Raw genomic sequence first — 576,716 nt, 5'->3', positions numbered from 1 at the left:
ATGCAATAAACAAAAGAGCCTTTTCCATGCTAGCATGGGCTCTGTCCCACCCACGCCAGCAGCATGGCGGAAGAGCGCGAATTTTGTCCAGTCCAGGGGTTTTACTCCAGTCGGTGGTGATGTCACTGCCTCGGCTAACCCTGATTGGTTGGGTGAGGGCTAGGGATAACATCCTCACCCGACCCTGCCCTCTCACCTGACATATATAATGAGGTCTTCCAAACCTAATTCAAATGTAGACACATCATGCTCATATTAGACCTGACCCTCTCAACCACTAAAAAGCAAGCTGCATCAGGAAAAGCAAGAGAACTTGGGAATGAATATTTTATTACTTATGTTCAGGGAGTAGAGTACTCTGAGGGAAGAAGAGGGAATTTCTTAATAGACAGGAGGCAGTCCCTCCCATACACCCTCAATGGAACCCTAAAATCAATAGGTGGAAGATAAAGCACTGCCACTTCTGTATTATAGAAGGCCTCAGATGTAGTAAAACAAAGCCTGTTAATTACTCTAAACTAACTACCACAGCCAAAACCTGTTTTGCTCAGTGGATAGAGCATCGGCCTGCGGACTGAAAGGTCCCAGGTTCAATTCTGGTCAAGGGCATGTATCTTGGTTGTGGGCACATACCCAGTAGGGGATGTGCAAGAGGCAGCTGATCAATGCTTCTCTCTCATCGATGTTTCTAACTCTCTATCCCTCTCTCTTCCTCTCTGTAAAAACTCAATAAAATATATTTTTAAAAATAAAAATAAAATAAAATAACCACCATTAATCAAGGGGCTGACAAAAACTCCTTAGTGTTTTTTGTTTTGTTTTGTTTTGTTTTGTTTTATTTTGTTTTTAGCGAGGCTCAGGGAGGCATTGGTTAAGCACACCAACATGACTTTAGGTACAGAAGAGGGACAACTAAATTTAAAAGACAATTTTATCACTCAGATAGTCCCAGACATCAGGATAAAGTTAAAAATAATTGGCTATTAGTCCTGAAAGTACCTTAGAAAACCTCCTGAAAGTTGCCACCTCTGTGTTCTATAATAAAGACCAGGAGGATAAAGAGAGACCAGGCCATGGCTACAGAAATAAAAAAGATCATATTAGCCACACTCTGGGAAGCTACTAAGAGCTAATAGGCAAACATCCCCTGATTGGGGATGGGATGCAATAGGGTGCAGGCCAGGCTGAGGGACACCCCAGTGCACAAATTTTGTGCACCAGGCCTCTAGTATAAAAATAAAAAGCTTCTTCCCAGCAAAGGAAATCAACAAAGTAAAAAGACAGCCTACTCTACAGGAGACCATATTGCCAATGATACATCTGATAAAGGGTTAATATCCAAAATATACAAAAAACTCATACAACTTAACAATGTTTAGGTACGTTTATATTCACTAACAATTCCATTGTGTTTCAATTGCCTACAGTATATAGTATGGTAACATGCTGTACAGTTTTGTAGGTTAGGAGCATTGGTCTATAACATATAGACTAGGTGTGCAATAGGCTTTACCATCTAGGCTTGTGTAGGCATATTCTATGTTTACTTGGAAAAATTGCTTAATGAATTCCCCCATTTCTCAAAACATTTCCAGTCATTAATTGATGCATTAGTCTACTGATATCTGGTTTTATTATGTAGAAGCAATGCTTATTTTGATTAATTATAAAACTATTTATCATTTACAATGAATAACTAGTTGCCATGTAGCATCATAATTCCAAAGAAAGAATGTCAGAGCAATTTGTATACATGTTCTACCATAGTTGAATTTTATCTGATGCTGTATAACCCTAAAATCAAGGCTAGAAATATTTAATTTAATACACTTCCAATTTTTATTATTTTGTTTATGTGTTACTATACCGTAGTTTGAGAAATGAATAAACATTCATGTGATGTTGCAAACAGAATCTCTTGCTTGCACAGATGTTTAGATATGCTTCTTAAACCTGCTTTCATCTCTAAAATATTCTAATTCTCATCCTGTAGTCTTATAATATTATCATTAATTAAGTGCTTGTATGGTGATAAACTTTGTCCACTTTAAATCATATCAGCTCCATTAGCCACACATGGGACCCATTTACTCCCTTTTAGCAGAATGGTTAATCTTTAAAATTGGCAGAGGTTTTTTTTTTTTTTTTTTATTAGTTGAAGCTATGGTGTAATTAAAATACATCTTGTTTACTCCTTTGGAAATACTAAATATTTCTTACATGAAAGTGGCAACAAAGTTCCCCCCAAAATAAATCCATTTGTAAAAGATATGAATGCATGACTGAAAAAAAGAGTGCACAAAAATCATTTTCAATTTAAAGTCTATTGAAGTGCATAAAATACATTTTCCAATAAGTTGTTATAAGACTATAAAAATGGCCTAATATATGAAAGGTTTAAATTTTTTTATATTTATAAATACATTTACTAGGTTTAGTGGGGGAGGGGACAGGCAGGGACTTGGTGAACTGAAGACATGTTTGTTGTGGAGACAGTGTACCAACCGCAGGGAACAACATTCACTGACAAACTAAATTGGCATTCTAGAGCGAGGACCATGGCCATGAGTTAATGATAGTAGAGTAGAAAGATCATGAATTCATCTCTTCTCATTGACATCAAAACCAAAACTACATAAAGAAAAGCTATATCCAAGCAGAAAAGATTTTTTGGAACTATAAATATAAAGAAAAAAACTACTTTGAGATGGTCAGAGATTCAGTCTAATCAGGACCCACCCTATTTCCTACTCCCTGTGTGGTGACTCACAAGGGGAAGGGATAGCACAACCACAGAGGACCCCTTCAGAGAGTGAGGTCTCCAAGCTCCAGCCTGTGGGACTTGCACCAGGAAGAAAAGCTCCAATAACATGCCTTTGAAAACCAGTGGGCTTATGCTGGGGAAAACCAAAGGGCTGTAGGAATTCAAGGTTGTATTTTTTCCAAGTCTCAGAGCAGAGGCAACAGTTTTAAAAGCACCTAGGTCATACATGAGGGTAATACATTGACTAATTTTAGGGCATATGCTGGAGGGATAGGGATCTGTTGGAACTTTCTTCAGAGTCAGAGATGCTGGAGGGTGCCATTTCCCCCCACCTTTAACCTAGCTGGTCTTACACTGGCAGGCTCCATTTCTCACACTCTTTATTAGCCTTGCTAACACTATTCACCCCACCCTGGAATTTCCCTAAGAAAATCACCAAAGTGGCACCACTTGAAAGTGGTTACTGCACTGTCACACCTAGTGAGCAATCTCAGTCAGCACAAGTACACAATGCTGTGTCTGAAATAGTCCTACTGAGTCTTGCCACACACAAATGTACAGCCATATACTAAAAGCCTGACCTGAACACCAGTAGCACTTGCATCCAGGCATCACAATCAATTAGGTCCAGTGTGTCATAGCAGTTGTAGACCAACCACAACATCAGGCCACACTGATCCACATAAGGAACATCTCTGGAGCATCAGACCCTGGTGATTTTGATTATTCCATCCCTAAGCCTCTCAGGACACCTTGTAAATGTTGCCACTATTTTACAACAAGGAGATATAGCTGACCTAAATAATATTTAGAAACAAACAGGTAAAATGAGGAGACAGAAGAATATGTTCCAAGAAAAAGGCAAACCCCCAGAAAAAAAAAAAAGAAAGAGAAATACACTGTGTAATAGATGAAGAGTTCAAATACTAGTCACAAAGATAATTATCAAACTGCAGGCAAATGGGTAAACCCAGTGAGAACTTCAACAAAGAGATAAAAATTATTTTAAAAAGAACCTATTAGAACTGAAAAAAATATAACTGAAGCTAAAATAAAAATACATGAGAAGAAATCAACATCAGAGCAGAAGATGCCAAAAAATCAGGTTGCTACTGATAAGTGATCAGGAAGACAGGAGAGGAAATCACCCAGTTGTATGATAGAAACAAAAACAATTCAATAGAATGAGGGTAGCATAAGGAAAGTCTGGGATGTCATCAAATGTACTGCCATTCACGTCATAGGGGTCCCACAAAGAGACAGAGAAAGGGACAGAAAATCTTTTTGAAGAAATAATGGCTGAAAATTTTTCCAACCTGGAGAAGGAAACAGACATCCTAGTCCAGGAAGTACAGAGCAAAGTGAACCTATAGAGATCCATACCAAGATATCGATACATCATAATTAAAATGTGAAAATGTAAAGAGAGAATCTTAAAAGCAGCAAACAAAAAATAACTAGTGATATAAAAAGGCTTGACCATAAGATTATTAGCTGATTTTTCAACAGAAACTTTTCAGGCCAGAAGAAATCGGCGTGATATCTATACTAATAAAAGGGAAACATGCAAATTGATTGTCCTGCTATGCCCACCAGCCAATCAGGAGCAAGTATACAAATTAATCTAACAAAAATGTTGGTTAATTTGTACCCACAGACACAGAGTGAAGACTGAAAACAGTGTAGAAGGAAGCTAAATCCTGCAGAAGCAAGCATGACGGCAGAGAAGGGAGCGAGGCAGGAAGCCCTATTCTTTCAGGAATAGGCCCAAGGAGCCCTATTCTTGCAGGAATCTTACTGCAATGGGCCTTTAATATTCAATATAATGAAAGGAAAATCCTACAACCAAGAAAACTCTGCTTGGCAAGGTTATCATTCATATATAAACACTAAGTAGCCAGATTATTATGCATTCAGAGATCATAATAATCTGGCCACTCAGTGTATATCCTATATAATAAAAATATAACATGCAAATTGTCTCCTTGTCCAGGAATTTGATCAGTAGGCAGGCCAGCCAACTGCCCATGTCCCCTACCCTTGGCCAGGCTGGCCGGACCCCACCCATGCATGAATTCATGCACTGGGCCTCTAATCCTATCTAATAAAAAGTAATATGCAAATTGGCCATACTTCCACTACATCCACAATCCAATCAGGAGCAAATATGCAAATAAATGCAACCAAGATGGCTGCAGCCACAGAGAACAAGAGGGAGGCTTGGTTTTCTCCAGCAATGGAGGAAGCCAAGCTTTCTGCCTGCCCTTGCTGGCCTAGGCCTCCACTCAATGCTATAAAGTTTCAATGATAGAAGATAAATAAATCCCAACAGAAATGGCTGCTGCCAAGGAGCGAGCAGAAGGCTTGGCTCCACTCTAGGCTACAAAATTTCAATTGTAGAAGATAAATAAATCCCAGATACCAGGGCCTCCGCTTGGGTTACCAGGGGGCGTGGCTGGCCTGAAAACCCTTACCCAGGCCACCCCACGCCCCATGGGAACCTTTACCCTGATCCAGTACACCCTTCAGAGCAAACCAGCTGGCCCCCACCCATGTATCAGGCCTCTATCTTATATAATAAAGAGTAATATGCAGTTTGATCAACACTGAAACACACAAGATGGCTGCCCCCATGTGGTCAAAGATTCTGCCCCCACGTGGATACAAGATGGTGACCAGAAGATGGCCAGCAGGGGAGGGCAGTTGGGAGGGACAAGGTCTGCAAGGGAGGGCAGTTGGGGTGTTCAAGGCTGCAGGGGAGGGAAGTTAGAGGTGACCAGGCAGGCAGAGGAGGGAAGTTGGGGGTAACAGGGCCTGTAGGTAAGGGCAGTTGGGAGGGAACCAGGCCTTCAGGGGAGAGCAGTTGGGGGCGACCAGGCCTGCAGAGGAGTACAGTTAGGGGCAAACAGGCTGGCAGGGGAGCATTAGGCATCAATCAGTTTGGCAGGGGAATGTTTAGGGAGTGATCAAGCTGGTAGGCAGAAGCAGTTAGGGGCATTCAGGAAGGCAGGCAGGCAAGCAGTTGGGAACCAGCAGTCCTAGATTATGAGAGGGATGTCCGACTCAATCTCAGTGGGTTCGGGCCTAAACGGGCAGTCAGACATCCCTCAAGGGGTCCCAGATTGGAAGAGGGTGCAGGCTGGGCTGAGGGACACCCCGCCTCCATGGATGAATTTCTTCCACCAGGCCTCTAGTATACTATAAATATATACACTGAGTGGCCAGATTATTATGCATTCAAATATCATAACAATCTGGTAACGTGGTCTATATTTTTTCATATTTAATATATTTTTATTGATAGTACTTTCGGCTGCTATACGCATCATTTTTAAAATTTACTTATTTAGAAACCATATTGAGTAGGCATTGTTTTTAATTCACAGTTTCAAGTTCTGCCTTTCAGAACTCATATTTACTTTATTAACATTTAATGTAATTTGTCAATAATGTTGGATTTTTTTCTACTATTTAATTACTGATTTCTCTGCATAACCTCTAATTTTTTTTAATTCAACAATTTACTTCAACATAAGATAAATTGTTTAATTTTCTTGCCAAGTTCCCGAGTACCTTCTCTAGTTTCCTTAGATAATTAATTAATTTTTTTCAATTTTTAACTTTTATATATATTTAACTTAGAACTTAAATAAAGGAGTATCCTGAAAATTCTTATTATTTTAACTCATTATTTTAATTTGTGTCTCCATGATGATTAGTGACTGAGAATTTTTTCATATGTCTCTTGGCCACCTGTTATGTCCACTTTCAATAAATGTCTACTTAGGCCCTTCGCCCATTTTTTTTTTTTAATTTGGATTGCTTGTCTTCCTTTTGTTAATTGTATGAGTTCCTTATATATTTTGGATATCAACCCCTTCTCAAATATATCATTGACAAATATGTTCTCCTGTAGAGAAAGCTCTGTGTTCATTTTGTTGATGGTTGGTTTTTTTTGTGTGTGTTTTTGTTTGTTTGTTTTTTGTTTGTTTTGCTGGGTATTTTTTATTTTGATGTAATCCCATTGTTTATTTTCTCCTTAGTTTCCTTTGCCCTAGGAGATGTATCTGAGAAACTGAGAGACTGAATGACTGGGCCCCACAAAACATTTACTACATAAGATCAAATTTAAAAAATCTGGGTAGCAGAGCAGTTTGATCTAATATATAGAAATAATTACAAAGGAACAGTAAATGTGGTTACAGGAAATATTCCTCAAATGAAAGAAAAGAGGAACCACCAGAAAAGGATCTAAATGAAATCAAGGCAAGTTATTTATCAGAGAAATAATTGGGAGTCATCGTTATCAAGATGCTCAAATATCTGGATGATAAATTTTCCAACATGTATAAAAAGCAAGAAAAAAGAATGGCATTGCTACAATAAATAGAACAATGGAAAGTTTTAACAGTAGACTATAAAAAGCTGAGGACTGAATCAGCAAGTTAGAAGACAAGGTAGAAAAAACACACAAGCAGAGCAGCAACTGCAAAAATTAAAAATCAGGAGGAAAGTCTAAGGGAACTCCAGGACAACATGAAACAAAACAACATGCACATAATAGGAGTACCAGAAGGAGGGAAATCTGAGTAAGGAATAGAAAAGAAATAATAACCTATTTGAAGAAATAATGACAGAAAACTTTTCTGACTTTGGGAAGACAAAAATCACACAAGTCCAAGAAGCAAAGAGAATCCCAAACAAGATGACCCCAAAGACTGACACCAAGACACATTGTAATTAAATTGGCAAATGTCAAGGACAAAGTGGAATCTTAAAGTCTGCCAGAGAGATACAGAAAGTTTCCTACAAGGGATCTCCCATTAGACAATCAACTGATTTTTCCACAGAAACACATGTGTCCAGAAGGGAATGGAATGAAGTAAACAAAGTGTTGCATACCAAGAAACTGAATCCCATAATACTCTATTGAGCAAGGCTATCATTCAAAGTTGAAGATGAAATAAGGAACTTTGCAGACAATAAAAGGCTAATGAAGCTTATTACCACCAAGTCAGCAATACAAGATATGCCAAACAGAGTACTATAAAAAAAAAATATATACAGGGAAGAAGGAGCACAGGCATAAAGAATGAAAATAGCAACAAACAAGTACCTATCAATAACACCTTAAAGTTAAATGGATTAAATGCTCCAATCAAAAAATATAGGGTAGCTGAGTGGGGAAAAATGACCCATATAAATACTATCTACAAGAGACCCATCTTAGAACAAAATACTCACACAGACTAAACACGAAGGGCTGGAAAAAATTTTTTTCAGGCAAATGAAAATGAAAATCAAGCTGGGGTAGCAATATTTATATCTGACAAAATTGGCCTCAAAGTTAAGGTAATAACAAGAGATAAAGAAGGCCACTTCATAATGCTATAAGGATAGATACAGAAAGAGGCTCTAACTCAAGTAAACTTATGTGAACCCAATACTGGAACATCTAAATATGTATTTTTTAAAAACTTGTGGAGGATATCAAGGAAGCGATCAACAGCAAAACAATCATAGTAGGTGACTTTAATACCTCACTGATATCACTGGATAAATCTTCTAGACACAAAATCAACAAGGAAACAGCAATCCTAAATGACACTCTAGAACAGGTGGAATTAATTCTTCTCAAGTGCACATGGGACATTTTCAAACATAGAACACATAGGACACAAGCTAAGTCTCTATAAATTTAAGATTGAAATCATATCAAGCATCTTCTCAGACCACAATGGCATGAAATTATAAATCAATTACAATAAAAGCACCAAAAAATGATCAAATACATGGGGCTAAATAGAATACTATTAAACAGAGAATGGATGACCAAAAAGATTAGAGAAGAAATAAAAAATCATTGGGAAACAAATGAAAATTAACACACAACAATTCAAAACCTATGGAACAGTGTCAAAGCAATCCTTAGAGAAAAGTTCATAGCATTACAGGCCTTCAAAAAAAAAAACAAAAACAAACAAACTGGTAATATGTGATCTAACACTACAACTTAAAGAATTAGAAAAAGAGCCTTGGATGGTTTGGCTCAGTGGATGCAGTGTTGGCCTGTGGACTGAAGGGTTCCCAGATTCGATTCCAATCAAGGGCACATGCCTGGGTTGTGGGCTCAGTCCACAGTGGGGAGTATGCAGGAGGCAGCCAATCAATGATTCTTTCATCATTGATGTTTCTCTCTCTCTTCCTCTCCCTTCCACTCTGAAATAAATAAAAATATATTTTTAAAAGAAAAACAAGAATAAAAACAATAAGTAGAATGAAGTAAATAATAAAGATCATAAGATCAATAAAATCAAGAGCTGGTTCTTCAAAAGGATAAACAAGATTGAGGAACCTCTAACCTGGCTCACCAGGAAAAAAAAAAAAAAAAAAAAAAAAAAAAAAAAAAAAAAAAAAAAAAACAGGAACCAAATAAACAAAATCAGAAATGGCAGAGATGAACTAACAGCTGACACCACAAAAAAATACAAAGTGTTGTAATAAAATACTATGGATGACTTTTTTTCCAACAGAGGGGACAATATGAATGAAATGGCATATTCCCAGAAAAATACAACCTTCTAATACTCAATCAGAAAGAATCAGAAAACCTGAATAGACTAATAACTACTGATGAATTGAAGAAAATCTCTCAGTAAACAAAAGCCCTGGTCCAGATAGATTCACAGGGGAGTCTTACCAAATATTCAAAGAAGAACTAACACCTCTACACTTCAAACTGTTCCAAAAATTTCAAGAGCAAGTAGCACTTCCATCACCCTAATTCCAAAACTGGATAAAGACACAACAAAGAAGGAGAACTACAGGCCAATATCCCTGATGAACACAGACACTAAAATCATAGACACAAAATTTTAGCAAATTGGATATAGCAATACATTAAAAAGATCATACATTATGATGAAGTGAGATTTGTTCTGTGAATACAAGGGAGGTACAATATTCACAAATCAACAAATGTGATACAGCACATAAATAGATTTCAAAAGAAAAATCACAGGATAATATTAATAAATGCAAAAAAAAAGCATTCAACAAAATCCCAAATCCTTTATATATTTAAAAAAAAAAAAAATCTCAGTAAAGGGGGAATAAAGGGAGCATACCACAACATGAAAAGGCCATATATGATAAAACTACAGGGTCTCTCAATGGACATAAAACTAAAACCATTTTCCCTAAAAACAGGAACAAGACAGGGAAGCCCCCTTTTACCATTCTTGTTCAACATAGTTCTGGAATTCCTGGCCATGGCAATCAAACAAGAAGAATGTAGGAGAGCATAAGAGACTTGGATGGAAAGTTTGTAAGGAGGAAATTCTGACCTAGGGGAGTTATCTAAAGGTGGCCTGCCCCTGTTGATTGGAATTCCTACTTAGGGGAGTTGGCCAAAGGTGGCACCCCTAATTGTTCCTTGACATTTCCAAACAAGGTTGTGCACGTGCAGACTCTCAGGTATTTACTGTAATATTTATGCTTAATTAGGTGTCATTACTTAAAGGACACTGCAGACACATGTGTCCCCTGAAGAATACTTACCCTACTGATTGTATCTAAAATGTATACTTTATCCAAAACTGCTATTACAGTAAAAACCTGAAGAGGCAGGTGAATGAGGCTGTCTCATTCCTTTAACCAGGCAGTCCATTAGCCCTCATTTACACTACAATCCTGTGTCAGAAAAATCATTCATCGGTTGGGATCTGCTGGTCAGCCCTGGCAGAAGAAATAAAAGGAATATACATTGGTAATGAGAAAGTAAAACTCTCATTATTTGCAGAAGACATGATACTGTACATAGAAAACTCTATTAACTCCATCAAAAACCTACCAGATTTAATTAATGAATTTGGCCACATTTAACATATAAAAATCCATAGCATTTTTATACACCAATAGTGAAATCTCAAAAAGAGACACTATAAAACAATCTCATTTACCATTGCAACAACAACAAAATACATAAGAATAAACTTAACGAAGGAGGCAAAAGACCTGTATTCTGCAAACTTTAAGACATTGAAAAAAGAGATAGATGAATATATAAACAAGTGGAAGAATTTACCATGTTTATGGATTGGTAGAATCAACATTATTAAATGTCCATACCATCCAAAGCAATCTATATATTCAATGCAATCCCTATTAAAATACCAATGGCATATATCATAGACCTAGAACAAACACTCCAAAATTTTATATGGATCTATAAATGACCCAAAATAGCTGCAGCAATCTTGAGAAAGAAGAACAAAGTTGGAGGAATCACAATACCAGGTATCAAGTAATACTATAAAGCCACTGTTCTCAAAACAGCCTGGTACTGGCACAAGAACAGGCATATAGATCCATGAAAGAGACCCAAGAACTCAGAAATTAACCCAAGCCACTACGCTCAATTAATATTTGACAAAGGAGCAAGAGCTTACATTGGAGCAGAGGCAGTCTCTTCAATAAATGGTGTGGGGAAAATTAGACAGGTAAGTGCAAAAAAAGTTAAACTATACCACCAATTTACATCATGCACAAGAATAAACTAAAAATGGATAAAAGACTTAAATGTAAGATGTGAAAATGTAAGAGTCCCAGAAGAAACCATAGGCACCAAAATCTTGGACATCTCTTGTAGGAATATGTTTACAATACATCTTCTAGGACAATGGAAATTAAGGAGAAAATAAACAAATGGGACTACAAATAAAAGGCTTCTTCACAGGGAAAGAAACCATCATGAAAATAGCAAGAGACCCCACAACAGTGATAACATATTTGCCAATGATATACCTCATAAGGAGTTTATCTCCAAAATATATAGGGAACACATACAATTTAACAAAAGGAAAACAATCTAATTAGAAAATGTACAAAAAAACTAAATAGACACTTCTCTAAAGGGAACATACAGGAAGCCAAGGGTATAAAGAAATGTTCAAAGTTACTATTCATCCAAGTGATGCAAATCGAAATGACAATGAGAAATCACATCACACCTATAATAATGGCTATCATCATCAAATCAACCAAGGGCAAATGTTGGCAAGTTTGTGAAGAAAAGGGAAACCCTAATACACTGCTGGTGGGAATGGAGATTGGTGCAGCCACTGTGGATAACAATATGGAATTTCCTTAAGAAATTAAAAATGGAGAGAAACCAAGATGGTGGCATAGGGTAGATACCCAAATGCAGCCTACCACAACAAATTTGAATTTAGAACTGGAAAACAGGGAGGGGAGGCATTGCCCTGAAGCACCAGACGGCTAGCTGACAGGAGGCTGTACCATCTGGGAAGGAGAGAGAAGGCATGCTGAACCTCAGGAACTGTGAAGGTATGGAGAACTGTGTGCACAAGAACAGGAGCTGGCTTACTCCCAGCGCGCGAAGAGGAAGGGCCAAGAGTGCTGCTGGCTTACTCCCAGTGCACGGAGAGAGCGGGCCGGGCTGAGTTTGTTACTGGCTTACTCCCGGCGAGCAGAGAGGGCGGATAGCTAACGCGAGGCTGGCTTTCTTGTTCGAGAGGAAAACAGAATCACCCTATTGCTCTGATAGACAGCCCCAGACAGGGAGAGGCCAGACTGTCAGGCAGCAGGCAGAGATCTCTTGGAGGTGTGTGAAGCCAGAGGCCATTACTGTGGGACTTGGGGAGGAGCCGAAGGGAAAACAAAGCTTGTCTGCACCAACCTGAGACTCTGCCCCACCCAAGCTGAGAACAGAAGCTCTCCCAGAGAATGGCTTTCTCTAAGAAGGGACTTGCCGGAATTCAAAGCTTGTCTGAGAGGTGCATGCGCCTGCAACCCATCTTCCAAACTCACTGTGAACAGGACTTTTCTAAGGCGAGATTGACAGGGAACCAAAGGTTGTCTGTGCCATCCCAAGACCCTGCCCCATCCAAGCAGAGTACAGAAGCCCTCCTAGCTGAGACACTGCTGATCCTCACAGCCAATTGGCTTGGAGATCCACACTTCCCAGTGATACCAACAATAAGCAAGGCTTAACAACAATACTGCACACACAGCCCACAAAGGGCTACACCAAGACTGTCCACCGCTGGTAACTGGGAAGGCTGTGCTACTGGGCTCTACCAGAACACCTAGCACACAAAACTATTCCATCAAATCAGGGAAACAACTAAAATGCAGACAAGAAGGACACAAAGGAAGGAGATGGAGGAAAAGGAAAGATTGGACATTGAGTTCAAAACTACAGTTATAAAGTTATTCAAGAATATCCTTAAAAAGGCTGATAAAATAAATGAGACCTATGAGGATATATAAAGGGAGCAACTAGGGAGAATCCAAGATGGCTGCTCAGGTAGACACCTAGCCGCAGCCGCACACAACAATTTCAATAAAATACAACTAAAATATAAAATGGACATTACCCAGAACTACAGGAAAGTCAACTGACTGGAAATTCTACAACGAGAAGCAAGGAGAAAACCAGGAGGAAGCGCGGAAGAGCTGTAAAAGCCCAGGTACGGAGACACGCCACGCGAGCGGAGAGGACGGAGCTGGAGAGGAGGGAGCCTGAGTGCCTGGCTGGCGTTCCCTAGAGGGAAGGAGATAAAAGCCACAACTGTGCTGGGCCCCAGTTCCGACTGCTCTGAACCCCAGTTCTAGGCCAAACCCCGGGGACCCAGGCTCACACAGAGGGAGCTGGGCTGCAAGGCAGAACCCCGGGGGAGCGGCGAGAGGAGGTCCTGGAGGAGTGCACATTGTGCACAGAGAAAGGACGGTTGGCTGTGCCGCAGGATTGCCCCGGTGGGAAGGAGACTGGGGCTCCAGACTGCTCTGAACGCCACCTCCAACTCCACTTCCAACTCTACTGGACCCCAATACTGGGCTCATTGGGGGAAAGCCTAGACTGTTTGGTAGCAGGCAAAAATTGAGGGCACCTTTCTCTCAGAGGCGCTTGCAATGAGTACTGAAGGATCCTGGGGATTACTGAAACTCAGGAGCCGCATAGGGCGGGGCTGACGGAAGCCAAGGCTGTAGGCTCCACCCTGAAACCCCGTCCCATCTGTAGCTGTGAAATATGACAATGAAATAGATCACAAACGAAAGAAATGGAGGACAAAAAGCGACTGGATATAGAGTTCAAATCTACGCTTACAATGTTTTTCAAGAATTTCCTAGAAAAGATCGATAAGACCTATGAGGATATGAAAAGAGATCAACTAGAATTAATAAGGGATCAACAAAAAATGATAAGGGATCAACAAGAAATAATAAGGGATCAACAAGAAATGATAAGGGATCAACAAGAAATAAAGAATACATGGTCTGAAATAAAAAAATATTATACAGAGTCCTAAAAACAGAATGGAAGATCGGAAGAATCAAGTCAAAGAGTTGGAACATAAAGAACCAGAAGACACTCCTCCACAGAAGCTAGAAGGCAAGAGAATCCAGAAAATTGAAGATAATGTAAGAAACCTCTGGGACAACTTCAAGCGAAACAACATCAGAATTATGGAGGTCCCAGAAGATGAGAGAGAGCAAGATATCGAAAACAAACTGAAAGAAATAGTGACAGAAAACTTCCCCCACCTGGTGAAAGAATTAGACTTACAAGTCCAGGAAGCGCACAGAACTCCAAACAAAAGGAATCCAAAGAGGACCACACCAAGACAAATCATAATTAAAATTCCAAGAGCAAAAGACAAAGAGTGAATATTAAAAGCAGCAAGAGCAAAGAAGGTAGTTACCTATAAAGGAGCACCTATATGATTGTCAGCTGATTTCTCAACAGAAACCATGCAGGCCAGACGAGAATGGCAAGAAATATTCAAGGTGATGAATAGTAAGAACCTACAGCCAAAGATAATCTATCCAGCAAAGCTATCACTCAGAATCGAAGGTCAGATAAAGAGCTTCACTAATAAAAAAAAAAAGTTAAAGGAATTCATCAACACCAAACCAGAATTATATGAATTGCTGAAGGGGGTTCTTTCAGAAGAGAAAGTAAATAAAGATAAAAATTATTAACAACAAATAGGTAACTATCAACAAGTGAATCTAAAAACCAAGGGAATTAAAAAAAAATCTGATGAACAATATTAACTGTTAAATATAATAGAATCAGAGGTATGGAAGGGGAGTAAACTGACGATTCTTAGGGAAAAGGGGAGAGGGGGATGTGGGAAGAGACTGAACATAAACTGTGCATCTATGGATGAGGACAATGGGGAGTGGGGAAAGGACAGAGGGTGGGGTGGGAACCTGGTGGAGGAGAGCAATGGTGGGGGTGAGGGGGAAGGAACATTTGTAATAATATGAACAATAAAAATTTATCTAAAAATAAATAAATAAATTAAATTAAATAAGAGATGTTGACTGTAAAAAAAAAGTTAATACCCATTGTTGAGTGAAAAAGAAATGAAAATTTTGATTCAATTTTAAACAACATATTTGTGCAAAAAAAACATTTTCATCAGTCACAGCAATTAAAACTCAGTACCAGTCTCAGCTTGAAATAAATACAGCTCTCCATCTTGCAGTAACATCATTGGAGCCAAAAATCCATAAACTTATTTCAAGCAAACAGGAGCAAATATCTCACTGTAAAAATGTGTAATACTTAAATTTATTTTAATGAATGTGTTACAGTTAAACGACCTTTGAAGATTTTGTTATAATTAAATAAGTATTTATAATGTTGTTATATTAAATAGGTGAATTTCATATTAATAAAATGGAAGTTCTTTTTTTAATAAAATAAAATAAAATAAATAAAGGGAGCAACTAGAAATGATATGGGATCAACTAGAAATGAAGAAAACATTGTCTGAAATAAAAAATATTACACAGAGTCCTAAAAACAGAATGGAAGATCACAAGAATCAAGACAAAGATTTAGAACACAAAGAGCCAGAGGAGACTCCTCCACAGAAGCAAGAAGATAAGAGAATCCAGAAAGTTGAAGATAGTGTAAGAAACCTCTGGGACAATTTCAAGCGAACCAACATCAGAATTATGGGGATTCCAGAAGAAGAGAGAGAGCAAGATACCGAAAGACTACTGGAAGAAATAGTGTCAGAAAACTTCCCCCACCTTGGGAAAGAAATAGACTTACAAGTCCAGGAAGCCTGCAGAACTCCAAACAAAAGGAACCCAAGGAGGACCACACCAAGACACATCATAATTAAAATTCCAAGAGCAAAAGACAAAGAGAGAATATTAAAAGCAGCAAGAGAAAAGCAGGTAGTTACCTATAAAGGAGCACCCATACGATTGTCAGCTGATTTCTCAACAGAAACCACGCAGGCCAGATGGGAATGGCAAGAAATATTCAAGGTTATGAATAGCAAGAACCTATGGCCAAAAATACTCTACCCAGCAAAGCTATCACTCAGAATCGAAGGCCAGATAATGAGCTTCACAAATAAAAAAAAAAGCTAAAGGAGTTCATCACCTCATCACCGCCAAACCAGAATTACGTGAATTGCTGAAGGGGGTTATTTAGGAATAGGAAGAAGATAAAGATAAAAATTATGAACAACAAATAGGTAACTATCAACAAGTGAATCTAAAAACCAAGGGAAGTAAAAAATCTGATGAACAATATTAACTGGTGAATATAATAGAATCAGAGGCATGGAAGGGGAGTGGAATGACGATTCTCGGGGAAAGGGGGAGAGGGGGGTGTGGGAAGAGACTGAACATAAACTGTGCACCTATGGATGAGGACAATGAGGGATGGGGAAAGGACAGAGGGTGGGGTGGGAACCTGGTGGAAGGGAGCAATTGAGGGGGGGAAGGGGAGAGGAACACATTTGTAATAATCTGAACAATAAAGATTTATTTAAAAAAAAAAAAAAGAAATTAAAAATGGAACTCCTATTTGTCCCAGGCATCCAACTTCTAGGAACATATCCTGAAACACCAATCAGAAAGAATATATGCACCCCTATGTTCATAACAGTGCTATTTACAATAGCTAAGAATTGGTAAATAGCCTAAGTGCCCATCAGCAGATGAATGGATAAAAGAAAAACTATGGTTACACAATGGAATACTATTGGACAATCAAATAAAGAACTCTTACCATTTGCAACAGCATGGATGGACCTGAAGAGTATTATACTAAATAAAATAAGCCAGTCAGAGAAAGATAAGTATCACATGTTCTCACTCATATGTGGAATCTAATGAATCAAAAATGTAAAGAGAGAATATTAAAAGCAGTAAACAAAAAATAACAAGTGATGTATGAAGGCTTGACCATAAGACTGCCCAGATTGGCAGCCTCTTGGAGGACCTGCAGGGTATATCTGTCCCTCTTTCACTCACACACACACCCACTCAGATCCACACACTACTCTATCTACCTCACTCTCTCACACACTCTCCCTCCCTAACTCCCTCAGGTCACCATCTTTTTTGCTATATTAATTTTTAAGGTTTTTTTTTAATCATAAAAGGTTGCTAAAAGTGGTCAAATGTTTTTTATGCATTCACTTAGACAATTAGGTTATTTTAAATTATTTTTAATACAGTGGAAAGATTTCTGTATGTCTAACCAAACTTGAATCTCAGAAAAAAAATTTCAATTGGCTATGATGCATAATCTTATTGATATATTATTGAATTTGCTTTGCTAATACTATATTGAGGATTTTCCCTTCAATACTAATCAGAGATACTAACCTGTAGTTTTCTTTTCTTATGGAGTCTTTGCTGGGTTTGTATCAGGGTGATGCTGGCCTTATAAAATAAATTTAAAAGAATTTCCTCTACTTATATTTAATTTTGAAGAGTTTAAGAAAGATATGTACTAATTTTTTAATTTTTTTAAAGTTGAGTTGTGAAGGTACCTAGTCCTGAGCTTCTCGTTTAGGAGATTTTTATTACTAACTTGATATATTTGTTCAAAGTTTTCTCTTTCTTCTTGATTCAGTCTTAGAAGGTTTAATGTTTCTAGGAATTTATCCACTACTTCTAGTGGAATTTTCTTTTAATACAAAAAAAAAAAAAACCACCTCGCCGAAACCGGTTTGGGTCAGTGGATAGAGCGTCGGCCTGCGGACTGAAATGTCCTAGGTTCGATTCCGGCCAAGGGCATGTACATTGGTTGTGGGCACATCCCCAGTGGGGAGTGAGCAGGAGGCAGCTGATTGATGATCCTCTCTCATCGATGTCTCTAGCTCTCTATCCCTCTCTCTTCCTCTCTGTAAAAAGTCAATAAAAATATTAAAAAATAAAAACTCATAGTTTTGCTGAATTTTTTCCTGTCTTTCTATCCTATATTTTATTCTGCTCTAATCTTTATTATTACTTTCCTTGTGCTAACCTTGGGTTTATTTTGTTCTTTTTATTTATTTCTATTCATTTTTTAGTACCTTGAGTGATAAATTTAAGTTATTTAAGAAAACGTCAACAAAATGAAATGGGAGCCCACTGTAGGGGAGGACATATTTACCAATGATGCTTCTGATAAGGGGTTAATATCCAAAATATATAAGGAACTTATGCAACTTAACAAAGGGAAGGCAAACGACCTAATTAAAAAATGGGCAAAGGACCTAAATAGATACTTCACCAAAGTAGACATACAGATGGCCAAGAGACATATGAAAAAATGCTCAAAGTCACTAATGATCAGAGAGGTGCAAATTAAAATGAGAGATACAAGTTTCAACTCATACCTGTCAGAATGGCTCTGTCATCAACAGTCAACAAATGGTAGGTGCTGATGAGGATGTGGGGAAAAGGGAACCCTAATACACTGCTGGTGGGAATGCGGACCGGTGCAGCCAATGTGGAAACAGTATGAAGTTTCCTCAAAAATCACATTTTACCCAGTGATCCCACTTCTAGAAATATGTCCTAAATAAAATCAATCATAAAATATATATACACCCTTATGTTCATAGCAGCACAATTTACAGTAGCTAAAATCTGGAAACAGCCCAAAGGCTCATCAGCATCTGAATGGATAAAAAAAATCTATGGTACATTTATAAAAATGGAATACTAGGCAGCAGTAAAAAAGAAGGACCTCTTACCCTTTGAGATAGCATGGGGGGACCTGGAGAATAGTATGCTAAGCAAAATACGCCAGTCAGTGAAAGAGAAGTATCACATTATTTCATTCATATGTGGAATCTAATAAACAAAATAAACTGATGAACACAATAGATCCAAAGACAGATTATGAAACAGACTGACTAATCTCAGAGGGAAGGCAGAACAGGGGAGATTAACTAGGGAATTTATAGGCATATACCATAACACATGGACACAGACAATAGTATGATGAAGGCTAGGAGGGGCAGGTGTGGGTGGATAGAGTCAATCAGGGAAAAGGGGAACATCTGCAATACTTTCAACAATAAAGATAACTTTTTAAAAATAATTTTCTTTTAATACAAAACTACTTTCCTCTCAGTAGTGCTTTTACTGTATATCATAAGTTTTGTTGTGTATTTATTTCCATTTGTCTTTATATGTTTTCTGTTAGGACTGTAGGGCAATACAATCTTTAATGGCCATTTGTAAGCTTCCTACCACAGGAAAACATGGGTGGGGGAAAAAAGCTTGCTGGACATCAGGAATCAAACCATGTAAGGAACTGAAACTCTTCTAAAGATACCTGATCACTCACCTGAATTCCAAGCCCACCAGCTCAACTCTAAACACACTGACCACAAAAGCTTCCAGCCAGTGACTGCATATGAGGATGAAGTTCCAGCTCCTGGGTGCTGCCAATATTGACCCAATGTCCCCTTGGCTTGGTGCTATACAGCTCTTCCCTTTGGATATCCCATTTACTTCCCCTTTCCTGAAGCAAATTCAATTTTCCTTTATCCCCTGTATGAGATGGCTATTTAGCCTTCCATGTATCACCATGCTAACCTTTCATTTTCAAAACTGTTTCCTGATTTCCTCTTTGACCTAGTGCTTCTTGTATGCAATTTAATTTCCGAGTATTTGTGAATCTTCCTATTTTCTTACTGATATTGATTTCTAGTTCTATTCCATTGTTCTCAGAAAAGACATTTGGTATGATTTAAATCTTCTTAAATTTGTTTTGTTTTGTGACCTAACAAGTGATCTATTTTGAAGAGTGTCCCATATGGACTTGAGAAGAATAGGTATTCTTTTGCTTCTTTCAATATTTGGTAGAATTCACTGGTGAAGCCATCTGGTCCTATTATTTTTGGGTAAGTTTTTGATAATTTTTTTTTCTTTTTTAATTTATCTTTATTATTGAAAGTATTACAGAAGTCCCCTTTGTGGTCCCCGTCCCCCCGTCCCCCCACTCACCCAGGCCTAAAGTAACAAAACATAAACATACACAAAACCCCTAAAATAACACCAAGAGCAATCACTGGGGAAGAAAAAATTAGGGAAGAGAAAAGAGAACAAGAATGATAGGAAAAAAATAAAAATAAAGTAAAATAAAATATGAGGAGAAAAATAACAAAATAATAATAATAAAAAAACACAAACAAGACTAAAAATAGGGAAGGACAAAAATGAATGTGTAAGTGCAGAGGTGAAATAAAGAAAATAAGAATAAAGAATTAGTAGAAAGGGAGAAGAAAATTTGTTTAAAATAAAGAATGAACAAAAGAAAAACAAAAAAAGAATTTTTAAAGGAAAATAGAGGAAAACTCAGATAGACGCAAAATAAGGAAAGAAAAAAAAAGATGAGAAAGCAGGGGTGGGGTGGAGAGAAAGAGAAAATAAAGGGAAAAATTGAGATTCAATAGAAAAAAAAGAAAAGAGGAAAATTAGATATATAAAAAAACAATAGAGACTATAATAAAACAAATCAATAAAGATAGATAATGAAGGTAAATAAAAGGAAAATATTTAGAAAGAGAAGAAAAAAATAAAAAGTGAAGTTTCAGCAGAGTTTAGTGCTCCATGGAAGCTCCCTTTGGATCTTACTTTTCTGATGACTGGCTGACTGCCAATTCTGGACTTGCTATGAAGTACTTAGGTGCTAACCACTGTCAGAAATTGTCTTCCTTTGGCTTTCAGCAATCTGCTTAAAGCTCCAAGAGATCCAGAGTTTGTGTCTATCTCCACAGAACTTGGCTGCAAGCAGAAAAGGCCAATCTCAATGGTTCTTTCAATTTCCTCACTGTTGATCAGTCTATTTTGATTTTCCAGTTCTTCATGATTTCGTCTAGGAAGGTTATACATTTCTAGAAACATATCTATTTCTTCTAGGTCATTGAATTTTATGACATATAGTTTATGTATGATCCTTTGTATATATACTATATAATAAAGAGGTAATATGCAAATTGACTATCACTTCAACACACAAGATGGCCCACAGTGGAGGACAGTTGTGGGCAATCAGGCCAGCAGGGGAGGGCAGATGGGAGAGACCAGGCCTGCAAGAGAGGGAATTCTGGATCAATTAGGCCTGCAGGGGAGGGCAGTTAGAGGTGACTAGGCCAGCAGAGGAGGTAAGTTGGGGGCGACTGCAGGGGAGGGCAGTTGTAGGGGGACCTGGTCAGTAGGGGAGGGCAGTTAGAGGCAACCAGGATGGCAAGGGAAGGAAGTTAGGGGTAACCAGGCCAACAAGGGAGGGCAGTTGGGGACAACCAGGCCTGTAAAGGAGGACAGTTAGGGGCAAACGGATTGGCAGGGGAGCAGTTAGGCATCAATCAGGCTGACAGGGGAGTGGTTAAAGGGTGATCAGGCTGTCAGGCAAAAAAGGTTAGGGGCAATCAGGCAGGCAGGCGAGCAGTTGGGAGCTAGCAGTCCTGGATTGTGAGAGGGATAGCCGACTGCTCATTTAGGCATGATCCTACTAGGGGTCCCAGATTGGAAAGGGTGCAGTGCAGGCTGGGCTGGGGGCACACACCCCGTGCACAAATTTTATGCACCAGGCCAAGCTTGTCAATTTTAATATATGTTTTTAAAAAAGCAAAAAGACAAAAACAAAAACAGCTCTATTATGTTAGTTTATTGTATAATCTTTTTGTTCTCTAACTAAATTTTGCTCTAGTTTTTATTACCCTCCTTTTTCTGTTGATTTTGAGTTGCTTTTGTTCTTTTTTAGTTCTTTAAGATGTAATTTTATGCTATTTACTTTGGATTTCTCTTGTTTTTTTTTAGATAGATATGTAATGATATAAACTTTTCTCTTATTACTGTTTTCACTGCTTCCCAGAAGTTTTGATATGTCTTATTGTCAGTCTCATTGGTCTCTATTTACCCTTTCATATAACCTTTTATTTCTTCTTTGCCCTCATCACTTTTTAGTAATATGTTCTTTAATATGCACATTGTTGTGGGTTTGTTTGCTTCCCTTTTTTGCAGTTGATTTCTAATTTCAAAGCACTGTGGTCAGAGAAATGCTTACTATAATTACAATCTTATATTTGTTGAGTCTAGTTTTGTGACTCAATACATGCTCTCTCAGAATGTTCCATGTGCACTGGAGAAGAATGTATAACCTGGTATTCTGGGATGAAAGGCTCTATAACTGTCAATTATGTATATTTTGTCTAATGTGTCATTTAAGGTCAATATTTGTTCATTGATTTTTTTTATTTGGATGATTTATCTAGAGCTGTCAATGCAGTATCAAAGTCCCCAACTATGACTCTTGTCAGTATCTCTTGGTAGTTCTGTTTATATTTGCTTTGTATATTTCAGTGATCCTTAATTGAGGTATATATATTGATACGTGTTGTCTTCTTAATGTAGTGTCCTCTTTACCATTTTAACATTTCTTTGTTCCTTGTTATCTTGAAATCTATTTTATCAGATATAACTATGGCTACACCTGCTTTTCTGAGGATGCTATTTTCTTGGAAAAGCTTTTTCCAGCCTTTTACTTTGAGTCCATAATTGTCTTTGCAACTTAGATGAGTCTCCTGAAGGCAGTATATGATTGGGTTTGCTATTTGAGGATACTGAGGATGCTATTTGCTTGGAAAAGCTTTTTCCACCCTTTTACTTTGAGTCCATAATTGTCTTTGCAACTTAGATGAGTCTCCTGAAGGCAGTATAGGATTGGGTTTAGTTTTTTTTTTTTTTTTTTTTTTTTTTTTTTTTTTTTTTGTGTGTGTGTGTGTGTGTGTGTGTGTGTGTTTTAATCCAATCTGCTCTTCTGTGCCTTTTTAATTGGTGCGCTCAGTCCTTTTATATTTAGGGTGATTATTGATTTATGAGGATTTCCTATAGCCATTTTATCTTTTTTTTTATGGTAAGCTCTGTGCCTCTATTGGTCCTGCCATTTGTGTTTTTGTCTGTTGATTTTGTTTGTTGGTATTCCTAAATTTTGCCTCTGATTCCTCTTTTTAAAGTTAAATATATTAATTTGGGGTTTCTGTTTGTGTTTGTGTATGTTTGCTTACTAATTTGTCTATGAAAAACAAAGTTTCATATATACATTTTTTATGTTCTGAACTCCATATCTCTTTGCAAATCAAGACCTATTCTCCTTTATGTTTCTGTTATAATAAATTATCCCTGTTTATTCTGTTTGTTGATTATCTTACTCATAGTTTGTAACATTTTGTTCTTTGTTGCAGGTGGAATAACCTCCTCGAGTATTTTCTGCAATGGAAATCTTCTGATGATAAATTATCTCAGACAATGCCAGTGAAAAAAACTGAAAATGGGCATCTTGACACATGACAAAGACCCAGATATGAAATACTCCAAAAGCTAGTGTTCTACATACTACTCCAAAAACAGTTTCAGATCTAGGAATCACTGTAGATCTGGAAATCCTGATTTGACTATGACTCTGGTTGGTACCTGCGGCTCACAAGCCACATGTGGCTCTTTGGCCCCTTGAGTGTGGCTCTTCCACAAAATACCACAAACTGAGAGAGTTTATTTTGAATAAGTGGCATTAGAAGAAGTTTAAATTTTAAAACTTTGGCTCTCAAAAGAAATTTCAATCTTTTTACTGTTGATATTTGGCTCTGTTGACTAAGAGTTTGCTGACCACTGGACTATGAAAAAGTTGATTTGATAAAGAAATTCATATTAACTTTCTGCAATGAGGCAGAAATTGCCTTGAAATAAAGATACAGAGGAACAGACAAAAATAAAATAAATGAATTATTTTTAGTACACCTGAGATTGTGCTGTGAAAAGTTAGTATCTATTATAAAAGTATTAGATTACATAAATCAGTGGTTCTCAATGCACACTTTTATTACAAATATATTAATGCTTTTTTTTTAATCCTAAATATACATTCCTGGATAATAAAAAGTGACTACACACATAGTTTTTTAAATTGATATTATATCCTATCTATAAGGTAAATGAAAGTAAATTTTAATATATCATGTTGAAGGGTGTAGGCTTTGGATTCAAGTTCCATTTCCATCTCTGACACTTTACTACTTGTGTGTATTTGAAAAAATTACTTAGTTTCTCTTTGTTTGAACTCCTTATTTATGAAATAGGAATAACAATATTTTGATCAGAGAGTTTTTATTGTATGAAGTGAAAACATGATTCATCTTCACATAGTGTAACTTCAGTACTCATATCTGCTGTCTCTTCAGAAAATATATTAATAATAATGCATTATATCAAAATGGAACAGGAAAACATTTTGTTCCCAAGATATATTGAAAACTACATATTACTAAATTTTTAGAATTATTTCCTACTTTGATCTCCTAACTCTCCTCCCCATATGTTTGTCTCTTCAGTCACTACATAATTTCTAGAGCTTTCTGAGTTTTATTTTTCTTGTATTAAGAAAATTCTATATAATAAAAGCCTAGTATGCTAAGTGTCTGGTTATTTAATTGGCCATTCAACCAATCAATGAGTAACATGCTAATGATATGCTAAGACTGCTCAACTGCTCGCTATGATGTGCACTGACCACCAAGGGGCAGACAGTCAACTGGTAGGCCAGTTGCTATGATGTGTACTGGGGGCAGACGCTCTGACCAGTAGGTTAGCTTGCTGCTGGGCTCCTACTGATAGAGACTGAGCAAGATGGGTCTGACAAAGCCCTGGAGCCCTGCTGTGGTCCCTCCCCAGATGATCAACTTCTCACATCCTCCCTGGACCTGATCATACAATGGTAGGGTCCCTCAGCCTGGCCTGCACCCTCTTGCGATCTGGGATCCCTTGGGAAATGTCAGAGAACTGGTTTCATCCCGACAGCAGAATGACTGATCGCTATGACACACACTGTCCACCAAGGGGCAGACACACAACACAGGAGCTGCCCCCTGATGATCAGTGTGCTTCCATAGGGGGAGCACCGCTCAGCCAGAAGCTGGGCTTAGAGTAGTGGTGGCATGAGCCTCTCTGCCTTCAAGGCAGTGCTAAGGATGTCTGACTGTGGGGAGCATGCCCAAGCCATTAGTTGGACATCTCCTGAGGGGCATCCCCTGTGAGAGGGCACAGGCTGGGCTGAAAGCCCCACCTCCCCCCAACCAGTGCACAAATTTAGCAAAATTTGACAAATGTAACACAAGAAGGACAATATTATTTACTGAAAAGTGCAAGTACTGAAATGAAGTATATTTAATACCTGTAAACAAAAGCAAACTCTGGATTTTACAAGGTAATTGGCAAATGTAATATTTTAGAACAACAAACAGCATAAACAGCCTAATCTGTCTTGGAAGGGATCCAATTAGTATCATGCAGAGATAGAAATGGTAGTAGAAATATACAGTGTGACCACATTAAAATTCATTAAATGTCAATGAAGCATACCAATATTCTGTTTGCAAGAAAAATATGTTTCTCATTATTAGAGATAATTGAGGAAAATTAAATTTACATAAGGAGAAAAATGATTTGCTTACATGGTTATAAAAATTTTTACCAGTTATTTCTTTTATTTATTTTTCAAAGACAGTTTACATTCAATATTATTCTACATTAGTTTCAGATACTCAGCACAGTGATTAGAAATCCTATACTTTCCAGAGTGGTCCCCCACCAATTTTCAAGCCCCTATCTGGTTCCATACATGATTCTCACAATATTGACTATATTCCCCATGTATAAAATAATCTACATCTTTATGACCATTCTGTAACTACCAACTTGTATGGCTCAATCCTTTTACCTTTTTTAAATCAGTCCCCTAACCTTTTCTCCTCTGTTAACTGTCAGTCTGTTATCTGTTTCTCAGTCTGTTTCTATTTTATGTGTTTATTTTATTTTTTACATTTTACATGTAAGTAAAATCATATGTCTTCTGTAACCAGCTTTAAGTAAAGTGAAAACATGTCAGATTTGGGTGCAAAAATGAATTTCCTTCCAAACTTTTTCACCTTAAGTTGATTATATTTATAGTTCAATTATGTAATTCTGGGAGGTTTACACTGGGATATAAATCTTAGGATCTTAAACTCCAAACACTTCATATTGGAAACAAAATGTAGCCTGAACAATTAATAATAAGGTAATATTTTTATTGTGTTCAATTTGATCATTTTCCCCTCTATTACCTTTTCTCAGCCTATAATCCTGTAAGGGGTGCTGATATCATTGAGCAATGAGAATATTTTTATTAAGATATTATATGTGTACATACCTTACCAATCCCCACCCACCCCATTCCCAAACATGCCCTCCCTCCCCATAGTTTTTCCTCCATTGGTTATGCTTATATGCATGCATACAAGTCCTTCGGTTGATCTGTTATCTCCCCCATATTTCCCTACCCTCCCCACTGTAATTTGACATTCTGTTTGTTTCTTTACTGTCTCTGTATCTATCTTTTTGTTCATCAGTTTATAATGTTCCTTATTATCCATAAATGAGTGAGATCATGTAGTGTATTTCTTTCATTGACTGGCTTACTTCACTCAGCATAATGTTCTCCAATTCCATCCAGGTTGCTGCAATGATGAGAATTTCTTCTTTTTTACGGCAGCATAGTATTCCATTGTGTAGATGTACCATGGTTTTTGGATCCAATCATCTGCTGACGGACACTTAGGCTGTTTCCAAATCCTAGCTATTGTAGATTGTGTTGCTATGAACATAGGAGTGCATATATCTTTTTTGATTGGTGTTTCTAGTTTCTTAGGATATATTCCTAGGAGTGGGATTACTGGGTCAAATGGGAGTTCCATTTTCAGTTTTTTGAGGAAACTCCATACTGCTCTCCACAGTGGTTACACCAGTCTGCATCCCCACCAGCAGTGCACGAGGGTTCCTTTTTCTCCACATCCTCACCAGCACTTGTCTTTTGCTAATTTGTTGATGATAGCCATTCTGACAGGTGTGAGATGGTACCACATTGTCATTTTTATTTGCATCTCTCGGATAATTAGTGACTTTGAGCATGTTTTCATGTGCCTTTTGACCTTCCTTCTGTCTTCTTTTGAGAATATTCTATTTAGGTCAGCAATGAGAATATTAATGGATCAAAATTTATCTTGTGCTAATGCTAGATATCATGTTAAGCATTTAGTATAAATAGAATCACAAAACTATAAAATATCCAAATGTTGTTTAAAGATATAAGGAAGTGTTAGCTTGTTCTGGTTGCAGGGTGCATGTATGTGTGACCTGGATGTTGCCGCTATTCTGTGCCCTTGAAACTCATTTGGTGAGTGGTGGAGTGAGAGAATATGTGTCCTTAGAAATAGAAACTATAAATATGTACTCTAATCTCTTCATTGTTATTTGACACCAGTAAACACATTTCTTCTTATAGATATTCTAAAATATTTTAGTCACACCAACTAATCCCATTGTCTCAGCTATTAATATTATAAATGCTGATCCCAAAATCTATCAATCAACATATGCTTCTATATATGCTTCTCTTTCTATATATGGCAACATTTATATTTTTATAATATGCTTCTCTTTCTATATATGGCAACATTTGCTTCTCTTTCTATATATGGCAACATTTATATTTTTAAAAAATAAGACAAGGACTGTCATGAGAATGTTGGAGTTTTACTTTTCTACAGTCAGAATCTTCTTTCTTTTTATGGGGAGATGTGATAATAGAAGAGCAGTATACTGCAAAATTATGGCAAAGATGAAATTCCCATAACCCTTAAATATGCATAACATGATATCCATTAAAGAAAATTGTGGGGAAGCATAGGACTTGATTGGAAATCTCTGAAATGTCAGGAGGACTTTGCTGAAGATAGCAGACCCTGCCTTGACTTTTCCAAACAAGTCTGAGCCCCCAGGTGTTTTACTAGAATATGTTTTTTCTTTAGGCGTCCTTGTGTAAAGGACACTGCAGATGCATGTCTTCTCAAGGATATTTACCCTGCTGGTAGTATCTAGAAGTTAATTTTAGTTCAAACTGTTATTACAATAAAAGCCTAAGGAGCCAGGTGAACGAGGCTGTTTGGGTTTTCAAGCCAAGCAGTCCTTTAGCCCTCTCATGAGTCAGAGTAATCATTCACCTGTGCTCTGGGTCTGCCAATCAGCCCTGGCAGAAAATTTTATCCACACACACACACACAATGTAATGCTATTCAGTCATAAAAAAATATAATCCATTTGCAACAACATGGAAGAACCATGAGCGACTTAAATTGGGTAAAATAAGTCAGAGAGAAAGACAAATAGTGTATGATCCAGTTACATGTGAAATCTAAAAAATAAAACAAGGTTGTAGATATTAATATCAGCTTAATATCTGAGGGAATGGTTGAAGAAATTCAAAGGGTACAAACTTTCAGTTATAAAATAATTAAGTCATGGGGATGGATGTAACATAAAGAAAAAATCTCACAAAATATTCTAAAGATTAACTAGATTCCCTCATTATTTTAATTCCTATCTGTATCCAATATTTCTTAAAAAGAGCACTGCAGACATTGTGATAAGCATGTTTATTTTTTAAACACAGATGCTGAGATTTGTAATATTTAGAGGAAATATGTTTTCTTCCCACACTATACAAAAACTTATAACAGATCCTAGAGCATTGGCAGCTAGCTTTCCTATTAATCCTGACATCTCTTGCTTTTGCCTCAGTGCTTGGAACATGGAAAGAATTAAAAATGTGTTGTTAAACTGAATAAATGTGGCAAAATCCGCAACCTAGTGCCCTGGTTTAAATCTTCCCAGCTAGACTTCAAGTTGCTGAGTGCAGGATCTTGTCTTTCTCACCTACTTACTCTCTTACATGTGCAAATTAAATTGACATTAGTATTGCAGAGTAAAGTGTGAAGGAAAACAATATGAAAACTCTAAATGATTTAACAGGATCAGGTTGCTGAAAAGGCAAAAGGACACTAATACAAGTGATTTTCAACTATTTTCATCTCATGGCCCACATAAATTACTAAAATTCTGTGGCACACCAAAAAATATATTTTTTTGCCAATTTGATTTAAAAAAAAAAGTATAATTTGTAGAAGGCTACTGCTGTGTTGGCTTTGACAATCTAAGGGGAAAAAGGTCAGTGCCCCTAAGTAGCCAGGTATTTATTACATGTTTTAAAATTCTTACAGCACACCCACTCGGGTATCACCGCTAAAACTAAAGTCAGGTGAGGATTTACTTGAACTTTTCAGCCCCCAGGACATCTGAACAACTTCGGAGGGCCCCGCCCCGCCCGGCACCTCTTCCTCCGAAAAGACCCGCTGAGGCCAAAAGTCCTACTCCCGTTTGTGATGCCTGACAGAAATACGGCAGCAAATAAAAGCATTTGTAAAAATATTAATTTCATATAATCCACACGTTCTTTTAAGATATGTAAATGCTAAATCAGTAGGTATTTGTAATTAGGAGGCTCCGCCTAGATGAGCATCAGATGCCGATTTTTCAGGCAGTGCCTTGGACAACAGCAACTTTGGAGGTCCCCAGTTGCCAGCGCCTGGGACCTAAGTGTGGAAGAGCCCTTCCCGAACCCGGCGGAAGTGGGACTACTGAAGGAAGTTGGCGTCTTAGTCCAGGCCTGCTTCACCATGTAAGTGTTTACCTTCAACCTCCCCGATCCTGATGCCACTGCCCGCCCTTAACTCTTTCCGCTCTTTCTCAGGTCCAAGGTTTCCTTTAAGATCACGCTGACATCGGACCCGCGGCTGCCCTACAAAGTGTGAGTAGCTCCCTGCGGTGGCTGAGTAGATCCGGGCTGGATGGAGCCCGGCATCCCACCCCAGAAGCCCACATCCTTTCCTTTCCTTCCCTGCACCTCTACACGAGCCCTCTCGGGAGCCTCCGGCTTCCCACTTGTAAATGAGAGGAGGCATCCTGGACCGCTCCTCTTAAGTGTCAACTTGCCCCAGCTCTAGGGTGCAGGGGTGTGTGACCGGAACCTTGCTGCTCGGAACTCACTTGGTGGTGGTGGCTGGAGAGGACTTTGTGGACTGCACAGGGCTCTGGTGATGACTGGAATCCTTCAGCAGGCCCAGTCTGCTGGAGATTAGAAAGGCCTTTCACGACTTTGACCAGCTGTTAGAGGAAGTAAAAGAAGACATCTCAATCTAGATTCCGAAACTACTTAAATGTTTATTCCTTACAGGCTTCTGATTCTTGTTGTGTATAAGGAACACACGACTTGGGCATCACGAAGTACTGAGCCTTAAATCATATCCTAATGTTGTTGGGGTTTAGAAAAGAGTGATTAGTAGAAATGGGAAATACAGAAATAGGGCAATTTATTCATGCGGATCCTTTGCTTAGCCTTTAGCAGTTAGCATGTGTCTAATCTGGACCTTCTAACCCGGATTCTTCAGACCTTTGTATGATTGTAGGTAAGCATTATTACGGACATTGCAGCTGGAAGCCATATAAAATATAACAAAGAACAGGTCTTAAATAGGATTTTATATATAATTAATGTTTATTAGTTAATAAGTAATTATTGTCGTAGCCTACCTAATTGAACTATAACAGTTGTTATCAGTCTTATTTAGCTCTCTGGGACCCATGTAATCTCCTAGCCTTTCTCTTTCTCAATTGTTTTATCTCCAAATGAATCTCTTTGCCTAAACTTAAGTAATTACTCCACCTATAAAATGCCATTTTTAAACACTCTTACGGTTAACCACATTGTATTCTTACATCTGATTTACTCTAATATTTCTTCTTTAAAATGTTTCTTTTCATTCATTGATGAGACTTCATTTTAACATTTTCCTCTTCTCCCTACCTTACCCAACTTCTTATCCAGCTTAGAGTCACTGTCTTGCAAATACCTTCAACTCTGATTGTCCCCCACCCCCAAATTCCAGTATATTTCACTCCAAGCACTTGGTGAAACACCAATTCTGAACTTTTCTGTATATACCTGAATGTTCCTGGAAAAAAATTACACAATTAGATTGATGAGTTTGACATAAAATTAATAACTATGCTCAATAGTAGCCAACACTCTGCTACATTTTCCAAGTTTGCATATTTTCTTCTTTATTCTCAGAAAGGATTTTTTAAATGTATTTTCACACTTCCTACAATTCCTTTCCTCGTTTCTTTCAAGCCATCAGAGGAAATTTCTCTCCTTTTTCCATTACATCTATAAAGCTATCACTATTTGTAAACCTGTGATTTCTGTCTATAATCATGTTGGATTAGAAACCATCAGCATGACTTATGAAAAGCCAGTTGTACCACTTGGGTTCTGCATCTTACTTGTTTCAATCTTCTCAAGATTAAAGCAGAGAGTCTAAAGATCTCCCTCTCTTCATCTTTGATTTCTCCCTTTATATTGAATTATTCTCATAAATATATAAATAGGCTTTTAAAAAGAAATTCTGAGAAGATGGAGAGAGAAAGAGGACAGGGCAGGACAGCATCAGTATAAGAGTGGCTGGAACATTGTACCAGTTCAATTATTATGGGTGACTGGATGAATTTAATAAGCATATCTATTATTTAGTGTGTGTAGTTGTGTTTATGAGTAAAGTATGCATAATATATGTACCTGTGTATGTAAAGGTAGTTATCCTGTTTTCAAAGTAAATTGTAACTAGCATTAGTAAAAGCAACTTAAGATTTATGGGAAAACATTCTTTAACTTATAAACATACTTTGATAGAAAAACTTTCTTTTGAGTTTCTAACATTACTAATAGTTGAATTCTATGAAAGATGTTTCAATTCTAAATTTATTCTGAGCATTATCAGAGTTTTCAGTGTTTTTGTTTGTTGATACAGTCACTGTTGGTGTCATTACTAGGTTATAGAAATATTGAAATCAAGCATTCTCTTTTAAATAAAGGATGAATTAAAAAACATTTGCCTCATTTAGTCTGATTCCAGTCTTTCCAGACTTACTTCCCAACTCTTCTCCTTTCTTACTACCATCATCGTTTAACAAAGCATCAGTCACCCTATTCCTAAATTGAAAAGCAAGTCTTTTTAACTCTCCTTGCTTTTTACACATGTTCTTTTCTTTGACAGGAATGCAGTCCAGTTCCTGACAAACAATACCCTTTAAAAATAAAATTTACCTCTCCAGATTTCTATAATTGTCTAGTGAATTCATCCCCCCCTTCTTTCATTTCCTATAGAAACTTTATTCTTATTCTTTATGACAGCATTTAAGTTGTTTCATAGTTCTCTTTATATGAAATATACATTTTTTTAAAAACAGATTTACCTTTGATTTATTTTTAAAATTCACTTTAATATACATAATAGTGTGCCCCTTCTTTCCCTTTTTTCAAAACACCAGTATAATGTGTAACTGCTGTTTTACAAAAATGATGCTACTGGCAAAGACAAATTCAAATCTAGATGGTGTCACAGTAACTCTGAGTTCCTCTGTAATTTTCTGTCACATAAAACATACATTAAAAAGTATTTTCTGTTTTATTGCATTGTCTTTGCATAAGTCCCAACTACATAAGTGGAAGTTTATTTTAGTGAATATCAATATAAAATCTACTTACAAAGACGTTTCCAGTCTCCATTTAAAAAGGGAATCGAAACTCTAAGATTTTAGAACTTGTCCTTTTGAGGATGAATCTCAGGACCTAAACTATGAATGTAATGCAAAAATACTTGCAAGGTCTGTTCCTTACTTTGTAAACTATCATATTGCCAACTTACTAGATAACTTTTAAACAGTGCCTACCCTTTAGAATTTTTTTCTTTCCTCTTCCCCTGCCCCCCAGAAAACTAAAAAAAGGTAAAAACAGTGATAACTATTTTCACTTTTTAGTTAGATTTTAGAGGAGTTGGGGCAGCCAAACTATTCACACATACTGAAGTCATTATAATGCACTGTGTCAGCTATAATGATTTTTCTATTCAATTTGTACACTAAGATGGTATTTATATGTGAAAATGTTACATAATGGAAGTTGGTATTAAAACATTAAAGAATAATATGGTGGTTACAGATAGACAAATTTCAAAGGTAAATGTTAGTTTATAAGTCTCTTTTTCCTGCTGTGAAAAAGAATATGTTTTTCTGTCTTTAATGATTATAACTCATTTAACCTTAAGAATATTATATTTCTTTTGTTACCTTCTGTGTTTATAAGGGTATAATATCATTTTTTTTTAAGTATTTAAATTGGAAAATTCACAGGTCACTCATCAGCAATCTGTAATACACTTGATGTTGTACAAGTCAGTAACAAAATCATACATTACTCCCCAAATGTTATTTCAGATTCTATTAAGCCCTTAATCTGAGGAGGTGTAAGAGTTTTGTGGGAAATGACTTTACATTTTGCCATAGTAAACATGTTCATTTTCAGCAACTTGGTCTACTCTTTTAGACTTGATTATTAAAAGTGCTCAGAAAGGATTATGAAAATATTTATGTTCTGATGATGCTTTCCCAGGTAGCCCTTGTAATGAAAATGAATTTCTGCATTAAGTAAAAATATGTGTGGACTGAATACTAAGGAGAGATTCAACTTTTTAAAATCCATCTCTGGAAACAAGTAGTATCCCATATCCTAGATCTATTTGTATCAAACTATTAAAAATGTATAAATCTTCTCCTATATAGGTGTTGGTATTCAAGTACATCTATGGGCAGAATCTAATTTAAGCCTAATTGTTTGTTGTTGGTTTTTTAGAGTTTATGATGTAGTGTGCAATAAAAATCTTTAGACTCCAAAGACAGATTTGTTTAGGTCTGCTAAAATTGCTGATATGAGCAACAAAAAACTTAAAAAAATAGCTTTTTAAAAAAATTATTTTTAATTTTTTTTTTTTAGACTCAGTGTTCCTGAAAGTACACCTTTCATAGCAGTCTTAAAGTTTGCAGCAGAAGAGGTAAGTGTAGAAATTGGGACAACCTGCCGAAACCGGTTTGGCTCAATGGATAGAGCTTCGGCTTGGAGACTGAAAGGTCCCGGGTTCGATTCCGGTCAAGGGCATGTACGTTGGTTGCGGGCAAATCCCCAGTAGGGGGTGTGCAAGAGGCAGCTGATCGATGCCTCTCTCCCATCGATGTTTCTAACTCTCTATCTCTCTCCCTTCCTCTCTGTACAAAATCAATAAAATATATTAAAAAAAAAAAAGAAGAAGAAATTGGGACAACCTGTATAGAATATAGATTGACAGTGTATTTTAACCCACCACTTCTCTGTGGGTTTATTACTAGGTTAATGCTATTAAAAAGTTAAGCTTTACTTACTGATATAAGTAGAATGAAAGTTAAGACTTACTGACAGATATTAGAAGAATGAATTTAAATTGACATATCCAATGCAGCCATTGAGAATTATAAGGGAAATTTTTATTAAAATGGAAAAGATTCAATTATATGTAAAAAATTTTAAGCAGCAACATATCACTGTAGTGTGCATATTCATTTTTACTACTTTTTATTCTAGAATTATAGTTTTTAAAACATCTCATTTTTCAAAATTTTTGTCTATGTGGACTGTCAGTAAAAATTGTTTTTAAAAGTGTCTAGTTTTTTAAAAAAATATTTTGATTTTCTGTTTTTTAAGGAAAATTTCCATTCAAAATTATCATTAGAGAAATCTATAAAGCAACTCTTTGGACATGCCATGGGGAAGAGTAGCTTGGGTAGAAACGGCACCCAAATATTGTATGTCTTGGAGACTTAAGATTCTTATTATGTGTCATTCACTATCTGTTTGACATAGGCACCCATATATGTCTTGGAGACTTAAGATTCTTATTATGTGTCATTCACTATCAATTTCTCTTCCTCAAATTTCTTAATCTGTAAAAGGAAGTAAGTGAAGTTAAAAGTGCTATACTAGTACACAGTGATTCAAATCTAAATTTTGGTTCCTAATCTTCAGGAAAAAATTATAATTATGGAAAATAATTTTAGTTAAATAAGAAACCAGCTTAACCTATAATCCTATTGAAAATGATTAATGGAAAATAAACAACTTATCAGCACTCACAGCTCCTCATACTATTGTCAGGAACCACTAACATTTATCACTCATTCAGAATTAAACTGAAAAATGATAGTACATGTTTTATAGTAAGATTTGATCTATTCTTCCTGTAGAAAGAATAAGTTAAAAGAAATGGAAAATAAATCTGAATAGAGCATCATTATGTTTTGCTATACAGATAACTTGCAAGAAATATACCTGGCCTAGGACATAGCAGATTCCACAGATTCTAATTTAATAATTTACAATCATTTATTTTACTATAAATTTGCAATGATTTATTTATTATAACAAATAATATTTAATTATTTTATTATTACTTATAGAATATAATTATTTACAATAATGACATTTACTTTCCTATTTTATAATTGTTTTACGATTTTTTTTTATAGGGCAAAAACATTGATTTCATCCTGGTCATTTAGTGTGAGAATAAGAACATCCTAACAAACATACAGTGGAAAATTAATAACTTTACTCAACCACATGTATTGGTTAAAGTTTTAATATTGCTTATAATTATTGTGAATCATGTGTCTAATATATTTAGAAAAGTTATGTCTTTCAGTTAACAGTGAGAAGGCCTTTCACAAGATGTCATTGTAGAATATTTCAATAGGAACAAGACTTGACAAACCAGAGTCTGGATTTAAATCCCTAGTAAAGTTCTTTTAATAAAAACATAAAAAAATTCCCACTGCATGACTGGGTTAATTTAAGTAGTGAGTTGTCCAAGCCTGGGAAGAGCCTCTTCACATTGTAAGTTATAAAACTTCTGAAATAAGGAAGAAAATAAATGAAAACTGACAATTATAAAATACGCTTTGCATCCATGAGGAAATTTATCAGTAATTTGGGATGAAAGTAGTAGTTAATATATTTTATTTTACTAGTGATGCTTCCCTGAATTTTAGCTTTCCTGTTGCTTTTACATTCTAGAAAAAGTAAAAGTGGTATCAGCTGTTTCCTTTTGATTTTTAATGTTCATAAAATATGGTGCCACTCTATGGATGTACTAAAAAACCTGTTTTATCTTAACATGGACATAATCCTATCTAATAAAAGAGTGATATGCAAATTAACCATCACTCCCCTACACTCACACCCACCTATAGCCACGCCCACCATCAAATCAAGAGCAAGCACGCAAATTAACCCCAACCAAGATGGCTGTGGCCACTGAGGGAGCAGCAGGGAGGCTTGGGTTTCCCCTGCAATGGAGGAAGCCAAGCTTTCCACACATCCTGGCTGGCCGAGGCCTCCACTCAAAGCTACAAAGTTTCAATTATAGGAGATAAATACCAACAGAAATTGCTGCCTCCATGGAGCCAGCAGGAGGTTTGGCTTTGCTCCAGGTTACAAAGTTTCAATTGTAGAAGATAAATCCCATATACCAGGGCCTCCACATCGGTTGCAAACCATCAAAGGCCCCTCACCGAGGCCACACCACACCCCAAAGAACCCCCACCGTGATACAGGACACCCTTCAGTGCAAACCAGCTGGCCCCCACTACCCGTGCACCAGGCCTCTATCCTATCTAATAAAAGAGTAATTACGCAAATTGATCATCACTCTAACACACAAGATAGCTGCCCCCCTTTGGTCAAAGATCCTACCCCCATGTGGACACAAGATAGCCAACAAGGGAGGGCAATTGGAAGGCACCAGGCCTGCAAGGGAGGACAGTTGGGGGCAATCAAGCCTGCAGGGGAGGGCAGTTAGGGGTGACCAGGCCTGCAGGAGAGGACAATCAGGGGCAAAAGGCTAGCAGGGGAGCAGTTAGGCATCAATCAGGCTGGCAGGGGAGTGGTTAGGTGGTGTTCAGGCTGGCAGGCAAAAGCAGTTCGGGGCAATTAGGAAGGCAGGCAAGCAAGCAGTTGGGAGCCAGCAGTCCTGGATTGTGAGAGGGATGTCTGATTGCCCACCGGATTGGGCCTAAATGGGCAGTCGGACATCCCTCGAGGGGTCCCAGATTGGAGAGGGTGCAAGCTGGGCTAAGGGACACCCCCCTGTCCCTCCTCCCGCTGTGCATGAATTTTGTGCACAGGGCCTCTAGTCTAAGAATAAGACACACTCAGTAGGGTAACGCGAAACTTTGTAATATTCAAGTTTTGGAAATCTGACATTCTATAATTAATTTGGGTATTTGATCAAAGTTTTACTAAGTAGTACAACCTCTTAGTAATTTTTGAAGTTATTTTAAATTAGGTTTAGTTAAAATTCTTCAATCTATAAAGGGCATTTACAGCTAAGAATATACCATATAAACAGTAAAATTTTTTATTAGGTACATAATCCTATAACAATTGTTTTATGCATAATTCCATTCTTAACCTGTTAACCGGGGAGTTCCCTTTTTAATTAAACAACGTACAACGGGCGCATACTCTTTCACTAGGACCTGTCAGTACGTCACGCCCAGTGGACGTAATTTTATATTATTATTTTATTTATTAATTAAAATAAATGAAATATATATTTTTTCATTTATTTATATATAAAGCACAAAGGAAAATACAAAATTACAAACAAATAGAAAAGAATACCAACAAAAAAATGGAAACATCGAATTAAAAAATTATAAATTTTACAATTATAAAGATTACAAAAAATATATAATTTTTATTTCTATACACAATAAAAAATATAAAAAGTTAACAATTACAGAACAATAAAAGCACACAAATAAAATAGAAATATTGAGTTTAAAAAATTGAAATATAGATGTAAAAATTCAAAACTCAACTTCTGTGTGATATATTTTAAAACAATTGTTGATACATAGTGCTGCCTTACAATCTGGACACCAGTATGTAGATTCTTTCCTAACACCTTTTTTGTAGCAAACTTGGCATTTCCTGGATTTAGTTTTTCCTATATCGATTTTCATTTGTTCTGGAAAATGCCTTTCAACTAAGCGTGATGGTTTAGATGTAGAGCTGCTTGTTGATGTCTTTGGGTGGGTTTTCACTATGTTGTTATCTACCAATTTCTCTACACACTCTATCAAAAAGTGTAATCGATCCAAATGACCTTTATCTTTTTTTGTATATAATATATGCATTGAAGCAGCACATATCAATTAATCGTAGAAAAAATTTTTTATAAAATTTTTTTACCCTATTACGGGCAGCCGTGTAGGCCACCATAACTTCATCTCCCAAATCTACGCCGCCCATTTTCTTGTTATAATCCAGGACAACATTCAGTTTTTCTTGCCTTCTTCCTCTCTTTTCAATCATTGTCTTTTCATCATTACGAATAGAACTGAGCATGAATATGTCTTTTTTATCCTTCCATTTTAAAACCATAAGTTTGTCTTTGATTCTTACTATATGTTCATTTTTCTGTAATTTTTTTGTTTTTATTTCACTGGGGATTCCGACTCTGTTTATCCTCATTGTTCCAACAATGTCTGTATTGTTTTGACACAAGAGTTCAGCCAAATGAATTGACATATAGAAATTATCTAAGTAAATCCTATACCCTTTATTCAGTAAGTCATGTGTTAACTCCAAAACAATTCTTGTTGATTGTTTTTCTTGTGGGTAGTTCGAATCATAATTTGTGTCGTTGCCTGTGTATAAAGTTATATTTTGTACGTATCCAGATTGGCTTTCACTCAAAATAAACAACTTCATTCCAAATCTAGCTCTTTTTGTAGATATATATTGTTTCCAAGATAAATTCCCTTTCCATAATAAGAGATTCATCTATGCATATTTCTCGTTCACATACATAAAACCTTTTAAACTTTTCTGACAAATTATTGATGATTGGATCAATTTTATATGTTTTTCTATTATATAAAGGTTGGAGATATAAAAAATATAAGTAAATGATATATAATACAAAAATAGGTAGGTAAGTGTAAGTACGTACCCGTCACTGCTCACCCAGAACACGTCCACCACTCTCAATAGCGAAATTATACTGATTCCCTCCGTGTCTTAAATTCATGTCGAGACATGTATGGATGACTAATACCTTTGTTGTTCGGAAATATACGTCCCGCCCATTTCAGGGTGCAACATATATTTCAAGGACGTATTCATATGTCCTACCCGTACCCGATATTGTTAACATTTGACGTATTTATATGTCCTGCTCGGTTAACAGGTTAAAATGGAATTCTTTTGTAAGTTAAAGTAAACTTTTTGTTGTTTTCCTCAATTATGCATATGGGACTATTATAAATACCTAAAACAGTGTTTCTCATATTATTGTTCCTAAAGCACTAAAACCACCAGAAAGAAAAAGAAACCAATTCCATGAAAAGTGGATCATTGGCCAAAAAGTATGGGAAATACTTCATTCACTATTTTCTTCTTGGAGTTAAAGTATATTTTAACTTGGTGTTAAAGTATTAGCAGCACACTTGAAAATTTTGAAAATAATATCAGTATAAAGTAGTGTTTTCCATACTTACTTGGTTACAATAAATTCAACTATAATATCTACAAAACTTGTCCTTAGCATAGAAGGGCATAGTAAATACTTGGAAAAATTGATGAATTATGAAGACAAGTGCTGGTCTTTAGAGCATTGAGAAGAATTCTAACTTTGGCTACACGTTTCTTAACCACATTTCATTGATTTAGGTCAGTGGAGTCTTACTATCACTGTTAATCGTGTGGTAATCACATAATTATCTCGATATCACCTGCAGTACTTGAACTTAGTTATTATTTCCTGGTGGTATAATTAGATTGTTGCCATTGTGTGACATTTAAGTCAGCAAAACATAACAGGAGAATTTGAAAATGGACAATAAGCCTCGGCTGTCCTCCCATTAAACACAATAGAGCGTTTACTTGAACTTACTACTTCTACAAAGAAATTTTAGGAATATTATAAACAATTCTTTTGCTTTTATTTTTGCTTATGAAAGAAAGCAACATGTGTAAGTCTAAAAGAGTAAACATTGATTGAGTCATAGATTTATTGACAATGAATTTTTGTCTTGTATTTGCAGTGAGTAAAATAAGATTCATGGTATTCTAAATAGAACGAAATGTAGTATTTAGAGGGTAATAATGTTTTAAACAAATAAAACAAATTACAGTAGCCCTTTATTTTATGATGTGACTTAATCCTGAAAGAAAACTCACATTTTAGAATTATCTGTACACTGTTCTTGTTCAACTAACTATCTTTTACAGAGTATGTGTGTGTATATAAATCGTTTTCTTTTTCTCCCCCTTAGTTTAAAGTTTCTGCAGCCACAAGTGCAATTATTACCAATGGTAAGAATTCATTTAAAAATTATTTATTACCTTTTTTATTTTTTTAAAATCAAATTAATTCATTTAACTTGAATGCAGAAATCCCAAATTTGATATCAACATAAATGAAATACATAATTGTAAATACTAAATCAAGGTTATTATTCATCGCTATCTCTTTTCAGATTCTTTATGCTTTTTGATATAGAATAGCATTTTGTAATATCTTGTATCCTGGTCACTTCTTGCCAGATTATTACTGAAAATAACTTTATTTACCAAGGTGTTTTTGTTTTGTTTGTTTTGTTTTGTTTTTTTCTCAAAATAAGCTTATTGATAAACTAGAGGCCCAGTGCACAAAACTCGTGCACGGAGGCAGGGGGGAGGGGCAATCCCTTAGCCCAGTCTGCACCCTCTCCAATTGGGGACCCCTTGGGGGATTTCCAACTGCCGGTTTAGGGCCAATCTAAACCAGCAATTGGACATCCCTCTCGCAATCGGGGACAGCTGGCTCCTTACTGCTCACCTGTCTGCCTGCTCAATATCTTCTAACTGCCCTTCCCTGCCAGCCTGGTTGCCCCTAACTGCCTCTGTCTGCCTGCCTGATTGCCCCTAACTGTCCTCCCCTGCCAGCCTGGTTGTCCCCAACTGCCCTTCCCTGCCGGCTTGATCTTGCTCCCAATGGCCCACCCCTGCCAGCTTGATCTCGCCCCCAACTGCCCTCCTCTGCTGGCCAATTTGGTTCTGATAGTTCAGTTTCTATGCCAGTCAGCATCAAAAGCTCCACCTCCTAAGCAGCCATTGGTTCTTAACAGTACCCACATTGTTCTGATTGGTTGGTTCCTATTCTGATTGGTCAGCATCTCTGGGCCAATCAAAGGGGCCTGATCAGAAAGGTGAGGCTGATCAGCAGCCCCATTGGAGGCTTGAAGAGAAATGGAGGTTCAGCAGCTGGCCAGACTCAGAAAGAGAGGCAAGTGCTAATCAAAAGCTGCCTCAGAGGCAATGGATCAGTCCCTGCTTCTCTCTTTAGGCCTCTCTCTGGCCTTAATTTGCAGCCCCCTCAGCAGTCAGTGTTGGGGCACTGTGCCTGACTTCAGGACTGACTTAGAGTTGGTTGAGCCTCAGTCATTACTGGTCGTTACGACCCAGGGTTTTTATATATTAGGATGCTTTTCAAACTTAGGTAGTTAAGCAGGAATGTACCATTGCTGTATCATGTAGTTGCTTTCCTGATGAAATTTATTTCTTATATGCTTGCAATTATGAGGATTTTGTCCAAGTAGATATATAACTTAAATTCTGAATATCTTAAAACACTACTAATAATTAAACTAGTCCTATGAGAAAATACTGATGTAAGATGAGGAGTAAAGATGTCAGTGAGGGCTTAACTATTTTTCAGGAATACACCATAATATTTGAAGGTGCTAGTGAGTAGTTTTCTGTGCCATTAGGATAAGCTGTGAAAATGGGTTTAATGGACAGTAGTGCAATTTAGTTTAGATATGTCAAAATTTCTCATTCTAAAACATTCTGTATACTGTCACATTGAAGTGACAGTATACAGAATGTAGAACAAAGCTAACCTAATATCTACAAAGTTTTAGATTCATAGGTGCTTTGTAAACTTTTATCACGTGTCAGTAGAACTTGAATTACTGTGTTTCCCCGAAAATAAGACATCCTCCAAAAATAAGACCTAATGCATGGAAAGATAAGACATCCCCTGAAAATAAGACCTAGCGCAACTTTGGGAGAAAAAATTAATATAGGACACTGTCTTATTTTTGGGGAAACAGGGTAGATGAGTTTATGGGCTCTTGTGGCCATAAGATTTGTAAGCCTCATAGCAATAACTAAGTGATTAATGACATACCTGAGGTGTATTTTTCACTTTGTATAGCATAACACAATATAAAATCATATATATGTATGTTGACCTTACCAGGATCATTTCATTGACAGATACTCTTGTTTAATCTAGCACTGTGTGTGAATGCACAATAGTAATAGATTTCAATAGATAATTTATCCGAAAGATTGTCATTCATGTTTTTGGATTTAAATTGTTTGGCTTGCCCAGCAGGTGTGGCTCAGTGGTTGAGCTTCAACCTATGAACCAGGAGGTCACGGTTTTATTCCTGGTCAGGGCTATAATTTATTTTTTATTGTTTTGGCTTTTGCCTATATACACTGCAGCAGTATTATAGCCAGTCTCTTATTACTGTTGAACCATTTTAGCTTTAGAAATAATTTAGATGATTTTATCATTTATTTTCTAGATGGAATAGGAATAAATCCTGCACAGACTGCTGGTAAGTATCTAAAATTCATGGAGATGTGGTGGAGCTATATATGTCAGTTGATTGGACTAGATAGGATTTTACCAAGATCATAGATGTTCTTTTAAGGATTATATGCCAGTCTTCACCTATGGATCTAAATAATAATTTGTTTCATTATGTGAATTAGTTATGCCTTTGACTAAGGGAAACCCTGACTAATAAACATTAAAGATATTAACACTCATAACAAAAATTCTAAAGGTAAGATTGTACTCTTATTGGAATAATGGTTTTGACCTACCTCATAAGGTATTGTGAGGTAGTAGTACATGTAAAGTGCTTAATAGATTGCCTTATCCATAGTGAGCATTCAATAAGTGCTATTTTAAAGATGTATGGTCATTTAAATTTCAGAGGGCTTAGTCCATACTCAGAGGTTCAAATTTAACATTATGCAGTGCTATATATTGGTGTCCTAACAAGAAAGCAGGGTCATCTTTATTATTATTACTAGAGGCCTGGTGCACGATATTCGTGCATGGGGTATGTGTTCCTCAGGCCAGCCTGCACCCTCTCCAATCTGGGACAAACCCCTCAAGTGACATTCAACTGCCCATTTAGACCCAATTCCACCAGAATCAGGTCTAAACGGGCAGTTGGTCATCCCTCTCACAATCCAGGACTGCTGCCTCCCAACTACTCACCTGCCTGCCTTCCTGATTGCCCCTAACCACTTCTGCCTGCCAGCCTGATCACTCCCAAACCGCTCCATGCCAGCCTGATGTCTAACTACTCCCCTGGCCAGCCTGTTTACCCCCAACTTCCCTCCTCTGCCAACCTAGTCACCCCTAACTGCCCTCCCCTGCAGGCTTGATTGCCCTCAACTGCTCTCCCTGGCAGGCCTGGTCCCTTTCAACTTCCCTCCCCTGCTGGCCATCTTGTATGTTGGAGTGATGATCAATCTGCATATTACTCTTTTATTAGATAGGATAGAGGCCTAGTGTATGGGTGGGGGCCAGTTGATTTGCCCTGAAGGGTGTCCCAGATAGGATAGAGTTTCCCTTGGGCATGGGGCGGCCTTAGCGAGGGGCCTGTGGTGGTTTTTAGGCCAGCCATGTCCCCCTGGGACCCAAGTGGAGGTCCTGATATCTGGGATTTATTTATCTCCCATAGCTGAAACTTTGTAGCCTTTAGTGGAGCTAAGACTCCTGCTTGCTCTGTGGCTGAAGCCATTTTTGTTGGGATTTATCTTCTATAATTGAAACTTTGTAGCCTTGATTGGAGGCCTGGGCTGGCCAGAGTGTGTGGAAAGGTTGGCTCCCTCCATCATCAGGGGCAACCCAAGCTTCCTGTTTGCAGCCATCTTGGTTGGGTTAATTTGCATACTTCTGATTGGCTGGTGGGTGTGGCTTGTAAGTGTAGCTGAATGGTTAATTTGCTTATTACTCTCTTATTAGAAAGGATTATTATTATTATTATTATTATTATTATTATTGATTGATTTTAGAGAGAAAGGGAGAGGGAGAGAGAAACATCAATGATGAGAGCATCATTGAATAGCTGCCTCCTGCATGTCTCCCACCAGGTTATGAGTCCTTAACCGTAATCGAACTTGGGACCCTTCAGTCCACACATCAATGCTCTCTACTCTGGGCCAAACTGGCTAGGGCAAGCAGGGTCATCTTCAACTTTTTAACAGGCAGCTTTATATATATATTTTTAAATGTACCCTTCTTTTTGGCTTATGTAATTTAATTATAGTCTTTTGAAGTTAAGCATGCTTTAATATAATGAACCTCAATCTTGAGTAGTATTTTTATTTAAATTATATTCTAAAGTACTTCTGTCTTATAACAAAATTACATTGTTCTCATAGATCTTGGGACTGAAATTTGGTCATGTAAAAATGAAGAAGGATTTAAAATTGTAATTGTAATTTTTTAAAATTTAAATCAGTTGTAGGTAGATAATAAATTTTATTAAATTATAAAGGTTATTCATTGAAAATCATGAGGCTTTTTATAACATAAATGCCTTTAAATTTAGGTTTAAAGGTTTTGTTTTCTTACTCTAGAAATGTTCAATTTATGTTAATATGAATTATTGCTCATTGTAATATGTTATCAGTTGTATTCCTTTAAAAGATGAAAGGTGTACTTTATGGGACACCTAGTAAATCTCATCATTTAATTGAACCAAAATAGGTCAGGGTTTCTAAACTTATGTCACTTGTGGTAATTTAAATTCATCCTTTTTTGTCCTTATTGTGTACTAAAGCAAGTATTGATGGTTAAATTGATTTACATTGTGCTTTGCTTAGTGTATAAGTTAGCCTTTTTTTTTTTTTAATATATTTTTATTGATTTTTTACAGAGAGGAAGAGAGAGAGATAGAGAGCTAGAAACATCGATGAGAGAGGATCATCAATCAGCTGCCATTTGCACACCCCCTACTGGGGATGTGCCTGCAACCAAGATACATGCCCTTGACCGGAATCGAACCCGGGACCTTTCAGTCCGCAGACTGACTCTCTATCCACTGAGCCAAACCGGTTTTGGCTTAGTTAGCATTTTTGTGGCTAATGTTCATATTTAAAATTTTCAGACATATGGTTAAGTCCTAAAGATGTGAGTGGAATAGCAACAAGGCTTTGAAAGCATGAAATTAGTTTCTGATTATGCTTGTGTTTTTGTACCTACTTACTTTACAGTGCTTTATTATTTTTTGTTTGGTTTTTTACAATGCTTTGTTAATTGTATATAATAATTAGTGGAATGTTATGATAACCTGTTTTTTAAACACCTAACTTTATGATTTGTTTGTTTGTAGGAAATGTTTTCCTAAAGCATGGTTCAGAACTGCGAATTATTCCTAGAGATCGTGTTGGAAGTTGTTAATATCCTCTACATAAAGATAGAATTACCTTTCAAAATAAATATTGGGTATTGCTGTTGTAAAACTGACATCAGGCATTTAAAATACTATGAAAACACCAATAATTGATGAAATAATGAAAGGTAACTCACTGTCCCTTCTTGTTGTTCTGACTCTTCATATAAAGAGAGAATGCTTATGCATTGAGGGTATCATTTTTACAGATCTTAGTCTTTCATTGCTACCTCACAGCACATACTGCTGGTGTTTTATTACTGGAGGATAATTCTTTCTGAGAACATTTGGAAGATTAAACTTATTGAATCTTTTTATTTGTCTTTAAGGTAAAATTTTAAAAGGCTTATGGATTATAGAGGGCAGGTTACTCCAAGGATCCGATTTGTAGACTAAAATAGTTGAGCCTAACCAGTTTGGCTCAGTGAATAGAGCGTTGGCCTGCGGACTGAAAGGTCCCAGGTTCAATTCTGGTCAAGGGCATGTACCTTGGTTACGGGCACATCCCCAATAGGAAGTGTGCAGAAAGCAGCTGATCAATGTTTCTAATTATCCCTCCCTCTTCCTCTCTGTAAAAAATCAATATCTTTTTTTTTTTTTTTAAATAGTTGAATTCTTAATCATATACTATTTATAATAAATGATATAGACATATCAATGAATACTTATATGTCTTAACTTTTTACATGTAGGTATTTTTTTTAAGTTTCAAACTTCATGTGTTTATATAATTTTTAATTTAATATCAGAGAGCCAAAATTCCAAAATTTGATTTTTTTTTTTACCTAGGCTTTATGAGTAGATTGATAGCCCTCACCAAAGGGTTTTAACTATGATCCTGCAGAATCCAATTCTTGTTAAGAATTGAAAATAAAGTAGAAGCGTCCTTTGCTGAGTAACGCATTCCTTTATCAGTCTCTTTTAATACCTACATTGACTTTAAAACAGGAATTTTCAAGAAACATTGTCTTTCTGGGGATATTTGGAAACTACATTGAGCAAGAGCCTATTGTAAAGAAGATCTGAAATTCACAACAAAGATCAAGAAAATGCTAGTGGAAATAATGATTAATTATACTCACTGAAGGTCCTACATTTAAGGAAATGTTAAGATTAATCAAGTGAATAAGAAGCCAAGAAAGGGAAGATGGCTAAGCCCAGGTAGCAAAAAACAACAGTGAAGGGGAACAGAAAGCTGTCGAAAAGTGTAGTCACAAAAGCCAGCTGGATAGGCAAAAGTGCAGAGGCTGTGTTGTGTTGGGAGAACAGAAGGGGATAATAGAGAATGTCATAAGTAGCAGAAGGTAATTGAAAAAAGCAAATTATAGGCCTTTTCAACATACAGATTTGAAAATTCCCTTTATGAGAATCTAAAAAATGATATACCTAAGGAATGTTTTTATTTTCTCTTACAGCAGAAATCAATAACTATTCAAATCTTTAAAAATGAAATGAAGGCTTATAGTGATTCAGAATCAGTGCTCAATTTGCTGTATTTTAGATGGTGAGCTCTCTGGAGCAGGCCTTGTGTTTGTCTTGCTCTTTCTAAACCTGAAAATGTAGTAGGCTTTCAATAAACACTTGGTGAATTATTCATAAATAAAATATCTCTTAGACCCTTGTTTCATTGGCAGAAAAACATAAGGAAATGTAACAGAATCAGCATCTGAAGGGTGACAATGGTAGTTAAGTTTAAGAAATTAACCAGATACTATTTATATATTTGATAAATGAATAGTGGGATTCTGATTTATAAAAGGGAAAAAAATATTTTCTAAAGCAGAGAACTATACTTCTGACGTTTGAGAAAGTATTTATTTTCATAAATAAAATTTGATGCTTAAATATCACCTGCTCCTTAACAATATTAAGCCTCTATTAACCAGAAATTTATGAATACCCATTCTTTGAATTTTTTCTTTAATTTAGATCCCATCCACTGTTTCTAGCACAAAGTCTGCCTGCTGTATTACATAAATAAGTTTATAATATCCTCTACTATAAAGTAATTTATTTAATATTTTTATTTTAGGGTTTTGAAAATTTTATTGTAAGTTCTTAAAGACATTTTCTTAATTAGATATTTTGTTATTAAATAAATATAATCAGTAAGTTCTTTGTGCAGCACGTTTTGAAGTATTTTGCTTAAATGCATTATTTGGCACATAATATTTCATGAAAACAATTTGTTATACCATAAAGCATATTTTTTATTTTTATTTTACTAGTAGAAATTTTTAAATGTATTTTTATTGATTTCAGAGAGGAAGGAAAAGGGAGAAAGGGAAATATCAAAGATGAGAGAGAATCATTGATTGGCTGTTTCCTGCACACTTCCTACTTGCGATCGAGGCCACAACCCGGAAATGGAACCATGGATCTCCTGGTTCATAGGTTGACGCTCACTGGCCAGGCTAAGGCTTTTAATTAGCACACCTATTAAGCCAGTGCATAAGGATTCATGAAGAAAAACAATAGACAAAAGTGATTAATGGCCATAGGTCATAGAATGAGCATATATTTCCAAATACCAGTCCTATGTTTGAAAGGAGCAAGGGGAGAGGTTATAGTAATTGTTTAGGCTAGTTGGTCCCAAGCCTAGTTGGTTATGAGAGGAACTTAGGGAATTAAAAATACAGATGTATGGAAACTATCCCTAAAGTTCTGATTCAAAAATCCATTCTGATGAGCTCTTCTCTGTTGCTGGGTAAACTTTTTTTCTTTATCGGTGAACAAAATGAAATCTAAGGAGTCAAAGAAAATAACTAGAATATGTTTTAGAATCTTGGAAAGTACACATTCCAATTCTTGGTTGTCTAGTAGCTAAGTGCGAAGATGCTACTTAACAGTCTGTTTTACTGATAGTGAAACCACTTTTTAAAGTGCTTCAGGGCTAGTAATTATTGGATATTTTGTTTCTAAAAGTTAGTTATTTTGAAGAAAAGTCAATGGGAAGAAATAGTCCTGTTTAAGCCTCCCTTTCCCCAAATTAAGATTAAAAATAACTTAATGTTCCCAAATCTATTTATAAAACAAAATTATATACATAAATTATACAGTATATGTACTAGAGGCCCAGTGCACGACATTGGGCGGGGGGGGGGGGGGGGGTGTCAGGGTCCCTCAGCCTAGCCTGCACCCTTTAGCAGTCTGGGAGCCCTCAGGGGGTATCCAACTAATGGCTTGAGCGAGTTGGACATCCTTAGCTCTACAGCAGAGACGGTAGAGGCTTCCGCCACCACCACTGCCTTTGCCAGCCATCAACCCAGCTTGTGGCTGGGCAGTGCTCCCCCTATGGGAGCCTACTGACCACCAGGGAGCAGCTCCTGCATTAAGCATCTGCCCCCTGGTGGTCATGTCATAGCAGCCAGTTGTACTGCTGTTCAGTTGATTTGCATATTGCCCTTTTGTTATATAGGATGTATTTGAGCATATATATGTGGTTTATGTATGTATATAATTTATGTGTATAATTCATATATGTATGAAGTTTTGTTTAGATATGAATTTTATATGCAATTCATCCAAAATAAATTATTAAACATCTATGTATCCAGTATTTGATACTTTTACTTATTTTTCACAGTAATTTTACACTCTTTCCCCAGTTTACAGAAGGAAAAAGAGGCTTTAAGAGATTGAGATTTGAAATCTGATTCTTTGAAATCTTTATACCAGGAGACTTTTTCAGTATTATTTTTTTTTATAACATACTAGCTCTGTATTGAATAATACATTTAAAAATATAAAAGAAATGTATAAAGCTTAAATTCACATTTTAGAGTGGAATAATCATAAATATTCTTCATACAAGGTATAAATATGATAAAATTATAAGAAATTAAGTAAAAATCAGTCAAATGAAGATAATTATTATTCTGGCCTTATTCCATAGGGTGGCATAATGGAAATAGGACTATAACCCTATATTTATTAGCCCCAGCAGACAACTTGATTTTTTATCATTATCTTGCTGATGTAACTACAAAGATTAGTCCCCCAATAACCTGTTTTTCCAACCATACTACCTATAAGCTGTAATACAGAAATTCTAGAAATGCTCTCTGAGAGTTAATGCTGGATATTGATAAATTATTTAAACCAGGCTATTTAATTAAACCATTAATTTAAATAAACATTTTCAAAAGGCTCAATCTATCCAGTCTGTTATCTTCATCCTCCAAATTGCCTAAGCCAGATATTTGGAACTCATTTCTTTCCTTGCCCTAACATAGCAGATGAATCACAGAATTATATTGATTTATTTTACAAAAATACATCTCAGCCATCTCAACTATAATTTAAACCCTCATCTTCATGGAATGTGCTATTACCAAAGCCTCTAGTCTTTCTTCTTTTGCAATATTGTAATGAGCACGGAAATATGAATATGTAGTTTAACTGGTTACATCCTACTGAATAAAAGTCTACTTTTCATGGCATGAGGGCCTTCATGAACTAGTTTTTGTTCAGAGTTTTGTTATCACTACTCTTAAATTTTCCTTTCCAATTCATACTGCAGCCACCCCAATCAAGAAATAGTTTCTCAATGTGCCATGTTCTTATGTCTTCATGACTACTTTCTCCACTCCTCTGCCTGGGAACCTTTCACTCATTCTTCCAAGTTGAAAAGCCATTGGGCCTTTCCTCTCAAGAAGTTGGATATTCAGCTACCTAAGTAACAGGTGTATTTTATACATTCCTTCATTATAGCGATTGTTAAATACAGAATCATAATGTTTATCTCTGATTTAAACTGGATTTTATAAAAGCATTAAAATTTCCAAACTGTTTTGCCCAAAGTAGATAGTAGGTACTTTATAACTAAAAGGCTACTTAAAAGAATGAAAGATTTGAAAGTTGCAACTATTTATGACTCAAATGTAATAACTTCTTTAGCCACAATATTTGATTATCCAATATGCTCATATTCCTCAACATTTCTTATAGCAAGGGATTTAATCTGTCTCAGAAATGAATTAATCACTTTTAAAATTCAAAGCATTTTCCCATTTTTTAAACAAATATATGAATTATTAGCTATATCATGGATTGCTAAATACTGGACACGAATTATGAATAAAATTCCTTTTCCTGGGCTCCCTAAACTGTATACATTATCAAAGCAGCAAAATCTACCAAAGTAATTATGTAGAAGTGAAGATTTGCAGCACACCATTTTCTAAATGTGTTTGGCACAGTGCTAAGTACTTGGCATACATTATTTAATTCTTTATAAAATTCTGGTGCTAACTTTTTACTATTAAGGAAGCTAAGGTTTAATTTAATGTATCCAAAGTTATGAAATTTGCTCCTGGGTGTATATGATTATAAAGTCCACCCTGTAAATCAATACACGTTTCCCATCATTTTCCTAGAATTATATTGAAAGCTCTTCAAATTTATTATTGAACATTTTTATGATCTTACTTTGCTTGAGAAATTGAACACTCAATAATCTCCATAAACATAGACTCTTTTACTAAACACACACACATTTATAGCAACAAATAATTGCAAACAGTTGAAAAGTAGGTTTATGGCTCTATTGTCTGCTTTGCTATATAGAGGATAGGGTTTTATCATACAGAACAGTGGCTGAGGTTGACAGCTGCAAAGAGCTAGTTTTGGTCATAAATCTCTGATTTTCTGGCAAAAGTTGTTAGCAATATAAAAGCTGTTATTGAGAGCATATTGTGGTGATACATTATGTCAATATTTGACCAAGGAACACTGCATTTAATAAATTAATTCTTAAGTACACAATTTAAAACTGATGAGCTGTTTTAGAAATAAACAATGTGATATTTGTCATCAGTGTCACAAATGGAGATGCTAGCTTCTCTTATTTTCTATATAAACATGAATGAAACTTGGCTTTTAAACTTTCCCTTAAATGTATAAATTAAGTAGTAATGAAATGTAAGAAACAATGAATAAATGAGTGAGTCACAAGAATTTTAATCTTTTGTGACTTCTGAGATAAATTTGTATCATCTGCTGGACTGTTTTATACAATATTGTCAGTTTGGCTGACCTAGTATTACAAATGCCTAAAAATAAATTTGTTGAATTAATAAGTCATTTTTTATTTTGTTTTCTTGGTATGTGGGAGGGATACATGTTGCACTTTGAGCCTTACACCTAAAGTCTTATAAAGAAATAATTACTATTAACATCTTTCTTACTAAAAAAGATAGCACAAAAACACACACACGGATACCTAATATGAGGTCAATATTTTTTTTAATCCTCACCCAAGGACATATTGATTTTTAGAGAGAGGGGAAGGGGAAGAGAGAGAGAAACATTGTTCAGTTGCCTCCCATAGCCACCCCAATCCATGGATTCAACCCACAGCCTAAATATGTGTGCTGACCAAACTGTATGGGCAATGCTCCAACTAACTGAGCCACTCTGGCTAGAGCTCAATAATGTTTTTTCATCATACTTTTAAGAATTTGGTCCTTTCAAAGAGATTTGCTAATTTTTCCAAGGTTATACATCTATTATGCAGCAAAATATAAATCAAACCTTACAGATGAAACCCCAGGGCACACAGCTGCTCTTAATGGGGCCCTAGTAAATGGGTCTAGTTGAAAACTAAAAAAGCTGATAATTACCACATTGCTACTTTTTCTGCCTCTCTTGCTCTCGCTCTCGCTCTCTCCGTCCTACTTATTTATCTTGACATTCTCTCTAACTCTTCTATACTAGTATTGCGTAAAGCCCTTGAGATGTAGGGGATGACATGAATAGAAGCCTCTATAGTTACATCTATATTTCTTCATATTTTTCTATTTAAAATTCTTTCATTCCTTTATTCAGACATTTATTTATCAAGGTTATAAAGATGAATTAGACTTGTCCTCTTCCCTTCTGTTAAAAGTCATGAAGCTTGGGCAGCAGTTTCTAATTATTTCAACTATTTTTCATAGTTCTCATTGGCTGTTCTCATCTCTTGTTTAAGGACTGACAAACCCTCTTTATTACTTTCTACTCACAAAACTTTAACCAACATTGGATAATTTGAATGATGCCTAGTATAGAACAGAGGATGCCTGCCTAAGGCCAAGGTGAATGAATCTGGAGATAGAGTGAGAAACTATAAAACAAACAAAAAAGGTCAAGGTCAGGCAGCAAGTTAGTGACCAAAAGAGAAGGACAAAATAAGTACAGCTTGGAATTCAGGCATGAAGATGGAAATAAAAATTCTAAACTGGAAGACTGGTCAGGAATCATAAATACATGGGTAATACTCTGTTTCCCCGAAAATAAGACAGTGTCTTATATTAATTTTTGATCCCAAAGATGCACTAGGTCTTATTTTCAGGGGATGTCTTATTTTTCCATGAAGAAGAATACGGTACACATTTATTGTTAAATGAAAATAAAGGAAATTTATTACCTTATACGGTACGGTAGTACGGTAGTTGTCAACACAAACCAGACAAACTGAGAATCCTACAGTATCAAGAATTTACTCATTTATTCAATGACAATCATGTCAACATCTTCTGGAACATCGTCATAACAATCCAATTCCTGAATTTCCTGGTAAATTTCTTGTGACTCCATTTCTTTCAGAATCAGTGGACCAAATCTCTCATGTTTAGCAATAGCACTGTCTTTAAATGAGTACTTCTCGGGAAAGTAGCCTGCTCACAGTGCATTTGCAATGCAACTGTCAGTGATTTTCTCCCATGAATTCTTCACCCAAGTCACAACTTCTTGCACTTTAGGTTTCACAAAGTTTCCATGCTGATTTCTCTCCATTCTATTTTCAATGTAGTCATTAATTTCCATGTGCAAATTGTCTTTGAATGGCTTGTTTATTGCAATATCAAGATAGGCCGTCATTCCTGCGGGAATCATTATCTGATCTATTTTTCTTTCGTGAAAAAATGTCTTCATGTCTTTAGCGCAGTGAGTGCTGGCTGCATCCCAGACTAGCAGACCTCTTTGGCCCCCTCACATAGAAGCGGCAGCATTAAATTGACCCACTTCCTTATAACTGCTTGTGTGGTCCAGGCCTTTTCAGTTTCAAGAATAAAAACGCCAAAAACACGTTCAATCTTTTCCTTCTTGCCCTTAGAAATGATTATGGTGGGATTTTAGTGTCATCCAGATGAACTGCCAAAATACAGGAAACACGTGCACTTTCGTAAGCAGTGGACGGAATGTACAGTAAGGAGGCACCTCGCTGTTCAATTGTTGTTTGAGATGATTGGCCCATAAACACTGCAGTTTCATCCATAGCAATCATGTTGGAAAGATTGTATTTAGAGAAGTCAGCATCATCAATAAAGGACTTGAATGCAAGTGCTCGCTTAATAACTTGAGTATCTTCTAACCTAAACAATGTTGTAGATCTTCTTAAAGACAGTTCACTTCGCTGAAGGAAATTATCCAGCCAGTGTTGTGATGCTTTGAAGTCTTCGGGGGCTATGTCAAACTGTGGTGCCATTGCAAGGGCAAATTCTTGAATCTGAGCCCTGTTCACAACCAAAGCCTTTGCTCTCCTGTCAACAATCCATTCACAGATCAGGTCTTCCAGCTCGGAAAATAATGGTTGCTGACCTGATTCACACTTGCGCTTTTTAGCATTTCCCTTGTCCACTTGTTCAATGAGGTTACCATAATCTGCTCGCCATTTTCGAACCAATCGGATACTCAACATCTCCTCTTTGAAGAAAGCAGTAAGGTTTTGGCCCCAAGAATCTTCCATGATTCCTTTCTTGTACTGGCCACATATGTCAAACACAAGGCCCGCGGGCCAAATCGAGCCCGCCAGGCCTTGCAATGTGGCCCGCACCGCGCTGTCATCACTGCACTCCGCTGTCAGTTTATGACATTGTCAGTTTATGACTGTTCAGTAAACCATTCGGCCCGCGATTTAGGCTGGATTTTAGATTTTGGTCCCTTCTCTGATTGAGTTCGACACCCTTATGTACTCCATGGAGTAGCTTTTTCTTTTTGTGCTCATTTCTAGGGGTAAAAAAAAAAGGAATTGGGGTATCAAGATGGGGGGAGGGGAATCACTTAAAATGATACAGGGGGGATCAGAGGGGGAAATCAAAATGGCACAGGAGAATCAGAGGGGGGATTACCATTTTAGTAACCCCTTTTGATCCTCCTGTGTCATTTTGATTGCCCCCTCTGATCCTCCTGTGTCATTTTAAGTGATCCCACTCACCCCACCCCTGTGCCACTGAACACCTTCACCAGACATCCCCCCTACCCCTTTATCAGACATTTACCCCCTGGGGCCTGCCTGGGGACTGTCACTGGGCTTGCTGGGGCCTGGATCTGGGCTGGAGCAGGGTCTGCCACTGGCTGAGAACCTTCAGTCATCATGAGGGTGGCCGCGAGCATCAGGTAGTGTCACCAGAGACAGACCAGCACTCGGCACCTTTGCCGAGTGCCGTCTTCTCTAATCCTCCTGTTCTTCTACCCACATCTACAAAAGTCTCCTCCTCTCTCCCGCCTCGCGCTCACTGCTCACTCCGACCTCCGCTCCGCCTCCACACAGCAGTGACGTAGGACTCCGCATAACGTCACTGGTTGCTAGATGCCAGTCGGGGTGGCCCTAGGGACCAGTTTACGGTAAATTAATTTTCATTCTGAGACAGAGCCTGGGGGGCCTTATTTTCGGGGGGGATGCCTTATATTTCACTCAGAAGGAAACCTGTATATAGGTCTTATTTTCAGAGGATGTTTTATATTTGGGGAAACACTGTAGTAACCCAACACTCCTCTGTGTCATAAGCCACAACCTTGGTTTCAAGCATGTAGGATCTTTCTGCCCTCTTGTTTTTTTGCTTCCTTTTCACAATTAGTATCTATTTACACAAATGTCTATTTCTGACACAGCCCTTGAGTGGCGATGTTTCTGTATTAATTTCCGGGACCAGATGACCCCCTCAACCCAGTCAGTCAGGGATTTCTGGGGGTATTTAGAATCTTCCTTTCACTGACACACTAAAGACTGGGTGCAGCTGTGCTGCTAAGAGGTACCTAGTCTTCAGGAAAATAGTCTGTTCAGGGTTGGAGGGACAGACTATTCTTTGAGCTGGTTTCCTGCTCATCAACCTATTCTGCTCCCCAGTTTCAAAAGACAAACAAACAAACACTACCTTCCCCTGCAGTCTTTTTTTTTTTTCTTTCATTTTTTAAATTAAGGTATTATATGTGTACATGTCTTACCAATTCTCTCCCCACCCCCATACATGCCCTCCCTTCCCAGAGTTTTGCATCCATTGGTTATGCTTATATGCATGCATACAAGTCCTTCGGTTGATCTATCTCGCCCAGATCTCCCTACCCTCCCCACTGTAATTTGACAGTCTGTTGCTTTACTGTCTCTATCTTTTTGTTCATCAGTTTATACTACTCCATATTATACATAAATGAGTGAGTTCATGTGGTGTTTTTCTTTCATTGACTGGCTTATTTCATTTAGCCTAATGTTCTCAAATTCCATCCAGGTTGCTGCAAATGATAAGAATTCTTTCTTTTTTATGGCAGCATAGTATTCCATTGTGTAGATGTACCATGGTTTTTGGATCCAATCCTCTGCTGATGGGCACCTAGGCTGTTTTCTAATCCTAGCTATTGTAAATTGTACTGCACATATCCCTTTTAATTTGTGTTTCTAGTTTCTTAGGATATATTCCTAGGAGAGGGATTATTAGGTCAAATGGAAGTTCCATTTTCAGTTTTTTGAGGAAACTCCATACTGTTTTCCAAAGGGGTTGCACCAGTCTGCATTCCCAGCAGCAGTGCATGAGGGTTCCTTTTTCTTCACATCCTCACCAACACTTGTCGTTTGTTGATTTGTTGATAACAGCTAGTCTGACAGGTGTGAGACAGTACCACATTGTCATTTTGATTTGAATCTCTCGGATAATTAGTGACTTTGAGCATGTTTTCATGTGCCTCTTGGCCTTCCATCTGTCTTCTTTTGAAAGGATTCTATTTAGGTCCATTGCCCATTTTTTAATTGGATCATTTATCTTCCTTTTATTAAGTTGTATAAGCTGTCTTGTAGATGTTGGAGATTAAACCTTTATCAGTGATAACATTTAAAATATGTTCTCCCATACAGTGAGCTTTCTTGTTGTTTTGTTGATGGTTTCTTTTGCTGGGGGGGGGGGGGGAAGCTTTTTATTTTGATGTAGTCCCATTGCCTCTTGGGGCAGTATCAGTGAAAAAGTTCTCCTGGAGTTTGTCTGTCCCTCAGCTTGCTGACAAGCACTCCCAGCTGCTCTCTCTGCTTTGGGACAAGGTTCAGAACCCGTCTGCCTATTCTTCTGCCATTTTGGAGATCTTTCCCCCTGCAGTCTTACTAAGTGTTTTTAATTGGAAGATCCTATGCACTGGGTTTAGCAAGTAAAGCAAGGAAGTTATATAGACAAAGCAACCACGCTCCCCTTGCACTGCACAGCCAGTATAGCACTTCAGGATGTCTTTCTGGGTGTAGTCTCCCATGTCTCTGAGCTTAGATCTAGAGTCCCCTGCTGCCAGCAGCTATGTAAACTCCCTACCACATTCGAGGGCTACAGTGACCCAAGGGCCTCAGATTTAGTGCAGTGCAGTCTCTCTCTGAGATGCTAGATGCCACTGTGCATTTTTCTCTCTCCAACCCAGATCCCAGATTCCACCTCTCTCCAGGCAATATCTAACCTTTCCATCCTCAGATTATCTCACCAGCTTGTTTAATCCACTGGATGTTCAATTCTGGTGGATGTTAGTTGATTCAGCTATTTCTTCTATCTGCTCTGTGATAAGGTGCGGGACCCATCTGTATATTCGACCACCACCTTTACACCCCCTGGAAAAACATTTTAGTTACCCGCAACCAGTGGGACTGGAGTGGTGGTGTTTGTGGGTTCAGAGACTAGGCAGCTGGTTTGTGGGTGATGTGGCTATGGGGTCCCAGAAGGTATCCAAGGTCTCCACAGGTGAAGGTAAGGTTGAGTTTCTGATCACAGCCATTTTCTCCTTCAAGATGGTGCAGTCTCTCTGGCAGAGTCAGCTGCCCTGGGAGAGATTTGAGTGGTTGTAGAGGCTTCCTGGACAGGGGAGTCTGGTCCTCCAGTGCCCAACAGTTCTGTGGAATATGATTGTCCCTCTCTCACAAATACACACACTCCCCTCATGTCCACGCACTCTCATTTCTTCTCACTCGAACTATCTTGATGACTGTCATCCTGTCAACTGCCATCTTGGATCCAACCAAAGCTTTATATTTTAACGTAGTCTCATTTGTTTATTTTCTCCTTAGTTTCCATTGTTATAGGAGATGTATCAATAAACATATTGCTATGAGATATGTCTGATATTTCAAGGCATAAGCATTTCTCTAAGATTTTTATGGTTTCCCAGCTTAATCTTTAAGCGTCTCATCCATTTTGAGTTTATTTTTGTGTGTGGTATAAGTTGGTGGTCCAGTTTAATTTTTTTGCATGTATCTCTCCCATTTTCCCAACACCATTTATTGAAGAAACTTTCTTGACTCCATTATATGCTCTTGTTTCCTTTGTCAAATATTAATTGAACATAATGGCTTGGGTCCATTTCTGGGTTCTCTGTTCTGTTGCTTTAGTCTATATGAGTATTCTTGTGACAATACCAGTCAGTTTTGAAAACAGTAGCTTTGTGATATAACTTGACATCTGGTACTTGATCCCTTCAACTTTGTTCTTCTTTCTCAGGAATGCTATCAGAGTCTTTTTTAATTCTATACAAATTTTGAGAATTTGTTCTACGCCTGTGAAATATACCTTTGGTATTTTCATGGGGGTCATTGAATCTATAGATTGGTATGGGTAGTATGGACATTTTAATAATGTTGAGTCTACCAATCCATGAACATGGTATATTTTTTCCCTTCTTTATGTTTTCTTTCTCTTTTTCAATGTCCTGTAGTTTTCTGTGTACAGGCCTTTTACCTCCTTAGTTAAATTTATTCCAAGGTGTCTTAATTTTTTTTGTTGCAATGGTAAATAGATGATTTTTTTTTTTAGTTTCTCTTTCTGTGAGTTCATTATTGGTGTATAAAAATGCCATAAATTTCCGGGTGTTAATTTTGTATGCTACAACATTTTAAAATTCATTTATTAAATCTAATAGATTTAATGGAGTATTTAGGGTTTTATATGTACAATATCATGTTATCTGTGAATAATTACACCTTTATTTCTTTTCAAATTTGGATATCTTTTGTTTCTTCTTATTGTCTGATCACTATGGCAAGCATTTCCAATACTATATCCAACAGAAGTGGTGAAAGTAGACATTCCTGTTTTATTCCTGTTCATAATGGAAGTGGTTTTAGTATTTGCCCATTGAGTATGCTGTTGGTTGGAGGTATGTCATATAGGATTTTTATTATGTTGAGTTATGATCCCTCTATTCCCACTTTGTTGAAAGTTTTTATCCAAAAAGGGCATTGGATTTTGTCAAATGCTTTCTCGGCATCAACTGATATGATCATGTGTTTTTTGTCTTTCAATTTGTTTTTGTGATGTTTCACATTTATTGATTTGTGGATATTGAACTCTATATCCAATAGTTTGCTTTCCTCCATTTCTTTCATTTGTAACCTGTTTCTTTGTCTCCACATTTTGGCTGCTTCCCTGTGTTGATAGAGTGGCTTTGTGTGCTAGGTGTCCTATAGGATCTAGTGGCTCAGCCTCCCTAATTACCTGTAGTGGACTCTCTTAGTGCACCTCTTAGTGGGTTGTGTGCATAGTCTTATTGTAGTTAAGCCTTGATTGTTTTACTATCATTGGGAGGAATTGACCTCCAGGTCAATTGGCTCTGAAGATCAGTTGTGTCTACAATGGGAGAACTTCTGTGCTGGAGACACCCTTATGGGGCAAGACTTGCTTCAGTGGGGCTTTGGTGCTCACTGAGTCTGCCCCCTGAGTGTGTCCCTTATGGATCTGAGGAGTTGTAATCTCGATGGTCTCACTCTGACTATGGGGTACACTGGCTCTTGGATCTCCAAGGAGGTGCAAATTTAGCCTCTGCCTGAGGCCACCCAGCAGGAGCTATGGAGAGATCTTCAGATTCCTCTTCTTTTTCAGGGGTTTGGAGGTGCCTACATGAAGCAATGCAAGTTGCTGTGGAGCCTTGGGCCTTCTATTCAAGTACTTGAGCTCTCTTACCCATCTGCAGTTTTTTAGGTAATCTTAGATTGCAAAAGGCCAGGCCATTCATATGCAAATGTCTCTGTATAAAGTTGTGGTGGGGTTGTGGATTGAGTGGGGTGAGGTCTCAGGGAATCAACAGGGCAGCACAAACAGCAATGGCTGACCTTTAGCCCTTCACTATGAGGACCCTGGGTATCAGTGTCCCACTGTAATCGCTGCAAAGACCTCTGAGAGAAAGCTGCCTTTGTGTTCTTAAATGAAGACACAGTCCAGTTTCCTCCCCTACCTGCCCTCCACCCTGCCCTGTATGAGTCTGAGTCCCCAGAACTGGGGTTAAGAGCAGTCTGAGTCTTGTGTCTTTCTCCCAATTAAAAAAGATAGCCAGGTACTGAGTTGCCAACTCCTCCATACGTCTACACTTTACTTCTGCAGCTCCTCTGAGTCTCAATGTGCTTTTCTGTTTTCTTCTAGTTCTATAATTTTCACTCAGCCAGCCTTCCTGTAGTTCTGGATGTTGTCCGTTTTGTCTTTTAGTTGTAGTTTTGAAGTGGTTGTGCAAGGCAGCAAGTTCAGGTGTTTAGCTTTGCTGCCATCTTGGTTTCTCCCTATTCCTAGGTATCTTAATTTTTGGTGCAATGGTAAATGGGATTATTTTTTTTTTCATTTCTCTTTCTGTGAGTTCATTATTGATGTATAAAAAGGCCGTAGATTTCTGGGTATTAATTTTGTATCCTGATACATTGCCAAATTTACTTCAAAGCTGTAGCAGTTTTGATGGAGTATTTGGGTTTTTCTATGTACAGTATCATCTCATCTTTAAATAATGACATTTTTACTTCTTCTTTTCTAATTTGGATACCTTTTATTTCTGATTCATGTCTGATTGCTATGTCTAGCACTTCCAGTACTCTATCAAACAGGAATGGTGAAAGTGGGCATCCCTGTCTAGTTCCTGTTATTAGGGGAAAATATTTTAGGTTTTGCCCATTGAGTATGGTATTGGCTGTAGTTTTGTCTTATATAGCTTTTATTATGTTGAAGTATGATTCCTCTATTCCCACTTTACTGAGAGTTTTTATCAAGAAAGGATCTTGTATTTTTTAAAATGCTTTTTCTGCATCAATTGATATGATTATTGATTTTTTAAAAATATTTTTTGTTGATTTCAGAGAGGAAGGGAGAGGGAGAGAAAGATAGAAACATCAATGATGGGAGAGAATCATTGACTGGCTGTCTCCTGCATTCCCCTTATTGGGGATTGAGCCCGAAACCTGGGCATATGCCCTGACTGGGGATTGAACTGGTAACCTCTTGGTTCCTGGGTTGATGCTCAACCACTGAGCTACACCCAGCTGAGCTAATTATTAATTTATGTATCTCAATTTGTTTATGTGACATATCACATTTATTTATTTGCAGATATTGTACCATCCTTGCATCCCCAAAATAAATCCCACTTGGTAATGGTGTAAGATCTTTCTTATGCAATCCTAGATCCAATTTGCTAGAATTTTGTTGAGTATTTTATCATCTATGTTCATCAAGGATATTGGCCTGTAGTTCTCTTTTTTGTGGAGTTTTTATCTGGTTTTGGATTTTGGGTAATGCTGACTTTATAGAAAGAGCTTAGAAGTATGCCTTTCTCTTGCATTTTAAAAAAAATAATCTGAGGAAAATATATTTTATTTATTCTTTGAATGCTTGGTAGAATGCCCCTGTAAAGCTGTCTGGACCAGAACTTTTGTTTGCTAGAATATTTTTTATCACTGCTTCAATTTCTTTGGTGTTTTTCAGCCTATTTCATTTTAGTTTGTGTGTGTGTGTGTGTGCGTGTGTGTGTGTGTGTGTGTTTTATTATTCTTCCTGATTCAGTTTTGGGAGCTTGTATTTTTCTAAGAATATGTCCATTTCATCTAGGTTGTCCATTTTGTTAGAATAGAGTTTTTCATAGTATCTTTTTTGCTATCTGTTTTATTTCTGAGGGGTCCACTGTTTCTTCACCTCTTTCATTTTTTCTTTTTAATTTAGGTCCTCTCTCTTTGCTTCTTCTGAGCCTGGCTAGAGATTCATTAATCTTGTTTATCCTTTCAAAGAACCAGCTCTTGATTTTGTTGATCTTTTCTATTGTTTGTTTTTCTCTGTATGTCATTTATTTCTTCTCTTATCTTTATTATTTACTTCCTTTTGCTTATACCTGGCTTTCTTTCTTTCTTTCTTTCTTTCTTTCTTTCTTTCTTTCTTTCTTTCTTTCTTTCTTTCTTTCTTTCTTTATTTTTTTAATTTTATTTCCTCCCCTTCTTTCTCCAGGAAGGCTGGGAAAGACCTTCATGGAAGTATATCTGCATGGTAGGTGTCTGATGTCAATCATAGACATTGTGACAAAAACATACACAAATAGATCCTCCCTGAGCTCCTCTTCACCATGTCAACAGAGTTCTGTAAGGAAACGGTTGGGATTTAGCTATATGATCTTGGTGAGATTCAATCTCTTAGCGTTGGCTTTTTCATTTTTGAAATGACATTGGAAAGAAACTCTCTGTTGTAGCTACCTCCAAAGGCTGTTTTGAAGTAACGTGTGCCACCCCCACTTCCCTTAATGTGTTTATACATAAAAGTAAAATGATCATTATGAAAACCTAAGAATAGAAATCTGAATCATTAGGATTTTGGAAAATTGTAGTGAAATATGGTAGCAACCATACTTGGGTAAAAACTGCTGCTTGAATTTTAACCCTTCTAGTCTGGCTCCTGCACTTGATTAAACAGAGGAGAGTTACTCAGCTTCCAGGTGGAGACCTGGAGGCTAAGGCAATTTTCTCATGCCTGGGACCAGGACTACAGGAGATTGATTCCAGTTGACTCAGTAGCTTCAGGGGTAGAAACTATAGATAACCTTTAGAGACTAACTGCTGAGCTCTGCTTCTGTATTATCAGCTATCACAAGATAGAGCCACATTCCAATGTCCAGCAGGATGTGACTGGAAACCACCTGCAGGCTGTTCTCAGCCTTTACCTGGTTTTCTTTCTAACTCTTTGAGTTGTAAGGTTAGATAATTTATAAGCATTTAAAATTTTTTTAGTTAGGCCTGAAGAGCTATGAACTTCCTTCTTAAGACTGCTTTTACTGTGTTCCATAGATTTTGTATTGTTGTTTTTTCGTTGTCATTTGTTACCATGATGCTTTTTATTTCTCCTTTGATCTCTTTGGCAACCTAATCATTGTTTAATAGCATACTATTTAGCTCTAGTTGTCTGATTTTTTTTTATTGTAGTTGATTTCTAGTTTTATGCCATTGTGATCTGAGAAGATGCTTAATATGATTTCTATCTTCTTGAATTTGAAGAGACTTGGCTCTGTCCCAACAAATGGTCTATCTTTGAAAATGATCCATGTGCACTTTGGAGAATGTATGTTCAGTAACTTAGTGGCTGCCATCTTAGGTTTACTTTACTTCTTTCTTGACCTCATTGGTAACCCATTTATTCTATCTAATAAAAGAGTAATATGCAAATTGACTGTCACTCCAACACACAAGATGGCTACCTATATGTCGTCAAAGATGGCTGCCCCCATGTGGATTTAAGATGGCCACCACAAGATGGCAAGCAGGGGAGGGCAGTTGAGAGGGACCAGGCCTGCAAGGGAGGGCAGTTGGGGGTGATCAAGCTTGCAGTGTAGGGCAATTAGGGGTGACCAGGCTGGCAAAGCAGGGAAGTTGGGATGACTGGACATGCAGGGAACAGGTCTGTAGGGGAGAGCAGTTGGGAAGAACCAGGCCTGCAGGGGAGGGAAGTTGGAGGGACCAAGCCAGCAGGGGAGGGCAGTTAGGGGTTATCAGGCCTGAGAGGAGAGCAGTTGGGGGGACCAGGTTGGCAGGGGAGGGCAGTTGGGGGGGAACAGGCCAGCAGGGTATGGCAGTTAGGGGAAACAGGCTGACAGGGAAGGCTAGTTAGGGGTGACCAGGCTGGCAGGGGAGGGAAGTTAGGGGCAATCAGGCTGGCAGGGGAGCAGTTATACATCAATCAAGCTGGCATGGGAGTGGTTAGGGAATGATCAGGCTGGCAGGCAGAAGCAATTAGGGACAATCAGGAAGGCAGGCAGGTGAGCTGTTGGGAGCCAGAAGTCCTGGATTGTGAGAGGGATGTCCCAGATTGGAGAAGGTTCAGGCTTGGCTGAGGGACACCTCTCTTCCCCCAGGTGCACGAATTTTGTGCACCGGGCCTCTAGTTGTTTAATAACATGCTATTTAGCCTCCATGTGTTTGACTGTTTTTGAGTGTTTTTACTCTAGTTGATTACTAATTTCATTTCATTGCATTCTGAGAAAATTATTTCAATCTTCTTAAACTTGTAAAGACTTGTTTGTGTCCTAACATAAGGTCTATCTTTTAGTATGACCCAAGTGCCCTTGAGAAGAATGTATCTTCTGTAGCTTTGGGGTGAAATGTTCTATACATATCAATTAACATCTTTATGATCACAGCAAGGCAAGAAGTCCTCATTTAAATATATTCAAAATTATTGGAATTCTTATCATATCAATCAGTAAAATAAAAACTAGGTAAAGGCATTCAAAGTGAAAGAAAAAAGTGCAACTGTGATTATTTGCAGGTGACATAATACTATATGGAGAATCCTAAAGATTTTGGCAAATAACTATTATCAGTAATGTTGCAGGATACAAAATTAATATTCAGAAACTGGTTTAATTTTTATACACCAATAAACTATCAGAAAGAATTATAAAGGAAACAATCCCACTTAAAATTTCATCCAAAACCCACAAAATTAAATCAATCATGGAAATAAAAATGAACTATACTGTACTCAGAAAATTATAGAATACTGAAGAAATTGAAAATGATAAAAATGAATGGAAGCATACAGTATGTTAATGAATGAAATGAATTAGATCATTGTTAAAATGTTCATATGATCCTGCCCTGGATGGTGTGGCTGTTTGTTAAATGTGTCCTGTGCACCAGGATGACAAAGCTATAGTAATCTAAACAGCATAGGAGTGGGCATTGAAACTGACAATATAAATCAATGTTAACAGAATAGAGAGCACAGATAAAGCCACAAGTATATGATCAATTAACTTATGAGAAAGGATGTAAGAATATAGAAAAGGGTAAAGACAGACCATATAACAAGTGATGTTAGAATATTTGGACAGATTCATATAAACAATGAAACTAGATATGTCTTACAACATACACAAAACTAAACTCAAAATGGATTAAAAACTGAATAATAAGATCTAAAATGATATACTTCTAAAAGAAAAATAGGCAGTAAATTCTTTTTTTTTAAAAGATTAAAATTTTTAATTTATTGAAAGATTTCTTTAATTATAAAGTAATTATGAAAACCTGGTTACAACTTAAATTTCTTTTCAGAGTGATAATGGCTCCCCACCCCCCAATCCTCATCCAAATATATATTTTTTATTATGAGGCAGAGAGAGAGACAGAGAGAGAGAGAGAGAGAGAGAGAGAGAGAGAGAGAGAGAGGGAGAGAGAATGTTGATTGCCTCCCACATGCGCCCTGACAAGGGTGAGGAATCAAACCTGCAACCCAGTTACATGCCTTTGACCTGAATACACTGGTCAGGGCAATAATAGCTCATAATGTTACTCCTTTAGAAAGGTAACCTATAATACTACCTTAGTTAACCTTGGCCATTATCCTGCCTGACATTTTTTCTATTCACATGCTCTCCACATGCTCACAACTCCCATCACTACACACAAATATTCTCTTCATTCCTCCCACTTTTTCTCTTTTCTTTCCTTCCTGCTTTCTTTCTTTTTATAAAACTAGGATCATATTCTACAGGCAGTAAATTCTTTAACATTGTTTTTAATTATCTTTTTCTTGGATATCGCTCTTTGGTCAAGGGAAACGAAAGAAAAAAAAATAGAACTACATTAAACTAAAAAATTTGACTTAAAAATGAGTTAATATTTAACATACATAAAGAACTTATACAACTTAACACACCACACACAAATAAAACAGTCTAATTTAAAAATGGGTACAGGACCTGAATAGATATTTCTCCAAAGAGACAGATGGCCAATAGACAAATAAAAAAATACTTAGTGTCACTAACCATCAGAAAAATTCAAATTAAAACCAAAATGAAATATGAAAACACACCAGTTAGAATGCTATCATCGATGAATCCACAAAAGACAAGTGTTGACAAGGATGAGAGAAAAAAAACACACACACAAAAAAGAAAACACACCCCTTGTACACTGTTAGTAAGATTCCAAGTTGCTGCATCCACTATGAAAAATAGGCTGTAGATTCTTTAAAAATTAAAGAGTACTGCCATATTAACCAGCAATCGCACTTCTATGTGTTTAGCCAAAGAAATCCAAAATACCAAATAAAAATGAAGTGCATTCTAATGTTCATTGCAGTATTATCTTAATATATAAAAACCTAGGGTCCATAACAACCACCAAAGGCTCAAGGAAACAATGGAAGTTTCTATGGCAACCCAGCACTGACTGCCACTGGTGTGGGCTATGGATCAGGCCTGGAGAGAGGCCTGAAGAGAGAGGCAGGGTCTGATCCACAGCCTCCATGGCAGCTGTTGATCAGCTGTTGCCTCTCTCTTTCTCTCTGGTCCTCCGTGGGGGCTGCTTATAAGCCCCACCTCTCTGATAAGGCCCAGAGATAGGCCCGGAAACACTGACTGGTATATAAACATCAATCAGAACCAAATCTGGTTGTACTGTGAGGAGCCAATGGCTGCCTAGGAGACAGAGCTTTTGAGGCTAACTGGCATAGAAACCAACCAATCAGAACCAAATTGGCCAGCAGAGGAGAGTAATTGGGGGTGAGATCAGGCCGGCAGGGGAGAAAGTTAGGGTTGATCAGGCAGACAGGGGAGATCAGTTGGGAGTGACCAAGCCAGCCAGGGAGTGCAGTTGGGAGTGAGATCAGGCTGGAAGGAGAGGGCAGTTGGGGGCGATGAGGTCAGCAGGGGAGGGCAGCTGGAGGTGATCAGACAGGCAGAGGAAGTTAGGGGCAATCAGGCTGGCAGGGGAGAGCAGTTAGGGGAAAGATCAGGCTCTCATGGGAAGACCATTGGGGCAAGATCAGGCCAGCAGGAGAAGGCAGTTGGAGGTGAGATCAGGCTAGCAGGGGAGGGCAGTTGGGAGAGAGATCAGGCAAGCAGGGGAGGGCAGTTAAGGGTAATCAGGCAGACAGGCAGGTGAGCCCTTAGGAGCCAGCAGTCCCATATTGCGAGGGAGATGTCCAATTGGAGACGGTGCAGGCTTGGCTGAGGGAAGCCTCCCCTCCGTGCATAGTTTTATGTACTGGGCCACTAGTTATACAATAATCAGATATGAATGCAATCTAACTGTCCATTGATAGCTAATTAGATAAAAAGTAGAACATGTATACAATGGAATATTAGTCTTAAAAATAATGATACATAAAGACAAATACCATATGATTCCCTTTATATGTGGAATCTAAAAAACAGAATAAACATTCATACAAAACAGAAACAGAATCATAGATACAGAGAACAAACTGATGGTTTCCAGATGGGAGAAGGTTTGGAGGGTGTGTGGAAAAAGTGATGGGATAAAGAGGTACAAATTAGCAATTACAAAATAATAATAGGGATGTAAAATACAACATAGGGAATATATTTGATAATATTGTAATAACTATGTATGGTTCCAGGTGAGTACTCTATTGGATGGACTCCTTGCTAAATTGTTAAATGTCGAAACATTATGCTGTACACCTCAAACTAGTATAATATTGAATGTTAACCTTAATCAGAAAGTTTATGGAGGATGTAAATGAGTGGAAAAGGAGAGACATCTGTTATACTTGCAACTATGAAGATTAAAAAATTTAAAAGAAGGTTTTTAAAAATTAAAAATAATGTCATTTGAACTTTGTAAAAAATAATTTTAATTATGGTAACCCACAGACATTTGCCTTTCTCTTCTCTCTGACTATTTTTATAATCTGTTGGTGTTCTGCAACTTTACCACCCTGAATGTAGTAGTTGATATTTTATTTATCTTGTATTGTTCTTGTTTTTGAATTAACCATGAGTTTTTATTTCTTTTTTCTATGTTGTAGTCTTCTCAGATTTTAACTCTTCAAATGTTACTTCTGCTTTACTATTTTAAATCTCATCTACAATTATAATATACTGTATTATTTAAAATTTTTATATTCTGTTCCCCATCTGTCTACATTTATTTTTAGTAATTTATATTTGTGTTAATTTATCTTTATCTTTATCTTTCAATTCACCTATATTTAATCTGATGTTTAACTCATTAATTAAACATTAATTACATTGATTATATTTTTTAATTTCTTATAGCACTGTTTGATTATTTATGAAATCTATCTACTATGAATAATACCTTGTTTCTTTATTTTAATTTTGATTTTTTTTCTGACATTTTATAAATTAAATATATGGTAAATTCATTATATAATTATCCTGGAGCTTTAATTTTGTAGTTTATTGTTCTTGCTGACTTCAGTGGGAGTTTTTTCCTATGTACTTTTGTAATCTTGAAGTGTGTGCTCATGGTGACATATTTTTGTTAGTAGACTCATGTGAAACTTGAAATAAGGATGCTTCCCTTCAAAGAGGAATGGATTTTGCTTCTATAGTGCTCCCTGAAATACTAATAACCCAGGACAAGTTTAAAGTGAATTTCTCAGTTTGACTTAGTATTTTGGCCTCATAAATTATGTAAATCCATATCCCAAACCAATATGAAGGGACAACTAATTTTACTGCATTATTGACATTGTACAACTTGAGTAGTTCATTTTGCACACACACACACACACACACACACACACACACACACACACTATATATATATATATATATATATATATATATATATATATATATATATATATTTTTTTTTTTTCTGCTCTCATTTATAAATCTTCTAGAACAGGGATAGGGAACTTTTACTCTGCCAAGGGCCATTTGAATATTTATAACATCATTCATAAACCATACAAATTTATTTTCTTAAAAATTAGCCTGTTATATTTGATCAAACATTTAATTAACTCATCCCTAATGATTTGGCAGTACCAGACCAAGAGATTTTGTAGGCCAGACATTTCCCACCCCTGTGTTAGAAGCTTCAAGCTATCCTCCATATGTTTCCATGGGAGACTGCATATGGGAGGTGCCAAGCTGCACTCTGAGGCTGGTTTGTTAGCAATACAGGGCCCAAGGATGGGTTAGCCAACTTCCCCCAGGTTCCATGAGCTGTGTATCTGTCCACCTTTGCCTGCTGGCCAGCTGCCAGTCTTATACATTGAAAAGTTTGTTTCTGAAATGGCTTTTGGCAGAATCAGGAGTATAAGATCTCTGTATCTCCCCTAATGGGGAGGTGCCTTTCAGATTTCAGGAAAAATAGTGGGTGTGTTTTACCATCCCAGAAATACTCTTCTGAGAATGTCCTAAAATATTGCCCTGTTTTCAGCTAGGTGGAGATCCATCTAGGCAGCCCAGTAAGATCAGTCTCTAGGTAATTTCTGCTCTTGTTTGTTAAAAGTCTCCTAATCAGCTGAACTTTAGTTGGTAATTCTGGGTGAATGTTCCCCAATTTAATTTTATTTCCAGTCTGGCCCCTGGAGGAAGTACAAGAAAGGTCGCTCCCCTGACATCTCCTTCTCCTTTTATTTTATCAAAACACTAGAGGCCCAGTGCACAAAATTTGTGCATGGGGTAGGTGGGTGTCCCTAAGCCCATCCTGCACCCTCTCCAATCTGGGACCCCTCGAGGGATGTTCAACTGCTTGTTAGACCCAATCCCACTGGGATCGGGTATAAACAGGCAGTCGGACATCCCTCTCACAATCCAGGACTGCTGGCTCCCAACTGCTAACCTACCTGCCTTCCTGATTGCCCCTAACCGCCTCTGCCTGCTAGTCTGATCACACCCTAACCACTCCCATGCCAGTCTGACTGATGCCTAACTGCTCCCCTGCCAGTCTATTTGCACCCAACTTCTCTCCTCTGCCAGCCTGGTCACCCCTAACTGCCCTCCCCTATAGGGTTGATCACCTCCAACTGCCCTCCCTTACAGGCCTGGTGCCTCCTAACTACACTCCCCTGCTGGCCATCTTGTGGTGGCCATCTTGTGTCCACATAGGGGAAGGATCTTTGACCTCATGGGGGCAGCCATCTGGTGTGTTGGAGTGATGGTCAATCTGCATATTACTCTTTTATTAGAAAGGATAGAGGCCTGGTGCACAGGTGGGGACCAGCTGGTTTGCCCTGAAGGGTTTCCCAGGTCAGGGTGGGGATTCCCTTGGGGTGTGTGGTGGCCGAGGAGCTTGTGGTTGTTTGCAGGTCAGCCACACCCCCCAGCAACCCAAGTGAAGGCCCTGGTATCTGGAATTTATTTACCTTCTACAATTAAAACTTTATAGCCCGGAGCGGAGCCAAGCCTTCTGCTTGCTCCGTGGCTGCCGCCATTTCTGTTTGGATTTGTTTACCTTCTATAATTGAAACTTCATATCCTTGAGTGGAGGCCTAGGCTGGCCAGGGCAGATAGAAAGCTTGACTTCCTCCGTTGCCTGGGGCAACTCTAGCCTGTTCTCTCCAGCTCTGTGGCTGCTGCTATTTTTCTTGGGATTTATCTTCTATAATTGAAATTTTGTATCCTTGAGTGGAGGCCTAGGCTGACAATGTGTGTAGAAAGCTTGGCTTCCTCTATTGCCAGGAAAACCCAAGCCTCTCAACTGCTCTCTGTGGCTGCAGCCATCTTGGTTGGGGTTAATTGCATACTTGCTCTGATTGGCTGGTGGGCATGGCTGGTGGGTGTAGTGGAGTGATGGTTAATTTGCATATTACTCTTTTATTATGTAGGATTGCATTTTCAATTATATACTAGAGTACAGTTTTAAGTACAGTATTACTTAAATGTCTAAATATACAGTCTTAGTTATATTTAATTACATTTCAATTATGAAACATAAAATTTGTTTACATTTAAAAAAATTGGTAATGCAGTCTTAAATATTTAAATAAAAATGACTTTTTTTCACAACATTATTGCTATATTAGAACCCTAAATTGACTTTAAAAAATAACTTCATCCATCATATTGCTTTACACAAAATCAGAGTTCTCATTATGTCAGTCATTAGAAAAATCTAAAAAATAAAATAAAGCACTTTTTAGTCAACAATATCTTTATTTTATGATGCTAATCTTTAAAAAAATTGCCAAGTTGAGAATCCATGATGACTGTGTACGGAGCTTTTAAAACAAAAACTTTGGTTGTAGAAGGGTGTTTGTTCCAAGATAGAAATAATTGCTACTTTTTGAACATTTCAGTGTTGAAAATACAATTAAAATAAGATTTATAAAACCACTTGCATTCACTTAATATACTTTTATTGTTGACTGACAGCTATTTGAAAGTCTTTATTCAAGGCTGTATAGAAGGTACAAATAGAACGGAATATATTTCTTCTTCCTTAATTTTACCCATGGCAAATCAAAACACCATTGATTTCCCTGGCTAGGTTGCTCAGTTAGTTGGGGCATCTAACCATACACCAAAAATGAGGTTATAGGTTTGATTTCCACTTGGGAACATAGAGGAGGCAACCAATGGATGTTTCTCTGATATCAATGTTTCTCTCTCTCTTTTCTCTTCCTCTCTTTTTCTTTCCCTTCCTACTTCTCTGAAGTCCTCTGATGAAGATTAAAGAAAAAACACACAATTCTTCCCTGACTTTAATCTATATACACACTTATTACCCCTTAGTTCCACTTGGAAATTATCGTTTTTTAAATTTCATATATTTGAGGTAATATTAAAACTAAAATAATTTCTTTTAAAAAAAATTAAAAATGTAATTTGAGGAAAACATCTGACTTTGTACACATATGAAAATTATGACTCAGAATGTATAATGATTACATGAAAAAATTATAAGTTGATCTGAAATTACATTAATACAATGGAATACTTAAATATATCCTGAGGAAATAAAAAACACAATAATAATTTTTGACTTAGTGCTTAGGAAACAGTTAATATTTCATTAAAATTACAGAAACATTTATTATGGAAAAAGGCACATAATTTTAATCACATACAACCAAAGATAATTCAAAATATTGAGAGATTAGGCTAAATTCTGAGTGACAGCAAACATCCAGGGTCTGCATGAAATGAGGAAAGCACTGATTCTCACATGAAAGGACTGGCTCAGAGAACTCACTGCAGAGAATGGTAGAATTAACTGACACATGGCTCCTTTGTACTGCACCATTGTAGCTGTCACAGTAAGATCTGAATCACAGTCAGTAATAGTATCAACAGGACAAGATGATTACTAGACAAGTTAGACCTAATGCAAATGCAATCTGGAGAACAGTGTGTACCCTTCAGAAAATAGCCCCAACCATGACAGTCTACATTTATTGCCTCGTGGACACCTATGGGCTTGCAGGAAAAGCCAACCTATGCTGGATCTTTAATGTTGAATTCTGAACAACTGTAAAGCTTACAACCAACATAAATGGAAGTAAAGCAGTGGCTAGAAGTTTGAGAATGTTCTTGGCTGGCAAGGCAAAGATTGAGAAAAACAAACTAAAATATTATCTTCTTAATGTAAACTTCTTGGACAATTCTCAGCCAAAAGCAACACAAAACCAAACATGAAAATAACACACAAAGGACTCTACAGTGAGCAGTGAGTACATAGAAATATATGGCAAATGTTTATTGACTAAAATAATACTGAATTTCAAGTGCAATTGAAAAATTAAAAAAGAATATATATGTCAGTAAGGCCTATTCATTCAATATCTGTCAGGGCACATTACTGGGAAGCAGGGTCAATCCCTGGTCAGGCATATAAGAAGACAACTCTTTTTTATTTCTTTCTCACATTGATGTTTCTCTCTACTACTCTCTTTATCCCTACCTCTCTCCAAAAAAGCAATTTAAAAAACTAACAAAAAACAATGAGTTTGGATAATGATGAAATATGTCGAAAGTTTGTAGAACTTCTTTAAAGCTGTGAGTTTGGGGGAGTATATGAGTTAATTTGCAATAGACATACGTGTACCAGTTAGTTACACTAATAGAATTTCTTTTTAGTATAGTTTTCAAGCTATTTTGAAAGTATTTGTTAAAATTTTTAAGTTTACTTTGTCAATTATGCAGTGTACATTCTCATAAGGTATTGTAGGGATATGAGACAATATTAAGGTTTTCCTACGTTTTTACATTCAATACAACTCTCCACTTTGAGTTTTTTGTTTGTTTGTTTGTTTTTACTTTTCCAAAGAAAAGGGACAGCTGAAGGCTTTTCTACATTCTCTATGTGCATATATTATACTATTTCTCCAAGTTTACATGTTTAAAAAAGGCTCTCCAACATTATTTATATTCATAGACTTATTCTTGGGTATTAGTCCCTGTGGGGAAGCGTGGTACTTGGTTGAAATATCTGTAAAAAGAATTCTCCAAAAGGTCAGGGGCCTCTAAGGGGACCTTGCCAAAGGAGGCAGCCCCTATCTTGACTTTTCCAAACAAGTCTGATCTCTCAGGGTGTTTTATTAGAATCTCTATATTTAGTCTTTTAGACCCAGCCTTGTGAAGCATGTGCTTTCTCAAGAATAACGACCCTGCTAATTGTATCTAGAAGTTAATTTTAGTTCAAGCAGTTATAACAATAAAAGCCAAAGGAGGCAGGAACAGGGTAACTTGGCCATGACAGCCAAGGAGTGCCTTAGCCCTCTCTTTCACAGAAATGTGTGTCAGAGTAATCTGTTTATCCATCATTCATTCAGAGCTACTGGCCAGCCCCAGCAAGTCCCATCATGATTTTGTAAAGAAATAGGATGGCCAAAGGCTCTTCTACACACTTTACATGACAGGGCTTCTGTTCAGTGTGAGTTCTTTCATCCTTTACAATAAACTGGAAGAAATGAATGCTTTATATGAAAGAGGAGGAGCAGGAGGAGAAGAAAATAAATTTATTTGAAGAATACTGATATATCGCAATGAATCAGAAAAGTCTAAAGAACAAAGATATGAAAAGGAAAAGGGTCAAGACTGCCCTCTGGACTTAAGTACAGAAAGAGCAAACAATCCCACCCCCCCAACATAGCTCCCATCCACATGGTTCCCACCCCACCCTCTGCCTTTACTACCCGCCACTGTCCTCATCCATAGGTGTACAATTTTTGTCCAGTCTCTTTCAGCATCCCCCACACCCCATCTTCCCCTCCACACCTCAGAATTGTCAGACCACTCCCTTTATATGCCTCTGATTCTATTATATTCACCAGTTTATTTTTTTCATCAGATTTTTTATTCACTTGATTTTTAGATTCACTTGTTGGTAGATATGTATTTGTTGTCACTTTGTTGTTTATAATTTTCACCTTTAACATTTCTTCTTCTTTCTCTTCTTAAATAATACCTTTCAGTATTTCATATAATACTGGTTTGTCGGTGATGAACTCCTTTAGCTCTTTCTCATCTGTGAAGCTCTTTATCTGACCTTCAATTCTAAATGATAGTTTTTCTGGGTAGAGAAATCTTGGTTGTAGGTTCTTGCTATTCACCACTTTGAATATTTCTTACCACTCCCTTCTGGCCTGCATAGTTTCTTTTATTATTTTTTTAAATAAATCTTTATTGTTAATATTATTACAAATGTTCCTCTTCCCCCACTTCATTGCTCCCTTCCACCAGGTTCTCACCCCGCCCTATGCCCTTTCCCCACCCCCACATTGTTCTCATCCATAGGTGCACAGTTTATGTTCAGGCTCTTCCCGGACCCCCCACTACCCTTTTCCCCAAGAATCATCAGTTCACTCCCCTTCCATACCTCTGATTCTATTATATTCACCAGTTAATATTGTTCATCAGATTTTTTAATTCCCTTGGTTTTTAGATTCACTTGTTAATAGTTATCTATTTGTTGTTCATAATTTTTATCTTTATTTTCTTCCTTTTCCTAAAGAACCCCCTTCAGCAATTTATATAATTCTGGTTTGGCAGTGATGAACTCCTTTAGCTTTATTTATTTATTTATTTATTTGTGAAGCTCTTTAACTGGCCTTCGATTCTGAGTGATAGCTTTGCTGGGTAGAGTCATTTTGGCTGTAGGTTCTTGTTATTCATAACCTTGAATATTTCTTGCCATTCCCATCTGGCCTGCGTGGTTTCTGTTGAGAAATCAGCTGACAATCGTATCGGTGCTCCTTTATAGGTAACTACCTGCTTTTCTCTTGCTGCTTTTAAAATTTTCTCTTTGTCTTTTGCTCTTAGAATTTTAATTATGATGTGTCTTGGTGTGGTCTTCTTTGGATTCCTTTTGTTTGGGGTTCTGTGCACTTTCTGGACTTGTAAGTCTATTTCTTTCCCCAGGTCGGGGAAGTTTTCTGTCACTATTTCTTCCAATAGGTTTTCGGTATCTTGCTTCTCTCTTCTTCTGGGACCACCATAATTCAGATGTTGGTTTGCTTGAAGTTGTCCCAGAGGTTTCTTACACTATCTTCAACTTTCTGGATTCTCTGCTCTTGCTTCTGTGGAGGAGTGTCCTCTGGCTCTTTATGTTCCAAATCTTTGACTTGATTCTTGTGTTCCTCTAGCTTGCTGTTGGGTGTCTGTATAATATATATATATATATATATATATATATATATATATATATATATATATATATATTTATTTCAGTCAGTGTGCGTTTAATTTCTACTTAGTCCTTTTCCACATCCTCAAGGGTCTTTCTCATATGCTCGAGGGTCTTGCTAACTTTATCGGCCTTTTCTAGGAAATTCTTGAAAAACCTTATAACCATGGAATTGAACTCTATATCCAGTCGCTTGTTGTCCTCTATTTCTTTGGTTTGTAATTTGTTTCCTTATCTCAGCATTTTCACTGCTTCCCTGAGTTGGTAGGGTGGCTTTGTGTGCTAAGGTGTCCTATATGGTTCAGTAGATCAGCCTCCCAGTTACCTGAGGTGGACATTCTTGGTGCACCCCTTTGTGGACTGTGTGTACAGCCTTGTTTTGGTTAAGTCTTGATTGTTGTTGGTATCACTGGGAGGAACTGAACTCCAGTTTTGGTTGTGAGGATCAGCTGTGTCTATGCCAGGAGACAGCCTTATTCGGCTAGACTTACAAAATTGCAAAAGCCTCTGTACTCAGCTTGGATGGGGCAGAGTTTCAGGGTGGAGCCCACAACCTTGACTTCCCGTCAGCCGTGCCCTATGAGGTTCCTGAGTCTCAGTGTTCCTCAGTGTCCTTCTGTACTCGCTGCAAGCACCTCTCAGAGAAAGGTGCCCTTGAGTTTCACCCACTATTAGACAGTCTAGTCTCTCCCCCAATGAGCCTGGAACTGGGTTTCAGTGCAGTTGGAAGTGGGATTCAGTGCAGTCCAGAGCTTTTGTCTACTTCCCGCTAGGGCAATCCAGTGGCACAGTCCATCTTCTGTGTGCATTCACGTGCATGCCTCCAGAGCTCTGCCTTTCGCGGCTCCCCTGAGTTTCCCCCTAACAGCCCAGATTCCCTCTGTATGGGCCTGGGTCCCAAGGGTCTGGCCAAGAACTGGAGTTCAGTGCAGTCGGAACTGGGGCTCAGCACAGTCCAGAGCTTTTGTCTCCTTCCTGCTAGGGCTATCTAGCAGCACAGTCAATAGTCCGTCCTCTGTGCGCATTCACATGTGCACCTCTGGGGCTCTGCCTTTCACCGCTCCCCTGAGTTTCCGCCTTACAGCTTAGATTCCCTCTGTATGAGCTTGGGTCCCCAGGGTCTCACCCAGAACTGGGGTTCAGTGCAGTTGGAACTGAGGTTCAGTGAAGCCTAGAGCTTTTATCTCCATCCCACTAGGGAACACCAACCAGGCACTCAGCCGCCCTCTTCTCCACACGTGCGCACCATGTCTCCATTCTTTGGGCTTTTACAGCTCCTCTGATTTTCCTTCTGGTTTTCTCTTTCCTTCTAGTTGTAGAATTTCCAGTCAGTCAACTTTCCAGTAGTTCTGGATAATGTCCATTTTGTATTTTAGTTGTATTTTTGAAATTGTTGTGTGAGGCTGCAGTTAGGTGTTTACCTATGCTGCCATCTTGGTTTCTCTCCTCTGGCCTGCATAGTTTCTGTTGAGAAATCAGCTGACAGTTGTATGGGGACTGCCTTGTAGGTAACTAATTCTTTTCTCTTGCTGCTTTTAAGATTCTGTCTTTGTCTTTTGCTCTTGGGATTTTAATTATGATGTGTCTTGGTGTGGTCCTCTTTGGATTCTTCTTGTTTGGTGTTCTCTGTGCTTCCTTGACTTGTAAGTCTATTTCTTTCACAAGGTAAGGGAAGTTTTCTGTCATTATTTCTTCAAATATGTATTCAATATATTGCACTGTCTCTCTTCTTCTGGCACCCCATAATTTGGATGTTGGTACACTTGAAATTGTCCCAGAGGCTCCTTACGCTATCTTCATATTTTTGGATTCTTTTTTCTTTTTTCTTTTCTGGTTGGATGTTTTTTGTTTCTTCATATTTCAAATGTAATTTTATTCTTGAGATCCTCTAGTCTGATGTTGGATCTCTGTATATTATTTTTTATTTCAGTCAGTGTATGTTTAATTTCTAATTGGTCCTTTTTCAAATCCTTGAGGGTCTCACTAAATTTATTGGAGGTTTCTAAAAGATTCTTGAGTAACCTTATAACCATGGTTTTGAACTCTATATACAGTAGTTTACTTTCCTCCATTTCTTTCATTTGTGATCTGTTTCTTTGTCTCCACATTTTGGCTGCTTCCCTGTGTTGATAGAGTGACTTTGTGTGCTAGGTGTCCTATAGGATCCAGTGGCTCAGCCTCCCTAATTACCTGAGGTGGACATTCTTGGTGGGCCGTGTGCATAGTCTTATTGTAGTTAAGCCTTGATTGTTGTTGCTATCATTGGGAGAAATTGACCTCCAGGTCAATTGGCTCTGAGGATCAGTTGTGTCTACAATGGGAGAATTTCTGTGCTGGAGACACTCTAATGGGGCAAGACTTGCTTCAGTGGGGCTTTGGTGCTCACTGAGTCTGCCCCCTGAGTGTGTCCCTTATGGATCTGAGGAGTTGTAATCTCGATGGTCTCACTCTGACTATGGGGTACACTGGCTCTTGGATCTCCAAGGAGGTGCAAATTTAGCCTCTGCCTGAGGCCACCCAGCAGGAGCTATGGAGAGATCTTCAGATTCCTCTTCTTTTTCAGGGGTTTAGAGGTGCCTACATGAAGCCCAGCTGTGAAGCAATGCAAGTTGCTGTGGAGCCTTGGGCCTTGTTTTGGAGCCTCAGGGGCTCTCTGACCTAGCTGTGGTATGTTATGTTTTAGATTACAAAGAGCCAGGCCATTCATATGCAAAAGCATCTGTGCATAGCTTGGGTGGGGTTATAAATTGGGTGGGGCAGGGTCTCAGAGAATCTCCTGGGTGAAGCAAACAGCAATTGCTGACCGATATCCTTGCCCCAAAGAGATCCCCATGTGTCTGTGTCCCACGGCACCATGCAGGACAATGATTGCTGCAAGCAACTCTGAGAGAACGTCACCCTCATGTTCCAGCCCAATGCCAGACTGTCCAGTTTCTTCCCATATGAGTCTGGGTTCTCAGAGTTCTGTCTGGAACTGGGGTTCAGAGCAGTGGGGAGCGTGTGTCTCCCTCCCAATTGAAAAAGACAACAGTGTACTCAGTTTCCAACTCCTTTCTGCATGAGTGCCTCCGTACCTCTGCAGTTCACTTCCACACCTCTATATCTCCTCCCAGTCTCAGTGTGCTTTTCTCTTTCCTTCCAGTTGTATAATTTCCACTCAGCCAGCCTTCCTGTGGTTATGAATGATATCCTCTTCGTCTTTTAGTTGTAGATTTGAAGTGGTTGTGGACGGCAGCAAGTTCAGCTGTTTACCTATGCCGCCACCTTGGTTTATCCCATCACAAACCAAGAGCAAGCATTTTTGTTTCTAGAATATACACTGAGTGGCCAAATTATTATGATCTCTAAATGCATAATAATCTGGCCACTCAGTATATATATTTTGGAGGTCCAGTGTATGAATTCATGCATAGGTGGGATCTGGCCAGCCTGGCCAGGAAGAGGGAACATGGGCAGTTGGTTGGCCTACTTGCTGGTCAAATTCCTGGTCGAGGGGACAGTTTGCATATTAGCCTTTTATTATATAAGATATATACTGAGTGGCCAGATTATTATGCATTCAGAGATTATAATAATCTGGCCACTCAGTGTAATCATTCAATAGACTTGGCTTCAATGACTATTAGTCTGCATTTTCTGGCCCATGTTTTAATCCAGGGAAGAAGCATCTGTTTAATCCATTTTAGATGTGGTGTCTATCATCAGACTGATTAATCACAAAACCAAAGTATAAAATAAGGAATTGTTGAGTAGCCAATCTAAGAGATATCTATTCTAGCTATGTTTTGAACTCTACATTATTTATTTTCCTGCTGCTACTATAAGTATTTGTCTTTTCTTCTTTCTTTCTGCCTTAGAACAAGCCAGGCATTGCCCTCTGGGTGAAATATCTTTGTTCTGAACAAAAATTGTTCGGTTTCCTCTTGTTTTGGATAGAAAGGGTTAGTTATTTTCTCTCTTGTGCAGTATTCCAGTGGAATGTACAAGAAGATAATATTTAAAAGATTGTTTATTTCAGAAATGTTGTTTTTCTCTTTAAACATTTTCAATTGTGATATAGAATGGAAAACATTCTGAGGGAAATTGCTGTACCTAAAGACCATTTTGTGTAAGAATTTTTTTTTTCATAAGTCCCACTGTTGGCTGGGTTTATACTGATATATTCATTGAACTCAAAGTAAAATTAGTTCTAAAATTGATAGGGATGGTAATTCAAATAGATGTTTCCATTTTTATAGTTGAAAATAAGACATTCTATATATAATTTCTATAATTATTGCTTAATCTTAAGCCCTAGGGCTTTTTGTGAGAATCTTGGGCTTTGAGGTTGGTGATACTGGGATAGAAATTATTATTTTAAGTAGTAATACGATAACAAAAAATAATATGCTATTAGTATTTATATAGAAATCTCAGTTTATGGAAACTAACCTTAATAATTTGAACATAATCATGCCATATAAAACCCACTGGTAGGTTCAAATAGCTCACATTTACAGCAAAACCCCATATCTCAATGCTCTGAGATCCCACAATTAGAAGATGACCACACTTTTCTTGGTTCTTACACATAATCTGAGCTATAGCTAGCAGCTCTCCGATTCCTGCATCATGAAATTCATTCTTCTTGATATTTTTGATTACCCTTGCTCTGCTCCTTGCTACCTTTGTATTGCTAGCTGGGCTTCCTTCTATCCCAAATGCCTCTGGCCACTGATACCAATATGGATCGTCTATATTTCATCAGTCCATTGACTTCTGATACTCATATCCTTCTCCTTTCAGTAGAAGAGTTCTTTTCACTTTTCATGACAAGTGCATTTAGGTTGACTCTCAGAGAAATGTTGACTCCCTTGTGATACTTTATTTTTTCATTTATATCACAGTCCACAAAGATTCTTGGAAAGGGAAAAGAGATGGCAAAGTATAATATTTCACTGCACCTGCCAATTTTAATGCCTATTTTCATAATTCCCACTCTTGGCTGGGCTTATACTGACATATACATTTAACTTTAAGTAAAATTAATTCTAAAATTGATAGGGATGGTAATTCAAATAATATTTACATTTTTGTAGTTGAAAATAAGACATACTTCTGGACTTATGATGCTTTTTTGCCAGAAGCTCCATTGTTTTTTCTGTGTCTTATTTCTATAAAAATATCTTTATCCCAATTATAGACTAGAAATAAGGTGGTTTTTTTGTTTTGTTGTGTGTGTGTGTGTGTGTGTGTGTGTGTGTGTGTCCGTGAATTCCTTGAGCTCTATGTAAATTAAGAAGTGTCTCAGCTTTATATCTCAGTCTCCCAAATATCCTGTGAGCAATAGAAGCAAGTTTTCCTAGAATAAATGAAGGACCTCCAAGAGAAGGCCATTCTCTAGCCTCCACTCTAACATTACTGGCCAAAAATCTTTAATGCACATGTATCTATATCATCTACAGACTTTATTTTTTTTATGTGTTCATAATTTAATAACAATATTTTATGCTGTCCTAACTTCTGTAACAATAAAATAGCTCTGATATGACAATAATCTTACATAAATGAAAACATGATTTAATAAAAGGGCATTTTTTGAGCTTTAGGCAAAGTAAATATTTGAATTATTTAGTTTAAATTAAATGGCTCTTTTGTGTTCAGTTGTAAGCATCATGAAGTGTGTCTATCTTGCTAATACAGCAGTATTATTATATTCTAAATTATACAATTTAATTACATGTAAGTTGGAATTTAAACTAAAGTCTTATTGTATCCACCCATTGCTGTTTCTTCAAGTGATGTGACACCCAGAACATTTTATTTTATTTTATTTTTCCCCCAGTTTTTATTCATTTATTATCTGTGTACATAATTTAGGATTGCTCCCCCTCCCATACATACCCCCCTCCCTAGAGTTTTGTGTCCATTGGTTGTACTTATTTGCATGTATACAAGTCCTTCGATTGATCTATTATCTCCCCCAGATCTCCCTACCCTACCTGTTGTAATTTGACAGTCTACTTGTTGTTTTACTGTCTCTATATCTATCTTTTGGTTCATCAGTTTATAATATTCTTTATTATCCATAAATGAGTGAGGTCATGTGTTGTTCCTCTTTCATTTACTGGCTTATTACACTCAGTATGATGTTCTCCAATTCCATCCAGGTTGCTGAAAATGATGAGAATTCCTTCTTTTTTATGGCAGCATAGTATTCCATTGTGTAGATGTACCATAGTTTTTTGATCCAATCATCTGCTGATGGGCACCTAGGCTGTTTCCAAATTCTAGCTATTGTAGATTGTGCTGCTATGAACATAGGGGTGCATATATCCTTTCTAATTGGTGTTTCTAGTTTCTTGGGATATATTCCTAGGAGTGGGATTACTGGGTCAAATGGGAGTTCCATTTTCAGTTTTTTGAGGAAACTCCACACTGTTCTCCAGAGTGGTTGCACCAGTCTGCATTACCACCAGCAGTGCACAAGGGTTCCTTTTTCTCCGCAACCTGCCAACACTTGTCGTTTGTTGATTTGTTGATGTTGGCCATTCTGACAGGTGTGAGATGGTACTGCATTGTTGTTTTGATTTGCATCTCTCGGATAATTAGTGACTTTGAGCATGTTTTCATGTGCCTTTTGGCCTTCCTTCTGTCTTCTTTTGAGAAGATTCTATTTAGGTCCATTGCCCATTTTTTAATTGGATCATTCATTTTCCTTTTATTTAGTTGTATAAGCTGTTTGTAGATGTTGGAGATTAAACCTTTATAAGTGGTAACATTTGCAAATATGTTCTCCCACACAGTGGGCTTTCTTGTTGTTTTGTTGATGGTTTCTTTTGCTGTAAAAAACCTTTTTATTTTGATGTAGTCCCATTTGTTTATTTTCTCTTTAGCTTCCATTGCCCTAGGGGCAGTATCTGTGAAGAAGTTCTTTTGGCATATGTCTGAGATTTTGCTGCCTATGGATGCTTCTAGTATTTTTATGGTTTCCCGTGTGATGTTTAAGTCCTGTATCCATTTTGAGTTTATATTTGTGTATGGTGTAAGTTGGCCATCTAGTTTCATTCTTTTTCATGTATCTGTCCAATTTTCCCAACACCATTTATTGAAGAGACTGTCTTGACTCCATTGTATATTTATGCCTCCTTTGTCAAATATTAATTGAGCATAGTGATTTGTGTTGATATCTGGGTTCTCAATTCGATTTCATTGATCTATATATCTGTTCTTGTGCCAGTACCAGGCTGTTTTGAGAACAGTGGCTTTGTAATACAGCTTGAAGTCTGGTATTGAGATTCCTCCTACTTTACTCTTCTTTCTCAGGATTGCTGTGGCTATTCGGGGTCTTTTATTGTTCCAAATGAACTTTTTGAGAGTTTTTTCTAGGTCAGTGAAATATGCCATTGGTATTTTAATAGGGAGTGCATTGAACCTATAGATTGCTTTAGGAAGTATGGACATTTTGATGATGTTGATTCTACCAATCCATGAACATGGTATGTTCTTCCATCTCCTTACATCTTCCTCTATCTCTTTTTTCAGTGTCGTGTAGTTTTCCGCAAATAGGTCCTTTACTTCCTTAGTTAAATGTATTCCAAGGTACTTAATTTTTTTGGTCCAATGGTAAATGGAATTGCTTTTTAGTCTCTGTTTCTGTAATTTCACTGTTGGTGTATAGGAATGGTATGGATTTCTTGGCGTTAATTTTGTATCTGGCTACATTGCCAAATTCATTTATTAAGTCAATTAGTTTTTTAATGGAGTCTTTTGTTTTTTTCATGTACAATATCATGTCATCTGCAAATAAGGATAACTTTACTTCTTCTTTTCCAATTTGGATGCCTTTCATTTCCTCTTGTTGTCTAATTGCAATGGCTAGTACTTCCAGTACTATGTCAAACAGGAGTGGCAAAAGTGGGCATCCCTGTCTTGGTCCTGTTCTTAGAGGGAATGGTTTTAGTTTTTGCCCATTGAGTATGATATTGGCTGTGGGTTTATCATATATAGCTTTTATTATGTTGAGGTATGATCCTTGTACTCCCACCTTGTTGAGAGTTTTTATCAGGAAAGGGTGTTGGATTTTATCAAATGCTTTTTCTGCATCAATTGATATGACTATATGACTTTTATCTTTCAATTTGTGTATGTATCACGTTTATTGATTTGCGGATATTGTAACATCCTTGCATTCCTGGAATAAATCCAACTTGGTCATAGTATATGATCTCTGTGATGTTCTGCTGGAGCCGATTTGCTAGAATTTCGTTGAGGATTTTGGCATCTATGTTCATGAGGGATTTTGGCCTGTAATTCTCATTCACTGAGTTGTCTTTATCTTGTTTTGATAATTGGGTGATGCTGGCTTCATAGAAGGAGTTTGGAAGTGTTTCTTCCTCTTAAATTTTTAGGAATAGTCTTAGAAGGATAGGTTTTAGTTCTTCCTTTAATGTTTGGTAAAACTCTCCTGTAAAGCCATCTGCCCCTGGGCTTTTGTTTGCTGGAAGCTTTTTGATGACTGTTTCAATTTCTTCCCAAGTCACTGGTCTATTGAGATTTTTAGATTATTCCTGATTGAGTTTTGGAAGTTTGTATTTTTCTAGGAATATGTCCATTTCCTCCAGGTTGTTCACTTTGTAGGAATAGAGTTGTTTGTATTATTTTGTAACAATCCTTTGTATTTTGGCGGGGTCTGTTGTTATTTCACCTCTTCCATTTCTGATTTTGTTTATTTGAGTCCTCTCTCTTTGTTTCTTGGTTAGCCTGGCTAGAGGTTCATCAATCTTGTTTATCCTTTCAAAGAACAAGCTCTTGGTTTTGTTGATCTTATGTATTGTTTCTTTGGTCTCTATGTCGTTTATCTCCACTCTGATTTTTGTTATTTCCTTTCTTCTGCTTACACTGGGCTTTTCTAGTTCCTCTTTTTCTAACTCTTTGAGTTGTAGAGATAGATAATTTGTTACCATTTTTTCTTGTTTTTTGCTATAGGCTTGTAGGGATATGAACTTCTCTCTCAAAACTGCTTTTGCTATGTCCCTTAGATTTTGGATTGTTGTGTTTTCATTGTCATTTGTTTCTAGGATGTTTTTAATTTCTTCCTTGATTTCTCTGGTAACCCATTCCTTGTGTAATAACATGCTGTTTAGTCTCCATGTGTTTGATTTCTTAGGTTCATTTTTATTGTAGTTAATTTCCAGTTTTATGCCACTATGATCTGAGAAGATGCTCGAAATTATTTCTATCTTCTTCAACTTGAAGAGACTTTGCCTATGTCCCAAAATGTGGTCTATCTTTAAGAATGTCCCATGTGTACTTTTGAAGAATGTATATTCTGTGGCTTTGGGGTGAAATGTTCTGAAGATGTCGATTAATTCCATCTGGTCTAATGAGTCATTTAGGATTGATATTTCTTTGCTGATATTTTGTTTAGATGATTTGTCCAAGGGTGACAGTGGGGTATTAAAATATCCTACTATGATTGTATTGCTATTAATCTCTCCCTTAATGTTCTCCAGTAGTTTTTTTTTTTATGTATTTGAGTGCTCCCATATTGGATGCATATATATTTACTAGGGTTGTTTCTTCTTGTTGGATTGCTCCCTTTAGTATTATGAAGTGGCCTTCATTATCTCTTATTATGTCCTTCACTCTGAGATCTAATTTGTCAAATATCCGTATTGCTACCCCAGCTTTTTTTTCAATTCCATTTGCCTGGAAAACCTTTTTCTATCCCTTCACCCTCAGTCTGTTGCGTCTTTTTTTCTGAAGTGGGTTTCTTGTAGTCAACAGATATATGGGTCTTGTTTTCTTATCCAATCTGTTACTGTATGTCTTTTGATTGGAGCATTTAATCCATTTACATTTAAAGATATTATTGATAGGTACTCATTTGATGCCATTTTTATTCTATACTTCAGTGTTCCTTCTTCACTTCCTATTTCTTTATTTTTACAGTAGACCCTTTAGCATTTCTTGCATTGCTGGTTTGGTGGAGATAAATTCCTTTAGACTTTTTTTTACCTGTGAAGCTCCTGTTTACACCTTCAATTTTGATTGATAGCCTTGCTGTGTACATTATTCTTGGATTCAGACCTTTCCTTTGCATGACTTTGTATATTTCATCCCATTCCCTTCTGGCCTGATGAGTTTCTGTTGAGAAATCAGTTGCTAGTCTGATGGGGGTTCCTTTGTATGTAACTTTCTGTCTCTCTCTGGCTGCTTTTAAGATTCTTACTTTGTCGATGGTGTTTGCCAATTTAAGTATAATGTACCGTGGTGTCAGTCTTCTGGGATTCCTTTTGTTTGGGACTCTGGGAGAATCTTGGATTTGTGTGGGTTTTTTCTTATCTATCTCAGGAAAGTTTTCTGTCATTATTTCTTGAAATACATTTTCCATGTCTTCCTCATTTTCCTTTCCTTTTGGAACTCCTATTATTCTAATATTGTTTTGTTTTGCATTGTCCCAAAGTTCCCTTAAGCTCTCCTCCTGATTTTTAATTTTTTTTTTCCCAGAAGCTGCTCTAATTAGGTATTTTTTTCCATCTTGTCTTCTAGCTCACTGATGCGGTCCTCTGCTTCTTCTAGTCTACTCTTGATGCTTTCTATTGAGTTCTTCATAGTAGCGATGTCATTTTTCATTTCTTCTTGGTTCATCTTCATTTCCTCTTGGTTCATCTTCATTTCCTCTTGGTTCTTCTTCAATTCCTCTTGGTTCTTTTTCAATTCCTCTTGGTTCTTCTTCATTTCTTCTTGTTTCTTATTCATATCATCAAATTTCTCTACCATTCTTTTTAGCCATCCTATGATCATTACTTTGAATTCTTGCTCTGGTAGTTTGCTTGCCTCTAAGTCGTTTACTTCGTTTTCTGATGATGCCTGCTTTTCTTTCATGTGCGGGCTATTTCTTTGTCTCCCCATGGTCTCTCTTTTCAGGATGTCTGGTTATGTGCTGTTCCTTTTCCTGCATTGATTTAAAGGCACAAAATACAACAGTACCAGGTACAACACAAAAGGCACTTAACAGGAATGTATTTACAATATTAATAACCTCTAATAAAGGTGACCACTAGAGAAAGGCAAATTAGGGGATAGGTGAGAAGGAAGAAAGGTAAAAATAAAATAAAATAAAAATAAAATAAAGAGGGATAAATAAAGAGATAGAAAAAGAAGGGGAAAAAAAGTAATGACGAAATGACGTTGGAAAACAGGGGGGAAAAGGAAAAGAGAGAGAGACAGACAGACAGACAGACAGAGAGAGAGAGAGAGAGAGAGAAGAAGAAGAAGAAGAAGAAGAAGAAGAAGAAGAAGCAGCAGACTAAGAGAGAAAGGGGAAACAAACTATATATATATGTGGAGAAAATTCCCATTGAACAACCACTAATCCCAGCCAATGCCAGCAACAATACTTGGAGACTAATACAAACTACAATATCCACTATTATTAAGTAAGGCTATGATGTACAGAAGTAAAAAACAAACAAAAACAATGGATTTTTAAAAAATGCAAAACAACAATAACAGCACAAGAATAAGCATAACAATTTCACTAAAAAGCATAAAAATTGGTTATAATCCACATTCACACAAACAATGACAAAAGGATAGAGAGGAGAACAGGTTTTTTTGTTTTGTTTTATTTTGTTTTTAACTACTTAATATAGTGAAGAGAGTGGTATTTATACACTTGGATCAGGGGTTGGAAATTAGATCTATAGGTATGGTGGGAGCTTTAGCAGGGAGTATACAGAAAGAATAAAGGAAAAACTGAAGCTGGAAAGGGATAGGATAAACAGGAGACAATAGGGTAAAGATTAGTAAGAGAATGATGGTGTAAAGGTCGAGTTGAGATAGGGTTGAACGATGCTATAGTGGAGATTAAAATAGAATGAAGACTAATCCCAATGTAAAATAAAGAGAAAATAAAATGGTACTGGAGAAAAAAAAAAGAAGAAAAAGGGAACAAAAAATGCAAAATAGCAGTAGTAATAGTGATGATTGAGATTGAAAGAGGTAATAATTGAAAAGGTAAAATCAAGTAAGGAAAAAAGAAAAAAATTCGTTTCTTAAGTAAAAGAAGAAAAAAATGAAAATAAAATAAAAGATGTAAAAAATGGAAATAAAATAAAGAACAGTAAAATTAGCATAAAAATGTCCAGTAGTGGTCATTCATTTTCTCTGTTATTGTATTTTGCACGCCTGATTTTCGGACCAGACAGTCTTGCAGTTCCCAGCGTTCCACTGCACCTCAGTTATTTGTGTCCATTTATTTTTGATTACCGGTAGTTAAAAGTTAAAAAAAAAAAAAAAAAAAAAAAAGAAGATAAAAAAAGAGGCAGTTTGTAATTCAACCCCTAGGTGGCAGTGTTTCTGTTTGACCTCCCAGTCTTTTTGGTTGCTCTGGCCTTCTTTCTCTATGGTTCTGATAGAGAACCATAGAGTGTCTACTCTATGCTGGCAGAGTGCCTACTGGCTCCCAGACTATCTATTTTGGCTCCGATCCCTTGTTTCCAGGAAGGCAATTTCCCCCTGCAATTTCCCTGGATATGCCCAACTGGGCAGTCCTTCCCTAAATTCAGAAGCAAGGAGGTAAAGGGGATCAGGTGCCAAAGTGTCCAGATGTTCCGCCCTTGATGGGACAGCCCCAATTCTTAACAATCTGTCCCTTGTTCCTTGGTGTTTTAAAAAAAGTCCTGCTTCTGGGGAAGATTATGCCAAACCCAGCACTGGGTGTCACCAGGCGGCTACAGTGGAGGCCGGGCTTCTCTGGAGCTCCGCGGCTACAGTCACTGCCGGCGCAGCGGGGACCCAGAACCCCCACGCTATCCCCGCAAACTCTGACCTTTCCTTGGGTGATTGAAGAACTCCCTTGAATCCACGTGTTTTCACCAATTGGGGCGTCACAGCTGCTCGATTGCCTCCTCTGCTGTGGGTTTTCCAGGCCTCAGAGAAGATCCTCCTTTCCTGGTAAGATGGCGCAGCCTTCCCTCTGAGCCCGTAGCTCCGGGAGAGGTCACCACCGCTGCAGAGCTGGCTGCTTGGTCAGGAAATACTGTCCAGCTGACCCTTCCTTACCTTCCTTTAGAATTCCACTGCCCCTTAGCTGCCAATCAATATTCCCTGAGCGACTCAGATGCTGCTTTTATCTGTTCTGGGGCCAGGGTCAGAACAAGTCCGTCTGTTCAGTCGCCATCTTGTCCTCATCTACAGACTTTAAATGTTTGTGTAAAATGTTAAAATACATTAGTTTTTATTGTATTCAATAAATATAAAAAATGTATTATTTTAACCCTTTTAAAGTATAATATCCAGTGGTATTAAGTACATTCACTATCCATGTTAAGAACTTTCTCATCATCCCCAAAAGAAACTCTGGATCCTTTAAATAATAACTCATTAGTGCTCCCATTCCTCAGCCCTCTAACCATTATCCTATCTCTATGAATTGTACCACTTCTGATATAAATGTAATATTTGTTTTTTGTGTCTGATTTATTTTACTTAAATAATGTCCCAAAGTTTATCTATGTTGTAACATATCAGAATTTTTTCTTTATTTTAAAAACTGAATAATATTCATTTGTATGTATATATCACATTTAGTTTATCCATTTATTGGAGATTTTGGCTATTATGAATAACACTGTTTGATGATCATGGATAGACAAATATCTGTACCCATCCTAGTTCCAACTGAAAAAGATCCAAAATATATCAATATACATATTTAAGTTCATTAAAATTAGGCAGACATTATTTATCTTATTTAAAATTAGATTCTATCTGGATTAGATAAATTAATTAAATAATTAATATAGATTTATTCATTCATTTTAATTCATTAGTTAAATTATTCAACCAATTTGTTAAAAGGGCAGAAATATAAATGAGATAATGTTCTTGAACTTAAGGATCTTGCAGTCCAGTTAGGGAGGCAAACAAGAAAGCCAGTGCAGCAGACTCCCTTATCCACAGTTTGATTTTCTGTGGTCTAAATTACTTTCATTCAATGGTGGCCCATATACATTAAATAAAAATTTTCAAAAATGAATAATTCACAAATGTTAAATTGTGCAACATTCTGAGTAGAATAAATAGATCTGCCATCTTGCTTTGTCCCATCCCCAATGGGAATCATCCCTTTGTCCATTGTATCCATACTATATACTCTCTCACTCATTAGTCACTTAGTAATTAACCCAGTTATCAGAAAAAGAGAGAGAGGGAGAGAGAGACAGACACAGACAGAGAGAGACAGAAAGACCATATTCACATAACTTTTATTATAGTATGTTGTTATAATTGTTATATTTTATTATTACTTATTAAATTTTTATTGTACTCAATTTATAAATTGAAAATTATCATAAGTATGTATGCACATACAAAAACATAGTAGACAAAGGCTTTATTACTACCAGTGGGTTCAGACATCCATTGGGGGTCTTGGAATGTATCCTCCAAGGATAATGGTGTACCAACTGTACTAAAAAAAAAATGGTAATTATTAAGATGCTAATCTATACAGTGCACTATGGGAAAACAGAAGGACATTGAAAACATTCAGGAAGGCTTCTTAGAGAGATAACACTGAAAATGAATCTGGGAACAACAGTGGGATAGTCTCTTTAGAGATTGGAAGAATGAAATAGGGAGTTGTTCTGGCTAAGAGGAAAGTTTTACAATTAATTAAGTCTGGGAAAGTGGAGCCAAAGAATGGTGAGTTAATACAGCTGAGAGGCAGTCAGGGCTGACATTAGAGTAGACAAACATGAGATCATAAAAGGCTTTTGTCCTCCATGTGCTAAAGAATTAGATTTTTCCCCCTTAAAGTATGACAATGCAGCTAATTTCCCTAAATTTTAAAATAAAAATAATGTTTCTTTCATTCTTTTGGATCTAGTCATGTTTCCTGACACATCAGGCATAGAACTGCCACCTACTCAGAACAAATTGTACCGCTACATAATAACTCCCACCCACATGGACTTTTAAATTCAGTAAAATTATGAGAAATTAGAGCTATTTCATGTTAGCAATTAATTTGTTCACTGTATTTATCATTGATAAACGAAGAACCATACCATATTACCAAGAAGTACCCCAAACTATAAATATAATTTTTAAATTAAATTGGTTTTGAAAATCTTGTTTGTTTTCAGTCAGAACAGAGCTATTTTGTAAAAGAGCAATGAGTGTTGCACATATGAAGCTTATTTTCTGCCTTCTTAACTGAGGCACATTTCTTTAAATTATTATTTATCAAATAAAGGTTGATGAACTGACAAAATTAATGAATTATATGTTCAATTGTGCATCCCTTTTTCTAGTCCTACTGTAAATTCAGGATCACTATTTTCCAATGAAACTCCTATGACCCAGATATTAGCAGGTTTTGAAATGAAGTAACAAGTATCTCCATAAAGTAATCAACTTGCTGATATATAAGGGAGCAGAGGAATAGGTCTTTAGATTACTAATTAAATTTCCCTATTAATCTATTTTGGTTAAAAAGCACTCTTATGAAACTGTTGATGTCTTATTGTTTCACATTTTATAACAAAATAGTCATCCCTGGACAAAATGGGCATCTTAATAAATATTGCCTGTATTATAGGACTTGAGAAATACCAGAAAAGATGTTATTAGCCCCCTGAATCAAAGGGAGAGGGCTATTCTACCTCATCATTTTTGTCAGCCCAAAGGGGAGATTTCAAATGAGAGATGCAAGACAACAGCATTGTGATAAAGCAATCAAATTTACTAAGAAAGCAAGCAAATTTATTAAATAAGTAAGGCAGGCAAATCTATCTAAATCCGCCTGGCATAAAGCACAGGTGGGCACTCAGCTAATATGAGGACATAACTTTCTGCCTTCAGGTTTCAAGGTTTCTCTGACAGATATCTTGGGCACAGAATAGATTTCAAGATCCCCCTTTTACTTTGTTGTGGCTTTTCCAGAATTTATGCTAACATATGGCAAGTCCTAAGATTGCTAACTTCTATGATTAGTGAGTGAGATTAACTTCCCCTTCCCCTCTTTTCAATGATGGCTGACTTCATTGTTTAGTGAGTGAGATAAAACTCCCCTCATCTTTCATCCTCCCCACCCCCTTTCTGCTTTAGCAGTTCCAAGGTGATTTAAGTTATGCATCTCTGGTTAGAGAGGAGAGGTATTAATCATTTGCTCTCAAGTGTCCTTGGTTGGGAAATATGAAGTCTTGTGATTCATAAGCTGGCTGCAAGCTGCTCAAACTGTTTGGCCTTCTTTAATTTTCTTGTCTCCCTGTATCACTTGCCAGGAATTTTCTTAGCTTCTTGCTATCCTGCTACATATCCTCTCAGGGACTTCCAGCCATCAAGACTTTTTTTAAAAATTTTTATTTATTGATTAAGGTATTACATATGTGTCCTTATTCCCCCATTTCCCCCACCCCTACATCCCCACTCATGCCCTCACCCCCTGTTGTCTGTGTCCATTGGTTAGGCTTATATGTATAAATACAATCTTTTGGTTGATTTTTACCCCTTACCTCCACTCCCCCTACCTTCCCTCTGAGGTCTGTCTCCATAAAGTCTTTTAGGGTTGATAAGGATACCTTATATTCCTGCAGCTGCTCACACCTTCTTCCAATTCCCAGTGTCCAAGAAGTTACAGTCCCTAGCAGAGGAACTCAGACCCAACATTTGGGAATGGATTTTTACCCACTGAGACAGGGGATTCAACTCCACCCTGGTCTTTGAGCCCCCATCTCCTTATATCTCAATTCTCATTTGACTTAAAAATCTCCTTAGCCTCCTACATCTTAAAAAGAATAGAGGCCAGATGTCCTAGGAATTTATTTTACCTCACTCAGCAGAGGACTTAACTCTACGTTGGTCTTCTGAGCCCCTCTACCACACAAAGAAGGGCATACTTCTCATGCTTGGGTTTCCAGAATTACTAGTAATGTGCCCCAAATGTAGCTCTTTTGATACCTAAATCTATTTTTACATAAATATTAGAAAATACCATCTCTAAATTAAACTGAATAAATTGGAAGCTTATCTTGATTGCAAATTAGTAACTCTTAGGAGGAGCTCAGATAAATTACATAGAAAACCAGAAAGAGCAGTTCCAGGCCAGAGGGGAACAAATATCATATACATTCCTTTTTCTAGGTCCCTGATGGATTTACAAAGGAATTTAATTAAAAAATATAGTGCTGGCTATTCTAACCTATTTCAATTAACATAACTGCTGGTTTTGATGGGTAAAGGGACTTATAATCTGATATATAGAGCAGCTGAATTAATCTAAAAATAATCACATTAATTTTATATCCTAGAATACATATACTTAGTCCTGATCGGTTTGGCTCAGTGGATAGAGTGGACTAAAGAGTCCCAGGTTCAAGGGTCAAGGGCATGTATCTTGGTTGCAGGCACATCCCCAGTAAGGGGTGTGCAGGAGGCAGCTGATGTTTATCTCTCATCGATGTTTCTAGCTCTCTATCCCCCCCCTTCCTCTCTGTAAAATAACCAATAAAATATATTTTAAGAAATACATATACTTATATGAACAGAAGATTAAGTTTTTCAGAGTTTCATTTCTTAGGCTGGTGCACCTGCATACTCCCTTTGATCCTGAACAAAGTGATTGAGAAGGTGACTCAATATGGACAATGTACAATGTACCCAGCAAGCAAGCAGAACCATTAAGCATGGTTAGGCAGACCCCACTAAGAGTCAAGACATCATCTCATTGCCTGATGACCAAGAACAATAGCTGAATTCTGCATACTTCCAGAACTCCCAGCCTCTTCCTAGCCTATTCTCCTTTATAATCCAGTCCCCTGCACCTTGCTGCAAGACAGGTTTTGGATGATTGTAAACTGCCAGGGCTCCTCACACGGGTCACCACCTTGCTGGGGCTGACCAGCAGATCCTGAACAATGATGAACAGATTACTCTGACACAGTTTCACTGTAGGGGAGAGGGCTGCGGGAAAGCCTGGCTGAAGGAAGAAGCCAGGCAACCTCTATTGCCTGCCTTGTTAGGCTTTTATTGGAATTTTTTATCTTTAGATACAAACAGTAGGGTGAGTAATCTTGGGAGGATACACATGTTTACATTGTCCTCTAAGCAAGGGCATCCAAGGATTAAGCATAAGGATTTCAGTAAACGCCTGGGGGCCTGAACATGTACAGACTTGTTTGAAAAGGTCGAGAAATAATTAGTGCTGCCTTTAACACTCCCCTGTCACCCTTAAGTCAGAATTCTGATAAACAGAGCCTTCCACACAATTCCCTTTTATCATAGTGTTCTCCTTACAACTTACCAACCAAATTTCTTGAGCTCCCCAACAGTAAGCTCCTAGTCTTCTTGGTTGGCTGGCTTTCTTAATATACACTTTATATGATTCAACCCTGCCCTCATTATTGGACATTGCTACAGGCAGCCTGAGCCCATCAGAGGGTTTCCTGGTAACAGTTTCAGGGAGCAAAGCAGCATAATTTCTAAATGGGTTTGCTGGGAAACTCCTGTGGAAGAGTCTGGTCAGAAAGCCAGGTCACCTTAATGAGAAAATGAAAATGGGAATAAAATAAAGAAACAAAAGCAAACACAAGGTTGTTCTGAGGGCATTTTTTCCCCTTACAAATACTTTGGGAAAGGTTGAAATTATAAAAAGAGAAACTACTAAGGTCCTTATAGATACTTTATTTGTTCTTTTAAAATTACAGTTTACATTCAATATTATTTTGTACTAGAAACCCAGTGCATGAAATTTGTGCACGAAGGTGGGAGGGTCCCTCAGTCTGGCCCCCCTCTCCAATCTGGAACCTCTTAATAATTTGTGCACCAGTGGGGTCCCTTGGCATGGCCTGCAGATATTGGGTCAAAACCAGCAGTCCAACACCCGCAGAGGGAGGCAGTTTACATCCCTCTCACAATTCAGGACCACTGGCTCCTAACCGCTCACCTGCCTGCCTGCCTGATTGCTCCTAACTGCCTCTGCTTTCTGGCCTGATCACCCCCTAACTGCCCCTCTGCCAGCCTGGTTGCCCCCTAACTGTTCGTAAGGAAGTCAGATGTCTGGTCTACCCAGCCTAATTAGCATATTACCCTTTTATTAGTGTAGATTAGTTTCAGGTGTGCAGCATAGTGGTTAGATAGTCGTCATATTGTAACTAGACAATCCAATGGGTCTGGGATGCTTGTCACTACTTGAGCCAATTAAGCAGAAACAGGGTTGAATCATATAATCAAACATTTATTCCAATACTGCAAACACTATGGGAAAGCAGAGGTCATCTATAAAAATCTGCTCTGCCCCCTCTATAGCCAGCTACTGGGTAGAAGTACAAAGATTACCTGGGAAGTAGGTAAAAGTTATGCCAAATGGTAATGTGGGCTGGAGATTTGCAAAGGCATGTGGGTATGCAAAGGCTGGGGGTCTTCAGAGGGCTAGCAGCTCTGGTTTCTACAAAGCTGTTAATCTTTCCATGATAATAGGCAACTCCAGATGGGGAGTATGGGCTGTATTTCCAGGTGAGCTCTCAGGTCCCTTGTGTAATTGTGCCTTCTTTAATCAGAACAAAACAATCTTGGTTAACATGATTAATATTTCTTACATTTATAGCTAGTCCCCAGTACGCTTTTTCTGCCCTTATCAATATAGTTTATAAACTAATCCCCACAATATTTCAAGTACCGCCTGCTACCATACATGGATATTAAAATATTACCAGAGGCCTGGTGCATGGATTCCTGCAACAGTGGGGTCCCTCGGAATGGCCTACAGAGATTGGGCTGAAACTGGCAGTCCAATATCCCCTGAGGAATGTAGTAGTGTGTGAAGTGACAGGGGGCCTGGGAGGAATCTGAGACCAGCACCATACTGTTCTCACTCATCCCTTGCTGTGCCTGTTGTCACCACCACTCAGGAGGTTCACTGCCACTCCGCTGTGGTCTCCACATGCTCGTCCTAAGGCAATGCCAGCACAGCTATGAATGAGAAGCAGCCACAGCTCCTGCCCAGTCAGTCCCAATGCAGGTCTCGATCCCAGTCCTGGTCAGGATTGAGGAAAGACAAGCAGGGGGAATGTCCATGGGAGAGGCTTGCACTGCCACAGCTGCATTCTCCAGCTGTAAGCCCAGTATCTGGCACCCATTGGTCAGCTGAGCAGTGCTCCTTCTGTGGGAGTGCACTGACCACCAGGGGAAGCTCCTGCATTGAGCATCTGCTCTCCGGTAGTCAGTGTGCATCATAGCTATCAGGCTTTTATATTTATAGATTGACTATATTCCTTACACTATATTCCTTATATCCTTGTGACTATTTTGTAATTTGAAATTGTTGATCCCTTCATCGTACCTAGCCTCCTAAGACCCCACCCCCTTTTCCTCTGACAATTATCAATTTGATGTCTGTTTTTATGAATTTATTTTATTTTGTTTGTTTGTTTTATTTTATCAGTTCTTAACTCTACCCAATGCAGTCACCCTCCCTCAGATTAAGCTTCTGTACAAATAATAGGCATATCTAATTCATGTGAGTATTTTAATCAGAACATGTTTCCTTCCAACTATAAAAGGTTATGGGAAAAATACATCCTATATAATAATTCTATATAATAATAGGCTAATATGGAAATCAACCAAACTGCAGAACTACTGGTCACTATGATGTGCACTGACCACCGTGGGGCAAACGTTCAATTTAGAAACTTCCCCCTGGTGGTCAGTGTGCTCCCACAGGAAGAGAAAGTGCTGCTCTGCCAGAAGCTGGGGCTCATGGCTGGTGAGCAGTGGCATGGTGGGAGCCTCTTTTGCTTCAGCGGCAGACTCTTGGGGGATGTCAACTGTGAGATGGCACAGGCCTGGCTGAGGGACCACTCCCCCAGTGCACAAATGTCATCCACTGGGCCTCTAGTACATAGATATTTTTTGAAACCAATTATGTCCAAATATTTTTTTTTCCAGAGGGTGAAATGTATTTAGAAATTTGTACTCAAAAGGGAAAAAAAAGCATTTCAAAAATTGGTGAATGGATTTGTTAGCCCTTTATAAACATCTGAGTGGTGACTACTGTTGAGATATTAAAAACAACTGTCTTTGTTTACAAATGAAGTCTTTTCAAGACTAGAGATGTGGCTCTAGAATAGGGGTGTCGAACTCAATCAGAGAAGGGGCCAAAATCTAAAATCCAGCCTAAATCGCGGGCCGAATGGTTTACTGAACAGTCATAAACTGACAATGTCATAAACTGACAGCGGAGTGCAGTGATGACAGCGCGGTGCGGGCCACATTGCAAGGCCTGGCGGGCTGGATTTGGCCCGCGGGCCTTGTGTTTGACACGTGTGCTCTAGAACATCAAAGCCCTTCAAATCTTGTTATCTGAAAAAAAAAAGACATAGATAATTGACTTTATGAAACAAAATTCTTCTAGGGAGAGCATGCTTTTCTTTCCCTACACCTTTGAAATGCAAATACTTAAAAGATAGATCTTATCACAAAGGATTAAAAATACAAACTTAGCTACATCTGAGAAAATCAATTTAACTTATTTCAGCTATTCCTTTCTAAATTAATAAATTTTAATGAAAGTTATTGAATATCTTCATATTTTGAAATGACATGAGATACTGAAATATTAATTGCTAGTCATGTCTTAAATTTGTCTGTCTTTGGCTATTTGTTGCATAAAGCTATTAAGTATATTTGGAGCTGTTGATGAATGTCTCATGCTTTGTTGGAGATGTGTTTCTTGAAAGTAAGAGTGTGTTTGCCAATAGAGGAACCTATGTTTCTAAAGGTTATAAGATATGTTCATGGCAGTGTCAATTTAAGAAATGCTGGTTAATTTTTTTTATCATCATTATAGATTGAAGTTTTTAAAAGTTATAAATTCAAATTAAGATGAAAAGATATTGTACAGTTTTGGTAAAAGAAGATATGAAATATTAATCATTGGAATTGTGAGATGAGGTTCTATTCCTGGGATTGTGTATTGTGATGTTGAAGAATGAGCACCACCAACCAGAAGATTTAAACAAGAGCATGGAAAATTTATTGCAAGCAGATTCAGACTCCCAACAGAGGGAGGAGGCCCAAATAATGAGTTTCCAGTGAAGCCTTGCAGTCTAGATATATATATTTGCTACAATCCTGCTTTATATCTATTCCTGTTACCACCTGATTGATCCCTCAACTATTCTGACCTGGACTTTCCCTGTCCCTATGTGTCAGTTAACCTTATTGTTTCAGCTCTTCCCTAGTTTCACATGCCTCCTGCTCTGAATTCAAAAGCATTCTATTATTTTTGCATGGTTTGCTTTTGTGATTAGGCTGGCTCAAACTGCCATGTCTGCCCTGCCTATGTTTCACCTGCCTTTGTTTTTCAGGGGACTTCTGCCCTGTCTGCCTGCATGTCAACCTAACCCCTCTCAATATGAAGATACATTTTTACAGGACAAAAAATGTAAATTGAGTTTGTTCTAAAGATAGTAATTCCTGAATGGGTAAGACAGTTATTGGAGGTTGTGGAAGTTTGTGGAATTTTTAAATTTTTAAAGAAAAAATCCCCAGTCAAGCTCCAGTCCCCCTTCCTCCACCTAATTTCTTTTTGGTAACATTCTTTTATGACTCTAATGGGACCTAGAGTTGTTTTAATTACACTTTCTCTTGCCTTCATCTGTGTGAGGGAAACCTACCTGTCAGCTGTGGAGTAAATCCTTCATCAAAACATGTTTCATCAATGCTGAGATGGAAGGTAAGGCTGCTTTCTCTGGGCTCAGACTCACTTGCCCACACATCCATCCTAAGGCAACATCTGAGTGATGGGTCTGGTGAGTCAGGACCCAATCGCCCCTCATATCTGAAAGGACCTCTTCTCTCCCCTTTGTTTGGTCAATGTGGAGTTGGGTTAAATTCATTCCCAGGGCATCTGGCTGGTGCCTTGGTCATGGGTTAAACATATCCATAGGTTAAATGGCTTTCCTTCTTTGCCAGTATGTTATTGAGTCCCTTGTCTGAATGAGGTAAATCCACCACCAAGGCATCTAACCAATGTCCTGGTCCTTGGTAAGACCATCCTCAGGGCATGGGTAAACATCCATAAATATGTCTTTTTTTTCTATTTCTCTGCTAGTATGAACAAGCTACTCATACTATAATTCCCAATCTTCTATCTGAAGCATTTATCTTGTTACTAGATTTCTGACTTTTCAGGGGCCTGCCCAGGCTCTCTCTTATTGCTTAAATCCTTTTATTGAGAGTGGAAACTTTATTTCCACTGCTCATTCACAGCCCTTGAAGCTTTCATTGCAAGTCTCGATAGGTTTTCTTGCTTAGTATTTAAGACCTTTTGCCATCTGACCAGCAGAGGGTGTGCGCAGAACATGGTGGGCATCGGAGGCAGGCAGCAGAGCTGAGCATGGAGGACATTGGCCAAGGTGGAATGATGGAGCAGGTGAGTGGGGCACCAGACCAAGGTGGGGCACCAGTCACTGTCATCAGGCCGAGCCTCTGGTGGTTACTGAAAATTTTTTGTTCCTGCACACTGTGGTCCTGCCCAGTATTTGCACCTGCTGCCAGTGCCAAAGCCACCACTTGTACCCGCTGCTGGTGCCTGGTGCCAGTCCTGATCGCTTGGCTTTGTCAGTGGGTGCAAGCAGCAGCTGCTGGCCCCAATTGCTCTGAGTGCTTCTGCACCTCCCTCTGCTCCTGAAGGGCAATCAGGACAGCAGCTGCTGATCACACCCACTGCTGGTGCCAACCCCAATGGCTCCATGCTGTCAACAGATGTGAGCGGGCCGGCATTGTCAGTGTGTGGAAGCTGTCAGAAGACAGGAGACTGGGGGCCATGGTAGGAGGGGCTGCACAGAGGCATGGAGAATGGGCCCAGACCTGCTGCTGTACTCACTGCAGTTTCCCGGCCCACAGTTCCTTTCAAGATGCACAAATTTATGCACGAGGCCTCTAGTATGTTCATGATGACCAATGTCACCCCAATACATTTAATGTAAACATAATAATAATAAATTAGGCTTATTTAATATACTTAAAATTAGATGGAAAGCTTTGACAATATATATATATATACACACACACACACACACACACACATATATATATAATGGATGTTCTAAAGATTTCAACCTCCCTAGAGAAAAAAAAAAAGTTACAAATATTCAAAGCCCAAGCCAATAGTGATGGTTCCCTGCGGCGGTATCTAGCAGTGGTACTCCAGATATTTGTGGCCCACAGACTGGGAGTTTATGAACTATTTCCAATATTCAGTACACACTTTCAATAAGCCATATACAATGTTTTAAAATCTTACATATTATTTGTTCTTTATATATTGAAATTGTGTATTCAGTCTAAATATATATTTAAATTCAATATTTATACTTTATACTAGAGGCCCAGTACATGAAATTCATGCACGAGGTGTGTGTCCTTCAGCCCACCCTGCACCCTCTTCAATCTGGGACCCCTCTTGGGATCCTAGTGGGATAGGGCCTAAATGGGCAGTCAGACAACCCTCTCAAATCTAGGACTTCTCACCTGCCTCCCTTCCTGATTGTCCCTAATTGCTTCTGCCTGCTGGCCTGATCACCCCCTAACCACTCCCCTGCCAGTCTGATTGATGCCTGTTTCCTTGCCAGCCTGTTTGCCCCTAACTGCCCTCTCCTGCAGGCCTGGTCATCCCTAACTGCCCTCCCCTGCCAGCTTGGCTGCCCCCAACTGTCTCCCCCTGCTGGCCTGGTTGCACCACGCAGCCTGCTGCTCAGTTGTTTGGTCATCCATCACTAACCCCCCACCAGTCTGGTTGCCCCATGCAGCTTGCTATTCAGTTGTTTGGTCATCCCTCACTAACCTCCCTGCCAGCCTTGTCACCCCATCCAGCCTGTGTTGGGTTGTCTGTCTGGTTATTTCAGTCATAATGGCCCCTGGCTTTTTATTTATTAGGATTATCCTTATGGCTTTCCAGTGGAAACAATATCTGTCTTCTCAGACCCCCTCCCTTATTAAACATGAAAAATTTAACTTGGGTATCTGCTAATCTTTCCCACCTACTAGACAATGATATTCTAATTATTGGTTAAAAAAATAGTATAGAGTTTGATTCATCTGCCCAAACATAAAGTACAAATGACAGTGGATAAAAAAGAAAAACATAGCCCTGGCTTGTTTGCTCAGTGGTTATAGTGTCAGCCCACAGACCAAAGGTTCACCAGTTTGATTCCTTACCAGAGTTGGGGTGAGTGGGAGAACAATTGATGTTTCTCTCTACCCTTCTCCTCTCCCTTCCTTCCATTCTCTAAAAAATCAATGGGAAGGTGAGAATTTTTTTAAAAAAGAAAAGGAAAGAAACACATAATTAGCTTAATAAAAAAAATATGATAATACATGTGAAGAGTTTTTCAGTTGGTTAGGACACTTATTCCACTCAGACCCTTCCTTGTCTAATTTTAGACATTTTTTTGCTCCTTATCAATGTTATTTGTTTAATATTTTTGCTTTTGTACCTGGCATGTAAATGTTATACAAGAAGCAGAAAAAAACAAGACTTAAGCAGCAAATGACTTAGATCAAGGTGGTTCAAAAAGTAAAAATAATCCAAATTATTTTGTAATAAGGTCATACAGAATCTAACTGCCTCCCATTAACCTGCTTTTTTATTTTAAATAATAATAATAATTCAACCTTGAATACCATCTAAGGTTAAGGCCTTTCCCATCCCCAGTGGTCTACCCTGTTCAGTAAGACAAATGCTAACAATGAGAGTTTCTAGGAATGAGCCTTCCTATCAGCATGGGACTATTATCCAACCAAAACATAGTTCATCAGTGCATCCTTTGGATCGATTTATGATCAAAAAGGAGATGTGTGGATGACTAGCTCAGGGAAAGCCTGCATGGTGGATTTGCAAACTTAGAGATGGAACCACAAAGGATGGTCTGAAATTAAAACTTTTTAAACTAAAAACAGGTTATGGTGGTTAGTCATGTCATAGACCAGCATCTTCCCTGACAAAGGTCAATCTTTACCTTAACTGAGCCTGTCTATTGTCTTTTGCAACTATGATAACGTATCATTGGAATGTCAAAATAATTTTTCTTTTTCTGGACTCCTCAAAGCATAAGGACCACTCTGCTGAGATCACAGATTCCCTTATTTTCATTCAGTTAATTGACTGTTAACTATTTTACACCCACTTACGTAAAAGAAGTATGTGTCTATCATTTCACTTTTTATCTGAGCTCAGAGGTTTCCCAGTTTGCTTTCTCTCACCTCTCTAATCTATCATTAAAGGTTTTCATGTAACCAATATACATCTCCACTTTTGATTTTAATCTATAATAATAAAAGCCTAATATGCTAATCAGACTGCACATCCTTCCAGATGACCTTCTGAATGAAGCTGGGGCTGCCAAGAAAAGCTCAGGTCCTGGGTGCCTGCTAGTGGCTGGGGGGAAGCCCGGGTCCCGGGTGCCAGAGGGAAGTCGGTGCTGGCAGCCAGGGGGAAGGACGGCCTACTCTTGCACAAATTTCATGCATTGGGCCTCTAGTGTATAAAATAAGGTGCAAAACTTCCATTCTTGGGAGCATTATCTCAATCTGTTGAGATTTTGCTTCCTGGTAATTGTTGAGAGTTAGGCTCAAATAAATTCACAAAAAAATTATTCACAGGTTTGAACGTTTCTTACATTGACATTTTTATTTTTACTGGTAAAGTCTTGCTCTTATTTTAATATCCAGCTCAGTTATTATGTCTTTCCTATACTGAACAATTACAGTGGTTCTTTCCTCTGAGCTCTCTCAGCTTTTTCCACAAATTTGCTATAATCCGATCCTACCTCATATGACCATCTTTCCCATCCCCAGGTCACTAGACTGTTATCTCTATGACAGCAGAGGTTTTCTTATTTTATTTTATTTAGTAGCTAGCACAAAGCCTACTACTAAAGAGTAATAATGATTGTAATGATTAAATAAACTCAAGTTGCTTACAGAAGGCTGAGACATATACAAAAATGTTAGTGTTTTAGTATTTGTCTAGACTCTGAAAATAAAACACCAATTGTATCTGACATTATTAAAACTCAGAAAACAAAAGAAATGAATTTTTCCCTATTAGCACACAATGGCATACCAAGATATTTCTTGTATAGAGACACTGTTGTGTACTTTAAATAAATTAGAAAAATAAAATATAATTCTTGCTTTTTAGGTCTGCAATAAGGTTAGGGAAACAAGACCAGTAAAAACTTTTTAATTAAGGGAGAAAGATAAGAAATTTACAGAACACTAGAGGTGGGAAAATCAGACAAAGCTAAGTTAGCATAAACAAATGAAATTTTCTTGAAGAGGTGAGACTAGGTTTGATGTCAAAGAGACAGTGTTTGTACAGAGTAGAGGAAAAACAGATGGTTTTCTAGACTTGAAAAGTCTAAGGGAAAGCAATGTATGGCTGGTGTGTATGGAAACTGCTGAAATAGATCCTAGATTACATATTAGACAGCCTTAGAAAATAATAAGAGATCAGCAGATAGTGCCAGATTCCAATGAGGCTTTTTAAAATTACTAATGGCTAACTAAAGTTGATAGACTGATGGTGAGGAAAAAACATTGTGCTGATTATATGTTGACCATTATAATTTTCAGATGCTACTGAAATTACAGTAATTCAAATTTAAAAATAGATACTGTTGCTCTGAAATAGCTTAGATGATTTGGAACCCTGTAGCATGAATTTATGCTACGTAGTTTTATTAAGAACATGATGGTTCATTTTTGTTTGTTTGTTTGTTTGTTTGTTTGTTTTTTACGTTATCATGACTTAGTCTATGGATTTTGAATTAACACTGAGCAACAATTTCACAGTCATGATTGGAGTGTGGGTTGTATAAAGTTGTAGAAGCAACTTTTAAAAGATATAAAAAACTCTTTCCTGGTAACTAATTATAATTTTTAATTTAAGTGATATTTAAAAACATCAATTGTTTAAATTATTTTTGTGACTAATAAAATTCTATTTATTATCAACTCACTATTTATATTGTACTAGAGGCCTAGTGCACAAAATTCATGCATAGGGGGTTGTGTCCCTCAGCCTAGCCTGCACCCTCTCCAATCTAGGACCCTTCAAGGGATGTCCAACTGCCCATTTTGGCCTGATTCCGATGGGGTTGGGCTTAACTGGGCAGTCGGACATCCCTCTCACAATCCAGGACTGCTGGCTCCCAACCACTCACCTTTCTGCCTACCTGATTGCCCCTAACCATTTCTGCCTCCTAGCCTGATCAACACCTAACTTCTCCCCTGGGGACCCAATTGCCCCTAACTGCCCTCCCCTGTTAGACTGGTCACCTCTTACTGCTCTTCCCTGTGGGTTTGGTTGCCACTCACTGACCCCCACTACAGGCCTGGAAGCATCCAACTGCCCTCCCCTGCAGGCCTGGAAGCATCCAACTGCCCTTCCCTACTGGCTATCTTGTGGTACCCATCTTGTGTCTACATGGGGGCAGCCTTCTCTGACCACATGGCGTCGGCCATCTTGTGTGTTGGAGTGATGGTCAATTTGCATATTACCTCTTTATTATATAGTATTACTCGCTCATAATTAATTTTACCAAAAAATTAAGTAATAAAATTTGGCAGTCTATTTTTACTTCAAGATAAATATTTACAAAAGTTATTATCTTGTGTAAACTCTTTGATAGGAATAATTTATAGTTAGGCACTTGGTTGCTTATTTCCTACCCTAGATAAGTAATTTATGCAAAGGTCATCATTTCAGTTTCCTTTGGATTGGTAATATCTATAATATCAAATAAATCATGCTATGGTTCAATTTTAATATATTATACTAGAGGCCTAGGGCAAACAAAATGATGCACAAGTAGCTCTCTTCTGCTTACCTCATCTGGCCGCCCCACCCATCACCACTCATGCCCCACCCTCCTCCACTTGTGGCTTTCCGCTGCTAGTGGCTCTTCACCGCACATAGCTTTCCGCCACTAGTAGCTTGTACTCTGCCCTGCCTTCCATGAGAGCCGCTGCTAGTTTGGTCGTGATGGTGTTATGGTGTGATGGCCATGGGCCTTTTATATAAGAGATTAGAGATATCCCTGATTATTTTCTGGCATTTCATCTCTGCACCTATAAATTTATTTTACATTACTTTATCAAAGCAGCATAATATATCAATAAATTCTTTGCAAGTGCATATAGAAAATTTTCTATGATAGACCACAAGTTAGGACACAAAACAAGTCTAATAAATTTAAGAAGACTGAAATAATATCAAGCATATTTTCTGATCATAATGCTATAAAACCAGAAATCACTCACAAGAAAAAAACTGAGTAACACTAAAGTATAAATAACATGTTATTAAATAATGAATAGCTTAACAATGATAACAAGAAAAAAATCAAAAGCCACCTGGAAACACAAATGAGAATGAGCACACAACCCAAAATCTATGGGACACAGCAAAAGCAATCTCAAAAGGAAAATTCATAGCATTACATGCCTACCTCAAAATGCAAGAAAAATCTCAAATAAAAAATATAAGCCTACACCTAAAAGAACTAGAATGAAACAACAACAAGCAAGCACAGATTAAGTAAAATGAAGGAAATAATAAATATTAGAGCAGAAATAAATACTATAGACTCCAAAAACAATATGATAGATCAATAGAACAAGAGCTGCTATTTTCAAGAAATAAAAAAGTTAACAAAAATTTATCCAGACTCATCAAGAAAAAAAGAGAACCAAAATATATAAAATCAGAAATAAAAAAAGAGAAGTAACAACACAGAAATACAAAGTATTATAAGAAAATACTATGGACAATTATATGCCCACAAATTAGACAACTTATGTGCAAAATGAGTAAATTTCTAGAAACATACAATCTTCCAAATTTGAATCAGGAAGAATCAGAAAACCGGAATAGACCAATTACAAGTAATGAAATTGAAGCAGTAATACAAAAAGCTTCCAACAATAAACCCTAGTACACTGTTGGTGGGAATGCAGACTGGTGTAGACACTGAAAAGCACTGGAGTTTCCTCAAAAAATTAAAAATGGAATTGCCATTTGACATAGTGACCCCACTTCTTGGAATATATCCTAAGAATCCAGAAAGATCAACAGAAAGAATGTGTGTATCCCTATGTCCACAAGGGCATTATTTACAATAGCTAAGATCTAAAAACTGCTCAAGCACTCATCAGTAGCTGAATGGATTTAAAAAAAACTGTGGTTTTAAAATTAAAATAAATAAACAAACAAACAAACAAACAAACTGTGGTATTTCACCAACCAGATCTGAAATACCATGGCTGACATGTACACATAAAGAACTGTTTGACATTGAAATTGGGACTCAAAAGAACTGTTGGGCTGAAACCGGTTTGGCTCAATGGATAGAGCTTCAGCTTGGGGACTGAAAGGTCCCGGGTTCAATTCTGGTCAAGGGCATGTACGTTGGTTGCAGGCAAATCCCAAGTAGGGGGTGTGCAAGAGGCAGCTGATCAATGACCCTCTCTCATTGATGTTTCTAACTCTCTATCTCTCTCCCTTCCTCTCTGTACAAAATCAATAAAATATATTTTAAAAAAAGAACTGTTGGCCCAGAAAGGAACTCACTATAGACTGATTCATTTGCCTCTCTGCATAACCATTATGGCTTGTCTCAGTTTTGGTTCTTAAAAGGGAATTCCTAGTATCACATGATCTAACTCATCTAGGGGAGAGGAGATAATGAACAACATAAATTTATGAACAGAAACATATCCGGAGACAGAGAAGCAGCGATCAGACTGTCAAACCTCAGAGGGAAGGTAGGGGATGGTGGGGGTAAGAGGGAGAGATCAACCAAAGGACTTGTGTACATGCATATAAGCCTAACCAGTGGTCATGGACAACAGGGGGGAGGGCATTTGTGGGGAGGGGTTTGGGATAGGAATGGGGGGATGAGGACAATTGTGCAATACCATAATCAATAAAGAAATTTAAAAAATAAAATAAAAACTATGGAATACTATGCAGCTTTAAAAAAGAAGGATCTATTACCCTTTGAGACAGCATGGAAGGACCTGAAGATGATTATGCTAAGCAAAATAAGCCAGTCAGAGAAAGACAAATAATACATAACTATGCTTATACGTGGAATCCAGTGATCACAATGGACTGATGAATAAAATAGATCCAGACACATGAAAACATGGAACAGATTGACGAATCTCAGATGGAAGGGAAGAGGGTGGGGCTAGGAAGAGAGTAACCAAATAATTTACGTGCATATATGTGTTGCCCACGAACACAGACCTAGGGTGGTGAAGGCCTGGGATGGGGGAACCAAGAGGTGGTGGGCCAAGGAAAAAAGGGGTAATGTCTGTAATGTTCTCAACAATAAAGATTTTAATAAAAGAGAAACAAAACAAAACAAAACTTCCAGTAAACAAAAGAGATTTGGACATAATTCCATAATAATATTTGAAAACAGAGAGAAACTAGAAAAATTCCAACCTAAATTTTGGAAAGAAAATGCTGGTAGCAGTAGAAAGATTAATTAGGAAGCAAGTAAAAGAGATTAAAAGGCAAAGAGATCAGTTATAATATAAATCATCAGGACAGGAACAGATTGTATAGGAATAGAATAAACAAATAGAAGAGCATAATGAGTTAAATGGGACTTGTTTATAAACAAATTGAGTCAACAGGCACATTTAAAATTACCAGATAAAGTGGTGCACTCCTGATGTACTTACTTAGGTTAAAAATGGAATTTTCTGGGTTACTATAAGGACAAAATGGCATAGATTTCTCTGAGTAGCAGGTTTCTATAGCAACAGGGTTATGTAAAGTGCAAATGGAATCCATTGTCTCTGCCATTGACAATATAGCTCTTCAGAAGATTGAAAACATATTATCATCCTGAACCTACTGGTCTTTTTTGTGGTTAAACATAGTTAATTTTGAACCAAAACGGTACCCCATTTAATCAAATGCTTATGATACTGAAAAAAGATTTATATAAAAGTACACTCCTTTACCCTTCTACTCTAAGGAAATATAATTGCTTAACATCTCTGTGCTTCATATTCTTCATTTGTAAGACAGAATAATAATTGTACCTTTCTCGTCTATATATATAAAAGGCTAATATGCAAAGTATTCCCTTGGGAGTTCAACCGAGAGACTGGGAGTTAGATTGCTTGCCATTAAGTGTGCTGACCACCAGGGGGCAATGTGGAAAAAAGGCAGGCTCCAGCCAGCAGCTAGTAGTCAGGGAAGGAAAGTCCTAGCGGACAGCCAGAAGGAAGGCCCTGCTGGCAGCCAGAAAGCCCCAATCAGCCCTGATCGCTGGCCAGGTCTAGGGACCCTATCCATGCACAAAATTTGTGCATAGATTTTTTTTCTAGCAGCTGCTGGCTGCTGGCTGGAACCTTCCTTCATTCCATGTGCTCCCTGGTGGTCAGTGTATGTCATAGAGAGATATCAAACTCCCAATGGTTCAAACTCCCAAGGGGACATTTTGCATATTAGCCTTTTATATACATATTAGACTAGAGGTCCGAAGCATAAAATTCATGCACAGGGGTCCCTCAGCCCAACCTGCACCCCCCACAATCCAGGAGCTCTCAGGGGATGTCCTACTGATGGCGTAGGCCCACTCCCTGTGGTTCTCTGCTCTCTGCGGGGCCTGGAGGTTTCGCTGCAGCCATGGATATGAAGCCCCCATTCCCTGCTGTCTGCTCTCTGCCTGCCTCCATCATGAGCCATGTGAGGAAGCCCCAATGCCCTGCAGTGTGCTCTGTCTGCCAGGCCTGGGGGCTTTGCCAACATTGACACACTAAGGAAGCCCCATGCCCTGCTGTCCTGGCTCTCTCTGTGTGGCCTGGGTGTGTTCCCACCGCCACCACGCTAAGGAAGCCTCCATGCCCTGCTGTCTGGGCTCTGTCTGTGGGGCCTGGGGCTTCCCTGCTGCCACCGGGCCAAGGAAGCTCCCAAGCCCTGCTGTCTGGGCTCTGACTGCCAGGCCTGGGGGTGCTCCAGTCTCCATTGTGTTCAGGAAGGCTTCATGCCCTGCTGTCCGGGCTCTGTCTGCCACGTCTGGGGGCAGATCAAGCCTCTCTGTTTGCCCCCCCAACCCCAGCAGAGCTGACAGGCCCAGACACTGCAGCAGTGGTGGAGCAGAAAGGTGAGCTGCCATCTTGTGGATATGGGGGCCGCCATTTTTATCATGGAGTGATGGTTAATTTGCATATCACTCTATTATTAGATAGGATTATAACATATGGTGCCTTAAAAGTGCATGACACATGTTAAAATGTATTGTAAATGTTAACATCATCATCATCAACCAAAAAAGCATAAAAGCATAAACTCTGGAAACAGAATGCCTAGGCTTTTTTCCTCCCCCTTCTAATAAGGCACTTTTCAACTGTGTAAACTTGGGCATGTTATTTAACCTCTCTATGCTTCACTTTCCTCATTCATAAAATGGGAAGCAATAATTGTACCCATCTCAAAAAGTTGTTAAGTAGATTAAGTAAATTAATATTTGTGAAGTGCTTATATTGATGTCAGACATATAGTAGGTATTAAACAAGTACTTGTCAAATTAATGAGCAAACAGAAATTGTTTTGGATTACTCTTGTAGTTCTAACATTTTCATAATATTGCCCTTTTTTAAAAGTTATTTTTAATCTAAGTTGCTTTTATACTTTTCTATGGTTTTGGAATTTAAAGAATGTAAAAAGAAGGTAAAAAATAAATTAAAATGTATTGCATTTTTACTTTATTCCTGATATTTTTGGAGGTATTTAATCATTTGACTGTCATAATACCATAGGAGGTTAATTTTATTTACAGCATATTGCACTATAACATATAAATATATACAATTTTCTATCATAACTGCATCACTTCATTTATCAGACTATAGTATACTAATTCTTTATTTTAAAAAAATTATAAGTAGCACCTTATATCTATTAGTTTTGTTGGGTCAAAATGATAGTGAGATTGTTGAATGCTCTTTTAGGCAAAGAAAACATTCATTAAAGTTGTTTTTAAAGAACTGAATTAAACTTAAAAATTAAACATATATAAAGCAGAAAAGCATACTCCATTTTGGACTTAAGATGAAAGAAATATTTGAGATACACAAAATATATCATTGCATATTTTCATTCTCACCAAACTTAGACTTAATAAAAGTGACTTCAACTGCTATTTTCTGGTTAATTTTCAGTCCAGCATTTTGTCAAACTATATTTCTAGCTAGAGTTTCCAATGACACAGAAGCAATGATTTTCACATTGAAGATTAAAGTTAAACAGAAACACATCCTATATAATAAAGATGTAACTAAGCCATAAATCAGAAAATATTAATGATACCAGAGGAATAATAGCATAGGAGATCCTCTTGACCTCCCTTTGAAGTTTCAACAATTTGAATAGGTATAATTCAACAGAGGTTTCCCTGCTCAATGCACAAATACATATGGGAGATATATACATTGAAACATTGGAAGGTGGGCAAGTGGTAACAACTTCACAGTTTAACAACTGACCCAGTAACAACTGCATCATAGATCAGCAGGAGGGTAGGCAGCGAGCTACAAGCAGGCCACAGAGCGCTACAAGAGGGGGCAGGGCAGTAGGCAGAGAGCTACTGGAGGGCAGCAGCGAGCTACTGGCAAGCTACTGGTGCACAGATTCATGTGCAGGGCTACTAATTCTAAGATAACAAGGAAAGAAATATTTATTGCTTTTAGTCACTCCCTAAAGACCAAAGAGAAAATGGAAATGATTTTACATGTGGTTGAAAAGGTAAAATGTGTTTCTTCTTTGTAACTGTTATGTATTAGTTAAAAAGCAATCTAGCAGAAACTGATTTGGCCCAGTGGATAGAGTGTTGGCCTGAAAGGTCCTAGGTTCGATTCCAGTCAAGGGCATGTACCTGGATTGCAGGCACATCCCCAGTAGGGATTGTGCAGGAGGCAGCTGATTGAAGTCTCTAACTCTCTGTCCCTCTCTCTTCCTCTCTGTAAAAAATCAATAAAATATATTAAAAAAATAAAAATAAAAAGCTATCTAATGAGTTTCAATGTCAGAAAAAAGATAGAAGAATGCCACATGTATGTTTAAACTTTTCAGATTTAGGTAATTAATAATTTTTTTTGCCTAACTTTTATAAAATTCAATGAAGCTATTTTTCACCTGCAAAATCATTAGAAGGTAGTTATTTTCCTGTGTTCATAGTATCTTAATATACCCTCAAAATGGAACTAAAATATCCATGGAATATATGCACCCAATACGGGAGCACCCAAATACATAAAAAAACTGCTGGAGGACATTAAGGGAGAGATTAACAGCAATACAATCATAGTAGGAGATTTTAATACCCCACTGTCACCCTTCGACAAATCATCCAAACAAAAAATCAGCAAAGAAATATCAATCCTAAATGACTCACTAGACCAGATGGAATTAATTGACATCTTCAGAACATTCCACCCCAAAGCCACAGAATATACATTCTTCTCAAATGCACATGGGACATTCTCAAAGATAGACCACATTTTGGGACATAGGCAAAGTCTCTTCAAATTCAAGAAGATAGAAATCATATCAAGCATCTTCTCAGACCATAATGGCATAAAACTGGAAATTAACTACAATAAAAATAATCCAAAGAAATCAAACACATGGAGACTAAACAGCATGCTATTAAACAAGGACTGGGTTACCAGAGAAATCAAGGAAGAAATTAAAAACATCCTGGAAACAAATGACAATGAAAACACAACAATCCAAAATCTATGGGACACAGCAAAAGCAGTTTTGAGAGGGAAGTTCATATCCTTACAAGCCTATTGCAAAAAACTAGAAAAAAGTGTAACAAATGATCTAACTCTACAACTCAAAGAGTTAGAAACAGAGCAACAAGAAAAGCCCAGTGTAAGTAGAAGGAAGGAAATAACAAAAATCAGAGCACAGATAAACGACATAGAGACCAAAGAAACAATACATAAGATCAACAAAACCAAGAGCTGGTTCTTTGAAAGGATAAACAAGATAGATGGACCTCTAGCCAGACTAACCAAGAAACAAAGAGAGAGGACCCAAATAAACAAAATCAGAAATGAAAGAGGTGAAATAACAACAGACCCCACCGAAATACAACGGATTGTTACAAAATACTATGAACAACTCTACTCCAACAAACTGAACAACCTGGAGGAAATGGACATATTCCTAGAAAAATATAATCTTCCAAAACTCAATCAGGAAGAATCTAAAAATCTCAATAAACCAGTGACTTGGGAAGAAATTGAAACAGTCATCAAAAAGCTTCCAGCAAACAAAAGCCCAGGGCCAGATGGCTTCACAGGAGAGTTTTACCAAACATTCAAGGAAGAACTAAAAACTATCCTCCTCAGACTATTCCAAAAAATCCAAGAGGAAGGAACACTTCCAAATTCCTTCTATGAAGCCAGCATCACCCTAATACCAAAACCAGATAAAGACAACTCAATGAAAGAGAATTACAGACCAATATCCCTCATGAACATAGATGCTAAAATCCTCAACAAAATTCTAGCAAATCGACTCCAGAAGAGCATCACAAAGATCATACACCACGACCAAGTAGGATTTATTCCAGGAATGCAAGGATGGTACAATATCCGCAAATCAATAAACGTGATACATCACATAAACAAATTGAAAGATAAAAATCATATAGTCATATCAATTGATGCAGAAAAAGCATTCAATAAAATCCAACACCCTTTTCTGATAAAAACTCTTAACAAGGTGGGAGTACAAGGATCATACCTCAACATAATAAAAGCTATATATGATAAACCCACAGCCAACATTATACTCAATGGGCAAAAACTAAAACCATTCCCTCTAAGAACAGGAACAAGACAGGGATGCCCACTCTCGCCACTCCTGTTTGACATAGTACTGGAAGTACTAGCCATTGCAATTAGACAAGAGGAGGAAATAAAAGGCATCCAAATTGGAAAAGAAGAAGTAAAGTTATCCTTATTTGCCGATGACATGATATTGTACATAAAAAACCCAAAAGACTCCATTAAAAAACTAATTGACTTAATAAATGAATTTGGTAATGTAGCAGGATACAAAATTAATGCCAAGAAATCCATGGCTTTTCTATACACCAACAGAGAAACTGCAGAAACAGAGACTAAAAAAGCAATTCCATTTACCATCGCACCAAAAAAATTAAGATATCTAGGAATAACTTTAACTAAGGAAGTAAAGGACCTATATGGGGAAAACTACACGACACTGAAAAAAGAGATAGAGGAAGATGTAAGGAGATGGAAGAACATACCATGTTCATGGATTGGTAGGATCAACATCATCAAAATGTCCATACTTCCTAAAGCAATCTATAGGTTCAATGCACTCCCCATTAAAATACCAACGACATATTTCACCGACCTAGAAAGAACTCTCCAAAAGTTCATTTGGAACAATAAAAGACCCCGAATAGCCACAGCAATCCTGAGAAAGAAGAGTAAAGTAGGAGGGATCTCAATACCAGACTTCAAACTATATTACAAAGCCACTGTTCTCAAAACAGCCTGGTACTGGCACAAGAACAGACATATAGATCAATGGAATCGAATTGAGAACCCAGATATCAACCCAAATCACTATGCTCAACTAATATTTGACAAAGGAGGCACGAATATACAATGGAGTCAAGACAGTTTCTTCAATAAATGGTGTTGGGAAAATTGGACAGACACATGCAAAAGAATGAAACTAGATCACCAACTTACACCATTCACAAAAATAAACTCAAAATGGATACAGGACTTAAACATCAGACGGGAAACCATAAAAATACTAGAAGCATCCACAGGCAGCAAAATCTCAGACATATGCCAAAAGAACTTCTTCACTGATACTACCCCTAGGGCAATGGAAGCTAAAGAGAAAATAAACAAATGGGACTACAGCAAAATAAAAAGCTTTTTTACAGCAAAAGAAACCATCAACAAAACAACAAGAAAGCCCACAGTGTGGGAGAACATATTTGCAAATGATACCACTGATAAAGGTTTAATCTCCAACATCTACAAACAGCTTATACAACTAAATAAAAGGAAGATAAATAATCCAATTAAAAAATGGGCAATGGACCTAAATAGAACATTTTCAAAAGAAGACAGAAGGAAGGCCAAAAGGCACATGAAAACATGCTCAAAGTCACTAATTGTCCGAGAGATGCAAATCAAAACAACAATGCGGTACCATCTCACACCTGTCAGAATGGCCAACATCAACAAATCAACAAACGACAAGTGTTGGCGAGGTTGCGGAGAAAAAGGAACCCCCGTGCACTGCTGGTGGGAATGTAGACTGGTGCAACCACTGTGGAGAACAGTGTGGAGTTTCCTCAAAAAACTGAAAATGGAACTCCCATTTGACCCAGTAATCCCACTTCTAGGAATATATCCCAAGAAACTAGAAACACCAATCAGAAAGGATATATGCACCCCTATGTTCATAGCAGCACAATCTACAATAGCCAGAATTTGGAAACAGCCTAAGTGTCCGTCAGCAGATGATTGGATCCAAAAACTTTGGTACATCTACACAATGGAATACTATGCGGCCATAAAAAATAAGGAATTCTCATCATTTGCAGCAAACTGGATGGAACTGGAGAACATCATGCTGAGTGAAATAAGCCAATCAATGAAAGAGAAACACCACATGACCTCACTCATTTGTGGATAACAAAGAGCATTATAAACTGATGAACCAAAAGATAGATATAGAGACAGTAAATCAACAAGTAGACTGTCAAATTACAGCGGGGAGGGGAGGAAGATCTGGGGGAGATAATAGATCAACCGAAGGACTTTTATACATGCATATAAGTATAACCAATGGACACAAAACTCTGGGGAGGGAGGGGATGTGTGGGAGGGAGGGTGGGGGGCAAAAAAAAAAAATCAATAAAATATATTAAAAAATATATATATATATAAAAAATAAATAAATAAATAAATAAAATATCCATGGACTCTTTTCAACAATGATACATAAAAACAGCAATGACAACCTTCAAAGTTAACCTATTAATCTCTTTTAAATAAAGGCATTATTCAATGTACATGTACATGTACTTATATTTCCACCTATTATTCTGAGAAAACAAAGAATCCCCCAGTCTCTGTAAAAATAACCCTAACCTTAGTCTAATACATATGAGCTAGTGAACACAACCTTTTAAAAAAAAATAATAGAAAACTAATTCCCAGCAAATGTATGATTTGTTAGCATTTTATGCCATGAAATATCAAGTTCGTTACACTAAATACTTTTCTTACTGTTTTAAGAACTGATAACTTCTTTTAGAGAAGTTAGAGCAACTTCAGTAATAACTAATCCTCAAATAATAAAATATTGATGATACTAGAGGAATAACAGCATAGGAGATCCCCTTGATCTCTCCCTTTGAAGTTTCGACAATTTGAGTAGGTTTCCCTGCTCAATGTACAACATTGAAACATTGGAAGGTGGGCAAGTGGTAAAGAACTGGGATGGTGGGAAGGGAGAAGACCTAGGAAGGGTCACAGACACGGCCCTGTGGCTCAAAGCTCACAGCTCAAAGCATGGAGTTCACTGTGGGACTCAGCCTGAGAGGAAAGAAATCAGATACGTTGGTTCTCCTGTCAGCCTGTGGGAGCAAAGATATACAGTGAACATTCCTGCATGGGTGGGCAGTACTAGCTAGCCCTGAGCCCAGTAATCTGGGCAGGGACAAAGCACAAAAGTATTTAAGACAGAGAAACAAAGCAACCGAACCTGTCCATGTTTTCCCTCACAGAGCTCACCTCCCTTCACCCTTCATGTTGGGGTGTGGCGCACACTATTTGCAAGAGCACAAGGACTGGTACTACAAAAGCACTCCCCCCCCACCCCCCGCCCCCGAACAATAGGCACACTCTTGTTATAGTAATAAGGAAAAATTACAATATAGAATAAGTATTAAAGTGTGGAATTGAAGTGTGATATCTGAAAGTATGGAATGTAATGTAAACAAACTAATAAGCACCCTTGAGTGGCCTGTATATAGAAAATAGAAAAAGTGATCTGTATCCCATATGTAAGACCAGATAGCAAGGCTCCAAGAACCCGCTGAGAAGACACACTGAAGACACATCTGAGCACTGAAGACACATAAAAAGAGCAAGCCCCAAAGAAGATCAGAGACGCTCATTCTGCTCCTCCACAGAAGGTCGCTCTCCACTTTCTATGCCTGCACCAGTCAAAGCTCTGCCTGAGCCGAAAGCCCCAAACCTTGAGCCGTCGCGAGAGGCCTCAATTGAAGCCGAGCTGACTTTTGAATACTTGGGGCCCTATCCATTTACCTTCCTTATTTTTGGACTGTTGGAGTCCTATCCATCCATCTCTTTAGCTTTTGGCAAGCTCTGGCTCTAACATTTATATTCCCAGCTTTAGGTACACTCAGTTGAAAAACCTGCCTGTCACTATTTTGGCCAATGAGGGAGACTCCCTAATGCTCTGACCAACTGTCTATGGTAACATAATTAAGGTAATAAGGCAGCTCAAAAAGAAATTAAAAATCTTCAGAAAATAAACTAAAAGTCTTAGAAATACATAATTATAGTGACAGATAATTTAATATTCTTGTTCTGAAAAAAATCAACAAGATGGAAAAAATCTCAAATAGGCAGTTTAATAAACTCAAAAATAAAATCAATAAATAAAATGAATACTTTATTTTTAAAAAAAGAAACTTTTTGCCGAAACCGGTTTGGCTCAGTGGTAGAGCGTTGGTCTGTGAACTGAAAGGTCCTGGATTCGATTCCGGTCAAGGGCATGTACGTTGGTTGTGTGCATATCCCTGGTTGGGGGTGTGCAAGAGGCAGCTGGTTGATGTTTCTCTCTCATTGACACTTCTAGCTCTCTATCTCTCTCCCTTCCTCTCTGTAAAAAATCAATAAAATATATTTTTTAAAAAAGAAACTTTTTAAAATAAAAAAGAATTCTGGAGATGAAGAACTCAATGAAAGAGATAAAGAATGAATTACTAAGGAAAAGAAGTATAGTTAACAACATGGAGAAAAGAATTAGTAATACTGATAATAGAACTCTAGAAATGATGCAAAGTGAAGAAGAGTGACTTCAGCATAAAAAATAAAATAATTCTATAAGAACTGACTCCATCAGAAAGAGCAATACAAAAATGATAGGCACAGCAAAAGAAAAGAAGGGAACAGAGAGCCTATTCAAACAAAGAAGTGATAAGAACTTCTCAAACCAATTAAAATAGCTAGATCCTCAAAATCAAAAAGTGAATATAACACTCCCTAACTTCAAATCATACTACAAAGCAACAATGTTCAAAAGAGCATGGTATTGTCAGGAAAACAGACAGACTAATGGTATAGAATTGAGAGCCAGACATAAACCTGGATGTATATGGGCAAAGGGAGTCAAAAATATACAATGGAGAATATAAAGCGTCTTCAATAAATGATGCTGGAAAAATTGGAAAGCCACATTAAAAAAAAAGAAGAAAAGAAAAGAAAAAGAAACTAGATTGCTATTTGTCCCCATATTAAAAAAAAAAATTAACTCAAAATGAATCAGAGACCTAAATATAAGACGTGAAACAACAAGTTACATAGAAGAAAATATAGATACCAAACTTATAGACCTTAATCTCATAAAAGATTTAATGAATTTTACCCCAAAGACAAGGGAAGTAATGGCAAAAATAAATGAATGGTATTATATTAAACTAAAAAGTTTCTGTATAGAAAAAGAAATCACCAAAACACACACACACACACACACACACACACACACACACACACACACACACACAAAAGGCAAGAAACCAAATAGGAGCTCATACATTTCCCCAAAACCGGCGGCAGCCTGCAGACTTAAAGGTCCCAGGTTCGATTCCAGTCAAGGGCATGTACCTTGGTTGTGGGCACATCCCCAGTAGAGGGTGTGCAGGAGGAAGCTAATCAATGTTTCTAACTATTCCTCTCCCTTCCTCTCTGTAAAAATCAATAAAATATATTTTTTTAAAAAGAACTCATACATCTCAACAACAAAACAATTCTATTAAAAAATGGGCAGAGATCATGAACAGATAATTCTTTCAAAAAACATACAAATGCTCAATAAATATATGAAAAGGTGCTTGACTTCACTATTAGAAAAATGCAAATCTTTACCAACGAGGTATCACCTCACAACTTTTTGAATGACTATTATTAAGACACCGTGTTGGAGAAGTTGTAGAGAAAAAGGACCCCTCATACACTACTGATGCAGCCATTTTGGAAAAACAGTATGGAGGTTCCTCAAAAATTAAATATAGAGTTACCATATGATCCAGCAAACCATTTTTTTGGGGGTATCTATTTAAAAATTTTGTAAATATTTATTAATAAAGATACATGTACCTATTTATGGTGGTTAACATGGAAACAGCCTAAGTGTCCTTTGATGGATGATTGAATAAAAAATATGTGGTATTTATATATACAACTAGAGGCCCAGTACGTGAAATTCGTTCATGGGGGAGGAGGAGTCCCTCAGCCCAGCCTGTACTCTCTCCAATCCAGAATCCCTCTCACAATCCAGAATCACTGACTCAACCACCTGCCTGCCTGCCTGCTTGAGGGCCCTAACTGCTCTCCCTTGCTGGCCTGATCCCCCTAACTGCCTAACTGTTCCCTCCTGGCCTGATAATCCTAACTGCCTAACTGCCACCTTCTCCCTTCTGTCTTCTCCCACAGCAGGCCTTCTCTCCTTCTTCCTTCTGCCTTCTCTTGTGGTGCCAGCTTTCTCACCTTCTCCTGTGGCACCACCTTTTCCTTTCTGCCTTCTCCCAAGGCACCAGCCAGCCTTCTCACCTTCTCCCTTCTGCCTTCTGCTGTGGTGCCGGCCTTCTCACCTTTGACCTTCTTCCTTCTCCCATGTCAATGGCCTTCTCACCTTCTCTCTTCTCACAGGGTGTTGGCCTTCTCACTTTCTCCCTTCTGCTTCTCCCATTGCGCTGGCCTTCTCATCTTCTCCCTTCTCATGGGGTGCTGGCCTTCTCCCTTCTCCCAAGGCTCTGCTTTCTCCTATCTGCCTTCTCTTGAGGCCAGCTGATCAGTTGGTCATTACTGTTATAACTTCCTAATTTGCATAATATCCTATTTTAAGTATAGATGGAATAATACTCAGCCATAAGAAAAGATGAAATATGGCCATTTGTGACAACATAGATAGATCTTGAGAATATTATGCTAAGCTAAATAAGTCAGATGGAAGTTCTTCCTTCTTTTCTATCTTTTGGGGTTTGTTTCTTTGCCTCCCCATTTTTGCCGTCCTATTGAAATTGTTTCTATGTCTTATATCCAACTGCTAAGCCCCTCAGATTTTTTGAGGGGTGGTTCTATGTAGTAAGTGATTTGTGGGATCCCATGGTGCAGTCTCTCAGATCTCCTGAGCTGGTGTTCTAGGAGAGTCACCTACTTGCGTTGTTTGGGTTCTCCTAATGTAGTTGGGTCTTGAATGTTATTTTCCCCTTTGTGGATGGAGTCTCCTCACAGTTTTTCTGACAATGTGACTCACCCCTGTCCTCATTGTGCAAGCTGTTGTGCATGTGCTCATGATCCCAGCTCCTATGGCAAGGGTTGCCTGAGGTCTCACTGGCATGTGACTCACTGTGGGGTCCCAGAGCTCACAGCACAGTGGCTTGCTCTCCATGGTTCCCTTCAGGGTTCACAGAGTCTATTACTGGGTTAGTGTGACTCTGGCCAGGGTGGTGTTGCTCTGCAAACCACTGTGGGGGTACAGGAGCCAATGAATGGGGTGTTTAAATTTGTTTTAAAATGAAATCCAATGGTACAGTGGAGCATACACTGGGACTTAGAGTCTAAATCCACACATGTTCCCCCCTCCTGCCACCTCCCTGGCTCCATGGGAAGAGTTATGAGCAGCCCACTCCCACTACTTGATACCTAATCAAGAAGCCATGTCTTGAAGTTCTCCTTGACTTTACTTCCTGACCTCTACCACCCTCCATTCAGGGCAGCAAATGGCCGTGTTCATGGGAGAAGCCTACATTCCTCTTGTTGACCTTCACTTCCATTGGAGGCATAGAAAGGGTCATGGGGAAGGTTAGAGTCACTTATGTGTACCCTGTGGTATCTAGAGGAGACACATGGTGATGTTCACCCCATCCTTGAACTGGCAGTGTCATAGCATATGTGATGGGAGCAAGCCTCTCTTACACACCTAATCCAGGTACTGTGTTTAGAGTTTTTCTTGGGTGTTACCTGTGGATTGTGACTTCCCTGCCCCTACTGGGGTCCTGCATTTTTGTTTTACACTGAGGCCCCAAATTATGTAGCTGATCCTGAATAAGTATGTAATATTTACTGGGCGTTAAACAGATCAGAAGGAAAATAACTTATTCTAATTCTATTGTTCCCTTTAATAAGATAGAGCACAATGAAAGAGCAAGACTTTAATAGTGCTACAATAACATAGCATCAGAGGGGCTACTTATTGGGATATGGCCTTCCTTGGCCTAAAAGAACCTCCCTGCAAGTAGTGGTTGAAGCAGGAGAGATGGTTCACAAGATTAGAAAATTTGTTATAGGATCCTAGCCAGGATGACTCAGTGGTTGAGTGTTGACCTATGAAGTAGTAGACCACAGTTCAATTTCTGGTCAGGGCACATACACAGATTGTGGGCTCAAAACCCAGTATGGGGTGTGCAGGAACCAATTGATTTTCTCTCTTCATTGATGTTTGTATCTCTCTCTTTCTTCCTCTTTCTGAAATCAATAAAACTCATAAAAGTATTTTTTAAAAAGAAAAGCATACAAAAACTAAGTGAATATATTGAGAATGGTTAAAGCCTGACTTTTCACTGTTTGAAAAAAATACAAAAATATAATATGTAAATAGTAAAGATAAGACTAAATTCTGAAGTGTTGGATTGGAATTATTAATGTATGGTTTTTAATATATACAGCTAGATGGGTATAGAAAAATTTGTATATCTAAGTGGCATGAACATAGCATATATATTTATAGTTTTGCCTGCTGACAAGATCTGAAAGTCCAGTAGCAGTAAACACCTAGCATCACAGTTTTGGTTTCTAAATACTATTCTTTACTAACAAAGCCAGTAATCTTTGTGAAATGATTCCAGAGCAAGAAAAGTATACAGTAAAAGTGGAATTTTATATAATACCAAAAAGAAAAGAAGGAATAAAAACATATTTTGGACATGTCAAAAGAGCAAAGGAATCATTCTAAAATGGCCCTTACTCTCCAAACTCGAAACAATTTGAAAAATAAAATAAATAATAATAGTAATAATAATAAATTATAACCCATTGAATGAAATAAAAATGTGTGAGTCCAGGCTGAAATAAATACACAAATTAATGTGAATAAGTCAGTGAAAAAATGTTTTAAAATGTTTGCTGTAGTCTACATCATTGTGAAATGACAATCAATAAATGTAGAAAATGATGAATTTATAATATCATCTTTTGATAACTACTACAATAAAAGTTGATTCAGGAAAGAATAATCAATGATATTTTAAAAATGAATAAAAGTTGAATGAGGTATGAATATTTACCTTATCTCAAAGTAATGCCCATATAGTTAAATATATATATATATATATGTATATATATATATGTATATATATATATAGTTTATTTTTAAATTAATACATAATATTAATTATGTATTACATACATAATATTTTGGTCAATACATAACCAAAAACTTTCTAATAAAAATACTTTTTCAAAAATTAGTGAGAAGAATCCTGGCTGATGTGGCTCAGTTGGTTGGAGTGTTGACCCATACACCAAAAGGTGGCAGGTTTAATTCCTGATCAGGGCATATACCCAAGTTGTGGGTCTGAGCATTTGAGGGAGGCAACCAATTGATTTTTCTCTCTCACATTGTTGTTTTTCTCTATCTCTCTCTCTTTCATTTTCCTTTCTCTCTCTAAAATCATTTTAAAAATTAGTAAGAATTCTGCCAAAACCGGTTTGGCTCAGTGGTAGAGCATCGGTCTGTGGACTGAAAGGTCCCAGGTTCGATTCCGGTCAAGGGCATGTTCCTTGGTTGCGGGCACATCCCCAGTAGAGGATGTGCAAGAGGCAGCCGATCGATGATTCTCTCTCATCGATGTTTCTAACTCTCTATCCCTCTCTCTTCCTCTCTGTAAAAAAAAAAAAAAAAAAAAAAAAAAAAAATTAGTAAGAATTCTATTGCTTAATTTTTGGCAAATGATATTTGGATTCATGAAAGACAGCTGCTTCTGCTCTGCTTTTATTCAGATATGACATGTTGTTTTGGTTAACTACATAAAGAAAATTTAGCCTTAAGCTGATAGGCAGTTGAAAAATAAAATGATATTTTAACAGCCTTCTTGAATAATAGTGGTTATTCTTCTTTGGCACTATAACAAAATTTAAGAAACATTAGTTTCTTAAAGTTTATTTAGAAGTTTTTTATGAAGAACGTATGCACTCCTATGTTCATAGCAGCTCAATTTACAATAGCTAAGATCTGGAAACAACCCAAGTAGATGAGTGGATAAAAACCTATAGTACATTTACTGTAATGGAATACCATGCAGCAGTAAAACAGAAGGATCTCTTACACTTTGAGACAGCATGGGGGGACCTGGAGAGTATTATACTAAACAAAATAAGCCAGAGAAAGTCAAGTATCACATAATCTCACTCATATGAGGAATCTAATGAGAAAAATAAACTGATGAACAAAATATATCCAGAGACATTGAAGTATAGAACAGACAGCAGAATCTCAAAGGGAAGGCAGGGGAGATTGGGTGGGTGGGAAGAGATCAACCAAAGAACTTGTATGCATATATGCATAACCCATGGACATAGGCAATATGGTGGTGAAGGCCTGGGATAGAGGTTGGAGGCAGCTAGAAAGGGACAATGAGGGAAAAGAAGGGGGGAGGGAGACTGAAGCTATAAAAACATAAAATTTAAATTAATAAGTGTAAAAAATCATTAAAAATAAAAAATAAATTATTTTTATGAGATAAAAAATTATCTGAAAGAAATGTTCAGATTCTGTTTAGTTTCATTTGTTTATATTTTTAAGTTAATAGATTTCATTCTTTTTTTATTGTTTAAAGTATTACATATGTCTCCTCTTCCTCCATTGACACCCCTCCACTCCCATTCCCAAGGGCAAGACCCCACCACCCTAGTGTCTGTGTCTATTGGTTATGCTAATATGCATCCATCAAGTCCTTTGGTTGATCTCTAACCCCTCTCCCTGCCCCTTGATTAGACTGTATTCTTAACAACTTTATATTTATTTAAAAAGTGAGCAGACAGTCCTGAGCTCTCATATCCCACACATAGCTTCCCCTATTATTATGATCATGCATAATTGTGGTACATCTACTAACAACTAATGTGGCATATTAATGCATTATTGTCATTCTAGTTGGTTTGGCACAGTGGATAGTGTCAGCTTATGGACTGAAGTGTCCCGGGTTTGATTCTGGTCAAGGGCACATGCCCAGGGTGTGGGCTCAAACCCTAGTGGTGTGTGTGCAGGAGGCAGCCAATCAATAATTATCTCTCATCATTGATTTTTGTATCTCTCTCTTTCCCTCTCCCTTCCTCTGTAGAATCAATAAAAAATACATTTTTAAAAAATACATTATTATCAACCAAAGTCCATAGTTTATATTAAGACTTACTCTTTGTGATATACATTTCTATGGACTTTAATAAATGTATAATTACATATATTCACCATTATAGTGTCATGCCAACTAATTTTCCTCCCCTAAACATATTCTGTGCTTCACATATGCACCTATCCCCCACCAACCCTACTCCCCAGGATCTCTGGCAACTGTCAAACTCTTACTGTTTTTGCAGTTTTGTCTTTTTTTTTTTTTTTTTTTTTTTTTTTTTTTTTTTTTTTTTTTTAAGAATGTCATATAGTAATTAGACTTTTCAGTCTGGTGTCATTCACCTACCAATTTGCTTGTAAAGTTTCTTTATTTTGTTTCATTGTTTGATAGATCATTTCTTTCTTTCTTTTTAATCACTGCATATTATCACAGTTTGTTTATCCATTCATGTATCAAAGGACATCTCGGTTGCTGCCAGTTTGGGCAATTAGGAACAAAGCTGCTATAAACGTGTGTGCCAGTTTTTATGTGGACATAAGTTTTTTTGTTTTTGTTTTTGTTTTGTTTTAATATATTTTATTGATTTTTACAGAGAAGAAGAGAGAGGAATAGAGAGTTAGAAACATCGATGAGAGAGAATCATTGATCAGCTGCCTCCTGCACATCCCCTACTGGGGATGTGCCCAAAACCAACATACATACCCTTGACCAGAATCGAACCTGGGACCCTTGAGTCCGCAGGCCAACACTCTATTCACTGAGCCAAACCAGTTTTGGCATGTTTTCAACTCAACTGGGTAAAAATCTAGGAACAAGATTACTGAATAGTACAATAAAACTGCTTAGCCTTGTCAGAAACAGCCAAACTTGTCCAAAGTACCATTTTGCATAGCCACCATCATAATAAAGTTGAGTTTCTTTCTGTTGCTCCACATTCTCTACAGAATTTGGTATTGTCAGGAGTTTGTTCGATTTTTTTTTTTAAGTCATTGTAATAAACATGTAGTGGTACCTCATTTCTTAAATATGCAGTTCAGTTTCCTAATGACATATGATTTTGAACCTTTTTTAAAATATATTTTACTAGAGGCCCGGTGCATGAAATGTGTGTGCTGTATGTGTGGAGGGGAGGGGGAGTCCCTCAGCCAAGCCTGTCCCCTCTCCCAGACTGGGAGCTCTCAGGAGATGTCCTACTGACAGGGAGCAGGCCTAAGCCACAATTGGGCCTTCCTCTGTGGGAGGTGACTGGGTTGATTAGGAGAAGGCACCAACCCCATCACCCTGCTGCTGCTGCCACTGTCACAGCCACACTTGGTGCAACATGGACTCCAGTCCCTTCACCATGAAAAAATGGCAACTTTCTTTAGGCTTTTTCAGGATGTCTTTCATAGGATACGACATTTCTTTTCTTTCTTTCTTTTTTATCCTCACCTGAGGATATGTTTCCATTGGTTTGTAGAGAGCTTGGAAGAGAGAGGGAAAGATAGACAGAAACATCAATGTGAGAGGGACACTTCGATTGGTTGCTTCCTGCATGAGCTCTGACCTGGGCCCTGGCCAGGGAGGAGCCTTCAACCTAGGTACATGCCCTTGATCAGAATCGAACCCAGACCCTACGGTCGGCAGGCAGAGGCTCTATCCACTGATCCAAACTGGCTAAGGCATTTTGACATAAGATATGACATTTCTTAGCCCCTCCAGCAGTGGACCTTAGTTTTTCCTCCAGGAGTATGGTGGAAAAACCCTAGGTCACCTTCTTGGAATCTTATAACTCAAGTTACCAAGAACACTGTGAGAGGTAGCTTATGGGGAGCTTAGCCAATGAGCCTTCAGAAAAAGTGTTTCCTCTGCAGCTAAAGTGCAGAGGACCCCCTGCATTGTGTCTGCAGGGGTTCTGTCTTTTGGGCTGGGGGCATTCCCCCAGCCACACTGCGGGGACCCGCCAGGGGCACACCCCCAGCCCAGCGGCCCTATTTTCAGTCAGCTGGGCTTCTGTCTGCTGGTCCAGGGGCATGCCTGGAGCCCTGCAATGGCAGTTCTGCGCTCACCCCACAGCCCAGTGCCCACTTTCTGTGTCCACTGGGCCAGGGGCATGTCCCAGTCATGCAATGGCAGCTCTGAACTTACTGCCTGCCCAGTGCCCACTTTCCGTCAGCTGTACTTCTGTCCGCTGGGCTTCCGTCCACTGTGCTTCTGTCCGCTGGGCCAGGGGCATCCTGTACTGGTGCTATGGGCACCACCATATTTGTAGCAGAGTGATGGCTATTATGCATATTACTCTTTTATTAGATAGAATTGGTTTTTTACAGAAAGGAAGGGAGAGGGAAAGAGAGAGTTAGAAACATAGATAAGCGAGAAACATCAATCAGCTGCCTCCTGCACACTCCCTACTGGGGATGTGCCCACAACCAAGGTACATGCCCTTGACCAGAATTGAACCTGGGACCCTTGAGTCCTCAGGCCAACACTCTATCCACTCAGCCAAACAGATTAGGGTGAACCTTTATTTATTGATATATATATATATATATATATATATATATATATATATATATATTTTAATCCTCACTTGAGGATATGTTTATTGATTTTAGAGAGTGAGGAAGGGAGAGAGAGAATGTATGTGTGTGAGAGAGAAACATCAATGTGAGAGAGAAATATCAGTAGGTTGCCTCCCATATGTGTCCTGGCTGGAGATCTAACCTGCAACCTGGGTATGGGCCCTGACCTGAAAATGAATCCTCAACTTTTTGGTGTATGGGACAATGCTCCATCCAGCGGAGCCACCCAGCTGGGGCTGAAGATCTTTTTTATATGATAATTTGCCATCTGCATATCTTCTTTAATAAAATATCTGTTTGAGTTTTTTTGTCCATTTTTAATTGGGTATTGTTTTATTGTTAAGTTTTAAGATGTCTTTGTATATCTTGGATACAAGCTTTTATTTGATATATGTTTTACAAATATTATTTTTCTCAAGCTTGTGACTTGTATGATATTTTCATTCTCTTAACAGTGTCTTTCACAGAGCAGAACTTTAAAGAAGTCCAATTTTCCAGGCCAACGTGGCTCAGTGGTTGAGCATTGACCTATTAACCAGGAGATCATGGTATGATTCCTGGTCAGTGCACATGCCTGGATAGCAGGCTCAATCCCCAGTGCAGCATGTACATGAGGCAGCCAATCAATGATTCTCTCTTGTCATTGATGTTTCTATTTCTGTTTTCCTCGCCCTTCCTCACTGAAATCAATAAAAAAGAATTTTAAAATCCAATTTATCAAATTTTTCTTTCAAGGATTATCATTTTGTTGTTGTTTCTAAAGACTCATCATAAAACCCAGTTTATCTACATTTTATCCTATGCTGTCTTCCAGAAGCTTTATATTTTACATTGGGATCTATGATCCATTTTGAATTATTTTTTTTAAAGATGTAAGAGCTGTGTCTTGAGCCATTTTTCCCCCAGAAACCACTTGTTGAAAAGACTAACCTATCTCCATTTAATTGCCTTTGCTTTCTCAAGATCAGATGACTATATCTGTTGTCGATTGGGGTTACTGACTGGGACCTTGGTTGTTCTCGTCAATGCAGAATAGATTTTAAGATAAAAAGACAAAGTATAGAAAAGCAAGCAAGATTTTATTGATGGCAGCAAATATATACTTAGTAAAGTGAAACAAGGAAGGGCCTAGGAGAAGCAACAGGAAATCCTAGGTTGGGCTGCTTTGGCTTATGGGAAAGTCAGAGAAAAGGGGGCCTTGGATACAGGTTCAGGGGGGATAGTTCAGGATGAACTGCTGCTGCCCATTGTTCCCCTGGTTGCAAGTCTCATGGGGTCCCATAGAGTTTAGGGGATAGGTTCAGGAGGGTGAAGGATAGGGGATGGCAATGGCATACACCCTGGAGGGAGAGTATGCTAGGATCTTTGATTTCACGGGTCTTAAAAGCTGGGTATAAATGGGTTGAGATTTACACATAAGTGTTTCATTACTTGGGAATAATGTATTGTTTTTAATTTTTAATATTTATTGCTGCTACATATTATACAACCTTGTTAAAATTATTTATTTATTTCAGGAGTTTTTCTTGGTTATTTGGAGTTTTCTGCATAGATAATTGTCAACATAAGAAACATTGAAACCTATAGAGAATTTTGTGAGTTTACTTGAGCCAAATCTAAAGGCATTGAGATAAGAGAATGGCAGTTTTTAACCTTATTTTATACATTACAATCAAAAGAGAAGATGTAAGTAGGTTATATTAAATTCATTGGTGATAGATTAGGGAGGCTATAGAAACCTATGGGATTAAATAAAAAGTAAAGTGATATATCTTTTACACATATAGGATAGTTAATAGTCAACAATTAACCTGATAAAAATAACAATACGAATATTTGTAGTCTCTGGTGCATTGGTTGTGCCCTGAGGAGTCCAAAAAAAGGGAAGTTACCCTGACATCACAAAGGTATGCTATTGTAGATACAAAAGACAATATACAGGCTTAGTTTAGGCAATGATCTACTTTTGTCAGGGAAAATTCTAGCCTAGGACATGTCTACCTGCCATAAACTGCTTTTGAAGCACAATAATCCCTCCTTTGGAAAAAAAAAAAACCTGCTGTTTTGACATTCTCTGCTATTTTTAGATAGTCTCTTGCTCTGTAAGTCAACTATGATATGTTATTTTTAGATAACCTCTTACTCTGTAAAATATACCTTTGTTTTTTTAGCTTGAATAATAGAAAAGATAAACTTAACTGTCTGACCTTGCAAGCTTGTCATCTAACATAAGAGGCTGATACACTGATACTAATGCCCGGTGTCTGTAGAGATATGTACTAAAGATTACAGGTGCCTGTATAGATATGATATGTACTCAAGGTTACAAGTTGTCTGTATAGATATGAGAGGTGTTTGTTAGACATATACTAAAGGTTACAAATTGTCTGTAAAAATAATTTACACAAGGACCTGAAAAGATATAAAAAGAGAATGCTTCCTGCTTTGGGTGTTCAGAATTTGACAGGGGTAATCTGCTCTGAACTTGCACGAAATAAAAATGAGTTCTAATTAATTGGCTCATTAAGACGTCTTGTCTAACTCACTGATTTGCGATATAACACTTTTAGTTAAAAAGTTTTAATTTCTGCCCAGCTGGTATGGCTCAGTGATTGAGAGTCAACCTGTGAACCAGGAGGTCATGGTTTGATTCCTGACCAGGGCACATGCCCAAGTTGCAGGCTCAATCCCCTGTAGGGGTATGCAGAAGGCAGTGATCATTGATTCTCTCTCATCATTTAATTGCATAGAAGGAGAAAAAATGGTGGCCAAATAGGCAGACTTGTCATGCACCTCATCCCAGGGCCTACTTACATCTTCTCTTTTGATTGTAATGTATAAATTACCAACTGAAGTCCACCTAAGGAAAATACTTATCAAGGAAGGAGAGCAAACACCTGGATACTAGTAGGAAGGGTGAGGTTATGAGAGGAGCTGATCCAGCTTCCAGGAGTGGCAGCCCAGCAGGCTATGGGTGAGGAGGGTGCTTCTGGCTGTGGGAGGGTCTGTTCCCTCAGAAGATAGATGCCTGGAACCCAGGCTGGGCTCCACAGCCCAGAACACCAGACCCGACACCAGCAGCACATGTAACATTCATTGGTGAAAGGCAGCAGGGTTGGTTGGCCACAGCAGTATGGAGCCATTAGACCAGAGCCAAAGAGAAAGCTGGAAGTTTACTTTTTTAAAACCCAGAGAATAGGAGTTTTCATTTGCAGCTACTCAGCAGAGGCTTTGGTGATATCTGGAATGGCAAGCCAAAGTCCGTCTTATGAAGTTAAAGAATGAAATCACAGACCAGAAGATTTAAGAAAAAGCATGAAAACTTACTGGAAGCAGATTCAAAATCCCCGCATGGGGAGAGGGCCCAATAATGGGTTGCCACTGAGGCTAAAGATTTATATTTGCTGCAAGCCCGTTCTATATCTACCCATGTTTCCACCTGATTGATTCCTTCAATTGTTCTTGCCCAGCAAGGGACCTGTTCCTATGAGTTAGTTCACATTATTTTTGCAGCTCCTCCCTAGTTTCACATACCTCCCATTCTGAGTCTAAAAACATTTTGTTATTTCTGCATGATTGGTTCCTGTGATTAGGTTGGCTCAAATTGCCTTGTCTGCCTCTGCCTATATTCCAGTTGCCTTTGTTTTCCATTTGAACCCTGCCCTGTCTGCCTGTGTGTCAAGCTAATTTCTCTCGTTGGTGCAGAAAGGGAGACACAAACTAGAGGTTCTTAAGGAGAGGTTGTGGTAGGAAGCATTGCAGGGATACATAGAAAAGCAGCAGCCAGGAGAATTTGGTGGTAGGCCCCCAAACATAAATGACCATTTTTCCTGAAAGGAATTAGCAGCGTTCAGTAGCCCCAGACAGGAAAATAAAAATAAAATGACAACAATAACAACAACAACAAAAAAACACCCTACGTGATGCAACCTGTCCCACCCTCAGGAGACTTGCATACCACACCTTGCATTGTGATCTTTTCAGAGGAAACAAAAGTGGAAGAGGCCAAGTCTACAGTTTTTAACAGTCTTTGGAGTGTCAGTGACTGTATTATGGAAGGGGAAATCTACCTCACTATCCTGGGATCCAGACTTGTACTTTCCCAGGGAGAACTGATAAAACCTCCAGGTTTCCGAATAATCCCACTGGTCTCCATACAAGGATCTCAGTCCAGCTGAGGGAAGAGTAAAATTTAGGGCTACTCATCAAGGAGTAGCTATAGAACTGGGGACCCTCCCCCCCAACATTCCCTAAAAGCTAAACAGCACCTCCCCTGTCTAAAGCCCTTTCAGAAAGAGACTTTTGAGTGTTTAAGATTGACAGCTGGCTAGCAAGCAAAGATGGGCAGAAGCAGATCCTAGGGAATGAAGGGAATCCGTTTGATGACCCAGCCCAGGGTCCAATGTTGCTAAGAAACTTACTTTAGAGGGCAGATCAGCCCCTCCTTCTTGCAGCCAAGTTCTGATGAGATAGACAAACAGTGGATCAATGGATCGCTTAGAGCTTCTTCAAGCAGGTTGCTGAAAGCCAAAGGGGAACAGTTTCTGATAGTAGTTAGCACTAAGTACCACAGGAATCCTGGAATTGGCAGATAGGACAAAAGAAATGGATACAAAGGGAGCCCCCACCGGACACTAAACTGCTGAAATGAATGCCAGCTTTTTTATCCACTCATCTACTGAAAGACACTTGGGCTATTTCCAGATCTTGGCTACTGTAAATTATGCTGCTATGAATAAAAAAAAAATGCATACATTCTTTTTAATTGGTATCTCAGGATATATTCCTAGAAGTGGGATCACTGAATCAAAAGGCAGTTCCATATTTATTTATTTATTTATTTATTTTAGGAAACTCCATACTGTTTTCCATAATGGCTACTACAGTCTGCATTTCCACTAGTAATGCTACAAGGATTCCCTTTTTCTCTACATCCTCACTGGCACTTGTCATTTGTTGATTTGTTGATAGTAGACATTATGACAGGTTTGAGGTGATAACTCATTGTCATTTTAATTTGCATCTTTCTGGTGATCATTGACTTTGAGCATCTTATGATAATAATCATAATATGCAAATCAACCGAATGGCCGAACAGAGGACCGACCATCCTGAGGATCTTACAGACAACCTTCCGGACAAAGCCAGAGGTGTGAGGTCTGAGGCAGTTGGGGCTGAAAGACCTACTCTTGCATGAATTTCATACATATTGCCTCTAGTTTTTTCATATGTCTCTTGGCCATCTGTGTCCAGTTTGGAGAAATGCCTATTTAGGTCCTTTGCCCATTTTTTAATTTGATTGTTTGCCTTCCTTCTGTTAAGTTGTATGAGTTCCTTATATATTTTGGATATTAACCCCTTTTCAGATGTATCATTGTTAAATATGTTCCCTCATACAGTGGGCTCCCTTTTTGTTTTGTTGATGGTTTCTTTTGTGTTCAGAAACTTTTTATTTTGATGTACCCCCATTTGTTTATTTTCTCCTCCATTTCTTTTGCCCTAGCAGATGTATTCCTAAACATATTGCTATGAAAGATGTCTGAGATTTTGCTGTCTATGGTTTCTTATAGGATTTTTATGGTTTTGTTCCTTATATATAGGTCTTTTATCTATTTTGAGTTTATTCTTGTGTATGGTGTAAGTTTGGGTCTGCCCCATTTTCCCAGCACCATTTATTGAAGAGACTGTCTGGTCTCCGTTGTATGCTCTTGCCTCCCTTGTCAAATATTAATTGAGCATAATAGCTTGGGTTGATTTCTGTATTCTCTATTCTATTCCATTGATTTATATGCCTGTTTTTGTGATAGTATCAAGCTGTTTGATTATGGTGGCTGTGTATATAACTTAATCTGGTATTGTGATTATTCCAACTTTGTTCTACTTTCTCAAGATTGCTGTGTCTATTCAGGGTCTTTTGTTTCCATATAAATTTTTGGATTTTTTGTTCTATATTGGTGAAATATGCTCGTGGTATTTTAATAGGGATTACCTTGATTGGTATGGACATTTTAATGTTGTTTATTCTACCAATCCATGAACATGTTATATTCTTCCACTGGTTTATATTTTTTCTATATATTTTTTCAGTGTCTTGTGGTTTTCTGAGTACAGGTCTTTTGCCTCTTCGGTTAAGTTCATTTCTAAGTATTTTAATTTTTTTGTTGTTGCAATGATAAATGGGGTTGCTTGTTTAGTTTCTCTTCCTGAGAATTCATTATCTACACCACATGTGTCAAACACAAGGCCCGCGGGCCAAATCCAGCCCGCCAGGCCTTGCAATGTGGCCCGCACCACGCTGTCATCACTGCACTCCGCTGTCAGTTTATGACATTGTCAGTTTATGACTGTTCAGTAAACCATTCGGCCCGCGATTTAGGCTGGATTTTAGATTTTGGCCCCTTCTCTGATTGAGTTCGACACCCCTAATCTACACTAATAAAAGAAAATTTGCAAATTGACCATACCTCTGTGGTACCCAACAATCAGGAGTGAGTATGCAAATCAACCCAACAAATATGACTTAATTTGCATATGCAGGCATGGAGTAAAGATTGAAGGTTCTGGCCTGAGTGAAACTGAAGACTGAAGACCAAAGACTAAAGACAACTGAAGACTGAAGAGGCTTGGCTTCTCCACTGCAGCTGGAGTAAAAGCCTGGGTCCCGGGTGCCAGAGGAAAACTGGTGTTGCCAGTCAGGGGAAGGAAGGCCTATTGTACAAATCATTATGCAACAAGCCTCTAGTTGGTGTATAAAAAGCCATTAATTTTTGAGTGTTGTTTTTGTATCCTGTTACATTGCCAAATTCACTCAATAAATCTAGCAGTTTTTTGGTGGAGTTTATAGGGTTCTATGAACAATATCATGTCATCTGTAAATCAGAGTTTCTCTTCCTCCTTTCCAATTCTGATACCATTTATTTATTTATTTATTTATTTATTTATTTATTTTTATTATTATTATTTTTTTCTGACCACTGTGGCTAGGACTTCCAGGATTATGTTGAATAAGATCGGTGAAAGCAGACATCTCTATCTTGTTCCTATTCTTAGGAGAAATAGTTTTAGTTTTTGCCCATTGAGTATGATGTTTACTATAGTTTTGTCATATATGGCCTTTATCGAGGTGAGACATGCTCCCTCTATTTACACATTGCTGAGAGTTTTTGTCAAAAATGGGTGTTGGATTTTATCAAATGCTTTTTGTGAGTCTATTGATATGATCATGTGATTTTTGCCTTTCAATTTGTTTATGTGGTGTATCACATTTATTGATTTGTGAATATCTTACCAGCCTTACATATCTGGAATCAATCCTACTTGGTCATGGTATATCATATTTTCAATATATTGTTGGATCTTATTTGCTAATATTTTTTGAACTATTTAAAAATTTTGTACAACATTTCTAAACATAAACATGTTTTTGATTTTATTTTCTATTACATTTTTAATTAAATTATTATCTGTGTGCATATTTTAACATTGCCCACCCCCATACATACCCTCCATCCCCAGAGTTTTGTGTCCATTGGTTGTACTTATATGCATGCATACAAGTCCTTCGGTTGATCTATTATCTATCCCAGATCTCCCTACACTCCATGCTGTAATTTGACAGTCTGCTTGTTGCTTTACTGTCTCTATATCTATCTTGTGGTTCATCAGTTTATAATGTTCTTTATTATCCATAAATGAGTGAGGTCATGTGGTGTTTCTCTTTCATTGACTGGCTTATTTCACTCAGCATGATGTTCTCCAATTCCATCCAAGTTGCTGCAAATGATAGCATTTCTTCCTTTTTATGGCAGCATAGTATTCCATTGTGTAGATCAGTGTTTCCAAACTTCTCTCATGATGAGAATCACCTGGTGGAGTTGTTAAAACACAGATTCCTGAATCCCAACTAAGAAGTGCTAAACTAGAATTTTTGGGAACATATAGGTAAAATTGTATACTTAACTAGTGCTCTAAGACAGATTTTATATACAGAGCACTAAGTTAGGTATGCAATTTTACCTATATGTTCCCAAAAATTCTAGTTTAGCACTTCTTAGTTGGGATTCAGGAATCTGTGTTTTAACAACTCCACCAGGTGATTCTCATCATGAGAGAAGTTTGGGAAACACTGGTGTAGATGTACCATAGTTTTTGAATCCAATCATCTGCTGATGGGCACCTAGGCTGTTCCCAAATTCTAGCTATTGTAGATTGTGCTGCTATGAATATTGGGGTGCATATATCCTTTCTGATTGATGTTTCTAGTTTCTTAGGATATATTCCTAGGAGTGGGATTACTGGGTCAAATGGGAGTTCCATTTTCAGTTTTTTGAGGAAGCTCCATACTGTTCTCCACAGTGGTTGCACCAGTCTGCATTCCCACCAGCAGTGCACGAGGGTTCCTTTATCTCCACAACCTCGCCAACACTTGTCTTTTGTTGATTTGTTCATGTTGGCTATTCTGACAGGTGTGAGATGGTACTGCATTGTTGTTTTGATGTGCATCTCTCAGATAATTAGTGACTTTGAGCATGTTTTCATGTGCCTTTTGGCCTTCCTTCTGTCTTCTTTTGAAAAGTATCTATTTAGGTCTATTGCCCATTTTTTAATTGGATCATTCATTTTCCTTTTATTTAGTTGTATAAGCTGTCTATAGATGTTGGAGATTAAACCTTTATCTGTGGTAACATTTGCAAATATGTTCTCCCATACAGTGGGCTTTCTTGTTGTTTTGTTGACAGTTTCCTTTGCTGTGCAAAAGCTTTTTATTTTGATGTAGTCCCATTTGTTTACTTTCTCTTTAGCTTCCATTGCCCTAGGGGCAGTATCAGTGAAGAAGTTCTTTTGGCATATGTCTGAGATTTTGCTGCCTATGGATGCCTCTAGTATTTTTATGGGTTTCCCATCTTATGTTTTAGTCCTTGATCCATTTTGAGTTTATGTTTGTGTATGGTATAAGTTGGTGATCTAGTTTCATTTCTTTTGCATGTATCTGTCCAATTTTCTGAACACCATTTATTGAAGAGACTGTCTTGACTCCATTGTATGTTCTTGCCTCCTTTGTCAAATATTAATTGCGCCTAGTTGTTTGGGTAGATTTCTGGGTTCTCTACACCATTCCATTGATCTAGATGTCTGTTCTTATGCCACTACCAGGCTGTTTTAAGAACAGTGGCTTTGTAATACACCTTGAAATCTGGTATTGAAATCCCACCAACTTTGTTCTTCTTTCTCAGTATTGCTATGGTTATTCACGGTCTTTTTTTAATGCCAGATGAATTTTTGGAAAGTTTGTTCAAGGTTTATGAAATATGCCATTGGTATTTTAATGGGTATTGCATTGAATCTATAGATTGCTTGGGTAGTATGGACATTTTGATGATGTTGATTCCATCAACCCATGAACACAGTATGTTCTTCGATCTATTTATATCTTCCTCTATCTCTTTGTCAGTGCCCTGTAGTTTTCCACATATAGGTCTTTTACCTCCTAAGTTAAGTTTATTCCTAGCTATCTTAATTTTTTTGATACAATGCTAATGGGATTGCTTTTTTATTTATTTTTATTTATTTTTTTTAAATATATTTTATTGATTTTTTACAGAGAGGAAGGGAGAGAGATAGAGAGCTAGAAATGTCAATGAGAGAGAAACATCGACCAGCTGCCTCTTGCACACCCCCTACCAGGGATGTGCCCACAACCAATGTACATGCCCTTGACCGGAATCGAACCTGGGACCCCTCAGTCCCCAGACTGATGCTCTACCACTGAGCCAAACCGGCTTCGGCGTGGGATTGCTTTTTTAGTTTCTCTTTCTGTAAGTTCACTATTGGTGTATAGAAATGCCATAGATTTCTTGGCATTAATTTTGTATCCTGCTACATTGCCAAATTCATTTATTAAGTCTAATACTTTTTTGATGGAGTCTTTAGGGCCTTCTATGTACAATATCATGTCATCGGTGAATAAGGACAGTTTTACTTCTTCTTTTCCAATTTGGGTGCCTTTTATTTCTTCTTCTTATCTGTTCACAATTGCTAGTATTTCCAGTACTATGTCAAACAGGAGTGGTGGGAGTGGGCATTCTTGTTTTGATCCTGTTCTTAGTGGAAATGGTTTTATTTTTCCATTGAGTATGATGGCAGCTGTGAGTTTGTTGTATATGGCTTTAATCATGTTGAGGTATGATCCTTCTATTCCCACCTTGTTGAGAGGGTTTTTTTGTTTTTTGTCTTTTTTATCAAGAAAGGGTGTTGAATTTTGTTTAATGCTTTTCCTGCATCAATTGAAATGACTATGTGATTTTTATCTCCCTATTTAGTTATGTGATGTATCACATTCATTGATTTGTGGATATTGTACCATTCTTGAACCCCTGGGATAAATCCTACTTTGTCATAGTGTATGATCTTTCTGATATATTGCTGGTTCAAATTTGCTAGAATTTTGTTGAGAATTTGGGCATCTATGTTCCTGAGGGATATTTGCCTATAATTTTATTTCATTGTGTTGTCTTTATCTGGTTTTGGTATTAGGATAATGCTGGCTTCATAGAATGAGCTTGAAAGTGTTCCTTCCTCTTGAATTTTTTGGAATAGTCTGAGGAGGATAGGTTTTAGTTTTTCCTTGAATGTTTGGTATAACTCTCCTGTGAAGCAATCTGGCCCAGGGCTTTTGTTTACTGGGAGTTTGTTGATGCCTGCTTTAATTTCTTACATAGTTATTGGCCTATTGAAAGTTTTAGTATCTTCCTGATTCAGTTTTGGAAGGTTTTATTTTTCTAAGAATATGTCCATTTCCTCCAGGTTGTTTAGTTAGTTGGAGTAGAGTTGTTCATAGTATTTTTTAACAATCCTTTATATTTCTGTGGGGTCTGTTGTTATTTCATCTCTCTCATTTCTGATTTTGTTTATTTGGGTCCTCTCTCTTTGTTTCTTGGTGAGCCTGGCTAGAGGTTCATCAATCTTGTTTATAATTTCAAAGAACCAACTCTTGGTTTCATTGATATTTTGTTTGTTTGTTTTTTTGGGGGGGTGGTCTCAATGTCATTTATTTCTGCTATGATCTTAATTATCTCCTTTCTTCCACTCACTCTGGGCTTTTCTTGTTACTCTCTTTCTAATTCTTTGAGTTGTAGAGTTACATGATTTACTACTATTTTTTTCTTTTTGTTTGAGGTAGGCCTGTAGAGCTGTAAACTTCCTTCTCAGTACTCCTTTCATTGTGTCCCATAGATTTTAGGTTGTTGTGTTTTTATTGTCATTAGTTTCCATGACATTTTTAATTTCTTCTTTGATCTCATTGGTAACCCAATCATTATTTAATAGCATGCTATTCAGCTTCCAAGTGTTTGAGTGTTTTGGATTGTTTTCATTGTGGTTTATTTCTAATTTTATGTCATTGTGGTCTGAGAAGATGCTTGGTATGATATCAATCTTTTTTTAATTTGGGGAGACTTTGCTGGTGACCCAATATGTGGTCTGTTTTTGAAAATGTCCCATGTGCACTTGAGAAGAATTTATATTCTATGGCTTTAGGGTGAAATGTTCTGAAGATGTCAGTTAAGACCATCTGATCTAGTGAGTTATTTAGGATTGCTGTTTATTAGCTGATTTTTTTTTTTTTGTCTAGAGGATTTATCCAGTGATGTCAGTGGTATATTAAAGTCCCCCACTATGATTATACTGTTGTTGATCTCTCCCTTGATTTCTTCCAGGAGTTTTGTTATGTACTTGGATGCTTCTGCATTGGGTGCATATATGTTTAGCAGGGTTATATTCAGTGGTTGTATCAATCCCTTTAGTATTATGAAGTGGCCTTCCTCATCTCTTGTTATGGACTTCACTTTGAGGTCTATTTTGTCAGATATAAGTATTGCTACCCCAGTTTTTTGTTTTTTTACAATTTCCATTTACCTGAAAGATATTTTTCCATCACTTCTCTTTCAGTCTGTGTGAGTCCCTTGTTCTGAGGTGGGTCTCTTGTAGACAGCATATATATGGGCCATGTTTTTTTATCCATTCAGCCACTCAATGTCTTTTGATTGGAGCATTCAGTCCATTTCAATTTAAAGTCATTTCTGAAAGGTACTTGTTTGTAGTCAATTCTATTTTTATGCCTTTGTTCCTTCTTACCTTTTTATTTCTTCTTTTCACATCATTCCCCTTAGCATTTCCTGCATTGCTCATTTGGTGGTGATAAACTCCCTTAGCCTTTTTCTGTCTGCAAAGATCCTGATTTCCCCTTTAATTTTGATTGTTAGTCTTGCTGGATAAAGTATTCTGAGATTCAGTCCTTTGCTTTGCAGATCTCCTTCCATTCTCTTCTCAATGTCTTTTGATTGGAGCATTCAGTCCATTTCAATTTAAAGTCATTGAAAGCATTCAGTCCATTTCAATGGAGCATTCAGTCCATTTCAATTTAAAGTCATTCAGTCCATTTCAATTTAAAGTCACTGATAAGTCGGCAACTAAGTAATTGCGGGTTTCACACATATATGGCTTCAGTTGAATTTTTAGGTTTGCAGTGTCTTTTGATTGGAGCATTCAGTCCATTTCAATTTAAAGTTATTGAAAGCATTCAGTCCATTTCAATTTAAAGTCACTGATAAGTCGGCACTAAAATGGAGCATTCAGTCCATTTCAATTTAAAGTCACTGATAAGTCGGCAACTAAGTAATTGCGGGTTTCACACATATATGGCTTCAGTTGAATTTTTAGGTTTGCAGACGTAGTACAAATGTAAAACACATTTTGTTATTTGATAGTTGGCTATTCAGCTGTTAATCAGTAAAAAAAGTTTTTTGATCTGTTTTGTAGTTTTCGTTTGGCGTTCCTTGAAAAATGGAAAATCAAAAGGAACATTTTCGTCATATTTTGCTTTTTTATTTCCGCAAAGGGAAAAACGCATCGCAAGCTCATAAAAAGTTATGTGCTGTTTATGGTGACGAAGCCTTTAAAGAACGGCAGTGTCAAAATTGGTTTGCCAAATTTCGTTCTGGTGATTTTTCACTCAAAGATGAAAAACGCTCTTGTCATCCAGTTGAAGTTGATGACGCCCTAATCAAAGCAATAATCAATTCGGACTGTCACAGTACAACACGTGAGATTGCAGAGAAGCTTCATGTATCACATACATGCATTGAAAATCACTTAAAATAACTTGGCTATGTTCAAAAACTCGATACATGGGTTCCTCACGAACTGAAAGAATCACAGTTAACGCAACGCATTAGCAGCTGCGATTTGCTAAAGAAACGTAATGAAAATGATCCATTTTTAAAACGACTGATAACTGGCGATGAAAAATGGGTTGTTTACAACAATATCAAGCGGAAAAGATCGTGGAGCAGGCCAGGTGAACCAACTCAAACAACATCAAAAGCTGATATTCATCAAAAGAAGGTTTTGTTATCAGTTTGGTGGGATTACAAAGGAATTGTCTACTTTGAACTCTTACCACCGAACCGAACGATCAATTCTGATGTCTAGATTGAACAACTAACAAAATTAAACAATGCAGTTGAAGAAAAGCGGCCCAAATTGACAAATCGAAAAGGTGTTGTATTCCATCATGACAATGCAAGGCCACACACATCTTTGGTCACTCGGCAAAAATTAATGGAGCTTGGTTGGGATGTTTTGCCACATCCACCATATAGTCCTGACCTTGCACCATCTGATTACTTTTTGTTTCGATCTTTACAAAACTCCTTGAATGGTAAAAATTTCAATAATGATGATGATGTCAAATCGTACCTGATTCAGTTTTTTGCTAATAAAAACCAGAAGTTTTTTGAACGTGGGATTATGATGCTGCCTGAAAGATGGCAAAAGGTCATTGATCAAAATGGGCAATACATTACAGAATAAAGTTATTTAGTTTCATGAAAAAACTGTCTTTGATTTTCTTTTAGAAATCCGCAATTACTTAGTTGCCGACCCAATAGCTTGATGTGTTTCTGTTGAGAAATCATTTGATAATCTGATGAGGGATCCTTTGTAGGTAACTCTCTTGTTGTTTGTGGGTCTGCACTTGTGGTCTCAGGTCTCTGTCTCCAGTGACTGCAGAGTCCTGGATTGTGTCTGAGACCATACTGGGTGGTGCTGAGGCCAGGATCCTACTCTCAAGCAGCTCTGTTTCTTAAGATGGCATGGTCTCTGTGCCTACACTAGCAGCCCAGAAGTGTCCACGTTGTGCATGTGGCTCCGCTGTCTAAGACTGCTCAGTTTGGCAGCCCCTTGGAAGATCTGCAGATCCTAACTGTCCCTAGCTCTCACACACACATACAGATACACACACACACACACACACACACACACACACCACACACACACATCCACACACTCTATCGTCCCCTCACTCTCTCACACTCTCTTCCTCCCTACCTTTCTGCTGGTTGTCATCTTCCATTTCCCTCTATGATATAATATTTTGGTTAAGTATAATAGACAAACTTTCAAAGTATAAATTTTAAAAGGTTTTTTTAAACTGAGAAATGTCTTTGAGTCATTCCATTGGGCCCAGGAATACCTCAAGGATTTGTTTTCTCTTTTTATAAAATAAATGTCCTAAATAATAAAAGCCTAATATGCAAATCGTCCAAATTGCAGAATGATAGGTTGGCAGGAGGTGTGGTCATTGAGCAGGTGGCACCAGGCCAGCAAAAGTGGGTGCCAGCAGGCAGAGGGAGGGGACAGCAATCAGGGGGTGACAACCAGCAGCAGTGGGGTGATGATGGTTGGGGCCATCCACTTGCCAGCCAGCACCATCCCCTGGTCACCTCCTTTAGAAGCAGAGCCCCCCACCCCCAAAATGCACAAATTTTTTTGCCTCTAGTTTTTACAATAAATTAGGATTATTTGATATACTTGAAATTACATGGGAAGCTTTGTCAAATAAAAATTTCTAATAATATCTATGTTATATTTGTATACATATAATTTATTAAAATGGATGTTCTAGAAATTTCACTCTGCTCCAGAAAGGAACTTATAAAGATTCAGAGTCAGGTTCAAACAGAAAATTCTCAGTATTAACAGGTGTCCAGTCAGTGATACAGAGTAAGCCAAGAGTGATGGTTATCTGTGGAGGCACCTAGCACTAGTACTTAAGACATTGGGAGTCTATGAATTATTTCCAATGCTCAATGCACACTTCAAATAAGCTATGTGCAATACTTTAAAATTTTACATATTATTTGTTCTTTTTATGTTGAAATTATATATTGAATCTATATATAGACTTTATGTTATTTTGTATGTCATTTTACAGTAATTATTATTTACCAATAAATTGTTGTTTTGAAATGTTATAACTTATAAAAAAGCAAAATTTTTTATCAGTTGCATTATAATAAAATCTATAACTGAGCCACTTTAAGTTTGTCATTTATAGGCAGTCATCATTTTACTCTGATGCAATTGCAGATATGCTATATCTTTAGAAAAGTCCATGAAAAGGATTCTAACTTTAAATTACAGATTTTTAAGCAGGTCATATCTTTGAACTGGATGAAGATTTATAGAACTCTAATGAATAACTGGATGCATAAAAAATACTGGCAAACAATCAAGATAAACACCAATGGTTATGGAAATAAATGAATTGAACATAACTATCATTCCTATGATTATTTAAAATATTCTTGGTTTTTAAATCCTTTTGTTTTCCAAATATAAGGAAAACTAAAAATAAGATATTCTGTATTATAAACTAATAAACTAGTGACATTCATTTCACAGTACTCCAATGAAACAAAGATTTCAAAGATCATAACTTATAACCAGGGGATTTGTATCCATTGGGAAAGATTCTCTTCAACTGTGTTAAAGGAACCTTACTTAGCTAGGTACCTAACAATGAATGAACACTACCTGTCTCTGACACAACCTTCCATGTACAATGGAAATCAAAGATTTTTTTGGGATGAGAAGCTGCAAACCATAGAGGCACATGACTATCCCAAAATGACAACATGGACTGTATCCTCACCGATTGATGCTGTTCAAACCTTGTTCTTATATCACCCTATTATTATTGATTGAAAATATTTTAAAATATTTTTTATATTGTTACTCGAGGCCCAGTGCACAAAATTCATTTGCCGATACAGTCCCTAGGCCTGGCTGTGATCAGGGCCATCTTCCCCAGCTGCCTACTGCTGGTCCCATCCCCTGCTGCCATCCACCCCCAGTTCCCAAGTCACCATTGGGTGATCAGCACCTGACAGTTGGGGAAAGGGACTGAGAGGTCAAGTCAGCTGTTCCTGCCTGTTCACTAGCCCCATCCCTGCCACGGGTTGTGCTCTGTGTGTGGGGAAACTGGCAGGGTAGGGGCCTTGGCCTGATGCTGCCTGTGTCCCCTGCCACCAAACCCCAGTTCCCCATTCACCATCAGGTGATCAAAGCCTGATGGCTGGGGAAAGGGACCAAGAGGTGGTCAGTGTGCCTCATACTGATTAGTCCAGTGGTCGTTCTGGTCATTCTCCCATTAGGATCAATTTGCATAATTCCCTTTTATTATACAGGACAGAGGCCTGCTGCATGGGTGGGAGCTGGATGGCCTACCCTGATGGGTCCCTGGATAGGGGTGGGGTTCCTGCTGAGAGGTGGGCCTGGCCTGGGCGAGGGGTGATGGGTGCTCCTCCAATCAGGGTAGGATCCCTGCTACAGGGCAGGGTTGGCCTGGGCAAGGGGCCAAAGATGGTTTACAGGCTGGCCACACTCCTGATAGGGGTGGAATTCCCCACTGGGGGGCAGGCCAGGCTGGGGCAAGGGGCCACCATCATTCTGTTCTCTGGTCATTCTAGTCATTCTGCCATTTTGGTCACTTGGCTTATATTATATAGGACTAATGGCCCAGTACATGAAATTTGTGCACAGTGGAGTGTGTCTCTCAGTCCGGCCTGCATCCTCTACAATCTGAGACCCCTGTGGGATTGGTCCTAAATTGGCAGTCAGACAATCCCCTCGCAATCCAGGACTGCTGGCTCTTAACCGCTCACCTGCCTGCCTGCTTGATGACCCCTATCCACTCTGCCTGCTGGCCTGATTGCCCCCAACTACACCCTCCTGCTGGCCTGCTCACCCCCAACTGGTCCCCTCTGCTGGCCTTCTCGCCCCCAATTGCCCCTCCCCACACCAGCCTGATACCACTATCTGCTTTCCCCTCCTGGCCTGATCATCCTCAACTGCCTTCCTCTCCTGGCCTGATTACCCCTAACCACCTCGGCCTTGGCCTCGACACCATGGCTTTGTGCTGAAGGACTTCTGGAAGGTCTCATGGTCTAATTAGCATATTGCCCTATTATTAATATAGATAGGTTATGACATACTGCCATAACTATAACATATGCACCAATATTACTCTATGAGAATACATACTTCATGTGACAGGAAGGCATCTAATACATTACATTGTATATGTTGTAAGTAGTAGAAAATACTGTATTCATAGCAATAACATGCACCCCATGACTTCCCTTCTGATTTGGGAATGGTTCCCCAGTTCTTTGAACGTTTCCTGACCCTTAATGTTTTTTGCTTTTTTGTTTTTGTTTTTATCATTCAGTGTGACTTTATTTATGTTTATTGCACATGATTTGAGGTCTTTAATTTCTAACCACCACAGCTTCAAAGGATTATTTTTTCCATGAAGTTTAACATCAGTGAATTTATGTATTCATGTGTTTTTATTGTAAACATCTGAATTATTCACATTGTTATAGTTCCTGAACTCATAATCATGGACCATGCACAGGCTGGCAGCAAACCAGGAAGCCATTCTGCAAGCAAACAGATACTCTGCATAAGGAGAAAAGTCATAGCACAACATATAATGTCCAACCTGAGTCACCTAGAATGTTATATATATTGACTTCTTAATTCATATAGTATTGGGAACTCAAATGCTTAGTTGATGATAGGGTTGACCTGGTTTCAGGATTATTCCTGAAATAATTAAGGAAAGGGGGGCTCAGTCTTTTCTTGGTTGCTTGCTCCTCCCCAGCACCTTCATCTTTCTTCTCATCCTCAGCTTCTTGGGCATATTCTCCTTCACCTTCATCTCCTTTTTCTTCCTCTTTTGTATGCTCAAATTTTTCCTTGGCACCTTCTTCCTCTTCCTTGTCAGCCACTCCCTTCTCTTTCTCCTCCTCTTCAGCTTCTCCTTCAAAGGGGGAGTTCATCCTTAGCTTCCTAATGATCTCCTCCATCTCGATCTGTTCCTTCTGGACATGGCTGGTGTATTAAGAAGGGAAGGAGCCAGTGAACATCAAGTAAGAGCTAGTCTGTAAACCACCTTAGGCAGATCGACCAAAGATCTGGGAACTCTGGGAGTAGCCACTGGCTATGCTTCCCACACTGGTGAAACTGAGCCAGGTCTCTTCACCTTCCAAGAGTTTCCTGTAAGCTGCAATGTCAATGTCTAAAGCCACATCAAGGAGGTCTTGGTATTCTTATAAATACTGTACCATTTCACTCTTTGTGGTTCTCAACTCATTTTCTAATTTGTTGTTTGTGTCCTGCATCGCACTAATGTCGGAGTTCTGCTTATCCTCCAGCTCTTGCAGCTGCTTTCCCAGAGCTTAGTTCATGTTGCAGCATGCTTTGATCTCCAGGGTCATGGTCTTGAATAGGCAGCGGCTTTCAGACACCTCATCCTTGGCGGCATGCACCCCATAGATGTTCTTGGCAGTGTTCTTGGTCAGCATGGTGAGCAGCTCTTGTACCATTCTTCTGCATTCTGTATGTCCTTGGCAGCCAGCTTCTCCTATGGGGTGCTGATGTCCTTGAGCATGACAGAGATTGGACTTGGAGAACATGTCCATCTCCACGGAGATCTGAGCGTACTGGATCTGCGCCTGCAGCTTGGTGATCTCCTATTCATGCACCTTCTTCGGAAAGGCAATTTAGTCCATCAGGCTGTCCATGCGCTTTTCAAGTTCAGCACCAGCGAGAGCTGCCTCATCTGCACCTTTGCTCTCCTCCGTCAGCCAGCTCTCTGTGTCATCATGGTTCAACACCTGTCCCTGGTAGCATGCCTGCAGCTTGCTCCCAATCCCTCCAATCCTTGGTGTCTGCTAACTGCCCACTGCCCTCTCCTCACCAGGGACTGGGCAGGGTGGGCTGGGGTTCGGGCATCCCATTTTCATTAAAATGTTTGACCCCAGCTTGCTACACCTGTGTCCACAGGCAACCAGGGGGCAGACAGAGATCCCAGAGATCCTGGCCACCTGCCTACCCAGGTCCCCGATGATGGCCTCGACCCATCGGGTGGAGTCAGGCGCTGCCCCACAGGCCTACCCAACCCCCATGGCTGCCTGGACCCCACAGGTGCCCTCCGTCGCTGCCCCCCACCCCCACCCACACCTGCCCAGCCTGACCCCATGGCTGCCTTTACCCCATGGCTGCATCCTGACTTCCTGCATATGCAAATTTGTTTGCTTAATTTGCATATCACTCTTGATTAGCTATGGGTATAGCAAAGGCACAATTAACATTTTTCTCTTTTATTAGTGTAGATTTATCTTCCTTTTGGCTTCCTAGTGGAAATAATGTCTGTCTCCCTAGTTATTAGATATGAAAAGTTTAACTTGGCTACCAGCTAATCTGGCCAAACATATTCTTTTTTTAATTTTTAAATATTTATTGTTGAAAATATTACATATGTCCCCCTTTTCCCATACACTGACCCATTCCAGCTTGCCCCACCCCTACCCTAGGCCTTCAACAGCCTATTGTCAGTGTTTATGTGATATATATATATATATATATACAATATACACACACACACACACACACACACACACACACACAAGTTTTTTGGTTGATCACTCCCCACACTAGCCCCCCACCTGCACACACTGCCCAGCCTTCCCTCTGAGTTTCTGCAGTCTGTTCTATGATTCTATGTCTTTGGATCTATTTTGTTCATCAGTTTATTTTGTTCATTAGATTTCATATATGAGTGAGATAATGTGATACTTATTTCACTCTAACTGATTTTATTTTGCTTAGCATAATACTCTCCAGGTCTCTTCATAATGCCTGAAAGGGTAAGAGATCCTTTTTTTTTAACTGCTGCATAATATTCCATGTTACTACATCTACTCATCTACGGATGAGCACTTGGGCTGTTTCCAGATCTTAGCTATTGTAAATTGTGCTGAACATAGGAGTGCATATATTATTTATGATTGGTGTTTTGAGTTTGTTAAAATATATTCCTAGAAGTGATATCACTGGTTCAAAAGGCAGTTCCATGTTTAATTTTTTGAGGAAAGTCCATACTGCTTTCCACAGTAACTCCACCAGTCTGCATTTCTACCAGCAGTGTACTAGGGTTCCCTTTACTCCACATTCTCACCAACACTTTACATTTGTTGATTTGTTGATGGTAGATATTTTGACAGGTGTGAGGTGATATCTCCTTACCATTTTAATTTGCATCTCTTTGATGATCAGTGACTTTGAGCATTTTTTCATATATCTCTTGGTCATCTGAATGTCTACTTTGGAGAAGTGTCTATTTAGGTCCTTTGCCAATATTTAAATTGGGTTGTTTGTCTTCCTTTTGTTAAGTTGCATGAGTTCCTTATTTATTTTGGATATTGACCCTTTATCAGATATGTCATTGCAAAATTAGTTCTCCCATGGAGTGGGCTTCCTTTTTGTTTTGTAAATGGTTTCCTTTGCTTTGCAGAAACTTTTTATTTTCATGTAGTCCCTTTTGTTTATTTCCCCCATAGTTTCCTTTGCACTGGGAGATGTATTGATAAACATATTGCTGCAAGAGAAGTCTGATTTTTTGCTACCTATGGTTTCTCCTAGGATTTTTATGGTTTCACGATTTACACTTAATTTTTTTTCCATTTTGAGTTTATTCTTGAATATGGTGTAAGTTGGAGGTCTAGTCATTTTTTTGTATGTATCTGTCCAATTTTTCCAATACCATTTATTGAAGAGAGTGTCTTTATTGTATGTTCTTGCCTCTTTTGTCAAATATTTATTGAATATAATGACTTAGGTCAATCTCTGGTTCTCTCTTCTGTTCCATTGATCTATATGCCTACTCCTGTGCCAATACCAGGCTGTTTTGAGTACAATGGCTTTGTAGTATAAATTGATATCTGGTATTGTGATTTTTCCAACTTTGTTCTTCTTGCTGTGGGTATTTTGGCTCTATTTTTTTTTTTTTTTTTTTTTTTTTGGTTCCATATAAATTTTTGGAATATTTGTTCTAGATCTGTGAAATAAATCTAATATTTTGAAAGTATGCTATCAATATTATTTACATGTCCATGCAACTTAGGGAGCAAACATGTGATTTCTGTATTTTGCTGTATATCTGTGTTATCTTGGAACTGAATATCACAGGCTAAACACCTATTATGACTCTCTTTTAATGTAAAAGCAATAATGGCAAATTTCTCTTCAATGAATATAGAACTTCCATGAAATGTCACAGAGGTTGAGCTTTTACCACGGAGAATGTTATAGAAAACAATTTTATCAAATCCCACTTTATTAACTTTCTTGCAAATTTAGCTGGTACATTAAAACAAGTAAATTGTGTAGTATATATTTATACATATACTAGAGGCCCGGTGGATGAAATTCGTGCACTGGGTGGGGGGTGTCCCTCAGCCCTTTCTGCACTCTCTCCCATCTGGGATCCCTCGGGGGATATCTGACTGCCGGTTTAGACCCGATCACATAGAGACAGTCAGACATCCTTCTCACAATTTAGGACTGCTGACTCCCAACACTCACCTGACTGCCTGCCTGATTGCCCCTAGCCACTCCCAACCAGCCTGACTGACACCTAACTGATCCCTTGCCAGCCCAATTAACCCCAACTGCCCTCCTCTCCCAGCCCGATTGACCCAATTGTCCTCCCCTGCTGGCCTGGTAACCCCAAACTGGCCTCTTCTGCCAGCCCGGTCATCCCTAACTTCCCTCCCCTGCCAGTCTGGTCACCCCTAACTGCCCTCCCCTGCTGGCCCAGTCTCCCATAACTGCCTTCCCCTGCTGGCCTGGACTTTCCTAACTGCCCTTTTCTGTAGGCCTGGTTGCCCCTAACTGCCCTACCCTGCAGGCATGGTCTCCGCCTCAACTTCCCTCCCCTGAAGGCTTGGTCTCCCCCAACTGCCCTGCCTACCCTGTAGGCCTGGTCCCCCCCAACTTCCCTCCTCTGAAGGCCTGTTCCTCTCCAACTGCCCTCCCTCCCTTGCAGGCCCAGTTGCCCCCAACTACCCTCCCCTGTTGGCCATCTTGTGGCGGCTATCTTTGACCACATGGGGTGGCATTCTTGTGCAAGTGCATGAGGATCAATTTGCATATTACCTCTTTATTATATAGGATTTCACATCACACATGATTTTTTTAGCATCTCTGTACTGGTTAGTTTTGCATTGTGAGGATATGGTAACATATTGTATTTCAGTCTTTATGTAAATCAAGTTTCTTTACTGCTCTGTCAAACACTTTTATATTTGGCAGGTGAGCAATTAAGAGCCAGTGGTCCTGGATTGTGAAAGGGATATCTGACTGCCAGTTTGATCGGGCCTAACCTGGCAGTTGGACATCTCCCAAGGGGTCCCAGATAGGAGAGGGTGCATTCTGGGCTGAGGGGACACCCCCACTCCCATGCATGAATTTCGTGCACTGGGCCTCTAGTCCTACATAATAAAATTGTAAAATACAAATTAACCATCACTCCACTATACCCACAAGCAATGCCCACTAGCCACTCCCACCAGCCAGTCAGAGTGAGTATGAAAATAAACCCAACCAAGATGGCTACAGCCACAAAGAACAGGAGGGAAGCTTGGTTTTCTCAGACAATGGAGGAAGCCAAGCTCTCCGCCAGACCTTGCCAGCCTAAACCTCCACTCAAGGCTACAAAGTTTCAATTATAGAAGGTAGACAAATACAAACAGAAATGACAGCAGCCTCAGAGCTGGAAAGAGCGGGAGGCTAGGATTTCCCCTGGCAATGGAGGAAGCAAAACTTTACACACACTCTGGCTGACCCAGGTCTCCACTCTAGGCTACAAAGTTTCAATTATAGAAGATACATAAATTCCAACAGAAATGGCTGCCAGCCACAGAGTGAGCAGGAGGCTTGGTTCTGCTCCAGGTTACAAAGTTTCAATTGTAGAAGATAAATAAACTCCAGATACCAGCGCTTCCATTTGGGTTGCCAGGGGGCATGGCTGGCCTGCAAACCACCACAGGTTCCTGGCTCAGGCCGCCCCACACCCCAAGGAAACCCCCACTGTGATCCAGGACACCCTTCAGGGCAAACCAGCTGGCCCCAACCTGTGCACCAGGCCTCTATCCTATCTACTGAAAGAGTAATTTGCAGATTGACCATCACTCCAACACACAAGATGGTTGCCCCCATGTGGTCAAAGATCATGCCTCTATGTGGACATAAGATGGCCACCACAAGATGGCCAGCAGGGGAAGGCAGTTGGGAGACACCAGGCCTGCAAAGAAGGGCAGTTGGAGGCGATCAACTTGGCAGGGGAGAACAGTTAGGGGTGACCAGGCCAGCAGAGAAGGGAATTTTGGGGCAAACAAGCTGGCAGGGGAGCAGTTAAATATCAATCAGGCTGGCATGGGAGTGGTCAGGGAGTGATCAGGCTGGCAGGCAGAAGAGGTTAGGGGCAATTAGGAAGGCAGGCAAATGAGCACTTGGGAGCCAGCAGTTCTGGATCATGAGAGGGATGTCCGACAGCCAGTTTATACCCGATCCCAGTGGGATCCTACAAGAAATGCCCACCAGCCACTCCCACCAGTGGGATTGGGCCTAAACAGGCAGTCGGACATCCCTCAAGGGGTCCCAGATTGAAGAGGGTGTAGGCTGGGCTGAGGGACAACCTCCCATCCCCATGCACAAATTTCATGCACCAGGCCTCTAGTATTTTATAAAATTTAGCTGCTTTTTCATTTTAGTAGTATTTAGAACATTAATTCAGCACATGTCATTTACATTTGTATATCTTGCAACTAGAGACCATTCATTAAGCATGAAGGTTCACACTTGACAAAAGGAATCTAAATTTATCAGTAGGTTTATTTTTTGAAGGCATAGTGCCATCTGGTGGAAGAAAAAAATTCAGAGGAAAGATGCAAAGCATAGTGTCCCCACTAATCACAGAAGGATGCTGTGAAAAGGCAAAGGCTGGTAGGAAAATAGAGATAAAATGTCATTTCTTAACTATCAACTATTAGTTTGTTGGTAAAGACAAGGTTTTAAAGGTAAGAGTTAAATATTTTCTATAGAAGTGCTACAGATCATGCTATCATGAAATATCTCAGCTGGAGAATTTATTTGATCCTTTTAATCTCCATGCCTTGTTTCAATTATTTATTTGCCTTTCATTAATTTCTTCAGCCAATCATTTAACAATTATCTGTAAGACAGTGTTCTAAGCTAGAAGACAACTTTGACATCATGAAACTTATATTTTGGTGGAAGGACATGAATTACAAATAAATATTTTAATGGGTATATTAAATGCTTCAAAGAAAAAATTAAGCAAGGTAGTACTTCTGGGAATGCTGAATGGAGGAAGTGTTGAAAGGAAGTGCCCCAAAAGCCATAAAAGTGTCTAAATATCCCTAAGTTCTGCCAATGTGTAAAACAGTGATTTACAGTTACACTATGCTTAATGCACCTTTTATATTGTCTTAGTCATAAAGGCCTTTTATAAGACAGAAGCAGATTGGGATCTTCAATGACAGGTATAATCACCAAAGATCAATGCAATCAATGCAATCTACCTAAATCAGCTCTGTAGAACAATAATCTATTGTTTTAATCTAATTTAATCTATAAGCCTCTAAATATGATTTAATATACCAGCATTCTTTATCTTTTGGTTTTCTCTATATTAAAAGTTTACATAGCTTTCTTTTTCATTCATTTATTTTTTTTAATCCTCACCTGAGGATGTATTTTATTTATTTATTTATTTATTTATTTTACTTTACATATTTTTAATTTTTTCCCATTTTTTAATTTCAAGAAAAATGATTTTAAATATAATAATGTTATATGCAATAAATAATATCCCAAGAAAAACTATTTTAAATATGATACTGTTACATGCAATAAACACCAATTATTCAAGAAAAATGTTCTTACATGTAATAACATTACATGCAATATACATTAATATTTCAAGAATAAAAGGATTTTAAGTATAATAATATTACCAACACTGTACTAACATAGTATGATGTCAAAAAAGTTGTAGGAAATATTAAAAATCTGCAAATAACAGGATTACTTCTATTATATTCTAGAATATCCCCCCACCCCCCGGCTCTATTTTTGTTTATCAGTTTATGCTATTCACAAGAGGCCTGGTGCACAAAATTCGTGCAGAGGAGGTCTCAGCCCAGCCTGCACCCTTTCCAATCCAGGTCCCCTCGGGGGATGTCCAACTGACAGTGTAGGCCCCATCCCGAGGATTGGGCCTAAACCAGCAGTCGGATATCCCTCTCACAATCTGGGAACGCTGGCTCCTAACTGCTTTTCTGCCTGCCTGCCTGCCTGCCTGATTGCCCCAACTGACCCCCTCAGCCAGCCTGGTTGCCCCCAACTTCTTCCCTGCCGGCCTGGTTGTCCCACATAGCCTTCTGTTCAGTCATTTAGTTGTCCCCCACTAACGCCCCTGCTGGCCTTGTTGCCCTATGCAGCCTACTGTTTCATCATTGCTGTTACTGTGATAGCATCCCAGACAATTTGCATATTCCTCTATTACTAGTATAGATTATATTCCACAAATGAGTGAGATCATATGATATTTATCTTTCTCCGACTTGCTTATTTCACTTAGCATGATGCTTTTATAGCCTATTTTGTTGGATATGAGTATTGCTCCTCCAGGTTTTTTGTTCTTTTCCATTTGCATGGAAAAATTTTTCATACCTTCATTTTTATTCTAGGTGTATCTTTTGTTTTGAGGTAGGTTTTTTGTAGATAGCATATAATTGGGTCATGTTTTTGTATCCATTCAGCTACCCTACACCTTTTGATTGGAGCATTTAATCCATTTACATTTAGGGTTATTACCAAGAGGTTTTTATTCATAGCAATTTTAATTCTGTATGGCTAGGTTTCTCTCTCTATTTCTTCTCAGCAATTCCTTTAGCATTTCTTGTAATGCTGGCTTGGTGTTGATGAACTCCTTCAGCCATTTTTTTGTCTGGGAAGCTCTTTATTTTACCATCTATTTTGAATGATAACCTTGGTGGATATAGAAATCTTAGTCTCAGATCCTTGCTTTCCACTACCTGAGTACTTCATGCCATTTCCTCTGGCCTGTAGAGTTTCTGATGAGAAATCAGTTGTCAGTCTTATGGGAGCTCCTTTGTAGGAAACAGTTTTCTTTTCTCTTGCTGCCTTAAGATTCTCTCTTTAATTTTTGGCATTTTAATTATGATGTGTCTGGGCATAGGTCTGTTTGGGTTCTTCTTGTTTGGGGTTCTCTGTGCCTCCTGAACTTGTGTGACTTTTCCTTTACCAGGTTAGGGAAGTTTTCTACCATTGTTTCTTCAAACACCTTCTCTATGCATTCCTCTCTTTCTGTGTCTTCTGACACACCTACTACTCTAATATTGTGATGTTTCATATTGTCCCACAGCTCCCTTAAGCTATCCACCTGTTTTTTTAATTTTTTTTTCTTTTTGGTTCTCTAGTTGAGTGATAATTTCAACTCTGTCTTCCAATTCACTGATTCAATCCTCAGTTTCTTCTAATCTGCTATGTATTCCTTCCAATTTTTTCTTTATTTGTATTATGTCATTTTTTAATCTCAAACTGTTATTTTTTCATAGTTACTAGATCTTTTTTCATACTGTTGAGCATTTTTACCATCATTATTCTGAACTCTGTTTCAGATACATTTCTTATCTCTGTTTCATTTATCTCTTCTGAAGAATTTGCTAGTTCTTTCATTTGAGGGTTGTTTCTTGCCTCATTTTGGTTGTCTATTTTGGTTTGTGACTGTGTTTTAGGTAGATCTCCTATACTTCTCAATCTCTAGTGCAGGACTGTGTTAAAGGCTGTTTCTGAATAATTGTATCAGGCAAAGATTCAAAGCCTTCAGGGACTGCCTTAGACTACCGACTAATAGGATTCTGATTTGAATTGCCCCCAGGCAATTGTACTCAAGTATGGCAAGAGTTTTTTCAACATGGTGGGGCAGTTGCTTCTGTGTGGAGGCTAATTGTTATTTTAAATCTCTTACATAGCCTCAAGACAAGGTATTTTCCAATAGGGTGTACTCACTGTCTTACCCCCTAGGCAAGGCAGATGTCTATGTGGGAAAGATGTCCTCCACTGTGTGAGGGAATTACTCAGCCCAGGAAACTTTGGGTGTCTGCCTTCTGAACTCTATCTCTAGAGACCCCAGTCCTGGTTTCTGCTCTCACAACTCCAGTGCACTTCACCCTCCCTCTGCCAGAGGCTCCACAGGGAAATTTTGTGCATTGGCCCTTTAAGAGGGTGCCTAAACATTCAGCTACAACTCCCTGGCAGACAGCACTCCACTGCTTTTCACAGCTAGATGTTATGTGGTGCTCTGTACCTCAGTTCCCTATCTGTAGGTGCCCGGCCAACCCTTTCACACCTCTGCCCCTCCTACCAGTCCTATGTGGTCTCTACCTTTGGTCCTTGAGTATCAGGGTTCTCTCCTGGTGAGTTTTCCATTGATGAGGAAGCCTTTCCGTATTTCAGTTATAATTCCAGCTTGTTCCTGGGAGCATGGAAAGATGAGAGAAAGAGAGAGAGATGTGAGAAACATCAATTGGTTGCCTCTCTTACATGCACCACATGGGGACCAAACAAGCAGCCTAGGATGTGCCGTGACTGGGAATCAAACCATGATCCTCCAACCAACTGAGCAACACTGGTCAGGACTAGATATCTTTATTCTGATATTGTCAAAATCATTAAGAAAAAATATACTAGTAAATTGCCTGATTTTTAAATGTATAATTTTTATGTCTGGTATCTGCAGGAGAGATTTACTTTTGTGTTTTCATCTTATAAATTTTCTAAATAATAATATAACTGAATATTTTTAAACTATTGAGAATAAAGATACTACATAGCAAATCAAAAGATGTTATGAGTAACTTTAGCACTATATCATTCATAAAGAACATCATTATCTAATTATGTTAGAATTTGTTTATTAGAATTTATTTGTAACTAGGTCCATTACTTGCTAGAACTCAGAATAAAATAAATAAGCATTGAGTATATGGGAATTTCATTTCATTGTGGATTTGTTAATTCCTTGTGTTGTTCATGCATTTTAAGATATGCCATGTAGAGAGCATGGTATTAGGAACCAGAAATCCTGAAGTAAATTCTAACCTTGCGCACTAATTATGGTATTGTAATTGAAAACAATTCAAGTCTTTATTTTATTTTTACTTTTTTTTATTGTTTAAAGTATTACGAATAGAAGTATATATGTCTTACTTTTTTCCCTAATTGACCTTCCCCCAGCCTCCCCTACCCACACAACACATGCCTTCACCCCCCTCCAAGTGCCTTGCGTCCATTGGTTATGCTTATATGCATGCATACAAGTCCTTCAGTTGATCTCTTACCCCTACCCTGCCCAAACCTCCTCTCCCAGCCTTTTCACTGTAGTTTGACAGCCTGCTTGATGCTGCTCTGCCTCTGTATCTATTTTTTGTTCACCGATTTATAATGTTTTTTATTATCTATAAATGAGTGAGATCATCAAGTCTTATACTTATCTTTGTATCCAGAAATGACAATAAAATCATATACTGCTTAATGGAGATAATATGGATCCAGGAGTTAGAAAAACTTGGGTTCTAATCTCATCTGTGCAACATACCGGTTGTATGACATTAGGAATATACTCAATCTGTCTATGCTGTAATTTCCCCCATTTTCCAAGTACCCTGTTTCCCCCAAAATAAGACAGTGTCTTATATTAATTTTTGCTCCCAAAGATGCGCTAGGTCTTATTTTCAGGGGATGTCTTATTTTTCCATGAAGAAGAATACGGTACACATTTATTGTTAAATGAAAATAAAGGAAATTTATTACCTGTATACGGTACGGTAGTGCGGTAGTTGTCAACACAAACCAGACAAACTGTGAATCCTACAGTATCAAGAATTTACTCATTTATTAAATGACATTCATGTCATCTTCTGGAATATCATCATAACAATCCAATTGCTGAATTTCCTGGTGAATTTCTTGTGACTTCATTTCTTTCAGAATCAGTGGACCAAATCTCTCATGTTTAGCATAGGAGGGGGCCTTATTTTCGGGGGGTGCCTTATAATTCACTCAGAAGGAAACCTGTAAGTAGGTCTTATTTTCGGGGAAAACGGTAATAATATATGATGTATAGTAATATAATAATAATTTGAAAATCAGAGGATAATGAGGTTTGAATTAGATATTGCATAAAATTTTAAACAAATTTTTGTTTTTGTTTATTTATTTATTTATTTTTATTAAATTATTATCTGTGTACATATACCATTGCCCCCCTCCTGGACATACCCTCCCCCCCAAAGTTTTGTGTCCATTGGTTGTACTTATATGCATGTACACAAGTCCTTCGGTTGATCTCTTATCTACCCCAGATCTCCCTACCCTCCCTGCTGTAATTTGACAGTCTCCTTGTTGCTTTACTGTCTCTATATCTATCTTTTGGTTCATTAGTTTACAATGTTCTTTATTGTCCATAAATTAGTGAGGTCATGTGTTGTTCCTCTTTCATTGACTGGCTTATTTCACTCAGCAGGATGTTCTCCAATTCCATCCAGGATGCTGCAAATGATGAGAATTTCTTCTTTTTTATGGTAGCATAGTATTCCATTGTGTAGATGTGCCATGGTTTTTGGATCCAATCATCTGCTGACGGGCACATAGACTGTTCCCAAATTCTAGCTATTGTAGATTGTGCTGCTATGAATATAAGGGTGAATATATCCTTTCTGATTGGTGTTTCTAATTTGTTGGGATATATTCCTAGAAGTGGGATTACAGGGTCAAATTGGAGTTCCATTTTCAGTTTTTTGAGAAAGCTCCATACTGTTCTCCACAGTGGTTGTACCAGTCTACATTCCCACCACCAGTCCACAAGGGTTCCTTTTTCTCTGCAACCTCGCCAACACTTGTCGTTTGTTGATTTGTTGATGTTGGCCATTCTGACAGGTGTGAGGTGGTACCGCATTGTTGTTTTGATTTGCATCTCTCCAATAATTAGTGACTTTGAGCATGTTTTCATGTGTTTCTTGGCATTCCTTCTGTCTTCTTTTGAGAAGATTCTATTTAGGTGCATTGCCCATTTTTTAATTGGGTCATTTATCTTCCTTTTATTAAGTTGTATAAGCTGTCTGTAGATGTTGGAGATTAAACCTTTATCAGTGATAACATTTGGAAATATGTTCTCCCACACAGTGGGCTTTCTTGTTGTTTTGTTGATGGTTTCTTTTGCTGTAAAAAAAAACTTTTTATTTTGATGTATTCCCATTTGTTTATTTTCTCTTTAGCTTCCATCGCCCTAGGGGCAGTATCAGTGAAGAAGTTCTTTTGGCATATGTCTGAGATTTTGCTGCCTGTGGATGCCTCTAGTATTTTTATGGTTTCCTGTCTTATGTTTAAGTCCTGTATCCATTTTGAGTTTATGTTTGTGTATGGTGTAAGTTGGCGATCTAGTTTCATTCTTTTTTATGTATCTGTCCAATTTTCCCAACACCATTTATTGAAGAGACTGTCTTGACTCCATTGTATATTTGTGCCTCCTTTGTCAAATATTAATTGAGCATAGTGATTTGGGTTGATATCTGGATTCTCAATTCTATTCCATTGATCTATATGTTTGTTCTTGTGCCAGTACAAGACTGTTTTGAGAACAGTGGCTTTGTAATACAGCTTGAAGTCTGGTATTGAGATCCCTCCTACTTTACTCTTCTTTCTCAGGTTTTTTGTGGCTATTCAAGGTCTTTTATTGTTCCAAATGAACTTTTGGAGAGATCTTTCTAGGTCAGTGAAATATGCCGTTGGTATTTTAGTTTAGTCTAGTTTTAGTTTTATTTATTTTCTTTATTTTTTTACACTCTTTTTTTTTTTAAATTATTATCTGTGTACATATTTTAACATTGCCCCCCCCCATACATACCCTCCTTCCCCAGAGTTTTGTGTCCATTGGTTGTACTCATATGCATGTATACAAGTCCTTCGGTTGATCTATTTTCTCCCCCAGATCTCCCTACACTCCCCGCTGTAATTTGACAGTCTGCTTGTTGCTTTACTGTCCTTATATCTGTCTTTTGGTTCATCAGTTTATAATGTTCTTTATTATCCATATATGAGTGAGGTCATGTCGTATTTCTCTCTCATTGACTGGCTTATTTCACTCAGCATGATGTTCTCCAATTCCATCCAGGTTGCTGCAAATGATGAGAATTTCTTCTTTTTATGGCAGCATAATATTCCATTGTGTAGATGTACCATAGTTTTTGGATCCAATCATCTGCTGACGGGCACGTAGACTGTTCCCAAATTCTAGCTATTGTAAATTGTGCTGCTATGAACATAGGGGTGCATATATCCTTTCTGATTGGTGTTTCTAGTTTCTTGGGATATATTCCTAGAAGTGGAATTACAGGGTCAAATGGGAGTTCCATTTTCAGTTTTTTGAGAAAGCTCCATACTGTCCTTCACAATGGTTGCATCAGTCTGCATTCCCACTAGCAGTGCATGAGGGTTCCTTTTTCTCCGCAACCTCGCCAACACTTGTCGTTTGTTGATTTGTTGATGTTGGCTATTCTGACAGGTGTGAGATGGTACCGCATTGTTTTTTGATTTGCATCTTTCTGATAAATAGTGACTTTGAGCATTTTTTCATGTCCCTCTTGGCCTTCCTTATGTCTTCTTTTGAAAATATTCTATTTAGGTGCATTGCCCATTTTTTAATTGGATCATTCATTTTCCTTTTATTTAGTTGTATAAGCTGTCTATAGATGTTGGAGATTAAACCTTTATCAGTTATAGCATTTGCAAATATGTTTTCCCATACAGTGGGCTTTCTTGTTGTTTTGTTGATGGTTTCTTTTGCTGTAAAAAACCTTTTTATTTTGATGTAGTCCCATTTGTTTACTTTCTCTTTAGCTTCCATTGCCCTAGGGGCAGTATCAGTGAAGAAGTTCTTTTGGCATATGTCTGAGATTTTGCTGCTTGTGGATGCCTCTAGAATTTTTATGGTTTCCTGTCTTATGTTTAAATCCTGTATCCATTTTGAGTTTATTTTTGTGTATGGTGTAAGTTGGCGATCTAGTTTCATTCTTTTGCATGTATCTGTCCAATTTTTCCAACACTATTTATTGAAGAGACTCTCTTGACTCCATTGTACATTCGTGCCTCCTTTGTCAAATATTAATTGAGCATAGTGATTTGGGTTGATATCTGGATTCTCAATTCTTTTCCATTGATCTATATGTCTGTTTTTGTGCCAGTACCAGACTGTTTTGAGAATAGTGGCTTTGTAATACAGCTTGAAATTTGGTATTGAGATCCATCCTACTTTACTCTTCTTTCTCAGGATTGCTGTGGCTATTCGGGGTCTTTTATGTTCCAAATGAACTTTTGGAGAGTTTTTTCTAGGTCAGTGAAATATTATATGCCGTTGGTATTTTAATGGGGAGTGCATTGAACCTATAGATTGCTTTAGGAAGTATGGACATTTTGATGATGTTGATTCTACCAATCCATGAACATGGTATGTTCTTCCATCTGTTTACATCTTCCTCTATCTCTTTTTTCAGGGTCGTGTAGTTTTCTGCAAATAGGTCCTTTACTTCCTTAGTAAAATTTATTCCAAGGTACTTAATTTTTTTCGGTGCAATGGTAAATGGAATTGCTTTTTTAATCTCTGTTTCTGTAGTTTCACTGTTGGTGTATAGAAATGCCATTGGTTTCTTGGCGTTAATTTTGTATCCCGCTACATTGCCAAATTCATTTATTAAGTCAATTAGTTTTTTAATGGAGTCTTTTGGGTTTTTTATGTACAATATCGTGTCATCTACAAATAAGGATAACTTTACTTCTTCTTTTCCAATTTTGATGCCTTTTTTTCCTCTTCTTGTCTAATTGCAATGCCTAGTATTTCCAGTACCATGTTAAAGAGGAGTGGCGATAGTGGGCATCCCTGTCTTGTTCCTATTCTTAGAGGGAATGGTTTTAGTTTTTGCCCATTGAGTATGATGTTGGCTGTGGGTTTATCATATATAGCTTTTATTATGTTGAGGTATGATCCTTTTACTCCCACCTTGTTGAGAGTTTTTATCTGGAAAGTGTGTTGGATTTTATCAAATGCTTTTTCTGCATCAATTGATATGACTATATAATTTTTATCATTCAATTTGTTTATGTGATGTATCATGTTTATTGATTTGAGGATGTTGTACCATCCTTGCATTCCTGGAATAAATCCTACTTGGTCATGGTGTATGATCTTTGTGATGCTCTGCTGGAGCTGATTTGCTAGAATTTTGTTGAGGATTTTGGCATCTATGTTCATGAGGGATATTGGCCTGTAATTCTCTTTCATTGAGTTGTCTTTATCTGGTTTTGGTTTTTCGGTGATGCTGGCTTCATAGGAGGAGTTTGGAAGTGCTCCTTCCTCTTGAATTTTTTGGAATAGTCTGAGGAGGATAGGTTTTAGTTCTTCCTTGAATGTTTGGTAAAACTCTCCTGTGAAGCCATCTGGCCCTGGGCTTTTGTTTGCTGGAAGCTTTTTGATGACTGTTTCAATTTCTTCCCAAGTTACTTTTCTATTGAGATTTTTAGATTCTTCCTGATTGAGTTTTGGAAGTTTGTATTTTTCTAGGAATATGTCCATTTCCTCCAGGTTGTTCAGTTTGTTGGAATAGAGTTTTTCATAGTACTTTGTTACAATCCTTTGTATTTCGGTGGGGTCTGTTGTTATTTCAACTCTTTTATTTCTGATTTTGTTTATTTGGGTCCTCTCTCTTAGTTTCTTGGTGAGCCTGGCTAGAGGTTCATCTATCTTGTTTATCCTTTCAAAGAACCAGCTCTTGGTTTTATTGATCTTATGTATTGTTTCTTTGGTCTCTATGTCGTTTATCTCCGCTCTGATTTTTGTTATTTCCTTCTTTCTGCTTACACTGGGCTTTTCTTGTTGCTCTTTTTCTAACTCTTTGAGTTGTAGAGTTAAATAATTTGTTACAATTTTTTCTTGTTTTTTTGCTATAGGCTTGTAGGGATATGAACTTCTCTCTCAAAACTGCTTTTGCTATGTCCCATAAATTTTGAATTGTTGTGTATTCATTGTCATTTGTTTCCAGGAGGTTTTTAATTTCTTCCTTGATTTCTCTGGTAACACAGTCCTTGTTTAATAGCATGCTGTTTAGTCTCCATGTGTTTGATTTCTTTGGATTATTTTTATTGTAGTTAATTTCCAGTTTTATGCCACTATGATCTGAGAAGATGCTTAATATGATTTCTGCCTTCTTGAATTTGAAGAGACTTTGCCTATGTCCCAACATGTGCTCTATCTTTGAGAATGTCCCATGTGCACTTGAGAAGAATGTATATTCTGTGGCTTTGGGATGGAATGTTCTGAAGATGTCGAGTAATTCCATCTGGTCTAGTGAGTCATTTAGGATTGATATTTCTTTGCTGATTTTTTCTTTAGATGATTTGTCCAAAGGTGACAGTGGGGTATTAAAATCACCTACTATAATTATATTGCTATAAATCTCTCCCTTAATTGTGGGAAGCCATGTTCCGTGGGGCCCGAGGCAAGGATGGAGCATAGGGTAGGGATGCCTATCTGCTCTCCTACAGGGGATTGAGCACAGGGTAGGGATGCCTACCTGCTCTCCCCTAAGCCTTCAGGGTCAACCAAGGACAGGGCAGACCATAGCCCCATTGTTAGAGAGTGCGCGTGATGCACGACTTATCTGGATGTTCTCAGCTAGGCTGTTCTCAATGATATCTAACCAGATGCTTGCTCTATGTATCTTTTCCAAGAATGTCTTGAGGGGCTGACGGGCGGCCTTGTCCTGGGAAAGGGGCACTTGGAGAAATGCCCAGAAAAGCCTCATAAATGTACGCTTGCAACTAATAAAGTTGCTGCTGTCTCATCATGGACTAGCAGTCCTCCTGAAGTCCCGCTTTCTCTTTGTCTTTATTTCTCTTAAAACCTCCTAGCCCTACCTCCAGGACCTGTGATGCCGGCTGGATCCGGTACTTAATGTCCTCCAGCAGTTCTTTTTTTGTTTGTTTGTTTTGTTTTGCTTTTTATGTATTTGGGTGCACCCGTATTGGGTACATATATATTTACCAGGGTTATTTCTTCTTGTTGTATTGCTCCCTTTAGTATTGTGAAGTGGCCTTCATTATCTCTTGTTATGTCCTTCACTTTGAGGTCTAATTTGTCAGATATAAATATTGCTACCTCAGCTTTTTTTTTCATTTCCATTTGCCTGGAAAATCTTTTTCTATCCCTTCACCCTCAGTCTGTTGCGTCTTTTTTTCTGAAGTGGATTTCTTGTAGACAACAGATATATAGGTCTTGTTTTCTTATCCAATCTGTTACTGTATGTCTTTTGATTGGAGCATTTAATCCATTTACATTTACAGTTATTATTGATAGGTACTTATTTGATGCCATTTTTATTCTATACCCCTGTGTTCCTTCTTTGCTTCCTATTTCTTTATATTTACAGTAGACCCTTTCGCATTTCTTGCATTGCTGGTTTGGTGGAGATAAATTCCTTTAGTCTTTTTTTGTCTGAGAGCTCCTGATTTCACCTTCAATTTTGATTTATAGTCTTGCTGGGTACAGTATTCTTGGATTGAGACCCTTCCTTTACATGACTCTGTATATTTCATCTCATTCCCTTCTGGCCTGATGAGTTTCTGTTGAGAAATCAGTTGCTAGTCTGATGGGGGTTCCTTTGTATGTAACTTTCTGCCTCTCTTTCGCTACTTTGTCGTTGGTGTTTGACAATTTAATTATAATGTGCCTTAGTGTCAGTCTTTTGGGATTCATTTTCCTTGGGACTCTGCAAGCATCTTGAATTTGTGTGGGTGTTTTCTTCTCTATCTCAGGAAAGTTTTCTGTCATTATTTCTTGAAATATGTTTTCCATGTCTTCCTCAGTTTCCTTTCCTTCTGGAATCCCTATTATTCTAATATTTTTTTGTTTTCTATTGTCCCAAAGTTCCTGTAGGCTCTCCTCCTGCTTTTTAATTTTTTTTTTTCTAGAAGCTGCTCTAATTGGGTATTTTTTCTTCTTGTCTTCTAGCTTACTGATGCGGTCCTCTGCTTCTCTAGTCTGTTCTTGATGCTTTCTATTGAGTTCTTCATAGTAGCAATGTCATTTTTCATTTCTTCTTGATTCATCTTCATTTTCTCTTGCTTGTTTTTCATTTCCTCTTGGGTCTTACTCATATTGTCAAATTTGTCTTCCATTCTTTTTAGCCATCTTATGATCATTACTCTGAATTCTTGCTCTGGTAGGTTGCTTGCCTCTAACTTGTTTACTTACTTTTCTGGTAATTCCTGATTTTCTTTCATTTGTGGGCTGTTTCTTTGTCTCCCCATGGTCTCTCTTTTCAGGATGTCTGGTTATGTAGATCTCTCTCTCCTGTGTTGATTTAAAGGCACAAAATACAACACAACCAGGTACAACACACAAGGCATTGAACAGAAATGTATTTGCGATATTAATAACCTCCAAGGAAGGTGACCACTAGGGAAAGGCAAATTAGGGGATAGCAGAGAAAGAGGAAGAGTAAAAAGAGAAGAGGGAGGGAGCAAAAGAAAAAGATAGGGGGGGAAAATGTATATATATATATATATATATATATATATATATATATATATATATATATATATATAGAGAGAGAGAGAGAGAGAGAGAGAGAGAGAGAGAGAGAGAAGAAAGAGACTAAGAGATAAAAGGAGAATAAACTATATATATGGGGAGATACTTTCAGTAGAACAACCACTAACCCCAGCAATTGCTGGCAGCAGTACCTGGAGAATTATACAATCTACAACACCCACTAACATCCAGCAAAGGAAGGGAAAACAGAATTAAAAAAAAAACAAAAACAAACAAAAATAAATCAAATAAGAAAATACCAAGCAACAGCAACAACAAAAGAATAAGCAAAATACTCTCACTAAAAAGCATAAAAATGCAATGTAATCAGCATTCCCACAAACAGCATCAAAAGAACAGAGAGGAAAACAATTTTTTTTTTTTTTTTTTTTTTTTTTTTTTTTTTGCTAGTTAATACAGCTCAGAGAGGGGTGTGTATGCACTTGACACAGGGGATTAGAAATTAGATATATAAGTAGGGTAAAAATTTTAGCAGGGGGGAGACAGAAAAAATAGGGAAAATCTAAAGCAGGAAAAGGTTAAGATAAACAGGATAGCAAAAGGGGGAAGGTTGGGAAGAGAGTGATGGTGTAAAGGTCGTATTGAGATAGGGTTAAACAATGTTAAAGGAGAAATGAAAATATAATGAAGAATATTCATTCCAATGTAAAATAAAAAAAATAAAATGGCACTTAAAAAATTAAAATAGCAGTAGTAATAATGCTGATTGAACCTAAAAATCTAATAATTAAAAAGTTAAAATCAAGTGAGGGAAAAAGGAAAAAATTCATTTCTTAAATAAAAGATGCAAAAAATGAAAATAAAATAAAAAATTAGCAAAAAAAGTGTGCACTTGTGAAGGCCATTCACTTCTTCTGTTATTCTGTTTGGCATGCCTGTTTCTCAATCCAGATAGTATTGCTGTTCCCTGCATTCTGCTGCATCTCAGTGTTGTAAACTGAGATGGCGATTCCTTAGTTTCTTGGTTTTTGATCAAATAAAACTAATAATAAACACAGTTAGTTTGTACTCCAACCCCTAGGTGGCAGTGTTTCTGGGTTGATGTCCCTGTCTTTTTGGCTGCTCTAGCCTTCTTTATCTATGGCACTCAATACTGTTTTTTGTTTTGTTTTGTTTTTTTGCCTCAGAGCTGAATCCCGGATGATTTCTCCCTGCTCTGCTTCTCAGCTTCCAAAAAAGTAGTTTCCCCCTGCCGTCTCTTAGGGCCAGCCAATCTGGGTGATCTCCCCTTTGTAATCAGAAGCGAAGGTTTGCCGGGGAACCAGCCTAGGTGCGAGATGGGCCAGTCTGCGCACACTTACAAACAGATTGCTTTCCAACTCCTATGTTCTCCTTCGGTGTCTGATCAGAATGGGTTGTTCCCTAGAGAACCCCACTATTAGCAACCTTGGGGACCCCCGTCCACTCTCTCGATTCACGCCAGACCCAACAGTGGGAGGGTGGCTTTTGTGGACACAGATTTTCACAGTCCCAGCGCGCGTGCTTTTGCCTCTGCTGCCACAGAGGCCACAGCTTCTGCAGCTGCCACTTTCACTGTTGGGACACAGACACCCCACGTTATCCCCGGCAAAATCCAACCTTTCTGTGGAATCCGTGTGTCTACACTGATCAGGGCCCCCACAGTTGTGGTTTTTTCAGGTCTCAGGTAAGATCCCCAGTTGCAGCACTGATGTGGTTGTGAGAGGCAGCATGTACAAGTATTTACCTTGCAGCCATCTTCCAGGAAGTCCTCTAAACAAATTTTTGAATAGGCTGTAATAAATAAAGTTTAATTATTTTTTTTGCTGTAAATTGTGGTTGAAAGAGATAACAGTGCATAAATACTTATAAATAATACAAAAAATGTTAATTTAGCATTTATATGACTATAACACTGCACCAGCAATATCATATATATATACCCACAACATATCCTTTATATTTTCTAATCATCAAGATAAAGCTAAAAATACCTATTTCTAAGGAAATGGAGTGGAGAATTAGTTCTTCACCTAGAAATTGTCCTAATTCATTACTAAACAAACAAACAAACAAACAAAAGAGTTCATAATAATTTTAAGTAGGGTAACCTCAGTGTCAATTTCTTCTAAAATAAGTGGGGAGGCTGTGCACATATTTACAGTAGAGAGAACATATTTCTCTTGACCATGAAGAAATCTTCCCCTGTACGCATTTCCACTCAGAGAAACCCCTCTTTTGATTCTTGTTGATGGTTTCTACCTCTCTTCTTATGCTGTTGTAGTTCACATTAAGTTGTCTATAATTTTCACTGAGTTTTTTGAACACCCTCATAGTCATTACTTTAAATTCTTTATCTAACAAATTGATTGCCTTCAGTTTATTTAGTTTATTTTTCTGTTGATTCTTCCTTTTCTTTTGTTAGGGGATTGTTTCTTTGTCTATAATTTTTGCTCCCCTTGTATTTGTTTCTATGTATTAATCAAACTGCTCTGCTTCCCAGACTTTGTGGGGTCATCTTATGTAGTAGGTTTTCTGTGGGACCCAGTGGTATAATCTCAGATTTCTTGAGCTATGTACTCTAAGAAAGCCCCTTGTTTGAGTTGTTTGGGTTCTCCTGTTGTAATTGGGTCTTAAATGTTGTTGTCCTATTCATGGGTGGAATCTCCTCTTAGGCTGGCTGATTTATGAAGCTCACCCCTGAAAACGTCATGCAAACTGCTGTGGAGGTGAGAGGGTTAACTTGAAATGCAGGCAGACAGGGCATGTGTACAGTGGAAAACAAAGGCAGGTGGAACACAGACAGGGGCAGATATGGCAATTTGAGCCATCCTAATCACAGGAATCAACCATGCAGAAATAATACTGTAAAATGTTTCTGGGCTCAAAGTGGAAGGGAGGGCCTGCAGCAACATGGTGTACAAAGGCACAGACACATAAAAAGTTCAGCACAAGAACAGAGAAAGAACATATAAAAGCAGGGAAAGCTCAGGTCCATTACTTGGCAAAAACAAATGAAGGAATCAATCGGTAATGACATAGATGGATATAGAAGCAGGCTTGTAGCAAATATGTACCCCTGGATTACAAGGCTTAAGGAGGGGCATTCCATTATTGCACCCACTGCCTATGAGGGGATTATGGATATGTTTGTAATACATTTTTCACACTTTTGTTTAAATCATCTGGTCCTCAGAGCTCATTCTTTGAGACAGGACCCCAGGGAAAATTTTCAGCTCACCATTTCAGTTATCAGAGGTGCTGACAGAACAGAACAAAATACAACACCACAAAACATGAAAGAAAATAAATAAAACAAAAATACACGGAAGACTCTATAACAACAAAAGCAACCACCAGAGAATTAGGAAAGAGAAAGGAGAGCATGAATGATAGAAGGAAAGAAAGGGGGAAAAAAGTGAGGAAAAAAAGTGTGTGTCTGTGTGTGTGGGGGGGAAGGAATATGAAGAGGCAGAGATGAAATAAAGAAAATAAGAATAATGAATAAGGAAGTAAGAAAGAAAAAATGTTTAAAATAAAAGAGAAAAATTTTTGAAGAGAAAAATATAGGAGAAAGTAGATAGACCCAAAATAAGAAAAGGAAATAAATATAAAAAAGCAGGAGAAAAAGAAGAAAAACATTTAGTAGGAAAGGAGAAGAGAAAACAAAATAATAGAGACTAAAGTAATAACAAATCAATAAAGCAGATAGATAAGATTAAAAAAAAATTGAAAAAGAAAGGTAAGAGAAAAAAGTGAAGTGGTATTCATCTCCACTGAATTTAGTGCCTCCTGGGAGCTCCCTTTGATGACTGTGGCTGACTGTTCTGCCTGCCAATTCTGGGCCTCCCAGGAGATACTTAGGTGTTAACTACTGTCAGAAACTATTCTTTGACATCAGCAATCTGCTTGGAAATGCCAAGCGATCCAGAGTTTGTATCTATCTCCACAGGACTTGGCTGCACATGGGAGGGGCCAAGCTGCCCTCTAAAGTAGGTTTGTTAGCAGCATGGGACCCAGGACTTTCTCAGATTTCCTGGGTGCCACCTCCACCTACCTTTGCTTGCTAACCAGCTGTCTATCTTGTGAAAGAAAAGAGCCACATGCTATCCTGACAAGCTCAGGGAAGGCCTGTGTGGCAGTCTTGCAAACCCAGAGAACTAAGATAACCACAAAAGATGGTTTGAAAATTAAATATCTAACAGGTTATAGTAGGTAGTCATGTCCCAGATATTTCACCTGACAAAGATCAACTTCGATCTTTTACTGAGCCCCTCTGCCTTCCTGAATCTGAGATAACATATCTGTGAATGTCTGGGTAACTTGTAACTTCCTTTATACCCCGGACCCCTCAGGGCACAACAAATGGCCTCGAGACATTCCCTCATTATTATTGTTATCAAGTTAATTGTCAACTGTTAATTATGTTAGAGTATCCTGTATCCATCTCTGTAAAAGAAGCTCATGTCCATCATTTCACCTTTTACCCTATCACAGAGGTTTCCCCACTTGGCTCTGTCCCACCTTCCTAATCTAACACCAATGAATTTCATGTAACTAACCTACGTCCCTTTCCTTTGATTGCAATGTATAAATATAGAAATGTAACCCGCCATTCTCCGGAGCATTATTTCAATCCCTTGAGGTTCTGCTTCCCGGTATATGTCGACAGTAAGGCTCAAATAAACTCACAAAAAAATTCTTTACAGGTTTCAATGGTTTTTTCGTTAACAATCTTAATCACTAAAAAGTCGTTTCTGACAGGGCTTTAGATACAATCAGGAGTCTAGACCTCTGGGTCTCCTGTTAGGGGAGGAGCTGTTCATATTTCACGGAAAGTGGTGGGTGTGTTTCCCTGTCCCAGAGCTACTCATCTGAGAGGGACCCAGAATATTACTATGCCCTCAGATCCTCATATGGGATCAACTACAATACTGCTATAAGCTCTCCTGTTCAGGGGAGGAGGCACCAGTCAAGTTCCCAAGATAGTGGGGTGAATGGCCCCAACCCAACCCAGTCACAGATGCTCCCTAAGACTGTTTAAACTCTCAGGCTTGGCCTCTGTGGGTATCTCTTTTGCAGGCTGTGGTAAACAGAGCTTCTGAGGGTGGGCAGGATATATTACCTAGGGTGGTGTTTTTTGTTTTTGTTTTCTTTTTAAATATCTTTTTATTGATTTCAGAGAGGAAGGCAAAGGGAAAGAGAGATAGAAACATCAATGATGAGAGAATCATTGACCTGCACATTCCTTACTGGGGATTGAGCCCGAAACTTCCGCAGGTGCCCTTGACTGAAATCAAACCTGGGACCCTTGAGTCCACAGGCCAATGCTGTATCCACTGAGCAAAACCAGCTAGGGTCCTAGGGTGGATTTTTATTCTTTTTCTTCACTGAGGCTACTGGGAGTGGCTCAATTCTCTCAGGAAAAAGGACCATTTTGATTTGGGGGAGGTAAGACCAAATCCAGAACTCCCGGCTGCTGTTTTCCCACATCTCCCTGGATTCTTCCCACCCCAGCCTCTCCTTAGGCACCTCAAATCTGCATGATCCTCTCTGTACCAAAACCTCCAGTGAATATTACAAATGAAAATCCCATGTTCGGTGATTAAAAAAACAACGACAAAAACAGAAACTGAGGCTTTCTTTCCAGCAGGCTCTTCTCTACCTGCTCCAGGCTATCTGGCACCTGCAAGCCTTGCTGCCTTTCATGGCTGGGTCCTTACTCTGGTGTTCTGGGCTGCGGAGTCCAAATTCTATCTTCTAATGAAAAAGACCCCCTCATAGTGATCCCTCCTTACTCTTCATTTTTTTAAAATATATATTTTTATTGATTTCAGAGAGGAAGGGATAGGGAGATAGAGATAGAAACATCAATGATGAGAAAGAATCATTGACTGGCTGCCTCCTACATGCCCCCTACTGGAGATGGAGCCCGCAACCTGGGCATGTGTCCTTGAGCAGAATCGACGCAGGCCAACGCTCTATCCACTGAGCCAAACTGTGTAGAGCCTTCCTCAGTCTTTACCTGCTGCCTATGGAAGGGTGCAACCTCACCCTTCCTACTGATCTCCATATTCTTCCATGATATAGATCTCTTCCTCACCTGGACCTCAGTTGGTAATTTTAGGTATATGCTCCCCGCTTTAGTTTTCTTTTTCCAGTCTAGTCCTGGGAAAAAATGCAAGAAAGGTCTGCCTATTTGGCCACAATTTTCTCTCTCCTCTAATTTTTACAGACAGAAATTATGGACCTTCTCTTCCTGATGTGGACGAAAGGGACCACGTGCTGAGCTGACAAGCTCAGGGGAGGCCTGTGTGGCAGTCTTGCAAACTCAGGGACCTAAAATAACCACAAAAGATGGTCTGAAAATTAAATAGTTAACTACAAACAGGTTATAGTGGGTAGTCATGTCCTAGGCTGATATTTTCCCTGACAAAGATCAACTTAAATCTTTACTGAGCCCACTTACCTTTTGCCTCTAAGATAACATATCTGTAAGATGTCTGGGTAACTTGTAACTTCCTTTTTTCCCTGGACCCCTCACACACAACAAATGGCACCTAGACATTCCCTCATTGTTATTGTTATCAAGTTAATTGTCAACTGATAATTACATTAAAGTATCCTGTATCCATCTCTGTAAAAGAAGCACATGCCCATCATTTTACCTTTTACCCTATCCCAGAGGTTTCCCCTGCTTTGCTTTATCCCACCTCCTTAATTTATCACCAATGAATTTCATATTACCCACCTATGTCTTTCCTTTGATTGCTATGTACAAATACAGATATAACCCTCCATTCTCTGAAGCATTATCTCAATTCACTGAGGTTCTGCTTCCCGGCATATGTCAACAGTTTGGCTCAAATAAACTCACAAAAATTCTTTATACGTTTCAATGTTGTTGTTGTTTGTTGTTGTTGTTTTTACGTTAAAACTGGTGTGTGGCTGGGACCTCTTGCTGCTCAGGGGAATCCTCTGCAGCTGAGACATCCTTCCTGGTTTTTATCTTCCTCATATGGGTTTGGGACCAGCCTGTTTAGCATCTCCACCCCTTCTACCAGTCTCCAGACTCTTCTTTAATTTCCCAGTTCTAGGACTTTCATTCAGCCATATTTCTAGCATTTCTGAATTATTGTTTTTTGGTAGTTAAGTTGTAATTTCTATGTGGTCTAGAATTTTAATATAAAAATGGCTAAGTGAAAAATTACAAATTACCTAATTATTTTTCCTTTCTCTGAGGTTTAAATAGATATGCTTAATTTTTCTACATATAAAAGAAATAAAACAAAGAATAAGTGATTCAGTGACACTTTAAAAACTGGAATCTGAAGTAGGATTTTATTGAAACACTCGATGTGCAGAGGTTTAGTGTCAATAAGGAGCACTTGTTTCCAACTTCAAAGTAAACCCCCTTATCTTCTATTGGAAGGTTGAAAGGTGCAGCAACTTCCTGCTTTCCTGCCATTATTTATAGTCTTCAACACATCTTGGGTGAGCTCTACTTGGAGAATCCACTCTTCAAAGAAACCAGAAGCACAGGGAGGCTTAAAATATCACTCAACAGAAACATAATAATGCTTTGACAAGGCTGTGTCATTTGATCATTACTTCTTTCACAAGTGCCAATAAGTACCTCTTTGGCCAAGTATCAAGTTTAGCAAACAATATGTAATTCAGATCTCCACAGAGATTGGCAAGAATGATCACTTACTAATCAAGGTAGTGGCAGAATGAGAAAGCAAAGCACTTTGGCTTGGCCTTCAGTTCCATCTGTTATCAGTCACACAGCATGGGTGGAATCAATTCCAACCACTACAGCCTGTATATCCCGTATCCAAAAATATGGAAGTAACTTATCAAGGGTACTATATCTAATGTCATAAGTATCAATGGTATTTCTTAACAGAAAATTGATCGAGTTTAATAAAAATCAGAATAATAGTTAAAAATAGCAGCTGCCTAATTGTTAGTGAGCAATTGGTGCCCTTTCAATGATCTTAAAACATCCCTGGAGGAAAATAAACTATACCCCTCTAGTTTGTCAGGCATTGCACTAGACTCTTTATCTAAGGGTTTTGAGTTCATCTTTGATTACCCTATTTATTTAATAACATTATGCCTAATTCACAGATTGAAGAAACTGAAGCACAGAGAAGTTATACAATATTTTCAAAATTTTATGCTTGGAAAGAATCACAGCTAAGATTTGAACTCAAGAATCTAATTCCCTTTCCACTATAACAAACACATTACTAGTTTATTTGTGGCTTTAATATTTTTAGATCTTATAAATCCCCTTTTACTTAACCTAGCCAGTTTTTCTCAATTTTCCTTTTCTTTTTCCCTTTTACTTCTTAAAACCTTAAGGAAAGCAACCAACTTCATTGCATACTTCCCAATTTTTTGTCCATAACCCTCAAAAACTTCAGTCAGATATAGGTAAATTCTGGATTCTTCTTGTCTGATAAGTGCACAATTTCTGGTGCTTGGAATCAGTTTCTAATCATAAGGAAATCAAACATGTTTCAAAATAGACTCAGAAACAGGTAAAAGAGAAAGCATTCAGCTCTGGTGCACTACTGTTTCATTGAAAAGAAACTCTCATCATTAGCAGTGCAAATGCGTCTTTCTATATTGCTTATATTCATGTGTAATGCACTAAAATTTTGCCTTCTCTCCAGACCAAGCTAGTTCACTCTAGCTTTTTGCAGAAAACAATTTTTTACTTGACTTTTATGGGTCATTTTTTTTTTCCTAATTCTAAATTTTCAGATCAATGAGCAATAACACCTAGAGAACAAATTTGTGGCAAAGCCTTAAATTTCTGGAAATGTTTTTGAATTGTATGCCAGTTATAAGAGACTGGAGGCCTGGTGCATGAAATTTGTGCACGGGGGTTGGGAGAGGCGGTCCCCTCAGTCCAGCCTGCACTCTTTCACAATCCTACTCTAACTACTCTGCCTGCCTAATCACTCCTAACTGCTTGCCTGCCTGATAGATCGTCCCTAACCACCTCTGCATTGGCCCCCATGGCTTCATCTGGAAGGACATCAGGAATGACATCCAGAAGGTCATTCAGCTGTCTGATCTAATTAGTATATTATGCTTTTTTTATTATAGATGTCCTACCCTACCATGCTCATGTATCTTTGATAACCTTATCCTCTATCAAAGAAGTATTTAGTACTTCAAGTTCAACTTCTCTTGAGCCTTACAATATGTCTCTGGTTATAATTATTCATTTATTCTTTTAAATCAGGGTTGGGGAACGTCAGGCCTGTAGATTGTACTATAAGGCCTGCAAAATCGTTTGGTCTGATCCTGCCAAGGCATTAGCGATGAGTTAATTAAATGTTTCATGAAATATAACAGGATAATTTTTAAGTTGATAAGTCTGTATGGCCCATGAATGATGTTATAAATATACATATGGAACTTGGCAGAAAAAAGGTTTGCCTATTAAAATATTTATAGCTATTTCATTATACCTTACTAGTGGCCCAGTACACAAAATTCATGCATGGGAGGTGGGGGGTGTCCCTCAGTCCAACCTGCACCCTCTCTAATCTGGGATCCCTTGGGGGGTTGGGCCCAAATCAGCAGTCGGACATCCCTCTCGCAACAGGACCACTGGCTCCTAACTGCTCACCTGCCTGCCTGATCACCCCTAACCTCTCTGCCTGCCTGCCTGATCATCCCCTAAACACTCATCTACTGGCATATTGACAACTAACTGCTCCCCTGCTGGTCTGATCACCCCCAACTACCCTCTTCTGCCAGCCTGATCACCCACAACTGCCCTCCCCTGCTGGCTTGATTGCCCCAAATTGCCCTCCCCTACCAGTTTGATTGCCCACAATTGCCCTCCCCTACTACGACCTGCCTCCTCTGCTGGGACCCAACTTCTCCATGTTGTGCGGAGCTATGGGACCCCCAGGCCTCACCATGCAGAGCTGAGTGGACTCTGGGCTCTGCCTCTGCTGTGTGCATGACCTTCTTGTGGCTGCCACCTTGTGACAATGTCACGGGAGAGGGCACAGGAACCACCTAAGTTTTATTATAATAGATGATTATGAAATTTGTATTTTACATTGTATTTTATTTACATAATGATACATAACTTGTAATGTACTTTCACAAACATATAATATTCACAACTATGATGTGTGTGTGTGTGATGCTGTAGACCAGATGAGGGAATAAGTTCAGAGAGTTTAAATACTGTGCCCAGGTCTCATAGTCCAATATCTCTCCAATATTTTTTATTCTTCCTTTTAATTTTTAAATTTTTATTGTTGAAAGTATTACATGTGTTCCCTTTTTTCTCCCATTGACCCCTTCTAGCCTGCCACTGCACACTTCCCCAGACCTTCACCACCCTATTGTCTATGTTTATAGGTTATGCATATATGCATACAAGTTCTTTGGTTGATCAATTTCCACCTACCCACCATCCCCCTCCTACCTTCTGAAATTCCACATTCTGTTCTCAGATGTATCATTGCCAAATATGTCCTCCCAAACAGTGGGCTCCCTTTTTACTTGTAGATGGTTGTTTTTGCTGTGCAGAAGCTTTTTATTTTCATGAAGTCCCATTTGTTTATTTTCTCCTTACTTTCCATTGCCTTAGGAGATGTATCCATAAACATATTCTTACAAAAGATGTCTGAGATTTTGCTATTTATGTCTTCTTCCAGCATTTTTATGTTTTCATGACATATTTATCTTTTATCCATTTTCAGTTTATTATTGTGTATGTTATAAGTTGGTGGTCTAGTTTCTTTCTTTTTTTTTTTTTTTTTTGCATGTATTTGTCCAATTTTCCCAACACCATTTACTGAAGAGATTGTCCATTGGATGTTCTTGCCTCCTTTGTCAAATATTAATGGAGTATAATATCTTGGGTCAATTTTTGGGGTCTTTGTTCTGTTCCATTGATCTATATGACTGCTCTTGTGCCAGTACCAGACTCTTTTTATTATGGTGGCTTTGTAGTATAATTTGATATCTGGAATTGTGATTTCTTCAACTTTATTCTTCTTTCTCAAGATTGCTGATGCTATGCAGGGCCATTTTTTCATTCCATACAAATTTTGAAATATTTTTCTAGATTTGTGAAATATGCCATTGATATTTTAGTTTCAATGGATTGAATCTATAGATTGTGTTGGGTAGTATGGACATTTTAATAATGTTAATTCTTCCAATCTGTGAACACGGAATATGCTACCACTTATATCTATCTATCTGTGTTTTTCTTCAGTTTCCTATATTTTTCTGAGTTCAGGTCTTTTACTGTTTTGGTTAAATTTATTCCTAGTTACCTTTTTTATATTACAATAATAAACTGGATTATTTTCTTAGTTTCTCTTTCTGATAGCTCATTATTGATGCAAAAGAGTGCCACCAATTTCTGGATATTAATTTTGTATCCTGTTACTTTGCTGAATTCATTTATTAGATCTAGCAATTTTTTGAGAGTGCTTTTCAGGTTTTATCTGTACAGTATCATCTCATCTGCAAATAATGACAGTTTTACTTCCTCCTTTCCAATTTGGATGCCCTTTATTTCTTCTTATTGTTATTGCTAGGACTTCCTGTATTATGTTGAATACTAGTAAAAGTGGTGAAAGCAAACATCTCTCTCTTGTCCCTGATCATAAGGGGAATGCTTTTAGTTTTTGCTCATTGAGTATGATGTTGGCTGTAGGTTGTTCGTATATGGCATTTATTATATTGAGGTATGATCCTTCTATTCCTAGTTTGCTGAGAATGTTCATCATAAATTGGGGCTAGATTTATCAATACCTTTCTGCACCTAATGCTATGATAATGTGATTTTTATTTTTCATTTTGTTTATGTGATGTACCACATTCATTGATTTACAAATATAGTGTACAAATCTTCCATCCCAGGGATAAATTCCAATTGGCCATGGTGTATGACCTTTTCAATGTACTGCTAGATGTAATATTTTGTTAAGGATTTTAACATTTATATTCCCAGGAATATTGACCTATAATTTTCTTTCTTTTTAGTATCTTTATCTGCTTTGTAATTAGAAAAATTCTGGCCTCATAAAAAGAGCTTGGGTTTCTTCCATCTTCTGAAAATATTAGAATAGTCTGAGGATGGTAGTATTAGTTCTTTTTTGAATTTTTTATGAATGTCAGTGGTGAAACCTTCTGGACGAGGATTTTTTACTTATTTAATGAGAGCTTTCTTTTGATTACTGCTTCAGTTTTATTAGTTGCTATCAATCTATTCAGGTTTTCTTATTCTTCCTGTGTTTTGAAGGATTAGATATTTTTAGGAATTTATACATTTCACTGAGGTTATTCAATTTGTTTGGAAAGAGTTGTTCATAGTATTTTCTTACAAGTCTTTGTATTTCTGTGATGTCAGTTCTTACTTCACCTCTTTCATTTCTAATTTATTTATTCTGGTCTTCTTTCTTTGTTTCTTGATGAGTCTGGCTAAATGTCAATCAATCTTTTTTTACCTTTTCAAACAATCAGCTCTTGGCTTCATTGAATTTTTCTTTTTTTTTTTTGTTTGTTTGTTTTTGTTTTTAGTGTTTATGTAATTTATTTCATCTCTGTTATTCATTATTTCCTTCCTTTACTCTGCTCTTCTTGTTCTATTTCTAGTTATTTTAGGTATAGTGTCAGATTGTTTATTAGAGATTTTTCTATTTTTTGATGTAGGCCTATAATGCTGTTAACTTTCTCCTAAGGAGTACGTTCACTGTGTGCCTTAAGTTTTGGGTTGCTGAATGTTAATTTTCATTTGCTTCCAGTTAACCTTTTATTTATTCCTTATCTCTTTGATAACCCATTCATTGTTTAATAACATGCTATTTAGCTTCTATGAGTTTGAAAGTTATTGGTGTTTAGTTTAATTTATTTTATTGTACTTGATTTCTAGTTTCATGCCATTGTGACCAATGATGATGTGTGATATGATTTCAAGCTTCTTGAATTTGTTGAAGCTTATTTTGTATCCCAAAGTGTGGTGTATCTTTGAGAATGTTCCATGTGCACTTCAGAAAAATGTGTATTATTTTAGATTTGGGATGGAATGCTCTTTTTTTAAAAAATAAAAAAAGGGAGATAGTAGAAGAATATCATGTAAAGAAAAATATTCTGTAAATAAATTACATTTAAAAATTTTTACTTTAGAAAATTAACTTTCATTTATAATGCGAATAGCAAGACACCCATAAAAAACACACATGATGTCAAAACAAGCCAAAGAAAAATTGTTTGGGCAAAAAATGAAAAATTATGCCAAATCAAATTTATAGAAAAGATTTCTTTATTAACTTTTGGTCAAGAATATGTTTGTGTATTTTCAGAAAACAACTCCAAGACTATGTGCATGTGGATTCTTGCAACAGAGAGGAATTGACAGGTCTGCTCCAGCCACAAAGACAGAAGAGAAACAGTCCAAAGATGAAAGAGGCTGACAAGGCCTTGTCATACTAGCAGTCAGAAACTATGCTACACTGCAGGTTGTCCAGGACCAAACCAGAGAGGGTCAGACCAGCATTACCACCATTTGTCCACCATCCAGAATTGAATATCATTGCTGACATATACACATAAGGAACTGTTTGGCATTGAAATTGGGACTCAAAAGAACTGTTGGTCCAGAAAGAAACTCGCTACAAACTGATTCATTTGCCTCTCAGCATAACCATTATTGCTTGTCTCATTTTCAGTTCTTATAAGTGTACTAGAAGCCTGGTGCACGAAATTCTTGACCAGAAGAGGGGGAGGGAAGAAGCGGTGGTGGTATCCCTCAGCCCAGCCTGCACCCTCTCCAATCTGGGACTCCTCGAGGGATTTCCAACTACCCAGTGGGATCGGACCTGAACAGGCATCCCTCTCATGATCTAGGACTGCTGGCTCCCAACTGCTTGCCTGCCTGCCATCCTAATTGCCCCTAACCACTTCTGCCTGCCAGCCTGATTACCCCTAACCACTCCCATGCCAGTCTTATTGATGTCTAACTGCTCCCCTGCCAGCCTGTTTGCCCCCAACCTCTCGCCTCTGCTGGCCTGGTCACCCCTAACTGCCCTCCCCTGCAGGGTTGATCACCCACAACTGCCCTCCCTTGCAGGCCTGCTGCCTCCCAACTGCCCTCCTCTGCTGGCCATCTTGTGGTGGCCATCTTGTGTCCACATAGAGGCAGGACCTTTGACCACATGGGGGCAGCTATCTTGATCTTGTGTGTTGGATTGATGGTCAATCTGCATACTACTCTTTTATTAGATATGTTAGAGGCCTGGTGCACAGGTGGGGGCCAGCTGGTTTGCCCTGAAGGGTGTCCCGGATCAGGGTGGGGGTTCCCTTGGGGCATGGGGTGGCCTGGGTGAGGGGCCTGTGGTGGTTTGCAGGCCAGCCATGCCCTCTGGTGATCCAAGCAGGGGCCCTGGTATCTGGAATTTATTTATCTTCTACAATTGAAACTTTGTAGCTTGGAGCAGAGCCAGGCTTTCTGCTTGCTCCATGGCTGCCACCATTTCTGTTTGGATTTGTTTACCTTCTATAATTGAAACTTTGTATCCTTGAGCGGTCACCTAGGCTGGCAAGGGAAGGCAGAAAGCTTGGCTTCTTCCATTGCCAGAGAAACCCAAGCCTCTCAACTGCTCTCTGTGGCTGTAGCCATCTTGGTTGGGGTTAATTTGCATACTCACTCTGATTGGCTTGTGGGCATGGCTTGTGGGTGTAGCCGTAGTGATGGTTAATTTGCATAATACTCTTTTATTAGTATTACATTATCTCACTCATCTTGGGGAAATAATGAACAACATAAACTGATGAACAAAAATAGACCCAGAGATAGGAAAGCATCTATCAGACTGTCAACCTCAGAGGGAAGGTAGGAGAGGGTGGGGGTAAGGGGGAGAGATTAACCAAAGGACTTGTATACATGCATATAAGCCTAACCAGTGATCACGGACACCTGGGGGGGGGGTGGTGTAGGGGCATGCATGGGGAGGAGTTTGGGTTGGGAATGAGGGGAAGAGGACAAATATAATATAATACCTTAATCAATAAAGAATTTTTTAAAAAAGAAATGCTCTTTAAATATCAATTAAATTAATCTGATCTAGTGTGTCATTTAGGGTTGCTTTTAACTTGTTGATTTTTTGTATGGAAGATGTATCCAGTGATGTGAGTGGAGTGTTAAAGTCCCTTGCTATGACTGTACTGCTTTCAATCTCTGCCTTAAAGTCATATATATATATATATATATATATATATATATATATATATATATGTGTGTGTGTGTGTGTGTGTGTGTGTGTGTGTGTGTGTGTGTGTTCCTAATTTGGTACATATCATAGGAGACTGACAATTCATACCACTTTAATCTAAAATTCCTTTCCAATGTTTTTCTAAATTTGGTCCATGGTAAGGTTAGCAACATCTCAATAGTATACATTTGAATAAGATTTTTTTTTCCATTCTTTTTTTTTTCAGTTTAAATCTTTTAGGATCCCACTCTTCTACATATATTAAGTTGCAATTTCACATATTGAAATGCAAAATACAAGTAGAATGTTTGATAAGTTGTTAAAAAATTTTACATCCATATAACTCATACTCTAAACATATCAATATTTATGTCACCTGAAAAGTTCCCTCTTCTCTCTCTATATAAAAATTGTTATTCATCATTATCAATGTCTTTAGTTATATACATTAATTTTGTAACCTGTAATACCAAGTATACAGGACATTTTCTCTGCTCAAAGAGAATAGTATTTAAATGCATAAACAAGCACCCAGCCGGCATGACTGAGTGGTTGAGCGTTAATCTATGGACCAGGAGTTCACTATTCGATTCCCAAGGAAGGCACATGCCTGAGTTTTGGGCTCGATGCCCGAGTTGGGTGTGCAGGAGGCAGTTGATCAATTATTCTCTTTCATCATTGATGTTTTTATCTTTCTCTCTCCCTTTCCTTCTCTGAAATCAATAAAAGTATATTTTAAAAATAAAAATAAATAAATACATACATATACAAGCAATACATGAGATAATACTTTAAATTCTGTAATAACAGTTTATCTGTAAATACAGTAGCAATTTTATCATGGAATATGTACTAAAATATCATTATCACTAAAAGCATTTATTAAGAATTTTTATCAGAGAAAGAATACACATAACTAGATATAAATTAAGCACAACTCAAAATTAAAATTAACACCAAATCAGAATTCTATATAATAAAGCAATGCTATCACAGTCTTTATAAGTGCAACATAAAAGAAATGAGATTTCAGCAGTATTAAATAAAGAAGAAAATAAAAGAAATTTAGGAAGACATTTGGAAATATGGAGGGAAAAGCATATATATGGATCATCTGCATGTATATGTATGTACTTGTGTGTGTATGTGTTTGTTTTTGTGTGTTAGGGCCAAATTAAAGAGGGAACAAAGTGTTATTTGTAGAACATGGACATTATTAATTGCTTAATAAACTTCATGTTCACATAAATTATACTAGAGCATAATTTCCATTGAGTGACTACTAAGTAAGAATGTAATGAATTTCTAAAATCCCTGAAACACATAGATTTCAAATGTATTGTGGTACAAGTGCCATTGGTTTAGAAGATTTTTGTCCTGACTTTTGTAATATGGCTAGCTGACACTGGTTGTAGGTTACTATTTTGATCTTCTGCCCCTGGAATATTCTTACCACTGACAAAAACAATCATGCTTACCACTAACAGATATACCAATGCAAAAATCCAAGATGATGGTAGGGTAGGTAGAAGGTACACTTACCTCTTCCCCTGACGCAAGCTGGAAATACAACTAAAATAAAGAAAATCACCCTCACCGGTTTGGATCAGTGGTTGGAGCAATGACTGAAGGATCACAGGTTCTATTCCAGCCAAGGACATACATTTCGGTTGTAGGCTCAATCCCAGGCACTGGTCAGGGCATGTGTGTAAGGTAACAAATTGATATGTCTCTCTCACATCCATATTTCTCTCTCCCTGTCTCTCCCCCTCCCTTCCACTCTCTCTATGAAACTAAATGGACTAGATGAGTTTATAGGTGAGTTTTACCCAACATTCAATGAAGAATTAATACCAATCCTCAAAGTATTCAAAAAAATTAAGAGGAGGGAAGACTTCTAAGCATTTTTTTTTTCTTTTTTAACATGGCCAGCATTATCCTAATTCCAAACCAGATAAAGACACTACAAAGAAAGAAAATTATAGGTCAATACACCAGATGAGCATAATGCTAAAATCCTCAACCAAATATTAGCAAATAGAATCCAGCAATACATTAAAAATTGGTTTAGCTCAGTGGATAGAACGTTGGCCTGTGGACTGAAAGGTCCCAGGTTCGATTTTGATCAAGGGCATGTACCTTGGTTGTGGGCATATCCCCAGTGGGGGGTGTGCAAGAGGCAGCTGATTGATGATTCTCTCTCTTTGATGTTTCTAACTCTCTATCCCTCTCTTCCTCTCTGTGAAAACTCAATTATATATATATATATATATATATATATATATATATATATATATATATATATATATTAGTCTTTTTTTTATTGATTATGATCTCACATAATTGTCCTTATTCCCCCATTCCCATCTCAAACTCCTCCCTAGATATGCACCCCCCCCCCTCAACCCTCGTTGTCCATGGCCACTGGCTAGGCCCATATGTGTGCAGACACGTCCTTTGGTTGATCTCTTCCCCTTATCCCCATCCTCCCTTACTTTCCCTCTGTGGTTTGAGAGTCTGATCACTGGTTCTCTTTCTCTAGGTCTGTTTATGTTGTTCATTATTTCCTCTACATGTGTTAGATCCTGTGGTCCAAGAAATACCCTTGTAAGAACCTAAACTTCAACAAGCCATAATGGTTATGCTGAAAGGCAAATGATATTTTTTTTTAAAAATCATATACCATGATCAACTGGTATTTATTCCAGAGATGCAAAGCTGGTACAATATTCACAAATCAGTAAAAGTGATACACCACAAAAACAAAATTAAGGATACAAATCATATGATCATATCAATAGATGCAGAAAAAACATTCAACAAAATCCAGAACCTATTTATGATAAAAGCTCTCAGCAAAGTGAGACTAGAGGAACATACCTCAATGTAATAAAGACTATATATGACAAACCTACAGCCAAAATCATACTGAAGGAGTGAAAACTGAAAGCATTTTGCTTAATATTGGAAATAAGGTAGGAAAGTCTGCTATCACTACTTTTATTCTACATAGTACTGTAAGTCCTACTCACAATGATCAAACAAAAACAAATAAAAGTTATTCAAAAATCAATAAAATATATTTTTAAAAAGTTATTCAAATTGGAAAGGAGGAAGTAAAATTGTTATTCACAGACATGATATTGTACATAGAAAATCCTAAAGAATCTACCCAAATGGCTAGATTTAATAAATAAATTCAATATGTTGCAAAATACAAAATTAACACACGGAAATCAATGTTATTTTTATACACCAATAATGAATCTTCAGAAAGAGAAACAAAGAAAAAATCCTATTTACCATTATTACAAAAATATAAAATACCTACCAATAAACTTAAACAAGGAGGTAAAAGACCTGTACTTGAAAAACTATAGGACATTAAAAAAGGAAATAGAGGAAGAGGCAAAAGTAAGTGGAGGTATATAATGTGATTATGGATTGGAAGAATTAACATCATTAAATATCCATACCAGAGCAATCTACAGATTCAGTGCAATTCTTATTAAAATACCAATGACATTTCACAGTTCTAAAACAAATATTCCAAAAATTTAAATGGAATAATAATTTAAAAAAAGACCCTGAATAGCCATAGAAATCTCAAGAAAAAATAAAGTTGGGGGATCACAATACCAGATATCAACCTATATTACAAAGCTATTGTAATCAATACAGCCTGGTAGTAGCACAAAAACAGACATATAAACCAAAGGAACAGAACAGAGATCCCAGAAATTGGCCTATGCCAATATAGCCAATTAATATTTTCCAAAGGAGGTAAGAACATACAATGGAGTAATGATAGTCTCTCCAATAAATAGTGCTCTGAAAACTGGACATGTGCATGCAAAAAAATATTAAACTATACTAAATTAAACTATCAACTTACACCATACACAAGAATAAATTCCAAATGGATAAAATACTTAAATGTAAGCCATCCTATCTAATAAAAGAGTAATATGCAAATTAATCATCACACCGCTACACCCACCAGCCATGCCCACCAGCCACTCTCACCAGCCAATCAGGACTGCGTATACAAATTAAACCCAACCAAAAATGGCTGGGGCCATGAGCAAGCAGGAGGGAGGCTTGGGTTTCACTGGCAATGGAGGAAGCCAAGCTTTCCACAAATCCTGGTGGACCCTGGCCTCCACTCAAGTCTACAAAGTTTCAATTATAGAAGATAAATAAATCTCAACATAAATGGCTGCTGCCACTGAGCGATCAGGAGGCTTGGCTCCTCTCAAGGCTACAAAGTGTTTTGTTTTTTTTTTTCTTTTTCTAAAAAAAAATATATTTTATTGATTTTTCACAGAGAGGAAGGGAGAAGGATAGAGAGTTAGAAACATTGATGAGAGAGAAACATCGACCAGTTGCCTCCTGCATGCCCCCTGCTGGGGATGTGCCTGTAACCAATGTACATGCCCTTGACCGGAATCAAACCTGGGACCTTCCAGTTCGCAGACCTTCACTCTATCCACTGAGCAAAACCAGTTTTGGCTACAAAGTTTCAATTGTAGAAGATAAATAAATCCCAGATACCAGGGTCTCCACTTGGGGCACCAGGAGGCATGGCTGGCCTGCAAATAACCACATGCCCCTCGCCCAGGCTGCCCCACACCCCAAGGGAACCCCCACCATGATCAGGGACACCCTTCAGGGCAAACCAGCTAGCCCCTACCCATGCACCAGGCCTCTATCCTATGTAATCCTACTATCTAATAAAGAGTAATATGCAAATTGACCATACTTCCGATACACCCACAAGCCATAACCACCAGCCAATCAGGAACGAATATGCAAATAAACCAACCAAGATGGCTGCAGCCACAGAGAGCAGGAGGGAGGCTTGGGTTTCCCTGGCAATGGAGGAAGCCAAAGCCAAGCTTTCCACCTGCCCTTGCTGGCCTAGGCCTCCACTCAAAGCTTCAATGTTTCAATGATAGAAGATAAATCCAAACAGAAATGGCAGCAGCCACAAAGCTGGAAAGAATGAGAGGCTATGGAGGAAGCCAAGTTTCTGAAGCCCTGGCCTTCCTTGGCCTCTGCTTCATGCTACAAAGTTTCAATTATAGAAGACACATAAATCCCAACAGAAATGGCTGCCGCCACAGAGCAAGCCAAAGGCTTGGTTTCACTCTAGGCTACAAGTTTCAGTTGTAGGTGATAAATAAATCCCAGATACCAGGGCCTCCACTTAGGTCACTGGGAGACTTGGCCAGCCTGCAAACCACCACAGGCCCCTCACCAAGGCCACCTCACGCCCCAAGGGAACACCCACCCTGAACCGGGACACCCTTCAGGGCAAACCAGCATTAGGCCTCTATCCTATCTAATAAAAGAGTAATATGCAGATTTACCATTACTCCAACACACAAGATGGCTGCCCCCATGTGGTCAAAGATCCTGTCCCCAGGTGGACACAAGATGGCCACCACAAGATGGCCAGCAGGGGAGGGCAGTTGGGAGGTTCCAGGCCTGCAAGGGAGAGCAGTTGGAGCGATCAAGCCTGCAGAGGAGGGAAGTTAGGGGCAAACAGGCTGTCAGGGGAGCAGTGAGGCATCAATCAGGCTGGCAGGAAAGTGGTTAGGGGGTGATCAGGCTGGCAGGCAGAAGCAGTTATTGGCAATCAGGAAAGCAGGCAGGCGAGGAGTTGGGAGTCAGCAGTCCCAGATTGTGAGAGGGATGTCCAACTACTCGGTTAGGCTCAATCCTTTTTCTATGTGGCCAAGAAAGAGAATTATAGGCCAATATCCCTGATGAACATAGATGCCAAAATCCTCAACAAAATATTAGTAAATCAGATCCAGCAATATATTAAAAAAAATAATATACCATGTTCAAGTAGGAATGATTCCAGGGATGCAAGGTTGGTATAATATTCACAAACCACTAAATGTGATACATCACATAAACAAATTGAAGCACAAAAATCACATGATCATAGCAATTGATGCAGAAAAAAACATTTGACAAAATACAACACCCATCTTTGATTAAAAACAAAACAAAACAAAACTGTTAGCAAAATTGGAATAGAGGGATCATATCTCAGCATAATAAAGGCCACATATGACAAACCTACAGTGAACATCATACTCAATGGGTGAAAACTAAAACCATACTCCATAAGAATAGAAACAAGACAAGGAATATATGCTTTCACCATTCTTATTCAGCATAGTACTGGAAGTCCTAGCCATAGCAATCAGACAAGAAGAAATAAAAGACATCCAAATTAAAAAGAAGAAACTAAAACTCTCATTATTTGCAGATGATATGATAATGTACATAGAGAAACCATAAAGTCTCCACCAAAACTACACTAGACTTAAAAAATGAATGGAAATGTAGCAGGATATAAAATTTACACCTAGAAATCCCTACATTTTTATACTCTAACAGTTAGAGTCTAACTAGTGGCCTGGTGCATGGATTTGTGCACACTGAAAGGAAATTAATTAGAAAAAATATTTTAATATCACTATTCACCCTTTTCTATAATAGGAAGAGGTGTCAGAGATGAAAGAAAATTAGTAAAATGTATATGAAAACAATGTATAAGTTGATTAATAAATAAACAATAACAATATGATATAAACAACAAAGACATGATATAAAACAACAAAAACAACAATGATAAAAACAATAAAATAATGATTGATAAATTGATTAAACTTATTCTAACACTGAGACCAGTGTCAGACAGGGATAAATCAATTTTTGGAATCAGAAAAACCTCTCCTCTACTTGAAGTCATTTTCAAGGTCCACCACTTCTTACTTCTTTTCAGTCGGGTCAAGTTTCTAAGCTTTCTAAATCTCCGTTTTCCAGCTAATGAGAGAAAACAGGATTCCACAGAGTTTCCCCAGGACTTCTGTGAGGATAAAATGAGATGAGGTACAGGAAAACACTTCACAGACATTTGGTTACAGTGTAAAGTGTTTCCACCTGAGGCTAGTCATCACTGGGGGGGAAGCCAGGTGTTGCTACTTGACCTAATTACCCAGAAGGTTGGACACTTAGCATATTAGCCTTTTATATAGGTAAATAATAAATTATCAGAAAGATAAACTAAACAAATAATCCCATTTACCAATGCAACAACAACAAAAATTAAGATATGTGTGAATAAACTTAACCAAGGAGGTAAAACCGGAAAAAGACAGGAAAAAGTGATAGTGGAAGATATTAACAAGTGGAAGAATATACTGTGTTCATGGATCATTAAAATGTCCATACTACCCAAAGCATTCTACAGATTCAATGCAATCCCTATTAAAATGCCAACAGCATATATTATATTACAGATCTAGAACAAATACTCCAAAATTTTATATAGAACCAAAATATATTTCAAATTGCAGCAGTCTTGAGAAAGAACAAAGTTGGAGGGATTACAATACTAGATATCAAGTTATACTACAAAGCTACTATAATCAAAATAGACTGGTACTGGTAAAAGAACAGGCATATAGATCAATGGAATAGAATAGGGACCTCAGAAATTAACCCAAGCTATCATACTCACTTAATACTTGATAAAGGACTCAAGAGTATATAATGGAATCAAGGCAGCTTCTTCAATAAATGGTGTTGGGAAAATTGGACAGATACATGCAAAAAAATGAAATCAGACCACCAACTTATACCATACACAAGAATAAACTCAAAATGAATAACAGATTTAAATATCAGTCATAAAAACATAAAACCCTGGAAGAAAACATAGGTAGTAAAATCTAAGACATCTTGTGTAGCAATATTTTTGCCAATATATCTCTTTAGGCAAGGTTAACAACATCAACAACAACAACACACACACACACACACACACACACACACACACACACACACACACCAGGAACTACATTAACCTAAAAGCTTCTGCAAAGCAAAGGAAACAATCTACAAAATGAAAAAACAAACCATTCTATGGTAGAACATATTCTTCAATGATACATCTGATAAAGAGTTAATCTCCAAAATATATAAAGAACTTATACAGCTTAACACAAGCAAGACAAATAATCCAATTGAAAAATGGGGAAGGAAGCTAAATGGGTACTTTTTCTTTTTCTTTTTTTTAAAAATATATTTTATTGATTTTTGTACAGAGTGGAAGGGAGAGAGATAGAGAGTTCGAAACATCAATGAGAGAGAGTCATCGGTCAGCTGCCTCTTGCACACCCTCTACTGGGGATACGCCCGCAACCAAGGTTCATGCCCTTGACCGGAATTGAACCCGGGGCCCTTCAGTCCTAAATGGGTACTTTTTCAAAGAGGACACATAGATGGCCAATCTATACAATCTATATTAATAAAAGGCTAATATGTTAATTAGCCTGGGTGACTTCCAGGAGCTCTTCCAGACATTCTTCTGGACAAAGCCATGGTGGTGGGGCCAAGGTAGAGGCGGTTAGAAGCTAAGAGGGGAGGGCAGTTGTGAGTGATCAGGCTGGTGGGGGGGGCATTGGGAGTAAGCAGACCAGCAGGGGGGCCAGTTGGGGGCAAGCAGGCCATCAGTGGGGGTCAGTTGGAGGTGATCAGGCCAGTGGAGAAGGAAGGTGGGAGCGAGCAGGCCAGCAGTGGGGGGAAGTTGGGAGTAAGCACACTGGCCCGGGGGGAGGGGGGCAGTTTGGGGTGATCAGGCTGTTGGTTGGCGGGGGGGTATTTGAGGGCAAGCAGGCCAGCAGGCAGAGTGGTTAGGGGCAATCAGGCAGGCAGGCAGACCGATGAACAGTTAGGAGCCAGCAGTCCTGGTTGTGAGAGGGATGTCTGACTCCCGGTTTAGGCCCAATCCCTATATCAGGCAGTAGGACATCCTTTGAGGGGTCCGAGATTAGAGAGGGTGCAGGCTGGGCTGAGGAACACCCCCTCCGCTGTGCACGAATTTCATTCACTGGGCTACTAGTAGATATATAAAATAATGCTCAACATGAGTAATTATAAGAAAGATGCAAATTGAAACTTCATTGAGATATTACCTCACCACTGACAGAATGGCAACCATCAAATAAATCAATCAACAAGTGCTATGGAAAACATTATGGAGTTTCCTCAAAGAATTACAAACAGAATTTCCTTTTGACCCAACAATTCTACTTATGGGAATATATTTGAAAAATCCCAAATCATCAATCAGAAAGAATATATCCACCCCTATGTTCATATCACATTATTTACAATATCCAAGTTCTGAAAATAGCTCCAGTGCTCATCAATAGATAAGTGGACAAACAAGCTGTGGTAAATTTACACCATGGAATATTCCCTTTATGACAGAATGGAACTGGATATTATTATGCTAAATGACATACACCAGTATGATAGAGACTTACATGTGAAATCTAATGAAAAGAAATAAACAGATGAATAAATAGATTCATTGTCATGAATACATATAACATATTGGCAGATCTCAGAGGGGTGAGTGTTGGTAGGGACTTCATAAAAGAATGTATAGAGATTATCCAAAAAACATATATGCACAATTGTATATGTGGTGGTTGGTGGTTGAGGTATACAAAGGGGGTAATGGTAGACATTGGTAATAATGCTAACAATAAAAATATGAACTGGAAAAATACACTATAATAAATTTAGATGGAATTTTACTTTTACTGTGTAAAAAAAGGAAGAAACCATAGTCATAATATTTTTATTTGGAGGCATTAATTGTTTATTTTAATAGCCTAGTTTTCCCCTATATAATATTATCTCCCAAATGACATAATATTAATACTATATAAAAATAAGATATATTTTATAAACATTTAATATTTTATGTCACATACTATATATGTTTATATATTATATATGTATGCATGTATTTCTATTATTCCTTCAATATACTTCCCACAGTCATGGGCCAACACAACAGATTTAGCAGCTAAGACATTAGTTTTAAGGACCCACAGAAACATGTCTGGGAATACAATAATACTGTGAATATTGTAGGTGTTGGGTTAGAGCCCCTCTGCTAGGGATGGAACCTCTTTGGATGTTGGGAATTGGAAGAAGACATGAACTGCCACAGGTATATTGGACATGCTTTATTGCAGACAAAGCAGCCATTGCATACATAGCAGCCTGCCAAAGCAACCTGTTACTGGCTGTTCAGTAGCACATTTTATAGCAACTTAGGCAAAAGAGGCTTCTTGTCAAATAATGACATCAGATTTATATGAATTAGTTACATACCAGAAAGGTGTATGTATGCAGAGAAATACTGTCATTGCCTTTGCACATGTATATGGCAAATGGCCCTGTAACCCTTAAACATCCAATGTACTCTGGTCAGGGTCCCTACAGAAGGCTAAAAGCTATGGTGAACACAAACAGTAAGCAGTTAGAGTCAGATATTCTATCATAGTCTAAGGCAAAAAACCCCCACACATAATCTTCTGTAATATTATATATCTATATCTATATATATATATATAGATAGATAGATAGATAGATATAGATATTGATATATATATATATATTGATATAGATATATGAAACGTTCCATTTTCATATATATATATATATATATATATATATATATGAAAACAATATGTTTCTAGATAAAAGTCTGCCCTTATTCACAGGGAATACATTCCAAGATCCACAGTGGATGCCTGAAACTGTCAATAGTAAAAACCCCATAGTATTTACTATATTTGGTCCTAATCATACATATCTATAATACCTATAATAAAGTTTAATTTATAAATTAGGCATAAGGCACAGTAAGAGTTTAACAACAACAACTAGTAATAAAATAGAACCATTATAACACCACACCATTATAAAAGTTATTGAATATGGCCTCTCTCTCTCTCTCCCCCCTCCTCCATTTTCTCCTTCTTGTCAGACAAAGGGATGATTCACATCCCAGACAGGAATGGTATGAGATGTCATCATGCTACTCAGAATAGCATACAATATAAAACTTATGAATTGTTCATATATAGAATTTTCCATTTAATGTTTTCAGACCATAGTTGACTGCAGGTAATGGAAAGTAAACCATGTATACTTTTTCCCCCTGAGTTAATACTAGCTTAACTTTATATTTTTACAAAAAACATCTACCCACACTGGAAGTCAAATATATGGCCAGACAGATATTAACATGCAGGAAACTTGAGGCATTAAAAAGAATAAGTATAATTGTTAGTATAACTGTTCCCAAAACATTACTTTGGCTACCTAATTAGAAGAAGGTGCTCTTGTTAAATCTCACATTGTATATCCCAAGGACACCATAAGTACTTCATTAGAGGCCTATTAACAAAGTCAAAAAATAGGATTGCTGTAAGAAACTTAAATAAGTCATCACATAATAAATTTATCAAAATTTAAATCCCGATAAGAGAAGAGTTTTTTCTTTTACTTGTTCTTTGTTTAATTTTTCTAAGTTCAGCTGAGTAGTGGTCCCTTGTTTAAGCAGTGTATAAATTATACTTCATTCTTTTTAAAGACTTACAGGTGAAAAATCCACTGATATTAATTCCCAAGATCTCTGGCTTTAAAAAAAAGATCCTACCAGACACAGCCAAATATTTTGGGAAACTATATTAAAAATTGTCAAGTTTTGGCTTTTATGCTGAATCTTGAGCCGTGCTTAGTTCATGGCTCAGCTCAGGCTTCTGCAGCCACAGTGACTTGGCATTACTCCTCCTCCTTCTCCATTTCCCCCTTTCCTCAGCAAGAAGGATTTTCGTAACTGTGTGGATTGAACAGGTTCCCAAGAGTGTATATTCAACATTATCAAAGCTTATCAGAAGATAAGGTTGTCATCAACCACTTCTCCCCCTCTGTAATGCTCAGTAATCCTATACAAAAAAAAAAAAAGCAGAAGAGTTTGCCGAATGTTCTTTTATATATATATATATATATATATATATATATATATATATATATATATATATATATATTGGTTTCAGAGAGAAAGGGAGCAAGAGAGGGAGAGAGAGATAGAAACATCAGAGATGAGAGAGAATCATTGATAGGCTGGGTCCTGCACACCCTACACTGGGGATTGAGCTTGCAACCTGGGCATGTGTCCCGACAGGGTATCAAACCCTGACCTCCAGGTCGACACTCAACCACTGAGCAATGCTGGCTGGGTTGCCAAGTGTTCTTTAAAGTAAATAAATAAACAAACAAACAACAAACACTCACACACACAACATATTTCAGAATGTAAAAGTAACAGCAAACTGCACTACTCTACTTGAATTCTAATTTATTTTATTTAAATTTATTTGATCTAATTTATTTAATTCTGTTTTTGTTAATAATTTTATGAACTTGAAAAAAATCACTGACCCCTACTATGTATCAGTTTTCTCAAATAGTTATATTGCTACTTAGTCTGTTATGCTGAACAGTAATTATATTTGGCTCCCTCAAATGTGAACTTCTTTCTTCTATTAGTTGCAAACTAGTCAGTCAATACCAGGAAGCCAAAAAGGCCAGACACATACTTTACCAGTGCCCTTAGCAGCTAGGGTGTAGGCCCACAATTTAAATTTGGATAATCCAGTTCTACCTGGAGCTTTGAATTTACCGTAACAGAGATAATTCATTTTGTCAGTAGCTCCAGTGATATACCAAGTCTAAGAGCAGCAAAGGTAGAAGTTGCAGGGCTGCTGATTCCCACCTGTGTTGGCCATAGTGGATATGACACCTGCAGAGTCCAGTGTCCAGCAGTGGTTGTACTGTCATGCCCACCAGACCATTACTAAAGAGAAGCTTTGTTTCTGTAAGCTTGGGCTTTTTGGTTCATGTTCACATTATAAGCTTTATGGTACCCATTTTTTAGAAATAATGGTACCTATACAACATTTTTTTATTTCCTTTTTGTTTAATTCAGCCAAAGTCAGTTTCTGTTCTTTACTACTAAGAAAATGTAATATTACAACTGGATACCTTGCAATGCTGTTGTAAAAACTGGCTGAGTTGATTCCAGGAAAATTCTGTAGGAAAGGATAAAAATATGATCTAGTTTCATGTAATGAGTGCTTATTAAGATCTTTATGGAGGTAAGGGGTGAACAACTTGCAGGATGTGTGCTCAAGATGTTTTCAGAATGGTGAAGGGCATGAGAACAATAGATTACTATAACACTACATATAGTAAGAGTGGTCTCATAAGAGAAATACAAGCAAAAGTGTAAGATGCAGGAGGAAGAAGGTAGAGTGAAAGATTCAACAGATGCATAACTTGAACTAAGGTGAGTAGAGAATAGAGTCCATAGGGAAAAAATATTATCCATCACCCTTTAAAGTTGAATTGGAGCTTAAGGTAGGATATAGACATGGGCCTTATAGTTGGAATCAGGAAGAATTTTTCCTTTCAAGCTGCACTCTTAGGTCTCAAACTCCTTAATTCACCTGTGTATAGTAAATGGTCTATAAAGTATTTATAGTTCTTAAATTGCTGATTGATTCCCATGGGCATATAGGGAGAACACTGCAGATAAAAGAAGCGTGGTGAACTAAAAAAGTAAAAAAGTTAAATGAACAAAGATTTAGAAGCAAGATAGCAAATTCAATCCTAAAGCAGTATATAGCATCTAATCTAATTAAACAGTGATATGCAAATTAACCTCCACACCATCACTAAGATGGCGGTGCCCCTGCCATGGAGGGAGGGAAGGAAGGCATCTAGGCAGGCAGCACCCCTGCAGCCCAGCGGACACAATGCAGGACACAATGCAGGGCTGGGAGAGAGCTCCCAGGGGCTACTGTGCAGCTCGGAGCATGGCCCCACGTTAGCAGACACAATGTAGGGGGGCCTCTGAGCATGAGCTGCAAAAGAAACACTTCTTCTGACCACTCATTGGCTAAGCTCCCTGTATGCCACCAATCACAGTGCTCTTGGTAACTTGGGTAATAAGAATCCAACAAGGTGATCTAGGGTTTTTCCACCACACTCCTGGAGGAAAAAACTAAGGTCCACTGCTGGAGGGGCTAAGAAATGTCATATCCTGTCCTAGCTAGTTTGGCTCAATGGATAGAGCCTCAGTCTGCCGACTGCACGGTCCGGGTTCGATTCTGATCAAGGGCATGTACCTAGGTTTCAGGCTCCTCCCTGGCTGGGCCAGGTCAGGGCTCATGCAGGAGGCAACCAATCGACGTGTCCCTCTCACATTGATGTTTCTATCTATCCAAGATCTCTCTTCCAAGATCTCTAAAAATCAATGGAAACATATCTTGAGGTGAGGATAAAATAAATAAATAAATAAAATAAAAGAAAGAAATGTCATCCTATGAAAGACACATCTTAAAAATGCCTAAAGAAAGTTTTCTTGCCGAAACCGGTTTAGCTCAATGGATAGAGCGTCGGCTTGGGGACTGAAGGGTCCCGGGTTCGATTCCGGTCAAGGGCATGTACCTTGGTTGCGGGCATATCCCCAGTAGGGGGTGTGCAAGAGGCAACTGATCAATGACTCTCTCTCATCGATGTTTCTAACTCTCAATCTCTCTCCCTTCCTCTCTGTACAAAATCAATAAAATATATTTAAAAAAAAAAAAAAAAAAAAGAAAGTTTTCTTTTTTGTGTGTGTGTGTGGTGAAGGGACTGGAGTCCATGTTGATGAAAACACATTGGTCGCTGTGGTAGGGGAGGATGTCCCTCGGCCCAGCCTGTACCCTCTCCAATCTGGGACCCCTCAGTCAGACATCCCTAAACTGGCAGTCAGACATCCCTCTCACAATCTGGGACTGCTGGCTTCCAATGGCTCACTTGCCTGCCAGGCTGATTGCCCCTTAACTACTCCCCTGCCTGCCTGATCGACACCTAACTGCTCCCCTGCCAGCCTGATTGGCCCCAACTGCCCTTCCTGCAGACCTGATTCTCTCCCCAACTACTCTCCCCTGCCAGCATGGTCACCCAAATGCCCTCCTCTGCTGGCCTGATCACTCACAACTACCCTCTCCTGCTTGCCATCTTGTGGAGGCCATCTTTGACCACATGGGTATGGCCATCTTGTGCGAGAGCATGAGGGTCAATTTGCATATTAACTCTTTATTATATAGGATATGTGTGTACACATTTTATCTTTTCAATAACTTTATGAGGATGGTTGAGGAAATATTTTCATATTTTCTACTGTTTTCCAATCATAATTTTAGAGATACAGACAGGGACTTGTAACTTAAGCAGGCAAGTGGGAAGTCAGCTTCAAAACAACTGCTCTTAATCCAGGGTCTTCTCTTCTTCCCCATAATAGATGCCTATCTAAACTTAACTTTGTCTATAAAATAAAGGTGTCTGTGGTGCTATGTGTATCACCCAAAAATTGATTCATCTTGAAAATTCTCCTATCCTCATAGAAAACTTAATTTTATTTTATATTGCTAGGTTTTTAATTTTCTTTTGGTTAAAAATATTTTTTAATGATGTTGAGGTAAGCTGTCCATATCAATGAATGTAAATGCTATTTCATATATATTTTTTAAAGCAGTAAAATTGATTTATGGGCATGTCCTGAGCCTTGTCCTGGAGCACATAGAATGAATAGCTAAAACTAATAACATCCAACCTGAATTGGTAAAGGAGACTCAGCGGGTGAGATAGTTTGAAGCTAGGAAGGGCATAGGATCCCTGGAAATAGGTAAAATAAAGTATCTGGGCAGGAGTGTTTGCCAGACCTCTGAGCCCAGAGGGTCAGAGGGAACCCGCACAGCACCAAGCCATGTCCCTGGGAATAGGCACCGCATTTGACTGTGGAAAGAAGGGCCAAGAACTGAGTCTACAGTCACAAAAGGCTGAACCCAGAGGGTGCAGCATTGGCAGAGAGGAGCACACAGAGGCCCAGTCTTTCCTTTCTCTATGCCCTGAGCCTTTCTTCCCAGAACCTAGTTCATAAGACCTTTTGGATATAGGACCTTCCCTGCACCTAGTTCATAGGACCTTTCAGCTGAGGTGAGGAAGAAGGTACGGACTCTTAGAATCTGGGGAGAGGAATGTTCCAGAAGAAGTGGCAGTGAGTCTGGTGCTGAGTCACACCTGAGCCCAGGACCTGGGCAGCCATTTTGTCCTGAAGAGATAGCTCCTCCCTCCAATCTCCGGGCAACCAATATAGCCACACCCAGATTCCACCCTGAATGGTACAAAGAATTTTAAAAAATCTGAATAGTTCCTGAGAGTCCACAGGAACTGGCCTAAAGATAGTACAGAGGACTGGGATCTTAAGCCAGCCAAAGGAAAGATGCTTCACTTTTTCATTTATTTTATTTTATTGTTATTTTATCTCTTTTTAAAATTTGTTTCCCTGTTTTTATTTGTTGCTTTCTTTCTTTCTTTTCACATTACTTGTCCATCACTCTAATTTATTTTATTTTTATTTTTATTTATTTATTTTTTCATTTTTTTTAATTAAGGTATTATACCACTGCCCCCCCCCCCACTACCATACATGCCCTCCCTCCCCAGAGTTTTGCATTCATTGGTTATGCTTATATGCATGCATACAAGTTCTTCCGTTGATCTCTTGTCTCCCCCAGATCTCCCTAACCTCCCCGCTGTAATTTGACAGTCTGCTTGTTGCTTTACTGTCTCTGTATCTATCTTTTGGTTCATCAGTTTATAATGTTCTTTATTATCCATAAATGAGTGAGATCATGTTGTGTTGTTCTTTCATTGACTGGCTTATTTCACTCAGCATAATGTTCTCCAATTCCATCTAGGTTGCTGCAAATGATAAAATTTTCTTTTTTTATGGCAGCATAGTATTCCATTATGTAGATATACCATAGTTTTTTGATCCAATCACCTGCTGACGGGCACCTAGGCTGTTTCCAAATCCTAGCTATTGTAAATTGTGCTGCTATGAACATAAGGTGCATATATCCTTTTTGATTGGTGTTTCTAGTTTCTTAGGATATATTCCTAGTAGTGGGATTACTGGGTCAAATGGGAGTTCCATTTTCAGTTTTTTGAGGAAACTCCACACTGTTTTCCACAGTGGTTGCACCAGTCTGCATTACCACCAGCAGTGCACGAGGGTTCCTTTTTCTCTGCAACCTCGCCAACACTTGTCATTTGTTGATTTGTTCATGTTGGCTATTCTGAAAGGTGTGAGATGGTACAGCATTGTTGTTTTGATGTGCATCTCTCGGATAATTAGTGACTTTGAGCATGTTTTCATGTGCCTTTTGGCCTTCCTTCTGTCTTCTTTTGAAAAGTATCTATTTAGGTCCATTGCCCATTTTTTAATTGGATCATTTATCTTCCTTTTATTTAGTTGTATAAGCTGACTGTAGATGTTGGAGATTAAACCTTTATAAGTGATAACATTTGCAAATATGTTCTCCCATACAGTGGGCTTTCTTGTTGTTTTGTTGATGGTTTCTTTTGCTGTAAAAAAAAAAAAAAAAAAAAAAAAAAAAAGCTTTTTATTTTGATGTAGTCCCATTTGTTTACTTTCTCTTTAGCTTCCATTGCCCCAGGGGCAGTATCAGTGAAGAAGTTCTTTTGGCATATATCAGAGATTTTACTATCTGTGGATGCCTCTAGTATTTTTATGATTTCCTGTCTTATGTTTAAGTCCTGTATCCATTTTGAGTTTATTTTTATGTATGGTGTAAGTTGGTGATCTAGTTTCATTTTTTTGCAACTCTCTGCCCAATTTTTCCAACACCATTTATTGAAGATACTCTCTTGACTCCATTGTATGTTTGTGCCTCCTTTGTCAAATATTAATTGAGTATAGAGGTTTAGGTCAATGTTCTGATTCTATTCTATTCCATTGATCTATATGTCTGTTCTTGTGCCAGTACCAGGCTGTTTTGAGAACAGTGGCTGTGTAATACAGCTTGAAATCTGGTATTGAGATCCCTCTTACTTTATTCTTCTTTCTCAGGATTGCTGTGGCTATCCAGGGTCTTTTTTTTTTGTTGTTGTTCCAGATGAAGTTTTGGAGAGTTCTTTTTAGGTCTGTGACATATGCCATTGGTATTTTAATGGGGAGTGCATTGGGAAGTATGGACATTTTGATGATATTGATTCTACCAATCCATGAACATGGTATGTTCTTCCATCTGTTTACATCTTCCTCTCTCTCTTTTTTCAGTGTCTTATAGTTATCCGCATATAGGTCTTTTACCTCGTTAGTTAAGTTTATTCCTAGGTATCTTAGTTTTTGGGTTTTTTTGTGCAATGGTAAATGGGATTGCTTTTTCAGTCTCTGTTTCTGTAAGTTCACTATTGGTATATAGAAATGCCATAGATTTCTTGGTGGTAATTTTGTATCCTGCTACATTGCCAAATTCATTTATCAAGTCTATTAGTTTTTTTGATGGAGTCTTTTGGTTTTTTTTTATGTGCAATATCATGTCATCTGCAAATAAGAAAAATTTTACTTCTTCTTTTCCAATTTGGATGCCTTTTATTTCTTCTTGTAGTCTAATTGCAATAGCTAGTACTTCCAGTACTATGTCAAACAGGAGTGGTGAGAGTGGGCATTCCTGTCTTGTTCCTGTTCTTAGAGGGAATGGTTTTAGTTTTTGCCCATTGAGTATGTTTGCTGTAGGCTTATCATATATAGCTTTTATTATGTTGAGGTATGATCCTTCTATTATTCCTTATTGAGAGTTTTTATAAGGAAAGGGTGTTGGGTTTTATCAAATGCTTTTTCTGCATCAATTGAGATGGCTATATGGTTTTTATCTCTCAATTTGTTAATGTAATGTATCACATTTATTGATTTGCGGATATTGTACCAGCCTTGCATTCCCGGAATAAATCCTACATGGTCATGATGTATGATCTTTCTGATGTGCTGCTGGAGCCGATTTGCTAGAATTTAGTTGAGGATTTTGGCATCTGTTTATGAGAGATATTGGCATGTATTTATCTTTCATTGTGTTGTCTTTATCTGGTTTTGGTATAAAGGTAAAGCTGGCTTCATAGGAGGAGTTTGGAAGTGCTCCTTCCTCTAGAATTTTTTGGAATAGTCTGAGGAGGATAGGTTTTAGTTCTTCCTTGAATGTTTGGTAAAACTCTCCTGTGAAGCCATCTGGCCCTGGGCTTTTGTTTTCTGGAAGCTTTTTGATGAGTGCTTCAATTTCTTACAAAGTTACTGGGCTACTGAGATTTTTAGATTCTTCCTGATTGAGTTTTGGAAGGTTATGTTTTTCCAGGGATATGTCCATTTCCTCCAGGTTGTTTAGTTTGTTGGAGTAGAGTTGTTTGTGGTATTTTGTAACAATCCTTCGTATTTCATAGGGTCTGTTGTCATTTCATCTCTTTTATTTCTAATTTTGTTCATTTGGGTCCTCTCTCTTTGTTTCTTGGTGAGCCTGGCTAGAGGTTCATCAATCTTGTTTATCCTTTCAAAGAACCAGCTCTTGTTTTTGTTGATCTTATGTATTGTTTCTTTGGTCTCGATGTCGTTTACCTCTGCTCTGATTTTTATTATTTCCTTCCTTCTGCTTACACTGGGATTTTCTTGTTGCTCTTTTTCTAACTCTTTGAGTTGTAGATTTAGATGATTTATTCCTTTTTTTTTTCTTTTTTTTTTCTTTTTTTTTTTTTTTCTTTTTTCTTTTTTTTTCAGTAGGCTTGTAGAGCTATGAACTTCCCTCTCGAAACTGCTTTTGCTGTATCCCATAGATTTTGGATAGTTGTGTTTTTATTGTCATTTGTTGCCAGGATGTTTTTAATTTCTTCTTTGATTTCTCTGGTAATCCAGTCTTTGTTTAATAGCATGCTGTTTAGTCTCCATGTGTTTGATTTCTTTGGATTATTTTTATTGTAATTAATTTCCAGTTTTATGCCACTATGATCTGAGAAGATGCTTGATATGATTTCTATCTCCTTGAATTTGGAGAGACTTTGCCTATGTTCCAACATGTGGTTTATCTTAGAGTCTGACCCATGTGCAGTTGAGAAGAATGTATATTATTAGATGAAATGTTTTGAAGATATCAATTAATTCCATCTGGTCTAGTGAGTCATTTAGGATTGATGTTTCTTTGCTGAGTTTTTGTTTAGATGATTTGTCCAAAGGTGACAGTGGGGTATTAAAATCTCCTACTATGATTTTATTGCTCTTAATCTCTCCCTTAATGTCCGCAGCAGTTTTTTTTTTTTTTTTTAATGTATTTGTGTGCTCCTGTATTGGGTGCATATATCTTTACCAGAGTTATTTCTTCTTTTTGGATTGCTCTCTTTAGTATTATGAAGTGGCCTTCCTTATCTCTTGTTATGTCTTTCGCTTTGAGATCTAATTTGTCAGGTGTAAGCATTGCTACCCCAGCTTCTTTTTCATTTCCATTCACTTACAAAACCTTTTTCCATACCCTTCATCCTCAGTCTGTGTGTGTCTTTTTTTCTGAAGTGGGTTTCTTGTAGATAGCAGGTATATGGGTCTTTTTTTTCTCATCCAATCCCTTACCCTATGTCTTTTTATTGGAGCATTTAATCCATTTACATTTACAGTTATAATTGATAGGTACTTATTTGTCGCCATTTTTATTCTATACCCCTGTGTTCCTTCTTTGCTTCCTATTTCTTTTTTATTTTACAGTAGACCTTTTCACATTACTTGCATTGCTGGTTTGGTGGTAATAAGTTCCCCTAGACTTTTTGTGTCTGTGAAGCTTCTGATTTCACCTTCAGTTTTGATTGATAGCCTTGCTGGGTACAGTATTCTTGGATTCAGACCCTTCCTTTGCATGACTCTGTATTTTTCATCCCGTTCTCTTCTGGCCTGATGAGTCTCTGTTGAGAAATCAGTTGCTAGTCTGATGAGGGTTCCTTTATATGTAACTTTCTGTCTCTCTCTGGCTGCTTTTAAGATTCTTACTTTGTCACTGGTGTTTGCCAATTTAATTATAATGTGCCTTTGTGTCAGTCTTTTGGGATTCATTTTGCTTGGGACTCTGCAAGCATCTTGGATTTGTGTGGGTTTTTTCTTCTTTATCTCAGGAAAGTTTTTTGTCATTATTTCTTGAAACAGGTTTTCTATGCTTCCTCAGTTTCCTTCTGGAACCCCTATTATTTTAGTATTGTTTTGTACTGTCCTAAAGTTCCCTTAGCCTCTCCTCCTGCTTTTTAATTTTTTTCTAAAAGCTGCTCTAATTGGGTATTTTTTTCCATCTTGTCTTCTAGCTCACTGATGTGGTTCTCTGCTTCTTCTAGTCTATTCTTGATGCTTTCTATTGAGTTTTTTACAGTAGCAATGTCATTTTTTCATTTCTTCTTGGTTCATCTTTATTTCCTCTTGGTTCTTCTTCATTTCCTCTTGGTTCTTATTCATATTGTCAAATTTGTCTTCCATTCTTTTTAGCAATCTTATGTCATTTCTCTGAATTCTTGCTCTGATAAGTTGCTTGTCTCTAATTCATTTACTTCCTTTTCTGGTGATGCCTGCTTTTCTTTCATGTGTGGGCTATTTCTTTGTCTCCCTATGGTCTCTCTTTTCAGGATGTCTGGTTATGTAGTTCTCTCTCTCCTGAATTGATTTAAAGGCACAAAATACAACACAACCAGGTACAATACACAAGGCACTGAACAGAAATGTATTTGTGATATTAATAACCTCTAATAAAGGTAACCACTAGAAAAGGGCAAATTAGGGGATAGGAGATAAAGAAATGTAAAAAAAAAAAAGAGAGAGAGAGAGAGAGAAAGAAAGAAAGAAAAGAAAGAGGGGGGGGAAAGCAGTGTTGAAATGAAATTGGGAAACAGGAAAAGAGAGAGAGAGAGAAAGAGAGAGATAAGAAAGAGACTAAGAGAGAAAAGGGGAACAAACTATGAAGGAAATTCCAATAGGAAAACCACATTTCCCAGCAAATGCCAACAATAGTATTTGGAGATTAATACAAACTACACCACCCACTAATATCAAGCAAGGCAAGGAAAAACAGAAGTAAAAAAACAAACAAAAACAAAGCAAATAAAAAATACCAAGCAACAATAACAACAAAAGAATCAGCAAATCAATCTCACTAAAAAGCATAAAAATTCAATATAATCAACATTCACGCAAACAACAACAAAAGGACAGAAAAGAAAACAATTTTTCTTTTTATAGTTAAGATAGAGGAGAGAGTTGTATGCATGCACTTGGAGGAGGGGATTGGAAATTAGGTATATAAGTAGGGTGAAAATTTTAGCAGGGAGTAGACAGAAAGAATAGGGAAATTCTAAAGCAGGAAAGGGTTAAGATAAACAGGACACCAAAAAGGGAAAGGTTAGGAAGAGAGTGATAGCATAAGGTCAAGTTGAGATAGGGTTGAACGATGCTATAGGAAAGATAAAAATAGAATGAAGAACACTAATCCCAATGTAAAATAAAGAGAAAATAAAATGGCACTTAAAAAAAAGGAAACAAAAATGCAAAATAACAGTAGTAATAAATGATTTAAACTAAAAACTGTAATAACTAAAAAGGTAAAATCAAGTGAAGAAAAAAGAAAAAAATTGTTTCTTAAGTAAAAGATATAAAAAATAAAAATAAAATTAAAAATTAAAAAATTAGCATAAAAAATGTGCTGTAGTGAAGGTCATTCACTTCCTTGTAATTCTATTTGGCATGCCTGTTTCTCAGTTCAGACAGTATTGCAGTTCCCTGCGTTCCACTGCACCTCAGTTTTGTAAGCTAGTCCTTATTTTTAAGTAGGCTGTTTCTTAGTTACTGTGTCCCTTTATTTTTGATTAATTAAAAGTAATAATAAAATAAATCAGTTTGTAATTCAGCCCCTAGGTGGCAGTGTTTCTGGATTGACTTCCTTGTCTTTTTGGCTGCTCTAGCCTTCTTCTTTTATGGCACTCAATACCGTTTTGTGGAGGTGGGATGCCTTGATGCTGGCTCCCAGATGGTCTCTTCCCGCTCTGATCCCCTGTTTCCAGGAAGGCAATTTTCCCCTGCAGTCTTCCAGTATATGCCAAACTAGCTAGTCTTTGCTTAGTACTCAGAAGCAAGGGGATGAAGGGGAACAGGACTAGGTATGCACAGGATGGGTTTGTGCTAAGGTGACCAGATATTCCGCTTTTGGCGGGACAGTCCCGATTTTTAACAATTTGTCCCACAATTCTTTTTGCAGCTGCTGCCACTTTCGGAGCCACCTTAGCCGCGCAGCCACTGTTGCCAGGACCCAGATCCCTCAAGTTATCCCCAGCAAACTCTTACCTTTCCATGGGTGAGTGAAGAACTCCCTTGAATCCACATGTTTGTGCTGATTGGGGCATCACAGCTGTTCGGTGGTCTCCACTGTTGTGGGTTTTTCAGGTTTTAGATAAGATCCACTTTTCTTTGCAAGATGGAATAGCTTTTTCTCTTGTTCTCTCTAATTTTAAAGCTAAAGTTCTCTCTATATCTTTTTCAGAGCTTCTTTCTTTTAAACAAATTTTTATATTTTTTATTTATTTCAGAGAGTAAGGGAGAGGGAGAAAGAGATAGAAACATCAATGATGAGAGAGAATCATTGATCAGCTGCCTCCTGCACATCCCACACTGGGATGGGGATCAAGGTTGTAACCCAAGCCTGTGCCCTCTTTATTTTTATTTTATACCATTTTTAAAATCAATTTTTTGTAAATTTATTATTATTATTATTTTCTCATTCTTTTTCTTCTTATCCACCCTTCCCCTTTCTATTTTCTCTATACTGAACTAAGGACCTCCCATATTCATCCAATTCTTAATCTAATTTTCTGTATATAAGCTCAGCCTTTACATATTCTGCCCCCATCCTCTTTGCTGGGTGTTTGGTGTTTGTATTTTATTGGTTCTGGGGTATTTTCTCCTTTTTCTTCCTTTTTCTTTTCTCTCTTATCTTTTTCTCTTTCTTTGATATCATTTGTGCTCTATTTTTTCTCCCTTAATTCTCTTTGCTCAGGTGTTTACTTATAGTGGGGTTATTGATCTTGTGAGTATATTCATGCTTTGTTCCCTTCATGTTATGTCTTGTCGAGGTGAATTTTATCCTGTATGGCCAGGAGCTAGAGAACAAGCCACATTAACCAGACAATGGAGAGGAAACTCCATTCATGAATGTGTCAATAACACTCCAGAGGCAGGAAGAAGGTGGCAGTGAGGGAGGGAGCAAAAGAGGAGTGTGTGATCATGTGATATGTGTGTGTGTGTGTGTGTGTGTGTGTGTGTGTGTGAGTGTGTGTGTGTGTGTTTGTCACAGTTAGATCTCACAGAACCTTCGGGGCCAGGCCAACCAGGCTTGCCTAACTAGGCATCCTCTGCTACTATTGCAAAAAGTATCAGGAGGCCTAGCCTTTTTGAAGGGGAGAGCTGCTATAACTTGGAGCCCAGCCTCACCTCCACCCACTGTGTCCTCAGAGAACACCTGGGACTCTAAAGCTATCCCAGCCAGGGACCTACTACCTCAACTATGATCCGATGGTAAATGAGTCTCCAGCCACCCTAGGCACAGATTTCTGTGAATTCTGAAGCATGCTTCTCTGACTGGCCCAATGCTTTAGCCCAGAGCACTACAACCATGTGAGCAGCAGACACATGAGCAGACTGCTCATGTCCAAGGAGCAGCAGCCCCATGAGTAGCCTGCCCCAGGCTTAAGACCAGCAGCCTCATGAGGTCTGCCCTTGTCCAAGGAGCATCAGTTGTATACGTGTCCCACTCCCCTGTCCAAGAAGCAGCAGCAGTGACACAAGCAGCCTGCCCCATCCAAGGAGCAACAGCTGCAAGATTAGGCCACCCATGATTGAGGAGTGGCAGCCCCAGACAGTATGCCCCCATCAAAGGAGCAGCAGCTGCATGCAGCCCAAACCCTACAGCTATCTGAGGAGCAACAGTTGTGCGAGCAACCTACTCCCACCAAAGGAGCAGCGGCCACATGAGCAGCATGCCCCCATCCGAGGAGCAGCAGATGTGTGAGCAGCCTGCCCCCATATGAGGAACAGCAGCCACATGAGCAGAGCGGCAGCCCTCTGCAGCCCGCACTGGTCCAAAGAGCAGCAGCCACATGCAGCCTGTACCTGTACAATGAGCAGAAGATGGGTGAGCAGTCTGCCCCCATCCAAGGAGCATCAGCCACACGTGCAGCTCACTCCCACCAGAGGAACAGCAGCTGTATAGCAGCCCACCCCCATACAAGGAACACCAGCACTGTGAACAGCCCACCCCCATTTGAGGAAGAGCAGCCACCCAAGTAGCCCACCCCAGACTGAGGAGGAACAGCCATATAAGCAGACCCCCCATGTCTGAGGAGCAGCAGTTTTGCACAGCCCACTCTGGTCTGAGGAGCAGCAGCCACATGTATTGTAGACTGCACCTGTCTGACAAGCAGCAGCTGGGTGAGCGGCCCACCCCAGTCTGAGAAGCAGCAGCTGCATGTGCAGCTCACTCCTGCCTAAGGAGCAGCAGCCATGCAAGCAGCCCGACCCTTATCCGAGGAACAGCAGCTACGTGAGGAGCCTGCACCTGTATGAGGAGCATCAGCCCGGCAAGCAACCTGCCCCTATCCAAGAAGTGGCAGCCTCATGAGCAGCCTGCCCCATCCAAGGAACAGCAGCATTGTGCAGCCAGCTCTGATCCAAGAAGCAGCAACCATGTGAGCAGTCTGCCCCTGTCCAAGGAACTGCAGCTGTGCAAACATCCTCCTCCACCAGCCAGAGGAGACACCACTGTGGTGAACAGTATCCACCAGAAGAGCTGCTGCCAACAGAGGAGCAGCCATTTCAGGGGTTTCCTGAGGAGCAACCACAGCCCAAGAAGCCACTGTCCACCCAAGGAGCAGCCCCTGAAAGACTCAACATATAAATCAGTCAGTGAGATGAATAATGGGTAGAAAAAGAAACCCCCAACGGAAAGAAAAGGAGGAATCACCAGAAAAGCATCTAAGTGAAACAGAAGCAAGCAATATGTCATAAAAATAATTCAGAATAAGGGTCATACAGTTCATAACAAGATGGAGGAAAAAATCAACAACTTATGTATGAATCAAGAAGAAATGGATGATGCTGAAACCAGTTTGGCTCAGTGGATAGAGCGTCAGCCTGCGGACTGAAGGGTCCCAGGTTCGATTCCGGTCAAGGGCATGTACCTTGGTTGCAGGCACATCCCCAGTGGGGGGTGTGCAAGAGGCAGCTGATCGATGATTCTCTCTCATCGATGTTTCTAACTCTCTATCCCTCTCATCCTCTCTGTAAAAAATCAATAAAATATATTTTTAAAAAAAGAAGAAATGGATGAAAAAATTAATAACTTATGTAAAAAATGAGAAGAAATGAATAATGATATAACTGCAATAATAATAATAATAATAATAATAATAATCACCATGGAAAGTTTCAATAGTAGACTAGGGGAAGTGAAAGATCAAATTAGCAAATTAGAAGACAGGAAAGCAAAACACACCCAAACTGAACTGAAACTGCAGAAAAAAAAATTAATAGACAGATGAAGAGCCTAAGGGAGCCATAAGACAACATGAAACAAAGCAACATACAAAGAATAGGGGTGGCAGAACAACAGGAAGAGGAACAAGAGTTAAAAAATCTATTTGAAGAAATAATGCCAGAAAACTTCCCTGATGTGGGGAAGAAAAAAGTCACTTAAGCACAGAGAGTCCCAAACAAGATGAACCCGAAAAGACCCACACCAAGACACATCATAATTACGATGACAAATGTTCAGGACAAAGAGAGAATCTTAAAGGCTACAAGAGAGAGACAGAAAGTTACATGCAAGGGGTCTCTGATTATATTATCAAATGATTGCTCAACAGAAACACATCAGGCCAGAAAATAAAGGAAATTTATAAAGTGATGCAAAGCAAGGGAATGAATCTAAGAATACTCAATCCAGCAAGGCTATCACTCAAAATTGAAGGGGAAATAAGGAGCTTCACTGAAAAAAAAAAAAAAAAAAAAAAAAAAAAAAAGGCTAAGGGAGTTTATCATCACCAAATGAGCAATGCAGGAAATGTTAAAGGGAATGATATTCTAGCAAATTGGATACAGCAATACATTAGAATGGTCATATACTATGACCAAGTAGGATTTATCCCAGGGATGGAAGAATGGTACAATAACTGCAAATCAATAAATGTGACTCATCACACAAACAAATAGGGAGATTACAAATCATAGTCAGATCAATTGATGCAGAAAAAGCATTTGACAAAATCCAATACCCTTTCTTGATAAAAACTCTCAGCAAGGTGGGAACAGAAGAATTATACCTCAACAAAATAAAAACCTTTTATGAGAAATCCACAGCCAACATCAACTCAAGGAGCAAAAACTAAAACAGGAACAGGACAGGGATGCCCACTCTCACCACTCCTGTTTGACATAGCACTGGAATTACTAGCCATTGTGATCAGACAAGAAGAAATAAAAGGTATCCAAATTGGAAAAGAAAAAAGTAAAACTGTCCTTATTCACAGATGATATGATACTGTACATAGAAAACACTAAAGACCCCATCAAAAATTATTAGATTGAATAATTGAGTTCAGCAATGTCTCAGGATACAAAATTAATGCCAAGAAATCTATGGCATTTCTATACACCAATAATGAACTTACATAAAGGAGACTAAAGAAGCAATCCAATTTACTATTGCACCAAAAAAAAAAAAAAAAAAAAAACAACAACCTAGGAATAAACTTAACTAAGGAGGTAAAAGACCTATATGCAGTAAATACTGAACACTGAAAAATAAAAAATAAAAAAGAGATAGAGGAAGAGATAAACAGATGGAAGAACATACCATTTTCACGGATTGGTAGAATCAGCATCATTAACATGTCCATATCATTCAAAGCAATCTATAGATTCAATGCACTCCCCCATTAAAATATCAACAGCATGTTTTGCAAACCTAGAATGAACTTCACAAAAATTCATCAGAAATAAAAAAAATACCCGAATCGCTGCAGCAATCATGAGAAAGAGGAACAAAGTAAGTGGGATATTAATACCAGATATCAAGCTGCATTATAAATCCACTGTTCTCAAAACAGCCTGGTATTGGCACTAGAACAGAGATATAGATCAATAGAACCCAAGCCACTATGCTCAATTAATATTTGACAAAGAAGGCATGAACATATAATGGAGTCAAGACAGTCTTTTCAATAAATGCTGTTGGGAAAATTGAACTGATACATGAAAAAAAAAAAAAAAAAAAAAAGAAAGAAAGAAAGAAAGAAAGAAAGAAAGAAAGAATGAAACTAGACCACCAACTTACACCCTACACAAAAATAAACTCAAAATGGATATAGGACTTAAACATAAGATAGGAAACCATAAAATACTGGTGGAATCCACAGGCAGAGAAAATAATTTCTTCACTGATACTGCTCCTAGGGCAATGGAAACTAAAGAGAAAATAAACAAATGGGACTACAACAAAATAAAAAGCTTTTGCACACCAAAAGAAGCCATCAACAAAACTACAAGAAAGCTTACTGCATGGGTGAACATATTTGCCAATGTTATCACTGATAAAGGTTTAATGTCAAACATTTACAGGGAACTCATACAACTTAACAAAAGGAAGATAAACAACCCAATAAAAAAAAAAAAAGGGCAATAGCCGAAACCGGTTTGGCTCAGTGGTAGAGCGTTGGTCTGCAGACTGAAAGGTCCCAGGTTCGATTCCGGTCAAGGGCATGTACATTGGTTGCGGGCACATCCCTGGTACGGGGTGTGCAGGAGGCAGCTGGTCAATGTTTCTCTCTCATTGACATTTCTAGCTCTCTATCCCTGTTCCTTCCTCTCTGTGGAAAATCAATAAAATAAAAAAATAAAAAAATGGGCAATGGACCTAAATAGATACTTTTCAAAAGAAAACAGAAGGAAGGCCAAGAGACATATGAAAACATACTCAAGGTCATTAATCAGGGAGAATCCAAGATGGCTGCTCGGGTAGACACCTAGCCGCAGCCGCACGCAACAATTTCAATAAAATACAACTAAAATATAAAATGGACATTACCCAGAACTACAGGAAAGTCAACTGACTGGAAATTCTACAACGAGAAGCAAGGAGAAAACCAGAAGGAAGCGCGGAGGAGCTGTAAAAGCCCAAGGTACGGAGACACGCGGCGCGCGGGGAGAGGACGGAGCCGGAGAGGAGGGAGGCCGAGTGCCTGGCTGGCGTTCCCTAGCGGAAAGGAGATAAAACTCCGACTGTGCTGGGCCCCCAACTGCTCTGAACCCCCGTTCTAGGCCAGACCCCGGGGACCCAGGCTCATCCAGAGGGAGCTGGGCTGTAAGGCGGAACCCGGGAAAGCGGCGAAAGGAGGTCCCAGAGGCGCGCACACTGCGCACAGAGAAGGGACGGTCGGCTGTGCCGTAGGACTGCCCTGGCGGGAAAGAGACAGGGCCTCCGGACTGCTCTGAACGCCACCTCCAACTCCACTTCCAACTGAACTGAACCCCAGTTTCGGGCCCATTGCGGGAGAGCATAGACAGTTTGGCAGCAGGTGAAAATCGAGGGCACCTTTCTCTCAGAGGCGCTTGCAACAAGTACTGAAGGACCCTGAGTCTCAGGAGTCGCATAGGGCGGGGCTGACGGAAGCCAAGGCTGTAGGCTCCACCCTGAAACCCCGCCCCATCAGGAAAGCTGCCTGCGAAAATGCCTAAACCAAATAGATCACAAACGAAAGAAATGGAGGACAAAAAGCGACTGGATATAGAGTTCAAAACCACACTTATAAGGTTTTTCAAGAGACTCCTAGAAAAGGCCGATAAAATAAATGAGACCTATGAGGATATGAAAAGGGATCAACAAGAAATGATAAGGGATCAACAAGAAATAAAGAATACATTGTCTGAAATAAAAAATATTATACAGCGTCCTAAAAACAGAATAGAAGATCGCAAGAATCAAGTCAAAGATTTGGAACATAAAGAGCCAGAAGACACTCCTCTGCAGAAGCTAGAAGGCAAGAGAATCCAGAAAATTGAAGATAATGTAAGAAACCTCTGGGACAACTTCAAACGATCCAACATCAGAATCATGGGGGTCCCAGAAGATGAGAGAGAGCAAGATATCGAAAACATACTGAAAGAAATAGTGACAGAAAACTTCCCCCACCTGGGGAAAGAATTGGACTTACAAGTCCAGGAAGCACACAGAACTCCAAATAAGAGGAATCCAAAGAGGACCACACCAAGACAAATCATAATTAAGATTCCAAGAGCAAAGGACAAAGAGAGAATATTAAAAGCAGCAAGAGCTAAGCAGGTGGTTACCTATAAAGGAGCACCTATACGACTGTCAGTTGATTTCTCAACAGAAACCATGCAGGCCAGACAGGAATGGCAAGAAATATTCAAGGTGATGAATAGCAAGAACCTACAGCCAAAAATACTCTACCCAGCAAAGCTATCACTCAGAATTGAAGGTCAGATAAAGAGCTTCACTAATAAAAAAAAAAGCTAAAGGAGTTCATCACCACCAAACCAGAATTATATGAATTGCTGAAGGGGGTTCTTTCAGAAGAGAAAGTAAATAAAGATAAAAACTATGAACAACAAATACGTAATTATCAACAAGTGAATCTAAAAACCAAGGAAATTAAAAAAAAATCTGATGAACAATATTAACTGTTGAATATAATAGAATCAGAGGTATGGAAGGGGAGTGAACTGATGATTCTTGGGGAAAAGGGGAGAGGGGAATGTGGGAAGAGACTGAACATAAACTGTGCACCTATGGATGAGGACAATGGGGAGTGGGGAAAGGGCAGAGGGTGGGGTGGGAAGGGGGGGAAAGGAACACTTGTAATAATATGAACAATAAAAATTTATTTAAAAAATCAATAAAAATTAAAAATAAATAAATAAATAAACAACAACAACAAAAAAAGGTCACTAATCATCTGAGGGATGCAAATCAAAACGACAATCAGATACCATCTCACACCTTTCATAATGGCTATCATCAACAAATCAACAAACGACAAGTGCTGGTAAGGATGCGGAGAAAAAGGGATCCTCGTGTACTGCTGATGGGAATGGAGACTGGTGCAGTCACTGTGGAGAACAGTATGGAGTTTCCTAAAAAAAAACAGAAATAGAACTTCCATCTGACCCAGTGATCCCATTTCTAGGAATATATTTCAAGAAACTAGAAACATGAATCAGAAAAGATGTATGCACCCCTACATTCATAGCAGCACAATTCACCATAGCTAAGATTTGGGAAACAGCCTAAGTGCCCATCAGCAAATGAGTGGATTAAAAAACTGTGGTACATCTACACAATGGAATACTATGCTGCAGTAAAAAAGAAGGAGTTCTTACCATATGCAACAGTCTGGATGGAACTGGAGAGCATTATGCTAAGTGAAATAAGCCAGTCAGAGAAAGATAAATATCACATGATCTCACTCATTTATGGAATATAATGAACAAGTGATGAACAAAAACAGATCCAGAGACAGAGAAACATGGATCAGACCATCAAACCTCAGAAGTAAGTTAGTAGAGGGTGGGAGTCACGGGGAGAGATCAACCAAAGGACTGTATGCCTATAAGCCTAACCAATGGACACAGACAACAAGGATTTGAGGGCATGAGTGAGGGGGATGGTGGTGGTGGTTGGGGGGGAGGTTAATAGAGGAATAAGGACACATATGTAACACCTTAATCAATAAAGAAATTTTTTAAAAAAAGTGAAATTCTGTAATGACACTGTAACATTCAAAATTAACCAGATATATCTTTATTACAGTCTGATTGTAGAGTCCTAGACCTGCCATCCAGTTTCTAACTGAATGTCTTGCCTGCATCTTAAATTAATTCCTTCTTTTATTTTAGGAGACAAAATTTCTTGTGCAAAACCTTAGGTCACAAATCATTCAAGTTTAAACTTTAAGTTAAAAGTTTTACTTTAAGTTGATTTAAGGAGACATTTAGTAAATTTATCATATACTAAACAAATTTAAGCATTCATTTAAAAGGATATTTTGCCCAGAGTTTATTTAGGAAGTGTTAATAGGCTTAAGAAAGTAAAAACTGAAGATTTAAGCTGAGACTTTTTAAAAAAAATTACAAGTTTGTAAATTTATTTTACCTCTTATGATTTTGATACTGTTGTTTGTAAAATAATATTTCTTTGCTAATTTAAGTATAGAAACTTTTAACACTGGTGTATTTATCCAAAAGAAAACTCATCATCATCAATAATATTTCCTTTAAAGGAGAATTCAATATTTTGATATTTTATCAATAAGCATAATGCAATATATATTTAAGTAAATACCCTGTTTCCCCCAAAATAAGACAGTGTCTTATATTATTTTTTTTCTCCCAAAATTGCACTACATCTTATTTTCGGAAGATGTCTTATTTTCGGGGAAACATGGTAACAGTATGTGTTACCTTCTATGTTAATAAAATAAGAACTAAAACATTTATTCCGCCCTCCACCCCCTCAATAATAAGTCCTAAAGTTTACTCTATCACCTCAATCAAGACAGGTTAATTCAAGTTAAAAAAAATGTAGTCTATTAATTCCTTAAAAATTAATTCTTTTTACCATGAAACAAAATACTAAACTCTGCCCTTCAGACATACTACTGTACTTCAAATGCTAATATTATTTGTCACTCCTTGAAAGTGAAACAGAGTTAGACTTTTGGCTTGGAAAAGGGCTGAGCCTGGGATCAGAGGGAAGGGGATAATATCAGTGAAAACATATCCTCAGGTGAGAATAAAAATAAAAATAAAGAAAGAAATGTCATATCCTATGAAAGACACATCTTGAAAATGCTTAAAGAAAGTTGTCATCTTTTCATGGTGAAGGGACTGGAGTCCATTTTGATGAAAACACCTTGGTGACTGGCAGTGGCTGCAGCAGCGGGGTGATGGGGCTGGCACCTTCCTCTGATCAGCCAGGTTGCCTCAAGCAAAGGGAGGCCAGACTGTGGCTTAGGTCTGCTCCCAATGGGGAGTGGGCTTAAGCCATCTGTAGAACATTTTTTGAGGACTCCCGGTATGTGAGAGGGGGCAGGCTGGGCTAAGGGACCCCTCCCCAGTGCACGAATTTCTGCACCAGGCCCCTAGTAATATATAAAGAACAATATTGTGAGATTAATGTTCTATTTCACTTAGCATCTTCCTATTTGTCTTATTGGTGAAAAGGAAATAATAGACTTTTCCATGTCACTGAAATTTGAATTCTATATGCAATAATAAAGAAGCATAAGGAAAAAAAAATAATGCCAAAGCAAATTGAAAATTGGTGAACAGTTAGATGGGGATTTTCTTGTATGTTGAAAATACTCGCCACAAAGTTTCTAAATGTTCATTTTGAACTAAATCTTGAAATGTATTCATCAATTGTAAGGGAAGTTAATAGCTCCCCAAAAGTATGAAATATAGAGAATAAACAGTCTTGATTTAATGAGCTAAATATTATTTGTTTGGATGAGTGCTTCTTTTTTGATACCTCTCTTTTTTTATCTCTCTCTTTGAAAGATTTCAAAACTTTCCATCTCTTGACCTTAGGGACACACACTGCCCAGTGGGCTTCCTGAAGGTGTCCCAGTGTGACACCTTCCAGCAACACTTACTGCAAAGATTGTGCTGTGGCCTGGAAAATAGCACTCAATGTGTCTGGAGGTGATAAAAAATCCCAAATTGGAGGAACTCAGGCTAAAGTCACAAAAAAAGGGTTAAAAAGATAAATGCTTCTTACTGAAATATGCCCACATATGCACCCTATATGTTCAATTTAGACTGAAATTTAAAAGGGCAGAACAGTTTCTTATACTGCTTTCTTTCCCGGTCTAAAATATCTTTAAGCAAGAAAAGGGCAGAATGACCTTATTCCAATTCTATATTCCAATTAATAATCTGATTATTATTATTATTGGAGAGAAAAGAACATTATCCAAAATGAAACATTAGTATAAGCAAGACTGCTCAAGGAACACACTCCAAATCTTCACGATGGCTGGGTTTTCATTGTGAGGATTTGGGGCATGGGATTGGGCAAATGGAGGGTAGTTAGAAAACCTCCCAGCAAGGGAATCTACACCCTTCTAAAACTAGACAGACACAAGGGGGCAGTTAGAGCTCAAGCTCTGATTTCAAAACTGGCTAATTGAATGAGAGCTAGCCTATTTTAGTTTACCCTTGGGATATTTATCAGTTCCCTTGGCAGGCAAAGAAACGTGAGGCTGACAAGTGGTTTAGTTTGCACTTGGTTTAATTGCTGTGAGGACAGCTGGAACCTCTCTGATGTCAGCTAGAATAGCTATGGCTTCGGAAGAGCTTGGGGTTACATTCCCTAAAATTTACACTTTAGTTCTAGTCTCCCAATTTTGATCAAACTGTGTTACACACGCATTCTAAATGTCCTTTTTTTTTTTTTTTTTAACTTTGTTTGCAAAGGAGAGACATATTAAAAACTCACCAACCTAAGGACTATGTTTATTTTACGAGGAGGCAGTAGGGGGGTGGAGGGGGGGAGGAGCTCAATTAATTCTAGCATTTGGCTTTTAGTTTCAACTGTTCTTTAGCAAATATGCTTCAGATCCTCCCCTCTCCCCCCCCCCCCTCACTCTCCACACCCCTTCCCCCCAAACTGCAAGCCATCTTGGGTTTCTATTCAAATTCAAGCGGCATTGCTATAACTTCTCACGAGTTTGCAAGTTTCCTTGAGAAATAACCATCCCTGCGCGGGATTCCATTTAATTTGGGGGATGGGAGTGAACATGGTAATTCTGGATCGCAGGTACTTGAAGAAGTGAATCTAGCCCAAAAGGTAGACGCCAGAGTTGAGCTCAGCTGCCGGATTGGAGAGCGAAGAGGGCTGGGCAGGCAGCTCCAGGTCCTTCACTTGCAAGACAACTTGTTGAATCTTCTCTCTCCTACCCTCCCTGCGCTTTGCCCGCCTCCGTCCCTAAGAACTGATTGGCAGAAATCACTATCCAACCCTAGACACTGGGCCTCCTCCGGGACCTAGGATTGGCCTACAAGAAGGACTGGAATGAGGGGGTGCAAGGGGAGGGATTTCCCTTAAAGCTCTAGCTAGGTCCTGGGACCTGGGAAGGAGGAGTAGAGAGACTTAGTTTCCCCCACTGAGCCGCGAGAGGCTTGGAGGACTTACCCTGCTCTAGTTCCAGGCCAGAGCGCGCCAAGCAATTTTCTCATCCCTCTCGCCCAGCCTCGGCGACGAGCAGGACCCGCGCGCAGCGCGCGGAGTTCCTGGCACTTTCCGAAGGGGTCTATTGCTCCCTGCCCAGAGACTGCGCGCTCTCGGACTTAACCTGTCCGAGCACTAACACCTGGACCATGCACTTATCCAGGAACCCCAGGATAGCCTCCCACGCACGCCGGGTAACCAACGCCACCAGTTTTCAGCCAATGCCTCGGCCTCCGCCACGGACCCTGCTGCTGCTGCTGCTGCTGCTTCTCCTGCCACTGGTAAGCTGCATTACAGCACAGCCCGATGGCCCCGGCCGGGCGTTGCTGTTCTCGGATCTCCCGGGGGCCTCAGGGGTCCCCTCCAAGGAGGCTATAGTAATGGCGAACCGTGGGCTCCGGGTGCCTTTTGGCCGTAAGGTCTGGCTGGATCCACTTCAGGACCTGGTGCTGCAGGTGCAGCCCGGGGACCATTGCGCAGTGACCGTACTAGACAATGACGCTTTGGCCCAGCGGCCCGGCCGCCTGAATCCCAAGCGCTTCCCCTGCGACTTCGGTCCTAGGGAGGTGAGCTACTCTCACCTGGGTGCGCGCAGCCCCTCGCGAGATCGCATTCCGCTGCAGCTGCGCTATGACGCTCAGGGAGGGACTGCAGTGCTTCCCTTGGTACTGGAGGTGGTTGTGGTCTTTACTCAGCTGGAAGTTGTGACTCGGAACTTGCCTCTGGTCGTGGAGGAGCTGCTGGGGACCAGCAATGCTCTGGACGGGCAGAGCTTGGAGTTCACCTATCAGTCCGAGACAGAGGAGTGTCGTGTGGGCATCCTGTCCGGCGTGGGCATGCTGCCTCGCTATGGGGAACTCCTACATTACCCGCCGGTTCCAGGACTAGCCAGCGAGGGGGACACTCAGGAGCCTCTTCTGATGGACTGCAAAGCTTTCCAGGAGCTAGGAGTGTGCTACCGCCACACAGCCTCCAGTCACTCACCAAACAGAGACTGGGTGCCCATGGTGGTGGAGCTGCACATGCGAGGGGCTCCTGTGGGCAGCCCGGCTTTGAAACGCGAGCACTTCCAGGTGCTGGTGAGAATTCGAGGAGGGGTTGAGAACACTGCACCCAAGCCCAGTTTTGTGGCCATGATGATGATGGAGGTGGACCAGTTTGTACTGACTGCCCTGACCCCAGACATGTTGGCAGCTGAGGATGCTGAATCTACCCCTGACTTGTTGATCTTCAACCTCACCTCACCATTCCAGCCTGGCCAGGGATACCTGGTAAGCACTGATGATCGCAACCTGCCGCTCTCCTCCTTTACTCAGAGAGATCTGCGCCTCCTGAAAATTGCCTACCAGCCACCCTCTGAAGACTCTGACCAGGAGCGTACCTTTGAATTTGAGCTGGAGGTAGTAGACCCAGAAGGAGCAGCCTCAGATCCCTTTGCCTTCATGGTGGTGGTGAAGCCCATGAATACACTGGCTCCGGTGGTTACCCGCAACACTGGTCTCATTCTCTACGAGGGCCAGTCTCGGCCCCTCACTGGCCCTACAGGCAGTGGACCACAAAACTTGGTCATCAGCGATGAAGATGATCTAGAAGCAGTGCAGCTAGAGGTGGTGGCTGGGCTCCAACATGGTCACCTCATCCTTCTGGTTGGCTCCAGTGGCAACTCTGTCAATAAGGCCTTTACAGTAGCTCAGCTAACAGCTGGTCAGGTGATCTACCATCATGATGACAAAGATGGCTCACTGAGTGACAACCTGGTGCTTCGAATGGTAGATGGAGGACACAGGCACCAGGTGCAATTCTTATTCCCTATCACTTTAGTACCTGTGGATGACCAGCCACCAGTTCTCAGTGCCAACACAGGACTGACACTGGCAGAGGGGGAAACAATGCCCATACAGCCCTTTGCTCTCAGTGCAACTGACATGGACTCAGATGACTCTCTGCTGCTTTTTGTGCTGGAGTCTCCCCCAACTATAGGCCATCTGATTATCCGCCAACCTCATCCTCCACAAGAGGTGGAGCAGCTTATTGGAAGTCCTTGGAAGAAACAAGGAACATTTTATGAGAAAATAGTGACAAAGTGGCAGCAGCAGGACATAATGAAAGGGAGGCTGTTCTATATGCACTCTGGAGCCCATAATCCTGGACCAGTGATGGATCAGTTCACATTTCGAGTTCAGGATAACCATGACCCCCCTAATCAATCTGGGCTACAGAAGTTTGTGATCCGCATACATCCTGTGGATCGCCTCCCTCCAGAGTTGAGCAGTGGCTGTCCTCTTCGGATGGTGGTGCAAGAATCCAAGCTTACACCGCTGAGGAAGAAGTGGCTGCAATACACTGACCTGGACACAGATGACCGAGAATTACATTACACAGTGACTCAGCCTCCAATGGACACAGATAAAAACCACTCACCAGCCCCATTAGGAACCTTGGTCCTGACTGACAACCCTTCTATTGTGGTAGCCCATTTTACCCAAGCCCAGATCAATCACCATAAAATTGCTTACAGACCTCCAGATCAAGAACTGGGAGTGGCTGCCCGAGTGGCCCAGTTCCAGTTCCAGGTGGAGGACCGAGCTGGGAATGTAGCTTCAGACATCTTCACCCTTTACTTGCAGCCAGAGGACAACCAGCCACCTGAGATCCTCAATACTGGCTTTACTACTAAGGAGAAAGGACACCACATCCTGAGTGAATCTGAGTTGCATGTGAGTGATATAGACACAGATATAGCCCACATCTCTTTTACTCTAACACAGGCACCCAAACATGGTCACATAAGGGTTTCTGGACAGATACTACCTGTAGGTGGGGTTTTCCATCTGGAGGACATAAAACAGGGTCAGATTTCCTATGACCATAGTGGGGATGACTCCCTTACTGATAACTGCTCCTTGGAGGTTAGTGACAGACATCATGTGGTGCCCATCACTCTTAGAGTGAATATCCAACCAGTGGATGATGAGGTACCCATGCTGAGCCTTCCTGCTGGCACTCTAGGGTCTTATCTAGATGTTTTAGAGAATGGGGCTACTGAAATCACTGCCAGTGTTATCAAGGGGACCGATGAAGACACTGATGATTTGGTATTGACTTTCCTCTTGGAAGATCCTCCCTTATATGGAGAAATCCTGCTCAATGGAGTTCCAGCAGAGCAGTTTACCCAAAGGGACATCCTGGAGGGTTCTGTTGTCTATGCCCATACCAGTGGTGAGATAGGCCTATTGCCCAAACAGGACTCTTTTAACCTGAGTCTGTCAGCTATCTCTCAAAAATGGAGAATAAATGGCAATACTATCCAAAGACTTACTGTGTGGGTGACCATCCTTCCTGTTGACAGCCAGGCCCCAGAAATTTCTATAGGCGAACAGTTTATAGTAATGGAAGGCGATAAAAGTGTCATAACCTCAATGCATATAAGTGCTGAAGATATTGATTCCCTAAATGATGACATCTTGTGCACTATAGTAATTCAGCCTACCTCAGGTTATGTCGAAAATATTTCTCCAGCACCAGGCTCTGAAAAATCAAGAGCAGGGATTGCTATAAGTGCCTTCACACTGAAAGATCTCAGTTATAATCATATTAACTATGTCCAAAGCATACATAAAGGAGTGGAACCTGTGGAAGATAGATTTATATTTCGTTGTTCTGATGGCATTAACTTTTCAGAGAGACATTTTTTCTCCATTGTAATAATTCCCACCAATGATGAACAGCCAGAAATATTTATGAGGGAATTTATGGTGATGGAAGGCATGAGTCTGGTGATTGATACACCCATCCTCAATGCTGCTGATGCTGACATTCCCCTGGATGATTTAACTTTCACTCTTACCCAATTTCCTTCTCATGGTCGCATAGTGAACCAGCTGATAAACAGCACAGTTTTGATCAAAAGCTTTACCTTAGACCAGATCATAGAGAGTTCCAGCATTATTTATGAGCATGATGACTCTGAGACCCAGGAAGATAGTTTTGTGATTAAACTAACAGATGGTAAGCACTCTGTGGAAAAGATGGTTCTCATTATGGTTATCCCTGTTGATGATGAAACCCCCAGAATGGCCATTAATAATGGATTAGAAATAGAAATTGGGGAAACCAAAATTATGAACAATAAAATATTAATGGCAACTGATTTAGATTCTGAAGACAAATCGTTGGTTTTTATAATTCGTTATGGGCCAGAACATGGATTATTACAGAGACAAAAACCTATGCATGCCTTTGAAAATATTACACTGGGCATGAATTTTACGCAGGATGAAGTGGATAGGAACTTAATTCAATATGTCCATTCTGGGCGAGAGAGCATTCGGGACCTAATTAAATTTGATGTGACTGATGGAACAAACACCCTCATAGATTGCTACTTTTATGTATCTATTGGAAGCATTGACATTGTCTTCCCTGATGTGATAAGTAAGGGAGTATCCTTGAAAGAAGGTGGTAAAGTCATCCTCACAACAGACCTCTTAAGCACTAGTGATTTGAACAGTCCTGATGAAAACTTAGTGTTTACCATCACTAAGGCTCCCCTAAGAGGTCTCTTAGAATGCACAGATCAACCTGGAGTGTCCATCACATCTTTCACTCAGCTTCAACTGGCTGGAAACAAAATCTACTACATACACACAGCTGATGATGAGGTGAAGATGGACAGTTTTGAGTTTCAAGTCACTGATGGACGTAACCCTGTCTTCCGGACATTCCGTATCTCCATTAGTGATGTGGACAACAAAAAGCCAGTTGTCACCATCCATAATCTGATTGTCAGTGAAGGTGGAAACAAGCTGATTACTCCCTTTGAACTCACTGTTGAAGACAGAGATACTCCTGATAAACTCTTAAAATTCACTATCACTCAGATGCCTGTTCATGGTCAACTTCTACTTAACAATACCAGGCCTGCCATGGTTTTTACCAAGCAAGACTTAAATGAAAACTTAATCAGCTATAGGCATGATGGCACTGAGACAAGTGAAGACAGCTTCTCCTTCACGGTAACTGATGGCTCCCATACAGAGTTCTATGTTTTTCCCGATACAGTATTTGAAACAAGAAGACCACAAGTGATGAAGATCCAGGTCTTAGCTGTTGACAATAGTGTCCCCCAAATTGTAGTGAACAAAGGAGCTTCTACACTTCGCACTCTGGCCTCTGGCCACTTGGGATTCATGATCACAAACAAAATACTAAAAGTTGAGGACAGAGACAGCCTGTGTTTTTCTCTTAGGTTTATTGTTACAGAGGTCCCTCGACATGGATATATCATCAACTTGGGCAAAGGCAACCACAGTGTCACTCAGTTTACACAAGGTATGGTTCCTTTTTCTTTCTTTATAACCAGTGGGCAGTTTAAGTCTTTTTTCCTAAGGATATGGCTGTCACTGTAAATGTTATTAAATAGAGGCTCAAATTATATTCCAAGAGAAGGAAGAAAAGGGACATAAAGGGGAAGGGAGAATTCAGGGACCTTCTTTCCTGGGAGAACAGCTCCTTTCTTGCCATGTGTTCCACTGCAGTGACCTTCATTAGAGAGAGTATTGATATATATATTTTTATAGGAGCAAGGTTTGCTGCCAAAACAGGAGCCAGACGTTGGTGAATTAAAATCGAAGCAAGCTTTTCAGTTCCGCACTATTTGCCAACAACTGTCTCCTGAGCAGCCTGATTTGTATGCTGCAAATAGTTTATGAAGCATTTTAATACCATAGAGAGATGTGCTTTCTAAATTGTGTATTTAGATTACTATTATTATTAAATATCATTCAAATAAAGCCTCTAAATTAATATTACTTTGATTAATTTTTAGAACACTGTTATAATACTGTTATAGCTGATAGAAACTTTGTAACAAAACATGTATTTATACTTTGTAGATTTTATAATTTTAATATTTAAAGACAAATACCTGTCCAAAGACATAAGAAGTAAACACCTACCTAGATTTATAAAAATACTAGAGGCCCGGTGCATGACATTCATGAACTCGGAGTGGGGTGGGCCTTCAGCCCGGCCTGCACCCTTTAGCAGCCTGGGAGCTCTCTGGTGATGTCTGACTGATTGATTACACCTGTTCCCCCTGTGGGGGTGCACTGACCACCTGGGGCAGCTCCTGCTTTGAACATCTGCCCACTGGAGGTCAGTGCACTTTATAGCAACCAGTTCTTCCACCATTCATTCTATTTGCACATTACTAATATATAATTTAATAAAAATAATATATTTTATTAGTTAGGATGTACAAGGCATGTTACTATGGTACACACAAAGTAAGAGGGTATAAGAAGACATGATGTATAAGAAGATAGTATTTCTGTCACCAAAATGCATTCAGTTCCTTATTAAGAACTTGAAGATCCTATCTAATAAAAGGGTAATATGCAAATTGTCCATCACTACAACACACAAGATGGCCACCACAAGATGGCCAGTAGGGGAGGGCAGTGGGGAGGGACCCGGCCAGCAGGGGAGGGCAGTGAAGGGTGACCAGGCCTGCAGGGGAGGGCAGTTGGGGGTGACTAGGCCTGCAGGAAAGAGCAGTTGGGGATGACCAGGCCTGCAGGGGAGAGCAGTTGGGGATGACCAGGCCTGCAGGGGAGGGCAGTTGGGAGCGACCAGGCATGAAAGGGAGGGAAGGTGGGGGCACTAAGCCTGCATGGGAGGGAAGTTGGAAGGGACTAGGCCTGCAGGGCAAGGCAGTTTGGGGCCACCAAGCCTGTAGGGGAGGGCAGTTAAGGGGGGCCAGGCCTGCAGGAGAGGGCAGTTGGGGGCAACCAGGCTGGCAAGGGAGGGCAATTAGGTGACCAGGCCAGTAGGGGAGGGCAGTTGGGAGTGACCAGGCCTGCAGGGGAGGGCAGTTGTGGGTGACCAGGTTGGCAAGGGAGGGCAGTTAGGTGACCAGGCCAGCAGGGGAAGGTAGAGAGGGGCAATTGGGCCATCAGGGGAGTATTTTGGCATTGATCAGGCTTATTAGGGGAGTGGTTAGGGTGTGATCAGGCTGGCAGGCAGAAGCGGTTAGGAGCAATCAGGCAGGCAGGCGAGCAGTTGGGAGCCAGCAGTCCTGGATTGTGAGAGGGATGTCCGACTGCCCGTTCAGGCCCAATCCCACCTGTTGGATTGGGCCTATTTGGGCAGTCAAACATCCCTCAAGGGGTTCCAGGTTGGAGAGGCTGCAGGGTGGGCTGAGGGACACATACCTCTCTCCTCCCATGCATGAATTTCATGCACTGGGTCTCTAGTATGTTAATAAAAGTAATAGTATAAGGAGAAAAATTATTATTGTTATTTTAAAATATATTTTTATTGAATTTTTAGAGAGGAAGGGAAAGGGTTAGAGAGAATGAAACATCCATGAGGGAGAAACACCAATCAGCTGCTTCTTGCATGTCCCCTACAAGGATCAAACCCACAACTTGGACATGTTGCCCTGACCCAGAATTGAAGTGGGGATCTCTTGTTTCATGGGTTGACACTCAATGATTGAGCCACACTGACCAGGCAAAAATTATTTTTTTATTTCAAAACTTTTTTCTGCCCTATTTCAAACTCAATAACCAACACTGGTTGCATCTACATTCATTTGCATTCTTGAGGCTAAAGTATTTTTCTAATCTAATTTTTTTGTTTGTAGGCAGATATAATGTTAGACAGGAAGGGCAGGTGATCTAAGTAAAGTTACTCAGATACCTTTTTTGTATCTCTGCCTTTTCCATCAGTCTCAATGTGACTTCCTCTGCAAATTAATGTTAAAGACTTCTCTTTAGCTACTGTGCAGTTGGTTATTCAGGATGATTGTTCTATAATTTAGTTGTAATTCCAATTTTGTAAGTATAGCTTCCACCTACTCTGCCATCTTGGATCCTACTCTTAATAGAGTTCTTAAGAGATGGAAAAACAATAGAAAATACATGAGACAAATAAATATTACATATCATTGTTGATGAATTTTTAGTTATGTTATTGACTTTACACAGCCTTGGAAATAACTACTTACTGCTTAAAATCAATCAAACAATGGTTCATTTTGAGTATCACAGAACAGAGTATTTTTTTTTTATTTTTTTCTGTGTTGCACCATTAAGGAAAGGAACTGCTAAAATGAATGAATAAATTGTAAGAATTGTATTTTAGTCAATATTAAAAACAAATAATGCCAGGGAATTTGATAGCTAATGTAGGAAGGAACAGAAAGAGTATTTCTGAGACAGAATAATTTTTTTCCTATGAATAAAGTTTTTAGCTATTATTAGATGTTTTTTTTCTTTTATGTTCTCTTATGTTAGTTATTTCAATCTGGGATCTTAAAAAAAAAAATCTGATTTTTTTCCTTCAAAATTTGGACTGTTTAACACCAGAAGTCTGTTAACCTACAAGTGGTAAGAAAGTTAGCTTGAGGGAGGGCTCTTTCCTCTTTCCTCTTAGGGCCAGTCCTATAGAGAGACAGTGGGTGTGATTTCAGTAGTCCCAGGAAATCTCTCATGCTTCCAAATATCTTTCTTTCTACCTGTCATGGAGCCTGACAGTCCATATTTAGGCAGTGACTTCTTTGGTGCATGAACATGCAAATGCCATTGAGAGGTGCAACACCTTGCTATTATTATAACTTAATTCTTATATTCTGTATAAGGGATCAGATTTCTATGTGATAGCTGAAATCCAGAAATAAGATAGCACTGTTTCCCTTAGGAAAAGAAGGGGATGGGGATATTTACAATCAATATAATTTCATAAGTCATCAACTTTGCCCTAGTGACTAATCATCTTGTTCTTTGGTTATTTTCTAGCTGACATTGATGATATGAAAATATGCTATGTTTTAAGAGAAGGGGCTAATGCCACAAGTGATATATTCCAATTTACAGTTGAAGATAGTGGTAAGTTTGTCACTCTCCTTTAATATAAACAAGGAGAATGATTTTCATTGGTAGCTCTTTGATATTATAAGGAATTTGTATCAAGTGTTATTTTATGCTCACCTGATTTTATACTAAGTAAATTTGGTATTTGCTATATTATATTTACAATCTGATATAGTGCTACTCTGCAATAATTTTATTTTATTTCTTTATTGAATAAGGTGTTACATATGTGTCCTTATTCCCACATTATCTGCAATAATTTTAGATAAATGTTCTAATTATGTTATTTTTGTTTTATGATCTATAAAGCACTAAAAGTAAATATCTGTATAAATAGGATTTCCATTTTCATTTGTTCAGATTATGCTCTGTATAAGGCTGCTTGCTTGAGGTGACAAGAGGGTACTGGAATTTAGCCCAGCTCTACTTGCAAGCCATTTGCTTACCTGGGTGTCCCTAACAGGGTATGTCTACTCATGTACAAATTAGAGCAAGTTGCCTTTTTCTAATTTGCACAAGAGTACTGTGTGGTTTAGTGCTGCTGAAAAATATGTTGCTTTCACCAAGGAATTTGTGCTAAATAAATGTGTTTAAGTCTCACCAATCTCAGTATGTCTGATGACTATCTTATTTGGGGGATTTTGTGACTTAGTCTAGATAAAATTTTCCTTGGTGATGACAGAAGGACACTGTAGAGAACAGGATATTATCTGTAATCTAAGTCCCTTTTGCAATATTATTGTCATTTCTCCTTCAAAGCTTTGACTGCTGCTCAGACTCTTTTCTTTTCAGTTCTCTTTCTAACCCTGTAAAATGAGGAGAGAAAAAGGCTGCTTCCAGGTTGATTTAAAATGATGTTTCTGTTCTCACCTGATCTTAAGAGAAGCAATAGAACATCAGGAAGAATGTGTATTGTATGAATAGGACATAAGAAGTCAGAGAATATGTGTAAGAGAGAAAAGAGGAGAAAAGAAATAATTCAGATTGATTCATCTGTTCTCATGAGATGTTTTTAAAATGGCATGCTATTATGTCATCTATCGGGTCTAGTAATAATTAATGTCGTTTTCCAACATTCGTTTAAAATCTTGCTTGGCATTGACTTGTATTGACATAACCTTCAAACACGTGGTATCTACAGAACGTGTGAAGTGCAATTAACAAGTTTTGCTTGAAAAAGTTTGTGTTTGGTTTGGTTTTTGTTGCAAAACTAGGGCTAAGAAGATGGCGGATGAAGAGCATATTTGGCACTGCATGCTTTACGAGTTCCAATTAGGAAGAAAAGCAAGTGAGGCTGTAAAAAACATCTGTAGTGCTCTTGGTCAAGATGCAGTTAGCGCCAGAAAATGCCAGTGATGGTTTGAGAAATTTCGCGAGGGAAATTTTTCGTTAGATGACAAGAGTGGTCGAGGCCGTCTGTCCAATTTTGATCAAGAAGCTCTTCAAGCTCTTTTGGTGCAAAATCCTCAAATTACCCAACAAGAGCTTGCGACAACTTTAAATTGTTCACAAAAAACAATTTCCAGTCAATTGCGTGCACTTGGCAAAGTCCAAAAGTTTGGAAAATGGGTTCCTCATGAGCTGACCGACAACAACCGTAATCAAAGAGTCACAATTTGCAGTTCGCTCCTCTCTCGTCAAAACCATTTGCCGTTTTTAGAGCAAATTGTTACCGGAGATGAAGAATGGGTGCTGTATGTTAATTTGAAAAGGCGGCCTCAATGGTTGGACAAAAATGAGGCTCCGCAGCCCACGCCAAAACCTGACTTGCATGCGAAAAAAGTGATGTTGTGTGTTTGGTGGAATTTTAAAGGAATTCTTCATTATGAACTTTTACCATCTAACCAAACCATTACAAGTGCAGTGTATAGTGCCCAATTGGAAAGGTTAGCCCAAGCTTTTAAGAGAAAAAGAACCCGCGCTGATTAATCGGAAGGGCGTAATTCTTCACCACGATAACGCACGACCGCATACTGCAAGAATCACTGCTGAAAAACTGCACCAGTTGGAATGGGAAGTTATCCCTCAACCTGCATATTCTCCTGATATTGCCCCTTCCGATTACCATTTGTTTCGTTCTTTGCAAAACTTTCTTCTTGGAAAAAAATTTAATAATGAAGAATGCCTCAAAAATGCATTGACCGAATTTTTTGCATCAAAATCACAAGAATTTTACAACAGAGGGATTAAATGCTTCCTGAGCATTGTGCACAAGTAGTAGAAAACAACGGCAAGTATATTGTTGATTAAATTTTGTTGTATTGTTTAAATAAATTCAATTTAAAAAAGTATTAGAAAACGACATTAATTATTACTAGACCTAATATCTCAAAAAGATTACATGCTTACTCTTCACATGTTTTGAAACAGTAAATAACATTTATTTAAAATATCCTTGGCCCTACTGGTTTGGCTCAGTGGGTAGAGTGTCTACCTACAGACTGAAGGGTCCTAGGTTTGATTCCCAAGGGAATGTACCTTGGTTGCAGGCACGTCCCTAGTAGGGGCTGTGCAGGAGGCAGCTGAGCAATGTTTCTCTCTCATTGATGTTTCTAACTCTCTATCTCTTTTCCTTCCTCTCTGTAAAAAAAAAAAAAATCAATAAACTATATTAAAATATCTTTGGATGTAACATGATCACAACACCAAAAAATGAAATCTACTGGGACTGTGCCAGTGAGGCAAAAAAGTGTTAACTTGGGTTTAACTAGTTTGTTTCTACCATAAGTCAGATATTTAAGAAAGTTAATGCTTTGTTTTTATAGTAACCAAATCATATTTAAGTATTTGACTTGTTGGTAAGCAAATTTTAGAATAAAATAAAATGTTAAAAAGGAAGCCAACTCATAAAAGAATAATCTACTGCTCAAATGAGAAATTCTAGTCAGTAAACTTTATAGTGAAATGCTAATATAATATTATCTAAATTAGTGTAGCTCATTAACATTTAAAGACTAAATTATTGGTTCAAGATTCCATATTTATTTTAAATAATGACTGAGTAAACCTCAATAATAAAATTATGATTTTCTTTAAAATTGCAAAAAAAACCCAAACACACAAAAAACCAAAACCTAAAAACCTGTTTGAAATTCAATGGCTATGATTCTAAGACGTAGCTTATACTTACTTATATGTTTTGCTTCATTATATATTTTGTCCCCTCATTATATTTAAAGACTGAAGCAAAAGCATGTTTACAGTAGTTCATATGGAAAACAATACAACAATTAATAAATAATAGTATAAGAATAAACTTTATTTCACATACAACTATAAACCTACTTTTTTCTCATCCTGTATATATACATACTCTATAACTCTGGATTTTTCCCCCCTTACCTAGATGGAATGGTTGTAGTTATTTTAAAATTTGTGTCTATATTCAAATTTTTGGAAAAATTTTAAGTTAGGAATGATTAGCTGAAGAGACTGGTTTTATTTTTGGATTTGTTGCAAATGTGGCTGAGCTTATAAACATTGTTTTTAAGGAAATAAGAACTAAATCATTTCAGGAGCTTTTTCAAAACTAAGGTTTTCATGTGTGAGAGAAAAATTCCAGAGATGGGTTTACCTTTATTCTCCCTACTGACATGGCATTACTTACATATTTGATATTTTTGACACTTCTCAAAGAAATGTATGTCTCAGGAACTATGGGAGGTACTTAAATGGATGAGTATTCTTGTTTTGGAGAGATTTAGATTTCAGAAGAAGCCAGGTGACTTCTCCAAATGTGTTCATCTACCCAGGAAATAAAAGAGCTCTCTCAAGGGTACTTATTCTTCCCATCTAGGTAGTGGTAGACTACTGAACCAGTGGGTCTTTAGAACTTAGTTGTAGTGATTTATGATCATCTACTTAATATCATGATACTAAGCATATTCATAAACATGCTCATGAATTTCAGTATTTCATATCTGGGAAGCAAGTCAAGATACCATGGCATAAAATTAGGAGTTTTCTATGCCAAATTTTCTTTCAATCAACTAACTATATCTCTTTAAGTCATCAAGATTAATTTTAGGATCATAACTAAACAAAGAAATTACTGGGACAAATATAATCATCAAATAACCTTAAAAATAAAATATAACTTTTAATTTTAGGAGTCAAGAATGAGACAAAAGATCGAGAACAGAAAGCTAAAAATATTTTGTTTCAGATTTAATTATCCTATATAATAATCCTATATAATAAAAGGGTATTATGAAAATTGACCCTAATGGTGGAATGACCAGAATGACCATTCGGCCAGTCACCATGAAGCACACTGACCACCTCTCAGTCCCTTTCCCCTGCCATCAGGCTCGAATTCCTGATGGTAAACAGGGAACCTAGGGTGGGTGGCAGTGGGGGGGCAGGGCGGGGAAGATGGCCCTGATTTCAGGCCAGGCCTAGGGACGAATTTTGTGTGCCAGGCCTCTAGTATTATCATAAGAACCCAGTAGCCGTAGAATTCTTCTGTTATGATGTAAAAATTGATCAGGACCACCTATCACTAATGAAATGATGCTTAGAACAGAGTTATAATATTACTTTTTATTTTTGGAGCCAATGACCAAATGACAGGTCTAAAGAGTATGCTATTTGAAGAACAGATAATGTTAAGATTTTCACTTAGAGTTTAGATTTGATAAATGTTGGTTAATATATATAGCATATACACACACAAATACAAAGATTCTTATATCTTAGGGTTCTTCCAACTAGGCTATTTAGTATTATATTTGGTTTATTATTATTCACTGGAGGCCCAGTACATGAAATTTGTGCACGGGGTTGGGGTGTGTGTTACTCAGCCCAGCCTGCAACCTCTCCAATCTGGGATCCCTCACGGATGTCAGACTGCATGTTTAAGCCCGATCGATCACAAACCAGGACTGCTGACTCCCAACCACTCACCTACCTGCCTGACTGATTGCCCCTAACCGCTTCTGCCTGCCAGCCTGATCAGCCCCTAACCACTTCCCTGCCAGCCTGATTGATGCCTAACTGCTGCCCTGCCAGCCCAATCACCCCTACCTGCCCTTCCCTGCCAGCATAGTTGCCCCCCAACTGCCCTCCCTTGGAGGCCTGATTGCCCCTAACTGTTCTCCCCTGCAGGTCTGGTCCCCCCCAACTGCCCTCCCCTGCAGACCTGGTCCTTCCCAACTGCCCTACCCTTCTAGCCCCGTGACCCCTAACTGCTCTCCCCTGCCAGCCTGTCACCCCTAACTTCTCTCCCCTGTTGGCCTGGTTCTCCCCAACTTCCCTCCCAAAAAGACCTGATCACCCCCAACTGTCCTCTTCTGCAGGCCTGGTCCCCCCAACTGCCCTCCCCTGCAGGTCTTGTCCCCTCCAACTTTCCTCCCTGCAGGCCTGGTCCCCTCCCCCCCAACTGCCCTTCCTGCAGGTCTGGTACCCCCAAACTGCCCTCCTCTGCAGGCATCATCCCCCCCCCCCAACTACCCTCCTCTGCAGGCCTGGCCCCTCTCAACTGCCCTCCCCTGCTGGCCTGATCGCCCACAACTGCCCTCTCCTGCTGGCCATCTTGTGGTAGTTATCTTGTGTCCACATAATGGTGGCTATCTTTGACCACATGGGGGCAGCCAGCTTGTGTGTTGGAGTGACAGTCAATTTACATATTACTTTTTAGTAGATAGGATTAAATTTTGCCTTCATAGCATCCCTGAGAGCTTGGTAAAAACAAATAAACAATAAAATAAAATATTCCTATTTGGGAGACTGAGTCACAGAAATAGGTAACTGACCTTCCTTAAATTGTATAACTAGGCAGCTAGTGGCCAATTGAAATCTCATATTTCTTTCCTCAAAAAATAACTTTAATACTTACTCAGGATAGATGTGGGGCAAGAGCAGGAGGATGGTAATTCGAACTTTTTTGGGTTCTCCAGTTCTAGTTTTTAGGAAAGTTTAATAGATAAGAATGAAGTCAGGATAGGATTTGCTAATGAAGAAAAAGTTCTGTGTCCTCTGGAGTGTAAATTTTTGCTTTAGAACACTTTAAAAGTCACTGTGTCCTAAAATTTGTAATATTCTTTCTTGGCATCATACTATATTATTTTTTTAAGGCTACACATAAAAATATTTATTCTTTCAAAGTTCAAATAAACACAAATCAAATCAATCTTAAGGTACCATTTTTACACCTATTTTATAAATTAAATTACAAAAAAACTCTTTTTAAAAAATCACTTAATACACAGTCCAGTCAGGGTAGCTCAGTGGTTGAGCATCAGTCAAGAGGTCACTGGTTCAATTCCTGGTCAGGGTACTGCCAGAGTTCTGGGCTCCATCCCCAGTAGGCAACATGCAGGAGGCAGCTGATATATGTTTCTCTCTCAATTATGTTTCCATTTCTTTCTCTCTAAATATCAGTAAAAAACAAACACATTTTTAAAAATATCCTTTAAAAAGTCACTTAATATGGGGATTATGATGAAACAGGTACACTGAATGCAGTCTGTAAAATTGTAAACTGAGAAAAAGCTTTTGAAGGAAAATCTGTGAGTGTTGGAATCATTAAGGCTTTAATATTCTATTCCACTTGAAACAGAGCTCAACAGAAGGAAAATATGTATGTAACCAAGTAAAAACAAAAAAATCTAGAAATTAAATTCCCAATAAAAATAGAAAAAAGCTTTTTAGTAATGGCATCAACATAACAAAATATTCAGCTCTTAAATTTATAATTATAAAGTCTATCATAGAGTAATGTTAAAGTGATCACTTAGTAATGAAATGTGTTTATTGGAAAATTAGTTTAGAATATGAAAATATTATATCAAAATATATCCAGGTATTCTGGGGTCTGTCAACATATGCAAACTCATTGTTACTATTTATAAGGTCAAACTCTGAAGTCAGGAAATATGCTCCCATTATCTGAGGCTTCATTTAAGGAGCTTGCGAAAAATGAGTGTATGTAGCAATTACCTATGGTTTAGCTAAGCCATCTTCTATTTTGTTTTTACCCTTTATGTCTTCATGATGTCTTCCTAAGGATAACTCATAATAATAACCACAGACATGAAAAATACATTCTCCTTTGATAATTGCCTCTTTGAAATCTAATTTCAGATCTAGTACTCCAGAATTTTGTGGAAAGAAATAAGCATGTATTATTTTATCCCTTTTATAACCAAATATGGTATTTTTAGCTGATTTGCTCTCAGCCTTAAACTCTGTAATTTTCCTACAAAGTATTCTAACATGAAAGTGCTTCTGTCTCTTTTTAGTTTTGTCTACAAGGAACTCTTCTAGCTCTTTATTATGATATGAAAGCCAGTCTCACATAATTATTCCAGATATGTTCCACTCTCAACCCTAATGACTATTAATCACCCTTAACACCAGGCCCAAATGTCATTTCCCCTCCAAAGTTAGTCACACCCTTTTTTGTGTGCTTCTATTCCTACTTTTATTTATAACCCAAATGGTTGCATTCTTATTATGTTGGAATGTGAAGACCTTCATTAGTACAGAAGGATCAAAAAGGTTTCATAGATCCTTGTATTGTAGAACTTAATGCAGGGTTGAACACATGGTAAATATTTAACAAATATTAAAATGAATGTATAGATAAATGGGGAAAAGAAGCTCTTTTAAAATATAAGGATCAATTAAATACTATTCTAACAAATAACATAATTCCCATTGTACCTTTTACATTCATTTAGAACAATCTCTTATCCTGGCATTAATTTAAATACCTGTCACACAAAGAAAGATTTTTAGTAAAGCTTTTACATTTTGTTGTTAATCCTCACTGGGGATATTTTTCCATAGATTTTTAGAGAGAGTGTAAAGGAGGGGAAGAGATCAAGAGAAACATTGATGTGAGAGAAGCACATCAATTGGTTGCCTCCCTTATGTGCCCCAACTGGGGTCTGGGATAAAGCCTGCAACTGAAATATGTACCCTTGACCGGAATCCAACCTGTGGCCCTTCAGTCAATGCTCTTCATAGAGCCAAACCAGCCAGGGCAAGCTTTCACATTTTTAAATTTTCTTATCGTTATTATTTTTCAATCTTTATTGTTGAAGGTATTACATAGGTCCTCCTTTTCACCCCATTAATCTCTTCAAGACTGCTCTAGGCCCCTTCTCTCCCAGGCCCTCACCATCCCATTCATTGTCTGTGTCCACAGATTACGCATATATGTATACAAGTTTGTGGATTGATCCCTTTCCATCCACCCTCCCTATCCCATTTTTTAAACACATGAAATTGAACACTGAAAATTTCTTTGAAACCTTTGGTAAAATACACTTAAGATTGAATAGATTCACAGTAACTGTAAATCCAAAGCTGATATATTGTGAAAAATTCATTTCAGAAGAAAAAAGTTGTCAATTTATAATATAAACACTAGAGGCCTGGTGCATGAAATTCGTGCACAGGAGGGGTTGTCCCTCACCCTGACCTGCACCCTCTTACAATCCAGGACCTCTGGCTTCTAACAACTCACTTGCCTGCCTGCCTGATCCCCCTAACTGCCCTGCCCTGCTGACCTGATCCCCATAATTTGCCCTCCCCTGTTGGCCTGATCCCCCTAAATGCCCTCTCCTGCCAGCCTGGTCACCCTGTTAACTTTTTTTTTTTTTTTTTTTTTTTTTAAATCTTATACTCTTCACACACAATTGTATTTATCTTCCTTATTGACTTTTCCCTGTCACAGAATTTTTCTCTTTTCTTTTGTAACAGTTTTTCCTACTGACTCATCATTTATAAACTTCTCTTTCCTCCTTATTTCCTACTCTGTTCTATCACCCTTCTTCCCATCTTTGTCCTACCCTCCCTCCCTCCCCACATTCCTTCTTTCCTTTATCTTTACCCCTGCCCTCTCTCTCCTTTTCTTTCCTTCCCACCTTAATTTTTTCTTCACTTTCTCCCTCAGACCTGCTTTGCTCCCTGACCCATTTCTTCCTTCTTCCCATTCTCCTTTTAAGCTCTACCGGCTCCCCTTTAAAACTCTTCTTCCCTCTCTCTTTCTCTCTCCACCTTCTCTACTTATTTTCACTGTTTTAATATCTATCTACTTGCCTGATTATTCACTATCATTTATCTTTTTTTCTTTCCTGACTCTTACTTTTAGAATCTGTCCCCAGTACACAATTATACTTGATTTTTATTATAGCTCCTACAGTTCACTCACATATTCTCTTTCTTTCTTTAACTCTTCTCTCTACTGACTCCTTTATAAAGTTTTCCCCTCCCTACTTCCCTTCTTAAAGCTTGCATTGAAGGGGGGCATTAACCCCCAGCCTAGGGCTCAGCCCCAGCCAGGTGTTCAACCCCCCTCCCCCTTTCCCAGCCTTTCTACCACTTTCCTGGTCTCATTCCCTGTCTGGGATGCGTGGCCGAGCGAGTATAGCCAAGGCCCATGTGGCCCGGGTGCTGCTGCCATAAAGCAGGAACGCCTCTGCCCAGAAGGCCTCGGATCGTCCTCCACTCTGTTCTGGACCTGTGGGTGCCTCCCAGCCAATAGCTGCACTACCCTCCTCCACTGGGTACACTTGCTCTGCCCCCCATGGTAGGCACCCCCTTCTGTGAGCAATTTCCTTCCCCTCCTGTTGTACCCTATCCTACCCCAGATCTTGCAGCTGCCTTAGCAGAGGGCGGGGACCCAGCCTGCTGATCCGGTCATGACTTGTGATGCTGTAACGGACAATGCTCAGTGGAAAATTTGCATATTCCTCTATTATTAGATTAGATTTATACTATTTAAAAGTGAAATAAACATTTTTTATGCACCTCTGAAATCTTAAGTATTTTTAATTAACCCATATTTTTGCCTCATGTGATGTGAGACAACATTATGACAGGTAGAGAGTAGAAAGCTATATTAGCAATAGTCCTTATTAAAGAGTCATTATGTAATTTTGTATTACTTTCTGGTTCCTTTGCTTGTTTTCAGTCTCAAGGCCCCACCATTATATCCCATAAGTTTATTTTTAGGCATAAGAAATATAATTAGTATATGTGACCATCTGGCTTCATATAGTGAGTAGAAAGAGCCTTATGAAAATTGGTTTGCTGCTTTCTTGTTTGAATTCTTATATGGCATGGGCATGCAGTTAAAGAGAATTCTGTTCTCAGGTTTTGGCACTGAAACTGGGGTGTCAGACATTATATCTGTGTTGGCCATTATAACTAATATCTTTCATAGCCAGACACTTTCTGCTCCTGCTGTCTTTGATTATGCCTTTTGGTGACCAATCTTCCATCCACCAAGATCCTTAATTTATATGCTATTGAAATAAAAAGCAACTTGACATAGTTGAAGAAGCTGCAAACTGATTTCTGTAAATGAAATGTCTGCTAAAGTCAAGGCTTTCAGATTTTATTTTATATTTGACAACTGAATATCCAGATACAAAGAGACTGGAAGTTTTCATTCTAGTTTTTGCTTAAAGGTGACCAGTAAATTTAGGGTTTTAAGAAAAGTCATTATTGACAATTAACCTTAATTTAAAGTAAGGGTCAGAAAATATAAGTGCCATAGTCAGAAAAGAAGGCCTGAATAAGATCATACAGACATATTCAGCTTAGAGGAAAAAAGCAAATGTTCTTGGCAATAAAATTAATTGCTTGTAACATGAGAACCAAAGGAAAGATAATGCCTTAGAGAGTTATAATAAGACTGTGAAGTAATGTCAGGCACTGATACAAATATTTTTATTTTGTAAGAGAGCATAAGATCTATTAGAATAAAGACCCTGGAATGTAGTGTTGGCTATTATGACAAAGTATTTATAAACCTTGCTTTTTCCATTGAGCAAAACTGTTTAGGTTATCAAGGATTTTCTATATCAGATTTCTGCCTTTAAAAGTATCACTTTAGCCGAAGCCAGTTTGGCTCAGTGGTAGAGCATCGGTCTGCGGATTGAAAGGTCCCAGGTTCGATTGTGGTCAAGGGCATGTACCTTGGTTGCGGGCACATCCCCAGTAGGGGGTGTGCAGGAGGCAGCTGGTTGATGTTTCTCTCTCATCGACGTTTCTAGCTCTCTATCTCTCTCCCTTTCTCTCTGTTAAAAATCAATAAAATATATATTTTTAAAAAGTATCACCTTATAAGGCACCTGTAATGTCCATTAAAGAAGATATACCTTTTAAATAGGAAAGTATAAACTAAAGATAATTATTTATTATTCTTTTGGTTCATTTCAAAATCCTACATAGTCTACACTAATAAAAGAGAAAGATACAAATTGACTGTACCTTCATGACGCCCACAAGTCAATCAAGAGTGAGCATGCAAATTAGCCAAACAAATATGGTGGGTTAATTTGTATACACAGGAACTGAGTGGCCTGTGGCAGGATGCTTGCATCATTGTCGTGGTTATGACACAGGCATTCTGCACTGCCCCAGCCACTCCAGGCCTCTGGGTAGTGTGGGCAGCTGAAAGGAGGCTTCAGGTCAGAGCAAAGGCAGAAAGGTGGCTCCAGCCAGAGTGAAGGCGGTGCTGGCAACCAGGGGAAGGAAGGCCCATTTTTGCAGGAATTTATTTTTCATTGGGCCTCTTGTATAAATATACTATTTTTATTGGCTTTGGTTTAAAAGAAACTTTTCTTGCAAGATCTTTCAATGACTATGAATTTTTTTCTTGTTTATTTAAGTTTTTATAGTTATATTTTTTTGTATTGTTCAAAATATTATATATGTCTACTTTTCCCCCCAATTGACAACCCCCATCCCTTCCACCCCTGAGGGCAAGCCCCCGCTGCTCCAGTGTCTGTGTCCATTGGTTATGTTAATATGCATGCATACAAGTACTTTGGTTGATCCTAACCCCCAGCCCTGGCCCTGCCTTCTCTCTGAGGTTGAATCATCTGTTCAGTGCTACCTTGTCTCTGGATCTATTTTTGTTCATCACTTTATGTTGATCATTATATATGAGGGATATCATGTGATATTTATCTTTCTTTGATATCTATCATCTTATTTTGTTTAGCATAATGCTCTCTATTTCCATCTATCTGTTGCAAATGGTAAAAGTTCCTCCTTTTTTATAGCAGCATAGTATTTCATTGTTTAATGTACCACAGTTTTTTAATCCACTCATCTGCTGATGGGCACTTAGGCTGTTTCCAAATCTTAGCTATTGTAAATTGTGCTGCTATGAACATAGGAGTGCATATGTCCTTTGTGATTGGTGTTTCTGACTTCTTGGGATATATTCCTAGAAGTGGGATTACTGGGTCAAATGGGACTTCAATTTTTAGTTTTTTGAGGAAATGCCATACTGTTCTCCACAGTGGTTGCACCAGTCTGCACTCCCACCAGCAGTGCTCGAGGGTTCCTTTTTCTCCACTTGCTCTCCAGTATTTTTTTGTTGATTTGTTGATGATAACCATTCTGACAGGTGTGAGATAGTAACTCGTTGTTTTGATTTGCATCTCTCAGATGATTAGAGACTTTGAGTATGTTTTCATATATCTCTGGGCCCTCTGAATATCCTCTTTCAAAAAGTATCCTTTGCCCATTTTTTGATTGGATCATTTATGTTCTTTTTGTTAAGTTGTATGAGTTCTCCGTAAATTTTGGAGATTAAACCCTTATTGAAAATATCATTGGCAAATATGTTCTCCCATGCAGTGGGCTTTTTGGTTGTTTTGTTGATGGTTTCTTTTGCTTTGCAGAAGCTTTTTATTTTGATGTAGTCCCATTTGTTTATTCTCTCCTTAGTCTCCATTGCCATATGATCTGTGTCTGTAAAGATAAGTGCTACGACATATGTCTACTATTTTGCTGCCTATGGAGTCTTCTAAGATTTTTATAGTTTCTCATCTTACGAATATTCAAGTCCTTAATCCATTTTGAGTTTATTTTTGTGTATGGTGTAAGTTGGTGATCTAGTTTCATCCATTATATGCTCTTGCCTCCTTTGTCAAATATTAATTGAGCATAATGGATTGGGTCTATTTCTGGGTTCTCTATTCTGTTCCATTGGTCTGTATGTCTGTTCTTGTGCAAGTACCAGGCAGTTTTGAAAACCATGGCTTGGTAATATGGCTTGATATCATCTGGTAACGTGATCCCTCCAAATTTGTTCTTCTTTCTCAGGATTGCTGCCACTAATTGGGTTCTTTTTTAAAATTCCAGATGAATTTTTAAAGAGTTTTTTCTATATCTGTGAAATATGCCATTGGTATTTTAATGGGGGTTGTATTGAATCTGTAGATTGCTTTTGGTAGCATGAATATTTTAATGATGTTGATCCTACCAATCCATGAACATAGTATGTTCTTCCATTTGTTTATGTCTTCCTCTCTCTATTTTATCAATGTCCTGAATTTTTCTGAGGACAGGTCTTTTATATTCTTAATTATTTCCTAGGTATCTTAATTTTTTTGGTGCAATGATAAATGGGATTTTTTCCCCCACTTCTCTCTCTGTGAGTTCATTATTGGTGTATAGAAAGGCCATAGATTTCTGTGTGTTAATATTGTATCCTGCCACATTGTACCACACATGGCTAGCATTTCCAGTACCATATACAATAGAACAGAAGTGGTGAGAATGGGCATTCCTGTCTTGTTCCTGCTCTTAGGGGAAATGAGTTTAGTTTTTGCCCATTGAGTATGATGTTGGCTGTAGGTTTGTCATATAAGACTTTTATTATGTTGAGGTATGATCCTTCTATTCCTACTTTGCTGAGAGTTTTTATCAGGAAGGGGTGCTGGATATTGTCAAATGGTCCCCCCCAACTGCCTTCCCCTGAAGGCCTGGGTCACCTGCAACTGCCCTCTCTTGCTGGCCTGGTCTCCTCCATATGCCCTCATATGCTGGCCTGAGCACCCCCAACTGCCCTCATATGCTGGCCTGGTCACCCCCAACTACCCACAACTGCCCTCCCCTGCAGACCATCTTGTGGCAGACCATAGGGGCATCCATCTTTGACCACATGGTGGCGGCCATCTTGTGTCTTGGAATGATAGTCAATTTGCATATTACTCTTTTATTAGATAGGATGATGTATAGTCTAAAATCTTTAAAAAATAAGTGGATAAGATGTGGGGGAATTTAACCTTCCAAAAGCATGGCTAAAGAAGACCCTAGTTGAGCTATTTTTATGCTCAAGCCTAATAGGTAAGAAGTTAACCCTGGAAAAACTTAAAAGACAAGTGAGCTCTTACTAGTAAAAGAAACAATGCAGGTAGCTTTGGCAAAAGTCTGAGGTAGAAAAGAGTTTTACTTCTTTAGAACAATGCCAAGTGAACTACAGGGAATATGGGGGCACTGAGCAGAAGCCTGATCATTCAGAGCCATTTACCCTCTTAAGGACCAGGCAGTTCATTTCAAATGCATTGGATATTGTATAAGGTTTTTAAACATGGGGATTTTTCAGGTACAAACAATTGGGTAAATGACAGTGCTTTTTATTTCAGAGGGAACATGATTTGAAAAAATGAAAAGTTCTGCTTAGATGTGTCAAGATTTAGACGTCTGTCAATCAATGAAATTTCAAGTGTGCAATTTTAGGTTGAAATATAGATCTCATAAAAATCTGGGGCTATTTTTATTTTTTAATCATTTTCTAATTTTTCAATTACAGTTGACATACATTATTATATTAGTTTCAAGTGTACAATCCAGTGATTAGACATTGTAAAATTTATTAAGTGATCTCATACTCATATGATACCATACATACATACATACATACATAGTTTTTATAATGTTATTGACTATTTCCTATACTGTACTTTATGCCCCCATTACTACATTATAACTATTGCTTTGTACTTCTAAATCCCTTCATCTTCTTCATCCATCCTCCTACTCCCTCTCCCATCTGTCAACCATCAAAATGCTTTCTGTTTCTATAAGTTTTTCTGTTCTGTTTGTTCATTTATTTTTAGTTTCAATTGTTAACAGCTATATATTTATTGGCATTTTATTGTTCACATTTTTCATCTTTTTTGTTGTTGTTTTTGTTCTTCTTCTTAAAGAAGGCCCTTTAACATTTTATGTAATACTGGCTTGGTTGTGATAAACTCCTTTAGCTGTTTCTTGTCATGGATGCTATTTATCTGAACTTCAATTCTAAATTATAGCTTTGCAGGGTAGAATAATCTTTATTATAGGTTTCGTAATTTTGAATATTTCTTGCCAATTTCTTCTGGCCTGCAAAGTTTCTGTTGAGAAATCAGTTGACAGTGTTGTTGGAGGTACCTTGTACATATAACAAGTGCTTTTCTCTTCCTGCTTTTAAGATTCTCTCTTTCAACTATGATGTGTCTTAGTGTGGGCCTCTTTGGAGTTCATCTTGTTTGGGAAACTATGCTTCCTGAGCTTGTATATCTATTTCTTTCACCAGATAAGGGAAGTTTTCTGTCATTTTTTTCAAATATGTTTTCAATTTTTTTCTTCCTCTCTTCTCTTCCTTAAACCCCCATGATGAAAATGTTGGGACGCTTGAAGTTGTCACAGAGATTCCATATACTATCTTCATATTTTTTTATTCTTTTTTCTTTTTGCTGTTCTGATAGGGTGTTTTTTGCTTCCTTATATTCCGAGTGGTTGATTCGATTCTTAGTGTGTTCTACTCTACTATGATTCACTATAAATTCTTCATTTCAGTTAGTGTATCCTTTATTTCTGACTTGTCCTTTTTTATATTGTTGATGTTCTAAGTTCCTTGAAGTTCTCACTAAGTGCCTTGAAGTTCTCAGTAAGTTCCTTCAGCATCCTTATAGCCATTGTTTTGAACTCTGCATCTAGTACTTTTCTTGCTTCCATTTCATTTAGTTATTTTTCTGTAGATTTCATCTATTCTTTCATTTGTGATATGATTCTTTGTCTTAGCCTTTTGGTTGCTTCCTTGTATTATAAAAACTATGTCTCGTGAACTTGGTAGAGTGGCCTGTGTAGTAGGTGTCCTATAGGGCCCAGTGGCCTGGCCTCTCCAGTCACCTGAGCTGGGCACCCCAGGTATGCCCCTGTGTGAACTTTGTGAACTGTCCTATTGTAGTTGAACCTTGATTGATGTTGGCATCACTGGGTGGGATTTAACCACAGGCCAATTGGTTGTGAGGATCAGCTGTGACTACCACAGAAGAGCTTCTGTGCAGGAGCCAACCTTTTGGAGCAGGACTTGCTTCAGTGGGGCTATGATGGTCCCTGAGTCCACCCTTTGAGTGTGTTAGTTAGGGAGGTGGTAGAGTTGTAATATGGCATGGTCTGAGGCTTACCATTGGGTACACTGTCTCTGGGGCCTCATGGGAGGTGCAAAGTCAGCTATTGCCTGTGCCCTGCCTGGGGCCACCCAGCATGAGCTACAAAGAAATCTGCAGGTGGCTGCTACTTATGCTGGGCTTAGAGTTGCCTAGAAGAGACCAAGCTGTGAACTAAGCTGTCAGCCAGGCCTTGGGCCATTTATTGAGAAGGGAATGCTAATGCCAGCTGATGCTTGTTTGAGAGTTTTTAGGAAAGTCCAACGTGTGAGACAAGAGAGGTCAACTATATGGAGATGCCACTGGACATGGCTTGGATGAGCCTGCAATTAGGGAGGGGTAGGGTCTCAGTAAGTCAACAGGGTGGGACATATACTGTGAGCAGGGTTGATGGAAATTCAGATATGGTGCTTGACTGTCAGTTCTATATCAGGGAGGGCTTCTATCAGCACTTCTGCTGGGAGAAAACTGCTCCTCTAGTTCTCACCCTGATTTTAGAAAAATTAGTTCCTGCTAGAATGTTCCCGATTCCTTTCAAGCTGTTACCCTAACATTGGAGCTCACAGGGAGTGAGTCTGAGTAAATCTGTGTGCAGGTCCTTTAAGAGGAACTGCCTGGGACTCCAACAACTTCTGTGTCACTCAGCTACTACTCCTGCTGGTTTTTACAGCCTAAAAATATGGGGGCTTTTCTCTTGGCACTGGAACCCTCCACAGCCAAGATTTCCCTCCCAATTCACACCACCATACATTGGTGTGGAACCAGCCAGTTCTGCAACTCTGCCTTGAGTCTCCACCACTTCTACCAGTCTAGATGGCTTCTTCTTTAATTCCCTGTTGTATGACTTCTATTCAGCCAGATTTCAGGTGGATCTGAATGATATTACTCTGTAGTTTACTTGTAATTTTGATGTAGTTAAGGGAGGAAGTAAGTAGTCCATTTACTTTCACCGCCATCTTGACCAGAAGTCCTCTGAGGCTATTTTTAAATGTAGATTTTATTATTACTCCAGTATGGTGAGGCCAACAAGTTAAGATACAACTGCCATTGAGAAGATAATTTGTTGGTCACACTTCCCAAGAGGAGAGGGTATATGCCACACTGCACTGGGCCATAGAGGAAAGCAACAGGGTTGACCAGGATTCATAGGGAACAAGGGGATATCACAGGTAAAAGACTTTATTGTGGTTCTCATAGGCAAGACAAGTCAGGGTAAATGGGTTTATGATTAGCTGGTTTGAAAATTTTCAGCAGGTTCTGGGATATAGAGGCTGTCTCTAGTTGTCTGGCACTTATATCTAGAATTAGTAGGGCAGAGGATTATTATCTCCTGGAATATAAGAGCCTGATATAGGAAGTGGTTCAGAATAACATGCTCTGGATTGGTTGGTTTGCTTAAGAAAGGCATAATGCCAGGGGCATATTTTCTGTAACATATAGAAATTAGCAAGCCATGGGAGGAGTCTCTCCCCAGTCAGCAAGGGCCCAAAAGCTGTAATACAAGAGTACAGAAAAAAATATAGGTAACAGAGTTGAGGGTGTAAGTATGTAAATGGCATCTGTTAATGGGTGCATGAATGGTGGAAGGATAGAGAAAAGTTGAGAACTATTCACTAGTTCAGATACCCTTGGTAAAAGAAAGGAAATGCATCTAAAAAATAGTTTGGGATCCTGACCAGTGTAGCTTAGTTGTCCCATGCACCAAAAATTTGCTTGTTCAATTCCCAGTCAGGATACGTGCAGGAGGCAGTTGAGCGATGGTCCGCTCAAATCAGTATTTCTCTCTCCCACCCCCTTCTTCTCTCTCTAAAAATCAATAAATATATTTTTAAGAAAAGAGGTGCTTAGCTAGCGTGGCTCAGTAGTTGAGTGTTGACCTAAGAAACAGGAAGTCACAGTTTGATTCTAGACAGGGCACATGCCCCAGTTATGGGCTTAATCACCAGTAGGGGACATGCAGAAGGCAACCAATCAATGATTCTCTCTTATTAATGTTTCTGTCTCTCTTTCCCACTCCCTTTCTCTCTGAAATCAATAAAAATACATTTAAAAAAAGAGTTTGTAAAATATTATTTTCACTCTCCCCCTCCACTCATAAAGATTCTAGCCATAGAGAGCTTAGACAAAGAAACTATATCTACTTGCCCCACACCAACCTGTTGTCCAAATTGTCCTCATGTGATATCTAAGCATATCACAATTTATGATTGTGGGTGGAGGAAATATGTATATAATAGACTTACAGATGTTGCTGTACCTTAATTAGGAATTTGACACATGTTTCTAAGAGTTGTGATAGTTCAGTTAATCAGTAAAACCTCTGCCAAGTTGCTAGATATTTTAATTGAAATTCTTTAGAATGACAGGTAATGTGATTCTCAGACCTGACAAAGTAAGATTCTTTACTGATTTAATTAAGATGCAAAGAAAGTATTGTTTCAATTCCCCAAAGTTTATTGGAGGTGTTTTTTAAGCCATAGATACAATTTCAGCTGTACTTAACCAAAATTTTTTATCTATTGCATGAAAATACTTCCAAATCATTGGTATTTTGAGTTTTAGATTTCAACCTAAAGCCTAGAAATCTTTACTATACCTTCAATATAAGTTATTTAGAAAGATTCTTTGTGGGTAATGTATTTTTTATTCATTTGTTTAAAATGCTGTAAAAATGCAAATCAACATTCTGTTCTACAAATGAATGTGAAAACCTTTCTTTTATACATAAAACTATAGGCCTGGTGCACAAATTCATGCACAGGTAGAGTCCCTCAACCTGGCTGGCAATTGGGGCTGATGAGGCCATGAGAGCTTAGCTGCAGGAGAGGCTGTGGGAGATTCCCATTGGGGCCATTAATCCTGGCTAGCTGAAAGGAGGGGCCACAGGAGGTTAGCCAGCTGGCCCTATTGGGGCTGATCATGGCCGGCCCTCCAGAAGGAGGGACTGCGGGAGATTGGTTTATAAGAGTGCATGGACTACCAGTTGGCAGCTCCTGCATTGAGTGTATGCCCTCTTGTGATCAGTGTGTGTCATAGTGACTGTCAACCAGTTGTTTGGTCATTCAGTTGTTTAAGCTTTTATGTATATAGACGAGAGGCCCAGTGCAGGAATTCATGCACAGGTGGGATCACTTGGCCTGGCCAGCGATTGGGGCTTATCAGGGGGCCAGCTGGCAGGGAGGTTGGAAGCAGGCACCCCAAATCAAGGCTGATGGGAGGGCTGGTCAGCCAGGAGGAGGGACTGTGGAAGGTTGACTGGCTGGCTGCATGGCAAGAGGTTGGCTTTGGGAGCACACTGATCACCAGGGGCCAGCTCTTGCATTGAGCATCTGTCCCTTGGTGGTCACTGTGCAGCATCACAACCAGTTGACTGGTTTTTAGGTTGCTTAAGCAATATATATATATATATATATATATATATATATATATATATAGTAGCATTCCAAAGGGTAGATACCATATATATATATGTGGTAGGATGCCAGAGGGTAGATACCATATTTATTCATCATTATATCTGATACCTAGCATAGCCCTTGGACAGAGTGTGATATCAATAAAACTAGTGAATAAATTAATGACTTCAAATAAATTAAAATTGTAGCCCAACTGGTGTGGTTGAGCATCAACCTATGAGCCAAAAAGAGGTCAATGGTCCTATTCCTGGTCAGGGCATATGCCAGGGTTGCTGGTTTGATCCTCATTAGGCAGTGTGCAAGAGGCAGCCAATCAATGATGTTTCTCTCTCATTGATGTTTCTCTCTATATATTCCTATCACTTCCTCTTTTGCTAAAAATCAATAAAAAAACTAAAATGGCAGCAATTATTATCTATGTAATATATTGCCATATCCTTATGTTTTTTGCACTGTATAGCCTACAATATCTTTCTTCAGACATGTTTTGCTTCTGCCAATATTCCTATATAATAAAAGCCTAATATGCTAAGTGTCCAGTCATCAGGTAGGCTGTTCAACAATCAAAGCAGAAAATGTTAATGATATGCTAAGGCCACTCAACTTTATATTTGAGAAGAAACATAAATTAGGACTTCTGATCCCATTCTTTTTGAATAATTTCTATAAAATACTAAGTTCATGAGCTAGTTCATGAAGAAAGAGTTTATTTGTGAAATACATTTGGGAAAGGCTGCCTACTTCATCCCTTTCCTAGAGAGTCACAATAGTTTGAGAGTTCCACTGAAAATATACTCTGAATTTATTTGTTTCCCATACTCATTTGATCACACACATTTTTTTTCAAGTAACATCAATTAATATACTATGGAAATTGTCTTTCAAAGAACATAGCTTATGATGCATGATGCTACATGATAGAAAGATAAATTTTTTGTGCATATGACATTTTTCTTCTGCTGGATTATTTTATTTTTGAGATAATATTAAGAACTTGTATGTCACTCATGGAATTTGTTGCCACAAATTATTCAAAAAGATAATAGCTTATATTTTATATTATTGCAAGAACACCAGGATTGTAATATCATTTTATTTTAACAGTTATCAGTAAGTTCTTGGCCAAACTAGGAATTTAGATTACTTCTATTTCTGGCATCTTCAATTCAGTCTCACTAAAGTACGTAGATTTAATTCTCATTCATTAATTTCATTAATTTTTTTTTTTTTTTTTTTTTTTTTTTTTTACCAAAGAATACTTTTTAAAAAACTCTATTACTATTTGTGACTGATGTATTACAACAAATAGAGCTTGTATAAATATGGATGCTTTCTTTAAAAAAATATATATTTTATTTATTTTTTACAGAGAGGAAGGGAGAGAGATAGAGAGCTAGAAATGTCGATGAGAGAGAAACATCGACCAGCTGCCTCCTGCACACCCCCTACAGGGGATGTGCCTGCAACTAATGTACGTGCCTTTGACTGGAATCGAACCTGGGACCCTTCAGTCCGCAGGCCGACGCTCTATCCACTGAGCCAAACTTGTTTCAGCTTTGGATGCTTTCTTTAGATCTTTGTAAAAGTATTAAATGTGGCCTGTGTTATAAAGTTTAATATTTGTGGTCAAACTATGGTTAATGTGTTTCTTTCAAATTTGCATAATTAAAGAGTATTTAAGTTTTTGTTTATGTAATGAACTAATGGCCCAGTGCACAGATTTGTACACATGGATTTGTGCTGGTTGCTGTCTGTGCAGTGATCAGCTGGAGTCAGGCCATTCGCATGGCTCCCTCAGCACTTTGGAGCTGTGTGGTGACCTCACCCCTGCCACCACCGCTGGTTGCCATCTGTGGGACAATCAGCAGCACAATTGGACCCCCCTCACACCTGCATTGGCCTGGTGCTGCCCTCTCACCTGTTCCACCATCCGGCCATGGTCCTGCTATCATCAGGACCCATCAGGGCCGGCAGTACCTCCATTGCCAGATGCTGCCAGTGCCACATCTGCATGTTCCTTGCTGCCCTCTGCATGTTCTGTGTTACCCCCTGGTGGTCAGCACACATCATAGTGAGTGGTCAAACTCCCAGTCAAACTCCTGGTCAAGGGGACAATTTGCATATTAGGCTTTTATTACATAGGATTAGCAATATCAGGAGAAAATATAATTGTATCTTTGGTCTGGCAGTAAAAAAATATCTTATGTTGGCTTACTATAGTTTTATCTCCATTTATTAAAGATAAAACAGAAACAAATGTCAGAATAAAGCTATAAGTCTATGAAGAGAGCAGTAATTTCTCTTTTTTTTTTTGTATAATTTTTAGCATAGTTGTTTAAGGCCCAGCTGAGGTTGTGCTCTGCAGTACTGTCAACCTGCTGTATCCAGCCTGGTCTCCAACCACTCCTCCCATCCAGAAGACTATCTAGTAGGTCCTGGTAGGCTATAGGAAGACAAATTGTATTGCTCTTAGGCAGGGACATTTTTTTCTCCTGTGGAGACCAGACCAGTGTTCCTGTTCAGAGCCCTCCTTGCACAAGGCTAAATCTTGGTCTTTGTGAGCCCTATGAACACTGCTGGCCTCACCCTGATGAACCTCTAAGATCCAGCACTACCACAAAGGTCTGAAAACACATAGCAAGTGACAACTGACATTGATATACCCTGAGACTATTGCTGAGTGGCCTTAAACCAGCACTGGTGCCACCTTTGAATCTTTATCAATACGGTAAATGCTACTTACCCCTACTTTGTGACTCAGAGCCTTCCTCAAACAACTCATCCACCTCTAGATACTGTCAGTAACTGAGGCAAATAGCCAACTAATGGGAGAAGGCAGAACTTGGGAAGTCTTGAACCCCTGTGGCTCTATGCTTGTAGGAACTGGCCATGGTGCACAGCTAAGCCTCTCTCATTCACCTAGGCCCAGCAGAAACAACCAAAAATGGTGGACCACTTTATAACTCGAAACAGGAAGCCCTGGGTCTGGAATTGGCAGGGCCTAACATCAACCAGCAGGATCTCATCCTGAAGCCCCAGAAACAACACTAATGGTACAGACCACATCATTGCATGACTTAAGTAGCTCCAAGAGTGGCACACACAAAGGGAGATCTTGGCAGATTCCAATTTGGGTAAATTTAGCTTCGTGGAGCCACCTCTCACACAATAATTCATAGAATGCACATGGTATTGATCCTCAGAGCCAAATGGAGAATCAACTCTACCCATAGATGGGCCAATAACAATCAAAACTCAACTACAACAGGAGGGCTCACATAACCCACACAAGGGACATTCCTGGAGTGCCTTGCTCAAGTGATTAAAAAGACTATGCCTCTGACCCACAAGAGACCTACTACATAAGGCTGCCATACTAAGGCATAGAAGATCTACATAGTACACAGAAACGGATACAAAGAGATAGCTAAAATATAGGGGGGGAAATGCCCCAAAGGAAAGAGCAGGAGAAATCCCCAGGAAAAGAACTGAGTGAAATAGAGGCAAGCAGACACACAGTTCAAGACAGTGGTTGTAAGGATGTTCAAGGAACTTAATGAGAATGTCAACAGCTTGAAACATGACATAGAAATCATAAAAAAGAACCAGTCATAAACTAAGATTATAATATCAGATATGAAGAATACTAGAACAGTGGTTCTCAACCTTTCTAATGTTGTGACCCTTTAATACAGTTCCTCATGTTGTGGTGACCCCTAACCATAAAATTATTTTCACGGGTCACCACAACATGAGGAACTGTATTAAAGGGTTGCAGCATTAGAAAGGTTGAGAATCACTGCACTAGAAGGAATCAATACCAGTTAGATGAAACAGAGGATGAAATCAGTATTTTGAACAGAAGGTAGTAGAAAACACCCAATCAGAACAGCAAAATGAAAATGGAATTTAAAAAAAGGAAAAAGATAGAAAAATGGCAGCCAAATAAGCAGAAGTGTTGCATACTTTCTTCTGGGGCCAGGCTGGAAAAGCAACTAAATCGGAGAACATCCACCTAACATAAACAAATTAGACACAGCTGAGGAGATAGTTTTCAATAAGGAAGGATTGAGGAATGCTGCTTACCAGCCATAACCCATGTGGAACCACCACTGTGCCCTGGTAATGAGCAGCATTGTATCACTTGGCAGGCTACCAGAAGTGTGCAGTGAGCGCTCACTAGAATGACCTCCCTCACTAGTCCTCCTCACTAGCCCAGGATCCAGCTCCAGAACTCTGCATTGAGTGCAAGCCAGGGAGACCCCTGTGCCTCACCCCAGCTCTGTCCCCACCCCAGGCCCTAGAATTGTACTGCCAGTTTGACCCAGAACTACCTGGTGCCTGCTCCACCCCATGTCCTAGGACCTATTGCCGGGGAAATCCAGTGTGCACACCATCCAGGCCATAAGAGGCTCTGACTGTGTGACCCAGAGCAACCCACCCTGGCAGCTGATACAATCCTGCCAGGATGACCCAGAACAACTAAGCACATGCCCCACTCAGGCCACAGGAGATTGCTGCTTGGGTTACCAAGAGCAATCTGTTGTGCCCAGCCAGAGGACACCATACCACACTGCAAGTGTGCTCATAGAGGGACTTAGGGAGCTACCCAACCATAGGTGCTGGGGCCACACAGGAAATTGCAAACCAGAGGGCTTTAGGTCCTCACAGGGAGTTGCACACCACAGGAAACGTGCATGCCCATCCACCACCCCATGCATCTGAAGTGAACTACTGAGGGACCAGATCCATGAGTGAAGGGGATACAACTCAGAGCAGAGGCAGTAAAAGCCTGAGACTCAAGACAGACCCAGCCTCTGGGCTAACGATTTCTGGACCATTGGCCATGTGGGGTCTTCAAACTCTCAAACCCAAAGCAGGGTGCCCAGAGCCAGAAACAGACAGCAAAAATGGTGAGACAACGAAACAAACCCCCAAAGGAAGAAAAAAAGGAGGACTCAATAGGAAAGGAACTAAATAAATTTGAGGCAAGCAATATGTCAGGAAAGAATTCAGAATGAGAGTCAAAAAGTTCATAAACAGGCTAGATGAGAAAATCAACATATGTAAGAAACAACAGGAAATGAAGAAGGATATAACTACAATAAAAAACACGATGGATGGTTTCAACAGTAAACTATAAGAAATGGAGGACCAAATCAGCAATCTACCAAATCAGACAGGGTAGTAAAACACACCCAATCTGAACAGCAATTAAAGATAAAAATTAGAAAACAGAATGAGAGCTTAAGGGAGCTTTTGGACAACACAAAATGAAGCAACATCCATACAATAGGGTTGCCAGAAGGATAAGAAGAGAAACAAAGATAAGAAAACCTGCTTGAAGAAATAATAACATAAAACTTCCCTGATCTGGGAACAAAAAAAGTTATACAAACACAGAATCCCAAACAAGATGAACCCAAAAAGAGCCACACCAAGACTCATCATAATTACAATGGCAAACATTAGCATCAAAGATAGAATATTAAAGGCTACAACAGAGAGAGAGTTACCTACAAAGGATCTCCCATCATATTGTCAAATATTTCTCAACAGAAACACATATTGCCAGAGGGAATGAAATGAAGTATACAAAGGGGTAAAAATCAAGAGATTGAATCCAAGAATAATTTATCTAGAAAGGCTATCATTCAAAATTAAAGGGAAAATCAGGAGCTTCACAGACAAAAACAGGCGAAGGGAGTTTATTACTACCAAGCCAGCATTGCAAGAAATGCTCAAGGGACTGCTGGAGAAAAAAGGAAAGAAGGAAGGAAGGAAGGAAGGAAGGAAGGAAGGAAGGAAGGAAGGAAGGAAGGGAGGGAGGGAGGGAGGGAGGGAGGGAGGGAGGGAGGGAGGGAGGGAGGGAGGGAGGGAGGGAGGGAAAGAGGGAGGGAAGGAGGGAGGGAGGGAGGGAGGGAGAAAGGAAGGAAAATAGAAAGAAGGAAGGAAGAAAGAAAGAAAAAGAAATAGAAAGGGAAGAAAGAACACAGGCATAAAGAATGAAAAGAGCTGCAAAAAAACTACTTACAATAATAACCTTAAATGTAAAGGGATTAAATGCTTCAATCAAAATACATCAGGTGGATGAATGGTTAAGAAAACATGACCTTTATATATACTGTCTACAAGAGTCCCACCTCAAAACAAGGGACTCACACAGACTGAAAGTGAAAGGATGGAAAAAAGTTTTTCACGAACATAGAAATGAAAAAAAGCTGGGGTAGAAATTCTTATAACTGAGAAAACATACCTCAAAGTGAAGCCTATAACAAGAGATAATGAAGGGCACTTCATAACTCTAAACGGCACTTCATACAACAAGAGGATATAACTCTGATAAACATATATGCCCCCAATGCAGGAGCACATAAATATATTTAAAAATCTTCTGAAAAATATCAAGGGAGAGCAAAACAATCATAGTAGGAGATTTTAATACTCCATTGACATCACTGAATAAATCTTTTAGACAAAAATAAATCAACAAGGGAACAGAAAAACTAATGACTCACAAGATAAGATGGAATTGTCACATTCAGAGCATTTCACCCCAAATCTACATAATATACATTTTTCTCAAGTGCACATGGGACATTTTAAAAATAGACCACATATTTGGACACAGGCTAAGTCTCTAAAAATGCAAGAAGATTGAGATCATATCAACATCTTCTTGATCACAATGGCATAAAACTAGAAATCAACTATAATAAAAAAAAAAAACAAACAATAAAAAAGTCAAACACTTGGAGGCTAAATAACAATGCTTGGGTTACCAAAGAGATCAAAGAAGAAATAAAAAACATCCTGGAAACAAATGTCAATGAAAACAGAATCCAAAATCTATGGGACATAGTCCTGAGAGGGAAGTTCATAGCTCTACAGGCCTAACTCAAAACCAAACCAAACAAGAAAAACTGGTAATAAATTACCTAACACTACAATTTAAAAAATTAGAGAGCAGCATGAAAAGCCCAGAATAGGTAAACAAACGAAATAATAATCAGAGTGGAAAAACATGACAAAGAGACAAAAAGAAAAAAAAGAAAAAGAAAAGAAAAAGAAAAAATACAAAACATCAATAAAACCAAGGGCTGGTTTATTGAAAGGATAAACAAGATTTATAACCTATACCCAGGCTCACCAAGAAGCAAAGAGAGAGGACCCATATAAAAAAAATAAAAAATGAAAGAGATGAAATAACAATATACCCCACAGACATACAAAGGGTTGTAAAAAATAACTATGAATAACTCAACTCCAACAAACTGAACAACCTAGAAGAAATGGACATATCCCTAGAAAAATAAAAATTTCCAAGTCTCGATCAGGAAGAGTAGAAAAAAATTAATAGATAACTACTGATGAAATTGAATCCATAATCAAAAAACTTCCAGCAAACAAAATCCCTGGTCCAGATGGCTTCACAGGGGAGTTTTACCAAACATTCAAAGAAAAATTAAAAACTACCCTCCTCAGATTGTTCAAAAAATTTCAAGAGGATGGCACACTTCCAAGCTCTATATGAAGCCATTATTACCCAATTTCCAAAACCAGATAAAGCCACTACAAAGAAAAAGAATTATAGGCCAATATCTCTGATGAACATAGATGCTAGAATGCTCAAGAAAATTCTAGCAAATCAGATCCAGCATTACATTAGAAAGATCATATATCATGACAAGTGGGATTTATTCTGGGAATGCAAGGCTGGTACAATATCCACAAATTAATAACCATCACACATCACATAAACATATTGAGAGAAAAAAGTCATATGATTATATCAACTGATGCAAAAAAATCAGTTTTTAAAATCTAATACCCTTCTGTGATAAAAATTCTCAGTAAAGTGGGAATAGAGGGATCATTCTTCAACAAAATAAAGGCCACATATGACAAACCTACAGCAAACATCCTACTCAATGGGCAAAAACTAAAGCCATTTTCCCTAAGAACAGGAACAAAGCAAGGATGCCACTCTCACCACTTCTGATCACCATAGTACTGGAACTGTTATCCATAGTGATTAAACAAGAAAAAGAAATACAAGGCATCCAAATTGGAAATGAAGAAAGAAAACAATCATTAACAGATGACATAATTTTGTACATAGAAAACCCTAAAAACTCCAACAATAAACCACTAGACTTAATAAATGAATTTGGGAGTGTTGCAGGATGCAGATTTAACACACAAATCTATAGCTTTTTTATACACTAATAATGAACTCACAGAAAGAAAAAAAAAATCCCATTTGTCATTGTAACAAAAAAAATTAAGATACCTAGGAATAAACTTATCTAAGGAGATAAAAGACCTATATTCAGAAAACTACAGGATGTTGAAAACAAGAGATAAAGGAAGACAAAAACAAATGGAAGAATATACCATGTTCATGGATTGGTAGTATCAACATAATTAAAATGCCTATAACACTCAAAGCAATCTATAGGTTAAATGCAATTCCCTAAAATAACACCAGCAAAATTCACAGACCTAGAAGAAACTCTCTAAAAATTCATATGGAATAAAAAAGATCTTAAATAGCTGCAATAATCCTAAGAAGAACAAAGTTGGAGGTATCTCAATACCAGACATAAAGCTATATTACAAAGCTACTGTTCTCACAACTGCCTGGCAATGGCACACAAACAGACATATAGACCATTGGAAGAGATCAGAGACCCCAGAAATCAACCCAAGCCATTAAGCTCAATTAATATTTGAAAAAAGAGGCAAGAGCATACAATGGAGTCAAGACAGTCTTGTCAATAAATGGTGTTGGGAAAATTGGACAGATACATGAAAAAAAAAAATGCAGCTACACCATGCACCAAAATAAACTCAAAAATAGATAAAGGATTTAAACATAAGAGGGAAAACTATAAAACTATGAAAATCTTAGAAGAATCCATAGGCAGCAAAATATTAGATAGATGTCATAGCAGTATCTCTACTAATACAGCTCCTAGTACAATGGAAACTAAGAAGAAAACAAATGGGATTACATCAAAATAAAAAGCTTCTGCACAGAAAAAGCAACTATCAACAAAACATGGGAGAATATATTTGCCAATGTTATCATTGATAAGTGTTTAGTCTCCAAAATTTTTAGGGAACTTATACAACTTAACAAAAGAAATACAAACAATCCAATCAAAAATTGACACTTTTCAAAAGTGGACATACAGAAAGCCAAGAGCATATGAAAAGATGCTCAAAGTCATTAGTCATCTGAGAGATGACAATCAAAACAACAATGAGGTACCATCTCACCACTGTCAGAATGGCTATGATCAACAAATTAACAAATGAAGAGTGCTGCCAAAGATGTGAAGAAAAAGGAATCCTGGTGCACTGCTGGTGGAAATACAGACTGGTTTAGCCATTGTGGAAAACAGTATGGTGGCCGAAACCGGTTTGGCTCAGTGGTAGAGCGTCGGTCTGCGGACTAAAAGGTCCCAGGTTCGATTCCGGTCAAGGGCATGTATATTGGTTGCGGGCACATCCCCAGTAGGGGGTGTGCAAGAGGCAGCTGGTCCATGTTTCTCTCTCATCGATGTTTCTAGCTCTCTATCTCTCTCCATTCCTCTCGGTAAAAAATATATAAAACATATTTAAAAAAAAAAAAAAGAAAGAAAAAAAAAAGAAAACAGTATGGTGTTTCCTCAAAAAATTAAAAATGGAACTTCCATTTGACCCACTAATTTCACTTCTAGGAACATATCCCAAGAACTCAGAAACATCAATCAGAAAGAATATATGCACCCCTATGTTCATAACAGCACAATTGACAGTAATTAAGATTTGGAAGCAGTCTAAGTGCCCATCAGCAGATGAGTTGATTAAAAAATTGTGGTACATTGACACCATGAAATACTATGCTTCTGTAAAAAAGAAAGAACTGTTACCATTTGCAACATCTTGGTTGGGCCTGGACAGCATTATACTAAGTGAAATAAATCAGTTAGAGAAAGAATCACATGATCTCACTCATTTGTGGAATATAATGAATAACATAAACTGATGAACAAAAATAGATCCAGAGACATAGAATTATCAAACAGGCTGTCAAACCTCAGAGGGAAATCAGAGGAGGGTGGGAGGTGCAAGGTAAAAGATCAACCAAAGTATTTGTATGCATGCATATAAGCATAACCAATGGACACGGACAGTTGGGGTGTGAAGGCATGTGCTGGAGAGTCAGAGTCACCAGGGAGAGGTCAATGTGGTAAATAGGAGGCTATGTAATACTTTAATCAATAAAGAATTTAAATTTAAATAAACAACTATAACCTGGGAAAATAAAATAAAAAGAAAAGAGCTAAATGCCTCTGGGACAGTATTAAGCAAAACAGCATCTGCATCACATGAACACCAAAAGAAGAAGAAAGACAGCAAGGAATCTAACTGAATAAATAATGACTAAAAACTTCTCTAGCCTGTTGATGGAAAAAGACACACAAGTCCAGGAAGCATAGAGAACCTCATAAAAGATTAACCCAAAAGACTCATATCAAGCCACATCATAATTAAAATGCAAAGGTTGAAGACAAAGAGAAAATTTTAAAGCAGCAATAAAAAGACAGTCATCTACAAGGAAACTCCCATAAGATTGTCTGCTGATTTCTCAATAGGACATTTTAGGGCAGAAGGAGTACCATGAAATATTCAAAGTGATATAAAGCAGGCACCTTCAACTAAGATTACTCTACCCAGCAAGTCTAACATTTCAAATTGAAGGAGAAATATAAAGTTTCTCAGATAAGAAAAAGCTAAAGGAATTCATTACCACCAAAGCAGTATTAAAACTAATGTTAAAGTGTTTTGTTTTGTTTTGTTTTTTAAGAAGAGGAAGAAAAAAAAAAAAAAAAAAAAAAAAAGAGGAACACAATTATAAAGTATAAAATGTCAATAAATTCATACCTACCAATAATCACCTTAGCCCAACCATTTTTGCACAGTGGTTGTCGATCTATGAACCAGGAAGTCGTGGTTGAATTCCCTGTCAAAAAATATACCTGGCTTGTGAGTTCAATTCCCACTGTCAGGCATGCAGGAGGCAGGTGATAATTTTCTCTCATCATTGATGTTTCTATCTTTCTCTTTCTCTTTCTCTCCCTCTCTCTGAAATCAATGGGGTAACTGAATGGATAAGGAAACAAGACCCATATATATGATATCTATAGGAGATCTATCTTGGAATTAAAGATACGCACAGACTGAAAGTAAAGGGATGAAAAAAGGATATATCATGCAAATGAAAATTTAAAAAAAATAGTTGTTCAAGAGTGATAAAGATGACTGAGAATGTAAAAATAGAATTAGAACTTTACCTTTGCCTAGTGTTAAATAAACCAAGATTCTGTTGTCCTGCACATGTCATAGTAGCCCTGCACTTATTAGCAATGCAAAGAGGTCTTTGTTGTAACTGGAATTTTCTTATTTTCTCTTTGATTCTCCTAGTATGTTTATGGGCTTCCCCCCTCCCCCTCTACTTTGGGTATTTATTATACATTTAATTTCTTTATAAATTATTTCTTTTTGTTTGTAAAATTATTCTTTCTGTTAAATATTAGCCAATGCTAAAAATGCAGATGGAATCTGAGAACTTAATGTATGGAATATACACATGAAAGGCACCTTGGCAATTAATAAAGGCACTTGTATGCATAATAGAGGGGTTTTTGTGAGCTTTGCTTTTCTCTCAGTGTGAATCAGCATCCCATTATGTGAAAAAGGAATGTTGGTTGCTGGAGATTGTCATTAAGATGTGGCACTTTCTTGGAAAGAGTTGCAAGAAGAAAGTAAAAGAATTGTATTTTAGCTGTTCCTCATGCAATTTACTTCCCCAAACCTATTTTTTACAGCTACATGTTTCAAGTATATTAATAGCTTTTTCTTATAAGACTAAAACATTTTTTTTGCACTGTGATTTGTCATCTAGATAAGACTCCTTGCTCTGGCTGGTGTTGCTCATTGGTTGGAGCACCAACCCACACACACGAAAGGGTTGTGGTTTTGATTCCCAGTCAAGTGTCTATACCCGGGATTCAGGATCAACCCCAGACTCAGTTGGGGCATGTTGGGAAAGTAACTGCTCTCTCTCTCTCCCTCTCTCAGCTCTTCCTCCTTATCCCTTCCCTTCTACACCATCTAAAAATCATGGGAAAAATATCCTCAGGGATGAAAAAAAGAAGACTCCTTGCTTTCATTTTATAGGTGCAGATAAGATGAAAGAAATACCTGGAAAAAAAAATAACATTTGTACATTAAAGGAGAGAAAGATCAAAAACAATATTTTTCTTCATGTTTTAAAAGTATAAAATTTTATTCAAATACACCAAAATATAAAAATATTTTTATGCAACTTAGTTTTTTATAAGTTTCTCTTCTCTACTGTTCTCATCTGTCTTTGCTGAGAAATACTAATGCTCTTATTAATATTGTCTAAATGAAATAATCTATAATCCTCTTTTTAAATGTAAATGTAAACACAAAGCTTAATTCTTAGTGTTCAGTTTCTGTTTACCTTTTTAAAAAATAACAAGGCTTTATTCAATATTTTATATTGATGAACTCTTCAGAAGGATAGCAAGAAAAATACCTAAAGAAATTTTTGAGAAATCTTTGTTAGCTACTAGAAAAATAGGCATTGACAAAATAAAGAATTTCTGTTTAAATGAATTTATTTTACTTGTAATTACTTTAAATATTAAAACAAGGAAATTGTAATGACTAAGTCATAAAAAATAAACAATTAAATATTATTCTTAAATTGACTTAAAAACAGCATACAGGTGTTTGTATGTGGTCCCAGAAATTATAAGATGCCAATGAAAATTAGCCAAGCAGCAAGTCCTCTGTTGGATTAATTGTCTCGACAAATAGGCCTTTAAGTCATTACTTGAGTGAGCAGTTGGATGATATTGTAATTTATTATCTAGCCAAAATACTCCTGAGAGAGAAAAGGGGCACTAACCATACTGGAAGCCAAAATAACCAATATTAACCAGAATAGTCTTGAACAAAGGAAAAAATTGTCAACCTACAGATTACAGATTCTCACAGAGAGAAAATAATATTCTTTAATAACTACATTTCATCATTATGCATTGTATTCAAGATACTGGAAAACAACAACTTTGAAATGGACAGACAATCTTGCCTTCATGAAGTTTACCTATATTATCAGCTGTAAAATAAAATATTTGCTTAGAATACAATGATTCACAAATAGATTACCACCGTCAAGCAGCTACTTTTATGTCCATAAAAAATAATAAGAAAAAATATCTACCTTTAAGTGTATAGAAGAAACTAAACACATAATTACAATGGAAGTAAAAAGCAATGACATAAATTAACATTTGATAACTGGTATAAAGTAGATGATTCTAAATTTTCATATTTAAATTTGTCATGTAGGACTTTGAAATGTTAACATATTTTTTAACCACCATTTACTTTATATTCAGTTAAACTGGTAACTGCAAAAGAAATATGGAATATATAAGTGTGCATTATCCCTTTCTATTTTGAAGCCCATAATATTAAAAGTGATTAAAATCTAAGCTTCATTAAAATCCTCTTAAAAGAATGCAACTAATTGAAGAAAAATTGTATGTCATAGTAGTCTTTTGAAGTGGAAAATTTTAACATTTGCTCTAAGATTTTTTGATATTAAGAATACATATAGATCAAAACATCAATTTATGTTCCCTATCAGATTGTGCCAAGTTCCTTATTAGGCTTTGCTAATCCATAATAATAAAACATAAGTACTGAGTAGTCATTAAAATTTGTGAGTTGTTTTCATGCAATAAAATAGTTTATCAAAGACATTCTTTTTTGAACATTTATATAAATCTTTATTGTTCAGATTATTACAATAGTTTCTCTTTTTTCCCCCCATAGCTCCCCTCCACCCAGTTCCCACCTCACCCTCTGCCCTTACCTTCCCCCTTACTGTCCTCATCCATGAGTGTACAATTTTTGTCTGGTCTCTTCCTGAACCCCCTATACCCCTCTCCCGCTGAGAATTATCAGTCAAATCCCTTTCTATGCCCCTGATTTTATTATATTCACCGGTTTATTCTGTTCCTCAGATTTTTAATTCACTTGATTTTTAGACTCACTTGATAGGTATGTATTTGTTGTTCATAATTTTTCTCTTTACTTTTTTCTTCTTCCTCTTCTTAAAGAATACCTTTCGGCATTTCATATAATACTGGTTTGGTGATGATGAACTCCTTTAACTTTTTCTTATCTGTGAAACACTTTATCTGACCTTTCAATCTGAATGATTACTTTGCTGGATAGAGTAATCTTGGTTGTAGATTCTTGCTATTCATCACTTTGAATATTTCTTGTCACTCCCATCTGGCCTGAATAGTTTCTGTTGAGAAATCAGCTGATAATCATATGGGTGCTCTCTTGTAAGTAACTAACTTTTTTTCTCTTGCTGCTTGTAAGATTCTCTCTTTGTCTTTTGCTCTTGGAATTTTAATTATGATGTGTCTTGGTGTGGTCCTTTTTGGATTCCTTTTGTTTGGGGTTCTGTGCGCTTCCTGGACTTGTACGTCTATTTCTTTTACCAGGTGGGGGAAGTTTTCAGTCATTATTTCTTAAAATAGGTTTTCAGTATCTTGCTCTCTCTCTTTTCCTGGCACCCCCATAATTCTGATTTGAAGTTGTCCCAGAGGCTTCGTACACTATCTTCAACTTTTTGGATTCTTTTTTCTCTTTGCTTTTCCAGTTGAGTGATTTTGCTTCTTTATATTTTAAATCTTTGACTTGATTCTTGCGTTCCTATAGTTGCTGTTGGATCTCTGTATAATATTTTTTAATTTCAGTTAGTGTATGTTTAATTTCTAGTTAGTCCTTTTTCATATTCTCCAGGGTCTGGCTAAATTTATTGGCCTTTTCTAGGAAATTCTTGAAAAACCTTATAACTGTGGTTATGAATTCTATATCCAGTCATTTTTTCCCTCCATTTCTTTCTGTTACATTGTCTACACATTTTCACTGCTTCCCTGAGTTGGTAGGGTAGCTTTGTGTGCTGGGTTTCCTATAAGGCCCAGTGGGTTGGCCTCCCAGTCACCTGAATTGGACAGTATTGGTGTACCTCTTTGTGGTCTGTGAATATAACCTTGTTGTAGTTAAGTCTTGATTGCTGTTGGTATCACTGGGAGGAATTGACCTCCAGGCCAATTTGTTATGTGTATTAGCTGAGACTACACTGGGAGACCTGTGCTGGAGACAGCCTTATAAAACCAGACTTGCAAAATTGCAAAAGCCTCTGTGTTCAGCTTGGATAGGGCCAAGTCTCAGGGCTGAGCAGACAGTCTTGGCTTCCCATCAGCCCTGCTCTTGCGTGTGTCCATGCACCTCCAGACCTATGCCTTCCACAGCTCCCCTGACTTTCTACCTGACAGTCTAGATACCCCAGGTTCACCTGGAACTGGGGTTCACTGCAGTTAGAACTGAGGTTCAGTGCTGTTAGAACTGAAGTTCAGTGCAGTCAGGGGCTTCTGACTCCTTTCCGCTAGGGAGAACTAATTTCAACTGTAGCAGCCAGTCTTCTCTGCATGTACGCACCTCCAGACCCCGGCCCCCAAGGTTTACCTGAGTCTCCGAGTCTCAGGTGTGTCTTTCTCTCTACTTGACAGTACAGACTCCCCCCATATGAGCCTGGGTCCACGGGTTTTTCCCAGAACTTGGGTTCAGTGCAGTCAGAACTGGGTTTCAGTACAGTTGGGGGCTTGATTCCCTCTCCCACCAGAGAAAGCCAGCCAGGCACTCAGCTGCCCTACCTCTCTGTGTGCATGTCTCCGTACTTCAGTCCTTTGCAGCTCCTCTGATTTTCCATGTACTTTTTTTATTTCCTTCTAGTTGTAAAATTTCCACTCAGCCAGATTTACTGTGATTCTGGATGACGTTCATTCTGTCTTTTAGTTGTAGTTTTGAAATTGTTGTGTGAGGCAGCAGTTAGGTGTTTACCTATGCCACCATCTTGTTTTCTCCTATCTAAAACATTCTTTTCAAAATTTACTATCTGTCAATTCAGCAAGAGTGTATTGAAATTTTGTTGTGTCTAATGTCTTATATTAGTCTCTGTATGGTCATTTAAAGATCTCCAAGAAATACCTACTACCAGGAAGTGATGTAGAAATGAAGGAAGAATGGCATTGGTATCAGACTACTAGGGACAAATTCCATAATTTATTTGTTTATTTTTCCCCTTTAATTCTGTTTATATTTTTTCCTTAAAAAAGTTTTTATTTATTCAATTTTTAAAAGATATTACACGTGTACATATCTTCCCATTGACCCCTCACTACCGTACATGCCCTCTCTCCCCAGTATCTTGCATCCATTGGTTATGCTTATATGCATGCATATAAGTCCTTTGGTTGATCTCTTATCTCAATCACCTATCTCTAACCTTCCTGCTGTAATTTGACAGTCTGTTTTTTTTTTAATTTAGTTTTATTGAGATATAATTGACATATAATATTGTATTAGTCCAAACTGCACAATATAATAATTTGATAAACATATAAATTGTGAAATGATGACCACAAGTGGTTACACAGTTACTTCTTTTTATGACAATAATTTTAAAGGTCTCTCTTACCAATCTAACCCCCTTCAGCAATTCATATAATTCTGGTTTGGTGGTGATGAACTCCTTTAGCTTTTTTTTTATTTGTGAAACTCTTTATCTGGCCTTCGATTCTGAGTGATAGCTTGCTGGGTAGATTATTTTTGGCTGTAGGTTCTTGCTATTCATCACCTTGAATATTTCTTTCCGTTCCTGTCTGACCTGCATGGTTTCTGTTGAAACCATGGGTGTGGGTGTTTCTTTATAGGTAACTACCTGCTTTTCGTATGGGTGTTTCTTTATAGGTAACTACCTGTTTTTCTCTTGCTGCTTTTAATATTCTCTCTTTGTCTTTTGCTCTTAGAATTTTAATTATGATTTGTCTTGGTATGGTCTTTTCTGTATTCCTTTTGTTTGGAGTTCTGTGCACTTCCTAGACTTGTAAATCTAATTCTTTCACCAGGTAGGGGAAGTTTTCTGTCACTATTTCTTTCAGTATGTTTTTGATATCTTGCTCTCTCTCTTCTTCTGGGACCCCCAAAATTCAGATGTTGGTTTGCTTGAAGTTGTCCCAGAGGTTTCTTACATTATCTTCAACTTTCTGGATTCCAGATTTTATTGTAGTTGATTTTTATTGTAGTTGTATAAGTTGTCATTGTCTTCTTGCTTCTGCAGAGAAGTGTCTTCTGGCTCTTTATGTTCCAAATCTTTGACTTGATTCTTGAGATCTTCCATTCTGTTTTTAGGACTCTGTATAATATTTTTTATTTCAGACAATGTATTCTTTATTTCTTGTTGATCCCTTTTTATTTCTAGTTGATCCCTTTTCATATCCTCATAGGTTTTACTGACCTTTTTTAGGAAATTCTTGAAAAACCTTATAAGTGTGTTTTTGAACTCTATATCCAGTTGCTTCTTTTCCTCCATTTCTTTTGTTTGTGTTCTGTTTCCTTGTCTCGGCATTTTCACAGCTTCCCTGAGTTGGTAGGGTGGCTTTGTGTGCTAAGGTGTCCTATATGGTTCTGTGAGTCAGCCTCCCAAGGTAACTGGGAGGTGGACAGTCTTGGTGTAGCCCTTTGTGGTCTGTGTGTGCAGTCTTGTTGTTAAGCCTTGCTTGTTATTGGTATCACTGGGAAGCATTGATTTCCAAGCCAATTTGCTATGAGGATCAGAAGTGTCTCAGCTAGGAGGGTTTCTGTATTTCTCTTGAATGGGGTGGAGTCTTAGGGTGGCACAGACAAGCTTTGTTGAATCCTGCACAATTGGTTGCAGGCGTGCTCACCTCTTTGGTAAGGTGCAGACAAGCTTTAGATTCTTGTCTGTCACTCCCTAGGAGAGTCCATTTCACTACAAACGAGAAAGCTAGCCACTGGAAGGGCTTCTGTGCTCCGCTTGGATGGGGCAGAGTCTCGGGTGGTGCAGACAAGCTTTATTCAACCCCTTCATACGAGGGTCTGGTTTCTGAGTCCCGCAGTAATGGCTGCTGGCTTCACACACCTCCGAGAGATTGGCTGACAGTCTGGCCTCTCCCTGTCTGGGGCCATCTATCAGCGCAATAGGGTGGTTCTGTTTTCCTCCGGAACAAGAAAGCCAGCTGCTGAGCATTAGCTGTCCGCCCTCTCAGTGCGCCAGGAGTAAACTGGCAGTGAACTCGGCCCACCATCTCCAAGCTCCGCAAGCAGGCCAGCAGTGAAGTCTGGCAGCAGCCTTTTCACCAGTGCAATTCACCGTACCTTCACAGTTCCTGAGGTTCAGCGTGCCTTCTTTCTCCTTCCCAAATGGTAGAGCCTCCTCTCAGCCAGCTGTCCGGTGCTTCAGGGTGATGTTTCCCCTGTTTTTCAGTTTTAAGTTCAAATTTGTTGTAGTAGGCTGCATTTGGGTGTCTACCGTATGCCACCATTTTGGTTTCCCTCTTGACAGTCTGTTTGATGTTTTACTATCTTTGTATCTATCTTTTTGTTCATTAGTTTAAAATGTTCTTTATTATCCACAAATGAGTGAGATCATGTGCTACTTTTTCTTCATTGAGTGGCTTATTTCACTTAGCATAGTGCTCTCCAGTTCCATCCAGGTTGCTGCAAATGGTGAGAATTCCTTCTTTTTTATGGCAGCTTAGTGTAGATGTACCATAGTTTTGTAATCCAGACAACTGCTGATGAGCACCTAAACTGTTTCCAAATCTTACCTATTTTAAATTGTGCTGCTATGAACATAAGGGTGCATATATCCTTTTTGATTGGTGTTTCTAGTTTCTTAGGCTATATTCCTAGGAGTGGAATTATTGGGTCAAATGTGAGTTCCATTTTAGTTTATTGAGGAAACTCCACAGTTCTCCACAGTGGCTGTACCAGTATGCATTCCAACCAGCAGTGCACAAGGATTCCTTTTTCTCCACATCCTCGCTAGCATTTGTCTTTGGTGATTTGTTGATGATAACCATTCTGACAGATGTATGATGGTACAGCATAGTCATTTTGATTTGCATCTCTCGGATAATTAGTGACTTTGAGCATGTTTTCATGTGTTTCTTGGCCTTCCTTCTGTCTTCTTTTGACAAGATTCTATTTAGGTCCTTTTCCCATTTTTTTTTTTTGGCTCTTATATTTCCTTTTATTAAGTTGTATAAGTTGCCTGTAGATTTTGGAGATTAAAACTTTATCAGTGATAAAATTTGTAAATGTTCTTGCATACAGTGGACATTCTTTTTTCTTTCTTTTTCTTTCTTTTTTTTTTTTTTTGATGTAAAAAAAGCTTTTTATTTTGATGTAGTCCCATTTGTTTATTTTCTCTTTAGCTTCCATTGCCCTAAGGGTAGTATCAGTGAAGAAGTTGTTTCGGCATATGTCTGAGATTTTGCTGCCTGTGGATTCCTCTATTTTTATGATTTCCCATCTTATGTTTTAAGTCCTGTATCCATTTTGAGTTTATTTTTGTATATGGTATAAGTTGGTGATCTTGTTTTATTTTTTTGCATGTATCTGTCCAATTTTCTGAGCACCATTTATTAAGAGACTGTCTTGACTCCATTATATGGTTGTGCCTTTTTCATCAAATATTAATTGAGTATAGAGGTTTGGGCTGATATCCAGATTCTCTATTCTATTTAATTCATCTATATGTCTGTTCTTGTGCCAGTACCAGGCTGTTTTGAGAACAGTGGCTGTGTAATACAGCTTGAAATCTGGTATTGAGATCCCTCCTACTTTATTCTTATTTCTCAGGATTGCTGTGGCTATTCAGGGTCTTTTTTTGTTCCAGATGAAGTTTTGGAGAGTTCTTTCTAGGTCTATGAAATATGCTGTTGGTATTTTAATGGAGATTGCATTGAACCTATAAATTGTTTTGGGAAGTATGGACATTTTGATGATGTTGATTCTACCAATCCATGAACATGATACATTTCTTCCATCTGTTTACATTTTCTTCTGTCTCTTTTTCCAGTGTCTTGTAGTTTTCCGAGTATAAATCTTTTATCTCCTTAGTTAAGTTTATTTGTAGGTATCTTAATTTTTTTGGTGCAATGGTAAATGGGATTGAATTTTTAGTCTCTGTTTCTGTAAGTTCACTATTGGTGTATATAAAGGCCATAGATTTCTTGGCATCAATTTTGTATCCTGCTATATTGCTGAATTCATTTATTAAGATTATTAGTTTTTTGATGGAGTCTTTTGGTTTTTTTATGTACAATATCATGTCATCTGCAAATAAGAAAAATTTTACTTCTTTTTTTCCAATTTGGATGCCTTTTATTTCTTCTTGTTGTCTAATTGCAATGGCTAGTACTTCCAGTACTATGTCAAACATGAGTGGTGAGAGTGTGCATCCCTGTCTTGTTCCTGTTCTTAGAGGGAATGGTTTTAGTTTGCCCATTGAGTATGATGTTGTCTGTGTGTTTATCATAGCTTTTATTATGATGAGATATGATCCTTCTATTCCCACCTTGTTGAGAGTTTTTATCAGGAAAAGATGTTGGATTTTATCAAATGCTTTTTCTGCATCAAGTGATATGACTATACTATTTTTGTCTCTCAAATTGTTTATGTGATGTATTGTGTTTATTGATTTGCGGATATTGTACCATCCTTGCATTCCCAGGATAAATCATACTTGGTCATGGTGTATTATCTTTCTGATGTACTGATGGAGCCAATTTGCTAGAATTTAGTTGAGGATTTTGGCATCTATGTTCATGAGAGATATTGGCCTGTAATTCTCTTTCATTGTGTTATTTTTATTTGTTTTTGGTATTAAGGTAAAACTGGCTTCATAGAAGGAGCTTGGAAGTGTTCCTTCCTCTTGAATTTTTTGGAATAGTCTGAGGAGGATAGGTTTTAGTTCTTCCTCGAATGTTTGGTAAAACTTTCCTGTGAAGCTGTCTGGCCCTGGGCTTTTGTTTGCTGGAAACTTTTTGATGACTGCTTCAATTTCTTCCATAGTTATTGGCCTATTGAACTGTATAGATTCTTTCTGATTTGAGTTTTGGAAGGTTATTTTTTTTTTTTAGGAATATGTCTATTTCCTCAAGGTTGTCCAGTTTGTTGGAATAGAGTTGTTTGTAGTATTTTGTAACAATCTTTTGTATTTCTCTGGGGTGTGTTGTTATTTCACTTCTTTTATTTCTGATATTGTTTATTTGAGTCTTCTCTCTTTGTTTCTTAGTTAGCCTGGCTATTGGTTCATCAATCTTTTTATCCTTTCAAAGAACCAGCTCTTGGTTTTGTTGATGTTTTGTATTATTTCTTTGGTCTCTATGTCGTTTATCTTATTATTTCCTTCCTTCTGCTTACACTGGGCTTTTCTTGTTGCTCTTTTCCTAACTCTTTGAGTTGTAGAATTAGATAATTTGTTACCATTTTTTCTTGTGTTTTTTTTCTTTTTCTTTTCTTTTCTTTTTTTTTTTTTTTTCAGTAGGCTTGTAGAGCTATGAATGTCCCTCTCAAGACTGCTTTTACTGTGTCTCATAGATTTTGGAATGTTGTGTTTTCATTGTCATTTGTTGCCAGGATGTTTTGTATTTCTTCCTTGATTTCTCTAGTAACCCAGTCATTGTTTAAAAGCATGCTGTTTAGTCTCCAAGTGTTTGATTTCTTTGGATTATTTTTATTGTAGTTGATTTCCAGTTTTATGCCACTATCATCTAAGAAGATGCTTTATATGATTTCTATCTTCTTGAATTTGGAGAGACTTTGCCTATATCCCTGCTTGTGGTCTATCTTTGAATATGACCTATGTGCACTTGAGAAGAATGTATATTCTGTGGCTTTGGGGTGAAATGTTCTGAAGATGTCAATTCCATCTGGTCTAGTGAGTCATTTAGGATTGATGTTTCTTTGCTTTTTTTTTTTTTTTTTTTTTTTTTTTTTTTTTAGATAATTTGTCCAAAGGTGAAAGCAGGGTATTAAAATATCCTAGTATGATTGTATTGTTATTAATCTCTCCCTTAATGTCCTCCAGGAGTTTTTTTTTTTTGTTTGTTTGTTTGTGTGTGTGTGTTTTTTTTAATGTATTTGTGTGCTCCTGTATTGGGTGCATATATGCTTACCAGAGTTATTTATTCTTGTTGGATTGCTTACTTTAGTATTATGAAGTGGCCTTATTTATCTCTTGTTATGTCCTTCACATTGAGATCTAATTTGTCAGATATAAGTATTGCTATCCCAGCTTTTTTTTTTTTTTATCATTTCATTCTCCCGAAAAAACTTTTTACATCTGTTTACCCTCAGTCTGTGTGTGTCTTTTTTTCTGAAATAGGTTTCTTGTAGACAGCAGATAGATGGGTCTTGTGTTCTTATCCAATCTGTTACCCTATGTCTTTTGATTGGGGCTATTACTCCATTTACATTTAAAGTTATTATTGATAGGTACTTATTTGTCATCATTTTTATTCTATACCCCTGTGTTCCTTTTTCCCTTCCCATTTCTTTTTTATTTTTACAGGAGACCCTTTTGCATTTCTTACATTGCTGACGTGGTTGTAATAAATTCCCTTAGACATTTTTTTTTTATCTGTGAAGCTCCTGATTTCACCTTCAATTTTGATTGATAGCCTTGCTGGGTACAGTGTTATTGAATTCAGATCTTCCTTTGCATGACTTTGTATATTTCATCCCATTCTCTTCTGGCCTGATGAGGCTCTGTTGAGAAATCAGTTGCTAGTCTGATGGGGGTTCCTTTATATGTAACTTTCTGTCTCTCTCTGGCTGCTTTTAAGATTCCTACTTTGTTGTTGGTGTTTGCCAATTTAATTATAATGTGCTTTGGTGTTGGTCTTTTGGGATTCATTTTGCTCGGGACTCTGTGAGTTTCTTGGATTTGTGTGGGTTTTTTCTTCTTTATCTCAGGAACGTTTTCTGTCATTATTTCTTAAAATAGGTTTTCTATGTTTCCTCAGTTTCCTTTCCTTCTGGAACCCGTATTAATCTAATATTATTTTGTTTTGTATCGTCCCAAAGTTCCCTTAGGCTCTCCTCCTGCTTTCTAATTTTTTTTTTTCTAGAAGCTGCTCTAATTGGGTATTTTTTTCCCCATCTTGACTTCTAGCTCACTGATGTGGTCCTCTACTTCTTCTAGTCTACTCTTGATGCTTTCTATTGAGTTCTATATAGTAGCAATGTCATTTTCCATTTCCTCTTAGTTCTTCTTCATTTCCTCTTGGTTCTTATTCATATTGTCAAATTTGTCCTCCATTCTTTGTAGCCATCTTATGATCCTTTCTCTGAATTCTTGCTCTGATAAGTTGCTTGCCTCTAGTTCGTTTGCTCCTTTTTCTGGTGATGCCTGCTTTTCTTTCATATGCAGGCTGTTTTTTTGTCTCCCCATGGTCTCTCTTTTTAGCGTGTCTGTTTATGTAGTTCTCTCTCTCCTGCATTGATTTAAAGGCACAAACTACAACACAACCAGGTACAACACACAAGGCACTGAACAGAAATGTGTTTGCGATATTAATAACCTCTAATAAAGGTGACCACTAGAGAAAGGCAAATTCGGGGATGGGAGAGAAAGAAGGAGAGTAAAATGAGAAGAGAGAAAGAAAAAGAAAAAGAAAAAAGGAGTGTCAAGATTAAATTGGGGAATAGGGAAAAAATAAGAGAACAAGAATGATACTAATAGAGAAAAAGGGTACAAACTATATATGGGGAGAAAATTCCAATAAAACAACCACTAATCCCAGCAAATGCCAGCAACAGTACTTAGAGATTAATACAAACTACAGCTCCCACTAATATCAAGTGAAGCAAGGTAAAACAGAAATAAAAAACAAACAAAAACAAAGAAAATAAAAAATACAAAGGAACAACAACAACAACAAAAGAATAAGCAAAACAACCTCACTAAAAAGCATAAAAATTCAATATAATCAACATTCACTCAAATAACAACAAAAGCAATGCAATAAAAACAATTTTTTAAAAAATAGTTAAGACAGTGAAGAGAATAGTGTGTATGAACTTGGAGCAGGGAATTGGAAATTAGATATATAAGTAGGGTGAATATTTTAGCAGAGGACAGACAGAAAAAATAGGGAAAATCTAAAGCAGGAAAGGGTTAAGATAAACAGGACACCAAAAGGGGAAAGGTTAGGAAGAGAACGATGATTTAAAGGTTGTGTTGAGATAGGGTTAAAGGATGCTAAAGGAAAGATGAAAATAGAATGAAGAACACTAATCACAATGTAAAATAAAAAGAAAATAACATGGCACTTAAAAAAAGAAAAAGGAAACAAAAAAGTTAAAATAGCAGTAGTAATAATGATGATTGAAACTATAATGTAATAATTAAAAAGGTAAAGTCAGTGAGGAAAAAAGAAAAATTTTTTTTCTTAAATAAAAGATGAAAAAATCAAAAATTAAAATTTTTTTAAAATTAGCATAAAAAGTGTGCAGTAGTGAAGGTTATTCACTTCCTCTGTTATTCTGTTTGGCAGGCCTGTTTATCAGTCCAGACAGTATTGAAGTTCCCTGCATTCCACTGCACCTCAGTTTTGTAAGCTAGTCCTTATTTTTAAGTAGGCCGTTTCTTGATTTCTTGTGTTCCTTTATTTTTGATTAAATAACACTAATAATAAAAAAGTCAGTTTCTAATTCAGTCCCTAGGTGGAAGCATTTGTATATTGCCTTACCTGTCTTTTTGGCTGCTCTAGCCTTCTTTCTCTATGGCACTCAATACCAGTTTGTGGAGGTGGGCTGCCCCCGAGCTGGCTCCCAGACAGTCTCTCTCCTCTCTGACCCCCAATTTCCAGAAAAGCAATTTACCCCTGCAGACTCCCAGGGCATTCCAAACTAGGTGGTCTTTGCTTGGTAATCAGAAGCAAAGGGATAAAGAAGGAAAAGCCCAGGTGTGTGAAAGATGGGTCTGTGCACAAGTTTAAGCAGACTGCACACCTTTCAAATTCTTATGCTCTCCCTCTGTGTCAGGTCAGAATGGGTTGCTTTTTAGAGATCCCTTCTATTAGCATCCTTGAGGACCCCCTTCTACATTCACGGATCACACCAGACCCAACAGCTGGGGACTTTTGCGGGCACAGACTTCCCTGGTCCTCAGGATCTTGCAGCACGGCTTTTCTCTCTGCCGCCACTGCTGCCTCCAACGCAGCTGTTACCACTGCTGCAGCAGCCACTGCCGCCACCAGGACCCAGATACCTCACGTTATCCCCGGCAAAATCTGACCTTTCTGTAGTGGAGTGGTGAGCTCCCTTTAATCCCCATGTTTGTGCTGATTGGGGCCTCACAGCTGTTCAGTGGTCTCTACAGTTGTGGATTTTTCAAGCCTCAGATAAGATCCACTTTTCCTTGCAAGATGGAGTAGTTTTCCCTGAGTATGTAGCTCCGGGAGAAGTCTCAGTTGAAGTGTGGGCTGCTTGGTCAGGGAACCCCGTCCAGCAGTCCTCCACCTTCTCTTAGAGTTCTGCTATCCCCTTGTTCTGATCCTAGTCCCGGAGCAGATAGAAAGAGCACTCTTTCTATCTGCTCCGGGACTAGGATCAGAACACATCTGTCTATTCTGCAGTCATTTTTGCCTCCATGATGTCTATTTTCCTGTTTATCTTCATTTAGTTAAGCTGTATGAGTTCTCTGTAAATGTTAGAGATTAAACCCTTATTGGAGATAACATTGGCAAATATGTTCTCCCATGAGGTGGACTTTCTTGTGTCTTTTTTTGATGGTTTCTTTTGCTTTGCAGAAGCTTTTTATTTTGATGTAGTCCCATTTGTTTATTTTGTCCTTAGGCTCTCTTACCTTAGGATCTGTGTCTGTAAAGATATTGCTATGACATATGTTTACAATTTTGCTGCCTTCAGAGTCTTGTAGGATTTTTTGTTTTGTTTCATTTTGAATTTCTTTATTGATTAATGTATTACATATGTGATCTTACTCCCCCCATCACCCCCCAACCCTCCCCCCACTCATGCCCTATGCCCTCACCCCCCCTGTTGTCTGTGTCCATTGGTTAGGCTTATATGCATGCATACAAGTCCTTTGTTTGATCATCTTACCCCCACCCTTCCCTACTTTCCCACTGAGGTTTGTTGGTTTGATCGATGTTTCTCTGTCTCTGGATTTATTTTTGTTCATCAGTTTATGTTCTTCATTATATTCCATAAATGAGTGAGATCATGTGATATTTATCTTTCTCTGAAAGCCACTGTTCTCAAAACAACCTGGTACTGACACAAGAACAGACATGTAGATCAATGGAATAGAATAGAGAACCAAGAAATGGACACCAACCACTATGCTCAATTAATTTTAGACAAAGGAGACAAGAACATACAATGGAGTCAAGATAGTCTCTTCAATAAATGGTGTTGGGAAGTCTTGTAGGATTTTTATAGTTTCCCGTCTTACATTCAACTACTTTAGCTATTTTGAGTTTATTTTTGTATATGGTATAAATTGGTGATTTAGTTTCATTTATTTTATTTTATTTTATTTTTTGTGTGTGCAGGTATCTGACCAAATTTCTCAGTACCATTTATTAAAGAGACTATTTCGACTCCATTGTATGTTCTTGCCTCCTTTGTCAAATATTAATTGAATATAATAGCTTGGCTCAATTTCTGGGTTCTCTATTCTGTTCCATTGGACTATATGTCTGTTTTTGTGCCAGTGCCAAGCAGTTTTGAGAACCGTTCAGCCATCTATATTTTTGTTCCTTTTGCATTCAAAGTAATTGTTAATAAATACGTTTTATTACCATTTTTATTTTTATATTTTTTTCTTGTTTTTCCTTATTCTTATCCTTTAACATTTCTTGTAAAATGGTTGTGGTAAATTCCTTTAGATTTTTCTTGTAAATGATAGCTTTACTGAGAAATAAAAGTTTTATTGGTCCTTGCTTTTCACCACTTTGAATATATCATGGTAATCCCTTATAGCCTGGACTGTTTTTATTAAGAAATCAGCTGACAATCTTGTAGGAGCTATCTTGCACATAGCTAATGGCTTTTCTCTTGTTGCTTTTAAGATTCTTTCTTTGTTTTTAACCTTTGGCATTTTAATTATGATGTATCTTTGTCTGGGCCTCTTTCAGTTTATCTTATTTGGGACGCTCTATCTTTCTGGGCTTATATGTCTATTTCATTCACCAGGTTATAGAGTTTTCTATTATAATTTTTTAAAATAGGTTTTCAATTCCTTACTCTTTTATCTCTGACCCCCATGATATGAATGTTGGTATGCTAAAAGTTGTCCCAGATTTCCCTTAAACTATTCTCATAGATGTTTTTCTATTTGCTGTTTTGATTGGGTGTTTTCTGCTACCATATTGTTCAAAATGTTGATTAGATCATCTGCTTTATCTAATCTACTGTTCATTTCCTCTAATAAATTCTTCATTTAAGTTATTGTATTCTTCATTTATGATTGGTTCTATTTATGCTCTCTATCTCCATTTTTATGTTTCCTATTTCTTTGTTAAGGTTCTCATTGAGTTCATCTACTCTTCCTCTCAGTTCATCCTTATAACCAGTATTTTGAACTTTGAATCTGGTAGATTGTTTGTCTCCATTTTGTTCAGTTCTTTTTCTTGAGTTTGTTCTGTTCATTTAGTTGGGACATATTTCTTTGTCAACTCAGTTTAGTCTCATGGGTCAGCTTTGTCTCATGTGTTTGTTCATATCTATTAGGTAGAGCTGCTGTGTCTCCTCATCTTGGTAGAGTGGCCTTATGTAGTATGTGTCCTATAGAGCCTAGTGACTCAGCCTTTTTGGTAACCCAGACCAGGTGCTTCAGGTGTACCCTCCATATGAACTATGAGCAACCTCCTATTATAGTTGCACTTTGATTACCATTTGTGCATCAGTGAGACAGAATGACCCCCAGGTGAATCAGCTATAAGGACCAGCTACCATTACTGATAAATCAAATGATGAAACTGCTGTGCAGGTATCAAAACCACAAGGCAAAACTTATTTCAGCAAGGCTCTTGTGTGTGCTGTTTGTACCCCTTGAGTGCATGACTGGTGGAGGTGCTACTCCAACATGGTCTGAAACTCTTCACTGGGTGAGATGTCAGTGGGACCTACTGGGAGGTGCAAGCCAAAGTAAGCTGCTATCTCTGCCTTGCCTGAGGCCACTTGGCATGAGCTACAATGCAATTTCCAGATGGCTGCTATTTTTGCTGGTCTTGAAAGTGCCTGTGGGATGGTAAGCTGCACACAAAGTCCAGCTGCCATTAGTGTTGATCTTGGAGCCACTTAGCAAGAGGTACACTACATTTCAAGGCCAAATGCTTCTTGTTTTGGGTTTGTGAACCTTTGAGAGATTTTAGGAAAGTTCAAAGTAAGAACCAAAACAGGCAGTTCGTATGGAAAAGAAACTAAAAGTGATTTGTGAGGGCCTGAAACTTGGCTGGGGTCTCATGGAATCACTGGCGGGGTCAGGGAGTTAAATTGTTAGCCAGGTTGATGGAGACTCAGATATGGTGCCCCATCCTGTACTTGCATGGGGAGGATTTAGCAAATGAACAATGGCTTCTTCCAGTACTTCTGTCTAGAAGAAAGCAGCCCCTATAGTCCTCGCCCCAAAGCCAGACAATTCAGTTAATCTCTATATATCCCTGGCACCTTTCAAGGTGCTGCCTCAGCACTATAGCTCAGAGCAAGTTAGTACAAGTAAATCCCTGTGCACATCTGTCAAGAGGGACCTTGGGCTCCAGAAACCCTTTGTCTCAATCAGCCATAATCCCCATTGATTTTCACAGCCAGAAGTTATGAAGACTTTTTTTTAAATAAGTTTTTATTGTTCATATTATTACAAATGTTTCTCCCCCCCCCCCACCATTGCTCTCCTCCACCAGGTTCCCACCCCACCCTCTGCCCTTTCCCCACTCCCCATTGTCTTCATCCATAGGTGCACAGTTTATGTTCAGTCTCTTCCCACATCCCCTTCTCCCCTTTTCCCCAAGAATCGTCAGTTCACTCCCCTTCCATACCTCTGATTCTATTATATTCAACAGTTAATATTGTTCATCAGATTTTTTTAATTTCCTTGGTTTTTAGATTCACTTGTTGATAGTTATGTATTTATTGTTCATAATTTTTATCTTTATTTACTTTCTCTTCTGAAAGAACCCCCTTCAGCAATTCATATAATTCTGGTTTGGTGTTGATGAACTCCTTTAGCGTTTTTTTATTAGTGAAGCTCTTTATCTGACCTTCGATTCTGAGTGATAGCTTTGCTTGATAGATTATCTTTGGCTGTAGGTTCTTGCTATTCATCACCTTGAATATTTCTTGCCATTCCCTTCTGGCCTGCATGGTTTCTGTTGAGAAGTCAGCTGACAATCGTATAGGTGCTCCTTTATAGGTAACTACCTTCTTTGCTCTTGCTGCTTTTAATATTCTCTCTTTGTCTTTTGCTCTTGGAATTTTAATTATGCTTTGTCTTGGTGTGGTCCTCTTTGGATTCCTTTTGTTTGGAGTTCTATACGCTTCCTGGACTTGTAAGAGTTATGAAGACTTTTAAGCACTGGGACTCTAGACTGTGGAGCCTAGTGTGGGGCTAGAAAATCTTTATCTTCAGTGATATCCTCTACAGTGGATATATTCCTTATTATTTTTATCCACCTCTCTTCAGTGTGAATCCAACTTGTGTTTTCTGTATATTCTTAATTATAGGACATCCTTTAAGTTACACTTCAGTGGTCCTCACTAAGGGTTGTTCTGAAGTTTAGTTGTAATTTTAGTTTAATCATGGAAGGAGGCTAGTAAGTGCTTTCCTACTCCTCCATTATGACCAGAGCCTATTTGGCCTTCATTCTGTTTTCAATAGTAGCTGCACTATTTTATAATCCCACCAACAGTGAATTAGGGTTCCCTTTTCTCCACATCTTAAACAACATGTGTTCATTGTTGATTTATTGATATTAACATTCTGACAGGTGTGAGGTAGTATTTCATTGTGATTTTAATTTGCATTTCTTTGATGATTATCAATGTTGAGCATATTTACATATGTCTGCTGGCCATCTGCAAATCTTCTTTGGAAAAATATCTGTTTAGGTCCTCTCCCCATTTTTGAATTATGCTTGATTTTAGGGTGTTAAGTTGTTTGAGTTCTTTGTGTATTTTTATATTAAACCCTTATTAGATTAATCATTGCCACATATCTTTTCTTGTTCATTAGTTTGTCTTTTTTTTATGGTTTCCTTCACTGTACAAAAAATTTTAGTTTAATGTAGTACCATTTGTTTATTTTTTCCTTTTATTTCCCTTGATTGAGGAAAAATATATATAAAATATATACATAATATATACATACATATATGTATATATATATATAAGTATATATATATATATATATATATATATATAGATATCATATATCTCACACACACACACACACACACACACACACACACACACACACACATACTAGGGGCCCAATGAAATTCATGCAGTGGGGAGTGGTCCCTCAGCACAGCCTGCCCTCTCTCATCATATACTGGGAGCCCTCAGGGGATGTCCTACTGATGACTCGGGCCCACTTTCCATTGGGAGTGACCTAAGCCACAGTCTGGCTGCCTTTTGTGGGAGGCGACAAAAGGCAGGCTGATCAGGGAAAAACATCAGTCCCATCATCCCTCTGCTGCAGCCACCAAAGTATTTTAAAAAACATGGACTCCAGTCCCTCACCATGAAAAAATGATAACTTTCTTGAGGCATTTTCAAGATGTGTCTTTTATAGGATATGACATTTCTTTTTTTTTTTAATTTATTGATTTTTTACAGAGAGGAAGAGAGAGGGATAGAGTGTCAGAAACATCGATGAGTGTCAGAAACATCGATGAGAGAGAATCATCAATCAGCTGCCTCTTGCACGCCCCCCACTGGGGATGTGCCTGCAACCAAGATACATGTCCTTGACCGGAATTGAACCTGGGACCTTTCAGTCCGAAGGCCGACGCTCTATCCACTGAGCCAAACCGGTTTTCGGCGGATATGACATTTCTTTCTTTATTTTTCTTTTTATCCCCATCAGACAATATATTTCCATTGATTTATTTTTCCCCCTTCTCTCTGATCCCAGGCTCAGCCTCTGATCCCAGGCTTTAGGCTTGGGAAGGGGAATCCCTGGTACCTCCAATCGCAGGCTCAGCCCCTTCCCATGCTTAAAGCCTCTTCCCCTCCGGTCGCAGGCTTGGCCCCTTCCTTCCAATGGCCGGCTGGGAGTGACCTGGGTGCTGAGGAGGTCCCCGGGACCCAGGTGTGTATGCAAATTAACTGACATATTTGTTGGGTTAATTTGAGTACTCACTCTGATTGGCTGTGGGCATAGCAGAGGTATGGTCAATTTTAAGGTGACCAGACATCCCACTTTTGGCGGGACAGTCCCGATTTTAACAATTTGTCCTGTGTCCCACAGCGTTTTAAAAAAGTCCCAATTTTTGGAAAATGACAACTTTTGGGAAAATTGGGACTTTTTTAAAATGTCGTGGGACACGGGACAAATTGTTAAAAATCAGGACTGTCCCGCCAAAAGCGGGACGGCTGGTCACCTTAGTCAATTTACATATTTATTATTAGGTAAGATATATATTGCTAAGAGTAATGTTAAAGAATTAATTGCCTACATTTTCTTTGAGGAGTTTCATGATTTTGGGTCTTATAGTTAAGTCTATAATTTATTTTTAGTATATTCTTATATATATGGTGTAAAGAAGCAGTCTAACTTTATTTTCCATGTATTTATCCAATTTTACCAATGCCATTTATTGAAGAAACTGTCTTTGCCACATTATATATTCTTACCTTTTTTGACATTGGTTAATTGGCCTTTTTTTTTTTTTTTTTTGCCTATTTGGTGTCTTTTTGTGGTTCTGATAAAAATTTTTGTTCTATTTCTGTAAAAATATAACATTGGAATTTTGATGGAGATTGCATTAAATCTGTATATTGCTTTGGGTAGTATGACTATTTTAGCTATGTTGATTCTTCTAATCCATGAACACAGAATATCTTGATTTCTTCATTGTGTCATCTTCAATATCTTTTATCAAAGCTTTATATTTTTAAGTATATAGGTCATTCATGTTTTTTGTTAAATTTATTTCTAGGTAGTTTATTCTTTTGGCTGCAATTGAAGGCTTTTTTTCCCCATTTCTTCTTAAGTTTTGTTGTTAGTATATAAAAAAGCCATGTGTTTTTATACATTGATTTTTGATTCCTGCAACTTTACAGCATTTATTTATTGTTTCTAATAGTTTTTTTTTGGCGGCGTCTTTGGGGGATTTCTATGTACAGAATTATGTCATCTACAAAAAGTAACATTTTTACTTCTTAATTTTTAATTTGGAAGCTTTTTATTTCTTTCTTGTGTCTGATTCCTCTGACTAGGACTTCTAGAACTATATTCAATGATTTAAAGTGGTGAGAATGGATATTCTGCCTTCTCCCTTATTTTAGAAGAAAGCTTTCTATTTTTCACCATTGAGTTTGATTATTGGCTGAGAATTTTTCATAGATGGCCTTTATTATATTAAGGTACTTTCCTTCCATACCTATTTTATTCAGTGTTTTTGGTGTTTTTTTTTTAATCATAAATGGATGTTGTATCTTGTCAAATGCTGTTTCTGCATTTACTAATAAGATCGCATAATTTTATTTATTTTTTAAAATATATTTTTATTGATTTCAGAGAGGAAGGGAGAGGGAGAGAGAGATAGAGACATCAATGATGAGAGAGAATCCTTGATCTGCTGCCTCCTACATGCCCCCTAATTGGGATCAAGCCCGCAACCCAGGCATGTGCCCTTGACTGAAATTGAACTCGGGACCCTTCAGTTCACAGGCTGACGCTCTTATTCACTGAGCCAAATCAGCTAGGGCTCAACATGATTTTATTCTTTCTTTTGTTGATGTTGTGTATTACATTGATGAATTTGTATATGTTGAACAATCCTTGTGCCCCTGGAAAGTTTTCCACATGGTTATGATGTATTATTTTAAAATATTGCTATATTCAATTTGCTATTATTTTGTTTAGGATTTTTGCATCTGTATTCATCAGAAATATTGGTCTGTACTTTTCATTCTTATGTTATCCTTGCCAGATTTTGGTATCAGAATTATGTTGTCCTTTAAAAAAATGTATTAGGAAGCATTTCCCTGTCTTCAAATTTTTGAAAGAGTTTGAGAAGGATAGGTTTCACATCTTCTTTCAATGTTTGGTAGATTTCACTGGTGAAACTATCAGGTGCTGGACTTTTATTTTTTGGAATTTTCTTTATAGTTGTTTCAACTTCCTCATTGATGATCAGTCTATTTAGATTTTCCAATATTCATGACTTAGTCTAGGAAGATTATATATTTCTAGGAAATATATAACTTGTTCTAAGTTATTGACTTTAGTGGTATATAGTATTTTATACGCTTCTAGTATATCTGATATATTTGTGATGTCTGTGGTAATTTCTCTTTGATTTCTGATTTTGTTTATATGGATCTTTTCTCTTTTGCCCTTAGTGAGTATAGCCATGAGTTTGTCAATTTTATTAATCTTTTCAAAGAATGAGCTCTTTGTTGCATTAATTTTTTAATAGTGTGTTTGTTCTCTATTTCATTCAGTTCCACTCTATTTTTTATTGTTTCCTTTCTTCTGCTGACTTTGGGTTGCTTTTCTTTTTCTTTTTCTAGTTCTTTAAGATATAATTGTAGATTGTTTACTTGTTTTTTTGTTTTATGTGAAAGACCTGTAATTATATAAACTTCCCTCTGATGACTCTTGTTGCTGCATTCCAAAAGTTTTGATATGTCATATAATCATTCTCATTTGTCTGTATATATTTTTTTGATCTCACCATTTATTTCTTCTTTGACTCAATCATTTTTAGTAGTATTTTGTTTAATCTCCACATATTTATGGGTTTCTTTACTTCTTTTTTGTAATTGATTTCTAATTTCAAGGCATTGTGGTCAAAGAATATGGTTGGTGTAATTTCAATATATTTTTAAAAATTTAACACATACTTTAAAAAAATATATAATACAGAAAGAAAGAGAAAGGGATAGAGATTTAGAAACATCAATGAGAGAGAATCATCGATCAGCTGCCTCTTGCACACTCCCTACTGGGGATGTGCCCCCAACCAAGGTACATGCCCTTGACCGGAACCGAACCTGAGACCTTTCATCCACAGGCTGGCGCTCTATCCACTGAGCCAAACCGGTTTCGGCTAATTTCAATATTTTTTAATTTGTTGAGGTTAATTTTGTGACCCAACATATGTTGGGAATATCCTTGAGAATGTTCCATGTGCATTAGAAAAGAATGTATAATCTCATGTTCTGGGATAAAACACTCTGTAAATGTCAATTATGTCTATTTGGTTTAATGTGCCATTTAAGGCTGGTATTTCTTTATCGATTTTCTCTTTGGATGATTTATCTAGAGCTGTCAATGGTGTAAGTTTCCCAAATACAATTTGTGTTTTTATCAGTTTTTTTTCCTTTAGCTCTGTGAGTAAGTTGGTTCATATAGTTTGGTATTCCCTGGTTGGGTGCATATATATTAAAAAGTGTTATGTCTTGTTGATAGAGTTTCCCTTTTATAATTATAAATGTACATTTTTGTCTCATTATATTTGTTATCTTGAAATATATTTTATCAGATATAAGTATGGCTACACCTGCTTTTCTGTAGATGTTTCCAGGTGTACTGATTAATATTGTGGATTTTGTAATCAAAGAAAACACAATAATTTCAAGAGAAACATCAAAAGTGTTTTATTCAAAGTAATCTCTATCACTAGCTACACATTTCCCCATCTTTCAGGTAATTTGTGGATAGCGTCCCAATAGAACTTTTCTTGTTTTGAGGCAAACCATTCAGACACCCAATTTTCCACTTCTGCATATGTTTTGAAGTGCTGCTCAGCAAGTGCATGTGCCATGGGTTGGAACAAGTGGTAATCTGAAGGAGAAGGGTCTGGTGAATAGGCAGGTGGGTTAATACTTCCCAGGAGAGATATTTTAACGTGTATATAACTGATTTTGAACTATGTGATGGTGCGTTATCATGAAACAAACTTACTTTGCCATGTCTTCTGGCCCATTCTGGTTGTTTCACGAGCAAAGCGTGGTTCAAATTGATTATTTGTTGTTGGTAGCAATCAGTAATAACAGTTTCACTATATTTTAGAAGCTCAGAATACACCACACCTTCATGTCCCACCAAAGGCAGAGCATTGTCTTCTTTCCAAAGTAATTTGGCCTTATAGTTGATGTTGATGGTTGACTTAGATCTACCCATGATTTTGTGAATTTGGAATTCTCAAAATAAATCCACTTTTCATTACCAGACACAATTTGATGCAAAAAAAGACTTTCTTTCATGCCGTTAAAGTAACATTTTACAGATGACTTTTTGGTTTTTCATTTGTCTTTTGTTCAGTTGATGTGACACCCATTTTCCTTCCTTGAAAATCTTTCCTATTGCTTGTAAACATTCAGAAACTGTTTGCTGAGCAATGTTTAATCTTTCTGCAAGTTGTTTTTGAGTTTGATACATATCTTCATCCAATAATGCTTATAATTGTTGTCTTCAAACTTTTTCAGTTGACTTGGACATTCTTTGTCTTTCACATTGAAATCATCACTTTTAAAGTGTTTAAAGAAGTGTTCACTCTTATCTTCAGACAGAGCATGTTCACCATAAGCTTCCCAAAGTATATGATAACTTTCAGCAGCACTTTTCTTCAAAATAAAGTAATGAATCAAAACTTCTTACAACTGATCTTTTTTTGGCACAAAATTTGACAGTTTTAAGTGCAAAAATATCTATAATGTTAACACGTTCAGAAAATTTGACATATGAAGTTTTGAAGCCTGGTGTCAATACAACAAAATAGCATACATATCAAATTACCTATATATCAACATATATGTGTAACTCCTATCTACTGAAAAAAAATGCCTTATTAACTGGTACACCTGTTATTTGCTTGGAAATCATTTTCTACTCTTTCCCTTTGAATCTACCTTTGTCCTTGCAACTCAGATGTGTCTCCTGAAGGCAGTAAGTAGTTGGGTTTTCTTTTTTAATTCATTGTGCTACTCTATGCCTCTCTCTATTGGTGAATTCAGTCCATTTACATATAGGGTATTTAATGATGTATTAGGATTCCCTTTGTTTTCTGATAGCTCTGTGCCTCCATTGGTTTTTTTTCTTTGTTTTTCCATTTGTTTTTATTTGGTGGTATTCATTCTTCTTTCCTCTGTTTTCTCATTTTTTATGCTGTGTATCTTAATTTTGTAAGTTGTTTTGTTATTGGTGGTGGTGGCAGTGGTGTGTGTGTGTGTGTGTGTGTGTGTGTGTGTGTGTGTGTGTGTGTTTGCTATATTAGGTTTATTAAAAAGAAAGTTTCATATAAACAGTACTTTTTTCTTTTGAATGCACCTGATCTTTATCCTACTTTGCAAATTCAAATCTTTGCCCCATCCCCATTCATGTTTTTGTTGTCACAAATTATTCCTGTTCATGATTTTACTCATAGTGTTGTGACCATTTGCTCTTTATTTCAGTTAGAACAACCCCTTGATTATTTCATGCAATGGAGGTCTTCTGGCAATGAATTCCCTCAGCTTCTGTATGTCTTCATGTCTTTTATATTTAAAGTATAAACTTGCTGGCTATGTCATTCTTGGCTGGTAATTTGTCTTTTTTCAGTAATTTCAATCTGGCTTGTAGAGTTTTTGCTCTCTTTGTAGGTCACTTCCTTCTTTTCATTGGCTTCTTGGATAATTTTTTTTGTCATTAATTTTGATAGTTTTAATATAATGTGCCTTGGAGAGGGCCTCTTTGAATTGAGGTAACTAGTAGGTGTTCTGTTGGCTTTTTGGTTTTTACTATCCAGTTCTTTGCATAAGTTTGGGAATTTCACATTCACTATTAGTTTGAGTAGACTATCTGTTCTCTCTGTCTCTCTCGGTCTCTCTCTCTCTCTCTCTCTCTCTCTCTCTCTCTCTCTCTCTCTCATGCCTATTATTCTTTTTTATTAATCCTCATCCAAGGATATGTTTTTACTGGTTTCTAGAGATAGAGACAGAGAGAGAGAGAGAGAGAAAGAGAGAGATCAATGTGAGAGAGAAACATTGATCAGTTGCCTCTCATATGTACCCCAACTGAGTTCCTAGGCTTGTGCCCTGACCCAAGATCAAACCAACCTTTTATTACAGAGATGATTCTCCAACCAATTGAGTCACCTTGCCAAGGCACCTATTATTTTTATATTGCTTTTTCTGATAGAGTCATATAGTTTTCATAGATCTCCTTTTTTAATGCTCAGGTCTTTCTCTTTCTCCCTCTGTCATTTCTAGATTCCTATCTTTGATATCACTAATTATTTCCTCTATATGGTTGGTTCTATTGACTATGTTTCTAGTTAATTCCTGATCTCATTTATTGAATTCTTTAACTCCAAAATTTCTGTTTGGTTCTTTTTTAAAGTTTCAATCTCTTTGGTAAAGTACTCATTTTGTTAATTAATTTGTTTTCTGTCTGTCTTTTCTCACATCTCATTGAGTATTTTTATAGCTTCAGTCTTGAATTTTCTGTCATTTATATCAGATATTTTTGTGTTCCAGTTTGCTTTCTGGAGATTATTTATTTTCTTTCTGAGCTGCCTTGCTACTTTGGTTATTCATGGTATTTAATGGGTTTCTTCCCTGTCTAGACATCTTTGTATTTGTACCATTTCTCCAGCAGATTACTATGAAGTGGTTTTTGTATTATTTCCTAATGAAGGCATGAATCACAAGTTTTTTATGCACTTCTGTGAAATCCCAAAGCTGACCTCTTAGGCTGCTACCAATATAGCCAATATGCTTGGGGATAGGGTTTATTTTGCCCTCTTGGTAATGGCAAACTTAGACCTCCACAGAATACCCCTGCCATGGGAATCAGTTACCAAATGCAATGTTTGCTCAGGAGAAATAATGATTCTACAGTAATAGTTCTTGGTTTTGCAGAGAATGTGCTCTGCAACCCTATATCAAGAGCAGCAGGAGGCATGTTTTGGGAGTCTATGGAGCAGCAGGGCTTGTGGCATTCTTTCCTCAGTTGAAATGCCAACTGTTGACAGCCATGGCAGCATCCCTTGTTCGGTGTCCTTGCCCAGCTCTCTTGGCTCAGCTGCAGTTTGCACTGCACACATTTGCAAGAGTGCCCACCAAGTCTCTCTGCTCCTCCTGGCTAAAGGAAGTGCCAGCTACAGCCAGCTTTCTTTCCAGTCTGGGCTGAGCCTGCCAGGAGCTACAAGCTGCAGGGTTGTGTTCATCTCCAGTCTGAATTCTTCTTCTGGCCTCCCTCATTTGTTTCCTATTTGCTCACCTTTAGATGCTTCAATGTGTGGCTCTCTCAGGCATGCCTGTATGTTGACCAGGGAATTTTTTATTTAGTTATTGTTGTTCAACTTGTTGAAATATCAAGGAGATCTCTATGTCACTATATCTTTGACATCACATATATCAAATTTAAAGAAGGTTTTGTTTTGTTTTTACCATACTGTAATACTGATTTAGTGGTGAAGGACCCCTTAAATTTATTCTTGTCTGGGGAACTCTTTATCTTTACTTCAATTTTAAGTGATAGCCTTGCTGAGTATAGTAGGCATTTGTCTTTAATCACTTGAATATTACATGTCAGTCCCTTCTGGCCTAAAAAGTTTCTGTTAAGAAGTCAGCTGATAGCCGAAACCGGTTTGGCTCAGTGGATAGAGGTTGGATTCTGGTCAAGGGCATGTACCTTGGTTGTGGGCACATCCCCAGTGGGGGTGTGCAGGAGGCAGCTGATCGATGATTCTCTCTCGTCAATGTTTCTAACTCTCTATCCCTCTCTCTTCCTCTCTGTAAAAAAAAAACACAATAAAATATATTAAAAAAAAAAAAAAAAGAAGTCAACTGATAGTCTTATGGAAGCTACCTTTTATATAACTATCTGCTTTTCTCCCAGTACTTTCAAGATTCTTTGTCTTTGACTCACTATTTAATTATGATATGTTTTCTTGAATTTATCTTGTTTTGGGACTCTGTTCATTGTGGACTTATATATTTATTTTTTGCCAGGATAAGAAAATTTTCCATTATATGTATTTTTTTTTCAAATAGGTTTTCAATTCTTTACTCTCTCTTCTCTTTCTGCTACCCTTATGATGTGAATGTTGGTATACTTGATGTTCCAGAGGTCCCTTAAACTAGCCGTATATTTTAAATTTAGTTTTTCTATTTGCTGTTACATCTCAGTGTTTCCTGCTATCTTATCTTCCAGACCACTAACTTGATTCTCTGTTTCATCTAATTTCCTGTTGATCAATGTAATCTTCATTTTAGTTTTTTTTTTCCAGTTCAAATTGGTTCTCTTTTATGTTTTCTATCTTTTTGTTGAATTTATCTTTTCTTCTCCCATGCTCATTGAGCATTCTGATAACCACAATTTGAATTCTGTATCTAATCGATTGCTTGCCTCTGTTTACCTAGTATCTTTTTCTGGATTTTTGTCCTTTTCTTTTACTTGGGACATATCTCTTTTTCTCCTTATTTTGGTTGACTCTGTTTGTTTCTATATATTAAGTAAAACTATGTCTCACAGTATTGACAGAGTTGCCTTATATAGATGGTGTCCTGTGGTATATCCCTCAACACAATCTACCTGGTCTCCAGAAGATAATCTAGGAGTGTCCCCTGTATGAGTTGTGTGTGCCCTCTTGGTTTACTTGAGCCTTGATTGCTGCTGGCACATCTGTGTGAGGTTGGCCTTCAGGCTGACTGACTCTGAGAGTTAGCCATGATTATACTGGGTGTGCTATTGTATGAGGGCTGACCCCATGGAGTTAGATTCACTTTAATGGGGTTCTGGTATCAGCTTTGGCCACCCACCATGTATGTAAATTGTGGGCCTATTTTGTGGGGTTCTTTTGAAGTCTAAAGATGACCACCAGATTTCTGGAGTCTAGAGCCTCTTTGGAATGGCTCCAGTGCAAGCCAAAATCAGCCTTCACTTGTGCTTCGCTTGGAGCCGCTTGGTAGAATTAGAAAGTGATCTGTGTTTGGCTGCCACTTTGTTGTGTTTTGAGCCACTTCAGAAAGGCTACACTTAGAACTAAGGCTAGCTGCCTCTTGTGCCATGATTGAGATCATTTGGTAGACCATATAATGTGAGCTGAGGCCAGCCATCACTTGTGCCTGGCTTGTGGATACCTAGTTAAAGCTATGTTACAAGGAAAGTCTGGCCAAAACCGGTTTGGCTCAGTGGATAGAGCATCAGCCTGTGGACTGAAAGGTCCCAGGTTCAATTCCGGTCAATGGCATGTACCTTGGTTGCGGGCACATCCCCAGTGGGGAGTGTGCAAGAGGCAACTGATCGATGTCTCTCTCTCATCGATGTTTCTATCTCTCTATCCCTCTCCCTTCTTCTCTGTAAAAAAATCAATAAAATATATTAAAATAAAATAAAAAGGAAAGTCTGGCTGCCACTTTTGCTGGACTTGGAGTCACCTTATGGAAGTCAGTGTAAGTTGAGATTGGTTGTCACTTGTGCTGGGATTGGAGCTACTTATGAGCTTTGATGCAAGCCAAAGCAGGCTGCTGGTTATGTCAGGTCTGTGGACCTTTGAAAGAGTCTATAGTGCAAACTAGAATGGACACCACTTTTGTGGAATATTTTGACCTTTGGTCAAGTTTGCAGTATAAGTCTAGGGCAGCCACCACTCTTTTGAGATTTGAGGAGTTATGGGAAACTCCACAGCATGACCCTAGGCAGACTACTTTTGTAAAGGAGCCATTAGAAGACGCTTGGACAGTGTAAGCAATGTGGGTGAGGTCTCAGAGAATACCAGTGTGGAATACATAGTGTTAGCCAGGTTAATGGAGAGCCAAGATTTGGTGCCCACCTGCACCTGTCTGTAGAGTGGGAGAACTCAACAAAGAAACAATGATGCTTGCCCGTCCTTCCATCTCTGGTTAGAGTTGCACCAACTCATGCCCTTTCAGCCTTCACCCTGAAGTTATCAATTTAGCTCCTCCTGGTATGTCACTGGTGCTTTTCAGGTTGCTGCCCCTTTGCTGGAGTTTAGAGAGAATGAGTATGTAAGTTTGTGTGTGGGCCCTTTCTTGTAGCCATTTGTCTCCCTTGAACACAGTTCTTGCTGATTTTTAGAGCCAAACATTATGGTGTCTCTTTTCCCCCCATAATGGTGCCCCACGCTGGGGAGTTTCATATAAGATCAGGATCTCTTACTCCTCAGAAGTGACTGCCACAGCTGAGGTATCTCACTTCTAATTCTTAATTGTGTTATGGTAAGTATGGACCTGCCTGGTGCATCTCTTCCCTTCCTACCAGTCTTAACACGTCTTCTTTATATCCTTAGTTATAGGAATTCTGTTTAGCTAGTCTTTAGTTGGACCTCAGTGATGGCTGGCCTGTAATTTAGCCGTAATTTTGATGTGGTTCCGGGAGGAGGTGAGCACAGCAATTATCTACTATGACATCTTGACCAAAAAATTCCATAATCTGTTAATTCTATCCTAGTCTTTTGTTAAAATATTAGTTACAATCTACCCACTAAAATTATTTTACTAAACATTACTGCAATGTGTTAGGAAAATACAACTGGTTTTTCTTATAATAAAAAAAAGAATAACTTTTAAGAATCTTTAGTCTGTATCTACAAAAAGTGTCATAATGATTGAAACAGACATAATATTCTTCAGTTCAAATTTATTTTCTTTGTTTTGTTTTAATATGTTTTAAAACATTATTGGACAAAAACCTCTGGTATTTATCTTATGGAAACATAAACTCCCTATATGTGACATAATATCTCATTTAGAACTGTCTTTAATGCTCAGTTAATGATAAAAGTAAATATTCTTGTTTCAAGATAAAAAACAAAAATAAAAAACAGAAACAACAGATGCTTAAAAAGCTCTAAAAATAGGTTGTATATTTTAATGCAAGGAAAGCAATATTTTACATTATTCAAGTCATAATCTTATGATTATATCTTTATGTTCTTTTCAAGTTAATAAGTAAAATAAAATATATGAGTCCTAAAGAGTTTTGATTTGTAAAATATATAATGCTACCCCAATTATTTTTTTAAAATTCCATGTGTTTATTGAGCATTAAATGTTCAACACACATTTGTAAGCCTGAAAGAAGAATAGAGTAATAGGAGACAGAATGAGCTGTATAATCTATAGGGAGGAATGTATTTATTTTTCATCTATGAAGTAGTTCATGTATATATACAAGTTATAAGGTTTTTCTTAACCATGGATCCTCTTGTGATTAAATTATTGTGCATATTGTGTAGCAGTTCTCAAAATTTTTAAACCTAGAATATTTTTCACTTTTAAAAGGTTCTAAAGGACCTGAGAGAGATTTGTTTGGAATATATCTATTGATATATATATATATATATATATATATATATATATATATAAAATTTAAACTGAGAATACTTTAAAGTATTTATATATTAATTCATTTAAACACAATAATAAAAAACAACATATTAAATATTCTTTAAAAAAGTAACTGTGTTTCTAAATAGAAATCTTAGAAGAGAGGTATTTCTAAATATTTTTAGAATGCTCTTTAATGTTTGGCATAATAGAAGATAGCTAGATTAATATATTTGATTCTCCTTTCAATCTGTGGTGATATGTCATTTTGGTTAAAGAATATTAGAAAAACTCAACCTCACTAAAATTTTTCCTTATATGAAGAATTCTAATATTTTCATACTAGATGATTATTAGAAATTGAGACTCACCATTATATATATAATGCTATAATTATCTCAATTAACAATAATAACTTTAATCCAAATTATAAATTTGCCTCTTATTTAGAAATTATGTAGTTAATTTTTATTTATTTACTTAATCTTTATTATTGAGATTATTACACATGTCCATTACACCCCTCCTCCACCCGGTTCCCCCCCTACCCCAGGCCTTCATCACCCTATTGTCTGTGTCCATAGGTAATGCATATATCCATATAAATTATTTGGTTCATCTCTTTCCTCCCCCTACCTTCCCTCTGATATTCGTAGTCTGTTCCATATTTCCATGCCTTTGGTTCTATTTTATCTTCCCCCCCTTTCCTCCCCCCCACCTTCTCCTCCTCTTCTTCCTCCCCTCTTCTTCTTCCTTTCTCTTCTTTAATAATACCCTTCGAGATTTCATGTAGTATTGGTTTGTGGTGATGAACTCCTTTAGCTTTTTCTTGTCTGTGAAGCTCTTTATCTGACCTTCAATCCTAAATAATAGCTTTGTTGGGTAGACTCAATAATCTTTGTTATAGGTCCTTGCTATTCATCACTCTGAATATTTCTTGCTACTCCCTTCTGGCTTGCAAAGTTTCTTTTCAGAAATCAGCTGAAAGTTGTATGGGTGCTTCCTTGTTGGTAGCTAACTTGTCCTCTTGCTGCTTTTAGGATTCTCTGTCTTTAATCTTTACCATTTTTATTATGATGTCTTGGTGTGGGGTCCTTTGAGTTCCTCTTATTTGATTCTCTCTGTGTTTTCTGGTCTTGTAAGTCTGTTTCTTTTAGCAAGTAGGGCATATTTCCTGTAATTATTTCTTCAAAAAGATTTTCAATATCTTGCTCTCTCTTTTTTCTCCTTCCCAGCATGTGAATGTTGGTATGCTTGAAATTGTCCCAGAGGCTCCTTATACTATCTTCATATTTTTGGATTCTTTTTATTTTTGTTCTTCTGATTGGGTGTTTTTTGCTTCCACATAGTTCAAATTGCTGATTTTATTCTCATCATCCTCTATTCTACCATTGAATTTCTATAAATTATTTTTTATTTCAGTTAGTGTATGCTTAATTTCTGACTGGTCCTTTTCATGTCTTAAAATTTTAAATAAGATCTTTAAAAGTCTCACTAAGTCCTGTGAAGTTCTCATTAAGATTTTTGAGAGTCTTTATAACCATTGTCTTGAACTCTGTATCTAGTAGTTTGTTTTGCTTCCATTTCATTTGGTTCTTTTTCTGGAGATTTAATCTATTCTTTCATTTGTAAAATGTTTCTTTGTCTCTGCATTTTGGCTGCTTCCCTGTTTTGTTTTGTTTTTGTTTTCTTCTTCTTCTAGGTATTAGGTAGAGATGCTTTGTCTCCTGGAATTGGTAGAGTGGCCTTGTATATTATGTGTCCTGGGCCCAGTGTCTCAGCCTCCCCCTTTATCTGAGCTGGGCACTCTCAATGCACCCCTCTGTGGGATGTGTGCACAGTCTTGTTGTAGTTGAGCTTTCATTGCTGTTGGCTCACTTGGAGAAATTGACCTCCAGTCCGATTGGCTGTGAGGACTAGCTGTGTCTACAGTGGAAGAGCTACAGGAGACACCCCTATGGAGCAGGACTTGCTTCAGTGGGGTTTTGAGTCTGCCTTTTGAGTGTGTTGCCCATGGATCCATAGTGTAAACTGGCATGATCTGAAGCTGACTACCAGGTGCAGATGGCTGTTACTTATGTTGGGCTTGGAGGTGCTCAGGAAAGGCCAAACTGTGAACCAAGGCTGGCTGCTGCTAGTGACAGGCTTTGAGCCTTTAATGGAGAAGTATGGGGCACAGTGAGGCTAGATGATACTTGTTTGAGAGATTTTAGGAAAGTCTGAAGTCTGAGCCGGGCCAGGCCATTCAAATGGAAAAGCTGCTGCAAACATCCTGGATGAGGCTATAAATTGGTTGGACAGGTTCTCAAGGTATCACCAAATTGCAGTGAAGTGTGTGAGCCAGGTTGTTGGAAAATCAGAGATGGCACCTGCCAGTCAGGTCTGCAATTGGGCTGGGGGAAAAGGTTTCAGTATAAGAACAATGAACCCTGTGAGCATCCATGTCTGGGAGAAAGCCACCAGTGAGTTCTTCCCAGTGCTAGACAATCCAGTTTCTTCCTATATTTCCATGGATCCCCCAAGCTGCCACCCTATTGCTAGAGCTCAGAGGGAGTAAGTCCAAATAAGTCCATCTGCTGTCCTTTAGGAGGAACTGCTGGGACTACGGCAGCCTCCATGTTACTCAGCCACACCACACTGGGTTTTATAGTCAGAAGTTTTGGAAGCTTCTCTTCACAGCACTTGAACCCTTGACTGAGGGGTCTGATGTGGGTCTGGGGCCCTTTGCTTCTCAAGGGATATCTCTGCAGCTGGGATCTCCCTCCTGATAAAAAAGACCACACATGGGTGTGTCGGACCAGCCCATTCTGTGCATCCGCCCTTCCTGGCAGTCTCAATGTGCTTTCTTCTTTACTTCTCTATTTGTAGGATTTCTATTAAGCCAGATTTCAGGTGGTTCTGAGTGATGGTTGTTCTCTATTCTAGTTATAATTTTGATGTGATTGTGGGAGGCCACAAGTACCATGTTTACCTATGCTGCCATCTTGGTGAATCTTTAGTTGAATTTAAATAAGCAAAGACCTGTGACAGCAATACACACATCTAAGAATGGCTGTGTTTGAAAATGAAGTTCATTAAAGAAAGGAATTACTTGTTCTCTTTGTGGTTTTTCTCTGATTATATCTGTGAAAAATATACTATATATTTGTCATTCAATTGTCAGGGTTTGTTTTTTAGTAAATAAATTCCATCTAATGTATCATAACAATTGCTGGTTATCACTTCAGGAAATTATAGTAAGAGCTTTAAAAAAATGCTTATCCACAAATTGGACAGTCTAGAAGAAATGGACATATTTCTTTGAACAAGCAATCTTCAAATTCTGAATCAAGAAGAAACAGAAAATCTGAAAAAATCAATTATAACCAAATAAGTTGAAATAATAATAATAATTTTAAAAAAAACCTCTCAACAAACAATATCCTGGTCCAAATGGCTTCACAGATAAATTTTTCTGAGCACTCTAATAAGAAATAAAAACTGTACTTTTCAATCTATTCCAACAAATTCAAGAGTAAGAAAGACTCTCAAGTTCATTTTAGAAGGCCAATATTACCCTAATTCCAAATTAAGATAAAGACACTACAGAGAATGAAAATTATAGGCCAATATGTCTGATGAACACAGATACAAAAATAACCAATAAAATAGTTGAAAACCAAATGCATTAATACATTAAAAAGGTCATACACCATGATCAAGTGGAATTTATTACTAGGATGCAAAGTTGGTAAAATATCCATAAATCAATTTAATATGATAAAATATGTAAACAAAATAAATGATAATGTTATATGATCATATTAATAGATGCAGAAAATGCATTATATAAAATCTAACACCCATTTATGATAAAAACTTTCAGCAAAGTGGAAATGGAACATACTTCAACATGATAAAGACTATATATGATATATCCACAGCTAATATTCTCATTGGGGAAATATAAAAGCACTTCTCTTAAGATCAGGAACCAAACAGGGATGTCCATGTTAGCCACTCTTATTAAACATTAGAGGCCCAGTACATGAAAATTCATGCACTGGAGATGGGATCCCTCAGCCCAGCCTGCCCCCTCTCACAGTCCAGGAGTCCTCAGGGGCAGGAGGCAACCTGGGGAAGGTGATGCTCCCATCACACCCCTGCTGCTGCCCCTGCCAGCAGCGCAAGCCTTGGCCTATCCTGGTTATTTGAGTCTCAGGTGGCCCTTGGCAGTTGGGCAGCCAACATCCGAGGCTTGCATGCACCGTCGGCCCACCCTGGGCAGCTGGGCAGTTGACATCCGAGGCTTGCCTGCACCTTGGGCCTGCCCTGGGTGGCTAGGGGGCTGAGGCGACTGGGGACTCCAGAGGCAGGCATGCAGAGTGGCCCTGGCTAGGGTGAGGGGGTTGGGTGCCACCATCTTGGGTCTGTGGGCATCACCATCTTTGAGGGTGTGGCAGTTAATTAGCATATTCCCTCCTTATTGGCTGTGGGTGCCTCTATCTCTGTTGAGGGTATGATGGTCAATTAGCATATTCCATCTTTATTAAATAGGAAAGTATTGAATGCCCAAGCCACAGCAATTAAAAAAAGGGAACAAATAAAAGGCATCCAAATTGGAAAGAAATAAGCAAACTTTCATTATTTGCTAATGATATGAAACAGTATAAAGAGAACCCTAAAGAGTCCACACAAAAGCCTGATAAATGAACTAATATGCGAATTTAGTAAAGTACCGATATACTAAATAAATATTCAGAAACTGGTTGTATTTTATACACCAATCATGAATTGCTGTGGCTTGGGCATTCAATACTTTCCTATTTAATAAAGAGGGAATATGCTAATTGACCATCATACCCTCAACAGAGATAGAGGCACCCACAGCCAATAAGGAGGGAATATGCTATTATAATTAACTGCCATACCCTCAAAGATGGTGATGCCCACAGACTATGAAAAAAACCCACTTACAATTACAACCTAAAAATAAATATGATACCTAGGCAAATATTTAACCAGAAAATTATTGGACATTGAATAAATTGAAAAAAATACAAATAAATGGAAAAAATACACTGATTATGTATAGGAAGAATTAACATAATTAAAACTATCCCAAACAATCTACAAATCCAATGCAATTCTTTCTAAAATATCAATGACATATCTCACAGATCTAGAACAAATATTTCAAAAGTTTATCTGGAAATGTAAAAGGCCACCAATAGCCACAGCAATGGTGAAAAAGAATAAAGTTGGGGGTACCATACTACCTGTTGTCAAAAACTATATCACAAGGCTTTAGTAATCAAACAGCATGCTACCAACATAAAAAAAACAGACATAGAGATAGAATAGAAAGCCCAGAAATAAACTCATGCCTTTATGGTCAATTAAAACATAACAAAGGGGGCAAGAACATACAATGGGGTAAAGACAGTCTATTTAATAAATTGTGTTAGGAAAATGGGATATATACATGCAATAAAATTAAAGTAAACCACCTTCTTACATCATATACAAAAATAAACTGAAATGGATTAAAGACTAAAATGTAAGATTCAAAACCATAAAACTCTTAAAAGAAAACATAGGCAGTAAAATTACTGACATTTATCCTAGCAAAGGAAAAAAAAGAAAAAAATAAGCAAATGAAACATCAGACTAAAAAGGTTTTGCACAGCAAAGAAAACCCATCAACTAAACAAAAACACAAGGTACTGAATGGGAGAACATTTATGATAATGGGTTAATATCCAAAATTTATGAAGAACTCACACAACTCAACATCACTAAAACTAAAAATAAATTTAAAAACGGGCAGAGGACCTAAATAGACACTTCTTCAAAGACTACAGGCCTGGTGCACAAAATTTGTGCACAGGGTGTTGGAGGTGTCCCTCATCCCAGCCTGCAACGTCTCCATTCTGAGACCCCCTCAAGGGATGTCCAACTGTCCAGTGGGATTGGGCCTAAATGGGCAGTCAGACATCCCTCTCACAATCCAGGACTCCTGGCTCCCAACCACTCACCTGCCTGCCTGCCTGATTGCCCCCTAACCATTCCCATGTCAGCCTGATCAACACCTAACTGCTCCCCTGCTGGCCCAATTGCCCTTAACTACCCTCCCCTGCCACCTAGTCACCCCTAACTGCTTTCCCTGTTGGCCTGGTTGCCCCTAACTGCCCTCCCCCTCAGGCCTGATCATCCCCAACTGCCCTCTCCTGTTGGCCTGGTTACCCCTAACTGCCTTACCTTGTCAGCCTGGTCGCTCCTAACTGCCCTTTCCTGCAGGCCTGGTTGCTCCCAGGTGCCCTCCCCTGCAGGCCTGTTCCTCTCCACCCCCCCAGCTGCTCTCCCCTGCAGGCCTGGTCCCCCCTACTGCCCTTCCTTGCAGGCCTGGTCTCCCCAACTGTTCTCCCCTGGAGGCCTAGTCACCCCAACTGCCCTCCTCTGCATGCCTAATTGCCCACAACTGCCATCCCCTGCTGGCCACCTTGTGGTGGCCAACTTGTGTCCACATGGGGGCAGCCATCTTTGACCACATGGGGATGGCCATCTTGTATGTTGAAGTGATGGTCAATTTGCATATCACCCTTTTATTATATAGGATGACCAATAGACTGAAAAGATGTTCAATGTTACTAATCATCAGAGAAACACAAATTAAAACCAAAATGAGATACTAGTTCACACCTGTCACAATGGCTATCATTAATAGTGTTGGTGAGGTTTGGGAGAAACTAGAATGCAGATTGGTGTGTCCACTACGGAAAACAACATGGCGGTTTCTTAAAATATAAAAATGAAACCGCCTTATTATCCAGCCATTCCACTTCTGGATATGTATTTAAAAACAAAAAACAGAAAACAAAAAAAACAAAAAACAAAAAAAACAACAAAAGAAAACCGTAAAACAGTAATTCAGAAGACTATCTGTACACCTATGTTCATTGCAACATTATTTACAGTATTCAAAATGTTGAAGCAATGCAAGTGCCCATAAATGGATGAGTAAATATGAAAGAAGTGGTACATATGTATAATGGAATATTACTCGTCCATAAAAAAAATGAAATCTTACCATTTTCAACAGTGTGGATAGATTACAGTGTATTATGCTAAGTGAAATAAGTCAGAGAAAAGTAAATATTATATGATTTCACTTATATGTGGAATCTAAAAAACAAAATAAATAGACAACACAGAAACAGACTCATAGATACAGAGAACAGATTAATAGTTGTCAAAGGGAAGGGGTTTTCTGGTGCTAGGATAAAAGATTAAAGGATTAAAAGTACAAATTGGTAATTAATAAAATAGTCACAGGAATGTAAAATATAGCAAAGGAAATATAGTCAATAATCTATACATATAAAGAGGTAATGTGCTAATTGACCATTACAGTGTTCCAGTAATGACCATTTTGCATATTGACAGGTGCACGTGAGGCAGGGGGACTTGCATGAGGCTTGCTTCCCTGCCCCTGGTGCCAGTGTCCTCTTTTTCTCCTGGGTGCACACGCCCTACAAATACCCTTGCAACACTGTGCCCTATCCAAGAGCACTCTGCCCAGGGATGCCACCAAACCTACCCCCCTTGAGGTGGGGGGAGCAGAGGGGCACCACCCACACAACAGAAGGCAGGTTCTCGGCAGGAGTGGTCGGCAGGCAAATCCAGAAGGTGTGGACCCAACACCAGGAAAAAAGGGCTTGGGCATTACAACAGAGTGCACAGGCAACCTTCACACCACAGGGAAGCTGCCTCTGCTTTCTCCAGCAGTCCATTCATTCAAATGGGGGCTGGCATCCTGGGCAGAAAGCCAAAACCCCAGGACAAGCCTGCCGGCTGTGTCTTTGCAAGCATGGAGAGCCTCTCTAGCTGTGGGAGCCAGGTGGTAGGAAAGGCCTCCACATCCCCCACCCCCTTCAGCACTCAATGGGAGAAAAGCCTCACACATGCACCGAGTGCAGAGGTTCCTGCCAACTGGCTGGACCCTCCTCCAACTAGTAGAAGGGAAGCCTTAGCCAAGATAGCCAAGACATAGCTGTTTGGTCACCAGGCTCCTCAAAGCCGGTTCTAGAGGGGCCCGAGTGCCCAAACAGGTGGCTGCAGGTCCCAGGAAGGAAAGCAGTCAGTACTAAGGACAAAAAGCATAGAATTTTTAATTAGCCTGTAAAAAGAGTAAAAGAGTGAGGGAGGAGGAGGGAAGATGAAGAAGATAGGGAAGAAGGGAAGGGGGGAGGGAAGAACTTTATAAAGGAGTCAGCAGACAGCAGAGTTAAAGAAGGGAAAAAGTAGGAATGAACTGTAGGAGATATAATGAAAATCAAGTATAGTTGTGATCTGGGACAGATTTTAAAAGTAGGAATCAGAAAAGAAAAAAAAAGATAAATGATAATGAATAATTAGGAGGTAGGTAGATAGATATTAAAACAGTGGAAATAAGTAGAGAAGAATGTATGGAAAAGGTAGGATGAGAGAGAAAGAGGGAGGGAATAAGAGTTTTAAAAGGGAACTAGTAGACCTTAAAAGGAGAATGGGAAGAAGGAAGAAATGGGTCAGGGAGCAAAGCAGGTCTAAGGGAAGAAGTGAAGAAAAAAATTAAAGTGGAAAGGAAGGAAAAGGGGAGGGAAGGCAAGGGTGAAAAAGGAAAGAAGGAATGTGGGGAGGGAGGGAGGATAGGAGAAAGATGAGAAGAAGGATGATGGAACTGAAGTAGGAAATAAGGAGGAAAGAAAAGTTTATAAATGATGAGTCAGTAGGAAAAAGTGTTACATAAGGGAGAGAGAAAAATTGTGTGAGAGGGAGAAGCCAATAAGGAAGTCAAATACAATTATGTGTGAAGGGGATAAGATTTTAAAAAAATATAAGGGAGACCAGATTTGCAGGGGAGGGCAGTTAGGGGTGACCAGGCTGGCAGAGGAGGGCAGTTAGGGGGATCAGGCTGGCAGGCAGAGTGGTTAAGGCAGGCATGCAGATGACCAGTGAGGAGCCAGAGATTCCAGATTGCCCCTGAGGGCTCCCACATTGGAGAGTATACAGGTCAGGCTGAAGGACCCCCTCCCCCCATGCACAAATTTCATGCAGCTTGCCTCTAGTATTCTAATAACTACCCTGTTTCCCCGAAAATAAAACAGTGTCTTATATTAATTTTTGCTCCCAAAGATGTGCTAGGTCTTATTTTCAGGGGATGTCTTATTTTTCCATGAAAAAGAATACTGTACACATTTATTGTTAAATGAAAATAAAGGAAATTTATTCCCTGTATACGGTATGATAGTACGGTAGTTGTCAACACAAACCAGACAAACTGTGAATCCTACAGTATCAAGAATTTACTCATTTATTCAATGACAATCATGTCATCGTCTTCTGGGACATCATCATAACAATCCAATTCCTGAATTTCCTGGTGAATTTCTTGTGACTCCATTTCTTTCAGAATCAGTGGACCAAATCTCTCATGTTTAGCCTGGGCGGGGGGCGGGGAGGGGGGAGGGAGGCTAATTTTCGAGGGATGCCTTATATTTCACTCAGAAGGAAACCTGTAAGTAGGTCTTATTTTCGGAGGATGTCTTATTTTCGGGGAAACATGGTATGAACAGTGCCAGGTGGCACTTGAAATATTGGAGGGACCACTTCATAAGCTATATCATTGTCTAATCACTGTGCCATACATCTGAAACTAATATATGAAATAATATTTAATATAAACTATAATTAGAAAACAAAATTTAAAAACAACTAAATAATTAAAACTAATAAATTAATATTTCAGGATACAAAATTTAAAAGTAGAAATAAATGCTTACTTGGGAACTACTTAGGAAAACTTAAATAGTTTCTGCTATCAGCTTAACACAATAAATAATGAAGACTCCAAGTGTATAAAATGTTTGGGTTAGTCAGAGAATGGAGCAGCTTTTAGAGTGGACCCAGAAGCTGAGTTTATATTTATGGGAAACACTGCTTTAGACAGGTGAGCATGTGAGGGAGCTGAGAGCAGGAGCACAATTAGGTAACACTGCCTCCTCATCTGAGCAGCAATCTCCTGCCATATTTTCAAGTAATGAGGATAGGAGAGTGGGACTTATTTCACCTCTCCCACTTAAGCACACAGAGGTGTGTTGTTGGTGTGTAAATTGGAATTCTCCATTTCTCCAGGGAATAGAGAGGAGCAGTCAATGGCAGAATGGAGGGTGCAGAGAATATGGTTCACTTTGCTACAAGAAACAGCCCTAGCCACAAGCTTTCAGAACTAGACTAGGTTGTACTGTTTGTTCAATCAAGCTTTTCTTTGCCTCAGAGTTTCACTTAATGATACAAGATATCCCAGAACTTGAAAGATAATATTTAACTAGAAAGTAACCTATTTATAAGAATGATTTTTAGCAAGTGGTTCTAACTGGTTTACATTTTCTGGCCTTAGGGTGCTAGAAAATTGTTTTTAAAGGAAACAAATGGGCATCAAATTTGTGATCAAAAATAGGTATTGAGAGACTGATATGTGACTGGAACTTGTTCCGAAGTATTCGGAACTTATTAACTGGTACATCATTAAAACTGCTCTCTGTAACCAGAGCATCATTTTTTAAAAACTACAGAAAAGATAGTTATAATTTTTATACTTTTTATGTTATTTTACCCTGTGAAATCTTTTTTTATGATTTACAATGAAATGTTTCCATCTTTCTACCCTCCCCTCAAGTGTTTATTTATGTTATCTCTATCCATTGTTATGTATGTTACATATTATGTAGAAAGACTCTTGAGCATGTAGCTTATGGAAGAAGCAAAGAATAAATGGGTATTCCTAGTTCAAGTAGATAATGAAATACCACCATAGAAAGAAATGTATGATAATGCTAAAACCCAATACATTTCCTTTTCAAACAAATTTCTTTATTGATTCAGGTATTACATATGTGTCCTTATCCCCCACATTTCCTTTTCATGGAAGTTTTATCACAGAGGAGATTCAGATATGTAACTCACATATGAACTGTTTATTTTTGTTCCTGGTTCCTTCATTTTTTTTAAATTTGTTTTAGCTTTTATAGCTTACTTTTAGTGGTCTCTTCATTTGTTACTCTCTGTGGCTCAAATGTTTTCTATTCTCTTTTCCCTTCTCTATTAAGTTTTCTTTGTCTTTGAACCATGGTCAGCAAACTGCAGCTCGTGAGCCCCATGTGGCTCTTTGAGTGTGGCTCTTCCACAAAATACCATGGCCTGCCCAAGTCTATTTTGAAGAAGTGGCATTAGAAGAAGCTTCAGTTTAAAAAATTTGGCTCTCAAAAGAAATTTTAATCGTTGTGCTGTTGATATTTGACTCTGTTGACTAATGAGTTTGCCGACCACTGTCTTTGAAGATTCAGCTTCAGCATCATCTCCTCTTGGAAACCACTAGTGACTAATCTGAAGCAACTTCTTTGTGCCACCTACCCACAAGAGTCCTTTGCATGTGTATGCCATATATGGGCATTTCAGTAATTAGTATTCTGTCCAGCTCCCCTTGAGGGATATGTCTCCCTATCATATTCTTTACCCCTAACACAGCCCTTGGTACAAGACACAATTTTCAGAATTTGTTGAATAAAATAATGAACAAATTCAGTTTTTTAGCAAATAGGAGCACAAGAAGGCATCTAAACATTTGTTGCCTTTAACACTAGATAGATAGAATGTACATCTTTTATTATTTAGGATTTTTTAAAATTAAAAACAGTATCCAAGACAAATCTTAATAAAACAATGTTAGCATATTTCTCTCTAATATGTGGTTCCCAGCATGGGGCACATGCCCCACGGGGGGGGGGGGGACAATTTGATTTTAAGGGGGCAATTTGAGAATGAGTTATTAACAGTGAATTTTTTGCATTTCTTATGGTTTACATTATGACATATTTATGCATTTCAGCCCTCTACTATATGTTTTGAAACTTTATTTGCTCTTTTTTCATATCAATTAATATTATTTTTTTAACAATTTAAAGAAATATTTTTTTTATTGATTTCAGAGAGGAAAGGAGAGGGAGAGAGAGATAGAAACATCAGTGATGAGAGAGAATCACTGATCAGTTCTACCTCCTCCATGCCCCCTACTGGGGATCAGTTCCACAGTCCAGGCATGTGCCCTTAACTGGAATTGAACACAGGATGCTTTAGTCTACAGGCCATGTTCATCCACTGAGCCAAGCCAGCTAGGACTTTTAACAATTTCTTAGTGATTTCTTCCTCAGTACTTCAACTGTCCTTTTCTTCCTTTATTTTTCTCTTTCATGGATGCCATGTTCCTTGGAAGCTTGTTCAGGTTACATTAATGGCCTTTTAGGCTTTCTCCACGTGAATAGGAATTTACTTTTTGAATAATAAGAATTATATGTCAGGGGGGTGGGTTGCATCAAGATTTTAGGGACGTTTAGGTGGGGTATGGGGAAAAAAAAAAAGAAAAAAAAAAGGTTGTGAACCATTGCAGTAATATCTCTGGAAAGTGCAATTTGAGATTAGTTAGCACCCTTAAAATTACAGGGAAACTTGGTTTTTGATTTGAGGAATATACAACAGTTGTAAACTATAATTTGAAAATTGGGACTAATAGTAAATTAAAACAAAATGACTCTCAAGAATTTTCTAAAAAAAACCAAAATATAACAGTAAAAATAGTCTAGATCAGTACTTTATATATAACAGATGCTCACTAAATATTTGTTAGTGCTGAATGCATCATGTTCCTGGATTCATAGACAGTTTGGTTGGCATGAAGGAACCAGGAGAATGAGACTGGAGCAACATGGAAAGAACAGATAATGTTTTTGTAAGGTTTTGTATTTTATCCTCAAGTCAAAAAGAGAGCTACCCTGTTTCCCCGAAAATAAGACAGTGTCTTATATTAATTTTTGCTCCCAAAGATGCACTAGATCTTATTTCCAGGGGATGTCTTATTTGTCCATGAAAAAGAATACGGTACACATTTATTGTTAAATGAAAATAAAGGAAATTTATTACCTGTATACGGTATGGTAGTATGGTAGTTGTCAACACAAACCAGACAAACTGTGAATCCTACAGTATCAAGAATTTACTCATTTATTCAATGACAATCATGTCATCATCTTCTGGGACATCATCATAACAATCCAATTCCTGAATTTCCTGGTGAATTTCTTGTGACTCCATTTCTTTCAGAATCAGTGGACCAAATCTCTCATGTTTAGCCTGGGGGGGGGGCCTTATTTTCAGGGGGATGCCTTATATTTCACTCAGAAGGAAACCTGTAAGTAGGTCTTATTTTCGGAGGATGTCTTATTTTCGGGAAAACACGGTAGTTCCTGGCCAGCATGGCTCAGTAGTTGATCATTGACCTATGAACCAAGAGGTCACAGTTCAATTCCTGGTGAGGGCATATGGTTTCAAGCTTGATCCCCAGTATGGGGTGTGCAGTAGGCAGCTGATCAATGACTTTCTGTCATCATTAATGTTTCTATCTCTCTCCCTCTCCCTTCCTCCCTGAAATCAATTATATATATTTAAAAGGAAGCTAGTGAAGAATTTTCAAGTTGAAATTATATGCTATAGACTAACATCTTGGGAAGATCACTTCCCAAGTGGAAGATAGAGGGGAGTACAAGAGTGTGAAATGGGCAGCAAATACACAAGGGAGACACCCATGGCAGGTATGTGGAGTTGACATAATGTGAGGTTGCCATGGCAAAGAAAAAGGAGGATGAATTCCAGAGATGTTTAAAGTGGCTGATTAGATATGGAGATCAGTAAATGGGAAAAACTGGAATGACTTCTCTTGTACGGTTTTGGAAGATAAAGAAAAGAAATAACTATTTCCTACAATATGGATCACAAGAAGAGAAGCAGATTTGGGAGTGGGGGAAAGAATGAGTTCAACTTTGGACTATGTGAGTTCCAGGTGCCTGTGAGACATTGAGACAAACATGTGCAATGGAACATGATTTTGGTCTAGAGCTGATGATATTGTTTTGGATGAAATCTCAGATTTTGAAGTAGAAATAGGAGCTGGAACCATGAAAATAAATAAAGATCAGTCAGAGACAGAGTGTAAGACCAGCAGATTGCTAAACATAAAACCCTGGAGAGCAGCAACAGTTAAGGAATCCGTTGAGAAAGAGAAGCTCATGAAAAAAAACTGAGATGAGACTTCCAGAGTTAAAAATAAAACCAAAAGAAAGTGATGTCAATTTTGAACTTCACTTCCAGAAATATGAGCTACATCACACTAGATAAGGTAACTAACCTATCTAAGCTTTTCTACCTTCCTGATTTAAAAATGAGTATGCTAACAGTGTCTATCTCATAGAATTTATGTGAGGATTAAGTACTGTAATAGATGGAGAGCATTTGACAGTATCTAGCCCACAAAAGTAAGTATACAATAATTGCTGTTGTTAGTTGGAGTATTAGGAGTAATAGAAATTATGAAGTAGTGATAGTTGTAGTAATGATTATCATCACTCATTAAGATAATTTCAAAAACAATTGAATATGATGTTTATTGAATACTAGAGGCTGGACGCACATAATTCGTGCACAGGGTGGGGGGTCCCCTCAGCCCAGCCTGAACCCTCTCCAATCCTAGGGATCAGGCCAAACCAATAATTGAACGTCCCTCTCACAATCCAGAACCACTCGCTCCTAACTGCGCACCTGCCTGCCTGCCTGCCTGCCTGCCTGATTGCCCCTAATTGCCCCCACTGCTGGCCTAGTCACCCCCAACAACTCCCCTCTGCCAGCCTAGTTGCCCCCACTTGCTTGGTCACCCCTTACTGCCCTCCACCGCCAGCCTGGTTGCCCCCAACTGCTCCCCCAACTGGCCTGGTCACCCCTCACTGTCTCCCTCTGCCGACCTGGTCACCCATCACTGCCTGCTCTCCTGCTGCTGGCCTGGTTGCCCCAAACTGCCTCTCTTGTAGGCCTGGTCACTTCATGCAGCCTGCTGTTCAGTCATTTGGTCGCCCCTCCTTAATCACCCTGCTGGCCTGGTTGCCCCACACAGCCTGCTGTTTGGTTGTTTGGTCACCTCTCACTGACCCCCCCTGCTGGTCTGGTTGCCCCATGCAGCCTACTGCTCAGTCCTGTGGTTGCCCCTCATTAACCCCCTGCCTGCCTAGTCGCCCATGCAGCCTGTTCAGTTGTCCATTTGGTTGTAATGGTTGCTTAGGCTTTTATATATATGGAGATTTTTTAAATTGGCAAATACTGGAAAAAGACAAAGGAGGATAAGTGCTACATACTGCTCAGTGGATTTGGTAACTTAGACTTGATTGGTGACTTTGCTAAACATGATTTTAATGGGACCAGAAGACCTATTGCAATATGGATAAAGTGTTAATGAAAAGTGAAGAAACTGAGGTTCATTATATAGAGTCCTCTATGATTGGAAAAGGAGATAAACAGGGCAACAGTTATGTATATCCTCTCTGGCCTGTTCCAACCTGGCCCTTCATAAAATTCTATAGTTGCCTTTTTTTGCTCATACTGTTTTCCTTCCTAAAAAGCCTGAGTCTGCTCTGATCATTCCTCTCTTTGAGACTCAACAAAACTTCCAACTTCACCATGAATGTCTTCTAATCTCCTCACTTTTAGTAGCTCTTCTGGGTTCACTCCTTTAGCTTATATAACATGCATCATTCCCATAACACCTAGGATGGATTTCCTTAATGCTATTCGTCTATTTCCCAAAGAGATTCTATCAAATGCCTCTAAGAGCAGAGATTCTGGGTCTTATTAGGTTATGCAATGCATGGCTTTAACTTGTTTTATTGATAATGATAAAACACATTATAACATAATTTTAAGTTGTTTTTGTCATTAGTTTTGACAAGGTGATATCGAGATCAGAACCTCACATTTAAATGCATAGTTAAGGTCTGAGAGCATTCAGAGAAGTATATGACCTACTGAGACCAACACAATCTTATTCTGTAGTTTAAAATGGCATACATTTAAGTGTGTTTAAAAATAACAAGATGGATCATAGTTCTTCAACTATTCTTTCCACTCTTATAATTTGTCTATTTGAATTTTTGGCATTTTAAAGCCAAAAGTACTATACTTTTACAATAACTTTTTAATGTGTTTTATAAACTCTAAGGTAACTTTTGGTTGTAATAATCAATTTTAGCATTCCATGATTTTTTTATAAATAAACTAGGGGCCCGGTGCATTAAGATTCATGCATGGCAGGTGGGTCCCTCAGCCTGACCTACACCCTCTCCAATCTGGAAGCCCTCTGGGGAGCCCTTCCCAATCCAGGAGTTTCTGTCTGTCTTTGCAATCATATGCACGAATTGTCTGAGACCTCATCCCAGTTTGGTTTGGTGCTCACAGAATAATAGAAGTCTCTCTCTTTTTTTTTCTTTGCTCCATTGCTGGAGATTTCCTAGAAGTTTCAGGATATCTTCCCTTTAATTTTTCCACAACACTGTGACTTTACTTATGTCTCTCACCTTTGCTTTCCCTCCACCCCCCACCCACAACAGTAACTTGCTCCAGGCTCTCTTTGCTCTAGTGTCTAGGAGATCCTGCAATGTGTCTGCCACCAGAACTACGATTCCAGGCATTCCTGGTGCTCCCAACACTCTGGGCTTCCCTTTCTGTTCTAAGGGCTGCCACCAGAATTACAATTCCTAGAATTCCTGGTGCTTCCTGCACTCTTGGTCCCTACTTCTGGTCCAGGGGCTGCACAAAAAGAAAGGACTGTGAACTCCAGCCGCCCCCAGACTGGGCTGACAGGACCGGACACTTCCAGTGGCATCCTCAGGACCCCAGGTGCTCTGTGTTTTCTTACAGGCTGGCCACAAGCTCCAAGTTGTTGGGGTCCTGGGGATGCCCACCTTGCCCCTGGCCACTTGGTGTTTGCAGCCTACCCCACTTCACCCCTGGCCACTCAGTGCCTGCATACCTTCGTGACACCCACAGGCCCGCCACTTTTGTCAGGTTAATTTGCATACTTGCCCCTGATTGGCTGTCACAGAGGTATGGTCAATTTACATATTTGTCTATTAGTGTAGACAAGTAATGGGTTGAAATGTAAGTATTAAAGTAAGGTAGCTCAAATACTTAATAAACTATACATACCAAGCATTTTTAAACTAGAGGCCCGGTGCACAAAAATTCATGCACTCGGAGGGGGTAGTCCCTCAGCCCGGCTTGCATCCTCTTGCATTCCAGGCACTCTGGGAAATATCCACCTGCCAGCTTAGGCCTGCTCATCTCTGGCAGACCAAGAGCCATCGGGGGATGTCCAATTAATGGTTTAGGCCTGCTCCATCCTTAGTGCTGTTGTGGAGGCTGGAGAAGCTCCCACCATCACCGCTGCACTGGCCAGCCATGAAACAGCTTCTGGCAGAGCTGGGCTCCCACTGTGGAAGTGCCCTGACCACCAGGGGGCAGCTCCTGCATTAATCATCTGCCCCCTAGTGGTCAGTGCGTGTTATAGGGACCCATTGTTCCTGGTTAGTCTGCTGTTAGGTCAATTTGCAATTACCCTTTTATTATATAGGATGACTTTTTTTACATACTGCAAATTCATGTTATACAATAGAAATATATTATTTTGATTTATAAATGTTAAAAATGGTAGAAAAGTAAAAAATAAGAGAGAGTAAGCAGAGTAATATTTTAAACATACACTATTTGAAATGGGTCTTTACTAATGTGTGCACTATTAGGAGCAATGGCTTTTCAAATGAACTTGAAAATACAGCAGGTGTCCTAACTGGTTTGGTTCAGTGAATAGAGCATCGGCCTACAGACTGAAAGGTCCCAGGTTCAATTCTGGTCAGGGGCATGTACCTTAGTTGTGGGCACATCCCCAGTAGGAGGTGTACAGGAAGCAGCTGATCGATGTTTCTCTCTCATCGATGTTTCTAACTATCCCTCTCCCTTCCTCCCTGTAAAAAATCAATAAAATATATTTTAAAAAAAGAAAAGAATGAAAATACAGCAGTTGATGATATGATAAATTAGAATCAGTAGATGAAGCTAATGATTATGTTGTTATTTGTATTTTGTACTTTATTTAGCCTCTGAATCTTTGGATATTTTTTAATGTTTTTACTGTAGTTGATTTCTTTTTCTTTTCCTTTTTGTTGTAAATACTTCATTCTTTCAAGAATTACATACAGTATTACATACATCTCCTTTTTCCCCCATAGACCTCTCCCAGTCACCCCTTAGCACATGCCCTCAATGCTCTAGTGTCTGTGACTATTGGTTATGCATATATGCATGCATAAAAGTACCTTGGTTGATTTCTTACCCTCCCTACCCCCCGCCTTCACTCTGAAGTTTAACGGTCTATTCCATGCTTCTCTGTCTCTGGATCTATTTTTTCTTCATCAGTTTATGTTGTTCATTACATTCCACATATGAATGAGATCATGTGATGTTTATCTTTCTCCAGCTGGCTTATTTTGCTTACCATAATGGTCTCCATGTCCATCCATGCTGTTGTGAATGAGAAGAGTTCCTTCTTTTTTACAGCAGCATAGAATTCCATTCTGTAGATGTACCACAGTTTTTTAATCCACTCATCTGCTTATGGGCACTTTGGCTGTTTCCACATCTTAGCTATTGTAAATTGCGCTGCTATGAACATAGGGGTGCATATGTCCTTTGCGATCAGTGTTTCTGATATCTTGAGATATTATTCCTAAAGGTGGGATTACTGGGTCAAATGACAGTGCCATTTTTAGCTTTTTGAGGGAACTCTATACTGTTTTCCACAGTGGCTGCACCAGTCTGCGTTCCCATCAGCAGCGAAGGAGGGTGCTTTTTTCTCCACATCCTCTGTAGCACATGTTGTTTGTTGATTTGTTGATGATAGCCATTGTGACAGGTGTGAGATGGTACCTCATTGTTATTTTGGTTTGCATCTCTCGGGTAATTAGTGAGTGACTTTGAGCATGTTTTCATATGTCTCTTGGCCTTCTGTATGTCCACTTTCAAAAACTGTCTATTTAAGTTCTTTGCCTATTTTTTTTATTGGATTGCTTATTTTCCTTTTGTTAAGATGTATTAGTTCCATATAAACTTTGGAGAATAGGCCCTAATTGGTTATATCGGCCAACACGTTCTCCTGTGCAATAGGCATTCTTGTTTTGTTGATGGTTCTTTTGCTGTGCAGAAGCTTTTTATTTTGATGTAGTCCATTTGTTTATTTTCTCCTTAGTTTCCATGGCCTAGGAGCTGTATTGGTTAAGATATTGCTATGACATATGTCTGCTATTTTGCTGCCTATGGATTCTTCTAAGATTTTTATAGTTTCCCATCTTATGTTTAAATCCTTTATCCACTTTGAGTTAATTTTTATGTACAGTGTAAGTTAGTGGTCTGGTTTCTTTTTTCTTTTTTTTTCTTTTTTGCGTGAATCTGTCCAAGTTTTCCAACACCATTTATTAAAGAGAATTCTTGACTCCATGGTATGCTCTCCTTTGTCAAATATTAATTGAGCATAATGGCTTGGGGGGGGGCAATTACTGAGTTTTCTGTTCTGTTCCATTGGTTTATATGTCTGTTCTTTTGTCAGTACCAGGCACTTTTGAGAACAAGGCTTTGCAGTATAGATTAATATCTGGTATTGTGATCCCCCCAACTTTGTTCCTCTTTCTCAAGGCTGCTGCAGCTATTCAGGGTCATTTTTAATTCCAAATGAATTTTTGAATAGTTTGCTCTAGGTCTTTAAAATTTACCCTTGGTATTTTAATGGGGATTGCATTGGATCTATAGATTGTTTTAGGTAGCATGGACATTTTAATGATGTTGATTCTACCAATCCATGAAATTGGTATATTCTTCCATTTGTTTATATCTTCCTCTATCTCTTTTTTCAACATCCTTCAGTTTTTTGAGTACAGGTACTTTACCTCCTTTGTTAAATTTATTCCTAGGTATCTTAATTTTATTTGTTGTTGTTGCAGTGGTAAATGGGATTGTTTTTTGTTTTTTGTTCTTTAGTTTCGCCTTCTGTGAGTTCATTATTAATATATAAAAAGTCGTAGATTTCTGGGTGTTAATTTTGTATGCTGCTACATTGCCAAATTCATTTATAAATTATAGTAGCTTTTATGGAATCTTTAGGGTTTTCTATGTACGATATCATGTCATCTGCAAATAAGGACAGTTTTAATTTATTCTTTCCCTATTTGGATACCTTTTATTTCTTCTTGTCAGATCGCTATGGCAAACCATTTCAGTACTATGTATAACAGGAGTTGCGAGAGTGAGCATCTCTGTTTTGTTCCTGTTGTTAGGGAAAATGGTTTTGGTCTGTTGTTGTTTTTGTTTGTTTGTTTGTTTTTTTGCCCATTGAATATATTTGCTGTAGGTTTGTCTTATAAGGCTTTTATTATGTTGAGTTATAACCCCTCTATTCCAACTTTGTGCTGAGGATTTTTATCAAGAAAGATTGTTGGATTTTGCCAAATGATTTTCTGCATCAATTGATATGATTATGTGATTTTGAACTCTCAGTTTATGGGATGTATCAAATTTATTGATTTGTGGATATTGTACCATCCTTGCATTCCCAGAATAAATCCCACTTGGTCATGGTGTATGATCTTTCTAATGTAATACTAGTTCAGGTTTGCTAGGATTTTGTTGAGGATTTTAGCATCTATGTTCATCGGAGATATTGGCCTGTAATTCTCTTTCTTTGTTGTGTCTTTGGGATTAGGACTTCATAGAAAGAGCTTGGAAGTGTGCCATCCTCTTTAATTTTTGGAATAGTTTTGGAGGAGGGTAGGTATTAGTTCGTCTTTGAATGTTTGGCAAAAGTCCCTTGTGAAACTGTCTAGTCCAGGGCTTTTGTTTGCTGGAAGTTTTTTATTACTTCTTAAATTTCCTCCATAGTTATTAGCCTATTCAGATTTTTTGAATCTTCTTGATTGAGTTTTGGATGATTGTATTTTTCTAGGAATATGTCTATTTCTTCTAGATTCCAGTTTGTTGGAATAGAGTTGTTCATAGTTTTTTGTGTCTCTCCCCCCCCCCGCCACCCCCCCCCCGCCAATAAATATTTTGTATACTTCGTATTTCTGTGAATCTGTTGTTAATTTCATCTCTCTTTTCTGATTTTGTTTATTTGGGTCCTCTCACTTTGCTTCTTGGTGAGAGTGGTAGAGGTTCATCAATCTTGTTTATCCTTTCAAAGAACCAACTTTTGGTTTCATTGACTGTTTATTGTTTTGTTTTGTTTTTTTTCATCTCTATGTTATTTATTTCCACTCTTATCATTATTATTTCCTTCATTCTGCTCCCTCTGAGCTTTTCTTGTTGCTCTCTTCTTAATTCTTTCAGTTGTTTAGATAATTTATTACCAGTTTTTCTTGTTTTTGTTAGTTTGTTTGTTTGTTTGTTTTATGTAAGCCTATAGTGCTAAGAGCTTCCCTCTCAAGACTGCTTTCACTGTGTCCTTTAGATTTTGGATTGTTGTGTTTTCATTGTCTTTTGTTTACAGGATGTTTTTTATTTCATCTTTGGTCTCTTTGGTAACCCAATCATTGTTTAATAACATGCTATTTAGCCTCCAAGTGTTTGAATTTTTTAGATTGTTTTTGATGTAGTTTATTTGAAATATTATGCTATTGTGATCTGAGAAGATGCTTCACACAATTGCAATCTTCTTGAATTTGAAGAGATGTTGCCAATGTCCCAGGATGTGGTCTATCTTTAAAAATGTCCCATGTACACTTAAGAAGAATGTATATTCTGTAGCTTTGCAGTGAAATGTTCTGAAGATGTTAATTAATCCCATCTGATCTCATGAATCTTTTAGGATTGCTGTTTCTTTGCTGATTTTTGTCTAGAGGATTTATCCAGTGATGTCAATGGGTTATTAAAATCCCCTATTATGATTTTATTGTTGTCAGCCTCTCCCTTAATACCTTCCAGTAGATTTTTTGGGTGCCCCTACATCGGGTCCATATATGTTGATCAGAATTATATCCTCATGTTGTATTCATTCCTTTAGTATTATGAAGTAGCCTTCCTTATTTCTTGTTATGGCCTTTAGTTTGAGGTCTATTTTGTCAGATATAAGTACTGCTATCCCAACTTTGTTTTTATTTTCATCCCTTCACTTTCAGTTTGTGTGAGTCCCTTGTGCTGAGTTGGTTCTCTTGTAGACAGCAAAAATATGGGTCATGTTTTCTTATTCATTCAGCCACTCTATGTCTTTTGATTGGAGAATAAAAATAGTTACAAACAATTACCTATCAATAATAACCTTAAATGTAAAAATTTAGTTCATTTACATTTAAGGTTATTATTGATAGGTAATTGTTTGTAACTATTTTTATTCTTTACTAGAAGCCCAGTGCATAAAATTAATGCACTCGGATGGGAGCAGGGGTGTTCCTCATTCTGACCTGCCTGCTTAGGCCTGGTCCTCATGGGGAGCAGGCCTAAACTGGTATCAGACATCTTAGCACTGCCAGTCGTGGGTCTAGCTGCACTCACCAGCCATGTGTCTGGCTCAGGGCTTCTGGCTGAGCAGCACTTCCCCTGTGGAAGCCAACTGACCACTAGAGGGAAGCTCATGCATTGAGTGTCTGCCCCCTGAGGATGGTCAGCATGCATCATAGTGACCAGTCATTCTGCTGTCCGTTCTATTTGCATATTAGCTTTTTATTATGTAGGACTGGAGGCCTGGTGCATGAAATTCGTGCATTGGAAAGTTCCTCAGCCAGCTTGCGCCCTCACACAGTCCACGAGCCCCTGATTGATTGTCCCAAAGAGGTAGGCCATGCCCATGATACTGTGGCTCCTCGATGGATTGCGCCAAAGTGGTAGTCTCTGCCCACCTGGCCATAGCTCCATGGTGGATCACCTCTGCAGAGGGAGGTCTCACCCACCTGCCACAGTGCCTCTACCAAGAAGCCTGGGCCTCCTTTTTGGGACAATAATGAGGCCCCCTGGTTGATTGCCCCACCCACTGGTGGCCTGGGCCTCCCTCTGCAGGGCAATCATGGGGCGATGACTGGGCCCACAACTAATTGCATTGCAGCCTCTGGACTGGCTTGATGCTAGTGACTGTCATAGCATGGTGGTCTAGATGGTTGTTCTACTGTTTGGCCATTCGGTCAATTTGCATATTACACTTTTATTATTATAAATGCCTGTGTCCCTTCTTCTCTTTCTGTTTCTTCTTTTCACAACAGTCCCTTTAGCATTTCTTTTATTGCTGGCTTGTTAGTGATAAACTCCCTTAGCTTTTTTTTTTTAATCTGCAAAGCTCCTAATTTCCCCTTCAACTTTCAATGATAGCCTTGCTGGATAGAGTACCCTTGGATTCATTCCCTTGTTTTGTATCATTTTGCATGCTTCATCCCATTTTCTTTGGCATATGTGTTTCTTTTGAGAAATCATTTGATAATATAATTGGAGATTCTTAGTAGGCAACTCTCTCTATTTTAGCCTTTAATGTTCTATATTTGTTGTTAATGTTTGCCATTATAATTATGATGTGTTTTGGTGTGGGTCTTTTTAAGTTTATCTTGTTTGGGATTGTCTGTGCTTGTGTGACTTTTTTCTTCCACAAATCAGGGATGGTTTCTGTCATTGTCTCTTCAAATATGTTTTCTAATCCTTGCTCCTATTCTTGTCCTTTTGGCTCCCCTATTATATGTATGTTACTTCATTTCATATTGTCCCAAAGATCCCTATGGCTCTCCTCCTGCTTTTTAATTTTTTTCTCAAGTTGCTGTACAGATTGGGTGTGTTTTCCTGCCCTATCTTCTAACTCACTTATTTGGTCCTTAGCTTTTTCTAGTCTACTGTTGAAACTTACCATCCTATTTTCTATTGTAGCTATATCATTTTTTATTTCCTCTTGATCCTTACACAAGTTTTTGATATTCTCATCCATTCAGTTTATGATCAGTATGACCCTTAGTCTAAATTCTTTTTTTTTTCTTTTTCTTTTTCTTTTTTTTTAACATATTTCATGCCTCTGTTTCATTCAATTCCTTTTCTGGTGATTCCTTCTTTTCTTTCTTTGGGGATTGTTTCTTTGTATCCCCATTTTTGCTGACTCTTTCTGGTTCTGGGCACCTTGCTTGGAGTTTGAGAGCTTGAAGACCCTTTCAGGTCAATAGTCCAGAAATCATTTATCCAGAGACCAGGTCTGCCTTGGATTTCATCTCTTTATTGTCTCTGCTCTGAATTGTATACCTCTATCCCAGGGATCTAGTGCCTTAGTTGTCTGTTTCAGATGCTTTGGGTGGTGGGAGCATGTGCACAGTTTCTCTGATGTGCAACTCCCTGTGAGTTCCCAGAGTCCTCTGGCATTCAATTTCCTGGGCGGCCCTGGAACCTGTGGCATGATGGCAGCCTAGGTCCCTCTGGCAGTGCACTTACAGCGTAGTCATGTGGCCCCTGCAGGGCACACCAAATTGCTCTGGGCAACCCTGGCAGTGCTTTTCTGTGACCCAGAGTGAGGTGTGTGCTATATATCTTCAGATAGCTTTTGCAAGACTGTCCCAGTGTTCAGGGAGAAGCACCTGTGGCTTGCTCTGGGTCAGAGCTCCCCTGTGACCTGAGGGGGACTCACACTGGATTTCTGCAGGTTGTTCTGACAGCAAGCACCTGGGTTTGGGGTCGAGTGGACACAGTACCTGTTTTCTTATAGGCCTGAGTGAGATGTGCACTGGGATGCTCTAGTTTGCCCCTCCTCAGTGTAGAACTGGGGCAGGTCAATTAATACACTCTCTCCTGTTGCCTGAGGTGAGGTACATGTTGGGTTGCCCCAGATGGCCCTGGCATGACTGTCCCAGGAGCCAGGGTAGAGTGGGGCTGTGTTGCTCTACCCCGTTACACAGTCAGAGTTCCCCTATTGCTCAGAATGGGGTGTGCTCTGGTTGCTCCAGATCACTTAACAGCAGATCCAGATGCTGAGGGTGGAGCAAACACTGGGTGGCTCTGGGTCCTGCTCGAAGCATGGTTCTGGAGTCCAGGAAGGGGGTGGGGCACAGGGTTCCCCCTGGCTTGCACTCACTGCAGTGCCTTGGAGCCAGATCCTAGAATGCTCGGTCCCAGCATGCTGGTAAAGAATCCTGGTGTGGGAGCTCACTCTGGGGGCACAACTCCCTGCAAACTTCTTGTAGGCTCCTGGGAGGTACTGCACCACGTACTGCAGGGCCTGGTGGTGGTTCCAACTGGATTATGGCTGGCAAGTCACATTCTCTAGAAGTCCTCTGTCCTTCCTTATTGAAAACTAGAGGCCTAGTGAATGAAATTCATGCACATAAAATGGGATTAATTAGAAGAAATAATTTAATATTGCTATTTTCCCTTTCTCTATAATAGAAGTATCAGAGATGAAAGAAAATTAGTAAAATGTTTATGAAAACCTTCCTCCTATTAGAGTTTGGGTGCACTACAGGATCCAGAGTCAAGATCCTGCCCACCCACATGCACCTCAAAATCACGTGATATTCAGACCCAGCTGTTCCTTCCCCTTATTGGCCATATTGGGCTAGATCCAGACCCAGTCAGTCCTAACCTTGTCAAGCCTCACTGGGCAGGGGGCTTAGCCTCATGTCCCCTAGCCTGGTGCCAGGATGGAGGGTGTGGCCTGAGGTCCCCCAGCCCAGACCAGGGTGAGGGTGTGCCTTGAAGTCCTCCATCAAGCCCCACTGGGTGGGGGGCATGGCCTGAGGTCCTCGATCAAGCCTTGCCAGGCAGGGGCGTGCAGCCTCAGGTCCCCTGGCCCAGCACTGAGAGGGAGGTACAGCGTCAGGTCCCCCATCAAGCCCCACTGAGTAGGGGCCATGGCCTGAATTCCTCCAACCCAGCACTTGGGGATTCACCTTAAGGTCCCCTGTCAAGTTCCACTGGGTAAGGAGCATGGCCTGAGGTTCCCTGTCAAACCCCGCTGGTTGGGCACATGGACTGAAGTCCCCTATCAAGTCCTGCTGGGTGGGGGGCATGCCTGAAGTTCTCTGTCAAGCCCAGCCAGGCAGGGTGGAGCAGCCTCAGGTCCCCTGGCCTAATGCTGGGGTAGGGGATGTAGCCTGAGGTCCCCTGGCCTGATGCCAGAGTTTGGAGTACAGCCTAAAGTCCACTGTCATGGTCCACCTGGTGGGGAGCGTGGCCTGAGGTCCCCTGGGGACAGGGGAGGACATAGCCTCAGGTCCTTGCTGATTGCTTGCTAAGGCTCATTATGGGAACTTGCCCTCAGCAGTGGGTACAGCCATCTTTGTGATGGAGTGATGGTCAATTAGCATATTCCCTCTTTATTAGCTAGGATTGTCTCCTCAACTGTGTCTAATTTATTAAGTGTTCATCATTTTTAGAACATCAGGGTGGATGTTCTCTGATTTAGTTGCTTTTCTGGCCTGGTCCTAGGAGGAAATGCATGACACTGCTGCCTATTTCGCCACCATTTTCTACCGGCCATTTAGTTGATTTCTATATCATGCCTTTATCATCCGAGAAGATGCTTGACATGATTTCAATCTTTTTGAACTTGCAGTGACTTGTTTTGTGTCCAAACATGTGGTCTTTGAGAGTAACCCATGTACACTTGAGAAGAAAGTATATTCTATAACATTGGGGTGAAATATTTTGTAAATGTCAATTGAATCCATCCGATCCATTGTGTCATTTAGAATCACTGTTTCCTCACCTGACTTGTCACTTTCTAACTGCCTCTATGAGGTTTCCACCTGTAGTCCTTGGATATCAGGGTTCTCTCCAGCTAGATTTCAGTTGATTATTTAGGATTTTTAAATATATTTTAGAGTAATTCCAGTTTGTTACTGGGATTATGTGAGGGTAGCTTCCACTTCATCAGCTGCCATTTTTCCAAAGATCAGATGGATTTAACTAATATTTACAGAACATTTCACCCCGAAGTTGTAAAATATACATTCTTCTCATATACACATGCATCATTCTCAAAGATAAACCATATATTTGTGAAAGATGTGACAGCTGTGACCTGTGTGGCTAGGGTTCAGGGCCTGAAGAAGGACCACAAACAAATGACAAGACTAGACAGAAATATGAATTTGAAAATCACAGGGGACCAGGCAGAGAACCCAACTCCAGTGGAAGGGCTTGGTGCCTAGGCCCTGCTAGCTTTTTATTCCATTTTAGATATACATCTTGCCCTTAGTAAGGCAGGAAATTCTGGTAGCATATAGACTATCTTAAAGGTCAGTAAATATTAGCAAAGATTCACTTTGAGACATTTACGTTAGGGAATTGCTTGAGCCACCATTATCTCAACTAAACAATCGGTACATAGCTTAGGCCCTTGACAAAGCTCAAGGTCCATCAGCCTTCTGGGTTCCTTGTTTATACTTTCCTGGTAGAACAGACAATAGGTAGCTTCCAGCACATATTTAGATATAAAATAAGTCTCTACAAGTTGAAGAAATTTGAAATCATTTAAATTATCTTCTTGAATTACAATGGCATGAAATTAGAAATCAACTACAGTAAAAATCAAAACACATGGAGGCTAGATAGCATGTTATTAAGCAATGAATGTGTTACCAATGAGACCAAGAAAGATATAAAAAACTTCCTGGAAACAAATGAATTTGAAGACCCAAAAACACAATGTCTATGGGACACAGCAAAAGCATTCCTGAGTAAGAAATTTGAAAATAAAAGGCCTACTTCAAATAAAAATTATGAATAATTGACCTAACCCTATGGAGAGAGAGAGAGAGAGAGAGAGAGAGAGAGAGAGAGAGAGAGAAGCCCAGAGTAAGTAGAAGGAAGGAAATAATAAAGATAAGAGCAGAAATAAATGACAAGGAGACTAAAAAAAATAAAAAAATAAAAAAATAAAAAAGATCTATGAAACCAAGAGCTGGTTCTCTGAAAAGATAAACAAGATTGATGGGCCTTTAGCCAGAATCATTAAGAAACAAAAAAAGAGGATCCAAATAAATAAAATCAGAAAGAAAAGTGGTGAAGTAACAACTGACACCACAGAAATGCAAATGATTATAAGAAAATAACTAAAGGTCAACAAACTGGAAAATGTGGATGAAAACTACAATCTTCCAAAACTACTGAATTAGGAAAAACAAGAAACCTTTGAATAGGCCTATAGCAACTGATGAAACTGAGCAGTAAAAACACAAAATCCAGCAAATGAAATCCTAGTCTGAACTGTTTCACAGGGGAGTTTTATCAAACATTCAAAGAAGAACACTTATCCTCCTCAAACTATCCCAATATATTCAAGAGAAAGGAAGAATTCTACTCTCTTTCTATGAGGCAAGCATTATAATAATTCCAACATCAGATAAAGACACTACCAAAAAAGAGAATTATAGGCCAATATCCCATATGAACATAGTTGCTAAAATCCTCAACAGAATATTAGCTCATTGAATGCTGCAACATAATGTATTTTTTTAAGAATCACACACCATGACCAAGTGAGATTTATTCCAAGGGTCCAAAGCTGGTACAATATTCTCAAATCAATAAATGTGATGTATCACATAAAGAAATAGAAAAACAAAAATCACATGATCATATCAATAGAAGCAGAAAAGGCATTTGACAAAATCCAATACCCTTATTTAAAAATATTTTTTTTTATAGTTTTCACAGAGGATGATAGAAGAAGAATGAGTTAGAAACACCAACGATAAGAGAGAACCATCATTTGGCTTCCTCCTGCACTTCGCAACCTGTGTATAAATCCTGCATCTTGGGCATGTGCCCTGATTGGAATCAAACTGTGACCTACCAATTCATAGGTCGATGCTCAAACATTGAGCACACTAACTAGGTCCAACACCCTTTTTATGTTTTTTTCCTGAAAACTCAGCAAAGAGGGAACAGAGGGATCACATCTCAACATAATAAAGGCCATATATGACAAACTTACAGCAAACATCATTCTCAATAGGCAAAAACCGAAACAATTTCTCCCCAAACAGGGACTAGATAGGGCAAAGGATTTACATATACGCTTGTACAAGTGGACATACTGATGGCCAAACACACATATGAAAAAAATGCTCAAAGTCACTAACCATCAGAGAAATTAAAATGACAATGAGGTATCACTTCACATCTGTCACAATGGCTATCACCAACAAATCAACAAATGACATGTGATGACAAGTATGTGGAGAAAAGGGAACCCTAGCACACTGCTGCTGGGAATGCAGACTATTGCAGCCACTATGGAAAACATTATGGAGTTTCCTCAAAAAATTAAATATGGAACTGCCATTTTACCCAGTGATCCTACTTCTAGGAGTATATCTTAAGAAACCCAAGCACCAATCATAAAGAATTTATGCACCCCTATGTTAATAGCAGTGCAATTTACAATAGCGAATATCAGTTAACAGCCCAAGTGCCCTTCAGTAGAAGAATGGATAAAAGAGGCTGTTGTACATTTATACCATGGAATACTATGTACTGTAAAAAAGAAGGATCCCTTACTCTTTTAGACAGCATGGAGGGACCTGAAGAAATAAGTGAAGTAAGCCAGTCAGAGAAAGACAAATATCACTGATCTCACTCATGTGTGGAACCTAATGAACAAAATAAAGCCAGATACATAGAAGCAATATACAAAGAGACTATTGAATCTTAGAGGAAAGGCAGGAGTCAACTGGGTGGATGGGGAAAGATTAACCAAAGAACTTTTTATGCATAGCCCATGGACACAGACAATAGTATAGTGAAGGCTTGGTGTGGGGAGCAGGTGTGGGCTACAAGGGTAAATGGTAGAAAAAGTGGACACCTGTATCACTTTCAACTATAAAGGTAAATTAAAATAATCCAATAAATATAATGAAAATTATTAATAGTTTTTCCAAAGAAAGACACACTGGATCAGATTTATTTAGTTGATATTTATACAACATTTCATCTCAAAGCAGCAGATATACATTTTTCTCAAGTGCACATTGAACATTTTCAAAATTAGAACATGTTAGTACACAAAATACGTGTTGAAAATCCAAAAAGATTGAAATCATTTCAAGTAACTTCTCTAATCACAATATTATGAATCTATTGTAGAAATCTACTACAATGAAAAAACAGAAAATATGCAAACATGTGAAGGATAAGTATCATGTTATTAAGCAATAAATGGGTAAACAATGAGGTTAATGGAACAATGAAAATTATCAGGAAGATAAAGAGAATGAACATACAGAGGCCTATGATATATGGAACACAGCAAAAGCAGTTCTGAGAGAAAAGTTCATAGCATTACAACCCTACTCAAGAAACACAAAAAGTCTCAAATAAACAGTCTAACCCTACATCTAGAATAATTTGAAAAAGAACAACAAGAGAAGCCCAAAGTATGCAAAAAAATAATAATAAAGATCAGAGTGGAAATAAATAACATAGAGACTAAAAAAAATAAAAAATAAAAATAGAAAAGATCAATGAAACCAAGACTTAGTTATTGAAAAGATAAACAAGATTGGTAAACCTTTCCCTAGCTAGTTTGGCTCAGTGGATAGAGTCCCGGGTTTGATTCCAGCTAAAAGCACATGCTCAGGTTGCAGTGCTCAATCCCTAGTGGGGGTTTGAGGTGGGGGATGCAGGAAGCAACTTATCAATGATTTTCTCTCATCATTAAAGTTTCTATCTCTTCCTCTCCCTCTCTGAAATCAACGAAAAATATTAAAAAAAAAAAAAAAAAAAGATTGGCAAACCTTTAACGAGACTCATCAAGAAAAAAGAGAGGTAACCCAAATAAATAAAGTTCGAGATGAGATAAAGTAAGAAATGACATCACAGAAATACAAAGGATTATTAGCAAACTAGAAGCCTGGTACACAAAATTCATGCACGGGGGCTGGGAGGAGCTGTCCCTCAACCCAGCCTGCTCCCTTTCCAATCTGGGACCCTCCAGGGATTTCCAACTGCCCATTTAGACAGTCCTGGATTGTGAGAGGGATGTCCAACTGCCCATTTAGGCCTGATCCTGTTGGGCAGTTGGACATCCCTCTCACAATCCAGGACTGCACAGAATCAGGCCTAAATGGGCAGTTGGACATCACTCTCACAATCCAGGACTGCACAGAATCAGGCCTAAATGGGCAGTTGGACATCCCTCTCACAATCCAGGACTGCGGGCTCCCAACTGCTCACCTGCCTGCCTGACTGATTGCCCCTAAGTGCTTCTGCCTGCCAGCCTGATCACCCTCTAACCACTCCTATGCCAGCCTTATTGATGTCTAACTGCTCCCCTGCCAGACTGTTTGGCCCCAACTTCCCTCCTCTGCTGGCCTGATCACCCCTAACTACCCTCCCCTGCAGGCCTTGTCCCTCCCAACTGCCCTCCCCTGCTGGTCACCAACTTGTGGTGGCCATCTTATGTCCACATGGGGCAGGATCTTTGACCACATAGGGGCAGCCATATTGTGTGTTGGAGTGATAGTCAATCTGCATATTATTCTTTTATTAGATAGGATAGAGGCCTTGTATATGGGTGGGGCCAGCTGGTTTGCCATGAAGGGTGTCCCAGATCAGGGTGGGGGTTCCCTTGGGGTGTGGGGAGGCCTGGGTAAGGGGCCTGTAGTGGTTTGGAAGCCAGCCATGCCCCCCAGTGACCCAAGTGGAGGCCCTGGAATCTGTAATTTATCTTCTACAATAGAAACTTTGTAGCCGGGAGTGGAGACAAGCCTCCTGCTTGCTTTGTGGTGACAACCATTTCTGTTGGAATTTATTTACTTTGCTTCCTCCATCGCCTGGGGAAACCCTAGCCTCCTGCTCTTCCAACTCAGTGGCTGCTGCCATTTCTATTGGAATTTATTTACCTTCTATATTGAAACTTTGTACCTTTGAATGGAGGCCTCGGCTGGCCAGAGTGTGCGGAAAGCTTGGCTTCCTCCATTGCCATAGAAATCCAAGCCTCCCTCCTGCTCTGTGGTCATAGCCATCTTGGTTGGGTTAATTTGCATACTCGCTCTGAATGGCTGGTGGGAGTGGCTTGTTGAGTATAGAGGAATGATGGTTAATTTGCACTTTACTCTTTTATTAGATAGAATACTCTGAACAACTATTTGCCAACAAATTGGGTAAAATGGGTAAATTCCTAGAAACATACAGTCAGGACAAATCAGAAAACCTGAGTAGATGGATAACAATGAATGAAATTAAAGCAATAATAAAAAAAAACTCGAATGCAAACAAATTTATTGGACCAGATGACTTCATAGGTGAATTTTATGAAACATTCCTTCTAAAACCATTCCCAAAATTCAAAAGTAGAGAAGACATCCAAGCTTTTTTTTTTTTTTTAAGAAAAGAACATTATCCTAATTTGAAAAACTGTTAAAGAACTACAAAGAAAGAAAATTATAGTCCATTATCCCTGATGAACATAAATACTAATATCCTCAAGTAAATATTAGCAAAGTGGATCCAGAAATACATTAAAAAAATCATACACTATGATCAAGTAGTATTTATTCCAGGAATGCAAGGTTGGTACCATATTTGCAAATCAATAAATGTGAAACATCACATAAACAAAATGGAGGATGAAATCACATGATCATATTAATAGGTAGAGAAAAGGTATTTTAAAAATCTAGTACCTATTTGTGATAAGAAACTCTCAGCAGAATGGGAATAGAGGTATCATACTTCAACATAATAAAGGCCCTATATGAAAAAACTGCAGCTAATTTTACACTCAATGGACAAAAGCTAAAAGTGTTTCCTTAAGATCAAGAACAAGACATGAGTGCTTGTTTTCACAACTCTTATTCAATAAAGTACTGGAAGTCTTAACCACAGTGATCATATAAGAAGAAGAATGAAAGACATCCAAATTGGAAAGGAGGAAGAAATAAAACTTTCATTATTTGCAGTTGACATGATATTGTAAATAGAAAACCCTAAAGACTCCATCAAAAACTACTAAATATAATAATGAATTTGGCAAAGTACCATAATAGAAAATTAATATTCAGAACTCTGTCGCATTTTTACACCAATAATAAATGATCAGAAAATGAAATTAAGAGAAAAATCTGACTTATCAATGCAATAATAACAACAAAAATAAGATACCTAGAAATAAATTTAATCAAGGAAGTAAAAGACTTGTACTTGGAATATTATAGGTATTGAAGATAAAAATTGAAGAAGATACAAATAAGAGTAAGCACATATCCTGTTTATGGATAGGAAAAAAATAACATAATTATAATGTCCATACTTTCCATAGCAATTTACAGATTCAATGCAATTTTTGTTAAAATATCATGGCAAATTTCACAAATCTAAAACAAATACTCCAAACATGTATATGAAATCACAAAAGACCCCGAATAGCCTCAGCAATCTTGAGAAAGATCAGAGTTAAATTAATAATACCTAATATGAAACAAGGCCATTGTTATCAAAACAGCCTGGTAGTGGCAGAGGAATAGCTATATAGATCAATGAGACAGAACAGAGAGGCTAGAAATCAATCCATCCGGTTGTGATTTACAAAGGAGAGAAGAACATACAATAAAGACAGTCCTTTCAATAAGTGGTATTGGGATAGTTGGACAGATACATGGAAAAAAAATAGACCATTAATTTATACCATACACAAGAATAAAGTCAAAATGGATAAAATACTTAAATGTAAGTCATAGAACCATAAAAATTTTAAAAGAAAATGTAGGGAGTAAAATATCAGACATCTCTCATAGCAATATTTTTGTCATTATATCTTATCAAACAAGTAAAACAAAGGAAAAAATAATGTAACTATATCAAATTATAAAGCTTTTGAACAGAAAAAGAAACCATCAACAAAATGTGAAGGGAATCCACTCTGTGGGAGAATGTATTTGCCAATGATACATCTGAAATGGCTTAATTTCCAAATTATATAAAGTACTTATGCAACTCGACACCAGAAAAACAATCCAATTTTTAAAATGGGCATAAAACCTGATTGGTCACTTTTTCAAACAGGACATATAGATGGCAAATAGATATATGAAAAGATGTTCAACATTACTAATCATCACAGAGATGGAAATTAAAACCATAATGAGATATCACCTCACTCCTGTCAAAATGGTTATCATCAATAAATCAACAAACAACAACTTGCTGGCAAGTATGTAGAGAAAAGGGACTTCTTTTGCACTGTTGGTGGAACACAGACTTGTGCAGCTGTTGTTGAAAACAGTATGCAGTTTTCTAAAAAAAATAAAAATGGAACTATCTTTTGACTAGTGATTCCACTTCTGGGAATACATCTTAATAATCCAAAAACACTATTTCAAAAGGACATATGTACCTCTATATTCATTGCAGTATTATTTACAATATCAAGGATCTGGAAACAGCCTACATGGCCATCAGTAAATGAGGGGATAAAAAAGCTGTGGTACATTTATGCAATGTAATACTATGCAGCTGTAAAAAAAAAAAAGAAAATCTTATGTTTGGAACAGCATGGATTGACCTAGAGATTATTATGCTAAGATAAATAAGCCAGTCAATAAATAAGGCAAACTTTCTATATGTGGAATATAATCCTATATAATAAAGAGATAATATGCAAATTGACTGTCATGCCCTTGCACAAGATGGCTGGCAGGAAAGGGCAGTTGTGGGTAATCAGACCAGCAGGGGAGGGCAGTTAGGGGCAACCAGGCTGGCAGATTTCAAAGATGACATTAAAATGGGGAAAAAGAGTCTACTAAAAAAAGCAAACATTAATAACATAAGTGACAGTAAACAACTAATAATTATGAAAAAAAGAGACAAATTTATTTTAAAACAAGTTCAGAACCTCATATGGTACAATGGATTCTATCCTGTAAAATCAAAGCCTAAGTATCTGGTTGTCTGGTTGGTTTTTCAACCAATAAAGCATAATATGCTAATGATATGCTAAGGCTGCCCAACTACTTGCTATGACATGCACTGACCATTAGGGGGCAGACAGCCAACCGGTTGACCAGTCGCTTTGATGTGCACTGACCGCCAGGGGGCAGACACTCCAACCAGTAGGTTAGCTTGCTGCTGGGGTCTGGCCAATCGAAACTGAGCAAGATGGGCCAGACATGCCCTGAAGCCCTCCTGCAGTCCCTCCCCAGCTGGCCAACTTCCCACATCCCTCCCCAGTCTCGATTGTGCACTGATGGGTTCCCTCAGCCTGGCCTGTGCCTTCTTGCAATCTGGGACCCCTTGGGGGTTGTTGGAGAGCAGATTTGGTCCTGATCCCACAGGCCAGGCTGAGGGACCCCACTGATGCATAAATCCATGCCCTGGGCCTCTAGTTTATTATAATACAGAAAGTCTCTTACTTGCCAATTTCACTTCATTATAGAGCAGTGTAATAATAGTTGTTCATAATTGTGTTCCAGAGTCTCCCTTCACACCTGTGTATGTCCTTCCTCTTAACCATTTTAGGACCCTTTACTCTCCAACATCTAATTTCTTCCCAAACAGAACAGAAAACATGTATTTCTTTGTCTTTTTTATTACTACAACATGATCTTGCCTTTCATATCTATGTTCTCAGAGCACCTGCATGTATATGCATAGACATGTATATACAAATGTGAGTGGTGAGAAGTAGAGTTAATTAACAGTATTCATTTTTAGTTATGTCTTCAGTGAATGAAATATCTTTTTTGGTTTAATAACCAGTTGAGATATGAATTGATGATTCAAAGATGTCTTTCTGTTTTCTTCTAAAATTGATCAGTACAAAGCTGTTGTATTAAAGCTGTGGTGTTTTTTTTATATTCTAGTGGGAAGTAGTTACTACACAGGGTGAAGTACAGACTAGGTAACAATGTACTTTTAGATTTTTTATCTGTTAGCCTTAAAAGTTTTTGTTGCATCATTGTTCTCTAGCCAAATCCCAGTTTCGCCCTTTCCTCCCTTGCTAATAGTTTCAATAGCTTCAGAAGCATTCTTCTTGGTAAGGTTTCAAATCCCTTATCAGAGTTGGGTGTATCATACTGTTCAAATATCCACAGGGAGTAATATTCAACTGAAAACAGAGGTTGACATGGTTCATTGTATACTGTTAGTGATTTTAGCTGTGTTTTTGGGAGCTGGCCAAAATCCTAATCTTTGTCTCTCTTTGTACATTTGATCCCACATTTGACTAATTAAAAAACCGGGCTGGGAAATAGGTGGTAGCAGCAAAGTGATAGCAGAAGTTCAGTTCAGTTTGGTCAAATTTATCTTTTTCTGTGCCAGCACCACATCACCCTAATTAATACATATATAATATATATATAATAAGTCTTTATATCTGTGGGGCAAGTCGTCTTACCTTATTCTTCTTCTCCAGGAATATTCTTTTAATATAAATTTTAGCATCACTCTGTTGAATTCCTAGAAGCAAATTGCATTGAATTTAAGGAAAAATTCTGGGGGAGAATTTATATCTTATTGATTTGGATTCCTCCTAGTCAGGAATGTGGTATTTCCATTGATTTATTAGGTCTGAATGTCTTTCAATAAAGCTTTATGGGCGTGTGTCCCCTCCTCCCCCACAAAACAAAACAAAACAAAAAACAGGACTGGAGACTATACTGCTAAGCTCCTCTCCTCCTCCCACACACACTTTTATGTGTCTCCAACAACAATACACATGATATCTAGGGAACAGATATACTAGTAATCAGTGTGTTTTCCTAAACTTAATTTCTTTTTCTTGGTATTCTACAAGTTTACATATTTGCTTTGCCATTTAGATTAGGCAGTGCTTTGAATCAGAATTCGTATAGCTGATAAGAGCGGAAAATTCTTTACTTTTATTGGCATTTGTTTCTCAAGATTATGAAGTGCATTTCCAATATATGGTATTAAATTGAAAATTATGTTACTTAGATGTGATTGATACTACACAAGACTCCCTGCTCATAACTGGATTTTCAACTGGTCACAAAGAACAGAGCCTTGCATGATACCTTCATAATGGGTTCCCTGGTGAAATGAGATTGGGAAATGCTCTATCTCTTCCTGGTACTTGCTAAATATACATTGCCATATTTACTAGTAAGGCCATAAGAACTATTGCCTTAAAGCATTCTATTACTTATCTTAATCCCAGCATAGTTGACTTAGAGTGACTTTTAACATAATACCTATTTAAAGACAGGAAAATAAGGTTTGAAAAAACATATGCTGAGAAATGCTTTACAAAGTTGTTAGTGGAAAACCAGATAAAAGACTGTGTTCTATATTTCTGGAGGATATTTTGAACAATATTTTCATTCTTTATAAAAACAAAAGTAAGATGTGTGTGTGTGTGTGTGTGTGTGTGTGTGTGTGTAAAGGCACATACGTGCATTTAAATATGTAGTGTTTTTCTTTTTAGCTATAAAAAGCCATAAAAAACTGGACAACCTGTGTTTGTGCCCAGTTTTCCCTTCCTATAATGACTTTGGGAAGCCCCTATACTTTTTTTTCTCAATTCTTAGGTGTTCTGGTAAAGCCAAATCTGCTGAAAAGCTCTAAAATAGAAATCATGCCCCATGTGGTTGATTACATATTAAAATCTAAATCATGCATACACTATCACTTTGATACAGTTTGGTGCATTTTTCAAGATTCTCACTCCTAAATTCCTAAAAAAAAATTATTCATAAATTTTGACTAAGTAAGAAAACTACTGACTCAACTATCCTATACAGTAATATGCAAATTGACCATCACCCCAAGACATAAGATGGCCATCCCCATGTGGTCAAAGATGGCTGCTCCCATGAGGACACAAGATAGCCACCACAAGTTGGCCTGCACAGGAGGGCAGTTGTGGGCAGTTAGGGAGGACCAGGCTGGCAGATGAGGGCAGTTGGGGGGACCAGGCCAGCAAGGGAGAGCAGTTGGGGAGACCAGGCCTGCAGGGGAGGGCACTTGGGGGGGGGGGGGGATGAAGCCTGCAGGGGATGCAGTTGAGGGAACAAGGACAGCAGGGAAGGGCAGTTTGGGGTGGGGGGTACCAGGCCTGCAGGGGAGGGCAGTTAGGGGTGACCAGGCCAGCAGGGTAGGACAGTTAGGGTGACTAGATTGGCAGGCGAGGGCAGTTAGGGGCAATCAGGCCATCCGGGAGCATTTTGGCATTGATCAGGCTGTCAGGGGAGTGGTTCGGGGTTGATGACGCTGGCAGGCAGAAGCAGTTAGAGGCAATCAGGCAGAAGCAGGAGAGTGGCTGGGAGCTAGCAGTCCTGAATTGTGAGAGGGCACTTAGACATCCCTCAAGGGGTGCCAGATTGGAGATGGTGCGGGCTGGGATGAGGGACCCCCCCACCCCATGCACAAATATCATGCACCGGGCCTCTGGTTTTCTATAATAAGGTAATAAACCCCTTGTAAAGGAAGCTTTTCTACATTAATTATAGATTTGAAAAATTCTGCATATTTATAAGAAGAGGAAGTATTTTTATCATTTAACCACATGTGTAAATAATTCATGAGAAAACATGGAATTCATTGAGAAAAGTCAAATATGTTCACATTTAGTTGTATATATTGATATGGCAGTTTAGACCAGGGTTTCTCAGTAGCATGATTGACATTTTGGCCAAGATAATTCTAATTCTTTGTTGCGGGGAGGGGACTGACTACCATGTGCATTCTAGGGTCCCTGGTCTTCCTGGCCTCTACCCACTAGACTACTCCCTCCTTCTTCCCCATTGTGACAACCAAAAATGTCTCTCAACATTGCCAATGTTTTCCCTTACCAACCTGTAGAGAAGGAGACAAGAAAAGGTCCCAAGGTCGTCACCCCAAAACCTTCCCATGGAGTAGAACAGAGTTTTCCTGGCCAGGCACCTGGGCTTTCATAGAAGGTAGCCGAGTAGATGGGAAAACTCTGAGGCCCTTCCAGATAAAGGGAACCAAAAGTCAGGGGGATGGGAGATCAGGAAGATCCCTGAGGCCTACCGGTAAGAAAGCGACAAGATTCCCACGTGTCCTGGTTCTGGAGGTGTTCTGAACGGGCCAATCAACTCAGGACCTGCCACCGAGCAGGGCCAGAGGATTTTCCATGTTCCCTGGGGTCTAAGGCACCAGTATAAAAGATGGAATAGAGAAGGGCTGGAGATCAGGATGCCAGGACACAGGCTTTATTGAAGAGAAGAGTACCACTGCCAGCTGCTTTAAGAGAGAGGAGTGGAAGAGACTGAGGGCCGGGGTCCATGTACTTTTAAGGGGAGGATAGGGGACGGGGCTTAGGGCACTCAGCACATGCTGATTGGTGGTTTCATGTAAGGCCATGATTAGGGACCTAGGGACTTAGGAATTGGGGGCTTAGGGTATTTGGCAGGTGCTGATTGGTGGTTCAGTGCTCAGGAATGTCTGGCTGCAGGTGAGGTTTACGTCTGTCCATCAACTGGAGGAAGGGAGGATCTATCATACTATCTCTTTATTAGATAGGATATTTTCTTTAGCATATTGGACAGTCCTAACTGTTTTTGGCTCAGTGGATGGAGCATTGGCCTGCAGACTCAAGGGTCCCAGGTTTGATTCTGGTCAAGGTCATGAACCTTGGTTGGGGGCACATAACCAGTGGGGAGTGTACAGGAGGCAGCTGATTGATGTTTCTCTCTCATAGATGTTTCTAGCTCTCTATTCCTTTCCCTTCCTCTCTGTAAACAATAAATAAAATGTATATTTTTAAAAAGAAACATTTAAAAGTCCTATATATTGCCTAAACCAGTTTGGCTCAGTGGATAGAGCATCAATCTGCAGACTGAAAGGTCCCAGGTTCGATTCTGGTCAAGGGCATGTACATTGGTTGTGAGCACATCCCCAGTAGGGGGTGTGCAGGAGGCAGCTGGTCGATGTTTCTCTCTCATTAATGTTTCTAGTTCTATCTTTCTCCCTTCCTCTCTGTAAAAAATAAATAAAATATATTTTTTTTAAAAAATGAATAAAATTCCTACATATTTAGGTCCAAATAGGAAAGTAAACCAAAGCAAAGAAGCTATGTAACGAGGAAACTGGTGTGACCCCAAGCTGCCACCACTGAAGAGGATCGCGCTGCCACCTGGGCCAGAGGATTGAGAAGCTTGCGTGCCAGACTCTGCTGGTCTGAGACACCAGCCCAAGCTGTCGCCTCGACCCAGGGATAGCACAGTGCTGGTGCGCAGCCCCAGCCCAGGCTGCTGCCACTGGCCTGAAGATCGCCCCCCAGGAATGCGTGGCCCTGTCGACCTGAGACCCCAGCTGAGGCTGCCACCCGGGTGGCCAGGGTATCCTGCAGCTTGGAAGCTAGGCCCTGCCGGCCTGAGACCTTAGCCCATGCTGCCATTGCTGGTCACTGGTCAGGTGATCACTCAGTGAAGGTGCTCAGCCTTGCTCTCCTGAGACCTCAGCCCATGCTGCCACTGAGGCTTTGGTGCAAGGTTCTGCAGGTCTGAGACCCCAGCCCAGGCTGCCTCCACTGACCAGGATCCACTGGGATTGTGCTGGGTTCTGGCGCCTCCCAGCTGGACACCCTGGGCTGCCACCACTGAACAGGGATCATTGCATGGGGGGAGGTCGTTTCCCAGCTAGATACCCTGGACTGCCCCTGCTGGGTGGACTTGGGGACTATGACAGGGCTAAGAGGACTGGGCGCCGCCATTTTTGTCGCAGAGTGATGGTTAATTTGCATATTACTCTTTTATTTGATAGGATAATACTTATGAAAATTACTTGTAAAGCTTACTCATTATGTTTATTTAAAAGTTAATGGGAACACCTTATTGCTACTAATAATGGCTTCTGATTACTAATAGTATATTTCTTTCTCAGTAAAATAAAGTTATTTTGTTTAAACAGACAGTGGTAAATTAAATACAAAATATTTTCTAATTAAACAAAACTTTTATTTTGAAAACAAGTATTCAAGCTATAAATTATTATTTAAACAGAACAGTACATTTTTTCAAAGTTTTAAAGAAGACAAGTGCCTTTCTAAAACATATTTATTAAAAAATTTAGATGATAGAATTTTCTAAAATTCAGTATAGAGACAATGTTCTTAATTTATTGACTTCCATCCATACAAAGTTAATTGCCAAAAGAGTTTTAGTAGGAAGGAATTCTATGATATGGCAGTTTGGCAAAAAGTTTGTGTCCAATCTAATAATTCAGGAATTCATGTAATTTTTTGTTTATGGTGGGCATTTAAAAAAATATTTATATTGATTTCAGAGAGGAGAGAGAAAGAGAGAGAGAGAGAGAGAGAGAGAGAGAGAGAGAGAGAGAGAGATTAATGATGAGAGAGAATGAGAGAATCATCCATTAGCTGCCTCCTACATGCTCCCCACTGGGGATCAAGGCCTCAACCTGGGCATGTGCCCCTGACTGGACTTGAGCCTGGGACACTTCAGCCCGCAGGTCGATGCTCCATCATCCACTGAGCCAAACCAGCCAGGGGCACATGCCCAGGTTGAGGGCATTTTTGTTTAGTAATTTTACATATCCATGGGTAAATTTTAATATTTTAAGGATTTCTATTTTATTATGAGCAAAACTTTTATTTTTCTTATGGAAAATATATGGACTCATTTGTATCATAATAATGCAAGTTTTCTCTTCCACTGGCAGAAATCCTATTTTGGAGGTTATCTGTGAATTATATATTTGATTCCTAGTCCATTTTTATTCTAACAAATCCTTCAATAGTTTTACCAAATTAATGTTTGTTAAGGAAGAATTCAGATTTTGCCTTCTCTATACCAAGTTTTCTTTGTCAGTCTCCTCAGTTTTCAACTTATCTCCTCTTCTCTGCTTTGCTTCCACAAACTTTACAAAGCTGGACAATTTATTACTATCCACAAAATGCTGACCTCCTGCACCTGTTTTTTGTTTGTTTGTTTGTGTGTGTGTGTGTGTGTATGTGATTCCTTCCCCTAGAAGTGATGCCATCTTCAGTGTCCCTCCACAGTGCCCATTATGCCAAGACTCTAGTGGTCTCCCCAGGCTAATGTCCTCTTGCCCCTCCTCTGAGCCCCATATAATGGATGTTCATTATTTTACCTTACATGTTTATATTATAATTTATGTAGAATAGCTGGTTTACCCTCCTTACTAGATTCTAAATCTTATACAAAGGCTATATGTGAACCATCATTATTCTTTATATCATGTGCTCTGAGTTCCATTAAAAAAAGCCACGATGTTGTATGTTGTCTAAATGTTTTTCCTACAAGTTCTGGAGCTCTAAGACCATACTAACTTTACTTTATACTTATTGTGTCTTTTTTCTTTCCTTTTGGCAGTTAAATGCATAAATGAAGGGCTTTTATATTAACCAGAGACAGTAAAATCACCAAGGAGGGCTGTATGTGTAGCTCTGGCATAATTTTAAAGGTAACACAGCAGTCACCAAAGGATTTGACTAATGAAACAATACTCAAGTCAAGTATAAAAGCTACCATTGTGAAACTAATCTGAAATAAATGAAAATAAAATGTGAAAAACAAACTGATGGTATCCTACTCCATTCTCTCTCTCTCTCTTTCTCTCTTTTCCCCTTTCTTTTTCTCCTTCCTGTGACCTGACATTTATCTTTGGATGACATTCCAGCTTTCTGGGGAGTCAGCTAAACCTGAGGCTACAGAGAGTTAAACAGTCACAGAAGATTAAATAGAAAGAATTCAACATTTTCCAGATGCCTTTATTGCTGGAGCCATATTAAATCTCTGAAGTGAATCCCCCTACCATTTAATTTCATATTATTTAAAACACACAACTTTTATGATCTTGTGCTTAAGAAAAATATTTGAGATCACAATCTTTTAAATGGCAATACCACTGGGCTAAGAGTGAAAATCTCTGGGAATGTATTCCTCTTCTGCAAATAGCTGCTTTGTAATCTTATTCAAATCACAGCTTTAATGAGGCAATGATAAAAGATGCAATCTGGTATTTATTCTTCCTCTAAAATGCTTAGCATTTACATTTGTCTTATTCACTAACATAAATTTCTCTCTCTCTCTTTTTTTTTTCTTCTGTTTTCCTTCTTACCTCCTTCCTACTCTCCTTTCTTCCTTGACAAACATGGATGAAAATGCTTTTGAAGTAATAGCTAGGAAACTAGATAAGATTTGCATATTTATCTTTAATTTTTAAGTCTAGAAATCTAAAACTTCCAAATCTTGATTTTGCTGCTGAGAACAAATATACCTATGAACATGTTACTGCCTCAGGGTATCCCTGCCTCAAAAGTGAAGAAGAAGAAGAAGAAGAAGAAGAAGAAGAAGAAGAAGGAGGAGGAGGAGGAGGAGGAGGAGGAGGAGGAGGAGGAGGAGGAGGAGGAGGAGGAGGAGGAGGAGGAGGAGGAGGAGGAGGAGGAGGAGGAAAAGGAGGAGAAGGAGATCTAAAAATATTAGGGAGTTTTCATTTAATTTTCACATTCCAGAATTCCAAGTTACAATTCACTCACAATATTTTAATTCATAGAATAGGTTTTGTGCTTCCATGTAACCTTAATCTCTCTACCACAGCTATCAAATTTAACTATTTAACTTTGGTAAAAATAGAAACAAGATAGGGTAAAAGTGGTTTCTTTTTCAACAATCAGATTAAGGTACTGTGTGTGTGTGTGTGTGTGTGTGTGTGTGTGTGTGTGTTTTCTCTTTTATATTTTGTTTCAATGTGGCTATAACACATTTTTAAAAGAGAATCCAAAATATAGTTCAAACTGTAGCCCTTGTTAATTGTAATGGCTGTGTCTTATAGTAATGTGCATGCTGCTGTTATACAAATAGAAATTAGAAAACAACCTCACTTCACAGAGAATTAACTAAATGGTGCTAAACCGGTTAATCTTAAAGGTGCTCAGAGAACCATTGCTTTTATTTCCCTGCAGAGTCTCTAGGAATGGGAGGAGCTGTCTGGCGCCACAAAAAGAATTAGGCTCTGGTTTGAAGAGAGACCTGAAGGCTATTAAGTTTATTTTAAGAATGTGTTTCCAGAGATCTAACAAAGTTATGTGTTGCTTCAGGCAATGCATGCATGAAGACTTGCTGCACCAGGTGTTTTGCTTTGTATTTTTTTCTTTTCCCCCAGAGGCAGGAGAAGGTGTGGATCTTGACAAACTTAACTCAGCTTTTGGTAAAATAATTACTGTTTCTATGAAAGTACAGGGTTGTTTTGTTTTACTTCTATTTGTTAATGGGAAAAAGATAATAGAAAATTACTTCTGGGCTGCTTTAAAGAGAGATAATTAAGTATTTCCTAAATTATTACACATATATTGTTGGGGGAAATCCCCAAAAGTCTAAATTCAGGATTAATTCTGAGAAACTGACAGGTTTATAAGGCCTTTAACAGGAGAAACTTACATACATGGGCAAAGAAGCTCTTGCTGGTGGGGAGAGAGAGGGAGGGGATTTTGCACCCCTCCTAGCACAGGGTTTCTTTTTTATAGGAAGTTAATAATAAAAAACATATGGTGAATAGTCACATAGACCACCAGAAAGAACAATATATCTCTAAGTTAACAGATAACATCAGGCAGTTATCCACACTCTATAGATTCATTAACCTCCTTCCTGTGACCTGACATTTATCTTTGGGTGACATTCCAGCTTTCTGGGGAGTCAGCTAAACCTGAGGCTACAGAGAGGTAAACAGTCACAGAAGGTTAAACAGAAAGAATTCAACATTTCCCAGATGCCTTTATTGCTGGAGCCATATTAAATCTCTGAAGTGAATCCCCCTACTGTTTAATTTCATATTACTTAAAACACAACTTTTATGATCTTGTGCTTAAGAAAAATATTTGAGATTACAATCTTTTAAATGGTTTTCAATTTGTTCATTTTTAAGTGGTCCCATGATTTTTTTCTCTTCTACAGTATGGAAGCTACCATGGCTACACTTGGAGGTGGTGTCAATAAACCAGAGGTCAATTTTCTCTGGGGCCCACTCTTTGGTCTGCAACAGCAAGGACAATATAATTATTTCTTGAATTAGTTTGTATTTTCTTTTTTAAATACATTCCCAGAGATTTTCACTCACAGTACCACACTTCCATTTTCAAGAAAAAAAGTTTCCTTAGCCACTCATTTTACAGCATTCCAGTGACTAAGTTAGCTTTTAATTTAGACTGCACATTCCAGTAATGTGCATATTATAAATGAGAATTCACCTTGCAATTATTTGTTTGCTTTGTCCTTTGTCCTCTGTATATAAACCTGAATTCCTCATCCTAGGAGTGCATACCGATAGGGAAGGCATTCATTCCACTGTTATTAAACTTCTAATTCAGTAACCAAAGTATTGCACAATTAAATCAGGTTCAATCAAGAAAATATTTTTAAGCTCTAGGTTAGAATATATAAAATCTTGGTTCTCCTCTTCTATCCTTCTTAAGTAGGGTCTGAAAATACGCATATCCTTTTTCTTTCTTTCTTTTTTTTTTGGGGGGGGGAGTCTTTTTTTAAGAAGTGGGTTTGGGGGAGGGGCTTGTGCTTAAGAAAAGGTGGGGGGTGGGGGAGTCCTGCAAGTAAGACTTACTGATTCTGACCCAGCTGTGGCCTGATGAAGCAACCATTCAGTCTTGAAGAAGCATTTTCCTTTCAGATTCCCTGATTTTTGGTATAGCCCTAAATTCATTCACAAAGCAATTGGGTCTTACTCTTAGTTTGTGTGAATTTTTCTATGATTTTGTTATAGAAAACTGAAGAACAAAGCAATACTTAGAGAGATGGAGTTACATTTATTACGTGCGGGTCCAGAGAAAAATGTATTTCAAATTCTGGGTCCCAACATGCAGGAATTTTCCCTATTTATATATTTTTACCTTCTTTGTCTCCAAAATTTGTAGTGTTTCCGGCCCCTTTTGCAAGTTTTTAAAGAGCCTGTATGTACTGGGGCCTTGAGACCTTAACCAGAGGCCTGGCCTGGCACCAGCACAATAACCTTGTCTGGGGAAGATTTAATGGCCTCTCTGAAGTGGGAGTAGTCTTAGCAAGCAAAAATTTACAGAAGCCAAATAGCAGGGTTAAAATTTCAAACAACAGTTTTTATTTAAGATGGATGCTTCAATTTAGTCTTAAATATTTAGAAAATGACCCTGTATCCTTTGTTTTTCCTCTTAATTCTTACCATTTATCAGTCTCACTATTCAGTAGTGTTTGCAATTGGGAGAGGGAAATGAACTCAGAACATGTTTGCTTCTATTCAATAGCACTCATTTATAAACTAAGTTAAAGCAAATTAACATTAACTTAGAATCACCTGTACATAGAATCACCAGTAAGTGTAACTTAAGTAATATGATAATTTAGAGGAAGTGTAGAAAGAATACCAGCAGGCTGCATTTGAATTCTAGATCTATCACATACTTAAGGATTTAAAATGAGAAATTTAACCTGACAGTTCCATAGAATGTGGAAATGCCTAACAGGCAGAGATTAATTATTGTGAGATGCATTGAAATAATATACAGGTTATCAACATGACCATGGCCCCCACATGTCCAGTCCTTCTCTCTAAGCATATTCAACTATTTATACCTGTACTACAGTGAGTTGTGAGTTTCTTGGAGTGTTTTGTGGGTTTTTGTTTGTTTGTTTTGGTCAGGGACTCTTATAATTGATTGTTTAATATCTGCATTGTATTAATTCTGGTTGGTCAAAGCCCATGCTATTACCCAAGTGTAAGTGTTCTCCACAATCAGCCCAGTCCCATAGTATTACCAAAGCTCTGCCAGGATACCCAGTCATTAGCTTCAATTCACCCATAGGAGGGGCCGGCCTAAGAGCCACCAGGAATGTGGTGGTTTTTTTCTGTTATTCTGTATTAAAGGAAAAGGATATTCAGAAGAGTGCTGGTTGGTATCTTGTATGAAAAATAGATTGATTAAGCATGCCTTTACATTTTTACTTATGGTTTTCTCTTTTTGGGTCCCAAACATTCATCTAGGAGACTGGGCACAAGTTAGAGATGAGTAACACCCTTATACTACACTCTGAATCTCTACTTTGCTCTGATGTTCAAAACATACAGAGTCTATATTATTATTGCCTAACAAATCCATTTATATGATAACTAGAGGCCCAGTGCATGAAATTTGTACTGGCAGTGATCAGGGCCAATCAGATTCCCCACCTCCCCCCTCCTTCTTCCCTTGCCATCCTCACCACCCTCGCCGCTGATTGCCTGCCATGTTCTGTGCCACCCCTGGTGGTCAGCACACATCATAGTAAGCAATCGAACTCCTGGTCTCCCAGTCAAACTCCCAAGGGAACACTTTGCATATTATCCATTTATATATATATAGATGAGCTCTCTTTCTGGTGGACCCTTACAACCTCAAAAGATCACCTCCATGAGGTCTGTTACTCCAGTTTCCAACAAAAGCATGAAAAGGCATTAATCCTAGATGTGGAATATTGCTTCAACTGAGATCCTACAATAAATTATCCCAAGATTCTCCAGCAGGATTAGGCATTATTCTGCATCAGAGTTCATCCCATGTATATTATTTTCCTGTAGGTTAAAAATAATCCTATAAATTTTCTTTGTGTATTTTCAAATTATGGCAGATAGCTATGCAGGAGACAGGACAATCTTCACCCACAACTGTGTCTGGACATAATGCTTCATGTCCAGGGACAGATGAGTGGAGCTGGAGGTCAGGGTGGGCCATCTATGAATGCAGTAAAGGTTCCTTTCATTAACACTCCTGGCTATGTGGTAGGGATAGGTTGATATAAAAAAAAAAAAAAAGAAGGCAAAATGTGTATGGAGGAAGAACACATTTCTACTTCCTGTGCTCCATTTTATCTTGTCCCTAAAGATTAACTTATTTTTACTTTTATTGAATAAATGTGATTGATTTTCCTTATTTATAGTAGTTATGCTGTAGAAAATAGCTGCTTATATTAACTGCTCCTAGGGGAAATACTGAATCAGGTTCCCTGCAGGCTTCTGGTTACAATATTTTATGAACCAATTAATATATAACATTGTTTCATGTGTGATTCTGTTTAAAAATACTTTATTTGATATGTTATTGATTAATTAATTTTGAACTCACAGCCAACAGCACCATCCCTTAGGCCTTATCTAATACATATATATCCCTTGTAAAGCATGTCACAGCCTTCTTGTGTTTAGGAACACTGGACAGCACTTTCTCACTAAGATTGGCAAATATGTTAATCAGCAAAAGCACACAAAAATAACAATGCGAAACTAAATAGACTCTTAATAGGACACTTGTCTAGAGTATGACAGCTTAAACATGAAGGTAGAGCATTAGGTGATGCATATTTTTCAAAAGTGCTTTGCCAGAGTCCACAAATGAATACAAAAGCACCACAAGTATTAATTTTAAGCTACAAGTACATTTTAGCAAGTAGACAAATTTGTAAGTAAAGAATCTGGGAATAATGAAATTGTATATCAACCTCTGTTAAAGTAGATGAACAATTCAAGTCTCTGGAATCCCATGTACAAATATCCATTATATATCGTCTGTGGGTATTTATGTGATCAAGTAATGTCCCTAAGCAACAAAAGTACATATAATAAAGTGAAATGCTATACTCTTGACTTCTAAGATGAACATTGGTGTCTTTATCAGGTCCCCCCCACATTATCTGGTAACTTTATCTTTAGGGCCTACAAAAAAATAGAGGGTAGAGTGTGAATTAATCAATACTTGAGTTCCATGCCATTACCAAGATTTCATAGCCCCATTTATGCTTTTGGTTAGGAAGGATGTGCTTATAGGTGCCTTTCCTGAGAATAGCCTAAAAGAGCACCACATGCAATTATATATTGAACATATTCAATTTGTGTTGTGCCTACTTCTCTCCACTGCTAAATTATTACATCATTTCTCTTTCTATGAATATATATATATATATATATATATATATATATATATATTCTCTGTATTTCATTGTGGATGTGTGTGCTACCTCTTTTTAGAATGTACATAGCAGTGGAAATGGCAAGAGTGAACATGTATAGAATGAAGAAACAAAATTATATATCAACTAGTGGCCCAGTGCACATAAGTAGTACATGGGGTGGGGAAGGTCCCTCAGCCTGGCGTGCACCCTCTCCAATCTGGGATCCCTCTCACAATCCAGAACCACTGGCTCCTAAGTGCTCACCTGGCTACCTGATGCCCCTAACTGCTCTCCTGCCTGCCTAATGCCCCTAACTGCTACCTGCTGGCCTGATAGCCCTAACTGCTCTCCCCTCCTGGACTGATCCCCCTAACTGCGTATCTGCTCTCCCCTCCTGGCCTAAACCTCCTAATTGCCTATGTGTTCTCCCTTCCTTTCCACACCTTCAGACCCTGGTGCAGGAGTGCTGAGAGCTCTCTGCCAAGGCCCCGCTCTCATCCTTATGCCCCTCTCCAGGCCAGGCAGTGCTGCAGGTCTTCATGCTTCTGCTGGGGATGCCGCCACAGCTCGTCCTGATGAACCCCCTCTGGGCCTGGTAACACTGTGGACCTGTGCACACCCCTGCTGAGGAGGGGGACACCCCCTGTGGCAGCCTCATGTCCTAGTGGTGCAAGCCCCCACTCCTGTCCCCACCCACCAGCTCCTGTGCACACTCAGCTCAGTCTGGTTGTTACTCTGACACCATTAGGACCAATTAGCACATTACCTCTTTATTTTATAGACTAGTGACCTGGTGCACAAAATTCCTGCATGGTGGGGCGTTCCTTCAGCCCAGTGTGCCCCTCTTTCAGGCTGGGAACCCTCAGGAGATGTCGTACTGATGGCTTAGGCTCACTCACATGGGAGGTGACTGGGCTGATCAAGGGAAGGCACCAGTCCCATTACCATGCTGCTGCCGCCACTGCCAACCAGTGCAGCTGCCAAAGTGTTTTCATCAACACGGACTCTAGTACCTTCACTGTGAAAAAATGACAACTTTCTTTAGGCATTTTCAAGATGTGTCTTTCATAGGATATGACATTTCTTTCTTTTCTTTTTATCCTCACCTGATTTTTAGAGAGTGTGGAAGAGGGAGGGAGGCTGAAAGACATATCAATGTGAGAGGGACACTTTGATTGGTTGCCTCCTGCATAAGCCTTCTCCCTGGGCCCTGGTCAGGGAGGAGCCTGTAACTTAGGTACATGACTTTGATCAGAATCAAACCTGGACCTTGTGGTCTGCAGGCTGAGGCTCTATCCACTGAACCAAACCAGCGAAGGAAGAATATGACTTTTTTTTTTTTTTTTAAATGTTTCCTCTGCGGCTCATGCAGCCCCTGCATTGTATCCACTGGGCTAGGGGGGTGTCCACGCCACCTGGTGGTGACTGCCGGTGTCTCCACACATCCCAGAGACCAGCAGCCAGTCCACCCCCCACCCCCCTGTCATGGGCACTGGGCTGGGGGACATGCAGGGACCCCTAGGCCAGCCACCACTGAGGTTTCTGCACATTCCAGCAGCCAGCAGCCAGCCTCCTGTCATAGGTGCTGGGCTAGGGGTGTGGATCCAAACCTCTGCTTGGTGCAGGAGCATGTGCAAGCAGCTGTACCCATAGTCCCAGAGTGGCTGGGGGTGTTCTGGGAACCCTGCCGCTCAGGGCCTAACTTGCGGGGCTACAAGCTAGGAACATCTCAGGACCCAGGCCACTCAGTGCCTGCATATGCAAATTAACCCCCATGTTTGTTGGGTTAATTTGCATGCCCACTCCTGATTGGCTTGTGGGCGTGGCTTGTGGGAGTAGCAAAAGTATGGTCAATTTGCATGTTTCTCTTTTACTAGATAGGACTAGAGCCCCAGTGCATAAAATTTGTGCAGGGGGGAGGGGCGTCCTTTAGGCCAACATGCACCCTCTCCAATCTGGGATCCCTCTCACAATCCAGGACTGCTGGCTCCCAACTGCTCACTTGCCTGCCTTACTGATTGCCCCTAACCACTTCTGCCTGCCAGCCTGATCACCCCCTAACCATTCCCCTTCCAGCCTGATTGATGTCTAACTGCTCCCCTGCCAGCCTGTTTACCCCTAACCTGCTCTCCCTTGCTGGCGTGGTCCCTCCCAGTGGCCCTTCCCTACTGGTCATCTTGTGGTGGCCATCTTGTGTCCACATGGGGGCAGGATCTTTGACCAAATGGGGGCAGCTATCTTGATCTTGTGTGTTGGAGTGATGGTCAATCTGCATATTATTCTTTTATTAGATATGATAGAGGCCTGGTGCATGGGTGGAGGCCAGCTGGTTTGCCCTAAAGGATGTCCTGGATCAGGGTAGAGGTTCCCTTGGGGTTTGGAGCGGCCTGGGCAAGGGGCCTGTGGTGGTTTGCAGGCCAGCCATACCCCCTGGTGGCCCAAGTGGAAGCCCTGGTATCTGAGATATATTTACTTTTTACAATCGAAACTTTGTAGCCTGGAGCCGAGCCAAGCCTCCTGCTGACTCTGTGGCAGCAGCCATTTCTGTTGGAATTTATGTATCTTCTATAATTGAAACTTTGTAGCCTAGAGTGGAGGCCTAGGCCAGCCAGGGCAGATGGAAAGCTTGCCTTCCTCCATAGCCAGGAGCAACCCTAGCCTGCTCTCTCCAGCTCCATGGCTGCCACCATTTTTGTTAGGATTTATCTTCTATAATTAAAACTGTAGCTTTAAGCAGAGGCCTGGGCCAGCCAGGGAAATACAAGCCTCCATCCTGCTCTCTCCATGGTTGCAGCCATCTTGTTTGGGTTAATTTGCATAATTGCTCCTGATTGTCTGGTGGGAGTGGCTGGTGGGCATGGCTGATGGGTATAGCAGAATGATGGTTAATTTGCATATTACTCTTTTATTAGATAAGATTCTTGAAAGTTGTCAGCAGTTTTTCAATAGCTTAATATTAGATTAAAACAATCATTGGAATTATTAAGTAGTCTAAAAAGTTAAAAAAATGTATTCTGAGTTTTTCTGGGTCTGCTTCCCAGTTCTTCAGGAGCTCGCTCTATCAGTCACAGTAAGGCTACCCTTAGGTCAAAATAGAAAGAGAAGGAATTAAATATTTAGTAAATGTCTTGAGCTCCTGTTAAATTGAATTCTTTGTTGTTTCTTTTTCACTGGATTTCTTTTCTCTACTCTTATACTTAATCTTTAGGAATAGCATCTTGCTGAATGTCTAAATACCACCCTGTACTTAAGGCCCCATTGAAACACTATCTCCTCCATGAATGTGTCTTTGATACCTTCAAGTTAAAGTAATTTTCCACTCTTGTGAATTCCCACAACTCATTATCAGTGCCTCTCTGCATAGTATTTGTCAGTCTCTAACCTATGCACATTATCTATATCTCACAGTTTGATGTCAATTCTCAGAGGCAGAAGGAGGTATGTTTAAGGGTAAAGTTGGCTTTAGCTTAGCACCCAGTGGTTTTCAATAAACTGTAAAATTCACCTGACTTTAAGTGCCAGAGGACAGTATACCAGGAGCTCTCAGAGATTCTCAAATGGAAGATTATGAGGCAAAGCAAACTTTAAAAGATCATCTTAGCACAGAAATGGCAAGAAAATAAATACCTTATTTTAACTTGAATTTTTGATTCTCACCACAATTAGTAATGGTGCTAATGGTAATTGCATGGTTGCTAACCACTATCCTTGCCTTCTAAGAGAACAAAACTGCTTAAAATCAAATTATGTAATTTTACCAATAAATTAGGTAATATTGATATCTTAATCTTTTTTTCATTCAAATGTATTTTTCTATTGCTGATTTAAAGGATGACATAAAGCTCTTAAGAGAGCTGTGTATTTAATTTCCAGGCTGAACTTTATTCTAGGCTAATGGAATTTTAGCAAGCTAGAAAGTTCTATTGTTAACCAACTTAAAAAAAAATTGTCATAAAAATGTTGGGGGGGAAAATGTCAAAGCTCAATGGGCACCCAGAAATTACCCTTTATCAAGCATAAGTCAAAGTTATAACAAGAGTTTCATACTGAAAAAGTATACTTTGTTTTCAAAGAAATCAGGGAGCCATATGTTCTTGAGGAAAGCCAATTTAAGGTTGTGATTCTTTGTTGTTCTAAAAAAATACCCAAACCTGTTTCGTTCCCATTGAAAAGGAAAATGAAGAAGCTGAAAGGCCAGCTAGAAAAGTTCAAAAGAGGTCTTTCCATAAAAACCTTAATGGATTTAGTCGACAGGGTTTAGAGACAAAAATTTGAGAGTGTGATTTTTCAGCTGTCAGGAGCCTGTTGTATAGTTTTATGACACAATTTACAGACTTTAATTTGTTTGCAGTGGGACATTATATACCATAGATGACAGAATCTACTTTAGAAAGGCAAAGAATCACCCTTAGTAAAATTTTTTAAAGTTATTTAACTTTATCTAAAAATTCACATTCAATAATTTCTATTATTTAAGTATGAATACATATTGTTCCCATAATTAAGGTTTTCGAGGAGTTTACATAGTATTAATAAATGAATGAATAATGTGTCTTCCCGTTCTTCAAATAAAATGGAGAGTTCAGTTGTGCAAGGTAAGTTTTACTAAGAGTTACCAAAAACTACATCTTCATTCTTTAAATCTCCATATCACTCTTACATAATAAGTATTACTTAATAGTTTTAAAAATTCTGAAACACGATAGGATTCAGATGAATATAAATCGGACATTAGGCAGTATTTAATTCTATTTCTACTTAAGCTTTATACACTTACCATTATATTCTCTAGTAAAATATATACTTAAATTTTTTGACTTAGAGTGAATGTAAGCATCTAAAACAATACCTTGGAGCAGGTCACTGTCTCACAAAGCAAAATTTCTCAATGAATTTTGTTTTTTGTTTTTTAAATCTCACACTGAAGGACATATGAATTTCTGGCATACTTATTTATCTGTGTGCCACTTGAAACCCCTGATTAAGCAATAACCTGGCACCCTAATTCTTCCAGAAAATAAGTTCCAACTAGAAAATAAGTTTTTTAAATCTCTAAGTAGAGATAAAATTAGTTATCCTTAAAACCATCTAATACTAGAGAACTGCCCAAGTCAAAGTGGGCTCTTGTCATGTTTGCAAGAAATAATTCAGGTGAGTGACAGAAAGTGGTATTGAAGCAAAGCAACTGAATCTACTAAGGAAGCAAAGCAAGCAAATTTATTAAGAAATACACTTGGCATAAAACACAAGCAGGCAACTCAGCTAGTCTGAGTATCCCACCTGCTGGAGGTTCGAGGATTTTATATTTTCCCCTATAAGTTTCAAGGTCCCCCTTTTACACTGTGGCTTTTCTCAGAATTTTCAAGAACACCTAGCAATTTTATATAGGCAAGTCCCAAGATTGCTGACCTCTTTGTTCAGTGAGTTCAATAAACTCCGTCTCTTCCCCTTCCTCGCCTCTTGCCTTAGCAGCTATCTATCCTGCCAGCATTTACCCCTCAAGTGATACCATCAGAATGCTTATTTGTCCCCCAGACTTCATCTGTCCTTGGGTTTAGTGGGCACAAATGGCATTAATTTGGTCTTTGTTCTATATTTTAACAGTCCATGGTGATTTAAGCAATATATTCATTCTCTGGTTAGGGAGGAGAGATATAAATCATTTGCTCTCAAATGTCCTTAGTAGGGAAGGTAAGGTCTTGCAATTTATAAGCTGGCTGCAAGCTGCTGAAATTGTTTGGCCTTGTTTAATTTTCTTGTCTCAATTTCCCCATTCCACTTGCCCTGGAATTTTCATAGCTTTTTACTATATTGCTGCTTTCCCCTCCAAAGAGACTTCATCCCTAAAACATGTTTAGGCTTGATGAAGGAAGATGGCCATTTTTTCTGTAACTGTTTCCTGCTAACATTGACTGTGGTCCCTGCCTGTGTAAGGTGTTGAAGTCTCTCTCTACCCGATCTAAGGAAGGCAGATAAATGGGATCTGAACTTGTAATAGAGAGGCCATTGGCTGATTCTCCTAAAGTATGATAGGGCAGGAATTCTCAAAAAGTCATCATCTCAACATGGAATTTCTGTATCCTAGAAGTGACAAATTTGCCAATGAGGTTATTGGAGGGGAGGACCTGGGACTTAGTAGAAAAAGTATCAGAAATATGAGAAAGACAATTATATTAGGGCCCAGTTATTACTTATCTGTAACAGGTTTAGGGGGTTTTTTGGGGGTTTTTTTATGCGTGCGTGCGTGTGTGTGTGTGTGTGTGTGTGTTTTAAGAGGAGCTTGAGGTCCTCAACAGGTTTATAAGAGTAGATCTCAGGCTGTGATTCCTGTGGAAACTCATAAGAAATAGATTTAATTCAAGATAAGTGAACTCCACTGGCTATCCCTGTGAGCTTTATTGCAGTTGGGTTGCTTACTAGAACTTGATGTGGACCCTTCCATCTGGGTTGCAGTTGGGATTCAGGCCAGTTTTCCCTCCAGGTTTTTAAATAAACTATGTCTCTTGGTTTAACTTGTATGCGTTGGTAGTCATTATTGGAGGTAGGTAGAATTTTGTTTCCATATTCCTTGTAATGCTTTTTGTACTTGTTTTAGATTAATGGTGTAATATAACAGCTGAAAAATTCCTCATCTAATAGCAGGTCATATTTGAGAAAAGGCCTGCCATAGATGAGTTCAAAGGGGCTTACTTGTCATTTTTCTTTAGGTGCCTTTCTTATCTCATGAGACCTCTGGGTAACATAGACACCCAGGACTCGTTTTTTTTTGTTTGTTTTTTTTTTGTTTGTTTTTTTTTGTTTTTTTTTTGTGTGTGTGTTTTGTTGTTTTTTGTTTTGTTTTTTTGTATAGCTTGGCTAGAGTCCTCTTGAGGGTTTGATTTTTTAAAATTTTATTATTTTTTTTTACTATACCTGAGGGTTGAGGTTTTCATGATGAGTATAATAGTTGATTTCTAAAGTTGGAGTCAGTTCTTGTGTAAATTTGCCTATAAAAGAAGGTCTATTGTCACTCTGTAATTTTCAAACCCAGGTAAGTTGTTTCTTTTGTTTGTTTTTTGTTTTTTATTTGTTTTTTGTTTTTTTAGTACTTGGCCATCACAATAGTCTTTTTCTGTTCTGGTAGGAAATGCTTTACTTTATTTGGTGAAAATATTTATAAATACTACTAAATATTTAACTCTAGCTTTAGGGGGCATCTAGGTGAAGTTAATTTGCTAATGCTCCCCAGCGTATATGCCCCTATGCTTATTGGCATTTAGAAGGGAAGAGGATGGAAGTGTCTTTGGGGGTTATGGTAGTTCCTGGACTAGACAAGATGTTGCTCCCAAATAAGAGAATGGGGCATGATTAAAGTGAGATTCCTGAGGCTGCAGCCTAGGGGTAGAGTGGAATGGTAGCACTGTGGATGCCATTCACCCCAGTGAGCAAACAGGTTTTGGAAGAAAGTGACCTTGGTGAGTGGGTCAGATCAGAACAAGCAGCCCCCATCTACACTAATAAAAGAGAAACATGCAAATAAACCATCACTCCACTATGCCAAGCCATGCCCACCAGCCAATCAGGAGCGAGTATGCAAATTAACCCAACCAGGATAGCAGCCAGCATGAAGCTTGGAGCAAGCAGGAGGCTTGGATTGCCTCCTGTGATGGAGGAAGCCAAGCTTCCCACCTGCCCTGGCTGTCGCTGGCCTCTGCTCAAAGCTACAAAGTTTCAATTATAGGAGATAAATAAATCCTAGATATTCGCTTTCAACTGGCCCTGGCCTCTGCTCAAAGAGGCGCTGAAAAAAAAGAAAAATAAAAAAAGGAGAAACTGGGACCTCAGTTGGGGTGAGCAGGCAGACAGTGGGGGTTACTTGGAGGTGATCAGGACAGGGAGGGGGTGGAGTTTGGAGTGAGCAGACCAGCAGGGGGGCAGTTGGGGGTAAGCAGGCCAGTGGGGAGCAAAAATGGGGACAAGCAGGGGGTGGGGTGGGGAGGAGTTGGGGCAAGCAGGCCAGTCGGGAGGGAAAGTGGGGACAAGCAGGCCAGTGGGGTGGGGTGGGGAGTTAGGGGCAAGCAGGCCAGTTGGGGATGAGCAGGCCAGCAGGCAGAGTAGTTAGGGGCAATCAGGCAGGCAGGCAGACAGATGAGTGGCTGGAGCCAGCAGTCTTGGATTGTGAGAGGGATGTCCATCCCTGTAAACTGGCAGTAGGACATCCTTTGAGGAGTCCCAGATTGGAGAGGGTGCAGGCCGGGCTGAAGAACACCCCCCACCCCAGTGCATGAATTTTGTGCACTATGCCACTAGTCTATAATAATAAAAGTAGAATATGCTCATTAGACCAGACAACTGAACAGTGGAATAACTCTCCTGATGACCTTCCGGATGAAGCTGGGGCTGTAAGGGCCATGGCAGCCGGGGTTGTGAGGGCCAAGCCTCTTGCATGAATTTGTGCATTGAGTCTCGAGTATGTAATAAAAATGTAATGGTTTACCTGCTACATCAAGGATTAACTGTGGCTCCATTCCTTCATTGATGATGTTCTTAGGGGGTGCTGACTAGAGCATAGAACCCCTTCAGTTCAAGGCCATTATGTGGGTAGGTTTGGGTCCAGTGACCCTCTGGCCCAGGAACAGTCCTTCCAGTGGATGAACTTGCAGCAGAGGGTGCATGTTTTTTGAGGAGTCCCCATTCCCAGGGCACTCTCTTTTCCAGTATGCTACTTCGCCACAGAAATAGTATTGCCCTTCTAATGCTTGTTGTAGTCCAGGGCCTGGGTAACCTGAGGTCATTCAGCTAATAAGTGAGCCTTTATTTCCATTTGGTGGCTTTTTGCTCTTCATCTGCCCTGTCTTAATTGTTGAAAATACTGAAAGCAATTTTTACCAGTTGTTCAGTGGGGATCTGGGATTCCAAGCTAGTTTTTGGTAACTTTCTCCTGATGTTTTGGGTGCCTACTGGATAAAATGCAACCCCAGAAGTGCTCAGCCCTCAACAGATTGAGGGTTGGTGTTTGTATATTTTTGTAAGGCTTATATTAATTGCCCTTGAAAAAAGGTGAGGTTTTCATTCTTTCTTTGAGTAATCCTTTTTATTTTGTCATAACTAACAGGATTAATAATACATTTTTTTCATTCCTCCTATAAGACAACTTAACAATTTGGGTTCAGTAGGTCCTTCCCTATTTATCCCAGTTTGATAAATCTAATTAAGGTTCTGATCTGGGATTGTGTCTCCCTCTGATCAGTATATGTGATGTTAAGCATGATGATCAACTAATTCATCAACATAAGCTCTTGCAGTTCCAGAACAAATTGTAAATTATTTCAAGTTAAGTTGTAAATAAATTTACTAGGGTCTTCAGAAAAATGACCAAGTTTATTTTTGCAAAGGGCAAGGTTAGACATACAAAAGGGATCATTCACTAGGCCCTAGCTCCTTCACTAGGCCCTCCATTTGAGACTTCCCTCAGAGGTAACATGTTAAGAGTTCTGCTCCTGATAGAGGCAGGACTTTAAGCATGTGCCTTGTTCTGCAGCAGAAGAAGGATTAAACAGGCAGCTGTTTTTTGGGAGAGGCCTATTTGGAGGCCTGCATTTTGCCAGGGCTGTGAAGAGGGTATCTTCTAATTCATCTGACACTGTGGCAATACACATTCTACAAATTTTCCTTAAATATATATCTTGGTAAAGATTTATAAGCATTTGATATAAGGTATTTCATTCCATTTGCTTCTTTATGCAAAACAAATAGCATTATAATCCATTTGCAAGTCAGACTTCCCTCTCCCCACATTTGTATTGGTGCCAAGCTGTATTACAAAAGAAAAATAATCTTTTTCTTTTTAACATCTGAGGGTCAATTTTTTCTCAGTTCTTTAAGATGCATCCCAGAAGTGAACCTTGTGATAATTGAATTTTGGTTTTCCACTTGAAATAGAATAGAGATCATAGGTCATCCCCATTTCTTCTCCTATGTCGTTTCCACTGACTGCAGAAGGCATTCCTTCTCAGGCATGGGCTTCCAGAATTAACTAGTCTTACTGTATAACTCAATTTCCTGGCTAGGATTTACCCGAGGATGTGTTGATCCCATGCCCTGAGGGTGGCCTTACCAATGACTGAAGCACTAGCTAGATGCCCTGGGAATGGATTTTATCCCACTCACACAAATGACTCAACTCCATGACAGTCACCTGATCCCCTCCTAATGTCTCTATTCCAATTTATTTTTAAATCTCCTTTGCCTCAAACCCCTTCCTCCCTATACCATGGAAGGAGGTCTTATACCTTCCAAGAGCACTCCTATCCTCTTTAGGTGACAGTGCCACCAGTTAATGATCCATTTTTTTCTGTCAAAGACCCTGCTAGAACAAAATTTGTAGTATTTCTAGTCCCACCAGCCATTGTAAAGACAGGACCCTTCTAATTCATTGCCTAATATTTTCATTACCTAAAAAAAGTAAATAAATAAATACATGGCTTTTCAATATATTTGCCTACTGGAGTGTCTGAATACCTGCCATTTCTGCAGACTCCCCCAGTCTCATGGGTCCTGCAGAGCCATGCATAACAGATGCCTGAATAGAGTGGGTAACCCTAGCTTTGTCATATCCAAGCAGGAAATTTAATGATATCCCCCAACTTTGGATAAAGTTCAGTAGGACAAAGCCAACATTCCTTGCTGTACCTGTCAGACTTCTCAAGATATTTAACAAATTGTCTTTGGTTCTCAATGTTAGGTATTAGAGCTCAGAGTAGTATATACATTAAGAAGGTCCCTTTATCCAATTTATTTCATAATTGGCACAGAACCAGGACCCTAATTAATGAGGTGAAATAAAGGTGCCTGATAAGCTTGGCAATAACCTTAACATCTCAGTTTCAAGTTGTTTGACCAAGGTGTCTTGTATTTGCCTCTGCTTACACAACAATAATAGCTGTTGGCTAATAGCTTCTGACCAGTGTCTTTCTTTACAATGTTCATGTAAACAAGATATTACCCCCTACCTAGGGTAATATCTTGCAAACTTGTGGGGTCCCCAATTAGACCTATATTGTACAACCCTGCATACCTAGCAAGTTCCTCCCCTGAAAGCCCTACAAAAAGAGTATAAATGCTGATAGAGAGGCCAAAAGCCTGATGAGGCAGAGAGGTTTCACAGTTTAGTGGCTGAACAGTAGCTTAAAGTTATTATTTTAGCACTCATGTCTGCAAACAGATGGGCTAGTGATGAGATGCAGTGGGTCTCTGTATGCTGTTTCTGAGTGGCATTAACCTCTAGTCATCCCAAACACTTATATCTCTCTCAGTTTCTCTCCCAGCCATTTAAAATAACCAGGAGGCTCGGAGCACTGGGTTACCAACCCTTATATGTACATTCCCAGAGGAACCAGTCAGTTTATTCTAAGTGAAATGGAATTCTCTATGAGGCCCCTTCAAGTTTTACAATGCCCTTACTTAAGGGCATTCAAGACTCCAACCAGAGTGAGTAATTGCCTTTTCTCTTTGGACCTAGGCAAGCCTAGGTACTTATTTTTCTCATTCATGTCTGTCAGCAGACATAACCTTATTCCAACTGCCAAATTCCTTATCCAATTGTTCCCCCCTTTTTTCCTGAAGAAAACTAGCACACATGCATAAATAGTTAACTGAAAACAAAACTTTTTGTGCTTCTGTGTCACCGTTAAAGTGATAGCAGGTGACTCAGAGATCCAAGTCATGGCAACAGAAAGATGTTATTGGAGAGCCTCCCAAATCAGAGGGGGCACTTCCCTATTTGGCTCTTGTCATATTCATGAGAAAGAATTCAGATGAGTGACAGAAAGCAGTGTTGAAGCAAAGCAAGTGAATGTATTAAGGGAGGCACTGGTCATACAGCACAAGCAGGCAATTCCACTAGTCTGAGGACCTCACCTGCTGGGGGTTTAAGAGTTTTATACTTTTCCCCCTATGGGTTTCAAGGTTCTCCTGCCAGGTAAACTACATTTCAAGGTCCCCCTTTTACATTGGTTGGCTTTTCCCAGAATTTATTATAATATCCTGTGATTTTAACTTGGCAGGTCCCAAAACTGCTGACTTCTTTGTTCCGTGGCTGAGATAAACTCTCTTTTTCCCCCTCTTCCCATCCTCCTGTCCTAGCAGCTGTCAATCCTGCCTAACAGAAGGGCTAAATATGTATTTAGTCATCAATAACCTCTACTAGCTCACATTTATTTTTAATTACTTAAAATATTTATTCAATCTTCAAGAATAGAAGTATGCAATACATTTTATAAAAGGGTCATTTAAACTTACATTAAAAAAAGACTCAGTATTTAAAGAGTTATGTTACACAAATCTATAACTCTTACTGCACCAGAAAAATGAAGCACTACTGAGTATTTTTTTAACCAATACATTAGACTCCTTAAATCACTTAATAGGCATTTTTCTACCAGTAAGTCTGCACTCCTGGATCATGTGTTACAATAGGAGTAGACAGAGTGAACAAAGTAAACATATATAGTATATGAGAAAAATTAATCAGAATAAAGGAGCTAGATGGTGCTGAGTTTTGCATTGGGTCTTGCTGTTTCAGTTAGTGTCAAGGAAAGAAGGCCTCAGGACTCAATATTCTTAAAACATGTAATATCTCAAAGAAAGGTGATACAATTTCTGGATTATTTCAGGAAAGGGTTAGAATAAATTTTATAATTTTCTACAAAGTGTTAAAATTTAGAGAAGTAGAGAAACTATATGGTTAGTAATCACTATTTGATATAGGGGAAAGGAAATAGGAATAAAATTCACAAGAGTATAAAACATTATTTGTTGATCATGAGAGTTACTGATTAGGTCAGAAGTTATTAGGCACAAGTCAAATAAAATTGCTTTGCTTTTTTGTAAGCTTAAATTGTTATGAAAAAGGAGTAAAACAAGCAGGAGTTACAAAATAGCCACTTTACTGCAAATAATTATCCTATCTAATAAGAGGGAATATGCTAATTGATCCTAACACCATTGCAAAGATGGTGGCACTCACAGCCAATAAGGAGGGAATATGCTAATTGACTGCCCCACCCACAAAGATGGTAGTGCGTAGGGTTGGCCCTGAGGCACAGGCAAGCCTCAGATGGTGGCTGCCTAGCTGCCCAGCTGCCCAAGGCTGCCCGAGGCTCAGGTAACCAGGGCCAGCCAAGTGATGGGCATCACCTTCCCCTGATAGCTGGGTCACCTCTCACCCCTGAGGGCTCCCGGACTGTGAAAAGGGGCAGGCCGGGCTGAGGGACACCCCCTCCAGTGCATAAATTTTCATTCAGCAGGCCTCTAGTACTTCTATAGATTTCTTCTGTCAAAAAATAAGTAGATTTTGTTTTGTCCCAGGAGCTGCATGAGACTTGGAGACTAGAAAGATAAATTCAACCATGCAAATCCTGATGTGCTCAGGCAGTTAGATGCAGACACACTTGCATATAGATAAAGAATTCAAATTTACTCTGATTGGAGATATAGAAATACACAAAACAAGAAAACCAATTTTCCTACAGAAGCTTAACTGTAGTGGGAATTCTCTTTAATCTTTAGAACAGGTCAATTGATAATTCAAAATCATTGCAGTTTTTATTTTCAAAATTTCTAGCAAAGATGAACACTTTTTCCCTTCTTCATGCCTTCACTATGCTTCCCTTTGTGCAGATTTATTTTGTCATCAGTTTATTAGTCTTGATGTTTTCCTGTCTTCATTTCTTCTCTAGTGTAGCTCTCTCAGTGTGAATTCAGAAGAGAAGAAACAAATTAAAATTGGGCTTGTAGCTATGTTTATTATTTGGCCTTTTCCCCCCACCCTTTTACAGAAAGACTTAAAAGAAATTACTATCTTCATTTGTGAATCTCACCTTTCTCTAAAATAATTGGTGTAGATCAAAGGAAATAGAAGGATATGTGCAAAGTGATCAGCTGATAAGCATTTCTCCTTTCATTCACCTAGAAGGGCAGCTTTCTTGTTGGAAAGATCACAAGCAAGATTTATTTTCTCTTGATAGGCAGCCAGCTCCATTTTGGTAGAAAAGTTAGAGGAGAAAGTTTTATCTTCACAGTAGAATGGAATTGATGAAAAGAGCTCTTTGTTGTAAGAAATGGAGTGGAATATAATGGAGAAGGGAGGCAGACTGGGATATCTGTTTTTTCTTAAGTGGTTATAATTAAAGCCTTTCACACAATTGCTCAGTCAACCAGAAAAAGTTAATTTGTGAAATTCTATGTGTTTTTTAACGTCACAAATAAGCCTTGTAACCTTCTCTCTCCCCTTCACAAGAGGGAAGGGGAGATTGATCTCTCTCCCCTTCCCTCTTGTGAGACATGTTATCTGCAACTTGGGTACTTGATTTTTTTAATAAACTAAATTGCTTCCTTCCCTCTTGCCAATTTCTTCTAAATATCAAGGGATTTTATGAAGAATTATGTCAGCTATTCTATATCTGTATAACAGTTATTGAACATAAGCAGTATCTCCATAAGCCGTATCATATTCTAGAGTTGTGTATCAAATGAAGTAACTATAGTGATTCTTTCTTTAAAAAATCTTTATTGAAAGTATTACATATGTCTTCCTTCCCCCCTCCCCCCATTAACCTCTTTCAGCCTGCTCTGGTTCTCCAACCCTCCAGGCCCTCCTTACCCTATTATCTGTGTCCACGGGTTATATATCTTACCTAATAAAAGAGAAGCATGCAAATTATCCATTACTCCACTATGCCCACAGCCAATCAGAGTGAGTATGCAAACAAAGATGGAGGTTAATTTACATATGCAGGCCAGGAACTGCAGGAGGAGCATGAAGCCTGCTATGAGGGGAAGGGGGGCAGTGGAGAGAGCTACTGGCGTGGTGCTCCGGACAGAAGCGAGAACGTCCATCTCCCGGGTTGACTGGGAGCAGGGATGTGCCAGCTCCAGGGAGGCTGGGGAACAGGGACTTGCTGGCTCCTGGGGGGGGCTGGCAGTGAAGCCAGGGGGAAAAAGGCCTATTCTTGCACAAAAATCATGCAATAGGACTCTAGTATATACATATAAATTCATTGATTGATCTCTCTCTCCTTCCCTCTCCCCTGCCTTCCCTCTGAAGTTCAACAGTCTGTTCATGCTTCTATGTCTCTGGGTCTATTTTTTTTATCATTGGTTTATTTGGTTCATTAGATTCCACATACGTGTGAGATCATGTGATACTTACCTTTCTCTAACTAACTAATATTGCTCAGCATAATATTCTCCAGGACCATCCATGCTGTTGCAAACGGTAAGAGTTCTTATTTTTAGTGTCACATAGTATTCCATTGTTTAAATGTACCATAATTTTTTTATCCACTCATCTGCTGATGGGCAATTCCAAATCTTAGCTATTGTAAATTGCACTACTATGAACATAGGGGTGCATATATTCTTTCTGATTAATGTTTTGGGGTTCTTAGGATATATTCCTAGAAGTGAGATCACTGGGTCAAATGGCAGTTCCGTTTTTAATTTTTTTAAATATATATTTTATTGATTTTTTTTTTTACAGAGAGGAGGAGAGAGGGATAGAGAGCTAGAAATGTTGATGAGAGAGAAACATCCACTAACTGCCTCTTGCACACACCCTACTGAGGATGTGCCCACAACCAATGTACATGCCCTTGACCGGAATTGAACCTGGACCTTTCAGTCCGCAGACCGACTCTCTATCCACTGAGCCAAACCAGTTTCAGCTCCATTTTTAATTTTTTGAGAAAACCCCATAATGTTTTCCAGTGTCTTCACAAGCAGTGTACTAAGGTTCCCTTTTTCTCCACATTTGGCATTTGTTAATTTGTTTGTGATAGCCATTCTGACAGGTGTGAGGTGATATCTCATTTTGATATGCATCTTATGACTAGTGACTTTCATGATTTTTTCATATGGCTCTTGGCCTCCTGTGTGTCCACTTTGGAGAGGTGCTGATTTAGGTCCTTAACCAATTTTTTAAATTGGATTATTTGTCTTACTTTTGTTAAGTTGTATGAGTTTCCTATATATTTTGGAGATTAATCCATCATCAGATGTATCATTGGCAAATATGTCCTCACATGTAATGGGCTATCTTGTTGTTTTGTTAATTGTTTCTTTGGAAATACAGAACCTTTTTATTTTAATGTAGACCCATTTGTTTACTTTCTCCTTAATATCCCTTGTCCTGGGTGATGTATTGGTAAATATATTGATACAAGAGATGTCTGAGAGTTTCATGCCTATAGTTTCTTCTAGGACAGTGGTTGGGAAACTGCGGCTCGTGAGCTACATGCAGCTTGCAAGCCGTGGTTTGCCATTCTTTTGACTAATGAGTTTGCCGACCACTGCCAGGGAAAAACACTTAAAAACATTTTAATAATGTACTAATGTCTTTAACCTGAAGTCAAAACTTCTGGGTAAGGGTAATGCCTTAGGAGTGGTCGGCAAACTCATTAGTCAACAGAGCAGCACTATTCTAGGACTTTTATCGTTTCATGTCTCACATTTAAGTTTTGTACTCATTTTGAGTTTATTCTTATGTATGGTGTAAGTTGATGGTCTAGTTTCATTTTTTTTTCATATGCCTGTTCAATTTTCCCAACACCATTTATTGAAGAGACCACCTCTACTCCAATGTGTGCTCTTATCTCCTTTGTCAAATATTAATTGAGAATAATGGCTTTGGTCAATTTTCAAATTTTCTTTTCTGTTCCATTGATCTATTGATATATGCCTGTTCTTGTTCCAGTATCAGGCAGTTTTGAGAACAGTGGTTTTGAAGTATAACATGATATATGGTATTGTAATCCCCCCAACTTTGTTCTTCTTCAAGATTGGTGCAGCTATTCAGGGCCTTTTTGGTTTCATATAAATTTTTGGAATGTTTGTTGTAGGTCTGTGAAATATTCCCTTGTTATTTTAGTAGGGATTGCATTGAATCTATAGGTTGCTTTGAGTGATATGGACATTGTAATGATGTTAATTCTACCAATCCATAAACATTCTTCTACTTGCTTATATCTTACTCTTTCTCTTTCTTCAATGCCCTGTAGTTTCAGAGTACAGGTCTTTTACCTCCTTGATTAAGTTTATTCCTAAATATCTTAATATTTTATTGCAATGGTAAGTGGTATTGTTTTTTAGTTGTTTTTTTTCTGAGAATGCACTATCATATATAATAAAAGCCCAGTGACTGAAACTGCAGAATGACCAACGACCAGCCAGTAGCTATTACGAGCACTGACCTAGACCTTGTTGTTGGCTCCCTGACAGCCCAGAATCCCATTCACCAGCACCCGTGACCCTAGCAGGAGGGAGAATGGAACCAGATACCCCCATCCTGGACCCTGATAGCAGGGTGGCAAGAGACCCATTCCTCACAGGATTGGCCATTGGTGAGCTTGCTGTCTGCACCCTGACAGCCCATAATCCCGTTCACCCACACCCTGGACCCTGACAGCAGGGAGGAGGGAATATGTCTAAAGGGAATATGGCACAAAGTACCTCTAAAGCCAAATAAACCAGAGTTGGAGACAGAATGTATCTGAAGACCAACAATTGGTACAACATACCTCTGCAGACAAAAGGAAGTGGTGTTATCAACAGAAAATGTCTGAAGACCAACGATCGGCACAATGTACCTCTGAAGCTGAAAGAAAGCATTGTTGTCAATAGAATGTATCTGAAGACAAACTATTGGCACAACATACCTCTGCAGCTGAAAGAAACCAACATTATTGACAGACTATATCTGAAGATCAACTATTGAGACAATGTATGTTTGAAGCCAAAAGAAGCCTGTGACGTTGATAGAATATATCTAAAGAACAGTCATCAACAAGTACAACCAATAGTGGTAGGAACTGCCGTAACAGCAAAAATGGAGTAAATGAGGATGCAGTTATCAAACATAGTTGTGGTGGAATGACTGTTACAAGTCAATTTTGCCTATCACTAAATTTCTCCAATGAAAAACCATTTGATGGAAAATTTACTCGATGTTGTAGCAAAGATAAATATTGTCCAAATGATATACATTTTTCAGAATACCTGGCATATTTTTAAAAATTAATTATAAACAAAGATTCTAACAGTAAAAAATTCATGGAAAATATTTGTTCAATACTTTTGCTTTTGTTTTAATGGGTGCAAATATTGCATCACAATCAGGATATGGGACATGCAGTTTTAGAATACATGGACAAGTGTATCACCGTACTGGAACTTTATATCCTTTGGATGATGTTTCTCAGACGTTTGCTCAACTCTATATTTTAGATATGGCTGAAGTGATGAGTAAAAGATTAGCAATGCCAGAAAACCAAGGTTACTCAGAAAGACTCATGATCAACATCAACAATCTCATGTGTGAAATAAATGAATTAACAAAATCATACAACATCAATCATACATGAGGTAGAAAAGGAAGCCAAATCTGAAGTAGCAGGGACAGGTATTGCTACCACGGAAGTAACTGTCAATTAGATTCAATTGTAACAGCGACCCAGGTAGATATAAATCTCCCCATATAACTGAAGTCGCTGTCATATTCAGAAATGAAGATCAGAACCTCCTGAAAGGGAGTTGCTCATTCATTGTAAACCAGAACCCAACAATCTGAATGCCACATTAGATGCAATAATGTATTCTATTCTTTTTCCACATGGTGAAAAAGACTTGGGAACGGATATTGCATTAAGACTCAGAGATGCCAAAGCCGGTTTAGCTCAGTGGATAGAGCGTCGGCCTGTGGACTGAAAGGTCCCAGGTTCGATTCTGGTCAAGGGCATGTACCTTGGTTGCGGGCACATCCCCGGTAGGAGTGTACAAGAGGCAACTGGTCGATGTTTCTCTCTTATCGACATTTCTAGCTCTCTTATCTCTCTCCCTTTCTCTCTGTTAAAAATCAATAATATATATATATATATATATATATATATATATATATATATATATATATATTAAAAAAAGACTCAGAGATGACAGTGTAATTGATAATAATCCTAGACAAAATGTAAGGACACGAGTCACACAAATGCAATATTATGGATTTCATCTCTCTTTCTGGGACACATGCAATCCTATTTTAAATGCAGGAAAATTAACTCAATAGTATATTGTCAATTCATATTAAAAAATGGAAGCCAATTAGATAAATTTCATTAAAGCAAACCAATCTAAGTTGAGAGTTTAAAAATATAGTGGTTTGATGGGACATCTCACATCTAGATCTAAAAATGACAATGTGCCAATTGGTAAAAAAAAAAAAAAAAAAAAAAAAAAAAAAATACTTCTGTCATCTTTTGAGGGTAGTCCCAGAAATATGCTACAGAAATATCAGGATGCTACAGCAATTGTAATGAAGTGTGTCAAGCCCAATTTCAATCCAAAATGGTCAGATATTACAAACAATTTACAACACTGGCAAAAGTTGAAAACAGACTTGACAGGGTTTTTAATATTAAGCTGAATGCTCTTTTAAATGATATATGTAAATTCGATTTATTTAGCAAAGTTACAGCTAAAATTCATGTCATTGAATTTCAGAAACATGGACTGCTTCATGCTCACATATTATTGATATTAGATTGTGAATCCAAATTATGAGCAGAAGATGACATTTACCGCATAGTTAAGGCAGAAATTTCAGGTGAAGACAAGTATCCTCGACTTTTTCAAATTGTAAAATCAAATATGATACATGGACCATGTGGAATACAAAATCCAAATAATCCATGTATGGAACATGGAAAATGTTCAAAAGAATTTCAAAATGCAACCTTTGGAAATATTGATGGATATCCCAAATACAAATGAAGATCTGGTAGCATGATGTCTATTAAAAATAAAGTTGTCTATAACACTCGGAGTGTCCCTTATAACCCATATTTGTGCCTTAAATATAACAGTCATATAACAGTTGAAGTCTGTGCATCCATTAAAAGTGCCAAATATTTATTTAAATACATCTATAAAGGGCACAATTGTGCAAATATTCAAATTTTTGAAAAAAATATTATCAATCATGACAAATATTATCAATCATTGACTCCAGGTATGTGAGCGCTCCTAAGGCTGTTTGGAGACTTTTTGCAATGCAAATGTATGACTAATCTCACGCAATCAAAAGATTAGTTATTCATTTGCAAAATGATCAGAATTTGTATTTTTATACTGATGATTTTGCTGAAGTAATAGATAGGGCTAAAAAGCATAACTCGACTTTGATGGCTTTGTTTTTATTGAATAGAGAAGATTCTGACGTGTGTAATTATTATTATTGGGAGATTCCACATTATGTGTTTAATAATTCTTTGTGGAGAAAATGCCAAAAGGACAGGGATAAAGTATTAGGTAGACTGTTCACTGTGAGCTTTAAAGAACCAGAACAATATTACCTTAGACTTTTGCTTCTTCATGTAAAAGATACGATATGTTTTGCTGATCTGTGAACTGTAGGAGGTGTAATTTATTATACATTTAATGAAGCTGCTAACAGGATCATTAATTGACAACACTATCGGGAAAGATACTATTGATGATGAAATCTTTCTTAATATGCCAAAACAATTATGGCAACTTTTTGCATATATATAATATCCTTCTGACAAATTATGGGATGAAAATAAACCTCATTTTATTGAAGATTTTTATTGGAAATTACACTGAAGAGAAGGTGCCTGAGTGAACTGTAAAATGCATGTTAATGAAATTCAAGAAGTATTCACATTGCATGGAATGAAATGTTCGCATTTCAAACTTTCAAACTATATTGATGAATACAATTACATGTGATGAATCCTATGACAACAGGCAGAGGTTTTGATAAATTCTCTGAATGATAAACAGTTGGCAGCCTTTCAGATTATAATTTACATCACCGAGGCTCAAACTGTACACCCCAAATGCTTTTTCTTGGATGGTCTAGGTAGTAGTGAAAAACATATCTTTATAAAGTTTTAATAGATTATATTAGAGGTTTTACCCATGGATTGTTGATGTTGATCATGAGTCTTGCAGCATCTACAGAAATTGCTGCAAATTTATTTCTCGATGGAAGAACTTTTCATTCCCAATATGAATTACCAATTCCATTAAATGAAACTTCAATGTCTAGACTTGATATACAAGAGTGAAGTTGCTAAAACCATTAAAAAGGTCCAATTTCTCATTATTGATGAGTGCACCATAGGATCTAGTCATGCTATAAACATGACTTAGGCAGATTACTAAGAGAAATTATGAATTTGAATATTGCATATGGTGAGAAAGTTCTCCTTATTGGAGATGATTTTTGACAATGTCTCAGTATTGTGCCACATGCTATGCAATCAGCCATAGTACAAATGAGTTTAAAGTATTGTAATGTTTGGGGATATTTCAGAAAGTTGTTTCTTTTTAAAAAAAAATATATTTTATTGATTTTTTACAGAGAGGAAGGGAGGGAGATAGAGAGCTAGAAACATCGATGAGAGAGAAACATCGACCAGTTGCCTCTTGGACACCCCCTACCGGGGATGTGCCTGCAACCAAGGTACATGCCCTTGACCGGAATCTAACCTGGGACCTTTCAGTCTGCAGACCGACGCTCTACCACTGAGCCAAACCGGTTTCGGCAGAAAGTTGTTTCTTAAAACAAATAGGAGATCAGATGATTCTAGTTATAGCCAATGGTTAGTAAAACTTGGAGATTACATACTTGGTAACAGTTTTCATTTTAGAAATGGATATTATTGAAATACCCCATGAAATGATTTGTAACGGATCTATTATCGAAGCTACCTTTGGAAATAGTATATCTATAGGTAATATTAAAAATATATCTAAACATGCAATTCTTTGTCCAAAAAATGAGCACGTTCATAAATTAAATGATGAGATTTTGGATATACTTGAGGGAGATTTTCACACCTATTTGAGTGATGATTCCAATAGATGATGTCGAAAAGGAAAATTTTCCCATCAAATTTTTTAATAGTATTACTCCTTCGGGAATGCCATGTCATAAATTAAAATTGAAAGTAGGTGCAATCATCATACAACTGAGAAATCTTAATAGTAAATGGGGTCTTTGTAATGGCACTAGATTTATTATCAAAAGACAAGGGGCCCAGTGCACGAATTTGTGCACCTTTGGAGGAACTGTGGCCATGAGGTTGAGGAGGGCACACGGGTGGGTCTCAGACCATCTCCAAGCCCCTGTCCACCCCTCCCCTCACAGTCCCAAGTCCCCTGTCTGCTAACAGCCCTGCTCCAGCCTCCACCACTCCCATGTGATGGAGGTGCTGAGCAATTGGGGCCAGTGCCATCAGAGTGGCGGCTGCTGCTCCAATTGCCCCTCAGGATCTTGGGAAGGTGGAGAAGCCCTCAGGGGTGATCAGGGCTGGCAGCCACTGCTCAAACCCACTGATGGCACAGAGTGGTTGGGACTGGCACTGGGAACCAGTAGCAGGTGAGAGCAGTTGCTCCGGCCAGCTGTGGGTGTGAGTGGGCTGGCATCAGCAGTGGGTGTGAGAGGCAGCTGCCAGCCCTGATCACTCCTCAGGAGTGGGGGGAGGTGGAAAAGCCCTGAGGGGCATTTGGGGCCAGGAGCCACCGCTTGTGCCTGCTGATGGTGCCAAGTGATCTTGGCTGGTGCCCGGCGCTGGTAGCCAGTGGGAGCTGCAGCTCCAGTGCTGACAGCAGGTGTGAGTGCCAGGTGGGACTGTGGTGTGTGGGAGCAAAGAATTTTCAGTAACCACCTGAGGCTTAGCCTGATGACAGCGACTGGTGTCCAGTCTAGCGCCCCTGCTGACCTACTCCACCATCCTGCAGTGTCTTACATCTGTCATGTTCCCCGTGCTCCCCCTGGTTGACAGCACATGTCATAGTGACCGGTTGTTCGGTTGTTCTGCCATTCAGTCTATTTGCATATTAAGGTTTTATATACATAGATTGTGACCTAACATAATTGAAGCTGAATTATTAACAGAATCCACAGAAGGAGAGGTTATTCTGATTCCAAGAATTGATTTGTACCTGACACTGGCCTCCCATTTAAATTAATTCCAAAATGTGATGCCAGCATTTGCCATGACAATTAAAATATCACAAGGACAAACTCTAGACAGAGTAGGAATATCCCTACCTAAACCCATTTTTGGACATGGTCATTTATATGTTGCTTTTTCTCAAGTTTGAAGAGTGTGTAATGTTAAAGTTGTAAATACTTCATTACAAGGGAAATTAGTCAAGCACTCTGAAATTGTTTTTACTATTAATATGGTATACAGGGAGATATTAGAATAAGTTTAATAAATTTATCAGTCATTTTTGTATCAATGTTTTTATATCATGTTTTTGTTGTTTTTATATCATGTTTTTGTATTATGTTTTTGATGTTGTTATGTTGTCATTGTGTATTTATTAATAAATTTATATATTATTTTCATATACATTTTACTAATTTTCTTTAATCTCTGACATTTCAATTACAGAGAAAGGGTGAATAGTGATATTAAAGTATTTATCCTAATTAATTCCCTTTCAATGTGCATGAATTTGTGCACTGGGCCAGGAGTTGGTATATATAAATGCCATGGATTTTTGGATGGTAATTTGGTAGTCTGCTACATTTCCAAATTCATTTGTTAAATCTAGTGGGGTTTTTTATGGGGTCTTTAGGGTTTTCTATATACAATATGTCATGTCATCTATGAATAATAAGACTTTTACTTCCTCCTTTCCTATTTGGATGCCTTTTTTTTTTTTCTCATCTGATTGCTATGGCCAGGAGTTCCAAAGCTATGTTGGACAAGAGTTGTGATAGAGGGCATCCCTGTCTTGTTCCTGTTCTTAGGGGAAATTGTTTTAGTTTTTGCCCATTGAGTATGATGTTGGCTGTAGGTTTGTCATATATGGCCTTTAGTATGTTGAGGTATGATCCCTCTATTCCCACTTTGCTGAAAGTTTTTATCAAAAAGGGTATTGGATTCTGTCAAATGCTTCTTCTGTATCAATTGATATGATCATGTGATTTTGTCTTGCAGTCTTTTTATGTGCAATATCACATTTATTGATTTGAGAATATTATACCATCCTTGCATTCCTGGAATAAATCCAATGTGGTCATAATGAATGACCTTCTTAATGCATTGCTGGATTTGATTTGCTAAAAATTTTGTTGATTTTAGCATCTATGTGCTCTTTCTTTATCATATCTTTGTCTGGTTTTGGAATTAGGGTAATGCTGGCCTCATACACATAGTTCTGAAGTGATCCTTCCTCTTACATTTTTGGAATAGCTTGAGGAGAATATGAATTAGTTATTCTTTGAATATTTGGTAAAACTACTCTGTGAATCCATCAGAACCATGGCTTTTGTTTGCTAGGAGTTGTGAGTGTGTGTGTGTGTGTGTGTGTGTGTGTGTGTGTGTGTGTGTGTGTGTTTTATTACTGCTTCAATTTCATCAGTAGTTACCGGCCTATTCATGTTTTATGATTCTTTCTGATTGAGTTTTGGAAGGTTGTATTTTTCTAGGAATCTGTCCACTTTGTCCAGGATGTCCAATTTGTTGGAATAAATTTGTACTTAGTATTTTTTATGTTCCTTTGCATTTCTATGGAGTCCGATGTTACTGCACCTCTTTAGTTTCTAATTTTGCTTGTTTGGGTCCTCTCTCTTTGTTTCCTGGTGAGTCTGGCTAGAGGTTCATCATGTTGCATTATTAAAGTAGTCTTGGAATTTTTAAGGTCATTCATTCACAAATTTGGTGCTTTAAATTTTTGTTTTCTAGGTGGAAACAAGTTAACCAAGCAGCATTTTCACCTGAATTGGGCATGGATCTCCTTTGAAAAGGAATATTACCTGATCAATGAGGACTCCAAATTTATAGATGTTATTATTAAACGTAGAGGTTACTTGGGAGATACTTCATTTATAAGTAAGTTTAATTTCCATTTCTGTCACAAAATCCCAGTGTTATAGCAAAAGTTCAAAATTTTATAATGATTAAAATATTTTTTGTTTACTGCTCTAGTTTTAAAGATTAGGGAGATGTTGACATTTAAATGTCCTTTAACTGCTAAAGAAAAACATGCCAAAAGTTTTTTTTTTAAAATATATTTTATTGATTTTTTACAGAGAGGAAGAGAGAGGGATAGAGAGCTAGAAACATCAATGAGAGAGAATCATTGATCAGCTGCCTCTTGCACACCCCCCACTGGGGACATGCCCGCAACCAAGGTACATGCCCTTGACCGAAACCAAACCTGGGACTCTTCAGTCCGCAGGCTGACGCTCTATCTACTGAGCCAAACCGGTTTTGACAATGCCAAAAGTTTTATGTCAAGGCTAAATCATCAAGACAAAGACTGTAAAAATAAGAAATATGAGTTAAAATATATACCAACAGAAAAGTTTTAAATACTAATCATTTGCTGCATTGCCCTTTGGAATGAAGCAGAGTCAAAAGCAATTTTCTAAAACTCCATTTCAAGCTCACATTCAATTTCATGTAAGTGTAAAGTAGGTATTTTAACCAATAAGTATATTGGTAATTTTAGGCAGTAATATAGTTGGCACAAAATATTTGGTATATTGATAAAAAAAATAATAGCACCCAAGTAATTATATATTTTCTGTACCATATTTTATATATATATATATATATATATATATATATATATATATATATATATATACTGATAGAATGTTCATAGACAAAAGAGCTTTTATTGAGTGAAAGTATCAACTAAGATACGAATCTAGAAAAATTTTGGCAGAATAAAAAGTTGTAATTGTGTTTATGTCTTCAAAATGCTGTTTGAACATTTTAATGGTCTATAAGTTAAAATGCTTTAAATAGTAGATCACCATCCACACACATGAGCACACACATACATACATCCTTGCCACAGTCATAATTCTCACCTGCTCCCCATAATTTCCCCTGATGTTTACATGCTGGATAATATCCTGTAATTTAAATATACTCTTTGTTTTAAAATTTTAGAAGAGGGGTTTTCACACTATGCTCGTCTAATTTACTTCTTTTCAAAGAGAAAGGGCAGGGAGAGAGAGATAGAAACATCAATGATGAGAGAGAATCATTGATTGTCTGCCTCCTGCATGCACCCAACCAGGGAGCGAGCCTGCAACCCCAGGCATATTCCCTGACCATGAACCAAACCGTAACCTCCCGGTCCGTGGGTCAATGCTCAACCACTTAGCCACATCAGCTGGGGTCTGCTGACCTTTTAAGGTTACTTTGAATCTAGGTGGGGTTGGTCTGCCTGCAGTGCCATTCTGCAGCAAAGGCAACTTTGCTTCCATCTTCTTTATTGCATGTGCCTCTTCTAAAGTTGTCATTTATACTCTGTGTTTAACCTTCCTAGAGCATAGTGAATGCTTTATTGCTCTCTTTTTTAGAAGCATGTTCTCTCTATACACACACACATGTTCTGCAGAATAAGAATATGGTCCTGTCTTTCTTTTTGTCAATGAGAAATTAATCTTCACTGTGCTTTGTGCTTAGAAATAAATCAGAGGAAAATCAAAGGAATAACTAAAATACTGCCTTACTTAACAATTCTTTATAATTCCTTCATTTATTTGCATTTTACTTGAATTCCCACTCCTGAGTTTATTTACTTATTCACTCACAAATAGCTCATTGTAGCAATGGGAATGTTAATAGTTGAAAAATATTTTTAAGCAATATTTTCAGATTTTTTCTCTCCATTGCTTTTTTTTAAAAGCTGAATGTTAAAATGTCAAACAAGAGTCTTTTTTTCTTGTGAAGTTATTTTTCCAATGCACTAATATTTTCTATGTGAGATCAACACCAGCAATTTTACAAAGGTTTTATAACTCTGCTTGGTTAACCTCACATGTTAATTAGTAACCTAAGGAGATAGAAAGTTGGAAAGACTTTTATGTGCAGCCCATACCCATGAATCATGGGAGATAGTAATAGATTGTTGATAGAACTGGAAATGAAAGTCAAATTAAAGTGAAGGGTAATCTTGTAGGAGCTCTACAATGAATATGTTTTGTGTTACTGTTCTATGACCTCCACTTTTACTTATGGACTTTTAGAAGTAGATATTTTGCATTATAGCTAAAAGCAAAATATCACTTATTTTCAGGAACACAGTTAGTAAATTATAAATTACATGAAATTTATACATGTATTTTCTCAGAAGTGAGTATACATTTATAAGCCATTGATAAATGTATAATTCATTTCACAAAATTATTTGCATCAAGAATTTTATTGCCACCAGTTATAGAACATTTATACTTATAAAAGGGTAATATGCTAATTAGCCCGGGAGACCTTCAGGAAGACCGGCAATTGGGGGCCAGGAGGCTGGCTGGGGAGGGCAGTAGGGGGCAAGAAGGCAGTAGGGTGAGAAGGCCGGCATGGGTGAACAGTTGCAGACAAGCAGGCCAGAAGGCAGAGTGGTTAGGGATGATCAGGCAGGCAGGCAGGTGAGCAGTTAGGAGCCAGTGGTCCAGGATTGCGAGAGGGATGTCCGACTGCCTGTTTAGGCCCACAGGGAATCAGGCCTAAACAGGCAGTTGGACATCCCCTGAGGGGTTCTAGATTAGAGAAGGTGCAGGCCAGGCTGAGGGACACCCCCCTATGCATGAATTTCATGCACCAGGCCACTAGTTTGCTAATAAAAGGTACTTCATTAAGCACATTGAATACTTTTATTTTTTTACTCCTTATAACAGCCCTCTATTCATTAACACAATTAATGTTTTATTGAGTGCTTATTAAATGCCTGAAACTTTATTAGGTTATGCACTATGAAGTGATATTAATGATTGTTAACATTTATTGGGTTCTTATTATAGGTCAGGCACATAATTCTCAATAACTTACATAGGTAACCTCATGAGAAGAATGTCTTTATATCCCTTATCACACAGATAAGGAAATAGAAAGGTTTTATGCCCATTATTCACAAAATGATTTGCATCAAGCATTTTATTGCCACCAGTTATAGAACATTTATACTTATAAAAGGGTAATATGCTAATTAGACCGGGAGACCTTCAGGGAGACTGGCACAGCTACTAAGGGGCAGAACTGAGGTTGGCTCCAGAGCTGACTCTCAACTATGACATATCGTGCTCTTAAATTGTCTACAATGAGGTAGTTAATAATTTGCCTATGATCCCAAAGCCTCCATGTGGCCAACGTATGATAAAAAAATCAATTCATTTCAAATGTACCTTGCATAACCTCCATGCCATTTCTTTTCAGACCAGACAAAAAGACTGAGTGTTAGCATCACTTAGTATATAAAGTAATATGTTTTGTTTTATTATTAATACTAGAATTCTTAAAGCATATAGTTAAGCAATTTATAAGCTTTTTAATTTCCAGAGTTCTTTTTGCCCCATCTAATAATATAATTTACTATATATATGGTTTACCCGCTAAATATGTTTTATGGACAAGGAAAGGCATTGTTTTGAACATTGAGTATGCTTGACTGTCTCATCTACCACAGTAGATTAAAGTATGGACTAATACGTTTCCTCCAGAATCTATACATCATTTCTTCATCCTTTATTAAAATGGGGCACCTATTTTACATAGAACCTTGTGGAGATATGAAGTATGTAGTATGTGTCTACCCATCCTTAGATTTTAATGCACATAGATTTACCTGGGGATCTTGCTAAAATGTTGATTCTGACTCAGTATGTCTGGGGTAGGGCTGAAACTGCATTACTAACAATCTCCAAGATGTTGCTCATGCTGCTGGTCCATGGACCATACTTTAAGTAACAAAATAGACTAGCACTGCCCTCATAGTAAATACTATGTGTTATTATAAAAAGGGAATCTTTATTTTTCACCCAAAGCAAATTTAGCATTCGATCGTAGAAATTCTAACACAAATTTAGCTTAAAGAATACTACTATATAGTAAGCCCTAGGCTGGTGTGAGTCAGCTATAGCAAGCATGTCAAACTCAAAGGCTAACACGGGCCAAATAAATGAGGCATTGGGCCTGCAAGGGGTGAGTTTGACATGCTTGGATTAGAGCATTGGCCTGAGTACTGGCAGGTTCAGGTTTGATTCCTGGTCAAGAGCATGTACCTGAGTTGCAGATTGGTTACTGAGCCAGTTGGGACTCATGCAGGAGGCAACCAGTCAATGTGCCTCTCTCACATTGATGTTTCTCTCTATTCCCTCTTCATCCCTCCATTCCACTCTCTCTCTCTCAAAATCAGTGGAAAAACCTTGGGTGAGGATTAATACACACACACACACACACACACACACACACACGTGTGTGCGTGTGTGTGTGTATATATTAATACTAATACTAATAATTAATAACTAATAAGTATTAATTAATAAGTATTAATAATTAATGAGTATTAATAATTAATGAGTATTAATAATAATTAATGAGTATTAATAATACTAATAATTAATACTTAATTCTGATACTAGAATTAAGAATTCTAGTATTACAATTCTAGTATTACAATAGAATAGAATCATGAACACCTCCAGTGGAATATTTCCATTGTAGGAGCCACACCCAATTATCCATTTCATGGAATAAGAATGGGATCTACTTTACAGTGCACAATCAAGTGATATATGAAAAATTAACATGGAAAACTTTAATAATTCAACTGAAAAATGAAACTAAGATAGTGATTTTATGATTCTGTGAAGGTATTGGCACAAGAGATGGGACTGCAGAAAAAGACAAAGATTTCAAAGGTAAAGCACAGAAACAAGTGCAGTTCAACCCAGGCCAGACCAAGGCCACATGGAAAGTGCACATCATGAGTGATGAGCAACATGAACAGTCTGAGACCTTCCAGGTGGTTCTCTCAGAACCAGTGCTGGCAGCTCTGGAATTTCCCACGGTGACCACAGTGGAGATCATTGACCCAGGAGATGGTAAGAGCTGTTGTCAACTCGTGTTCCTGCTGTTAGTTGAGTTTTTATGACAAAATACTTTATAAAGAAAGTTTTAAATTCAATGTTTGGGCTTTCTGTAGAGGAAATTTTTTAGATTAATGTTTTAATAGTCTCAGATATGCTGATGAAAGAGGGAATGCAAAAATTAATGAAGGGAAGCTATATATTTTCAAGTAAATGGTGGGGTTAGGAATGGATTGGAGGGGGCCGATGAGGGGAAAAGGTGGACATATGTAATACTTTCAACAATAAAGATTTTTTAAAAAGAAAATACTAAAAAATAATTATAGGATTGTCAACATGCTATAATTTTATTCTTTAGAGCCCACATTATTTATCTCATTTTTCTTAAGTTAATTCATTAATTTTTAAGTTTTTTAAATGTCTTAAAAAATGTCTTTTAAACAATTAGTTTAAGAATTAGACCATTTTTAAATTGATTTGTTCTCCATATTGAACTTAATTTTTTCAAGTTTCTTTCATATATTCACCAGCCAAAAATTTTTATTTGGCTATACATTTCTAGATTTATTACATAATACCCACTCAACCCACTCCAACCTCTTGGTGTTTTACATCATTGTTCTTAATCTTTAATAGATTATGTTTCTTGTCACTGCACACCCTTGGCTAATGTTGGTAGAAATAAGCACCATTGCTCTTATGTATAATTTGACCTTTTCCCTCCTCCTGCTATATGTCTACAGTCTTAACTTGTCTCAATGCAGTCAGGAAAAAAAAAAGTAGAATGGCTTTTTGAAGGCTGGCATTTATAAAAAGCTTGGAAAGATTCTTCTAGAGCTGAATTCCTGTCAGACACCAGATGTGATTTTCTTTTAAACTGCCAGCCTATTTTATTTAATCAGTCAGAAAACTCTTACTAGTAAATGTTCTATGAAGAAAAAGTTTACTGAATACCTGAAATGGAGACTTATGTGGAAATCTCTGGATTAAAAGACTGAATAATTAAAGAGAGAAAATAAGAGAACTGAAGCTCTCTGGCTCTATCTCTTTAACATTTCTGCCTTTAGTAAATATGAAGTTCAATTCATTTATAATTTTCATTGAGAAACATTTAGCATTAATTTTACCTGTATTAACTAGTAATAAATAATTAAATTTTCTTCTGTTTCTGAGTTTTGGTTAATTCCTTGCTTAATAGAGCTTCTGTCTTTTTAAAAAGCCCATGACAGCTTTAATTCATATAAACTGGCTTATTTGTTAGTTCATTTAAAGTCATTTCTTGATATTTTATTTTTCAATTGGTATAATTGTCATACTTTACTATAAGGAATAAGACACTTAAACTCATCTGTGCCTTCCTATTTATAAGGACAGAGCAACACCCTATATCAATAATAGGTCTGAGAAGTGGGATATTAAAAACATTTAGACATTTTATTTGATGTTTATAGGGTGCTCTGAAGTCATATGTGACAAGTTTTAGAATATTGGTTCACAAATTTAAAACCAAAAAATTACTTAACACACACCCTCTACAATACACAGAAACATATACAGACATGCATATGTCCTGGAGTCTCACATGCTCATAATTATACTCCTATAATTCTATCTATCCATTTATATTATTTAAATTACATATTTGTGATTTAGTTAAAATTTTCAGTGACTATGAATTTTATTTAATACATAACTTTCTATATTTACTGCACAAATAATAATACACTTGGGGGCTTATTTAGTCTGAGGCAACACTCGATGTTCATATGAATGTTCTGTAATACCTCTCATGCCTCCAGATATTTGTGATTCTCTAACTGGAAACCATGGCTCTATAATCAATAGAGTCCACCCATCTTTAAAGACTGGGTACAGTTATCATGTTTTCCTGTATCATTTGTGCAACAGCACACACAGCATACCTCAAGGAACAGACACTAACGAGAGCCTGGTACATTAATCCACATCCCTGACTGCCTTGGGAGCCATTAATTGAGTAGCGCTAAATCTCCTGAAGAGCCACATGCAGCTATCCCAGTCATTCTAATACTTACCCCTCCCAATCAAGGATGGACCTTCCAGACACAGGCCAACTGTTGGAAGGGCTGAGAAACCCACATTATTTTTTCTAGAATAGACATATTTTGTTGCATCAAAATAGAGGACTGAGAAGAGGCTTTTCTTATTATTCAACAAAAGGCTGTGGTGTCCCTGAAGATGGAATGGACCATTCTTCCATGATCATGAATATCAATAACTTCATAGAAAAATGGGTTTACCATATTTTCCGGCATATAAGACGACCTCCTAATTTTACAGTTAAAACATAGGTTTAGGCCTATATTCGCTGTATAAGACTACCCCCCCACTTCCGAGGCAACACCAGTTCTTTTTTTAATAGACCGCCTCTCTGACTCTGGCCAATCTGAGCAGGCTTTTTACTAGAACACAGTGTTGTCTTATACGCCGGAAAATACAGTAGTCATTTATTGAGTAACTCAATAAATTCAGTTCCATCATAAATAAAAGACTATATGTAGTACAAAGTGGAAAAACTAGAATAAGAAGAGAACAGATTGCTGAGCAGAGATATTAACTTCTCTTTGCCATACTTCCCATGCCTCAGGATGTTTGTGGCCTCCAGGTTCACACTTGTAGAAAATCTGCTTTTTGCTGTCATGATCTTATTCTTTTGCCCTTCGCTATGGGGTTCTATCCTCCCTTGTTTCAGTTTGATTCCAAAATTTCCATCCTTTACATGTGCACATAGAAAAGTTCCAGTTTGGAGGGGTTTTAAAGAGCTTTAAGTATTTAACTCTTTTTCTGTATGAGGAACCTAAGAAATAGATCCATCCTGTAGTCTCTGCCAAAGACAAGTTTAGTTTTATTTGATTTTCTTTAATATTGGCAGATATGGGTAAAATTGTACTTCATTTGAGGCAGTGGGCAATCCTCTATGAAATTCCATTAAGTGGTAATAATTGTCTTCCATTAAAAATTCCTCTATAGCTAGGCTGGACTGGGATCAAAAGCAGACAATAGATTTCCATGAGAAATTTTAGGTTGCTGTTCCTTTTACTTTTCTTTTAAACTGAAACCCAGGATTAACATAAAAAACAACCAAACCTATGGAGAATTTTTATGTTAACTTATTTAGCTAAACTGATGACACACAATACTAGGAAGCAAGATCTCATTTGCTATAGAGAATGAGTTTTTCGGTTTATTTTTACATTTAAAATTAAGAAGGAAATGTGAGGAAAATTGCATGAAGGTGGGAGAAAACAAGTGAGCATTGGATTACAAGATAGTTACAAGATTATGTTCTCTCTTGATGGTCATTAAGTTTCTGAAAGGTCTGAAAAAGAGGCACTTCAAAGGTGTGTTAACCCAAATGCACAGAAACAATGCACAGGGCTGGCTTAAGGAAAAGATAATCATTGTACTAAAGTTATGTGCCTGCGATGTGACTGCCCACCATGACCTGCCCAGGTAGGAATTTATGATCAGATCTGCCTGTGAGGTTACTTTTTTGGCAAGATTTATTATAGAGTCCGATTTTCATTTCTAGTTTCCGCTTTTAATCATAAATAAATTCATAGGATGAATTGATGACCAACTTTCTGATTGAATAGTGTGGTTTCACAGTGCTAGAAAGGTTCATTCCTAGGAATTATCAGTATCAACATTGTCTTGTTGAAATGGTGGACCACTGTGGAAGGGCAATACCATAACCATGGATTGCAAATTAAGGCCAAATTTTCCCCAAAAGAGAAATGGAAGGTAGTCAGGTCCTCTAGCTTTCATAACAAAAAAGACTGGATCATTTTTATCCTGTGAAAAATCATGATCTGATTTTTTCCATCAGTATTATTTTTCTGTATTTGTATCTAGTATAACATTTACATAAGTCATAAAAAAGAGTATTAACAGTTATTTTATGCATCTTCAATAATCATTAACAGTTGAATTATATAGAAAATTTCAAAAAACAAGTATACTAACTATTATTATTACTCATATCATTAGCAGATAGGTAAAGGTAATCAAATAAAATAGCTTCTGAATTAATTATCAATCCATAGATATATAGGCCTTGTTGATGTCTTGGGATAGTGGTCTACCTCTGATGTCAGTGGCTTCTCATCCTAAGGAATTCTTGATGTTCACTGTAGGTTGAGGTGAGTGTCAGAGATGGAGTAGATAGATATCCATACCTGGTCAGGCACCTTTTATAAATGAAAAATATGGATGCATGATTTAACCCCTTGAAGTTTAGCTGCACATGGATTGATTAGAAATATCTGATAAGGTCCCTTTGAATGAGGTCAGAAAGAGTGCTTTTTATTTTATTTTATGTCAATTTCAATAAACAAAGCTCCAGGTGGCAGTCAATGATTTTTAAAAACTTTGTCTCCTGGGAGCTCACAGTGAAAAGAAGCAATTACCTATTCAGCATTTTCTTAAAGATGTCTCCTTTTAATAATGACATTGTATGAGTTCCTTTATCTAATTTAAATCTGGCTTAAATGCACTATTATTCATGATGGAATGGGCGGGGGCGGGGGGGGGGGGGGGAGTGGGGTTTGCCAGGGAACCTGGAAGAACCAAGTAGCCATCTTGGGTTTCCCATTACCCCAACTATTCATTCAACATACAATATACCCTAGGAGTTGTTGATCACTTATTTTACAATGTCTTCCATGCAATTTAACATTAAAAATAGATATATTTTGAGTCCTGGCCAGTGTGGCTCAATTGATTGGAGCATCTTTACTTACACCAAAGGGTTAAGGGTTTGTTTCCAGGTCAGGGCACACACCCAGGTTGTGGGTTTGATACCTGGCAGGGGTGATTTCAGGAGGCAACTAATAGATGTATCTCTCTCACATCAATGTTTCTCTTTCTCTCCCTCTCCCTTCCTTTCTTTCTAAAATCAATATCAAAATATTTTTTAGGGGTTTCAGGGACCTTTCTGAAACACTGCAAATTTATTCCTACATATATTGCAATTCTAACCCTTAAAACCAAAATATCTAATAAAAACTAAGAAGTAAACAATTAGCATAAAATTCCACTACTAGCATGGATTTATTTTTGTAAAATGGGTAAAATATAACATTATATTTAATATTGATAAATTAAAAGATATGTATGTTCTTCTTAAACCAATAAACTTAAAAAAAGCTTTTATATACTAAGGATAAAATTTTGATCACATAAACTTGAAAAGAATTTGAATTAATTTCTTATTTTTTTAATTTAAATTCTTTATTGTTGAAGTATTGCATATGTCTTTCCCCCCCCCCCTAAATTTATTTCTAAATAAATTTTAAAATACCCAATCCTTACAAACACTCACCTTTAAATTAAATTTAACAATACCATACAGAGGTATATATATTCACAGTTACAACATACACATGTAGAAATACACAGACAGACAAAAACAGGGACCTTTTAACCATGAGAAAACTCACTAGTTTATAAAAGAACAATTGGATCCAAATTTTGTTTTTGAGGCATTTACAACTTAAATTTGTCCTTCACAAGTCAAGTGTCGAATGACCTTCTCCCTATTGAAATAAGGGCAGTTTTTTTTTTAACATTTCAGAGAATTGGGTTGACATCTAAATCCTGTTTTTGAAGCCTCAAGAGACCCACTAAATATGTTTTCCATTTTTCTGCCTAATTTTATAACCAGCTTTTTCTAATCATGCACACAAAAGATTAATTTAGAAGTGCCAAAGGATTCTCTTCATGGCCATCTTGCAGTAGTATCAATGGGAGGCTTGTCAGCCTTAGAGGCACATTTCCTGTGTTAATTTTAGTTTTTTTTTTTCTTTAAAATCTGCAGCATCTGAAGAAACTTCTTGGGAAACCAATCCTTATATGCATTTCTCCAGATGAGTCAAAAGTGTTGGATATCTCTACAGAACTGTTTTATGTCCTAGAGGACATGTTTTCTCAGCCAACCCCACAAAGATTCTGAATTACTCAAGAATACTTGAAATTTGGGTTGTGGAAACAAGTTTCCTTCCTCTTTGAGTCTCATTTAACCAGCAAAGATTTTGTTCAGACTCTCAATAAGCAATTCAATAAAAAATTGAAATTAAAACTGCACCCCATTTCCCCCTCCTTTTCCTTAGTTATCTTAACCCTTATGCATCTCAAAAACTTTCTAAGAACAGCTCAAATAAAGTTAGGACCTGCTACTTAAAGCAAGGAGGTTTGAGAGTCAGAAAAAACTCTACCAAATTCACCTAATATGAAGCAGGGAGTTGGTGGGGCTCCTGCTGATACTAACACAGGGTCTGGGCTGTGAAGTGGTCCTGGATGGGCTTCTTCAGAATCCTGTCAGCTACTTTAAGTAAATGTTTAAACTTGCAAAAGCAAGATTTCAAATGCTACAGAGAATAACAGTTTTGCAGTTTCCTTTATACATTTGAAATTACAGAAGGAATGGAAGTTTACATGAAGGTGGGAAAAAGCAATGTAGGAATTGGATTACAGGGTAATTAACAAGAGTATGTGAACTTAAGTTTCTGAGGGGTCTGAAATAAGGCATTTCAAAAGTATGTTAACACAGATGCACAGAAATAATGGACAGGGCTCACTTAAAAAAAGATAATTTTTTTACTAAAGAAGTTATATACCTGGGTTGTGACTATAGGTATATAACTTTATGACCTGCCCAGTAAAGAATTTATAATTTCATCACTCTATGAATTTACTGTTGGTTAGATTTATTACAGATTACCTTTTTTGTTCACACCATGAAGTTCAAATAGGTTATTCTATAGGTCAAGGATAATATAGTCATAATGCTAATGTCTGGTCATGTATGAATATCCATTCTGAGCCAGATCAGGCATCAGAAACTTTACAACTTATCTCACTGAAGTCTTATGTTTAGAACTGTGCAATTTATATATCAACTTTCAAATAGGATCTCTTAGACTCACAAAATTTACTTCTTTAAAGTCCCCCAGCTGATAAGTGCCAGAGCCAAATCATAAACAGTATACTTTGCCACAGCTGCATTATTTACCTTCTAGAGGCCCAGTGCACAAAATCCATGCATGGAGGGGTGTGTCCCTCAACCCATTCTGCACACTCTCCAATCTAGGACCCCTTGGGGGATGTCTGACTGCCTACAGGATTGGGTCTAAACCAGTGTTTCCCAAACTTCTCTCATGATGAGAATCACCTGGTGGAGTTGTTAAAACACAGATTCCTGAATCCCAACTAAGAAGTGCTAAACTAGAATTTTTGGGGACATATAGGTAAAATTGCATACCTAACTAGTGCTCTGTATATAACATCTGTCTTAGAGCACTAGTTAAGTATACAATTTTACCTATATGTCCCCAAAAATTCTAGTTTAGCACTTCTTAGTTGGGATTCAGGAATCTGTGTTTTAACAACTCCACCAGGTGATTCTCATCATGAGAGAAGTTTGGGAAACACTGGTCTAAACCAACAATAGGACATCCTTCTCACAATCTGGGACCACTGGCTTCTAACCGCTTGCCTGACTGATTGCCCATAACTGCTTCTGCCTGCCAGCATGATCACGCCCAAACTATTCCCCTGCTGGCCTGATTGCCCCAAACTGCCCTCCCCTGCTGGCCTAATGGCCCTCAACTGCTGGTCTGATCACCCACAACTCACCTCCCCTGATGTGACCCACTTCCTCCACCGGGACCCGCCTCCTCCAAGTGGGCAGTGGAGATGCCGGGACCAGCTTCCTCCATGCCGCACAGAGCCGCAGGACCCTCACTGCACAGAGCAGCTGCTGGGCCCTGCCTCCACTGTGTGCACGGCCATCTTGTAAATATAGGATTCTTGTATATGCAAAACAAAAATCTAAGAACAAAGTAATTTCTTCTCTTTTTTATTCTGTTATGTTTTCTTTTTATATATCAAGCCTCAAAGATATTAATATAGGTGAAAAAAGTGTTCTAGGAAAATAATCAAGAAATGTATGTTCAACAAATGTCTATTGAGTACCTGCTATATGCCAGGAATTCTAAAAACAAGGGATACAGGTGCTAGGGGAAGAAAGCACACTAACCATGAAGGGTTATATAATTAGATGATTACATTTTACTAATTGTACAATTAACAATACAAAATGAAATGTATGATGATAAGGGACTAAAGTGCACCCACGTGAGAAGTATCTAACCTAGAATAAAGATTCTTAAATTTCTATATATTACGTCCCCCAACTGTCAGAAATTATGTCACCTCTCTTTAGTCTTGGAAGCGTATAGATATCCTTTATAATAAAGAGCTAATATGCAAATGATCATCACGTCCTCATGCCAGAACTGCTCAGACAGTCAACTGGGGATAGAGGAATGAGGACCAGCTGGGCACAAATGAGCTTGCAAGAGAGGAATGGGGATCAGCCAAGCTGCAGCCTGGGAGAGGGACAAGCTGCCCACCTTGTAGTACTGGGCGCCAGCAACTGTGGCCGCACCTGCCACCTGGGAGAGGGAAAAGCTACCCACCCTGTGGTCCTAGGGGTCAGTGGCTGGGGCTGCAGCTCAGGAGAGGGACAAGCTGCCCAACCTGCAGTCCCGGGCACCTACACCTGTGGACAGCCCAGGCAAAGCCAGCCCAGGTCCTGGGTGCTTGCGACAAGCTAGAGGGAGGGAAGCCCAGGCCCTTGGGTGGCTGAAACTGGCTGGAAGAGAGAATCCTGGGTCCGAGGTGCAGGGCAAGTCAGAGTCAGTTAGAGGCAATCAGGCCAGCAGGGGAGCAGTTAGGGGTGATTAGGCCAGTAGAGGAGCAGTTGGAGGCAATCAGGCAGGCAGGCAAAGGGGTTAGGGGTAATCAGGCAGACAGACAGGTGAGCAGTTAGGAGCCAGTAGTCCCAAACTGTAAGAGGCAGTTGGACATCCCCGAGGGGTCCTGGATTGGAGAAGGTAAAGGCCTGGGTAAGGGACCCTCCCCCATGCATGAATTTTGTGCACTTGGCCTCTAGTTAATTAATATTAAACATTTTCATTCCTTTAAAAATAAAATATCTGAGAGCTAAAACTTATTTGATATAAAAATCCCATTCCTTTTTTTATTTTGTGTGATTTCTAGGCAGAGTAAATTGATTATTATGTACATTATTAAGAGAACACAACCTCAAATATAGATATTTGAGTACAGATGCCTAGCATAGTTTTCAAAGCCTTGAAGTATTTTATGCAACTATTTAGTTTGTATACTTACAAACTTCTGATTAAAATGCTCTTATTCTGCTATCTTGATGGTATAAAATTATAGCTATGAATTAGTGAATTAAATATTTGATCTCTGTAGTATTTTTTATGGGCTCAGATTGGGTTAATAATATGTAATATTTAGTAGAGAATAAATATAGTATTCTGGTGAAAAGTAGAACTTATATCTCATGAACCCTAACCTTTTGATACAAAGAAAAGACAGACTTTTATTTGCTGAGTGAGCCAAACCTATTTTATGAGTTGGAATTCAGAAGACATAGGCTATTTTATGAAATCCAAACATTAATTATTGTTTTAAAATTTTTGTACCATTGGTAGTGTTGACAAGGGAAATCACTGGCTAACTGATATTTTGAGATGAGCCTGCCAAAATTAAGGTCGAGAATTAATGATAGCCAACTGCAGCTCATGATACAGAAATAAATAATTATAAAACAGTATGCAAGAGCTTCAATTTCGTTGAGTGTCAGCACTTATTTCTTTTTTTAAGTCTATAATTGTAAAGCATGAGTCATCATCCTATGAGAAACAAAAATCCTTTGTTGAAAACAAGCACACAAACAAAACACTTGTTAAAAATATCACACACAGTTTCTGGCACCATGAGACTGATACAAAAAAAAGGGAGGGGTGGCATAAAATAAAACTCTTTTAATGACTTAAAACTTTCTGAAAGTTTCTACATTTACAAAAGAAAAACATTTAATGATACAAAAATTACCCATAGATTCACTCTAACTAACATGTTTGCCTAGTACTAAAGAGTAATCTTTGGAATTCATAGTACCCTGATGTGAACTTGTAACACGTGTTATTTAGATATGTTTTCATCACTTTCATCTGTTTCTTTTTCAAGCCCCTGTTGAAATTAGCCAATTCTACTATGTCTATTTCAGAGGCATAAGAGAACTGTCCAAGTTCCAAACTATCAGTGACAGAGTCTGTATTCAGTAACACTTGTTGGACAGTCAGTCTAATGGCACCATAGTAGCCTGAAGGTGTACTGGAATATCTTCCAGTTGTTTTTGAATGCAGCAAATGTTTTAAAAACAACAAACACTCAGTGCCTTTATCCATTCACTACATTTTCTTTTCTTCCTTTGTTCTGTTAAAGAAAAAATTAAAAATATTTTATTCTATTAGATTTTTAGCAGTTTTTTTAATTTGTTCAGTATAATTGAAAAAAGTTCAGTTTGAATATTCCTTTCAAATGTAGCTACAACTACTTTATTTCTGATAATAGAAGTCTTTTTTTCTTTATCTAATTATAGCACAGTTAAACCTAAAGGTAAAAACAGCAGTTGTAAATCCAAGTATTCATTACTATATAGTCACAATAACTAACTAAAAAAACACATTAACTTTATTCATCTGTATCTTTCATAATAAAGAATAAGGAGCCCAATTTGAAAATATAAAAGTAATATAGGTTCATTTTCAAAAAGTTAAAAATTTAAAGAAATAGCTGTCATTTGTAGTTCTAAGTGAAATGACCACTATTAGTGTTTTAGAGGATGACCCTGCTGTCATTTTTTCCCATATGTTTCTATTACTGTGGAGTATATTATTTTTTATACTACAACCCTTGCTTTCTCATGAACACCTTTCTAGAGACTGCTGAAGTTTCAATCAAATATGCTAATAGGATTTGGCATAGTTTTTTATATTATACATTATGCATGGGGAGTGTGACCCTCAGCCCAGCCTGCACCCTCTCCAATCTAGGACTTCTTGAAGGATGTCCATCTGCCTATTTAGGCCAGATCCTACTAGATTGGAGAGGGTGCAGATCCTACTAGGATCTGGCCTAAATAGGCAGTTGGGCATCCCTCTACAATCCAGGAATCCTGGCTCCAAACTGTTCTCCTGCCTGCCTTCCTGATTGCCTCAAACTACTTCTGCCTGCCAGCCTGATTACCCCTAACCACTCCCCTGCCAGCCTGATTGATGCCTAACTGCTCCCCTGCCAGCCTAATTGCCCCTAACTTCCCTCCCCTGCTGGCCTTGTCACCCCTAACTGCTCTCCCCTGCAGGCATGCGCCCCCCCCCCCAACTGCCCTTTCCTGCAGACTCGGTCACCCCCAACTTCCCTCTTCTGCCAGGCTGGTCACCTCCCCCCAACTGCCCACCCCTGCTGGCCTTATCACCCACAACTGCCCTCCCTTGCAGACCTGATCCTTCCCAACTGCCATCTCTTGTTGGCCATTGTGGTGACCATCTTGTGTCCACATAGGGGCAGTTAACTTGTGTGTTGGAATGATGGTCAATTTGCATATTATTCTTTTATTAGATAGGATAGAGGCATGGTGCATGGTTAGGGACAGATTGGTTTGCCCTAAAGGGTATCCTGGATCAGGGTGGGGGTTCCCTTGGAGTGTGGGATGACCTGAGTGAGGGACCTATGGTGGTTTGCAGGCCAGCCTTGCCCCCTGGTGACCCAAGTGGAGGCCCTTGTGTCTGGGATTTATTTATCTCCTATAATTGAAACTTTGTAACCTTGAGTGGAGGCCAAGACAGGCCAGGGCTGCGAAGCTTGGCTTTCTCCTTTGCTGGGGGCAACTCAAGCCTCCTGCTCTCTCCAGCTCTGTGGTTGCCAGCATTTTTTGTTGGGATTTATGAAACTTTGTAGCCTTGAGTGGAGGCCTGGCCCACCAGGGCTGTGGGAATCTTGGCTTCCTCCATTGCCTGGAAACTCAAGTCTCCTGCTCACTCAGTGGCTGCAGCCATCTTGGTTAGGTTAATTTGCATACTTGCTCCTGATTGGCTGGTGGGCATGGCTTGTGGGTATAGCAGAGGTACAGTCAATTTGCATATTGCTGTTTTATTAGATAGAATTATGTAGGTATTATGTATGTATACATATTAATGTATCTATATATGTACTCTTGCATAATACTTTTGTAATTTATGTGGATAAAATTATGTGAACATATGTACAGTTATTTTAAATACATTGGGTCTTTAAAAGAATTCTCAAATCTTTTGTTTCTAGTTTTTTTTTTCTTCTACTATACCTGCCATTTCTGTTTTATCAGTACTTTAGATCTCTCTTTTATAATTTCAATTTACCTTTTATTTTTCTCTGGCATGAGTAATACTCCCTGATACTCTGAGTGTTATTTTAGAAGTAGGGCATAGTGATTATGAGCTTGAGCTCTAAGACAGATTTTCTGGCTTTAAATCTCAGCACTACCACCTACCAGCCTAACTTTCTTGTCTGCCTCATGATCTCAGAGGTAAATTGACAATCATAATAGTTCTTACCTGAAAGCGTTGTTGTGAAGATAATGATATAACTACCTGATATATGTAATGTGTTTAGAATAGGGCTTAGCAAATAATACAAACCCCATACATATTAGCTAATCATTTTTTTAAAATAATACAAGAATGCTACTTTCCAGGTCACCCCTAACTGCCCTCTTCTGCAGACTTGATTACCCACAACTGCCCTGCCTTGAAGGCCTGTCCCTCTCTATTGCCCTACCCTGCTGGCCTTATCACCCACAACTGCCCTCTCTTGCAGACCTGATCCTTCCCAACTGCCCTATCATGCTGGCCATCTTGTTGTGGTCATTTTGTGTCCACATGGGGGCAGTCATCTTTGACATAAAAAGCTATGCTTAATTGAAGCACTCTGCAAGGTTCTATAATTCTATATAATAAAAGCCTAAAATGCAGTGTCCAGTTGTCCAGTCATCTATTCAACCAATCAAAATGTAACATGCTAATGATATGCTAAGGCCACTCAACTGCACACTATAATGTGCACTGGCCACCAAGAGGCAGACAGTCATCTGGATGACTAGTTGCTATGACGTACACTCGACCACCAGAGGGCAGATGCTCCCACTGGTAGGTTAGCTTGCTGCTAGGGTCCAGCAGATCAGGACTGGGTGAAATGGGCCAGATATGCCCTGGAGCCCTTCCATTGTCCCTCCCCAGCTGACCAACCTCCCATATCCCTCCCTTGCCTTAATTGTGCACTGGTGGGGTCCTTCTCCTAGCCTGCACCCTTTCTCAATCCAGGACCACTCGGGGATTGTCAGAGAGCTGGTTTCAGCCTGATCCTGCAGGCCAGGCTGAGGGGCCCCACTGATGCACGAATTTGTGCACTGGGCCTCTAGTTAAATATATAAAAGTCCAGCCTGTATATATGACTCGCATTGACCACCAGGAGGCAGACACTCAATTCAGGAGCTGCTGAGTCACAGCAATTTTTCAGAGTGCCCTCTCACACTCCTACATCCCTCAGGGGAAGTCAAACTTCCCGTTTTGACCCGATTCCCACAGGCCAGGGCTGAAGAATCCCACCTGCTGGAGGGACCCTACTCATTCTGCAGATCTCCTTCAAGCCCTGGAGCTGCCCCAAGTGCAGCTGATCAGGGAGGAATCTCAGGAGGTTGGCTCCAGACTCTCACCTAGTCCTGCCCCACCAGCCACCTTCTAATTAATTTCCTTTCAATGTGCACACCAGGCCTATAGATATATAGATATATAGGTATATAGATATATAGATATATAGATATATAGATATAGTGAGTTTGAAAAATGATGATAATTAGAAAGTCTACCAGGGAAGTCTTCCTTCATCTTTCCTTTTCTAGTTTTTCTCCCACAGACCATACATTTCTGCCAGAAATTAGTCAACAGAAGACCTAAAATTGCTGCTAGATCTATGTACTCCCTATTAGACCAAGTAGAGGAGTAGATTCCAGAGCTAACAGCAAGCTCTAGCACCCAGATTTCTTCTTTATTTATAATTAAATCTGTTGACACAAATAAGAAGTCCTGGCTGGTTTAATTAAACTTACATGAGTCATATGGTGTAGGAGAAACCAATATTCAGGTATTCAGGTATTATATTAAAATCTCATACATGGGACTTTTCTGAGTAACTAATTTGAAAAAAAAATGACCAGTATAGATTAACAATATAAAATAAATATTATATGTGATCAATTCAGTCTTGGTCAGCACGAGCTGTTAAAAAAAATACCACAAACTGAGACAGACATTTACTTCTTACAGTTCTGGACGCTGGAAGTCCATGACCAAGTTATTAATGATTGGCTTCTTCCTGGCTTGTAGTCAGCCATCTTCTTGCTATATGCTCACATGGCCTTTTTATGGTGCATGTGCTTGGAGAAAGAAAGAACTCACTCTTCCTCTTTTTCAAAGGACATTAATCTCATCATGAAGGCTCTATCATTTTTATCTCATCTAAACCTAATTATTTCCCAAAGGCCCCACCTCCAAATACCATCATGTTAGAGGTTTGGACTTCAACACATGAATTTTGAGGGATAAAACATTCAGTCCACAAGAAACTTAAATAAAGAAATGAAACTTTATGCAATATTTCATACTAATGTCATACAGAAACCTGAGAACTTACAACTCCAAGGTGATACCAGAGTTAATTTCTGTAAGTCACAGAGATTTTTTGTATACTTGATTTGAATATTTCTTGGCATTTTGTGCAGTTTTTTTACTGGAGTTTTATGACAATTTCTATGTTGAAATTTTATATTTGCTCAAATACTACTTTATAATAGTAGGAATCATTTTTACCCTTACTAAAATTCATCTTAAAAATAAATAAGAAAACATATTTCTCTAGATACCACTTTGTTCCCATTTAAAGCAAAACTTGAAACTAATGTCACATCTATTGTCTTCCAGTTTTCTCCTAACACTCCATCAGATCTTTATTTCCTTTACTTCACTGAAACAGTTCTGTTGAAGATAATTGGTGGCTCTTCTTTGCCAAATCTAATGATCTTGGTTTTTACTTTAACTTGTCAGCGGCATTTGAGACAACTGGTCATCCCTTTCTATTTTTATTTTTTAAAATGCTTTTGCACTTGACTCCATTACCATCACTGAGACCCTTCTCAACATTCTTTGCTCAGTTTTCTTTATTGCCCTGATCTCCGAATGCCCCATTTAGTCACTGGATCCATTGTCTTCTTTTATTCTGACTCGTGGATTTACAAATCATCAGCATCTCAGTGACTCCCAATTATATTTACAATCTAAACCTTTCTATTGAAATCCAGAATTATATACCCACTTGGCTAATTTGATATCATAGCTTGGATATGTAAAATGTACCTCAATTTTAATATGCCCAAAACTTTTTATTTCCAGCTCTAAATTTGATTCTCCACAGTCTTTTCCACATCTCTTTAATGCAATTTTATCTTTTCAGTTGGTCAAGACAGAAAAACTTGGATTCATCTGTTACTCATGTATGACATCCAATCTATCAGAAAACTCTTTTGACTCTTCCTTTATATGACCTGCAGATAACCATATTATATCACATCCACTGCCATCACCTACTCCAATATTCTGTTCTCTTTCCTGGATATTTGTAAAGCTTCCTAATGACTCTGCTTCAACTCCTGGGCCCTAAGGTCTATGTCACAAAAGCCAAAAATAATGCTCTTAAAATATGTCATTTTATAGCACCCCCATGTTCAAAGTCTTCCTACGCTTTTGTATAGAGACACTGGATTTACAAACATTGGAGGGACCACATATTAAAAATCCAATTTTGACTCACAACCTACAGAAACTAGGGAACCAAATGACAACCTCTGTAGCAATCAGCCCAAAATGGTCAGGACTTGATCAATTACTGACAGCTTTGTTTGTTTTTGTCCCTATTTTCAACTTAAGACCAACTAGTTACAAAGAATGTTTGCTTCCTAGTTAGTCCTCTTACAGTTTCCCTGTGCTAATAGCCTATACTCAGGGCACACTTAAAGCCTTCTCTTTATTTAATTCACTCTAAAGCTTTCTCATTCTTCTGTCTACTTTTGAGTTTCTGCCAAATACAAGATTAATGGTGGCTGACTCATTTGCTATAGTAACTGAATAAATAGTTCACTTGTTGTAATCCCATTGGTTGGTCTTTATTTCCACAATATCTTTCTCTAAGTAAATTACAAAGTCCTTCCAATTGTCCTGAAAGCTCCAGGTAATCTGCTTACCACCCAGCCCTTCTCTGTCCCCATGTCCTACCCTCTCCTTCTTGCCTAGGTTATTCTGAACACTCAATTTACTCCTGCCTATTCCTTGTACACACCTGACACAACCGGGCCTGAGGCCCTTTTTACTTGTTCAGCCCTTTGCCTGGAATTCTCTAAGTTATTCACAGAAAGTTTTTCATTACTACCTTGCAATCTCAGTTCAAATGTGACTCCTCTATCAGAGATACTTTCCATGACTTTCCTAAATAACACAGTCAACTCATGAATATACCCTGCTCAGCCCTCTCTTTTTTCCCCTCAGCATATTCTATATTCTTTATATCATTTGTCACCTCCTGAAATAATACATATTTTCTTGTATGTTTGTTTATTTTCTTTCTCCTCTCCATCCCCAACTAGTATGAGAATGAGACTAGGGATTTTGTTTTCTTCAATATCCCCTATTTTTAATACAGTGTCTGGCAAGTAGAAGTCACCCAATCAATGTTTGATAAATGAATCCTATATAAAAGGATTCATTTATAAAAGCCGAATATGCAAATCGTCTGAACAGCAAAACAACAAGTGGAATGACCAGTCGCTATGACACACACTGACCATCAGGGGGCAGATACTCAATCCAGGAGCTGCCCCCAGCCCTCAGGCACCAGGCCAGCCAAGATGGGTGTCAGTGTCCCCCTGTACCCCCCTCCCCCATTGCCCCACATTGCCCCACAGAGGGAGGCCACCTACGGCAGTTGGGGATGGGCCTGGCTAGCGAGCAGGTCTGGGCCACCTCCCCTCCCCCATCACCCAATCAGGTGCCTCCCACAGAGGAATCCTGAGGGGAACCAGAAGAATGAATGCCAACCTCTCTTTGCTTTTGCACGGTCCTCTGAATTCTGCTATGTTCCCCTTTGGCTGACCAAACCAAAAGCCAGAGCACAAGGGAAACTTTGATGTGGTTCTCATTAGTCAGTTCCAGGGGCACAAGGAAGGGTGGAGAAGGATGGAATGTGGACCTCGAGGGCCTGTGTTCACAATTCCAGTGTTCTTTTTTGTAATATCAGAACCAGTGTGGCTTACTTTTTTAAAACACAAACCATTTTCTGTGTATATATGCCAGTGAAACAGATTCCTTGGCAAATACCAACATAATCTGTTTGAGGTTTATCATGTCAAACTATTGAACTAAATGTGTTGTTGAACTAAAAGTAGTTTTATATGGAACAATGGGGGGGTTTTTTCAACAATTTATGCCATTTTTATTATTTAGTATACCTTTCATATACCTTAAAATGAGTTATTGAATCTTATTATCTATATATCCTACCTAATAAAAGAGTAATATGTAAATTAACCATCACTCCGCTACACCCACAAGCCATGCCCACCAGCCACACCCACCAGCCAATCAGAGCGAGTATGCAAATAAACCCAACCAAGATGGCTACCAGAAGGTTTCCCCAGCAACAGAGGAAGCCAAGCTTTCCACACACTCTGGCAGGTCCAGGCCTCCGCTCAAGAATACAAAGTTTCAATTATAGAAATGGCGGCAGCCATGGATGGAGCAGGAGGCTTGGCTCAGCTCCAGGCTACAAAGTTTCAATTTTAGAAGGTAAATAAATTCCAGATACTAGGGCCTCTTCTTGGGTCCCCAGGGGTCATGGCTGGCCTGCAAACCATCATAGGCCCCTCACCCAGGCCGCCCCATGCCCCAAGGGAACCCCACCCTGATCCAGGACACCCTTCAGGGCAAACCAGCTGGTCCCCACCCTTGCACCAGGCCTCTATCCTATCTAATAAAAGAGTAATATGCAGATTGACCATCACTCCAACACACAAGATTAAGATAGCTGCCCCCATGTGGTCAAAGATCTTGCCCCCGTGTGGACACAAGATGGCCAGCAGGGGAGGGCAGTTGGGAGGGACCAAGCCTGCAAAGGAGGGCAGTTGGGGAGACCAGGCCTGCAAGGGAGGGCAGTTGGAGGCGATCAACCCTGCAGGGGAGGCCAGTTAGGGGTGACCAGGCTGGCAGAGGAGGGAAGTTGGGGGCAAAAAAGCTGGCAGGGGAGCAGTTAGACATCAATCAGGCTGGCAGGGCAGTGGTTAGGGGTGATCAGGCTGGCAGGCAGAAGCAGTTAGGGGAAATCAGGAAGGCAGGCAGATGAACAGCTGGGAGCCAGCAGTCCTGGATTGTGAGAGGGATGTCCAACTGCCCATTTAAATGGGCAGTCAGACATAGCTCGAGGGGTCCCAGATTGGAGAGAGTGCAGGCTGGGCTGAGGGACACCTACCTGCCCCCATGCACAAATTTTATGCACTGGGCCTCTAGTATATATATAAAAGGCTAAGCAAACGGCCAACCAGCTGACTGATCAGTAGATATGACACATGCTGCCCACCAGGGGGCAGACACTCAATATAGCAACTTTTCAGAGTGCCCTCTCCCATCCAGGACCCCTCAGGGGCTGTTGGCAAGCCAGTTTCATCTCAATCCCCACAGGCCAGGCTGAAGGACCCCACCTGCCAGAGGGACCCTGCTAATTCCGCAGATGCACCTGGCTGGGGAAGGACAGCGGGAGGTTGGCTCCAGGGCATGTCCAGCCCATCTCACCCAGTTCTGCCCAGCTGCCACCTTCTAATTAATTTCCTTTAAATGTGCACTGAGTCACTAGAATAAATATAATGTTGTATACCCTGTATTATTGTTATTCCAGGGGAAGAAATAAACCACAAACTTGTTTATTGTACCAGATGAACACATTAATAAATTCTAAAGGAAATGCTATAGTTTTTTGAGGCAAACTTCATTGTCTTTATTTTTAAATTTATTTTTATTGTTGGGAGTATTACAGATGTCCCCTATTTTCACTCCTTATCCCCCATTTACCTAGCTCCCACCCACACCAGCCTACATTTCACTACTGTGTGTGCCCATAGGCTACATATGTATATATGTATATGTTATTTGTTTAATCTCTTTCCACCCTCTTCCCCACTTCCCTCTGAGATCTGTCAGCCTGATCCATGCTTCTATGTCTCTGGACCTATCTTGCTCATCAGTTTATTTTGTTCATTAGATTCCACATATGAGTGATATCTTATGATACTTGTCTTTATCCAAGTGGTTTATTTTGCTTAGCATAATATTCTCCAGGTTCATCCATGCTATCTCAAAAGGTAAGAGATCTTTTTTTACAGCTGCATAGTATTCCATTATGTAAATGTCCCACAGCTTTTTTATATATATATATTTTATTGATTTTTTTTTTTTTTTTTTTTTTTTTTTTTTTACAGAGAGGAAGGGAGAGAGATAGAGAGCTAGAAACGTCGATGAGAGAGAAACATCGACCAGCTGCCTCTTGCACACCCCCCACTGGGGATGTGCCCACAACCAAAGTACATGCCCTTGACCAGAATCGAACCCGGGACCTTTCAGTCCGAGGGCCGACACTCTATCCACTGAGCCACACCGGCCTCGGCGATCCCACAGCTTTTTTATCCACTCATCTACTAATAGGTACTTAGGCTGTTTCCAGATCTTAGCTGTTGAAAATAATGCTGGTATGAACATAGGGGTGTATGTAATCTTTCAGATTGGTGGAACTACTATTTTAAAAATAACAAACAAACCAAGATAACAAGTATTGAAGAGTGGATTGTTATTTTTTAGTTATTTAAAAGGAACACATTTAGGGTTAGATAAACAAATATAGTATACTTAGCAAGATTTGAGGTTTTTTGTTTTGTTTTGTTTTGTTTAATATATTTTATTGATTTTTTTTGCCCCCCTCCCTCCCTTACATACCTTCCCTCCCCAGAGTTTTATGTCCATTGGTTGTACTTATATGCATGTACACAAGTCCTTCGGTTGATCTATTATCTCCCCCAAATCTCCCTCCCCACCCCGCTGTAATTTGACAGTCTGCTTGTTGCTTTACTGTCTCTATATCTATCTTTTGGTTCATCAGTTTATAATGTTCTTTATTATCCATAAATGAGTGAGGTCATGTGGTGTTTCTCTTTCATTGATTGGCTTATTTCACTCAGCATGCTGCCATAAAAAAAAGATTTGAGTTTTAATCCTGTCTTACCAGAAAGAGTCCTTGACAAAAAAATTCAACTCCACAAGTCTGAGTTTCCTCATATATAAAGTAAAAGGGGAGACAAAATGCCATCATAGGTTTCTTCCAAATCTAAAATTTTACTACTTAATTGAAAGGTATTGATTAAGTTGGATTTTAAAGGAAACATATCACCAGCACTTATTAATTGAGAAAAAATAATCACTGTAGATAAAAGCAATGTTGGCTTTTATTTCTAGGTTAAGAATTCACTAATCCAAGATCTCCATACTGTATAACAACTTGTCCCCTCTCCTTCCTTCCCCTCACACTGTATTTTTCTAAAAGAATATCCAAGGGGGGGAATCAATCATTAGAGAAATTTTAATTTGCATAGGATTGTTTCAGAAATGAGAAACAGTGACTGTGATTGTGTTTTCTCCTTAGAACCAACTGTATTTATTCCCCAGTCTGAATACTCCACTGAGGAAGATGTTGGTGAACTATTCATTCCCATCAGGAGAAGTGGAGATGTGAGCCAGGAGTTGATAGTGATCTGTTATACACAACAAGGTAGCTGGAAATACGCCCCCCCCCCCAAGATAAAAATAAGTGTCTTTAACATGTTGGTAACATAACATCATGTTAAGAGAGGTATACTTTATAATTATAATTTCCATAGGAAAAAAAGCATTTATCCAGAAATCTTCCTTCACCATTGCACTTTTGAAAACTGCTCCAAGAGCACCTGAAGGACTCTGCTGCCTCTTACACAAAAATATTTTTTTTACTTGGTTTTCTTACTCTACTTTTCAATGCTTTGTGGGTTATAAGAAATTGAAGGTCCCACATTCTCCGCCCCACCAATCCCCCCGCCCCCCCCCACAAGGCTGCTGAAGTAGAAGGTAGTAATTATTAAAATAGAAAACAAAACAAAACAAAAAGCAAAGAAATCATACCTATGGAAGAAAACTAATTTCATACTAGATTGAAACTCATTGCAATCAAATTTCAGAATATTTATTTTGCTCATGGTTAAGTATCCTCTGAAAGGTGATTTTATATAATTTATGTAATTAAAATTAATACATAATATTTATTAAAATATTCATAATATAACTTAATATTCATTAATATTTTTGGAAAATAAGTAGACTTTCTAAAGGTGCAACAGAAAAAGTCATATATGCTACTGATATCTGAGTTTATCTTTAAAATTTCTATTAATGAATATGCAGGTAGTAGAGAATGATGATTAAAATTATTGCCTTCAGAATCAGCCTTCAGCTCTGGGTTATATAGTTTAACCGATAAGCCTAGATTACCAAATGCATAAAACTCAATAGAATAGAATGGTTGAGAGGATCAATGAGGCAATGCACTTGATACTTTATTTGCACACAGTAAGCAGTTGTATAATAGAAGCTATTGTTTTGTAATATTGTGTTGTTCTAAAAGACCACTAGAAGAAAGTAGAGAAAACATTTGAAACTTAATATTTATCATATGTTTGAGACCATTGTGAAGTTAATGTGTGATACTAGAACATATAATTGCTGTTGTACTTTCTAAGGGTGTTAATACATATTAATTGACCATTGAAATGCTGTGTGTGAAAATTATTTTTTGAAATATCCTTGAGATATATTCTACATAAAACATGTTTTGTATTTTCTCTGCCTCAAGGAACAGCAAGCGGAACTGTTCCAACATCTGTGCTGTCCTATTCTGATTACATATCCAGGCCTGAGGACCACACCAGTGTCATCCGATTTAACAAACACGAGAGTGAGAAAATGTGTCGGATTGTTGTGATTGATGACTCCTTGTATGAAGAGGAAGAGATATTCCATGTGCTTCTGAGCATGCCTATGGGTGGTAGAATTGGATCAGAATTCCCAGGGGCTTGGGTTACAATCATCCCTGACAAAAATGATGGTAAGTACTAATACACCTGAAAAGTATTCTTCTTTCCAGGCAGATGAACATAAAGCATAGATTTCTAGACAAAAAAAAATAAAAATAAAAAAATAACAGTGTAAAAAATACCACATGACATTAATTTTACTCTTGATTTTATGGTGTGATTAAGTTTCAAGTTGGCTAGATTAAATAGAGAAGAGACCGGGATGGCAGGACACAGGCTTTATTGGAGGGAAGGGTACCTCTGCCGGCTGCTTCCACGGAGAGGAGCGGAAGAGACTGAGCGAGGGGCTTACAAGCATCTTTAAGGCTAGAGGGCGGGGCTTAGGGCACTCAGCACATGCTGATTGATTAGGGACTTAGGAATGGGGGCTTAGGGTATTTGGCAGGTGCTGATTGGTGGTTCAGAGCTCAGGAATGTCTGTCCGCAGGTGGGGTTTGTCTGTCCATCAACTGGAGAAAGGGAAGATCTATCACAAACTATTTGTCTTTCTTAATTTATTATTTTTATTTAGTTTATTGGGCTGACATTGGTTAACATAAATATATGTTTCAGGTGTGGGTTTCTGTTACAAGATCTGTATATTGCACTGTGTGCCCACTACCCAAAGTCAAATCTCCCATCTCTTTCTGTGGGTCCTTGTCCCATGATATTTGAAGAATAAATTCGTGGACTAAAAGATTTTAAATAAAAATTTGGAAATTTGTTGGAAGCATATACAAACTCCCCTTAGGAAGGGAGGGAGGGGACCCCAAATGGGAAAAACCTGCTCGCGCTCTCTCTCGCACGCTCTCTCTCTCTCTCTCTCTCTCTCTCTCTCTCTCTGGTTCTTTGTCTCCGGATTTATAAGCTCTTTGTCTGAACATGATCCTTTCTAATTGGACTCTTCCTTAATTTATGACCCTGTGCTTTCCTAATTGGTCATTCTTCTGCAGAATATCAGTTTCAAAGGTCAAAGCCCACCTGGTGCTCCCTCTTCCTCTTCCCCTTATCTTGCGACATTCCTCTACTCTCTGTAAAATATGCCTTTCTCCCCCCTTATCTTGTAACATTTCTCTATCCTCTGTGAATGTGGATTGAGGTAACTAAGTGTTTTTGTTTGCTTCTTGGATTTGAGGATCTAGTTCTCTCCATTCCCTTCTCCTTTTCTTCCTCCTCCACAATACCTATAATTCTAATATTGCTTTTTCTGATAGAGTCAGCTAATTCTCATAGAGCTCTTTCATTTTTCTTTATTATCAGATCTCTCTATTCTTCCCTCTGTATCATTTCTCCCCTCCACCTCCTGCCATGTAATTCCTTGATTCCTATCTTTGATATCACTAATTCTTTCCTCCAGCTGGTTGGTTGTTTTCTATGCTCAGTAGTTCACTCTTAATTTCCTTTATGGTATGCTTCATTTCCAGAATTTCTGATTGAATCTTTTTTAAAGTTTCAGTCTCTTTGATAAAGTACTCCTTTTGTTCATTGATTTATTTTCTGCATGCATTGAATTGCCTTTCTTTATTTTCTTGCATCTCATTGAGTATTTTCAGAACTGCAAACTTGAAATTTCTGTCATTTATATCACATATTTCCATGTATTCCAGCTTGCTTTCTGGAGATTTTAATTTTCTTTCTGATCATCCTCATTACCATGGTTATTTATGGTATATGCTATTCTCCTTTGACTAGGCATGTAGCTTTTGCTGAATCAGTTTTTCTACCATTTGCCAGGAGATGTTGCAGAATCTCAAGATTGTTGACTTCTGGGATCTCCCAACTTGACCACCAAGGCCTCTGTGGGATCCCCCTCCAAGGACCCCTCTCGGGGATCAATCACAGAGGGAAACATTTCTTGGTTTACAGTTAATAGACTCCTGGACATGATTATGAGGGCAATGGGAGGCGAGTTTTTGGAGTCCAAGCACTGGCAGAGCTCTGTGTCCATTTCTTTGTCTGAAACATCACTGTAAGCCGGACAGTGGCTGGCAGCATGACCCTACGGCCCCTGTCCTGCTGTGCGGACCCTCTCTGTCACTCTTAGCTGAAGGAAGTGCCTGCTACACTGATTTTCTCCCCTCTCCCAGCCAAGCCATGAGCTTCCAGCTGCAGGGCTGAATCTGTGGGCTATCTGCACTTTCCTCCCTTTTGCCCCCACCCCCGCCCTTTAAACTTGGTTATCCACCTTTAAATCTTTCGATGCAAGGGTCTTTCAAGTGTGTAACTGTGTCGAGCAATGATTTCTTGTTGAGTTGTAGTTGGTTAACTTGTTGAAATTTCAGGGAGAGAAGACAAGGTGCTCTCTCATGCCACCATTCCTGATGTCCTCAATTTAATATTTTTAAAGGGCAGAAATTACACCTGTGTGGTTTCTCCCTCAGTGCAGTTTCTCTTACCTTGCCACCTACCATTAGTTGATTAAATTTTTAAATATTATGATAAAGAATTGAAGCCATTTTAATAAATTTAATTTCCTTTTTTTGTTTGTTTTGTGTTGCTTTTAAAGGTTATGTTTTATAACATTAATCTCAGTGTTCAAACTCACTTTTCAAAGAAACCAACCAGACAAATGAATAACTATAAAGGTATACATACATGGAAAATTAAGTTCTACAGGTATCTCTGTGCACCCCCTCCCTAGAGGTGCACCCTCTCCAGAGGAGGGGGCATCCTAGACTACTCTTCCTGAGGAAAATAAGTTTTTGAAAGGTAATCCTTCCTTCTGAATAGAAAAAGGACCTAAAGGGTCTAATGTTTCCTTTCAAGAATAATTTGTTTTTTCCTTTGAGGAAAGAGAGAACAAGAAGAAAGTCTGATTAATCTAGTGAGTAAAATGAGAGCAATAAACTAAGAGATAAGACTTCCAGTACTTGAATATTTTCCTTTTCCCTCTTGAATTTTTCCTCATGGAAGATGAAAGAGAAAGAAGTTGGTATGCTGAATCTTTTGGTTCAGGAAAGGCTGGGTAAGAGTCAAAACACTTTAATCTGAAACTCAGGATGTTTTTACCTTAAACTTAGATAATATCCTACATGTATAAGCTATTCTAATATATTTAAATGTTGCTTTAGTTTTTAGTTTAACAAACAATTATATTGTACTAGAGGCCCAGTGCACGAAATTCATGCAGGAGGATGGGGTTGTCCCTCACCCTGGCTCACATCCTCTCACAATCTGAGACCCCTCAGGTAGGGTCCCTAGGCCTGGCCAGCGATCAGGGCCTATCGGGGCTTTCCTTTCCCTGTCTGTTGGCAGCTGGCTCTGCCACTGCCACTGCTTGCAATCTGTGTGGTGCTGTTCCCCCTCCCCTGTCACCTGTTGCCTCACTCTATAGGTGACAGGAGTGGAGTGTAATTGCTTGGCTGGCCTGAGCCTCTCTCTGTGAGGCATTTAATCATGAGGCCCCCAGATCAGTCACCCCTCAGAGGAAAACCCTGCCCACCTGCCACAACACCGCAGCTGGGTGACCTGGGCCTCCCTCTGTGGGGTGAGAGTGGGGCAGTGGTGGGGCCCCCAACCAATCACATTGCACCCGCCTTGACTGGCCTGGCACAGTGTATGTCATGGGGTGGTCATCCAGAAGGTCATCTGGATAGTTGTTCTGATGTTTGGTCGTTAAGTCAATTTGCATATTATGCTTTTATTATTATATATATTTAAATAAATATAGAAGTTTTATTTTAAATTTGATTGCTCTTATAAAGGAAGCCAATATTTTAAATGTCAGTCAAAACAAAACTAATAGCCGAAACTGGTTTGGCTCAGTGGTAGAGCGTCGGTCTGCGGACTGAAAGGTCCCGGGTTCGATTCCGGTCAAGGGCATGTACCTTGGTTGTGGGCACATCCCCGGTAGGGGGTGTGCAGGGGGCAGCTGGTCGATGTTTCTAGCTCTCTATCTCTCTCCCTTCCTCTCTGTAAAAAATCAATAAAAATATTTTTTTAAATAAAATAAAATAATAAAAAAAATAAAAAAACAGAACTAATAATAATCCACTGTAAATGCTTATCTGCATTCTCCCTTTCCCTCTCCCTCTATTTCTATTAATGTCAAAAGAAAGTATGGATTGATTTAATTTTTAAAGTTTAAAATAGAATTAACAATTACTTTATTTCCGTTTGTTTTGTTGCAAAAAATTCTTCCCCATAGGATTGCTCTAGAATGCATATGGGGGGAAATAAAAGTACAGAAAAATATTTTATTGACGTATTAATTGACATGGCATTATATTAGTTGCAGATGTACAACATAATTATTCAATATTTATATGTATTGGGAAATAATCATCACAAATAAGTGTAGGTAATGTCCATCAACATATATAGTTGAAAATTTTTCTCCCTGAAGAGAACTTTTAAGATTTATTAAGTAATAAATAATTTGCAACTATTAGCAGCTTTCAAATATGTAAAACAGTATTAATAACTATAGTCACCATGATGTATAGTACATCTCCATTACTTATTTATTTTATAACTGGAAGTTGTGTCTTTTAACTTGTTTACCCATTTTGCCCACCCTCTACCTCCTGCCTCTGGTAACCGTAAATCTCTTTTCTGTATTTACTAGAGGCCTGGTGCATGAAAATTAGTGCACTTGCAGGTCTTTCAGCCTAGCCTATATGTTCTCACAATCTGGGACCACACGGGTAGGGTCCAGTCCCATCGCAGCATGGCTCTGGTTCCTCAGGCCTGCAGGCTGGCAGGGGAGGGACCAAGAGGCCAGTCTAATTACAGCATGGCTTCAGTTCCCTGGAGCCTGCAGGAGGGGGAGAGACCAAGATTCCCAGTATGATTCGCAGTATGGGTATGGTTCCCCAGAGCCTGCAGGTGTGGGAGGGATCTAGAGGCCAGTCCAATGGTAGCGTGGCTTCATTCCCACAGCTCCCTCCCACCGTCACAGCACAGGCAGCCGGGACCCCGGACTGACTTCCGCCACGCAGGTCGAAAACCCAGCCTCGTGTTCAGTTGTCCATCCAGTCATTTAGGTTGTGATGGACCCTGACTCTTTATATATTAGGATGAGTTTTATTTTCTCTTTAGATTCCACACACAAGTAAGATGATTTGGTATTTCTCTTTCTCTGTCTTATTTCATGTAGCAGAATGCCCTCAAGGGCCATGCATGTTGCTGCAATTGGCAAGATTCCTTTTTACTTTTTAGAATGAATAATATTGTGTTGTATATATATGCCACATTTTTTTCTTTATTGCTAAAAGTATTATAGTATCCCTTCCCTCCCACCCTCCCCTCTTCCCTCTGAGATTTGTTATTCTGTTCATTGTTTCTGTGTCTCTGGATCTATTTTGTTTATCAGTTTATTTTGTTCTTGAGATTCCACATTTGAGTAAGATCATGTGATACTTATCTTTCTCAGACTATGCCTCATTTTTTAAAAATCTATCAACACTTAGGTTTTTTCCATGTCTTGACTATTGTAAAGAATGCTGCAGCCCAGCCAGCATGGCTCAGTGGTTGAGCATTGACTTATGAACCAGGAGGTCACAGTCCTATTCCCAGTCATGGCATATTCCTGGGCTGAGGACTTGATCAGCAGTGTTGAGTGTGCAGGAGGCAGCCAATCAATGATTCTCTCCCATCATTGATTTGGTTTTTTTCCTCTCTCTCCCTCTCCCTTCATCTCTGAAATAAAAAAATAAATAAATAAAAAATCCTATCTATTAAAGAAGAAACATTTAAATTGACCATCACACCATCACAAATATGGCACTGCCCATAGCTACAAGATGGTGGCTCCTAGTCCCCTGAACCCTATCAGAGTCCCTGTCCCCTGCCTCGGGGGCAGCAGCCGTGTGGTGTCAGAGTCCCCCTGTCCTTTCAGCCTTCAGCAGGGGTGGCAGGTGCACGGTGCTGCCAGAGTGCCCCAGTCCTTTCACAGAAAATGGGTTGCCTCAAAATTTGGTTAAGCTTCTTAGGACAAAAAGCATTCAAAAATCTTTGAAAAGGGAATTCCAATATTTATAAAAATTTGGACTAGACAATTCAAGATTATTTCCACTATAACCTTCTATAATATTGTGATATTAACATTCTGAATTCACATAGTACCAGCTGTATTGTATGCAAGTAGATATTATTTAAAAAGAATGGCCATTATTATTAAAACTACTCATAAAACCACACTGTTTGTATGTCAAGGACATTCTGTGTGATTTTCCTAATGGCTGGAATTAATGCTCCTAAACTGGCAGTTGGACATCCCCAAATTGGAAAGGGTGCAGGCCGAGCTAAGGGACACCACCACCCGCCTCCCCATGCACAAATTTTGTGCACTGGACCTCAGTAAATAAATAACTAAATTAATAAGTATGTTGCAGTGTGTGTTCATAGGATACATACATCTTGTCAAGTTAGTTTTGTTTCTTTAAATAAATACCAAGAAGTAGAATTGCTGAATCTTATGGTAGTTCCAATTTTTATTTTCTGAATAAGCTTCATACTGTTTTCCATAGTGGTTCCACCAATTTACATTCCCATCAACAGTGTACCAGGTTCTCTTCTCCACATCCTCACTAGTACCTGCTATTTCTTGTCTTTTTGATAATATACATTCTAACATGTGTGAGATATCTTATGGTGGTTTTGATTTCCATTACCCTGATTATTAGTGATATTTGTATGCCCTCTTTATAAATATCTATTCAGATCTTCTGCCCATTTTTTAAAAACAGATTGTTTGTATTTTTTTGCTATTGAGTTATGAGTTATTTTTATATTTTTTTAATATTAACTTCTTATCATATCTATGACTTGCAAATATTTTCTTCCATTTCATAGGTTGCCCTTTTATTTTGTTGATAGTATCCTTTGCTGTGCAGTTTTAGTTTAATGTAATCCCACTTTAAATTTAACTTTTTGTTGCCTTCACATTTGGAGTCATATTAAAAAAATCATTGCCAAGCTATGACAAAGGGCTTACTGCCTATGTTTTCTTCTTGATTTTACAGTTTCAGGCTTACATTTAAGTCTCTTTTTCCTAATTTTATTTTTATTTATATTGAATTTATTGAGGTGACATTGATTAATAAAATTAGACAAGTTTCAGGTATACAATTTACAATACAAGATCTGTATATTGTATTATGTGTTTATCACCTCATCATTCTGTTTCCATCACAGTTTATCCCCTGTACCTTTTTCTAACCTCCCTTAATCAATCACCAAAGGCTCTGTGCCCATGAGTCTTTTTTTTTTTCCTTTGCATAATCCCTTCACCCTTCTCACCTAGTCTCCAATCCCCTCCCCAGTGACAGCTGTCAGTTGTTTTCTCAATCTATGAGTTTGTCTCTGCTTTGTTTGTTAGTTTGGATGATTTGGTATTTTTCTCTGTTCATTGGATTCAACATACAAGTGAAATAATATGATATTTGCCTTTTTCCAACTGGCTCATTTCACTTAACATAACATTCTCCAGGTCCATCCATGCTGAAGCAAGCCATGAATCCATTTTTACTTCATTCTTGTGTATCTGTAAGAATTGTCCAGTTTCCTTATCTTGCATGTAGCTCTCCAGTTTTTCCACCAGCATTTATAGAAGAGATTGTCCTTTTCCCACTCTATATCCTTGGCTATTTTATTGTAAAATAATTTACCATATATGGGTGGGTTTATTTCAGAGTATTCCACTCTGTCCTATTGGCCTATGTGTCTGTTTTTATGCCAGTACTATATTGTTTTGGTTACAATAGTTTCACAGCATAGTTTTCAGTCACCATGACACCTCTAGTTTTGTTCTATTTCAAGATAGCTTTGCAATTTGGTGTCTTTTGTAATAAATACCATACAAATTTTAGAATTGTTTGTTCTATTGCTGTGAAAAAATACCATTGGAATGTCAATAGGGATTGCATTGAACATGTAGATTTTATCAACTAGTGTGGACTTTAACGATATAAATTATTTCAATGTATGGCAAAAAATATCTTTCCATTTGTTTATATCCTCTTTAATCTCTTTCATTAATGTCTTATAGTTTCAGTGGATTGGTCTTTTATTTGCTTGGTTAAATTTATTCCTAGGTATTTTATTTTTTTGTTATACAATTGCAAATGAAATATAATTTTTTCAAGTTTACTTAATTTATAAATATTTTATCATTTTTAATTATGATATACATATAATATTATATTAATTTCAGGTTTACAACATAGTGATTAGGTATTTATATAGCTTACTAAGTGATCACCACAATAAGTCTAGTACTCACTAAACACCATACAGAAACATTACAATATTATTAACTATACTAGAGGCCTGCTGCATGATATTTGTGCACAGGATGGGGGTCCCTCAACCTGACCTGCTGAACCCTCTCCAATCTGGGAGCCCTCAGGAGATGTCCTACTGACAGCTTAGGCCCCAGCGGGCCTAAGCCACAGTCAGGCCTCCCTCTGCAGGAGGTGACCAGGCTGATCAGGGGAAAGTGCTGCTCCCATCATCCCACTGCTGCTGCCACTGCCAGCTGCTGCAGCCACCAAGGTGTTTTCATCAACACGAAATCCAGTCCCTTCACCACAAAAAAAAATAATGACAACCTTCTGTAGGCATTTACTAGATATCTCTTTCATAAGATATGACATTTCTTTGTTTGTTTCTTTCTTTCTTTCATCTTTCTTTTTTTATCTTTCTCCTTCCTTCCTTCCTTCCTTCCTTCCTTCCTTCCTTCCTTCCTTCCTTTCTTTCTTTCTTCCTTTTTTTCTTTCTCCTTTCCTCACCTGAGGATATTTTTCCATTGATTTTTAGAGAGTGTGGAAGTGAGAGGGAAAGACAGAGAGACTCATCAATGTGAGAGGGACACTTTGTTGATTGCCTCCTGCATGAGCCCTGACCTAGGCCTCAGCCAGGGAGGAGCCTGCAACCTAGGTACATGCCCTAGATCAGAATCAAACCTGGACCATGCAGTCGGCAAGCTGATGCTCTATCCACTGAGCCAAACCAGCCAGGGCAGTATATGACATTTCTTAGCCCCTCTAGCAGCAGATCTTCATTTTTCCCTCCAGGAGTGAGGTGGAAAAACCCTAGATCACCTTCTTGGATTCTTATTACCCAAGTTACTAAGAACACCGCTGTCTGTCTACAGGCCCTAGTGCCTGGCAGCCAGGCCCAGCTCTCTGTCTACAGGCCTGCTTGCTTGCCACGGCACCTGGCATCCAGGCCCTGTTGTCTGTTGACAGGTGCCCTGCTCTCTGCACCTGCCTCGCCCCATCCAGCATGCCACCAGCCTTGCTGTGATAGGAGTCTGTGGGCTATGGGGGTTGGACCCAGAGGTGCTCCATGCACTTCTTGGTGACCAGTCATCCATCTGGTCATGACAGCCCTCAGCTATTATTAATATAAATTCCTAATGTTTTATATTACATCCTGTAACTGTTTTTATAACTGGCAATTTTATCTAATAAAAGGGTAATAATCAAATTAACTGTCACTTTGTCACAAATATGCTGGTGCCCATAGCCACAAAATGGCAGTGCCTAGTCCTCTCAGCCCCACCAGAGTCTCCCAGTCCCTGGGGATGGCCGCTGAGAGCTGGCAGCATGAGAGGCCTGGCAGAATGCCAGCTTCATCGCCACAGTGACAAGGCAAGCATTCCACCCCGGCTGCAGAGGGCCTCCGAGCAGCAGGCACAAAGCAGTCAGGGGGAGGGGAGAACACTTGCATAATCGCCCTGGCAACAAGGCAAGCATTCTACACCTGGCCACAGATGGGCCTCTGGGCCGTGGAGAGCCTCTGGACTGCGGGCTCAGTGTGGCCAGGCCCCGCAGAGAGCTACTGGTGCACGGATTCATGTGCAGGGCTACTAGTTTGTATATATTAATCTCTTTTTCACCCCAACATCCTTCCATCCTTTTTGTATCTATGAATTTGATTCTGTTTTTTTATTGATTTACTTTATTTTTTTACTAGAGGTCCAGTACTCAAAATTTGCACATGGGTACAGTCCCTAAGCCTAGCCTGTGATCAAAGAGCAAGTGTCTGGCATCGAAGAGCTAACCTCTGGGCCCTGAGCAGAACCTGGGCCCCCAGCACCTACATGCCTCCCTCTGCCTGAATCATAACACCCAAATCCCCTGGGGAGATGTGGTGAGCACAGCTGGACACAGTGGGCTGGGGTGCAGTATGAGGCTCTGGGCCACTCAGTGGCACTGCACAGAAGCCAGGCAGGCTGCATGCTCTCTCCTGGACGATCTCACAGACCAGTTCCTGCACAAACCTATGGGGAGCTCGATTGGCCTCTGCAGTCCCAGTTGCTGTAGCCTGGCTCACCTGGAGGCGGCACGCAGGTGCAGCATGGGCTCCTCATGGGTACCCGGCAGCTGAGTGTGGGGGCTTCCCCGGTGCAAAAGCCCCGGTGTGCTGGGGAAGGGTAGCAGGAGGAGTGAGGGTGAACTTGGCAGACACCCCACATTCTCACTGTATCTCCATTTCTGTCACCCGTGCTCCCAGCTGGCCAGCGAGAGGGGATTATATATTCCAAAATCTTCACATCCTTGCAGTGGTCATGCCCATTATGGCCAATGACCTCTGTTCCCAGGTGTGACACATCAAGCATCTTTCCTAGGCTCCCCAACTTTACATGAGTTTATCTTCCCTTTGTTAGATCCCTTTTTTTCCCTTGAGGAGTAGAGTTATAACTTCCTGGTGAAGCTGCCCAAATGACATGTTCATAATATCTGTTCTTTCCTTTTCTCCTTTCCTATTATTAATAACTAGCTAATTACAATGATATCAGGAACTACAAGTTCCCTAATTTTGTTCATTCTTTTAGTTAATTTAAACTATTTTATGATAGTCATTTCACATCATTATTTTTTACTAGAGGCCCAGTGTATGAAATTCACACATGGGGTGTGTGCCTGTGTGTGTCCCTCAGCTCATTCTGCACCCTCTTCCATCTGGGATGCCTCGAGTGATGTCCAACTGCCCGTTTAAACGGGCAGTCAGACATCCCTCTCAAAATTCAGGACTTCTGGCTCCCAACTGCTTGCGTGCCTGTCTGCCTAATTGCCCCTGACTGCTTCTGACTGCTGGCCTGATCACCACCTAACCATTCCCCTGCCAGTCTCATTGACACCTAATTCCTCCCCTGCCAACCTGATTGCCCCTAACTGCCCTTCCCTGCCAGCTTGTTCACCCTGAACTGTCCTCCTCTGCAGGCTTGGTTCCCCCCTACTGCACTCTCCTGCATTCCTTGTCCCTCCCAACTGCCCTCCCCCACTGGCCTGATCGCCCACAACTGCCCTCTCCTGCTGGCCATCTTGTGGTGGCCATCTTGTGTCCACATGGAAGCGGCCATATTGCATGTTGGAGTGACAGTGAATTTGCATATTACTTCTTTATTATATAGGATCATGATGATTTTAGAAGAGAGAACCAATTTTTTCCCCCAGAAACTCAAAAGTGGGAGAGGATAGAAAGAAACTGAGCATTTGTGAATGTTAATGAGTAAGTTATTCATTAAATATGAGTAAGTGGGTCCAGAGAAGTGAGACTTTTCAGGCTTGGCTTTTGAGAGGACCCACAGAATCCCAATCTCCAGTCCTCTCTACTTAATTCTGGATCTGGTTGGACTCAGAGCCCAGCAGGCTAACTGTTAACAGGAATCAGCTCATATAAGGGTAGAGTGCAGGTGCACATATTAAAATAAGGCAAATGAGCAAGGGTCCTAGGCTGCTGGAGTAGATTTATTAGCAATGAGAGTATATATGAATCAACCTGTTATGGTCAACTAGGGGCCCGGTGCCCAAAATTCGTGCACGGGGATGGGGGGGTGGGAGTGTCCTTCAGCTCAGCCTGCACCCTCTCCAATCTGGGACTCCTCAAGAGATGTCTGACTGCCTGGAGGAATAGGGCCTAAATGGACAGTTGGACATCCCTCTCACAATCTAAGACTGCTGGCTCCCAACTGCTCGCCTGCCTGCCTTCCTAATTGCCCCTAACCACTTCTGCCTGCCAGCCTGACCACCCCCTAACCACTGCCCTGACAGCCTGATTGATGTCTAACTGCTCTCCTGACAGCCTGTTTGCCCCCAACTTCCCTCCTCTGCCAGCCTGGTCACCCCTAACTGCCCTCCCCTGAAGGCTTGATTGCCCCCAACTGCTCTCCCTTTTAGGCCTGGTACCTCCCAATTGCCCTCTACTGCTAGCCATATTGTGGTGGCCATCTAGTGTCCACATGGGGGCAGGATATTTGACCACCTGGGAGCAGCTATCTTGATCTTGTGTGTTGGAGTGATGGTCAATCTGCATATTACTCTTTTATTAGATAGGATAGAGGCCTGGTGCATGGGAGGGGGCCAGCTGGTTTGCCCTGAACGGTGTCCCGGATCAGGGTGGAGATTCCCTTGAGGTGTTGGGAGGCCTGGGTGAGGGGCCTGTGGTGGTTTGCAGGCCAGCCATGCCCCCTGGCAAACCCAAGCAGAGGCCCTGGTATCTGGAATTTATTTACCTTCTACAATTGAAACTTTGTAGCCTGGAGTGGAGGCCTAGGCCAGCCAGGGTGTGTGGAAAGCTTGGCTTCCTCTATTGCCAGAGAAACCCAAGCCTCCCAACTGCTGTCTGTGGCTGCAGCCATCTTGGTTGGGGTTAATTTCCATATTTGCTCTGATTGGCTGGTGAGCATGACTGGTGGGCATGGCTTGAGCAGAGTTATGGTTAATTTGTATATTACGTTTTTATTAGGTAGGATACTTCTAAAAAACCTTGATCCTATACTGTTATGAATATCCTTGGTCTCTTTGAAACTGTTGACACAACACATTTTCTTTTTTTTCTTCTGCTCATTTTTATTTATTTATTTAAATAAATTTTTATTGTTCAGATTATTACAAATGTTCCTCTTTCCCTCCCCCCCTCCAATTGCTCCCCTCCACCAGGTTCCCACCCCACCCTCTGCCATTTCCCCACCCCCCATTGTCCTCATCCATAGGTGCACAGTTTTTGTTCAGGCTCTTCCTGCATCCCCCACTCCCCTTTTCCCCAAGAATCATCAGTCCACTCCCCTTCCATACCTCTGATTCTATTATATTCACCAGTTAATATTGTTCATCAGATTTTTTAATTCCCTTGGCTTTTAGTTTCACTTGTTGATAGTTACGTATTTGTTGATCATAATTTTTATCTATATCTTCTTCCTCTTCCTAAAGAACCCCCTTCAGCAACTCATATAATTCTGGTTTGGCAGTGATGAACTCCTTTAGCTTATTTTTATTTGTGAAACTCTTTATCTGGCCTTCAATTCTGAATGATAACTTTGCTGGGTAGAGTATTATTGGCTATAGGTTCTTGCTATTCATCACCTTGAATATTTCTTGCCATTCCCGTCTGGCCTGCATGGTTTCTGTTGAGAAATCAGCTGACAATCGTATGGGTGCTCCTTTATAGGTAACTACCTGCTTTTCTCTTGCTGCTTTTAATATTCTCTCTTTGTCTTTTGCTCTTGGAATTTTAATTATGATGTGTCTTGGTGTGGTCCTCTTTGGATTCTTTTTGTTTGAGGTTCTGTGAGCTTCTTGGACTTGTAAGTCTATTTCTTTCCCCAGGTGGGGGAAGTTTTCTGTCACTATTTCTTCCAGTATTCTTTTGTTATCTTGCTCTCTCTCTTCTTCTGAGACCCCCATAATTCTGATGTTGGTTCATTTGAAATTGTCCCAGAGGTTTCTTACACTATCTTCAACTTTCTGGATTCTCTTATATTCTTGCTTCTGTGGAGGAGTGTCCTCTGGCTCTTTGTGTTCCAAATCTTTGACTTGATTCTTGCAATCTTCCATTCTGTTTTTAGGACTCTGTATAATATTTTTTATTTCAGACAATGTATTCTTTATTTCTAGTTGATACCTTTTCATATCCTCATAGGTCTCATTTATTTTATCAGCCTTTTCTAGGAAATTCTTGAAAAACCTTATAAGCATGGTTTTGAACTCTATATCCAGTCACTTCTTGTCCTCCATTTCTTTTGTTTGTGATCTGTTTCCTTATCTCGGCATTTTCACAGCTTCCCTGAGTTGGTAGGGTGGCTTTGTGTGCTAAGGTGTCCTATATGGTTCAGTGGGTCAGCCTCCCAGTTACCTGAGGTGGACAGTCTTGGTGTAGCCCTTTGTGGGCTGTGTGTGCAGTCTTGTTGTTAAGCCTTGCTTGTTGGTATCACTGGGAAGCATTGATCTCCAAGCCAGAAGTGTCTCAGTTAGGAGGGTTTCTGTATTCTGCTTGAAAGGGGTGGAGTCTCAGAGTGGCTCAGACAAGCTTTGGTGAATCCTGCAAGATTGGTTGCAGGCACGTACACCTTTGGTATAAGCGCAGACAAGCTTTGGATTCCTGTCTGTCCCTCCCTAGGAGAGTCCTATTCTCAGCAAACAAGAAAGCCAGCCACTGGAAGGGCTTCTGTGCTCCACTTGGATGGGACAGAGTCTCCGGGTGGTGCAGACAAGCTTTGGTCAGCCTCTCCCTATGAGGGTCTGGTTTCTGAGTCCTGTAATAATAGCCTCTGGCTTCACACACCTCCAAAAGATCTCTCCCCACTGCCTGACAGTCTGGCCTCTCCCTGACTGGGGCCATCTATCAGAGCAATAGGATGGTTCTGTTTTCCTCCCAAACAAGAAAGCTAGCTGCGCATTAGCTGTGTGCAGGGAGTGAGCCAGTAGCAAACTCGGCCCGCCCTCTCCACCCTCTCCGTGCTCCACAAGCAAGCCAGCAGGGAAGTCTGGCGGCCACGTTTTCACGCGCACAGTTCTCTGCACCTTCACAGTTCCTGAGGTTCAGTGTGCCTTCTTTCTCCTTCCCAGATGATAGAGCCTCCTTTCAGCCAGCCGTCCGGAGCTTCAGGGTGATATTTTCCCTGTTTTCCAGTTCTAAATTCAAATTTGTTGTGGTAGGTTGCATTCAGGTGTCTACCCTATGCCACCATCTTGGTTTCTCCCCACAACACATTTCCACTGCACAGATGCCAACTTGGCAATTGCCACTTGACTCTCAGGCTAGCCATATAAAACCATTTACCATGGTTACCAGGAAAGGGGAAGGCTCCACAGTTCTTTATGACAACAGGTTATCTACACTAATAAAAGAAAAACATGAAAATTGACCATCATTCTGCTATGCCCACCAGCCAATCACAAGTGACCCAATAAAAATGGCGATGACCATGGAGCTGGAGTGAGCAGGAGGCTTGGGTTGCCTCCAGCAATGGAGGAAGCCAAGCTTCTTGTCTGCCCTGGCCAGTCCTGGCCTACACTCAAGGCTACAAAGTTTCAATTATAGAAGATAAATAAATCTCAGATACCTGCTTCCAGCTGGCTCTGGCCTCTGCTCAAGGAGGCACTGAAAAAAAAAAAAAAAAAAAAAAAAAAGAAGGGCTGGGATTCTGGATCGCCTGGGAGCATGTCCAGCCTGAAAACAGCCCTCAACTCCTCACCCAGGTTGGCCATGCCCCCATGGAGTAAGAATTCCTGCTGGGGAGCATGGCCAGTCTGCAAACAGCCATCAGTTCCTCACCCAGGCTGGCCAGGCACCCCAGTGGAACCCCCCCACCCTGAAGGGGCTGTGGCCAGCTTGAAAACAGCCCTCAGCCCCACACCCAGTCTGGCCACACACCCTGGCAGGGACCCTCACCCCAGGGGGGCATGGCTGGCCTGCAAACCATCACAGGCCCCTCTCCCAGGCCTCCCCATGCTCCAGGGAACCCGCACCCTGATCCAGGATACCCTTCAGGGCAAACCAGCTGGCTCCCACCCATGCACCAGGCCTCTATCTATACTAATAAAAGGTTAATATGCTAATTGGACTGGAAGACCTTCCAGACCTTCTTCTGGACAAAGCCATAGTGGCGGTGCCAAAGTAGAGGCAGTTAGAAGCCACGAGGGGAGGGCAGTTGTGGGTGATCAGGCCAGGATGCGACAGCAGTAGTGGGTGATCAGGGTGGAGGGAGGAGGGGCTGTTGAGAGTAAGCAGGCCAGCAGGGTGGCCAATTGGAGGCAAGCAGGCCATCAGTGGGGGTCAATTGGAAGTGATCAGAACAGCATGGGGGCAGTTTGGAGAGAGCCAGCCAGTGGGGGGGGGGGGGGTTTGGGGGTGAATAGGCTGGCAGTGGACAGCAGTTAGGGATGAGAAGGCCAGCAGGCAGAGTGGTTAATGGCAATCAGGCTGGCAGGCAGGTGAGCAGTTAGGAGCCAGCAGTCCCGGATTGCGAGATGGATGTCCAACTGCCGGTTTAGGCTCGATCTCTGTAAACCGGCAGTAGGACATCCTTCGAGGGGTCTCAGATTGGAAAGGGTGCAGGCTGGGCTAAGGGACACCCCTCCTCTCATGCACAAGTTTTGTGTACCAGGCCTCTAGTTGTTTTGTATAATTTACATTGAAGAATGACTTTACCAAGAAAGGGGTACAGGGCATTATGCCAGGACATAAGGCCAGTTCACCTACAAATAAATTCTCAAATTCATGGAATATATATTTGCAGCCATACAGTCTGCTAGCACAGCTTTAAGGTATTAGGAACATACTGTTCACAATATTAAATTAACTAGTCTTTATTTTTCAGAGCTTCATAAATATCATTTATGTCATCATAATAATAACTGATATGAGCACTTTATTAAGTGTGGTAAACCTTTTCTTGAATTATTTTATTTAACACAAAGAGACACACAAACTGTGAGCAAGGTTGTATTACACTTTAATTTCATTATCTGTGAGTGTTTAGGAAACTGTTCAAGGCGGTAAGCATTTAGCCAGGCTTCCTAGAAAGTCCATGTCAGTAACCACTATGCAGTCTATTGATATATCCTATCTAATAAAAAGGTAATATGCAAATTGACCATCACTCCAACACACAAGATTGCCGCCCCATGTGGTCAAAGATGGCCACCCCTATGTGGATACAGGATGCCACCACAAGATGGCCAGTAGGGGAGGGAAGTTGTAAGTGACCAGGACAACAGGGTAGGGCAGTTGGGAGGAGCCAAGCCTGCAATGGAGAGCAGTTAGGGGTGACCGCCGGCAGAAGAGGGCAGTTGGAGGGAACCAGGCCTGCAGGGTAGGGCAGTTAAGGGAAACCAGGCCATCAGGAAAAGGCAGTTAGGAATGTCCAGGCCAGCAGGGGAGGGCAGTTAGGTGCAATCAGGCCAGCAGGGGAGTAGTTAGGCATCAATCAGGCTGGCAGGAGAGTAGTTATTGGGTTATCAAGCTGTCAGGCAGAAGCATTTAGGGGCCATCAGGCAGGCAGGCAGGCGAGTATTTGGGAGCCAGCAGTTTTGAATTGTGAGAGGGATCCCAGATTGGAGAGGGTACAGGCTGGGCAAAGGACATCCCCTGCCCAGTGCATGAATTTCATGCACTAGGCCTCTATTCATATTATACTAGCAGTGTGCATATGTACAATAATATACACAGCTGCCTTCTGATTGTACACTATAATACTCTAAGATAGTATGAGATATCTTAATAGAGAACTTTGTAAGATGAAAGTAGTTACAGTCTTTTATTTGCACACAGTACTCAAGGAACCTAGAATAATTAAAATGTTAACAGTTATAGATATTAGGCTAACTTAAACATGAATTATTCTGGTTTGCCATTTATCATTTATGATTCCTTAAATATCATTAAAAGAGCATATTATTGGGGGGGAGGGGGAACAAGATGGCAGCCTACGCTAATCTGCCACCTTACACAACAATTTCAAAACTACAACTAAATGACAAAACGTCTATCACCCAGAACCACGGGAAAGCCAGCTGAAAGAAAAGGAGCACAAGTGCTGAAAAGCTGAAAAGCCTAGGTATGGAGGCAAACGAATCGGGCTGGTGGTAAGCTCCCGATCACTTTGAAATCCAGTTTCTGGAGTCATACAGATGACCCAGATGCCTACGGGGAGAAGCTGGTCTGTCGGCCATCGGGTCCAAAAGTGAGGGTGACTTTTTTTTTGCAGAGGAGCACACAACAATCATTGTTTACTGCCCTGGAGCGCGGGAACTTGGAAACGCTGGGACTTGGAAACTGGGAAAATCAGAGATGGCAGCCATATCTGTTTGCCTCGCCCCAACCTAGTGACATCCTGAGATCCTGCCCTGCCCCACACATTCTACAGACCTGCCCAGGCTCCACACAGCTGCTTTTGCATATAAATGGCCTGAATTGTGGCAGCTTAACGAAATAAACTTCAGCTCCATCTCCAAAACCACCAAATCCCAAGCAAAGAGGAGAAAACTGTAGTTCTTGCTATAGCTCCTGCTGGGTGGCCTCAGACAGTAGCTGAACTGCACCCCATTGGAGATCCAGAAACTAGTGTATCTAGTGGTCTGTGTGAGACGACACCAGATTTCAACTACTCTCATAAGGGACACATTCAAGAGACAGACTCAGTGAGCACCAAAACCCCACTGGAACAGTCCTGCCCCATAAACGTGTCTCCAGCACAGCAATTCTTCCATTCTAGACAGAGCGGGTCCTCACAGCCAATTGGCCTCGAGGTCAATTCCTCCCAGTGACACCAACAACCATCAAGACCTAACTACAACAAGGCTGTACACACAGTCCACAAAGGGGTGCACCAAGAGTGTCCACATCAGGCAACTGGGAGGCAGACCCATTGAACCATATAGGACACCAGGCCCACAAAGCTACCCTACCAACTCAGGGAAGCAGCGAAAATGCTGAGAAAAGGAAATAGATCTCAAACAAAAGAAATGGAGGAGAACAAAAGATTAGATATAGAATTCAAAACCACGTTTATAAAGTTTTTCAAGAATTTCCTAGAAAAGGCTGATAAATTTAATGAGACCCTCGAGGATATGAAAAAGGACCAACTAGAAATTAAACATACACTGATTGAAATAAAAAATATACAGAGACCCAACTGCAGACTAGAAGAACACAAGAATGAAGTCACAGATTTGGAATACAAAGAGGCAAAGGACACTCCTCTGGAAAAGCAAGAAGAGAAGACAATCCAGAAAGTTGAAGATAATGTAAGAAGCCTCTGGGACAACTTCAAGCATACCAACATCAGAATTATGAGGGTGCCAGAAGCAAGACACTGAAAATCTATTTAAAGAAATAATGACAGAAACGTTCCCTTACCTGGTGAAAGAAATAGACTTACAAGTCCAGGAAGCACACAGAACCCCAAACAAAAGGAATCCAAAGAGGACCACACCAAGACACATCATAGTTAAAATTCCAAGAGCAAAAGACAAAGAGAGAATCTTACAAGCAGCAAGATAAAAAAAGTTAGTTACCTACAAGGGAGCACCCATAAGACTATCAGCTGATTTCTCAACAGAAACTATGCAGGCCAGACAGGAGTGGCAAGAAATATTCAAAGTGATGAATAGCAAGAACCTACAACCAAGATTACTCTATCCAGCAAAGTTATCATACAAAATTGAAGGGCAGATAAAGAGCTTCACAGATCAGAAAAAGCTAAAGGAGTACATCACCACCAAACCAGTATTATATGAAATGCTAAAATGTATTCTTTAAAAAGACGAAAAAGAAGAAAAAAGTAAAGATAAAAATTATCAACAACAAATACATACCTATCAACAAGTGAATCTAAAAATCAAGTGAATTAAAAATCTGAACAGAATAAACTGGTGAATATAATAGAATCTGGGACATAGAATGGGAGGGGATTTATAATTCTTAAGGGGAAACAGGTGTCTGTGTGGGGGGTACAGGAAGAGACTGGACAAAAATCATATACCTAGGGATGAGGACAGCGGGGCAGGGGCGGGGGGTGTAAGGACAGAGGTTGGGGTGGGACTGGGTGGAGGGGAGCTATGGGGAGGGGAGGAGAAACAATTGTAATAATCTGAACAATAAATATTTATTTGTTTAAAAAAGCGCATATTATTGTAGTCTTTTAGGTGCTTCATTTGGACAAATAATAGCATTGCTTTTCCCACATCATTCAGCAAACTAACCAGTGGAAGGGGCTGCCCTGTGAAGCATTGGGTTTAAGCTCTCTTGTCAAATTCTTATGAGTAAACTAGAGGCTCAGTACACAAATTTGTGTATAGGTGGGGTCCCTCAGAATGGCCTTCAGAAATTGGATTGAAACCAGCAGTCTGATGCCACATGCTGTTCCTACCTGCCACTCCCACTCATCTCTGCCCTGCTGCATCTGCTGCAGGCTCACACCCAGTCAGTCCTGATTGGGAGAGGCTCACACCACCACAGCAGTGCTCACCAGCCATGAGCCCTGCATCTGGTGCCTGTCCCAAGGGATGGAGGGGAGGCTGAACATGATCAGCCCTCTCAGTGGGCAGTGGGATGTCCTTGCCAGCCCATGATCTGGATCCATCCCATTGACATTCATGCAAGTTGTCGGGAGCCACCTGGCGGCTGCTTTTATATCTTTTCTTCCTTGTGGAGTGTCTAGGGAGGGGAAGCGTCCATGTGCCCAAGGCCAATTTCCAGGAGGCCAGGGGTGCTGTCAGGATGGTGCCAGTATCATCAGCCCATCAGTGCCTTGTCTGTTCTCCAGAGAATGGACCTGCAGGACTACTGAGGGAGTGAGTGGCTGCCACCAGATGGGTGGGTCACCAGGATGGGTCAGTCAGCTGAGCAACACTCCCTCTGTGGGAGCACACTGACCATCAGGGGGCAGCTTCTGCATTGAACATCTGCCCCCTGGTGGTCAGTGCGCATCATAGCAACCAGTTGACCAGATGTTCAGTTGGTTGGTCATTCAGTCATTTGGTCACTTGGTCGCTTAAGCTTTTCATATAATACCAGAGGCCCAGTGCATGAAATTTGTGCATGGGGGGGGGGGGGGGGAGAGGGGGATCCTCTCAGCCCAGTCTGCATATTCTCCTATCCTGGACCACTCAGGGGATGTCCAACTACCAGATTAGGCCCAATCCCGGAGATCAGGCCTAAACCAGCAGTTGGGCATCCCTCTCACAATTCGGGCCTGCTGGCTCCTAACTGCTCACCTGCCTGCCTACCTGATCACCCCTAATTGCTCCCCCTGCCAGCCTGGTTTTCCCCAACTGTCCCCCCCCCCCCCTTGCTGATCTAGTCACCTCTCAATTCCCCATTCCAACTTGGTCACCCAACACAGCCTGCTGTTCAGTTGTTTGGTTGTACCTCACTAGCCCTCCTGTCAGCCTTGTTGCCCCACACAGCCTACTGTTCGGTCATTACTGTGAGGGTGTCCAGACCAACTTGCATATTACCCTTTTATTAGTATAGATAGATACTATCTTGTGTTTGTTTTATCTTTTTCGTGATAATTCTAACTACCTGACTCTTGGGTAATGCTGGTCATGTAATATCATCTTGTAGATGTCAAAGGATAAACATTGCTAACGTTTATTACTAAAACCATGAAAGCAGATCACTGAACTTTTACGGGAACTTCAAGAACTCAGTCAAAAATTCCATTCTGAGGTCAGATGCTAGATCTCAGAATTTGTAAGCTTAAAATTATTCAAAGATATACAACAATAAAAATAAAATACATACAAGATTGAATAATTTGAAAAGATCTCTTAATAAATGTTAATGTTAGCATCATACATTCTTAAATATTTGCCAGCAACAGAGGTCTAGTATATCCTTTTTAAATATACACACACATACACACACACACACACTCACACACACACACACACACTAGATGCTCAGTGCATGAAATTTGTGCACTGGTAGGGTCCCTAGCAGCTGCTGGTTGCCAGGTAGGGTCTCCTTCTCTTCTCCTGGTTGCCTGTGGCCACTGGCTGGGGCCTCCGACACTTTCCCCATCTGCCCCCTGGTGTCCCGGACAATTCCCGGTCTAGAAGAAAATTTGCATACTATGCTTTTATTATATAGAATATTAGAAGCCCAATGCATGAAATCATGCACTGGTAGGGTTCCCTCAGTCTGGATCCTGGATCCCCTTGGGGGATGTCAGACTGCCGGTTTCAGCCCAATACCCACAGGCCTGGCCCTGCTTGTGGGGATCAGGCCAAAACCAGCATTCCGACATGCCCCAAAAGATGTAGTAGTGTGCAAAGAGGCAGGTGGTCGGGAAAGAGCCCAAGCCCAAGCCAGGCACTGCTCAGTACCCGCTCATCCTGGCTCCATTGCACCTGTTGCTGCCACTTCCCATTGGTAACACTTCCATGGAGGTGGGAGAGGTTTGCACTGCTGCAACTGTGCTCACCAGCCCTGAACACCCTTCAATCAGCTGAGTGACACTCCCATTCTGGGAGCACACTGACCACCAGGTGGCATCTCCTGTGTTGAATGTCTGCCCCCTGGTGGTCAGTGTGCATCATAGCGACCCATCAAAGGGTCATTCAGTCACTTAGGCTATATAGATAGATGATAGATAGATGATAGATAGATAGATAGATAGATAGATAGATAGATAGATAGATAATAGATAGATACCCTGTTTCCCCAAAAATAAGAAAGTGTCTTATATTCATTTTTGCTCCCAAAGATGCACTAGATCTTATTTTCAGGGGATGTCTTATTTTTCCATGAAGAAGAATACAGTACACATTTATTGTTAAATGAAAATAAAGGAAATGTATTACTTGTATACGGTACGGTAGTACGGTAGTTGTCATCACAAACCAGACAAACTGTGAATCCTACAGTATCAAGAATTTACTCATTTATTCAATGACAATCATGTCATCATCTTCTGGAACATCATCATAACAATCCAATTCCTTAATTTCCTGGTGAATTTCTTGTGACTCCGTTTCTTTCAGAATCAGTGGACCAAATCTCTCATGTTTAGCCTAGGGGGGGCCTTATTTTTAGGGGAATGCCTTATATTTCACTCAGAAGGAAACCTGTAAGTAGGTCTTATTTTCGGGGGATGTCTTATTTTCGGGGAAACACGGTAGATAGATAGACAGATAGATTTTTGTATTGATTTAAGAAAGGAGGGAGAGATGAAACATCCATGATAAGAGATAATCATTTATTGGCTGCCTGCCTCCTGCATACCCCCTACTGGGGATCAAGCCCACACCCAGGCATATGCTCTGACCTAGAATAGTACTAAGACCTCCTGGCTCATAAGTCAATGCTCAGCTACTGAAGCACACTGGAAAGGCATAGTATATTCTTTTATTTTTTTTATTTTTTAAATCTTTATTGTTGAGAGTATTACACACATCCCCATTTATCCCCTGGTTTCTACCCCACCCCAGGTCTTCACCACCCTATTGTCCAAGTCCACAGGTAATGCATATATACTTATAAGATCTTTGGTTAATCTCTTCCCACCCTCCCTCACTCCTTCCCTCTGAGATTCATCAATCTGTTCCATGTTTCCATGCCTCTGGTCCTCTTTTATTCATCAGGTTTTTGTTGTTGTTTACTAGATTCCTTGTTCATTTATTTTGATTTTTATTTGATTATTGATAGATATATATTTATTGCCATTTTATTGTTTCTTCTTGTTGTTGTTCCTCTTTTTCTTCCTTTTCTTCTCTCTCCCTCTTCTTAAAGAATACCCTTCAACATTTCATGTGATATTAGTTTGGAGGTAATGAACTCCTTTAACTTTTTCTTATCTGTGAAGCTCTACCTAATCTTCAATTCTAAATGATAGCTTTTCTGGGTAGAATAATCTTCATTGTAGGCCCTTGCTATTCATCACTTTGAATATTTTTTTTTGCAACTCCCTTCTGGCCTGAAAAGTCTCTGTTGAAAAATCAGTTGATAGTCATGTGGTTGCTACCTTGTAGGTAACTAACTGCTTTTCCCTTGCTGCTTTTAAGATTCTCTATTTGTCTTTAAACATTAGCATTTTAAATATGATGTGTCTTGGTATGAGCCTCTTTGGGTTCCTTTGTTTGAGACTCTGTGGATTCCTCTTGTTTAGGACTCTGCTTTCTGGACTTGTAAGTCTATTTCTTTCACTGGGTATTGGAAGTTTTCTTCATTATGTCTTCAAATAGGTTTTCAATATATTACTCTCTCTTTTCTCTTTCAAGCACTGTCATGAGGTGAATGTTGGTACTATTGAAGTTGTCCCAGAGCTTCTTACACTATCTTCAGATTTTTGGATGCTTTTTTTATTTTTGCTTTTCTGATTGTTGTTTTTTTTTTTTACATATTCCAAATAATTGATTTGATTCTCTGAATACTCTACTGTTTAATGCCTATAAATTATTCTTTATTTCAATTAGTGTATGCCTAATTTTGATGTCCTTTTTCATGTCTTTGAAATTCTAAGATTCTTGAAAATCTCACTAAGTTTGTTGAAGCTTTCGATAAGACCCTTGAGCAACCTTATAACCATTGCTTTGAACTCTGTATCCATTCGTTTGCTTTTTTCCATCTTATTCACTTCATTTTCTGGAGATTTCTTCTGTTCTTTCATTTGTAACATGTTTCTTTGTCTCTGAATTCTGGCTGCTTCCCTGTATTTGTTTCTATATATTATGTATAGTGTTAGATCCTCTGAAATTGGTAGATTGGCCTTTGGTAGTAAGTATCCTGTAGGGCCCAATGGCTCTGCCTCCCCTTTCACCCAAGCTGGGCACTCTAGATGAGCCTTTGTGGGCTGTGTATACAGTCTTGTTGTAGTTGATCCTTGGTTTCTGTTGGTGTCATTGGGAGAATTAACCTCCAGATAAATTGGCTGTGAGGACCAGGTGCAACTGCAGGGGAAGAGCTGCTATGCAAGAGATACCTCTAGGGAGCAGGACTTGTATCAGTGGTGCTTGGGTACTCAGTGAGAGTGCTCCTTGAGAGTGCTACTTGTGGATGTGTAGAGTTGTAATCTGGTATGGTCTGAAGCTGTCCACCAGGTGCAATGACTCTGGGCCTCTTAAGAGCTGCAGTTATCTACTGCCTTGGGCCACCTGGCAGGAGCTACAGAGAGATCTACAGATTGCTGCTACTTGCATTTGGGCTTAGAAATGCCCAGGTGAGGCTAAGCTCTGAAGCAAAGCATGTTGGTGCTAATATCAGGTCTTGTGCCTCTTATTGATAGGTAGGCGATATGCTGACACCAGCTGCTGCTTGCTTGAGAGATTTTAGGATAGTCAGAAGTCTGAAGCCTGAGCCAAGACAGATCATTCATATGGGAAAACTGCTGCAAACAGTTTGGGTGCAACTGCAAATTGAATGGGGTAGGGTCTAAGGGAATCACAAGAGTGGAGCAGACAATGTGAACCATGATAATGGAAACTCAGATATGGTAGCCAGTCAGCTCTGTGACAGGGGAGGTCCCAGAACAGGAACAATGACCCCAGCAAGCATCCTAGTATGGGAGAAAGCCTTTCCCAGTTCCTGCCCTGATGCCAGACAATCCGTTCCTCCCCATATATCCTTGGGTCCCCTAGGGCCACCACCCAGCACTGGAGCTCAGAGGGAATGGAATCATGTAATTCATGTACCAGCTCTTTAAGAGGAACTGTCTGGGACTCCTGCATCTCCATATCACTCAACCACAATCACCAAGATTGAAGCTATGGGACCACCTCTTCTTAGCTCTGAAACCCTGGGCTTTGGTTCTGGGGTTCGGCCCCTTACTCCTCATGGGAGGCTTCTGCAGTGGAGATATCCCTCTGGATTAAGAAAAACACAACATTTGAGTGTCAGACCAGAGTGTTCCATGCCTCTGGCCCTCTTGCCAGTCTCAATGTGTTTTCTTATTTAAAAAAAAAAATGTTTTTAATTATTTATTAAAAGTATTACATATGCTCCCTTTCCCCCTATTGACCTCTACCAGCCTGCCCTCACCCCTCCAGCACAGGCCTTCATCCCCCTATTATCTGTGTCCATTGGTTGTGCCTATATGCATGCATACAAATCCTTCGGTTGATTTTTTACTCCATCTGCTCCTGCCTTACCTCTGAGATTCGATGGTCTGTTCTATGCTTCTATGTCTCTAAATGTATGTTTGTTCATCAGTTTATGTTGTTCATTATATTTCACAAATGAGTGGTATTATGTGATACTTACATTTCTCCAACTGGCTTATTTCACTTAGCATAATGCCCTCTAGATCCATCCATGATGTTTCAAATGGTAACAGTTTTGTTTGTTTGATTTTTATTTTACAGAAGCATAGTATTTAGATGTACCAGGTTTTTTTTTTAATCTATTCATCTGCTGATGGGCACTTAGGCTGTTTCCAAATCTCAGCTATGGTAAATTATGCTGCTATGAATATAAAGGTGCATATATTCTTTCTGATTGGTGTTTCTGATTTCTTGGGATATATTTCTAGAACTAGGATGACTAGGTCAAATGGGAGTTCCATATTTAATTTTTTGAGGAAACTCCATACTGTCTTCCACAGTGGCTGCACCTGTCTGCATTTCACCAGCAGTGTATGAGGTTCCTTTTTCTCCACATCTTCAACAGCACTTGTGGTTGATTTTTGATGCTAACCATTCTGACAGGTGAGAGGTGGTAGCTCATTGTCATTTTGATTTGCATCTCTCCAATGACTAGTGACTTTGAGCATATTTTCATATGCCTCTTGCTCCTTCTGTATGTCCACTTTTGAGAAGTGTCTATTTTGATCCTTTGCCCATATTTAAATTGGATTATTTATCTTCCTTTTGTTAAGTTTAATGAGTTTCCTATAAATTTTGAAGATTAAACCCTTATCAGATATAACATTGACAAATATGTTCTCCCATGCAATGGGATCTCTAGCTGTTCTGTTGATGGTTTCCTTTCATGTGTATTTTGATGTAGTCCCATTTATTTATTTTCTCCTTAGTTTCCATTGTCCTAGGAGACATATCAGTAAACACATTGCTACAAGATCTGTCTAATACTTTGTTGCCTATGGATTCTTCTAAGATTTTTATAGTTTTCCATCTTATGTTTAAGTAACTTATCCATTTTGAGTTTATTTGTGTGTGGTGTAATTGGGGTTTTTTGTTGTTGTTGTTGTTGTTGTTCCATATAAATTTTTGGAGAGTCTGTTCTTGGTCTGTAAAATATGCCATTATATTTGTGCTTTCTTCTTAACTTCTCTATTTGTAGAACTCCCATTCAGCTAGATTTCAGTGGTTCAGAATGATGATTGTTCTGTATTTAATTGTAATTTTGATATGGCTGTGGAAAGTGGGGAATACTGGTGTTTATGTATACTGCTATCTTTGTTCTCCTCCATATATATTTTATTGAAATCATAAAGCACACAAACAAGTTCATTGCTGTGTTATTTATAAGAGCCAAGACCTGGAAACAGTCCAAGTGACCATCAGTAGATGAATGGATGAATAAGATGTGTTACATATACACAATGGAATACTATGTGGACATAAAAAGAAGGACATCTTACCTTTTGCAATAGCCTGGATGGACCAAGAGATTATTATGCTAAGTGAAATAAGCCAGTCAGAGAAAGACAAATACTATGTGCTGTGACTTATTGGTATATGTGAAATCTAATGAACAAAAATAAACTGACAAAATAGAAACATGGATACATGGAACAGACCGACAGCTCTCACAGTGGGGAAGTGGAAGAACAGATGAAAGAAGGTGAAGGGATTACCCAAAGAACACCTAACCTAATAATAATGTGCAAATTAACCATCACTCTGCTACACAAACCACGCCCACCGGCCAATCAGAATGAGCATTCAAATTAACCCAACAAAGATGGGCACTAATTTGCATACACAGAGGGAGGGAAGAGTGAAGACTGAAGACAGCATAGAAAGAAGAGGAAGGGAAAGCGGAAAGCAAGACGGCTGCACTGCTGGAGGGAAAGCACTAGCAGTGTGTGCAAGGCTGGGTGGGGTGAGGTGTTTAGAGGCTGCACGGCCATGGAGGCAGCAGCAGCGGGAGAGGGGGGGGGGGGCAGCAGCACTCGCCTTGCAGCCACAGAGACAGTGGTGGAAGTGGCCATGGGCGCAGTGGAGCAGGTGGGACGCCCATCCTGCCCGCCCCGCCCTGCCCCGCCAGCTGCAGCGGGAGAGATGGGGAGGGTGGTGGGAGGGAAGCCCGCCGGAAGTCTTGCAGGAATATTCCTTTACCTCCTCCTCCTCCTTCACCTCCTTCCTCCTCCTATTCTTCTTTCTTCTTCTCCTCCTCCTCTTCTTCCTTTTCAGAATCATACTTATTCACAGGGATAATTTTCAGGGCCACAGTGACTGCCAGGGAAAGCTTTAAAAAGTCAAAGCCATGGGGTTTTTTGCATTCTTCTTGCTGCAATTGATCCTATAAATACCAGCAAACTAGTAAAATAAAATAAGATATACACTACAGATACTACACAACAGGGTTGATCAATGTGCAGAGTTTTATACCCACTTTCCAGAGGATCACTATCCTCCCAGTGATACTACCTTGCATGTTTTAACTGACATTTGTCCAAAATAATTATTTTGAAGTTCTTTAAGACATCCATATATGTAAATAATAATGTGTATTAGATCTGATCCAATATACCAAGGGGACAAATAACATATTAGCAGAAGATATTTGATGAGTTTCTGAGGAAAACTTCATTACCTTGTTCAAAACATTGCATTCTTTGACATTGCTGTGAAGAGAGAAACTCCATGAAACTATGTTATAATTATGTAAGAGCCAATATTTACTTATATATAGAGTTTGTTTCTTCTTTTTCCTTTCTAAACAGTAAAAGAAAAATAAAATAGGCATACAACTTACCATGAGCCTAGTGCCCTAGCTTTTGGAAGAAATAAAAGGAAATCAGGAAAAAAACAAACAAAATTGAGGAGAGTGGTGGGTTCTTGCTCTAACTTGGCTTTTCTCGTGTATTTCTAATATTGGTGAATAGTTGTTCTACCAGTACTAGACTTTTTCTCTCTCACTCCCACCCCAAATCCTTGATTCTATCTCCTTTATATCTCTAAATATCATGTCCTTACTGTCTTCCCTTCTGAACTGCCACCACCTTGACCAAATCAGCTTCATATTTTCTCTAGATTCCTACAGTTGCTGTTTAACCAGTCTCTCTAATCCCAGTTTGCCTATCCTACAGCCCATTCATCTTCCAGACCTCTCAAATGCACATTTTATCATATTTCTTCCTTTCTTAAAACTATGCACACCTCTCACCTGATAATTCTAGTATAAGGTTCCAATGCTTAGCACACAAGGTCCTGCATGACCTGGTCATTTGGCTTCTGTTTTTCTTGTTCCCCCATTAACACCATGCCAAATTCTCTATAGTCCACAAATATGTAATGCTGTACATCTATCCTCTGTTCTAGTTCTATGCTGCTTCTTCTGTTTGGGAAGTTCTCCCACTCCTCCTTCTCATACTTATCCTGGTTAATTCATATGAGAGTCTCAAAATCCAAAAGTTAATAATAACTTATACAAACTGAGCACTTACTATTTACAGGTAATGTGCTAGGTATGGACACCTTCGTATTTTGTCCTTAAAAAAAAACACCTATAATTATGAAACAGAAAAGAGAATAACCATAAGAGAGTAGTCTCACAGAAAGAAAAGGAAAAAGAGATTTAGGATAAGAGATGCAGTTCACAGTATTGAATTCTGAAGTACACACACACACACACACACACACACACACACACACATTAGATACCCAGTGCATGAAACTTGTGCACTGGAGGGGTGTCCCTCAGCCCAGCCTGTACCCTCTCCAATCTGGGACCCCTTGGGGGATGTCTGACTTCCAGTTAAACAGGCAGTCAGAAATTCCTCTCACAATCCAGAACTGTTGGGTTCCAATCTCTCACCTGTCTGCCTGCCTGATTGCCCCCTAATTACTCCCCTGCCAGCCTGATCAACACCTAACTGCTCCCCTGCTGGCTTGATTGCCCCTAACTGCCCTCCCCTGCTGGCCCTGTAACCCCTAACTGCCCTTCCTTGTCAGCCTGGCCATCCCTAATTGCCCTCCCCTACTGGCCTGGTTGCCTCCAACTGTCCTCCCCTGCAGGCATGGTCCCTCCCAACTGCCCTCCCTTCCCGGTCATCTTCTAGTGGCCATTTTGTGTCCACATAGGGGCAGGATCTTTGACCACATGGGGGCAGCCATCTTGTGTGTTAGAGTGATATGCAGACAATTTGCACATTACTCTTTTATTAGATATATATATATTGCAAAAAGACGGGCACCAGTAAACTTAGAGAGAATATTTGTAGAGTGTTTTGGAGGATGAAGCTATGTACCAATAATTTTCGGAGTTAATGGGAGCTTAAAAAATAAAAATAAAATAAAAATAGTGAAGATAATGAATAACTTTTCAAGTTTTTATTCAAGGAAAAGGAAGAAATGAGAAATTTTAAGATTAAATAGTGGTGCTTGTGATACTGGCCTAACATGTGGTAGTATTTAAAGAAAGGTTATGATGATTTTAAGTTGAGAAGAAAGAATGGATAGATACAATTCTGTAACATCAATAATGTAATTAAATTGGATAGCACAATCCAGAAAATTGGAATTACTTTAAGCTTTCAGAGACAGGACATGCTTAGGAAGCCATATTACCTGGTGTCTATTGTTGACTTCATCTTATAAGATTTGGGTAACAGCACTCACCTCATAGGGTTGTTATGAAGAATAAATAAGTTAATATATGTAAAGCACTTAGAGCACAAAAGTTTTGCTACCATTGTTATTATTGCTAAAACAACAGTGCAATTGTAGGATTACTCTATATTTCAACTTGACTAGAAACTCTTCAAAGACAAGGGTTATGTTCTTATCAGTGTGTCCAACATGGAGCATAGTGTTTGGCTCATAACAAATGTTCAATAAATATGTAATAGTGGATGGACTAATGCATGAAAATGGCCAGGTTGTCCAGGAGTACCTTTCTTAATAGTCTTTATATTACTTTCTAATTTTATAATACAAAAATTTTTAGATAAAAATATAAAGCTCACTTTATTTAGAAAATATATTTAGTGTGTTTACAAAATGCTAAAACTTCTAAGAATAAAATATGTGCCTTTTAGCCTACTTGAATTTTCCTAAGTCTAGCTTATTAGATACTAGATTCAGCTATGAGATGTAGATACTAAACAGCTTCTTTGTGACATTGTAGCTACCTTAACAGTACTAGCCTTGAATTGGCTTTTAAATTTTCTCATACAAGCCAATTTGGTTACCAATCTTCTCTCTGAGCTACTTTTTAATCACTTAGCTTAGGGGTGTCGAACTCAATCAGAGAAGGGGCCAAAATCTAAAATCCAGCCTAAATCGCGGGCCGAATGGTTTACTGAACAGTCATAAACTGACAATGTCATAAACTGACAGCGGAGTGCAGTGATGACAGCGCGGTGCGGGCCACATTGCAAGGCCTGGCGGGCTGGATTTGGCCCGCGGGCCTTGTGTTTGACACATGTGACTTAGCTCAACCACAACCATCTCTCAACCTTATCTCACAGCTGCTTCTTTCACTCTTAGTGGTGATATGGCTTCATTTTATGTTTGTTTGTTTTTATTGTTTAAAGTATTTACAAATAGTAATACATGAGTCTCCTTTTCCCCCCATTGACCTCCCCATGGCCTCCCTCGCCTTCAGGTATACACCCTCATCCCCCATTGGTTATGCTTATATGCAGGCATACAATTCTTTTGATTGGTTACTAAATCCCCAACCCCCAAATCTCCCCTGCCATTATGCTGAAGTTTGACAGTCTGTTCAATGCTTCTTTGTTTCTGTATCTATTTTTCTTCATCAGTTTATGATGTTCATTATATTCCACAAATGAATGAGATCATGTGATATTTACCTTTCTCTGACTGACTTATTTCACTTAGCATAATACTCTCCAGTTCCATCATGCTGTTGCAAATGGTAATAATATATTTTTTATAGTAGCGTATTATTCCATTGTGTAGAGGTACCACAGTTTTATAATCCATTTATCTGCTGATGGTTTTTAGGCTGTTTTCACACCTTAGCAATTGCAAATTGTGCTGCTATGAACAGAAGGGTGCAATATATTTATTGATTGGTGTTTTTGGTTTCGTGAGATATACTCCTAGAAGTGGGATGACTGGGTCAAATGGAAGTTCCATTTTTAGTTTTTTGAGGAAACTACATACTGTTCTCCACAGTGGCTGCACCAGTCTGCATTCCCACCAGCAGTGCAAGAGGGTTCCTTTTTCTTATAATAATTTGCCAGAACAAGTGATTCTTATGGCTTTTGCATCAGTATTGTTTTTTGCCTAGTATTTGCTTAGTACTAATTAAAAGGTTCCAAAATAGCCTACCATTTATCTTGAAAGATATGTGTAACTCCATTCACTGCTTGAAGGATTTTTAACATTCATATACAAAAGATTCTGTACAAAAGGTAACAATTATGAACAACATTTAAACTATAGGGATTTTTGGAAAATGTGTTGAAATTTAAAAAGCAATAATTATGTTTTTCCATTCTCATTCAACTACCCTGAGAAGATATAAAGATGCTAATTTCTAGCCATTTCTTTTTATTTATGGCAAAGAAACTAGGCAGTTAGAAAAATTGTTTTTCTTATAAAATATATTAATTAATTTGGTAATATAATAATATTGTTTACTCCTATTATTTGTTGCATTGTTACCTGTGCCATTACCCCCACCTCTCTCTCCATCTCTCCCAGTCTCTCTCTCAGACACACACATACACAAGCACAGGCACGTGCACGCACATACAGAGAGCATGTGTAAGTCAGATAGTGAATGTTCTCTACATGGAAATTATTATCATTAGCCTTTATTAAGCTATAACATAAAAACACTTTATCTATATTTGGCAGAATGAGTCTGAACACACACACACGCAGAACTCAATTTTGCTCTAATATGTAGTCCAACTTGGTGATCGTATTCACTCCATAATGTTTTCTGTACCACTTCTAGTATGTATCTGAAGGAGTAGAAAGGTGAGAAGATGGGAGGTATCATTATTAGTCAGAAGGTGCCCCCTTACTGCATTTCACAGCTCTCTCCCATAAACTCAGAAATCTAATTTATATGATTACATATTTTGCCAGGAATGTGAAGAAACAAAGAGAACATATATTGTATGCAGATAATCAGGCTTCAGTAATAATTATTAGAGCCTTTTAACAGACATACAGATGTGCCTGGTTTGGCCATCTGGTCACAACAAGAACTTTCAGAGCCCTATCTTCACCTTTGCCCTCTCTTAGGAGTGAGAAATGTACACCATTTATTGGCTTGTGTTTAAGGTGTGCCTTGACTGAGTTTGATAGAATGGCATCTTAATCTACCTAAATAGAGTCACATGTCCTAGCACCATCCAAGTTCAAAAAATGAGGGATGAGAAGGTAAAATAGCTATAGGCAAATTTATCACCCTGTGAACAATATATAACAAGCAAAATTTCCAAGTTGTGTTTTGTATTATTCAAGTGTTTAGGGGAGTTATATGCTTTTTACTATGCCCCTCATATAAAAAAAAGAAAGAAAGAAAGAAAGAAAGAAAGAAAATACAATTTTCCAGTTTTAATGAAGGTAATTTATTTGGGACAGGAAAGTAAAGAATTCTTACTCAACTTGAACAGTGCACAAAATGGATTTCCTTTAATTGTGGGCCATGATTGTAAGATTTTGTGTGTTTGGTAAATCTCCTTAATGGCCTTGTGTTTCAAAGAACATTTATGTGAGTTGTGTAGCCTTTTAAACTCAGTCTTTTTGAGTCTTTTAAAACCAGACACAGATGAGTAAAATGTCTCAAGACAAAGAGCTGTTCACCACATTGTGTATATACTCAATTAATTTATCTTCTTTAATAGTTACTTATAAATTAAGCTCCTAATGGAGTGTATATGATGAACTATTTTTGTGATTTCCTATGAGGCTATAAATATTTAAAAGTATGTTTTTTCAAGTGATCTCACAAATAATCTCTCAGTTTTCTTTATTAGTTAGCTGGCTGCTTTACCCCAGATTTCTGGCAGCTGTCTCATTAGGTAAACTGTTGGTCACCAGTGGAATCAGACAGAAAATGATTATTAGATCAATTCGTCACCAAAACTGTGGGGGGGGGGGGGGGGGGGAGAATGAAGTCTCTGAAACAGGTGTTTTACTTTAATGACCTAAGTAAATTATTTTCATTAATTTTTAAGATAAATGTAAAACCCTTGGTGTGAGATTATTCATCTATTGGAACCTCAGCCGGTATAGGACACCCCCGAAATCCTGTAGGTAGCCTACAGTTATGTCCTGATCTTCCTAAAATATCCCAGCCTGGTAATCACTCTATATAATAAAAGGCTAATTGGCAAATAGATTGAACAACGGAACAACCAACCAACCAGTCGCTATAGCATACGCTGACCACCAGGGAGAGTGCACAGGGAACATGGTGGCCGTGCCAGGATGGTGGAGCAGATGAGCAGGGGCACCAGACCAAGGCAGGGCACCGATTGCTGTCATCGGGGAAAGCCTCTAGAGGTTACTGAAAATTCTTTGCTCCTGCACTCCATGGTCCTGCCTAGTGCTTACAACTGCTGCACTGGCCCTGCTCACACCCACTGCTAGTTTCGGAGCCACTGCTCACACCTACTGCTGGTGCTGGAGCCCCGCTTGTACCCACTGCTGGTGCCCAGCTCTGGTCCTGATCTCTTGGCACCATCAGTGGCTGCAAGCGGCGGCTGCCAGCCCCAATCGCCCCTAAGTGCATCCCTGCTTGCACCCACTGCTGGCACTGGCTCCAATTGTTCCATGTCATAAGCAGGTGCGAGTGGGGCCAGTGCTGTCAGCACGTGGGAGTGGCGGTGTTGGGAGTGGAGTGGGGCTGCTGGCAGACAAGGGACTCTGGGCTGTGGAGGGAGGGGCCAGACAGGGGCGTGGAGGATGGGCTGAGACCTGCCTCTGAGCCCACTGAAGCCTTTCAGCCCACAGTTTCTTTCAAGGTGCACAGATTCATGCACTGGGCCCCTAGTTTATATATATAAAAGGCTAATATGCAAAGTGTCCTCTCGGGAGTTCGACTGAGAGACTGAGTGTTCGATTGCTCACTATGACGTGCGCTGACCACTAGGGGGTGGTGTGGAATAAAGGAAAGCCCTGGCTGGCAGCTGACAACTGGGGAAGGAAGACCCTGCCCAGCATCTGGCAGCCAGGGAAGGAAGACCCTGGCTGGCAACCAGAAGTTGGGGAAGGAAGGCCCCGGCTGGCAGCTGGAAGGCCCTGCTCAGCCATGATCACCAGCCAGGCCTAGGGAGCCTACCCATGCCCACATTTTATGTAATGGGCCTCTATTGTATAGTATATTCAGTCTACTCACACCAATAGTTGCTAGCTCTGGATTAGTTATAAAAGATCCAAATACATTAGATTAAGGCCAAATCTAATGGAATAGAATATGTCACAATGTAAATAGTCTCCATTGTAAAGACTTGGTAGGAGATGGTAAAATGAACAACAGTAGGACTAAACTCAAAATTTTAGCCTTATGTGTTTTGTTTCATTTTGGTGCTATTTTACCAGCTAAACTTCCAGGAAGTTCATTGTGAAGCCATCTATATGAAAGACAAAGTAATTCAAGATGAGAATGTTCCACTAGGCATTTTACAATAAGTATTTTGCTTTTCAACAGAAGCATTTTGACCTGAAAACTATATAAATTTACAGATTAGAGATGTTATCTTACTAAAAGGAAATCTTATAATGATATAAAGAAGTCAAGATAATGAAGTTAACTCTTCTTTGGAATTACATCAGTAGAGTTTGGTGTACAAAAATAAAAGTAACAGAAGTGGTTTTTGTTTTGAATTTAACAGAACCCATCTTCTACTTTGGTGATGTTGAATACTCTGTGGATGAGAGTGCTGGCTATGTGGAAGTGCAGGTATGGAGAACAGGCACTGACCTGTCCAGGTCTTCTAGTGTCACCTTGAGGTCTCAGAAAACAAACCCTCCATCTGCCAATGGTGAGCAGTTTTCTATGATAACTATGTTCTACAATTTTCAACTTACCATGACACAAAAGTCTTTAAAGCTAATATACTTTAATCCTATTTAAGTACTATTAATGTCATCTAAATGGATTTTTTCTGAAATTATTACTATATGGTAGGTAAATCAAACCTTGATGTACTACTGTGAGAAAATGCACTTAAGAGCCATGGATCAGAGGCTAAGTTAAAACACATTTGTAAAAGACTAAAGTCTTATGCCTATATTTGCATGAATTTGTTCTCTACACTTGGCAAATCTAACATTATTGAATAGTATGACTTCATATGGACAAGAATAATCATGCTGGCCACCTTCACAAAAATCTAATGACAGGTAAGTATCATACAAGCATGCATCTCCAATTGGCTTCTGCCTCAGTTTAAACAAATGTCCCCATATATACTTCAGATTCAAAAGGCCCTCCCCACTTTATTATTTGAGCTGCCCTTGCTGGTACATTTATCCTGGAATCTACATACCCAAAAAGTTGATCATAGAGTTTATGGCAAGCATAGGATTAGAAATTTCCTTTTTGTTTTCCTTCTAAATTACCAAAAATATGAACTCATTTTTACTCACATGCACACACATACATGTGTACATTTGCATCATACATACATTACACATTCGTCACACAAAGCAAGCAGGGGCCATACAATTACAAAAATCACCTTTAAGTTTTAACTATTTTAATGTAGTAGAACCAGCATAGTGCTTTTCATATAGTCAATGTCCAATAAAAAATTTGTTTAGCCCAATTGGTTATTTTGTAAGAGAAAATTCAAATAAAAGAAAAGATAGAAATTATAATAAATGTAAAGAAACAGAAAAAATACAAATGGATTCAGATACAAATATTTTAAATGAATTATAGACATAACATTCAAATATGATGGCATATTCAGAGGTAAAGTAGATACAAAGTGAGAGAAGTTATAAAAACAAAAAAGCAATGACATTTAATATCAACCCCCCACTATTAGTCTTTATAGACATTCAAAGAAAGTTTTATTTTAGAAAACTGTGGTACATCTACACAATGGAATACTACCTGTTGTAAAAAAAAAAAAAAAAAAAAGAATTCTTAACCATTTGCAACAGCATGGATGGAACTGAATAGCATTATGCTAAGCAAAATAACCCAGTCAGAGAAAGATAAATATCACATGATCTCACTCATTTGTGTAATATAATGAACAACATAAACTGATGAACAAAAATAGAACCAGAGTCATAGAAGCATCGAACAGACTGTCCAACCTATGAGGGAAGGTGGGGGGTGAGAGGATAAGAGATTAACCAAAGGACAGGTATGCATGCATATGAGCATAAACAATGGACAAAGATGGGGGTTTGGGGACATATGTTGGGGGGCCATGGAAGTGGCTGGGAAAAGGTCAGTGTGAGAAAAGGGAGACTTATGTAAAACTTTAAACAATAAAGAATTTTTTAAAAAATAAAAAAGTTTTATTTTTAACTACATTAGACATAAATGGAGATGTCCGCACTAGCTATGTATCCAATTATCTGAAATATAATAAACGAAAATCATGGACCAAATATATCTTGAAAATTATGGATTGTTCTACTTAAATGGGGTGAATGTGGGTGGAGACATTCTCCAAAGTTTATATCTGAAATGTGTTGCTTTGACCAGCTGGCATCCACACACCTAAATAAGATGTTCTCTAGTATCTCACAAAAATAAATATATATACTTAAGTATATATATACTTAAGTATAAATATATATACTTAAGTAACAAAATTTAAATGATTATATTTATTTCATATATAATTAATAATAATCATGTTTGATCAATATATTGATTTTAGACCTTATTTTTATTGGCTCCATTTTAGAATTCCAAAATAAAAATTGAAAAACTATAAGACATGAAGCAAAAATAACTAAAGTTAAAATAACACATTAGATTTAGATATAACAAAGTTCAGAATCTGATATTTGATTTATCATCTCAACCAATGTAGATACTAATCTTTTATATTTCATTAAATGTACTTTTCTGTAATGTTATGCTAATCTACATTTTAAAACAATTGTAAATATACTACATGGTTTACTTATCATAATTTTGTTTAAATGTAGTCAGTACCCAACTGAATAATTCTTTTGTTACTCTCATAGCTGGAACAGACTATGTGGGAATTAGTCGTAATTTAGATTTTGCACCTGGAGTCAACATGCAGACTGTCCGTGTCATTATTCTGGATGATCTGGGACAACCAGTGTTGGAGGGAATTGAGAAACTTGAACTGGTGCTTCGTATGCCTATGAATGCTGCCATTGGGGAGCCCAGCAAAGCTACAGTGTCCATAAACGACTCTATCTCAGATTGTGAGTATTTATTAATTTATAATAAGTAAAATAATAAGCTAGAGTTTATATAAATATTAAATAAAGAATAAGGTTTATATACCTGTATTCATTTGCTAGAGCTGCCATAACAAAGTACTCTTTTATTTCATACATCAAATAAAAGAGTAATATGCAAATTGACTGTACCTATACTACACCCACAAGCCATGCCCAATCAGGAGTGAGTATGCAAATAAACCCAACCAAGATGGCTACAGCCACAGAGCAAGCAGGAGGCTTGAGTTTCCCAGACAATGGAGGAAGCCAAACTTCCCAAACACTTTGGCTGGCTCAGGCCTCCACTCAAGGCTACAAAGTTTCAATTATAGAAGATAAATAAATACCAAGAAAAATGGCTGCAGCTACTGAGCAAACATGAGGCTTGGGTTTCCCTGGCGATGGAGGAAGCCAAGCTTCCTGCACACCCTGGCCCACCCAGGCCTCTGCTCAAGGCTACAAAGTTTCAATGATAGAAGATAAATAAATCCCATATACCAGTGCCTCCGCTTGGGTCACTGGGGGGCATGGCCAGCCTGCAAACCACCACAAGCCCCTCACCCAGGCAACCGCATGCCCCAAGGGAACCCCCACCCTGATTTGAGACATCCTTCAGGGCAAATCAGCTGGACCCCACCTGTGCACCTGGCCTCTATCCTATCTAATAAATGAGTAATATGCAGATTGATCATCACTCCAACATACAAGATGGCTGCTCCCATGTGGTCAAAGATGGCTGCCCCATGTGAACACAAGATGGCCAGCAAGGGAGGGCAGTTGGGAGGGTCCAGGTCTGCAGGGGAGGGCAGTTAGGGGTGACCAGCAGTGGAGGGAAGTTGGGGGCAACCGGGCCTACAGAGGAAAGCAGTTGTGGGTGACCAAGCCTGCAGGGGAGGGCAGTTAGGGACAAACAGATGGCAAGGGAGCAGTTAGGTATCAATCAGGCTGGCAGGGGAGTGGTTAGGGGGTGATCAGGAAGGCAGGCAGGTGAGCAGTTGGGAGCCAGCAGTCCTGGATTGTGAAAGGGATGCCCGACTGCCCGTTTAGGCCCGATCCCAGTATTGGGTCTAAATGGGCAGTTGGACATCCCTCAAGGGTTCCCAGATTGAAGAGGGTGCAGGCTGGGCTGAGGGACATACACCCCGTGCATGAATTTTATACACTGGGCCTCTAGTAGACTCATAAGTATATCTTATGTCACAATTCTTGTGATTAGAAGTCCAAGATCAAGGTGTTGACAGGATTGATTTATTCAGAGGGCTGTAAGGGAAATATCTGTTCGAGGCCTTCCTCCTTGGCTTGTGGATGACCATCTTCTTCTTATGTGTCTTCATATCACCTTCTATGTGTGTCTCTGTGTCAAAATTTTCCTTTGTTAGGGCCCAGACAGAGTGGCTTGTACAATCAGTGTTTCTCTCTCACATCTCTTTCTATCTCTCTCTCTCTCTCTTCTCTCTCTCTCTCCTCCCCCCCCCCCCATTCTTCTTTTCTCTAAGCATGTCCTACAGTGAGGATTTTTTTTTCCTTTTCATAAGGACACAAGTTATACTGAATAGGATTTACCCTAATTACTTCAGTGTTACTTGCTTACCTTTGTAAAGACCCTGACTCCATATAAGGTCACATTCTCAGGTATTAGAGATTAGGACTTAAAACAATGAATTTTGGGGGAACAGAGTTCAACACATACTAATACCCTTTCTTCTACCAATTATTAGAATAGAAGCATACTGTCACACACAAAATTTAGTCTTCCTCTCACTTTCAAAAAAAAAAAAAAAAAAAAAAAAGTGATATTGTTGATCTGGCCTAAACCAAGCTTTTCCAAAGAGGACCACAACCAACATGCTTGTGGTTGGCTTCAAATCATATCAGAGCACCACCCAATTAGCTCCCTAAATAACACACCCAAAGTGGGAACAGAAGGACCATATCTCAACATAATAAGAGCCACATGCCAAACCCACAACTAATATACTCAACAGGAAAAAAAAAACTAAAATAATTTCCCTTAAAATGAGGAATAAAACAGGGATATCCACTCTCTCCCTTCTTATTAAACATAGTACTCGAATTCTTACCCACAGCACTCAGACAAGAAGAAATAATAGGCTTCCAAATCGAAAGAAAAAATAAAACTTTCACTATTTTCAGACACTATATATAGAAAACCCTAAGGATTTCATTCAAAAATTACTAGAACTGATCAATGAATTCAGTAAAATAGGAGGATATAAAATAAATATTCAGAAATTAGTTGCAGTTTTATACACCAATAGGGAAACATCAGAAAGAGAAACTAAGAAAACATTTCCATTTAGAATTGCCTCAAAAAAGTACTTAGGAATAATTATAACAAAGGAGGTAAAAACCTGTACTTGCAAAATTATAAAACACAAAAGAAAGAAGGTGAAAACACAAATTAATGAAGGCATATACTGTGCTTCTGAATAGGAAGGCTTGACATTATTAAAAATGTCCATAATACTCAAAACAATCTATAGATTCAATGTAATTTCTATTAAAATACAATGGAGTACTTCCACAGAAATAGAGCAAATAATCCAAAAATTTATATGGAACCACGAAAAATTCCAAGGAGCCACGGTCATCTTGAGAAAGAAGAACAAAGTTGGTGTATTACACTGCCTTGTGTCAAACTGTACTATAGTAATCAAAACAGCATGGTACTGGCATAAAAACAGACACAAAAATTAATGGAATAGTAAGGAAAGTCCAGAAATCAACTCACTCCTATATGTTTAATTCATACATGACAAAGGAGGCAAGTACATACAGTGGGGTAAAAAAAGTCTATTCAATAAATGGTGTTGTAAAAATTAGATAAATGCATTCAAAAGAAATGAAACTAGACCATCTTCTTACACATATACAAAAAGAAACTCGAAACTGATTTAAAACTTAAATGTAAGACTTGAAACCATAAAACTGCTAGGAGAAAATATTGGTAGTAAACTCTTTGACGTCATTCTTAGTAATATTTTTTGAATATGTTTCCTGTGGCAAGAGAATCCTATTTAATAAAAGAAAAACATGCAAATTGACCATACCTTCACTACGCGCATAAGCCATGCCCACCAGCCAATCAGAGAGAGTATGCAAATAAGCCCAACCAAGATGGCGGTTAATTTGCAAGGCTCACAGCATAGAAAGATGACAAGCACTGCAGAAGGAAGCAAAGCTTGGGAGAAGCAAGCAAGCAGGCGGGGCAGAGAGAAGGGAAAGAAGCAGGCGGGGCAGCAAAGACTACAATAGGAAGCCCTATTGCAAGAATCTTCCTGCAACAGGCCTCTAGTAAAAAGATAAAATAAATAAATGGGAGTATATCAAACTAAAATGGAGAAAAACATCTAAAAAATAAAAACAACCTATTGAATGGGAGAATATATTCGCCAACAATACACCTGTAAGGGGTAAATGTTCAAAATACAAAGAATACATACAACTTTACACCAAAAAAAAAAAAAAAACCAATTGAAAAATGGGAAGGGTACCTGAATAGACATTTATCCAAAGAATACATACAGATACCCCATAGATATGAAAAGATGAACAATGTGACTAATTATTAGAGAAGTGCAAATTAAATAAAAAATGAGATATCTCACACCTGTCATATTATCCATCATCAATAAATCAATTAATAACATGTTTAAGTATTAGAAAAAAGAAAATACCCATGCACTATTAATGGGATTGAAATTGGTATAGCTACTATGGAAAAACAGTATGGAGGTTCTAAGTCATAAGGTAGTTCTATTTATTTATGAAATAAAAATAGAACTACCTTATGACTTAGCAATTCCACATCTGAGTATAGAAATTTAAAACACTAATTTGAAAAATTTATATGCATTCCTATGCTCATTACAGCATTACAGCCATGATATGAAAACCATCTATGTCTTAATTGATAGACAATTGGATTAAAAAAAAAAAAAAAAAAAAAAAAAAAAAAAAAAAAGTTGTACATATAGACAAATAAACTAGAAGCCCGGTGCATAAAATTCATGCACAGGGGGTGTATGTCCCTCAACCCAGCCTGCATCCTCTCCAATCTGGGAACCCTTAAGGGATGTCTGACTGCCCATTACCAGGATCGAGCCTAAACGGGCAGTTGGACATCCCTCTCACAATCCAGGACTGCTGGCTCCCAACCACTTGCCTGCCTGCCTACCTGATTGCCCCTAACTGCTTCTGCCTACCACCTTGATCACCTCCTAACCACTCCCCTGTCAGCCTGATTGATGCCTAACTGCTCCGCTGACAGCCTGATTGCCCCTCCCCTTCAGGCCTGGTCACCCCCAACTACCCTCCATTTCAGACCTGGTTCCTCCCAACTGCCCTCCCCTGCTGGCCTGATCTCCCACAACTGCCCTCCCCTAGCCATCTTGTGACAGCCATCTGTGTTCACTTCGGGGTGGCCATCTTTGACCACATGGGGGTGGCCATCTTGTGTGTTGGAGTGATGGTCAATTTGCATATTACCTCTTTATTAGATAGGATTGTCAACTTTTCCAACATGATATAAGTAAATATGTTTGTAATAAAGTGCACAATATTTAGTGGTATTCATATCAAGAAATTCTGATTAGCTCATGAGTAAGTAACACATACAGGGATATAGTTTATTCACTTTTTAGCATTTCATTGTACCTCCCTAGTCCACCAGTTGGGAGAGCAAATTGCAAAGATAAGGAATTCAGAACATTTAAAGTTTAGTCATTTTCTCAAGGCCAGTACAATGACAAATGACTGGAGAATGGGTACCTCCTCTCACAACTGTTTCACTTTCCTTTCCACTAAAACCATGTTTTCTGAAATGTCACTTCATTAAGAAAATTTTTGTCCAGTTTCACCTATATGTTTATCTGTTTCTGCAGTACCTAAAATGCAATTCAAAGAACGAATATATACTGTCAATGAAAATGACAGGCAGATAGTTGCAATAATCCACAGGAGTGGAGATCTCCAGTACAGGTCCTCAGTAAGATGCTACACACGACAGGGATCTGCACAAGTGATGATGGACTTTGAAGAACGCCCAAACACTGATCTCTCCATTGTTTCATTCCTGCCAGGTAAGTTTAAGCTTGAAATGTTTATTTGGAATTTTTGTGAGTAATATATATCAGGAACATATAAGTTCTTGATTTCAACAATCTTATGACATAATAACATGTACACTAAATGATAATACAGTGAGGTAGATTGTAACAGGTTGAGTGAATGCCCTTTTTGATTTCTGTATCAATTTATTGATTAATTTTCAGTTATTTATTATATTGTTTATTCAAAATTTATTCAGTGATAGGAACATATATGTAGATTTCACAATGCTAGGAGATACATGATGTTCAAATGACAGAAATTAAAAGGAATTGATGTCTGATTTTTAATATGTATCCAGATCCTTAAAATATTTAATCAGTTTGATCTAGTAATTGTTCTAGAAACTGGTACTGTGGTCAAATTAACAATGATCAACCTGAACTAGGCTGCTAAATTTGCTTCTTGGTTATAATGTTAGCAATTTATAAACAAAAATTGGCATTTTCTCTTTTTCCTTGTTTTCTAAAATGAGTGATAGGACTTAAAGACTTAAAGATGTTAAAGAAATCCCCTGTTCAAATAGTGGCTTGTCATTGCAGTGAGTGAACAATTACTTGTTCATTCAACAAATATTTATTGAAGGCTTAATATATGCCAGACACTATTATTTGCACTGTTGATAAAGCAAAGAAAAGGCAATATGCTTGCTCTTGTGGTGCTTATATTTTAGTTTCAGATGTATTTTTTTGGGCCTATCGTATGTGATTGACCTGCTGTTATTATATTTCTAGGTGAGGCTGAGAAGCCTTGTATCCTTGAGCTCATGGATGACAGACTCTATGAGGAAATAGAGGAGCTCCGTCTAGTTCTTGGCACTCCACAAAGCAACTCTCCCTTTGGGGCTGCAATTGGTGAACAAAATGAAACTCTGATAAGAATCCGAGATGATGCTGATAGTAAGAAGTCATTTATTATGCACAACTTTCAACTGGGAACTGAAATTCATCTATGTTAAAGTTTCAGGTAGATTAGAAACCAACCCACAGTTTTTGACTAGGCTTTTAAAATAAATGAGAAATTTAAAAAGAGAGAGAGAGTAAAATAAGGAATAAAATAAACCATTAAAACTGAAAGTTGGTATTGAAAAATATGACTTGGTGTTGAAGAATATGACTTATATCTAAATACTAAATCCCTAACATTCATACCTCCCCTCTTTCACTGATATATCTTTGGGTGCAGGTAGTTCTGGGCCAACAATTTCCTTCCTTTCTTCCCACTCTCAGTGGCCTGCTCCCATAAATTTTTGTCACATATAGACTGCCTAAAGCATATGCTCTTTGGGGACTGGTTCCCAAGGAAGGGACTGGACTATGTTATGTGTGCTCAGTTGTTTCTAACACACTCAATAATAATATTGGGTAAGGAAACAGAAAGAAGCCAGGAGTATAATAGTAATTAAGCTCTTCACACAGGGAAAGAAACATTAGAAATGGAGAAAAATTCCTTTTACAATTTAAATTATTCCTGTTTCCCACAATTTTAGAGACTATTATTAAATTTGAAGAAACCAAATTTAGTGTAAATGAACCTAAAGAACCAGGACAATCAGTGGTTATAAAGATTCCAGTGATTCGCCAAGGAGACACTTCAAAGGTTTCCATCGTGAGAGTGCACACCAAAGACGGCTCTGCCACCTCTGGAGAAGACTACCATCCTGTGTCAGAAGGTAAGGGTGCTCCCAGCTCTGTGTCCATGGGAGTTGTACTCAAGTGACTGTGAAAAAAGTAAGAAAATATCCAATTGAAATAAAAATATACATATACCTGTAAATTAATATTCAGAAAAATAAAAACAATGGAATTTATTTCCAGGATTTCGTCTTTTGACTTAGAGAGTTTATGTGTTAGGACTTAGGAAAATTTTGAGTAGACATGCTAGACGACTTTCTGTTTTGAGTCTACATTCACCTTCACAATGGTAATCAGATATTAAATAATAATTCTTCTGAAGTATTCTATTGCATTGAACATGAATAATAGCAGAGATAGTCATTTATTTTAATTTATAGAACACCCACAATCTAAAACTTCAAGCTATAAAATTTTGTGTTTATGAAGGGCAAAAAAAAGTGATAAAATAGCCGAAACCGGTTTGGCTCAGTGGTAAAGCGTCGGTCTGTGGACTGAAGGGTCCCGGGTTCGATTCCGGTCGGGAGCATGTACGTTGGTTGCAGGCACATCCCCGGTAGGGGGTGTGCAGGAGGCAGCTGGTCGATGTTTCTCTCTCATCGACGTTTCTGGCTCTCTATCTCTCTCTCTTCCTCTATGTAAAAATCAATAAAAATATATTTTTTTTAAAAAAAAAGTGATAAAATATCAACTACATGAGACCATAAAGTCTTTGGGCCTCAAAGACCCATTCATTATTGGTGCTTTTCATCCGCCTCTCTATTTCCTCAAATTTATGGATCATTTCACCATTTACTTTTTTAAATAATTAAGACAAATCATTCAGTACATACTTCTGCCTCTCCCTTTTTGTCTCTCAGATTTGTTTGCTAACAAAATAAATATAAATTGATGTCCCAAATTTAGTATATTAATTATTTAGAATTCTTTTCATCCATTTTGTTTCTAGTTTCCTATCTCTTACTACAAACAATCACTAGTTCCTAATGATCATAGAGCTTTAGGCATTTGCCTTTTAAAAAATCTTTATTGCCGAAACCGGTTTGGCTCAATGGATAAAGTGTTGGTCTGCGGACTGAGGGGTCTCAGGTTCGATTCCGGTCAAGGGCATGTACATTGGTTACAGGCACATCCCCAGTGGTGGGTGTGCAGGAGGCAGCTGGTCAATGATTCTCTCTCATCAACATTTCTAACTCTCTATCCCTCTCCTTTCCTCTCTGTAAAAAATCAATAAAATATATTTTTTTAAATCTTTATTCTTGAGAGTATAATAGATATCCTCCTTTTCCCTCCTAATGCTACCCTCCACCCAGTTATCACCCCACCACAGGCCTTCACCACCCAACTGTCTGTGTCTATAGGTAAGATCTTTGGTTAATCTCTTCACACTACCCAGAACCCTTCCCTCTGAAACTGATCAGTCTGTTCAATGTTTCCATGCCTCTGATTCTATTTTATTCATCAGTTTATTTTGTTCATTAGATTTTTTGTTGATTTATTTTGATTTTTAGATTCAATTGTTGATAGATATGTATTTATTTCCATTTTATTGTTTATATTTTTTTCTTTTTCTTCTTCTTCTTCTTCCACTTTTAAAGAATACCCTTCAACATGTCATGTAATTCTGGTCTCATGGTGATGAACTTCTTTAGCTTTTTCTTATCTGTGAAGCTCTTTATCTGACCTTCAATTCTAAATGATAGCTTTGCTGGGTAGAGTAATCTTAGTTATAGTGTTGTGGAGCGAAGGCTAGTGAATGACCAGTGGAGTCCAAACCAAATTAAAATTTAGGGAGCCTTTATTAGCCTGCTGGCAACTGCTCTGCCTTTCTCCACACAGGGAATCCAGAGAGCAGCCCCAAACCTTTGTGCAGGACTGCTTTTAAACCCATTTACCACATCTTGTTTTTGCAGAATAAGTAATTTAAGACAAAACAGTTTTTCTCAAGTAATGTCATGGTCCTGTTATTGATGGCCATGTTATTTACAGGGTCATCCTGTTCCCAAGAAAGCTGACAGTGGTCTATGAAAGAAGGCCTGCATGCCGGAAAGGGGCCATGAGACCAAGGCCTGGCCTTGTGTCAGCACTGACAACTCTATCTGGGGCATAGTCCACGGCCTCTCTAGAATGGGGATAGTCTTCAGCTTGGATTCAAGGCCAAGTTAACTAGGAGGAAGTATGCTAAAAAAATTCCCACTCTCCAACTTGCTATTCATCACTTTAAATTTTTCTTTCCACTCCCTTCTGGCCTGTAAAGTTTCTGTTGAGAAATCAGCTGACAATAGTATGGTGCTCCCTTGTGGATAACTAACTACTTTTCTTTTGCTGCTTTTAGGGTTCTCTGTTTGTCATTAACACTTGGCACTTTGACTATGATGTGTTTTGGTGTGGGCCTCTTTTAGTTCCTCTTGTTTGGGACTATCAATGCTTCCTGGACCTGTAAGTGTATTTCTTTCACCAGGTAGAAGTTTTCTGTCATTATTTCTTCAAATAGGTATTCAATATCTTGCTCTCTATCTTCTTCTGGAACCCCCAAAATATAAATGTTAGTACACTTGAAGTTGCTCCTTAAACTATCTTCATATTTTTGGATTCTTTTTGCTTTTTTTTGTTTTGATTTGGTGTTTTTTGCTTCTTCATATTCTAAATCATTGATTTGATTCTTGGAATTCTCTACTGTTGAATCCCTATAAATTATTCTTTATTTCAGTTAGTGTACACTTAATTTCTGATGGGTTCTTTTCCATGTCTTTGAAATTCTCACTAAGATCCTTGAAAGTCTCATTAAAATTAAATTAAAATTTAGGGAGCCTAGAGACTCTCATGAACAACCTTGAGATATTGACAAAATGGTGGAAGAATAGATGGATGGGTTCTGAGCCTTGTCCCGAAGCAGAAAGAGAGAGCAGCTGAGGGTCATGCTAGGAGAGTTTGTTAGCAAGCTAAGAGACAGGCAAACTCCAGGAGAAGGTGGGGGGGCTACTAATTAGGGAGCCCTGTCAAGGAAGCACCCACGGCGGGGCTGGGTCCCCTCCCGGAGCTACCTACGGGCTTCAATGGGGAGATCTCACCATCTTTAAAGGAAAGGGGGAATATCCACAGCCGCAGCAACCACCAAGCAGCTGTGAGCCCCAGAACACTGGTCCCAGGCAGTCCAAAGGAGTGCTACACCGCACGACGAAAAGGTCAGATTTCGAGGAGATAGGGTGAGTCCACGCGGAAGAAAGAAGGACCCGGGCGGTGTTTACAAGGATTATCCCTGGGCTGTTGGGCTGGTGTTACCCGTGATTGTGGACAGGGCTCCTAATAGGGGGGATATCTAAAGATATCAACCCGTTAATCTGACGCGGAAGGATAGCCAGGAGCTTCAGGGCAGAGTATCCACTCGGACTTGCCCACCAACTCCCGCAGATCAGTGGAGTGTCATAGAGAAGAAAAGAAAAAAAAAAAAAAAGCTAGAGAGGCTTTAGAGCCCTGGAAGTCAACTCAGAAACACTGCCACCCAGAGGCTAAATCACAAATTGACCCTAGTGTAATAAAATCAAAGCAAGGCCCGCTTAAAAATCAGGACGGATTACAACACTGAGGAGCAGTGAAAGGCAGGGAACTGCAATACCGTCTGGACAGGGAAACAGGTGTGCCAAACAGAATGATAGATAAAGTGAATGACCTTTACTACTGCACATTTTGTTTAATTTTTTAATTTTTATTTTTTATTTTTTTAATTTTTGTTTTTATTTTCATTATTTGCAACATTTGCTCAAGAAATTATTTTTTTCCCTCACTTGATTTTACCTTTTTAATTAATATGTTTTTTTGTAATCAGCATTATTACTAGCACTATTAAACCTTTTTATCTTATTTACTTTTGTTTATTTTTATTATTTTTTTTAAGTGTCATATTATTTGCTCTTTATTTTACTTTGGGATTAGTGTTCTACAGTCTATTTTTACCCCTCCTTCATCAATGCTTTATTCTATCTCAACCCTACCTTTATGCCATCACTCTCTTCCTAACCTTTCCAACTTTGGTGTCCTGATTATTTTAACCCTTTCCTGCTCTAAATTTTCCCTATTCTTTCTGTTTACCCCCTGCTAAAATTTCACCCTACTTGTGTATATCTAATTTCCAACCCCCTGCTCCAAGCCCATACACACCTCCCTTTTTGCTGTCAAAGAAAGTCTTTCTCTCTATCCTTTTGTACTTGTATGTTGAATGTTAACTATTTCAAAGTTTTATGCTTTGTTGTGAGATTGTTTTGCATATTCTTTTTGTTTGATTGTATGTTTTGGTTAGCTGTGTTTTAGTTAGTTTTTACTTCTCCTTTTCCTTTCCTCACTTGATATTAGTTGTTGTTGTAAGTTGTATTAATCTCCAGATACTTGTTGCTGACATTTGCTGTGATTAAGGGTTACTCTATTGGAGTTTCCTTACCATATATATAGTTAGTTCCTTGTTTCTTTCTTAGTATCATTCTAGTTTCTCCCTCTCTTTTTTTTTCTTCTTTCTCCTTCTCCCAATTTCATTTGCCACTCTTTTTTTTTTTTCTCTTCTATCTCTCCTACCCCCTAATTTGCCTTTCTCTAATGGTCACCTTTATTGGAGGTTATTAATATCGCAAACACATTTCTGTTCAGTGCCTTGTGTGTTGTACCTGGTTGTGTTGTATTTTGTGCCTTTAAATCAACGCAGGAGAGAGAGAACTACATAACCAGACATCCTGAAAAGAGAGATCATGGGGAGACAAAGAAACAGGCCGCATATGAAAGAAAAGCAGGCATCACCAGAAAAGGAAGTAAATGAATAAGAGGCAAGCAACCTACCAGAGCAAGAATTCAGAGTAATGATCATAAAATGGCTAAAAAGAATGAAAGACAAATTGGACAAGAGGAAATGAAGAAGAACCAAGAAGAAATGAAAAATGACATCGCAACTGTAAAGAACTCAATAGAAAGCATCAAGAGTATACTAGAAGAAGCAGAGGACCGCATCAGTGAGCTAGAAGACAAGATGGAAAAAAATACCCAATTAGAGCAGCTTCTGGAAAAAAAAAATTTAAAAGCAGGAGGAGAGCCTAAGGGAATTTGGGAACAATACAAAACAAAACAATATTAGAATAATTGGGGTTCCAGAAGGAAAGGAAACTGAGGAAGACATAGAAAAATGTTTGAAGAAATAATGACAGAAAACTTTCCCGAGATAGAGAAGAAAAAACCCACACAAATCCAAGAAGCTTTCAGAGTCCCAAGCAAAATGAATCCCAAAAGACTGACACCAAGGCGCATTATACCGTATTTTCTGGCATATAAGACGACTTTTGAACCGAAAAAAAGTCAACCGAAAATCGGGGGCAAAAGACCAAAATTGCACAAAAATTACCTGCAGATCTTGACGGCAAAGTAAGTCTTTTCTTTGAAGTGGGGGGTAGTCTTATACAGCGAATATAGGCCTAAACCTATGTTTTAACTGTAAAATTAAGGGGTCGTCTTATATGCCAGAAAATACAGTAATTAAACTGGCAAACACCAACGACAAAATAAGAATCTTAAAAGCAGCCAGAGAGAGACAGAAAGTTACATATAAAGGAACCCCCATCAGACTAGCAACTGATTTCTCAACAAAAACTCATTAGGCCAGAAGGGAATGGAATGAAATATACAAAGTCATGCAAAGGAAGGGTCTGAATCCAAGAATACTGTACCCAGAAAGGCTATCAATCAAAATTGAAGGTGAAATCAGGAGCTTCAAAGACAAAAACAGACTAAGGGAATTTATCACCACCAAACCAGCAATGCAAGAAATGCTAAGGGGTCTGCTGTAAAAATAAAGAAATAGGAAGAGAAGAAGGAACATAGGGGTATAGAATAAAAATGGTAACAAGTAAGTATTTATCAATAATAACTTTAAATGTAAATGGATTAAATGCTCCAATCAAAAAGTAAAGAAACAGACTGTCAAATTACAGCGGGGAGGGTAAGGAGATATGGGGGAGATAAGAGATCAACCGAAGGACTTGTATACATGCATATAAACATAACCAATGGACGAAAAACTCTGGGGAGGGAGTGCATGTTTGAAAGTGGGTGGGATGGGGATTGGTAAGATATGTACACATATAATACCTTAATAATAAAAAAAAATGGGGGGGGGGGGACCCTTGAGTAACCTTATAACCATGGATTTGAACTCTGTGTCTAGTAGTTTTCTTGGTTTCATTGCTTTCATGTGTGGCATGTTTCTTTGTCTCTGCATTTTGGCTGCTTCCCTGTGTTTGTTTCTATGTATTAGAGCTGGTATGTCCCCTAGAATTGGAAGAGTGGCCTTGTATAGAATGTGTCCTGTAGTATGTCACCTGAGCTGGGCACTCTAGGTTGACCCCCAGTATAGGCTGTATGCAAGTCTTATAGTTGAGCCTTCATTGCAATTGGAATCTCTGAGAGGAATTGACCTCCAGGCTAATTGGGTGTGAGAACCTGCTATGACTACAGTGGGAAAGCTGTATGCAGAAAACACCCTTAAGGAGCAGGACTTGCTTCAGTGGGGCTTTGTTGCTCACTGAGTCAGCCTCTTGAGTGTGTCACTTGTGGATGTGAAGAATTGTAATTTGCTGTGGTCTGAAGCTTTCCATTGGGTGTGCTGGATTTAGGGCCTCTAGGGAGGTGCAAAGTCTGGGGACATCCTGCAGGAGCTATTTGTCTTGGGCTTTGAGATGCCTAAGCAAGGCCTAGCCATGAAGCAAAGCAGGCTGGTGCTAGTGCTGGGTCTTGGGCCTTTTATTAATAGGTGTCGGGCATGCTATCACTACCTTCAGCTTGTTTTAGAGATTTTAGCAAAATCTGAAGCTTGAACAAGGACATATGGGTAAGCTGCTGCAAACAGGTATGGTGGGGCTGCAAACTGAATGGAGTAGGGTCTCAGGGAATCATCAGGATGGAGCCAACAGATATGGCTGCCAGTCAGCTCTGCCACAGGGGAGTCCCCACACAGGAACAGTTACCCCTGTGAGTACTCTTGACTGGGAGAAAACTGCCCTCAAATTCCTGACCCAATGCCAGACAATCCAGTTCCTCCCAGAATGTGTCTAGGTCCCCCAAAGCAGCTGCCCTGTGCCCAGCGCTGAATCTCAGATGCAGAGGATCATGTAAGTTCATGTGCCAGCCTTTTAAAAAGAACACCTGGGTCTTCAGCAGCCTCCCTGACTCTCAGCCCCAATCCCTGCTGGTTTTTATAGCCCATAGTTATGGGGACTTCTCTTCCCAGTTATGGGTCCCTGAGCTGTGGGCTGGGACCCCTTGTTCCTCAGGGGCAGCCTCCACAGAGATGATCTCCCTCCCAATTAAAAAAAAAAGAAAAGTCACAAATGGGTGTTGGACCATTCCGCACCTCTACCCCTCTTACCAGTCTCAATGTGCTTTCTTCTTTACTTCTCTAGTTGTAGGACTTCTATTCAGCCAGCTTTCAGACAGTTCTGAACGATGGTTGTTCTGTATTTTGGATACAGAGCCATCTATGGAGCCATCTTAGTTCTCCAAAGCATTCATCTTTATCTCCTAACTGGCATACACAATTTAGAAAAAGACTGTTATTATCAAATCAGTTATAAAGGTAATGGTAGAATAGAAAAGAAAAAGAAAAAAAAAAAAGCATTTTCTGGAGAGGAATTTGTACTTTTTATGCATATAATTTGGGACAAAAGTAGTGTGGGAACCTAATAAAAGTATGCTGGATGTTCAAGGCTAATTTGAGTGTAGGGGCCCTGTCCAGACTATGGCAGATGTGCAAGGCCAAACTGCCTTACACAGGTGCAAAAGCAAGGATACAGAGATTATACTGTATGCACTGCACTGGTGTACTTTTTCTATAACCCAAATACTGATGTCACTATTTGGCAAGAAGCCTCTTTTGTCTAAGTTGGTATAAAGATGCATTGTTGACCAGCAGGTGCGCAGCTGCTGGGTATGGCTCCTGTGTTTGCTACTGTATTAGCAAGGGCTGTTTTATGTGGCTACTTTGTAATGCTACTTGAAGAACTGTTATCTCTAATGGCTACGTGGTAGCAATGGCTACTTTGTCTGCAATAAGGTCTCTCTTCTATGCTTATGACTTCTCCAGGCTTCTCCATCTAGTACCTGGCATCCATGAAAGTCTTGTTCCTAGTAGGGGAACTAAGGCCCCACAGTTGGTGTAGTCGAGTAGGATCAAGGAGGAACTTGCTCCCACAAGCTCCACAGTGAGCAGGGAGCAGGGTTCAGCAGTAAGTACTCCAACAAGTAGGTTTACAGTTCATGTGGAAAATGATACAATAATGTATACTTATAATAGGGTAATATTCAAATTGGTCAGGACACTGTCACAGTAATGACTGGTCAGCAGGAGGCTGTTGGTGTCCAGCAGGCTGCATCAAAAAAAATAAAATGCGTTCACATGCCCTGAAGCACAAACATCCCAGCAGATAATTCAATGCAGGTTATTGTGTAATCACAATGATTACACAATAAACCACAATGATTACACAACATTGATTGCACAATAAATTTATTTTCACCAAAATAATAATAATAATAATAACAACAACAACAACGACAACCACCACCACCTCTGGTATCTTTTCATTTAAAGATGCCCCCGTAAGGCTGCTGAGGCTTTCATCTGTCCCTTTCTACACAGAAGATGACGGTTCTAGGAGGAAGGGCTCCAGCTTCGTTTTCTCAGCACCCAGCTGGGCGGCCTCCCTGGGCGGCTCTCCCTGCTGAGCCCGCACAGGACGGGCTCCGGCCCAGGAGCCCTGAGGGGAGGCGGAGTGCAGTGCTTTCCCTCCGGACCGCTCTCCCTGGGATCCGGCTCGGAGGGCGCTCTCCCTGGGAACCTGGAAATCCGCCTCCCGGGGCGACTGTGCAGTAGCCGGGCCTGGCGAGCCGCAGAGAGGGCGACCCACCCATGAGGATGTGCAGCTGGTAGCGGCCACGCAGCTGCCATAGTTGAAGTCGCCCTCGGTGGAGGACCGGGGGTAGCGGGGATCAGGGTCAGCCATGTCCGCAATGGAACCCCAGCTCCCCGCCAATGACTAGAGCACACAGACCTCAATGGTCCTCGGTCACTTCTGAGCAGCAGTCAGCCCCAACCGGAATCAAACCCAAAACCTAAGCAGGTGCCCTGACAGAATGGAACCAAACCTTTGCTGTGGCAGAGGAGCTTCAGCCCACAGCAGGACCAGGGCAGCCAGGGGGTTTGTTGAGGGGCCCTGACAGGCAGCCCGCAGCGCAGTGCGTTAGAACCCCCTCCTGATACAGCAAGCTTGAGAGTTGGATCCCTCGTCAGGGTACAGACAAGAAACAACAAAAAGAGCATAATAAGTGGACAACGCACTGGTGTTTCTCTCGCTCCCTTCCTCTCTCTAAAATAATCAATCAATAAAAATTAAAATAAAAGATAAACCCCCTAGCTCGAAGAGTTGCTAAAACAGTTAGAAAGCAAAGTCTCATCCCTTCCCATTCATTCAACAAATACTTCATATGTTCCTTCAATAATCACACTGGGATGGGTGTTTGTTTGTTTGTTTGTTTGTTTGTTTTAGTGAATCCTCACCTGAGGACATTTTTCCATTGATTTCTTTTTTTTTTTTTTTTTTTTTTTTAAAGAGAGTGGAAGGGAGGGAGAAAGACAGAAACTAATGTGAGATACATCAATTGATTGCCTCTTGCTAAATCCCCAACCAGGGCCCCCGATTGAGCCTGCAACCCAAGTACATGCCCTTGATTGGAATCCAGCCCAGTACCCTCAGTCCACCTGAGGAAGCACTATCCACTCAACCAAACTAGCATTTCTTTAAGTCCTCCTCTAAGGACATATAGTTTCTAATTCATTCTAGAGATAGAGGAAGGGAGAGGAAAAGAGAAAGAGAAACATTGATCAGTTGCCCAAGCAATCTGACAGGGATGGAACCGTATTTTGTGTATGTGCCTTCATCTGGAATCAAACTTATGACCCTTTGGTGCATGGAGGACACTCTAACTATTGACCCACACCAACCAGGCCCTGGAGGTACATTTAAAAAAAAATTTTCAGATCTGCCCAGGTGGCTCAATTGGTTGGAGTCTCAACCTGTACACCAAAGGATTTCCTGTTGTATTTTAGGGTAGGGGACATACTTAGGTTTAGGTTAGATCCCAGTGGGTCAGTAGGTACAGAGGTAGCCTACCAGTATTTCTTTATCATATGGATGTTTCTCTCTCTAAAGAGCAACTTAAAAAACATCCTCAGGTGAGAATAAAAATATATATATATATATATATATATATATATATATATATATATATATATATATATAAAATTTTTCAGATCTAAAATTTTATTTGATTCTTTTTAAAATTTTATTTTTCATTTAAAATTTATATTCAATATCCTATTATATATAATAAAACCCTAACATGCAAATTGACCGAACAGTGGAGTTACTGGTTGCTCTAAACTGACCACCAGGGGGCAGACGCTCAATATAGGAGCTGCTCCCTGGTGGTCAGTATGCTCCCACAGGAAGAGTGCCTCTCAGCTAGAAGCTGGGCTCATGGCTAGAGAGCACACCAGTGCTGGTGGGGGCCTCTGCAGCAGCACTAAGGAACAATGAGCTGAGTGGTAGGAAGCAGCAAGCAGGCAGGCAGTAAGGACTGAGGGTCCTGGACTGTGAGAGGGATGTCTGTCTGCCAGCGTAGGCCCACTCCCCTTAAAGAGTGGGCCTATGTCATCAGGCAGACATCCCCTGAAGGGTCCGGGACTTTAAGAGGGCACAGGCTAGGCTGTGGGTCTCTCAGCCCAGGCCTCCATTCAAGGATACAAAGTTTCAATTATAGAAGATAAATAAATTCCAACAGAAATGGCAGCAGCCACAGAGCTGCAAAGAGCAGGAGGCTAGGGTTTCCCCGGCGATGGAGGAAGCCAAGTTTCTGCAGTCTGGCCTGCCTTGATCTCCACTCAAGGCTACAACGTTTCAATTGTAGAAGGTAAATAAATCCCAGATACCAGGGCCTCGGCTTGGGTCTCCAGAGGGTGTGGCTGACCTGCAAACCATCACAGACCCTTTGCCCAGGCCGCCCCATGCCCCAAGGAATTCCCACCCTGATCCGGGACCCCCTTCAGGGTAAACCAGCTGGACCCCACCCATGCACCAGGCCTTTATTTTATCAAATAAAAGAGTAATATGCAGATTGACCATTACTCCAACACACAAGATGGCTGCCCCCATATGGTCAAAGATGGCTGCCCCATGTGGACACAAGATGGCCACAACAAGATGGCCAGCAGAGAAGGGAAGTTGAGAGGGACCAGCCCTGCAATGGAGAGCAATTATGGGTGATCAGGCCAGTGGGGAGGGCAGTTGGGAGGGACCAGGTCTGTAAGGGAGGGCAGTTGGGGGCAAGCAAGCCGGGCAGAGGAGGGAAGTTGCGGGGGAACGGGCCTGCAGAGGAGGGCAGTTGGGGGGGTAGGACTTGGCCTGCAGGAGAGGCATCAATCAGACTGGCAGGGTTGTGGTTAGGGGGTGATCAGGCTGGTAGGCAGAAGCGGTTAGGGTTAATCAGGAAGGCAGGCAAATGAGCAGTTGGGAGCCAGCAGTCCTTGATTGTGAAAGGGATGCCTGACTGCCCATTTAGGCCCGATCCCACCAGGATTGGGCCTAAACGGGCAGTAGGGCATCCTTCAAGGGGTCCCAGATTGGAGAGGGTGCAGGCTGGGCTGAAAGACGCCCCCCCACAAATACACAAATTTCGTGCACCGGACCTCTAGTTTAAGATATAATTTGATATGTTGATAAAATCTTAATTTTGCATTCATCTTTTCCTCGTATATACATAAGGTAAATACTGTTCACATTCAATAATAACTGTGATCATTTTCATTTGACTTATGTCATGTTGGTTTAGAAATTTTTGGAAATAAGATGCAAGTTTGTCTGGTTATGTCCTGGTATTAGAACTGTTGGTTATCCTTTCCATAATTCAGCATTTTTTTCAAACTCAGGTCCAACAAATAAATTTAATAGCTTTTGATTATTTTTTTTCAGGATGGAATGGAATAGAATAGAAAATATTAGAGTGTAATGAATATAGTAGAAATAGGTAATTTTAAAAAAAATTTTTATTCCATTTCATTCACACACACACAAACACGCACACTGGTCCATATTGTAAAATGTATTTCACATTGTGAATTGTTCACAAAAAAAAAGCTTAACAAAACTCATATTCATATGTAAAAGATTTAAATCTGTGGTTTGCACTTACAGAAATTGAATTTAAGGAGGGAGAAACCCAGCACATTGTTGAAATTGAAGTAATCCAAGATGGGGTTAGAGAAATGAGAGAAGCCTTCACTGTTCACCTAAAGCCTGACGAAAATATGATAGCAGAGACACAGGTAAGTAATAAATACAGATACAAAATTACAACCAGTGTTTTATGAGGGAAATTGCATATAAGCATCTCATAAGGTACAATAAAGTAATAGGACTCTGTACAAGCCTTATATAAAAGAGATGTACATTATCCCTTTCAACTCCTAAATAAATTTTGTTCCTGTCTACATATATATAAAAGGCTAAGTGACCAACCATCCATCTGTCTGACCATCTGACCAACCAGCCATCTGGTACATATGACGGGTGCTGGCAATTTAAAAATAAATGTTGACTTGCACATGTGTGATACACATAAAGCTCTTGCTAGCACCAATATGTTTTGATCTGTCATTGTCAATTGTGAATTTGGTTGACACTTCTATTAAAGAGAAAGGGTGAATAGTGATATTAAAATATTTCTTCAAATTAGTTTCCTTTCAATGTGCATGAATCCATGCACCAGGCCACTTGTTAGATTATAATCAAGAGATTTGTGTCTTTGTTTGAAAAATCATGTTTGTACAAACTCAAGGACTAGAGTCATTGAGCCCTACATCTGCCCATGTATAGTAACAACTGAATTTAGAATTAATCTCCAGAGAGAAAGCATCATCTCAGCACAAAGATGAGACCATTAATTCAGTGCACAACTCATTAAAACACACATTTTAATTCACAAAATAGTTTGCTAATTTTCAAAAAAATCTCCACCTTTTCAACCTAACTTTATTAAATTGATGTCTAGAGTAAATATAACATAGCCCAAAATGTTACAGTTTTAATACTTCTTTTCTTTTTATTTAATTTATGTTTCATAAGCAACCAATTTTTTTAAGATGAACAAATTTACACATTTTTTACCTTTAAACCTAAAACAATGTTTTAATAAGTTTTTATTGGTTTTAAAAAGAGAGAAAGAGAAAGTGAGAGGAAGAGAGAGAGAGAGAAACACTGATGAGAGAAAAACATTGATCAGTTACCTCCCGTAAGTGTCCTGAATTGGGAATCAAACCAGTGATCTCTTGGTGCATGGGACAATGCTTAACTAACTGAGCCACACCGGCCAGGGCCTAAAATAATTTTTTAAAGCTAAATAATTTAGAGATAGATCAATATTTATAATATCTATGCTTAAATGTACTTTATTTTTTTTATTATTCGTTTCACTATTTGTATAAGATCAAATTAAGATATTTTCTTCCTTAAGTATGGGTTACCATTTTATAATTTTTACTTCTTGGTGATATTTCTGCTACAGTGTCTTGCTTTTCTTAAAGGCATATTTAAAATTGAAGAAGTGCCCTAACCAGTTTGGCTCAGTGGATAGCACATTGGCCTGCGGACTGAAGGGTCCCAGGTTCGATACCTGTCAAGGGCATGTTCCTTGGTTGTGGGCACATCCCCTGTAGGAGGTGTGCAGGAGGCAGCTGATTAATGTTTCTAACTCTCTATCTCTCTCCTTTCCTCTCTGTAAAAAAAATCAACAAAAAAATATATTTTAAAATTGAAGAAGTATGGGCAAAAAATCTTTTTTTAAGCCTTGATCACATAAAAATTAGTCTTTTGTTATTTTTGTGGAGCATAATATTAAACTTTTTAAGTGAAAGAAACAGAGATTCACTGCAAGTTATAAAAGTTTTTTTATTTTTATTTTTTAAAATATATTTTATTGATTTTTTACAGAGAGGAAGGGAGAGAGATATAAAGTTAGAAACATCGATGAGAGAGAGTCATCGATCAGCTGCCTCTTGCACACCCCCCACTGGGGATGAGAGAGAGTCATCGATCAGCTGCCTCTTGCACACCCCCCACTGGGGATATGCCCGCAACCAAGGTACATGCCCTTGACCGGAATCGAACCCGGGACCCTTCAGTCCCCAAGCTGACGCTCTATCCATTGAGCCAAACCGGTTTCAGCTATAAAGGCTTTTTTAAAGAATACACTTATAAATATAGATTTGGAAACTATGGTAGTTAGATATTGGAAGATTATTCAGGAGCTAAGGCAAGCTTATCAGCAAGGTGTTCTGATTACCTTACCTGCAGTACATTTCACAGGTTCCTCTCCTGTCATGACTCAACTTCCCCCCCTGCCTGTGCTTCAGGCTCCTTCAACCTCTGACCATTTAAGGCTTTGCTTTATTACTGTCACTCACTTCAGCATAACCCTAGGATCTACCTTCTCTCAGGATATTTTTTAGCTTTTCTCCCACTATCAACTAATTGACTTTTTTTTTTTTTTTTTTTTTTTTGATCTTCTATGTTACAACTCCAAGACAGATTTGGCTACTTTCATCAAAATTTATAGAAAAAAATTAGAGCCCAAATGCCTCATGGGCCTTTGGCCAACACAAACTGCCCTGGACTGAGGTACCCTCCCCTAATACCTTAAGATGTGGCCAAGGTGCCAGAGTCACGTAGAATAAACCATACAGGATCTGTCACTCTGAAAGGCATCTGCATGTGACAATTTTATCATGATGAAGACAGGGACTCGCCAAGCATCTTGGCATTATTATATGCAATAGAACTGCTAAGAGTCAAATATTTTAATAATCACAGGTAATTATCTTTTCCTACTAGGCGACGAAAGCCATTGTGTATATAGAAGAAATGAACAGCATGGCAGATGTCACTTTTCCTTCTGTCCCTCAAATTGTGTCCTTATTGATGTATGATGATACTTCTAGAGTTAAAGAGAATGCTGGACCTGTGTCTGGCTATCCTGTCATCTGTATCACAGTGAGTAGGAAATTGAGGAAAATTGTAAAATAATTACTTAAAATAATTCTAGCTTAATTAATATGGTATTATCTTTGACGTGAAGAAATAAAAGTGGGAAAATACTACAAGATTTAAACTTTGAACTTTGGAAAGGAAAATATAGCATTAATCAAATAAAATTCTCATTTTTCTTCCTTTATCCAACAAAGCTTAATTAAGTGATATGTACATAGATTGTTATTTCATGTTATCTCATTGTCTATCACTAATAGGAAAATAAATAAGAGTTGAATTCTGAACTCAAGGAAATAAAAAAATAAAATAAAAGAGAAAAACATGTGAAAATTAGTGCCTACGGGACAAAATATGAACATATTCACAAGAATAATGCAGTTCTATGTACAAGGAAAGCCTTAGGAATTTCAGTTTAAAAGAGGAGTCAGATAAGGAGAAATCATTTCAGGAAGAAGTAATTGCAACATAAGCTACATCTAGAAGAATAGCAAAAAAAAAAAAAAAAAAAAAAAAAAAAAAAAAAAAAAAAAAAAGTGGTATATTATCTTTTACTGCTTTTATTTTTTTTTGTTCGTTTGTTTTTTGTTTTTTGTTTTTTGTTTTTTGTTTTTTGTTTTTGTTTTTTTTTTAATATATTTTATTTTATTGATTTTTTTTTTGTCCCCCCCTCCCTCCCTCCCGTACATACCCTCCCTCCCCAGAGTTCCATGTCCATTGGTTGAACCTATCTGGATGTACACAAGTTCTTCGGTTGATCTACTATCTCCCCCAGATCTTCCTGCTTTTAAAGAGAGAGGAAAAGAGAAGGAGAGGGGAGAAACATCAATATGAGAGAGAAACATCAATCAGTTGCTTCCTGCATGTGCCCCAACCCGGGGTCGAACCCACAATTGGGATAAGTGCCATGACCTGGAATTGAACTGGTGACCTTTTGGTGTATGGGACAATGCTCCAACCAACTGAGCCATACCAACCAGGTCAAAGAATGGTATATTGTTATTATTACACTTTTATTTGCTTACTCTTGAATCTAAATTATAAGCTCCTTGTGAGTAAAAACTGGGGCCTATTTTTATATCAAAACAGCCCTGACCTACATAAAATTGGTTCACAATAAATATTTATTGAATTAATAAGGCAAAAATAATTATTTGGTGTCAAGTTATAAAGGTCTTTAAATGTTACATTAAAAGAATGTGAATTTCATTTGTTGGGTAGCAGGGAGTTCTTGCTAGAATTTCATGAGAGGAGAAGTTGTTTGAGTGTTACCATGGCAACAGTGTGGCCCTCAGGGAGGTGGTGCTGAGAATGGGAAGGGAACAATTTAAGAAATATTACAAAAGAAGAATCAACCAAGTTCACTGACCCACTGGATGTGGGGGGCAAGAAGAGAGAAAGGAAGGGAAAAGGGAAGGAGAACAGAGAAGGAACAAAGTTTCTCTATCCCACTATTAAATGGACAACTGTGAGGATTCAAGAGATGAGGAAATGAATAACACTTTTACTTGTATCAGTTAGAAGTAGAAACATCCAATAACTGTTTAAAATGCAAGAAGAGAGTTCATAAAAACTATCATGGCTAGGAATAAAAATTTGAGGGTTGCGCAAATAGCATGTAGGAAGGGGAGGAAAAGCATTAGTGAAAGCACTATGATGGAACTTGAGATTAATAGTTAACACATTATTCTATACCGTGACCCTAACATAGTTCTGTGTTCCCCGTAGGCTTGCAATCCTAAATATTCAAACTATGACAAAACAGGTTCTATTTGTACAAGTGAGAACATCAATGACACTTTGACTCTGTACCGATGGCTGGTTAGTGCACCCACAGGCACTGATGGTGTGACCAGCCCCATGAAAGAAGTGGACTTTGACACCTATTTTACATCATCGAAGATGATCACTTTAGACTCCATATACTTTCAACCTGGCTCCAGGGTACAGTGTGCAGCTCGTGCTGTCAATACCAATGGCAATGAAGGCTTGGAGCTGATGAGCCCTATTGTAACCATCAGTAAAGAAGGTAACATATTGTTATTTTCATATGAAGATCACTGGGATACCATGGCATTTTGGAAATGTTTAATTTCTGGTTATTAAATTTACAAATGCCCCATGTATTTTATAATATGCTATACTAATTACTTAAAAATGAGAATCCATTTTAAAATATTTATTTTAAAAAATATTGGTTCATTTCACATTTTAAAATCACCTATCATAAACCAGACTTTTTGTTGGCATATAAGTGCTTTATGCTCATAATTTAAAAAATAAATAAATACAACAAGATTATTGTCCTCAAGGAGTTTAAACTCAAACTGAGGATACAAAGTTTAATCTGGACAGGGCACAGAAGTGAAAAAGTGGTAGTGATTAGTTTTACCCAGAATGGGTCAGGAAAGGTTTTATTAGTTCTACCCAGAATGGGTCAGAAGATTCTTTTTTTTTAAATATATTTTATTGATTTTTTTTACAGAGAGGAAGAGAGAGTGATAGAGAGCTAGAAATGTCGATGAGAGAGAAACATCGACCAGCTGCCTCTTGCACACCCCCTACTGGGGATGTGCCCACAACCAATGTACATGCCCTTAACCGGAATCGAACCTGGGACCTTTCAGTCCGCAGACCGACGCTCTATCCACTGAGCCAAACAGGTTTCAGCAGGAGATTCTTAATCTGAATCTTGAAAACAGAGGGGAAAAGGCATCAGTAATGACTCAAAGAAACATGAAAAAACATGGAATATTCTGGGAACTAAAAGTAGAGAAATGGAAGACATGTGAGAGAATCAGGAAATGAAGCAGATGAAATACAAGGTTCAGGCCTAGAAAATTTGGCTCATATATGATGTTAAAAGACTCCAAGTTAGTTGTTGCATGAGTAGGAGTTTGCTGGGGTCAGAAGAGGAAGTGTCGTCCAGGTAGAGAAGTATGTACAAGTGCCCTGACCTTGTTAATACAAGGGAGACTGTTCAGAACTGGAGCTTGACACTTTGGTGGAGAATAGGATATGGTTTAAAATAATAATTAAAAGACAGGAAATCCACTTTATAAACCAATCCTTCACTCTATAGAAACCATTAAATTAGATTTTAAAATACCTGTTTATTTATAAGATTCTATTTCTAAAACTTGTATTTGCATACAAGACTTTAGAAGTATACTTGCTGCATAAAGAAATGAATATGTATCATTTCTTTAGGATCAATATTTTTTAATATAATGTATAGTAAATATGCTCTTTTGTTGGGATTAAAACATATGGTGTTTAAGTTTCTCTTAAAACCAAAATTTTGAGTTGGTACCAAAAATAGAAAAAATAAGAAATACCTTAAAATGTCCTACTAATAAAACAGACAACCCAGGTACTGAGGCCTGCCTGCTGATTTTATTCCTGCCCTAATAAATACCCCAGTTTGTACAAGTAGGAAATCTTATTTCCTAGATATCTTCAAATTGTAATTTTGTTTCATTATATTAAAATGAAAACATCAAAATTACCTTAAAGCAAATATTGGAGAAAGATTTTTATGTCAAAACTTATGAATGTCAGAGAGAGGGAGGGAGGGAGAAAGGCAGAGAGAGAGAAGAGAAATAATGAGCTATCATTTATAATACACATTCTGTAAGAAATTACATATATAAAGAAAACTAAACATTTTATTCTCTTATTTCAAAGACACATAGTTTTTGTTTTAAAAATAAGTGCATTTTTTAGTTTTATTAGCTTATAAATAATGTATATTTTATAACTAGCAATAAGTATATTATTCTACAGTAAACATCAAATCACTTAATTAAATTACACTTACTTTTTTCCCATTGGTTTTTCAATTATTCATACTGTGTCTGTTCATACTTTATATTAAAACTAAAGGCCCTGTGCATGAATTTCATGCACTGGGGGGTTGGGGGTGTCCTTCAGCCCAGCCTTCACCAGCTCCAATCTGAGACCCCCTCGGGGGATGTCCAACTGCTGGATATCCAATCCCACAGGCAGTCGGACATCCCTATCACAATCCCGGACTGCTGGCTCCTAACCACTTGCCTTTCTGCCTGCCTGATTGCCCCTACTGCTTCTGCCTGCCGGCCTGATCACCCCTTAACCACTCCCCTGCCAGCCTGATTAACAACTAACTGCTTCCCTGCCTGCCTAATCGCCGCCAACTGCCCTCCCCTGCCAACCTGATCTCATCCCCAACTGCCCTCCCCTGCAAGCCTGCTTCCTTCCCCTCCCCCCCCCCCCCAGCTAGCTGCCCTCTGCAGGCCTGGTACCCACTATTTGCCCTCCCTTGCCAGCCTGATTTCCCTCAACTGCCCTCCCCTGCGGCCTGATTTCGCCTCCAATGGCCCTCCCCTGCTGGCCTGATCTTGCTCCCAACTGCCCTTCCCTGCCAGTCTGATAGCCCCTAACTGCTTCTGCCTGCCTAATCACCCCTAACTGCCCTCTCCTGCTGACCTGATCTTGACCCCAACTGCCCTCTCTGCTGGCCAATTTGGTTCTGATTGGTCAGTTTCTATGCCAGTCAATGTCAAAAGCCCCACCTCCTAGGCAGCCATTGGCTCTTCACAATTCACCCAGATTTGGTTCTGATTGGCTGGTTTCTATGGCAGTCAGTATCAAATCTCTGCCTCCTAGGCAGCCATTGGCTCCTTACAATTCACCCAGATTTGGTTCTGATAGGTCGGTTTCTATCCCAGTCGGCATCTCCAGGCCTATCTCCAGGCCTGAGCATAGAGGTGGGGCTGATCAGCAGCCACCCCAGGCTGCTGGTAAGCAGCTGAACTGATCTCTGGGAGAGAAAGGCTTGGCTGCTGGTGAGGCTGCCACTGCTGATCAGTCCTGCCTCTCTCTCTCTCCCCCCCTCCCCCCCCCCCCCCCCCCGGAGGTCAGCAGTTCAGCCCACTCACCTGTTACGCATGCAGTCTGAAGAACAAAACAGTTGAGCCTCCCAGTTGCTCTGGATGTGATGGACCCAGGGTTTTTATATATTAGGACTAGAGGGCTAGTGCATGAAATTTGTGCACAGGTAGGGTCTCTAAGCCTGGCCAACAATCAGGGCTGATATGTGGGGTGACCAGTGGGGCAGTCAAGGATCCCCCACTGGCACCCACTTTGGCTGGCCTGGAGCCTGCATGCTAGGAGCAGCTCCTGCATTGAGCATCTGCCCATTGGTGGTCAGTGCACATCATAGCGACTGTTGTTCTGCTGTTTGGTTGATTTGCATAGTAGGCTTTTATTATATAGGATTAGAGGTCTGGTGCATGAAATTCATGCATGGGAGAGGAGGGATAATCCCAGCCCAGCCTGTACCCTCTCACAATCCAGGATCCCTCTGGGATGTCCGACTGACAGTTTAGGCAGAAGTATTCGGCCTAAACCAGCACTTGGACATCCCTCTCACAATCTGGAACTGCTGGCTCCTAACCACTCACCTGCATGCCTGCCTGATCACCGTTAACCATTCTGCCTGCCTGCCTCATTTACCCTAACCACTTCCCTGCCTGATTACCCCTAACTGCTTGCCTGCCTACCTAATTGCCCCTAACCCTTCTGCCTATCTGCCTGATTGCTCCTAACCTCCTCTGCCTCAACCCCTGCCACAGTGGCTTTGTCCAGAAAGACATCCAGAATGACATCCAGAAGGTCATTTGGCTGTCCAGTGTAATTAGCATATTATACTTTTATTATTATGGATAATTTTGTGACTATATTCTCATAATCTAGAATATTCAGCACATATTAAATCGCATTGAACAACTATATTTTTCTCAAACTCTATAAAAATACCCCAAATGTTAGAAAGTAGCCAGTAAGCTTTTTGTTGTAATTACTTCTCACACTATGGTCTTCTGCTTTCTATTCTCACCAATGCCTTGAGTTCAAAGAGAATATTAAAATACATGGAAAAATCATAGTGCCTATTTTTAATATATACTTTAGACATTGTCTGTTACCTACTTTTAGCATAAATGTGTTCATTTTTAGGACTTTGTCAGCCTCGAGTGCCGGGGATTGTGGGAGCAGAGCCATTTTCAGCTAAATTGCGTTACATGGGCCCCGAGGACCCAGAGTACACAAACCTTATCAGGCTCACGGTGATGATGCCACACACAGATGGTAGGTGACTTGGGTAAACAAAGTCGTAAAAAGTATACTTCCATGTTTATTTTACTGAATACTCTATTTAACTAAGCAGACAATAAGTGCTCAATTTGCAACTTGAGCTTCAAGTTTTTTCTGTTTCTTTCAAATGTTTCTGCTTCCCCCCGCACCACCACCATTTAACATTCTGGCATTTTAAGCATTCTCTAACATTAGATAAATTTAACACATGTCAAAACACAATAGAGTAAAATGTTGGTTAACATGCTAGCTATTATGAAATAGCACAAATTACGTCTTCAAAACTTTTTATCTTGGACTTATAGTAAAGCATTTTGATATCTCAAATGTTTGCCTTCAACATGTATTTGCTATTTCATAGCTGTAGTTTTAGAAATCCCTCCCAATATTTATTGCAATAACTAAGACATTTCTTAGGTACTGAAATAAAATTAAGAATGCAACTAGGATTATTGTGGGGGTTTTTTTTCATTTTCTCTGGGTAGGGAAGTATGGCCAGAATTTGTGAGTCAATAATTTTACTTATACTTTATGAATATTTTTCTATATACAGAAGACATTTTCAAGTTGAATTCCACTCAATTCATTTTATACCTAAAGTAAATTATTTGTTATTACTCAGTTGCTAGTTATATTTTAAGTAGCTATGAGAGGTGAAATGTTAGGTACTATCAGAAGTTATAAAGTAAACTATAAAATGTTTTCTCTTTTTCTTTACAAACCCAAATTTGTTTTAAGCAGGCAGATTAGATTGACAGGAATCTGTATCTCTTTACAACATAACATTGGTCCCACATTGGATCGCTCTCTCTATAGGTTCATTTTGGATATGTGACTCAGGGGTGCAAAGGATGGAGGAGAAACCTATCAGGCAAAAACGGACCTACCACAGTGAGAGAATAAAATGGAAGAGTCCAATAATATTTTAGTATTATTACAAAAATAGCTTTTATGTTATAAATCTCCTGAAAAAAATTCCCAGGACCCCAAGGAGTATTGAGAAACTACTTAGATAATCACTGCTCTATAGTATTTCATGACTTGTCTTCTCAAACAATAAAGAAATTAGAAAGTGTTCTAAGCCCTTTGCTGTTAGCAAACAAAATAGATCCAGAGACATGGACACATACAACAGACTGGAGAATCTCAGACAGAGGGAAAGGGATGAAAGTAGAGGGGGCTGGGGGAGAGGCAGAAACAGATTGACCAAAGAATTTATATGCATATATGCATAGCCATAAACACTTAACAATAGTGCGGTGAAGGCCTGGCGGGCAGGGGCAAGGGAAGGGAGGAGAGGAGAGAAGAGGAGGTAATCGTAGGAGGAAGAAAGAGGACATCTGTAATACTTTCAAATATAAAGATCATTATTTTAAAAAAGAATGGTAACAATGATTACAATTCCTCACAGGCATGCTCCCTGTGATCTCCACTAAAGAACTTTCCAACTTCGAGCTCACTCTCAGCCCTGATGGCACAAGAATTGGAAACCACAAGTGCTCGAATCTCCTGGATTATACTGAAGTAAAGACTCATCATGGTTTTTTGACTGATGCTAGAAAAAATCCAGAAATAGTTGGAGAGATATATCCTTACCAGTACAGCTCATCTATCAGAGGTTCCAGTACCTTACGCTTCTACCGAAATCTGAACCTTGAGGCCTGTTTGTGGGAGTTTGTTAGCTACTATGACATGTCAGAACTACTCACCGACTGTGGAGGCACTGTTGGAACAGATGGACAGGTACAAATTTTTAACATCTAAATTTTGGACACTATAAACCAGTTGGCTTGTTCAGTTACATAGATTTGGACTAAATCCCAAATCCAGTTTTCCATCTTGGTGATATAATTCATTAAGTATAAGAGGGACCAAATAATTGGCATGAATGATGTGAAAAGCCATGTCTATTTCTGGAACAATATGTCAAAATATATCTATTTTTAACAACATTCTAAACCTGCTATGATACAATAAAAATCCAAATATTAATTAGTTTTTAAAATATATATTCTCTGACACACTTTTCTATGTTTTATATATACAACCCAGATAATTTCTCTAGTGAAGTCCTGCCCTTACCTGCTTAAGCCTTATCCTATATCTGGCCACTTCTCCAATGTATCAAGGACATTTTTAATGCAAATGTTGCCCTCTACTATATTCATCTTCCAGCTAAATCTTACCATAAAAGGATCAACTAAATTTACTATCCCTTGCTGGTGTCATTTTTAAAAATCATAATTTCACTATTTAATTTTTAAGTTCAGTATTTTTTTCTTTTTATTACCACTACAAGCTAGAAAACTCATTGTTATGATTTGAAGATAAGTTCCCTAAGGTTCTACTCTGAATTAGGTGAAAACTGCAACTTGCAGGTTTCAGTTAAGTTTTGTCTGTCTGAGATGATTAAGTTATATAATCCTAATATATAAAAACCTTGTGTCATGAGGACCAGTAAGACCAAGGCTTGACTAACCGGAAGTCAGTCCTGCAGTGGAAGCAGTCAGCACTGGGTTGTCTGCCTGCCTCATTGCCCTTTACCGCTCACCTGCCTTCCTATTCACCCCTAACCATTCATCTGACTGCATGGGTGACCCTAACTACTCTTCCTGCCTGCCTAATCGCCCCTAACCACTTGCCTGTCTGCCTGATTGTCCCTAACCACTCTGCCTGCCTGCCTGCTTGATGCCCCTAACTGCATTCCACTGCAGGCAGTTCTCCCAGTCTGGCCAACAGCTGCACCTCCATTTCTCTCCAGGCCTCCACTGGGTCTGCTGATCAGCCCCATCTTTCTGATCAGGTCCCATTGATTGGCTGAGACACACTGACTGACATAGGAACTGACTAATCAGAACCAAATGTGGGTGCTGTGAAGAACCAATGGATGCCTAGGAGGCAGAGCTTTTGATGTTGATTGGCACAAGAACTGACCAATCAGAACAGAATCTGTGTGCTGTGGGGAACCAATGGCTGCCTAGGAGGCAGAGCTTGTGACACTGACTGATATAGAAACCGACCAATCAGAACCAAATTGGCTAGCAGAGGAGGGAAGTTTGAGAAGACAAGGCCAGAAGGGGAGGACAGTTGGGGAAAACCAGGCCAGGAAGGGAGGGCAGTTAGGAACAAGATCAGGCCAGCAGGGGAGGGCATTTAGGGGTGATCAGTCAGGCAGGCTGGTGAGCAGTTTGGAGCCAGTGGTCCATGATTGTGACAGGAATGTCCCAGATTGGAGAGGGTGCAGGCTGGGCTGAGTAAACCCTGCCCGCCTCTCGTGCATGAATTTCGTGCTCTGGGCCTCTAGTCTACAGTAATAAAAGTGTAACATGCTAATTATACCAGATAGCAAAACGACTTTCTGGACGTCATTCCAATGTCTTTCTGGATGAAGCTGCAGCAGTGGGTGCCAAGGCAGAAGTGGTATGGGGCAATCAGGCAGGCAGGCAAGCAGAGTGGTTAGAGACAATCAGGAAGACAGGCAAGTGGTTAGGGGCGATTAGGTAGGCAGGCAGAGCGGTTAGGGGCAACCATGCAGTCAGATGAATTGTTAGGGGTGACTAGGAAGGCAGGTGAGCAGTAAAGGGCAATGAGGCAGGCAGGCAGAGGCAGTTAAGGGCAATCAGGCAGGCAGTCAATTGGCTGGGGGCAATGAGGAAGGCAGGCAAAAGGTTACGGGTGATCAGGCAGGAAGGAAAACAGTTAGGGGAGATTTGGCCAGCAAGCAGAAGTGTTAGGGGCAATGGGGCAGGCAGGAGAGTGGTTAGGAGTGATCAGGCAGGCAGCCAGAGGGGTTAGGGGCAATCAGGCAGGCATGAGAGTGATTAGAAGAGATCAGACAGGCATGCAGAATGGTTAGAGGTGATCAGGCAGTTAGGGGTGATCAGGCAGGCAGGAGAGCAGTTAGAGGTGATCAGGCAGGCAGGCAGAGGTGTTAGGGGTGATCAAGAAGACAGGTAAATGGTTAGGGGTGAGCAGGAAGGCAAGCAGAGTGGTTAGTGGAGATCAGGAAAGCAGGCATGTAAGCAGTTAGGAGCCAGCGGTCCCAGATTGCAAAAGGGTGCAGGCAGGGCTGAAGGACACTCCCTCCATCTGTGCACAAATTTCATGCACAGGCCCTATAGTTTAAAATAAAAATTTTAAATAGCATAACCATGATAGAGAAGCATAACCATCATAGAAAAGACAAGATTCAGTGTAAATAATTAAAATTTTAGGACCTTATTATAAAATTCTAAAAGCCTCAGCTGAATGGCAAAACAACCTAATAAAACATATTGCTTACTCTCTTAGAGTGAAACCATGTCTCTAGAGAAAACACCATCTCATTTCCCCCTACTTTCTTCCTTGGGCTTAAACTTATACCCCAGCTATTGATGTTTTTATACATCCCACCCTCTGGTCCCCACCACCCACCAACACTCATTTTTAAATAGAGGTGAGGGAGAAGAAAATATAAATTAAGGAAGAAGAAATCTAACCCTTTGAAATATTTGTCTAATTGTTTCCATTAGTTTGGGTGTTTAGAGAGAAAAAATACCTAATAATTGTACTAGCAATAACAATAATGATGGTAATAACATTTACTTAATGTTTACTATGTGCCTGACATTCTTCTAAGCATTTTACATATTTTCACTAAATCTGTCCTCACAACAACACTCTTGCAACAAATACCAATTTTGTCTTTTTGTTTATTTACTAGTGGCCCAGTGCACAAAATTCATGTGGGGGAATGGGTCCCTCAGCCTGGCCTGCACCCTCTCTAATCTGGGACCCCACAGGGATCAGGTCTTACTCAGCAATCAGACATCCCTCTCTCAATCTGGAACCACTGGTTCCTAACCGCTTGCCTGCCTGTCTACCTGATTCCCCTAACTGCTTCTGCCTGCCAGCCAGATTGCCCCCAATTTCCCTCTCCTGCCAGCCTGATGGTCCCCAACTGCCCTCCCCTGCCTCGATCTGCCTCCTCTGACCAGACCACTCTCCTCTGCATGAGATGGTGGAGATGCTGGGACAGGCCTCCTTCATGCCACATGGAGCTGTGGGACCCCCAGGCCTCAATGTAATGTGCAGAGCAGCCACCGGGCCCTACCTCCTCTGTGCATGCTGCCATCTTGTGGTAGCCATCTTCTGACAATGTCACCCGTGAGTGTCACCTAGGCTTTTATTAATATAGATTTTTGTTTTGTTTGTTAATCCTCACCCAAGGATATTTTTCATTGTTTTTGTTTTGTTTTGTTTTTTATTGCGTTTTTTTTTTTTTTTTTTTTTTAGAGAGAGTGAAGGGAGGGTGAGAAACAGAGAGAGAAAAACATCAATGTGAGAGAGATACATTGATTGGTTGCCTTCTGCATGTAACCCAGCCAAGGAAGGTATTGAGCCTGCAGCCAAGGTACATGCCCTTGACTGGAATTTTACCTGGAACCATTCAGTCCACAGGCCAATGCTCTATACACTGAGCCAAACAGCTGGGGCTATTTTGTCTCTTGTTTAGAAATGAGAAAGTTGAAACAAAGAGATTTCAAATGGCTTGCTTGGGCAAGTCACTTGTAAGCCTGTGCTCTTAACCATATTTTGGTACTTATCAAGCATTTAATTGAGTAAATTAAAAGGTCATTTAATTGGGTGAATGTGAGGAATGGTTATGGTCACAGGTACTTGTACCTTCTGTGCTGAGTACAAGAATGCTGCCCAATAACAGTCATATAAACATGTGCAAGATTATATCCACACCCACTGTTGGTAAAATTATGCAAATACATGTCTTTATAACAGTAGACTATAGTTTCATTTGAGCACTGGCCAATCAGATTGGAACACATCTGAAAGAGGACAGACTAATTACTTGGTGAACACATTTTACTTTAGAATTTTATGACTTTTACAAACTTTTACATTTCTGCATTTAGAATGGGGGAAATGGACAAAAATAAAAGTCAATCTTTAACATAGGTAAATGTGCTTCATAGTAGCTTTAAATTTTTGCCCACTCCATTGGACAACACCTTAAAGAAGCCAATGCTGACTCGGGCTTATTTTTCTCTAACAATTCCACAGAGCCCTGGCCAAGCATCTAGTAGATGTTAATTTACTTCTTCTAGTCCTTCATTAGACTTGGCACTTGGATCAAGGTAATCGCTGTGCACACAAATTTTACTAACTGGTAATTACTTCTGCCAGGAACAACAGGATGTAAAACTGATTTTTTTAAATGTGTTATTTGTAGTTAAAGCTACTGCTATGTCATGTGGCCAAGTTCCTGTGTTTTTCTTTGTTATTAAAAGCTGTTTCTAAAATCCTTTGAAAGGGTTTCCTGACTTACCCAATTGCCCACATTCAGATTTTTTTAACTTAGAAGAGTTAGCAAACGGAAAAAATCTCCTGAAATGTCCAGGATGATTATCTGTTAACAACAAATGAAATATTAAGTTTTATGCAATTTGGCTGTAGCTAGTTTTAACTGATATTATGACTATTTCTGTTTTAGCCATCTGATTTACTGTAAATTCATAAATTAAAGCTATATTCCCTGAAAACCTACTCTATGCCTGAGATCATAAGAAGTTCCATTGAGGACATCAGATACAAAGCTTACATTTAAACAATATAGAGTTTTAAAAGTCAAATTGTTACTCTTTTGCTGTTGTTGTTGTTTTTGTTTAAAGTATTATATATGTCTCCTTTTCCCCCATTGACCCTTCCCCAGCCACTCCCACACCCCAGGACAGGCCTCCACTGCCCCAGTGTCCCTGTCCAATGGTTATGCTAATATGAATGCAATCAAGTCCTTTGGTTGACCTCTTACACCCCCCTCCTAGTCTCCCCTGCCTTCCCTCTGAGATTTGACAGACCCTTTGATGTTTCTCTATCTCTGGATCTATTTTTGTTCATCAGTTTATATTGTTTTCTATATTCCACAAATAATTGAGATCATGTGATATTTATCTTTCTCTGACTGGCTTATTTCACTTAGCATAATGTTCTCCAGGTCGATCCATGCTGTTGCAAATGATAAAAGTTCCTTCTTTTTTATAGTAGCATAGTAGTGTATTGTGTAGCTGTACCAGATATTTTGTTTTGTTTTTTGGCTAGATCATGTGATATGTTTTATTTTTTAATTGATTAAGATATTGCATATGTGTTCTTATTCCTCTATTACCCCATACCCCCCCCCACTCATGCCCTCACCCCTCTTGTGTCTCTGTCCATTTGGTTAGGCATACAAGTCTTTTGGCTGATCTCTTCCCCTTACCCCCACCATCCCCTATCTTCCCTCTGATGTTTGATGGTCTCATCGATGCTTATCTTTCTCTGAATCTGTTTTTGTTCATCAGTTTATGTTGTTCATTATACTCCATAAATGAGTGAGATCATGTGATATTTATCTTTCTCTGACTGGCTTATTTCACTCAGCATAATGCTCTCCGTTCCATCCAAGCTGTTGCAAATGGTAACAGTTCCTTCATTTTTTAGTAGCATAGTCCATTGTGTCAATGTAATCCATTCATCTGCTGATGGGCACTTAGGCTGTTTCCAAATCTTAGCTATTGTAAATTGTGTTGCTATGTACATAGGGGTGCATATATCCTTTCTGATTGGTGTTCCTTATTTCATGGGATATAATCCTAGAGTTTAATCTCCAAAATTTACAGGGAACTCACAACTTAACAAAAGGAAAGTAGACAGTCCAATCAAAAAGTGGGCAGAGGACCTAGACACTTTTTGAAAGAGGACATAAAGAAGGCCAAGAGATATATAAAAAATATTCTCAAAATCACTAATCATCTGAGAGATACAAATCAAAATGACAATGAGAACAACCAAGATGGCAGTATAGGTAAACACCTGTACTTGCTGCCTCTCACAACCACATCAAAACTACAAGTAAGAGATAAAACAAATATTATCCAGAACCATGGGAAAACTGGCTGAGTGGAAGTTCTACAACTAGAAGGAAAGAAAAGAGCACATTGAGACTGGTAGGAGGTGCGGAGGTGCAGAGGTATGGAGGTGCGCGTGAACTGTGCTGGCAACTGGGTGTGCTGTTGTTTTTTTTTCTACTGGGAGGGAGATACAAGCTCCTGATTGCTCTGAACTCTAGTTCTGGGCAAGACTCTGGGGAGAAACTGCACTGTCTGGCATTGAGCTAGAATGCGAAGGTAGCTTTCTCTCAGAGGTGCTCACAGCAATCATTGTTCCTACATGGGGCTACGGGACACATGGACCCGAAGAACTCTCCAGATCATGGCCAAATGGCAGCCATTGCTTTTTGCTCTGCCCTGGTGATTCCCTGAGACCACGCCTGACCTAATTTACAACCCTACCCAAGCTGCCCACAGAGGCTTTTGCATATGAATGGCCTGTCCTCTTGCAACCTAAAACCTAACAAACTGCAGCTGGGTCAGAGAGCTCCAAAGCTTCCAAAAGAAGGCCTTAGGCCCTACAGCAGCAGCCTGCATTGCTTCACAGCTGGGCCTCATCTGGGCACTTCCAAACCCCAAACAAAGAAGAGGAATCTTTCCATAGCTCCTACTGGAGATCCAAGAGCCAGTGTACCCAGTGGTCAGTGTGAGGCCATGCCAGATTACAACTCTTCACATCCATAAGGGACATACTCAAAGGGCAGATTCAGTGAGAACCAAAGTTCCAATGAAGCAAGTCTGGACCCATAAGGGTGTTTCCAGCACAGCAGTTCTCCCATTGTAGACACAGCTGGTCCTCACAGCGATTGGCCTGGAGGTCAATTCTCCCAGTGATACCAACAGCAATCAAGGCTTAACTACAACAAGACTGTGTACACAGCCCACAAAGGGGTGCACCAAGAGTGTCCACCTCAGGTAATTGGGGAGGCTGAGCCTCTGGGCCCTATAAAACACCTAGCATACAAAGCCACTCTTATCAACACAGAAAAGCAGCCAAAACGTGTAGATAAAGAAACATGTCACAAATGAAAGAAATGGAGGAAGGCAAACCACTAGATATAGAATTCAAAATAATGGTTATAAGGTTACTCAAGAATCTTTTAGAAACCTCTGAGAAATATAGTGAAACCCTCAAGAATATGAAAAAGGACAAATCAGAAATTGAGCATACACTGACTGAAATAAAGGATAATATACGAAAATCCAACAGCAGATTAGAGGATCCCAAGAATCAAATCAAAGATTTGAATTACAAAGAAGCAAAAAACACCCAACCAGTAAAGCAAAATGAAAAAAGAATCCAAAAATATGAAGATGGTGTAAGGAGCCTCTGGGACAACTTCAAGCATACCAACATTCAAATTATGGGGATGCCAGAAGAGAGAAAACAAGATATTAAAAACATATTTAAAGAAATAATGACAGAAAACTTCCCTTACCTGGTGAAAGAAATAGACTTACAAGTCCAGGAAGTGCAGAGATCCCAAACAAGAGGAATCCCAAAAGGACCACACCAAGACACATCATAATTAAAATGCCCAGGGCAAAAGACAAAGAGAGAATATTAAAAGCAGCAAGAGATAAACAGTTACCTACAAAGGAGTACCCATACGACTGTCAGCTGATTTCTCAACAGAAACTATGCAGGCCAGATGGGAGTGGCAAGAAATACTCAAAATGATAAATAGCAAGTACCTACAACCAAGATTACTCTACCCAGCAAAACTATCATTTAGAATTGAAGGGCAGATAAAGAGCTTCACAGATAAGAAAAAGCTAAAGGAGTTCATCACTGCCAATCCAGAATTATATGAATTGGTGAAGGGTATTCTTTAAAAAGAGGAAGAAGAAGAAAATGGTAAAAACAAAAGTTATGAATCACAAAGTGACAACAAATACATATCTATCAACAAGTGAATCTAAAAATCAAGTGAATAAGAAATCTGATGAACAGAATAAACTGGTGAATATAATAGAATCAGGGGCATAGAAATGGAGTAGAGTGACAATTCTCAGGTGGGAAAAGAGATGTGAGAGCACGGGAATGATTGGACAAAGATCTTACAACCATGGATGAGGACAGTGGGGGCGGGGAGGTAAGGGTATGGGGTGGAGTGGGAATCGGGTAGAGGGGAGATATGGAGGGGGGGAGGAACAACTATAATAAACTGAACAATAAAGGTTTATTTTTAAAAGTGACAATGAGGTACCACCTCACACCTGTCAGAATGGCTATCATCCACAAATCAACAAACAACAGGTGCTGGAGAGGATGAGGAGAAAAAGGAACCCTCGTACACTGCTGGTGAGAATGCAGACTGGTGCATCCACTGTGGAGAACAGTGTGAAGCTTCCTCAAAAAAGTTGAAAATTAAACTCCCATTTGACCCAGTAGACTCAAAGCATTACTCTTACAAAACTTCAGGATTTTACTTGCAAAGAAAAAAGAAATGTGGAACTCTGTAATAATATTTAATATTAAAATAATTTTTGTAGCCAAAACCGGTTTGGGTCAATGGATAGAGCATCGGTCTGCGGACTGAAAGGTCCCAGGTTCGATTTGGTCAAGGGCATGTACCTTGGTTTTGGGCACATCCCCAATGGGGGATGTGCAGGAGGCAGCTGATCGATGATTCTCTCACATCGATGTTTCTAACTCTCTGGGGACCAGACCACAAAGACAGTGGGACCCTACTGGGCCCCAATCAAGTCCAAGAATTCCCGACCCAGCAAGAGTCCTCCTGCCCACAAGAAGCCGAAACAGATTTGGCTCAGTGGATTGAGCGTTGGCCTGTGGACTGAAAGGTACAGGTTGGATTCCGGTCAAGGGCATGTACCTTGGTTGTGGGCACATCCCCAGTGGGGGGTGTGCAGGAGGCAGCTGATCAATGATTCTCTCACATCGATGTTTCTAACTCTCTATCCCTCTCTCTTCCTCTCTGTAAAAAATCAATAAAATAAAAATTAAAAAAAATTGTAGTTATATTTCCTTTTTATTTAGCTGTTTGTTTTCTTCATTTTTCAATTATAGTTGATATTCAATATTTTTTTTATTAATTTCATTTTTACAGAGCAGTAGTTAGACATTTATATAATTTACAGTCATCCCCCCATAATTCTTGTACCCACTAAGTATCATACATATCATAATATTATTGATTATATTTGCTATGCTGTACTTTATATCCCATGACTACCATGTTTCCCTGAAAATAAGACATCCTCTGAAAATAAGACCTAGCGCATGGAAAGATAAGACATCCCCTGAAAATAAGACCTAGCGCAACTTTCGGAGAAAAAATTAATAGAAGACACTGTCTTATTTTCGGGGAAACGGGGTATTACTATTTTCTAACTACCAATTTGTACTTCTTTTTTTATTTTCTTTATTGATTAAGGTATCACATATTTGTTCTCAATCCCCCATTCCAATCCTCCACCCCGCCCCACTCATGCCCCCACCCCCCTATTGTCCTTGATCACTGGTTAGGCTCATATGTATGCTCACAAGTCCTTTGGTTGATCTCTCGTACTTCTTATTTTCTTTTTTGCCCCATAATTATTTGTCCCATCTATGCCCTCCTCCACCTCCACCCCCACCCCCGTCACAATCACCATACTGTTGTCCATGTCCATGAGTTATCTCTGTTTTTTTGTTTTGTTTTGTTTTTGTACAAGCCTTTCACCTCACAAACTCCACTCCCCTTACCAGAGCTTTTGGCCTGCTCTCTATGAGTCTGTCTTTATTTTGCTGGGTAGTTTAGTTTGTTCATTAATTTCTTCATATGAGTGGAACCATATGGTATTTGACTTTCTCTGACTGGCTTATTTCATTTAGCATAATGTTTTCCAGGTCCATCCATGCTGTCCCTAAAGCGTAATATTTTCTACCTTTTTAAGACTGAGTGGTATTGTGTAAATGTACAACAGCTTTTTTGTCCACTCATCTATTGATTGGCACTTGGGCTATTCCAAATCTTGGTTTTTGTAAATAACGCTAATGAATATAGGGGTGTATATATTATTTGAAATTAGTGTTTCACGTTTCTTTGGATAAATTGCCCAAAGTAGATTCACTGGGTCATAAGGAGTTCCATTCTTTAGTTTTGAAGTATTTCCATACTTTTCTTCACAGTGGCTGCAACAATCTGCATCCCCACCAACAGTGCGTAAGGGTTACCTTTTATCCACATCCTCACTAATAGTTGTTGTTTGTTGATTTGTTGATGATAGCCATTCTGACAGGTATGAGGTGATATCTCATTGTGGCTTTAATTTACATATCTTTGATGATTAGTGACAGTTGTTCTCCTCTTTCACTTCTGATTTATTTGGGTCTTCTCTTTTTTCTTTTATTTATTTTAAATTTCTTTATTGATTAAGGTATTACATATGTGTCCTCATGTATCCTATTACCCCCTTAACACTCCCCCCACCCCCAACCAACTCATGCCATCATTCCCCTGTTGTCTATGTCCATTTGGTTAGGCTTATTAGCATGCATACAAGTCTTTTGGTTAATCTCTCCCCCTTATCCCCACCCTCCCCTACCTTCCCTCTGAGGTTTGACTTCGTCCCAAAGATGGGATCAAAGCTTTTCTTTCTCTGGATCTGTTTTTTTTTTTCTTTTTCTTTTTTTCATCAGTTTATGTTGTTCATTATATTCCATAAATGAGTGAGATCATGTGATGTTTATCTTTCTCTGACTGACTTATTTCACTTAGCATAATGCTCTTCAGTTCCATCCATGCTGTTGCAAATGGTAAGAATTCCTTCTTTTCTACCCCAGCATAGTATTCTATTATAATATATAGATGTAACACAGTTTTTTAATCCACTCATCTGCTGATGGGCACTTAGGCTGTTTCCAAACCTTAGCTATGGTGAATTGTGCTGCTCATATATCCTTTCCAATTGGTGTTTTTAGCTTCTTGGTATATATTCCTAGAGTTCCATTTTTAGTTTTTTAAGGAAACTCCATACTGTTCTCCACAGTGGCTGCACCAGTCTGCATTCCCACCAGCAGTGCATAGGGTTCCTTTTTCTCCATATCCTTACCAACACTTCTTGTTTGTTGATTTGTTGATGATAGCCATTCTGACAGGTGTAAGATGGTACCTCATTGTCGTTTTGATTTGCATCTCTCAGATAATTAGTGACTTTGAACATGTTTTCATATGTCTCCTGGCCTTCCTTCTGTCTTCTTTCAAAAAGAATCTATTTAGGTTGGTTGCCCATTTGGTTGGATTGTTTATCTTCCTTTTGTTAAGTTGTATGAGTTCCCTGTAAATATTGGAGATTAAACTCTTATCATTGATAACATTGGCAAATATATTCTCCCATGCTGTGGGCTTTCCGCATTGTTTTGTTGATGGTTTCTTTTTATTTTGATGTAGTTCCAATTTGTTTATTTTCTCCTCAGTTTCCATTGCCCTAGGAGCCGTATCCATGAAGAATTTACTTCAATGTACATCTGAGATTTTGCTGCCTGTGGATTCCTCTAGTATTTTTATGGTTTCCCATCTTATGTTTAAATCCTTTATCCATTTTAAGTTTATTTTGTGTATATAGTGTAAGTTGGTGATCTAGTTTCATTTTTTTGCATGTATCAGTCCAATTTTTCCAACACCATTTATTGAAGACTGTCTTGACTCCATTGTATGTTCATACCTCCTTTATCAAATATTAATTGAGTATAGTGGTTTGGTCGATATCCAGATTCTCTCTTCTATTCCATTGGTCTATATGTCTGTTCTTGTGCCAGTACCAGGCTGTTTTGAGAACAGTGGCTTTATAATACAGCTTGAAGTCTGGTATTGAGATCCCTCCTAGTTTACTCTTCTTTCTCAGGATTGCTGTGATATTCAGGGTCTTTTGTTGTTCCAAATGAACTTTTGGAGAGTTCTTTCTAGGTCAGTGAAATATGCTGTTGGTAATTTAATGGGAAGTGCATTGAACTATAGATTGCTTTGGGAAGTATGGACATTTTGATGATATTGATTCTACCAATCCATGAACATGGTATGTTCTTCCATCTGTTTACATCTTCCTCTATCTCTTTTTTCAGTGTCATAAAGTTTTCCGCATATAGGTCTTTTATCTCCTTACTTAAGTTTATTCCTAGGTATCTTAGTTTTTTTGGTGCGATGGTAAATGGGATTGATATTTTAGTCTCTGTTTCTGTAAGTTCACTGTTGGTGTATAGAAATGCCATAGATTTCTTGGGATTAATTTTGTATCCTGCTACACTGCCAAATTCATTTATTAAGTCTATTAGTTTTTCGATGGAGTCTTTTGGTTTTTTATGTACAATATCATGTCATCTGCAAATAAGGATGACTTTAGTTCTTCTTTTCCAATTTGGATGCCTTTTATGTCCTCTTCTTCTCTGATTGCAATGGCTAGTACTTCCAGTACTATGTCAAACAGGAGTGGTGAGAGTGTGCATCCCTGTCTTGTTCCTGTTCTTAGAGGGAATGGTTTTAGTTTTTGCCCATTGAGTATGATGTTGGCTGTGAGTTTATCATATATAGCTTTTATTTGTTGAGGTATGATCCTTGTACTCCCACCTTGTTGAGAGTTTTTATCAGGAAAGGGTGTTGGATTTTATCAAATGCTTTTTCTGTATCAATTGATATGACTATATGATTTTTATCTTTCAATTTGTTTATGTGATGTATCACATTTATTGATTTGAGGATATTGTACCATCCTTGCATTCCTGGAATAAATCCTACTTGGTCCTGGTGTATGAACTTTCTGATGTTCTGCTGGAGCCGATTTGCTAGAATTTTGTTGAGGATTTTGGCATCTATGTTCATGAGGGATATTGGCCTGTAATTCTCTTTCATTGAGTTGTCTTTATCTGGTTTTGGTATTAGGGTGATGCTGGCTTCATAGAAAGAGTTTGGAAGTGTTCCTTCCTCTTGAATATTTTGTAAAATAAATAAATAAAAAGCAGGAGGATAGACTCTCCTTCTGCTTTTTATTTATTTATTTATTTATTTTTTATTTTTTATTTTTTTCAGAAGCTGCTCTAGTTGGGTATTTTTTTCCATCTTGTCTTCTAGTTCACTGATGCGGTCCTCTGCTTCTTCTAGTCTACTCTTGATGCTTTCTATTGAGTTCTTTACAGTTGCAATGTCATTTTTCATTTCTTTTTGGTTCTTCTTCATTTCCTCTTGTCAAATTTGTCTTTCATTCTTTTTAGCCATTTTATGATCATTACTCTGAATTCTTGCTCTGGTAGGTTGCTTGCCTCTTACTCGTTTACTTCCTTTTCTGGTGATGCCTGCTTTTCTTTCATATGCCGGCTGTTTCTTTGTCTCCCCATGATCTCTCTTTTCAGGATGTCTGGTTATGTAGTTCTCTCTCTCCTGCTTTGATTTAAAGGCACAAAATACAACACAACCAGGTACAACACACAAGACACTGAATAGAAATATGTTTGCGATATTAATAACCTCCAATAAAGGTGACTAGATCCCACTAACAAAAACATACAATCACACAAAAAGAATAAGCAAACCAATCTTACAAAAAAGCATAAAACTTCAATATAGTTAACATTCAACATACAACTACAAAGGGATAGAGAGAAAGACTTTCTTTGTGTGTGGGTTTTTTTGGGTTTTTTTGACAGCGACAAGGGAGGTGTGAATGGGCTTGGAGCAGGGAGTTGGAAATTAGATATATACAAGTAGGATGAAATTTTAGGAGAGGGTAAACAGAAAGAATAGGGAAAATCTAGAGCAGGAAGGGGTTAAGATAAACAGGAGGTGCTCCAAAGGGAAAAGGTTAGGAAGAGAGTGATGGCATAAAGGTAGGTTTGAGATAGAATAAAGTGTTGGAGAAGGAAAGATAAATATAGACTGTAGAACACTAATCCCAAAGCGGGGGGGGGGGGAGGAGGAGCAAATAATATGACACTTAAAAAAATAATAAAAATAAACAAAAGAAAATATGATTAAAAAAAGGTAAAATAGTAGTAGTAATAATGTTGATTACATATAAAATGTAATAATTAAAAAGATAAAATCAAGTGAGGGAAAAAGAAAAAAATAATTTCTTGAGTAAATGTTGCAAATAATGAAAAAAAGAAAAATTAAACAATTAAAAAAATTAAATAAAATTTGCAGTAATGAAGGTCATTCACTTCCTCTATTGTTCTGTTTGACACGCCTGTTTCCCAGTCCAGGCAGTATTGCAGTTCCCTGTGTCTCACTGCTCCTCAGGATTGTAATCTGGTCCTGATTTTTAAGCAGGTCTTGCTTTGATGCTTTGATTTTTTATTACACTAGGGTCAATTTGTGATTTAGCCTCTGGTTGGCAGTGTTTCTGGGTTGACTTCCAGGGCTCTAAAGCCTCTCTAGTTTGTTTTTCTTTTTCCCACTCTCTGTGTCACTGATCTGTGTGTGTGTGTGTGTGTGTGTGGGAGGGGGGGAGGGATCCCAGCCAACTGCTCTCCCCTGTAATTCTCCTATATCCCTCCGAGTCAGATTCAAACATGTTGCTCTTTAGATATCTCCCCTATTACCATAGGAGCCCTGTCCATATTCACGGTGACACCCGCCCAACAGCCTGGGGCTTCTACTTGTAAACACTGCCCTCTCCCGCGAAATCTGACCTTTTCACCATGCAGTGGGGCCCTCCTTTGAGTCCAAGTGTTCGCGCTGCCTGGGATCAGTGTTCTGGGGCTCACAGCTGCTTGGTGGTCGCTGCAGTTACGGAAATTCAGGCCTCTGACATGATCCAATCTTCCTTTCAAGATGGTGAGATTTCCCCGTTTAAGCCCATAGGTAGCTCCTGGAGGTGCTTCCCTGTCAGGGGCACCCTGATCAGCAGACCCCCAGTTTCTCCTGGTGTTCGGCTATTTCTTGGCTTGCTACTAAACACTCCCAGCACGACCCTCAGCTTCTCTCTCTGCTTCAGGACAAGGCTCAGAATCCACCTATCTATTCTTCTGCCATTTTGTCTCTTCTTGCTGGGAGTTTTTATTACAAATAAATTATATTTTTTTTGTCAGATGCTATTTTTACATCTATTGATATGGTCATATGAATTTTACCTTCCCATTTGTTTATGTGGTATATACCATTAATTGATTTGCAGAAATTGAACCAACCTTTCATCTCACAAATAATTTTCATTTAATCATTCTAATAGAGAAGAGCATGCTAATTGACCCTCATGCCATTGCAAAGATGGTGGTGGACAGCCAATAAGGAGAAAATATGCTAATTGACTGTTACGCCCTCAATGATGGCGGTGCCCACAGCCACAAGATGGCAGCCCCCAGTTCCCTCAGCCCCCAAGGTGCAGGCAAGCCTTTGATGGTGGCTGCCAAGCTAATGCAAAAGTGCAGGCAAGACTCATATAGCAGTTGCCAAGCTGCCCAGGGCTGCCCAAGGCTGCCCAAGGCTCAAGTAATCAGGACCAGCCAAGGCTTGCTCTGCCAGCAGTGGCAGCAGCAGAGGTATGATGGGGCATCACCTTTTCCTGATTGCTGGGTCCCCTCACACCCCTGAGGGCTCCTGGACTGTGAGAGGGGGCAGGCCAGGCTGAGGGAAACCCCTGCTCCAATGCATGAATTTTCATGCACCGGGCTCTAGTGGTATATGAACTTCTAAACATACTCCTGAATATAGTTTCTGCCAAGGCTGACCAGAAAAATGTGAGTGATGGATGAATGATTATTCTGACACACATTTCTGTGAAAGAGAGGACTAGGGACTGCTTGGCTATAGGAACTAAATAGCTTCATTAGCCTACCTTCTTAGGCTTTTATTGTAATAACAGTTTAAACTAAATTAACTTTTAGATACTGTCAGCAGGGTAAGCATCCTTGAAAAGATACATGCATCTTCAGTGTCATTTAAGCAAGAACATATAAATACTGAGCATAAAGATTCCAGCAAACACCAGGGATTCAGACTTGTTTGGAAAAGTCAAGGCAGGGGTAGCCAGCTTCCCCTGAAAGTTCTGACCTTTTGGAATTTCCTCCTTACAAACTTTCCAACCATGTCTTGTGCTTCCCCACACCTCCCCATATTTTGTTTTGCTGGCTGCAGAAAACATTCTGCTTTGGAATGTTGAGGTCCACGAAGTGCATTTACTGCTCAAGTTCTGATTTTATAGTTCTGATTTTATAAGAAAAATAAAAAGAATTACAATGACAGCAATGGTTGATCCAATCAAGAAGATAGGGTGCTTACAAGTATCAAGTCCTACCTTCTAGTAAAGTTTAGGGGACAGAATTATAAAGGGGAAGGAACTAGGGGAAGGAATGCAACTATGTGTAGGCGTAGGGGTCTGCAGACGTCAGCTATTGTAATTAGTCATCAGGCAATGAGATGATATTGATGAGATGATGTTTTGACTTCTGCTGGATTAGTCTGAACATACTTATTGATTCTGCTTGCTAGATCACCTCCTTAATCATTTTGCACATGCCTTGAAAAGGAAACTTTATGAAAAACTTAACCCTCTGTCTATAATAATAAAAAGGTACTATGGTAATTAGACCAGACGTCCTTCCAAACATCATTCCAGACATTCTTCCAGACAAAGCCAGGACTGGAGGGAAGCCAGCCTGGGTCCTGGGTACCTGCAGGTGGCCCTAGGGAAGCCAGCCCAGGTCTCCCAGGGCTGCTGGAGGGAAGCCAGTGCCAATAGCCAGGCAAAGGAAAGCCTACTCTTGCACAGATTTCATGCATCAGGCCTCCATTTCACATATAAGAAACTTAACCCCCTATACAGATAAGTATATGTAGTCTAAGATTTAAATATTATTTTAAATTAATTTAGGTGTTCTATCTATTAGGCTATAGGTTGCCCCAATTGTTCCCCCTTTTGATTAGGTAAATTACTTGATATCTATTAACCTATAATAATTTATTACTATAATAATAAATTCTTTTGTAAAGAAGTTTTCCCTTTTAACAGACTGGAAAAGAACCACACAAAAAAATCTGTATTCGTTCACTTTAGATTTATTTATCTAATTAGATTTATTATTTAGTATATCTATACTTTCCCTTTAAGATTTCTCTTTATCACCCTTCTATAACTTTTATAAACATTTTTTTACAAACTGCAACTTTTAGAAACAACTAGCTTTAGAACCTACTTTCTTTTCTTTAAAAATGTATTTCTATGCCTCATGCTTTCTGTTATACTAAAATTATATATTATTTCTAATTACTTAGAATTAAAGGTCAGTTCTACCCAGGCTATTCTACTGCCAGCTTTAGAATAGTTGGAGTGGTGAGAAGAATGTCTCATGTTCCATTTCTCCTCCGGTTGGCCCATTGTCCTTGCTCTGCTTATGTCTGTCTAACTGCCTACTACATTCCCCTCAAGGATCTTGGCTCTGAATTCTTTCAGGGAAAGGATATGCCAGGTTTTGTCTGAAACTGCTTCCCGCTGATGAGAGGTCAAATGTTTCTTTCTGAGCCAAGAGATCCTTGCTTTCTGTCAGAGGGACAATGAGGTCTGGACATGGAAGTGGCAATGATGCCTAGAAGTGGTATTCCCTAGATGCAAGTAGGGCTTGTAACCTGGTGGAGACAGACTGTGTATTAAAAATTTAGTATTATTGGGCATAAGTTAGAACACTAAGAATTATGACAAATCATCTGGTGGAAGGGGAAAAAATAGTTCTAATAATTTCCTGTTGAAACATGATTTCTTTCCCTAAAATCACCCTCATTTTCATCAAAGAGCCTAATTAAGACCAACTTATTTACTGTATTAAGTAAAGTTCCAGTTTGGCCTGATTATTTGCATAAATACAACAAGAATAACAGTTGATCACATAGGCCCATGGTCGGCAAACTGCGGCTCGCTAGCCACTTGCAGCTCTTTGGCCCCTTGACTGTGGCTCTTCCACAAAATGCCATGGCCTGGAAGAGTCTATTTTGAAGAATTGGCATTAGAAGAAGTTTAAGTTTAAAAAATTTGGCTCTCAAAATAAATTTCAATCATTGTACTGCTGATATTTGGCTCTGTTGACTAATGAGGTTGCCGACCACTGCCATAGGCTATTAAAAAAAAAAAAAATGCTTTGCTGGAATCTCATGAGAAAGTTTACCCCCAGGACAAAGAAGCCAGGCCACACAGTTGCCATTAAGCTTTGCCTGCAATGCCTATAGAATTGGGGTGCATTCCTCAACTTGAAATCTCCACAGGTGTCTTGAGGTTCCTTTTATGCTATCTTTCAGGAAGTAAACTTCGTTCTTTACCTGGAAAGACTGCCATGAACCATGTGACCAAGCAAGGTATCAGGCTATTTATACAATGGGGCTTATTGGCTTCAAACTCAGTCTTCATTCCTTAGAGCTTTCTGGTAACATCTAGAGTCCTGGCATGTCTCTTTTAAACATGACATTCCAATAAAGTTTTGGTTAATAAAATCACAATTGTAAACTGGCCTGTGTCCTGAAGAAAACAGATTCTTATTGGATTTATGCAAACACACAAACACATTGCTATGAGAACAACAATACTAACTCATTAAAAGTTTATAGATTCTGAAAGGATTAGATACAGAGAAAAATATAAATGCTGTAACATTGCTTATCAAGGTACAATTTACTAGACTGCTTTAAAATTTAAGTTTCCTCTGTCTGGAAAAAAAAATCAGCAGTACTTTCAATAAAAGTTGCAAAAACTATACTGTTAGTTTTAGCTCATTCAGTTCTATAATCAAATTCTGTTTTTTCTTGCTAGTGTTTCTATAAATCCAGAATTCTATAGAGTTCTAATAATTTTCATGCAATTCAAGGGGATGATCTGAAAGTTTATTCTCAGAGATATGTAGCTTAAAATAAATTAGAGTCCTTTCTATGGGTCCCTCAGATGAGGTAACATTTTCCAAATGTATTATAACAAAACAGTGATTATTTCCAAATGACAAGAAATTTAAAATGTAACCATTATTGACTTGATTATAATGCAAATGACATGGAATCTTGTCCTGCAAAACACAATATTCCACAATATTATAACTAATTAGTGCTCCTATGCACGAATTTGTGCACATTGAAAGGAAATTAATTAAACGTTGGCCAATAGGGTGGGACTGGGTGAGATGGGCCAGGCACACCCTGGAACCAATCTCCCATGGTGCCTCCCCAGCTGGCCCTGCACCTGAGACATCTGCAGAGTGAGTGGGGTTCCTCTGATAGGTGTGGTCCCTCGGGCTGGCCTATGAGGATTGGGCCAAAACCAGCTCTCTGACATCACCTAATGGGGTCCTGGATTGTGAGAGGGCTGTGAGAGGGCTGTTCTTGGGTGACGCATCCTGGAATCTGGCTCCCCCCTCTTTGGTTCTGGGATGTGTAACCAAGTCCTGCATTGAGCTTCTCCCCCTGGTGGTCAGTACACATCATAGCTACCAGTTGGAGCATCTGCCCCCTGGTGGTCATTGTGCATCATAGATATTAGTCAGATGGTCAGAGGGTCACTTGACCTTTTATATATATAAATAACAACTAGGTATAAATTAAAGCATATCAGAATTTAATATGCATATATAAATAGAATATAATTATTATTTTCTTATTTGACAGAGCTTCCCATTCACCTTAAGTATAACATTTCCCTTCATAAGGAGAGAAAGCAAATCCTTGAAGCATTCCAGGGCCCATTGGAATGACCTAGAGCCAATTATAGGTCAAGAAAAGTTTCTTAGAACTCAAACCCTTGGAGGTACTCAAATACATTACACTAAAAGATTATATGTCATTATTATTATTAATATTATTATTATTATTATTAAACAGTATTTTAAAATCTATTAAAGTTATCAAGTTCCTGATTAACATAACTGTTGTATTTTATTTTTTTAATTTATTTTATTGTTTAAAGGATTATACATAGTAGTACATATATCTCCTTTTTCCCCCCCATTGACTTTCTCCAGCCTCGCCTAAACCCTGTCATATGCCCTCATCCCACCCCAGTGTCTTGTGTCCATTGGTTGTGCTTATATGCACATATACAATCCTTCAGTTGATCTCTTCTCCCACACACACCCCAGCCTTCCCACTGTAATTTGACAGTCTGTTTGATGCTTTACTGTCTCTGTATCTATTTTTTTTTGTTCATCAGGTTATAATGTTCTTTATTTTCCATAAATGAGTGAGATCATGTGGTATTTTACTTTTATTGCCTGGCTTATTTCACTTAGCATAATGCTCTCCAGTTCCATCCATGCTGCTGCAAATGGTAAGAATACCTTCTTTTTTATAGCATTATGTATTCCATTGTGTAGCTATACCTTAGTTTTCTAATCCACTCATCTGCTGATGGGCACTTAGACTGTTTCCAAATCTTAGCTATAGTGAATTGTGCTGCTCTGAACATAGGGGTGCAAACATAATTTCTGATTGGTGTTTCTAGTTTCTTGGGATATATTCCTAGAATTTGGACTACTGGGTCAAAAGGGAGTCTCGGTTTTACTTTTTTGAAGAAACTCCATACTGTTCTCCACAGTGGTTGAACCAGTCTGCATTCCTACCAGCAGTGCATGAGGGTTCCTTTTTCTCCACATCCACTCCACCACTTGTCATTTGTTGATTTGTTGATGATTGCCATTCTGACAGCTGTGAGATGGTACTGCAATATCATTTTGATTTGCGTCTCTCAATAATTAGTGATTTTGAGCATGTTTTCATATATCTCTTGGCCTTCCTTCTGTGTTCTTTTAAAAAGTATATATTTAGGTCCATTGCCCATTTTTTTTTTTATTGGATCATTTATCTTCATTTTATTAAGTTGTATGAGTTCCCTCTAAATGTTGGAGAATAAACTTTTATCAGTGGTAACATTTGTAAATATGTTCTCCCCTACAGTGGGCATTCATGTTGTTTTATTGATGGTTTTTTGTTTGTTTGTTTGTTTGTTTTTGCTGTAAAAAAGCTTTTTATTTTTATGTAATCCCATTTGTTTATTTTCTCTTTAGTTTCCATTGCCTTAGGAGCAGTATCAGTGAAGAAATTACTTCAGCATGTCTGAGATTTCGCTGCCTGTGGATTCCTATAGTATTGTTATGGTTTCTTGTCTTATGTTGAAGTCCTTTATCTATTTTGAGTTTATTTTTGTGTATGGTCTAAGCTGGTGGCTTTATTTTATTTATATTTTTTTTTTGCATGTATCTGTCCAATTTTCCCAACACCATTTAATGAAGGGACGGTCTTGACTCCATTGTATGTTCATGCCTCCTATGTCAAATATTAATTGAGCATAGTGGCTTGAGTCCATTTCTGGGTTTTCTATTCTATTCCATTGATTTATATGTCTGGCTGTTTTGAGAACTGTGGCTTGTAGTACAACTTGATTTCTGGTATTGAGGTCCCACCTACTTTGTTCTTCTTTCTCAGGATTGCTGCAGCTATTTTGGGGTATTTTTAAATCTAGATGCATTTTTGGAAAGTTTATACCAGATCTGAGAAATGTAGCCTTGGGATTTTAATGGGGAGTGCATGGAATCTATAGATTGCTTTGGGTAGTATGGACATTTTAACGATGTTGATTCTACCAATCCATAAACATGCTATGTTCTTTCATCTGTTTATGTCTTCCTCTATCTAAGTGGTTCTCAACCCTTCTAATGCCTCGACCCTTTAATACAGTTCCTCATGTTGTGGTGACCCCCCAACCATAAAATTATTTTTGTTGCTACTTCATAACTATAATTTTGCTACTGTTATGAATAATAATGTAAATATCTGTGTTTTCTGATGGTCTTAGGTGATGCTGCTAGCGGTTCTCAACCCGTGGGTCATGACCCACGGGTTGAGAACTACTGCTGTAGAATCTATCTCTTTTTTCAGTGTCCTGTAGTTTTCCTCGTATAAGTCTTTTACCTCCTTAGTTAAGTTTATTCTTAGGTATCTTAATTTTTTTGATGTGATGGTAAATGGGATTGCTTTTTTAGTCTCTCTTTCTGCAAGTTCATTATTGGTGTATAGAAATGCCATAGATTTTTTGGCATTAGTTTTGTATCCTACTACATTCCTGACTTCATTTATTAAGTCTAATAGTTTGTATGTTTTTTTAAATATATATATATTTTTTAATATATTTTATTGATTTTTTACAGAGAGGAAGGGAGAGAGATAGAGAGCTAGAAACATTGATGAGAGAGAAACATCGACCAGCTGCCTCTTGCACACCCCCTACCGGGGATGTGCCCGCAGTCAATGTACATGCCCCTGACCAGAATCGAACCTGGGACCTTTCAGTCCGCAGACCGACGCTCTACCACTGAGCCAAAACGGTTTCGGAAAGTCTAATAGTTTTTTGATGGAGTCTTTTAGGTTTTTTATGTACAATATCATGTCATCTGCAAATAAGGACAGTTTTGCGTTTTCTTTTCCAATTTTGATGCCTTTTACTTCTTGTCTGATCGCAATGGCTAATACTTCTAGTACTATGTCGAACAGGAGTGGTGAGAGTGAGCATCCTTATTTTGCTCCTGTTCTTAGGGGAAATTGTTTTATTTTGCCCATTTAGTATGATGTTTCTGTGTCTTTGTTATACATGGCTTTTTTTCTGATGAGGTATGATGTTTCTATTCCCACCTTGCTGAGAGTTTTTATCAAAAATGGGTGTTGGATTTGTCAAATGCTTTTTCTGCATCAATTGGTATGACTATGTAATTTTTATCTTTCAATTTGTTTGTTTGATGTATCAAATTTATTGATTTGCAGATATTGTACCATCCTTGCATCCCTGAGATAAATCCTACTTAGTCATGATGTATGATCTTTCTGATGTACTGCTGGATCCAATTTGCTAGAATTTTGTTGAGGATTTTGGCATCTATGTTCATGAGGATATTAGCCTATAATTCTCTTTCATTGAGTTGTCTTTATCTGGTTTTGGTATTAGGGTGATGCTGGCTTCATAGAATGAGATTGAAAGTGTTCATTCCCTCTTGAATTTTTTGGAATAGCTTAAGGAGGATAGGTTTTTGTTCTTCCTTGAATGTATGGTAAAACTCTCCTGTGAAGCCATCTGGCCCCAGGCTTTTGTTTGCTGGAAGCTTTTTGAAGACTGCTTCAATTTCTTCCATAGTTATCAGCCAATTGAGATTTTTAGATTCTTCCAGATGGAGTTTTGGAAGGTTGTATTTTTCTAGGAATATGTCCATTTCCTCCAGGCTGTCCAGTTTGTTGGAATAGAGTTGTTCATAGCATTTTTTAACAATTCTTTGTATTTCTATGGGGTCTGTTGTGATTTCTCCTATTTCATTTCTGATTTTGTTCATTTGGGTCCTATTCCTTTGCTTCTTGGTAAGCTTGGCTACAGGTTCATCAATCTTGTTTATCCTTTCAAAGAACCAGCTCTTGGGTTTTTTGATCATTTATATTGGTTTCCTTTTTTTTTTTTTTTTATCTTGTCATGTCTCTATGTCGTTTATCTTCGTTCTGATCTTTCTTATTTCCTTCCTTCTGCTTACACTGAGCTTTTCTTTTTGTTCTCTTTCTAACTATTTGAGCTGTAGGGTTCGGTAATTTGTTACCATTGTTTCTTGTTTTTTGCAGTAGACTTGTAGAGCTATGAACTTCCCTCTCAAGGCTGCTTTCACTGTGTCCCATAGATTTTGGATTGTTGTGTTTTCATTGTCATTTATTGTCATGATGTTTTTTATTTCTTCTTTGATCTCTCTGGTAACCCAGTCATTGTTTAATAGTATGCTATTTAGTCTCCAGGAGTTTGACTTTTTTGGATTGTTTTTACTGTAGTTGATTTCCAGTTTATGTCATTGTGATCTGAGAAGATGCTTGATATGATTTCTATTTTCTTGAATTTGAAGAGACTTTGCCTGTGACCCAATATATGGTCTATCTTTGAAAATAATCCATGTGCACTTAAGAAGAATGTATATTCCATGGCTTTGGGATGAAATGTTCTGAAGATGTCAACTAATTCCATCTGATCTAGTGACTCATTTAAGATTGATGTTTCTTTGCTGATTTTTTGTTTAGAGCATTCGTCCAATGGTGATAATGGGGTATTAAAGTCTCTGACCCTGATATTCTCCAGGATTTTTCTTATGTATTTGGGTGTCCTGTATTGGATGCTTATATGTTTACTAGAGTTTTTTCTTCTTGTTGGATTGCTCCCTTTAGTATTATGAAGTGGCCTTCCTTATCTCTTATTATGTCCTTCACTTTGAGATCTAATTTTCCAGATATGAGTATTGCTACCCCAGCTTTTTTTTTTTTTTTTTTTTTTTCCATTTGCCTGTAATACCTTTTTCCATCCCTTCGCCATCAATCTGTGTGAGTCCTTTGTTTTAAGGTGGGTTTTCTGTAGACCACAGATATATGGATCATGTTTACTTATCTGTTCTGTTACCCTATGCCTTTTGATTGGGGCATCTAATCCATTTACATTTAAAATTATTGATAGGTACTTGTTTGTCAACATTTTTATTCTTGTATGGAGTTTCCTCAAAAAACTGAAAATAGAACTCCCATTTGACCCAGTAATCCCACTCCTAGGATTATATCCCAAGAAACTAGAAACACTAATCAGAAACAATATATGCAACCCTATGTCTTAGCAGCACAGTCTACAATAGCTAGGATTTGGAAATAGCCTAGGTGCCCATCAGCAGATGATTGGATAAAAAAACTATGGTATATCTACACAATTTAATACTATGCTGCCATAAAAAAAGAAGGAATTCTCATCATTTGCAGCAACCTGGATGGAATTGGAGAACATCACACTGAGTGAAATAAGCCAGTCAATGAAAGAGAAACACCATATGACCTCACTCATTTATGGATAATAAAGAACATTATAAACTGATGAACCAAAAAATAGATACAGAGACAATAAAGCAACAAGTAGACTGTCAAATTACAGCGGAAAAGGTAGGGAGATCTGGGGGAGATAAGAGATCAACCGAAGGACTTGTATACATGCATATAAGTACAACCAATGGACACAAAACTCTGGGGAGGGAGGGTATGTATGATGGGGGGCAATGGTAAAATATGTACACAGATAATAATTTAATAAAAAATTTAAAAATTAAAAAAATGAAGATAAGACTAAAAAGAAAAAAAATTTTTATTCTTTACCCCGGTGTTCCTTCTTCACTTCCTATTTCTTCTTTTTACAGCAGACCCTTTAGCATTTCTTGCATTGCTGGTTTGATGGTAAGAAACTCCCTTAGTCCTTTTTTTGTCTGTGAAGCTCCTGATTTCACCCTCCATTTTGGTTGATAGCCTTGCTGGGTCTCTCTCTCTTGTCCTTCTGGAACCTCCATAATAAAAATGTTGGTAAGCGTCACTGTCAGCTGATTTCTCAACAAAAAGTTTGCAGGCCAGAAGAGAATGGCAAGAAATATTCAAAGTGATGAATAGCAAGGACCTAAAACCAAGATTACTCTATACAGCAAAGCTATCATTTAGAATTGAAGGTCAGATAAAGAAAAAGCTAAAGGAGCTCATCACCACCAAACCAGGATTATATGAAATATTGGAGGGTATTCTTAAAGAAGAGGAAGAAGAAAAGACAGATAAAAATTCTATATAATAAAAGCCTAATTTGCTAAGTGCCCCCTGGACCAGTTGGCCATTCAACCAATCAAAGTATAATATGCTAATGATACGTTAAGGCTGTTCAACCCTCTCTATGGCGGGCACTAACCACCCGGGGACAGATGACTGGTCAACCAGTCACTATAGCATGCACTGACCACCAGGGGGCATACAGTTGACCCGTTGCTATGATGTTCACTGTCCACCAGGGGGCAGATGCTCTGACCAGTAGGTTAGCTTGCTGCTGGGGTCTGGCCAATCGGGACTGAGTGAGAAGGGTTGGACACACCCTGGAGCCCTCCCAAATTCCCTCCCCAACTGTCCAACCTCCTGCATCTCTCCCCAGACCCAATTGTGCACCGGTGGGCTTCCTCAGCTTGACCTGCACCCTCTCGCAATCCTGGATCCCTTGGGGGATGTCAGAGAGCTGGTTTCAGCCTGATCCCATAGAAGGAGCACCGCTCAGCCAGAAGTCAAGCTCACAGCTGGCAAGCCCAGTGGTGGTGGCAGAAGCCTCTCCCACACTTCACAGTAATACTAAGGATGTCTGACTGATGGCTTAGGATCCTCCCCGATGGAGAACAGACTGTCAGTTGGACGTCCCCCAAAGGCTCCCAGACTGTGAAAAATGCAGGACAGGCTGAGGGCCCCCCCCCCCAGGTGCACAAATTTTGTGCACAGGGCCTCTAGTATGAACAATAAAATGGCAATAAATACATATCTATCAAAAATTTAATCTAAAAATTAAAATAAACAAACAATAAATCCAAATAAGCTGATGAATAAAATAAGATCTGAGGCATGGAAACATGGAGCAGACTGACAAATCTCAGAGAGAAGAGTGGGAGAAATTAACCAATAATTTTATATGCATTACCTATGGACACAGACAATTAGGGTGGTGATTGCCTGGGGTGAAGGGGGGCAATGAGAGGAAAAGGGGGGTGGCATCTATAATACTCTCTACAATAAAGATTTAAAAAAGAGAAGAAAATTAGAGTTATAGTATGCTACCTGATATCTAACCATGCTACCAAAATCAAAAGTCTAGAGAAATCAAAACAGCATGGTCCTGTAATAAAATTAAAAAATATATCAGAATAAAGAACCTAGAATAAAGAATCTAGAAATAAACCCATGCTTATATGGTCAATTAATCTATGACAAAGAAGGCAAGAATATACAATAGTGTAAACAGGGTCTCTTAAATAAAGTGTTGGGAAACCTGGACAGATATATGTGAAAGAAAAAGAAACTAGACCACATTCTTACACCATATAGAATAAACTCAAAATGCATTAAAGATTTAAATGTAAGACCTAAAACCATAAAACTTCTAGAAGAAAACATGGGCCATAAATTCTTTGACATTACTCTTAGAAATATATTTTAAGATATTTCTCCTCAGGCAAGGGAAACAAAAGAAAAAATAGACAAATGAGACTACAGCAAAGTAAAAACTTTTTACAAAACAAAACTAAAAGACACTTATAGGAAGAATATATTTGCCAATGATATATCTGATAAGGGGCTAATATCCAAATTTTATAAAGAATTTATACAACTTGGAGAAACCAAGATGGTGGTGTAGGTAAACAAGTAGTCTGCCAACTCGCACAACAATTTCAAAACTACAATTAGTATACAGAACATCTATCACCCAAAAACCCGGGAAGGCTGGCTGAAAGAGAAAGGGGCACAAGCACTGAAAAGCTAAAGAGCCTAGGTACAGAGGAACACGAATTGAGCTGGTGGTGGGCGACTGGGCGCAAGGCTTTTTCTCAACCCAAAGAGAAACAAGTTCTCGATCACTTTGAAATCCAGTTTCTGGGGTCACACGGGGGACCCAGACGCCTATGGGGAGAAGCTGGTCTGTCAGCCATCGAAAGTGAGGGTGACTCTCTTGCAGAGGTGCACGCAGCAATCATTGTTTACTGTGCTGGGTTGCACAGAAGGGCAGAGAAGGCTGACAGCAGCCATCGCTGTTTGCCACGCCCCAGCCTCGCCGCGTCCTGAGACCCCGCCCCGCCCTGAAGATCCGCCCTGCACATTCTACAGACCTGCCCAGGCACCACACAGATGCTTTTGCATATAAATGGCCTGTATTGTGGCAGTTTAAGGAAAGAAATTGCAGCTCCAGCAACAAAACTGCCAAATCCCAAGCAAAGGGGAGAAAACTGTAGTTCTTTCAGTAGCTCCTGCTGGGTGGCCTCAGACAGTAGCTGAACTGCACCCCATTGGAGATCCAGAAACTAGTGTATCTAGTGGTTGGTGTGAGACAACACCGGATTTCAACTACTCTCATAAGGGACACGTTCAAGAGACAGACTCAGTGAGCACCAAAGCCCCACTGGAACAAGTCCTCCCCCATAAACGTGTCTCCAGCACAGCAATTCTTCCATTATAGACACAGCAGGTCCCCACAGACAATTGGCCTGGAGGTCAGTTCCTCTCAGTGATACCAACAACAATCAAGACTTAACTACAACAAGAATTTATACAATTTAACATAAAAAAAATAAACACAATATAGCGTAAAAATAGACAATGGATTTGAATAGAAAATTTTTCAAATAGGATATGTATGGTCAATAGACATGAAAAAGTACTCAACCTTCTAATCATCAGGGAAATGTAAATTAAAACTACAATGAAATATCACCTCACACCTGTAAAAATTTATCATCTAATAACAAAAGTTTTTTTTCCCTAGGTATCTTAATTTTTGTTGTTGTTGTTGAAATGGTAAAAGGGAGTGTTTTTGTTCTTTCTCTTTCTCAGTGTATATTAAAAAAAGCCATGTATTTCTGGGTGTTAATTTTGTATTCTGCTACATTACTGAATTCATTTATTAAATCTAGTAGTTTTTTTTTTTTTATGGAGTCGTTAGGGTTTTCAATGTACAATAACATGTCATCTGCGAATATGTTAGGTGATCTTAAGACTGCTGTCAGCTTTGTTTAGAATGCAGTGAAGTATGGTAGAGAGAAAATGGATGGGCCAAATGCTGGGTTTTAATATTGGCAACGTCATTTATAGGCTTAGAGAATTTTTTTGAAAATTGGCTTTATTTCTCTGTCCTAAGTTTCCACTCTCTCTTTTTCTATTCATCATCTATCCACCCAATCACATATACATATAAATATAATTATAAGAAAGAGTTAAAATATTGAATAACTTTCATTGTGAGCATAACACAATGTCTAAAATGTTGTGCTCAGTAAACAAATACTGTTTTATTCTACCTGACCCCCAATCCATCTGCAAAATACCTAAAAGGGGAAAGTATAAATGTTAAGCAAGATACTTCATTTCAACTAATTATATTTGTTTTCAGATCTTTCCTGCTTTATTTCCTCTTTATCTAGAGAATAATTAAAAAGTTTCTTAGACAAATGTGGGGGGAGGTTAGAGAGCAACCAAAGGACTTGTATGCATGCATATTACATAAGCAATGGACACAGACACTGGGGCAGTGGGGCTTGCCTGGGGTGGGAATGGCTGGAGGCTGGGGAGTCAACTGAGGAAAAAGAAGACATATGTAAAACTTTAGACAATAATAAAAAAAAAAAATTTTTAAGTATCTTATAAGAGTATTATTCAAATACTGGAAAATGTTCAAATACTCATTAACTGATGAATGGTTTAATAAAATATGGTATATTCATTCAGTGGGATGCTATTCAGTAATAAAAGTACTGAAACATGCTACAACATGGATGCACATTAAAAACAGTATGCTAAGTGAAAGAAGCTATCACAAAAGACCACATATTATATGATTCCATTTATGTAAAATGTCCAAAATAGGCAAATACATATAGATTAAAACTAAGCTAGGGGTTACCAGGGACTGCGGGGGGGAAAGGAGGAATTAAGGGATTGGCTGCTAAATGGGTATGGAATTCCTATTGAAGGTGATGAAAATATTCTAAAATTGACTATGGTGAAATTTGCATAACTCCATGAATATATTAAATACCATTGATTTGTCCACTTTAAGTTGGTGAATTATATGGTATGTGAACTGTATCTTAAAGCTGCTATAAAACTAAAAGGACTGTGTAAGTATAGTATGCTAAAGATAATGCTATTTATCTTAAGGATTTCTGCTACATATCCTTTGTTGCAAAGGAAGGTAGTATAGTAACAACTATTTAATTGCTTTAAAATTAAGTGTTGTAAATGCTGTTATTTCTTTTCCTCAATAATTATTCAAAATCTTCAGTTAGTAAAAGAGGAAAAAGACTTTGTACAAAATTAAACTCATTTAGTTAACAATGCTGAATTGTGTTGATAAATATAATTTCATTGTTTTAGGTCTTAAACCTAGTGCAGTCATATGTGACTCTTCGAGTCCCTCTGTATGTTTCCTACGTGTACCATTCCCCTGTTGGTGTAGGAGGTTGGCAGCATTTTGACTTGAAATCAGAACTTCGACTAACTTTTGTGTATGACACTGCCATCTTGTGGAATGATGGAATTGGCAGCCCACCAGAAGCTGAACTCCAAGGTAGGTCAATAAAGACTTGGGAAATATACCGATTTGAATTACTTAAGAGGACTTTTTATAGTAGCTAAAAGTAATAAAAGCCAACTTTTAGTGAATTTATTTTTATATTCAACATTTTCTGACAATTTTATTTTTATCATGAAAAAGCTTTATTTTAAATAAATCTTATCAGTGCCTCAAGTTTTGTGTAATATGTAACTATTAAATGTAGTATCTATATTTCATGGATATTTAACTCCCATAGTCCATTGTAGGTGATGAATTATTTATATATTACACAACACAATCTGTATATGTCCCTAGATTCCAGGAAAATGTATGTATCAAAAAAGAGTAGTATCAATTGAAAATAAAGAATTAACCCAATAGAAAAAAGTTACATGAAAATTGGAGTTACGGTACGTTTTAAAGTCCTGGGTTCTAATTTTGTCTCTATAGCTAATTAATGGTGTGATCTTGAACATATTGTTTAACCTTTATGGCACTCAGTTTCTTCTCAAAGATAGACTAGACTTCTAATATTCTTTTTATTTTAAAACTAGAGTCCCGATGCACAAAATCTGTGCAAGAGTAGGCCTTCACAGCTGCAGCTGCCTCAATTCCTCCATCCCAGCTGCAGCAGCTGCCTCGATCTTGAGGCCACAGCCCCAGCTTTCATCTGGAAGGTCATCTGGAAGGACATCCGGATGGTCATTCAGTCAATTTGCATATTGTGCTTTTATTATTATAGATTCTATTATTCTTTGATACCTTAGCAGAATGTTTGGAATAATGGTGGTAAGTGCCAATAATTATTGGGCCCATAAACAACTACAAAATTTTATTTCAATCTCCATGTCAGAATCATAATTCAAAATCCATAAGCATAAAGCTAATTAATCCATTAGTAGAATTAGTGTTGTTTCTCTTTAAGCATATACCACTGTTCTAGTTTCATATGTGTCTGAGCCTCGTGCCTGAATTACTTTTTATGAGTCAAAGGGAAAATACTGTTGATAATACATCTCAAAATCTTCTGTCTTAAATAAATTAAAATTGTCTAAAAGCCATGTGTAAGGTAATATGTTCATCCTAAACAATTATTCTAGGTTATTTGATATATTTTAATTCCATGTTTTTTTCTTCTGCCTCTCTTACCACTCAAAAGGTGTTTACACTTTGGCTAGAATGCTTAAAGATGAGGGAATCTATCTGGCCAGTGTAACTCATTTGGTTGAGTGTCATTCCATGCACCAGGAAGTCTCCAGTTCATTTCCTGGTTGGGGCACATGCCCAAGTTGTAGGCTTGATCCTCAGTATGGGATATGCAGGAGACAGCAGATGGATGTTCCTCCTTCATCAGTGTTTCTCTCTCTCCCTCTCTCTGAAATAAATAAAAACATATTTTTTAAAAAGATGAAGTGAATCTTAATTCATTTTTGGAAGAAATCCTGTACATTAACATGCCTGATCATTAATATTGCTACTCTTGTATGCTATCCCATTGTAGGTTCTCTGTATCCAGCTAGCATGCGCATTGGTGATGAGGGGTGCTTGGTTGTAAACTTCAAGACAGAAGCTAAATTCCATGGCTTGTTTGTGCTGTCACATCCTGGTAAGTCATTAATAGCCACTCTCAATATCACAAGGGTGGACTTTTCCATATTCACACATATTTCCATACTTCCTTGTGGGATTTTAAGTCCTTAATTTCAAATGAATTGCATGGATGCAATTATCTACATGAAGGCTTGATAATTTTTTGGCTACATATCATAATCTACAAAATCATCATTATCTATGTAGACTTTTAGAGATAATACAAAATGATTAAATAAATGTAAAAGAAAACTCTATTGAGTTTATTTAAATGAAACTTTCCTTAAAGAGCATAGCAACAACAACCTCCTTTTTGACTTCAATTCCATTGTACAAAAATAATTGAATTATAATTTATTTGTTCAGAAAGGATTTCTCTGTTCATAACTCTTTTATAGGTATAGTCAGAAACCTTTATATTGAGCCAGAAGTATCACTTCACTGTTGTACTTAAGTTTTAGACATGTTACCTTTAATTATTGGCTATGTAATTTTACTAATTGATGGACTATGATTTGAATATCAAGAAGGCAGCAGTCACTAAAGTCCTATGTCAAAGCTTTTTTAATACAAAGGACATTTCATTAAACATTTTTATTTGACTCTTCATATTACTAAAATGGATTGCATATTTTAATGTTATGCCAAGTGATTCCAGGTTGGTAATGGAAAAGAATCCACTCACTTTCTTCTATGTCCTTCTTTTTCTAGGTGGGAGCTCTAAACAAAAGAGAAAGTAGGCCTGAAAATTCAGTAATAGAAAACGTGTTCATTTATTTTTATAATATTGAACTACAAGAAGTACAGAACAACAAAATAATTTATCTTATTGTAATTGACAGTTCTGGAAAATAAGGATTTCCTAGCCTTTACAATTTCCATCCACATGTCTACCTTTCTAATAAACTGAATCTTTGTTTAGACATTATTGCAGCCAATCTAATTACAATTTGGTTCCATATATAAGTTGGGTTTGCCCAGCTATGTGGATGCTAGTAGACTGAGAAGTTCAGCTAATAGTTTGGGTGCACAATAAATGCATTCACATGAGGCTTTGTTGTACTGTTTTGCTCCCTTGAAAGTAGCCTTGAACTATTTGAGCATTTCTGCACAAGTATCTTTTGACAGAATTATGCAGTGGGAAAAGCACTGAATTAAGAATCAGAAGGTATAAAACCTAGCTGTGTGATCTTGGGAGAATCACACAGTTTTTCTATCTGAAAAATGAGAATATGAATCCTGCTATTTTGTAGGCTTGTTATAAGAACAAAAGCACACAATGTATTATAAAATGCTTGAAAACTCTAAACTGTTATGTACCCTTTAAACCACCATGGCATTTTTGTTATTGGCACTTTTCTAGGATCCTTCACAAGATCAATGATCATGTCAGCTGATCATCCAGGACTGACTTTTTCCCTGCACCTAATAAGGAGTGAACCAACCTATAACCAACCAGTCCAACAATGGAGCTTTGTCTCTGACTTTGCAGTAAGTGACTAAGGCTCTTACTTAATTTTCCTTTTCTGTTACCTCTGATTGCACCTCAGATTTTTAAGTACCTTCTCTTTTCCTCAAAGGTACGTGATTACTCAGGAACCTATACTGTAAAACTGCTGCCATGCACCACCCTATTGCATCAGAAATATCACCTGCCTGTCACTTGCAACCCCAGAGAACCTGTCACCTTTGACCTTGACATCCGATTCCAGCAGGTTTGTCTCATAGGATTATTTTCATATGGCTTTTAGAATCCTACTTTGTTATTTGTTTGGTTTACTTTTACCAATTAAAAAAATTCACACAGTGACTTTAATTCTTGTCTCCTAGGTGGAAAAAAGGAAGTCAAACATATAGAAATTAGGGAGAGAATTGCCATTTACCAGTTGTTAGTTCAGTATATAAAATCCATAATCTAAGAGTATGCAAGGGTTATTTTTAATTATCTCTTTCTGGAGTTTGCTGCCTTAGATTAGAGATTTGAGAAGTTTCCCTCATTCTTCTGCATTTCTTCATTTTGTTTTTGACCTTTAAGAATAAATATTCTGTAGTTCATGCCACTTCAAAGTACCTATTTACCATATATTAGAAGAAATATGAATTGATGTTAAATGTTTGCCTGCCACTGACCATGATGTTTACAAGTCCCTTATATATCTCAATAAACTAATGGAAATGGGCTCAAGCAAAGCTATTTAGTCTCATTCAAAAAAATGATTTAACCTTACAAGTTTAGCCTTCTCCAAAAGGACAAAACCAATATTACAATTCCCTAAATTTATTTGGTTGGACCTGAAAATTACAATACTATGTTTAGTATTTTACATATCAGTGTACAGTAAATGTGTATATCTGTGAATAATGTGTTTGTGTACCATCAGAATAATCAACAACATATAACAACTTTTACACTCGGTTTTAGGTCAGTGATCCAGTGGCGACTGAGTTTAGCTTGAACACCCAAATGTACCTACTCTCCAAGAAGAGTCTTTGGTTGTCTGATGGATCCATGGGATTTGGGCATGAGAGTGATGTTGCTTTTGCAGAAGGTACGACTTTACAAATGAGGGGCCTGCTTTTTGTATCTGTTTTATTAGAATTGTGTTTAAGGGGAAAATTATAACCTCTTCTATGGTTTTGAGAATATAATGGGGTCTTTGTATGGTAGGGCTGGGAGAGGGGGTGTCACTGGAATTGGTTTATGTTACTGAATGATTTTTGGATATTTAACCTGTTGAGGGTATTTTTCCTTACCTAAGTGAATTATTTTTTCTTGAATGTTTTTTCAAGTTTTACAAACTCAAATACTGTAGCTTCATGGAATTGTAAATGCTTCATGGGCCAGCAGTTTGATTTTCTTGCCAAATATCTAGAACATGTAGTAAGAGTTTAGTATTGATGTGAATACCAGGGAATTTCCTTAAGCCCTCTTTCACAATCAGATAAAGTTAATTCAGCTTTTTATTGATGTTTTTAGTGCTGTTCCCTAAAGTATTAGTCTGCATCGTATCAACTAATTTATGTAATCTGGATTTTAACCACATGGGATATTATGGAGGCTAAGTTATAGGCCAAGACTTGAGGTTATTCCACTACTGGCTGACTATTTGAAGGCCAATACATATTCAGTCATTTGTAGTCATTCTGCAAAGTGGTCATATATAAGGCATAGGAGTAAAACAGATCCTGAAGCTAATACAAAAAGGTCTTCTGCATTTGATGCCATATTGAGAAAGAAATTCTCTCTGGTGTCATTATTGTCACAAATTGTTTGCAGTGTTACATAATGGAAATAACATTTCTGCATCTCTGTTTCAGGTGATATTATTTATGGTCGTGTTATGGTAGATCCTGTCCAGAATCTAGGTGATTCCTTTTACTGCAGTATTGAGAAGGTGTTTCTGTGCACTGGAACTGATGGCTATGTTCCCAAGTATAGTCCAAAGAATGCAGAATATGGCTGCTTAGCTGATTCTACTTCACTCTTATATAGATTTAAAATTGTGGTAAGTGTGGACTTCAGTCAAGATGAAGTAAACGAATGCTGTACTTACCTCCTCCCATAACCACATCAAAATTAAACTTAAATTACAGAACAACCACCCTTGAGAACCACCTGGAGACTAGCTTAATGAAATTACTATAACCAAGAACATAAATAAGCCACATTGAGACTGGTAGGAAGGATGGAAAAGCAAAATGGCATAATCCCACACTCATGTGTGGCTGTTAAGAATAGGGAAGGATATCTTGGTTGTATAGGTTCCTCCAGAGGAGCAAGAGATGCTAACCCCACACTGGGGTCACCAGCCCAGACCCCCAATTTTGACAGTTGAAGTCCCCATGACATATGGCTATGAAAATCAACAGGGTTCGCAGAAGCAACACAATAGCTAGCTTCATGTCATACCAGAGCACAATACAATTAACTTCACAAATGACATACAGAAAGGGTGAACTACACAGGTACCAGAGCCCTGCTAATGCAAATATCATTCTGTGGGGTAAACCCCTGCACAACAAATCATCCACTGTATTCATGGCTAGTCCTACAGTCAGTCAGCCTAAGCGTCTATCTAACCTACTGATATGCCAATAGGAATAAAAACTCAATTACAATAGGAGAGCATACACAACTCACAAAGAGAGACCCTGATGCACCCAGCTCAGGTGACCAGACTGATTGTGCCACAGGATACCTACTGCATAAGGGCACTCGGCCAAGAATGGGAGATATAGCAGATTTACCTAATACAGAGAAACAAACACAGGTAAAGCAGCTGGAAAAAGAGAAAGAAACATTTCCCAAATGAAAGAATAGGGGAAAATTCCACGCAAAAAAAGAAAGAAGGAAAGAAAGAAAGAAAGAAAGAAAGAAAGAAAGAAAGAAAGAAAGAAAGAGAGAGAGAAAGAAAGAAAGAGAAAAAGAAAGAGAAAAAGAAAGAAAGAGAAAAAGAAAGAAAGAAAATGGAGACAAGTAAACTACTAGATACAAAATTCAAAACACCAAATATAAGAATGCTCAATGAACTTAGGAAAGAATAATGAACTCAGTGAAAACTTATATAAGATGGAACCAGTCAGAAATAAAGAATATAATAACTGAAATGAAGAATACAGTAGATAGAATCAACAGCAAAATAGAAGAAGCAGAGGATTGAATTAGCAATCTGAGGGAAAAAATAGTGGAAAACACTCAATTGGAACAGAAAAAGAAAATAATAATCAAAAAACAGAATAGTTTTATGAGCCTCAGGAACAACATAAAGTGTACTAACCCACTGATGTGCCAAAAGTAATTAGAGAAGAACTAGAAAAGCAACGGATTGAAAAAAATACTTGAAGAAATAAAAATCGAAAGTTCTAACCTAGCAAATTAAATAGGCATACAAGTTCAGAAAGAGCAGAGAGTTCCAAACAAAATAACCTACATAGGAAAACCAAGATACACCATAATTAATATGCAAAAACTAAAGGCAAAAAGAGTCTTAAAAGCAGCAAGAGAAAAGTAGTTCCCATAAGGCCATCAGCTGAATTTTTAAAAGAAACTTTACAGGCCAGAAGGAAGAGCCAAAAATATTCAGTGTGATGAAAAGCAAAGATCTATATCAAGATTACCCATAAAGGCTAAAAGAGTTTTTCTTTTTCTTTTTTTTTTTTTTAAGAGTTTTTCATCACAAGCAGAGGCCTCATGCATGAAAATTCATGTACTAGAGGGGGGTTCCTCAGCCCAGGCTGCCCCTCTTAGAGTCTGGGAGCCCTCAGGCAAGAGATGAACCAGCAATCAGGGGAAGGCGATGCTCCATCACGCCACTGTTGCTGCCACTGCCAGCAGCGCAAGCTTCAGTTGGCCCTGAGCCTGGGCAGCTGCCATCCAAGGCTTGCAGTGCCTCCGGCTGGCCTTGGGTGGCTGGGGGGCTGAGGGAGGCTTGCTGCATGCTTGCCACTTTGGCAGGGCTAAGGGGAATGGGTGCCGCCATCTTGTGGCTATTTGCACCATCATATTCTATTCATCATATTCACTCCTCATTGGATATGGGCGCCACCATCTTTGAGAGTGGGGCAGTCAATTAGCATATTCCCACCTTATTGGCTGTGGGCACCACCAACTTTTGTGATGGCGTGAGGGTCAATTAGCATATTCCCTCTTTATTAGATGGGATGTTAAGGAACTTCTTTAAGAAGAAAAAAATTAAAAATATGAGGAAGAAAATAGAGCCAAAAAAAAATATTCTCACTGATAAAAGCATATCATAATTAAAGCAGTGAATTGACCCACCATAAAGCTATTCCAAAGGTTAAAAGGAAAAGTAGGAAGATCATGTACAATTAGCACACATTCTTCTCAAATTATTCCAAAAATATTAAAGATGAGATCAGATGGACTTAATTGACATCTTCAGAACAGTTCACCCCAAAGTCATGGAATAGAAGTTCTTCTCAAGTGTACATGGGACATTTTTAAAAATAGACAACATATTGGGTCACAAGCAAAGTCTCCCCAAATTCAAGAAGATTGAAATCATATCAAGCATCTTCTCAGACCACAATGGCATAATATTAAAAATAAACTACAATAAAAACAATCCAAAAGACTCAAACACTTGGAAGCTAAATATCATGCTATTAAACAGTGATTGAGTCACCAAAGAGATAAAAGAAGAAATTTAAAACATCCTGGAAACTAATGACAAAAAAAAAAATCCAAAATCTATGGGACACAATGAAAGCAGTCTTGAGAAGGAAGTTTATAGCGCTTACAGGCCTACCTCAAAAAACTAGAAAAATGGTAAGAAATCATCTAACTCAAAAACTCAAAGAACTAGAAAGAGAGCAACAAGAAAAGCCCAGACTGAGCAGAAGGAAGGAGATATAGAGATCAGAGCAGAAATAAATGACATAAAGATAAAAATTAAAAAATAAAAATAAAAATAAAAATAAACAACTATACAAAAGATCAATGAAACCAAGAGCTGGTTCTTTGAAAGGATAAACAAGATTGATGAACCTTTAGCCAGGCTCACCAAGAAGCAAAAAGAGAAGACCAAAATAAACAAATCAGAAATGAAAGAGGCGAAATAACAATAGACCCCCCAGAAATACAAAGGATTGTTAAAAAAATATATATATACTATGAACAACTCTGTTCCAACATACTAAACAACCTGGAGGAAATGTACATATTCCTAGGAAAATACAACCTTCCAAAACTCAATCAGGAAGATTCAAAAATCTCAATATGCCAATAACTATGGGAGAAATTGAAGAAGTCATGTGAAGTTTCCAGCAAACAAAAGCACAGGGCCAGATGGCTTTACAGGGGAATTTTACCAAACAATCAAGGGAAAATGAAAACCTATCTTCATCAGACTATTCCAAAAAATTCAAGAGGAAGGAACACTTCCAATCTCATTCTATGAAGCCAACATCAACTTAATACTAAAACCAGATAAAGACAACACAATGAAAGAGAATTACAGGCCAATATCCTTCATGAACATAGAAGAAATAGGAAAAGAAGGAACACAGGCATAAAGAATAAGAATGGTGATTATCAAGTCACCATTCAATAATAACTATAAATGTAAATGGATTAAATGCCACAATCAAAAGACATAGTGGAGCTGAGTGGATAAGAAATCATGACCCATCTATCTGATGTCTACAGGAAACTCACCTCAAACAAAGGATTCAAAGAGACTGGTGGTGAAGGAATGCAAAAAGGTATTTCAGGTGAATGGAAATGAAAAAAAGCTGGGGTAGCAATACTTATATCTAAAAAATTAGATCTCGAGCGTTCCAAGATGGCTGACAGGTAAACACCTAGCCACAGCCGCACACAACAATTTCAATAAAATACAACTAAAATATAAAATGGACATTACCCAGAAGTACAGGAAAGTCGACTGACTGGAAATTCTACAACGAGAAGCAAGGAGAAAACCAGAAGGAAGCGCGGAGGAGCTGTAAAAGCCCAAGGTACGGAGACACGCGGCGCGCGGAGAGGACGGAGCCGGAGAGGAGGGAGGCCGAGTGCCTGGCTGGCTTTCCCAAGCGGGAAAGAGATAAAACTCCGACTGTGCTGGGCCCCAGTTCTGACTGCTCTGAACCCCAGTTCTAGGCCAGACCCCGGGGACCCAGGCTCACACAGAGGGAGCTGGGCTGCGAGGCGGAACCCCGGGGAAGCGGCGAAAGGAGGTCCCGGCAGCACATTGATGCAGAGAAGGGACGGTTGGCTGTGCCGCGAGATTGCCGTGGCAGGAAGGAGACAGGGGCTCCAGACTGCTCTGAACGCCACCTCCAACTCCACTTCCAACTGAACTGAACCCCAATACCAGGCTCATTGGGGGAGAGCATAGACCAGTGATTCCCAAAGTGGTCTATATCGACCCCCAGGGGTCTATGACAACCTGCAAGGGGTCTACAACAGCGAAAAAAAAATTTGGGGGTCCATGAAATGAAAATGGGGGTCCACGATAGTGGATCTCAACATACACTGATAGTACCTATTTACTTACATTATATTATCTTATAATATAAAAACATATAAATTATTTATAAAAGTACCTATGAAGTAAAAAATTTATTATATATGTTCATAAAATTGTGTAAGTTGTAGGATAAAAACCTGCACATAATGATATACCAGTATCATCTTGTTACAAGCATACGCGCAGTAAACATTCTTGCCAATTTTTGTCTCAAAGCTTCGCGAACTTGCACCGACTTGTTCAATTCGTCACTCTATAAATATGAATGTGAGAAAAATACGTTCATTCGTTTCCTGAATCTTGAATAGGAAAGTGCTGAGAAAATATTTAAAAAAATATAAACTGGTAGTTTATCACACAAATTATAGTGAATCAGTGTTATTTTGTTTGAGAATGCCGGAGAAAAGTAGGTACATTATTTTGAAACTAGGTTTGATGATGTTTTGACTATGGTAATACCACCGTGGATAATTAACCCATATGGTGAAATAGAAGAAACGAATGTCATAATACAAGAGGAACTGACTGAAATAAGTACAAATGAAGAACTTAAGGTTCAGTTTAAAAACGGATATCAGCAATTCTGGCTGCAAAAAAACATACCCGTTACTTATCCCATATTATGGAATATAGCGAGGAAATTTTTTATTTCCTTTCCATCGTCATACCTTGTGGAAAGGGGGTTTAGCGCTGTTACCAATCTCCTAACGAAAAAAAGAAACAGACTGGACATCATTAGCCGAGGAGATTTAAGATTAAACCTTACAAAATTGACACCAAATGTTGATAATTTAGTATTAAAGCATCAGGTTCATCCTTCCCACTAAAAACATTTACTTATTGCTTAGTTTATTTTATGTTACGTATATTTTATATAACAGATACAAAATTTTATTTTGAGTAGTTTTAATTTAAATTCAATAAATAAATGTATAAAACTTAGCATGTGTTTTTATTTCAAGTTTTTAACACTAAGCTTCACTACAGTTAGAAATTTACAAAAAAATCAATATCAGGTAAGTAGGGGGTCTACCCAAAACCGAAAAACATGGCAAGGGGTCTACGGCACAAACAAGTTTGGGAACCTCTGGCATAGACTGTTTGGCAGCAGGCGAAAATCGAGGGCACCTTTCTCTCAGAGGCGCTTGCAACTAGTACTGAAGGACCCTGAGACCCAGGAGCTGCATAGGGCGGGGCTGACGGAAGCCAAAGCTGCAGACTCCACCCTGAAACCCTGCCCCATCCAAGCAGAACACAGAGACTTTTAAGGCTACCAACTCAGGAAAGCTGCGAAAATGCGGAGACAAAATAGATCACAAACGAAAGAAATGGAGGACAAAAAGCAACTGGATATAGAGTTCAAATCTACGCTTATAAGGTTTTTCAAGAATTTCCTAGAAAAGATGGATCAGACCTATGAGGATATGAAAAGGGATTAACTAGAATTAATAAAGAATCAACAAGAAATGATAAGGGATCAACAAGAAAAGATAAGGGACCAACAAGAAATGATAAGGGATCAACAAGAAATAAAGAATACATTGACTGAAATAAAAAATATTATACAGAATCCTAAAAACAGAATGGAAGATCACAAGAATCAAGTCAAAGAGTTGGAACTTAAAGAGCCAGAAGACACTCCTCTGCAGAAGCTAGAAGGCAAGAGAATCCAGAAAATTGAAGATAATATAAGAAACCTCTGGGACAACTTCAAGCGAACCAACATCAGAATTATGGGGGTCCCAGAAGATGAGAGAGAGCAAGATATCGAAAACATACTGAAAGAAATAGTGACAGAAAACTTCCCCCACCTGGTGAAAGAATTAGACTTACAAGTCCAGGAAGCGCACAGAACTCTAAACAAAAGGAATCCAAAGAGGACCACACCAAGACAAATCATAATTAAAATTCCAAGAGCAAAAGACAAAGAGAGAATATTAAAAGCAGCAAGAGAAAAGCAGGTAGTTACCTGTAAAGGAGCACTATATGATTTCCAGCTGATTTCTCAACAGAAACCATGCAGGCCAGACGGGAATGGCAAGAAATATTCAAGGCGATGAATAGTAAGAACCTACAGCCAAAGATAATCTATCCAGCAAAGCTATCACTCAGAATCGAAGGTCAGATAAAGAGCTTCACTAATAAAAAAAGGCTAAAGGAGTTCATCAACACCAAACCAGAATTATATGAATTGCTGAAGGGGGTTCTTTCAGAAGAGAAAGTAAATAAAGATAAAAATTATGAACAACAAATACGTAACTATCAACAAGTGAATCTAAAAACCAAGGGAATTAAAAAAAAATCTGATGAACAATATTAACTGGTGAATATAATAGAATCAGAGGTATGGAAGGGGAGTGAACTGTCGATTCTTGCGGAAAAGGGGAGAGGGGGATGTGGGAAGAGACTGAACATAAACTGTGCACCTATGGATGAGGACAATGGGGGGTGGGGAAAGGGCAGAGGGTGGGGTGGGAACCTGGTGGAGGAGATCAATGGTGGGCGGGGGGTGGGGGGAAAGGAACATTTGTAATAATATGAACAATAAAAAAATGAAAAAATAAATAAAATAAAAAATAAAAAATAAAAGATTAAATCTCAAAGTGAAGGACATAACAAGAGATAAGGAAGGTCACTTCATAATACTAAAGGGAGCAACCCAACAAGATGATATAACTCTGGTAATTATATATGTATCCAATACAGAAGCAACCAAATATGCAAATAAACTTCTGGAGGATATCAAGGGAGAGATCAAGCAATACAGTCATAATAGGGAACTTTAATACCTCACTAACACCACTGGACAAATCCTCTAAAAAAAAAAAAAAAAAACAAAAAACAAGAAATATCAATCCTAAATGACACATTAGATCAGATGGAATTAATTGACATCTTCAGAACATTTCACCCCAAAGACACAGAATATACATTCTTCTCAAATGCACATAGATCATTTTCAAAGATAAACCATATGTTGGGACACAGGCAAAGTCTCCTCAAATTCAAAAAGATTGAAATCATATTAAGTATCTTCTTAGATCACAGTGGCATAAGCTAGAAATCAACTACAATAAAAACAAATAAAAATCAAACATCTGGATACTAAATACCATGATATTAAACAACTAGAGGCCTGGTGCATGAAAATTCATGCACTGGAGGGGGAGTCCCTCAGCCTGGCCTGCCCCCTCTCACAGTCCAGGAGGCCTCAAGAGTTGGAAGTGACCCAGCAATCAGAGGAAGTGGATGCCCCATCACACCTCTGCTGCTACCACTACTGGCAGCACAATCCTTGGCTGGCCATGGTTATTTGAGCCACTGGTGGCCCTGGGCAGCTTGGGGAGCCACCATCTGAGGCTTTTCTGTTCCTTGGACCGACTCTGGGCATCTGGGGGGCTAAGAGGCCTGGGGGCTCCAGGGGTCTTACCATGTGCCTGTCCCCTGCCCATCTGGGGCAGAGCTGAGGAAACTGGACACTGCCATCTTGTGGCTGTGTGAGCCACCATCTTTGAGGATGTGGCTACCAATTAGCATATTTCCTCCTTATTGGCTGTGGGCACTGCCATGTTTGAGGGCGGAGTAGTCAATTAGCATATTCCCTCATTGGCTGTGGGCGAGGATATCTTTGTGGTCGGGGCAGACAGTTAGCATATTCCCTCCTTATTGGCTGTGGGTGCCACCATCTTTGGGATAGCATAAAGGTCAATTAGCATATTTCCTCTTCATTAGATAGGGTGACTGGACTACCAGAGAGATCTAAGAAGAAATAAAAAGCATATGGCAGCAAATGACACAACAATCCAAAAACTATGGCAAACAGTGAAAGCAGTTCTGAGAGGGAAATTCATAGCTCTACAGCAATGGTTCTCAACCTTTTTAATGCTGCAACCCTTTAATACAGTTCCTCATGTTGTGGTGCCCCCAACCATAAAATTATTTTGCTACTTCATAACTGTAATTTTGCTACTGTTATGAATTGTAATGTAAATATCTGTGTTTTCTGATGGTGTTATGTGCTAGCAAGGTCACCTAAGACCATCAGGAATCACCTAAGACCATCAGGAAAAAACTGATATTTGCATTACGATTCATTAACAGTAGCAAAATTATAGTTATGAAGTGGCAATGAAAACAATTTTATAGTTGGGGGTCATCACAACATGAGGAACTGTATTAAAGGGTTGCAGCATTAAAAAGGTTGAAAACCACTGCTCTAAGCGATATCTGACCTTTCTGTCCATGGATTGCCTCACCAGCTGTGTTTAATTCACCAATTCCAGGTGGGTGTTGTTTGATTCAGCTGTTCCTTCTATCTGCTCTGTGAGAAGGCACTGGTCTTGTAGCATTGTGTTGCAGGGGTCTTCAAACTACGGCCCGCGGGCCACATGCGGCCTGCAGAGGAGTCTGATCCGGCCCGCCAGGTTTTTTGGGCAGTGAGCGCAGCCGAGGTGTTACAGTAGGAATTAGTAGTTCATATAGTCCGGCCCTCCAGCTCTCTGAGGGACCGTGATCTGGCCCCCACTTTAAAAAGTTTGAGGACCCCTGTAGGGTCTCAGGATATATCCGAAGTCTCCCTGGTTGGAGGTAAGGCTGGGCTTCTGAACACAGCTGCTCTCCCCTTCAAAAGGGCACAGTCTCTGCCAAAACTACATTTTCTTACTTAGGATAAGTGCTTTGATCCCAAATGAACTAGGTACATATTAAAAGTTAAGCATTTTTGTCTTATGTTTTAATATAATAGCATAGTTTCAAATGAAACTAAATTGTGACATTTTATGGTAATTTGTACTTGTACAAAATTAATAGGAAAACATTCTAAGCTTTCATGATTTGGCATTTTCTACAGTAGGGGTGTTGAACTCAATCAGAGAAGGGGCCAAAATCTAAAATCCAGCCTAAATCACGGGCCGAATGGTTTACTGAACAGTCATAAACTGACAATGTCATAAACTGACAGCGGAGTGCAGTGATGACAGCGCGGTGCGGGCCACATTGCAAGGCCTGGCGGGCTGGATTTGGCCCGCGGGCCTTGTGTTTGACACATGTGTTACAGCAATCTTTATTTTTCTTATTTCTTAAAGGACAAAGCTCAGCCAGAGACACAAGCCACCAGTTTTGGAAATATTCTGTTTAATGCCAAACTGGCAGCAGATGACCCTGAAGCTACTCCTTTAGTAAATCAGCCTGGATCTGATGGATTTAAAGTGGACTCAACACCACTCTTTCAGGTGGGCCAATACCAAGCTCTCTTACAATAGCTATGTAACCACATGCAAGTTACTTAATATTTAAATGCCTCATATGTCTCATTTGTAATACAGTAATAATAATATGTCATTTGGTTTATATGAACATTGAGTAATGCATGTAAACCACAACCAACCATACTGCACACATGGTGAGCATTTAATTAACACTAGCTATTATTTTATTAATGTATCATTTTTAAGTCAATATTTAATAAAGATTCTTATTCAGCCCAAAAGAAATCTAAATCTGATGGGTGGGAACTCTGCTTTCCTTATGCAAAATTTTCTTCCTGTTGACTTTTCATGACCATTTTTGTGTGAACTGCTGGACTCAGACAAACAATGTACACAGCACATAAATCCCTACTCTCAAAGACTTAATAAATCAAGATCGAGAATTGTAACCTACAGATAGACAGTAAAAACAGACACAGGTGACCATAACTATATCAAGCAAATAAATAAGACAAATTCAGAGATGTGTTCACATTTTGAATCCTTAGGACTTTTAGGATATTTACTAAAAGTTGTTCAGATAGAATGGGTCAGAGATATGTGTTATCCTTATTCAAACTAAAGAGAGAATCTTAAGGAAACACATTTTGTTATTCTGAAGTAGAAGTATATATTTCTGTTATTACTGTTAACTCTGGAAGCATTTGAACACTTCTAAATCCTAAAGGCTCCAATGGACCTTCAAAAAATCTCTTCTTTTCAAGCTCTGAAAAAGCAGAAAACTTTTCTATAGTTTTATATATAAACTAGAGGCCCAGTGCATGAAATTTATGCATGGGGAGTTCCCTCAGCCCAGCCTGCACCCTCCCCAATCTGGGACCCCTTGAGGGATGTCCCAGTGGGATCAGGCCTAATCAGGTATTCAGACATCCCTCTCAGTATCCAGGACTGCTGACTTCCAACTGCTCACCTGCCTTATGCCTGATCACCCCCTAACCACTCCCCTGCTAGCTTGATTGACATATAAATGCTCCCCTGCCAGCATAATTTCCTCTAACTGTCCTCCCCTGCAGGCTTGGTCATCTCCATCTGCCTTCCCCTGATGGCCCAGTCACCCCTAACTGCCCTCCTCTGCCATCCTGGTTGCCCCTAACTGCCTTCCTCTGCCAACCTGGTTGCCCCCAACTGCCATTTCCTGATGGCCAGGTCACCTCCAACTGCCCTCCCCTGCTGGCCTCATCCCCTCCAACTACCCTCGCTCCCTTGAAAGCCCAGTCACCCCCAACTGTTCTCCCCTGAAGCCTGGTCCCCTCAACTGTCCTCCCCTGCAGGCCTTGTTGTCCCTAACTGCCCTCCCTTGCTGGCCTGGGTCCCCCCCAACTGCCTTTCCCTGCAGACTTTTTCCCTCCTATTTACCCTCCCCTGCAGGCCTGATCCCCTACAAATTCCCTCCCCATGAGGCCTGATCACTCCCAACTGCCCTATCCTGATGGCCTGATCTCCCACAACTGCCCTCCCCTGCTCGTTATCTTGTGGTGATCATCTTGTGTTCACATGGGGGTGGCCATCTTTGACCACATGGGGGCAGCCATCTTGTGTGTTGGAGTGGAGTGACAGTCAATTTGCATATTACCTTTTTATTATATAGGATATGTAGCAGGACATACTAGAGAAGAGGTCCAAAAGATCTGAATCCTAGTCCTGCCTCTTATACTTACTAGTTGAATAACATTGGGCAAGTTACTTAACTGCCATGTATTTTTAGTAAGTTAGACTGATATCAAAGGTTCTTTATAGTTCTGACATCCTATGACTACAAGTTATAGATTACCAAATATTTACCAACACATGCTCCCTTAATTGTTTAAACAAATAATTTAGAGTGTTACAGAAAGCCTTGCACATACTACACATGCAACAATATTAAGTATATTAATTTTGCACACTAAATTAAATTAGCATTTATTATCACAGCCATAATTTCTCTTGCAAATAGTCATGAATTATGTTGACATAGTTACCATTTTCTAACAGTGTTGTGTTTTTTAGGTCGCTCTGGGCCGAGAATGGTACATACACACAATCTACACAGTAAAATCAAAAGACAACACCAACAGAGGCATTGGTAAAAGAAGTGTGGAGTACCAGTACCACTCTGTAGTGAGTCCACAAAAGCCGCAGCCAACTATCAAGAGCAGGAAGAAGAGGAAGGTCAGGAGCACACCCCCACTGGTATGGGCTATTGGGGCTAAAAACAGCCGGGGAACAAACATCCAGCACATTTCCCTGGACCGAACCAAAAAGGAGCAGGACCCCAAAGAAAGAGTTCCTCTTGACAGCATCCTCCCCTGGGAGCACAACAGCCCCATCTTTGAGGTCAGTCTGGTCATGGTCATGGGAGGCATCACCGTGGGATTACTCACCCTTGGCCTCATTGCCATTGCGGCAGTGATATGCAAGAGCAAGAGGAGTGCCAGGAGGAAGGATGCTCCAAAGGGCTCAGGCAGTAGTGAGCCCATGATGTCCCCACATAGCTACCACACCGATAGCTCAGAGGTTTGATGACCATGGGTGAAATTCAACATTTTCTTCAAGTGCCTCAGACTTAACAGAAATCCAAATGCTTCTATAAATGGCAGAGAATTGGGAACTTCTGTGATGAAGCTGCTTAGAGGACCTGACTAATAAACTTTGATTTGAATTCTGTCTACTCTGTCATGCATCAAAGGAAAAATTCAGACCATATACCACATCTTTCCTCTTTCCCAGAAAGCAGCAACAATGTTTTCACACATACACAGAGCTATCAATGGACAGCAAAGAATGTACTTCTCATTTTAGGCATTTTCGCTACACAATGGAGATGAACTTATTCAAAGGTGCTAATAGACTCTCTGAGAAGTTTCAGAGGCATCTATTGTATGAACTTTCTAGGTGCAAGTATCACATTGTTTCTTGTTTGTATAACATTTTATCACTAGATTGTAATTGGTAGTCTGAGAAAATAATGCATATTGTTTATTATGACAAGTTTTCTAGTAGGTGAAGACAGCATAGAATTATGACCAGGGGTAACTCAACCCACAAACCATCTTTTCTACTACTTGGGAGGGAATAAAAGGAAAAATAAAAGGAAAGTAAATCACTAATTTGTATTTGAATTGTTTCTCATCCTCATCAGACCTCCCCTTGTTTAATTTGCTTATTTAATTTTCAATTAAACTGAAGAATATGTTGAGTCGAAAAGGAATTGTTGAAGAAAGACTGCTCTGTTTTGGTAGAAAGTGAGAAATAGTAGAGTTCTTGCATGATCATATACCTTATTGGTGCTCAATATTTGTAGAAAATGAGAGGTTTGGTGACATTTTGACAGCAAAGAAGTGCCATAGAGTTAGATTCACATTAACAAGACAATATTCTCTAAGAACTGAGCCTAGATGTTTTCAGTATTGAACCCACAAGTGATGAGGAACATTGTTATCTGGAGGAAGAAAGTGGTGTTTTTTAACATCATATGTTTAACAAAAGTGCTTCTTATACATACTTAATAGAATTTAAAAAAATGTAATAGATGATAATAGTACATCAGTTTAAACCTCAGAGTAGCATAATCACATAACCATGTCCAGAACTTGAATTAGCCATAGGATATTGTATTAGCTTCTAATCAGCATCTGCTCTAAACCATGGGAATCTCTGCAATTGTCACTCCAGAAGTCTTGGTGGTGGCCAGCATCATCCATCATATTCTTCTTATATCCAAAAGGAAAGTATCATTCTTTAATATCTCTAGTTGAATAATCGCATGGTGGTCTCTCTCTGTACCTAAAAATATAATTTGTAGCACTACTTAGAGTGTTAAAAACCAGAGAACTTGATTGAATGAGCTTACTTGGCAAGCCTCCCATTGCCTTTCTAGAAAATGTGCTTTCACCAAATGGCAAAAATCTTGGTTTTAAATGAAAAATGTCAGTAGTTTTATCACTAATCTTTGATAAGCTAGTAAATGTATTGCAAGCAAAAGTAAGGCCCGGGTGTCGGGGGGAAGAACCATACCTAAAAACTAACCTTTCAGTTTTGTCTGGAATACCCTTCCACTTGCAGCCATAACCTGGCCACAGTGGACATCCTAGTGGAAGGAAGATTATTAGAAGACCAACCTTTCTTTAGGTCATAGAGGTGCATTTGTCTGATGTCTGTGAACACATCAAACATCTCTTGCTTGAAAGAGAAAGAAGCTACAGTGGTACTGGGAGAGAGGTAAAAAGTATCTAATACTTGCCTCTCTTCTTTTGGGAAGTTCTGACCTTCACATTCAAAGTCTTTTTAAAAAATAGATTTTCAACCAGTGTGCTACAGCAAGCACACTTGTGGACTGCACGAATTTTAAAAGCATTAAATATCTGACCATTTAGTCATGGGCACTGACCTCTTTCCCCTTAGATTATCAAATAGAAAAATAACAACAGCTAACACAACAATAGCCATCCAGTGGGAATAAATCTAAATTATATACTTATTTTTTGTCAAAATAGCAAAAAGTATATTTTTTAGTGTGCTAAAGAATTTTAGTATTAGTTTATATGTGCCATGAAATGAAAAAGCTTGATAATTGCTAGTGTATAGTCTCCTTCCATTGGGTAATTTACAAATATCATCTGCCACTCAACTATCTCCTGAAGGACTTTGGTAAATAGAAAGTACTATACAGCTCAGGAGCTCACTCATCAAATATTAATAATTTCTTTATTATCCATTTTTCTTTTGCTTTGCCTTTTGACAGATGATTATCTACCACTTTGGTTATATTATAGCTTGTATAAGAATGTTTGGGTTAAGCAGTTTCAAATACAATAGTTCATGGACTTGGTACTACTTAGCACTGGGTTCAATTTATGTAGACTGTTAGGGCAAGTGCTCTCAATTAACTTGTTATTTTAGTAGTTAAGATGGTCAGGATCTGACTACCATGCAATCCTGGGGGAGAGGGGTCTCTGTCACTAAATATAGTAATCAGTGAAGCATCACTAAAAGAAGTTGATTTTGAACTTTTGGGCCAGGTTACTTTTATACCAAATTTCACTCTACAACGAGTTGTTCTAATGAGACTACTGTATATGAATTGGAGAGCTTATAAAATACAGAATGTGTCTATGCTTTACAAACAAAGAGAACCTGTTTCTCTGCATTATTTTCTTAATATCTATTTACTTAATGTGTGATTTAACATACATTAATCATAAAAAACTCTTTTTAGTGGAAAAAAGTATCAGACAAAATGCTTCATGACTCAATAAATCAGACTTCTTTTTTAAACTTTATTTTTCAATTACAGTATACACTCAATATTTTATATGAGTTTTAAACTATAGCATAGTGATTAGACAATCTTTACAAAGTGTTTCTCAGACATTTCCAGTACACACACCTGGCACCATACTTAGTCATTACAATACTAGAGGCCCAGTGCATGGATTCATGCTTGGGTGGGGTCCCTCAACCTGGCCTACACACTATTGCAATCAGGGACCCCTCAGGGGGATACTGGACTGCCAGTTTTGGCCCGATCCTTGCAGGCCAACCCCTGAGGGATATAGCAGTGCTGAAGCACAGACAGCTTTGGGAGGACCCCTAGCCGAGCCAGACATAACTCTGCTGCCACTCATCCTGGCCCTACTGCACCTGCCACCACCATCTGGTAACACTGCTGTGAAGGTGGGAGAGGCTTCCCCTGCCACAGCTGTACTCTCCAGCCATGAGCCTGGCTTCTGGCTGAGCAGCACTTCTGCTGTGGGGGGGCACTGACAATGAGGGGGCAGCTCCTGCATTGAGCTTTTGTCCCCTGGTGATCAGTGCATGTCATAGTGAACAGATGACCGATCATTCTGGTCATTCTGGTTGTTCAGTCGTAATGGTCACTTAGGCTTTTATATAGATTATCTACACTAATAAAAGAGAAACATGCAAATTAACCATCACTCTGCTACATCCACCAGTCAATCAGAGTGAGTATGCACATTAACCCATCAAATATGGGGGTCTAATTCCATCAGGGGCCAGAGGAGGCCAGGCACGTGTGGTGTTTCTCCTTTAGGTTCCTGAGGGGAAGAGCTGGGGATTAAGAAATTAGAGAAAGAAAGAGAAAGAGACAAGAGGCAGAAATAGATTCATAAAGCTGGGAGCTAGGTGGGTGCCATCTCTCTGATGGAGAGACAGTCACACTCACCACAGACAACACAGCATATTTATTGGCTTCCAAAGGGGAGTTTAAGGTCAAAAGGAGTTTGGGGTGTGCCCAGATCCTATTCATCAAGATCTGGGTAAGCTCCTTATTTTTTGGTACAAGATTTAGCATATCAAGACCTGGGTGAGTCAAGATCCTATTTGTTCCTCATTCCAAGCACATGGATTAAGAAATCAGTACTGATAACAGGATTCTGCCAGTGCCCTTGGGCTCAGCTGATAAGAATTAAAGAATGTCCATGTGCCTTCTCAGGCGGCTCTCTACAGGCAGGCAGCACCAGAAACCACCAGCAAGGTACCAGTCCATCGGGGGTGGGCAGTGCCAGACACCACCCACATTGCAGGCCCTGGGAGGAGCAGCCAGGCATGCTTAGCCACTCCTGTGGGGCACCTGGAACATCGGGAACATTGTTGCCCCAGGAAGGCAGGGCTGGGCCTGCTTAGCCATATCGATGGGCTCTGGGAATATCGCAGGCGTGGAGTTGCTGAGACCCAGACCGGGCCTCTGGACATAGATTCACAGCTTCATGGAGACCAACTATACCAGCTCGCACAGAGGCCATGTGGCTGGGCCACAGGGTGCCCGTTCAAGATGTGACACAGAGAGGAGGTGCGGGAGAAAATCCAAAGAATGAGATGTGGGGGTTCAAGACTCACTTCCTTTGGGCTTTGTCCTTCTTGGTCTTGGTCCTTTTCTTTCGGAGCCCAAGCACTGCAGGAGAGAGGGATGGATGAATGTGGAAGAGGCCCGAAGCCCAACTGCGGGGCTGCCTGAGGGCATTTCCAGGGCGAGTGCAAAGCGCCTGGCCAGGAGGGGGGCATTCCAAGGAGCGATGAGCAGTGCAGCACCTCACCATCCCTCTATGAGGACACTCCACACAGGTGCTGCCTTCGCCAGCAGGTTCTGAGCAATATCTGCAAATGCTACTGCAACCTCTAACATTCTGGGCAAAGAACTGACCCTGTGCCCCTCTGGGTACCAGGCTTGCTAGGAGTGTGCTGTCACCAATGCCATAGATCAGGCAGGGTGCACCAGAGGGGGCTCGGGCTGGGGCAGGGGACCAGCAGGTAGGGATCTGCCTCACCTGCAGAGAGAGGTTCTGCAGTGGCCCTAAGATGCGGGTGAGCTGGGCCAGGGATCAAGGGGCATGGAAGGACACCGGGCAGAGGGGCAAGGACCACAGCCCTGAGGCAGAGGTTGAGGGGTGGTGCCACCTCAGTGGAGGGGTGCTGCACTGCAGGGTACTGGACTGACTGACATGATTCAGAGAAGCTCCCAGTGCTAACCAGCCTCTCCCAGGCGGCCTTCACACTTCAGAGGCAGCGACTCCTGCTCCTGCCTTGACCCAAAAGCAAGCCCACGCTGTCCTGCCCCACGGCAGAGCATGCCTAGGCAGTGAGTGCGAAGCCTTCCACCTGCTCCGGATACAGGGGGAGGGGGGAAGGGAGGGAAAGGGAGTAAAGAATGGGGGCAGGTCTCCGGGAAGAGAAAAGAATGTGGAGTGTCCGCAATGAAGAGGTGCTTGAGAAAGAGGCTCGGAAGCCTGACTGGAGGTTTGTTCTGTTTGCCCCGCGGCTGCCCCTTAGGAAGGGCAGAGAGCATGGCTCTGAGGGCTCCCTGTGCACTGAGTCAAATTCCACAGTCAACTGGAATTGGCCTCAGTGTCCTGGATGTAAAATGGATGAAGTGTGTCCCAGTGCCTTCACTGAGCTTTGATGGCCAATTGAGATACTATATAAAGAAAACGAGGGAAGAAGTGAAAAAGAAAAGGAAAGGTGAACAACACAAAAGAAAGACTGGGAGGAACCTGTAAACCCATTGTCACTTAAATAGGGAATATAGTCAATGTGTTGTAATGATTGTATGATGCCAGGTGGGTACTGGAAATATCTGGGAACACTTTGTAAAGTATATGATTATCTAACCACTATTCTGTAACTAATATAAAACCTGAAACCTATACAAAATAATATGAAAGTAAAGAAATGAAAATTGGAGTGAAATTTTTATAAATTTCAAAGTTTAAATAAAGGCTGTAAACTCAGTTTACAGTGTAAAGGAAGGAGGGAGAAGAATAAAAATAGTGTTTTTCGTTTTACCATTTCATTATCTTTTCAGTACATGAAAAAGACAGTTGTCTTTATATGGTGCTTTTATACTTTTCTAAGTCATTATCTCATTTTAATTTCAGGGCAACTTAAAGACAAGATAATTGTTCCCTCCACTATTAAAAGAAAGGAAATCTTGGTGTCTGATCCCAATGGTTCAATCATCAAACCCTTATTGTAAAGCAGAGTTAGTAAAATTTTCTGTGAAGGGTCATATACAAATAAAGGCCTTGGGGGGTGATCAGGCCAGCAGGGGAGGGTAGTTGGGAGCAATCAGGCCAGCAGAGGAGCAGTTAGGGGGCAATCAGGCAGGCAGGCTAGTGGTTAGGAGCCAATAGTTCCAGATTGTGAGAGGGCTGTCCGATTGACCCTTACACTGGGCAGGCTGGGCTGAAGCAGGCGCATGGAGGGGCTAGGGGCAAGCCCAGCCTTGCCATGTGCCTGCTGCCCCACAGGGATCAGGCCTAAACCTGCAGTTGGACATCCTTCAAGGGGTCCCAGATTGAAGAGGGTGCAGGCTGGGCTGTGGGACACTCTCCCCAGTGCATGAATTTCATGCACCAGGCCTCTAGTCCTATATAATAAAGATGTAATATGTAAATTGACCCTCATGCCATAGCACAAGATGGCCACCCCCATGTGGTCAAAGATGGCCGCCACAAGATGGCCAGCAGGGGAGGGCAGTTGGGGATGACCAGGCTGGCAGGAAGGGAAGTTAGGGGTGGCCAGGCCTGGAGGGGAGGGCAGTTGGGGGTGACCAGGCCTTCAGGGGAAGGAGGGCACTTGGGGGGAGGGGGTCCAGGCCTGCAGGGTAGGACAGTTGGGGGCAACCAGGCTTTCAGGGAAGGGCAGTTAGGGGTAACCAGGATGGCAGGGAAGGGCAGTTGGGGATATTCGGGCCAGCAGGGGAGCAGTTAGGCATTATTGATCAATTGGCAGGGGAGAGGTTAGAGGGTGATCAGGCTATTAGGCAGGCAAGCAGTTGGGAGCCAGCAGACCCAGATTGTGAGAGGGATGCCCTGTGGTATCAGGCCAAAACCGGCAGTCAGACATCCCCTGAAAAGTCCCAGATTGGAGAGGGTGGCAGGCTGAGCTGAGGGACACCCTCTCCCCCAAGTGCATGAATTTTATGCACTAGACCTCTAGTTAACTATATATGCTGTATTTATATACACAGACCCTTATTTTTAATTATTGTGACATTATCACAACATACACAAAGAATAATTTCTCATAGAGAACAGGATTTAAACAATAACAGATTCTTAGATACTCAGTAGCTTCTGACCCTAGTTAAAACTAGGTATTATTGATAGTGCACAGTAAACTCGAAATTAAATATTAAACTTCAGTGACTCTCCTAGCATATGAACTGTTAATATAAAAGCATTAAAACCTGTAAATAATTTTTGTGACTTTATTTGAGCCAAACTGTCAACAATTGCCAGGAAGCAGAATATCAATGGATTAGGATAATGCTCCAGAGAATGGTGGTTTTTCACCTATTTTTATACATTACTAGAGGCCCAGTGCAAAATTCATGCACTGGAGGGAAGGTCCTCAGCCTGGCCTGCCTCCTCTCACAGTCTGGAGCCCTCAGGGGTAGGAGGTGACCCAGTGATCATGGAAAGGTGACACCCCCATCAACCTCTGCTGCTACCACTGCTGTCAGCACAAGCTTCAGCCAGACCTGGTTACCTGAGCCTCGGGCAGCCCTGGGTGGCTGGACAGCCACAATCCAAGGCTTGCCTGTGCCTTGGGCTGGCCCTGAGCAACTGGGGACTCTGGAAGCAGGTGCATGAAGCAGCTAGGAGCAAGCCTGGCCTTGCTGGATGCCTGCTGCCCCAGCAGGGCTGAGGGAACTGGGTACCATCATCTTTGAGGGTGTGGCAGTTAATTAGCATATTCCCTCCTTATTGGCTGTGGGTGCCACCATCTTTGCAATGGCATGAGGGTCAATTAGCATATTTTATCTTTATTAGATAGGATAATCAAAGAAGACATAAATGGGTTACAAGGTGGGAGAAAGCAAAGTGGGGAAACCTCTGGGATTGGATGAAAAGTAAAATGGCAGACACATACTTCTTTTACTTAGGTGGTATAAGATAGTTAACAGTCAACAATAACATGATAACAATAAAAAGGAAGGAATTTATGGTATCTGTCCTGGTGCCCAGGGGCATTTGGTTGTTCCCTGAGAGGTCCAGCAAAAAGGAAGTTACAAGTCATCCTGATATTTCAATGATACATTATTATAGATGTAAAAAGACAGTAAGATTGGTTAAGGTAAAAATTGACCTTGTCAGGGAAAATACCATCCTTGGAGATGACTGCCCACCATAAATGCTTTTACAATAGTTAAAGTTTAATTTCAGACCATCCTTTGTGGTTACATAAGCTCTTTGAGTTTGAAAATTGCTATGCATGCCTTCCCTGAGATTGTCAGATTAGCATGTGGCCCCTTTTGTCCACACATCCCCTTTTGATCATAAATTAATCCAAAGGATGCATAGATGACCAACCTTTTGATTGGATAATGGAGTCTTGAATCCACAGTGCTAGGAAAGCTTGAAATTCCTAGGATGTCTCAATGTCAGCATTTATCTTACTGAACAGGTTAGACCACTGTGGATGGGGCAAGACCATAAGCTTAGATGGCATTCAAAGTCTAATTATTACTCAAAATAAAACACAGGTAAATGGGAGGCAGTCAGATCCTATATGCCCTTGTTAAAAAGTACTCTAGATCATTCCTAATTTTTGAGCCACCATGATCCGAGTCTTTTTTGCTGTTTGTCTTAAGTTTTGTGTTATTTGTTTATTTGTTTGTTGCATCTAATATGACATTTATGTACCATAAACAACAGTAACAACATTAAACTGGTAAAACTGATTTGGAACAGAAAATGTTTAATATTAGACAAGGAAGGATCTGAGGGGTAACAAGTATCTATTATTATACAGAAGTTCTCATTTTTCTTCTGGACAGTTAATTTCATCTATTCCTATATTTACACAATATTTATCTAAAATACTCATCTATATTAGATCTATATATAATTCTATCAGGGGAATTATTAAGGTGATGTTCTTGGAAATATTTGTTCAAAGTAGGTCCTTTATAAGAAATACTAGAGGCCCAGTGCACAAAATTCATACAAGGGTGGGTTTCCTAGGCCTGGCAGGCAATCAGGGCCAATTAGGTACCCTGCCTCCCCACATCGTCCTTCCCTTGCTATTCACCTGGTTCTCTGTCCCAGCCTGGGGCCATTGGGCAATCAGGACCTGCTGGCTAGGGGGAAGGACTGAGGGAAGGACCCAGGAGGTTGGCCTGCTGGCCCTAAGGAGGGAGTCAGCCATCGGCCCCCTGGGAAATGGGCCATTTCAGCTGCCACACACTTCCATTTCTCTGTCCCAGCCTGGGGGGGCCCAGCCCTGATCAGGCAATCAGGGCGGGCCTGCCAGCCAGGGGCAGGGAGGGGAAGAGACTGAAAGGTTAACTGGCAGGCACCATAGGCAAATGTGGCCTATAGGCTGGGGGCAGCTCTTGTGTCAAATGTCTACCCTTTGGTGGCCAGTGTGCATCATAGTGACTGGTCTTTCTGGTCATTCCATTGGAACGGTTGCTTAGGCTATTATAGTCCAGTGCATAAAATTTGTGCATGGGGGAGGGTGTCCCTCAGCCCAGCCTGCAACCTCTTCAATCTGGAACTCTTTGAGGAATGTGTGACCACCCGTTTAGGACTGCTGGCTACCAACCGCTCACCTGCTTCTGCCTGCTTCTGCCAGCCTGATCACCCCCTAAGCACTCCTATGCCAGCCTGATCAATGCCTAACTGCTCCCCAGCTGGCCTAATTGCCCCTAACTGCCCTCCCCTGCCAGTCTGGTCACCCCTAATTGACCTTCCCTGCTGGCCTGGTCATCCCCAACTGCCCTTTCTTGCAGGCCTGGTCACCCCAAAATGCCCTTTCTGTTGGCCTGATAACCCACAATTGCCCTCCTCTGCAGATCTAGTCTCCCTCAACTGCCTTCCTCTACTGCCTGGTCACCCCTAACTGCCCTCACTGATGGCCTGATTGCCCCCAACTGTCCTCCCCTGCAGGTCTGATCCCCCCCAACTGCCCTTCCCTGTAGGCCTGGTCTTCTCCAACTGCCCTCCTCTGCAGGCCTGGTCTCCTCTAACTGCCCTCCTCTGCAGGCCTGGTCACCTCTAACTGTCATCCTTACTGGCCTGATTGCCCACAACTGCCTTCCCCTGCAGGCCTGGTCCCCCCATCTGCCCTCCCCTGAAGGCCTGGTCCCCCCCAAACTGCCCTCCCCTGCAAGCCTGGGTCTCCCCCCAACTGTCCTCCACTGCAGGCCTGGTCCCCCCAACTGCCCGCAACTGCCTTTCCCTGCCAGCCAATCTGTGGCAGCCATCTTGTGTCCACACGAGGACAGCCATCTTTGACCACATGAGGGTGGCCATCTTGTGTCTTGGAGTGACAGTCAATTATTCTTTCATTAGATAGGATAGCCTGAACAAAATGTACCAAAGCTTATATTGATAGTAGAAGACCATCAGTGTAGCCAACAAAACATCAACTTCATGATCATAGCTGATAATCAGAATATCGTTGCCTATTAGGTGGAAAAGATTAGCAGGTACCGAAGTTAAAATTTTCATTTTTAATAGGGAAAGGGATCTAGAGAGACAGATATTGTTTCCACTATGAAGCCATGAGGAGTATAATCTATACTAATAAAAACCTAGGTGGCCCTCCCACCCTCATGTCATCACAAGATGGCCACCCCCATGGCATCACAAGATGGTTGCCCCGTATCATCCTAAGATGGTCGCCCCACATTGTCACAAGACATCAGGTAGGGGAGGCCAGTTAGGGGCAACCAGGCCAGCAGGGGAGGGCAGTTGGAGTGACCAGGTTTGCAGGGGAGGGCAGTTGTGGGCAATCAGCCTGGCAGGGGAGCAGTTAGGCATCAATCAGGCTGGCAGGGGAGTGGTTATGGGGTGATCAAACTGGCAGGTAGAAGCAGTTAGGGGCAATCAGGAAGGCAGGCAAGTAAGTGGTTAGGAGCCAGCAGTCCCAGATTTTGAGAAAGATGTTCAACTTCTGGTTTAGGTCCAATCCTGTGAGGGGTCCAGATTGGACAGGGTGCAGGCTGGGCTAAGGGACCCATTGCATGAATTTTGTTCACCGGGCCTCTAGCAACAATATAAAAATCATTTTACATTCATTAAACCAATAACAGGTGATATAAGAACAAGGTTTGAGCAGCATCAATTTATTAGGTATTGTTGATATCATGGGATGGCTGCCTGCCTCCTCTGTAGTTGGCGACTTCTCATCCTTGGGATGAAGGTGAGTGTCATAGACAGGGAAAATGTCCATTTGTACCTGATAAGGTAAGATTCCTTTAACATTCTTGGAGAGAGTCTTTCCTTATTTATTTCCCAAAAGTCTCCAGGTTTTCATAGTCTTTGAATCTTTGTCTTGTGTGAATGAATATTACTGATTTGTTAGTTCCTACAATGCAGAATGTCTGCTTTTTAGCTTTCCTTATATTTGGGAAACTAAAGATTTAAAAATCAACAATATTTTAAACAGAGTCATAAGTATAATTATTCTCAATTCATTTAGTCCCATAGTTATTTTTGTTCATCCTGATTATTTTCCAGTAGTTTTTTTTAATTCAGTTATTCCTTTTTAAAAATATATATTTTATTGATTTTTTACAGAGAGGAAGGGAGAGAGATAGAGAGCTAGAAATGTCGATGAGAGAGAAACATCGACCAGCTGCCTCTTGCACACCCCTTACCGGGGATGTGCCCACAACCAATGTACATGCCCTTGACCGGAATCGAACCTGGAGCCTCTCAGTACACAGACTAACGCTCTACTACTGAGTCAAACCGGTTTTGGCAGTTATTCCTTGAAATCTATAAATCTTCATCCAGTTCAAAGATATTACCTGCTTAGAAGCCTGCAAGTTAGAGTAGGTGAGAGTCCTTTTCATGTATTTTTCTAAAGACATAATATACCTACAAATGCAACAGAGTAAAGTAGCAGCTGTCCATGAATGACAAAATTTAAAACTTGCATGGTTATAAATTTAATTATAATGCAATTGATTTTTAAAAAAATGATGCTTTTCTATAAGATATAACATTCCAAAACAACAATTTCTTGCTATATACTAATTACTGTAAAATGACATAGAGAATAATATAAAATTTGTATACTTTTAGATGCAATAGATAATTTCAGCATATAAAGAATAAATCATATATAAGATTTTAAAACGTGGGACATGGCTTATTGCAAGTGGTGTATTGAAGCATTGAAAATATTTTATAAACTCCCAATATGTGAGACATAAATATCCAGAGTATCACAGGGAAACATCACTTTTGGCTTGCCTGGTGTCCCTGACTGGAAACATGCTACCCATGAGAGTTTCCTGTTTGAACTTGGCTCTGAATCTTTGCAAGTTCCTTTCTGAAGCAGACTAAAATTTCTATAACATTAATTTTATCAAAATATCTACAGTAACAAAAGAGAAAGATGCCAATTGACTGTACCTTCATAATGCCCACCAGCCAAACAGGAGTGAGTATGCAAATTAATCCAATAAAGATGGCCAATTAATTTTCATACACAGGTGCCCAGTGGCTGGAGGGGTGGGACTCCTGCACTGTCTCAGCTGCTCCGGGCCTCTGGGCAGCATGGGAAGGCAGAAAAGCGGCTCCAGGTAGAGCAAAGGCAGAAAGGCTGCTCAAGGCCGGAGCAAAGGCTATGCCGGCAGCCAGGGTAAGGAAGGCCCATTCTGCACAAATCTTTGTGTATAGGGCGTTTAGTATGTATATAAATAGAACATAGTTATTATTAATCTTTTAAATATATTTTATTGATTTTTTTTTTTTTTACAGAGAGGAAGGGAGAGGGATAGAGAGCTAGAAACATCGACCAGCTACCTCTGCACACTCCCCTACCAATGTACATGCCCTTCACAAGAATTGAACTTGGGACCTTTCAGTCCGCAGACCAATGCTCTGTCCACTGAGCCAAACCGGTTTCGGCAGTTATTATTAATTTTATTTGACAAAGCTTCCCATGTAATTTCTTAAATTGGCCTAATTTAGTTCAAAAATATATCTTGTAAGAATAGAGAATAAATCTTTGAGTTATTCCAGGGCCCATTGGAATGACAAAGTCATCTCTCCATTAGTCTTAAAATTTAAACTTTGGAAAGATTGTCAAATATGATTAACCAAAAGATTATATTATAAACTCTTTGCAAATCTAGGAAAAAACATATAATTTATGGTAATAACTCTAAAAGACATTAATCAAACTTAAATCAGGCTTAATATTAAAAATTTTATCAGATCATAGAATTCTGCTTAATTTATATAAGTATTTAATCATTTTTTAAATTAGGCCAAAAAGAGATTATATCCTAACTACATGATCTCACTCATTTATGGAAAATAAGGAACATTTTAACCTGATGAACAAAAAGATAAATACAGAGGCAGTAAAGACTATCAAATTACAGCAGGAAGGCTTGGGAGTGTTGGGGAGCAGAGGAAAGAGATCAACCGAAGGACTTGTATGCATGCATATAAATACAACCAATGGACACAAGACACTGAGGGGTTGGGATGAGGGCATACAATGGGGTAGGGGAGGCTAAGAGAAGGTCAATGGGGGGGAAAGGATATATATGTACTACTATATGTAATACTTTAAACAATAAAAAAAGAGATTATATCCTAGTAATGCCATTTGGAGTCTAAAAATTTATCACATCTAATACACAGACAAACAAATACCACATAAAGACCATACACATAAAGACCTTAACGTAATTTGAACTGCTAATTTTTGCAGAGAAAACATAGAATTTTTCCCTCAAAAATTAATCTCCATACCTGATGCATTCTATATTATCACAACCATATAATGTCTCCCAATTTAATTTGAACTTTTAACTCTCAGAAGCCTCAATTTCCAATAATAACCAAAATAAAATGAGTGACCAGTATTCCTTATATTGATTCCTTATGAACACATTTTAAACACACACTCACTTTCAAGAAACACACCTTCAAGTACCAGATGTTCTATCAAAAACTTAAATCCATTTTACAGATTTTCGGCTATAAAGAGAAAAGCAGGCAAATTTAAAGCCTTATTTAGCAGTGAATGTTTCAGTATTTCATGTTATTTCAAAATATCTAGAAATTCAGTAACCTTAAATAAATTTACTAATTTATAAAGGAATAGTTGAAATAAGTTAAAGGTGATTTTTTAAGTGGCTATCATCCAGAGATGATTTATATTTATAAAATGTCCCAGATCAGAGTTCCTGGTATTTGCATTTCAGAGGTCCTTAGACTTTGGTTTTGGAAAGCCAATTATAGCATTTTAAGCTGAATAGGGGAGGTTTGGGGGAATGTAAAAGGATTTACTGGGCTTTGATGTTATGTAGCTACACCTCTGACCTTGCAAAGACTGCATAGTAAAACAAGGAAAGTACTTTAATTCCTCAAGTATTGGCAAATGTTGGCAAAAGGACTAAGTAAATAATCCATTTTGAAATGTTTCTATTTGAGTATATTTTTCTCTTAGGCTCTGTAGCAATTACAGAGAGATTAGTTTATATGTAGCATATAGCTGAGTGCCATTACTGGCTCATAATGGCTTACATATATGGAAAAGATACCTTGATCTAAGAAAGCCTCATTTTCATTCACTTCCCTGTGAATGTGAAAACAAGTTTAGCTGCAAAGTAGCACTGCTCTTACTGGTGCCATTAATTGGCCAAATTTCCTCATTGTCCATATTATAATGGATAGCACTAATTTTTAAAATCTCTATCAGGTGAATTGAGACTGAACTGACCAGTAAAATATGTTGCCCCTTAACATGCCCTGATTGAAAGGGAACAGGTACTGATTTTAATACAGCCATTGGTTGCTTAGACACCTCTCCTGTTTGTACAGAAGCTTTACTCTGAGGGAGAGGGAAGCTTAGATGGGTAGGATTAATAAAGTAGCCCCAGTATCTATAAGGACCTTAGTAACTTCCCCTTTTATGATAATTTCAATTTCTCCTAAAGTATTAGTAAGGAAAAGGGGAAATAACCTTACATAGTCCTTGAGTAGCACTATGTTTGCTTATGTTTTCTCTTTGTAAATCACACTTCAGGTTTTATTTTTAAACAATTTATCTATACTATTATAATAAAAGTCTAGGTGGCCTAAAGACTTCGCTACAAGATGGCGGACACAAGATGGCTGCATGCACAGCAAAGGTAGGGCCCAGTGGCCACTCCACACCATGAGACCCAGGGGTCCTGCTGCTCCTTGTGGCATGGAGGAGGTGGGTCCCAGCAGAGGAGGGCAGTTGTGGACAATCAGGACTGCAGGGGAGGTTAGTTGTGGGTGATCGAGCTGGCAGGGGATGGCAGTTGGGGGAGATTGGCTGGTAGGGGAGGGTTGGGTGGCAATCATGCTGGCAGGCAGAAGCCGTTAGGGGCAATCAAGCAGGCAGGCAGGCAAATGGTTAGGAGCCAGTGGTTCCAGATTGTGAGAGGGATGTCTGACTGCCAGTTTAGGGTGCTGCACCCTAAAGCGGCAGTTGGACATCCCCTGAGAGGTCCCAGATTAGAGAGGGTGCAGGCCAGAGTGAGGGACACCTGCCCCCTGTGCACAAATTTCATGCACTAGGCCTCTCGTATTCCATATAATAAAAGGATAATATGCAAATTGACCCTAATAGCAGAACAACCTGGAACCACCAGTTGCTATGATGTACTCTGACCCCCAGGGGTCAGACGCTCAACCCAGGAGCTGCCCCCTGGTGGTCAGTGTGCTTCCACAGGGGAATGCTGCTCAGTCAGAAGCTGGCTCATGGCTGGCCAGCATAGCAGTGGTGGAGGGAACCTCTCCAGCTTCTAAGGCAGCACTAAGGATGTTTGACTAATGGCTTAGACCTGTTCCCTGTGTGTCAGACATCCTCTAAGAGTTCCTGGGCAGCCAGAGGGATGTCTGTCTTCCAGCTTAGGACCTATACCCTAGGAAGTGGGCCTAAGCTAGCAGGTGAACATCCCCCAAGGCCTTTTGGACTGCCAGAAGGTGCAGGCCAAACTGAGGGATGCCCCCAAGTGCAGGAATTTTTGGGCACTGGGCCTCTAGTATATAAAAGGCTAATATGCTAAGTGTCTGACCTTCTAACCAGTTGCTATGTTGCACACTGACCAACAGAAAGCAGATGCTCAATACAGGAGCTTCTGAGCTACAGTAACTTGGCAGCAGTGGTTCTTGGGTAACACACCCTGAAACCATAGAGAAAAGAACCTGATTCCTTGCAGGACTGCATGATTCCACCTTTGGCCATTGGTTATGTTGTTGCTGGGGCACTGTAGGCCCTGAATCTCATTTACTGCACAATTGAGTTTGTGTTCTACACCCTGTACAATAGCAACTTTTCAGAGTGCCCTCTTGCACTCCGGGACCTCTCAGGGAATGTCATAGAGACGGTTTCAAGCCAATCCACGCAGGCTAGGTTGAGGGACCCCACTCACTCTGCAGATGCCAAGGAAGGACCACAGGAGTTTGACTCCAGGGTATGTTCAGTCCATCTCACCCAGTCCTGCCCCACTGTCCTCCTTATAATTAATTTCCTTTCAATGAGCATGAATCTGTGCACTGGGTCACTAGTCTTTCTTATGATATCCTGGATTTTTACAGCAAAAGGTTCCTCTAAAGTTTCACAGCAGACCTCATTTAGTAATTCTGTTGCCTTGCTCGTGTTGAGATAGGGTATAACTATGCTAAAGAAAAGATGAAAATAGAATGTAGAACACTAATCCCAATGTAGAATAAAGAAAAAATAAAATGACAGTTTAAAAGAAAAAGAAAGAAAAAGAAAACAGGTAAATAGCAGTAGTAATAATGCTGATTAAAAATAAAAATGTAATAATTAAAAAGGTAAAATCAAATGAGGAGAAAAAAGTGTTTCTTAAGTAAAAGATGCAAAAAAATGAAAATAAACAAACAAACAAACAAATAAATAAATATAATTTTTTTAAAAATGTGCAGTAGTGAAGGTCATTCACTTCCTCTATTATTTTGTTTGGCACACCTGTTTCTCAGTCTGGACAGTATTGTAGTTCCCTGTGTTCCACTGCTCCTCAGTGTTATAAGCTAGTCCTTATTTTTAAGTAGGTGGTGTCTTAATTTCTTGTATTCATATTTTTTATTAAATAAAAAAAAAATTAAAAAGTCCATTTGTAATTCAGCCCCTAGGTGGCAGTGTTTCTGGATTGACTTCCAAGTATCTTTGGCTGCTCTAGCCTTCTTTTTCTGTGGCCCTCACTACTGCTTTGTGGAGGTGGGCTGACTCAGAGCTGGCTCTCTGATGTTCTCTTCCCATTTCAATCCCCAGTTTCCAGAAAAGCAACTTCCCCCTGCAGTATCCCAGGGTATGCCAAAGTTGGGTGGCCCTTGCTTAGTAATCAGAAGCAAGAAAATGAAGAGGAAAAAGCCCAGGAGTGCAAATGATGGGTCTGTGCGCAAGTTTAAGGAGCTTGTACACCTTTCAAATTCTTATGCTCTTCCTCTGCGTCAGATCAGGATGGGTTGCTTGTTAGAGATCCCTTCTGTTAGCAGCTTTGAGAACCCCCTTTCACATTCACAGATAACACCAGACCCAACAGCTAGGGACTTTTTTAGTCACTGACTTTCCTGGTCCTCCAGGTCCCGTAGCACACACATTTCTCTCTGCCACTGCCACCAGGACCCAGATATCTCACTTTACCCCTAGCAAAATCTGACTTTTCTGTGGTGGAGTGAAGAGCTCTCTTGAATCCAAATGTTTGTGCCGAATAGAGACTCACAGCTGTTCAGTGGTCACCCAGTTTTGGGTATCCAGGACTCTGATAAGATCCACTTTCCCTTTCAAGATGGAGCAGTTTTCCCTCTGAACCCATAGCTTTGGGAGAGGTCCCAACCACAGTCCCCATTACTTATAATAGTACCTCGAACCCTTGGGGATCAATAAAAAATCATCTTTTTGGTGTTTGGAGACAAAGGTAACACATCTCTTGATATTTTAGAATTACAACAGCATAATATACAATTATCCCAAGCAAACTTACAAACTAACTCTTTCAATGTCTGGAAGAGATTTAAAAAGGACATGAAAGGATTTAATCTCTTCCAATGTATAGTGGGCTTCCTGGGAAGGCACGTGAGCATTCTATATTGGTCCCTTTTAGCCAAGAGGGACCCTCTTCTCACAATCCAATTGCCCACAGCTGTTGCCTGAGCTTTCTGTTCATGCAGAGGTTGAAGCCTCGTGATGGCTGGTACCATGGATCTGTCTCTCCCAGCGGGGTGAGATGGGCCCTCCCTTGAGAAGAAACCTGGGCTCCCCAAGATATATGATCAGTGCTGGGGCCCCATCAGCAGGAAAGGGGATGCAAAGGAAGGTGCTGGGCGTGGAGGCCATGGGGTCATAGGCTACCAAGGAGATATAATTGAATCTCACATCACCCTGCTTGGCCCCGGAGGATGGCTGGTTAGCCAGAGATGGGAAGATTCCTCAGGGAAGGAACAACCTAAGACAGGCACGGTCGCAGAGGGGCCAGCAGGAGAGAACTTGGGTGTCAACAGAAGTGGGGCACAGACCCTCACCCCCCAACTTTTCAGGGGCCTGAACCCTCACCCCTTCTGAGGAAAGTCTCCTGCCACCATGGCTGCTTAGCTTCCCATGCCCAGCTCAACTCGGGACCCAGATAACAGAGACTTGGCCGACAGCAGTTGCCTTCTCACTGCAACAAGACTTGTTTGAGTTGTCTTGTACCCATGGTGTGGGGAAGTGGGTTTTTGATATCTAAATCCAGTCTACCACCAGGAATTCTCAGGGCCTAGTCAAGAAGGCAAATGATCCTTTCCACTAATATTTACAGGGTAAAATAAGATTGTTGTTAGAGTAATAAAATAGTAATCAAGTTTTCAGGCTAATTTAAATTGGCTAATTGAAATAAGCAAATATTCTTTAAAAAATTAATTGTACTGGACAAAAAACAGTATCTAAAGTGTTAACTAAAATTTTTATTGGTAGTTCATTTCATGATAAAATTGCATAACATGTAATAACATAAAGCAGTCATATTTTAGTGCAAAAAAATAAAGTTTAAAAGCTATCAAGACTGCATTATGAAATTATCAAAAGCCTCCTAATATTTAAATCAAAAAAGGTGGGATAAAAGAAGAATATCATGTACGGAAAAATATCTTATAAGTAAATTACTTATATCTTATAAGTAAATTAACTAAAATTTTTATTGGTAGTTCATTTCATGATAAAATTGCATAACATGTAATAACATAAAGCAGTCATATTTTAGTGCAAAAAAATAAAGTTTAAAAGCTATCAAGACTGCATTATGAAATTATCAAAAGCCTCCTAATATTTAAATCAAAAAAGGTGGGATAAAAGAAGAATATCATGTACGGAAAAATATCTTATAAGTAAATTACATCTAGAAAATTTGTACTTCAGAAAATTTATTGTAATGCTATCAGCATGACACCCATGAAAAACACACATGTCAAAACAAGCCAGAAGAAAATCATTTGGGCAAAAAATGAAAAAGGATCCCAAGTCAAATTTATAGAAAATATTCCTTTATTAACTTTTGGTTGAGAATATGTTTGTATATTTTCAGAAAACAACTCTGAGGCCATGTGGATTCCTGCAGCAGAGAGGAATTAACAGGACTACTCCAGCCATGAAGACAGAAGAGAAGCAGTCCAGAGTTGGAAGACTCTGATGTCACCTTGCCATACTAGCAGTCAGTATCTGTGCATCACTGCAGGTTGCCCAGGACCAAACCAGAGATGGTCAGACCTGTATTACCACCATTTGTCTACCATCCAAAACTGAAATATCATTGCAGACATGTACACATAATGATCTGTTTGACATTGAAATTATGTCTGAAAAGAACTGAAAGAAACTCACTACAGACTGGTTCATTTGTCTTTCAGCATAACCATTATTGCTTTGCTTGTCTCGTTTTTGGTTCTTATAAGTGTATTATTAGTATAATATGAGTTCACTCATCTAGGGGAAATGGTGAAAACATTGACTGATGAACAAGAACAGACCCAGAGACAAGGAGGCAATGATCAGACTGTCGCGGACCTCAGAGGGAGGGTGGGAAAGGGTGGGAATAAAGGGGAGAGATCAACCAAAGGACTGTGTGCATGCATATGAGCCTAACCAGTGGTCAAGAACAAGAGGAGGGTGGGGGCATGCATGGGGAGGGGTGTGGGATGGGAATGGGGTGATGAGGACAAATATATGATACCTTAATCAATAAAGAAATTTAAACAAAAAATAAAAATAAAAAAGCTCAATGCAAAGATATTTAGTTCTTTCAGCAGCAAAAGAGCTTCTTTATAAAGTTCTCTTATCTATCATTTCTTTTCCACAATACCAACTCTAAGGTCAACTTTAAAAATTGAAATGTAACTATGTGAAAATCACAGTGAGCATTTCCTCATAGAAGTCAATGCTCAGTGTTAAAATAACTCCAGATGGGAGATAGGAAGATGGCTGCTGATGGAAAGTCAGGCTGCAAGATAGTGTGTGAGTGAGAGAATGAAAGGATAGTATACAAGGGAGTGTCTATTTGTGAGTGAGGGACAGCTATATTCCAAGGGACTGTTGGGGACTGTCAGACCAGGCTCCCCTGATAGGCAGCCTCCACTGCTTCTGAAATCTCTCCTGGAGTGACCAGCTCTGCCACAGAGACCATACCATCTTGAAGGGGAGAGTGGCTGTGATCGAGAGCCTAGCCTTACTTTCAATCAAGAAGAATCAGATACCTAATGGAACCCTACAACTACAACACCCAGGGAATAGCAGCAAACCCACAAACAAAGGGTCTCAAGCAGCTCTGTATCTTCTCATGAAAAGGTCAGGTTTCGCCTGGAAAAAGGTGAGGTCTGCGATCAGTCTGAAGGGAGAAATGTGCACAGAGGGATCTAGAGGTATGGAGGAAGTCTGCACCCCACAAAATCCGTGGATGTTGGGGCCAGCAGAGCCTGTAAATGTGGAAGGGGGTCCACATAGCTTCTGACTGTAGGGAAATCTAGAAATCAACCCATAGCTGGGCTGGGCACAAAAAGGCAGTCTGAAGCTTTACCAGTAAACTGGCTGCGCTGTGCCAGGGGAAAATGACGTGACCAGAGTCACGCCTGGGAGAAAAAGTCATGAGAGTACTTACTCTGGCTCTTTTTTCTCTCTCTTTAAATCCTTCCTTTTGATTACTGAGCACAATACATAGAATCACCCAATTATAAACACTCTCAGAGACTGCAGGGGAAAGTTGTTTTTATGGAACCTGGGGATCAGAGTGGGAGAAACAATCAGAAAACTAGCTCTGGGGCAGTCCATACCCCCAAACCAGTATTAAGTGCAGCAGGAAAAATAAATTCTAAATAGTGGATTAAGAGGACTTATAGCCCTGGATGTCAATACAGAAACACTGCCACCCAGGAATTGAATCGCAAATTGACTATTGTATAAATATAACCTCAGGCAGGCTGAATAACAAAGAAATACTGCCTGCTTGAAAACAAGATTATGGTGTATGACACAGAGGAGCTGACGAATGCAGAGAACTTCAATACTGTCCTGATTACCTGAAAAGAAACAGGTGTGCCAAACAGAAAAAAGTAGGGGAAGTGAATGACCTTCACTACTGCACATTTTTATTTTTACCTAAGGAATTAAATATTTTTCTTTTTTTCTCACTTGATTTTACATTTTTAATTATTATATTTTTATTTTTAATCAATATTATTACTACTATTTTACCTTTTTGAAAAGTTTCATTTTATTTTCTCTTTATTTTATTTTATTTTAGGAGTAGTGTTCTACATTCTATTTTCATTTTTCCCTTAACATCATTTTACTCTATCTCAATATTACATTTATGCCAACACTATCTTGCTCGTTTTTCCCTTTATTGTCCTGTTTTTCTTATCCTATTCCTGCTTTACATTTTCCCTATTACTTCTTTTACCCCCTATTAAAAATTCATCCTACTCATATATCTAATTTTCAATCCCCTGCTCCAAGTCTGTACACACTTCTCTCTCTTCTCTTTCTTCATTATCCAAATTTTCTCTCTTCCCTGTTTTCTTTTTTGTTTGTTTGTTTATTTTGTTAATTTGTTATTTGTTTTATTTGGCACTTCTTTCTCTCTATCCTATTGTTGTTAGTTTGCTGATTAGATTCAATTTTTGTTTGTTTGTATGATTGTTTCTCATTATTTTGGTTCTGTTTTTCCTATCTTCACTTGTCATTAGTTGTTGTTTGGGCTTTGCATTCATATATTGGTATTAGTTGTTTGCATCTTTTTGGATTAGTTGTTCTATTGGAGATTTATACCCATATAAATAGTTTTTCCCCTTCTTTTTTATTCTTCCTTTACTCTCTTGATTTTTTTTCCTTTTCTCAGAATCATTTTTGCACTATTTTTTTAAACCCCTAATTCTCTTTTCTCTGATGGTCACCTTTATTTATGGTTATTAGTATCATGAATACATACGTGTTCAGATGCCTCCTACACGGTGCCTTGTTGTGTTGTATTTTGTATCTTTAAGTCAATGCAGGAGAGAGAGAGTTACAAAACCAGACACCCAGAGAGGAGAGATCATGGGGAGTCAAAGAAAACAGCCCACATACAAAAGAAAAGGAGGCATCACCAGAAAAGGAAGTAAATAAAATGGAGGCAAGCAATTAGAGAAAGAATTCAGAGAAATGCTCATAAGGTCACTACAAAGGTTGGAAGACAAATTCAACAATATGTGTAAGAACCAAGAGTAAATGAAGAAACAAGAAGAAATGAAGAACCAAAAAGAAATTAAAAATGACATCACTGACATAAAGAACTCAATAGAAAACATCAACAGTAGACTAAAAGAAGCAAAGGACTGCCTCAGTTAGCTAGAAGACAAGGCAGGAAAAAGTACCCAAGCAGAGCAGCATCTAGGAAAAAAAAAAAAAAAAAAAAAAAAAAAAAAAGCTTATAAAACAAAAGGAGAGCCTAAGGGAACTTTGGGACAATACAAAACGACATCACTGGTCCAGATGACTTACAGGGGAGTTCTACCCAGCATTCAAAGAGGAACTAAAACATATCCTCCCCTCAGACTATTCCAAAAAATTCAAGGGGAAGGCACACTTTCAAACTTTTTCTATGAGGACAGCATTACCCTAAACCCAAAAAGACACCACAAAAAAAGAGAACTATAGGGCATTATCCTTGATGAATATAGATGCCAAAATCCTTAACAAAATTCTAGCAAATTGAATTCAGTAATGCATTACAAAGATCATACACCATGACCAAGTGGGATTTATTCCAGGATGCAAGGATGGTACAATATCCATAAATCAATAAATGTGTACATCACAAACAAACTGAGAGACAAAAATCACATAATCATACCAGCTAATGCAGAAAAAGCATTGGACAAAATACAACACCCTTTCTTGATAAAAACTCAAAGAAAAGTGGGAAAATAGGGATCATACCTCAACATAATAAAATCCCTATATCACAAACCTACAGCTGACATCAATGGGCAAAAACTAAATTCATTTCCCCTAAGAACAGGAACAAGACAAGGATGCCCACTTTCACCACTCCTGTTTGACATAGTACTAGAAGTACTAGCCATAGCAATCAGACAACAAGAAGAAATAAAAAGCATCCAAATTGGAAAAGAAGAAGTAAAATTATCCTTATTAGTAGATGACATGATACTATGCATAGAAAACCCCAAAGACTCCATCACAAAACTACTAAATCTACTAAATGAATTTGGCAATATAGCAGGATACAAAATTAGCACCCAGAAATCCATGACCTTTTTATATACCAATAATGAACTCACAGAATGAGAATGAAAAAAACAATTGCATTTACCATTGCACACACACACACAAAAATTAAGATACCTAGAAATAAACTTAACAAATGACGTAAAAGACCTGTACTTGGAAAACTACAAGACATTGAAAAAAGAGATAGAGGAAGACATAAACAAATGGAAGAATATACCATGTTCATGGATTGGTAGAATCAACATCATTAAAATTTCCATACTACCTAAAGCCTTCTATAGATTTAATGTAATACCTATTAAAATACCAATGGCATATTTCAAAGATCTAGAACACACTCTTCAAAAATTCATCTGGAATAAAATAAAAGACCCCAAATAGCCACAGTTATCCTGAGAAAGAAGAACAAAATTGGAGGGATCACAATACTAGACATCAAGCTATATTACCAAGTCATGGTTCTCAAAACTGCCTGGTACTGGCAAAAGAACAGACATATATACCAATGGAAAAGAATAGAGAACCCAGATATCGACCCAAGCCATTATACTCAATTAGTATTTGACAAAAGAGGCAAGAGCATACAATGGAGTCAAAATAGCCTCTTTAATGAATGGTTCTGGGAAATTTGGTCAGATTCAGGCAAAAAAAAAAAAAAAAAAAAAAAAAAAATGACACTAGATCACCAACTTACACCATACACAAAACAAACTCAAAATGGCCAACGGACTTGAATGTAAAATAGAAAACCATAAAAACCCTATAAGACTCCTAGGCAGCAAAATCGCAAACATATGTCATAGCAATATCTTTACAGACACAGATCCTAGGGCAAGAGAGACTAAAGAGAAAATAAACAAATGGGACTACATCAAAATAAAAATCTTCTGCACAGGAAAGGAAACCATCAACAGAACAACAAAAAAGGGAGAAAGTATTTGCCATGATATTTCCGATAAGGGTTTAATCTCCAAAATTTACAGAAACTCATACAACTTAATAAAAGGAAGATAAATGATCCAATCAAAAAATGGTCAAAGGACCCAAATAGACCCTTTTCGAAAGAGAACATACAGAAGGCCTAGAGACAAAGAAAACATATTCAAAGTCACTAATCATCCAAGAGATGCAAATCAAAATGACAATGAGGTACCACCTCACACCTGTCAGAATGGCTATCATCAACAAATCAACAAGTGCTGGCATGGCTGTGGAAAAAACAGAACCTTCTTGCACTGCTGGTGGGAATTCAGACTGGTGCAGCCACTGTGAAGAACAGTATGGAATTCCCTCAAAAAGTTAAAAATGAACTGCCATTTGACCCAGTAATTCCACTTCTAAGACTATATCCTAAGAAACCAGAAACACCAATCAAAAAGGGTTTTTGCACCTCTATGTTCATAGCAGCACAATTTACAAAAGCCAAGATTTGGAAACAGCCTAAATGCCCATCAGCAGATGAGTGGATTAAATTGTGGTACATATACATAATGGAATACTACACAGCTATTAAAAAGGAACTTTTACTATTTGCTACAGCATGGATGGAACTGGACACCATTATGCTAAGCGAAAGAAGCCAGTAGGAGAAAGATAAATATCACATGATCTCACTCATATGTCAGGTATAATGATCAACATAATTTGATGAACAAGAATAGATCAATCTAGAAACAAATGGTAGGGGAGTGGGGGTTAGAGAGCAGCCAAAGGACTTCATGCATATTAGCATAACTAATGGATACAGACACTGGAGTCTTGCCCAGGCTGGGAAGGGATATGGGAAAAAGTCAATGGGGGGGGTGGGGGGGGGAGTTGACATATATAGAATTTTAGACAATAAAAAAATAGGGGGAGAAAAAAAGAGTGGTGAAAGTGGACATCCCAGTCTTGTTCCTATTCTTAGCAGAAATGGTTTTAGTTTTTGTCCAGTAACTCCGTTATTGGCTCTAGATTTGTCACATATGGCCTTTATTATGTTGAAATATACTCCCTCTATTCCTACTTTGCTGAGAGTTTTTATCAAAAATGGGAGTTGGGGATGGCGGCGGGCCCGGCCGAGGTGCGGCTGCGGGGGAGGGGCCGGAGAGGAGCATGAATGGAGCAAAATGGCGGATCATGTGCAGGTTGAATGATCCTAAAATGTCTGAAGCAGAGCGCCAGTCCATGGAAAGTGAGCCCGCAGACCGCAGCCTGTTTGTTCAAGAGCTCCTTCTGTCCACCTTAGTGCGGGAGGAGAGCTTCTCCTCGGACGAGGATGACCAGGGGAGATGGCAGATTTTGGTGCTATGGGCTGTGTAGATATTATGCCTTTAGATGTTGCTTTAGAAAACCTAAATTTAAAAGTGAGTAATAAAGGAAATGAGCCTCCACCACCTCCTCTTTGATGACATCCCAATTCCCAGACAATGTCCTCTGTGCTGTATTTGCCAATGAAAGTGGACAACAACTATCTTGGGTTTGTTTGGTGATTGTAATTTCAGGTCTGTCACTCTTGTTACATTGTGTACATTCAAAAGGAAGAGAGAAAATATATATGATAATCATTTCCACTTAACTAATTTTTACTTCTAGCAGGTAAATGTAGGTAGCAGTGCAGGGGCAACCTCTGCTTCCTGTACCTTGACATGCAAAAGGCTCTCCTAATACTCCACATTCAAACTGAAGAGGAGGAGGAGGTAAGATGGCGGAAGAATAGATGGGCGGATTCTGAGCCCTCTCCCGAAGCAGAAAGAGAGAGCAACTGAGGGTCTTGTGCTGTGAGTGTTTATTGGCAAGCTGGGAGACAGCGAACACCAGAAGAAACTGCTGGGGGGCTGCTGACAGAGGTGCCCCTCACAGGGAAGCACCCACGCGGGCTGTGTCCCTGCCCAGAGCTACCTACCGGCTTGGACGGGGAAACCTCGCCATCTTGAGAGGAAGATAGGATCGTGTCAGAGGCCTGAATATCCACAGCCGCAGCGACCACCAAGCATCTGTGACCCCCAGAACGCGGATCCCAAGCGGCGCGAACACTTGCCCTCACAGGATTGCCCCACTGCTCAGCGAAAAGGTCAGATTTCGCGGGGAGAGGGTGGAGAGCACTCGCGGCGAAAACAAAAAGCCTGTGCGCACAGAGCGCGCTCCCGGAAGCTGGAGGACAGGGGTGGTGATTACAAGTAGAAGCCCCCGCTGTTGGGCGGTTGTCACCCTTGAAAGTGGACGGGGCTCCTAACAGGGGAGATATCTAAAGAGCAACACATTTGGATCCGGCTCGGAGGGATATCGGAGAGTTGCGGGAGATTGCAGTTGCTCGGACCTGCCCCCTCCCCCCCTCCATAGTTCCAGCTTCAGAGAGGACGAAAAAAAAAAAAAGCTGGAGAGGCTTTAGAGTCTGGGAAGTCAACCTAGAAACACTGCCCCCAGAGGCTAATTCACAAATTGACTCTAGTGTAATAAAAACAAAGCAAAACCTGCCTAAAAATCAGGACTGGATCATAACAATAGAGGAAGCGAATGACCTTCATTACTGCTAATTTTAATTAAATTTTTAAAATTTTATTATTATTTTTTTTTAATTTTTAAATTTTTGTTTTTTACTTTTGTTTTCATTATTTGCAACGTTTACTCAAGAAACTATTTTTTTTCTTTTTCCTCACTTGATTTTATCTTGATAATTATTACATTGTATATGTAATCAACATTATTACTACTACTAATTTACCTTTTTCATCTTATTTTCTTTTGTTTATTTTTATTATTTTTATTCCATTTGATTATATATATATATATATATTTTTTTTAATTTCAGGATTACTGTTCTACAGTCTTTATCTATCCTTCTTTCTCCAACGCTTTATTCTATCTCAACCCTACCTTTATGCCCTCACCCTCTTTCCAGTCTTTTCCTTTGATACCCTGTTTATCTTAACCCTTTCCTGCTCTAGATTTCCCCCATTCCATCTGTCTACCCCCTCCTAAAATTTCACCCTACTTGTATATATCTAATTTCCAACTACCTGCTCCAAACCCATTCACACCTCCCTCGCAGTTGTCCTAAAAACAAACAAACAAAAAAAAAAACAAAACAGTCTTACTCTCTAACTCTGAAGTTGTATGTTGAATGTTAACTTCACTGAAGTTGTATGCTTTTCTTTTATAAGATTGATTTGCCTATGCTTTTTGTTTGATTGCATGTTTTTGTTAGCTGGGTTCTAGTCACCCTTATTGGTGGTTATTAATATCGCAAACACATTTCGATTCAGTGCCTTGTGTGTTGTACCTGGTTGTGTTGTATTTTGTGCCTTTAAATCAAAGCAGGAGAGAGAGAACTACACAACCAGACATCATAGATCATGGGGAGACCAAAAAACAGCCCGCATATGAAAGAAAAGCAGGCTTCACCAGAAAAGGAAGTAAACGATATAGAGGCAAGCAACCTACCAGAGCAAGAATTCAGAGTAACGATCTTAAGATGGCTAAAAAGAATGGAAGACAAATTTGACAATTTGAGTAAGACCCAAGAGGAAATGAAAAAAACCCAAGAGGAAATGAAGATGACTCAAGATGAAATGAAAAATGACATCGCTACTATGAAGAACTCAATAGATAGCATCAAGAGCAGACTAGAAGAAGCAGAGGATCGCATCAGTGAGCTAGAAGACAAGATGGAAAAAAATACCCAATTAGAGCAGCTTCTAGAAAAAAAAATTAAAAAGCAGGAGGAGAGCCTACGGGAGCTTTGGGACAATGCAAAACAAAACAATATTCGAATAATAGGGGTTCCGGAAGGAAAGAAAACCGAGGTAGACATGGAAAATGTATTTCAAGAAATAATGACAGAAAATTTTCCTGAGATAGAGAAGAAAAAATTCACACAAATCCAAGATGCTCGCAGAGTCCCAAGCAAAATGGATCCCAGAAGACCGACGCCAAGACATATTATAATTAAATTGGCAAACACCAATGACAAAGTTAGAATCTTAAAAGCAGCCAGAGAGAGACAGAAAGTTACATATAAAGGAACCCCCATCAGACTAACAACTGATTTCTCAACAGAAACTTATCAGGCCAGAAGGGAATGGGATGAAATATACAAAGTCATGCAAAGAAAGGGTCTGAATCCAAGAATACTGTACCCAGCAAGACTATCAATCAAAATTGAAGGGGAAATCAGGAGCTTCACAGACAAAAGAAGACTAAAGGAATTTATCTCCACCAAACCAGCAATGCAAGAAATGCTCAAAGGTCTACTGTAAAAATAAATAAATAGGAAGCGAAGAAGGAACACAGGGGTATAGAATAAAAATGGCATCAAATGAGTACCTATCATTAATAACATTAAATGTAAATGGTTTAAATGCTCCAATCAAAAGACATAGGGTAACAGATTGGATAAGAAAACAAGACCCATACATCTGCTGTCTACAAGAAACCCACCTCAGAAAAAGAGATGCACACAGACTGAGGGTGAAGGGATGGAAAAAGGTTTTCCAGGCAAATGGAAATGAAAAGAAAGCTGGGGTAGCAATACTTATATCTGACAAATTAGATCTCAGAGTGAAGGACATAACAAGAGACAATGAAGGCCACTTCATAATACTAAAGGGAGCAATCAAACAAGAAGAAATAACCCTGGTAAATATATATGCACCCAATACGGGAGCACCCAAATACATAAAAAAACTGCTGGAGGACATTAAGGGAGAGATTAACAGCAATACAATCATAGTAGGAGATTTTAATACCCCACTGTCACCCTTCGACAAATCATCCAAACAAAAAATCAGCAAAGAAATATCAATCCTAAATGACTCACTAGACCAGATGGAATTAATTGACATCTTCAGAACATTCCACCCCAAAGCCACAGAATATACATTCTTCTCAAATGCACATGGGACATTCTCAAAGATAGACCACATTTTGGGACATAGGCAGTCTCTTCAAATTCAAGAAAATAGATATCATATCAAGCATCTTCTCAGACCATAATGGCATAAAACTGGAAATTAACTACAATAAAAATAATCCAAAGAAATCAAACACATGGAGACTAAACAGCATGCTATTAAACAAGGACTGGGTTACCAGAGAAATCAAGGAAGAAATTAAAAACATCCTGGAAACAAATGACAATGAAAACACAACAATCCAAAATCTATGGGACACAGCAAAAGCAGTTTTGAGAGGGAAGTTCATATCCTTACAAGCCTATTGCAAAAAACTAGAAAAAAGTGTAACAAATGATCTAACTCTACAACTCAAAGAGTTAGAAAAAGAGCAACAAGAAAAGCCCAGTGTAAGTAGAAGGAAGGAAATAACAAAAATCAGAGCACAGATAAACGACATAGAGACCAAAGAAACAATACATAAGATCAACAAAACCAAGAGCTGGTTCTTTGAAAGGATAAACAAGATAGATGGACCTCTAGCCAGACTAACCAAGAAACAAAGAGAGAGGACCCAAATAAACAAAATCAGAAATGAAAGAGGTGAAATAACAACAGACCCCACCGAAATACAACGGATTGTTACAAAATACTATGAACAACTCTACTCCAACAAACTGAACAACCTGGAGGAAATGGACATATTCCTAGAAAAATATAATCCTCCAAAACTCAATCAGGAAGAATCTAAAAATCTCAATAAACCAGTGACTTGGGAAGAAATTGAAACAGTCATCAAAAAGCTTCCAGCAAACAAAAGCCCAGGGCCAGATGGCTTCACAGGAGAGTTTTACCAAACATTCAAGGAAGAACTAAAAACTATCCTCCTCAGACTATTCCAAAAAATCCAAGAGGAAGGAACACTTCCAAATTCCTTCTATGAAGCCAGCATCACCCTAATACCAAAACCAGATAAAGACAACTCAATGAAAGAGAATTACAGACCAATATCCCTCATGAACATAGATGCTAAAATCCTCAACAAAATTCTAGCAAATCGACTCCAGAAGAGCATCACAAAGATCATACACCACGACCAAGTAGGATTTATTCCAGGAATGCAAGGATGGTACAATATCCGCAAATCAATAAACGTGATACATCACATAAACAAATTGAAAGATAAAAATCATATAGTCATATCAATTGATGCAGAAAAAGCATTCGATAAAATCCAACACCCTTTTCTGATAAAAACTCTTAACAAGGTGGGAGTACAAGGATCATACCTCAACATAATAAAAGCTATATATGATAAACCCACAGCCAACATTATACTCAATGGGCAAAAACTAAAACCATTCCCTCTAAGAACAGGAACAAGACAGGGATGCCCACTCTCGCCACTCCTGTTAGACATAGTACTGGAAGTACTAGCCATTGCAATTAGACAAGAGGAGGAAATAAAAGGCATCCAAATTGGAAAAGAAGAAGTAAAGTTATCCTTATTTGCCGATGACATGATATTGTACATAAAAAACCCAAAAGACTCCATTAAAAAACTAATTGACTTAATAAATGAATTTGGTAATGTAGCAGGATACAAAATTAATGCCAAGAAATCCATGGCTTTTCTATACACCAACAGAGAAACTGCAGAAACAGAGACTAAAAAAGCAATTCCATTTACCATCGCACCAAAAAAATTAAGATATCTAGGAATAACTTTAACTAAGGAAGTAAAGGACCTATATGGGGAAAACTACACGACACTGAAAAAAGAGATAAAGGAAGATGTAAGGAGATGGAAGAACATACCATGTTCATGGATTGGTAGGATCAACATCATCAAAATGTCCATACTTCCTAAAGCAATCTATAGGTTCAATGCACTCCCCATTAAAATACCAACGACATATTTCACCGACCTAGAAAGAACTCTCCAAAAGTTCATTTGGAACAACAAAAGACCCTGAATATCACAGCAATCCTGAGAAAGAAGAGTAAAGTAGGAGGGATCTCAATACCAGACTTCAAACTATATTACAAAGCCACTGTTCTCAAAACAGCCTGGTACTGGCACAAGAACAGATATATAGATCAATGGAATCGAATTGAGAACCCAGATATCAACCCAAATCACTATGCTCAACTAATATTTGACAAAGGAGGCACGAATATACAATGGAGTCAAGACAGTTTCTTCAATAAATGGTGTTGGGAAAATTGGACAGACACATGCAAAAGAATGAAACTAGATCACCAACTTACACCATTCACAAAAATAAACTCAAAATGGATACAGGACTTAAACATCAGACGGGAAACCATAAAAATATTAGAAGCATCCACAGGCAGCAAAATTTCAGACGTATGCCAAAAGAACTTCTTCACTGATACTACCCCTAGGGCAATGGAAGCTAAAGAGAAAATAAACAAATGGGACTACATCAAAATAAAAAGCTTTTTTACAGCAAAAGAAACCATCAACAAAACAACAAGAAAGCCCACAGTGTGGGAGAACATATTTGCAAATGATACCACTGATAAAGGTTTAATCTCCAACATCTACAAACAGCTTATACAACTAAATAAAAGGAAGATAAATAATCCAATTAAAAAATGGGCAATGGACCTAAATAGAACATTTTCAAAAGAAGACAGAAGGAAGGCCAAAAGGCACATGAAAACATGCTCAAAGTCACTAATTGTCCGAGAGATGCAAATCAAAACAACAATGCGGTACCATCTCACACCTGTCAGAATGGCCAACATCAACAAATCAACAAACGACAAGTGTTGGCGAGGTTGCGGAGAAAAAGGAACCCTCGTGCACTGCTGGTGGGAATGTAGACTGGTGCAACCACTGTGGAGAACAGTGTGGAGTTTCCTCAAAAAACTGAAAATGGAACTCCCATTTGACCCAGTAATCCCACTTCTAGGAATATATCCCAAGAAACTAGAAACACCAATCAGAAAGGATATATGCACCCCTATGTTCATAGCAGCACAATCTACAATAGCCAGAATTTGGAAACAGCCTAAGTGTCCGTCAGCAGATGATTGGATCCAAAAACTTTGGTACATCTACACAATGGAATACTATGTGGCCATAAAAAATAAGGAATTCTCATCATTTGCAGCAAACTGGATGGAACTGGAGAACATCATGCTGAGTGAAATAAGCCAATCAATGAAAGAGAAACACCACATGACCTCACTCATTTGTGGATAACAAAGAGCATTATAAACTGATGAACCAAAAGATAGATATAGAGACAGTAAATCAACAAGTAGACTGTCAAATTACAGCGGGGAGGGGAGGAAGATCTGGGGGAGATAATAGATCAACCGAAGGACTTTTATACATGCATATAAGTATAACCAATGGACACAAAACTCTGGGGAGGGAGGGGATGTGTGGGAGGGAGGGTGGGGGGCAAAAAAAAAATCAATAAAATATATTAAAATAAATAAATAAATAAATAAAATAAAAAATAAAAAAAAAACTGAAGAGGAAACTTGAAATCTCTAATGAAGCTGCTGTGTGTATTTATGAATATTAATGAATAAAAACTGCTTGGATGGTTTACCTTAAAAAAAAGTGGGAGTTGGATTTTGTTGAATGTTTTTTCTACATCTATTGTATTAATATGATCATGTCATTTTGATCACATGATATGATCATTGTCTTTTAATTTATTAATGTGATGTATTATGTTTATTGCTATGCAAATAGTGTGCCAGACTTGCATCCCTGGAATAAATCCTACTTGATCATGGTGTATGATCTTTTTAATATATTGCTGAATTCGATTGGCTAATGTTTTGTTGTGGATTTTAGCATCTATGTTCATCAGGGATATTGTCCTGCAATTCTCTTTCTTTGTAGTGTCTTTATCTGGTTTTGGAATTAGGATAATGCTGGCCTCATAAAAAGAGCTTGAAAGTGTTCCTTCCTCTTAGGTTTTCTGAAATAGTTTGAGAAATATAGGTGTTAGTTCTTTGAATGTTTGCTAAAACTCCTCTGTGAAGCTGTCAAGACCAGGGCTTTTATTGGAAGATATTATTATAATTTTGATTATGATTATTACCAATAGTCCTGCGCATGAATCCATGTGCCAGTAGCTCTCTGTGGGGCTTAGCTGCTTTGAGGGCCCATAGGCCCATCCACCAAGAGGCGCGGAATGCTTGCCTCATCACCAGGGTGACAACGCAAGTGTTCCACCCCCTTCCCAGCCCCTGTGCCCGCTGCTCAGAGGCCCTCCTCTGAGCAGCGGGCACAGAGAGGAATACAACTGGGAATACAGCGGGCACAGGGTGGAATACAACTGGGAGACTCTGGTGGAGCTGAGAAGACTGGGCACCGCCATCTTGTGGCTATGGGCACCACTATCTTTGTGATACAGTGATGGTTCATTTGCATATTTCCCTTTTATTAAATAGGATTATTATCACTATTATTGCTCCTATTTCATCATTTGTTATGGATCTATTCAGGTTTTCTGATTTTTTCCTGATTCTGTGTTAGGTTGTATTATTCTAAGAATTTTTCCATTTCATTCATATTATCCAGCTTGTTGGTATATACTTGTTCATAGTATTTTCTTACAATCCTTTGTATTTCTGTGGTGTCCCTGGTTACTTCTGCACTTTTGTTTCTGATTTTATTTATTTGGGTCCTTTCTATTTGTGTCTTGATGAATCTGGCTAACAGTTCTTCAACCATTTTTATCCTTTCAATGAAGCAGCTCTTGGTTTTATTTTCTTCTATTTTTTTAGTCTCTAAGTTATTTATTTCTGCTCTAATTTTTATTATTTCCTTCCTTATACTTACTCTGGGTAATCCTTGTTGTTCTCTTTCTAGTCTTTTAAGTTGTATTGTTAAATATTTTATTGCTGATTTTTCTTTTTTCTTTTCTTTTTTTTCTTTTTTTTTTTTTTTTTTTTTTTTTTTTTAGTTATGCCTGTAGTGCTATGAACTTCCCTCTCAGAATTGCTTTTGCTGTGTCCCATAGATTTTATGTTGTTTTGTGTTCATTTTCATTTGTTTTCAGGAAGTTTTTTTCTTTCTTGATCTCAATGGTAACCCATTCACTATTTAAAGAACAAGCTATTTAGTCTCCATTTGTTCGAATGTTTTGGGGTGTTTTACTGTAATTGAGTTATAATTTCATTACATTGTGATTTGAGAAGATGCTTGATATTATTTCAACCTTCTTGAACTTGTAGAGACTTGGTTTGTGTGCTAACATGTGATCTGTCTTTGTGAGTGATCCATGTGCACTTGAGAAGAATGTGTATTCTGAAGCTTTGGGGTGAAATGTTCTATAAATGTCAAATAAATCCATCTGATCCAGTGTGACCTTTAGAGTCACTGTTTCCTTGTTAAGTTTTTATCTGAAAGATCTATCCAGTGAACTTAGCAGGTTGTTAAAGTTCCCTAGTATGATTATGTTGTTGTTGAGCTCTCCCTTGAAGTCCTCTAGAAGTTTGTTTGTTTGTTTGTTTTTTCTTTAGGTGTTCCTATATTGGGTGCATATATGTTTATGTTTACCAAGGTTATATCCTCTTGTTGTATCGATCACTTTGGTATTGCATAGTGACCTTTATTGTATCTTGTGATGAACTTCATTTTGAACTCTCTTTTTTCAGATGAGTATTGCTACCCAACATTTTTTTCTCTTTTCATTTGCATGGAATTTTTTCTCCATCCCTTCATTCTCATCCTGTGTGCATCTTTTGTTCTAAGATGGGTCTCTTGTAGACAGCATATAGTTGGGTCATGCTTTTGTATCTATTCAGCTACCCTATGCCTTTTGATTGGAGCATTTAATCCATTTACATTTATGGTTATTATTGATAGGTAGTTATTTATTGCCATCTTTTTCTGCATTCCTAGGTTTCTCTCTCTATTTCTTCTTCTCATTACAGCAGTCTCTTTAGCATTTCTTGCAATGCTGGCTTGGTGATGGTGTACTCCTTTAGCCTTTTTTGTCTGGGAAGCTATTTTGAAGGATATCCTTGTTGGATACAGTAATCTTGTTTGATTCATGATCCAGCCCCACCAAGATATTGATAGTGGAAGACAAAATCTCCCTTACATAAAGTCAGTCACTCCCAAAGTACCCAAATAGGAAAAAATCCCATCCAAATCAGAATTAGTCAAGGTGCACCTGACTAAGGGAAGAAAAATAATCAGTAACAGTGTAAGGGCAATCTGGGACTACACTGTACTGGTACCTCTCTACTGTCCCAAAGAAGTTTGACAGTAATCTTTGAAAATTATATTCCCAACAGGCCAAAGAGCATTGCAGGGTGTTAAGATTGCATAGTTAGAACTTAAATGTGACTATTTGCAATGTGGAGAAGGTTGTAGAGAAGGCTATTGAATGAGCAACATTATATCCAAAGGATGTCGGGACAGGTCAGAGATGCAGGCAGGGTGCAAATCAGGAAGAGAATATTTGGAGAAGGGTATATGCAAAAAGAGGTCAATATATTTCCCAAGGCTGTCCTTAGAGCTTAAATAATTTAGGACACAATAAATCAGAAACACATAAACTACATTAGAACACACGATAGCTGCAGCCTGATGTGCTTCTGTCATTTTTGATGATGACAAAACCAATCCCCTCCTCAGCATCACTACCATTTGAATTGAATTGTAAAAAGAGCAATGGTCATACCCAAGTATCATAAAAGATGACCTCAAAGCTTTGTGTATGATGAGTAATATATATTCTGTTGGTGTGGCCCACATAGTATATGATTTCCAGGGGCACTTTGTGCACATTAAAATAGGTGTAGGCTCTGTGTATGTGAATTAGAAAAAAGCATTCCCTATGTGGAGAGCAGAAACCAGGGCTTGATGTTTTTAAATGTAGGTTTTATTATTATTCGGGTATGATAAGGCCACAGGTCATAAAACAGTGAAGAGCAAACTAAGTCCTCCAAACATAAGAAAGCAAGCAAAGAACATCAGTGATCAAGTTACATTACAGATAAACAAAAACTCTCACTAGAAACAAAACAACAAAGAGACATAAAACAAAAATCAACAGACACTCATATATTATATTTACAGGCACACATAACCTACAGACAAGACATAAATCAGAGTCCTTTTCATGTATCTTTCAGAAGATGTCTTATAATGCCCAGGACTTACAGCCAGAATGCAGTCCAGAGGGCTGCTAGGTGGGGTCACCAATAAACATTCACTAATAGTTGTTCACAGGCCTCATCATATTCTGCACTCCATAGCAAATATTGACTGGCATCTAAAGTCATTGTAGCCAAAATATGCCAGTCTCAAGGCATCAAATGGTAATTTTCAGACAAGGCATTAAGGAGTCCTTTTGTAAACAAACTGTTAGCCTCATTTTCTCTAATACTTTCCCTTATTTCTTTAAAGGTATTAAAGGAGAGTAGTTCATGTATCCAATTATCTTGCTGGCCTTGCATAACTGGGCAAGCCAAAAGCTCTCCTTCTAACATAGCTTGCCTAAGACATGATCCCATAACTGAAGATCTAGTTGATGAGTCTTCCCACACCAGAGGCAGAGGATTGGGAAAGGGTTCTTTAGTGGTGAGGCCTTAAGCTCTGCTGTATGAGCTTCATGACACTCAGAACACATTTGCTGTGCTGGGTTAGTGTGAGAAAAGATTTTAAAGCTAATGTCCCAGACCACCCTTTTATGAGTACTCATTTATTTACTATAGGGTTTTTTTGTTTGTTTGTTTCTGTTTTTAAGATTTGTTCTTATATACAAAATTTCATATTGTTAGTCTACTCAGAAAGAAAAATATGGGAAATAAAATTTTCTACTCCCCACCTCAAGTCTTTTTCCTAGGAGAATCAGACCTATGGAAGTGCCCTCCAGCAGACTGCAGAAATACCAGTGGGGGCCACTCCACTTTTGCAAGGAAAATAAAATAAAATAGTGCTTTCACATTAAAGCCACCGAAGGCTGGTGAGTTATCCCTGTTACAAAATTTGCAAGAAAAATGCCTTGGGTAATAATAATTGGATTTAAAAATCTCAAAATTGTTAAGGCAAAATAAATATAACTAAAATGAAGAATATATGATAAAACCTTTTCAGTAGTAACTATATATGACTAAACATAGTTTTCCAAAGTCTTTGATAACTTAAAACTTTGGAGTTTGCTGAATTAAATAATAAAAATTGTTAAATATATAGGTATTTTTAAATAACAGGATACTGAAATATATTAATCTGAATGTGACCCATATGGAGAATCTAGAGGATGGATTTGAATCTGTTGATGAAAAAGTCTTGTATTTTATTTGAAATATCTCTTAAGATGTGAATATACTGCCAATCTGAGAAATGTTAATTGCTTACATGTCACCTAAAAATTAAGGTTTCTGAGGGTTAAGAATTCTAACTAATTGAAAAGAAATTATGGTTCTGGTGTAATAGAAGGCATAAGGCATAGAGATGCATTTTGAAGGAAAAAGAAAGTGGATTCTAAAGCTGGTTCTGAAGAAGGTTTGTGAAAGTTGTAGAATATTTGTAAAGAGAAATGTTGAAAGGAAGTTATATAAATGACACAGGCCAGTAAGCCAGGATAAGTAGAATAGAGAAATTGATATGGTTAAATAGCAATTTGGAGCCATCTAGTAAATCCTATCTCCCCTAAACCAAGGACACTTAGGAGTAAATGATTTGCATTTTACCTTCCTAACCAGAGGATAAATAGCTGATATCAACCTACTCAGGGAGACAGACAGCAGAAATCCAGTTAGTGTCATTTGCTGACCACAACCAAGGACAAATGAATTTAGAGAATAAAACTTATTTTGATTAGTGCTTTTCTAGTCTATTAAATAGAAAAAAGATCTTTCCTGTTTTTCTACTCAGGAACAAACATTCTACAAATTATTAAAATGGTTATATGTTATATTAATCAGGTGTTTTTTGTTTTTTTAAGCCATCTTTTCATCATGGGAACTGAAGTTTGCTAGCCTGTGTTTGTGTCTAATACACTTTGATCTATGATCTTTTGGTAAAATAAATTTGAGAGTCCTTCAAGGGTTTGAATTTTAAGAAACTTTTTCTTGACCTAGAATTGGCTTTAGGTTATCCAAATAGGCTCTGGAATGCCTCAAGTGTTTGTATTCTCTCTCATGAAAGAAAATTTTCTGCTTAAGGTACATGGGAAACTTTGTCAAAAAATAATTATGCTTTCATTTATAAATCTAATTGTTTTTCTGGAATATTGTGTTTTGCAGAAAAGACAAGATTCCATGTCATTTGCATTACTCTATAAACTATCTGGATTTATAGAAGTACTGGCAGGAAAAATCAGGAGAAGCAAAAATTTTATTATGGGGATGAATGAATGGGAAATAGTTATATAGTTTTTATAACTTTTGTTGAAGGTACTGCTGATTCTTAAACTTTTTGTTTTTCAGATATAAGGAAGCATTTTTAAAGCAACTCAGTAAATTATATATTTCTCTCACTACCTGCCCCTTCAGAATTTAGCAATCCTATATAATAATCCTATATAATAAAAGTGTAATATGCAAATCAACCAAACAGCAGAATGACCAGTTGGTGGGGGCCAGGCCAGCGAGCAGGTGGCACCATGTAAGCTAAGGCACATGCCAGCAGACAGACAGAGTAGATGGCAATAGGGGGCAGTGGTGACCACCTGGAGTGGAGGGGCAATGGGAGGGAGGAAGTGCTGGCCACTTCAGTGTATGCTTAATTTCTAGTTGGTCCTTTTTCATATCCTTGAGGGTCTCACTAAATTTATTGGTGGTTCCTAGAAGATTCTTGAGTAACCTTATAACTGTGGTTTTAAACTCTATACCCAGTTATTTGCTTTCCTTCATTTCTTTCATTTGTGACCTGTTTCTTTTTTCCTGCATTTTGGCTGCTTCCCTGTGTTGATAACTTGGCTTTGTGTGGTAGGTGTCCTATAGGACCTAGTGGCTCAGTCTCGCTAATTACCTGAGGTGGAAACTCTTAGTTCTCACCTTTGTGGGCTGCGTACATAGTCTTGTTGTAGTTAAGCCTTCATTGTTGTTGATATCACTGGGAGGAATTGACCTCCAAGCCAATTGGCTGTGAGGATCAGTTGTGTCTATGATGGGAGAACTTCTGTGCTGGAGACACCCTTTTGGGCAAGACTTGCTTCAGTGGGGTTTTGGCACTCACTGAGTCTTCCCCTTGAGTGTATCTGTTATGAATCTGAAGGATTGTAGTCTGGATGGTCTCTCTCTGACCACTGGGTACATTGCTTCTTGGATCTCCAAGGAGAGAGGCCACCCAGCAGGAAATACAGAGAGATGTGCAGATTCCTTCTATTTGTTTGGAGTTTGGAAGCCCCAGATGAGGCCCAGCTGTGAAGCAATGCAAGCTGCTGCTGAGCTTTGGGTCTTCTTTTGGAGGCTCTGGGCTCTTTGACCCATCTGAAGTACATAGGTTTTCAGATTGCCAGGCCATTCATATGCAAAAGCCTCTGTGCACAAAATGGGTGGGGCAGGGTCTCAGGAAGCAAACAGCAAGGGCTGACTGTCAGCCCTACCTGGAAGATGTTCCATGTCTGTGTGTCCCATGGCACCATGTAGGAACAATGATAGCTACAAGCACCTCTGAGGGATAGCCGCCCTTGAGTTCTGCCCATTGTTCAGGTTCTCCCTGTATAAGTCTTGGTCCCCAGAGTCCTGCTCAGAACTGGAGTTCAGAGCAGTCAGGAGCTTGTGTCTTCCTCCCGATTGAAAAAGTCAATAGCGTACTCAGCTTCTAGCCCTTTCTGCATGTGCCTCCATATCTCTGCACTTCACTTCTGCACCTCTGCTCCTCCTCAGAGTCTCAGTGTGCTTTTCTCTTTCCTTATAGTTGTACAATTTCTACTTAGCCAGCCTTCCCATGGTTCTTTATGATGCTCGATTTGTCCTTTAGTAGTAGTTTGAAATAGTGGTGTGAGGCAGCAAGTTCAGGTGTTTACCTATGTGGCCATCTTGGTTTCTCTCTCTGCTGGGGGCTTTATGATAACTGCTTCAATTTCTTCCATAGTTATAGGCCTATTGAGATTTTTAGATTCTTCCTGATTGAGCTTTGAAAGGTTGTATTTTTCTAGGAATATGTTTATTTCCTACAGGTTGTCTAGTTTGTTGGAATAGAGCTGTTCATAGTGTTTTTAAACAATACTTTGTATTTCTCTGGGGTCTGTTGTTATTTAACATCTTTAATTTCTGATTCTGTTTTTTTGGGTCATCTCTTTGCTTCTTGGTGAGCCTGGCTAGAGGTTCATCAATCTTGTTTATCCCTTCAAAGAGCCAGCTCTTGATTTCATTGATTTTTTTGTATTATTTTTATGGTATCTATGTCATTTATTTCTGCTTTTATCTTTATAATCTCCTTCCTTCTGAACACTCTGGGCTTTTTTGTTGCTCTTTTTCTAATTCTTTATTTTATTTTATTTTATTGATTTTTTACAGAGAGGAAGGGAGAGGGATAGAGAGCTAGAAAAATTGATGAGAAAGAAACATCGACCAGCTGCCTCCTACAGGGGATGTGCCTGCAACCAATGTACATGCCCTTGACCAGAATCAAACCTGGGACCTTCCAGTTCGCAGACCAACACTCTATCCACTGAGCCAAACCGGTTTTGGCATTTTTTCTAATTCTTAAAGTTGTAGAGTTAGATAATTTACTATCATTTGTTTCTTGTTTTTGTTTCTTTGTTTGTTTTTGTTTTTTTTGTTTTTGAGGTAGGCCTGAAGAGCTAAAAACATCCCTCTCAGGACTGCCTTCATTGTACCACATAGATTTTGGATTTTTGTATTTTCATTGTCATTAATTTTCAGGTGTTTTATTTCTGCTTTGATATCTTTGTTTTTTATTTCTACTTGTTTGTTTGTAGCCATTTTTATTTTTTTTGTGCCTGTGTTCCTTCACAGCATGCTATTCAGCTTCCAAGTGTTAGAATTTTTTGGATTGTTTTTATTGTAGTATATTTCTCATATTATGCCATTGTGGTTTGAGAAGATGCTTGATATGGTTTCAATCTTCTTGAACTTAGGGAGACTTTGATTGTGACCCAATATGTTGTTTATTTTTGAAAATGTCCTATGTGAACTTGAGAATAACGTATATTTTGTGGTTTTGGGATGAAATGTTCTGGAGATGTCGATTAAGTCGATCTGATCTAGTGTGTTAGGTAGGATTTCTATTTCTTAACTGATTTCTTGTCTAGAGGATTTATCCAGTGATGTCAGTGGTGTATTAAAGTCCCTTATTATGACTGTATCATTGTCAATCTCTCCCTTGATATCTTCCAGGAATTTTTTTAAATGTATTTGGGTGCTCCTGCAATGGGTACATACATGTTTATCAGGGTTATATCCTCTTGTTGTATCAATCCCTTTAGTATTATAAGTGGCTTCCCTTATCTCTTATTATGACCTTCACTTTGAGGTCTATTTTATCAAATATGAGTATTACTACCCCATCTTTTTTTTTTTTTTTCATTTCCATTTGCCTGAAATATATTTTCCCATCCATTCACTTTCAGTCTGTGTGAGTTCCTTGTGCTGAGGTGGCTCTCTTGTAAACAGCACATATATCAGTCAAGTTTTTTTTTGTTTGTTTGTTTTTTGTTTTGTTTTTTATTTATTCAGCCACTGGATGACTTTTGATTGGAGCATTTAGTCCATTTACATTTCAAGTTTTTATTGAAAGGTACTTGTTTGTAGCCATTTTTATTTTTTGTGCCTGTGTTCTTCTTACCTTTTTATTTCTCCTTTTTACACCAGTCCATTTATCATTTACTGCATTGCTGGCTTGGTAGTGATACACCTCCTTAGCCTTTTTTTTTCTGTGAAGATCCTTATTTTCCCTTCAATTTTCAATGATAGCCTTGCTGGATAAAGTATTCTTGGATTCAGTCCCTTGCTTTGAATCACTTTGTAAATTTCCTCCCATTCTTTTCTGGCCTGATGTGTTTCTGTTGAGAAATCATTTGATAATCTGGGAGATCCCTTGTATGTAACTTTCTCTCTCTCTCTTTCTTGCAGCTTTTAAAATTCTCTCTTTGTCCTGAACATTTGCCATCATAATTATGATGCATCTTGGTGTGGGTCTTTTTGGATTCATCTTTTTTCGGACTCTCTGTGCTTGTGTGACTTTTTTCTTCCCCACATCAGGGAAGTTTCCTGACATTATTTCTTCAAATAGGGTTTCTAACTCTTGTTCCTCTTCTTGTTTTCTGGGACCCCTATTAGTCATATGTTGCTTCATTTCATGTTGTCCCATAGCTCTCTTAGGCTCTCTTCCTGTCTTTTAATTTTTTTCTCCAATTGCAGTTCAGTTTGGGTGTGTTTTGTTTCCCTGTCTTCTAATTCACTAATTCAGTCTTCCACCTCTCCTAGTCTACTGTTGAACCTTTCCGTGGTGTTTTGCAACTATATCATTCTTCATTTCTTCTTGATTCTTGCATAGGTTGGTGATTTTTTTATCCATCTAGTGTATGAAACGTATGACCTTTATTCTGAATTATTTTTCTAACATATTGCATGCCTCTGTTTCACTTAGCTGCTCTTCAGGCAATTCCTCCTTTTCCTTCCTTTGGGGGTTTCTTTGTCTACCCATTTTTCATCTCACCAATGGATTTAGATGTCAAGACACACAGATGCCACTGATCCTCAGGTTGCAGTTGCTCCTTGGGCAGTCACAGAAGCAGCTGCTACTCCATTAGTAGTGGCTCCTATGGTGGGTGCTGTTCACAGCAGTGGTGGCTCCTGTGGCTAGTGGAGGGAGGCTTTTCATGCAGCTGATCATGCTCCTTGGATGGGAGTAAGCTGTACACTGCTGATGATCTTTGGATGGGGGCAGGTTGCTCACATGGCTGCTGCTCCTTGAATGGGGGCTGGCCTTGTGCTGCTCCTATTCCTCAGATGGCATGGGCTGCTCTTGAGGTTGCTGCTTCTTGGACAGGTGCAGGTTGCTTGCAAAGCTGCTCCTCCTCATATGGGGGCAAGCTGCTTGTGCAGCTACTGCTCCTTGGACAGAGTGAGCTGCATATGCAGCTGTTGCTCCTTGGACAGGGATGGGCTTCTCACCCTGCTGCCACTCATCAGTGGGTGCAGGCTGCGTGTTGCTGCTGCACTTGGACCAGTGTGGTTTGTGCAGGGCTGCTGCTCCTCGGATGTGGGAGGTCTGCTCATGTGGCTGCTGCTCCTCAGACAGGGGTGGGCTGCTTGAATAGCTGCTGCTCCTCGAATGGGGGCAGGTTGCTCATGCAGTTGCTGCTCCTTGGACAGGTGCAGGTTGCAGTCTGCATGTGGCTGCTGCTCCTCAAATAGGGGAGCAGCCCACTCACACAGCTGCTGTTCCTTGGACAGGACAGGTCATATGAGGCTGCTGCTCTTAGGCCTGGGGCGGGATGCTTGCATGGCTGCTGCTTCTTGAATAGGAATGGCTGCTGACATCTCTGTTGCTCATGTTATCACAGTGCCCTGGACTAAAGCATTAGGCCAGACAGAGGGGAGCTCACTTCAGAACTCACAGGAGCCTGTTGCTGGGGTGGCTGGAGACTCAGTGACCATGGGACTACAACCACAGTAGCAGGTCCCTGGCAGGGGTGGCTGTAGAGTCCCAAAAGTTATCTGAGGGCACCCTGGATGAGGCTGGGCTCCCAGTTACAGCAGCTTTCCCCTTCAAAAATGCAAGCCGACCTCCAGGTACTGTTTGCAATGGTAGCAGAGGCTGCCTAGTTAGGCGAGCCCAGTTAGCCTGCCCCCAAAGGTCCTGTGGGATCTCTCTCTCTCTCTCTCTCTATCTATCTATCTATCTATCTATCTATCTATCTATCTTTCTCTTTCTCGCTCTCTCTCTCTCTCTCTCTCTCTCTCTCTCTCTCTCTCTTTCTCTTTCTCTCTCTCTCCCTCTCTCTCTCTCTCTCTCTCTCTCTCTCTCTCTCTCTCTCTCTCTCTCTCTCTCTCTCACACACACACACACACACACCAGAACCACAAACTCCTCTCTTTTGCTTCCTCCCTCACTCACACTCTCTCCCTCACTGCCACCTTCTTCCTGCCTTTTTAGTTGGTCCTGGGGTGTTATTGATCCATTCGTGGATGTAGTTTCCTCTCCAGGTGTCTGGCTGAGGCTCGCTCTCTACCACATTGGCCATACAGGATAAAATTCATTTTGATAAAACAAGACACTAAGGAATAAAGCATGAATGTACTCACAACACCCATAACCCCAATATAAGTGACCACCTGAGAAAAGAAAATTAGGAGAGACAAAAGAGAGCACAAAGGATATCGAAGAGAGGGGGGAAAAAATAAGAGAGAAAAGAAAAAGGAAGAAAAAGGAGAAAATACCTCAGAACCAACAAAATACAAATACCAAACACCCAGCAAAGAAGGTGGGGGCAGAATCTGTAAAGGCTGAGCTTAAATACAGAAAATAAGATTAAGAATTGGATGGGGAGGACCTCAATTCAATATAGAGGAAGTAAAAAGGGGATGAGTGGATAAAAAGAAAGAGAACAAGAAGAAAATAACAATATAATAATAATAATAATTTTATTTAAAAACTGATTTAAAGATTTCATTTAAAAATGAAAAAGTGCAGTGTCATTCCTTTGCTGGCTTAAGATCCCAATATTCTGTACTGTCTGTAGTTTCTCAGTTTCAAGTTGCTGGGACTGAAGACCTCTCTTTTGGCCACTACTGTGGACTCTCAGGGATATTCATAATTTTTTAATCCTTTCTACCATTTAGGGTAGGATCTGGGTGTGGGTGTATTGGTTGCCTGGAGGCTAGAGGGAGGGGCTATCTCTTCAGGAGAAAATGGCTGCCCAGGTCCCAGGCTCAGGTATGAGTCAGCACCAGACTCACTGTCACTTCTCCTGGACCCCTTCCTCTCCCCAGCCTCTCCCAGACTCCACAAGTCCACACCTTCTCCTGCACCTCAGCCACAGGTATGTTTCTATATCCAAAAGGTCCTATGAACTAGGTTCAGTGAAGAAAAGCACAGGCCACAGAGACGGGAAATACTGTCCCTCTGCGAGATCCTCTCCTACCAGCACTGTGAAGTTTGGTCAACCCTTTAGGCTGCCTCCTCTGGGCTGTCTTTTGTGACTGTGGGCCCAAATCTAGAATCCCCTGCCACCACTAGTCCTGCAGACCTTCTTTCCACAGTCATATACTGTGCCTGTCCCAAGAGACATGGCTCTGTGCTTTGTGGTTTCCCTCTGACCCTCTGGGCTCAGAGGTCTGGCAGACTCTCCTGCCCAGATCCTTGATTATACCATTCTCTCATAGGCTGATGTCTTAATACCTGTTAACCTTATGAGGCAGTAGCCACTGAAATGTGAAAAAGAGCATTAAGTAAATTGTGATCTAAAAGATTTTGGGAGGATGCTCATTACAACCATAATCTCAGCTATTACTATTCTTACTACTGCCAGTGTAGCCATGGCAAACCTTTCTGAGTCTGTGCAGACTGCCATATTTCTAGACAGTATGGCCAAAAATGTAACTAAGGAATTTACTATGCAATAGCACATAGATAAAAAAAAAAAAATAAAAAAAAAATTGGCTAGGTTACTGGCTGAAGAAGCAGCCATGGGATATTTGGAGGAAAGACAGAATGCCATAGCATACAAACAAAATTAATTGTGATTGGGAACATGACCACATTGAAAGATGAAATAGAGTGGGCTGGAGATCAGGATGCCAGGACATAGGCTTTATTGAAGAGAAGAGTACTGCCAGCTGCTTTCAGAGAGAGGAAGAGAGCAAGGGCCGGGGTACAAGCACCTTTAAGGGGAGAAAAGAGAAGGGACAGGGCTTAGGGCACTCAGCACATGCTGATTGGTTGTTTCATGTAAGGCCTATGATTAGGGACCTAGGGACTTAGGAATTGGGGGCTTAGGGTATTTGGCAGGTGCTGATTGGTGGTTCAGTGCTCAGGAATGTCTGGCTGCAGGTGGAGTTTACATCTGTCCATCAGTTGGAGCAAGGAAGGATTTATCACACATATGTGTTGGAACAGTAGTCACCATCAATGGATTGATGTTAAGAAGCACTTGTGGGGCGTACTTCATGACAATCTTACTGAAGAAGTAAATGCTCTACAAAAACATTTAAACTGGATAGACCCCACTAAGTGGTTTCCTAGAATCAACTGGAGCCTAATCAGACTATTGCTATCATTGTAATTCTTTTTGTTTTTCTTATAATCTGTAAAATAGGAACTCAAGCAGTGAACCCAACATTCGCAGGCCACAAGTTCACCACAGCCCTCTGTCATCTATACCCAGCAAAAGAAAAAGGGGAAAATGCAGGTAAGCACAGGATTTGGTTGTAAAGTTTGTAAGGAGGAAATTCCGACCTAGGTGAGTTGGCTGAAGCTCAGCTACCCCTAATTGTTCCTTGACTTTCCAAACAAGTCTGTGTATGTGCAGACCCTTGGGTGTTTACCTGTATTTTTATGTTCAATCTTTATATGTCATTGCTTAAAGGACACTGCAGACATATGTCCTCCCAAGATTACTTATCCTACTGATTGTATCTAAAAGATAAACTTTATCCCAAACTGCTGTAACAATAAAACCCTGAAGAGGCAGGCAAATGAGGCTGTCTGGTTCCTATAGCTAGGCAGTTCCTTAGCCTTCCCTTTCACAGCAATTGTATGTCAGAGTAATCATTCATGTATTCCTCAGGGTCTGCTGGTCAGTCTACAGATCAATACACAAGGGAGGTTCTCTTGTCAAATTTTCTAATAAATTAACAGGTTATCTTTTATATTTTAAATTTATCTTTATTGTTAAAAGTCTTACTGATACTCCTTATTTCCTCATTGACCTACTCCTCTTCACTCCCTCCCCCTCCCTATGCCTTAACTGCACTATTGTCTGTGACTATGCATATATGCGTAACCATTCTTTGGTTAATCTTGATAGATTAAATAGAGAAGGTAGACCAGAGACCGGGATGGCAGGAAACAGGCTTTATTGGAGGGTAGGGTACCCCTGCCAGCTGCTTCCATGGAGAGGAGCGGAAGAGACTGAGCAAGGGGCTTACAAGCACCTTTAAGGCTAGAGGGCGGGGCTTAGGGCACTCAGCACACGCTGATTGATTAGGGACCTAGGGACTTAGGAATGGGGGCTTAGGGTATTTGGCAGGTGCTGATTGGTGGTTCAGAGCTCAGGAATGTCTGGCCGCAGGTGGGTTTATGTCTGTTCATCAACTGAGAAAGGGAGGATCTATCAAATCTCTTCCTGCCCCTACTCCCGAACACTTCCCTCTGAGAATCATAAAACTGTTGCATGCTTCCATTTCTCTGGATATATTTTGTTTGTCAGATTATTTTGTTCATTAGATTCTACCTATGAGTGAGATCATTTGATATTTTCTTTCTCAAACTGGCTCCTTTCTTTTAGTATAATACTCTCCAGGTCCCTCCATGTTCTCTCAAAGTATTAGAGATGCTTCTTTTTTACAGCTGCATAGATCTCCATTACATAAATGTACTGCTTCTTTTTTATCCACTCATCTACTGATGAGCACTTGAGCTGTAATCAGATCTTAGTTATTGTAAATAACATTGCTATGAACATAGGGGTGCATATATTCTTTCTGATTGGTGTTTCAGGCTTCTTGGTATATATTACTAGAAGTTGGATCACTGAGTCAGAAGGCAGTTATTATTATTATTATTTTTTTTTTTAGGAATCTCCACAGTTTTCTATAGTTACTAAAGGAGTATCCATTCCTACCAACAGTATTCTAGGGTTCCTTTTTATCTACATCCTTGCCAGAACTTTTTATTGATTTATTGATGGTAGCTATTTTGGCAGGTATGAGGTCATTTTAATTTGTATCTCTCTGATGATTAGTGATGTTGAGCATTTTTTTTTTTTATATGTCTCTTGGCCATTTGTGAATCCTCTTTGGAGAAGTATCTATTAAGGTGTTTTACACATTTTTTAATTAAATGTTTTTCTTTGTTTTCTTGAGTTGTATGAGTTTACTATATGTTTTGGAAATCAGATGTATAATTGGCAAATGTGTTCTATACAGTGCATTCCCTTTTCATTTTGATGTGGTTTATTTTCCTATGCAGAAGGTTTTTATTGAAGAGACTATTTGATGTAGTCCCATTTGTTTATTTTTTCTTGGTTTCCCTTTCCCTGGGATATTTATCTGTGAAAATTTTGCTGTGTGAGATGTCTGATATTTTTTTTAATCTTTATTGTTCATATTATTACAAATGCTCCTCATTTTTACCCCCTCCATTGCTCCCCTCCACCAGGTTCCCACCCCACCCTCTGCCCTTTCCCCACCTCCCATTGTCCTCATCCATAGGTTCACAGTTTATGTTCAGTCTCTTCCCACATCCCCCCCTCCCCTTTTCCCCGAGAATCGTCAGTTCACTGCCCTTCCATACCTCTGATTCTATTATATTCACCAGTTAATATTGTTCATCAGATTTTTTTTTTTAATTCCTTTGGTTTTTAGATTCACTTGTTGATAGTTACGTATTTGTTGTTCATAGTTTTTTATCTTTATTTACTTTCTCTTCCAAAAGAACCCCCTTCAGCAATTCATATAATTCTGGTTTGGTGGTGATGAACTCCGTTAGCTTTTTTTTATTAGTGAAGCTCTTTATCTGGCCTTCAATTCTGAGTGATAGCTTTGCTGGATAGATTATTTTTGGTTGTAGGTTCTTGCTATTCATCACCTTGAATATTTCTTGCCATTCCCGTCTGGCCTGCATGGTTTCTGTTGCGAAATCAGTTGACAATAGTATGGGTGTTCCTTTATAGGTAACTACCTGCTTTGCTCTTGCTGCTTTTAATATTCTTTCTTTGTCTTTTGCTCTTGGAATTTTAATTATGATTTGTCTTGGTGTGGTCTTCTTTGGATTCCTTTTGTTTGGAGTTCTGTGTGCTTCCTGGACTTGTAAGTCTAATTCTTTCACCAGGTGGGGGAAGTTTTTTGTCACTATTTCTTTCAGTATGTTTTTGATATCTTGCTCTCTCTCATCTTCTGGGACCCCCATAATTCTGATGTTGGTTCACTTGAAGTTGTCCCAGAGGTTTCTTACATTATCTTCAACTTTCTGGATTCTCTTGCCTTCTTGTTTCTGCAGAGGAGTGTCTTCTGGCTCTTTCTGTTCCAAATCTTTGACTTGATTCTTGTGATCTTCCATTCTGTTTTTAGGACTCTGTAATATTTTTTATTTCAGACAATGTATTCTTTATTTCTTGTTGATCCCTTATTATTTCTTGTTGATCCCTTATTATTTCTAGTTGATCCCTTTTCATATCCTCATAGGTCTTATCAGCCTTTTCTAGGAAATTCTTGAAAAATATTATAAGCGTGGTTTTGAACTCTACATCCAGTCGCTTTTTGTCCTTCATTTATTTCATTTGTGATCTGTTTCCTTGTCTCAGCATTTTCGCAACTTCCCTGAGTTGGTAGCCTTAAAAGTCTCTGTGTTCAGCTTGCATGGGGCAGAGTTTCAGGTTGGAGCCTACAAACTTGGCCTCCATCAGCCATGCCCTATGAGGTTCCTGAGTCTTAGTATTCCTCAGAGTCCTTCGGTACTCACTGCAAGCACCTCTGAGAGAAAGGTGCCCTTGAGTATCGCCGGCTACCAAACAGTCTAGGCTCTCCCCCAATGAGCCCGGAACTGGGGTTTAGTTCAATTGGAAGTGTAGTTGGAGGTGGCATTCAGTGCAGTCTGGGGCTTTTGTCTCCTTCCCGCCAGGGCAATCAGTGGCACAGTTAACTGTCCGTTCTCTGTGCACAACATGCGCGCCTTCGGGACTTCCTTTCGCCACTCCCCTGGGATTCTGCCTTACAGCCCCGGCTCCCTCTGTATGAGCCTGGGTCCCCAAGGTCTGGCCTAGAACTGGGGTTCAGTGCTGTCAGATCTGGAGTTCAGCACAGTCCGGAGCTTTTATCTCCTTCCCGCTAGGGAACACCAGCGAGGCACTCAGCCGCCCCTCCTCTCCGGCTCCGTCCTCTCCGCGCGCAACGTGTTTCCATACCTTAGGCTTTTACAGCTCCTCTGCTTTTCCTTCTGGTTTTCTCTTTCCTTCTCATTGTAGAATTTCCAGTCAGTCGACTTTCCTGTAGTTCTGGGTAATGTCCATTTTGTATTTTAGTTATATTTTATTGAAATTGTGTGCGGCTGCAGTTAGATGTTTACCTGTGCAGCCATCTTGGATCCTCCAGATGTCTGATATTTTACTGTCTATTTTCTTCTAGGATTTTAATAGTTTCACAATTTACATTTAAGTATTTTTATCTATTTTGATTTTATTCTTGTGTATGGTGTAAGTTTCACTTTTTTGCATATTATCTGTTCAATTGTCCCAACACCATTTATTGAAGAGACTGTCTTTATTCCATTTTATGCTCTACCTTTGTAAGAAATTAATTGAGCGTATTGACTTATGTTGATTTCATGGTTCTCTGTTCTGTTCCATTGATCAATATGTCTCTTCTTGTGCAAATACCAAGCTGTTTTGATTACTGTGGCTTTGTGTATAACTTGATATCAGGTCTTGTGATCCCTCTAATTTTGTTCTTTTTTTTCAAGATTACTGTGGCTATTGATTTATTTGTTTTTTGTTTTGTTTTGTTCCGCATAAATTTTTGGAGTATTTTTTTCTAGACATGTAAAATATGCCATTGATATTTTAACAGAGATTTGCATTGAATATATAGAATGCTTTGGGTAGTATGGACATTTTAATGGTGTTAATTCTGCCAATCCATGAGTACCATATATACTTCTGCTTATTTATATATTCCTCTATCTCTTTTTTTCAACATTCTATACATTTTTGAATACAAGAGTTTTACCTCCTTGATTAAATTTATTTCAAAGTATCTTAATTTTGTGTTGCAATGGTAAATGGAATATTTTTTTTTTTACTTTCTCTTTCACAGAGTTTATTATTTTGGTATAGAAATGTCATGGCTTTCTGGTATTAATTTTGTATACTGCTACATTCTCAAATTCATTGATTAAATCTAGCAGTGTTTTGATGGAGAGTTTAGGGTTTTCTATATACAACATCATCTAATCTGTGATTAATGACAGTTTTTCTTTCTCCTTTCCAATTTGAATGCCTTGAATATTTTGTTTATTGATCAGTATGGCTAAGACTTCCAGTACAATGTTAAATAAGAATGGTGCAAGTGGGCAGTCCTGTGTCATTCCACTTCTTACAGGAAATGGTTTTATTTTTTCTACATTGACTATGATGTTGCCTGAAGATTTGTCATATATGGTTTTTATTATGTGGAGATATGCTCCCTCTATTCCCACTTTGCTGAGAATTTTTATCAAAAAGGGTTGTTGAATTTTGTCAAATGCTTTTTTGCACCTATTGATATGAATATGTGATTTTTGTCTCTTGATTTGTTTATGTGATATTTCACATTTATTGATTTGTAAATATTATGCAAATGTTGTATCCCTCACATAAATACCGCCTGTTCATAGCATATGAACTTTTTAACATATTGTTAGATCTCATTTGCTAATATTTTATTGAGGACTTTAGCATCTTCGTTCTTCGGGGATATTGGCCTATAATTCTCTTTCTTTGTAGTGTCTTTATTTGTTTTTTGAATTAGTATAATATTCGCCTCATAAAAAGAGCTTGGATGGAGGAATGGTTGTGTGAGAGGTCTCCTTGATCTCTCTCCATCAAATTATATCTTAACCCTAACTATAATTCAATAAAGCATCCCTGCTTAGCCCTACCCAAATCAGGCCTAAACCGGAAGTCTGATATCTCTCTAGTTGTCCCGAATTGGAAAGGGTACAGGACAGGCTAAAGGACACCCCCTCCTTCATCCACGAATTTCCTATTCTGGGCCTCTAGTAAAATATATATATATATATATATATATATATATATATATATATATATATATATATATATATATATATATATATATTAAATCCCTGCTCAATACAGAGACATGTGTGAAAGATCCATGCATTTAAACAACTAAGGTAGGCAACAGGGAACAAACAGGGATACAGGAAGAAAGGAAAAAGCAAATGGTTCTCAGATACAACCCTGCAACCTGAAGTTTGTGGCTTGGCCTGGACAGCAGAGAAAGCTGGAGGTAGCAGGTATTTCCTTCAGCCAGGAGGAACAGAGCACTATGTGGGGCAATCCAGCAGGGTGAGCAAAGAAAACAGTGACTGAGCCAACAGAAGCCTGAGAGCGCATGAGGTTCTGCCATGTGGGCTCTCAACTGTCAGAGAAGGCAGTCATATTTCAGACAAAGAATCATAACCACAGAGCCATGCAGCTACATGGACTCCCAAAAGTCACCTCCAATTGCCCTTGGAGTCAGGTCAAGGAGCATGTTATCTGTAAACCAGGAGGTATTGCAATAGAACCATTGTTGTAGGGAGAAACCAAGATGGTGGCATAGGTAAATACCTATACTGCAGACTTGCACAACAGTTTCAAAACTGCAACTGGAAGACAGAGCAGACATCATCCAGAACCACTGGAAAGCTGGCTGAGTGGAAACTCTACAACTAGAAGGAAAGAGAAAAGGAAACCGAGACTCAAAGGAGCTGTGGAGGATAGAGTTGCGGAGACCCATGCATGAAGAGGGCAGGCAGACGAGACCCTCAAGGACATGAAAATTAATCAACTAGAAATTAAGCATACACTGACTGATAAAAATATTATACAGAGACATAAAAGCAGACTAGAGGGTTGTAAGAACCAAGTCAAAGGTTTGAAATACAAAGAAGCAAAAAACACTCAACCAGAAAAGCAAGAAGAAAAAAGAATCCAAAATGTTGAAGACAATGTAAAAAGCCTCAAGGGCAACTTCAAGCATACCAACATCAGAATTATAAGGGTCCCAGAAGAAGAGAGAGAGCAAGATACTGAAAACCTATTTGAAGAAATAGTTACTGAAAATTTCCCCCATCTGGTGAAAGTAAAAGACTTACAAGTCCAGGATGCATAGAACCCCAAACAAAAGGAATCCAAAGAGGACCACGCCAAGAAACATCAAGAGCAAAAGACAAAGAGAGAATCTTAAAAGCAGCAAGAGAAAAACAGTTATCCACAAGGAAGCACCCATACGATTGTCATATGATTTTTCAACAGAAACTATGCAGGCCAGATTGCAGTAGCAAGATATATTCAAAGTGATAAATAGCAAGAACCTACAACCAAGATTACTCTACCCAGCAAAGCTATCATTCAGAATTGAAGGTCAGATAAAGAGCTTCACAGATAAGAAAAAGCTAAAGGAGTTCATTACTGCCAAACAGAATTATATGAAATGCTGAAAGGTATTCTTTAAGAAGAAGAGGAAGAATAAGAAGATAAAGATAAAAATTATGAACAACAAATACGTATCTATTACCAAGTGAATTTAAAAATCAAGGGAATAAAAAATCTGATGAACAGAATAAACTGGTGAATATAATAGAATCAGGGGAATAGAAAGGGAGTGGACTGACAATTCTCAGGTGGAAAAGGGGAGAGGAGGGTGTGGGAAGAGACTGGACAAAAAGTGTACACCTATGGATGAGGACAGTGGGGGGGAGGTAAGGGCAAAGGGTGGAGTAGGAATCCGGTGGAGGGGAGATATGGGGGGAAAAAGAGGAACAATTGTAATAATTTGAACAATAAAGATTTATTAAATTTAAAAAATCTTTAAAAAAAAATAGAACCATGTTTTCCTCTGGGACTGATCCCCAGGTTTGATGCTTGGAGTGGGACTCCATTGAGGTCCGGGGTCATCATTACTGTGAGGGCAAAAGAAACCCTACTCCCAAACAGCATGACTGTATTGAATTACAGAAGAACTCTTGAAATTCATCACTATCTACTGAAAATTAGTACAAAGATTTCTTCAAAGAAAGGTTATATTAGCATTTATATAGACAGATATAAATGCCTAGGCAAAGGACAAGAGCAAGTACCATGAATGAACACAGTAATGAGGATGATCATGAAGAAAATGAAAAATCCCCCGAAAGCTAGAAAAAGAACACATGGAAATATGTGATATAAATGACAGAGATTTCAACATTGCCATTCTGAAAATACTCAACAAGATGCAAGAAAACACAAACAGGCAATTCAATGCACTCAGAAAATAAATCAATGAACAAAATGAGTACTTTATCAAAAATATTGAAACCTTTAAAACAAAAAAAAAAAAAACCACTCAGAAATTCTGGAAATGAATCATGCAATTGAGTAGGTTAAGAGGGAACTACTGCCGAAACCAGTTTGGCTCAATGGATAGAGCGTCGGCTTGGGGACTGAAGGGACCCGTGTTCGATTCCGGTCAACGGCATGTACCTTGGTTGTGGGCATATCCCCAATAGGGTGTGTGCAAGAGGCAGCTGATCAATGACTCTCTCTCATCGATGTTTCTAACTCTCTATCTCCTCTCCCTTCCTCTCTGTACAAAATCAATAAAATATATTTTTTAAAAAAGAGGGAACTACTAGCATAGATAATAGAGCCAACCAAATGGATGAAATAATTAGTGATAGTAACAATAGGAATGTAGAAATAAAGCAGAGAGAAGAGTGAGACCTGAGCATAAAAACATACACAACAACAATGAAAGGACTCTAAGAAAACCATCTAACTCCCTCAGAAAAAGCAATATTAGAAATATAGACAGTGTAGAAGAGGAAGAGAGAGAACAGGAAATGGAGAGCCTATTCAAACCAGTAGTGGATGAGAATTTCCCAAACCTATGGAAAGAACAAGATCTTCAAACCCAAGAAACAAAGAGAACACCTAATAACCTCAATCCAAATAGGCCCTTTCAAGGCACTTTGTCAAAATTAATACTGTCAAAATTAATGACAAAGAAAAAATTCTCAAAGCAACCAGGAAAAGGACAGTAGTTACCTGCAAAGGAAAAGGACAGAAGTTACCTACAAAGGAAAACTCAGCAGAAACTCCAGAAGCCAGAAGAAATTGAAACTAAAGATTCTAATATCTGAAAGGAGACAATACCAACCATGAATAATATATCAAGCAAAATTATCCTTGAAATATGAAGGAGAAACAAAGATGTCTCCAGACATACAGAAATTGAGGGATTTTATCATCAGAAAAACTCTTTCAGGAAATACTCAAAAGAGTTATATTCTACCTGAAACAAATAACACAAGGTCACAACACTATAAATAAGATCACCAAAAAACTTACAGCATAAACGTTTGGGACAACAAAGACATAAGACATAAAAGGAGAGGAGGTAAAGTTTTGAACTGGCAAAAAAGATGAAGATCAGATGCATTCAAAAAACAAACAAACAAACAAAAAAAACCCTGTGTATATGTGACTTTATTTATTTATTTATTTTTTTACCAGAGGCCCAGTGCACAAAATTCATGCATGGGAGGGTGTGTCCCTCAGCCCAGCCTGAACACTCTCAAATTAGGGACCCCTCAAGGGATATCTGACTGCCCATTTAAGCCCAGGTAGGATCAGTCCTAAACAGGCAGTTGGACATCCTTCTCACAATCCAGGCCTGCTGGCTCCCAACTGCTCACCTACTTGCCTTCTTGATTGCTCCTAACTGCTTCTGCCTATCAGCCTGATCACCCACTCCACTCCCTTGCCAGCATGATTGATGCCTAATTGCTCCCCTGCCAGACCAATTGTCCCTAACTGCCTTCCTCTGCAGGCCTGGTCACCCCTAACTTCCCTGCCGTGCATGCCTGGTTCCTCAACTGCTCTTCACTGCAGACCTGGGTCCTCCCCCACAACTCCCCTTCTCTGCAGGCCCAGTCACCCCCAACTTCCCTCCCCTGCCGGACTGGTCACCCCTAACTGCTCTCCCCTGCAGGCTTGTTCACCCCAACTGCCTTCCCTTGCAGGCCTGGTCCCTCCCAACTGCCCTCCCCTGATGACCTGATCACCCACAACTGTCTTCCCTTGCAGACCTGGTCCCTCCCAACTACCTTTCCCTGCTGGCCACCTTGTGGTGGCCATCTATGTCCATATGGGGTCAGTCATCTTTGAGCACATGGGGGCAGCCATCTTGGGTGTTACAGTGATGGTCAATTTGCATATTATTCTCTTATTAGATAGGAGAATTAGATAGGATAGAAACCTGGAGTTATAGGATAGAGCTGGGTGGTTAGCCATGATGAGTGTCCTGAATCAGGGTGGGGGTTCCCTTGGGGCATTGGGCAGCCTGGGTGAGGGGCCTGTGATAGTTTTCAGGTTGGCCACACCCCCCAGCGATCCAAGCAAAGGCCCTGGTATATGGTATTTATTTATCTTTTATAATTGAAACTTTGTAGCTTTGAGCAGAGCCAAGCCTCCTGCTTGCTCCATGGCCAGAGCCATTTTTGTTAGGATTTATTTATCTTCTATAATTGAAACTTTGTAGTCTTAAGCAGAGGCCAAGGAAGGCAGGGGCAGGAGGAAACCTCGGCTTCCTCCATTTATGGGGAAACCCAAGCCTCCTGCTCACTTCGTGGCCACAGCCATCTTGGTTGGGTTAATTTGCATACTTTCTCCTGATTGGCTGGTGGGAATGGCTTGTGTGTAGCGGAGGTATGGTCAATTTGCATATTGTTCTTTTATCAGATAGGATAAATCTAATAGTAAACATACACAAAAAAAACATTAACCAGACTCATAGTTTTAAAAAAAGGGGAAAGAAGTATGGCATACCACCAAACAAAAACAACAGACAGAAACACAAGGTAAAAGAACCAATGGAGACCCAGAGCTACCACAAGACAAAAGATAAAATGGTTATAGGCACTAAGTAACAGAGTAGATAAAAAACAAACAAAACAAAAAATCCACCCATATGCTGCCTACAAGAAATACACCTAAGCTGCAAAGACAAATGTAGATTCAAACTAAAATGATGATAAATGATTCTACAAGCAAATAACATCCATAGAAAAGCAGGTTTGACTATACCTATATCTGACAAAATAGATCTAAAGATAACAAGAGACAAATATAAACACTTAATAATGTTAAACCATACATTATTCCTTATGTATACGCACCCAACCAGGGAGCACTAAAATATGTAAAACAATTACTCACAGAAATAAAGGGAGAAACATCAAAACACAATCATAGTTGGGATCTTAATACTCCACTGAGAGGTCCAGACAGCTCAAACAAACAGAAAATCAATAAACAAATATTGACCTTAAATGAAACACTAGACCAAATAGACATAATTGACATTAATTGAACATCAGATTATGCATTCTTCTCCAGTGTACATAAACCATTCTTACGGATAGTTTATATGTTGGATCACAAAACTAGCATCAACAAATTCAATAAGACTGAAATTATTCCAATTATATTCTGACCATAATGCCTTGAAATTAGAAATCAACTGCAAAAAGGAAGTAAAGAAACCCACAAATACATGAATACTCAACAACATAGTATTTAAAAATAACTGCATCAAAGAAACAATAAGAGATGACATCAAAAAAGCAAATGAGAATGACAATATAACATATCAAACTTCTGGGATGCAGCACAAGCAGCAATAAAAGGGAAGTTTATAACATTACAGGCCTATCTCAAGAAATAAGAGAAAGCTCAGGTAAACTACCTAATGTCACATTTTAAAGAGCTACAGAAAGAAAAATAAAAGCAGCCCAAAGTCAGCAGAAGAAAGGAAAGAATAAAAATTAGAGTACATTTGAACGTAATAGAGAATAAAAAGACTATACAAAAAATTTATAAAACAAAGAGCTGGTTTGTTGAAAAGATTAATACAGTTGACAAACCCTGGCTAGACTCACTAAAGAATAAAAGAAGACCCACATTAACACAATTAGAAATGAGAGAGGAAAAGTCACCACAGACATCACAGATATACAAAGGATTATACTAAAATATAATGAAAGAATATATGCCACCAAATTCAATATCATAGAAGAAAATAAGTTCCTAGAAATATATAACCTTTCTAGACTAAATCTTGAAGGATTAAAAAACCTAAATAGACTGATCAGAAGTAAGGAAATTAAAACAATCATCAAAAACCTCTCAGTACCAGATGACTTCACCAGTGAATTCTACAAAATGTTTAAAAATTTAAAACGTATCCTTCTCCAAGTACAGAGAGTCCCAAACAAGATGAACCTAAAAGAACCACACCGGGATATGTCTTAATTACAATGGCAAATGTTAACAACAAAGACTCTTAAAGGCTGCAAGAGAGACACAAAGAGTTACCTACAAAGGATCTCCCATCAGATTATCAAATGAATTCTCAACAGAAACACATCAGACAAAGAAACATAACCACAGAGCCTTGTAGCTACATGGACTTCCAAAATTCACCTCCCATTGTCCTTAGAATCAGGCTGGTATTGTCTCCCTTGACAATGAATTAATTCGGCAATGTAGACAAAAGGGAATGGAATGAAGTATACTAAGTGATGCAAAGCAAAGGACTAAATCCAAGAATAAGCTATCCAGTAAGGCTATAAATCAAAAGTGAAGGGAAAATAAGGAGCTTCACAGACAACAACAACAAAAAAAAAAAAAGAAAGAAAGAAAGAAAGAAAGAAAGAAAGAAAGAAAGAAAGGAAGGAAGGAAGGAAGGAAGGAAGGAAGGAAGGAAGAAAGAAAGAAAGAAAGAAAGAAAGAAAGAAAGAAAGAAAGAAAGAGAGAAAGAAAGAAAGAGAGAAAGAAAGAGAGAAAGAAAGATAGAGAGAAAGAAAGATATAAGGATAAGGGAGTTTATCACTACCAAGCCAGTGAAGCAAGAAATGCTAAAGGGAATGCTGTAAAAAAATAATAAATAGCCGGGACCGGTTTGGCTCAATGGATAGAGCGTCGGCTTGGGGACTGAAAGGTCCGGGGTTCAATTCCGGTCAAGGGCATGTACAATACCTTGGTTGCGGGCATATCCCCAGTGGGGGGTGTGCAAGAGGCAGCTGATCGATGGCTCTCTCTCATCGATGTTTCTAGCTCTCTATCTCTCTCCCTTCCTCTCTGTACAAAATCAATAAAATATATTTTTAAATAAAAAAAAATAAAAATAATAAATAAATAAATAAATAAATAAATAAATAAATACATACATAGAAAGGGAAGAAGGAAGACAGGCATAAAGAATATAAATGGTTACAAACAAGTACCTATCAATAATAATATTAAACATAAATGACCTAAATGTCCCAATAAAAAGACAATGATCGACTAAATGGATAAGTAAACAGGACCCATATATATGCTATCTATAAAAGACACACCTCAGAACAAGGGACTCAAACAGACTGAAAAAGAAGGGATGAAAAAATAACTTTCAGGCAAATGGAAATGAAAAACAAAGCTGGGGTAGTAATATTCATATCTGACAAAATAGACTTCAAAGTGAAGGCCATAACAAGAGACCAGGAATGCTACTTCATGATTCTAAAGGGATCAATACACCAAGAGGAGAAAACTCTAGTAAACATATATGCACTGAGTGCAGGAGCACCCAAAAACATAAAAAATCTTCTGGGTGATATTAAAGAAGAGATCGACAGCAATACAATCATAGTAGGAGATTTTAATACCCAACTGACAACACTGGATAAATCTCTAGACAAAAATATCAGCAAAGAAATAGCAATCTTAAATGGCTCACTAGATCAGTTGGACTTATCATCTTCAGAACATTCCGCCCCAAAGCTAAAGAATATACACAACTCACACTCACCAGCCAATCAGAGTGAGTATGAAAATTAATCCCAACCAAAATGGCTGCAGCCACAGAGAGCAGGAGGGAGGCTTGTGTTTCACAGGCAATGGAAAAAAACAAGTTTTCTGCCTACACTTTCTGCCTGCCCTTGCTAGCCTAAGCCTCCACTCAAGGCTACAAAGTTTCCATTATAGAAGGTAAACAAATCCAAACAGAAATGGTGGCAGCCATGGAGGGAGGCTCTGCTCCAGGCTACAAAGTTTCAATTGTAGAAGGTAAATAAATTCCAGATACCAGGGCCTCCGCTTGGGTCACTGGGGACCTTGCTGGCCTGCAAACCACCACAGGCCCCACGTTCAGGGCAACCTATGCCCAAGGGAACCCCACCCTGATCCGGGATACCCTTCAGGACAAACCAGCTGGCCCCCACCCATGCACCAGGCCTCTATCCTATCTAATAAAAGAGTAATATTCAGATTGACCATCACTCCAACACACAAGATGGCTGCCCCCATGTGGTCAAAGATCCTGTAACTATGTGGACACAAGATGGCCACTACAAGATGGCCAACAGGGGATGGCAGTTGGGAGTCACCAGGCCTGCAAGGGAGGGTAGTTGTAGGTGATCAGGCAACCAAGGGAGGGCAGTTGGGAGGCGCCATGCCTGCAAGGGAAGGAAGTTGGGAGTGATCAACCCCTGCAAGGGAGGGAAGTTAGGAATGATCAGGACTGAAAGAGAAGGTAGTTAGGGGCAAACAGGCTGGCAGGGGAGCAGTTAGGCATCAATCAGGCTGGCAGCAGAGTGGTTAAGGGGTGATCAGTCTGGCCGGAAAAAGTGATTAGGGGCAATCAGGACAGCAGGCAGGCGAGCAGTTGGGAGCCAGCAGGCCTGGATTGTGGGAGGGATGTCCCAGATTGGAAAGGGTGCAGGCTGGGCTGAGGGATGCCCCAACTCCATGCACAAATTTTGTGCATCAGGCTTCTAGTCTGGAATAAAAAAAGACCTCAAATAGCCACAGCAATCCTGAGAAAAAAGAATAAAGTAGGAGGGATCTCAACATCAAATTTCAAGCTATATTACAAAGCCACTGATTCTCAAAACTGCCTAGTACTGGCACAAGAACAGACATATAGACCAATGGAATAGAATAGAGAATCCAGATATCGACTGAAACCACGATGTTCAATTAATCATTGACAAAGGAGGCATGAACATACAATGGAGTCAAGACAGTCTCTTCAATAAATGGTGTTGGGAAAATTGGACAGATACACACAAAAGAATGAAACTAGATCACCAACTTACATCATATACAAAAATTAACTCAAAATGGATACTGGACTTAAACATATGATGGGAAACCATAAAAATACTAGAGGAATCCACAGGCAGCAAAATCTCAAACATATGCCAAAAGAACTTCTTCACTAATACCGCTCCTAAGGCAATGGAAGCTAAAGAGAAAATAAACAAAAGGGCCTACATCAAAATAAAAAGATTTTGGACAGCAAAAAACAAACAAACAAAAAAACCATCAACAAAACAACAAGGAAGCCCTCTGTATGGGAGAATATATTTGCAAATGCTATCACTGATAAAGGTTTAATCTCCAACATCTACAGGAACCTTATACAACTTAATAATAGAAAGATAAATGACTCAATTAAAAAAAAATGGACAAGGGATATAAATAGATTTTTTTGAAATTGGACAGAAGGAAGACCAAGAGACATATGAAAACATGCTCAAAGTCACTAATCATCCAAGAGATGCAAATCAAAATGGCAATATGGTACCATCTCACACCTGTTAGAATAGCTATCATCAACAAATCAACAAATGACAAGTTTGTGGAGAAAAAGGAATCCTCGTGCATTTCTGGTGGGAATGCAGACTGGTGCAGCCACTGTAGAGAACAGGATGGAGTTTCTTCAAAAAACTAAAAATGGAGCTCCCATTTGACTCAGTGATCCCACTTCTAGGATTATATCCCAAGAAACTAGAAATACCAATCAGAAAGGATATATACACCCCTATGTTCATAGCATCACAATTCACCATAGCTAAGATTTGGAAACAGGCTAAATGCCCATCAGCAGATGAGTGGATTAGAAAACTATGGTACATCTACACAGTGGAATACTATGCTGCTATAAAAAAGAAGGAATTCTTAACATTTGTAGCAGCATGGATGGAACTGGAGAACATTATGCTAAGTGAAATAAGCCAGTCAGTGAAAGAAAAATACCACATTATCTTACTCATTTATAGAAAACTAGAGGCCTGGTACATGAAATTCGTGAACAAGGGCAGGGGAGAGGGGGTTGTCCCTCAGCCCAGTCTGCACCCTCTCCAATCTGGGACATCCCTCTCACAATCCAGGTCTGTTGGCTCCCAACTCTTGCCTGCCTGCCTTCCTAATTTCCCCTAACCGCTTCTGCCTGCCAACCTGATCACCCCTAACCACTCCCATGCCAGTCTGATTGATGTCTAACTGTTCCCCTGCCAGCCCGTTTGCCCCCAACTTCCCTCCTCTGCTGGCCTGGTCACCCCTAACTGCCCTTCCTGCAGGGTTGATTGCCTTCAACTGCCCTCCCTTGCAGGCCTGTTCCCTCCCAACTGCCCTCCCCTGCTGGCCATCTGTGGTGGCCATCTAGTGTCCACATGGGGGCAAAATCTTTGACCACATGGGGACAGCCATATTGTGTGTTGAAGTGATGGTCAATCTGCATATTACTCTTTTATTAGATAGGATAAAGAAATTATAACCTGATGTATAAAAAGATAGATACAGAGGCAATAAAGCACCAAAAAGACTGTCAAATTACAGCAGGAAGGCTGAGGAATGTCAAAAAGGGAGAGAAATAGATCAACCAAAGGACTTGTATGCATGTATATAAGCACACAAATGGACACAAGACACTGGGGTGGGGAGATGGGACGAGCACATGTGACATGGGGTAGAGGAGGCTGGGGACGGTCAAGGGGGGGGGGGAGAAGATATATAAACTAATATATGTAATATTTTAAACAATAAAAATAAATAAATAAATAAATAATAAAATTAATATCCTGAAATCTATGGCATTTTTAAAAATATATTTTTTTATTGATTTTTTTTTTTTCCAGAAAGAAAGGTAGAGGGATAGCGAGTTAGAAACACCCATGAGAGAGAAACATTGATCAGCTAGCTCCTGCACATGCACTACTAGGGATGTGCCTGCAACTAAGGTATGTTCCCTTGATCGGAATAGAACCTGGGACCCTTGAGTCCGAAAGCTGATGCTCTATCCACTGAGCCAAACCGGTGAGGGCAAATCTATGGCATATTTATACACCAATACTGAACTCTCAGAAAGGGAAACAATGACCCCATTTACCATTACAATAAAAAATTTAGATACTTAGGAATAAACTTAAGAAGGTAAAGACTTGTACTTGGAAAGCTACAGGACATTGAAAAAAGAGATAGAGATAGATATATGCAAGTGGAAGAATGTACTGTGTTTATGGATTGGTAGACTCACATCATTAAATTGCCATAGTACCCAAAGCAATCTATAGATTCAATTCAATCCCTATCAAAATACCATGGCTTATTTCACAGTCTTAGAACAAATATTTCAAAAATTTGTATGGAATCAAAAAAGACCTGGAATAACCGCAGCAATCTTAAGAAAGAAGAACAAAGATGGAGGGATCATAATAACAGATGCCAAGTTATACTAAAAAGCCACTGTACTCAAAACATTCAGGCACTGGCACAAGAACAGGCATATAGACCAATGGAACAGAACACAGAACCCAGAAATCAACCCAAACCACTATGCTCAATTAATATTTGACAAAGGAGGCAAGAGCACACAATGGTGTCAAGACAATCTATTCAATAAATGGTATTGGGAAAATTGGAGAGAAATATGCAAAAAATTGAAATTATATCACCAAATTACACCATACACAAAAATAAACTCAAAATGGATAAAAGACTTAAATGTAAGTTGTGAAACCATAAAAATCCTAGAAGAAACCATTGGCTGCAAACTCTCAGACATCTCTCCTAGCAATATGTTTATGGCTACATCTCCTAGGACAATTAAAATAAAATAAAAAGCTTCTACACAGCAAAAGAAACCATCAGTAAAATAACAGGAGAGCCCACTCCATGGGAGAACATACTTGCCAATGAAATATCTAATAAGGGGTTAACCTTCAAAATCTATAGGGAACTCATACAACTTAACAAAAGGAAGATAGTCCAATTTAAAAATGGGCAAATAACTTAAATAGACACTTCTCCAATATGGACATACAGAAAGCCAAAAGGTATATGAAAAAAATGCTCAAAGTCACGCATCATTCGAGAGATGCAAATTAAAACAACAATGAGGTACCACCTCACACTTGCTAGCATGGCTATCATCAACAAACAAGCGTTGGCGAGGACATGGAGAAAATGGAATGCTGGTACCTTGCATCCTCTGTGGAAAACAGTTTGGAGATTCATTCACACAAAAAGAAAGCCTTGCCCAGAGTAAGAGGGAGATGAAATAGTGCTGAGGCACATGAATTTACAGGTTTCCCAGCCTGTACTGGTAGCTGTCTATTTAAACAGCAGAGCATGTCTCTCCCTTAGCACATAAGGCAGCCCTACCCAAATCAAGAGAAGAATCATCAGGGATCTAATATGGGCACCCAGAGGGCTGTCCACCCTCCACCAGAGTTCATAGAAGCTCTTACTCATCAGGCTTCCCTGTTCCAACCCATTCCTTCTTTCCAGGTGGAACCTTAGGTCAACCCCACCACCAATCTGCCTCCCCAAACCACCTGACACACAATTCAAACAAAGGCCACTGCTTCACAAGACCACAGTGATTTTAACATTGAGAGAGATAGCTATCTAATATGTCATGGAAACAGACACAGAAAATCAAACAAAATGGGAGTGCAGAAGAATATGCCCCAAAGGAAGGAAAGAGAAGACATCCTAGAGAAAAACCCCAATGAAACAGAGATAAAATAAATGGTCATAAGGATGCTCATCAAATTTTAGAATAAATAGAGAAATTAAGAGAATATTTCAAGAAAGAGAACATATACTAAAGAACTAACCAGAGATAAAAGTACAATAACTAAATTGAAGTCTATATTACAAGTAATTGACAGAAGATTAGTTAATAGAGTACAACCAATTAACCAACTCAAAGACAATATAGTAAAAAATTACTGTTTCAGAAGAGCAAAATAAAATGAAAATAATAATTTTTAGGAATGAAGAGAACATATTTGCCAATGAAATATCTAATAAGGGACTTCTGAGAAAACAAACTTATAGGGATTCCAGAAGAAAATGAGAAAGAGTGAAATGGGTAAAACGGGTAGTTGAATAAATAATGGCTGGAAACCTTTGTAAGCTGGGAAAGGAAACAGACATCCAGGTCCAGAAAGGACAGAGAATTCCATAGAAGATACCGTTTCCCCGAAAATAAGACAGTGTCTTATATTAATTTTTGCCCCCAAACATGCGCTAGGTCTTATTTTCAGGGGATGTCTTATTTTTCCATGAAGAAGAATACGGTACACATTTATTGTTAAATGAAAATAAAGGAAATTTATTACCTATATACGGTACGGTAGTATGGTAGTTGTCAACACAAACCAGACAAACTGTGAATCCTACAGTATCAAGAATTTACTCATTTATTCAATGACAATCATGTCATCATCTTCTGGAACATCATCGTAACAATCCAATTCCTGAATTTCCTGGTGAATTTCTTGTGACTCCGTTTCTTTCAGAATCAGTGGACCAAATCTCTCATGTTTAGTAATAGCACTGTCTTTAAATGAGTACTTCTTGTCAAGGTAGCCTGCTCGCAGTGCATTTGCAATTTTTCTTCCATGAATTCTTCACCCAAGTCACAACTTCTTGCAGTTTAGGTTTCACAAAGTTTCCACGCTGATTTCTCTCCATTCTATTTTCAATGTAGTCATTAATTTCCATGTGCAAATTGTCTTTGAATGGCTTGCTTATTGCAATATCAAGAGTCTGGAGATAGGCTATCATTCCTGCTGGAATCATTATCTGATCTATTTTTCTTTCGTGAAGAAATGTCTTCATGTCTTTTGCGCAGTGAGTGCTGGCTGCATCCCAGACTAGCAGACCTCTTTGGCTCCCTCGCATAACAAGCAGCAGCAATAAATCGACCCACTTCCTTATAACTGCTTGTGTGGCCCAGGCTTTTTCAGTTTCAAGAATAAAAACGCCCAAAACATGTTCAATCTTTTCCTTCTTGCCCTTAGAAAAGATTAAAGGTGGGATTTTAGTGCCATCCATATGAATTGCCAAAATACAGGAAACACGTGCACTTTTCGTAAGCAGTGGAGGGAATGTACACTAAGGAAGCACCCTGCTGTTCAATTGTTGTTTGAGATGATTGGCCCATTGCTATGCAGTTTCATCCATAGCAATCATGTTGGAAAGATTGTATTTAGAGAAGTCAGCATCATCAATAAAGGACTTGAATGCAAGTGCTCACTTAATAACTTGAGTATCTTCCAACCTAAACAATGTTGTAGATCTTCTTAAAGACAGTTCACTTCACTGAAGGAAATTATCCAGCCAGTGTTGTGATGCTTTGAAGTCTTCGGGGGCTATGTCAAACTGTGGTGCCATTGCAAGGGCAAATTCTTGAATCTGAGCCCTGTTCACAACCAAAGCCTTTGCTCTCATGTCAACAACCCATTCACAGATCAGGTCTTCCAGCTCGGAAAATAATGGTTGCCGACCTGATCCACACTTGCGCTTTTTAGCATTTCCCTTGTCCACTTGTTCAATGAGGTTACCATAATCTGCTCGCCATTTTCGGACCAATTGGATACTCAACATCTTCTCTTTGCAGAAAGCAGTAAGATTTTGGCCCCAAGAGTCTTCCACGATTCCTTTCTTGTACTCCACGGAGTAGCTTTTTCTTTTTGGCTCATTTCTAGGGATAAAAAAAGGGAATTGCGATATCAAGGTGAAGGGAAGGGGATCACTTAAAATGACACAGGGGGGATCAGAGGTGGGAATCAAAATGGCACAAGAGAATCAGAGGGGGGATTACCATTTTAGTAAACCCTTTTGATCCTCCTATGTCATTTTGATTGCCCCCTCTGATCCTCCTGTGTCATTTTAAATGATCCCCTCCCCGCACCCCTGTGCCACTGAACACCTTCACCAGACAGCCCCCCTATCCCTTTATCAGACATTTACCCCCTGGGGCCTGCCTGGGGACTGTCACTGGGCTTGCTGGAGCCTGGATCTGGGCTGGAGCAGGGTCTGCCACTGACTGAGAACCTTCAGTCATCATGAGGGCGGCCGTGAGCATCAGGTAGTGTCATCAGAGACAGACCAGCACTCACCACCTTCGCCATGTGCTGTCTGCTCTAATCCTCCTGTTCTTATACACGCATCTGCCAAAGTCTCCTCCTCTCTCCCGCCCCACGCTCACAGCTCACTCTGACCTCCGCTCCGCCTCCACACAGCAGTGACGTCAGGACTCCGAGTAACCTCACTGGTTGCTAGACACCAGTCAGGGCAGCCCTAGCGACCAGTTTACGGTAAATTAATTTTCATTCTGAGACAGAGCCTGGGGGGGAGGCTTATTTTCGGGGGGATGCCTTATATTTCACTCAGAAGGAAACCCATAAGTAGTTCTTATTTTCGAAGGATTTTTTATTTTCGGGGAAACCCAGTAAAACCAAAGAATACTACATTAAAGCATTTCATAATTAAATGGTAACAGTTAAAGAGAAATACTGAAAATAGTAAGAAGGAAACAAAAAGTCACATACAATGGACACCTCGTAAGGATATCAGATTACTTCCCAGCAGCAGTTTTAGAGGTCAAAAGAAAGTGGAAGAAAATACTTAAGTACTGAAATGAAGGAACCCACAACTTATAATACTATACCTGGTAAGATTATTATTCAGAATTAAAGGAGAAATGAAACTTCTCAGAAAAACATACTAAAGGAGTTCACCTCCACTAAACTGGCTTTATAAGAAATGTTAAAGGGTCTTTTTTTATGCAGAAGAAAATGTTATACTCAGAAATAAGAAAATATATTTCAAAATATCATTTGTAAAGGCAAATATATTTAAAAATAGTGAATCAATCCCTATTATATAGTTCCATTTACTTATTTTTATTTTTTTTACTTCCCTTGCCTTTAGAGTCAAATTAATAAAATCTTCTCTTAAGATCAAGGCCCATAAATTTAGTACCTATATTTTCTTCTATGTAATTTGTTGTTTCAGGTTTTATATTTATTCTAGAGCCCCAGTGCATGAATTCGTGCACCAGTGGAGTCCCTCAGCCTGGCCTGTGGGATTGGGCTGAAACCGGCTCTCTGACATCCCCCGAGGGGTCCCGGATTGTGGTGCATGATTAGGGCCAGGGAGAGATGCAGGAGGTTGGCCAGCTGGAGAGGGACTGTGGGAGGGCTCCAGGGCATGTCCGGCCCATCTCACTCAGTCCTGATCAGCCAGAACCCAGCAGCAAGCTAACATACCAGTTGGAGTGTCTGCCCCATGGTGGTCAGTGCACAGCATAGCGGCTGGTCAACCGGTCAACTTTCTGCCCCCCGGTGGTCAATGCACATCATAGCGAGCAGTTGAGCGGCATTAGCATGTCATTAGCATATTATGCTTTGATTGGTTGAACAGCCAACTGGTCGACTGGACACTTAGCATATTAGGCTTTTATTATATAGGATATTTGATCCATTTGAATTAATTTTTGTACATGGGGGACAAACTATATTCTAGTTTCATCCTCTTGCATGTGGCTTTCCCTTGTCGTCAGCACCATTTACTGAAGAGGCTTTTATTTACCCATATAAATGTGTGTTTATTTCTAGACTTTCAATTATGTCCATTGGTGTGTGTCTGTTTTTCTGCCAATACCATGTTGTTTTGATTACGGTCTCTTTGTGGTATAATTTGAAGTCAGGGACTGTGATATCTCCAGCTTTATTCTATTTTTCTCAGGGTTGCTTTAGCTATTCAAGGTTTTTTATGATTCCATACAAATCTAATGATTTTTTTCTTCATATTTAAAAGATGTCATTGGAATTTTGATGACTTCTGAATAGCAAAAGAAACCACTAACAAATAAGGCAACTATCTGACTGGGAGAATATATTTGCAAACAACAGCTCCAAACAACAGTATCCAAAACATACAAAAAACTCGTACGATTCAACACCAAATAAGCAATCCAATTTTTAAAATGGGCAGAAAGCAGAACATGGTATGGGCAGGTTGGGAGTGAGGTTGTGTGAGTGAGTGAGTGAGAGTGTGAGAGGGAGCGGGGGAGGACATCTGTTTGTGGGAGAGGAAGCTTAGAGGGATTGCTGGGGTGCTCCAAATAGAGGAACTGCCACTGTGGATTGCTACTTGACCAGGTATTTCTCTCCACTTCAGGGAAGAGCACATCATTTTGAGGGAGCCACTGGGTCCTCTTGGGGAGGAAGCTGTGGAGAGCAACCCTGCCCCAGCTCCCATAGGCCACTAACAGATGCTCACAGCCCCTCAGCTGAGATATGACCTGACACTACCTGGACTCAAAGACCTGCCATAGAGACTGAATGCACCTAACCAGTCAGATCAGCCACCAGATCAGCATCACCACTGTGACCTGGTGTGACCAGTCAGTCATTTCTGAACACACAGACCCTCCACTACAAACCCGCCCACCTCACCAGGCTCTCAGATTACCAGGCTGCTAAAATGAAAGACAAAGAAACAACTCAAAAATGAAAGAAAAGGAGGAATTCTCAGAAAAGGAGCTCAATGAAATGGAAGCAAATAATTTTTTGGATAAAGAATTTAAGTAATGTTTATAAAGATGCTCAAACATCTCAGTGAGAATTACAGGCAACTTAATGAAAATTATAAGGAGTTGAATGAGAAAAACACTAACATGAATAAGAATCAAGAGGAGCCTGGCCAGCATGACTTAGTGGTTGAGCATTGACCTATGAACCAGGAGGTCATGATTAGATTCCTAGTCAGGGAACATGCCTGGGTTGCATGCTCCATCTCCAGCAGGGGCGTGTACAGGAGGCAGCAAATCAATGATTCTCTCTAATCATTAATGTCTCTATCACTCTTCCATTCTTTCTTTGCAATCAATTAAAAAAAAAAAGAATCAAGAGGAAAGGAAGTGTGACATAGCTATAATAAAGAACAACTTGGAGGGATTCAACAGAAGACAGGAAGCTTAGGACAGAATCTTTGAGTTAGAAGACAAGGTAGATAAAAACACCCAAGCAGAGCAGCAATTGGATTTAAAAAAAAAAAAGCTAACAAGCAGGAGAGCTTATGGGAGCTTTGGGACAACATGAAACGAAACATCAAGATAATAGGGGTGCCATGAGAAGAAGGTGAACAAGGAATAGAGAGTCTGTTTGAAGAAATAATGACAGAAAACTTTCCTGACCTGATGAAGATAAAAGTCACACGTGTCCGGGAAGCATAGGGAGTCCCAATCAAGATGAACCCAAGAAGACCCACACCAAGACCCATCATAATTAAAATGTCAGATGTTAAGGACAAAGAAAGAATCTTAACTGCGAGAGAGAGAGAGAGAGAGAGAGAGAGAGAGAGAGAGAGAGAGAGAGAGACAGAAAGTTACCTACAAGAGAACTCCCATTAGACTCAATAGAAACATTTTAGGGCAGAAGTGAGTGGCACAAAGTATACAAAGTAATGAAAAGTAAGGGACTGAATCCAAAACTATTCTATCCAGCAAGACTATCATTCAAAATGAAGGTGAAATTAGGAGCTTCACAAACAAAAACAAAACAGACAAACAAAAAATGTTAAAGGAGCTTATTACCACCAAACCAGCAATGCAAGAAAGGCTAAAGGGACTATTATAAGAAGAGGAAATGGAAAAAGAGGAACACAGGCATAAAGAACAAAAATGGTAACAAACAAGTGCCTATCATTAATAACCTTAAATGTATTTAGATTAAATTATCCAATCAAAAGACAAAATAACTAAATGGATAAGAAAATATCACCTAATTTGGTTCACCTTTGAATACAGAGAAGCTAGAAAATAAATTTGGAGTTGTTAATGAATGTCTTACATTTTATTAGAAGTATGTCCATAAAAGAGTGAGTGTGTTTGCCGGTAAAAGTTCCTATGCTTCTAGAAGTTATAAAATGTATTTGCCAATCTAAACAATACCAATTGATTACTTTTTGTGGATATTAGACTCTAGTTCACCAAATTGTCTTCAAGGTTTTTATTTTTCACACATGAACTAAACTGAACTGGATCCTGGATTTTTCTAAATTTCTTAAAATTTTTACTACAACCCTCCAAACTAATGTTTCATCTCCCCTACCCCCTCCCCCCCCCCGCCCCCATCCTTTGACTTGGAATTATTTCCCTTGTTTTTGAAATAACATTTCCTTTCTAACAAATGATTTATTAACTTCAAATTCAACTTATTTCAAAATACCAAGGCCAGACCCTAGGGCCAATATCGAAGCCACCAGAAATTTTCTTGCTATTGAATAGCTATGGTTAGAAAGTGATTGGGGTAAACCAAATGGACCACAAAATTTTGAGTTTCTCATGGAATAAAGGTAGAGGTAACCACACAATGAGCTAGAGTTTTGAGTATTTCATAGTATTCCACAAATGTCTGAAACAAGGAGGCTGAGGTAGTTGCAGACCTATTTACTCACCAAGTAATCATAGTAATTTCTGAGATGGGTACCCATTTTTCCCCCCTTTTAGAGACATACAACCACATGAAAATGGCTGAGGAGTCTGAGGACAAGATGTTCCATGACAGATGAAGCAGGCTGCCTTTTCCCATCATATCCAGGTATTTTTCTTAAAATTTTTACCATCTATTTATATATCAATACAATGTTCATCTAAATTAGATTTATATGTAACTTTACCAGGAGAATTATCAGAAAGGTGTTCTTGAAAGTATTTGCCCAAGATGGGTTCTTTATAATAAGTATATCTGGAGAAAAATGTAATTAAACTAGTAATATAAGAAAACCAGCCGGGACCGGTTTGGCTCAGTGGATAGAGCGTCGGCCTGGGGACTGAGGGGTCCCGGGTTCGATTCCGGTCAAGGGCATGTACCTTGGTTGTGGGCGCATCCCCAGTAGGGGGTGTGCAAGAGGCCGCTGATCGATGATTCTCTCTCATTGATGTTTCTAACTCTCTATCCCTCTCTCTTCCTGTGAAAAATCAATAAAATATTTAAAAAAAAAAAAAAAAGAAAACCAATGTGTCGCTAACAAGGCATTAGTTTCATTATAATAACTGATTATCAAAATATCCATTGTCTAGTAGATGGCAAAGATTAGAAGGAACACATTAAATTTTTTATACCAATAAGGGAGAGGGTCCGGGGAGACAGATATTGTTTCCATTAAAAAAAAAACTATAAGAATTATAATATAAAAATTATTTTATATATTTTTATCAATCATTAACAATTAGATGCTATAAGTACATTTTGAGAAAAATCAAAGAACAAATCTATTACTGTTAACAGACAAAAGACTAAAAAAAAAAAGACTAAACAAATTTTCCTTAGTTCAACATCAATTTATGGGCATATAGTCCTTGTTAATGGTTTGTGATAGATGTCTGCCTTTGATGGCTGTGGCTTTTCATCCTTTAAAAGTCTTCCTAGTCTGCTGCAGGCAAAGGCACATGTCAGGGGCAGGGATAGATGTCCATTTCTGGTTAGGCACCTTTTTAAAATGAGAAATCTGAATCCATTTTGAATTCTACAAAATTTGACTGCATGTTGTTTGATAAGTTGGTAATACCTAATAAGCTTTCTTTCAATGAGGTTAAAGATAATCTTTTAATTGATATCTTCCAATAGACAAAAACCTTCTGGTTGTAAGCCATAGTCTTTGAAATCTTTATTTCTGGGGGATGCACGATAAAAATAAATCAGTTACTAACTTATCAATCTCTTTAACTTAATAAGTCCTTCATTTATTTAAAAAGGAGCAAAGAACATTCTCAGATCTACATAATTTGTATGCTTAGTAAGTCGGTTGGCCAACTTAATTTATGTTGTTTAATCAGTTACAAGCTTTACACTTAGTTCTTTTAAAAAAAATGCCAAGTTTAGTAATGGGTCATTTTGATAATCTTTAAAACGGTCTAAAGACAGATTTGAGTATTATTTGAAAGTTGTTCTCCACCAAGCATTGGTTCATTGGGTTATTGGGTTTCTTTTACATTACTGGATCTTGGTCCAGTCCACTTTTCTTGGTAAAAATCTCAGGTATGGCTTGGTAAAACCAGTGGCTAATTTCCTGCATTTTTCCTAGTCTGTCTTCTACAGAAGTTTCCCAGTGAACCTTATTTAGCTATTCTGTTGCCTTGTTCTCAGAAACTAGTGTATTAATATGGATGGGTCAGAATTGTCAGGATTATATGTTCCAACAGTAAAATCAGGTGGCAAAGCCATCAGGGTCATGAACACTGTAATAGAAATCCTTAGATTCCTTAATTCTGTTCTAGTCCAAGGAATGTATACAATTACTGCTTTCCCTTTGCTGAAAACTGGCTTTTCACTAAAGGAAGCTGCCAGAATTTCTGGGTTTTCTAGTGTATCTTGGTCTGGCTTTTAATTGTTTCCCCTAGGTAAACCCTAGGTAAGCAGGGAGTGGTGTTGAAGAAAAATGAAAATGGAGAAAGGGAAGGGCAAATCTGAACAAGGAAACTCAGAGAGCAAAGAATATAGAAGTTTCATACAAATTAAATATACACTATAGGCTGCAGGAAAGCTGGGGTTCTTGGAATTCATTAATCATAGAGATACAACTTCCCATGTTAATTTCAGTTTTCTATGAAGATCTACAGTCTGAACAAACTTCTAGGGATATTGTGTGATAAAGTATACTGCTGTCACCTCTAGAGTCACTTCAACCTTCTTAATGTCTTGGTTTCTCTCCCCAGCCAATTCAACTGTGTCTTTAAGTGCATGCCCCAGAACGGACAATTGTTTAATTATAGTTGTTGGAATTCTCTACAGGGCCACTGCTCGTTTTAAGGGATACTTTCAAATTCCTCCACAAAGATTCTTAGCTACCTGAGAATACACAAAATCCAAGCAGGAGGGGATAAATGCCCCTTATATTTGTAGTTGATTAAATTCAGACTCATTTATAGAGCAAAAGGTTTTGCTCAGACTCATAGTAGGTAGATCAGGTTGAAAGCCAAAATTAAAACCAACTGCCTATTTCAACTTCTATCCTATAGTGCCACTTTGCATTTTCTAAGAACAGTTCAAATAAAGTCAGACCCTCTACCACAAGCAAAGGGGAGGTCCTGAATTCTTTAATAACTCATCCTCTTTTTCAACAACCCAGGCTTGCAGCCTCCCTGGCAGATGCAGTGTCTATAAAAGACACTGATGGGCAAGACCATTACCCTTGAGGTTGAGCCCAGTGACACCATTCAGGTCAGAGTGAAAATCTAAGACAAGAAGGACTTCCTGCCTGACCATTAGCATCTGAGTTTTGCTGGTAAACATTTGGAAGATGGCTGCCTTCCCTACAATATTCCAGAAAGAGTCCACCCTACACTTGGCACTTTGTCTGCAGGGACATCATCTCTTTGCCAACTCAACTGTGACAGGATGATCTGCCACAAGTGTTATGCCCTCCTATACCCATGCTGTCAACTGCTGCAAGGTACGGCCACACCAACAAACAGCAACCCAAGAAGGTAAAACAAGGCCCTTCTACCACCTCTTCTACCAGAGAGTGGCCTCCTGCCTGAATCCTATGGCCCTGGGCCCTCAATAGTTTCCCTTTCACTGACTGAAGCAGTAAAAATAAATAAATAACTCACCCAAGTTCACTCAATGCAAAGTGAGGAGCCAGTGGGGCTCAATAGGCCCCTGCTGATATCTAGCACTGGGTTCAAGTTCGTGGGGTGGTCTTAGGTGAGCTTTGGAACCCTGCTGGCTATGCAAAGTAAAGATCCATGAAAGAATATCCAGCCTAGGAAAAAGTCTTATAAGAGTTTATTTGAGCAAAACTGATGACAATTGCTGGGAAGCAAAATTTCAACAAATTGAGAAAATGCTCTGGAGAATGGTAGCTTTGCAGCTTATATATTAAAATCCAAGGAGACATAAGAAAGCTTCCATAAAATTCACTGGTGGTAGATTAGGAATGTGAGAGAAAGCAAAACCGGAAATCTGCATTTGGATTAAAAGTAAAAAAAGAAAAACATATACGCTTCTTTTACATTGGTGAGAACATTGGATATTTAACAGTTATAGTACATAGAGATGGTATGTGAGCAACAAGATAACAATGTGGTCTTATGCTCTGGTACCAATTGTGCCTTCAAGGAGCCTGGGGGGTGGGGGAGTGGGAGGGTGTTACTGATATTTTTAAGGCGTTATTTCAGATTCACAAAGACAATAGACAATTCATAACCTAAGATTGACCTTTATCAAGAAGGCTACAGGCTTAGGACATGACTAACCATGACCAACTTCCAGCTCCTAGTTAGAAATTTTCACGTTCATACCACCATGTGGTTTCTTTTGGTTCCTGAGCTTAAGTTTAATATGTGGCCTTTTTTTCTTCCACACACTCAAGCCACAAACTATTCAAACTCCATCCAGTTATATTATCATATTACTATGCTAGTCTGTCATACTTTATGCCTTTTAAAGGATGTTAATTCTTCCTTATCCTTTAAGACTTTAATGTCACTGAGAAATCTTTGTGAATTCCCTCAGGCAGGAAGGTACTCCCCTTCTACATATTTTCATAGCATTTGATAATACAAGTAGCCTGGTATTGGTAGTAAATGTTTGGTTTCAATTACCACTTACTCATTGTGTGACTTACACCTTGGCTTCTTTATCTGGTTAAATAGGTTGCTACTATTTATCTCATAGGA

The 576,716-nt window shown here is 38.9% G+C and overlaps 2 protein-coding genes across 4 annotated transcripts; both read left to right on the top strand.

Annotated features, from left to right (window-relative positions):
- Window positions 1-29,568: 29,568 nt before the first annotated feature.
- On the top strand, window positions 29,569-47,074 carry UFM1 (ubiquitin fold modifier 1). 3 transcript variants are annotated; one of them, XM_084879605.1, is made up of 6 exons: window positions 29,569-29,651; window positions 29,724-29,780; window positions 33,861-33,918; window positions 40,238-40,277; window positions 42,542-42,574; window positions 45,374-47,074. In XM_084879605.1, coding segments are annotated over exons 1-6 (258 nt in total). In that variant the 5' UTR covers window positions 29,569-29,649; the 3' UTR covers window positions 45,442-47,074. The 3 variants fall into 3 exon arrangements, with proteins under 3 accessions (XP_084735731.1, XP_084735732.1, XP_084735733.1); XM_084879606.1 differs by having other exon boundaries at window positions 29,573-29,651; window positions 46,370-47,074; XM_084879607.1 differs by lacking the exon at window positions 42,542-42,574 and having other exon boundaries at window positions 29,573-29,651.
- A 165,712-nt stretch (window positions 47,075-212,786) lies between these two features.
- On the top strand, window positions 212,787-500,968 carry FREM2 (FRAS1 related extracellular matrix 2). The gene is made up of 24 exons (XM_084879506.1): window positions 212,787-218,237; window positions 221,708-221,797; window positions 357,478-357,624; window positions 362,397-362,627; window positions 383,355-383,480; window positions 384,594-384,845; window positions 420,500-420,649; window positions 422,826-423,035; window positions 427,958-428,155; window positions 428,918-429,082; window positions 429,673-429,855; window positions 442,096-442,226; window positions 444,790-444,948; window positions 446,671-446,971; window positions 450,940-451,071; window positions 452,489-452,820; window positions 482,885-483,077; window positions 484,567-484,671; window positions 486,019-486,146; window positions 486,236-486,370; window positions 487,078-487,204; window positions 487,974-488,161; window positions 497,731-497,877; window positions 499,903-500,968. Exons 1-24 carry the CDS (start codon window positions 213,056-213,058, stop codon window positions 500,413-500,415), a joined length of 9,525 nt encoding a protein of 3,174 aa, XP_084735632.1. The 5' UTR covers window positions 212,787-213,055; the 3' UTR covers window positions 500,416-500,968.
- Window positions 500,969-576,716: the final 75,748 nt, after the last annotated feature.

Source organism: Pipistrellus hanaki (assembly GCF_964339955.1).
Source record: "Pipistrellus hanaki genome assembly, chromosome: 3".
Lineage (NCBI taxonomy): Eukaryota > Metazoa > Chordata > Mammalia > Chiroptera > Vespertilionidae > Pipistrellus > Pipistrellus hanaki.
The sequence above is the reverse complement of the archived record's forward strand: the minus strand, read 5'-3'. Positions and strand labels throughout refer to the sequence as shown.

Excerpts from the sequence above, each read along its gene's own strand:
- UFM1 (XM_084879605.1), top strand. Across the intron at positions 29,781-33,860 it reads CCGCGGCTGCCCTACAAAGT|ACTCAGTGTTCCTGAAAGTA; the intron begins GTGAGTAGCTCC and ends TTTTTTTTTTAG. Across the intron at positions 33,919-40,237 it reads TAAAGTTTGCAGCAGAAGAG|TTTAAAGTTTCTGCAGCCAC; the intron begins GTAAGTGTAGAA and ends TCTCCCCCTTAG.
- FREM2 (XM_084879506.1), top strand. The coding sequence starts at position 213,056 with ATGCACTTATCCAGGAACCCCAGGATAGCCTCCCACGCACGCCGGGTA. Across the intron at positions 420,650-422,825 it reads AAACCCTCCATCTGCCAATG|CTGGAACAGACTATGTGGGA; the intron begins GTGAGCAGTTTT and ends TTACTCTCATAG. Across the intron at positions 446,972-450,939 it reads TGTAACCATCAGTAAAGAAG|GACTTTGTCAGCCTCGAGTG; the intron begins GTAACATATTGT and ends GTTCATTTTTAG.